The sequence below is a fragment of the Lepidochelys kempii genome, chromosome 1 (assembly GCF_965140265.1).
Source record: "Lepidochelys kempii isolate rLepKem1 chromosome 1, rLepKem1.hap2, whole genome shotgun sequence".
Classification (NCBI taxonomy): domain Eukaryota; kingdom Metazoa; phylum Chordata; order Testudines; family Cheloniidae; genus Lepidochelys; species Lepidochelys kempii.
In genome coordinates, this window is record NC_133256.1 from 185353395 (window position 1) to 185814607 (window position 461213).

Sequence of the window (461213 nt, forward strand, 5' to 3'; positions counted from 1 at the left end):
AGGGACTCTAGGCTTGCCCTTGTAAGCGAAGCCGCACTCCTTCCCTCGGACAACTCCAACCGGCACCGGGTGAATTCACCTTTGAGAACTCCAAGGAACGGGAGTGTGGGCCGTCGCTTAGGCAATAAGGTGGCACATTAGGCATTCTTTTGGTAGCCCTAGAATGGGCTCTGGGCAGAGTGTGAGCAGGGGAACCCCTTTGGCTGAGATTCTCGAGAATTGGAAAAATATTTCTGATGCCCATGGGCTAGGTAAAAGGAGAGCTGTAATTTTGTGTAAAGTCGAGTGGCCAGCACTGACTATTCAGACACCCTTTGGATGGCCACCTGATGGAACTTTTGGACAGGATGAATTAACCTGCCTTAGACAACAGCTGGAGGACAAGCATCCAGCTCAAATGGATTATTGGTATGCATGGGATAATTGGGCATATGCCTGAGATAAGGGGCGCCCCTCGACTTTGGGCTCTGGTACCAGATCTAAGGTTTGCATGCCACTTGCGGGTTCCGCTCTGCCCTATGCTGCTTTCCCTCTGTCTCTCCCCCCTATTCCTTCTCCTTCTGCCCCTCTGTACCCATCCCTAACCCTACCTTCTGTAGCGCTTCAGGCACCCCTGATACCACAGCCCGTTGCGACAGGTGAGGGCAGTGTTTCCTTGGTTATGGTTCATCGCCCTTTTGGCCCCAGAGACCTGGTAACCTGGCAGTCACAGATGCCGAGGTTGCGTGACGACCCAGAAAGAGTCATGCAGACTATTCGCTCAGTCTTTACGGCATTTAACCCTAACTGGGCGGACGTCCAGGCTATTTTACAAACTGTGTTTACCCCGATGAAAAATATTCCATTTTGGACGCTAATCGACATTGGGCAGGGGCCACAGGAGGGGGACCTGTCTGGCCAGACCATGACCCCGGGTGGGAGCCCAACTCGCCGGAGGGCCAGGCCAATCTCTTAGCCAGCCGGGAAGGGCTCCTGGAGAGCATCCGTAGGGCGGGTAGTAAGAAGGCAAATTGGTCAAAAATTAGAGAGTGCCAGCAAGACCTAAACAAGCATCCGTCTGCATTTTTGGCCCGCTTGTTTAAGCAGGTTAGAATGTATGGGGGAGGGGGTGGAACCAGAAGCCGAGGTTAGCCGCACGATGATGGTCTCTTACTTTGCCGATCAAGTGGTGCCGGACATAAAGAAGTATTTAACTAAACTTGTTCCCGACTGGCCAGGGAACCCCCTAAGTGAAGTAGTTCACCTGGCCACTTTTGTGTTTAATGGTAGGGACGAGGAGAAAGCTAAGGAACAACATAAGCAAAAGAAGGAGGAAGTAAGTATGTTGGCAGCCACACTGCAGGTTCCCTTGGGGAATCAGCACTGGCAGGGACACAGGAATACAAGAGGGAGGGCACGCAGATGCGGGACAGGACAGGGAGGAGGCTGGGGTGAGACAAGGAACGGGAACTGTAATTATTGTAAGCAACTGGGGCACTGGAAGAGGGAATGCCCCCTGCTTCCACGAGGGGCTCCTTGGAAGGATCAGCCGGAGACCGGTTCTTCCTTTCCCCCTAACGCTCCCCAGGACTTCGCTAATCCCCAGTGACTAGAGGCGAAAATTTTTGGGAGCCGTGGGAGAGTTGGAATGGGATCTTGGATTGCAGTCGCAAATTTACTTGAAAATTGGGGAATGGTTTGTACCCTTTTTGGTGGATACCGGAGCCACCCTTTCCACTTTAACTTTTGTTCCGGGCTCTCTTTCTAATACCAAGGTCTGGGTGCAGGGTATTGAGGGCAACCCATGCCCGGCTCCCCTATCCTGCCCCGTCCCTGTGGAGCTGGGTTCTTTAAAGTTGTCACATAGATTTGTTGTCATGCCAGAAGGCCCCGCTAACCTTCTTGGGCGGGACATGCTTAGCAAGCTGGGAGCCCACATATATTGTGCCCCCGAGGGGCTTTGCATGTCTGTCCCGGACTTGGCGGTGGCTTCTCTTATGGCCTCGGTTACCCCGATTCCCAATCTCCCCACAGAATTGTCCAGCGTTTCACCCAATTTGTGGAGCGTGAGTTTCACCGACGTGGGCCTCCTTAAGTCAGCCACTCCAGTCAGTCTGCAGGGGAGGGATGGGCCGCCTCCCTCCGTAAAACAATATCCCTTGCCGAAGGAGGCGGAGGAAGGTATTTCCCTTCTTATCTCTAGCTACTTATCTCAGGAGGTCTTGGTTCTGTGCAGTTCCCCTTGTAATACTCCTATCCTTCCTGTGAAAAAGCCAAAACCGGGCCCAGATGGGCGCCCAGTTTATCGGTTCGTTCAAGGTCTGCGTGCGATAAATAGTTATGTTATAACCCTCCACCCAGTGGTCCCTGATCCGAGTACTATCCTGACACTGATTCCCCAGTCGGCTACTTGTTTCATGGTTGTAGACTTGTGTGCTGCATTTTTCAGTATTCCTTTGCACCCCGACTCCCAGTATCTGTTTGCGTTCACTTGGGGGGGTCAGCAGCTAACCTGGACGCGCCTCCCCCAAGGGTTCTCAGGCTCCCCCACTATTTTTTCCCAAATTCTAGCCGATGACTTGAAAGACATTGTTTTGCCTGGCTCCTCTGTTCTAGCCCAATATGTGGATGATTTGTTGATTGCTAGCTCTGATTATAATGCATGTTTAGCTGATTCTATTACTCTGCTTACTGCATTAGCTAATAAGGGCCACCGTGCATCTCCATCCAAGTTGCAGCTGTGCCGAACCCAGGTGATCTATTTAGGTTTTGCGATTCGGCCTGGAGAGCGTTTACTCTCCCCTGATAGGGTGCAGGCAATCCAGGATTACCCGCGCCCAACTACAAAAAAGCAGTTGCGGGCTTTCCTGGGGGCTGCGGGGTTCTGCCGACCCTGGATAGTGGCCTTCGGTGAATTGGTGAAACCGTTAGTCCAGGCCACCACAACTTCTAACCCCAACCCTGTTCTCTGGGCCCTGGAGATGGAAGCTGCTTTTGCGTCCACAAAGAAAGCTCTGATCTCTGCTCCCACCTTGGGACTCTTGGATTATGGTAAACCATTTTTATTCTTCAGTCACAAGCAATGGGGAGTGGCCAGCGGTGTCCTATTGCAGTACCTAGGGGATCGCCCACGCCCCATAGCTTACTATTCCGTACAATTGGACCCTGTCATTTGGGGATCAGTCTCCTGTGTGCGGTCCATTGCCACTGCAGCCCTTATGGTGGAACGGTCACGCCCTATTGTTCTGGGGCACCCTTTGACTGTCTGGGTCCCCCATGAGGTTGAGATTCTCTTAAAACAGCATACAACGCAGGTGCTGTCTCCGCAGCGGGCACGCAAATACGAGCTGATTCTGCTGGCTGCTGACAACATCACCCTTTGCCGCTGCAACGTCCTCAACCCCGCTACACTGACACCCCTTCCGGAGGATGGCACACCTCACCATGTATGTATGGATGTCGTCGCTGAGAGCGGTAAGCCTCGCCCAGATTTACACGACCTCCCTCTGAAAAACCCAGACCTGTCCCTTTTTACCGATGGCTCCTCCTTCTATTTGGAGGGCCAGCGGTTATCCAGCTATTCTGTCACTACTCAGACAACCGTTGTAGAAGCAGCCACCCTTCCACCTTCCTTTAGTGCTCAGGGGGCGGAATTGCATGCTCTTACTAGGGCTTGCTTGTTGTCTGTTGGGAAATCTGTTACCGTTTTTACAGACTCTAGATATGCCTTCGGGGTTTGCCATGCTATGGGCCAGCTCTGGAAACAGCGAGGGTTTCTAACCTCCTCAGGCACTAAGATTGCCAATGGCCCTTTAATCTCTGCACTTTTGGGTGCCGTTCAAGGTCCTCTCGAACTGGCTGTTGTCCACTGTTATGCTCACCTGCAGTCTGAGAATCCTGTCTCTCAAGGTAATGCCTTGGCTGATGCAGCCGCAAAGACTGTTGCCCTTCAGCCCCTCCCGGTGTCAGCAACTCTTCTTCTGGATACGTCCTTCCTGCCGACGGACTTGGCGCACTTGTATACTGACATGCCGCCTGACGAGTTCCAGGACTGGAAATGCTGGGAAGGCTCTGAAGGCATAGATAAGGTTTGGCGAATCGGGAACAAACCTATTCTCCCCCGTCGCTATCTGCTCTCGGCCACCCACTATTTTCATTCTTTGGGACGTGCCGGCATTCAGGCCACTGCAGCTGCTATTCTTAAATGTTGGGCAGCGCCTCATGTCTATCTGGCGGTGAAGTGAGTTCTTGGCTCCTGCTCTACTTGCCTGGCCTTCTCTGCTCAGTCTCAGCTCGATGCCAACACTCGGGGGGGAGACCTTGGGCTAACTTCCCGTTCCAGCGATTACAGACGGACTATGCAGAAATGCCTAAAAGCTCGGGGTTTCGCCACCTCCTTGTAATAGTGGATCAACTTTCCGGATGGCCTGAAGCAGTACCAAGCAGAAAAGCAGATGCCAGATCTGTGGTAAAATTTCTACTGAAAGACATCGTGCCCAGATTTGGAGTCCCTGAAGTCATCGACTCAGACCGAGGATCACACTTCACTGCAAAGATTTTAGAGGAGCTAGCCTGGTGTCTGGGGATTGCGCAACAACTCCACACCCCTTATCACCCCCAGGCGGCAGGGCAGGTGGAGTGCATGAATCGAACCCTGAAGACGATGGTAGCAAAGTTTCGAAAAGAGACTGGACTGAAGTGGCCAGAGGTTTTGCCCATAGTCTTGTGGCACGTAAGGCGGGTCCCACGCATGCCCCTGGGCTTGTCCCCATTCGAGGTATGGTTTGGGAGGCCGGCTTTGGTTCCAGGAACCAAATAGAATGGTACCACGCTCGAGCGTAATAAACCTACAGACTTTGAGATACTCTGCAGTCTGTCTTTATTTGGTTGCCTCAGCCTAGAAACGAACTGTACATGTCCTAACTGGAATAATTCATAACATACAGCAGTTGCAAATGGAACATTGTTAGTTTGTCAGTGCTATAACAGATATATGTAGAAGTGGGCAACTTGTGTGCCTAAAACAGAAATAACACTGTAGATGTGGTAACTGCAGGAAGTTATACAAAGAAAAGTCTCAATTTAAAAGAAGCCTGGAAACACTTCTCCTATGGCTATTCCATCTGTGGTACAGAACACTTGGAAGTCTACAAAAAATCATAGCTTCACATACAATCATAACTGTGTTTTAAAAATAGCCTCTAAGTGGGACAAGAACATTTAGCAATAGCACTTCAAAAAAAAATCTAAGACAGTTTTCCAATTAAGTCCTAAGATTGCACATAACCTCTCTATAATTCCAAAACTTTTAGATCTGTACAAATATTCTAAGTGTTTTCACATTGTTAAAATAAAATAGCGACTTGGTCAGGGTCCTAAAGAACTGCTTATTGTCAAATATCACAATTCCAGGAGAATAAAGTTTGAACTTGGCATTGTGTTTTAACCTTTGAAGTGAAACAGTCTTTCCTCAAGGTTTTTTTAATGGGTCACATCAGGCATAGTAATACTGCAAGACATCTGAAAGCTCATTTGCTAACAAGTCCATTTCTTACAGATGAAACTAGATAAACTTAGGTTTTCCTATTGTATTTTTTTTCTTTGAATCAGATATGGTCAATATAGTTTTGATAAAGCGATTTTCTTAAATAACCTAGTCAAATGAACATTTCCTTGCACCACTTACTACTGCTTTAAATGTCTCGTAAAAATAAATTCAAATGAGTATCCCAAAGTGGGGAGGGGGACAAATCATTTTGTAAATGTTTCAGGTGGTGCCTTAACATACTATTATCACCACAAAAATATGCTATAATAACTTTTTTAAGTTCTTTAACCCCAAAAATCTTTCTGTGGTTAAAAAGGCCAATCTTTTTATAAATTCCTCATACCTACTGATGTAAACATCCATTTTTGTGCTACGTTTGTATCATACTAACTGCAATTACAAATTACAGGTAGGAAACTGTTATAGTCCTTCACAGGTTCTAAACTTTTTTCCAAGGGTGAAGTTTGCCTAGAGCAAGTTTGCCTAGAGCATGGTAGCTACAAAGCATTTAAATAGCTAGGTAGATGCGGGTGTGACAGGTTCCCCCCTGGGTGCCACTTGGAACTGGGGTACCACTAAGCCCCCGACTCACCAGCCTGGACTCCTTCTCACACTGTACTGCTGTGACAAGCTACATAGCCCTAAAGTCTGAACTTTCACCAGCACACATACAAGTAGGGACACACTCAGCTGCAGTTACATACAGGCTCTTGGACCAGCCCCTGCATAGGAAGGCTACAGCTAAGGTAACTCCCAGCTCCTCAAGCACGCACCCCCTCTAGAGTATAAACCTAAAATTATACCATCTTACGCTGCACAGGGAACTGTACAGCGTAAGCTCATAAAATTCGCCCCCCCCATGTGGAGATGAATATGCAACAGCCTTTGCTCCTGAGTTATGATTCTCACACGCTTCACACCAAGTCACGGGTTTAAATAAAGTAAAAACAAGTTTAAATTAACTACAAAAGATAGCTTTTAAGTGATTATAAGTGATAGCAAACAAATCAAAGCAGATTACCTCGCAAATAAACAAAAATGCAAACTAAGCTTAATATACTAGATAGATTGATATGAATAGCAGATTCTCACCCTAAGAGATGATACAAGCAGGCTGCAGATTCTTAAGAGGCAAGCTGCACTTGCTTTACAGCTTGGAATCCCCAGGTGTTTTACTCATGGGCTAAAAATCCCTTTAGCCTGGGTCCAGCACTTCTCCCAGTTCAGTCTTTGTTCCTCAGGTGTTTCTAGGAGTCTTCTTGGGTGGGGAGTGAAGAACACTAGATGATGTCACTCCCTGTCTTATATAGCTTTTGCATATAGTGGGAACCCTTTGTTCCCAAAGCTTGGTTCCCAGACCGGTCTGTGGAAAATACTGACATCCCAAGATGGAGTCTAGAGACGTGTGGTCTCATTACATTTCCTTGTAGAGTCATGGAAGCCATTACTCAGAGGCCGTCTGTAACATTCTCAGGAAGGCTCCCCAGGTGGGAAATAAGCTTTTCCTAAGGCCTATTGTTTTTTCCTAATGGCCCATTGCCCTGAATAGGCCCTTCCTCACTCACTATCTAGACTAAAATCATCTTGTCTAGTGGGCATTACCCGGGTGTAACTATATTTAAAATACATAGTCAACATTCATAACTTCAGATACAAAAATGATACATGCATACAAATAGAATAGAATAATCATATTCAGAAAATCATAACTTTTCCAATGACACCTCACATGACTTATCTTGCATAAAATACATTATAATTATGTCATAATCATATCATAATAATATCACTGTGAAGAATATGGGGTGCAGTGTCACCGTAATGTTACCCCACTATTTGGACTTCAGGTATCCAAATACTGGCCTGCTTATAATTATTCTGTTGAAACGTGGAGAAAAGTGGTGATCCATCCTAAAGGAATTGCCATGGTATTGCCAGGGGTTTTTTCTCCGACCTGCAGAGGACTTCCCATCCTGGTAACCCTTGAAAGGACATGGATACAGCCTTCTGATCAAGAATAGGCACACAAGCAGTAATACTTCAAAAACAAAGTCTTATTTATTGAGCGAAAATAAGGTGATTACAGTATATTCAGTAAAGCAAGAAAGCAAAGGAAAAGGTTACAATGTATATTATTCAGTAAAGTAAAAAAGGAAAGGAAAATAATTACAATGTATCATGGGTAATAAGGCACAATTGGATTATTTTTAAAGATCACACATTCAATTTGACTCAGAAGATTAAACAGACTATGAGACAAATACACACAGAACTTTTCATACATATGCATAAGGCCTCTAATATAATAACACTGGACTTATTACAATGTAACATACAAGTACCTAATGTATATGCATAAAACAATGCTACACAAAGCCCGTTGACCCAGGTTTAGATATCCACGTAAAACAGAAGAATAACTAAAATGAGGACCGTTAATTCTCCATGTTCCACTTCCTCGCCTTTTATTTCTATTTGCAGTACCTTCACACCAATAATGGAAATAAAATTTGACCCAGATTTCCTTTTTCGCATGTCACCTTCTATCATATGTGCATACCATGGTATCTTAATTTCATCTGACTTTTATATACAATTTCAACTCATAATTCCCACCAAATATATATTCTACTGACCCCTCCTTGCGGGTCCAAAATTTGAAATTGGATTTCTGTCAAATTAACAAAATTATGATACCATAATATGAGTATTGTTCTTAAACTCTCCTTACTCCACTCAGGGACATACCAGGCTATGACAGCACATGAAGAATTCTTATTTGGATATATGGTCAAATTATCTGAACATGTCATTACATTAGGTCCCTCTATTATTGCACATTGCCATTGCTATGCTCTTATTATTTTCCTGTATATTTTACCCCTTTTATCCGTAGCATCCCAATCACAGTTTGATGGTTTGGGGGAATTATGATAATCTGGATGGGTCATTAAGTGTCCTCACCCTTGGGAGACATAAGTAATGGAGTACTTATTAGCATCATAATAGGTTGTAATAAACTTCCTGTTTTCCAAACTTTGTTCTATAGCTTTTATAGGGCCCATGATAATGGTTTTTGCTTTAGCTCTATCATTCTTTTGAATTGTGAACCTACATCCTTGAATACTGTTGACAGTGGTTGTGGTATTAGGTTTGATCCATCGTAGTGTTGTGTCTGTGTTTGCCTTCATTGTTCTTTTCATAATCATTTTCTGGGGTTTGATTGTGGTCTCTGTACCTGAATCTACCCTCTTTTCTGCACTTACTAACAGATTCGGCTAGCATGCAATTATCTTTAATCCTTCTAATAGTGCACACTGCCACAGTTCGACCCTAATTACTCTATCATGTATGGTTCCCATTCCTTCATCAGATTTCCATGTACAATTTGAAGGTTGTGGTGATTTCTCATCACACCTCTGCCACATCAATACTCCCTTTCCTTGATCTCTGAATAAAATATTATATTTGTGGACATCTCTGATGAGTACCCTACCCATATGATTTTGTGCCATAAACTCTATAAATCGAACAGGCCTCATTACTACTTTTATTGCTGTATTCTTTAATTTTGGGATTTTGAAAACACATTCCTCAATACTATTAGCCAAATCCTTATAATTGGGATGGGACTTGGCCCATTGGATCATTGGTGTTTTGACCGCACCACCATAGCAGAATCCTGTAGACACAAATACCCAGAAGAGCCAAGATGAATAGAACCGGATCTTCTACCATTTGGCTTCCGCTTCTGAAACATATAAAGAGTGAGAGATGGTATTCTTTTTCAGACAAATTTATCTTTTATTTATAGCTACATTCTTCTCGGTACTAACAATATCTTTCTTTTATTATTTCTTAAGTATAACAATATTTATTTATTATTTTTCATATATATATATATTTCCTTAGTTAAGTTTACTTTAATATTTCCCTATCATTAGCAATTATCATATATTATAAAAAAATGCTTCTGAAACATTTCTATAACAATAACATTAAACAGAGAACATTAAATTCTGCTCCATAACACCTCGTTGTTGACATCAGTAAAACAATTCAGTACTTCTATTATGTCAATCCCTATAATTCCATATGCTGCCGCTTCTCTATGCATAAAACTGAATCTAGTGTTCACTTGTCTTTGGCCTATGTTAATCGATATTGGCACACTTAATGGAATAAAAATTTGTCCTCCCACTACATTTATCACACAAAACTCCTGTGAGACAAATGGCATTAGATCAACTTCCATATTGATGTTTAAAATTGATAGGGTTGAGCTCAAATCAATATGACACAACATTCCTACTTTGATATTGAGATTATTAAAAATAATTGGAACTAATGGCTTTCTAGTTTGGTTTAAAAATAATGGCATAATTATTATTTGGGGTATTGCTTCTTCATTTTCTGATTCTTCTACACCACTATATCCACTATCCTCCTCTTCTTCCTCTATATTCTCTATATCTTTGATTATTTCCTCCAGTTCCTAATCGGGCATGTTCATTAAGTTTATTATTTCCTCCTTGTCTATCCCTGGGATATTTCTGAACCAATTTTCAGCCATATTCTTTCTTACTTCCTTTCTTTTCTTTGTCGGTCTCTCTACCTTTTCCTCTCTTATTTTTAAAACAAAAGTGTTATTATTTTACTAATCACTAACTTATTATCTTATTGTTAGTTCAGCTTATTTCTACACTTACTATTAGTCCTAATTTTTATTATCCTATTGTTAGTATAACTTATTTCTATACTTACAGATATTACTGTTCATCTTACTTATTACACTGAACTTATTTATTATTACTAAACTTATTTTATAGCTAATGCTCTATGCTTATGATTACTCTTATTACTACACTTAACATTCATCCATTACCCAATTGAATCTTCTGTATTGTATACTTCTTTTTCTTGCTTCTTATGGTCTTAGTCAACATTCCACAGTACTTTTGCTTTTATATCTATCATACAATTCAATCTTCTTATAATATCTATGCCAATGAGTCCTCTACTACTGATTCCCATATTTGCTAAACCAAATTGCACATTATCTGTCTGTCAAATACCTATGTTGATGGATAGAGGAACACTTAGGGAATGGGTATCTGTTCTCCCAATAGACCCGTAAGCATATATATGTCTCTTGACATATATTGTGTAATATCCACATCTACTGCTGTATTTATCATTAAAACCAATGATCCAGGATCCACCGGGACTGACCGCGCTAGCCAATTGCGCCAGCCCGTGGGGCCCTGCAAAGCATGCGGACGAGAATGGTCGCCCCGATTCGCCATACCCTAGGGACAGCTCTTCCCACGGCAGAAAGTCAATGGGCCCCCTAGAAAGGCCTGCCTGACATTTGGGAGGTGCTGCGCTGGCTGGCGCCCAGCGAGCTGCAGCTGCGCTGCTGGGCGTGCTCATCTGGCAAGGCCAGGGCTTCCACATGCCCACCTGACTGCCTTGGCCACCGTTGGTACCACCTTGCTCACGCCTAGGAGTCCTGTCACCTCCCCGGGTGATTTAAAAGGGCCCGGGGGCCCCCGGCCACGACCATGGCAGTAGCAGCCGGGGGCCCCCTGGCCCTTTTACATCACCCAGGCCCCTGAGCAGTTGCCCCCTTTGCTCCCCTCCTCCCCCTGCCCGTCAGCAGGCCTGAGGAGGACCCATATCTTCTTCATCAGATTCCACCTCTTCACCACTTAGGGGTTTTATTGCCACTATAGCTCCTTTATTGGCTTTCAACTCTTTCTTTGGTGCATGAATTTTCCTTCTGCATGCTTCATGATTTAATTCTTTCTCTTTTGTGTCTGAAATGATTAATTTCATTGCAGCTTCTCTATCTATTGCCTTTTGTTTCCATTCTTCAAATTCTACTATGAGCTTCTTTTGCTCTTCTTTTATTTCATGTAATTATTTCTCTGACTCAACAATCTGGAGTGTTTGAGTCAGAATAGTGGCTCTCAGTGTATCAGCTTCTGCTGTTAGATTATCTTTTTCTTTTCTTAGTTCTCTTTAATGCTTTATTCATTTCTGTATCTAGAGTTGTGGTTGCAAGCAGGAGTCCTTGCAAGGCAACTCATTTCTTCTCCTTTTTGCTTGGTTCCCTTGAGGTTCCCAAGCCTGGTTAGGTTTAAAAAATTAATGTATATTCTTACTTTGTTACTAACTCTTGAATACAACAATTGAAACCACTGTAGAAAAACCTAGATTTTTTTCTATCACTTTTTTGCAGTTCATCAAGGTTGGAATAAATCATTTAACTTCTGGAAACATCCTATTAAGGCAAGGCCCCATGAGTTTATCTGCACCTGCCTGGGGCTCTAGGGGTGTTACCCCACTACAAATAATAGACTAGAAAATGACTTTAAACAGGAGTGAAACCAATGCTTTCAAGTCACTTCCATAGTATTGCCAACCCCAAATGTTCAAATACCAAGAATCGCGCTCACCAAAAATCATGAGACTGGAAAATAATGAGATTATGTAAAAATAATAGATTTGGTGGGTTTTTTTATTTACATGCCCCTGTCGACCCACGAAATGAACAAAACTGCTGACACGTCCTGTTCAGTTTGGACGCAAACTGGTCCACCCGGGGAGTCCCCCGCCTCTGAAAATCACATTTACCACCTCTGGGTGGAGTGACCGCTTGTGGCGAGACAAGAAGGATGTGCTGAAGAGATGAGCCCGCGACTTCCTGGCTCCGGGAGGTGTGAAGCCATGAGATCAATGGCATGCTGCACACAGAAGTCCCATAACCAGATAGTCTCTTGGGCCTTGGCACAGGGCTAACAAGAGAGCTCCACCTTGCCTGTTGATATAGAACATCGCAGCGGTATTATCTATCAGGATTTGAACAACTCTTCTCATCCGGTAGGGAAGAAATGCCTGGCAAGCTAAGCGTATTGCCCTAAGTCCCCTGACATTTATATGGAAGAAACAATCCTCCTGAGACCAGAGATCTTGTGTATTGAGGTCATCGACGTGGGCTCCCCACCCCAGATCTGAGACATCAGAGACCACTATCACTGATGGAGATGGGGCCATGAAGGGAATCCCCTCCAACACCAACTGGTCTGTCCACCAAGGCAGGGATGAAAGGATGTGCGATGGGACTGTGACCACTGGGTCCAAATCTTGTCTGTCGGAAGCATAGACTGACACCAGCCACATCTGCAGGGGTCTGAGGCATAGATGCGAATGTTGGACCATGTATGTACATGCTGCCATGTGGCCCAGCAGCTTGAGGCATACCCAGGCGGTCATGAGTGGATGGGATCTTATATGTATGATGAGGTCCAACGTGACCTGGAATCGTGCCTCTGGCAGAAAGGCCCTGACCCGGTGTGAGGCACGGCTGGAGGGCTATGTCCTGAAGAGGACATCACGATGCTTGAGGCAACGCAGGTCCGGAGCAGTCTGGAGGAGAAGTGACGGCAGGAGACACACCGCCAGAGGAGGGTGCCCTGCGAAAAGACTGAGCTAATTCTCATAACGACCAGCAGGAGGCGCCACGATGGTGAGGCGGAACCGCTACACATGGTGGAGAATGCAGGCATGTAGTCACCCCTGATACAAGGGGGAAGAGAGAGGAGTGTGGGACAATTGCCTGTTTAAGAGGCTCAAAGTGGAGACCATGGGAATGGACTCTATTGGAGAGCCTGGGTGGACTGGTTCATCAAGCAGCAATGGGGGTTGTTCCAGCTGCTGTGGAAGGGGGCCCATGGCACCCATTGGAGGCCAGGCACCAGGGGCCAGAGGCTGGTATCTGGGCCAAGAAATTGTTTCGCCTGTGGGCGACCGGGACACTTCAGAAGGGAGTGCCCATACCGGGATGGGGCGTGGAGGCTCCACCCAGAGACTAAGGAAGAGAAGCCCAATAGAGGCCCTTCTGTGAAACAAACAGGAGAGCAATGGGTGTGTTGGGCCTGGGGCACTAGGAAGCCAGGGCACCTGAAGAGGGAGTGCCCGCACGGGACTTGCAGGGCCCAGGCTAGCCCTGAGGGAGGGGCTATGCCAGGGGTAGGTGTGGAGAAGGCCATGGCCAATGGAAAACACGAGGAGTGCATCCAATGCCACCAAGAGGGCCATATAAAATGGCATTGCCTCCAGAGGCAGAAGGGGGGAACGTCTGAGACACGGGCTCAGGCTGAGACTGGCCAAAAGAGAGTGGCAGTGAGGACCAGGACCATCAGAGAAAGATCGGCTGGGGCAGAGAGGCCTCAGATAAAAAGGGGAACCCACACCGGAGCGGCACAGGCTTTGGTGAGGACCCAAACAGAAGGGAGAACCCACACGAAAGCCGAGAAGGCTATGGTGGGGACCCAAACCCTGGAAGAGGGAAGCAGGTTGCTCCAGACAGTGGAGAACCTACAGCAGGAAATAGATTCCCTGCTGGCCCAGCTGAGAGGGAAGCTGAGGAGATAGAATCCTCCCCGCCACAGGGAATTGTCTTAAGGGGGAGGGTGTGTGATGGGGCGTCTTCCCCACACTGGTGGAGAAAGGGTTAAAAGCAGCCCTTGGGAGGCTGTGCAGCAGACAGCCAATCAGTGAGAGTCTGCAAGGAGCAGCCAATCAGGGCAGAGCAGGCCCATATATAAAGAGAGGTGCAGGGCAGAGGAGTCAGTTCCCTCTTGGGAGCTCAGGGAGAAAGGACTGGGTCCCTGAAGGGCTGAGGGAACTGGACAGAGCAGTGGTGGGCCTGGTCAGGGGAGCGAGAGGGAGCTCCAGCCTGACTGGCTGAAAGACTGAAGCCTGGATACAGGGCAGAGAAGGTGCTAGGGCTCTGGGGAAGTGGCCCAGGGAAACAGACAGCTGGCGTTGAAGGAGATGCAGCATGTGGCTGCTACCTAGAGGGTCCCTGGGTCGAGACCCGGAATAGTGGGCAGACCTGTGTCTTCCCCACCACCCTTGCCCCTACTTGTCACTGAGGGGAATGGCCAGTGAAGGGCTGCAGTTTGCCACTGATCCAAGTGGCTAGAACCTTGGGCTGCAGTCGGCCACATAGGCAAGTGGCTGGACAGAGGAATTCCGCTCCCCAGAAGTGGGGAAGAATGGAATGGAGCACAGCCATAGGGCTGTGTCCTAAAGAGGACACTGCAAACCTTTAGGTGATGCGGGTATGGAGCAGAAGTGATGGCAGGCGAGGCACCACTGGAGGAGGGTGCCCGGCAAAAAGACTGAGCTAATTCCCAGAACGACCAACAGGAGGCACCGCAGTGGTGAGGAAGAACCATTACACCTGGGTAGAATCAAGTACTGCTCCTATAAACTCTATCTGCTGAACAGGGGTCAGAGTTGATTTCTGCTCGTTTATAAGCAGGCCTAGCTCCTGACAGGTGGCCCAGATCAAGGCTGTGTTGAACCTGGGCTCGTGACCTACCTCTGACAAGCCAGTTGTCAGGGTATGGGTAGATCTGCACCCCTCGCCGCCTCAGGTAAGCAGCCACTACCACCACCACACTTTGTGAAGACCCATGGAGCAGACCAAAGACCAAAGGACAGTGCTGTAAATTGGTAATGGTGCTGGCCCACTACAAATAGGAGAATCTCCTGTGACCTTGGAAAACAGAAATATGAATCCTTTAAGTTGAGGGCAGGATACCAATCTCCTGGATCCAGAGAGGGGATGATGGAGGCCAGAGAGACGATGCAGAACTTCAATTTTTTGAGCTATATGTTGAGGCGACAAAGGTCTAGGATAGGTCTGAGGCCTCCCTTGGGATTACAAAATAGTGGGAATAAAACCCTTTTCCCTTCATATTTTGAGGAACTTCCTCTACGGCCCCTACCTATAGGAGGGGTTTCACCTCCTGGATGAGAAGTCTCTCATGAGAAGGGTGCCTGAAGAGGGACAGCAGAGGGTTGGAGAAGAACTGCAGGGTGTAATCAGACATTATGTTGTTGAGCATGTGTAAAGTCAATAGACCCGGCGCCAGCAGCCAGGATCAAATCTGGGACCTCTGGAGCTTAGTGCATGAGCCTCTACCGCATGAGTTAAAAGCCAACTGGCTGAAAACTAAGTCTGTAGAACAGACTCATTTTCTCTCTCTCTCTCTCTCTTTCCCCTCCACCCCTCAGTGCCACTAGATGGGACAGAACACCACACCCTGGAGGTGCGTTGGTTACACATGCAGAAAGGAACGGGGACAACCAGTCCAAAAACAAAAGGGGGCTGGATCGTGGGGTGAATTCAGTGTGTTACCCTCAGGCACACCCTCAAAATGTCTGCTGCAGGCCACCCAGGTGGCAAGTGGGACCCAACTGTGGGGTTGAGGATGGGGAAGATTGACAGCATTTAAAGCCTCTGTTTTTTCTCCTATAGGAGTTTTGTCGGGGTGGATACAAGTATCTGGGCAGCAGCGAAGGTGCCCGGAAGTATCTTCTTGAGGTCAGAGATGTGTAGAGCCCAAGGGAGCACAGGGTGGCCCTCAAGTCCTTTAGCCTGTGCAGCTTGATGTCCATCTGCTGTGAAAACAGGGTGTTGCCCTCAAAGAGGAAGTCCTGGATGGACAGCTGGACCTTGTTTGCAAGCCCTGAGGACTGCAGCCATGAACTGCATTGCATGGAGATGGTCAACACAGTTGACCGTGCTACCAAATCAGCCATGTCTAACACCACTTGAAGAGAAACCCTGGCCACTGCCTTTCCCTCTTCCAAGATAGCCAAGAACTCCTGCCTTGACTCCTGAGGCAGAGAGTCCTTGAACTTGGTCATCAAGTCCCAAGTGTTGTAATCGTATTGCCCTAGCAATGCATGCTGACTGGTGATACGTAGTTGCAGACTGGCAGTAGAATACACTTTTCTACCAAAAAGGTCAAGTTTCTTGGCATCTTTATTTTTAGGGGTTGCACTACCATTTGTCCTGTTCGTTGGTGGCTGAGACCACCAGTGACCCTGGGAGTGGGTGAGAGTACATGTACTCGAAGCCCAGGGAAGGGACACAGTACTTTTTCTCTGCCCTTTTAGATGTTGGGGATAGAGATGGTGGCATTTCCCACAGTGCTTTGACAAGTTTTAACACACCATTATGCACTGTTAGGGCCACCTTGGATGGAGCTGCCGCAGCCAGAATATGAGAGAGGCTATTGGTCAGCTCCTTGAGCTCCTCAATCTCTAGCTCTAGATTGCTGTTCTCTTGAGGAGTTCTTGATGGGCCGAAAATCGTCAGGCAGTAGTAGGCTGGCTGGTCCAGCCACCGCCTCGTCGGTGGAAGAGGAGGAGGAGGCAGGCAAAGGTGGTGTGGCAGGTTCTCCCTCCACCACTGGGGCCGACTGTGCCAGGACCGCCAGGGTTTCGGTACTGGAGTCCAGTTCCGAGTAGATCTCTGGTGCCAGATGTGTTGGAGCCCGTCCCCCAAACTACTGAGGACACCTCCTGGGAATATATGCCTGGCATGAGAAGGAACCTAGGGGTTCCAATACTGCCATTGGGGTGGCCACTGAGCAGATGGCCATGGACCCGATTGCGGGCCTGCAGTGAAGTCTGGCCCATAGAAACAGTGCCAGCAACTCCTGCAGGGAGAGTAGGGTGGAGCTGTTGCTGCCTCTTGCTGGTGGCTGTGGTGGGCTGAAGATCGGTGCCACGCTGGTGCCTCAGTGGCGAAGATACACTGACCAGTGCCAGGAGGGTGGAGACCGGGAGGCCAGCAAACGATGCCACCGCGATGGGGAGTGTCAAGCTGGTGACCAGTGCTGTGACAACCATCGGTGCCACATCAAAGACCAAGACGGTGGCCTCATCAAGGGTTTACCCTTAGAGGGGACCACTCTCAAGGACTCTCCCGAAATTGGGCACAGGTCTTGAGGTGTGGGCAGCACTGGGAGAGACATCAGGTCCCTCACAGCATGAAAGGCATCCAGTGTCGAGGGGGCCTGGGAGTTGGTGGCGGGTCCCAAATTGGACTCGGTGCCCTAGGCGGCATCCCTGTCCCCCTGTCTGTTGCTTCTCCGGGGATGACAAGTGGCCACACATGGAATTTGTCCCATTTGGAGACTCCGTGTAGCTGTCTGTGGTGCCAAAGAGCGACTTCTATCCAACTACGACTTTTTGTGGCTCTTCTTGGGAATGGGGGATGGGGGGCAGCACCAGGAAGGGTCTGGTGCCAGTGGAGCACTCCACACCAAGGCTGATGTGCTCGGTGCGAGCTGGAGTGGCACATTGCTGACACGGGTCATAGGGCCACCTCCCTCAACAGGGCTTTCAGCTCAATGTCCCTGTCTTTGAGAGTCCGAGATCTGAAACTTTTACAGATCCTGCACTTCTCTCTAACATGTGCCTCCCCGAGACACTTAAGGCAGCTTGTGTGTGGGTCACTAACTGGCATAGGTTTGTGACATGCGGCACACAGCTTAAATTCTGGGGACCAGGGCATTCCCCATCCCTGGGGCTATGTCCCTGATGGGACTCCCACTAATAACTAGCTAATTAAAACGCTATTCGCTACTTTAAACTGTTTACAAGGAAAAAACTCAGAGTCCAAGAACAAATACCACTAGGGAACTTGCAAGAGCAAGGAGCATTTCAACAACCATTATGGGCGGTAAGAAGGAAGTGAGAGGGCCCAGGGCCAGTGGTACCCAATATACCGGTGCACGAGCATGGGGATCCCCGGGGCACCACAATCGGCCCTATGGATACCACTAAGGGGAAAGTTCCCAACAGCCGTGCACATGGGCATGCACACGCCTAGCATGGAATCGACATGAGCAAGCACTTGAAGAAGAAGTCTCATTGTAATGATCTTGGGGTTCTTAACCAGTGAATGAGAAAGGAATAAAAATTTAATAAAACAAATTGCAGAGCTTCTGTAGTAAGATCTTGCAAACAGCCATGTGGTGTTCCCAATCCCTGCCTCCAAGACACATCTCCAAATTCCTACGTTATTAATACTGTCCCTTATGAGGGAGCATCTCTAAATTATAATTTTCTACAAATATATCTCTACATCTTCCCTCTTAAAGAAAAAAAAGTAACTCTTACATACACACACACACACATATATATAAAGCAGCTAACACGTATGTAATAACACATGCTTTAAATCCTCAACCCATGTAGTACATTTCCATAAACCCCAACGTATCAACCATTTAGAGAGGAGAGGTTACCAACACATTTTTTTTACCACTCACTTTCCTCAAACACCCCTTCTCCGTGCAGGTTAGTAAGACTCTATGAGTCTTTCAGGACATTTAATCTCCCGCTCTGATCTTTTCAGTATCGGCTTTTCATTTGAGCCTGAGTTGCTCTCTTTTTCCTTGACAGTTTCTCTTTTGATCCTTTATCATCAATGCACAATCAGATGGGAAGTGCCAAAGTCCACATCTACTGTCCATTCATTGAAACTTTCTGGGATTATTCGTAGATCCTTTTGATTACATCCAAATGTGTCCCGTGGTCTGTCTGGACTACATAAAATGGATGCAGCTGTTCTTTAACTGTACCTCTTTGGCTCCAAGTATTAGAGGTGTGATTCCTCAGGCACATTCTATCACCTGGGTTAAGAGATAGGAGATAAAGGGCCCTTTTGTCAAAATAGTATTTCTTCTTCCATTTCTGATTTTCTTTCATCTTCTGTATGGTTTCATTGTTATGAGATTTCAGCAGGGTATCAGTAATTGGTAAATTAGATCTGATCCTTCTTCCCATTAACAGCTGAACTGGAGAAAAGCCATTCTCTAGGGGTGTATTTTGGTGAACCATTAACACTTTATATAAATCACCCCCGCTGTCAAAAGTCTTTTTCATAAGGTTCTTTATTGTCCGTATGGACCTTTCCAAAAGTCCATTTGATTGGGGATAACTGGACTTGATGTTTTGTGATGAAAATCCCAATCTATGACAATTGCTTAAATCTGCACTGGAAAATTGTGGTCCATTACCACTAAAGACTTCATCTGGAATTCCATGCCTGGAGAAGATTCCCTTCATGCTGGCTATCACTAACTTACTATTAGTGCTGTGCAGTGTGTAAATTTCTGGATACAGAGAATAATAATCTGTGTCTATTAAATAATCCTTTGATTGCCAGGTAAATAATTCAGTGCCTACCGACTCATAAGGCCTTTGTGGAACTGGATGAGGTCTCAGTGGCTCTGCCAGTTGGCATGGCTTGCATTTCAAGCATGAAAAGCAGTTTCCTACCACATTAGTAATGTTATGATTGATCCATGGCCAGTACAGCTTCTCTCGTGCTCATTGTTTGCGCTTCTCAATTCCTAAATGACCCTCATGGATCTTCTGTAGCAGTTCTTTTCAGAGATTCGTTGGAATTACATCCGTACTGCCATTGAAAATCACCCCATCATTAACAGTAAGTTTATGTCTGCAGTTCCAACAGTCTCTTATACTTGGACAGCAACTGCTTATTTCTCCAGGCCACCCTTTAATTATCACCTCTTTAAGGATTCCCAATGATTCTCTGATTTCTCTCTTATTTGTTGCAGTTTACTGTTAGCTATGGGAACTTATTTTACAGTCAGATTTACATGAGATTGCATCTCTGTCTCTAAAAAGTCTTCTCTGGTTTTGAGGGAGCCACTGCTTGTAGGAGTACATGGCCATCCCTCGCCATCAATCTCTGAGAGAGGCCACACCTCCTCGCTGTCACGCACCTGTAAAGGTGATCTCAACAGGGGGAAATCAGCTGCTTCTAGTGTTCAGGCTCTTAGGCCAGACAGAGCAATAAAAAGTCCCGGAGCCCAGGCCCTCAGGCAGTACGGAGCAAAAAACAGTCAGAGGCTCTGGCCTGCAGTCAGGGCAGACCAGCAACGCGTCTGTGAGCCCAGGCCCTCAGTCAGGGCAGGGCAGCAAACAGTCTAGGGGCTCAGGCAGGGGTAAGCACCAGACACAGGCCTCCTGGCCAAATATGGGGAGGCTGCCACCCCAGGGGTGGGGTGGCAGGGGGCCCCAGGCCCACGACTACATCAGGTGCCAGCCCAGGGCCCCAACAGTGGCGCAGAGTTCTGCCACTGGGTCAGCGGGGAATCCAACCACAACACACTGACCTGTACTCAGAAAGCAACACAGCCAGCCTGCAGTCAGCTGCCCCTGGGCTACCACCTACGTCCCCAGGATTTGGTACCTCCATGTTGTGGGTGTCCTCTGTCGCACCAGGGTTGGTGGCCAGCAGCAGCCCCCAGCTCCTTGGTGTCTCAGTGGCTGGTGGCCCTGGGAGCTCTGGCCAGTCCCAATACGGCGGGGCTCCTCTGCAGGCTCCAGCAGCAGGCAGGATGTATCTGTCTCCCATGGCAGCTCCGGCTCAACTGAGCTGCAGGAGCCAGTCTTTTATCCTTCCTTTTCCTGTCCTGCCCTTCTGCTTCTGGCAGGGCAGGCTGGACCCTTACGTGGTTCTGCCCACCAGGGGGTGGGCAGCAGCCCTCCCTCGCCGTCAATCTCCGAGGGAGGTCATGCCTCCTTGCTACACTGCTCTGGAAAGTGCTTCAGCAGTGAACATGAATTAACACAACCAAATCACACTTTTGCAGTTTTATCCTCATTCTTTGAATCCTTAATGCAGTGGTTCTCTAACTTTCCAGACTATTGTATCCCTTTCAGAAGTCTGATTTGTCTTGCATACCCCAAGTTTCATCTCACTTAAAAACTACTTGCAATACTTGCAGATAGTATAATGCTTACAAAAGCTTTTTTCATTTCAAGCTGGCAAGAAAGCTTTCTTTGAAAAAATTCTACTGGCTTACTCGCATGAACACAGATTTTTGTCTTCAAATGTCGTTGCAAATGCGGTGGCTTCATACTGTTATTGAATAGAGTTTTTCCGCAAAGGAAATAAAGCTTTTGGATCATTATTTGTAGATGTGAATCCAAAAGCAATATATTCCTCACAGAACTGACGATGGGGTTTTTTTTCAGTCATTTTCAATTTCTTACAATTTTCACTGTCACCCCTATCGCTTCTCGTTTTAAAAATCTATTCAGTTTTACATCACAACTGCATACAAACCATGACAATTTCAACCTCATTAATGTGCTTGCACGCATCAGTAAATGACATACAACATATATCTAATACAGTGCATATATGCACGTTACATTACTATATAATGTAGTATAGAGAGCAGTATAAATAAATCATTGTCTGTATGAAATTTTAGTTTGTACTGACTTTGCTAGTGCTTTTTATGTAACATGTTTAAAAAGGCAAATTCTAGATAAGCTGATGTATCCCCTGAAAGACCTCTGCATACCCCCAGAAGTACACATACCCCTGGTTGAGAACCACTGCCTTAAGACCCAGTCATATAGTGGTTTGCTAAATAACGCTAACAGGGGCCTATGGTCTATTTCAACTTTCACTGTCCATCCATAAATATACTTATTGAATCTCTCACAGGCTAATAATATTCCTAAAAGCTCCTTTCAATCTGTGTGTATCTGGTTTCTGCCTCAGTCAGTGATTTGGATGCATGTGCCACAGTTTGCCAACAGTCCTCATGCTTCTGTAAAATCACTGCACCTAACCCAGACTGTGAAGCATCTGCTGCAATATTAATAGGCTTTCCTAATGCGTAGAACTTCAACACTGGTTCTTGTATCAGTTGTTGTTTTAAACCTTCCCATAATTCCTCCTGTTCTGCACCCCAATACCTTTCATTTTTATTCTCTAGGAGGTTTGTCAAAGCTGATGCTTTGGTAGATAGATTAGGTTTGACTTTTCCAAGGTAGTTAACCATTCCCAGGAACTGTTGGACATCTTCCTTTGACTGGGCATGTCTCATCATTTCAATGGCTGAAATCTTCCTCTTACCAGGTTTTACACCTTCATTGGAAATAATGTCCCCAACAAAAGTCAGTTCTATGACTCCTAAAATACATTTCTCCCTATTTAGTTTGAGGTTTGCAACTCTAGTTACATTCAGGACTTCCTGAAGTCTATGAACATGCTCCTCTTTCATTGAGCCCCAGATGATAATGTCATCCATTGAGGTGTCCACATCATTAATATGTTCATAGATCATATGTATGGTTTTGTGGTACATTTCTGGTGCTGAAGCTATGCCAAAGAGTAAGCATAAAAATTTGTATCTTCTAAATGGGGTATTAAATGGGCACAGCTCTGAGCTTTCTTCAGTTAATTTTAGCTGTCAAAACCTAGAGGATGCATCCAATTTACTGAAATATTGAGCATTTGCAAATTGAGCCATAATCTCTTCTCTGGTTGTTAGTTTGAAATGTTCTCTTTTTACAGCCTTGTGGAGGTCTCTAAGCATATGCATAGCTGACCGTTACTTTTTTCCATGATGGGAGGAGTTCACCCATTATGTTGGCTTCCCAATTTTTTGTATTACTTGCATTGCTTTCATCCTTGCAAGCTCAGCCTTGAGTTTCTCACGGAGTGCAAACAGCACCTTTCTACATGGATGGATATCTGGAGGGACATGCTTGTTTATCTAGATTGTATGTTCACCCTGCAAGCAACCTAGCCCTTGAAACAGGTCATGATATTCCCGAAAGAGTGCCTCATAGCCAGGGTTGTGGCTCATCTTGTGGCGAGATCATCCGTTTTACTAAATTGAGTTTCTCACATGCAGCCAGGCCTAAAATTGGCATCACCTCTTTTGCAACTACAATGAATGGGAGGCTGTACGTGGTGTTTTTATGATTGATGCTAGCAATGCACCTCCCCTTCACTGGTATATTTGTTCCAGAATAACCAGTTACTTTTATTTTTGTTGGTTACAGTTTTGGTCTTATTTTCAATCTCTCATAATCTTGTTCAGACAGAATATTAACCTGTGTGTCCAGTTTCAGTGGAATAATTATTCCATTCATTGTCCCAGGCAGTATCCAATCCCACTCAGGCTTGGTAAATCCCAGTACATCTATGAAAAACTCCTCAACCAGATTGTCTTTAACTGAATACAGTTGCATTTGAGAACTGCAGCATTTTGAAAAATGATTATTTTCCCCATATTTATGAGAGATTTTCCTAAAGGCAATACATTGTTTGGACCATGCTGTGCGCCACATCTTCCACATAGTCGTCTGTATCCAGTCTTCCCCCTAGCAGTGGTTTTCATAGTGAATGGTTCCACTTTCTGATTTGATCTATTCTGGCTATATTCTTTAGTACTTAATACATGGATAACCCCTTCTGGTGAATTCAGCTCTTTTTGGCTTGTGCTTTCACAGTTTCTGCTACCCTGCATATTTGGAGAGCTTTTTCTAAAGTTAAGTCTCCTTCACGGAGAAGTCTCTCTCTTAACACATTGTCTTTAATGCCACAAATGATTCTCTCTCTGACGAGAGACTCTGTCAGCTCACCAAAGTCACAGGTTTTATTAAGTTTCCCTAATTCTGTGACATACTGCTCTATGGTGTCATCAGGTTTTTTGCATGCACATAAAAAAATTGTGTGTCAAAGATTTAATTCCTTTTTGGCATGCAATGTTCCTGAAATGTAGTTAGTATTTTACTTAACTTCATGCTTTCACCTTCTTCAAACTTAAAGTTGTTATAAACATCCAATGATTCATCTCCAACAACATGCAAAAAGACTGATGATTTCACTTTATCATTTTTCTCCTCTGCCTCTCTGGCTGATAAATACAATTCAAATCTCTGTCTGAATTTTTTCAAGTTCTCTGCAACATTGCCTGACAATTGCAGACTGGATGGAGGTTGCAACACATCCATTTTTGGCTTTTTCCCATTCTTAAGCTAGTCAAGCTACTATTGTGCTCACCAAATACATGCAAAAACCTCTGTATCTGGTACTCCACATGCTTCTCTTGTGCCTCCCTTTGTCTCTGCTTTCAATTGAAAACGCAGGAGTTAACTTCAAAAGATTGCAGTTTCCTTGTCATTCAGCACTTCTGACACCATCTTGGGAGTCACTAAATAACAAACTAGTGAATGAGAAAGTAATAAAGCTTTAATAAAACAGATTGGAGAGCTTCTGTAGTGAGCTGCTGCACACAGCCATGCGTGTTCCCAACCTCCGCCTCCTGGACACATCTCCAAATGTCTATGTTCATAATACTGCCCCTTATGAGGAAGCATCTCTAAATTATAATCTTCTACAAACATATCTCTACACTCATAATCCTCTTTCTTTAATAACCTAAATGCAGAGTCCTTATTTTTTCTAAAAAAACTTTATTTTTCTCTAAAGCACTTTTAAAACTCTCATAATCTGCCTTATTTTCTAAATTATCTAAAAACACCTATAAACCTATGTTTTTCTAATCTTCAAATGCAAAAACACACAAACACAAACCACCTCTAACATTCCCCATTTAAAAAATGGGGGAAAAAAGTTTCAAAATGGCCAATCGCACCAAAAATGTAAGGTCCAGATATGAGACCAGAGGGCAGGACATAAATCATAAAAGGGGTAGGGAAACTGTCAAAATTGTATTGAATGCTATTAAGTGACTAATTACTTTTGTTGTTTGCTGATTGATGGTGGTACATAGGGAGGAGCAGGTGGCCCCTATATCCAAATATATCATTTGGCTGAATACCCCTCCTTCAGTGACCACATATACCATGGATCTTCCCCATTCATCTGGTGTTAGGCACACTACTGCCCCAGGATGCTGTCCTGGAACAGGGGATTTTTCAAAATATAAATCTTTGGGCACAGGTCCTGTACAACATGCTAGTCCCTATTCTTGGGTTTTCCCTTCTTGGAGGCCCTTGTTCAAGCTGGTTACCTCCGGCACCTGCTTAACCTTATTTCTTGGTGAAAACATTCCACGGTTGCCCTTTTCCCCTCCATATTATTCAAAGAAATATAATTAGGGTTACTTAATGCTTTTCATATTTTTACTAATCTCGAGATTTTTTACTCATTTACTAATTACTAATTTACAGTATTTACTAATACTGATTAATGATTTATCAACATATTTTGACTGCGCTGCTTCCTAAAAATTCACTTAGATCATGGGTCTCCCCAGGTATCCTGATCTAAATGTGTCACCAAACAAGCATGATCTTGTGCTGACACTGGAAAGATCAGGGGCACCCGGCTTCCCTATGCTATCTCCTTGAAGGGTCAGGGAGCGGTTGGTTCACGCTCCCTCATGGTCTGCTAACCTCCAGAGCAGCTCTGCAGTGGATAATCCATCAATTTGATCCCTACTCTCATATTGTAACAGCCACTTCCAAATGAAATTCCTCAGTGAATTAGAAGGTTTCTGCTGTTCCCTACTAAACTTTCTACTTTTATTTTCCCCATTCTGTCTACCTTGCTGGCTCCCTTTTCGCTGAGGATCATTATTAGTGAAAGTTACTGCTGATACCTTTTCAGGCTTTTTCTCTGGGGGTGGAAATGCTTCCTTTTGTATTTTATATACAGCCTTTTCTACATTATCCACAGCAGCATCTGAATTACCACCGCTCTTTCTACTGCCAAGCCTAATTCCAAAACCAGTGTCCCTTCAGCTTGTGGTGCATTATGAACTGCCATTTTCTGTATCTCTGCTAGATTTTCGTTTTCTATTTTAAGCTGTTTAATTAATTCTATCATTTTGAGACCTAGCTGCGTACAGTGCTGCAGTGGTAGCTCCTGAAGAGCTTGTTCTTTGCTTGCTTTAGCCTCAAGAATATCAGCACTAAATTTCTTAAACTGCTCCTCTACCATTTCCAATTTCTGTTCTGGACAAAGGTGTTTCGCTTTATACTTTTTGAGGCTGGCTTCCAACTGTGTACAGTATGTTTGCTTGTCTTCCAGCTTAGCCTGTCGCCTGATTCAACTGAGTGTTTGCCTGATTTAACTCCTGCTGCTTATCTTGTCGCACATTCTGGGCTGTGTTTAAATGATTTTTGAAGATTTGCCTTTTGAGTGGCTTCTAATGCTTATGAAAGCAGTTATTTAATCTTTACTTTTGAATTGGTTAATTCCTTCTGTGTGGCTGCGGTTTGAGCTGCCTGTGTTAAAGTAGGTTTCAGAGTAACAGCCGTGTTAGTCTGTATTCGCAAAAAGAAAAGGAGTACTTGTGGCACCTTAGAGACTAACCAATTTATTTGAGCATAAGCTTTCGTGAGCTACAGCTCACTTCATCGGATGGATACTGTGGAAAGTGTAGAGGATCTTTTTATACACACAAAGCATGAAAAAATACCTCCCCCACCCCACTCTCCTGCTGGTAATAGCTTATCTAAAGTGATCATTCTCCTTACAATGTATATGATAATCAAGGTGGGCCATTTCCAGCACAAATCCAGGATTTAACAAGAACATCGGGGGGGGGGTTAGGAAAAAACAAGGGGAAATAGGTTACCTTGCATAATGACTTAGCCACTTCCAGTCTCTATTCAAGCCTAAGTTAATTGTATCCAATTTGCAAATGAACATTCATAAACCAGTCGGAGAACACTTCAATCTCTCTGGTCACGCGATTACAGACATGAAAGTTGCGATATTACAACAAAAAAACTTCAAATCCAGACTCCAGCGAGAGACTGCTGAATTGGAATTCATTTGCAAATTGGATACAATTAATTTAGGCTTGAATAGAGTCTGGGAGTGGCTAAGTCATTATGCAAGGTAACCTATTTCCCCCTAGTGGTTCTCAACTTGTCAGCCTCTGCTCTTAGAATAAAAACAAGGAGGAGTCCTACTGGCACCTTAGAGACTAACAAATTTATTTGGGCATAACAAACTGATACAGACTTAACACGGCTACCCATAGGCGCCGACTTCTTCTGGTGCTGGTGGGTGCTTGACTCCCCTCTGTCCCTGGCCCCGCCCAGACACCACCCCTGTCCCACCCCCTTCTGCCTCCATTCCAACCCCTTCCCCAAAGTCCCCACCCCAACTCCGCCCCCTCCCTGCCCCTATTCCTACTCCTTCCCCAAATCCCCGCCCTGGCCCCACCTCCTCCCCTGAGCACGCCACACTCCTCCCCCCTCCCTCCCAGAGCTTGCTACAGTTGTTTGGCAGTGGCAAGCGCTGGGAGGTAGGCGGACGAGTGGGGATGCAGCGTGCTCATGGGAGGACGCGGAGGAGGTGATGCGGGGGGGCGAGCTTGGCTGTCGGTGGGTGCTCCAGCCCCGGAGCACTCACGGAGTCGGCGCCCATGATGCTATCCCTCTGAACCCTGTTCTTAGAATGTCAGCTTCTGCCTTTGAATTAGCTAATTCATTGTTTCAGAGTAGCAGCCGTGTTAGTCTGTATTCGCAAAAAGAAAAGGAGTACATCCGATGAAGTGAGCTGTAGCTCATGAAAGCTTATGCTCAAATAAATTGGTTAGTCTCTAAGGTGCCACAAGTACTCCTTTTCTTTTTGCTAATTCATCCATCGGTGATCTTCCTGATAACACCATCCTGGCTACTATGGATGTAGAAGCCCTCTACACCAACATTCCACACAAAGATGGACTACAAGCCGTCAAGAACACTATCCCCGATAATGTCACGGCTAACCTGGTGGCTGAACTTTGTGACTTTGTCCTTACCCATAACTATTTCACATTTGGGGACAATGTATACCTTCAGATCAGCGGCACTGCTATGGGTACCCGCATGGCCCCACAGTATGCCAACATTTTTATGGCTGATTTAGAACAACGCTTCCTCAGCTCTCGTCCCCTAAAGCCCCTACTCTACTTGCGCTATATTGATGACATCTTCATCATCTGGACCCATGGAAAAGAAGCCCTTGAGGAATTCCACCATGATTTCAACAATTTCCATCCCACCACCAACCTCAGCCTGGTCCAGTCCACACAAGAGATCCACTTCCTGGACACTACAGTGCTAATAAACAATGGCCACATAAACACCACCCTATACCGTAAACCTACTGACCGCTATTCCTACCTGCATGCCTCCAGCTTTCACCCTGACCACACCACACGATCCATCGTCTACAGCCAAGCTCTGCGATACAACCGCATTTGCTCCAACCCCTCAGACAGAGACAAACACCTACAAGATCTCTGTCAAGCTTTCTTACAACTACAATACCCACCTGCAGAAGTAAAGAAACAGATTGATAGAGCCAGAAGAGTTCCCAGAAGTTACCTACTACAGGACAGGCCTAACAAAGAAAATAACAGAACGCCACTAGCCGTCACCTTCAGCCCCCAACTAAAACCCCTCCAACGCATTATTAAGGATCTACAACCTATCCTAAAGGATGACCCAACACTCTCACAAGTCTTGGGAGACAGGCCAGTCCTTGCCTACAGACAGCCCCGCAACCTGAAGCAAATACTCACCAACAACCACATACCACACAACAGAACCACTAACCCAGGAACTTATCCTTGCAACAAAGCCCGTTGCCAATTGTGCCCACATATCTATTCAGGGGACACCATCACAGGGCCTAATAACATCAGCCACACTATCAGAGGCTCGTTCACCTGCACATCCACCAATGTGATCTATGCCATCATGTGCCAGCAATGCCCCTCTGCCATGTACATTGGTCAAACTGGACAGTCTCTACGTAAAAGAATAAATGGACACAAATCAGATGTCAAGAATTATAACATTCATAAACCAGTCGGAGAACACTTCAATCTCTCTGGTCACGCAATCACAGACATGAAGGTCGCTATCTTAAAACAAAAAAACTTCAAATCCAGACTCCAGCGAGAAACTGCTGAATTGGAATTCATTTGCAAATTGGATACTATTAATTTAGGCTTAAATAGAGACTGGGAGTGGCTAAGTCATTATGCAAGGTAGCCTGTTTCCTCTTGTTTTTTCCTACCCCCCCCCCCCAGATGTTCTGGTTTAACTTGGATTTAAACCTGGAGAATGGTCAGTTTAGATGAGCTATTACCAGCAGGAGAGTGAGTTTGTGTGTGTATGGGGGTGGGGGGGATGTGAGAAAACCTTGATCTATGCAGGAAATAGCCCGACTTGATTATGTAAAGAGTTGTCACTTTGGATGGGCTAGCACCAGCAGGAGAGTGAATTTGTGTGGGGGGGTGGAGGGTGAGAAAACCTGGATTTGTGCTGGAAATGGCCCACCTGTTGATCACTTTAGATAAGCTATTACCAGCAGGACAGTGGGGTGGGAGGAGGTATTGTTTCATGATTTCTGTGTGTATATAAAGTCTGCTGCAGTTTCCACGGTAAACATCTGATGAAGTGAGCTGTAGCTCACGAAAGCTCATGCTCAAATAAATTGGTTAGTCTCTAAGGTGCCACAAGTACTCCTTTTCTTTTTGCGAATACAGACTAACACGGCTGTTCCTCTGAAACATGGCTAGAAAGAGTTAAACATCCTGGAAAATAGATAACCCTCAAAAGACATGTAGGGAGATAATGTTTGTGTTTTTGTGTATTTACATATATATGAGTAGGGTCTGTAATCAACAGTCCCTGCCTATGCTGTATTCTGATATCATTTAAATGAATTGTAAACACAGGATATCTTGGTATTCATCTCTCTCTCTGAAATGTACTGTGACTGGTGAAGGAAAAAGCAAATGGCTTTATGTTAATTCGTATAGCTAAGTACCGGTGATGGACCTCCTTCAAAGTCATCCTAATTACCTTTTGTTCCCTGAGGAAATCCCAACTTGTCAAAAGACATGAAATTGTATAAAAGATCCTTGGGTCCTGATTCTGTCATCTCAGATCTGCTTAAGCTTCTTCAGAGGAAGTTTGAGTCACAAGATTGAGGTGTCGGTTATGCTGGTACACCCTGAATGTGATATTTGGACATTGGACTATAAACTATGAGCTATTTCTGAAAGAACTCTTTGCAGCCACAAAGCTCACCATTTCTGCTATGAATCTGCGCCTAAATGAACTGAACTCATGTCTGTATGCATATTGATCTTTTAACCACTTAATACTCTCTCTCTCTTTTGTTTTTTAATAATTTTTAGTTTAGTTAATAAGAATTGGCTATAGCATGTATTTGAGTAAGATCTGAAACATTCCTGGGAGGTAATGTGTCTGATCCTTTGGGATTGGTAGAACCTTTTCTTTTATATGATGAAATAAGATTTACAGAAATGTTCATCATATTTGATGTGGGTACCTGGATGGAGGCCTAAGGCTGGATCAATTTAAGGGAACTGTGTTGTTTGGACTTCTGAATAACATGTGAGGTAGTAAAGAAGCTGTTTTATGCTGGCTTGGTAAATCTAGCTATTGGAATATCCACCAGCTTTATGGGGATTGTCCGCCCCATTCTTTGCAGTTCACCCTAATTGAGTGACCACAGCTGGCTCCCCACTAGAACCCCGGTCACAATTTTCCTTTACTAACTTGTTTTCCTCTAATTGTTGTATTCTTACCATGAGATTATTTACTAATTCTTTTCCTTCCAATACCTCCTTCTGTGAGGTAACAATCTGGGCAGCCTGTGCTGGTACAGTAGCTCTCAGAGTGTCAACTTCTACTTTTAGATTAGCTAATTCTTCTAACTTTTTATCCCTTTTTTTCTTTTTCCTCTTTTAAACACCTGTACTTCTGCATCTAAAGCCACTGCTACCATTTGTAATTCTTGTAAAGCAGCCTTTTCCTTTGCCTTTTTGTTTGGAGTCCCTGAAAAGGTTAGGAGAAAAAGGGAATCTTTCTCCGGCTTACCCCATTGATTCCATTGCTCACATAGGTCGTGCTATGCACCAGGCCCAATGAAAGCACCAGGCTTCCAAGGACCATTCCTATATTTTAAAACAACATCCTCTAATTCTGTTTTTCCTAACATTAATTCCAAATTACTGTTACCACTTGACTCTCCTTTCTTTGCTGTCATTTTGATTTTATTATACACACTTAGACAGGTACTAAGACCTGAGTCCTAAGTTCCCTGAATAACTCACTGACTATGGTAGAAACGTAGGTTGTGACCCTAGTTCCTACACTCCCATCGCTTGCAGGATTGTGCTTGTGGTCAAGGTCCTTACAAGATGCAACCTTGCGGGATCACTTACAGTCACTGGAACCACTCTTGGGGAATTACAACCATGACCACCCATGGTTTCAGCCCGGTTACAACCACTCTTGAGTCCTTGCCTGGGACCTAGCACAATTGACCAGTCCCTGGTTCTTACTACTTGCTGTGACTCTATGGTCCTGTAATAGGGCCTCCTCGGTCCTGTTTCTGTCTCCGTCTACAAACCACGCAGAGACCCTTGTGCTCGTTCAACACCTTGTGCAGTTTATTTATAATTGAGTCCCACCACCTTCACAGCATACCAAACGCCATTACAAGCAGGAGAGAGCGATCTCTCTCTCCCTCTCACTGCCTGCTTTCCCCCTTTTCACATCCTTCCTGTGCCTATCTGTGGGCTCTGGCTAGTGGCTTAATTAGCCTTTCTGCCCTGCCCCACAAATTAGACACGGGACTGCCTCATCAGCTCCAGTCTGCTATGCCTGACTGGAGCTGCTGTGAACAGAGTGCTGACTCAGGATTTCATACCTAGCACTCTGTCACACACCTCCCCACTTATCTAACCGCAAGGTTCTTCTTTCCCCATGCTCTCCCTCTCTTATCGGAGGGGCCACCCTGTGGGAACCAGTCTCTATCTCCAGGGCAATCATCCAGGTTTCCCTTGTGGGGTTTGCTCATCCCCCACCCACAGAACTCACACAGTGTGGGGACGAGGACACCCCCACAGAACTCTGTAGCAGCCCATTGGTCTTCATACCATGGGCATCCCGGGGGGTTACTCCTCTCATTCTCTCTTTCTGCATGACTTTTTATCAGTATCAACTCAATTAAACATATACACATAGCACCACGTAACAGGAGTCCCATTTCAGATGCCGGGGGGCGGGGAGGGAGGCGTGACTTTAACTGTGATTCCAGGGGCTACACTACAGACACAAGTAGATTTCAGAAATAACCAAACACCACCACTACCCTGTAGGCTAACTACTTTAAACCTTGTGGTATGGCAACAATTTGAAAGATGCACATGAACAATATTTTATTACACCCTAACTCAAAGGTTGTTTCACAGTACCCTACAACTGAAGCACTTTTCATAGCAGCAGTTTTTGTATTCTTACTTTTCCAATGCGCAAATGATTGATCAAAATTCTAAATTAAATAGAATTAAGTAGCAGCCTGGGATAGTGGAAGCCCAAGGCTTTGGCTGGGAGAGGCAGGGCGCAGAGTACCAGGCGCAGAGCAGTGTGTGTGAGTGAGGCAGAGGAGCACCAGGAAAGGGATGTCGACATCAAAGAAGCCGTTAGCTGATTGACAGCTCATGGGAGGGATTGTGTGACTCTTGCACACACATGCACAACACTGCACGCTTGCCTTAAAAGGCCTTAAAGGCCAGCAGGTACGAGCTGGAGCCTAGTTCGAGGGCTCGCTCAAAGGCTGCCAGGGGAGCCCTCAGCCCTTTGGAGACACACTAACACATACACTGGCAAACTTTGTTTGTAAAATTATAATGTGGTACAAAACTCAGGGGGAGGGCAGGTGGCCCCCACCCTCCCTAAATGGCGCCCCTGCCATGTAAGCAGTATTGTAAAACAACAGATAACTGATCAACATGAGCAGTATCAGGAGTTGAATCTACCATCAAAGACCAGTGTTTCGCCTGTTTGACTTCAATTACTATGAATTCCAAAACTTTACATCCCATTAGCTCAATTAACTTATCACAGATTGTTTTAAACAAATAGGATGGGTGGCCTTTCCCTTTGTTTCCATAGTGTTTAATATGCTCACTTAGAAAAGGGTTAAATTCAGTGATGGCTTCAAGAATACCTAGATAATTTGCATTCTGAGGAGAGACGGTAAGTTCCTCCCTTCCTCTAAATGCTAAGCCACGTTCAGCAAGAAACTTACCAACTACCACAATACACCTTAAAACTTCCTTCAAGTAGGCAGTTTGTTAGAAGCAGCCACACCATCGCCCTGTCAATGTGATTCTTGCCTTGCAAATGGGCTAGCTATGCAACCGGGCTAGCCAAGTAACCGTGGCATCATGATGTTCCACACTGTAACAAGTCGTCTCTCCTTTTTTCCAGCTGGAAAAGCCAGGGGCTACAAAGGGGCTAAGATTGTTAGGCGAGGAAAATAGTTTGCACATGAAAGAGAATACTGTTCCTGTGGATTTAGAATACATCAAGCCATGCCTCTGATAATGCGCTCCATTTGGTAATTTTTATTCAAAAAGAAAAGACGAGAGAGATCTTTTCTGATGTTTATACTGCTGCTCAGAAGCTATAAATTTGTCATTGTGATTCTGAAGACAGAACAGACCTTTCTCAATACATTGGGGGTGAAACTCCCCTGCTATCAAAGCAGGCCATTGAACTGGATATTGTTCAACACTAATGACAACATTATTCTCTTTATCAATACTATTCTCTTTGCATTCTGTACCGTGGTAGGAAAAATGGGTCATCATTCTCAGTATCACTTTTGTCCTAGATTTCAAGAACGCTTGCCTTTTCTTCTGCCCTCTCGTGAGTGAATGAGTTCATATGTATTTATCTTCCCTTTGATTATCATGTCTGAGAGAGACGGTCCAGCTTCTTTGGAAAATGATTCTGAAGTAGTACTAGCAACAAGTTTTGGTAATTTGCTTACAGTTTTCTCTCTTTCTAACTTAGCTTTCCTTTTCGCTGCTCCCTCCGCTTGGGAATTAAAACAATACTACTGGACAGTGCAGCCAATAGCAGCCAGCGGTTAGCGCTTCCAATTCACACCCCCATCGCCAGCAACTGAAAGCCTGAAAAAAATTAAACCCTAACTGAAAGCTTAATAACAAAATCAGTGTCAGCAAGGAGCATCTATATTTTTAGTTGTTTTTCTTTTTAGTGTTAGCATACGTATAATAAAATCTCCCTTGTCTATAGTCTATATGTGATGGATTGGAGGTCTCCCAGAAAAGCAGAGGCTTGGGGGGTGTAGTTCCCTCAGCCCCCCCTTAATTCACTATTGTGTGGTTAGGACATAAAAAACGTGTGTTTGTGCAACAAGGTGAGCCAATCCTTGCCTTGAGGCCAAAGGTATGAAACTGAGCAAGTCTGGGGGCAGTGTGGGTGCCAGTCAGCTGGAACCCTCTTGTAGCAACTAGGAGAGGATAATGTTCACAGGTATGAGACCTTTCTCAAGGTTCCAGCAGCCCTTACCTGATCGTTCATTTGGACTCTTAATCCTTAGGTTGAAGTATTTAAATACCTCTTTGGGCTGGGGAGAGGGTTCTAAAAATGTGCTATGGATTTAAAATGAGGCTGGAAGCATGACAGGAGCAGACAGAGTTTATAACTCAGACACAAGTCAGAGAAATTGTTAATTCAAATTCTCTGTCTGGATGATCTGCCAGGAGAGAGACAGGAGCTTCTCCCAACCAACAGGGATGGAAATGTGTATCCTAACTCATGACATCACTATTGCTATGCCTCCTTAGCTGCTTCTAAAAAATCAGGTTCTGAATTGTGCCTGTCCCGAGCGACTCCCAAGCTAAAGGACCTGCATGCAGCAAAGTTTGGAGCAGGAGAATCATCCTAGGAAACACAGGTGAAGTAGCTGTTGATAGTGGAGGTGGGGTGGGGTGGAGGGCAGAGTGAGGGAGACACTGCAGAGCATGATACACTGAGATTCCAGCAAAAAGAGAGACTCCCTTTAGGGACTGCGTAACCAAGAAGCAGTTCAGTGTATGCCATGCTGCAATGTTAGCTATAGACATGGGCGATGGGTAAGGCTGCGAGTCTTTCACTCAGGTCACGGATTCCATGACTTTCCGGGACCTCCAGGACTTCTGCAGCAGCTGGTGCGGCTGACCCCAGGGCCACCTGAGCAGCTGGGGTGGCCCCGGGGCCAGCTGCACTGGCGGCTGCTTGGGTGGCCCCAGGGCAGCTGGTCTCAGACGCTGCCCCAGAGCAGCAGTGGCGCCCCAGGCTGCCCCCTTCCCCCCCAGCAGCACCAATGGAGCCCCAGGACGCTGCTCCCCCGGCCGCTGTGCTGGCGGCAGGGCTCTGGGGTGCTGCCCTCCACCCGGAGCAGCAGCAGCAGCGGGGCCCCAGAGCATCCCCCCAAAGGAGCAGCAGCGTCCCCCAGAGCATCCTCCCCACAGCAGTAGAGTCCGCGGAAGCACACCCCCCGCAGCACCTAAGATTTAGTTAGGGGTATTTTTAGTAAAAGTCATAGACACGTCAGGGGCTGTGACTTTTTGTTTATTGCCTGTGACCAGTCCATGACTTTTACTAAAAATACCCATGAGTAAATCATAGCCTTAGCGATGGGTGAACCACAGGCTCAGGGAGGCTAGCACACAGCCTGGCCCTCCCCTTCTACCCAAGCCCCCGCCCCCCCTTCTCCTGCCAAAGCCCAGAGGCTCCTGCCAAAGGCCACCAGCCCACTTCCCCCAGCCCAAGAGCGCTGGCAGCCGGGGCCTGAGCCCCAGTGCCCCCAGCCCCACCAAGCACAGGGCAGGAAACCTCAGCGCCTCCAGTCCTGGAGCACCAGGTGCCATGGCCCCAGCACCCTCAGCCCTGGAGCCCTGGGTGGCGCAGCCCCAGTGCCCGGGGGCACCCCAGTGCTGGACAACCTCAGCCACCCCAAGTCCTGGACACAGGCCGGCTGCCCCAGCCCCCACACACTTCCCGAAAGAGGAGCAGCCTGCCTGGGCTGGGGCCAAGAGGGAAGTGGTAAGCAGGAGGGGGCCTCGAGGTAGAGTGTGGGCATGGCCACGCGGGGTTGTTTGGGGAGGCATAGCCTTCCCGCACCTACAATATGTGCCTCCTATGGCTATAGCTCTGGGATAATCAGCTTTTGGCTTTCTCCGAGCATTCTAAAGGTGAAAAGGAAACCTCAATCATTTGGGGATTTTTCTTGTCCCCCTCCCCTTGGGTGGCTCGGTTTTTCTGATTGAGTGTTCCTTGCTTACAAGAAGAACAGGGGAGCCTGAGTCTCAGCAACAGCCTAGGACTCTCTCCAACTCATGATTTGGGTAGGGGAAGCAGCTCTCTTCACGGTGCTTTCAAAACTTACTCAGCATCATGGGTAAGATAACTGTAGTTTTTTTAGGTGATTTATGAAAGCAGACTGGGATTGGGCTGGGATGGGGGGGAAGATGGAATGAGAAACAGACAAGATGACCTACCCTTTTACTTTTACCTGGTTCTTCTCTTGCTGAGTATGTGTTTGCAGTTCATTAGCCTGTTTCTGCTGCTAAAATGAATACACCTGGAATATTTTAAACTAGGGGGAATTGCAGGTCTTTGTCTCTTTCCCCTGTTCTCTTCAGCAGTTCCTGTGTGCTTATTTTGCTGGAAGCAGCAGTGCTTTCGTCCTTCAAGCACCTTGTGCTGCATTGCAGCTGAGCACTCCATAGATGACTTAATCTCTGCACTTTACCTCAGTGTGAGGCTCAGTAGCTTCAAATCAGCTTCTCTGCATAGCCTGGCTCATGTTCCCTCCCTGGTGTTTCTCTAAAAGGGTTCCTCCCAAAACTGATGTTCCTCCCTCCGGGCTCTGTCTGTGCAGACAGTATACATAGGAAATGCTGCAATCTAACAGGTCTGATTCCCACAGCTTCCCTCAGTCTTTTCACAGAAGTGCTCTGAAATGGGGAATGGCCATTTTAACAGCCTCTGAGATGTTGTATTATGTATGAAAAGTGTCAGCTGGGGCAAAATTGTGTCTAATTCCTTCGGCTGAGTAATTGAAGTAGAAATAGTTCAAACTGTGTTTCATCCACATTTCTGTTCCCTTCTAAATCTGTCGTTTTTCCTGACTTGCTTCCTCAGGAGCAAGAAGAGGAGGAGATGGAAGCAGAGGAACAGGAAGAGAATTGTCAGCTTGATCAGGAGAAGATGAGGATCACAGAGGGGGGAAATATGGTGAGCAAAAGGCCTACACAGTCTGTTAGGCCTACACATAAGGAACAAAAGGTAGAAGAGTAATGTTGTCTTGTGGTTAATACCTGGGACTGGAAGAAAGGGCATCTGGATTCTATTCCCAGCTCTACCACAGATTCTGTGATATTGGGCAAGTCACTTAATCTCCCTGTGCATTGGAGAGGATACTTGCCAAGCTCACAGAGGAATTGAGGCTTAATTTACTGCCTGAAATTCTTGAGTTTTAAAGTACTTTATACAAGCAAAACGTTGTTGAGCTGTTCAGTTTTAAAATGATGATTGTGCATGAACTCATGTAATTCTGTATACATCTGTCCTGTGGTCTGGGTGACATAGTGAGCTTTTACATGATGCATTTTACATCAGGCCACTTAGTTGCCTAAATATGGTCTAATACTCTAATTTTTGGCACCTTTAAAAAAAATGTGGCTGTATTTTCTAGAGGTTTGCCCTGTCTTGTTTCAAATGATGGGGCTTTTGCCACTTCCTTTAGCAAGCTAATTTGCACTCTAATAAACAATTACTGATAGTCAGCCTAAATTTGCCTTTTATCCCTTTCATCATTTTACACTCATTCATACCGTTGGGTCCAGATTAGATCATTCCTTTCCCTTCTTGTTGGTGCTTATGATTATAAGATCTAACACTCATCCTCCTTTTGCTGTCACTTTCATTTTTTAATGTTCCTCTTTCCTGTCATTCTGGACATTTCATACAGCTCTAGTTTTAAAAGACTCACCTGACTCTGGATTTTGTTACAAATGTGAAACTCAGGCTAGGCCCTGTAGGGGAGGAATGGTGTCTAGTGGGGAATGGGTAATTGGTTTTACCTATCATCTCTATTAAAGATCTTGAAGGAGTAAACAGCATGTTCATGAAACTTGATGTCAAAGAGTACATCTCCTCTGTAGCATCCTCTGCTGGGCAGCGATGGCTCTGCACCACCCTGCCTCAGTTTCCCCTTCACAGATTCCCAGGAATAATCCATAGAGGCATATGTCCAATAACCACACCTCTTCTTGGCGACTGGGTTATTAGCATAAAATAAACTCAAAGTGAAGTCTATCCTCACCCCTTCATTCCCTGTGGAGAGGTGTGATGGGGAGGTTCCAAACTCATCTTGGGACAAGAAACTCTCAGTCCTCTCCAGCCACTTGCCTCATAAGGGTGGAGGGGAGTGAGCTCCAGGAAGGAGCTGGAAACAATCTTTCTTCTTCTGTCCATGAGACTCCTACTGCTATCCCCCTGTGGTTGGGTTGGGTGATTCCCCACACCGTGCACTCTGGGGCAGGTGTGTTGCAAATACTAGAGAAAATAGAAGTATTCAAGGGGAAAAACAAAAGTTAAATAACTCTTGGGAGGGGAGAATAACCAAAACTGCAGTATTCAATGGGAGGGAGAAACCTGGAGAACAGAAAGGCCTAAAGAGCCATAAAGTGAGAAGCAAATAATACATAAATTTGGAATATAATGTGGTAGCAGAATAGGCCAGTGCAATTATAAATGTTTGACACACACACACACACACACAAAAGTGGCACAGATTGAGAAGGCAATAATCCCTCTGTCTCTGATGCAAGTGCATCAGGAATACTGCAGTCAGTTCTGGTTCCCATAGGCCACGCTCATCCTGACCTGGGGCCAGTTCAGCACCCTGAGGTCTTCCCTAACTTGTCACCTGGCTGCAATTGCCCGGGTGGCTTCCAGCATGCAGAATAACTAGGGCACTCCAACCATTCCCTTTTCTGCCTTCACACAGCCTGCCCCAAAACATCCCTTGCACAGAGGGGTGCTGTCAAGGTTTCCACAGAGGGTTTCCCATGCCAGGGATACTCATGGGGCAGGGGGCTTTAAAGCCCACTTTTATTGGCTCAGCTTGTGCAACAGAGCAGAATCCAGTCCGTGATTACCAGAAAGGTATCAAGGAATTAGAGTTCAGAGGAAAGCAACAAAAATGTTCAAAAGATCTGGTGGGCCTTGACCAACGGAAGATAAAAAGTGCCACTTTGGAGGAGAGACAATTTTTTACAAGTATTTGAAGGGTACAAACACGGAGGAGGCAGAGGAATTATTTAGGGAGGCACAGGGGAGTATTTCTAGGAGTGATGAGATGAAAAATGGGAGAACTTTAGTATGAATATCAGAAAAGACACTCTGAGATACCTACTAGGATGTAGAATAATGTCCCAAGGGAAATGGTAGGGGTACCATCACTTGGAACACTTATAACTACACTGAACGGTGCACTATTGTTCTGTAGGGAGCAATCTTGCTCTGGCAGAGGGATAGACTAGACATGACATAACAGATCTGTTTCACTTCCAGCTTTAAATAATTCTATGACAGACTCATGAACCTTTCAAAGGTTCTTGGGCCTACTTATGATTTCACCATTCACACTTGTCACAGGGTTTGATACAAGACCAGGTGAAATTCAATGGTTTCCACTAACTTCATGTTGAGAATTTAGGTTTGTTGGAAACCAAAACTCAGTTGGGAAGAGGGAGTGGTTAATAACTCTAAGGGTGAAAGGGAGGAAATTGTTCATACAAAATAGAACCTCATTCTGTCCCTCTTCCACTTATTTTCTTGCTTGTCTCCTGCATCAGATACATGATGCTAGTGATGTCTTGTGCAGGCACAGTATGAGGATCCTACCCACAGCGTTGGAAGGACTTTTTATTCTGCCTCTGCTCCTTGCCCTGTGACTGAATGGTTGGATTGTTGCAGGCCAACAGGCACTGAGTAGGAATTCTTGTTTCAGATGCTGATGACCTTCGATGAGATGGCTTTGCATTTCTGTGAGGCAGAGTGGGGCCTCTTGGATGAAGAGCAGAGGGAAATCTACAAGGAAGTCATGCAGGAAAATTATGAGACTCTGATCTCCCTGGGTACGACTCTCGTACATATAAGAAGCTGTGCAGTCTCGGAAGTGTCTATGGTCAGCTTCTGCTCAGTGTCCTTCCCTGCCCCCTTAGAATTAGAAGATCAGTCCCTGTGTTGCCCAGAACCAATGCAAGAAGAGACCATTCTCGCCATACCAATTCCCTTTCAAAGGAGGATTCTGAAATACAGCAGTGGAGCTAATTCCCAGAGCTTTCTATTGGGATAGAATAGTTTGTACCTATACCCTCATACTCTCACCATTGTATTACGTACTAAGACTGGCTTTGTCTTTGCAAGAGGGAAAACTCCTGTGGGAAGAGCCCTAGGGCTCATTCTTGAACACAAAACCAGAGTTTCTATGCAGGCTTAGAAATGGGTAAGTAATTTAATTTTTACACTGTGTCAGTTGTCTTATTTTCCTGTGTGTAGAGATCCCTGATTCTCCTTCAGAGATTACAACACATCTCCCAACAGTTACTAACTCTTCCAACAGGACTCATGATAATGTTCTCTTTATTTGGATTATACCCTTGCTTCTAGTAAAACAACGTGGGCTTATAAAAATCATGACCATTCTTTGTGACAAGCACTCAAACATTAGCCAGCTGTTAACACATCTTTTCCAATGACCAGGATTTCCAATTCCCAAACCTGAGATGATAGCCCAGTTGGAAAGAGGGGAAGAGCCATTTCTCCTAGATCTCCAGCACTCTGAGGAAATGGAGATCCTGATGGTCGACTGCACAGGTGAGGCAACGAGTGAAATAAAAAGCTGGGATTCTAATAATAAGGTATCTGCTCTGTTTCATCTTGTTAGCTGATGTGCGATGGCTGAGTCTGTGTCCTGTTGTCCATGTGCAATAGCAAAAAGAAAATGTCATGATTCTTACCCTGAATCATGGAAACAAACCTGATCATCAATTTCATTATATAGTCACAATATCAAGTTCTATGCATACACCATTTCTAATGAAAAAAAACAACAGCTTAACTTCTCTATTAGAAGAGAGAATGCGTTGATTCTCCATGGTGGTCATGGATAGGCAGCAGGATAGGTATCTCAAAGTGGTAAAGCAAAAAAAAGAAAGAAATGAATAAAAAATAAAGGGGGTGGGTGAACAGTTAGCTAGTTTTGGTCTTCTGAGGAAAAAAAGCTGCTGCCCCACTACCACATCCTCTGATCTATAGCAGAATCTTATTTGTTATATCTTTGTGCATGAGTCCTTGAATCTTTAGCCCAGAATTTAACCATTGTTCCCTTCACAGAGTTGATTAGCCTGCATAAGTAAACACTGTTCGCAGAACTATCCATTTCAGATTCTCTTTATGCTCTCTCCATATCCCATTATCTCTTCCCCCTTGGCTGCTTACTCCTTCTCAGGGTCCCTCTGTCTCTTGTTTCTTCCCCCTCACTCCTCTTCTCTCCTCCCAAAGAACCACAGACTTAAGTTACATTTCTCAAACAAGAACCACAGATAGGTGTGAACTGGGTTTGGAGGTGAACGAGGGAGCATTCTTGCCACTTCCTGCAGTGCACCTTAGGAGTCATTTTGTACAGTTCTGCCTTTGTTTTGCTGTCTCTTCATCATTCTTCCTCTTTCTTGTTTCCTCTGCTTTCCCTTGTCTCCTGATCTCCATTGCACTCTGGCGCAATCTGATTTATGCTATTTATCCCCTTCAACCCTAGAACCCAATTCTAGCTCCTACAACCCTTTCTTGAAAAGGCCTGAGTGATACCTAGACCCCCTCCTCTACAACCCTGATCCATTCCGATCCCTCTCCTACCCATTTCCAGAACCCCAAAAATCCCTGTATTGGCCAGGCTTCTTAATCCACTCTCCTCCATCCTGCACACAGAACCTTAACCCTTGCCAGATGCTCTACAACCTTCTCACAGGAAGGCCTGGTAGCTAGGCCTCCTTCACCACAAACCTAATCCATTCCCTGTCCCACCCATCCACAGGTCTCAAAAGTTTCATCTGTCCACCCTGCAAGCCTTTGGAGAGAGAGATTCTTCTTCCGTTTGCAAATCACCCTAACGATTGGGTTGAACTTTGAAGATTTTCTCTAAGGAAACAGCATAGGAGATTCAGGGTGGGATCCACTAAGAGACTTAGGGGTTGTAATGCTGAGTGTCACAGCACCTAACTTTTAGGCGCCTAGAAAAAAATACAGGAACAACACTGTGATCCACATAGCCTGAATTAGGCACCTTGGTTCCCTGTACAATGAAGGAAGAGAGCTAGACGCCTAAGAATGTGATCCACAAAAGCTAGCAAGTTAGGTGTGGACTCGCCGAACCTAGCCAAAGGGAAATGCTGACCAGAGGAGTGTGTACTAAGCTCCATCCTTCTCAGAGACACCTAAGTCCAGGCAGCAGGGAGGCACCTATATGTGCTTAGTGATCCACAAACAGGAACCAGCCACCTAGAGTCAATTCGATTAGGCGCCTAAGCTGCTTCTTGAGGGAATGCATTAGGCTCCTGCCTTGCTCCACACAAAATGGCCAGAGGAGGAGGCGGTGGTGGTGCCCACCTTACAACTTTTAGCTCAGTGATCAGAGCACTCACTGGGGATGTGGGAGACCTAGGTTTAGTTCTCCCTCCTCAGGCAGGCTGGGGGGGAGAAAATTTGAACAGGAGTCTCCTACCTCAGGAGAGTGCTCTAACCACTTGGCTATGGGATATTCTGCTGTAGGGCTCTCTCAGTCTCTCTTGTGGAAGCTGTTCCACTGTGGACAAATAATTAAAGTGACTGGAGCAGGGGCCCTAGACCCAGTGTCTCCACCTACCGGTGGGTGCCCTAATACTGGTCTACAGAGTCATTTCACTCTCTCCGGCCCCAATGACTGGGTCCAAAGTTCAGAAGCCGCTTGTCCAGTTTGCTTCAAACTTGGTAGAAAACTTCTACCTCAATTGCTGATCAAACCTCTTAATTTTGAGGCCAGTTTGACTTTTTTGTGAATTCTTGGGCTGGATGCCAAAATTGAGCTAATGATGGAAACCCAGTTTCTGCTTTCTCTATAGAGATTGCCATCACTCCCTAACAGCACTGAAAACTGATTCCATAACAAATTGCTTCTGGCTGTCACCCCTCCCAAATTCATGCTTTGCAGACTGTGAATTGTGCATGCACACAGGCACAGAGAACAAGTAGTGGGGAGTCAGGCAGCAACAGGACACCTCTCATTTATGTGTGGTGGGAATGGAGTGGAAGAAAGGTGCTGATTTTTTTTTTTAAGCAGCTGAAGACAGAGAGCACTTAACATTCAGACCTGTCCCACACTGCTGCAGTGTGGTGCACATGTGGTCATTTGTCAGTGGGGTTTTTGGGTTTGGGCGGCTTTTTTGCACTCAGGGAAGGAGGGAAGGGGATAAGGAGGGGTACCTCGGATCCAGAAAACAAGGTGATGGTTTTCGTAGACATTCGCTGTATTAGAAAAGGGACGTCACATCACAGGATGGACGGATTATGAATTGTCCGTTGTGAGATAAACTAATTTACAAACAGGCTCCCATAGCGGTACCATGCATAGAATGTATCTGTCAATAAGTAGGCGTCATACGCCATCCTTAACACAGCACACTGCCCCTGGCGTGGAGGATAAGTTCACCAATGGCTACTAGCCAAGATGGTCAGTGATGCAGCTCCATGCTCTGGGTGTCCCTAAGCCTCTGACTGCCAGATGCTAGGACTGGATGATGGGATGGATCCTGTGATAATTACCCTCTTCTTCTTCATTCCTTCTGAAGCACCTGGCATTGGCTACTGTCAGAAGACCGGATACTGGGCTAGATAGGCCATTGGTCTGACCCAGTATGGCTGTTCGTAAGACAATTTCCAGATTCTGCTCCCAACCTGGGTCTGGGCTTTGTCACCTAACTCAAATCTATGACAAGCCTCAGCCTAAACTTCATTGCTGAGCTACACGTCCTTTGGGTTTCCATCCAGGACCATCTGCTTTCTAGTTCCCTTTCTCTAAAGAACTATTTCAATCTACTGTTCACATTAATAACCTAGGCAGAGTCAATGAGTTTACCTGCTACAGTGATTCAGTTGAATTTTAGCACTTGTGTGCAGAGTTCTAATACCCACTAATAGGGTGAGCCAAGAGGAGAGAGCCCTGCTAATAATACTGTGCAGGGGCAGTTTATGGGAATGCATATGAAAGGGAGCACACACCTCCTGTCCAGCTGCCATTCAGTGCTGCATGGTACTCAGAAGTTATCCGTCATGGCCTTCCTCCAATTCTATCTGATTTTTAGCAAAAAAAACCTCCTCTTTTACTTGTGTGATTATTCAGATAGCAGGGGAAGGAGGGGCGGCGAAGAGGGAGATTTTAATGGGAGCAACTGCCACTCCAAGCCTTTCCCCGAAAAGGGAGAAAAATATTCTGGTCTCAGCCTTGGGATGATAGTGCTGGGGAGCCCAAATTACACAAAAATAATGCAAGGCAACTTCCTTTTGTGTCGTCCAAATATCCAGAAACAATCAAAACCAGGAATAGTCTCACTGGGATTGCAGTCTCTGTCAGTGGCATAGACCTCAGTTCAGGGCACGCGATTTATTCCCCAGTTACTACTCTTCCCCAGACTGGCTTAGGGTGTGGGGGAAACTACAAATCTGCTAGTCTTCCTTCCTAGGACTCCTTCTCCCCCGAGAGTTCTCTGCTTCTGTCTTACTGGTTTTGCCTCACTCAGACACAGCTGTCAGTTCCTCCTCTAAGCAGCTGAATGAATTCCAATTCTGGGAGCTCAGGTAACCTCCTTTCTGCCCAGTAAAGGGGCTTAATCTCTCTTCCTGATTCCCTCAGGGACAGGTACATATACTTTGTCACAGGGATATGGAAGCTGATCTGATCCCTTGTCCCTTCTGAGGGCCAGGGTATTCATCTCTGGATATCTTTAATGTATTCATAGTTCTCTGGATTTGTGAAGAAATCTTTTTGCAGTTTCCTCTTTCCAATGTTCCCTTTCTCTCAAGCATGGGGATTTAATCATCTCTGTCTTCTCCTTTTATTGCAGGAAACTATGGGATTGTGCAGGAAGGTCCTGATGAAGACATAGAGCAGCCTAGAACATTATCAGGCAGCAGATCCAAAGGGAATATTTCCCAGAGTCCTGAGGAGAGAGACACCTCTGATGGTCAGCACATCTGTGGAGAAGACAGGCTGACCACCTGCACTGACTGTGGGAAGAGCTTCAGTCGGAGCTCATACCTTGCTGACATAAGAGAATCCACACAGAGGAGAGACCCTTCCAATGCGCTGAGTGTGGGAAAAGATTCACCGACAGATCAACCTGCAACCAGCACCAGAGAACCCACACCAGGGAGCCGCCCTACAGCTGCAAAGTATGCAGGAAAAGCTTCGGCTTCAGATCGGCACCCAGCAAACACTTGAGAACCCAGACAGGGGACAGGCCATGCAAATGCACGGAGTGTGGGAAGAGCTTCAGAGACAGCTCCGCCGTCGTCAAGCACCAGAGGATGCACAGTGGGGAGCAGCCCTACGTGTGCAGAGAGTGCGGGAAACGCTTCCAGCGGAGGTCGCACGTCACTAAACACCAGAGAATCCACACAAGAGAGAGACCCTTCACATGCAGGGTATGCGAGAAACGCTTCAATCAGAGCTCCACTCTCTTCAAACTTCAGAGGACCCACACGGGGGAGAGACCCTTCACATGCACCAAATGTGGGAAGGGCTTCCGTGGGAGCTCAGCCCTTACTCAGCATCTGAGAATCCACACGGGAGAGAGACTCTATGCCTGCAGGCTTTGCAAGAAGAGCTTCAGTTGGAGTTCACATCGCATTTCACATCAGAGGATCCACACGGGGGAAGAGACTTTTCCCATGCGCTGAGCGTGGGAAAAGGTTTGCAGAGAGTTCCACGTTCATGCAGCACCAGAGAACCCACACTGGGGAGCGGCCCTACAGTTGCAAAGAGTGCAGGAAGAGCTTCAGGTTCAGCTCCACACTCACCAAACACCGGAGAACTCACACAGGAGACAGGCTGTGCAAACGCACCCAGGGTGGGAAGAGCTTGAGAGATGCCTCCTTCCCCATGGAACACCAGAGAATCCACAGCAGGGAGTGGCCCTATGGGCGTGGGAAACACTTCCTGCAGACTTTGCACATCACTAAACACCAGAGAATCCACATGGGAGGTAATCCCTATAAACATGAAGAGGGTGGGAAACGGTTCACAACAAGCTCATACCTCACTGACCACCACAGAACCCACACCAGGGAGTTGCTCTTCACATGTGCTGACTGTGGGAAGAGGTTCACCAGCAGATCAATGTTCATGCAGCACCAGAGAACCCACACTGGGGATATGCCCTACAGGTGCAACGAGTGTAGGAAAGAGTTCGCTGACAGATCACACTTTACTAATCACCAGAGAATCCACACAGGAGAGAGACCCTACCTGTGTGCCGACTGCAGCAAGAGCTTCAATCACAGCTTCACTCTCCTGAAACATAGCAGAATTCACACAGGGAAGAGACCCTTCATATGTAGGAAGAGCTTCAGCCAGAGCTCAACGCTTATTCAGCATTGCAGAATGCACACAGGAGAGAGACCCTTCACTTGCAGAGTGTGCAAGAAAAGCTTCAGTCAGAGCTCGAACCTTGCTGCACATCAGAAAATCCACACTGGGGAGAGACCCTTCCAATGAGCTGAGTGTGGGATAGGCTTCAGTGGGAGCTCAACACTTACTCAGCATCTGAGAATGCACACGGGAGAGAGACCCTACCCCTGCAGAGTGTGCAAGAAGAGCTTCAGTCAGCGCTTACATCTCGCTGCACATCAGAGAATCCATACGGGGGAGAGACACCCTTCACATGCACTGAGTGTGGAAAAAGGTTCACCAACAGATCAACATTCAGTCAGCACCAGAGAATCCATACTGGAGAGAGGCCCTACCACTGTGAAGAGTGTGGGAAAAGCTTCAGATTCAGCTCAACACTCACCAAACACCTGAGAACCCACATAAGGGACAGGACGTACAAACACACTGTGGGTGGGACAAGTTTTATCCTTAAACAATAAACGCTCCCCTCCCCACCCAGTTCTGCTTCATTCAGTAGGAAGACCAATGGTGAGAACCTCTGGGGTTATGAAACCTTACAGTGCCTAAACATTTTTTTTTTGGAGTTCTTTGTAGTGAGCCTGTACTAAAAACGAAACTTCTTTGGTTTCAGGTCAGACAATTTTATTTTTAATTTGGAGTAAACCATCCAAACATATGCTAAGGGGTAAGGCACAGGTCTCAGAATATTGAAAATATTCCAACTTTTCTTAAAAATGCATTTTTGTCTGGTGTGTGATCCATGAGGAAAGATGTGTTGGCATCTGGCTTGCAGATAGGCTTCCTCCAAATCCAAAATAACTGAGACTGATCTCAAACCTTGGGCCAGATCATAACCTATGCATGGGAAAATGTGAAAATAAAACACTTCCTGGCAGGAGGGCAGCAAAGGTTCAGGCTACAAATTCCCAAGCACATGCTGCAATTTAGGGTATGTCTACACTACCTGCCAGATCGGTGGGCAGCGATCGATCCAGCGGGGGTCGATTTCTTGTGCCTAGTCTAGACACGATAAATTGACCCCCGAGCACTCTCCCGTCGACTCCTGCGTCGAGAGGCGCAGACGGAGTCGACGGGGGAAGACACCACAGTAAGTAGGTCTAAGTAGGTCTATGTTATTCACATAGCTGAAGTTGTGTAACTTAGATCTATTCTCCCCCCGCTCCTAGTGTAGACCAGGGCTAAGTGACTTTATGAGGTAAAGCTGTGTGTGCTGAAAGGCTGAGATATTTTAAATTAATCTTGTCAGGTTTACTAAAATGGTTGTAGCTGACCTTTTATTCATTCTTTCAGAGAAAGGAAAGGGAGAGGGTCAGAAGAGCTAAAAGCTGAGTAAAGATAGCCAGCACTTGTGGTTCCTCTTTCACAAGCTAAACAAGCTGCTCAGATCGTGAGGAAGAAAGACCATAATCTCAAGCAATGGATGTTTATTAAACTTTTGTCTTTCTGCATAACTACTTGCTGTGACCAGTATCTTCTTAGTTTACAGTAACATGGTTTTCCATAATGACAGGTTTCAGAGTAGCAGCCATGTTAGTCTGTATCCGCAAAAAGAAAAGGATTACTTGTGGCACCTTATAGATTAACAAATTTATGTGAGCATAAGCTTTCGTGAGCTACAGCTCACTTCATCGGATGCACCGATCAAGTGAGCTGTAGCTCACGAAAGCTTATGCTCAAATAAATTTGTTAGTCTCTAAGGTGCCACAAGTACTCCTTTTCTTTTTATGGTTTTCCATATTTCCTATGCGGTTTGCCTTTAAACATTATAAATAGCATTAGTACTCACCATAACTTAGTGTATGACATCTGGGAGAAACACGAAAGGATATGCTTTTGCAATATCTGTGAAGAGAAATAGAGGTTAACTCTGCTAACAACAGTCCAGAAAGGCCAGCACCCTAAGGGTATGTCTACACTACGAAATTAGGTCGAATTTATAGAAGTTGTTTTTTTAGAAATTGTTTTTATATAGTCAATTGTGTGTGTCCCATACAAAATGCTCCAAGTGCATTAACTCGGCGGAGTGCTTCCATAGTACCGAGGCTAGCGTTGACTTCCGGAGTATTGGGGAAGGGTAGCTATCCCACAGTTCCCGCAGTCTCCGCTGCCCATTGGAATTCTGGGTTGAGATCCCAATGCCTGGTGGGGCAAAAAACGTTGTTGCGGGTGGTTCTGGGTACATGTTGTCAGGCCCTCCCTCCCTCTGTGAAAGCAACGGCAGACAATCGTTTCGCGCCTTTTTTCCTGGGTTACCCGTGCAGACGCCATACCACGGCAAGCATTGAGCCCGCTCAGATCACTTTAGCAATTAGGAGCACATTAAACACCACGTGCATTATCCAGCAGTATATGCAACACCAGAACCTAGCAAAGCGAAACCAGGCGAGTAGGGGACATCAGCGTGGTGATGAGAGCGATGAGGACACAGACAGAGACTTCTCTCAAAGCACGGGCCCTGGCAATGCAGGCATCATGGTGCTAATGGGGAAGGTTCATGCAATGGAACGCCGATTCTGGGCCCGGGGAACAAGCACAGACTGGTGGGACCGCATAGTGTTGCAGGTCTGGGACGATTCCCAGTGGCTGCGAAACTTTCGCATGCGTAAGGGCACTTTCATGGAACTTTGTGACTTGCTTTTCCCTGCCCTGAAGCACCAGAATACCAAGATGAGAGCAGCCCTCACAGTTGAGAAGCGAGTGGCAATAGCCCTGTGGAAGCTTGCAACGCCAGACAGCTACCGATCAGTTGGGAATCAATTTGGAGGGGCAAATCTACTGTGGGGGCTGCTGTGATGCAAGTAGCCAACGCAATCAAAGATCTGCTGATATCAAGGGTAGTTACCCTGGGAAATGTGCAGGTCATAATGGATGGCTTTGCTGCAATGGGATTCCCTAACTGTGGTGGGGCCATAGACAGAACCCATATCCCTATCTTGGCACCGGAGCACGAAGCCGGCGAGTACATAAACCGCAAGGGGTACTTTTCAATAGTGCTGCAAGCACTTGTGGATCACAAGGGACGTTTCACCAACATCAATGTGGGATGGCTGGGAAAGGTACATGATGCTTGCATCTTCAAGAACTCTGGGGTCTGTTTCAAAAGCTGCAGGAAGGGATTTTATTCCCAGACCAGAAAATAACCGTTGGGGATGTTGAAATGCCTATAGTTATCCTTGGGGACCCAGCCTACCCCTTAATGCCATGGCTCATGAAGCCATACACAGGCAGCCTGGACAGTAGTCAGGAGCTGTTCAACTACAGGCTAAGCAAGTGCAGAATGGTGGTAGAATGTGCATTTGGACATTTAAAAGCGCGTTGGCGCAGTTTACTGACTCGGTTAGACCTCCGCTAAACCAATATTCCCACGGTTATTGCTGCTTGCTGTGCGCGCCACAATCTCTGTGAGAGTAAGGGGGAGATGTTTATGGCGGGGTGGGAGATTGAGGCAAATCGCCTGGCCGCTGGTTACGCGCAGCCAGACACCAGGACGGATAGAAGAGCACAGGAGGGCGCGGTGTGCATCAGAGAAGCTTTGAAAACCAGTTTCATGACTGGCCAGGCTACAGTGTGAAAGTTCTGTTTGTTTCTCCTTGATGAACCCCCCCTCCCCCAGCCCTTGGTTCACTCTACTTCCCTGTAAGCTAAGGAGGGAAGGACAAGGCCACACAGCACTTTAAAAGTTTGAAACTTTAAAACTTATTGAATGCCAGCCTTCTGTTGCTTGGGCAATCCTCTGGAGTGGAGTGGCTAGAGGCCCCCCCACCACGTTCTTGGGCGTCTGGGTGAGGAGGCTATGCAACTTGGGGAGGAGGGTGGTTGGTTACACAGGGGCTGTAGCAGCGGTCTGTGCTCCAGCTGCCTTTCCTGCAGCTCAACCATATGCTGGAGCATATTAGTTTGATCCTCCAGCAGCCTCAGCATTGAATGCTGCCTCCTCTCATCAAGCTGCTGCCACCTTTCAGCTTCAGCCCTCTCTTCAGCCCGCCACCTCTCCTCACGTTCATTTTATGTTTTCCTGCACTCTGACATTGTCTGCCTCCATGCATTCGTCTGTGCTCTGTCAGTGTGGGAGGACAGCATGAGGTCCGAGAATATTTCATCGCGAGTGCAGTTTTTTTTTTTTTACCTTCTAATCTTCACTAGCCTCTGGGAAGGAGAAGATCCTGTGATCCTTGAAACACATGCAGCTGGTGGAGAAAAAAAAAGACAGTGGCATTTAAAAAGACACATTTTATAGAACAATGGGTACACTCTTTCACGGTAAACCTTGCTGTTAACATTACATACATAGCACATGTGCTTTCGTTCCAAGGTTGCATTTTGCCTCCCCCCACCACATGGCTAGCCGCTTCCCCTCTCCCCGTGGCTAACAGCAGGGAACATTTCTGTTCAGCCACAGGCAAACAGCCCAGCAGGAACGGGCACCTCTGAATGTCCCCTTAAGAAATGCACTCTATTTCAACCAGGTGACCATGAATGATATCACTCTCCTGAGGATAACACAGAGAAATAAAGAATGGATGTTGTTTGAACGCCAGCAAACATACACTGCAATGCTTTGTTCTACAATGATTCCCTAGTACGTGCTACTGGCCTGGAGTGGTAAAGTGTCCTACCATGGTGGACAGAATAAGGCTGCCCTCCCCAGAAACCTTTTGCAAAGGCTTTGGGAGTACATCCAGGAGAGCCACGAATGCCAGGGCAAATTAATCATCAAACATGCTTGCTTTTAAACCATGTATACTATTTTAAAAGGTATACTCACCAGAGGTCCCTTCTCTGCCTGGCGGGTCCGGGAGGCAGCCTTGGGTGGGTTCGGGGGGTACTGGCTCCAGGTCCAGGGTGAGAAACAGTTCTTGGCTGTCGGGAAAACCGGTTTCTCCGCTTGCTTGCTGTGAGCTATCTTCCTCGTCCCCAAAACCTGCTTCCGTGTTGCCTCCATCTCAATTGAAGGAGTCAAACAACACGGCTGGGGTAGTGGTGGCTGAACCCCCTAAAATGGCATGCAGCTCATCATAGAAGCATCATGTTTGGGGCTCTGACCCGGAGCGGCCGTTTGCCTCTCTGGTTTTCTGGTAGGCCTGCCTCAGCTCCTTAAGTTTCACATGGCACTGCTTCGGTCCCTGTTATGGCCTCTGTCCTTCATGCGCTGGGAGATTTTGACAAATGTTTTGGCATTTCGAAAACTGGAACGGAGTTCTGATAGCACGGATTCCGCTCCCCATACAGAGATCGGTCCATGCTGGAGCTCTTTTGAGATTCTGGTACTCCATCATGCTCACCTCTGCTGATGAGCTCTGCATTCACCTGCAGCTTGCCACGCTGGCCAAACAGGAAATTGAAATTCAAAAGTTCGTGGGCCTTTTCCTGTCTACCTGGCCAGTGCATCTGAGTTGAGAGTGCTGTCCAGAGCGGTCAAAATGGAGCACTCTGGGATAGCTCCCGGAGGCCAATACCGTCTCATTGCGTCCACAGTACCCCAAATTCGACCCAGCAAGGCCGATTTCAATGCTAATCCCTAAATTGGGGGTGGAGTAAGAAAATCAATTTTAAGAGCCCTTTAAGTTGAAAAAAAGGGCTTCATCGTGTGGACGGGTGCAGGGTTAAATCGATTTAATGCTGCTAAATTCGACCTCAACTCCTAGTGTAGACCAGGGCTAAGAATTGATGGAGGTAAAGGGAGTATTTATTGAAGGAAACGTAGAGGCAGCAGAACCTAGATTTATTCATGAACATAACACATACATTTTATGCAATTCAATCTCTTTAACCCACCTCCTAGAAAAGTTACTTCATCTGAAGTTTTTTTTTTCCTGTATCAGCTAAATCATAGCATAGGCGCTGAGTTTCTAATCTGCTGGGGAGTGCTCCCCGCCCCGGCTCTGCCCAGGCCCTGCCCCCACTCAACTCCTTCCCCCAGGACCCCACCCCTACCCTGCTTCTTCCCACCCCTGCTCTGCCCCTGTCCCGCCTCTTTCCACCCCCGCCCTGCCCCTTCCCCCAAGTACGCTACATCCTCGCTCCTCCCTCTCCCCTCCCCAGCGCCTCCAGATGCTGCAGAACAGCTGATCCATGGTAGGTGCTGGGAGGGATGGCGAGGCACTGATCGGTGGTGCCTGCCAGGGGGCTGGACACGCTGGAGGGAGGGGAGGTTCTGATTGGGAGACTGTTGGTGGGTGCTCAGCACCCACCATTTTTCCCCATGGGCGCACCAGCCCTGGAGCACCCACGGAGTCAGCGCCTATAAATCACAAGGATATATTGTATAAACACCAATTTTTGATAATTTGAGTTATGTAGTTGATTATATGGTAGTTAAACTATAAAAACAATGTTTTTTTAAAAGTTTATTTCTTCCAAACTTATCCCTTTGAAGTTCGGGGGATGTTGTGAGGCTTAAAATTTGTAAAAGCTCTAGCGGAGCTCAGCTAAAGGTACTACAAGCATCAAAATATTATCTTCTGCAATGTTTTTCCTTCAAATAATAATTTTGGACAATTTAAAGGGACCTTAAAGCAATGAACATAATACTGCCTAATCTCCAGATTCCCAGTCCCCTGTTCCAACTTTCTAGACATGCTGCTTTCTTTCAAATATGCCTTTCACACAACCTATTCCTTAAATACTAAAAATGCCTGGGCCCAAAAGTGATCAAAGTCCCACCCTACCTCCCTGGGGGTGGGTATTGGGGAGAAGTGCACAGAAAGGAAAGGGGCTTAAGTGAGAGAAAGAGAGGGAGACTGGACTTTGTGACAGAGTCGTGCTGGAGAGACCAGGTGGGTGAGGTAATGTCTTGTATTGGACCAATTTATGTTGGTGAAAGAGACAAGCTTTTGTGCTTACACTTACATTTCCCAGAGCTGAAGAAGAGCTCTGTGTAAGCTTGAAAGCTTGTCTCTCTCACCAGCAGAAGTTGGCCCAATAAAAGATATTACCTCACCCACCTTGTCTCTCTAATACCCTGGGACTGACATAGCAACAACACTGCATACATACAAAGTCCTGTTGCACAGGGAGGGCAATGAAGCCGCTTGCTATCCTATGTGGGGTGATTATCAGCACCTAAAAAGAAAAGGAGGACTTGTGGCACCTTAGAGACTAACAAATTTATTTGAGCATAAACTTTCATGGGCTACAGCTCACTATCACTCTGTAAAACATCAAGAGCTGAATGCAGAAATGGGTGTTGCTGACTGGCTGCAGGGGTTTTTGTTTTTTTTTTGAGACAGACCAAAAAGCCTATGTCCCAGACAGCTTACAGTCTAGACCCAAAACGTTTTTTAAAATCACAAAATTGCCTTAAAAAATCATGTTTTTAAAGAAGTTTGGGGGTTATATGTTTCCCTTGGGATTTTTGAGCCTTTACGATGTATTCAGGTTATACACTCAAGCTCTCCTCCACAATCATGAGGGCTAGAAACTTTTTAATCTTAAAATACAAATAAGCTGAGATTTGCAATCATTTGACTCCAGGGGCTGGGGCTTTAAGTAGCATACCAGAGAGCTGGCAACCTTGCAAGGAATGGAGGCCTTGTGGCACCTTAGAGATGAACACATTTCTTTGAGCATCGGCTTTCGTGAGCTACGAAAGCCGATGCTCAAAGAAATGTGTTCGTCTCTAAGGTGCCACAAGGCCTCCCGTTCTTTTTGCAAATACAGACTAACACGGCTGCTGCTCTGAAACCTTGCAAGGAAGGGCTTCTGCCACCATCGTGTTTCCAGGCCGGGCAGGGGCTGGACATTCAGTAGCGTGTCTGGGGGTGTGTCCCCCCCCCCCCCCCCACACACACACACACACACACACACACACACTTTGCTAAGATGGCTGCTGCGGCTGGCCCTCGCTAGGTCCCGGATCATGCTCCCGCTAACATGCATGGAGCAGCGGCGGCCACGGTGTGAGGTGCCTGGCTCCCAGCAGCTCTGACACCTGGCCGTGCCCCGCCGGGTAGGATCCCTGGAGAGGTCCCCGCCTTCAGCAGCGCGGAGTAGCCGCTCGCCCCGCAGGCTCCGCCCAGGAAGCGTCCTTTGCCCTCCCCGGTGCCCGGGCAGGAAGCTGCAATCTGGGGGGTGAGTGGGGAGCTCTGCCCGGCTGAAGCGCCGCCTCTCTCCGGGAGGAGAGCCCGGGGCTGGAGGCTGCAACCCCTGCCCGCGTTTTCTTGCAGGTAGGTCAAACGGGGGCTGTGGAAGCGGAGCTGCAGGTGTGCGGGGGGAAGGCGTGCAGGCGTCTGCTCCCGGGGCGGGGGGCGGCGGGCGGCGGGGTCCGGCAGCCTGGGCGGGCAGCGTTCAACAGCCCGCCGCAAAAACAATCCCTCGGCGCTTCGAAGCCACGTGACTGCTATAGCAAAGACCCTGACTGTGTGTTCAGGATGGGACTTCTGCGAGAGCGGCACAGAGAGCCGCAAACTGGCCCTGCCCCTGGGGCCCCTTCCAGAGTGGGAGTGCATCCAGCACCCAGCTGAAAAAATGAGGGGCGTTTCTCTTTCCCCCCACTCCTACCTGAACCAATGTTTCCTTAGAGACCAGACTCCCTTTTCCCTTTCAGCTCCTGCTCCTTTCCATTTATTACTCTTCCTCCACGGTGCTCCCCAGGGATGCCACCCTATTTCTGCACCCCTTTCCTGTGGCACAGACCAGGAGTGTGACGCTCAATTCTTGCACCCCCTTTTGACGTTTTCCATTAGCTTTTCCTGTCCCCACTTCCTCCTGCAGCCACCCACCTTCACACAGCTTGTCCCCCTTCCCCAGGAATCATCTGTCCTCCTGCCCCTTTGCAGATTTCCGTTTGAACCCCTGCTCCATGTTTTTTATCTCACTAGCACTCCAGCTGGCAGCCCTCCCCGTCCTTGCCCCCCTCTCCAGACACACCCCAGCAGTTCCCCATTCATACACTACCATCCGGCCACAATACAGCAGTCTCCCTCTATTACTGCACCCTTTTCTGGTCAAGCAGCATGGTCTAGCAGCCCCACAATCCTCTTATTCTTGCATTCTATCCCCCTAGCATTTTCCAGCCGGCCACTTGCACCCCATTCTTTCAGCATCGCACCCTAGGATCCTCTAGCACTACACCTGACATAGCAAACTGCTGCTTGTATGTTCCACTGTCCCCACTCAGCTGATGGGGGAATTGCAATTCTGGAATGCCTGGTACCCCCTGCTTCAACCCCTTGCTGGATTATAGCCTCCCACCCTTACAAAACCGTGCGGGTTCGTTCTGCAAGCAGCATGGAGCTAGAGGATCTAGAGATATCAGCTTGCTGTGTAAATGAGGCTGAATCCCCTAGTAGCCAGTAATGGGGGCCAGAATGAAAAGGGGTCTGTCTGCTGGTGCAGAGTCCAGCCCTGTGTAAGCTTGTCTCTCTCACCAACAGAAGGTGGTCCAATAAAAGATATTACCTCGCTCACCTAGTCTCCCAAAGATAAGAGTAATACTTGCCAGGCAGGCTTGTGCTATTGAAGTAGATATATTCTTCCCTGTGGCAAAAATCTCTTACCATTGGGAGCAGAAAGTGAGCATTATTCAGTGCTGGGGAAAAATATACACAGTATAATTGGATTGCTTCCTCAAAATCTAATCTTTGCCCAGTAGTCCCCAGGGTTCACAGTGTGGAGAATGGAAGCATTACGCTGTCCGTTCTCCTGCAGGAACAGATTCCAGGAGCCTAAGGGATAGAAAATGTCTTGCTGAAAACATGGAACTCCGCACCAGAGTAATCCCTATAAACCAAAAATATCTTGGCTGAGCCATAAAAATTACATGTAGCTGAGTGGAATTAAAAGCAAAATGATAAACCTTTATTAAAACTCCAACTATGAGCATGGGTGAAGGGTTACAGACTCTTACCCTCTCCTTGGTCTGCTGGCTCAGGACAGAATGAAAACACCCCTAGAATATTGACAGGTTTCAGAGTAGCAGCTGTATTAGTCTGTATCCGTAAAAAGAAAAGGAGGACTTGTGGCACCTTAGAGACTAACCCATTTATTTGAGCATAAGCTTTCGTGAGCTATAGCTCACTTCATCAGAATATGCTTGCCAGTGGCACACAAGAATTCTAAAGCAAGGGGGAAACGGGGGAGCCATAGGATTCACTTATCTTTGCCTCCTCTGAAGAGAGACTTCATTCTCTTTGCCTGTTCCAGGCTGGCCAATTTAGTTTTACTGTGGATCTCTGCTACTGCTGCAGCACAGTTGAAGGTTGAGTATGAGGGGAAGCCCCTCTCTGCTGCTGCCTGATTGCTTATATTTTCATTCATGGTATTTCCATTGTAAGCTTATATGCTTGTTAATATCCAATAATACGGCCTCCGAATACAAGTATTGCCTGGATGTTGGGATGTTTGCCCATCCCTAACTAATATATTTTAGCAATCCCAGCAGTTACAGCCTTTGGGTCCAGCCAGTAGCGGAGCTGTATCAATGTAACCTGCTAGTGTAGACAAGACCTTGGTCACTTCTGGTTAAAGCAGGGGTAAATTGCACTGGCACAAATTGCAGATTATAGTGGTTCTGCCTGTCTACACTTGGGGTTGCTCTGATGCAGCTATGCTGTTGGGAAAGTCACCGATGGCTGAAATCCCCAGTGTAGACCAGCCCTCGGAACCAAAAGGGCCATTGAAAGTGATCTCCCCTTCCGATCCTTCACATACCCATATTGGACATATGCTAGAATAGTGTTTCATAGTGCTTGGAGTTGCCAAGAGCAGTGTAGAGCACCCTACATCTAATGGGGGCAGTTGCTGCCTGCCTATTGAGTTCCTGTAGAACTTAAAAAGTTTCTTGTGCATCTGGTATTTAAGGGAATGTAACACAATGTGGAGATCTACTTCTAGCCTGAAACAACTGGTCTGCAATTTTGCTAATCCAAGGCATTAAAAAAAAATTGAGTTGGGTCCCCCAAATCATTATTTATTTTTAAATAAATAGTTTTGGGGTTCTTTTTACTTTCCTCGTTTTTGAGCCTTTAGGGTTCAAGTTTTCAAGCTTTTATTTGCAACCATTAGGTGGAGAAATGTTTAACAAAAGCTTGAGATTCTCATGTAATCACAGGACTCAAGAAACTGGTGCTTTAAGAAAAACACCAATCTGAGGATGTTACCTGTCCTGTTCATCTTGATGGCTTATTAGATCTGAAACTTGTATACTACTAACATGTATGCACTTAACATGCCAGTAATGCCACTTTCCCAACCATTGTTGATGAGTGAATGGGCACAAGTGGGGGAAGTAGCCCATCACCTGTAAGCACTTGTTCACGCTGTGGGCTTGTCTTCCCTTGAGTTCTTACCTCCAGTTAGTTGATTGCAAATTGACTTGAAGTCACGAACACCTTTATGAAGACTTGTCTGGAAGCTCTCAATCATCTGTGGTTTCCCTGGGGATCAGCCTAGAGTAAAGAATAAACATATAACCTGGAACAAACATCTGAAAAGTATACACACTGGCCTTTACCAAAGTGTTAATGACCTAGCATTAATTAACAAACTGTTAACTTGAGGTGAAAATTCTAGTGCAGCCAGAGCCTAGGAGATACTTAAGAGTGGTAGCAAACGCTTTTTAAAAATACTACTGTAGACAGGGCAAGTTTTAGTTTTAACACGTTAGTTGGTCGTGGTGAACCGTAGGACTACCCACTCCTCCCTTTGGTTTTCTTCCTTCCCCATCCTCCTTTCTCTCTCTGTGACTTTTGAGGTTTTCCCCCTTCCCTTTTTCTTGCCATTGTGTCTCATCTGTTCTTCTCTGCAGCAACTCCCAGTTCCGGTGCCCCTCCTGCTCCTCTCACTACCTCTTGCTACTTAGCAGTGGGATTGTCCTTGGAGCAGCAAATACTGAATGGAGAATGCTTGTTTTAGGTACTATTGGCATTTTATGCTGTGGTTGTGCTGTCCAAAGACCTAGCAGGGCTTTATGGCAAAGGGCTGATGGAACTCAACAGGGATGACATGCAGGAGAACTACCAGAATCTCATCTCACTAGGTAAGGAGTCACCTTTTTTATGAGCATCTCTGAAGTGATTTCATTTGCTTCAGCACAAGGTTCTTTCCTGGGGGATTTAGACCCTTTAATCCTCAGAACCTGGGTGTGACTCTCCCTGCCCATTTAGAAGGATTTTCAGAAGTGCAGTTGACAGCCCACTCCTGTCCTTGTCTCTCACACCTGAGCATACAAACGTTGCTGGAATTTCCTGGGTTTGCAACACACCTCTACCCGGGACTGTCACCAACTTAAAAAAGGGATTCGGGGGGGGTCTCTTGTTGGCTTTTTATATAATATCATTCTCCCATTAAGAGGGATCCTTGAATCTCCTACACGGATAAAATACATCTACCATCAGAACCGTTATTCCCCGAATTGTATGCTGGAACACTTTCTCAGCCATTCAGGGGATTCATCCCTTCCAGGCTCTGCTCTGCTCCCTCCCCTCCCCATTAGAGCAGCTGGGATTAAAAACATCTTTTGTGACAAGCATTGGTTGAATATTTAACAAGCCATGATGTTTTCTTTCTCATGAGCAGGTTTTCCAATTCCTAAATGTGGCATGGCCTCCCAAATGGAACAAGGCAAAGAACTATCTGACCCAGGTCACCAGGCTCTCAAGGAAACGGAGTTCTTGACATACACCCACACAGGTGAGGATAAGCTGAACCAACTTGGAAACACTCAATGAGTGAAGTAAAAGAAGTTGGAATTCCAATAGCAACTGTCAGCTCATGGTTCTGCCTCATGTCATCTTGTTCCGTTTTGTCATTAGTTTTCTTACATTGTAACCAGTTCTCCTATCTCCTGGGCAAATATCAAGGATGGCTTTCTGCCCTTCCTGACTCACTTCTGCTAGTATTGTCTACCCTCACCTGTACGCTGAGTGTTAAGAAGAGTTGTGGAAGCTGAATTCATCCCCTCCACTCTTATTTGGGAAAGACCTGGCTTCTGACCTTCAGCAGTAGTCACAAGTCCTTTGCAAATCCTCTTCCCAGGGCTTCCTTTCTCCCAAGCACAGAGAATAACCATGTCTGGAATAATCTTATCTTTGCCAGGAGATCACAGTGGACAGGAGGAGATTCCTCAGCAGGAAGATTCTGCAAGCATGGAACTGCAGCGGGTGTTTTCAGTGAGATCCGGAGGAGACATATCCCATGGTCCGGACCTGGGAAAAGCCCATGTGAGTCAGCACAACTCAGCAATGCTACAGAGAGAGGACCCTTCAGAGAGGAAACAAACTGAATCCACTCATGGTGAACAAGACCTCCAGGAGCAAGGAGAGGACATTGTCCCCAGACGAACATCCCGATCAGAGAGACCAACCATATGTTCTGAATGCGGGAAGGGCTTCAGTCGAAGCATACACCTGATCCAGCATCAGAGAATGCACACGGGGGAGAGACCCTTCAAATGCACGGAGTGCGGGAAAGGCTTCAGCCAGAGCTCACACCTTATTCAGCACCGGAGAATCCACACGGGCCAGAAGCCCTACACATGTCACGAGTGTGGGAAGAGCTTCAGCCAGAGCTCCAACCTTATTAAACATCAGAGGATCCACACAGGGCACAAGCCCTATGTATGCACTGAGTGCGGGAAGATCTTCAGTGATAGCTCCACATGTATAAAACACCAGAGAATGCACACGGGAGAGAAGCCATACAAATGTCCCGAGTGTGGCAAAAATTTTAGCCAGCGCTCACACCTCATCCAGCACCAGAGGATCCACAACGGCGTCAAGCCCTATACGTGCATGGAGTGTGGGAAGAGCTTTGGCCAGAGCTCCGATCTGATCAACCACAGCAGGACCCACACCGGGGAGAAACCCTACAAATGCACTGAGTGTGGGAAGTGCTTCAGTGGGAACTCCAATCTGATCAAACACCAGCGGATCCACACGGGAGAGAATCCCTACCACTGTGCTCAGTGCGGGAAGTGCTTCCGCTTCCAGCCACAGCTAGTGCGGCACCAGAAACACCATGCACAGTAGGGACCACCACTGCTGGGAAGAAGGGGAATACGGCCCTGCCTGTAGGGAGTAGCTAGCTGAGCATTGCAGTGTGATGTTGGGGAGGGAGCACATCCTTAGTGTGATGATGGTTCTAGCCATTGTTTGGGAGTGGGTATGAAGCACCACAACAGGAGGAAACTGGGAAGAGTTAAATATTCAGGGGAATCATGGCCTTTTATTTTTAGTAGTGATAAGGGTAAAACGTGGATCAAATCATAACACTTTCTCCATACATTAATCAGGCTTTGGCATTCTTGCCAGACTTCACCCAGGCCTTGTGGCTCCGTTCAGAACCTAAGCTCCTGTTTCCCACTTTCTGGTACTTTTTTTAGATTAGTTCCTATTGATTATATTTATTTAACCCCACTTCCCCTACCCCACATTGTGATGGTACTTGGGCCATATCCTTGGAACTGTATTTGCTGAATAAGTGGTAGTGAAATCAATGCGTCTGTGACAAATATGCTGCTGTTTGACAACTTAGTCCATAAGAGCAAGTCAATTAACATCCTAATAGACATTTTTCTCAGAAAGATGCTTGCTCAAGTGCCCTTGTGGGTGGCACTTTATGAACATTATAAAGGTGTAATCAGTATGTAGGATGAATTTGTTTTAACTGCAGTCTGCTAATTGACAATTTGGTGAACAGAAGGAGGATGACATGCATTTGAAAAAAAAATTAAACTATTTGTTTAACTTTAATTTTAAACGAAATGTGTTCTTAAACTTTAATATGAATTTTAATTTCATAATTCTGTGGGTTTTTTTCCCCTTGAATAAACCACCTTAACTTAAACCACCATGAATCTGGAATTGTCAGTTGTTATGGAGAGGAGATTATGACATATATTTCTAAAGCTATGTCCACACTAGCACTTTTGTCTATAAAACTTGTCAGTCATGGGGGTGAAGAAAACCACCCTCTGGGCAACTTAAGTTACACTGACAGAAGCACCGGTGTGGACAGTGCTATGTCAGTGGGAGACGCTCTTCTGCCAACATAGCTACCACCGCTCGTTGGGGGTTGTTTAATTATTCTGACAGGGAGAGCTCTCTCCTGTTGGCACAGAGTGGTTACACAGGAGACCTTACAGCTGTGCAGCTGCAGCAGTACAGCTGTGCCGCTGGAAGGTCTGTAGTGTAGACATAGCCTAAGAGTAGTCATGTGCTGTGATTTTTTGGTTATAAAGTCACGACATGAAGGAAGTACAGATTTTCTGCACAGGAAGATATGGGGAGGCAGAATTTTTGGAATGGGGAAAGAACTGACCACCAAGCATGTTTTCCTAAAGCATTCTTTGCGAGAAGGAAAACTAATACAATGAATATACAGTAACTCCTCACTTACCGTTGTAGTTATGTTCCTGGAAAATGCTACTTTAAGCGAAACGATGTTAAGCGAATCCAATTTCCCCATAAGAATTAATGTGAAGGGGGGGAAGGGGTTAGGTTCCACAGACATTTTTTTTGCCAGACAAAAGACTATATCTATCTATCTATATATACACATACACACACACACACACACAATATAAGTTTTAAACAATTTAGTACTGTACACCGCAATGATGATTGTTAAGCTTCGTTGAAGTGGTGAAGTCAGAGGGTGGAAGAGGGAGGGATATTTCCCAGGGAATGCCTTACTCCTAAATGATGAACTAGCACTCGGCTGAGCCCTCAAGGGTTAACACTTGTTAATGTAGCTTCTCACTCTACAAGGCAGCATGAATGGAGGGAGGGGAGACAGCATGGCAGAGAGAGACAGACACACACCGTGTGTGTGTGTGTGTGTGTGTGTGTGTGTGTGAGAGAGACGTGCATTGCCCCCTTTAAGTACGCTGACCATACTCTAAGTACACTGCCTTTTTAAGTAGACCAGCAAGTTGAGACAGCAGCTGCTGCCAGCAAGCTCCCTCTGTCCTGAGCCCTGTCGTGTCCCCACCCTGCTCTGTGGAGATGGCCTAATGGAGTAAAGGAGTGGGGGAAGGGGACACCTGACATTAGTACCCCTCTTCCCCATCAGCCCCACACAGCAAGCAGGAGGATCCCAGGAGCAGCTCCAAGGCAGAGGCCAGGAGCAGCACATGGCAGTGGGGGGAGGGACAGCTGAACTGCCGGCAAGTGATAGCCTGCTGGGTGGCTGCTGCACAGGGAACTTAGGGAAGCAGGGAGCCGATAGGGGGACTGCTGGTCCATCCTGGTTCCAAGCCCCCACCACTAGTGCTCCAATGGGCTGCTCTTTCTGCAAGCAGTGGACAAAGCAGGTGGCTGCCAAACAACATTATAAGAGAGCATTGCAGGGCTTTAAATGAGCATGTTCCCTAATTGATCAGCAACATAACAACAAACAATATTAACAGGGATGACTTTAAGTGAAGAGTTATTGTATCCCCCTCTAAAAGGGATGTTGGTTCAGACAAAAGCTTGGTGGTACTGGATAGGGGTGGAATTGGCAATAATATGGAAGGTGCTGATACCTCTAGCTCCAAAAAACTTTGTGGTAAACAAAATACCTATTGAGATGCCTGTTCCATCCTCAAAGCCAAGTGGGGAAGAAATTATTTCATTATTTAGTCTAGAACGAAAATGGTTAAATATGTTGAGTTGTAAATACACACACACACACACACACGCACAAAATCTGAATGTAGGGATAGCGATAATGATGGGCTTTTAAGACCGCGACCAATTCCAATGATAGGAGGCTGGCAAGGGCAAAAAGCAAGAGGTGACATAAGAATGGCGATCCTGAGAAAAAGTGCAAGCCATGAAATGCACACGATGTTACTGAAGCTATGGACTGCTTAGCCAGAGGCAGTAACACCCTAGTGCTGCCAGGCCTAGGAGAGTATCTATTTAAAATATTTGTTCTCATTTCTATGGATTTTCTTTGCCTGTTTAAGAAAGAGTTCTGTTGAAATGTTACAGAAAATTGAGTTTGGTGTTTGTACAGGTGAACAAACATTGACTATCCTATATCCTTACATTAAGGAGACTTATACCAGGCTTCGACCCATTGCTAGTATTTGCCACAATATTGTGGCATCCCTGTACCTCTCCAGAACTGATGCTGTGTTCCCATTCTAATGTCACAAATGTACTGATCCCAAACTGGAGTCATTCTTTGCTTCCACCAGGTAGCTGGATGAGAATCTCTCCTCCCCTATTTGAATGTCTGCAGTAGGTGCATTCAGCCTTGTCCCCGCAGTAGTCCCATTAAGGTGTCAACTTGGGTACCCAAAAGCACTAGTTAATTCTGCAATTGTCAGCATTGTCTTTCATACAAACTGTATCCCAAATGCCTTAGTGTTCCCTAATAGCAGCAAAAGAAAGTGGCTGAAGAGAAGAGAGTTGATTTCAGAGGAGGTCCATAGAGATGGAAAACTGGTACAGTGGAGGGATGCAGGATGGTCGTTCTGCATGGCAGGAGATGGATATTATGCCAACAACAGGGTGACTGACTGAAGTGGCAGAAGAGAACTCATTGCATGAGTGGAAGGAGAACATTATTTTCCAGCTGTCTGCATTGTACAAGTGAAACCTGCGCTCACAATTTCCCATTACCCACATGCAATCTGGGATTGTAGCTGGCTTTCTCCTTCAGGCTCAGCACCACCTGCAGGAACCCTAACCAATGAACTACCTCTCTGCCTGTGTGAGAGCAGAGTAGAATTCTGGGGTTAGTCAGTGCACAGAGAATCCCTGAGTGCAAACAACTCCCTTTCACAAAGGTAGAGCAGGAGTGGAGCTGTTCCCCCAGGCCGTCCTTCCAGGGTGTGATGGGAAGCGAAGAACCCATTGTGGCTCTACCTTTGCCCTTACAGAGAAGGGGAGTGAAGATTCTTCCCCACTTGCAGTATCTTTCCCACTAGCCATCACCTTTGAAGGAAAGCTCACCAACCCCAAAGAGGATCCCAGCAGTACCCTCTAAAGAAGGACCTGTATTGGGGAGGTGCCTGGGATGAGAGGTTTGTCCACACCAAATTCTCCCAATTTGTTTGTTTTCTGTGTGGGGTTTGCTTATTTGTAATTGCAAAAAAGGATAGTTACATGGCTATATGATATTTTTTGTCATCTGCAAATTTTTAGATTTTCTTCCAGTTCATTGATAAAAATGAGGGTGCAAGACCAATCTCTGTGGGACCTCACTAGAAACACACCCTCCTTTAATTCTTTATTAATCAATTCCTGTATCCGCTGCTTCATTATCTTGCTCAGGATCCATGCCAGATTGACAGACCTATAATTTCCTCATCTTCCCATTTACCTTTTTTAATATTGGCACAACGTTAGCTTTCATTCAGTTTTCTAGGATTTCCCCAGTGTTTCAAGACTTACTGAAATTTACATTAGTGGTCCAGTGAGCTACTCAGCCAGCTCTTTTAAAACTCTTGGATGCAAACTAGCCAGACCTGCTGATTTTAAAATGTCTAACTTTAGTAGCTGCTGTTTAACATCCTCTGAGATACTAGTGGAATGGAAAGAGTGTTACATATAACTACGTTGCTTTTTTCCCAAATACAGAATACTTCTGCCTTTTCTTTATTATTACAGATAATTCTACCATTTACATATAGTAATGGACCAATACTCTTGTTAGGATTCTTTTTGTTCCTGATATAAAATAAGTGGTTATGTCAGATTTTCCTTTTCCACAAAAAGAATAACTTAAAAATAAGTGTGATGGATAGCTTAAGAGAGTGGCAATGGAGCCTGAAATGAATGGAGAAGCAGGGAATATGACTGAGGACAGGAATTTGTTATATTTATGTATAGGGAATGAGTCAACTGAATGTAACTATTAGCGGGATAAAGTATGTTAGCCAAATGCTACGACTAAGTGATCCACAGGGAAACAGCTAGTGTTGACATTAGCTAATGGTGGTGGTGTGTTTCAGCAAGAACATACCATTGAGATCATTGGTATTGTGCTATGCTTCTACTAGGGTCTGTCACTGAAGGTTGTCAATAAATCTCGCTGGATCAGGCCCCTCAGAGATATTGTTTCAGTCTGCCTACAGGTTGGGGAAGACAGCACTGCAGAAGGTTTTCCTTAGGACCAGAAAGGCTAGAAGCTACTTTTTTCTTGCCTTGACTTTTTTTTTTTAATAAAAGCTTCTGTTCTGGAGAAATATTAAAAATTCCAAGAATCCCTGGAAAGACCCTAAACCAGTGCTACGTAATTCAAAGATTTTAAGGCCATTAGAGTTTGCAAATCCTTATTTGAAATTAAACATTTTCACAACTGCCTTACATTTGCTCTAGATTAAGAGTAAAAAAAGTATGAATTATAAACATATAAAATGTATTGGGGGATAAGGAGTGTTGGGAGGTTGACAAAGAATACTGGACCTTCAAGGGTAAGGGTCTGCAGCAAGTCAAAGAGCAAGATTCTTTCCTTTAGATGGCAATAAAATTTTCAACAGCCTCCACCCTTCCCCAATTGCCTTTTGTGACCGCTGATTGTGAAACACTGTCTTTGTTAGACGTTCTAGTTTGACCCTCCTGTCTAACACATGCCATAATGCAGAATCTCCACAACCTGTAGATCAAGTGCCCCCTCTTAATAAACCAACAACCAGTTGCTCGAGTGGCCCTGGGGTCAGCCACACAAGCTGCTGCAAAAGTCACAGAGGTCGGAGGAAGTCACGGAATCCATGACTTCCGTGACCTCCTTGACAAACACAGAGCCTTAATCATAACTGATGCAGAATCCATTAAGTTGTAGTATGGCAATTAAATTGCAAGACCCAAACTCATGGTGTAGCTGTGCAGTAAGGCTTCTATGCAGTGGTGTGATCATTTCAGAATGGTTAGATATTACCCACTCTGCAGTTGAGAGGCATCTTCTTTGAATGTCTTCTAAGGATGATACTCATTGCTGGCTGAATCATATGCCCCTTTATCTATCAACCAAAGAACAAACGTCTGCAGCAGTTGGGGCACAAAAGTACCTGACCTCTGTAAACTACAATCACCTGGCTTTGGATAATATTCTGAGGCTTTTATTTTGGCTATTTTAGACCAAAGGATTGAAGTGGTATTATACAAAACACTTGTTAATTTGAAAGCTGCTCAGCAGGCTCACTCACCAGAAGAACATCCACAAAATATTTGGATGACTTAAGTGCCTGCTTCAGATTATTATCAACTTGGATAGCATTGGCTAATGTTACGTTGCATAGACAATGATAGACTTGCCCTGTCCATGCTTTGCATGGAATAAAATTGCAGAACCACAATGTTTTTCAAATCTTGCCTGTAATTTGCTACTAGAATAGCTTGCAGTTTCTACATCTGATGGAAGTAGGGCTTTATATCTTTGTAGCAGGTTGGACAGAAGAACTTTCTTGTACATAAGATCATTGTCTAGCTCTCATCTGATAAAATGCAATGCCAAAAGGAGACTGTATTGTTGCACTGTAACTAGGTGGTTTTGCTTTCCTACTCAAGTAGGAAGAAATGCAGTGCTGAGTGATAGACTGCATCCTTAGCAATCAAGTCTTCCAAGGATATTCTGTGCAACGTCATCATCTCCTCTTTGAAGTGGTGCCTCCCTAAGACTGGTTGCTCTCTCAAAAGTTTCTCTTTTATGAAGTTTCTTGTCTTGTGTGTTTTTCTCAGGCAAACAATGCAACAGGACCAATTCTTTTCCAGCACTGGTGGCTTTGGACAGTTTTGCGTTCTTTTGATTTTATTGACAAATAAGTTTGTGGGGAGTCTTTTTCTCTTTGATGTAAGCTATTAGCGGCTTGTATCCTCCATACTGACCTGTGCATAAGTGTCACTGAATTAAAAAGCTACTTTCTAGAATATTTCCAAGGCTATTACTGCATGCATAGGCAATTACAAATTTAAATCTTCTACTGGGCAGACTCCAGGGTACATTGTACAACAAAAGCTTAAAAATCGGAAAGTATTAACAGCAGGAATTCATGTATATTTCTGTCTACCCACTATCAGGTACAAACTATGAGCTTACTACTGCTACTAATCACAATCTTCAGGGTGAGACTGATCTGGTCAGCAAATTTCAATTAAAAATATAAAAAACTATTCTAATCACTTGTGAGATATTTTGACAAGTAAGTGTATGCAATGTGAGGACATTTCATGTTAGTATAGTACATTGCAAAATGTTGCTATTTGCCATTTTTGCCACGTGATAAACAGCTTAAACTTTTTCTGGAAAATAAACAAACTTGCTTATGCAAAACCAATCAAAATAGTTCAGTACATTGTCATTTGGTAGCTTTGACCAATAATCACCACAGTGAGGTGTTGTCATGTTGCAGTTTTTCTGAAGTTGTGCCAAAACATGACGCTCTCTCATTTTGGATGCCATTGTTACACCTCGCCTGCAGGTTTACCAAACCACCTGGCAGCTCCACATCATACTCCAGCTAAACATACATAAAATAAGCTTTGAAGTGATATGCAATGTGGGTGTGTGCAGGATGCCTACAGTAAACTCCCGAAATATGGCACTTTTTGGAGGATTTCTGCATGCCTCAAGCTGTCACCGCAAAGTATAGCTCAAAATCCCTGATCCGGAAGCTGGGGAAAGGTTCTCATTCGATTCAGTGCACCTCAGCAGTACTGCTCTGACAGGAAGTTGTCACTGGAGCTGCACCTTGAGGTAAGCTGGGCGAGTCACCTGCTCCTCCCAGGAAGTGTGTTGTGCTCTTCCTTGCCGGAAGCTGCAACCCATGAGCGCTAGTAAAGCAGGAATACAAAGGAGGAGAGAGAGGAGGCAGCTCCTAGTTCAGGCTATGATCCCAGTTATGTTTCCCTGCAGTTAGGACAAAAAGGGACTTTCCTAACCCTCCCCACAGGGAGTTTAACGTGAACGGGAAACACATCTAAGGCCAGATCTTGGGGGATTTAGAAAATGCTACAACAGCTGAAAGTGGGTCTAGCAAGGCTCAGTGCAGCATAGGCTCTGTTCTCTATCAGACACTACACCCGGCTCTGGCAGAGGGGCTGGCTGAGGTCTTAATCAATCTCTTCCATCTCTACCTCCTGTGATCCTCTGACATCTGGGAGCAAGCAGAGTGCTGAGTAGGGGACTCACCATGCAGTGAGGTCTCTGCTGGCAATCAGCAGTGCAGGGCATGCTGCACAGGATTCGGAGCACACAAATGCTCTGAACTGCAGATTGGAGAGTGGTTATGGGTTGACTGAAAAGGGGATACAGAGAATGCTCCTTTCCCCACTTGCAAGACCGGAGTGTAGTTTCCACAGCAATATTTGCCAAGAAGATTTGTGCCATCCCAGGGAAGGGAGTATACCCTAAGGGTTAGAGCATTAGATTAGTTTAAGGGAGTGGGACTTCAAGAGACAATTGGCCCCACTGATTATCCTCTACCATGACTCCCTGAAGCCAGCCAGCCCTACACCACCTTCCCTGTCCAGGCAGGCACCAACAGAGGGGATCAGGGCTGTTCAGGAGCATCTGGGCTTCTGCAGGCTCAGGCCTGCTCACTGACACCTGCTGAATTTCTCTGCTTCTGTCGCCATAGTAACTGCAGCCCAAGGCCCTGTTGCTTTGCTTCTCCCCTCGAACAAGATAGCTGCTTCTTTCACCTCAGCCCCCTCGCTAACCTCCCACCTTGTTCCTCAGTTTGTTGTCCCACCTGACACCATGAGCCACGCTCCTGGCCCAGCCTTTGGACTCCCCATGCGGCCACCTTTTCCCTCCTCTCCTCCTCCAGTCTAGCCAGCCTCTCCCAGAGGTCAGCCTGCACCCAGGGAATAGCAGAGAGCAGCAGATGGTGGCATTGCTCCTTACGCCCGCCTTCCAGGTGAGCTGGGGAGTAGTTCACTCTGCTGTTTCTTGAATGAAGACAAGGGGCCAGATCCTCAAGACTGGTGCCCTTGGAGCAGCCGTGTAAGCTGCCTTTACACCTCCCTGAGCCTCAGCCTGTTGGGTGCTGCTCTAGTCCTGCAGTGTAGCTTACAGCATCCTCCCAAGTCATTCCAAGGGCTTGTCTACACTCACAGTGCCGCAGTTGCATAGCTGCACCGGTGCTGCAGCGCTTAGTGAGGATGCTGTCTACGCCGATGAGAGAGCTTCCCCAAGACATGGCAGCTATATCTATGGGGGAAGCCCTCCTGTCACACAGCACTGTCTACACCGGCAGTTAGGTCAGTTTAACTGCATCACTCGGGCATAGGCACCAACTCCTTATGTGCTCCGGAAAAAAAAAAAGGGTGCTCAGCAGCCCCATGGATCAGGTCCTTCCCTACCCCCCATCCCTCCCACCCACCGGTGGCCCTGCCAGTCAGCTCCTCCCTCTCTCTCCCAGCGCCTCTTGCCCACCACCATCAGCTGTTCAGCAGCATGCAGGAGATGCAGGGGCAGGGGGGAGGAGCGAGGGCAGGAAGGGGTGGAGTGGGGGGTCGAGAACTCCCCAGGAACACAGAAAGTCAGTGCCTCTGCTTAGGGATGCAGATTTTCCACACCCCTAAGCAACATAGTTATACCAACATAAGTTCCTCCAAGACTCAGTTGCACTGGCTGGCAACAGCACATGAGGATTAGCTGGATATAGCTACAGTCCCTACTCCCAGTGTGGGGCCTTGGGAGGCAGTGACATACAAGCCACTATGCTGGTCTTATCCCACCTTAGGATTCCCTCTCTTTGGGAGAATACTCATGTACCCAATTAATCCAAAACTGCCACAGGCCGGACTAGGATCTGGGTCCAAAGAATCTCTCTGATGTCAGGGGAGCGGGACAGGTGTACGCTGCAAGGCTCTAAGTATCCCAGCTGCTGCTATGTTGGGATGCTGCACCAGGAAGAGAGCAAACTCCCATTCTGCATTGCCCTGCCTCTCCACTAAGGGCCTGTCCTAGCATAGGTTTGAGGAGAATAAGAAGATCGCTGATACCTAAACTGTATATTTGTTTGTGTTCAAACAGTGAACCTGCAATATAAATACCTCCCTGGATCCAAGGGTGCCATTGTGACCAGATCAGTGAAGGGAAGTTGATGTAGGAGACAAACAGATGAGGGGCTTCTGAAGAGCTGGGAGGAGAAGGAGCCTTTGATTGCTCTGAATGGACCCAGGAACTGGCTCCTTCCACCTCTCTAGTCTCCCCTGGGGGTTTCAAATCATGCAACTATCATTACATTAAACATTTAACTAACTGCTATACTTTCTTATTGCTTTTTGTTAGCAGGATTTCCTATTCCAAAGATAGACTTTGAATCTCAGATGGAACAGGGGGAAGAGCTGGGTGTCCCAAATATCCAACCCTCATGCACAAGTGAGGAATAAGTTAAACATTTACATCTCTCCTAGATTCCTCAACTGTAAGGCTAGCAGGGGCCATTATGATCCTGTAGTCTGATCCTGTATAAAGAGGCAATAGAATTTAACCCAGTTTTTGCATCTAGCCCAGTGACTTGTGATTGAACTACAGCTTCTCTTTTAGAAAGACTTCGAATCTCAATTTAAAGAATCCAAGTAATAGACAATCCACCACATCTCTTGGTAATCTGTTCTACACGTAATAAAAAAAGACAATCTGTGCCCCAGACATCTTACATTCTTTTTGGATACCAGCCCTGCCACTTTGCAAGTCAGCTTTGCAAAATTCTGTTCAGCTAAAATGAGTCATATTTTTTAATATTTTGATGGTCAAGTCAAATACCATTGTTTATTTCATCCTCATGATAAAAGAAGGGCAAGATTTTGTGCATGGCCTAATAAAATTTTCGTGACAGTTTTGCAAGGCTGATTGACACAATATTTTTGATTTCTAGTTAGATGGTTAAATGTTAGATGGTTAAATATAACTTAACATACAGTACATGCAGCGTGCATGAGTTAGAGAGAGCTATGAGAACCTCAGCATTTATATTTCCTGACTTCTGCGTTTAAATTCTAACCTTAATGTTGCACTAACAGTAGTCTTTAATAATGCATTGCATTTAGCATTTGTATTTAGTAACCATTAAAGGATTTTTCAAAAGTGCTCAGCATTGTAGTCACTGGTAAAATATCCACTGGATTCAATGGGAGCAGAGTTAGGAAGCTATAAATGCTTCTGAAAATCCCACCCTAAATTGTTTTTTACCCAATGTCAGCTCCTTTAAAATGTTCAGTAAAAGAAAGCTGAAATTAAAAAGGCTTCAAATCCTTGGATACATGGGCACAATTCCCAGTAAAGTATCTGAGGATAGAACTGATCCAGGTGTCTGAATGTGGGGACAGGGAGCTCAGACAAACTGTCCACTCCTCTTGTGCACAGTGTCTGCTATGCCTGGCACATGGTCCTTTCCCTCCTGTGTGCTCCTCCCTCCTCTTGTACAATCACTAGACCTCAACTTCTCCTCTAGTACATCCCAGAATTTCTCTCCTTTTTATTTTCTCTTTTGTCTCCTCTCACTTTCCCACATTTTCTATTTTTTCTTATCCCCTCCTTTCTTTGGTCCTTTTTCTCGACCCTACCCTATCCTGTCTGTCTCTTTCTGTTCTGTGTGCAATTAGATTTTTTTCTCTCTCACCTCCCCATGTGGTGTCCCCTTTTTTCTTTTGTTCATTTGCTGCTTTCTTACTCCCCCCGTCTCTCTTCTCTTGCTCATAAGTTGCCTCCCTTTCACCTTCTCACATTTTCCTTCTTCACCCCAACCTCTTTAGTCAGCTCCCATTTGATCTACCATCAAACCCTAGTGCTGTGCTGTGCTGTGAAAGGATGAAGTGAAATTAACATATCCAATGAGTTAGTGCTACTGCTCTATGAGTGATCCTGTTAATTTCTTATTGCTGCTCCCTTGCAGATGGGGAGTGAATTAGCAAAGGCAGAGCAGATCTTTGGAAAATGCACCTACCAAGTCCTTGTTTCTGCCTCTGGGAAGAGTTTTGTGGGATTTATATCCTGATTTTCAAGCTTATCAACACTATTTTTACAAACAAAAAAACCCAACAACCGTGAGCCCTTTGCAATTTCCCTTCCCAAAGTTTTCATTCTGTCAAATAAAAGACATGAATCATGTCTGAATTTTCCTTCTTTCCAGCAGATGATGGGATGGTGAGTAGAAATCAGGTGCAAAATCCTCAGCAGAAAGGCTCTGAGAGATCACTTGGGCTGTTATCGGGAAGCTCTAACAGGAATGTTTCCCTGAGTCCTGACCAGGGAAGAAACTGTCTGGTCAGCACAGGTCAGAAAGAGAGCAGAGAAACTCTGGAGAGAAGAGACAAGACACAATACCTCCAAAACACTGTAGGAGACCCAAAGGCTTCGCTGTCCAGGGCAGAACCCAGATGAGAGAGAAATCAAACGTGTGTACTGAATGTGGAAAAAGCTTCACTTGAGGCTCAGCGCTTACCCAGCATCGGAGAACCCACATGGGGGAGAGACCTTACAAATGTGCTGAGTGTGGGAAGAGCTTCCTCCGGAGTCCCGACCTCGTTCTGCATCGGAGAACCTACACAGGAGAGAGACCCTACAGATGCATGGAGTGTGGGAAGAACTTCAGTGTCCGCTCCAACCTTATTAACTACCAGAGAATCCAGGTGGGGGAGAGACCCTATAGCTGTACAGAGTGTGGGAAGAGCTTTGGCCGGAGTGCAGACCTTATTAAACATCAGAGGACCCACGCTGGGGAGAGGCCCTATAAATGCACTCAGTGCAGGAAGAGCTTCAACCAGGGCTCAGACCTGGTGAAACATCAGCAGATCCACACAGAAGAGAAGCCCTATCAGTGTGCTGAGTGTAGGAAATGTTTCCGGCAGAGCTCGGACCTGGTCAAACACCGGAGGACTCACACGGGAGAGAAGCCCTATAAATGTACCCAGTGCGGGAAAGGGTTCGTCATCAGCTTCATCCTCACCACCCACCAGCTGGTGCACACCGGAGAGGGACCCTACCAATGCCCCAGCTACAGGAGAAGCATCAGAGAGCACTCTGGACTGATTGGCCACCGGGCAGAGAAGTCCTACCAGTGTGCTGAGTGCTGGAAAACCTTTGCTCAGACCTCGACCCTGGTTAGACACCAGATCACCCATATGGGACAGAGACCTTACAAATGTCCAGACTGTGGGAAGGGCTTCAGCCGCAGCTTCAACCTCGTCCAGCACCACAGGACCCACGCAGGGGAGAGACTCTACCGCTGCACCAGCTGCGGGAAGAGCTTCGGGATGAGCCTGCACCTCGTCAAGCATTGGAGAACCCATACTGGAGGGAGACCCTACCAGTGTGCTGACTGCGGGCAGTACTTCGTCGAGTGCTCCAACCTCCACAGTCACCAGAGGAGCCACGCCGGGGAGGAGCCCTACAGCTGTGCCGAGGGTGGGAAGGGATTCAGTCGGAACGCCACCCTTCACAGCCACCAGAGCATCCACCGGGGAGAGAAACCTTCCCAGTGCACCCAATGCGGGGAGAGCTTCCGATACCAGCCACAGTTCAGACAGCACCAGAGACTGCAACCGGCTGCTGGGCACAGAGCCTTGCAGGACTGGGGGTGGGGCAGTGCTGGGCAGTGGAGTAAGGGTGTGTGTGAAAAGGAGATGAACTAGTCAGGAATCAATGAGCTGGCAAGAACCAGAACAGGAAGGAATCAGATAATGGGAGGAGTGATCATCTGGAGGCTGTGGGGAGGGATGAGATTAAATGGAGTCACATGGTGCAGCTGAGATCTGTAGACCCAGATTTCCCAAAATTACCTTGGATTTTGAGTGCCAAGCTCAAGACACCCAGAAGATGATTTTCAGAAGTACCAGACCCTAGCAACTGCAAGGCAATGGGAGCTGCAGGAGTTCAGCACCTCTGAAATTCAGACACCGGGTGTCACAGGTTAGGCATCCAGTATTCGAAGAGAACACTTTTGAAAATGTCTGCTTTGATAAATGTGCTTGCAAGTCTCAGTGGTTAACCTGACATAGAAATGTGTTCCCTACACTTGACCCAGGACTTAACACCAAACTTTCAAAGGAGGACTCTGGTTTGATCAGAAGATCCTGCCTGCTTGAGCTTTGTCTACCCTGTAGAAATTTGGCATCCTTGCCACTCTTTGGATCCCCCAGCGCTCCTGTAGCACACCATGCCTTCACAAACAAAATTACTCCCAACAGTTCACAAGCTCAGTTCACACAGACATTTGGATTGCACTTGACCTGAGCAAGGCTAATGCCATGGCATCTGCCGCTGTCCCATTCTCCATCAATACAGTACAAGTGTAGGCAGCAAGTACCGGTGTAATAGCCTCCACAATGCACACTGCCCTCTGCTTCTCTCCCACACTGCACCAGGCATTGGTCAGGCAGCCTGTTCAGCCTAGTCTCTGTACTCTGCTGGCTCAGGTCAAACTCCCCGAAGCCCCTTACCTATCCAAAGAGTCCTGCACACACCCAACATCTCATTGCACACGGTTTCTCATCCCTATCCCTTCTTTGTGATTGCTGTGTTAGCAAGCCAATTTCAGGGCATAGCTCAAGAAGACGCCACTACATGAAAGGACCCTCCAGGGAAACTGTTCAAAGCTTTATATTGAACGCAACCTCCCACTGAAGCCTTTTCCTTAAATGACAAGTTTACACAGCCAGTCCTTGCTTTACAGAAGCTGTACTTAAGTATAGTCTTTCTACACCTCCCTAGAGATACAGCATGGCCCAGTGGTTAAAACACAGACTTGGGAGCCAGGGTCTGCCACTGATTTGCTATGTGGCCTTGGGAAGCTCACTTCAACTCTGGGGCTCAGTTTCCCCATCTGTTAAATGGGGTTAATATTGACCTACCTCTCAATGTGTTGTGCAGATTAATTCATTTTTTGTAAAGCACTTTTGAGCTCCTTAGACGGAAGGTGCTGTGGACAAACAAGGTATTATAATGGACATTCATTTGCATCCTGTGTGGAAGGCACTGCTGATTAGCCCTGCAATCCCCTCAGGGCTGGTAGGCTTTCATTAAAGAAATAAAAGTAAAGAACTTTGCTCTATGCCAGAAGTGAGTCTCCAAGGGCAGAGGGGACAGTATGGGTAAAGGCAGGGCAGGGAAGAGTGCAAGTGCAAATGACAAGGAGTGTGTGCATCTGAGGATACGTCAGACCCTGTTGCTCCATTTTTGGCGAGCTACACAGGACTCTCTTTCTCTTGCTTCTCTAGCTAGGATTGGGACCCCAAGGTGAGGCATTTAGGGAAATTCCTTTACAGGTGACCTGCAAAGGAAAATAATTGGGCTTGTGCCTTCTTTTGCCTCTCTGTGGTGGAGGAAGGAGCCCCCCCCCAAAGAAGCATTTTTACATTAGAGATTCATGTCTTGTCTATCCTGCAAGCCTCTATGGTGGCTGCAGGGCTGGTGCATTAATTATTTATACCCAGTCTAAAGTACCTACTACCCTAGTGATTAGAGCGTTGACCTGGGAGATCTGTGTTCAAGTCCCTGATCCAAATCAGGCAGTCAGGACTTGGATACAGCTCTCCAGAATCCCAGCTGTTCTAGACACACACACCAGCTCCCTCTGTCTCTCACGCCTGGCTGACTTTTGTGTGAGGCCCAATGCAGTAGGCGTGCTCTGAGAAAGCCTCCTGGCTCAGCCCCAGGGGTAAGACAGGTAGGGGAATGCCTCATTTGAGAATCCTGAGCTAGGGCTCCAAGCAACTCAGGAGCTATGGAACAGCATCAGGACTTAGGTGGCTTTGCGCATGTCGCTGGCACAAACATAGGTGCCTAAAGGGTAGGGTGGTAGCTCAGTGGCAGTTCTGAGGGTGCTACTAACCCTTAATGTTGGACTTAGGTGCCTAAAGAAGCAGTTAGGCACCTACGTACTTTGTGAATCTAGCCCTTACTGTGTTAATGACCAGAACTCAGCAGATCAGGAAGCCTCCAGCCAGACTAAATTTACAGAAGAAAAACTGTAGCCATATTTTATTTTATTGTTCATGGGATTTTTTTTTTTTTTATCTTTAGCGAAACCTGCAATTTCAGAGCAGGGGAAGGAGAGTGATGTAGAATACATGATGCACACCAAAAGATTAGCCAACTCTCAGGAATGGTTACAGCTGTAACAGTAAGTACTTGGAGTCAGTGGAAACTAACTCCTGATATGAATAGACCCATTGTAATGCTGGCCCAGGTAAAGTGAGTGGAGCCAGGAAAGAAAGTGCAGTCTCTTACCAACCCTATGGTGTGGTGTGTCACATGTTTATTATGACAATATTCTTCTCTTGAGATTATTAGTAAGCTGATGCCAGTACTCATGATGCAATGCTGCTATCTTGTGTTTCCTTGGATGTGCATGTTGTTCTCAGTGTTCTGGTACAGTGCTCTGTGGGCGGAGTCCTGGAAAAAGCCAGTAATTTGAATTGAATTTAGCTCTTCATAAACAGCAGTGGTTTTCTTTTCATTCTCCTCCACTCTCTCATTAACAGCTGCCCTCTCTCATTAAGGAACATAGAGTGTACCCAATATTTTGACCACGTTTCATTTTGTTACTCCCAATAATTGGGACAGTCTTAATCTTGAATTCATCTTAATTGGGATATTTAACAGGGAACCTAATTAAACTGAGTTGGCAGTGACTGCTGCTTATTTGGCTGCCTGCAGGTGATGAAGTGATTCTTCTAGAATATAAGGATATCATAACCCTCTGATGCTCAGGGGTTGGATTGTGTTTCCCCTCCAAAGACTTCTGCTGTTTGGTTTAACAACACAGACTGCCTTAATAGCCATCCCTGCCCTGGCCTTTTCAAACATTCTGCTAAGTTAGTTCTCTTCAGGCTTCTGATAGAAATGATGTGGCCCTACACTTCTCTAGCTTGCAATTTAACTCCTTTTAAGCCACTTGTCCTTAGCAGCTCAATGTAACTCCTAATTCTTGAGTAAACCAACAGGTTTGACACAAACTGGACAATCACTGCAAATACAAAATGGCACTCTCTCTTGATTAGGAAGCTGTACTAAATTAGGATGATAGGTTGTCTGGAGCTTCTGGATTATAAAGATTCTGCTGCACGAGCATTTATTTTACAACTGTTTACAAAGACCAGGCTAAATCACATAGCATCAAAAATGGTGAAAATAAATATATTTAGATGTAAGTAGGGCTAAATTTTCAGTGGTTTTGAGCACCCACACCTGCCAGTGGTTTCATCTGGAACTGGGTGTTTGGCACTTCAAAACATCAAGCCCAGGACCTCAATCCTGCAAACATATATGCATGTTTTCAATTGACTACTGTGGGTAGTCCTAGGAGTCGAGTCAAGCACATGCATAAATTTCTGGAGAACCTGGGCATAAGAATGTATTCCTAGAACCTAATTACTCTGGCCTAAATCTTCCTACAAGAGCATAGACCATTTTGTTTATTTAGGGAGGTAGAGTTAAACAATAATAAAATAACAGTCATTGACTGTAGGTTTAATGAGCAGTTTTGTACTGTGGTGGTTTGTCCACTTTTAATTAAGTGAAATAAACAAGCTTCTGTTCCAAACCCAGTGTTTATGAATGCAATCCATAACTTATTTATTTGTTATTGGGGGATTAAAGCCCCCACCACCCTGCATTGTTTACACTCATGTACTAAGACTAAGATTATTAGAGGCTAGAAACACAAGACCATGAAGAGCGTCACAGCAATCTGGACAGCAAAGATCTTTCTCTTTCAAGAAACAGCATTCCTTGTCACTGATTCTTGGAGGTCTGGAGAGAGGCGACAACTTCTAACTGTCCCTCCAAACTGCCTCTTATTTCTCTTGGAAAACTTGGGGGGGAGGAGGGTTAAATTCCCTCTCTGCTCTGAGAAGGATATTGTTTTTTTGAAACGTCAGGATACACACAGAGAATAGCTTCTGATTTGTAATTAAGAAGGATACATTTATTTTCAACAATACTTTGTGATCCTTGCATAGAAGTACAAAGCATTGGTGATAAATGGTTGAGACCTTTGGTGTGATACCCCAAATAAAATAAGCACAAAGCCTGGGATTTTCATTAGACACTAAGGGACTTGGGGCTCAGATCTTTAATTGACACTGTAATTCACTGGCACCTGAACACCTAACTCCCTTAGCTTCTTGAAAATCCAAGGCAAAGGGGTTCTCTGAGTCCCATAGCTTAGGGTATGTCTACACTACGAAATTAGGTCGAATTTATAGAAGTCGGTTTTTTTGAAATCGGTTTTATATATTCGAGTGTGTGTGTCCCCACAGAAAATGCTCTAAGTGCATTAAGTGCATTAACTCGGCGGAGCGCTTCCACAGTACCGAGGCAAGCGTCGACTTCTGGAGCGTTGCACTGTGGGTAGCTATCCCACAGTTCCCGCAGTCTCCGCTGCCCATTGGAATTCTGGGTTGATATCCCAATGCCTGATGGGGCTAAAACATTGTCGCGGGTGGTTCTGGGTACATATCGTCAGGACCCCGTTCCCACCCTCCCTCCCCCCGTGAAAGCAAGGGCAGACAATCATTTCGCGCCTTTTTTGTCTGCTGCCAGCCAAAGATGTAAAGGATCGATGGAGTGGGTCAGAACAAGAAATAGACCAGATTTGTTTTGGACTCATTTTCCTCCTCCCCTGTCTAGATCACACTGCAGTCAGTCACAGAGAAGGCGCAGCGAGGTTAATCTAGCCATGTATCAATCAGAGGCCAGGCTAACCTCCTTGTTCCAATAACAACGATAACTTTGGTGCACCATTTCTTATTGGAACCCTCCGTGCAGTCCTGCCTGAAATACTCCTTGATGTACAGGCACACCCTTTGTTGATTTTAGCTCCCTGAAGCCAACCCTGTAAGCCGTGTCGTCAGTCGCCCCTCCCTCCGTCAGAGCAACGGCAGACAATCGTTCCGCGCCTTCTTTCTGTGCGGACGCCATACCAAGGCAAGCATGGAGGCCGCTGAGCTCATTTTGGCAATTAGGAGCACATCAACCACCACACGCATTATCCAGCAGTATATGCAGCACCAGAACATGGCAACGCGATACCGGGCGAGGAGGCGACGTCAGCGCGGTCCCGTGAGTGATCAGGACATGGACACAGATTTCTCTGAAAGCATGGGCCCTGCCAATGCATGCATCATGGTGCTAATGGGGCAGGTTCATGCTGTGGAACGCCAATTCTGGGCTCGGGAAACAAGCACAGACTGGTGGGACCGCATAGTGTTGCAGGTCTGGGACGATTCCCAGTGGCTGCGAAACTTTCGCATGCGTAAGGGCACTTTCATGGAACTTTGTGACTTGCTTTCCCCTGCCCTGAAGCGCATGAATACCAGGATGAGAGCAGCCCTCACAGTTGAGAAGCGAGTGGCGATAGCCCTGTGGAAGCTTGCAACGCCAGACAGCTACCGGTCAGTTGGGAATCAATTTGGAGGGGCAAATCTACTGTGGGGGCTGCTGTGATGCAAGTAGCTCACGCAATCAAAGATCTGCTGATATCAAGGGTAGTGACCCTGGGAAATGTGCAGGTCATAGTGGATGGCTTTGCTGCAATGGGATTCCCTAACTGTGGTGGGGCTATAGACGGAACCCATATCCCTATCTTGGCACCAGAGCACCAAGCCGGCGAGTACATAAACCGCAAGGGGTACTTTTCGATAGTGCTGCAAGCTCTGGTGGATCACAAGGGACGTTTCACCAACATCAACGTGGGATGGCCGGGAAAAGTGCATGACGCTCGCATCTTCAGGAACTCTGGTCTGTTTCAAAAGCTGCAGGAAGGGACTTTCTTCCCAGACCAGAAAATAACTGTTGGGGATGTTGAAATGCCTATATGTATCCTTGGGGACCCAGCCTACCCCTTAATGTCATGGCTCATGAAGCCGTACACAGGCAGCCTGGACAGTGGTCAGAGGCTGTTCAACTACAGGCTGAGCAAGTGCAGAATGGTGGTAGAATGTGCGTTTGGACGTTTAAAGGCGCGCTGGCGCAGTTTACTGACTCGCTTAGACCTCAGCGAAACCAATATTCCCACTGTTATTACTGCTTGCTGTGTGCTCCACAATATCTGTGAGAGTAAGGGGGAGACGTTTATGGTGGGGTGGGAGATTGAGGCAAATCGCCTGGCTGCTGGTTACGCGCAGCCAGACACCAGGGCGGTTAGAAGAGCTCAGGAGGGCGCGGTACGCATCAGAGAAGCTTTGAAAACCAGTTTCATGACTGGCCAGGCTACAGTGTGAAAGTTCTGTTTGTTTCTCCTTGATGAAACCCCCCACCCCTTGGTTCACTCTACTTCCCTGTAAGCTAACCACCCTCCCCTCCTCCCTTTAATCACCGCTTGCAGAGGCAATAAAGTCATTGCTGCTTCACAGTCATGCATTCGTTATTCATTCATCACACAAATAGGGGGATGACTACCAAGGTATCCCAGGAGGGGTGGTGGAGGAGGGAAGGAAAATGCCACACAGCACTTTAAGCACAGCACTTTAAAAGTTTACAACTTTAAAATTTATTGAATGACAGCCTTCTTTTTTTTGGGCAATCCTCTGTTGTGGAGTGGCTGGTTGGCCGGAGGCCCCCCCACCGCGTTCTTGGGCGTCTGGGTGTGGAGGCTATGGAACTTGGGGAGGAGGGCGGTTGGTTACAGAGGGGCAGCAGCGGCAGTCTGTGCTCCAGCTGCCTTTGCTGCAGCTCAACCATACACTGGAGCATTCTGGTTTGGTCCTGCAGCAGCCTCAGCATTGAATCCTGCCTCCTCTCATCACGCTGCCGCCACATTTGAGCTTCAGCCCTGTCTTCAGCCCGCCACTTACTCTCTTCAGCCCGCCACTTACTCTCTTCAGCCCTCCACCTCTCCTCCCGGTCATTTTGTGCTTTCCTGCACTCTGACATTATTTGCCTCCACGCATTCGTCTGTGCTCTGTCAGTGTGGGAGGACAGCATTAGCTCGGAGAACATTTCATCTCAAGTGCGTTTTTTTTTCTTTCTAAGCTTCACTAGCCTCTGGGAAGGAGAAGATCCTGTGATCATTGAAACACATCCAGCTGGTGGAGAAAAAAAAAGGGACAGCGGTATTTAAAAAGACACATTTTATAAAACAGTCGCTACACTCTTTCAGGGTAAACCTTGCTGTTAACATTACATACATAGCACATGTGCTTTCGTTACAAGGTCGCATTTTGCCTCCTCCCACCGCGTGACTACCCCCTCAACCCTCCCCCCTCCCCGTGGCTAACAGCGGGGAACATTTCTGTTCAGCCACAGGCAAACAGCACAGCAGGAATGTGTCCCTGAAGAAAAGCACCCTATTTCAACCAGGTGACCATGAATTATATCTCACTCTCCTGAGGATAACACAGAGAGAGAAAGAACGGATTTTGGCTGAATGCCAGCAAACATACACTGCAATGCTTTGTTCTACAGTGATTCCCGAGTATGTGTTACTGGCCTGGAGTGATAAAAGTGTCCTACCATGAAGGACGAAATAAGGCTGCCCTCCCCAGAAACCTTGTGCAAAGGCTTTAGGACTACATCTAGGAGAACCGCAAATGCCAGGGCAAAGTAATCCTTTCACATGCTTGCTTTTAAACAATGTATAGCATTTTAAAAGGTACACTCACCAGAGGTCCCTTCTCCGCCTGCTGGGTCCAGGAGGCAGCCTTGGGTGGGTTCGGGGGGTACTGGCTCCAGGTCTAGGGTGAGAAACAGTTCCTGGCTGTCGGGAAAACCGGTTTCTCCGCTTGCTTGCTGTGAGCTATCTACAACCTCCTCCTCATCATCATCTTCTTCGTCCCCAAAACCTGCTTCCGTATTGCCTCCATCTCCATTGAAGGAGTCAAACAACACGGCTGGGGTAGTGGTGGCTGAACCCCCTAAAATGGCATGCAGCTCATCATAGAAGCGGCATGTTTGGGGCTCTGACCCATTGCGGCTGTTCGCCTCTCTGGTTTTCTGGTAGGCTTGCCTCAGCTCCTTTAGTTTCACGCGGCACTGCTTTGGGTCCCTGTTATGGCCTCTGTCCTTCATGCCCTGGGAGATTTTCACAAAGGTTTTGGCATTTCGAAAACTGGAACGGAGTTCTGATAGCACGGATTCCTCTCCCCAAACAGCGATCAGATCCCGTACCTCCCGTTCGGTCCATGCTGGAGCTCTTTTGCGATTCTGGGACTCCATCATGGTCACCTGTGCTGATGAGCTCTGCATGGTCACCTGCAGCTTGCCACGCTGGCCAAACAGGAAATGAGATTCAAAAGTTCGCGGTTCTTTTCCTGTCTACCTGGCCAGTGCATCTGAGTTGAGAGTGCTGTCCAGAGCGGTCAGAATGGAGCACTCTGGGATAGCTCCCGGAGGCCAATAACATCGAATTGTGTCCACAGTACCCCAAATTCGAGCTGGGAACGTCGATTTAAGCGCTAATCCACTTGTCAGGGGTGGAGTAAGGAAATCGATTTTAAGAGCCCTTTAAGTCGAAATAAAGGGCTTCACTGTGTGGACGGGTGCAGGTTTAAATCGATTTAACGCTGCTAAATTCGACCTAAAGTCCTAGTGTAGACCAGGGCTTAGAAGTGATTTTCCCTCTTCCTTGTCTCTCTCCCTCCCCCCAAAATGAGACTATATATTGTCCCCTAGCAACAGGCCAAACATGCTCCATTTGAAGTGGAAACAACATTGTTTGAAAATTGGAGGGGAGGTGTGCAAAACTAGGATTCCAACAGGAAACAAGTCTCACCTTCTTTTAGCACACTGGACAGGCTGCTGCATCTCCATACTGATGGCTACCCAGCGCTAGCATCTTTGAATGGTATCCCACCCCTAAGTGAAGAGTCTGCGCAGGGTATGCCGAAAGATCACAGATTTACGGCCCAATCCTACTCTAAGTCCTTGATAAAAATGCTGAGTTCAGTGAAAGCAGGATCAGGCCCTTCTGCTGGATTGGATGCAGATAACATGGCAACCTGGGGTTTTGTCCAGAAACACTGAATTTCAAGGAGTCAAACTGATGAAACGTTTAGCTGGATCTCAGAACTACACATCTGATTAGTGCTACCTTTACCCTGCAGTATGTATTCAGTGAGAAAACCACTGAATAATCTACTGCTTGCAGCTAATATGTTATAGTTAGAAAATGCAAATAACTGACACCTGCTACAGGGCAGGGGTGATGAAAACAAGTCTGGCATGTAACTAAAAAGAAAAAAAACAGAGTTATGCTAATGACCAAGACTTAATGTTCCCTAACAACATTTCTTGGGAGACATTTTTATGTTTCCAATTTAGAGATGAGCTTGAGCCAAAACCCTGTATCTTAATATCCAAGATCTCAGAATCTAAAATGAGATCTGGATCTGAATTTTGCAAATAACCCTTATCTTTACAATGGGCTGAACCAAAACCTTGGATCATCTGAACATGCCTACACTTTGAAGGCTTTGAAATCTAGGTGTAAATCCCATTTCTACTTTAATTCATAATAGTATAAACCTTTACCCTCTGAAATGAATTGCCTGAGCAATAGTGTTACCTTTTACTACTTCTACTCTTCTAAAATCCTTCATGAGACTTTGTGGTGGTGCGTGGTTTTGCTGGAGAAAAAAGGCTACATTAAATACTTTGCAAATATTTTCAAACGGAGCTAATTTAAATCTGGTAATCACAAAAGATATTCAGTTTAATTAAACTTTTCATCAAACAGTCTAATGGGCAATGAGACTTGGTACTACTTTGAAAACATGAGGATTTTTCTTTTCAAGATAATGGAAGTCGAAGAAACAGACAGAAGTCAGAATTTCAAATCACAGTATTTTTAATTACCTATTAGTTGTCTTCAGACTCTGCAGAAACATTCTTTGTTGTCTTCAGAGTCAACATGGCAATTTTCAAGCCATGATACTGAGGGGCTAAAGTGATGCTTGGTTGTAACCTTACCTATGAAGAGGTTAATGCAAAGGTTTATGAGAGCCACCAGATGGCGCTTCATCCCAATGCTAGATTACAGAAACATGGGATGTTCAAGGTCACACAGAGAGAAAAGAAATTTCATGATCTCTCCTCCTATACCACATCTGGAAATGCTGTGATGCCACCTTGTGTGAAGCATATAAAACAGAGCCAGGCAAACCTGTTTGAATCAAGGAGATCCTTTGCCTAAATTATGAAAAACCTCAAACATTTTTTCGCCTTTAAAAAATCCAGGCTTTTTTTTTTTTTTTTGCTGCTGCCTTTGTGGGGCTGCAAGTTCCTGCCGCTCTGAGTGGCATGGTAAGGGGGCAGCGCACGTGCGGCGGTGGAAGGGTTGGGTAAGGGGTCCTGGGGAGCAGTCAGGGGACAGGAAGCAGGGGGCGGTTGGACGAAGGTTCTGGGATGGTCAGGGAACAGGGGGGGTTGGATAGGGCGCGGGAGTCCCGGGGGGCCTGTCAGGGGCCAGGGGTGTGGATAGGTCAGGGCAGTCAGGGTACAGGGAGCGGGGAGGTTGGATAGGGGGTGGGATCCTGGGGGGGGCAGTGGGTCCCAGGAGGGGGCAATGGGGGATGGGAAGTGGGAGGGGGCAAGGGTGGGGGCCAGGCTGTTTCGGGGGCACAGCCTTCCTTACCCGACCCTCCATACAGTTTCGCACCCCGATGTGGCCCTCGGGCCAAAAAGTTTGCCCTCCCCTGGTATAGCTCATAAAAGTGAATTTGTTCTCATGAGATTTCCAGCCTATGTTTATAGATCCAATAGGAGAGTAAACAGATGGTCCCCTACCACAAAATCTGGATCTGGATACAGCTTTTCTAAGGTTTAGAGCTGGGCTTTTGGTTCAGCTCATGATAGAAAATGGGGACAGAAATGAAGTTTGGATCAAGATTTGACTTTCCCCAAAGTTCAAGAAAGATAAATCTGAGGTTTTGGTTTGGGCCCATCAGCACTTTACAAACAATATCTAAGCTTACAATTTTCTTGTGAGACAGATCAGTATATACTATCCCCATTTTGTCATTGGGAAAACAGAAACAGAGAGATGATGTGACTTGCCCAAGGTCCCACAGCAAATGTATGGCAAAAGCAGGAACTGAACACAGTTCTCTTGACTCCAGATTTAATCTGTGGATAATGCTGACTCTCAGTGGATATGCATCCACACATGTAGCTGCTTGTCAAATCAAGTTCCGAACATTCTATGGTTTCTCACCATTAATTTAAAACATGCAGGGGAGGGAGGGGAGGAATTAATACATTTGGTTATGAGAAAGAACAAATGAATCCAGACTATTAGGGAGAAGGGAGGGTGCAAGAGGCTCAAACAAGCAAAATAAAAGCATTTGCATTAGGGCTGTCAAGCAATTAAAAAAATTAATCGCAATGTTAAACAATAATAGAATACCATTTATTTAAATATTTTTGGATGTTTTCTACATTTTCAATATATTGATCTCAGTTACAACACGGAATACAAAGTGTACAGTGCTCCCTTTATATTTATTTTTTATTACAAGTATTTGAACTGTAAAAAAAAAGAAATAGTATTTTTCAATTCACCAAATACAAGTACTGTAGTGTAATCTCTTTGTCATAAAAGTTGAACTTACAAATGTAGAATTATGTATAAAAAACCTGCATTGAAAAATAAAATAATGTAAAATTTTAGAGCCTGCAAGTCCACTCAGTCCTACTTCTTGTTCAGCCAGTCACTCAAACAAACAAGTTTGGTTGCATTTGCAGGAGATAATGCTGCCCACATCTTGTTTACAATGTCACCTGAAAGTGAGAACAGGCGTTCGTGTGGCACAGTTGTAGCGGGCATTGCAAAATATTTATGTGCTAGATGCGCTAAAGATTCGTATGTCCCTTCATGCTTCAACCACCGTTCCAGGGGACATGCATCCAAGCTAATGACAGATTCTGCTCCATAACAATCCAAAGCAGTGCAGACCGATGCATGTTCATTTTCATTATCTGAGTCAGATGCCACCAGCTGAAGGTTGATTTTCTTTTTTGGTGGTTCGGGTTCTGTAGTTTCCACATCAGAGTGTTGCTCTTTAAGACTTCTGAAAACATGCTCCACACCTCATCCCTCTCAGATTTTGGATGGCACTTCAGATTCTTAAAGCTTGGGTCGAGTGCTGTATCTATCCTTAGAAATCTCACATTGGTACCTTCTTTGCATTTTGTGAACTCTGCAGTTAAAGTGTTCTTAAAATGAACATGTGCTGGGTCATCATCCGAAACTGCTATAACATGAAATATATGGCAGAATGCGGGTAAAACAGAGAAGGGGACATACAATTCTCCCCCAAGGAGTTCAGTCACAAATTTAATTAACTCATTATTTTTTTAACGAGCATCATCAGCATGGAAGCATGTTCTCTGGAATGGCAACCAAAGCATGAAGAGGCATACGAATGTTTAGCATATCTGGTACATAAATACCTTTCAATGCCAGCTACAAAAGTGCCTTGCAAATGCCTGTTCTCATTTCCTGGTGACATTGTAAATAAGAAGAGAGCAGCATTATCTCCTGTAAATGTAAACAAACTTATTTGTCTTAGTGATTGGCTGAAGAAGAAGTAGGACTGAGTGGACTTGTAGGCTCTAAGTTTTACATTGTTTTGTTTTTTTTTAGAGTGCAGTTATGTGACAAAAAAAATCTACATTTGTAAGGTACACTTTCACAATAAAGAGATTGCACTACAGTACTTGTATGAGGTGAATTGAAAAATACTATTTCTTTTGTTTTTTACAGTGCAAATATTTGTATTCAAAAATAATATACACTTTGATTTCAATTACAACACAGAATACAATATATATGAAAATGTAGAAAAACATCCAAAATATTTAATAATTTCAATTGGTATTCTATTGTTTAAGAGTGCAATTAAAACTGTGATTAATCGCGATTAATTTTTTTAATAGCGATTAATTTTTTTGAATTAATCGCATGAGTTAACTGCGATTAATCGACAGCCCGAATTTGCAACAATAAAACCAGTGCAAAAGAAGTCTGTAGGCCTACAAAAAATAAGCAAATATGCCTTATGTGTAGACTAAAGCAAACTTGCTTTGGTTCTTGAGAAAAAGGGAACAAATTAGTTACCTACAGGATAATCAGGGCAGATTGACATTAGTTTTTCCTGCTTTAAAATTTTGACAAATGGATAGCGTTGGATAAGAAGGGTGTATGAGAAAAAAATAATAAATGTTCTGTTATTTTTCCCCATAATCTTTGGCATTATTTCTTTTTTTTCTTTTGAAAATAACCTCAGTGTGTAGAGAAGAGCACAGGAGCAGTAACAAAAGCTGAGTGCATTTAAACAGAACAACTTGCTCCTGGCATACTGGGAGAAAAAAGATTGCCATGTACATGAGCAATGCATAACCCATGAATACAATAACAAGTGGATTAAGTACCATGACTGGATTTTCAAAGAGGCTTATGGGAATCAATGGCAGTGGGGCACACAGGCTGCAATCCACAAAAGTACTTAAGCACCTAGTCTATTTTTAGGGATCACTGCAATCCACAGAACAGCAGCCTGGTTGCTGCCTCATCTCACTTGGAGCCTAATTTTTTTCCTCTGGGCGTGTATACCTCAGCATCATTCCAGGCACCTATCTCCTGCCTCAGCATGCGCGCTACTGCCTCATGGTAAGCACCTAGACACCTTTCTCCGGCCTAGGCCCCAGAGCAATTAACAAGCTGGGAAAGATGTTATATAGGTATTCGACTGTCTAAGTCGCAGGGGGAGCAGATCCAGTAGGCAGCCACTGAGTCTGCCCTACTGGATCGACCTCTTCAGGCAAGTTCACACAAAACAGCCAGGGGAGGGGCTTCTAATAACTGTTAGCTAGGGCCCTCACCCAGGGTAAGGGAGAGCCTGGTTCAAGTCCCTCCCACTTCCTGAGCGGGAGAAGGGATTTGAACAGGCCTCAGTCAATCCTCAAGTGAGTGTCCCAATCACTAGGCTATAGACTATTCTGAGGCGGGCTGCCTCAACCTCTCATACTGAAGTTGTTTCCCTTTAATTAAGCAAGGGAATACATAAATATTAACTGAGCCAAAGCAAAAGTTAGAATGACTCTGTGTCCTAGTGGTTAGGGTGCTGAGTTGAGAGGTGGCTGATCCCTATTCAAATCCCTTCTCCCCTTCAGGAGGACAGGGGACTTGAACTGGGTCTGTCCCACATTCTGCATAAGTACGTGAGAGTAAAGGTTATGAGGGAGCTCCTCCTCCTTTCTTTCCACCCCTAGCCATTTTGTTTCAGGCCCTGCATACACCTTAGCTGGCCAAATGTCTATCTTCTCCCCTTTGGTGGGTTTTTAGCAGACGTGAGCACCACGCTGCAGCCTGGACTTAGGCACCTATCTTCAGGACAGGAGTTGGGGCTTAGCACACGCACCTCTCTCATTACCATCTCCCATTGGCTAGCTTAGGGGGCTCCGCTCCTAGCATGCTGGCTTTGTGGATTGCATTGTAAGGCACCTACCTCTCTCATTCACTGCACAGGGAACCTAGGTGCCTCACTCAGGCTTTATAGATCCTAGTGTTGTTACTGTGATTTTCTAGGAACCTAAAAGTTAGGCATCATGACACACAGCATTGCAATGCCTAAGTCCCTTTGTGGATCTCACCCTAAGGTCCCTTTGAAGCCCCAGCCATACTCAGCATTTACTATTGCACTATGGTGGCTTGCTTGAAGTGTGAGTCCCTCCTAAGCACAGTGCAGTTGTACAGGTGTAACTGAGAGCCCAATTTGAAGCCGGTTGGGCTATACAGGTCTGAGGGAGGAGATAATTTGGAGCTGATTGGATTGCACAGCTGTGACTGAGTGTATAAATGAGAGATAATGAGCTAGCTTGACTGTTACTAAGGGCCTGATTTGGCTTGCAGGATCTTTATGATGGAGAAGGAGCATGGTGGTTGACTTTCAGAATGCATGAAGAGTTTACAGATGTGGTAGCTAAGGGAAAACAAATTTTTACTTATAAAGTGGGCAGATTTAACCTAAAATTCTTGAGAGACAATAAACATTAAGTCCCCTACAGAGTTGCTTTTTTAGACCAAAACTTTACTTCTAAAAGGAACCTGTTAATTTAAAGTTCATCCTTTTAAACCCATTGCCTTCTCTCTGTTACTAATAACACCTTAGCTTCTAGGTCCTTTCCATGGCATACCTCATTAGGTTTCTTTTTAATATATCTCTGTGTGGGTGATGAAAATCTATGAAGTGAATTTCCTTTTTTTGTTTTTAGTTATTTCCACTTCAAGGTTCTTAGCGCAACAAGACTGGGGTTGCAAATGCTGCTGCAGAATGCTTATATGTTCCAAAACTATGTTCTGCATGGATTTTTAAAATATTAATGGAAACTTTCCTATTTTGGTCTCTTTTTTTAACTGTTTTGGGGCCAAATCTAAGCTGACAGTGTTCCCTTAAGTGGAAGATTGAAGGTTTAACTAAGGATAGCAAAGAAAAGAGGGGAGTGGGAACAGAGACGACAGGAGCCAAAGAAGAGATTGAACAAAAGGCTAGAACAGTAGAGGAGTGATGTAGGTGAATGCCTCTCAAGGCCCCAACGTGGGCTGCCAAGCATAACAAAGGCCTAGAATGAGAGTCACACAATATTATTTATGCAGGAAACTTGAAAGGATGTGGGATTGATTCCTTTAGGATCAGCAACGCTTTCTATAACCTCAACATGATCCTTTATTTCTGATGCCAGTCATTTTAAATAATAAAAAGGAGAGAACATAAGATGTGTGTGGAATGTAGGGAACTTTGAACTGTCCCCCAGAATGAGGGACATTTGAGAGAGAGTGATGCATGAGATCTATGGGCTCAGGGGCTCAGATCTTCACCCCCGTTCTATTGTTTACTACAAGGTGAAAGAATCAGAACAGTGGTAAGGGGCCCTAAAAACCCCATATCCAGCTGAGAGAAGATTCTCCTGGCCCAGCCACTGCAGAAGTCAGCCATAAGTTTGTCCTTCAAAGCCCCACTCAGATGTCCTGGCCTACCAGAACCTCAGCACTGCAGAGATTCTGGGTCATGCTGTAGCCAGTTGGGATTGTTACCCAGGGTTTTCAGAACCCAAAGCAGTGGTAACTTAACTATTTCACTCCAGGCGGTGTCAGGAATAAATCAGTGGAAACACAGCAATTCCCTCTGATGAAAGATTAACACAAGTAAGTGAGTTAAAACTACAATTTATTAGATTCAAGCACACACAGACATAAGCAATAGGTTTAGAACATCCCAAATAATTACCTAGAATCTGAGATGGCATTGAGTAATTTACAGCAGGTCCATGATGGTTGGTCGCCTCCCGGCCAGGGAGTATAATGTCAGGAAAAGGATTCTCAGGATAGCTTCAGAGAACTGTTCCAAAGTGCACTCTATTACCTAGTCTTTTGTAACTAATTTTTATGAAACACATAGCTCAGTAGTGACCCCTACTGAGTCATCACTTCTCCTAACTTCAATAAACTACTGACCAACAAACATTCCTAACAATCTTAGTCATAATAAGCTTCTATATCAAAGGCACCCAAAACTCAAGGTTTCAATCCACCTATTTTCTTTCAGTCTCAATTTGTTGACACTTTTTCTCCCCTCCTCCTATTCTGATTAGCAGAAACAGCAGGCATGCAGCTAGCATTTTACTTTGCCTCCAAAAGCCCTGCTTGTTCAAATGAACCCTTTACTCTGTGGTGTTCTGTTTTATTACTTCATGGTGGCTGAATACACATAATATGGTTGCAATTAGCTTAATCAAATTCTGGGGTCCACACACCTCTCAAATCTGGAGCAACAGGGTGGCTACTGTAATTTCCACAGTCACTCTCCCCACCCCAGCTCTCTAAATTATGCCAGGGGCCTCTCTGACCCCATGGAGCAATCCAGAATTGGGAGGATTCAAAAGTGTCTTAAAATCATTTTAGCCCCCAGCCTCCTCCTGAGCTATGAGTTCTGTGCTGCACCTCTTAGAGGCACAGAGCAGAATTTCACCCATGAAATCTTGGAGGAGAAAAAGAAATATTCATCCAGGTGGTTGTTTCTCAGGAAGATAATCTTCATGTTATGTGTTTGGTTTTCCCCTTCATGAATTTTCAGCATAACATACGTAGGGAAAATACAGTTTATTGGTAGATTTAAAAATAATATAACAAAATTGATAATATTTGATTTTAATATATCAATGGTCACCACTTAGAATATCAGGGTTGGAAGGGACCCCAGAAGGTCATCTAGTCCAACCTCCTGCTCGAAGCAGGACCAGTTCCCAGTTAAATCATCCCAGCCAGGGCTTTGTCAAGCCTGACCTTAAAAACCTCTAGGAAGGAGATTCTACCACCTCCCTAGGTAACGCATTCCAGTGTTTCACCACCCTCTTAGTGAAAAAGTTTTTCCTAATATCCAATCTAAACCTCCCCCACTGCAACTTGAGACCATTACTCCTCGTTCTGTCATCTGCTACCATTGAGAACAGTCTAGAGCCATCCTCTTTGGAACCCCCTTTCAGGTAGTTGAAAGCAGCTATCAAATCCCCCCTCATTCTTCTCTTCTGCAGGCTAAACAATCCCAGCTCCCTCAGCCTCTCCTCATAACTCATGTGTTCCAGTCCCCTAATCATTTTTGTTGCCCTTCGCTGGACTCTCTCCAATTTATCCACATCCTTCTTGAAGTGTGGGGCCCAAAACTGGACACAGTACTCCAGATGAGGCCTCACCAATGTCGAATAGAGGGGAACGATCACGTCCCTCGATCTGCTCGCTATGCCCCTACTTATACATCCCAAAATGCCATTGGCCTTCTTGGCAACAAGGGCACACTGCTGACTCATATCCAGCTTCTCGTCCACTGTCACCCCTAGGTCCTTTTCCGCAGAACTGCTGCCTAGCCATTCGGTCCCTAGTCTGTAGCTGTGCATTGGGTTCTTCCGTCCTAAGTGCAGGACCCTGCACTTATCCTTATTGAACCTCATCAGATTTCTTTTGGCCCAATCCTCCAATTTGTCTAGGTCCTTCTGTATCCTATCCCTCCCCTCCAGCGTATCTACCACTCCTCCCAGTTTAGTATCATCCGCAAATTTGCTGAGAGTGCAATCCACACCATCCTCCAGATCATTTATGAAGATATTGAACAAAACCGGCCCCAGGACCGACCCTTGAGGCACTCCACTTGATACCGGCTGCCAACTAGACATGGAGCCATTGATCACTACCCGTTGAGCCCGACAATCTAGCCAGCTTTCTACCCACCTTATAGTGCATTCATCCAGCCCATACTTCCTTAACTTGCTGACAAGAATACTGTGGGAGACCGTGTCAAAAGCTTTGCTAAAGTCAAGAAACAATACATCCACTGCTTTCCCTTCATCCACAGAACCAGTAATCTCATCATAAAAGGCGATTAGATTAGTCAGGCATGACCTTCCCTTGGTGAATCCATGCTGGCCTTGGTGAATCCATGCTGGATAGTCAGATGGTTTGATTTTGATAGCCCAGAAGCTATGCCAGAGGTGGGCAAACTACGGCCCCTGGGCCACATCCGGCCCGTGGTACCCTCCTGCCTGGCCCCTGAACTCCTGGCCTGGGAGGCTAGGCCCTTCCGCCGCAGCCTCAGCTCACTGCGCCACCAGCGCAATGCTCTGGGCGGCGGGACTGCGAGTTCTTGCCGGGCAGCACACCTGCAGAGCCACAGCCTGACCCAGTGCTCTGTGCTGTGCGGTGGCGTGGCTGGCTCCAGCCAGGCGGCACATCTGCCTGTCCTGGTGCTCTGGGTGGCACAGCTGTAGCTCCGCCAGCCACCGGTGTGCCAGGTAGCACAGTAAGGGGGTGGAGGGTTTGGATAGCGGGCAGGGGAGTTCGGGGTGGTGGTCACGCCTGGCTGTTTGGGGAGGCACAGCCTCCCTTAACTGGCCCTCCATACAATTTCCGAAACCCTATATGGCCCTCAGGCCAAAAAGTTTGCCCACCCCTGAGCTATGCTGTGTCTCCTCGGAGAAAAAGGTTTTCAGAGTTCAAAGGGGTGCTAGAAAAATAATCGCCACTGAGTTTGACACACAAAAAATTAATTTGTCTGGGACCAACTGGAACTGCAGGAGCAAGCTAGAAAGGGAGAATTCCAGCTGCAGGGAAACTTCACCCACCAAAACTCTTCAGCAGAATATCAAATATAAGCATTACACCATTCGTACAAACTTTCATTGTCTGGTCACATACCCAGTGGGGAAAGCATGTGTGTGTTTGCATGTAACTCCCCAAAACCTTAGTGACCAAAGGGCTTTTGCTCAAAGTTCTTGAAAAATGTCCCCCCACAAGGGATGACCAGTTAAAGTCCAGATCCCCATTGCAGTGACTGTAAACTTTTTGTGCTCCTGCCATCCCTCTATCTTTCTGTCTGTGACTTAGCAACCTGCTGATATCACCAGCTTCCCCCAGAAAGATCTTGAAACCCATTTTACTATTTCTTTTAGTATCAGGCTGGGTTAAATTTTGTTGTGGTGCTGGGTTTGACTTACTACTGATCAAAGGCTTGATCCTGTGAGCTACTGAGAGTACCCCAGACTCGCACTGACAAAAGTAAAATTTTGAGCCTGGAAGGCCAAATGGATGGGACAAAGTGCCAAACACTTTCAGCCTAATACTGAGTGACATCAGCACCAATTGAAATCAGTGGGAATTGAGGGTGCTCAGCTCTAGCATGATTGGGCCCTTATTAGGGAAGATATTTGAAGAGGAGTAGAAAATAATAAAAGGAAGGGTCATGCTACCCTCTCCATTGACTCAAGTAGTCCAGGACAAGCACCAGTGGGCTAGTTCTTAAGTTCTAATACACCTCCATTAACGAAAGAACCCCAGCCCATTGTGATGCCTGGGAAACTCATAAAGCTGATGCAGCTTTTGAAAATGGAACAACTCAGCTCAACCTTGCTATTATCTGTCCTACAAGTTCAAGCAATGGGAAATTCCACTAGTTTAAGCGTAACTGACTGTCAGTCTTGTGATGGTGCCCTTGTCCAGCGTGGGGCAGAAGCTGTATTTCTTCAGTTGCTTTAGGGTTGGGGGTCAAGGTTTTCTCAAATCTATAATATATTGGTTGGAAAAGGAAAGTAAAATGTAAGCAAAATAGGCCTCTACAAAGCACCACCCCAGGGCTATGTGTGAACATTAAACTGAGGCTGTGGACATATCCCATGCCAGCAGGTGTCCCCAGAGGCATTTGGCTGATTCATAGCCAGAACTCCTTGGGTCATTGGGGAAGCTACAGGCCAGATTGGGAGCTCTGATACCTTTTAAAAGGATGCCTCATGCACCATGGTTCCGCTGACTGGTACACAAGGGGGAGTGGAGCCGTGGCACTGGATTATCTGGCCCTTGCACTAAGGGCCATGATTGGCCTCCACAGAGATTTACAAGGTTCAGGAGGTTTATTTTAAAATGTCACTCCCTCTCCCTCAGTTACAGTGCTAGCATAGGGCCTGCCACAATCCGCTCCTCCATCTTTCAGGAGACACTTGCAATTGTTTCCCAAAGTTTGTAGATATTCAAACGCTTGATCTGTTAATTTTCAATTTCAGTTGTCTGGGAGGTTACTCATAAATCATCCCTGGACAGGCTTACAATGTATCGCAGAGAAATGCTGAAGATCACTGAGAAGTCATTTTCATCACTAGCTAAAGTATATTTTCTCATTCCATTGCATCAGTCTCTCTCAGCAGTGCAGACCACATCTCTGTCAGCATGAGTGGATTGACCTCCTACAGTTGATCCAGCCACTGCTCTAAAAGTTGATACAGTTTAAAAGTATTCTTTTATTGTGTCTCTTGTCATAGCTAGTCAACATAGTGATGCTTCTGTAGAGGGGCCTCTCAGTTTAATTGGGAGTGTTCCAGTCAGGAAGACCCTGAGTAGTGCAAGCCAGCCTTGGAGACTACAAGTCAGCCTTGGAAACTACACTTCCATAGGGAAGAGAGAGAGACTGCCGTTTCCAGGGGATACAGGGGGAACATGCCCTGGGCTGTATCTTGCTGAGGAGCTGGGATACTGGTCAGGGGAGCTGAGATTGCTTTGTGGAGCTCTGTCCAAACCAGGAGCTGCTTTGTGAAAACCAGAAGCTGCTGGCTCTTTGATCAAGCAGGGAGGCTCATAGAGGCAACTGCTGGGCTTCACAGCAACAGTCCAGTGCCCAAAACTGACTGAGGTTGGCCTTCAGTGAAGGCAGTATGAGTAACCCTTTGCTGTTTGGGAAAGTGCTTGCAGGGGAAGGGGGATAGCAAAGAGGCTTTAAGGGGTTTCCCTGAGCCTGAGAAGATATGAAGTGCTCGTATTGTCTAACCAGGATCTGGGGTTACTGACCTCTGCCTATAACAACTCCCATCTTCAGAGGTGTCGTGCAGCTTGAAATGATCCCAAGTTAGAATTGCTCTCCCCATGTTGCCGAGGCTGGACTGCTTTACTGGACGAACAGCGTGCTGTCCTCAGCTTCGACAGCAAGTACGCCCACACAAGCGTCTAGAACTCTGAAATTCAGAGGAGTGCACACTCAGGGGGTGGGGAAATGGTGGCAGTGTAAATGTAAATTGGTGAAGTTTCATTTACTGCGGTAAACTGCACTTAACTGATTTATTGAAGTGCCCCCTCTGATTTAAAGTGGTTGTGGCATTTTCAGTCTGTTATATCATGTGTTTCTAAATTGTTGAGTAAAGGTTTGTTAACTCTAATCTAAGTGCATATTGGATGTATATTATTTATAATTGGTACTTTTGAGTTAGATCCTTTGCATAGATTAGCTCAGGGTTACTTCTGGAAGCTCCCAAGGCATACCCTTGAGTGTGTACAGGGCCCAGCCAGGTGGAGGCACTGCCAAGATTAATTTCCTTTACAAGTAAAATTACTGCAGCAAAGGGGTGGATAGAGGATTCCCACCTGTCCAATATCACCACTGCGATACTCAGGATCTCCTTTACTATTGACATCATCAGGCACCTGCGCACACAGGTGAGCATTGCCTGCTCCCAAATAATCTAGAAAGGAAGGGGCGGGGTACATTTCATGTTGTGATTATAAAATATGTGTCTTTTATGTGACTCAGATATTGACATCCTGAAGGGAAAGGATCTTAATTTTATGCTAGCTATAAAACTGATCAATAGAGAATTTAGAATTTTAGATCCTTGTCACTCCCAGATTAAGTGGAATACTTAGCTTGGTTTATTTTATAGTGCTGGTCACTCTACAGATGTTCTGACAGATTAAGTGGATAAATGCTTGTCATTTTTCCTCATCTGAAACAATGACAAGTGAATCTTCCCAGACCATGGGCTAGAATAGCACTGGTGGTGGTGCTGCTTTTCAAAGTTAATGGGACAATGGATTCTTGTAGCTATAGAAACCACAGTTCCTGTTCTTCCCCTCCCCCCCCCATTTTATGAACTGGTCCATTTGGAGCTGATGCAGAGATCCCCCTCCCTATTGGAGAAATAATCCAGTCTACAGCTTGTCCCAGTCACTAGGTGTACAGAACTTCATTTGCATACAGAGAATATTAAGCAGCTGGGCAGGGGGGCGAGGAGGAGTGAATTATTGAGGAACTGGGAGATTCTAGAGTAAGAGTGGAACAGCAGGGACTGTGCAGTGTCCTGATGTGGCTTTGGGAAGCGTGGTCCTTTTCTGAGACTGGAAAGTGACGTGTGGCACCCAGGGGAAAATGTGCTTGGCCTCTAGTCCTGGTGCATTTCCAGGTAAAATTATCCTGATCAGAAACATCAACACTTTTTTTTTTTTCTTGCAACTCTTTCCCAGTCATTAAAGTTTGAGTGTAATGTAAGACATATGGAGGGTCAGACAGAGAAGATATAAGTGTGTTACCAGGATATCCTAAATCTAAGAGAAATAGTCTACAAATCTGCATTTATCCCATTCACAACCATGACTTCATCCTCATTAACTAAATGGCAACCTTATACAGCCAGTATTCAAATGTCCTCAAGCATCAGCCTCGAATGAGTAACAGTGAATCAAATACACAGTGAGAGGTGTGTTATTTTTAATATATAGGTTAGATTCCTGAGGGTTTGATCAAATGAATCAGTGACTGATTGAAGGAGGAGGCACAAATCTGTTACAATTTCCAGCATGCTTTGGGAAATAGATTTCCAAGACAACTTTAAATCCCTCTCTTTCCTCCCTCATGCTATGGTACTGGCTGACAGAGCTCTTTCAGATCTCCACATATAATGGTCTCTGGGGTTGCTGGATGCCAGGTAGAAAGGACACAATGGGATGAGTTCCGTCAACCTCCCTAGCTCTTCTTGGGGAGGCTCCGGTGCTAGGACTTTCCAGGATCACACACTAATGAGGAGCAGAGTATGAATTACTTTATATGTATTCTCTCTGGCTAACAATAACACAGAACAAAGCCAGAAGGACGGTGTGTGCTCACAGGGTGATCTCGCTTGGATTTACAAAGATACACTCACTAGAGTAAAAAGAAAAGGAGTACTTGTGGCACCTTAGAGACTAACCAATTTATTTGAGCATAAGCTTTCGTGAGCTACAGCTCACTTCATCGGATGCATACTGTGGAAACTGCAGAAGACATTATATACACAGAGACCATGAAACAATACCTCCTCCCACCCCACTCTCCTGCTGGTAATAGCTTATCTAAAGTGATCACTCTCCTTACAATGTGTATGATAATCAAGTTGGGCCAACTGTTGCAACAGTTTCCACAGTATGCATCCGATGAAGAGAGCTGTAGCTCACGAAAGCTTATGCTCAAATAAATTGGTTAGTCTCTAAGGTGCCACAAGTACTCCTTTTCTTTTAGATAAGCTATTACCAGCAGGAGAGTAGGGTGGGAGGAGGTATTGTTTCATGGTCTCTGTGTATATAATGTCTTCTACACTTTCCACAGTATGCATCCGATGAAGTGAGCTGTAGCTCATGAAAACTTATGCTCAAATAAATTGGTTAGTCTCTAAGGTGCCACAAGTACTCCTTTTCTTTTTGCGAATACAGACTAACACGGCTGTTACTCTGAAACTCACTTGAGTGGAGAGGGAGAATGGGAATGGATCCTTCCTCTAACACAGGGGTTCTCAACATTTTTCTTTCTGAGCCCCCCCAACATGCCTTAAAGACTCCACAGTCTGCCTGTGCCACAACTCTTTCTGCATATCCAGTAGATTAAAAGCCAGGCCAGCATTAGGGGGTAGCATGCAGGGCAACTGCCCGGGGCTCCACGCCACAGGGGGCCCTGCGAAGCTAAGTTGTTCAGGCTTCAGCTTCAGCCCAGGGCGGTAGAGCTTGGGCTTCAGCCCTGGGCCCCAGGTAGTCTAACGCTGGCCCTGCTCTCTGGTTTATTTTGGTGGCCCCCCTGAAACCTGCTCGCAGCCCCCCAGAGGGCCCTGGACTCCTGCTTGAGAACCACTGCTCTAACACATGGTCCATAATCCCCATCTCCCACTGGGACACAAAGTGACAACATCGGATCCTTGGGGATTGTCCCCCACCATTCTGGGTAAAATCTGAAGCAAAAATAGGATGCCGAGTAATTATATGGCAAGGAAAGTGCCAAGTTCAATACAAATCCAAAGAGAAGTTTGTAACAGCCATGGAGCACTGCAGCTATGTTAATAAATAGGGACAGAGAAATCACACTGCTTCAAGGTCCAATCCTGCACCAGTGCCCAAAATAGCATTGCTCGAGCACTTAGCAAAAGATTTAAGACCAGATATTTTACTAACTTTCGGAATAGAAAGAAAGGCTGTATGTCACAGGGGAATACTGGCCATCCCACTGATATCCCCCCCCCCCCCCCCCCCACACTGTTCCTCAGACGTTCTTGTCAACTGCTGGAAATGGCCAACCTTGATTATCACTACAAAAGGTCCCCCCCTCCCCCCCCCGCTCTCCTGCTAGTAATATCTCACCTTACCTGATCACTCTCCTTACAGTGTGTATGGTAACACCCATTGTTTCATGTTCTCTGTGCATATAAATCTCCCCACTGTATTTTCCACTGAATGCATCCGATGAAGTGAGCTGTAGCCCATGAAAGTTTATGCTCAAATAAATGTGTTAGTCTCTAAGGTGCCACAAGTCCTCCTGTTCTTCTTCCCACTGATATAAGGTTCCCATTAATTTCTAGCCCTGGCAGGTGGAAGTTAAAACCATGTTCTGATCAGCATTTCCCACCTTTTTTCCCCTCCACATGAATTCCAACATGATTTTAGCAGCTAGAAATTAAATTAGAGTGAGAAATGACTGTATTATACTCTTTGAAAGCAGAAATGTCATGCTTCCAGATGGTGTGAAGCACGCATTTCTAAATTCAGCTGTTCCTGAGACATCAGCCACTAAAATCATGTCAAGATGGAAGTGGGCGACCTGGAAGTAACTGGAATGAGGTGATTTTTAAGTGTGTGTTTTGGCCAAGATATTATTTTTTTCCGTTTCTGTTGTTTCTCTTTTGGCTGTCTTGGATTGGTAACCAGAAAGGAATAATGCTGATCCTTGCAGAAGGAAGAGCCATGGCTTCTCTCTCACACCGTGATTTTCTCCTTCTTGTTTCTTTAAAAAAAAAGCCCACTGTCCAGAGCAGTGTGATGACACCACAAGCAGAACAGTGACAAGGTCGAGCTGTGTTTGTCATATGATCGAACAGATTACCCTTCTGAAGCTTTATATTGTCATATCTCAGCCTCAAGGAAATGCACACATATCAAGACAAACAACAGCGAGAAGAACCATGTTATGTTCTCATTACAATAAAATCTACTTAGATCCACTTTTAAAACAGTACATAAAATCTCACTTGCAGTTCCCATCACTGAATGAACAGGACTAAAAATATCAAACCAACCAACCCACGCTTGTTTCTCTCCCTGCTCAGCCCTTAGCATAGTGCCACGCTCAGCGGTATTTTGTTAGAGATTTTCTTTCAGAACTTTCAGGGGACAGGGACCTTGCCATCTTGAGGAAACTTGCAGTTCTTAGAATGAGGCCTCCTCCCAGCATGGAAGAGATGGGACATGGAGACATCTCGGTGTGATGTGTGTGAGAGGCAGTCCCCACCTCCTAAGGCTCTGAGTGCAAGAGGCATGAAGACAACTTCCTTCCAAGTCTAGGACATGGGAAACAGTGAGAGCAAGCAGTATGGAGAAAGGCCTCTCCTAATGTGGGATGAGGCATTCTGGGGTGAGAGGCTAGAAGCCAGCCCCTCTTTGAGTTTGAGACCCTTGGGACATGGAATATGGCGACAGCTGCCTTGAATGTGGAACAGAGTTCCAAAGAGAGCCCTATCATTGATTTTCCTGGAGGACTCTCCCACAGCAAGTGGGATGAGAGCTATTGGTTGGAGTCTGCCTCTACAGATGGCCTCCACTCCCATGGTGAAACAGACAGTTGAAAGAGAATATCCATAGCTGGTGGCTGCAAAGGTTCACTGGGACCTGTTTGCTTAGGGCTCTGTATGTCAGCCTCACGGCCACCTCATGGTACCCCGCCCATCAACACGACTCTTCCGTGACAACATCAAACCACAAGGGACATCCTGGTTGGGAAATCATTCTGAGGAAGAGAGAAGAAGAAATGTAAACATAAAATCACATGTGAAATCAGGAGAAACAGACAGCGTGGGCGGGTAGGCCTGCACAAGAGAATGAATGGCATTAGCTTCACCAGAGTGTGCTGAATGCACCTGCTGCCAAGGGGGCAGCCTGCATCTCCCCATTAAGCTGCAGGGCCCCCCATTCTCTCACACACATTAACTAAGCTCAGAGGGAGGGTATTGATCACACTACCCAAGTTGAGGGATGTATCCCACTAAGTGGACATGAGGGGACATTCAACACCCTGACCTACCAAGGCCTTTGAACAGATTCAGGGACCCCACAAACCAGACTGAAGCAGGAATTTGCTCCTCCCCACTAACCAGTCTGAGGAGGGGCGCATTGGGCACATGCATGCACTCACAGATGCAGAGCAGTTCATCTCCACATAGACACACCTTTCCAAAACCATTCCTCTTAGGGCTGTTACACAAGCATTCACCGCTAAATGCATCCCAGCCCACAAAATGCATACCCCACCCCACATCTAGCATGGTTGCCATGGATATGGCCCGCAATTCCTCTATGCTCTAGATGTCTCATCCCTACCATGTTCCCCCGACCCTGATAACCTCCCCTCCCCATCGCTCCATCCTGATCCTCCTATGCCCCTAACCTTCCCTCCTCATCTACTCCATCTGATCCGCCTAGGCCCAAATATAACCTCCCCTCCACAGTCACTCCACTCTGACTGCTGTATTCCAGATAACCTCCCCTCCCTGCCTCACCCACTCCAGGATGATTGGCTCAATGCAAAGATCACAACCCCTGTCTCTCCCCATCACAAACACCTAAAATTCACCATAGCTGCCTCACCCTCAGGATCTCCTAAATCTACATGTACCACTTCTGGCAAGGCCCCTCACACTCCACCCCTTGCCTGGGGATCCTCCACCAAGACCCTAAACTCCATCTCTTGTCTGGTGATCCCCCAGACCCTAGATAGCATCCCCTGCCTGGTGTTCCCCGCTCATCCCATTTGGATCAGGAGTGCCAGACACGGCCTCACTGTTTTCTTGGGCTCCTTTTTCCTTTTCTTCTCCGAGGCGTTGAGGTAAGCCTGCTCCCTGGTCCTGTACGAAGGGCCGCGGCTCAGCTCCCTCTCGCTGTATGGAGGCAGGGTGTCTTCTCCTTCCTCTGGCTTTGGCGGCTGCTGCTGCTGCTGCCCTGCTTTGTAGGTGGACGGCGGTGACCAGGCATAATACGTTCCCCCTCGCTGGCTGGGCTGCGAGCTCAGCTTCGAGGGCGTCTCACTGCGTTCACCACTCTCCTCATAGCTCCGGGATTTCCTCTCTAGGACGCTGCTGAGGTAGGAGTGGTCATACTTCTGACTCCCTCCAGGCGTCCGGCTCACCAGCCTGGGCAGGTGCTTCTCATCGTGGGCCCGTCTCCTGGGCGGGCTGTATGACCAGCCCCTATCCGAGTCTGTCAGTGGCTCGCGGTTCCCCCTGCGCTTGCCATAGTACTCCTCCGAGGAGCTGTCCTGGTGCTGCACCACCCCGCCACGTCCCCCTCGCGACTCCGACCTCTCGAAATGCCGGGGCTCCTGGCCGCCATCTGTCCGGCGGGTGCGCTGGCTGTAGGACTCTGCGAAGGCCGCCAGCTCGTCCATGGAGACGGCCGGCACACCCACAGAGAAGTTCTTCCTCGACAGCATTTCTGATTTCGATCTCTGCTGGCTGCAGGACAGAGGAGGGCAGAATTGTGAGATACAGTGTGTGCCTCCCATTGAAGCTGGGAGGAGGAAGCAAGGGCTACTCCCAAGCACTGAAAACTGTTGGCACACATATGCCCTGATGGGGAAACCAAGAAGCAGCCTGCCATATTGCTGTCACCAGCAAGCTTTGAGTGAACAATGTGCATTGTACCAACAGACCCTCTGGGGAGGGGAATCCCTGCTATTGCCTTTAAGGGACTGAGCTCCACTTCCTACAGGCTGCTCTACCAGAGACTCTAGGGTGAGAGTCCCAGGGGATGAAGGTGTGTATTAGTGTGCTCTAAGGAGTGGAGTGCCATTCCCTTGGGCCAGCACTGCAGACCGCATTGCACAGAGAGACTGGAGTGTGGTTCCTGCTAGAGTGCACTGTATCTCTTAATGCATCAGAGAGACTGGGGTGCAATTTCCAGGAGTCCCACTGCACACAGGGGAGGGGTTTGGGTTTCTTGGCCTTATAAATGACTATCAAATATTTCACACTATCAGACATGGAATGGGAGAGGGGTCTGGCTTTGCCTGAGTGGATGGGCTAGGGAGAGCTGTGAGAATCAGATCAATTCTATTTTTGTCCAAGGCAGGCCCCGTTTCCATCTTCCCCCATTCTGTATCCCCTCTGCTCTGTCAGCTGGGAACAGATCATCAGGGAAGTGAGGACGGCTGTGACCTTTCTTCCTTCACTATTCCCTGGCCAGGTACAGCTGTGTCCTGAGCACTGCACTCACCTATGCCTAAAGCTGTCCCTTTCCTCCTTGTAATCAGAAATCGCCTGTGTCCTTGATGCACCACCTCCGCTAATCACCCCTGCCCAGTACTCCGCATCGCCATCCAGGTCCCCCACAGGAGGCAGGGGTTTCCTTCGCACCTGCCGGTAAGGCTGACGGAAGTTTGAGTCCTCGTGCAGGGAGCTGAGTTCAGAGATGGTGTTGTTATCTGCCAGGACACGAGAGAGAAACAGACACTGCAGAGGAGATGTGTGTGTGAGAAGGGACAGTGAGACCATGGTGGGACTAGTTCTGATACATTCAGACAGAAGCCAAGCCCCCCTCCATTAAAAATAATCAGAAACAGAATCCAAACCCATTCTCAGAATGCTGGCCTGGGTTCCTCCCACCCCGGGACTCCCTGTGAATTTTAGATCTCAATTCACAACACATTTGGAGAATGCTTCTGGTCCAATTTCAGCCTTATCTGGGTGTTCTGTTTTGTATACATAGGCACATATGCACCTCCCCTGGTGTCAAAGTGGCTGGCCGTGAGTTTGGCCTGACTAGCCAAGCTAAAACAAGATCAACCCCCACAAAAAACGATCTGCACGCTCCCTGCCATCTCTCATCTGTTGAATCGCTGTCAGTCACTACCTTGTCAAGCACAATGACATCTGGATTCCAGACGTTCCAATCTGGAGAGAGTCTTTTTATAGTAGGTCTGGTGGGTGTAAATGGCAATGCGCTCCATGATGACTGTTTTAGAACTACATGTAATTTGTTAGTTTCTCCTAATCAGTACAGAGCTATGATTAATGCCATTCCCTAAACCTTTATCGTCATTGATTGAGGGAGCTCATGCATCTGTGACTGCCAGGATCTAAAGGCATCTCTATACAGACACCTACTCGGTGGACCTATTGGATGCACAGGCTAATGATAACGGGCACAAGTTTTTTTGGAAAATGATCTGTATCCACCACATATGAATGTCAAGACCCCTCACTGGGTTGGATGAGTCAGTCACTAGGCTACCTCAGGCATTTGATCTCTCTTGTCTTCTTTACCAGCAACGTTTTTAGGTCTGTTTGTTTGTTTATTTTTAAGTGTGCTGGCAGAAGGCATCAGCAGCCAAGCCTGTGAACCCTGGCTTGGTGGGTAGAGCCCAGCAAAACAATGAAAGACCCGGCCCTTCAGATGAGGGAGGGGCCAGATAATCCACAGATTATGAGGTACAAGGAATGAAAAAACAGGGATGGGTGTGCAGGTTTTAGGGTCAAAATGAGGAATCCTCATGGGGCCATGGAGAAGAGAAACCTGCATAGCCCTCACCACTTCAAGAAGGAGTCCTAGAAGTCAGTGGAGGCCACTCAGAGGAACTCTGCCTTGATGTTTGCCAGCCCCACAGACTGATATCCTCTGTACATGGAACAGGTACAGTACACAGAGCAGCACTGCAAGCTTCTTCCCCCATTCACACACACTGCTCCACCCATGTGCCTCAACCCCCTGACCTGGACAGATCATCACTAGACACCTGATTCTGCCATCCTTAATCATAGGCTAAGGATCAAGTTTAAAAAGATGAAGTTTTAAAGTTTGGAAATGTAGAGTTAAAGGTCCACAAATAATCTTAATTCATCAGCCTCTGTCCTCTACCTATCCACAACTAGCCTCTTCACCCCCAGTCAGTATACTGCCATGCCATGATACCTCTCCCACACTGCCTGTGTGAACTCTGTCCCGCACCCACTAGACGTAACCACCTCTGTAAATACTACAATGGGCCTCTGACCCATCCCCTATTTCCCAGTGTCACAAACCTTCCTCCACTGTAACTGCTCACACACTGACAGCTAGAATCCCTGACATCTCTTCTCCTGGTAAATGAAAGAAACAACCGTATTGCTTCAGATCTACCATTTCACTGAGGTGGCCAGTACAAACTACCTCTCCGTCCCCCAAAGCATATTGAGGCTGTTATACTAATAACATAACATATACCTTAAGAGACTTATTGCAGACCCACATTTCCTCCTAAAAGTATACACACACCACACTGTCTCATACACCCACAGTTACACCATAGTTATATGACAGAGAAGGCAGGAATGTGGGCCTAGATTTTCAAACATGGGTGTCAAAACTTAGGGTCCTAATTCCTTATTTACATTCCTACATAAACAGAGCTGATTTTTAAAAGTGTTGAACATCCAACAGCTCCTACTGACGTTGAAAATCATGCCACATATTTTGGTGCCTATTTATGTTCTAAGCCTAACTCTAGGCATCATACATTCTTGAAGAGCTAGGCCATAGGGTCTCAGTTCAATTTGTTTGTGGAACCATCACTATGAATTTCCAGACTATTAATCATAGAATCATAGGACTGGAAGGGACCTCAAGAGGTCATCTAGTTCAGGCCTCTCTGGGAAGGGTCAAACAATGTCTGTTTCTCACATCGCTCTCGCATCCTCCTGGCTGGGTCAAACTGTGCCAGTTCTTTCTCGACGTAGTACAACACCTTCATGGAGTCCCTCTCCTTGTCGGCTTGGATCCTGTACCCCTTGCGCACTGCTGGGAGAAGAAAACATTCAGAGGATGGCACTTTCAAACCAAGAAGTGGCTTTTGGTCTACACAACTTCTGTAGCTGGTTGAGCCCACATCCTCAGGCAGGTGGCCTACAACTCCCACAGCCTGTGGATTGGTCATTTTGTCGTTGCTTCAGGTGAAATTCAAGAGCAATATGATATGAGGTTGAACAGCTACGTTGTTTATAAAGTTTGCAGCAATAGCAAAATGGGTTTGAAAGAGACCACTACATACAACAAAAATACACTGATGTAGTGTCATTGTGACAGGGTGAATCTACCCCACCCAGAGACTGGCAAAGAGTAAAGTAACACCCTTGTCAACTTCAGGAGAACACCCCCCATTTCAAACCCTCAGGAAAGGATTTGTCAGGGCAGCAATGAGGTGAGAGGGGGCATGGCAGAGTGGAGTCCTGGTATGCCTGGCCCTCTACTAGCACAGGGGCCAGTGGCATACACTCCTGAGCAGCACTATCTTGCACTGAAGCCAGGTGGCTGAGAATCAGGGAGCTGCAACTGGCCTGCTGCACTCTCCCGCTCCCCTACTCTACCTGAGCTCTGCTCGGAGGTGGTGAAGAGTATATTCCATGGGGTACTGGAAATTCCAGGGAATACAGAGGGAAGCCCATGAAGTGTCTTCAGATTTAAGACCTTTAAGTGCCTTAAAAGTAAACAATAAGATTCTGATGTTTACACTGAATGTACTGGTGAACCAATGGCAGAATCTTAAAAGAGATCCCATCTGTTCTGTTGGGTACCTACAAAACTGCAAGCTGCTGCATTCTGTACATACCGTATTTTATACAAAATGTAGGGCTCAGTCATAACTCACCTGCAAGGGGAGTGCTATGCCCCTTCGTGGCATATGGCATACTTCCCCACCTCTGTGCCTGGACAGCTCCAATCTTTTGCTTCCTCCCTGCTTTTTATATGTGCCTGGAGCCACAGGGACCGTAATTATGAGAGGCTCTTGCATAGGGTACATTGTGTGGAAGGCTCTTTGTGCATTTCCTCTCCCTACCCTATATGCCCACAAAAGGGCCTATGCCAATGTAGCCCATACTTTGCAAACAGAGAATTACAGTACGCAGGTCTTTGAAGAAACTAAAGCATTTACAAGAGATGGTTAAGCAAAGGTCCCAGTCTTGTGCTATTCTAGAACTGGTCTGGCTGCAAAATGTGAATAACAATCTGACACCCAAACTCACCCCACAAGGAGAAAGGGGCTCAGGGAAACAAGAAAAGAAATCCGGCTGGGAACTCTTAAATCATCTAGAACTTGAAACCAACCAATCCATTTTGTTTGGATTTAATATGCTTGCTCATATTCATGCATGCACCAGACATTGCTTGCATACTTATCTGATACTGTGGTTTTCAATAACGTCGGTTGGTGTTTTGTTCTGGAAGAGTCTCAAAGATTTATTCCTGACACGGTAGTGACTAACATGTAGATTCCACATTACGTTGCATGATGTGCACTGCTTGGACTATAATGGCTTGTCTACACAGGACATTACTACGCAGCAAGCCAGGTTGTGAATCTACAGCGCACAAGCTTGCCATGCAGTAGCCTGCCAGATGGATACATGGCTACAGCACGTGAAAGTCCTGCAGTGCAGCTTAGCATACTGCTGCTTGAAAATTTTCACTGCACTGTAGCCGTGTCCACATGGCGAGTTACTATGTGGCAGGCTGGTGCACTGCAGATTTATACCCTGGCTTGCTGCATAGTAACTTGCCATGTAGACAAGTCCTGAGTCACCTTCTGTCCTAAAGTGCTGTGCAGTGCTGCTGTGCTCCACTCCAAAAATGGCTGCATTTCAGCTGTAGCTAAATCAATTCCTGTAATTAGTTTGTGAAGTACTTTGGTGTGAAAGTGCTTTATTGTATGTTACTGTACATTTGTAAGGTCAATAACCCTATTAAACTATGACCTTGTGTATGTGTACTTAGTAAAGACAATTAGATGCGTAAGACATAGTGTGGTGCTATTAGAATAGTGTCTGCAGTTTGTGTACCTTAAAAAAACACCCTTCAGTAGCTCAGCTGATGGAAGTCTAGAATTTTGTTCTGCCATTATGCGTTGTTATTGTTACAAATATGTGCATATAAGCCCTACAAATGTGCAGAACACACAGAGGTACTATTCCTACCCTACAAAGCTTACTACATTATATCTCTATAAGTGAATTTTGTGCCAGTGAAAGGTGCTGGATTGACAAATCTAGAAACTAAATTCTTCCACTGCACTGACAGAGCAAGCACAGCAGTGCGTACTTCCCCGCTCTGCCTTGCCAGTGTGCCTGAACTAGCCTGGACACTACCAACAAAAGTGCCAATTTATGGATATTTTTTCTGACATATCTACTCAGTAGTGCTGGAACTAGGGGTGCTGGGGATGCTGCTGCACCCCTGGCTTGCAGCAGTAATAACAAATACCAAATACATAGTTTCCATCATCAGCAACCCTACTATAAAAATAGTTCCAGCACCCCGGTATCTACTAGGAATTGGATTAACCCCCTGTGATGCTGGCAGGCCAGATGCCACCTCTTGCCCAGGCTACAGGCATTAGCTCAGAACTGACAACCTCGTAGCTGGAGACTGGACCAGGTCACCCGTATGTTAGTTTTGCTCAAAATAGGTATTAGTCTTATAGGAAGATATTTAGTGTTTAGACTCTATGAAATGCTTATATGTTGCTGTGTGCATTAATCTCATTGATAATAGCTGTATCCCATAGGTGATATTTACATGTTTGCTCTGTAACTAAAGAAGTGTTTACTCTGAAACTGCAATCCCCCAGAGTCAGGAGAGAAACATTACCAAGTGTGAAATACTAGTTTGCCAGAGGGGGTGTTATCTCCTGCTCAACAGAAGGCCCGCAGACAACAGATAAATCATTGTGGGACATCAGAGGACAAAAGATTTTGTTGATTACCCTCCACCCCACCCATGAAGAGGAGACATGCACGTGGATCATCTTGAACTCTGCGGGAAAGGAATAAAAATCCCTGACAGGAAGAAACTGCATCTGTTGGCTGTTTGAACTCTGAAGGGCCAGAGATTCTAAACTGCAGCCAGAGATCCCCAGGGGTTGCCCCTTGGGTCTGCCCTGAAAGATACTTCAGGAAGGCCCAGATCACTACAACTCTTGTCACTCTTAGGATTTAGGTGGTAACTCACTAGTGTGTATATGTTTGCTTGCTTTAACCTGTAAAAAACTGTCTTATTCCTTTGTTCTAGTTAATAAACCTTTTGATAGTTTATTAGAGGATTGACTACAGGCATTGTCTTTGGTGTAGGATCTAGAGTACCAATTAATCTGATGTAAGTGACTGGTCTCATGGGACTGGAAGCAACCTGAATGTGGTGTGACTTTTGGTATAAGTGACCACTTATCACTAAGTCCAGTTTGTCTGGGTGGCAAGATAGACTGGAGAGTCTAAGGGGATTGATTGTGACTCCATGGTAAGACTGGTTTCAGAGTAACAGCCGTGTTAGTCTGTATTCGCAAAAAGAAAAGGAGTACTTGTGGCACCTTTGAGACTAACTAATTTATTTGAGCATAAGCTTTCGTTGCATCCGATGAAGTGAGCTGTAGCTCACGAAAGCTTATGCTCAAATAAATTGGTTAGTCTCTAAGGTGCCACAAGTACTCCTTTTCTTCATGGTAAGACTGTTAGAGTGATCCAGTTCACATTTGTTACGAGTTTGGTGCACTTATAGAATTTGCCACCAGTTTGGGTTGTCTGCCCTCATGGAACCACTCACAGTTGTGAGCTGCTCCAGACAGCATGACACCCCCCACCTTGTCTTACACTGAATAACCATCAAGTGGGAATGACTTTGAGTCCATAGCAACCTTTTTGAAATTTGAACTGGTGATTTATAGGCTCCATCTCACATTCCAGTCCCTTGAGCCATTATTCATTTTGAGGTTGTGCCAAATATCTATGTGGGTTACATCTATAGCTCCTGGAACTGATAGAAAATTAGTTAGGCTTAATACTTCATACTTGGCTTGCTACTGCTGCTGTATATCAGAAGGAAAACTAATTTCCTGGCTAATTCTGGAAACATCTAGAAACTAATATTGGCATTATGGCTGTTAAGACGATCGTGGGAAGTGCATGGAAAATATTTTCTATTACAGGTGAAGCCTAGTGTCTGTGGTTTGACTTATCAGATCTTATTACAACAATGCAAAATGCTCCCCTTACTGAACCTTTTTATTATGCCTCTGTATGGTCCCAAAATAATAGTAGTTCACACTCGCACTCTTCATCTGAAGATTGCCATGGCCTTTTTAACAGTGGAGTAAATATTTTTATTCCTGTTTTACAGATAGGGAAACTAAGGCACAGAGAAGTTAAGTAACTTGTCCAAGATCACATGCCAAATCAGTGGAAACAGAGCCCTTCCTAATCGTCAGACTGTACTCCATCCTCATGAACTGCTGATGTGTTCTTAGGTGTTAACTGTGTCCCATGGGGCATTGCTTTTTGAGCCTTCTAGAAGACCATGTCCACAGTGGCAGCAGAACCATGCTGGCTACAAGTTTAGACTGTGTTCATAAAGATCTTGCAGTGTTTCCCTCACCAGAATGGAGAAGGATTGCTTTTTCTGAGCACTGTGCTTGCAAATGAAATGACTGCCCATCTTCCCTCCCCCATCCCAAACACCTCACACACCATGAGGTCTGTAATATACCTCTTGGACAAAAAAATCCTTGACTTCATTGATCAGGAAAACCATGCTAGAGCCTCACTAGTAACAAGTGAGTTTAAAATGGACACATTGCCTTAAAAATTACAAATACCAACAGAACAGCTGAAAGTCTATTTATTGTTTACTTGCCTGTCAAGCCTTGAGTTTAGGGATCTGTTCTCCCTACTCAGAATAACAAACTGGGGATCCTGACTTTGGTTCTATTCCTGGCTCTGTCACTGGCTCACTGTGTGATACTGGGTAAGTCACTTAGTCTCTCTAGGTCTCAGCTTTCTCATCTATAAAACAGGGATAAACATATTAACTCACCTTGCAGGGATCTCATGATTAATGTTTTCTAAACATCTAAGCTGTTTGCGACAGGGACCGTCTTTTTGTCCTCAGTTTGTACAGCACCTAGCACACTGGAGTCCTGGACTACGACTGGGGCTATGGTAATATAAATAATAAAGCTTTTTAAGATCCTCAGCTGTCTTTTTATTATTTTAAAAGTGAAAAGTCTATATAAACTGGAGTCTTGGCAAGTAAAGAGCCTTTCCATTCAGCTTTAAATTGTATCTGAGTCATAAATTTTAATTTACATTTGTATTGTGCTAATGAGCTGGGATCTCAAAAGCATATCCCTATTTCTTTTGAAGCACCTGGAACAAGGCCTGAAACCAGGTGCTCTGGCACAGTGACCGGCAGTGAAATTTCTGAAAGCAGCACGCTATGCTCCCGAACTATTCAACAATCCCCTGATGTGCCCAAGCCCACAGCCTATGTCCAGTGCTTCGTTCTATGTGCGGTGACATTTTACCAAAAAATAATATTAAGCACTGGGCTGGAGTCCAACATGTTCTGAAGATGATTTTTTCATTGGATAGGTTTCTGCTTTGGGTCAATGGCTGATTTATTTCCTATTTCTAAACACTCTGTTCCAGATCTTTCCTTTGATGATGAAAGTTTGTTCCACCAGCTCATTAGTTCACCCATTCTGATTTCAGTGGAAGAGCAAAGAAATATACAGATTGTTGAAGCTGAACGTAAGAATGGGTCTGACCTATGGTCCATATCGTCCATTCCCAGCTTCTGTCAGTCAGAGATTTAGGGACACCCAGAGCATGGGGTTGTGTCCCTGACCATCTTGACTAATAGCCATCGATGGACCTATCCTCCATGAACCTATATCATTCTTTTTTGAACCCAGTTATACCTTTGACCTTCACAACATCCCCTGGCAACAAGTTCCACACAGTGACTGTGCATTGCGTGAAGAAGCACTTCCTTATGTTTGTTTTAAACCTACTGCCTATTAATTTCATTGGGTGACTCCTAGTTCTTGTATTATGTGAAGGGGTCAATAGCACTTTCGTATTCACTTTCTCCACACCAGTCATGATTTTATACACTTCTTTCATATCCCCCCCTTGGTTGTCTCTTTTTTAAGCTGAACAGTCAGTCTTTTAAAACTCTCTTCGTATAGCAGCTGTTCCATACTCCTAAAAATTTGTGTTGCCCTTCTTTGCATCTTTTCCAGTTCTAATATATCTTTTTCAAAATGGGGTCGCCCGACCTGCATGCTGTATTCAGTGTGGCTGTATGATAGATTTATATAGTGGCATTATGATATTTTCTGTCTTATTATCTATCACTTTCCTAATAGTTCCTAACATCCTGTTAGCTTTTTCGCTGCCGCTGCACATTGAGCAGATGTTTTCAGAGAACTGATGACTCTAAGATCTTTCTTGAGTGGTAACAGTTAACTTGCATAGTTGGGATTATATATTCCAATGTGCATTACCTTGCATTTATCAACATTGAATTTCATCTGCCATTTTCTTGCCGAGTCACCCAATTTTGTGAGATTCCCTTTGTAACTCTTTGAGTCAACTTTGGTCTTAACTACCTTGAGTAATTTTGTATCATCTGTAACCTATGCACCCTGTTCACCCCTTTTTCCAGACCATTTATGAATATGTTTAATAGCATTGGTCCCAGTACAGATCATTGCAGGACCTTGCTATCTACCTTTCTCCACTGTGAAAATTGACCATTTATTCCTATCGTTTGCTTCCTATCTTTCAACCAGTTAATGATCCATGAGAGCATTTATCTTATCCCTGACTGATTACTTTGCTTAAGAACTTTTGGTGAGGGACCATGTCACAGGCTTGGCTTCCTTGAGTGCTCCTTTAGCACCTTGATCATCCAGTGGCCCCACGATTGTTTGGTAGGCTTCCTGCTTCTGATGAATTTTTTAGTAGTTCAAAAAAAAATAAAAAAAAATATAAGCGAATATGCTGATAAGGGAGGTGGAAGATTATTTCAAAAGCCTGAGTTCCTGCTTAAGCTGTCTAATTGCCTTCTCATATCAGTGTGGTGCTGTGATAAAATTCAACTTTTGATAATTAATGATTACATTCCTCCTCCCCAAATTCCCCATGCAGTTTCATATGGCAATAGTGCTCTTCCGCACTTCTCACCCTAAATTGTTGTGTAATGTGGCTGTGTCCTGATAAGTAAATGTTGTGTTCCTCCCCAAGGGTGTCTGTTTCTCAGTGGTGGCTGAAGTAGGTGGGGTAGACACACCGCACAGATATTGTAAACTTGCTACCAGTCCAGTCCCAGATCTCATTTCCAAGTTAAGTTCCACATCTTTAAAGCCCACAATGGTCTATGGTTTGGCTATGTCAGAATGCCTGTCACTGTGCTCTCCACCGTGTCAGTCTAGGAAGCTGTGGCTGACAGAGCTCAGGTTGTGATGTGCTGGGGCAAGGGACAGGCTCTGTGTGTGTCTGTGTCCATCCAGGGGGAGGGTCCCTATCCCTAGCCACAGAACTCCCTACCACAGAAGATCATCATTACCCCCATTTTACAGATGGGGAAGCTGAGGTACAAAATGACTTGCTTAAAATAATTAAAATTCATTATTAAAATTCAGGCTCTCAGTCCTGTGCTTAGATCACACCATTCTCTCCATGGAGCTAACCCTCCTTCTCCAGCCCCACTTCCTTTGAGGACTCTGCTGACTCAGAATGCTCTGACAAGCTGACAGGAGAGACAGGGTGCAGATTACCATTTTGGCTTCCTCCACTGGAGTCACTTGGCGCTAGGGGCGGGGGATGCGACTTCTCCATCAGTACAGCAGGAGATGGCCCGCCAGCTCCCGGAACAGTGGGGATGTAGTAAGGACCTGGGATGGAGGTGACAGCAGATGGGTATCCAGCTTTTGCCGCCTTGCCCGCTTCATACACTGAAAAGAGAGCAATAATTAGCAACGAAGTGCCAGCCCTTCCCCTCCAAGGTGCTCCACAACAGTACTCCTGCTGCTGCTCCTTCTTTGGATTTTGGTGACTGCCCAGCAGGAGAGGGTCTGGTGTGTTATGAATGGAACTCAAGAACCAGTGGATTTCTCTGAGCTTAAAAGGAGTTCCAGAAATGGTAAGGGACAGCTTATTCTATGCTGAAGGACCTTAAAGCATGGTTAGTCAAGGGCATTCAGCACATAAATCTAGGCTCCACTTAATTTCTTGTTTGGGTTTGTAGCAATTCATCCTGAAGACCAGAATGGGACTCTCAAGAGGCAAGCTTACTCCAGAGGCTCATGAACCTCAGCAAACCTGGCCTGAGATTTGGATTTGCAATAGAACCTGGCCTTGTTTCAGGTGTTTTGCACGACTCTAGTAGGCAGCTGCTTTGCAGCGTGGGAAGGACCATACCAGAATGTTCTCTGCTCTGCAGCCACAGCACAAACATAGCTGACAGGACTGCAGCTTCAGGATGGGAATGTGACACTAGAGGAGCAGGCCCAGTTGCCAGCACCTCGTTGGCAGGAGACTTCGACCATTAAACTATAGGTTGGGTGCTTCATTCTTAGTAACAGGCAATCTTTAGTCAAGTGGAGCACTCAGGATGGGGAAGGGTATGAGCAGATTTCCCTCACACATAGCAAAAGGGATATGGGAGGAGGCTTCGCACTTTGGTCCCTGATCACTCACATGCCCGTGGGCAGCAGCAGGAATCTGGACAGCAGGGGCAGCGGACGTAGCAGCAGCAGCTATGTGGGCAGCATTGGCACCAGCAGATCCCAACCAGGAGGAAAAACAGGAAAGCCCCCAGGATCACCAGGCCCACAAACACCCACTCTGGAAACCAAATGAGAACAAATGGTCAAAGGACACAACAAACTGTAAAAGGCAAGGGCAAGGACTCCAGCTGGAGGGGTAGGGACAGAACAGGCATGTGGGCTAATAGAAGGAGCAGGATCTCTCCTGGTGAGAAGTAAGGAGACAATAGGTCCCTTCTACTGTCTACACTGCAATCAGAGGTATGATTACAACACGTGTAGATACACTGGAGCTGGCTGTCATCTAGCTAGCTCAAAGACCAGCAGCAGTGAAGGTGTGGCAGCAGGGCTGTACAAGCCCAACCGGGACCATGGGTACATACTCGAGTGTCTAGCCCGTGCTGCCACAGCTTCACTGCTGCTGTTATTCAAGCTAGCTAGATCAAAGCTAGCTTGGGTACATCTACATCTCGGTCACATCTCGGAGACAGAGGGTGAGAGGCATAGAGACAGGCTCCATCTCACTGTGCTGGACAGAGGAGGTGCTGTGGGGTGAACAGTATGGAGGCACTAGCCCTACTCTGTTCTTGTGGGACAGAATCCCCTTTGACGGGTTAGAGGCAGAGCAAGACAAACATCATAAAACATGTTACACAAACATTTGTTTTCTCCAGCTGCGTTTGTGCCCTGTTTGTGCATGCTCTACGCCAGCATTCTAGTTTTAATTACACAAATGGTGGCAGAAAACACACTATAAATAGCCTGGTAAATGAGCCAAACAAGGCTGTGCCTGCCCCTTCACTACTAGGCCCACGCACACTATTATTCTTGTGAATGTACTTGGAGAATATTACATTCAGCGCTGCATCCAGCCAGGAAATCTGACAGCAGCCACATTTTTCTACCACTGATGCCTCAAGAGAGCTCCATGTGGCCCAGAAAGGAAAAGACTAAAAATGTGCTAACATTCCCTAATCTCCCTGATCCATTCCTCTCTAAGAAACTTAAAGGCCCAGTGGGTTTTTTCCAAGTCCTCATCTCTTCTAAAGGAATGACATTCATTCAGTCAAGGAAAAGAAACAATATCACATGACACAGACAACCAATCACAGCTCAGCAATACAACTCAAATTTAAAATCTGTAGCAGCAGTTTCCCTCGGTGTTTCACAATCCATCAATAAAGGGAAAAAAGCCTGTCGGGGAAAAAACTCACCAAATCAATGTGAGAAGACTGGGATTTGTTGGCAGACATTCCAAAAGAGGCTAGAGTCATGAAGTACATTATAGGTTGCAACTCAGCTCTAGCAAGTGGATGTTTGGAGTCAGTGCTCCTGTCACAGGGGCCTTGGAGTTATAGGGAGATCTTTGGTGTGTACCAAGTTAGGGACGTGCTTAAGTAATGAGTACAAGGAAACAGCAAAAGATGCTGCTGGATCCATTACAGACACAAATCAAGGTGTTTATCCAGTTAAAAGTGTGATTCCATACTCCTTTTCCTGATACAGCCATTGTTATTTCCTCACACAGCAGTGCTGAATATGATCGAATTCATACAAACACTAAGGTTACTGTGGTTACCATTTCTGAGTTGCTTATTGTCACTTAAACCTGTGCAAAGCAGGTATAAAAAGCTACCTGATGAATATACTAGCATTTTACATCTACTTTGCACAGGTGTAAATGGTGACAAAAGGTGCAAGAAATTGGAGAATCAAACCTTGTTGAGTATATTTGTTGAAAAGACTCCTCCTACTACACTGAATCCTCTGCTGGTTCTAATGTTATGGCTAACATTAGGGGTCTTTACCCTCTTTTCCATGTGTGTGTCTGGGACAGATTATTCCCCCTTCATGTGCACTTAGAGCTGCTCTTGTGTATGAAAGTGGGTATGAGAAGTCTATTTTGTGGGGAGAGACAGACTTTGGTTTAGTGCCCTCAGGCTTCAGTCATTTCAGACATACCCAGAGCTGAATGCTTTCTCATCTCTTCCCTCTGAAAGACCATCTGATGTAGAATCTTGGACTAGATCCTCTATGGGGTTGGGAAATGCTTAAAAGTGGGATCCCATTAATTTGGATAGTAAGGGATTTGTGCAGTCCAGAAAATCCTCAGGCCCCTCCCCAACTATCTGGCTGTAGCTAGATCCCCTGATAATGTAGCATTACCGCACAGAAGAACAGCTCCCACAGCTTGGTTTGGCCTAGTATCCCTCCTTTAGCAGGGGTGCCACATATGTGCAGCCTTCGGTGGCTGATTTTCATAGCACTATCCCATAACATAAAGTTAGGCCTTTTAAGAGTACTTCTTCTTGAGGGCATCCAGGGGTGCATCCACACTGTACTTTGTAGATGTACAAGGGTGCTAAGATATTACGGTATGGATAAAACGGAGTTGCCACGATCATGGTGGTGTGGCATGATCACAGGCATACAGCTTGATATAAAACCTCTTGTAAATAGACTTTTCCACTCTAGTGCTGGGCCTGTCTCTCAGCTCTTTCTGTCTTTTGCATCCCTGTGTTACAGCCCCGCCCTATCCCCAGCATGAGGTTTGATATTTCTCAGTGCAATATGCACTTCGAACAAGCGACAGTCTATCACAGAATACAGAAGACGCACACAAGTAAGAAGGAAATTAATGTGCAGTGCAGAGGAGGGATGGACAAACAAGGCGAGAGGGAAGGTGGGTCAATAAAGGGTTAAATGACTGAATACCTGGCATAATCTCCACAGCAAAACTTGGCAAGAGATCAGCAAGCAGCCCTGTCCTGCCTAGAAAAGACAGAAGGAGGAGAACAGGGAGAGAGGTTACTGCAGGAAAAACACACTCCCCAGCCCCTGCCTTAGCTTTCAGCCCCCTTCCTCATCGTGGGATTGACCCACATATGCTCTGTGAACTATATGGTTGAGGGATTTCATCACCTCCACAGTAATTGGCCCTGCTCAATGCCTGGTGGCTGTCTATGTATCTGTCTGGCCTTGATTTGACCAACTGGGCTGGGGGGGAGGGAGAGAGTCAGGAATGGAATCACTCCAATCTAGGCAGAGGTTTGCAAGAAGGGGGTCCATGCGGCATGATTACAAGGCGATGCCTGCAGGGTATTGTTCTACACTCACACACACTACACATAGGCATGCACACTCACACACAAACACACTCATCTGGGGGCTTGAGTGATTCAATTTTTAAAGAATAATTTTACTGGCATAAAAAAGAGAGAGCGTGCAAAAGACCATAGCTGGCTGGATTAGAAAAGGGTTGACCCCCCGTGCCTCCTACAAGTAATCCACATGCACACAGCACATGCACATGTGATGTTTTTCCATATGGGACACTGCAGCTGCACAGATAGGTTCACAAGAGATGCCATAATGACTATATGGGGTGGGGGTATGATGGGATGTCTGTATAACCTGGAGATGCTTTGAGATGTAGAGCCAATATCCAAGTGAAGCAAACCAACCAGGAAAGGATTTCTGTGAAACCTCACTGGACCTCTTGCTTTTTCCATTTGAATTTACAGTGAATGTGACAAACAAAATCCAAGCCCTAAGGGCAACTTGGTACCTCTTTGTTTTGGAACTGCATGTATGAAATGTAGCTAATGCACAGCATATGTCCTGAATGTAGGTAAAGTATACTACAGACATATATGTATATGCCAGTACATATACAGAATGCCCCTGCGTGCATCTGTGCTGTGTGTATATTTATATAGCACCAACAGTTTGCTAGGTTATTTACAGATATGCAGGAAGGAGAAGAGCTTGCAGTCTGAACAGACACATATGGGGGATGGAAAGTAAGGCAGGCAACCAAGTGTAAGTCAGTTAAAGGTGGTATAAAGTCATCTTTAACACCCCCGCCCTCAGGTTTTGCACTGAGCAGAGCTCAAACACAGTGATTAACTGGACCCAAAATCCTTGGTTTCTAGTCTCTCCCTGAAGCATGTTAAAATCAACTAGAATCTCACTCTCCACTTTTTCATTGCTTCAGCAGAGTGTCTAGAGAGAGAAAATCCACACAAATGGTTGCTGGAGCCACAGAGAACATTCTAAATTCAGGCAGTGCTTTGCAACCCATCAAAGCTGTTCTGGTACACACTGTAAAACCATCAGTCCCAACGAGCTCTCAGAGTCTTAGCAGAAGATGTAAAGATGATCCTTCAGATAAAGTGTTCCTTATTTATTATTTTAAAATAGGGTTCTATCCATCAGTCTATGGCAACATTTTCATCAAAGTGTCCAAAGAATTTCATGGAATCCAGGTAGTCCATTCCCTGGAAGTACCAAATGTCCAGACTACTCTCAGTCAGCATACACGTATATCTGTGTATTGTACACAAGATATGGGCTACGCATCGTGTGTGTCAGAGGTGTGCCAGATAACTCTTGCATGTCACAAGCATGCTCTACACATGCACACCGGATGCATGGCTCCCATCACAAGTATGCTATACTCATACATGCGCCACATGCTCATCAAATATATGCCTTATTTACACACAAGAATCACATGCATGCAAAATGTATTTGCAGGTACAAACACACATTTACATTGCACGGCTGCAGAAAGCATCTCTGTCTCCTGTTTGTTTACTCTGCATGCAGGCAGACTGTGTCCCTTGCAGTGACATCAGAGGTACAAGGATGGTAAAATATGAAGAGATAAGACGGCGATACACCAGTTGGGAGCAGGCACTGGCCTGGGTAACTCCATCTCACAATGTAGTGCCTCTCATTTGAAGCCCACCCTAAAACCTGAGCTCCCTGTAGTAGTTCTGGGTTTTATGGATAGGTGCTTCACGGTTCCAAGGATGTCCTGGTAAAACCACAGCTATACAATGTGAGAGGAGGCAAATGTCAGGAACCATGCTGCTGTTGGAAATCCTAAATTGTTGTGAGGACAAGCAGGACAACCATTCCATGCAATCTGTGCAACAGTTTACTCAGTTAGACCCCTTCAATAAGCACAATGTGACGTGTCTGGATTTAGGAGGAGAGAGAGTGGATCGCTTCACCATGCCAGAAGGGCAAATAAAGCTGGAATCTTGAGAATACAGCAAAATTCCCACCTTCACATCAGCAGGTTCTGCATTACCTCTGCACTCAAGGCTTTCTCCCCACTCCTCCCTGTCTGTGTGAGGGATTCAGTCTGTGAAGGAATTCACAAAGCCCTCTCAGGAGAGGCCAGTTCAGTGAAACCCAGGGCAGAGGCCACATCTGAACCTAAACCTGTTGATGTGAATAGCCCAGCCAGCTACCAGAAAACAATACACTGCGTGACTTTGCCTCAACTAACTTTCAGCACTTTGATTCTTTCCCGGGGCTGAGTTAATTCACTGGTCGCCTGTCCCTCAGTGCCATGTAACTTCCCCCCTTCACAGACCCTCCCCCTGCTCCTCATTTTTAATAACGGCTGTTAAGTAGGCTAGGCTGCAGAGAAACATTTCAGCTGACCCAGCCGCTCCTGTTCATACCAGTGGTTACCACAGCAACGGCTGGGGGAGGTAGCACACAGGCTTGTCGTGAATGCTCGCTAATTGAAGGCCGACTTTCCTCCCACAGTGATGAGCAACAAGTGAAGCAAAAATATACAGCAAGAGGGAGGGATTAGATGGCTCAAGGCGGCAGGGAGTGAGGTATAAGATTCTTTCACCTCTAGGTTTAGCTTGATTCAGGCCCAGGATGATACTGACAAAAAGTGTCATGCAGGAAATGAATTGGGGGCATCAGCCTAGTTCCTAGGGAACAGGCGCCCCAGCAGGCCACCCCAATTGGGATTAGCTGCCTGCTGCTCCCATGCTCTGAAGTCTCAATAGAAAAGCCAAGGACTGAATGGGCCACAGAGCTGTACTCCCCTCTGCCCCCGAGACGAGGTGGTCAGTCTGGCACAGGTCAGTGAGGAGAAAGCTCACAGTCCCTGACCTGTCCCTGTCCCGTGAATAAACACCAGCGCTCCATATCACGCTGACTCCTTCCATTGGCACCAAACTCATTTTTTTAAAAGTAAGCTTGGAAGAGGGAGAGTGGGGGCTAGAAAGGAGCTGTCAAGGAGAAAACAGTTTATTCAAATACCCTGATAAGAGGTCGTCCATTTTTGTTGCCTATTTATTATTGCGTGGCCTGTGTCGGAAAGCGGACAGTGGGCATTTTGATAAATGAATTGAAATGGCTGTCTAGTTTCTTCTGTAAATGCCTCTATATCCACAAGGACTGTAACTTCTTGTGCTAGCACCCCTCAGTGCATCCCAGCAGACACCTCGTTGTCTAGATGGCCCCATTTTCCAGGATTATCCCGGATGGTTTTATTCAGAATAGGAGTTTGTCCTTGTGTCAATAAAAATCAGGGACGTGTTGGCGCTGTCTCTATTCCCACCACACTGCTGATTATGCTTTCCACACAAGCAACTCCAGCAGCTGCCTCTCAGTTGTTCCCTCAGCATGCACCTGCTGCCTCTCGGGCACAAGCGGAAGTTGTGGCCACTCAACTGCAGCTGAGAGGCACAAAGACTAGAGTGGCAGCACAAGGACAGCAAGGGCCATCACCAAGTGGGAGGAGGATCTTTAGCCCTGTAGACAGACTCGGGTGTAGAAGGACTGGGGAGGGAGAGGAAAATTGGAAATGGGGATAAGCCAAGAGAAAGCAGCGCAGACCTGGAAGGTGGGGAAGTAAAAGGGAAGGAGAGAGGAGTCCTAAAACCAGAGGGAGGAGAGAGAGAGAAAACGAAAAAACTTAAGAACTTAATATGCAGGTTTCAGAGTAACAGCCGTGTTAGTCTGTATCTGCAAAAAGAAAAGGAGGACTTGTGGCACCTTAGAGATGAACGAATTTATTTGAGCATAAGCTTTTGTGAGCTACAGCTCACTTCATCGGAATGCATCCGATGAAGTGAGCTGTAGCTCATGAAAGCTTATGCTCAAATAAATGTGTTCATCTCTAAGGTGCCACAAGTCCTCCTTTTCTTAATATGCAGGGTAGATGATACACCCAGGAGAGGAGCAAGAAGTTAGGTCTGACCTGGAGACAGAGGAGACAAATAGCTGAATGGAATGGGGTCTATAGAGAAGAGGGTAAAAAAAACAGAGTTGGAGAAAATAATGAGGGAACGCAGGGTTAAGTACTTTGAAGAGCAGGAGGAATCAGGGATGGAAGTGAGTGGCAATATGTTCCCTTTGGGGGGATTGATGCTCTGATCCCCCCCGGTAGCAGTGCCTCACTATTTCCTTCCCAGTAGCAGAAGAACATGCTATTGTCGTCAACCTGTGTTACACTCAAGGGGCCCTGGCACTTGAAGACTGACCCAATAGGGGCATCAGAAAGCGGAGTGGAGAAAGCATGGCTCTCATAAATCGGAGGCTCTTCCAAGGCAGCTGCTGGGAGATTTATTGGGAGAGTGTGGCCTTGTAATGAGTTCCTCCTTGCTCCCTCTGCGAGCAGTAAACTTTTCTTTTTTTCCCGTCCCTCTTTTCTCTGTTTGTCAGTCAGAGGGAGAAACAGAGGCAGCCTTCTGGGAGATCAAAGCTTTAGCAGGCAACAAAGACCTCCAAAGAGGCTGTTGCCATGGAAACCTTAGTAGCTGAGGCCTTTTAATCGTGCCATTCTCCTTTGTTAGCAGCGTGTGGCTGGGGCTGACAAATAAGAAGGAACAGGGTGGAGGGGGGGAATCCTTGGCAACAAGTAGTATTTCTAAATGGCATGAAATAAGTAACGGGGGCGGGGGGGGGGGTTGGACAGAGTTTCAGGAGAGAGGCAGCAATGCTGCATGGGTGCGCAGTGGAAGGATCTATGGGAAAGCAACATCACACAGGAGTTTAGCAAGAGAAGACACCCTTGGTGCCCTCTCGAGGCACCACAGCACTCACAGGTGCGAACACAAACTGGTCTCGTTTGTCTTGTCCTTTGTAAAATAATTTACTCCTTGCTCCTGCCCACTTTATGGTTCTCTGGCCCAGGCAGAGCTATGGGTAAGAAAGTCTTGGTTATAAAGCTGTTTGTGGGCCTTCCTGGGCTGAATTCTGGGCCTCTAGCCTCCTGTGCATACCAGTGACACTAACACATCTGCCAACTACTGTGACAAGTAGGCTGGGATGTTATTGGCAGCTCTTCAATGGAATAAAATGAAATGCTACAGCTGTCATCCTGTTAGGGCAATTTCCTGCCATGAACTCTCCCCTCCCTGGATTATAGACGCTGATGTGGGCTCAGTCTCTCTTGGGGCAGAAGAGACTAAAGCTGGCACTGCTTATAACAGGTTAAATAAGTCATCTTATTGACTAAGAACATAGCACAAAGGTCCAACCACACACACACAGTAGCATGCATTGATTTACACAACAAATACATTGGACAGGTAGGTAGCTATTATTACAATGTGGGTAAGTATATAAGTAGGTATATATATCTACAACTATGCCTCTCTGTGTATATTGGGCTAGGAAGAATCTGATTTTTATGCTTTATGAATTTTGACAGGTAACATAAATTACCAAATTTTTAGTTTATCAACTTTAAATGTTTGCTTACTAACATGGGATTAAGAAAACCCCAGATGCTAATTGTTTAATTTAAAAAGTAATGACTGGAGAAGTCTAGGCTTCTAGGAGATTCATTAATAAAATACTATCTGATAATTGTGTAATTCATGTTGTGTTAATTGACCTGCCAAATGGAACAGAGAATAAAAGAAGTCAACAGTTGTCTAGCAAAGCAGTGTGGTCCATTAGCTAGAACACAAGACTGCCAGTTAGGATTCCTGGGCTCTACCCCTGACTCTTCCAGAAACTCACTGTATGTCTGAGAACTAGTCATCTTAACCTAATCTGTGCCTAAATTCCCCAGCTGTAAAATGGGGATCATATTTAATAACCTGGGTAAAGAGCTTTGAGGTCCTCAGATGAAAAGGACTATAAATAATAATTATTTTATCACAAGTGTAGTACATTGTATATGTTTAATAGAGACAGTAGGCTTAAGCTACAGAAATCACTTAGCCTAGCTAAAGGGTCCTGATCCCCAAGGAAAGAACATGAATTAAACTAGCATCACCAAAACCCCAGGATGTCACTGCGATGCACTATATTAGTCCTGACACTACAGCAGGTACAGTGCCTAGCACATTGGGACTCTGATCTCTGATTGGGGATTCTAGATGCTATCATAATACAAATATTTAATAATAATTTGTATTAATACTCTTTGAATACTCATCCTGTCCTTATTCTAGAGTGGGTTCATTTGCTCCCAATCTCATTCCTGCCTCTATAGCAAAACACTTTTTTCCCACTGATCTCCTTAGATAAAGGCCCTGATTCAGCAGTCCATGCCCATAAGTGCTTTGCTGAATTTTAGGCACATGCTTAAATCCCACTGGCTTTGCTGAACAGGGGATGGATTTAAGCACATGCTTAAATGCTTTGCTGAATTGGGACCAAAGTGAGAACAGCCAGTGGAATTCTACAGTGCAACGAGGAGCTACCCTTATCTTTGATATGGAAGTGTGACCCAGGGACACTAAAAATCCCAGCCTGGCTGCTCAGATCAAGATGGAAGATTGCAGATGCAATCTGCAGTCTCCATGAGCTGTATATGTCCATATAAAGACACGCGCAGCTGCAATCTACTCCATTTTATTCAAATTATAGTAGAAGCAGCTCCTGAGGTTGCTAATGAAGCCCTTGGTTGGGCAAAGTTTGTGACCCTCTGCCCTTAACTATGTAAATATCACTGTATTTTTGCCGCCTCCCAAATCTTCCTCATGTTGTTACTGATGTCAAATGATCTTGTCAAGCTGCATCCTCCCTTTAACCTGCATACTTCCTATGCTTCTGAGGTTCAAATCTGAGATATTTTTCCTATTTCCTCTTAAGCACTCATTGGTCTCCTCTCTTATTCTGCCCTCCCCAATTTCCATTTTCGTCAACTGATATGATAAGGAGGTAGAACTCCTGCTCCCCTCACAACCTCCAGCCAATGTTTTAAAAGATGCAGCGACCCCCAAAATAAGCAATGTACAGTGTATTTTAAAAGGAAATGTCAATAGGGAGCAGATACTGTGCATGATGGGAAATCCAAACTCTCTCAGACATCATCCCTTTACTGTTTCAGCTGCTCCCAATAGGGAGTCAGCCTTTCATCTGATCAGCAAACAGCAAACAAAATGCATTGAGCATCCCCTAGGATCACAGAAGTTCTCAAATCTACATTTATATTCAGTCTGTCCTTGCAATTCACTAATATCCAGAAGAGAAGTGGAATGGTATCAGAATATCCCAGAAAGTTCCAGAATATTAAAAAATTATATTTCTTTATTGCTGGCTGCCTATCTCCTGCATTAAAGGGCACTGTCTTGCTTTCAGTCATCACCACATTGAGAGAGAGAGAGAAGGAGAGGCAGGAAAAAGAAGAGTTGGAAGGACAAGGAGACAGGGAGGAAGGGAAGGTAATTGGGATGTCACTGATACACATACATAACGGGTTTGATCATTCTGCCTGATGACCAACACCCAGGAGAGGAAGCGAATGCAAGCTGCTCCAACCAGCCTATGAAGCAGAGCAAAGTACACCCAGAACAAGACTGCTCTCTTGCTCTTGGAGAGCCCATTGAAGTGCACTTTCCTGCCGTGCAGGTGCTGCACACAGACAAACGGACAAAGTGCAATGACAGAAAACAGGCTGCCTGAGCTGCAAGTTCCTCACAGTAAAAGCACAAAGGACTAGAGCAGTGTGACCGGACGTATCAACTCTGCACTGATGAGCTGAGGGTTAAGCAGCTGGTCTGGACGCAGGAAGTCAGCCCCCTGGCCTCTACTGGGCAGGCTCCCAGTGACAGGAGCATTCAAAAGAGAGCAGCTCAGCCCAGTCTGGGCTGACCAAGGAGGAGAGCAGTCGGGTGCAGCAGCATTCTGCCAAGAAGCTGCCAGGACGGGGCCTCCTAGCCAAACCACTGGAAGCACATTGACTGCAGGAACTGAGGATGACGACTTGCTGCCAACAGGGGAAAGGGCCCCAGAGATGAACCTGGGAGAGAGCCAGAAGGGATCCCAAGACAGAGCTGTGACACTGACAGAGGTTCCAGAAACAGTGGTAGGAAATGACCCAGGGAGTGCATAGTGATACCAGACCCCTAGGCCATATATATGGCCTATGGTTTTGAAAGACACTGGGTCAGAACCCAGTGGAGTAGGATGGGACCAGGTTCCCCTACCCCACCTTGGGGACTAGAGCTACTAGGCAGAGCAGCTCTTGACTCTCGCTGTGGGACAATACTGCCAGTCTGGGGCACACAGGCACCCCCCAACAGCCAGTACAACATAAAGCAGGGCAAGGCTCTTTCCCCCATATAATCTTTTATACACAGGTTCCAAGATTTGAAACAACATTAATTTATCTAGGCTTCTCCTGTCTCCACGGTAGCACATTGCTTCACCATGGTATCTGAGAAGCAGTGCAACCAGGTGGATAGACCACTGGACTTGGACTCAGGAGACTGGGTTTTATTATAGACTCTGCCACAGTCCTGCTTTGTGACCTTGGAGAAGTCTCTTCCCCTCTCTGTGCCTCAGTTTCCTCATTTGTAAAATGGGACTAATGATACTGACCTTCTTGGCAAAGTGCTTTGAGATCTACTGATGAAAAGTGCTATATAAGAGCTCGGTATTCCTAATTATATTATTATTATTTATAATGATACTGAGATTTGGTGGCCAGCTAGGTGTCTTTGGGGTGTGAGGATGAGGCACAGTTAAATAGCCTATCCACATAGCAATATCCGTGCTGGCATCACATAACAAGACCCATAGCTAGTATCTGGGAGAGATGGGCCTAAACTGAAAAGTCAGGATCCAGACCTGGATTTAGAGCAAACCGAAGTTCAGAGGTGTTCAGATCTGGGGTTCAGGCTTGTGTCAAGTGCAAGATAGTGCCATGGAACTGGACACGGAGGTGCCAGTGGTTAATGCTGATTTCCCTTGCCCAAGGGCCCACTGTCAACCTCATGTCTGTAGGTGGGCTTTGGCAGTGCATTAAAATACATCAGTGTGCTTATCTTCCATATTGGTTGAGTGTTTTTCCTCCAGCACTACCACTTGCTGCACTGTACTCCTCTGTTTCGATGTCATCTAAGTACTCATCTGAACCAGGAGGCCAACATGCATGTTCCAGTGTGTGCATGTACAGCCTCTACACAAGTTATCTATTCATGTGTTTTAATATGACCTTCACCACAGTAGCAATATATCAATATACAACATTAAGGAAGGTAATATTTCTCCAGAGGGACCATGCCCTCATCACCTGCCACTTCTCTGATTTCAGGTTTTAACTTCTGATTTCTAGGGAATTAATTTACGGCAAACTATGGCTCATGCTTTAAGAGAAAAAGGTTGGTTTTGGCTGATGTTTAAAATATTGTTTTCCTTGATTATACCAGTATAACCCACCATGTGGACATTCTTATTAAGGTACAAGAGTGGCTATGCTGGAGTTTACTAAACCAGGGGAAGGGATAGGACAGTACTGGGCAAGAGAGGCCCCACCCCTCAGCAGCTGTAGGGCATGCTCCTGGTGGACGGATGGTTTAAAAGGACAGGGGTGGGCCAGAGAAAGGAGATAGAGGCTGTATCAGGAAGTGAGGCTGAAGCCTGGAGCTATGAGAAGGGTGGCTCCAGCACTGTTAAGGCCACTCTGGAAGCAGTGATCCAGATCCCCCTTCTCTTTGGGAGTTGAAAACTCACAAGAGACTGTGAAGAACTAGGCAATGTTCCACTGGCAGACTAAGCAGAAGCGACCTATGGGAAGTATATCTGGATGTGGATCAAACAGTGGTCTGGACACTGTAATGCCCCTCTTGAGTCAGGACCTGGTGGAGTGGATGGGCCTGAGTCTCTTTACCTGGCTCCTCTGCACTTCTTAGATGACAAAACCCTAAGGGCAGTGGAAGGGACATTCCGGAGAGAGATTGAGACCTGCCACATGCAACCCAATTGGAGCTAATGTGGCCACTCACACATAGGCGCCAATTCCGTGGGTCCTGCGGGGCTGGAGCACCCAAGGGGAAAAATTAGTGGGTGCTTTGCACCCACCAGCAGCAATGCTCCCCAGCATGCTGCATCCCCGCTCCTCCCCCTCCCTTCCAGCACTTCCCGCTCCCTCCCGCCCAGCCGCCTAATAGCTGTTTGGCGGCGCTTAGGACTTTCCGGGAGGGACGGGGAGGAGTGGGGACGCAGCGCACAGGGGAGGAGGCAGAGAAGAGGCAGGGCAGGGGCAGGGACTTGGGGGAAGGGGGTGGAATTGGGGTGAGAAGAGAGCGCCCTATGCTGCTGTGGGCAGAGTGGCACGCTCTTCAAAATAGAGTCTGCTGTCTGATACCAGACAAAAACATGGCCAATATTGTCCCAGTACTGAACAGGGGACAAACCAGCCAAAAGGAGGACTGTCCAGTATAAAACCGGACGAGTGGCCTTCCTAGCTGGGACCTGTTGTAGAACGATCAGGCCAGAAAGAACTGAGCCACTGCCTGACCACTAGGCTGGCTGGCTATAAGACTGACAAACTACAGGGGCCTTTTCCCAGTTTAGTTTTTGCTTTGGAAGCAGTTTCAGTTAAATCAGAAAAGGCCATTCTTATTCCAGAATAAGTGTTACCACATGAGGAAGTGTACCAAGTGTAACTATAGAAGTTGAACTATACTGATATAATTATATTGGTATAATTGGAAAAATCTCCCATATAGACAAGCTCTTATAACAAAAACTGGTGCCCTCTCATTTCCTCTTCAGGGATGAGCCTCCAGACAATCTGCGAGAACGTTAGGAGCTGCCTGCCCGCATTACAGATCTCAATGCAGCAAAAAACAGTGCATTTGGGATCTATTTAGTGTATATTTTTAAAAGACACAATCTCAGATTTTTTTATTTGCTGGCATTTTATCTGTTTAAATCTTAAATAGGGGGCCAGATTCTCCACTGCCCTGCCCTTTAGACAGCCACTTGCACATGGGTCAAGTGAGAGCTATGTGGATGTGAAACATTCCTGTTCGGGTTTGGCAGGTTTGACACCCACTTTCCCAGATGCAAATGACTGCCCAAGGTGCGGGGCAGTGGAGAATCAGACCCAGGAAATATAATATCTATAGAGAGAAATATATGCTACACTCGCAATATACTGCATAAACATACGCAGAGGAGACAGAGCATGAGAACTTTCCACTGAGGAAGAAGCAAATTGTGAAATGTGGCTCACCCAGAACCAGCAGCTCCACTGACTCCTCATTCTTGCCCTCCAAATCGTCAGGGGTGATGATGAGACAGTAATAGAGCCCACTGTCTCCCCACATCAGCTTCCCAATACGGAGGTCTGCATCTGAAAAACAAAAAATGTAGAGGATGGGGCCATCCCCCAGCCTCCTCTAGAAATGAAGGATTGACAACACTGGCTCCAACTCCAAGTGCAACCCCCTGGGAGCTGTCACTGACAGGAGCAGATGTTTGTTCCCCAGTAGTTTGTGGGGATTACATCCCTAGCTAGTGCTGTGTGACAGGTCAAGCCTCTAGCTGTAGATTAAGAGACCAATCCAACTCCCCATTAATTCCAGAGGGAGGTGGAATTGGATCCTAAGAAAGTAACACAAGCCCATTACTCTGAAAATATATGTAGCTCAGTAAGCTGTGGTGTTGAATGAGGAGTTGGAGTAACACCACAAGCAAGGCCCACAAAGAGAGTGCAAGGCAGAGGATGGAGTCTTTGGACAAACCACTAACTCCCCTTCCTTTTGCCCTCCCTACTGGCAATGGCCCAGTGACTTGACAGTACTCCTGCTGGGCAAATGGGGTTTAGATGCTACTCCCTCTGGAACACATCAACCATCTACCAAAGGCATCACTAGAAAACAAAGTAAAATATTCTCTCCCCTCCAAGAGGTGAGTGTGTTTCCTCCACACCAGAGAGCAAGGGGCTAGTAACCCCTACCAGCTAACTGGCTTGTTGAATTAGAACAGATGACATGTATTGAGGAGTCCTAGTCTCACATGACCTCTTCCCACAAAAGACTGAGGGAAGTCTCAGCCCCCACCAGCTGAGTTCACACAGCTTAAATCTCTTCTTTTTCTCCTTCCTGAAACAGGAGTGGGTTTAGGTCCCTACTGGAGTAGGGTGACGAAGCCCAGCGTTGGATGAACATGAGATGCAGAATTACTCCTTCATGTTGGCAGGGCAGGAGGAGAGGAGGTCTGTTCAAAAGGATAGAAGAGTTTTGTGAGGGGGAAAGCCCAGCCGTGGAGACTGCACTTCCTATTCTCTACCACAGGAGAAGATTGCACCTCCAAGTCAGCGTTTGGGCCCATCAGTGGGAGCAGTGTGGCGAAGCCCAGAACTAAATGAACATGGAAAAAGAACAGCCCTGTTGACCCAGGAGAAAGTAACCCCTCCAGGTCAGGATTGGAGCCCCTTTGTGGAGCAGATTGACAGTCCAGGAGGAATGAGTTTAAACTCCCCGCTCTCGTTCAGATTTAGCTGGTAGAGTCCATTGTATAAGAATGAACTTGTACCACTGGGTCCTGGAACATGACTGGGGTCCCTAGGCACTAGGATTACACAAAAAATAATTATTAATACCCCTGCCCCAGGTGGAGTTAACTAAACAATTTCCAACAGCCTTCACTATTCATAACTGCCAAGGAAGGATTCTTAACAATACTAAAGCAGCTAGGGGGGCATTACCATGGACAATGGTGACATCTCTTTCCTTATAGAAGTCCCCTATTGTGACCGTGGATCCCTGCTTGGAGGCTACGACACGGACCGTCCTTCTGCTGTCCACGCAATCCAGGTAGGGATCCCACTCCAGGTTCCTTTTGCTCACTGCTTGTAACCCCGAGGTGGCCAGACCCAAAGCTTCTCCTGTGCGGTCCTGGCAGTAGGATTTAAACCTCCATTGCACCACAGCTGGCTGGGTGGAGGAAGTAGAAAAGTGGCAGCGAAGCAGGGCAGGCTGAAACAGCATAGCAACCTTCTTATTTTCAGGCACCGTGACCTGCAGTCCCTCAGCCAGTGCTACAAAACAAAAACATTGGTGTCATCCCACAGCGTGGTACGCACAACATGCTCTGATGGGATTAGATCAGTGGTTCCCAAACTTTAACAACCTGTGAACTCCTTTCACTAAATTGTCAAATTTCACGAACCCCCTCCTAAAAATGAATATTTCCAGGAATTTTCTCTTTTACCTGAGTATAAATTATAAAAGCAGTGCCCTTGGAAATATCAAATTTGTTTTGTGATATGCTTATTACACACTATTATTAATTATTATTTATCATTACAGTATTTTTATTACATTATGAAAACGGCAACACTCTTCCAGGATCTCAATTTCATAACTTGTATCACTTTGAAGAAGCCTGTTATAAGACAAGGCTCCTATGTTTTATCAAGGAGCATCAGATGTGAAACAGCATGAAGGGATTTAAGAAGCCAACTCAAAGATTCCTCCTACACAAGCATTCAGGTCTTGAGCAGTCCAGGCAAACAACGCACGTTACAACAAAGCTTAAACTTGTTCTTCATAATAATTTTAAAACAATACTAGCTGCCTATTTAATTTTAAAAACAACAAAAAATATCCACCTCCCTTTCCATTTCTTATAAGGAGTCTTGAAGTTAAAATCTCCTCAGTGTGATAGATATGCTTGCTTTGATCTGCTTAGCTCTTGGAAGTCCAGGGGCTCCTGGCTGCTGGCCCCATGCTGCCCAGGGTCTCTAGAGACAGCGCTGTCCGCCATTAGGGAATTTTTCCCCAAGAACCCCCTGTAACATTTCACAAACCCCCAAGGGTTCACGAACCCCAGTTTGGGAACCACTGGATTAGATGCTTCACGATGGTGTCATTCTCGCATGCACATCTTTGGGGCAGGAACCACATTTTTGTTCTATGTTTGTACAGTGTCTAGTACAGTGGGGTCCTCGCCCAGGACTGGGGTCCCTAGGCACTACAGCTTATACAAATAATAACAACAGCCGCACTGGGACAACTGCCTTTATTGTTGTAGGTGAACTTACAAGCAGTTTCTGTCCACCCATTGAGGATGATCCAAGTATGAGTGAACATTAGGATTGTGAGTTTAGTTTTGATATTAAAAAAGAAAGTGGATGAGAGGGGAGGGCATATTAGGCACTTGTAAAGGACTAGGCACTTTATGGATAAGGATACTTCATGCACTAAAGACATTCAGTAAGTGGGCCAGATTCTGATCTCACTCATATCAGTGCAAATCCAGAGTAACTCCATTGATTTCAATGGAATTACCCAAATTTAACTCCAGCATAACTCACAGTAAAATCTGGCTCCTTGTAATGTGCATTAACACAGTCCCGCACTCATAATGAGACACAATAGGTGTGAATCCAGATCACATAACTCTTGCTGCAACTGGAGTGCAGTCTGGCACTAAGCAAATTCTCCTCATGTGGGAGGAGCAAAGGATAGTGGCCAGAATTCTTCGGCTTTTACATTTCATGGAAATTGGTGTCGTTCAATATCTAACATTTGATTTATCTGCCAACTGACAGGAGAGCTGCGTCGCTGCCTGACATATTGGACCTCACAGCAGACACATGGGAGTGAATCACATGTGTGACTGCTGATGCACCCTTCTTTTTCGGTAGTTTAAGGTGAGTTTGAGTCAATTGAGTCCAGGTGTCAACTGACAGCCCCAGAGAGTGAAATGCTCTGTTTATCCATCGCATGGGGAGCAGCAAACTAACGGCTTGCCTACGCTTGCAGCTGTAGAGCGTTTTGGGTTAAATCAGCCTTTCGAGAGCATACCAGGGAAAGTGCTCCAGTCTGTCCACACTAACAGCTGCACTGGTGTGGCCACATTCCCAGCACTTCCAGCGGCATTGGGAGAGGTGCATTATGGGCAGCTATCCCACAGAGCACCTCTTTCCATTCTGGCGCTGTGGCTTGTGGGAAGGGGGCGTGGGGTGCGGGGCATTCTGGATCCCGTTCCAATGCCCCATGATGCATCACTTCCCATCCCAGCAATCCCTGTGTTTCCATGCACATTTGGTGCCATCTTTCAACTGTTTCTGTGCTGCACACTCTGTGTTCCCTTTCGGTCTGTGGGAATGGAGCCCGAACTGCTGAAGAGGATGCTGACGAATTTCACCAGCACATCACGTTTAGCATTCGAGCTACTCCTTAAGATCCAAAGTGACGGTGAGGAGTCCAGTGATGATATCGACTCGAGCAACGCATACAACACAAAATTGCTTGTCTCATTCATGGACATGCTTTCCACCGTGGAACGCCGCTTTTGGGCTCGGGAAACAAGCACTGAGTGGTGGGATCACATCGTTCTGCAAGTCTGAGATGATAAGCAGTGGCTGCAGAACTTTCGGATGAGAAAAGCCACTTTCATGGGACTGTGTGCTGAACTCGCTCCCACCCTGCAGCTCAAGGACACGAGATTGAGAGCTGCCCTGCCGGTGGAGAAGCAGGTGGCTATTGCAATCTGGAAGCTGGCAACTCCCAACAGCTACAAATCGGTCGCTAACCAGTTTGGAGTGGGAAAGTCAACCGTTGGAATTGTGTTGATGCAAGTTTTCAGGGCCATTAATTGCATCCTTCTCAGAAGAACCGTGACTCCGGGTAACATGCATGACATTATGGCTGGCTTTGAACAAATGGGTTTCCCTAACTGCGGCGGGGCGATAGATGGGATGCATATTCCTATTCTGGCACCAGACCACCTAGCCTCCGAGTATGTTACCGAAAGGGGTATTTCTCCTTGGTTCTCCAGGCGCTTGTGGATCACCGTGGGCATTTCACTGACATTAACGCAGGCTGGCCCGGAAAGGTGCATGGCGCACGCATCTTTCGGAACACTGGCCTGTTCAGGAAGCTGCAAGCTGGGACTTTTTTCCCAGACCAGAGAATGGCCGTAGGGGAAGTCGAAATGCCCATTGTGATCCTTGGAGACCCCGCTTACCCTTTAATGCCATGGCTCATGAAACGCTGGATAGCAGCCAGGAACAGTTCAACTGCAGGCTGAGCTGGTGCCGAATGACTGTGGAATGTGCTTTTGGCCGTTTGAAGGGCCGCTGGCGCTCTCTTTATGGGAAGCTGGACTTGACCGAAGCCAGCATCCCCACAGTTATATCCATGTGCTGTACCCTCCATAATATTTGTGAAGGGAAGAGTGAAACCTTCACTCATGCATGGGCCTTGGAGGTTCAACACCTGGAGGCTGAATCTTCACAACCAGAGAGCAGGGCTATTAGAGGGGCCCAGCATGGTGCTGCAAGGATTAGGGATGCCTTGAGGGAGCAATCTGAGGCTGAAAGCCACCAGTAATGTCTGTTGCTCTGCACGGGAGTTAACTGCAGTGGCTGTGTTTGGTACACTGAATTGTAGTGCTTGTTGCTTTCCTGGGCTAAGGTATATTTTGCTTTAGGCACGAATAAAGTATGTTTTCAAAGTGAAAAACTCCATTTATTGAAAAGAAAATTCATTTATTGAAATAAAAACAAAGTAACACAGCAATACCACAATGGCAAGGGGGTGGGGTGGGGAGTGGTTCACTCACAGACTTGAGTATGTCCTGATTTCATATTCTGCATTCCTGTCTGGAGTGCTGTGCACTGAGTGCTGCACTTCAGGATGACTATAAGGCATGTTGAGGGGGACTGAGTGCAGTGGATAAGGGTCGTAGTTTTCATGGGTGGATGGTGAAGCTAGGGGTGTAGGAGGCAGCTGGGGGCGGTAAGAACCCGGATGTTGGAGAAAGTAGGTTCGAGGGCACATGGGGGCACAAAGGAAAGAGTTTTGGGACAAGGGCTGCAGGGGGTGGGGGCGAGTGCAGTAGTGCTCCGCCTGCATGGCGACGAGCGCCTGGATAGAGTCCGCTTAGTACTCCATTATGCTAATCAGCCGATCCGTACTTTGCTGCCCGAGCACCGTGTTTGCTGCCGGCGATCCTCATTCTTCTGGTGGATCCTCCTTTCACTCTCCCTCCGCTTCTTTGCCTTTCGATTCTCTTCCACAGACTACCGCATCACTTCCTGCAGCATGTTGTCTTTGCTTTTACAGGGCCTATTCCTGAGTGCTCTCAGTCTGTCGGCCAGTGATAACGCTGGCGGCTGAGATCTCAAGGTTGCACCTACACAGGCAAAATGCAACACTTGACAGCGGAAGCATTATACACACCAGACAGAGCAATGATTCCCCCGCACTTAAGGAGGGCAATCACAGTCCATACAAAACCATACTTTGCCTATCCCAAAGCGAGGACGCATAACCCACGGGAGCCCCAGAAATGGTGAGTAAGCACAGAGTCCAGGGGGACTGATTGTTTCATGGATGTACTGTCCTCTGGGTTTCTGTGCCTTGGAGCTGCAGGGGAAACCTACACCGAACACTGTCACAACATTCTCCACAGGAGATCGTCCTGGAAAATATATCGCTGCTGAGGGTGACCGGGGAAGCAAGGGAGGGTCTTTTACTACAATGCGGCTTCCGCCCTGGCCCATACACAGCTTGCCTGTGTGCAGCAATGGTCCCCCCGCCCCTCCCGGCACAGTGGCGTGGACACGTTAGCCTGACTGGCACAAGAACCACACTGGCTCTCCCAATAAACCTGCGCAGGCGCATTGCCCACGTTCTGTCTGAGACTTTTGAAGAGATCACCGATGCCGATTACCGGGATGTGACAGACCACATGAATATGCTATTCCGCATCTAGGCATGCATGCAGCCCTAACTCTCCTCGCCCAAAGAGCCCGCACCAAAGAACTTCCTTCCCGAAAAAAAAAGCCGCTTACCGGGAACCTCCTCTGGTGTTTATCCTTCCCCAAGCACCAGACGCCGTGACTGGCTGCCTTCCTCCTGGCTTGAGAAGAGCTCCGGGCTGCATGCATCTAGGGATTCCAGGGTGTCTCCCCACGCCTCAGCACCCTCACTCGTGTTTTCCTCCTCCTCCTCCTCCCCCCTTGCTGTGCTGGGCTCAGAAGTGTCCATGGTGCGCGTTGGAGTGGAGGTGGGGTCGCCCCCAAGTGTCGTGTCCAGCTCTTTGTAGAATCGGCAGGTCGCAGGAGCGGCACCGGAGCAGCCGTTTGCCTCGCAGGCTTTGCAGTAGGCACTCCGCAGCTCCTTCACTTTAACCCTGCACTGCAGTGCGTCCCAGTCATGGCCCCTTTCCATCATGGTCCTTGATATTTGCCCAAAGGTACTGTAATTCCTACGGCTGGAGCGCAGCTGGTACTGGACAGTTTCCTCCCCCGAAACACTGGTGAAGTCCAGCACCTTGCCATTGCTCTATGCTGGGGCTCGCCTGGCACGTGGAGGCATGGTCACCTGGAAAGATTTGCTGAGAGCCCTCCATGCCTGGCTGAGCAAACAGGAAGGGGATTTAAAGGGCGGGTCTGACGGTTGGTCACCCGAGGACAGGGCAGCAGAGTTCAAAAGGGATGACTAGAGTGGCTAAAACAGGCATTGTGGGACACTTCTGGAGGCCAATCAGAGCGCATTAGGTGTCCACACTGGCACCGTGGCACTCCAGCAAGAGCGCAACAAACATTATTCCTCTCGGGGAGGTGGAGTACCAGGAGCGCTCCAGCCGCGGAGTCCGAACGCTCTACATGCCTTGCCAGTGTGGATGGGTAGTAAGGTAGAGCGCTCTTGGCGGCTTTATTGCGCTATAACGCACAAGTGTAGCCAAGGCCTCAGTGCAAGCTTCCCATGCAGGGGTCTCCTTCTTGCACTGCAAGGACCACTTCTAGCAGTTATTGTTTAAAAAGCATTATCAGAGTCCTATTAATGTACACGGTTCTTTAAAAGCACAGATAAGGGATATCCCCTGCCCCAAACACCTCACACTCTAATTAAGACAAACAGGAGGCAAAGGGCTGGCCTACACTTAAAAAGTTTTACCTGTATAACTATATAAGTTAAGGGCGTACTCTTATTTTTGCTGACATAGGTTATGTCTGCACTGGAGCTGGAAGGTGTAAATTCCAGCTCAAGGAGACATGCCTGCACTAGCTCTGATTGAGCTAGTGCGCTAAAAACAGAAGTGTAGCTGTCACAGAACTAGCAGCGGGAGGGGCTAGCCACCCTGAGTATGATCCTGTCTGAGACCATAGGTATGTACTTTGAGCAGTGAGCCACTGCTGCAGCAGCAGCTACACTTATGTTTTCAGCACACTAGCTCAATCAGAGCTTGCACAGGCATATCCTCCTGAGCTGGAATGGTCACCTGGTGTAGACATACACAGAGTTATTCTGGTAAAAACCCTAGTGTCGAGACAGGTAAGCTGGTATTAAGGTACCTTTTAGTTCCCAAACCATAATAAACTATACCACTTTATGTGCTTTTATTCTGGTGTAAACGTATCCAGACTTATGGGGAAGGAGCTGCCATTTTAACTTTACTGGTATAGTTAAAGTGGCAAAGCTTTCTGATGTAGATAAGTCCAAAGACATATGACAACATTTCAGGAGAGGAAGTGTTAGGATATTGTTGCTGATTAGGAAAAAGAGGGACTGATTGCAGAGATGGGTTGTAAAGAGGGATTTGAAAGAAAGAGTGGGTGCTTGACAGAACAGAGAGGACAGGGAGAGTGTTCCAGGCACAAGGGGCAGTATGGAAGAAGGGCTAATGGCATGACTGGGGGCATGGGTGACAGGTATCATAGGCTGGGGGAGGCTGAGCCTCCCCAAACAGCCTGGCGTAGCCCTGCCCATGCGCTGCCTGCCTGGCGCTCTGGGGTTGGGGTGCTGTGGCCATGCTGCCCATATGGCGCTCCGGGGCTAGGGTGCTGGGGCCACTCACCCAGCACTCTGGTTCTAGGGGTGCTCAGGCAGCCCGGAACTGGGGGGGGGGGGCTGGCAGCCGCAGTGGCGGTGCTCTGGGCTCCAGGAGGGACAGAATGGGATGGAGAGGGGCAAGGCCTCAAGCAGAAGGGGAGGGGCTGGGGGCTAGCTTCCCCCAACGTCCGGTTCACCTGCCGCCTATGACTGGGGGAAAAGGAGGCAAAGGGAGGAGAAACATTGGGATGAACACAGGAAGTGTAAGGGTGAGTAGGAGGAAATGAGATCTAAAGTACAGACGGTTAAATTTAGCTGGAAGGTAGTCTTTAGTGACCCAAATTAAGGTATAATATATTTAGCAGTGTGAAGAGGGTAGAAGCCAGACTGTAAGAAATCAAGGAGAGATATGGAGAAGAATGAAGTCAGCAAGGATACTCAAAGATCTTGGAGATGGGAGCTAGGGTAGTAGTTATAGAATGAAATTAGAATGAAGGAAGGTTTCTTTAAGATGGAGAAACAAGAGTGTGCTTGAAGAGAGAGGACAATGAAAGCAGAGGAAAGACCAGTTAAAAATAAAGAAGAGTCAGCCAGGGACATGGTAGGTGTGAAGGGATGTAGCCGCAGGAGGCAGTTTGAAGGGTTAGAAGCAGAAAATAAGCAGAGATCTCAGAATTTGGAGCAGAAGCAAAGGGACTGGGGAATGGAGAGTCTTGGACAAATGTTCTGCCTTTTCTTTTTGAAGAAGTTAGGAAGGCACAGTGTACAGAACCAATTCAGTCACTGGATTGTGAAGAGATTGCAACAAAGAAGCCTATTAGTGCCAGTTTGGGGGGATAGAGATACTTGTCCACTAAGAACTGGGCTGGAGACTCGCAACTTATTTCACTTGGATACCAAAACCCATGAAAACTGGTAACAAATAGCAACTACTTCTGCCTTGGGCTGGATTTGAACCTGTCACCTACTGAGTAAAGGCACCATTTTCCATTCTCAATACCTTCCCCCATCCCCGTGCTTTGTAACAAAACTGCGTAGGAAATAATATGCATAACTCCACACTATCTGCACCCAACACAGTGTGTGAAATTAGCTGACCAGATGACCCATCATCTTGCTGCAGCTCAGCTGATAAAACAGTGACTCTGCAAACATGGTGGGTATTTAAATCTTTCCCTTGTGAACTAAGTATTTGCTTAGCAAACAGTTACTTTCAGTGAATTCTACTTGGTAAAGTCCCTTCCCTGCACAGCCCACTTTCCTGTTAATGAGATTAACGGCTTGGGCAAGCCAGGGACTGCTTTAATAAATGATTAGCAGAGCTTTAGCAAACTCATCTGATCAGCCACCTGCACTCCCTTCTGAAGATCCACATAGGGGAAAAAGAGTGGGAATGTGTGGGACAATACAGTATAGGGGTTCTGTTTCCATCAGACAGTATATGGGAAGCATATGATGAGCAACTTGGCATCTTCCATGCAACATCTCAACTCTTCTCTTATCCACTTGCTTTTTGATATTCTTTAAGATGCAGTGACATGAGATGAGAAGCTGGAGCAATGGAAATCCTACTTCTAGTTAAGCCCTAATACACACACACACACACACACACACACACACACACACACAGTGTGGAACTGGGAAATTATAAACCTGTTATTTCTTTTGCTAAAAAATCTGAAACTGTTCACTCATTACACTGCTTCTGCTTCAACAGTAGCCATCTAAAAAAAGATATCTGATTGCTAGGTTCCATTAAAACACAGTGAAAACATGATGGTGGCTGCATCAATGGTGCAGCAATAATCCAGATGCAGCTAGCAGTTTAAGTTTCCTCACCTCCAAGAAATGTGGCTGAATTTGAAAGAATCATGAGGACAGAAAGCAGTTCATGTGTATATGAAGGTGAAATACAGAAACCTGGACTGTTTAGAGAGAAGAAGAAAAAGAAACATGATGGAGGTTTTAAAAATGATGAAAGGTTTAGTCATGAGCAACTGATTGTGTCTAGAGAGGGACTGAATTTTTCTATGTTTGGGGCTTGCAATACTGTACAGTATTCCTCTTTTCCTGCTGATTCCTTTCTAAGCTCCCTCTAGGGTTCTAAATTATGTACTGCATGTACTCACTCCTGTACTATGCAATCTGCAATAGACACAAGAGATACCAATCACTTTTGTAGTGACTAAAGAAAATTTACAGGAAGTGATTACATAATGTAAAGGTAAGCTGAGGCACTTACATTTGCAAGCAATGACTGAATCAAATACATCAGTAGAATTTAAGAAGGTCCTGGCTGTGTCCGTTTAGCAGTCATTTATTGTAAGAGAGGCGATTAGTCCAAACTGATGAAAGAATAAAATGAACTTTATTCTTAAGGTCACCAGGTGACCATGCACAGAGGTCTGTCTAGGTACTTATAGGGCCCACACCACCAATTGTCTGATTAGTATGGCTAATGCTATGAAACCACAGAACCAGCATTCCTCGGTTTTACATAACTTTGTGCATATGAGAGAAAGATGATTATGTATGTATGAAATCAGGAGTCCCTGGAAAATGGCTTAGGAAAATCTCTGTAAAAATTTAAATCAGGAGGCCCAGGAACCTGGGTTCTGAGAGAAGGAAAGTGGAGTATATGAAAGTTTACGATGATCAACAACTGACTCAGGCAATGGTGCTATAAGGAAGGCTATGGGATGTCCGACCACTGGGAGACATTCAAGGACAGAGGACTGTTTCTCATGGGATGGACTCTGCGTGAGTAGGGGGGGAAACAGACTTCCAGGAGGTTGGCACCACTGATTAAAAGAGCTTTAAACTAGTAATTTGGGGGAGACGCTCAAGTAATCTCCATTTCAGATTCTAATATTGAGCATGAGGAAAATCAATTAAGAGAGGAAACAACAATGGAGAAAGGAACAACAGAGGATGTGATGGAATGAATACAATGGAATCTGTTTGGTCAAAATCACTTTGGGGAAGACAGGAAACAGAGGCTCCACTAGGATAGTGCTTGGGGTCTGCTACAAATCCTATGGATCTGATTTGGATATAGATAGAGACCTCTTTAATATTTTTAATGAAATAAATACTACTGGGGATTGTGTGATTATGGGAGACTTTAATTTCCCAGTACAGACTGGAGGACAACTGCTACTAATAATGGTAAGGCCCCAGCATTCCTGTATGTTAAAGTCATCAGATTTCTTCATCAAATAGTCACCAAACCAACAAAAAGGTGATGTCATTTTAGATTTGGTGTTAGTAAGTAGCGAGGACCTCGTAGAAAAAAGGTTGTAAAGGGTAGCCTTCGTCTGAATGAGCATGAGTTAATTCAGTTTAAACTAAATAGAAGGATAAACAAAAATAAGTCTACAACTAGGGTCCTTGATTTCAAAGGGCAAACTTTACAAAATTAAGGGAATTAATTAGGGAAGTGGACTGGACTGAAGCACTTAAGGATCTGAATGCAAAGGTGGCAGAGGCTTGGAATTATTTTAAGTCAAAATTGCAGAAACCATCTGGAGCCTGCATTCCCAAGCAAAGGGGGAATTTGTAGGGAAGAAATGCAGACCAAACTGGATAAAACAAGCATCTCAAAGAGGTTATGAGAAAGCCTACAAGGAATGGAAGAAGGGAGGGATCAGCAAGGAAAGCTACCTTTTGGAGGTCAGAAAGTGTAGGGAAAATGTGAGAATTGCCAAAAGCCAAGCGGAGTTGGACCTTGCAAAGAAAATTCAAACCAATAGTAAATGGTTCTTTAGACAGAAATAAAAAGAAAACAAGGAAAGAGGAAGTAGGACGCTAAGCACTGAGGATGGCGTGGACATTAAAGGCAATCTTGGTGTGACCTAACACCTAAACAAATACTTTGCCTCCATTTGTAATAATGGTAAGGAGGAGCTTATGGACAGTGGCAGGGTGGTTAATGGGAAAAAGGATATGGAAGTACAAACTACCACATCTAAGGTGGAAGCCAAACTCAAACTGCTTAATGGGACCAAATCGGGGCCCGGATAATCTGCATCCAACAATATTAAAGGAATTGGCACATTAAATTGCAAGCTCAACAGCAAGGATTTTTAAGGCATCTGTCATACCCTATGACTGGAGCTTTGCAAATATAGTAACTACATTTAAGAAAGAGGAAAAAAGTGAACTAGGAAATTATAGGCCTGCTAGTTTGATCTCAACTGTATGCAAGGTCTTAGAACAAATTTTGAAAGAGAAAGTGGTGAAGGACATAGAGGTAAACATTAATTGGGATCATACACAACATGGTGTTACAAAAGGCAGATAGTGCCAGACAACCTGAGCTCTTTCTTTGAGAAGATAACCTGAATCTTAATAAAGCATTTGATACAGCTCCACATGGGAAATATTAGTTACATTGGAGAAGATGCAGATGAATATGAGACTCAACAGGTGGTTAAGGAACTGGTTGAAGGGGAGACGACAATGGGTCATGCTGAAAGGCGAACTGTCAGGCGGAAGGGAGGTTACTAGTGGAGTTCCTCAAAGATCGGTCTTGGGACCAATTTTATTTAACATTGTCATTACTGACCTTGGCACAAAAAGTGGGAGTGAGCAAATAAAATTTGCAGATAGCGTAAAGTTGGGAGGTATTGCCAACACAGAGGAGGACCAGAATATCATGCAAGAAGATTTGAACAATCTTGAAAATTCGAGTAATAGAAATGGGATGAAATTTAATAGTGCAAAGTGCAAGATCATGCATTTAGGGACCAACAACAAGAATTTTTGCTATAAGTAGGGGACAATTCATTTTGAAGCAACAGACAACAAGAAAGACCTTGGTGGATTGGTTGATCACAGAATGACTATGAGCCATGAAAAAGGCTAATGTAAGCCTAAGGTGCATTAGGATATATTTCCAGTAGAAATAGGGGAGCATTATTACTGTTATACAAGGCACTGGTGAGACCTCATCTGGAATAATGTGTGCAATTTTGGTATCCCGTGTTTAAGGAAGATGAATTCGAACTGGTACAGAGAAGAGCTACTAGGATGTTCAGAGGAATGGAAAACTTACCTTATGAGAGAAGACTTAAGGTGCTTGGCTTATTTAGCCTAACAGAACGAAGGCTGGGGGGAGATATAATAGCTCTCTATAAATACATCAGAGGGATAAACACCAGGGAGGAAGAGGAGTTATTTAAGGTAAGGGCCAATGTTGGCACAAGAACAAATGGCCATCAATAACTTTAGATTTGAAATTAGATAACAGTTTCTAATCATCAGAAGAACGAAGTTCTAGAACAGCCTTGCAAGGGGAGCAATGGGGGTAAAAAACTTAACTTGTTTCAAGACTGAGCTTGATAGGGTTAATGGAGGAGATAGTATAATGAGATTACTTACAATGGCATATGGCCTGCAACTGCTATTAGCAAATATCTTCAATGGCTGTAGATGAGACACTAGATGGGGAGGGCTCTGAGTTACTATAGAGAATTTTTTCCCCGGTATCTGGTAACTGACCGCCATATTTGGGGTTAGGAAGAATTTTTTCCCAGGTCAGCTTGACAAAGACCCTGGGTTTTTTTTCACCTTCCTCTGTAGCCTGGGGCATGGGTCACTTACTGGTTTGAACTAGTGTAAATGGTGAATTCTCTGTAATTGACATCTTTAAATCCTGACTTGAGGCTTTCAGTAACTCAGCCAAAGGCTAGGGATGTATTACAGGTGAGTGAGTGGGTGAGTTTCTATGGCCTGCAATGTGCAGGAGGTCAGACTAGATGAGCTCGATGGTCCCTTCTGGCCTTAAAATTCCATGAGTAAAGAAGATGAGAGCCAGTGAGTACATAACTAAAGGGATTTGGAATGTTATATAGAGACTTTCACCTCTTGTTGCTGGTTTGAATCCAGTGCAATTAAGTACCTTCCAAAAGTCATTACTATCTGATTGAATGCTGGTAAGTGACTTATGGGAAATGAACTGTGGCCTCAGTCCACGCCCAGTGGACTGGTGTTCTTACCATGGGCAATAAGTGTCAACCTTGTTAGTTAGCAAGAGACCAAAGTTTGAATAGGCCATAGAGACTGAACAATACTTTTAGCTCTAGAGGTGATCCTCCAGGCCAGATCTGAGGTACATTGGTGGAGTAGTGTGGGGAAGCATGTACTGCTGCTGTACCTATTCCATGGACAAAGCGAGAGCCACAGACAAATCACCACTAAACTCAGAAGAAAAAGAAAGAAAAGTGGGAAGAAGAAGGCACAAACTGTGTAAACCATGAGTCCCAGGCCATGGAACCCCACTATGAAAACATTTGGCCTAGAATCTAATCTTGATTCTTCAACCTAACAAATGGCAGTAGACACTGGCTTTTTCCTTGATCTTTCCCATTCACTCTGATGTGGCTCCATGGATGCTCCATGCTCCTGACTTCACTGGTGGGCTGCACTGCAGCACGAGTTTGAACAATCCCTGCAATGTTCAGGATTACCCCAGGCCTTTTACAAGAGTCAGGGATCCATCAGAGGTCACCCTCTCATCAATAACCCACCCATCTCATTAAACTCTCCAGATCACGTGACATTCACTCCTAACAACTTCACACTGTTGCCTCTTTGTTATATTCCTCAAACCCATGGGTATACGTTCAAGTAAAACATTAATACAGTTCTACTCACTGGATCAAATACCACCCATCCCATTACTGACTGAAAGTCGCTACTATCTTATAGTAGTTTCATGGCATCTGCTATGTGGTCTCAGCTCACCATCACAGTAGGGTTGCCAACAGTCCCTTATTACAAGGGATGCCCTTTATTTTTTCTTCTCTGTGCAGCAGGATTGGGAGTTGCTGAGTGCTGCAAAAAGGAGCAAGAAATACCTTTGGTGAATGTAGGTGAGTGGTGCTTATCATTAATTATTGTTATTAATAATAATAATACTAATAATATCGGGAAGAAGGAGATGCGAGGGTGCTAAGAAAATAGTCCCTTATTTTTGAAATACACTGTTGGCAACCCTACAGCACAGAAACCACTTTCAGAATTGCCAATAAATGTCAGTCCCAACCAGGAGCCCTAGAACTGAATGGGCCATCCGTGACTGCTACTCTGACTGAGTTCTTGAGTGCATTAGTACTTCCACCACTGCTAGCACTACTCACGCGCAACCTGTTGGGAATAATAGGTAATAAAACGCACACAGGTCAGTACCCAGCTGCACCTAGCTCATGCTTGGCACAGCTGATTGGGGGCAAAGCTGGCTAGAGTGCTGCTCTAACTTACAGCAGCTAGAGCAGTTCCCTTGGGGCCAATCCAGCACTGCCTCCTTTGGCCCCTGCCCACCCTCAAGGAGCCCTAGCACACCCACCCAGCTGGGGTTGGAGAAGCAGGGAGAGTAAAGCCAGCTAATGAGCTCACACGTGTTCAACAAATTGTACTTGTCCTTCCAGAATGTGGGGAGAATATCCTCACTACCACCTTCAGTCAAAGAATAAACAAGAAACAGCCCTTTATTCTTTTAATGCTGTCACTAAAACACCAGCTGTCAGGCACTTGGGGGGCAGGAAAAAGCCAACCAAACCCACTGGAATTGACACAGGATTTTTTGAAATTGCAGTAAGAAATCACAATGCACAGAACCAAACAAAAGATAAATGCAGGGGCCGAAAATGAAAGGCAAACAAAGGACAGAGAGGAATTAGCTGCTGGGAGGAAAGGAACTGTGAGTACTGATTTGAAATTTCTCAGCCCACCTACAGGAAGGAGGCGGGGAGTAGAGGGGGCGAGAATCTGTTTCTCTCTTATGTTTGTCTCTCTGCTTCCTCTCTGTCTCACCCCCTCTTTCTTTTACCCTTCTCTCTCCTTCCCCCACTCCCACTCTCTTTTTCCAGAGAATGAATTTGCTGATTTGGCTGAATTGGAATTCCTTACCTTGATACAGACCTTTAATTCCTCGGCTTGGCCAGTGGGGAGAACTAAAGCCTGCAGTCAGTCTCTCTCCCCCACACACTCTCACACACATCCCTTTGCTTTCTTCCCACTGAGAGGAGACACAGAGGACCTGAACAAGCACTGGGAGACAGTGGATGGACGGCAGGAGAGAAGAAAGCTGATATTGAACTCATTCACAGAGTCCAGCTCAGCAACAAAGGATGCCCTCATATCTATCGGCACACTCAGCAACTGCTAACCTGTTGCCTGTTTTAAGGCCTTTGTCTACTGGCAGTCAGTGCCAATCAGTAACATCCTGAAAATCAAGCACCAGACAAGCTGGGAAGGCTCTTACTGCAGTAGTAACTCTTGTTTCATACCAGTCTTACTTGCTCCAAACTGCAGTCAATACCAGTCTTACTTGTCAATTGCCCAGTGTTAGATCCTTGGGAATGTCCTGATCTGGAGCTCCTTGAGAAGGAAGAAATATCAGCAAACTCTTACGGTAGCAGGTGGAATATCCTGATCTGCAGATCCTTTAGAAAGGGGAAATGTATCTATTCCATGGTGTTAGCCTGCAGATCGTGCCCAGATAGGAAGCTCTTTTAGAAGGGAGGAAATTTAATACCATGTTGTTAACTACCAGGTCGGGGCTCCTTTAGACAGGGCATGGTGCAGGGCCAGATATAAGTAGCCCACTGTAAGCAGACAGGCACTAGTGTAGTGGTAATTTTGGAAGTGCAGGAGCTCTAAACCCACTTATTGAAATGTTAAACTACGGCAGCAGCCAGAGAGGAGGAGGAGGAGGATTGGAAGCTGCCTGAGCCCCAACTGATGCAATGGAGAGGTGGTAGGGAGCTGTAGGAAGCACTGGTACTGAAGTGACTCAGAATGAAAAAGGAGGGGGAAGGGAAGGAAGATAGGTGGGTGCGGGAGAGAGAGGTGCTGTAAGGTGAAGCTGATTTTGCTGTCTGAATCCTGAATCTGGGTAGGAGTGGGAAATCTGAGGGCCCTTTCATGGGAAAACTTTGGAAAACCAGATACCACCTAGAAGCATTTTAAATTAAAAAAATGTGACTCCTCTCTCTCTGACCTCATTTTCTTTTCTTTCTTTTTACTTCAGTTTCCCTGATTAGGTCAGGCAACGGTGGCCTTTCCCTACTGCTCCTGCAGTTGCCTTTGCCTGCACTGGCTCCTTGAGAGGCAGCACCGCCGCCCTGTGACTGACAAGGGGCTGCTATTCCTTCATTGCTTATTATGTGACTATTTGGTTAGTCTCATCCTGCTGTTTCTCCCTTCTCCTTTTCTTCCCTGACTTGCCTTCGCTCCTAGCCCCATTTTCAGTCTGTTCTTTGTTGTCTGTTTCTCCCCTTGCCCATTCCCCTGCCCCTTCTCGAGCCCGCTCCCCCACTGCTGTCAGGTTCTGTTTCCCAGTGGCTCTATGTAGGCTAGACTGTGCCAGCTGAGCACTGCCCTGAGGAGGACAAGCAAGAGCCACCCATCCCATGTGAAGTTGGGAGAGGGCTTGTGCAGTCATAGTCCCTCCCCAGTTCACTGGGGAAGCATGCAGGCTGCCCCATCTTTGGGTGCTCCCTACACCAGGCCTGGCCCCCTCTGTGAACCAGTGCAGAGGGTGGATGCAGCCTTGTCTCCTTCACACCCTTTTGGACTGGTGTGTGCTGCCAAAGTTCTTACAATTGTTCCTGGCCCTCGTGTGGGCATGTCTGCTGGGAACCAGCCAAGGACAATCTGTTCCTCTGGGTTCACACTGTCTCCTCCCCAAGGCCCAGTACCTCCCTTTCACACTCCCACACACCAACCCATTGAGGCGATCCTTCGCCACCAAACCCCCCAATTCCTGCTCACCCCAGTTAACAGTCATCCGCAGTGGCACCATCCTCAGCACCCTAGGACAGAAGTGCCTGAATGTCGCTCTGGTCCCAGCTAGACACATCAGACCCAAAGTTATCAGACAGGGAACCTCAGAGGGAATTTCTCAATCTGACACTGTCTGGTAGGGAGCAATCTCCCTCTGATTCTCTCAGCTCAAAGTGAGGAGGGAGAGGGATGCAGCAGAAGCAATACCAACCTGAGGGGAAGGAGGAAGTGGGGAGCAACTGATGCCCCCTAGCCAGGAAGAAGCAGAAAGAGAGCAATACCTCCCTGGCCCACTCACCTGGAAGGCAGAGAGCTGCCACCCTGACCCATTAGCCATGCACCATTTCAGTGTCAGGACCACTGTCTAACCCTTAAGCCCCAAATCTCTGTGAACACTACCTTTTGGGGGCATGCAATGGGGTTTCAGGATATCAGAAGCCTTCTCCCCATAGATATTGCCAGATCACTCTCACCTCTACCTGTCCTCCTGTAGGCCCCCAAGGGACTTCTCAAACCTTGGATTTTGGCCAAAGAATACAAACCACTGCAAAAATATCAGTGAGGACTCCCCCAGGTTTCTCCTTCCTCCCAGCGGGAGGTGATCACCCCCGTTTTTCTGATTGATTCTCCAACACCCTACACCCAAAGCCCAACTGCATTTGAATTCCATGTTGAAATTGGGAGGGAGAAGGCTAGGGGTAGGACGGAATATGTAAAAGAGGGAATGCTGGCAGGGAGCAGCACTGCTGTGACCTAACAATGCATTCCTGCCTCTAACTTTCATGACCCTGATAAACAACACACCAGACTTTGCTAACTGAGACAAACACACATTCACCCTGCATTTCTCTGCATGTCTCTCACTCACACCATCACAAGATGTAATCCTCCCCCCACCACTGCACCGCGTCGCCAAGGACTTTCACACACAGGCTCCAGGCAAAGACACAAGCGGCACCCCATGGAATCCAAAAAGTTATTCATCTTTGTGGTAGGCAAACCCTTACCTGTTACCCACAGCAGAACGATCCATCCTACCAAGAATCCATCCATCGTCCTTGTCTTTCCATGCAGAAAAGACAGACGGGGGGAGAAAAAACTGAAACCACAAAGAAAAATAAAGAGCCCTCCTGGTACGAATCAACTGGCACCTAAGTATTCCCTTCACCGTTATCTGCGGGGCTCAGCAGCCTCCCAGTGTGTGAATCGGAGAGACTTCTGAATGGAAGCTACCACTGTGTTGGGGACGACAGGAAAGGTACTTTTAGGTCCCAGGTTTCCACTCCCCCAGTGACCTCCAGATCAATCTCAGATGAGATTGGAAACCTCTGCTTAGCAAGCTATAGTTCCACAGACTGAGCCCAAACAGAAGGAAAGCTCTTTTTTTTCCACTCCTCCTCCTTTTACCCCCCCCCCCCGTACTGCAGGCTCCTGTGGTAACTGGAGTTTCTAAATCACATGGCTGTCCATTGAAGCTGTCCAGGAGCAAAAAAGAGTTCACCACTGAGCAATCTAGTGTCTAGTGGTAGGGAGCGAGACAGTGGGTGAGAGACAGAGAAGAGCAAGCTGAGGAGAGAGGCTGTGTGTGTGCGACAGACTAGATCTAAGGGGCAGAGAATGCATGCATGAAAATAGAACTGAGGAGCACAGAATGCATGTGTATATAACAGGAATCAAGGAGCACTGTGCCTGCCTACACACCATGGAGGGGCACAGCATTGTGTATGTGTGAACAGAGCTAGAACAGAGGAGCACGCAAACAGCATGGTGTGTGTATGACTAGAACAGAGGAGTGCACACACACAATGTTGTATGGTGTGTATGTGTGTAATTGAAATGTCCTAACTCCCAAACTTAAGTAGACTCTGAAACAAATAAAATTCAGTAACATGCCAGCTGCACATCCGTAAGAAAGCTCTTATTTCATTCAGCAATCTTCCCATACACAGAGACAGATGTAAGTTGGCTGCCACCAACTGAAGGTAGATTTTAAGGTAGACACTGGTTTGATTTTCAAAAAAGGTCTGCAAACAATCAGGCACATTTAATGTGGGTGTGCAATTGCTGCAATTCAGCAGCATGTGCAACGGACCTACTATGCACCCAACTAGCGGCTTGTATGCTTAATTATTCATGTTACATTCACAGTTGTGATAATTGTGCACACAAAATTAAGTGTGCTTGCATTTGCTACGTGCACAACTTTGAAAATCTGCCCATTAAATTGCACACCTTATGCTATACCAAGCCACACAAAATACCAACCCAACACATATTTCTCCCCTTAATTAACAAAATTTATAAACTAGAAAATGAGTGTAGATTACCGTACTAAAATCCTGTGAATTCTGACCCAAAACATGGCATTGTGACTAGCAACTATCATTTCAGATGATCAGGAGGTCTTCTAGCTCTCACTGCATGATATCTGCGTTGTGGGGTTCTGGGTTTTCATTACAAGATGATATAGTATAGAAAAAGACTTCTGAGTGGACTCATTACTGGTGTGGAAGCAGAAGATGACAGAAGATCATTTGCTAACACTGAAGATGTAAGTGAAGAGTTCTAGCCAAAAAAAAAAAAAAAGTGCCCCATTCACACATTTAGTACCTAAGGCTCTTGAACGTTCTGTGACAGCTGAAGAGGATGATATAGTCAGTGGGACCACTTATATGTTTGAAGTTAAGTGTGGGCTTAAGTGCTCTGCTGGATGGGTGCTCAGCACCTTGCACTGTACCAATTTACTGTTTGCAGCCGAGTCAGCACAGTTTCAATTTGCACTTTGTTGACACTTGGAAGTTTTTATTCATAATCATAAAGGCTAGATTTTTTTTATTAAGACTTTGATTCTGTAGATGTTGATGAACCACATCAGAGAGGGAGTGGTCTTCAATTTTGTCCTAGTCTGGATCTTCAGACATAAAGTATTCTGATTTTCCTATGCCACATCAGGTCCAAAACTTGGGACAGTACTGGACTGTACACTGTAGTATAGGCAGAGTGCATTGCAATACCAATAGTTAGGATTGCATTAGCACTTCCATTCTATAGGGCATTTTCTAATTGCTTATAAACTCCACCTATGTTTGTTTGTCTTTCAGACGGAAACGTTCTACCTTTTTTCTTGGCAAGAGGACTCTTTTAAAAAAAAAAAAAGTTTGAACAAAAATAGTTCAGTCAGTTTTCAGTATGAAAAAAAATACACATTTGCCATGATGAAAAATGTTTTGTAATATTTATCTGAACAGCTCTAGTGCCTCAGTTAAGGTGGTAGGAATGTGAAATTAGGCTGGGAGATAATCTCTAGGCAGCAGGTGTGTCTTTTGATGGTCCATTAGAAATCCTTTAGAGTCAGTTGAATTATAGGGATTTAAAAAATGTACTTTCCACATGTATGCTTGTTTTTATCCTGTGATTAATTAATTACATGGTCTTATGATTATTTAATTAATTATCGTAATAGTGCCTAGAATCCTACATTAAGGATTGTGGCCCGTTGTGCTAAGCACTGTACATATACATAAAACAAAAAGTCTCTGCCCCAGAGTTTAAAATTCTTTGTACTTTGAATAGAATTTCTCCTTAAGTATGCTATTTCTCAGAGCTCTGTTGCCTCTGTGCAGGCACACAGAAGGAAATGGAGTGGAATTTTTCATTCAGGGCCAGACCCCATCTAGTGTAAATTAGTGTAGTTCCATTTAAGTAAATGGAGCTATGTTGACTGACATCAGCTTTTTTCCAGTCACTTTCCATTCACTGTACTCCTGACAATCCACTCAAAATCTGTGTGGCCCCATTGAAATAAATAGCAAAGCTCCCACTGACTTTGTGAGACCAAGATTTCACCCCAGATCCATAGCCCCTTGGAACAAGGCTGTTGTTGATGTTCTCTCTGATGATAAACATTGGGATCAGTACAACCCCTTATGCGTCACTGGTGTTAGTCACTCCTGAATTTTTTTTCCTTCACAAGTATTTTCAAGTAAGCTTGGCATAAGTCAGTTTAAATAAACCTTTGACTCTCGACTAAGGAAGGAAAGAGATTTTCAATACAAGGAAGTGTTATTGTTCTGGATGCAGCACTGGATTTATAGTCACTTTGAAACATCCACATATGTGGATGGTGCCATCCTTTTTCACTAGACAAGAAATGCTAATTCATTATGCATGACAGATGACAATACTCCTGCTTTAGGTAATGTTCCATATCTGCTTAGACCTTTGGTCTGACAGTCTATGGTATTATCTTCCCCTTGCAACTTTTAAGCTAGCTGCCTGGCTTAATAGTTAACTTTTCAGTGATGACTTTGATTTTGTCCCGTTCTTAAAAACAGAATAGGGTTGCCAACTTTCTAATCGCACAAAATCAAACACCCTTGCACTGCCCCCGCCTCACCCCTTCACTGAGGCCCTTCCCCTTCTCCAAGCTCCGCCCCTGCTTACTCCATCCCCCCTCCCTCCATTGCCCGCTCTCCCCCACCCTCACTCACTTTCACCAGGCTGGGACAGGGGGTGCAGGCCCCGGGATGGGGCTGGAAATGAGGGGTTCAGAGTGCGGAAGGGGGCTCAGGGCTGGGGCAGGGGGTTGGGGTGCAGGAGGGGGTGTGGGGGTGCAGACTCTGGGAGGGAGTTAGGGTGTGAGAGGGGGTTCTTAGCTGGGGCAGGGGGTTGGGGTGTTGGAGGGGGTTCGGGATGCGGTCTCTGGCTGGGTGGTGCTAATTTCAGGCGGTTCCCAGAAGCTGCTGGCATGTCCAGCTCCTATGCGCAAGGGCGGCCAGGGGCCTCTGCGCGCTGCCCACACCCGCAGGCACTGCCCCCCGTAGCTCCCATTGGTTGCAGTTCCCGACCAATAGCAGTTGTGGAGTTGGCTCTTGGGTTGGGGGCAGCACACAGAGCCCCTGTGGCTACCCCTGAGCCTAAGAGACAGACATGCCAGCTACTTCCATGAGCTGTGCAGAGCCAGGGCAGGCAGGGAGCCTGCTTTAGCCCCACTGACTGGACTTTTAGTGACCCAGTTAGCAGTGCTGACTGGAGCCGCCAGAATCCCTTTTCAACTGGGCGTTCTGGTCGAAAACCGGATGCCTGGTAACTCTAAATCAGAACTATGTTTCTGCCACATTGCAGTTAGGCTTGTTTCACTTTTCATCATTATATGAGTTTCTGAACAATTAGCAGGACCTTTTCAAGCCCAGCCCAGCACGTATGGTTTCTCACTATTCATTACAAACAGTGGCAATTTAAGCAATGGAATTCTACCTTGCTTGCTCCAGTCCCCCATACTGAACACTAATTAGTTCCCCTGTGCCTGTCCCCAGCACAATTCTGATAAACTTAGGTGGAAGAATGTCATGCTATGATACACCATATCATACAAAAATATACTGCAACTCTATCTGAAATGGCTATCCTTTCAGTAATGGAGTCACCCAAAGTCATGTGAACATTAATTACTATATACAAGCTCATTTATTTTCTGAGTCCCAGGGTGTACTAACCCTCGTTAGCCATTTCCCCGCCCCCCTTCCTCATTTTCCAATACCAGTCTTTCTAGCAGTCATTTCTTCTGGTTACAGACATATTCTACATAGCTCTTTTTAACACATTGCTGGCATCTGACATCTTTACACCAGCACTTCACTTCTGAAAGATCCACTTTGGTAACATTCCTGAAAACTTGACATTTTGCTTGGAAATTCCACAGTTTTCTTATGTCCTTTTGCACATCCATTCAACCCTTCGGTTTCTCCTTGCAGCAATTTCCATAGAAACTGTGATTTCAACAGTCTTCTGGGATGTAAGGTCAGATTCCGCCAATAGACAATGCTATATTGCTTCAGTACACAGACGAGAGACTGGCATGTCACAAAAGGTGTTCTTTAATACACCATCAGATTCACACTGTTCAGACAGCCATAAACTGTGAAACTTTCTCCCTTTTCTTAGTTTCTTCTATTAAATTGGAATCTCTCCTTGACCACTGGTAGCTTCACAGCAAAATGTTAATCAAGTACATGCACCATCTTTGTACACGTTTTTGTTCCTGGGCTGCCTGGCTGCACCTAATGACATAATAGTGTTAAGTTTTATTTCTCTTCAAACTCAGGAGAGAGGATACTGTGGATACACTGAATCTGTTTCCCAAGTATGCCATTTGCAGTAACAAAGCATTCAATATATTCAGTGGAAAACCTCTATATTCTCAGCACAATAGACTGTAGGTTTTATAATATGATTTTATTTTAAATTCACTCTCTTTGGTGGGTAGTTCAAAATCACTAGTTACCTTTCTGTATAAACATCCCCATCCCACCCTTCCTGTAGTTCTCTCTCAGATGCCACAGTCATAGTGATTCTTTGCTGCTGTTCAGCTGGGAATTTAAGATTATCACTTTAAATAACACGCCAGCTGCAGATCAGCAATACAGCTGTGAGTTGTTTTTCTCCACAGACATACGGACATAAGATGGCTGTTCCCAGTGCAGTATTTTTTTAAAACTATTTTTCATTGTACTCAAGCCACACAGAATATCAATACAGGACATAAACACCCTGGTGTATGTGTAATTGCAACAGAGGAGCAGAAAGAATTTTATGAAAGTGTGCGGGTATAGTAAGAACTGCAGGTAGTGCAGGTTCATATCTATGTATAGTTGAAATTAACAGGCAAAGAAGTGAGTTGTTAAACGGTGTGAACTCCTGCAGACAGCTATACAGGACACTGGGGAAAATGTCTGATGATCAGACACCCTGAAGATGATACACTGCCTCCAATTCTTCTCTAGGAACACCCTCATTCTTCAGAGTGTCATTTCTGGAGCCGTGTCTTTTTTAATTATCCATATCATATTATTTTTAATTTGTCCCTAGGAAGAAGGTTTGTCCAGGAGTGGCTAGCACTCCCTGCCATGAGATTTCTGACAGGCGTCGTCCTCTTAGAAACAAGGTTGGCAAGGCAAGGTTGCACATGGAAGAACAGTATACGCTCAGAGAGGAAGTGAAATGAACATGCAAAAATGCACTGGTAGCAACAACGCTACAATAATATAGCAGAATCCTGTGAAAGACATAGCCTTGTTGGATGAAAGTATGTGCTCTGTGCACAGGTCTCTTTCCTTTACTCCCTCTCTAGCTATTTAGTGTTGATGTACCAGGGACTAAACCAGAATACAGGTAGTTTTCCACAACAGTTAAAGGGTTAAAAAAGACACAAAATTAAGCCTGTTTTAATTTAATTTACAGAATGATTTTGAGGTGCTCAAGCACTGCTCATCACAAAAATATCTGGGTCCCTGACATAAAATAAAAACAAACAATACATTAAAAAGGGCCCACAGCAATATAGAATAGCCCCTAATGCCAAGTGCAGAGCCAGGCCTCAAGGATGCTCTAAATTGTGCCATCTAAAATGGCCCCCAAAAGGAAATCATAGAATCATAGAATCATAGAATATCAGGGTTGGAAGGGACCCCAGAAGGTCATCTAGTCCAACCCCCTGCTCGAAGCAGGACCAATTCCCAGTTAAATCATCCCAGCCAGGGCTTTGTCAAGCCTGACCTTAAAAACCTCTAAGGAAGGAGATTCTACCACCTCCCTAGGTAACGCATTCCAGTGTTTCACCACCCTCTTAGTGAAAAAGTTTTTCCTAATATCCAATCTAAACCTCCCCCACTGCAACGTGAGACCATTACTCCTCGTTCTGTCATCTGCTACCATTGAGAACAGTCTAGAGCCATCCTCTTTGGAACCCCCTTTCAGGTAGTTGAAAGCAGCTATCAAATCCCCCCTCATTCTTCTCTTCTGCAGGCTAAACAATCCCAGCTCCCTCAGCCTCTCCTCATAACTCATGTGTTCCAGTCCCCTAATCATTTTTGTTGCCCTTCGCTGGACTCTCTCCAATTTATCCACATCCTTCTTGAAGTGTGGGGCCCAAAACTGGACACAGTACTCCAGATGAGGCCTCACCAATGTCGAATAGAGGGGAACGATCACGTCCCTCGATCTGCTCGCTATGCCCCTACTTATACATCCCAAAATGCCATTGGCCTTCTTGGCAACAAGGGCACACTGCTGACTCATATCCAGCTTCTCGTCCACTGTCACCCCTAGGTCCTTTTCCGCAGAACTGCTGCCTAGCCATTCGGTCCCTAGTCTGTAGCTGTGCATTGGGTTCTTCCGACCTAAGTGCAGGACCCTGCACTTATCCTTATTGAACCTCATCAGATTCCTTTTGGCCCAATCTGCCAATTGGTCTAGGTCCTTCTGTATCCTATCCCTCCCCTCCAGCGTATCTACCACTCCTCCCAGTTTAGTATCATCTGCAAATTTGCTGAGAGTGCAATCCACACCATCCTCCAGATCATTTATGAAGATATTGAATAAAACCAGCCCCAGGACCGACCCTTGGGGCACTCCACTTGATACCGGCTGCCAACTAGACATGGAGCCTTTGATCACTACCCGTTGAGCCCGACAATTTAGCCAGCTTTCTACCCACCTTATAGTGCATTCATCCAGCCCATACTTCCTTAACTTGCTGACAAGAATACTATGGGAGACCGTGTCAAAAGCTTTGCTAAAGTCAAGAAACAATACATCCACTGCTTTCCCTTCATCCACAGAACCAGTAATCTCATCATAAAAGGCGATTAGATTAGTCAGGCATGACCTTCCCTTGGTGAATCCATGCTGGCTGTTCCTGATCACTTTCCTCTCATGCAAGTGCTTCAGGATTGATTCTTTGAGGACCTGCTCCATGATTTTTCCAGGGACTGAGGTGAGGCTGACTGGCCTGTAGTTCCCAGGATCTTCCTTCTTCCCTTTTTTAAAGATTGGCACCACATTAGCCTTTTTCCAGTCATCCGGGACTTCCCCGGTTCGCCACGAGTTTTCAAAGATAATGGCCAGTGGCTCTGCAATCACAGCCGCCAATTCCTTCAGCACTCTCGGATGCAACTCGTCCGGCCCCATGGAATTGTGCACGTCCAGCTTTTCTAAATCAGCCACATATCACTGGGCAAGGACACACTGATCACACACCCCATGCCAGTGGCTGCAGTAGGGCAAAGCATACTTAACCGGGACAAAGATGTGGCCTTACGTGGTAGCCTCCACCTTCAGCCTCAAAATATAGCAAGCTGCAATAATTCAGTCTGCAGGTGATGAATGAATGGATCATTGTGCTTAGATAGATCCTCCACTGAGACAAAGAAGCACAGCGTCCTAGTGAGCTGGAAGTGGAAGAAAGTATTTATCGTTGTTAGAGAGACAAGGTGGTTGAGGTAATGTCTTTTATTGTTGTTACATGCATGTCTAGGATTAGCAATGAGTCCAATAGGACTCTGAGATTTCATTCTAATTTGGCAAATGGAGGGCACAAGCTTTTGACAGAGGAAGAAATTAGTAGCACAATGTGGGAGCAGCTCACTCTGCCTTCCAACGTGAGAGAAAACTGATCAAAACAATATTGATTGCATTGTTTCTGTATTTTAATCTGAGTTAAGATGTGAATGGGGGAGTACAGAGACTTTCAAGGGAAGAGTATAAAGAACAGGAGTACTTGTGGCACCTTAGAGACTAACAAATCTATTTGAGCATAAGCTTTCGTGGGCTAGAGCCCACTTCATCGGATGCATGCAGTGGAAAATACAATAAGATGATTTTATATACACAGAGAACATGAAACAATGGGTGTTACCATGCACACTATAATGAGAGTGATCAGTTAAGGTGAGCTATTACCAGCAGGAGAGAAAAAAAACCTTTTGTAATAATCTAGATAATCTAGATGGGCCATTTCCAGCAGTTGACAAGAACGTATGAGGAACAGTAGCGGGGGAGGGGGGAGAATAAACATGGGGAAATAGTTTTACTTTGTGTAATGACACATCCACTCCCAGTCTTTATTCAAGCCTAATGTAAAGGTGTCCAGTTTGCAAATTAATTCCAATTCAGCAGTCTCTCACTGGAGTCTGTTTCTGAAGTTTTTTTGTTGTAATATTGCGACTTTTAGGTCTGTAATCGAGTGACCAGAGAGATTGAAGTGTTCTCCGACTGGTTTTTGAATGTTATAATTCTTGACGTCTGATTTGTGTCCATTTATAACAAAATTCTGAAAGAGCTGTCATCTTTGCGGGACAGCCCAGAGATTATCTGAGTGCTCCCTAGAGTCAATTGGAATTCCACCTGGGGGGCTCACAGGGTCATGCGTCTCACTCCCACCATGACTATTAATATTATACACTGGGTACAGTGCAATCCCTACGTTCTTGCTTGTGTGAGAGAGAGAAAGAGTGTGGGGCAGAGAGAGACAAACAGAAATTCCATATTTGGCTCTTAATGAGATTCTTTGAATATGCCTATATAATCAATGTGCCCCCTTGCAGCCAACTGCAGGGGCACTGGAACAATTTTTTATAGTGGGGGTGCTGAGAGCCATTGAACCAAATTGTAAACCCCCTGCACCCCTAGTTCCAGCACCTATGGCCAACTATAACTAATACACAGTATTTATATGTATTTGCAGGTTGGCAACTGAGGCATTAAGCACCTTTCAGAATCTCATCTGGAGAGGCTGTGTGACTTGCTTATGGTCTCACTAGAAGTCTGCAGCAGAGCTAAAAGAAAAGGAGTACTTGTGGCACCTTAGAGACTAACAAATTTATTTGAGCATATGCCACAAGTACTCCTTTTCTTTTTGCGGATACAGACTAACACAGCTGCTACCCTGAAACCTGTAGCAGAGCTGTTTCCAGTACCAGCAGCCTAGAACCTCCTGTGTTCTCACGGATGTCCTGCCTCCTGTCGGTGACAGTCAAATGAGCAGCATTCAGTTAAACTAGCAGTAAGTTCAGGAGGCCTGTCAGGTTCTAATGCAGCATGCAGTTGCCCTCACCCTCATAACTGAACTGAGGTCTGCAGGCCAACTAGGAAAGCGCTTGTGCTGGTACTCGGCCTAACGTCCTGTTGCCCCGTATAGGAGTTAACTCCCCACTGAGCAAATGGAGCTGTTGACTCCTCTCAGAGCTACCGCCTCAGGCCGCCACGGCAGCATCATTGACACCCCGCTCGTAGCTGGCTCCCTTTGCAATGACAGGGGGCTAGAGGCGCAGGCTGATCATGGAGGGCAGCTCAGGTTTAGCACAAAAGACACACACCTGCGTGGTTGTGGGTAGCCTGATCCCCCTGGGCCAACTAAGCTCCTTATCCCCCATACTGCATGTCCCTGCGCGCCCGCCCCACATTGTCCTCTCTGGGCACCAGCAGCCCCTGCTGGCACGTCCCCCGCTGAGTGTGGGCGAGCCAACTACTGCTCCCAGCATGCCCTGCGCCCATGGTTCGGAACCGCAAATCGAGACTACAAATCCCAGCGTGCCCCACGGCGAGAAGGCGAGTCCCCTGCTGGTGCAGCACTCGACTCTCTCTCTGGGAAGCCCGCGGGGCGCGCACCGCTGGAGTCCTCTCTCACCGGCCAATCGGAGAGAGGTGCACGTGCCGCCTCGTGGCTCATTCGGATCCATGCGCGCGCGGGCTGCTAAACGATATGATTGGTTCTTTCTTCGCGGAGCGGGGGGGCGGGGCTGAGAGGGAGAGGATTCGGGGAGTCCGCTGACGCGCGGGCGGTGAAGCAGCGGCGTCCGGCCCGAGCTCAGAGGCCTCGTTGGCGGGCTCGCCTCCTCCTCCTCCTCCCCCCCCCCCCCCCCGCCATGCCGAACCGCAAGGGCGCGCGCAACGCCTATTACTTCTTCGTGCGCGAGAAGCTGCCCGAGCTACAGCGGCGCGGCCTGCCGGTGGCCCGCGTGCCCGACGCCATCCCGCTCTGCTCGCGCGACTGGGCGGTGAGCGGGGCCTGGGCAGAGCCGCGCGTGGGCTGCAACCCGGCTAACCCCGCGGGCCGGGCCGGACCGGCGGGACCCCCCGCGGGAGGAGCGGCCAGGGCTGGACTCCCCGCATACTCGCATGTGCATCTCCCCCCCCCCCCACCCCACCCCACCCCACCCCGGGCGTGCGTCTGCCCCCATCACCACCACCCACCGTCCAACCCCAGGTGTGCACGCTCTCCTCTGCCCCCCCAACCCACACCCTCCAATCCCGGGTGTGCATCCCCCCCAGCACCCTGTCCCAGCCCCAGGTATGCATCTCTTCCCTGCCCCCCAAGCACACTCCCTCCAACCTCAGGCATACATCCCCCTATACCCCCCCAATTCTGGGCATGCATCCCTTCATACACCCCCCTCCCCCAACTCTGGGCATACATTCCTCCTCTCCAACCCCAGCTGTGCATCACCCCCATACACACACGTACCCTCAATTCCGGGCATGCATCCCCTCTGTACGCCCTCCTCCAATTTTGGGTGTGCATCCCCCCCTACACACTCCAACCCTGGGTGTGCATCCCCCCATATACACACATACCCCCAACCATGGATGTGCATCACCCCCATACACACACTCACAGACACCCAATGCTGGGCGTGCATCACTACCATACACACGTTCCCCCCAACCCTGGGCGTGTATTCCCCCCATACACACTCATCCAACTCTTGGCGTACATTCCCCCCCCCATACACACACACCCAACCCTGGGTGTTCATACTCCCCCAACACACGCATCCTCCAATCCTGGACGTGTATCCTCCCCACCAACAAACACACACACCCTGCCCCAGATGTGTATTCCCCCATTACCTTCTCCCAACACCTACCCCTGGGCATGCACCCCATCTACAAGTCCTTCCTCTCTCCTCCCCCTTCCCGCCCCAGGCACACACTCCTCTATACCTCCACACAAACACTCCATCACTTTTCCATGCTGCACAGAGATCCTCTCTGGGATGAAATGTCTTCCTCTTTAGCTAGAGAAAGGCAGGAGGAAATGCTTTTTCTCTTTTCTGTTCATGGTGTTTGTTATGTCTAATCCGAGTTGCATGTTTCCTGACTTTACTCAGTTTTAAAGGGACTCTCTTGCGGGGAGTGGGTAACTGGGTTTGAGCTGTCCAATGTGGATGTGACACTATTAAGATGTAAATAGTAGACAGTTCTTTGATATGTTAAGTAGAAACATCTTTAACTATTAAAGGGATTTAAAATCCAATTCTCTTCACTATTTATACTGTTTTAATTTTTTCCATGTTATTGGTGAATCAGTGAGGTTTGTCTTGCTTCTAGGTTTTCAATATTGAAGTTTCTAATTTATAAATAGTACAGGATAATGAAAAATTATTTCACTTAGAATTTTTTTAAAAGGACACTTTAAACAAAAGTTTAAAAATGCTTATTACTAAATCTAAAATTTGGGACAAATATGCCATTCTTTAAAGGGGAACAAAAACAAGTCTGAATATAGAAATGTAATTTTGCTTTTTTAAAAATAGATTAAAATCTTGATCCTTAATTTTAAGCATGTATGTCAGTGTTTGCTGGATTTGATCTATGGGAACAAAACATTTTGCCAATACCTAAAAGCTAGTAAGTGAAACCGACCAGTCTGGTTTCATAGCCCAAGTTGAAGAAAAGGCAAAATGTTAACAAATGGCATTAGTAAAAGAGTGAATTAGATTACTAAAATTCTTTTATTTATGCTCAGGCATAAATACTCAAACTTATTTGATCGGGCCCCCCTTTTTTGTGTCTGTAGTTGTTTAGGCCTCTGCTCCCACCACACTGGTACATATACTGCTGCCCAGCTCTGAAGTCAGAGTGGATGCCACCCTTACTCCTCTGCTGCTGCTGGCGATGGTGCTGCCTTCAGAGCTGAGTGCCTGGCCTTTCCAGCTTCCCAATTCTGAAGGCAGAGCGGCTTCTCAGCCCCCGCCTTCGAATACGTTCTGTTCCTCCTGCCCCCTCCCCCCCCCAATTTGAGAACCTCTGTGCTAGGGTGTGGCTAGTAGCACAAGATCAGTGTGTTAAAATGTTCATTAACCTGATTTTGGCCCTTAGTCTTGCAGCTTTATTAATAGTGCATAATCTCTCCCCCGGTGCCCACTTTAATATTAAAAAAAAAACCCAACAATCTCTTTCTACTAAGAAATTCACTTGCCATCTGGCCCTAATGGTGTATCAGCCAGTACTGGCTCAATCCAGCTCCATAGCTGCTTTATCTCACCTACTCTAAGTCGAAGACTACTTATTCTCCTAGAACTTTCTGGATTCTGGAGCAAGTTTGTCTTCTTAGAAGGAAATGGTCAGAAAATGACTTATATAACAATTTTATTCACAGTTGTTGACTCAGGATGAAAAGGAGAAATATGCAGAGATGGCTCGTAAATGGAGAGCAGAGAACTCCACCCAGGCATCAGTGAAACAGGTAAATGGGAAGGTAGAAGAAGAAACCTGGAATTTGGAGTGGGCTGAATAAGAGGAGTAACACAGTTGCAGGGGTTGGTCAAAAATTGTGGCACACAGGGCCACCCTAAAAACTTACAAGAAGCCTATCTTCTGCCCCTTTTCCTTTGTTAGTGTAGAAATATGCATGGCTATAATATTAGTTTGTAATTGTATCTTCCTTGGTAGTCCAGAAATGTCTTGAATTTACCAACAATGTAAACCTATAGTTTACCATCACCCTACAACTACTCTTAAATGGAGGAGAGAGCCTGCAGTTCAGTATTCTGCCACACTGTGGACTTTTCCTCCAGAGTCTGCCTTACTCTGGATTTGGGGTTGAAGCATAACTTTCAAAGCTTCGTTTCTGACAGCCGGCTGCTTATCTGTCCTGGGACAAAGCAAACCATTACTGTGGAATGCTGCTGCTGCTGCAGAGTCAGGCGCTTGCATGTGTGTGTGAGAGAGAGGGGTGGGGGCTGATGTCGGAGTTTCCCCCTGCCGCTGTCTGAACTTGCAAGACAGCACGCTGACACACTCTCTGCCCCCCAAAACCCATTGTCTCTCCCCCTGCATACACTCAACACAGTCCCTGTTGCACTCCACCCCCTTCCCTCCCATTTGAAAAGCACGCTGCAGCCACTTGCACACTGGGATAGCTGCCACAATGCACTGCTCTCTGTGGTGTTGCAAGAGCTGCTAATGTGGCCATGCCACTGCGCTTGCAGCTGACGGTGTGAACACATGACAGCGCTTTCCTGCTGCTGTCTCTGAGGGCTGGTTTAACTCCCAGCACTCTACATCTGCAAGCATAGCCATAGCCTTACACTAGTGCAACTTCTGTATATAGTTTATTGACTATTGTCCATTTCAGGACATAATGATTTTCTTCTTAGCTCTGCCAAGTAGTATATTTTTATTGTGGTTCTTTATATGTATGCAAGAAGACAAGATCCATACCTCAAAGAGCTTATCTGTTTCCAGTTTAAATTGGTAGCACAAAATTTCTCTTAAATGGGTCAGAACAAAAAACAATCCAAGCAGAACCCTGCTTTATGTTCCATGCAGTTTCACTTTATGGACAATATCTTATTTACTGGTGTAACTCACAACTGGGTTCCAATTATGAGGTGGACTTGTTACCCGGGGTTCTTTCAACCCAAAGCTCTTGGTAATTTTTACTCTCTGCGAGGTGGTGTCAGGAAATAAATCGGGGAGACACGGCCGTCCAACCGATAGATGGCTGGCACAAACAGGACAACACATGAGTGCTTTCACTTAAAACTAAACTTTACTTCGTCTCAAGCACTTATACACACGTCTGCAACAGGTTAGTAAAACACCCCCAACCCTTAGTAATTACCAAAGCTGAGTGTGGCTCTCGAGTGGCACAGTGGCAGCCCATCTGCTAGTGGGGAACACAAGATGCATCCAGAGGGAGAGTCCAGTCCTCAAGAGTCCCACTACCTCAAACTTTTCCCCCTTATTTATACATTAGTAATAGAATGACATGTTCCTTAAAGCAAACGTGTTAAGTAAGCAGTTTCAGTGGTCAAGTGGGAGGTACCTTCTGATTATCGATTAACCAGGTGTGGGTTTTTCCACCGTTTGCACCCTTGAGGCCCCAATAGACATTCCTGGGGCACATCCTGCTCTTCTAAGATGCATATATCAGCAACTTCAACACAGTTCTTATCAGGAAGGACGTGGTGTCAAGCTGACCTCTCTATGGCACCCAAAAAGTCCTTTCCCCTCCTGCCTTGGTTAAGCTAAGCCTGCTGACTTGGCTGCTTTTAGCAATAAGCCATAGTGGTTTCAGGCACTTTACTGGTTTGCCAAAGTCTCCCCGTACAGACTGTACCCTTGAATTCTTACTAGGACATGTGTCTTTCCCTAGGAACAGCAGTTATCTAGAACGCTGATATGCGTTAGTGATTCTGAAAACACTAAGTAGTGCAAGAGACCTGATATCTCTAAAGGGTGGTCATGATTTGAAGAAACTCTTACAACATGTTATCTCAGTAGGTAAAGAGACTTGGATCATGCTTCCTGTGTTGGGAGGTCTTGCAGGTGGGGGAATGGGATCTGTCCTCCAAAACATTTCTAGTTACAGCTTATCTGTCAGGAAGGGGAATGAGGAAGACTGAGTCGTATCTTCGTAGCTCAACACAATTGGTCTGTGGATCATGGTGTAATAGATCAGAACTCTCCCAGTGTCATCTTCTAGAGATGAAGAGTTCTTTAACTTGAACTACCACTCTCAAGTCTCCTGGTCATAGTAGAAAAGACAGTTAATGTTGGACACCTTTGTTCTCTGGGAATGGACGTGTCTGTGTCTATATGCTGGCTACTCTTGGAGTCAGAGGTCCTGGCATCATTCAGGAGATAAAAGTTTTTGAAGATCCTGTTAGCGTCTTACCAACTTACATAGGATTGGTTTTCAGCTTTCTTGCAGGTGGCCTAAACTGATATCAACAGGCTGAGTCTAGCACACTTGGCGCACATCCAGCCATACCTCGGTGCATTCTCTCTGACAACTCGGCTCCTGTCAAGGTGGAAATCTGTAGGCAAGCAAGTCTCAAAGCAGGTGGCTTGAATCACTTTGTCCTCAGTGGCCTTCTCTTTGCCAATGGGTGAGATCTGGTGTGTGTTACCTATGGGCCCATAAACCCCTTTACTTGCTCTGCACAAGAGCTGTCTGAATACTTCCTTAAGTCATCGTTAAACTGCTTTTCATGAACAAGTGACCTTGTCAAAGACACGACAATGTCTCTCCAGCCTTTTTTCATCAAATTCATTTGAGGCTTGACATTTTGAAACCCCTAGGTCACACTGTCTGGAGTGGCTCACGACTGAGTGTGCCTACCTCAGGGGAGATGCCCCAAATTGGTGGTGTGTTCTAGAATTAGATGTCACCAAGCCAGTATTAAATGTGAACTCCTGGATCACTATAATAGTCTTACCATGGAGTCACAGACAGTCTCCCAGACTCTCAAGCCTGTCTTGCCACTCAGACAAACTGCAGTTAGTGATAAATGGTCACTTATACCAAGAATCACTCCACGTTCAGGTTGCTTCCAGTCCCAAGAGACCAGTCATTCACTCTCAGGTGAATTGGTACCCTAGATCTTACACTAGAGACAACCGCTATAGCCAATCCTGTAATGAATTGTTTAAGGTTATGTCTACACTATCACTTTTGAAAAAAACACCCCTCTGAGTGACATAAGTTACACCAACAGAAGCACCGTGTGGACAGCTCGTTGGAGGTGGTTTAATTATGTTGATGGGAGAGCTCTATCCCGTCAGCATAGAGTGGCTAAACGAGTGATCTTACAGCGGTGCTGCCGTAAGCTCACTCGTGTAGACATGGCCTATAGGTTTGTTAGCTAGGAAAAAGCAATCTGAGAGTTATTTGCAGGTTAAAGCAAGCAATAACACACCAGTGAGTTACCATTTAAATCCTAAGAGTGACAGAGTTCTAGTGATCTGTCAATTCAAAGGGTCTTTCAGGGCAGATTCAGGGGTAACCACTGGGAATCTCTGCCTCAGATTATAGCATCTGGCCCTGTCAGAGTTCAAACAGCGAGGAGAGAAATGGAAAATTTTCCTGTGACTGTTTTGTTTCCTTCGTTCAACTTCCATGCCAACAGGAGGAGCTTCCTTGCAGGTAGCATTTCCCAGGTGTGAGAGAGCCATTAACCAGTCCTTTGAATTGTGATGGTCCTTGATGACCCATTTGATTTTGATAGTCCTTCTGAATGGGTGGGGAGTGATTCCCGGGATTGAGGGCATAGCTACACTGGAAACTTCAAAGCGCTGTTGTGGGAGCACTCATGTAGCGTCGCTTTGAAGTGCGAGGTGTGGTCACACAGGAGCGCTGGGAGAGAGGTCTCCCAGTGCTCCTGATAATCCACCTCCACGAGGGGATTAGCTCCAAGTGTTGGTAGCATGGCTCCCTTGGCTACACTAGCGCTTTAAAGCACTCTGACTTGCTGCGCTCTGGGGGATGATTTTTCACACCCTAGAGCCAGCAAGTTAGAGTGCTATAAAATGTACGTGTAGCCAAGTCCCAAGTTTGCAAGTTCAGAGCAAACGTTTTTAAAGTTATACAGACATTACAAATGAGATTAATGCATGCAGCAACTTACAAGTGTTTCAGAGTCTTAAACGCTAAATACATTCTTATAAGGCTAATACCTATTTTGAGCAAAACTTACAGGTGACCTGGTCTGGTTTCCAGCTACAAGATTGTCAGTTCTTATCTAATGCCTGCAGCCTGGATAAGAGCTGGCATCTGGCCTGCCAGTGGCACACCCTGTTAAAAATCTTTGGTGTCACATAACAAATATGATCCCGAGAAAGCTAAAGAAAAGTTCCTTTTGAGCCTTTCAGTACTCGGAGACAGAAGTTTTGTGATAACCATCACCAGGAAGTGTACTATCTCTACTCCTAGGATGCTTTCAGGTTTTAATGACTAATCTACCTTTATATTACGTTTTACAAAGTTATAGTGGTGGTACAGAATCTTCTGACAACATTTCTGCCCAAGAAGCCAACTTCCACTTTCATCCTGCCTACATCCTTCGCACGCATGCAACCCCATCCCGGCGAGGCCCTTCTCTGCATACTTGACTTTCAAGATCCTGGGCAACTTTACTTGGGGGAAAATGAAACCCTTAGGTGAACTTTTTTTGTTTTGCTAATCACTTATCTCTGAGGTTGGGGGGGGATCTCTCTTCAGTCATACTGAACTCTTTCCTAAAGTAAGGAGAATCCAAACAATTCCATTGCTTATAATTTCTTTTTTGGGATGTCTTTACTGAATTTGACCAATTTTTGGAGGAGTTCTTCACTGGTATACATTCTGGTCATGTTCATGGTTAAACTTACTATTTCAGGACATCCCTTGAACTTACCTCCTCTCCAGTGTTGGGAATGTGCATTAAATAATATCTTTAAGGAAGGGAAAATTGCTTACCTTGTAATTCTGCTTCTCCAGCAATGTTGTCATGCTTGTACACCTCAGAGTTTGAGGGGTTCAGTTGATAATGTAATGTGTCCTTTGTTCACACAGTGAGCACTCACTTCTACATTGTTGATTACATGTTCTGAGAAGGTTGACTTCCTCTGTACTAAAGAAAAGGAGCACTTGTGGCACAGACTAATACGGCTGCTACTCTGAAACCTGTCATGTTCCTCTGTACTGTTTTCTTAAAAAAGAAGATTGGTGTAAGGGAGAAGTGTGTAGGTCTCTTACATATAATTGAAGTTTGAGAAGCTCTTCCTTCCACATTTTAAAGGGAGCTAGTTTAAATGTTCTGTGGCCGCTGATGTTCCTGAAATTAGAGCATGCTCTGGGGGCCAGAGCTCTGAGGCCAGCCTAGCGGTGCATCAGAAGGTAAAAAACCCTAAGAGTAATGAGAATCTTTTCATGACTTGTACTGGAGACACAAGACCCGAAATTGAGAATCCTGCATGATACCTTCAGAAAAGCAATAAATTGGCATTACTTCCCTGCTTACCCTGTAATTCTAACTTCTGAAATATTGTGTAATAATGACTAATAAAGTTGATGTGAAAGAAATTATGTCTTTAGCCTGCTCTTTACAGGCTTTTCAATTAGGGGGAAAAAATGGAAAACTGTGTTAGACTTTCATCCCTTCCCCTAGGATGTGTCTATAGGCTTGGGAGATGATAGCTTCCTTCTGTGTGACAAATCTAAACGTGGATGAAATGCCCTTCTGTGGATGTTCTTTTTTTAATTCAGAGGCTTGGTTATAGTTCTTTCTGTGTGTTGGTAAATTGGTGTGGGCACCACTAATATCCTTTGTGTCAGAGGAGAAAACATGCCTGCTCATAATCTGCCTGCGTACTGTAAACTGCCTCCATACTGCAAACTGTGGTCAGGTGGGTTTAGAAGGAGCAGTGCTGCCATCCATTCATAGAGGGCAAAGAAGGAGCTATATTATGGTCCTTCTCTGACTGGAGGAGCAGACTATGTACTTAACTCTATTTTGTTTTCTCCAGCCTCCCCATCAGATTTCTCCGGTTCCTGCACCACTGCCCATGCAGATACAGAGAAGCGCTTCTGTTTCAGATGCCACCAGTCTTTCTTGGAAGAATGATCAGGGTAGAGTAAACCTAAAGAAGCTTAATCCTAAGGATCTCGTAGTGTTGGATGACTTCCATAAGGAGCAGAATTGCTACATCTGGCTTACAGGCCTTACCTGGGGAAAGTGGGAAATTCATGTTTAATTTAGATCTGAATATATTTAATATGTCAGACAAAAATTAACTTAGTTAAAATAACTATTCATAAGTTGTCCTACAGTAACAAAGGATTTCATAATAGAAATGTAGTTCATAATGGTCAGGGGGCAGTTTCTGCCCACAAACGTCTGGCTGTACCTCCTTTTAAACTTAATGGGAGTTGCATGTACATATTTGAAGACAGAATAAGGCTCTTAATGTCTGTAAATGGTTGGAGACAAACCGAAGTGAACTGTTGCAGGAAAGCATTTCTGTTGTAACTTCCGTTTCATTAGGGATATACAAGGCCTAGTCCAGACTTTGGCTACATGTGTGCTTATGTCAAGTATAAAAGGGTAGGAAGTTTTTAGATGTCTGAGTGGAAGCTCAGAACAACAGTATAGACACTGGATAACAGGACAGCCTAGCCTGGGAGAAAGCTATTGTGTCAGCCAATGCTGTACTTGCACATTGGCTGGCTGGTGTCTTATTAAATAGAAGCCTGAAAAGCCAATCTGTTCCCATCTGCATTTCCGTGTAAAACTGATACTGAGATCGGCACTGACTAGCAGCAAAGGAAACGCTCAGAGCACTGCCACAGTGCACTTCACCCTGCCTCTAAGAAGCTCTAGTATAATATACAGTAGCACTTACAAAATGCTATAAACAGTCAAGCCACCAGCCAAGATACATAAAACTTGTGCAAGCACTAAGTAAAACCTTATTGAAGAGAGAATGGGCTAGGCTGGGGGTGAAGGAATACCCTTCATCTGTTTCAGTGACAATTATCTGTATAGTTTTCACTGACTGAAGTCAATATTTTAGTAGTGTGGACCTGTTGCTATGCTAAGTCTATGAACATTCGTTCTTGTTTGTATCATACATACCCTGTCACATATTATTGCTCTGTTATTTTAGAGGTGAGCTTTCTCTAAGGGCTCTTTGATTCTTTTCAGCCCCTCCACAGTTTAAAAGCACTATATCCTTAGTTCAGTATGCCTCCTGCTGGATTTGGTTGAAGCTTAATGTGCTGTTTAGAGTTCCTGGTATCGGTGGCATTTCCCATCCCTACTTAAAGAGACAATGTTGGAGAGCTTTATTGGAGGGAGGCATGAGTGGTGGTGTTGATGGATTCCGGGCCCCTGGCATTCTTGTTAACCTGTGCTGTGATATTTACAAAACAATACCATCTGAATTAACCTGGAGGTGAACTGTGACCGCAGAATCTCCTGATTTATGCAAAAGTGTTCTTTTAACAGTTACCTTGTCCTCCCACATGTTTCGTCCAATTGTTATCCTGTGTCTTTACTCAGTTGTGTGGCCTAACATAGTGGGACCTTGATCTTCGATTGGGGCAGATAAGTGCTGCTGCAGTATAAATAATAATGTTCACTGGATGGAAAAAGACTTGCTTGTTCTCTCCTCTAGTGACCCCTGAAAATTTCTCCTTCCAGCTGTGCTTGGGAACATCTTCTACTTCCTGAACATTTACAGTCATGGAGAGCTGCCCTCTCCCTGTGAGCAGCGCTTCCTCCCTTGTGAGATTGGCTGTGTCAAATATTCACTACAGGATGGCATAACAGCAGACTACCACCGCTTTGTAGATCCTGGTGAGCCTTAAGGGACGGAGGGGAGGAAACTCATCATTTCAGTTGTTTGGAAGGATGAAGACTTTCTAATCTCACTTCTCCCAGCCCAGTTCAAGTTTCTAGCATAAGACACGGTCCTGTTTCCAGGTGTTGAGCATTTTAGGTAGATAGTAGCAGCGTAAATGCCTGTGGTTAAAGCTGACTTCTACTAAAGTCTTCAGAAAGGTGGCCTTTGGCATCCAGACTGAGTGAGAACTTGGAGGGTAAAAGAAATCTTGTGAGAAAGTAGTTGAAATAAAATCCTTTACGAAGCTGTCTGGCCATCAGCTGGAAGAAAAACTACTGTGTAGGTGGGAGGCTGCACGCTTGTGTATGTTGGATTTAATAGTAAAATGCATTTGCCTAGATGGGGCCAAAACACAGAGGTATGCAGCAGGTTGTAAAATGTGTGTATTGTGCAGCGTTTGTGCAAATGAGTATAGCTAAGAAAATGTTTTAAATAAGTGGACATTCATGGCAGTTATGCAAGGACACATGATGATAGATAAAGCTGTTAACTAAGCTGTTAACCTGTTATGGGATAAGAGGGAAGGTCCTCTCATGGATTGGTAACTGGTTAAAAGATAGGAAACAAAGGGTAGGAATAAATTGTCAGTTTTCAGAATGGAGAGAGGTAAATAGTGGTGTCCCCCAGGGGTCTCTACTGGGACCAGTTTTATTCAACATATCCATAAATAAAGGGGGTAAACAGTGAGGTGGCGCAATTTGCAGATGATACAAAACTACTCAAGATAAGTAAGTCCCAAGCAGACTGCAAAGAGTTACAAAAAGATGTCGCAAAACTGGGTGAGTAGGCAACAAAATGGCAGATGAAATTCAGTGTTGATAAATGCAAAGTAGTGCACAGTGGAAAACATAATCCCAACTATACATATAGAATGATGGGGTCAAAAGTAGCTGTTACCACTCAAGAAAGAGATCTTGGAGTCATTGTGGATAGTTCTCTGAAAACATCCACTCAATGTGCAGCGGCAGTCAAAAAAGTGAACAGAATGTTGGGAATCATGAAGAGAGGGATAGATACCGTAATAAGGCAGAAAATATCATATTGCCTCTATATGAATCCATGGTATGCCCACATCTTGAATACTACATGCAGGTGTGGTCGCCCATCTCAAAAAACATATATTGGAATTGGAAAAGGTTCAGAAAAGGGCAACAAAAATTATTAGGGGTATGGAACGTCTTCCATATGAGGAGAGATTAATAAAACGGGGACTTTTCCGCCTGGAAAAGAGACGACTAAGGGGGGATCTGATAGAGGTCCATAAAATCATGACTGGTGTGGAGAAAGTAAATAAGGAAGTGTTATTTACTCCTTCTCATAACATAAGAACTAGGGGTCACTAAATGAAATTAATAGGCAGCAGGTTTAAAACAAACTAAAGGAAGTATTTTTTCATACAACGCACGGAGAACCTGTGGAACTCCTTGCCAGAGGATGTTGTGAAGGCCAGGACTATAACAGGATTCAAAAAAGAACTAGATATATTCATGGAAGATAAGTCCATCAGTGGCTATTAGCCAGGATGGGCAGGGATGTGTCCCTAGCCTCTGTTTACCTGAAGCTGGGAATGGGTGGCAAGGGGTGGATCACTTGATGATTACCTGTTCTGTTCATTCCCTCTGGGGCATTGGTCACTGTCGGAAGACAGGATACTGGGCTAGATGAACCTTTAGTCTGACCCAGTATGGCTGCTCTTATAGCACAACGAGGTATTGTTCATTATTTAGAGTTTGTATATCTGTTTCTTGCTTGATAATGTGTATTCTCTCTGCCCTCTTGCAGGAGTGGTGCCACGTGGCTTTCGGTTTCATTGTCAAGCAGCAAGTGAGTATTGGAGGAGGAAAGGGGTGGGATACAGGGTTTGGAAGTTTCATTGGCTTGTGTACACCAGTCCTTTAAACGTTTGCCTTGCTTGTGAGAAGTGATGCTTCTCTAAGAACTATGCATCTTGCGTCCAAGAGAGAGATGGGCACTAGAGCAAACTGCCTGAGGGATTTCTTAATGCTGTGTCTTCCATAGACCATAAACTCTTCTTTGTGAATAACTAGTCATTAAAGAACCTCTGACACTTCTAATTAATGATGGTGTCTTACCCAAACGTCCATTGTGGGTAATCATGTTCTGTTGGCTATGATCTGCCCTCCCACACGGAATTCCAGTTAGCTTCAGTATTTCTGTCCTAAACGACTGTGTAACTTCAGTGCATGATGTTTCGTAGCTGTCGTTTCCATCTCTGAGGTGGCTGTCTTTCGGTGGTGGGTAAAGCATCTCCCCCGTGTGTGTGCGCATAGTTTGTAAAAAATAAATAAATGGATAAAAAAAATACACTGGAACCTTGTTTTTTCCCCAAACTGGAAGATGCTAATATAAAGTATCATTATTAAAGAGGAACCTCTAGAAATACAAACCTAATACTTCTCCATGCAGCATTGACATTCAGCAAGTAAAGTATTCCTACAACCCTGTCGGTTGGCCCTCTGTACTATTTTAACTTCTACTGCATTGTTTTTACCTTTCCCTTATATTACCATTTGAGCAGTGTTTATAGATTCCAGTTAGTGGACTTCCTGTCCCTACACACACTGCTAATGGACACAGCTCCTGCCTCCCTTTATCAAAATACTTGGGTAACTCTCTCTTTAAAGCAGCGTAGGGCTCTCACCTCAGATCATCCCAGATCTTTGGGGAAAATAAGTAGGTGCATGTTAAAGGTGAGGTTCTGGTGGGTGCATGAATCTTGCAGATTTTACCTGTGGATGGTAGGTAGGACTGGGAATGGAGAAAGCAGTGCGTTTCTTTAAAAAATTTAAAAAAATTTTAAAAAATGGACTGCTCATATCCCATTTTTCTCTCTCCTCATTAACCTCTATTAGGTGATGCCACTCACAAGATCCCCATCTCTGGTTTTGAGCTCTCAAATGCTGGTCACCCTGTTGTGTTACGTGAACTTTACGCGTTTGTTCAGCCAAACTGCAGCAGATGGCCACCTGTGTACTGCAAGGTAGAATCCAGCCCCGTCCAAGTTAGGGCAGCCCTTCAAAACACACAGTCCTATTGTAGTTGCCAAAAGAAGCCTTTATAGCAGGGGTATGCAAGCTTTTTGGCCCGAGGGCCACATCTGGATGGGGAAATTGCATGCAGGGCCATGAATGTAGGACTGGTGCAGGAGGGAGTGTGGGAGGGGGTGTAGTGTGCAGGAAGGGGCTCAGGGAAAGGGGTTGGAGTGCAGGAGGGGTGCAGCGTGCGGGAGGGGGCTCAAGGCAGGCATGCAGAAAGGGGTGCGGAGTGTGGGAGGGGGCTCAGAGCAGGGGGTTGGGAACTCGGGGCAGGGGGTTGGGGTGCAGGAGGGATGCGGGGTGCGGCGGGGGCTCAGGGCAGGGGGTTGGGAGCTCAGGGCAGGAGACTGAGGTACAGGAGGGATGTGGGGTGCAGGAGGAGGGTGGGGTGCAGGAGGAGGCTCAGGGTTGGGGGTGCAGGAAGGATGTGGGGTGTGGCAGGGGGTTCAGGGCAGGGGGTTGGGGTGCAGGCTCCCTGCCTGCCCTAGCCCCGTGCCTCTCCTGGAAGTGGCCGGCACCATTTCCCTGTGGCCCCTGTGGGGGGCAGAGGGCTGCGCGTGCTGCCTTTGCCTGCGGGTACCTCCCCCGAAGCTCCCATTGGCTGCAGTTCCCTGTTCCTGGCCAATGGGAGCTGCAAGGGGCGGTGCCTGCAGGTGAGGGGCTGCAGGGATGTGGTGCCGGCCACTTCCGGGAGCGGTGCAGGGTCCGCGGCGCCACAGGGGTGGCAATCCTGCAGGCCAGATCCAAAGCCCTGATGGGCCGGATCCGGCCTATGGGCCGTAGTTTGCCCACCCCTGCTTTATAGTATGGGTGGGGAATCTTTGGCCCACTGCTTAATTTAATCCAGCCTGCGGCAAGTCTCTGTGCCGCGGGCTGGAAGCCCCAAGCCTCAGTGCCCCCCGTGGGGGTGGAGCCACAAGCACCAGCTCAGCCCGCTGTGGGGGGAAGGCCATTAAAAGTCCGGTCAGCTCCGCGCAGCTCCCGGAAGCGGCTGGCATGTCCCTGCAGCCCTTAGACGCAGGGGCAATCAGGGAAGCTCTGCATGCTGCCCCCCAGCGCTGGTTCCACAGCTCCCATTGGCTGGGAACTGTGGCCAATGGGAGCTGCGGGGGCGGGCCGCATTCACAGTGCAAAGCCTCCTGGCCATGCCTCCACCTAGGGGCTGGACATGCCAGCTGCTTCTGGGAGCAGAGTAAAGCCAGGGCAGGCAGGGAGCCTGCCTTAGACCCACTGCGCCACTGACCAGGAGCCACCTGAGGTAAGCGCTGCCCGGTCGGAGCCCACAGCCTGAACCCCTAGCCCCAGATTGGAACCCCCTCCCGCACCCTAATTGCCTCCCAGAGCCCGCACCCCCTTCTGTACCCTAATCCCCAGCCCTGAGCCCCCTCCCGCACCCAAACTCCCTCCTGGAGCCTGCACCCTGAACCTCCTCCAGCACCCCACCCCTCTGTCCCAGCCCTGAGCCTCCTCCTGCACTCTAAACCCCTTGGCCCCTGCCCGGAGCCCCCTCCTGCACCCCAAACCTCTCATCCTGAGCCCCACCCCAGAGCCTGCACCCCCAGGCGGAGACTTCTTTTGAGACTCAGGGAAAACTTTCAGGAAGAGTGACAGTGGCTTTGTCCAAGAACTAAAGTAGCTGGAGAAGATGGTTTAGGAACGGCGGGGGGCAATAACTAAACTCCACTCCATACCTGTAGTTGTGTTCTGGAGCATGTGACAGTGAAACGTTTTTCTCTCTAGTCTGATGATTGGTACAGAGTCAACTGGTGTCTGAAATGGATGGCTAAGGAAGCAGGTGAGAAGTAAATTTTTTAAGACTGCAAGGAGTCTTAGTATCTCGGCAGCGTCTCCTCTGTCCCACCTATATTTGTCAAAGTTTCTGCCATTCCTTCTCCTCTTCTTGACTCGGCCTTCTCTGAATAACAGGCACTGAGAACCAGCTGGAGCTTCTCAGTGTGGAAAACCTGGTGGTGGAACTGTACCAGCGGAAACTTGGAAAGGAGCCTTCCAAGACCTGGGTGCGCAACCTGCTGGATGTCTTCATGTGGGATTACTGCAGTAACACTAGGTATGGCATTGGCTTATTTCCTTATTTCCTGAACAGGGAGATGTTATAGTGGTAACTATCTGTTAGCCAGATGCTTTAAACTGTCCCTCAGTGCCCTGCACACATACACCTTTCTTACTTCAATGTTAGGTTAGCTGAAAACTCTAGTCTCATCATTAAGGCTGGTCCTCCTTGGATCATAGCTCAGATGTGGCTGAAGGAAATGCGCTCTTGGACAGTATGTCTCTGAATTTTCAAGTATAAGCATAGATTTGAAGGCTGTGAAGCAGAGGCTTGTGGGTTTGACTTGAGAGTGGAAAGGGGTGAGGTGAGAATACTTCCATGTGCTTGTGTTTGAAAGAGAGAATCTCAAAATACGAATATCTTTGCTTCTTTGAAGTTCACAAATCCATTAAAATTGCACTAAGAAAAGGTTTGGAAGAATGTTTGCTTCATTAATAATCCATTGAATTATAGTAGTCAGATGTTTTTATTTGTACCCCATAAATTAAAATACAGGAAAATTATCGGAATTATACTGCTGGACTGTACATCCATTTCTGTCTGTCAGAATAGTTTTTGTTTATTTTAATAGAGGTGCTTAGATTAGAAATCAGAGCCAGGTTCTTTTGTTTCATCCATGAAAATCCATTGACTTCACTGGGTTTTCATGGATATATCTGAGCAAAACACCTTATATTTGAATAAGATTCAGTTGTAGTATATTTCTTGCCTTACGTTCATTTTCTGAATGTGTATCATGGACAGCAAAGATAGGCTCCTTAGTTTCACTTTCAGGTTCTCATGCACTAGCACAGTGCTGCAACATCTGGGCTGCAGATGCTGCAGGGGAAGTTTAAAGTGACACTGTTAATTTACTTCTGACATTTTACGTGCTATTGTTATAGGTAACAACTAAGACTGTAAACTTTATAACTCTAAGATTATAGGAGAGAAATATCTGTCTGGTTTTGAGAGTTTTGATGGCACTCTGTATAGTCAGTGTCACTGTTTCCTTTGTATAGTCATTTCCACCTGTTTGTGTGAGTCATTCACACACCAACAGGAAAAAGAAACTGTCCTTAAAAAATAAAAGGGGCGGGGGCGGGAAAGAGAAACAGGTATAGTACCAAAAAACTACTTTTAAGTCTTTAAAATTAAAAAGACTTCAAGTGGATGGTTTTCCTTAAATTCCACTCTTCTTTTCTTTTTTAAGAAGAAAGAGAAAATGTCTATGAGGTTTTATAAAACTACAACCTGTTAGCTTGGGTCCCTAAGTTTACATTTAGTTATGTGACATGGTCCCTTTTTAAAATTTAACCTATGTTACTTTTGGGCACCAAGACTGTGCCAGGAGTTTTCTAGGTCTGATTTTAATTACACTGACTAGGAGAAAGGGAGGTTAGCATCAGCCAACAGGTTTCTAATCCAACTAGATTAATTATATCCATCTAAATTAAGGGTGTAGTTTTGTTTCTATTATGAACTCAGAAGAATTTCAATCTGCACTTAGGTGCAAGTGGCATGAAGAGAATGATATCCTGTTCTGTGCTTTAGCATCCTGCAAGAAAACTGCGTGAGTACTGTGAAGGGGATATGTCTGATATGTTGCAGACAATCCTTAGCTTCTGGACTCTCTAGCCCTGTGCATCTGGCTTCTCTTCTCCTCTGAGGAAAGTTGTTCCCAAGTTGTCTTTTTCTAATGGCTTCCTTATCTCTGTAGGTATTTCTTCGTTAGTGTCTCTTATTCTTTTCTGTAATCTGAATATTAGCAACATGATCATAATATAATGTTACCCCATGGTATCAGTGCCTGCATAGACGGAGTTTGACTTCTATATTTGTGGGGGGCAAGGGGCTTAATACTGTTAATAGGTATAGGTCTAACTTCTGGATTTATCAATTGTTAGTGGTTCTTAAATTAGTGTATTTGAAATCGCAAATACAGTTTACATTCAGTATTTAATCACCCTTAATGTTTTGTTTTGACTTAATTATTTGCCACATTTACAAGCTGCCACTTTAAAAATTAACATTTACATAAAAACAAATTCTTGACTAAACAGAAATAAGTACTTTCATGTAACTATGAATTATGTCTCCCTGGTTTTAGAGATACGTAAATGTGCAATGCACACATCAAACAAATCCATTGGTAAAGCCTGTCCCCTTTGCCCATCTGCCTAAGCACATTCCACTCATATTTAACTTTTCCTGTTCACTCTATCACTCACCTGGGCTTGACACAGTCAATGCAGTAACTGCGCAGACCCTTGGGAAGCAGCTCAGATCTTGTGTTCATTTGCTACAATGTTAGCGGCGCTGATTAGAAAGTGGCTCCGATGTCTAGATGCCTGTGTTTCTGGTTCAAGTCTCTTATTGTATAGGCTAGTAAAATTGAAAAGGCCCCTAGCTGGAGCTATGCTGTGAGGCATCAAGAACTGCTCTCCTGCCTTCCCCTTGCGCAGCCCAGGTGGGAATACCGACCGGGAAGCACCAAGGCCCTCGCGTCACCGTTCGCCACCCCAGATGTTCCTCCATGCCCCCTAGGAGGCTGGGGGTGGGGGCAAGTAGCAACACCAGGCGCCCTGTGTGTCCAGCTCAGTTTCCCCACCTGGGCTGTGCTGAGAGGCATCAGGAGCTGCTCTCCTGCCCACCCCTTACACAGCTCACATGGGGAAACTGACCTGGATGCACAGAGCACCTGGTGTCACCACTTGCACCCTCTTCCTCCCCATCCCCACCCAAACATTTCTCCGCAGGGAGGAAGCAGGGCCAAATAGAAAGGCGCTGTGCTTTTTGGAAGTAAAAGTAGGGGTAATTTAGGCAAATATTTAAATTTTAAATATTTAAATAATTGCATTATCTCCCCAACAATTGGATATAGTAGCAGTCTTCCTGTTCAAACTGATTTAATAATGCAGTGCACCATTAAACAGTCATGTTTCATCCTGGGTGATGGGGGCAGTGATTCTTGTAGCTTCATGTATAATTTTTAAAGAAGATTGGCCTTTTTCTGGATGAAAGGATGATAGGATGTAGTCCTCATATCTTACCTTCCCTCCCCCCCCACCTCAAAGTATTGGTGATAGCAGCTATTCCTTCTGTATGTCTTTCACTGTAAAGAGGGGTGGGGCTATGCTGCCTTTGTATATAAGAAATACAGTACAGAATTCTTATCAGAACTCTTTTTTTTCCTTTGCTCAATGTAGTTATTGCATCAGTAACACTCTTGCAGGCGTGTATGGAGTCTCGCTCACAACAGCTCACCTACCTCTGCAAGACTATGAGTCCAGCAACAACATAAATCCCAAGATGGTGGTACTGGATGCTGGACGTTTCCAGGTCATCTTCTTTGAATTTGTGCTGAATTATTTAGGCTGCTATGACTGCTCTTTTCCTGAAGGGGGCCTGGTTTCTTCCTGGGGCAGTGGAGTTGACCTTCCAGTGTCAGATTGGCTATATTCACTTTTACAGCCGGTGACATCCTTGTTCATAATGCACAACGGATATTTGGAAAGCCAACCAGGAAAGTTCTCCACTAGCTGACTAGACATCTTTCTGAAGTTTGTCCCAACCCTTTGCTACAAAAGCTCTGATCTGACTATGAGGTCCTCCAAAATATGCCGGCACAAATGATTCTTCTAGAATAAGAGGCAGGGAGAATTAACCTGTTTAAATCCTATGCAAATAGGCAGCCAGATATTCTGTCTTGCCTAAATCTTTACCCAGCACCCTTGGGTATCGTGAGTAGGTGTGGTGGATGCTATGTGAAAGAGAACACTTGTCTGTTCTGAAAAGGGGGTTTGAATTTTTTCTGCTACAGAAGCTGAGGGCTCAGAATCCTGGTTGTAATCGATACTTCAGTTCTCCAGTTCAGAAACAAGGTGCTGCCTCTTCTGCTGGTGAGTTTGAGACTTTCAGATTTGCGAAAGGAAAGAATGAGAATAAGGTCTTTATCAGATGACTGTGGCGCTGTCGTCCTCTGCCCACCTCGTCTCTGGATACAGTAAATGGCCAGATCGTCACAATACCTCCCTTGGGTGGTACAGCTTCAGCTCATTCATGTATACAGTTGTAGATTTGATTGAACTCCTAATGTCTGACCTTAACCAGATAAGCCAGTGCCAGTTTTACTGGAAAGAATTCCCAGAGCCAAAAAGGACTCCTCCAATTCATTGTGTTCAACACTCCTCGTGTGCTGTTACCTCCAGCTTCCTGCAGCTCTTCTTTCTCTCAGCATACACCAGGGTTGAGAGAGGACTTCCTGTGGGTATTTGGGGTAGGGTTGTCTTCCCAACACATCCTGTTGTATAAAAAGTACAGTACATACAAACTCAATGAATACTTGTTGCAATGTGACTTCCATTATAAACTGGACTCCTTGAAAGTCTGCCTTTTGGGGGCTAAAACATTGTTTAGTTGGTCAGAGCCCAAAGATAACATTTATTTTATGGAAAATGCATCTGCTCAGGTACTTCTGAGTTAAGTGAGCAAGGGAAACAGATCTTCTTCCTAAGCCACAAAGTATGACATTTGTACAAGGGTATCTGAAATGTCAGATCATGGCTAGTCTTCAGTGAGGGCTAGTAGCTGTGAGTTTGCAAGAAAAACAATTTAAATAGTCTTTGTTTAAAATCTTTTTTACTTCATATACAGTCTTGCTACATTTCAAGTTGCAGTATTGTGGAGTTGGAGCAAACACTCTTTACTTAGCTCACAAAGAAGGGATTTCTTTAAACTTTTTTGGTTATTTTTATTAAATCAGTAAAAGAAAAGCAAAACAACTGAGAACTTTTCCTTTTTATAAATACTCTTGGCAGTATTAACCCACATGTACAGCATGTACTGTGCCAAATTCTGCTCTAGCTCCGTATAATCCCACTAAAGGCAGTGGTTTGCTTGGAGCAACAGGCAGTGGACCAGTTGCCGCTTTTCAAGTTCAATAGCTGTGTGCAATGTGGGTGGACTGACATTGGTAGGAGAACCTAACTCTTGCCTTTCCAGGCTCTCTGTCCTTAAATGCTCAATTTTAAGATTGCTCTGATGAAGATTTACATTTAACTTGTAACTTTACACAAACGCTCAGACATCTGAATACCTCATAGAAAATGTGAAAGGGCAAAAAGCTTCCATCAAACTAAGTTTCCATACCAACCTAAAGAATCCTATTAGCAGCAAGATAGTTGTCAATAGCATGTTGCAGCTTGGGTCTGCACCCAGGATGAAAGCTGCCGTTCACTCCTCCCTCAGATCTGGTCTGTCAGCTATCTGCAAACTCTAGCAGACATCACTGTCTCAGCACTCTGTTCACACTTTTAAGGATGGTTTCCTTTACATCCATAAAGGCTAGAGAATTAGGCTTTGTGTACCTCATTTGCCCTGTTTCCAGCCTGTGATGTGGCTGCATTGATGCAAACCCCTAGTGTAGATGGGATAAACTAGGACTTGCTGTGTTGCAATTTACCACTGATTGAAACTAGAATAGACCAGTACCCATTAGGGATTTGAGTAAGGGCAGTCAAAACAGTGACTAGACTTGATTCAATCCTTTGTGTAGACCAGGCTGGAGTGGGGAGGGATTTTAAACGAAAATTTAGATTCTGGAGCACAGGATGGCAAACAGGGAAAAATACCAGTTCTTTGAGCTGCCTAATCCAACCCCTGCACTAAAACCATAAACTAAAAGTCCTGAGCTTTTTCCAGAGGGACGTCAATGATGAACTTGGTGTACATTGAGGACAGCATTTCAAAGTCCAAGACTCTGCCTCTTGGTTAGGTCAATCAAACGGTGCAGCCCCACTAGTTTGCAGCTGAAGCAAGGGGACATAGGACAGCAGATCTCTTGAGTTATGAATGTTTTAAATGCTGATTGACTTCAAAATATACTGGTTAATTTCATAGGTGAACATCCCTCTGGAGTGACGTCGCCATATAGAACAGGCACCATGCGAGGAAGAGGAATCACTCGCTTGCTGGAGAGTGTCTCCAGACTTTCCAAGTCCTCCAGCAACTGAAAGCCCACCCGGCCTCCTAACCTTACCAGGAGAACTGCACATCCTGCTCTTCCCTATTCCCATGGTAGTCTGGGACTTCACCAGATTGCCATTGCTTTGTCTGACCCTGTATGCAAAACCCTAAAATACATTCCCCTTCCCTTGACCCAGTGTAACAGTTCCCCTAGAATAATGACAGACCCATTGACTGGAGGGAATTTTTCTTTCAATTAGAAGAAAATCCTGGTTTTATCTATAGAACTACTTATTTTGAAGGGAACTGGCAACTTCTTGCTCTCTTGACTAAATGCAGTCTTTTGGCTTTTCTTTTGTTAGGTAATGGGAGGAGAAGTGCAAGAAAGAGAGGGTGATGGTCAGTAACTGCATGTTAAACATTCTTCTGGTGGTTAATGTAGCATTAAACATGTTGTTTGAATGATTTAGTTCTTTAATCTCCCTCTCTCCGTGGTTTCTTTCCGACCTCCACCCCTCTGTTAGATGTTGGCAGACAGTCGTCTCCACATATAGCCATATAACAGGGCTCAGCAACCTTTGGCCTGCGGCCTGCCAGGGTAAGCCCCCTGGCAGGTCGGGTCAGTTTGTTTACCTGCCACGTCCACAGGTTTCGCCGTTCCCTGCTCCAGGCCAATGGGGGCTGTGGGAAGTGGCGGTCAGCACGTCCCTCGGCCCGCGCTGCTTCCCGCAGCCCCCATTGGCCTGGGACGGCGAACTGCGGCCAGTGGGAGCTGCGATTGGCCGAACCTGTGGATGCGGCAGGTAACCAAACCAGCCCACCAAGGGGTAGCCCTGGCAGGCCGCATGCCAAAGGTTGCTGATCCCTGCCACATAAAATAACATGAGGCTGGGAGGCATTCTAGTGCTGAAAGACTGGGTGGGAGTGTCTCAAAGGGGTACTGCCTTAAATTCTTCATGAGTGGAGGGATGGATTGAATAGTTGAGTTGGATTGAATAGTTGAGTTGGGGAAGTAAATAGACTAAAATACTTGGTGGAAGAAAATCTTCCTTTTGTCTTATAGTTACTGTGAAAATATGGTAGGAGTCCTGTTTTCATGGTCTGTTGGGCATTGACAATATGCCAGGGCGACAGGGGTCTTGGCTTTTCTGTGTAGCTGTGCTGGCAAATACTGGTGTTACAAACTGTATCGTCAGCTCCTCAAATCTTGAGGTTCATAACAATGTAGTATAACCCCTCTCTTCAAAAGAATCCCAAACCCATTAGTCTGTTGTACATGTCTGCAGGCACAATTTCAGACTCCTAGCAAGGCTGGAGTGACTGCCAACTATTAATATTTTGGACTTCCTGTAAGAATGAGAGTAAATGTGGAAACTGGGATGCTTTATCACATTTTGCTGGAGAATTGGATGCCAAACCTCTGGGGGGGAAGGTGTCTTAGCAGTTTCCTGAAAAGTTGTCTGTCTTCTGTAAATTATTTTTTTTAATCTTGCATTTTGAGGCAGTTGCCTGTGGAAATAAACAAGTTATTTTTTTTTCCTTTAAGTTCATCTGAGCTGCTTCACAGTTTACTCCAACTGAAGTTGCCAGTATGTGCTAATTCCATAGCAATTAATGGTGATGTTACAAAATGGATTGCGTCCCTAGTAGGAAGCAAAATGCAGATGAGTTAGCTCATTCCATCAGGCACTTAAGAAATCTTTAATGTGCTTACCCTTATAAGGAGCTTAGATACCACGGTGATAAGTGCGGGATGAGTGCCTGGCTAGGTATTGTTTCATCTGGAAATTAACTTCAATTGTATGGAGGCTATCCCTCCAATGCACAAGATCCCTGAACTGCCTTGATACAGCCTACCTGGCAGACCAGCCTGTTTGCCCGTGAAGCTTCCTCGGATGATTCCAAAGTCCATGACTCCTTCCGTAGAGGCCTCCCTTCCATTTGACTAGTCTCCCTGTTTCCAGTATTAGTGGTGAACTTTCACCAGGTAGGAGACCAGAAAGCCTTTGAAACTGAGTTTTTGGCAGTGAAGTATCTGGAAATATTTGATGTGATCATTGTGAAGAAGAAACAAGACACCAGTCATCAGTAGGTGACGCTAAAGGTTTGTGTCTCTTCAGAAAACTTGAAGTGGTGATTACATTGTAGTTACGCTGGTCCAGATGTTTTTTAATGAAGACAAGCCTTTAGGCTAAGATTATACTTATGAACACCACTGCTCCTCCCCTTTTCCCTCAATTCACTCAAAAATTTTGATAATCGTTTGGCTGTTTTGAGAATTGAAAGTTGCAATAAAGATGTGTTTTGGTTTTGATTGTTGCTCATGCAGAAGACAGTGTATTTCTCTTTATTTAAAAAAAAACAAACTTTCTTGGTTCATAGCATCTGTTATAGCAAGCCCACAAATTAAAGCAATGAGTAACACTAATGTGCTTATTGGCATGACATCTAGATGCTGTGACAGTTGAGATGTGGCTGCACAAAAAAAACAAAAATTCAGAGTTAAGATTCTCACAAGTCTGCTTCTCTGCATCTTTGTGTTACAATAGTATACAAATTATACAGTATACATGTATACACCATAGGTAGTGGACTGTAAACTCAAGACAGTGACTGTTTTATTGTAGTGTCCAGCAAAATGAGCTGCTACTGTAATACAAATATTAAAATGCATGTCTTTAACAGTGTTTTACACTTAAGATGGATATAGTACACTTTCCTTACTACTGTACATGTGTTGTGTAAAGGAGGATCCTGTTAATAGATGTGAGAGGATGTAGTGAATGGTCCCATTACATCTGGAGCTCTGATTTCCTTGCTTCCCTCTAGCTTGAAATTTCAGCTTTTCAAATTTGACTCTTGCATTTATGTGATGGGGGAAGGTAGTTGTGTCAACTAAACCACAATCAGTATGCTTTTTATTTAAAAAAACTATGCTGAAGGTCACCATTATATATAGTCTGCTAATGCACAGACTATTGTAATTGTAAGAAGCAGCAGGTCTTTATGAACTTTCAGTCATCTTGTCATGGAAATGTATTGGGGAAATAAAGAACAAGGCAAAGGGAATATAACATCTAGGAAAAGTTTGAGTGCTAAAACCTGACTGCTTTAAACGTTGTTCTTCACCATGTGTAAAGTACATGCTTAATATTGTGTGGGCGTGTGGATGTTCAGCCTCTACACAAATTAAACTGTCTAAGTGTCTCCCCTCCAAAAACCACCTTTAATTAACTTCTTTAGTCAGACCTGACTCATTGCCCTCCTGCTAATATGGGTTGTCACTTGGCTCAGTCTAGTGACACTGATGGGTAAAAATCACCGTCGTTTAAGCTAAGGCTGTATCAAAGAATTTACAAAAAGAAAAGGAGTACTTGTGGCACCTTAGAGACTAACCAATTTATTAGAGCATAAGCTTTCGTGAGCTACAGCTCACTTCATCAGATGCATATCGTGGAAACTGCAGCAGACTTTATATATACACAGAGAATATGAACCAATACCTCCTCCCACCCCACTGTCCTGCTGGTAATAGCTTATCTAAAGTGATCATCAGGTGGGCCATTTCCAGCACAAATCCAGGTTTTCTCACCCTCCACCCCCCCCACACGAGAGTGAATTTGTGGGGGGGGGGGTGGAGGGTGAGAAAACCTGGATTTGTGCTGGAAATGGCCCACCTGATGATCACTTTAGATAAGCTATTACCAGCAGGACAGTGGGGTGGGAGGAGGTATTGGTTCATATTCTCTGTGTATATATAAAGTCTGCTGCAGTTTCCACGATATGCATCTGATGAAGTGAGCTGTAGCTCACGAAAGCTTATGCTCTAATAAATTGGTTAGTCTCTAAGGTGCCACAAGTACTCCTTTTCTTTTTGCGAATACAGACTAACACGGCTGTTACTCTGAACCCTGTCAAAGAATTTACTCTACCAGAATAAGTTGCTTAGTCAAGTGTTAGAGTAGCAGCCATATTAGTCTGTATCTGCAAAAAGAACAGGAGTACTTGTGGCACCTTAGAGACTAACAAATTTATTTAAGCATAAGCTTTCGTGGGCTACAGCCTACTTCATCGGATGCATGCAGTGGAAAATATAGTAGGAAGATTTTATATACACAAAGAATATGAAACAATGGGTGTTACCATACACACTATAACGAGAGTAATCAATTAAGGTGAGCTATTACCAGCAGGAAAGGAAAAAAAAACTTTTGTAGTGATAATCAAGATGCGCCATTTCCAGCAGTTGACAAGAACGTGTGAGGAACAGTATGGGGGGGAGTAAACATGGGGAAATAGTTTTACTTTGTGTAATGACACATCCACTCCCAGTCTTTATTCAAGCCTAATGTAAAGGTGTCCAGTTTGCAAATTAATTCCAATTCAGCAGTCTCTCATTGGAGTCTGTTTTTGTAATTTTTTTGTTGTAATATTGTGACTTTTAGGTCTGTAATCAAGTGACCAGAGAGATTGAAGTGTTCTCCGACTGGTCCTCAGCCTGGACCAGTCCACACAAGAGATCCACTTCCTGGACACTACAGTGCTTATATGCAATGGTCACATAAACACCACCCTATACCAGAAACCTACTGACCATTATACTTACCTACATCCCTCCAGCTTTCATCCAGACCACACCATATGATCCATTGTCTATAGCCAAGCTCTACTATACAACTGCATTTGCTCCAACCCCTCAGACAGAGACAAATACTTACACAATCTCTCTCAGGTGTTCTTACAACTACAATACCCACCTGCTGAAGTGAAGAAAGAGATTGACAGAGCCAGAAGAGTACCCAGAAGTCACCTACTACAGGACAGGCCCAACAAAGAAAGTAACAACGCCACTAGCCGTCACCTTCAGCCCCCAACTAAAACCTCTCCAGCACATCATCAAGGATCTACAACCTATCCTGAAGGACGACCCATCACTCTCACAGATCTTGGGAGACAGGCCAGTCCTTGCTTACAGACAGCCCCCCAACCTGAAGCAAATACCAGCAGCCACACACCACACAACAAAAACACTAACCCAGGAACCTATCCTTGCAACAAAGCCCAGTGCCAACTGTGCCCACATACCTATTTAGGGAACACCATCATAGGGCCTAATCACATCAGCCACACTATCAGAGGCTCGTTCACCTGCACATCTACCAATGTGATATATTCCAGCAATGCCCCCTCTGCCGTGTATATTGGCCAAACCGGACAGTCTCTATGTAAAAGAATAAATGGACACAAATCAGATGTCAAGAATTATAACATTCAAAAACCAGTCCGAGAACACTTCAATCTCTCTGGTCACTTGATTACAGACCTAAAAGTCACAACATTACAACAAAAAAAGTAAAACTATTTCTCCATGTTTATTTCCCCCCCCCCCCCAACACTGTTCCTTACACGTTCTTGTCAACTGCTGGAAATGGCCCATCTTGATTATCACTACAAAAGGTTTTTTTTCCTCTGCTGGTAATAGCTCACCTTAACTGATCACTCTTGTCACAGTCTGTATGGTAACACCCATTGTTTCATGTTCTCTGTGTATATAAAATCTTCCTACTGTATTTTCCACTGCATGCATCCGATGAAGTGGGCTGTAGACCGCGAAAGCTTATGCTCTAATAAATGTGTTAGTCTCTAAGGTGCCACAAATCCTACTATTCTTTTAGTGAAGTATGACATTGCCCTCTGCTTGCCCATACAGAGGTATTGGCCAGAGAAACTACTATTGTCTGAGAGTTATGAAAATAGAGTGAATGGTGCCTAATTAAAGTATAACTTTACAGTTGTTGATATAATGGGCACTTATATTAGCAATCAAGGCATCTTCGAAAGAACTTGAAAGGAAAAATAAAAGTGGCTGCTGTTTTAAAAGAAAGCATGTTCTTGTAGTAAATGGGAGAAGTTGCCCTTGTACAAGGGAAGTTAATGCTCTATTCTGGTAACGTCTGAATGTTGCTCAGACACATTTTTGACTTGTCCACCCACTCTTACCAATAAGCTTTGAAAGAGAAATCACAGTAGAAGTTCCCCTGGGTCACTTCCTTCCTCCCCTCAGCTTCAGGCCAGGAGGTCTTTGTACTATGCAATAACATGACGGATGTCTCGCATACTCTTGGTGTAGATGTAGCAGGTTTTGATTAGTTGAGTTTGTTGAAATGTTACTTTGTAACACTTTACTAACAGATAATGGGGCACATCATAGAACCACAGTGAAACAACTGGCAAAACATTTCCAAAACAGATGCGACAAACTAGTTTTGCAAAATTTGTATGTAAAGATGATAGTTTGTATACACGTCCATCCACTTGTAGGCCACTGGACTTTATGTAGGATATTTTGTATTCAGTCGATAGGGTGCAGCCATACTACTGCTATAGTTCTGATCTGATATGCATAAGTGTGGAGGAGGCAGTGGTAGTGCAAATTTTCCTTACACAGCCCTTCTAGTATATCTTGATCTATCCTAAATGAACTATCTTTTAGAATGAAAGGAATTTGTCTCCATAGTTTGTCCACTCTCTGGCTTTTTCGAGGAGACTGCTAATCCCACTGTAGGTGCACATGGGCCTCATGTACGTGATTATGAGAATCTTTTGAACAGCAGGGTCCACTGGGGCTGCATAAGCGCCCTATGCCGCCTCATGCTCCCATGCCAGTGCATGAAGGGTGGAACAGCTGCGACCCTCACTCAGTTCCCTCTTACCACCCACAGCAGCAATGTAGAATGTAACAAGTGCCCTCTGTTCTCAGCTACTACTGTCCTGAGGCTTCAAAACCGGTCTCAAAAAATTGTGAAGAACTTTACCTTTTCCACTCCTTTAAATTGGATGTTTCTGAAAAAAAGTACTACTACTCTTAGGTAACCCCTTCCCATCCCCGGCTCATACACTCCTCCACACAGTGGGGTAAGGAACTTTGTGCCAGCCACCAGACGTCATGGTGGACTCTAAGCTGTCAGGTTTCAAACTCTGCCCATCCTGTGATGGGCTCATCTCCCTTATGAACAGGAAAAGTTGATGCCTGTTTTGTTTGGGGGAGAGGGACATCCCAGACAAGTGCTCTGTGTGCCAGACTTTCTCCTTGAGGACTTGCAAATCTGGGGATGCTCAGGTTACATCTGGTAGAGACATGAGACTTCTCATAAACATCCTGGATCTCAGAGACATCAGGTCAGCCAGTATGGTGTTCCTACTGTCCTCCAAAATTCCACAGTACAGATGATGATAGCATAAACAGATAAACATGATAGACAGATGTTTGATAGATAAACAACGAATTGTCAGCTCAGCACTCCTGTCTTTGGAAGCCATCAAGCTCTGGACATGGGGCTGCCAACATGGAGTAATCCCAATGGCTCTTCACCTCCTGGGAGTCAACAGTGACCTGGCAGACTTCCTGAACAATCAATGACCAATCATGAGTGCTCCCTGCTGAGATCCATCATAGACCCAATGCTCCTTCTGAGGAGGATTGCCGTGACAGACCTGTTTGCCACCAAAGACAAGTCCAAGTGTTGTTTAGTTTTGAGCCCAAGATCGTTACTAGATGCCTTCCTTCTGCAGTAGAACAGAAGCCTCCTCTATGGCTTTTTGCTGACTCATCTGATCCCTAGGGTGATATCCAAAGTCAAACGAGACCAAGCCATCCATGATCATTGTCATAGCTTCCTCCTGGCCAAGGCAGTTTTAGACTTGTTACTGAAGTCCATTCACTTATTCAGGTCCCACCCTGCTGAGACCTGATTTCAGAGCACTGTGGTCAGATACTTCATCCAAACCCACAGTCACTACATCCGACAGCCTGGATGTTGGCTAGTTGAATCAGGGACTGTTCTTGACAAGTCCAGGAAGACCTTGCCCAAAAAGATTTACTTGACAAAATGGAGGAGGTTCTCAATATTGGTGGCCCCAACATAGCTTGGATCCTTGGCAGGCTGTGATGCTGAAGATCCTCAATTATTTGCTGTGCCCTGGCTTTTCATTCAGCTCCGTTAAGGTCCCCCTTACATGATCTCCGCTTGCTATCTGCCTGTGCTGTTGTGCTTGGTCTCTCAGCCAACAATATTGAAGTTCCTTAAGGATCTTGATATACTTATCAACCAGTCAGAGAACCTACTCTCACATGGGACCTCAACATTGTCCTCTTGACACGCACCCTTCCAACATCTGTCAGAATGGTCCTATTTCATTTTACTCTGAAGACGAAGATGGTCTTCTTAGTAACTGTTGCTTCAGCTAGGACAGTGGATGATCTCCAAGCATTTATGGCCGACCCCCTCTATACCATATGTTCACAGGGACAAAGTGTTACTGAAACCTCTCCCTAAGTTCATCCCCAACATGATCTCAGAGTTTTTTCTGAATCAGTCAGTTTACCTGCTTGTTTTCTTCTCAGAACCCCACTCAACACCAGGAGAGAAGTTTTACAAGCTGGATGTTTCCAGAGTCTTACTGTGCTGTATTGACAGAACAAAACTGTTCAGGCTGTCTCCCCATTTGTTTCTCCCTCATTCCGAAGTCCAAGCCCTCTTATCACAAAGGACATTGAAGTGGATAATGCAGTGTAGCTCAGAGTGTTACGACTTGGTGTACTCCTTTTACGTTAAGGCTTAAGTAACATCCTCCCCCTGCTTCAGAAACGTGCCAGTTTTTGAAATCTGCCAAGTGGCAACACAAAATAGTAACTCATTGAATTTTGTCAAACATTATGCAATGGACTTAACTACCAGGGCAGATGACAAGTTTAGAAGAGCAGTACTACAATCAAATTATTGCTCAATGGATAAAGCTAAAACACTTCATTCTCCCTATTTAGAGGGGATACAGCTGCTGGTTGTATTTGGTGGGATCCAGACTGGCACATACTTGAAGAAAAAAGAACTGTTACTTTCCCTATAGTAACTATGAAGCATCAAGGTGTTTGTAATCAGTGTGGATCCCACAATCTGTACTCCAGCACTGCTTCTCATAGTCAGCTGTCATGGGCTTCTGTGAGGGAACTGAGGGAGGGTTGTGGCCACTTTGCCCTTTATGTCCTCACACAGGAGCACAAGGAAGCAGAGATGTGTGTGTAGCATGGATCATAGAATCATAGAATATCAGGGTTGGAAGGGACCTCAGGAGGTCATCTAGTCCAACCCCCTGCTCAAAGCTAAATCATCCCCACCAGGGCTTTGTCAAGCCTGACCTTAAAAACTCCTAAGGAAGGAGATTCCACCACCTCCCTAGGTAACGCATTCCAGTGTTTCACCACCCTCCTAGTGAAAAAGTTTTCCTAATATCCAACCTAAACCTCCCCCACTGCAACTTGAGACCATAAGTCCTCGTTCTGTCATCCACTACCACTGAGAACAGTCTAGCGCCATCCTCTTTGGAACCCCCTTTCAGGTAATTGAAAGCAGCTATCAAATCCCCCCTCATTCTTCTCTTCTGCAGACTAAACAATCCCAGTTCCCTCAGCCTCTCCTCATAAGTCATGTGTTCCAGTCCCCTAATCATTTTTGTTGCCCTTTGCTGGACGCTTTCTAATTTTTCCACATCCTTCTTGTAGTGTGGGGCCCAAAACTGGACACAGTACTCCGGATGAGGCCTCACCAATGTCGAATAGAGGGGAACGATCCTGTCTCTCGATCTGCTGGTAATGCCCCTACTTATAAATCCCAAAATGCCATTGGCCTTCTTGGCAACAACGGCACACAATTGACTCATATCCAACTTCTCGTCCGCTGTAACCCCTAGGTTCTTTTCTGCAGAACTGCTGCCTAGCCATTCGGTCCCTAGTCTGTAGCGGTGCATGGGATTCTTCCGTCCTAAGTGCAGAACTCTGCACTTATCCTTGTTGAACCTCATCAGATTTCTTTTGGCCCAATCCTCTAATTTGTCTAGGTCCCTCTGTTTCCTATCCCTACCCTCCAGCGTATCTACCTCTCCTCCCAGTTTAGTGTCATCTGCAAACTTGCTGAGGGTGCAATCCACACCATCCTCCAGATCATTAATGAAGATACTGAAGAAAACCGGCCTGAGGACCGACCCTTGGGGCACTCCACTTGATACCGGCTGCCAACTAGACATGGAGCCATTGATCACTACCCGTTGAGCTCGACAATGCAGCCAGCTTTCTATCCACCTTATCGTCCATTCATCCAGCCCATATATCTTTAACTTACTGGCAAGAATACTGTGGGAGACCATGTCAAAAGCTTTGCTAAAGTCAAGAAACAACACGTCCACTGCTTTCCCCTCATCCACAGAGCCAGTTATCTCATCCTAGAAGGCAATTAGATGAGTCAGGCAAGCCTTTCCCTTGGTGAATCCGTGCTGACTGTTCCTGATCACTTTCCTCTCATGTAAGTGCTTCAGGATTGATTCCTTGAGGACCTGCTCCATGATTTTTCCAGGGACTGAGGTGAGGCTGACTGGCCTGTAGTTCCCAGGATCCTCCTCCTCCCCTTTTTTAAAGATGGGCACTACATTAGCCTTTTTCCAGTCGTCCGGGACCTCCCGCCATGAGTTTTCAAAGATAATGGCCAATGGCTCTGCAATCACATCCGCCAACTCGTTTAGCACTCTCAGATGCAGCGCATCGGGCCCCATGGACTTGTGCACGTCCAGCTTTTCTAAATAGTCCCGAACCACTTCTTTCTTCACAGAGGGCTGGTCACCTCCTCCCCATGCTGTGCTGCCCAGCGCAGCAGTCTGGGAGCTGACCTTGTTCGTGAAGACAGAGGCAAAAAAAGCATTGAGCACATTAGCTTTTTCCACATCCTCTGTCACTAGGTTGCCTCCCTCATTCAGTAAGGGGCCCACACTTTCCTTGACTTTCTTCTCATTGCCAACATACCTGAAGAAACCCTTCTTGTTACTCTTAACATCTCTTGCTAGCTGCAACTCCAGGTGTGATTTGGCCTTCCTGATTTCACTCCTGCATGCCCGAGCAATATTTTTATACTCTTCCCTGGTCATTTGTCCAATCTTCCACTTCTTGTAAGCTTCTTTTTTGTGTTTAAGATCAGCAAGGATTTCACTGTTAAGCCAAGCTGGTCACCTGCCATATTTACTATTCTTTCTACACATCAGGATGGTTTGTCCCTGTAACCTCAACAAGGATTCTTTAAAATACAGCCAGCTCTCCTGGACTCCTTTCATCCTCATGTTATTCTCCCAGGGGATCCTGCCCATCAGATCCCTGAGTTTGTCAAAGTCTGCTTTTCTGAAGTCCAGGGTCTGTATTCTGCTGCTCTCCTTTCTTCCCTGTGTCAGGATCCTGAACTCGACCATCTCATGGTCACTGCCTCCAGGTTCCCATCCACTTTTGCTTCCCCTACTAATTCTTCTCGGTTTGTGAGCAGCAGGTCAAGAAGAGCTCTGCCCATAGTTGGTTCTTCCAGCACTTGCACCAGGAAATTGTCCCCTACACTTTCCAAAAACTTCCTGGATTGTCTGTGCACCGCTGTATTGCTCTCCCAGCAGATATCAGGGTGATTGAAGTCTCCCATGAGAACCAGAGCCTACGATCTAGTAACTTCCATTAGTTGCTGGAAGAAAGCCTCATCCACCTCATCCCCCTGGTCTGGGGGTCTATAGCAGACTCCCACCATGACATCACTCTTGTTGCTCACGCTTCTAAACTTAATTCAGAGACACTCAGGTTTTCTGCAGTTTCATACCAGAGCTCTGAGCAGTCATACTGCTCTCTTACATACAATGCAACTCCCCCACCTTTTCTGTCCTGCTTGTCCTTCCTGAACGGTTTATATCCATCCATGACAGTACTCCAGTCATGTGAGTTATCCCACCAAGTCTCTGTTATTCCAGTCGCATCATAATTCCTTGACTGTGCCAGGACTTCCAGTTCTCCCTGCTTGTTTCCCAGGCTTCTTGCATATGTGTACAGGCACTTGAGATAACTTGCTGTTTGTCCTGCTTTCTTAGTATGAGGCAGGAGCCCTCCCCTTTCGCATTCTCCTGTTCGTGCTTCCTCCTGGTATCCCACGTCCCCACTTACCTCAGGGCTTTGGTCTCCTTCCCCCCGGTGAACCTAGTTTAAAGCTCTCCTCACTAGGTTAGCCAACCTGCTTGCGAAGATGCTCTTCCCTCTCTTCGTTAGGTGGAGCCCGTCTCTGCCTAGCACTCCTCCTTCTTGGAACACCATCCTATGGTCAAAGAATCTGAAGCCTTCTCTCTGACACCACCTGCATAGCCATTTGTTGACTTCCACGATTCAACAGTCTCTACCCAGGCCTTTTCCTTATATGGGATGGACATGGCTATTCAAAAGATTCCAGACTTGTGCACATGAAAACCCTGTGCTCCTAGAGCAGAGGATACGCACTCACAGCAGCCTCTCAAAAAACCACAGTTACTGGAGGGCGACATTTTTACTGCCCCCACTTCCAGAATCAAAGCAAAAGTGAAATGTTTCATCTCCCATGGTGGCTAATCCCCTGCCCTATCCCTAAGTGTGACCTTTCCACAAAAATAAGAAGTTTGGAGCAGTTAGATTACCGTATGTGCATGAAATTGAGCTTTTTTAATTTTTAGTCAAGGTACATAACTGACAGGCATAGAAATGGTTTTGTCAGCTGAATAAAAGTTTTCCATCCTGTATGTGCTAGCTGAAGGTGCAGTGTAATGGGGCTGAGAGAATGAAAGAGGAATGAAGATATTATCTAGACTTGGATCCCTGCATAGTCTCCCCTCCCTCCGCCCAAACCCATCCTGAAGTAGGCTGCTAATTTTTAATAAAGTAGCTTAATATAACTAAAAAAGCAGTGAATGCTATTATTAGTCCAACCCCATATTATCTCTGTTCCCTCACTTTTTCTTAGTTCTATCTTTGAAACTCTGGCAAGCTGCTGTAATTACCACTTTCAAATGATTCTCCAGCCCCCCACAGAACAGGTGAAAAGTAGGCAGGGAGATTACTTCCAAATTCCCTTATGTGGGGACATGCACATGTGGTGTTAGTCCTGATGCACCCTGAATTAGCTTTGGTGGTTTGATCACCATACTCTGAGCTTCCTCAGAAGATAGTACAGCAGTGTCTATTTCCTAGAACAGATGTATGAGTAAATAGAACAGTAGTGCTGTTACTATAGCAACCAGCATTGTGAAGTAATAATGCTAACCCTTCTGCAGCTGGCCAGTTCTGAAGAGACCACCACTCACCCTGGACTTGGTCATTCAGGGCTCCCTCCATTCCACACACCCCCTCCGAAACAGATCTGCGGTGTGGTGCTGGATTTCAGGGAGGGTCTCCAGCAGCAGGACAGGACTTCTGCCAGGAACAAGTCCTGCCTACCACTGGAAAGCCCTTTTTGATTCCTGGCATGTACTCCTAATATGACTCAACTTCCTGTTGATGATCTTCAGTCTGAGTCTTGGGCCCAAGTGGGGAGGGCACATCTGGGAAGAAAATTACAGCACTGAGTAGAGGAAAGGAGAGGGCTGGATAGGAGAGGAGGGTTAATATGCCAAAGGAGGCTACAGTAAGACCTGCAGTAGTTTGTGGGAGACAGTGATTTTTCCAGTGGGTACAGCATAGGATGAAGAGTCAGGACTCCCGTCTCTTAAAAGTATGTCTACACTGCAATTAGACACCTGTGGCTGGCCCATGCTAGCTGGCTTGCAGGGCTTGGGCTGTGGGGCGGTTTCATTGCAGTGTAGACTTCTGTGCGCAGGCTGGGTGAGGTGGGAGGGTCCCAGAGCTCAGGCTCCAGCCTGAGCCAAAATGTCTACACTGCAATGAAACCACCCCACAGCCCAAGCCCTGGGAGCCTAAGTCAGCTGGCACGGGCCAGCTGCAGGTTTTTAATTGCAGTGTAGACATACTCTAAGGGAGCTATCCAAAACTTAAACACTGTAGCAGTTAATTTTACTTGTTTACCCAGGTCTGATTGCTAATGTGTGTTTAGCAGATAGCCATGTGGTGTGCAGCCCGTGCTCTCTTCACAGGCTAATAACGAAGTAAGGATTCTGATGTATTTGCGTGAAGCAACAGGGATGGGAAGGGAGAGAGCAGATCTGTCAAGCTGCACCAGCTTGAATGAGGGACACTTTTTCATTTTAAATGTCACAGGGAAATTTGCAGTAAAATCCCTGTCATGTCTAAGTCCTTTTTAAAACTGCCTTACTTTTAAGTCCCCATGAGAGTTTCTCTGCCCACCACATCATCGCCCCCAAACAAGTGAGACTGCTGGGCAGGACTGTAGGAGGGAGGCCCAAACTCCTCTAACCATGAATATACTTTACTTGGGTGACACAAGAAATGGCCTTGCAGCTGAAAGTTGGGGTACTGTTAGGAGAAGGTTGTTAACGTTACGTTAGTTTTAGTGTGCTTGGTGAAGGAACGCACACATAGTAATGAAGCATTGCTGTCTCTGTTCCACTTCGTCCCATTTGAGCAGCAGATTGTAGCACTGCTGCAGATGGGGAAACAGTTTGGTGGGGGCTTGAGTATTTGTAAGCTGGCTCTTCCTATACCTTGCACAGAAAAATCGTGTGTGTATCTTCCGGTGTGTGTGAGTCAGGCATAGCGGAGGGTCCTGAACAAGTTGTACCATATACCCTTTGGGGGTTAAAGAGGAGTCTAGATTCTGGCCCGTTCATTCATTACCTACCTCATTGAGAGGCTCACCAAGGGAGACAATGGCTATTTGTCTATGCATGGAGCTAGGGCTGTGATTCCCAGCGCGTATAAACATACTTCTGCCAACTCTCACTGAGCTAGCCCGCTAAAAAGAGTAGTGTAGTCCCAGTAGCACGGGCAGGGGCAGCAATGGCAGTGGCTAGCCGTCCTGGACCCTGTTGGTATGTACACGGGGCGGCTAGCCCATGCTGCCACTCGCAGTTGCTCGTGCTACTGCAGATACACTACTACTTTTAGCACTAGTTTGAGAGCTAGTGAGAGTATGTCTGGGCAAACTTGGAATAACATTTCTAGCTCCAAGTGTAGGTGTAGCCAATGAGTACTAAGTAAGATAGTGAGTTTACAGATGTAATATACCACCATTAAGAAGTGAATGGTGTCTTTTTCTCCTCCCCCTCCCAAAATACTATTACTTTTTTAAAAAGTGCTGTATATTGGGGGCATAATGCAGTTCCCAGGGTTCTGTGTTTCGTAGCCAAAAAGCCCCTGAGAGTATGAGTAGTTAGGAGCTTAACTTATGTCAGGAGGAGGATGTTTAGTCACAGAGCAGCTGGGGAGGAAGCTACGGATTTGAATTGAAGGTATTTCTGGCTGGTTGAGCTTTGGCTTGCTTGAAACAAATCAGTTGAGAAAATATATACTGCCTCTCTCTAAAAACAAGTAATTCCACAATCTTAGTTCTATAAATAAACTTATTGTGAGGAATAATAAACCTAGATTATCTGAGCCTGCAGTGTGCTATCCCTTGGTTTATTTCCTAGTGTAAAACTGAGATTACAGTGTCACTGAATGTAAACAGACACAGTCCTAGATTTAGTCCTGTTACAGTTGCTCATGATTCAGGCTATGATTTTGGCACAGGTATTGTATTTTTATTAAAAGTCCTGGAGAGGACGTGGGCAATAAACAATAAATCATGGAAGTCCAGAGTCCCGCCACCCAGGGCTGGAGCCCAAAGCCCTGCTGCCCAGGGCTAGAGCTGAAGCGCTGCACAGTCCCTGACCGAGATCAAGTTGCGGAGGTCTCATAAAATCATGGAATCCGTGACCTCCATGACTGACTCGTAGCCTTACTCGTGATTCATTTTTTGCTTAGTCATCTGGCAACTAATATGGAATTTATTTTCAGCATCTTGAACAAGTATTGCTGCTTCTGTGAAATCTTGCTTAAAAATATGATCTCAGAACTGTGACGTTAGTTTCTTGTGTGGCTGGTTTCTGCTCACTTCAGGCAAAGCATTGTTAGTGCGGAGCAGAAGCTAAGAGCAAGAACATGGGAAAAGAAATATAGTAAAGTTAAACTATTTTAAAGGCTAAAACTACCTTGTGTCCAAGCAGCCACAAATATACTGCTGGCAACTGTCTTGCTCTTCTGTTGAGTTCTCCAGTTCAGAACCTGCATGAGTGAGTCCACACTAGAGCCGAAGGGCCCTCTTCAGCACAGGGAGACAAATGGACCTATGTGATAGGTTGGCTGGCCTTTAAGGGGAGTCAGGTTCAGCCTTGCTTGTGATAATCAGCTACCGTACCAGCTGATCCTCCTCAGCTGGGGATCAGATGGACTTTCATAATCATTGGACCCAACCGAGAGAGCGAGGGGTTTGCACAAAGAGCTGAGAGAGCAGAGCACTCGGTGAAAAAAGTTTTGGAAGGGAGTTTACATCCTGGGATGGTCCCTGATGGTAGAGGACAGCAGGGCTGAAGGAGACTCCTAAAAGTGGGACTGAGACAGTGCCAACTCCCAGGCAGATTGCCTTGGAGTTGAGGATCCAGACTAGGGGTAAGATTCCAGGGAGACACCCTCTGAGTCAGTGTTCTGCAAAAGAACAGAGAAGTGGGGAGGACCCAGAATGGATTAAAAGTTCAAGCTTGGGGGGGTACAGGGGAGAAGTTGTTTTTGTTGTGTTGTGATTTGTTTCACGTTTGAGTTGGTTAATATGTCTACACAGCAACTAGACGCCCGCAGCTGGCCTGTGCTGGCTGACTTGGATTCGGAGAGTCTTGGAGTGGGAGAGTCCCAGAGCTTGGGCTCCAGCCTGAGCCTGGAACTCTACTCAGCAATGAAACAGCCCCACAGCCTGAGCCCAAGTTGGCTGGCACAGGCCAGCTGTGGGTTTTGCTTTGCTGTGTAGACATACCCGAAGAGACTCCAGGAAGAAGCTGTAGGGCAAGTGCTCTGACAAGAGAGCGGAGAGGAAGAGGATCCTTGAAGGGGCAGAAGACGTCATATGGCTGTCTAGTGTCACCTGGGACACTGTCCATTTGGGACATTGATACCCCAGAAGGTGGGGAACATGTAAGTGACTTTGGTAGAGGGCCAAGTTACAAGAAGAAGTGGACCATCAATAGGCATGAACGGCTGTTGGCAGGGGGCACTAGACACGGAGAGTCTGTGATGCCCTGCCCAGCCAGGAAGGGGCGCACCAATGGTGAGGGCGCTTTTCTACAGTCTGTCTGAGGGAAATGGAGTGGTGACGAGGTCTGGAGCAGCAATGGGACAGATCGCTTTTCTTTCTCAGGAGCCAATGCCAAAGTACACAGGTAGCTTGTTATCATAGAACATCAGGGTTGGAAGGGACCTCAGGAGGTCATCTAGTCCAACTACCTGCTCAAAGCAGGGCCAATCCCAATTAAATCATCCCAGCCAGGGCTTTGTCAAGCCTGACCTTAAAAACTTCTAAGGAAGGAGATTCTATCACCTCCCTAAGTAACGCATTCCAGTGTTTCACCACCCTCCTAGTGAAAAAGTTTTTCCTAATATCCAACCTAAACCTCCCCCACTGCAACTTGAGACCATTACTCCTTGTCCTGTCCTCTTCTACCACTGAGGACAGTCTAGAACCATCCTCTCTGGAACCACCTCTCAGGTAGTTGAAAGCAGCTATCAAATCCCCCCTCATTCTTCTCTTCTGCAGACTAAACAATCCCAGTTCCCTCAGCCTCTCCTCATAAGTCATGTGTTCCAGACCCCTAATAATTTTTGTTGCCCTTCTCTGGACTCTCTCCGGTTTATCCACATCCTTCTCGTAGTGTGGGGTCCAAAACTGGACACAGTACTCCAGATGAGGCCTCACCAATGTCGAATAGAGGGGAACGATCATGTCCCTCGATCTGCTCGCTATGCCCCTACTTATACATCCCAAAATGCCATTGGCCTTCTTGGCAACAAGGGCACACTGCTGACTCATATCCAGCTTCTCGTCCACTGTCACCCCTAGGTCCTTTTCCGCAGAACTGCTGCCTAGCCATTCGGTCCCTAGTCTGTAGCTGTGCATTGGGTTCTTCCATCCTAAGTGCAGGACCCTGCACTTATCCTTATTGAACCTCATTTCTTTTGGCCCAATCCTCCAATTTGTCTAGGTCCCTCTGTATCCTATCCCTGCCCTCCAGCGTATCTACCACTCCTCCCAGTTTAGTATCATCCGCAAATTTGCTGAGAGTGCAATCCACACCATCCTCCAGATCATTTATGAAGATATTGAACAAAACCGGCCCCAGGACCGACCCCTGGGGCACTCCACTTGACACCAGCTGCCAACTAGACATGGAGCCATTGATCACTACCCGTTGAGCCCGACAATCTAGCCAACTTTCTACCCACCTTAGAGTGCATTCATCCAGCCCATACATCTTTAACTTGCTGACAAGAATACTGTGGGAGACCGTGTCAAAAGCTTTGCTAAAGTCAAGAAACAATACATCCACTGCTTTCCCTTCATCCACAGAACCAGTAATCTCATCATAGAAGGCAATTAGATTAGTCAGGCATGACCTTCCCTTGGTGAATCCATGCTGACTGTTCCTGATCACTTTCCTCTCATGTAAGTGCTTCAGGATTGATTCCTTGAGGACCTGCTCCATGATTTTTCCAGGGACTGAGGTGAGGCTGACTGGCCTGTAGTTCCCAGGATCCTCCTTCTTCCCTTTTTTAAAGATTGGCACTACATTAGCCTTTTTCCAGTCATCTCGGACTTCCCCCGTTCGCCACGAGTTTTCAAAGATAATGGTCAATGGCTCTGCAATCACAGCCGCCAATTCCTTTAGCACTCTCGGATGCAACTCGTCCGGCCCCATGGACTTGTGCACGTCCAGCTTTTCTAAATAGTCCCTAACCACCTCTTTCTCCACAGAGGGCTGGCCATCTACTCCCCATGTTGTGATGCCCAGCGCAGCAGTCTGGGAGCTGTCCTTGTTAGTGAAGACAGAGGCAAAAAAAGCATTGAGCACATTAGCTTTTTCCACATCCTCTGTCACTAGGTTGCCTCCCTCATTCAGTAAGGGGCCCACACTTTCCTTGGCTTTCTTCTTGTTGCCAACATACCTTAAGAAACCCTTCTTGTTACTCTTGACATCTCTTGCTAGCTGCAGCTCCAGGTGCGATTTGGCCCTCCTGATTTCATTCCTACATGCCCGAGCAGTATTTTTATACTCTTCCCTGGTCATTTGTCCAACCTTCCACTTCTTGTAAGCTTCTTTTTTATGTTTAAGATCCGCTAGGATTTCACCATTAAGCCAAGCTGGTCGCCTGCCATATTTACTATTCTTTCGACTCATCGGGATGGTTTGTCCCTGTAACCTCAACAGGGATTCCTTGAAATACAGCCAGCTCTCCTGGACTCCTTTCCCCTTCATGTTAGTCCCCCAGGGGATCCTGGCCATCCGTTCCCTGAGGGAGTCGAAGTCTGTTTTCCTGAAGTCCAGGGTCCATATCCTGCTGCTTACCTTTCTTCCCTGTGTCAGGATCCTGAACTCAACCAACTCATGGTCACTGCCTCCCAGATTCCCGTCCACTTTTGGGATGGGAATCTGGAACGGGTTATATAATTTGCAGCATTCTTTATTGTTGAAAAGGCAGTTGTAAACAGTTATTGCCCATGAACAGAAACATTACAATGGCAAATTCACTTAAAGGAAAACTGCAGTTTAATATAACAGTTCAAACCCTTACAGCCAGTCCGTCAGCCTCACAGCTTTGCCTTCAACTCCTTTTTCTCTCCTTGCTTGTGCCTTGCTCCATCCATACTCACTAGATCCTGTTGCTACTCCCCTCCCCCCAATATCCCTAAAATGTGGCCTTCAGATTCTGCCCTCTACTGCTAAATCATTGCTGCGAGCTTTGGTCATTGTTTGACTACTGTAACTGTATGAAAAATGCAACTGCTGTAGTTTTCCTTCTTTAGTTCCTTCATTGGCTTCCTGTCTCACTGCATCAAATTCAGATACTTTCTCTTGACCTTGTAGGTTCTTTGTAACTCTGCCTCACCTATAGTTCTGCTCCTCTTTCTTCTTAAGCCCCCTCTTCTTTCTACATGCCTCTGTATCCTAAAACACTTTTGGCATCTCTTCTCAGCTTCATGCCTTTTTATGCACCTTGTGCTTGGAATGGTTTCCCAGTTCCTGTGTGCAACACCCTTTCTGCAATTCTCTCCTTTAAAACCCACTTTTAAGTGAAGCCTTCCTACATTATGCCCATGTCTGATGTCTCTGGCTGTCATGCATCTGAACTGTACATTTCTGAGTTAGACTTTTACTTCTTCAGTGCAAGGAGGTGGTTTTGTACATATTTTGAAAACCGCTGTAGTAGGTACACTTACGATCCAATAATTGCAAAGAGTAAATTGTAAATTTCTGCTGAGTATCAGATATAAAATAAATGTCAAAAGAAAGACCCTATTCTGATTTACATGATTTAGGACCCAGATGCTGTACAATATTCAAATGTTAGAAAAAATTGGGAGACTTTCAGTGTTGTTCTGATGTGCCTTCTCTTATTTTTTAGATGATTGTTCTTTTACTCTTTGGCTACGTTTCCTTGAGCAGCTGTTGTGAGTTCTGCAAAGTCACTGAAGGCAGAGGAACAATACAATATTAAAGGGATAACACTGTATCAGTAACAAAAAATTTGTATCAGATTTTTTTAAAAACAGAATTTAACTAGCTCAATACAAAAATTAATATTGTAAAAGCCTTTTGGAAAATACGAGACTGTCACTTGTGTCATAAGCAGGAGACAGGAGAACAGTGACGGGGAAATGAAGAGCTATCTTTTTGGGACTTGCAAATGCCAGTTTGAGGGTAGTCCCTAACCTGCTGGTGGGAGAGGGAATGTGTGACAGTTTTGAGTATAGTATGGGATACTGATACTCTACGCTGAGTGCATTGATCTGTACTTTACTTCCTTCAAGCAGCACTAGAATAAAAATTAGAATATTTTTCTTCTAGCCTTCTCTGTGAAAAGATCCAACTGCCATGTTAACAATGAGGAGTCCAGTGGCACCTTAAAGACTAACCGATTTATTTGGGCATAAGCTTTCGTGGGTAAAAAACCCATATGCATCTGAAGAAGTGGGTTTTTTACCCACGAAAGCTTATGCCCAAATAAATCGGTTAGCCTTTCAGGTGCCACCGGGCTCCTCATTGGTTTTGTGGATGCAGACTAACATGGCTACCCCTCTGATACTAACTGCCATGTTTTCTCCCTTCCCCTGATGACTACATGTGTGAAGGGAAGACGGTCCACTGTCTGCCCCTTCTGTTGCTGGGGTGGGGGAGTAAGTAGAGGATAGAGGACTCTGGGATGGGACATGAAAATGCACCGTTAGAATCCCTTTGGGAGGGAACAGGTCTCTTTTGTGCAGAGGCAAATGGAGTGAGGTAGTGAAGGATTGGCTGTTAGACCTCCCAGATGCCAATTATGGATTAGAGTCCAGCTGCTGCAGACAATGCCTATACAGTACCAAAAAGCTTTGCAAGTACAAAAAGTAAGATGAAATGGTCAGTTCTGCTGTTTTTAGACATCCCATTAGTACCAATGCAATAGCTGTTCCCAGCAGAGGGTCCTGGCGATCAGCTGCAATCATGTTCTATATTTTTGTTACATATTTTTGATTATATACAAAAGCCCCGTTTAGTGAAAGCTTAAGAAGAAACCTGACATTTTCTAAACTAGCCTGCTTCTCAAAATAAAATTAAAGTTAAAACAATCCGATACTGGGTAATGCCACTGTGCCTGTGCTCGGTGGCCTAATACAGTGCATGCTATTGGCTGAAACTTGTGGCATTTACCAGAGTACCCAAGTTAAACAGTCTGCCCCTTCCCAGTGAGCCCCAATTAATGAAGCTGAAATCTTCCATGGATCTAATGATACAGAGTAATTTGCATTGAGGGGATTTACCCCTTGCTCCCCAAATAAACCTGACACGGCCCTGTCTGCAAAAAGGTGGGTTACGGTGGGTGAAGCAGGGGTTCTAGTGCTGGGAAATGAGTTTTGGTTCTACATAGTGTCTTATTTACTTATTTATTTAGAGTGGTGCCTACTGTGCATTAGGCACTTCCCAGGAGGATTTAGAGAAATGGACTCCAGACCCTGGAAGCTCACAGTCTAAGCTACACCAGAGATCAGAGCAGTCGGGAGTAAACAGTGTTTCTTAAATCAGTCCCCTCTTCCTTGCCTTTCCTATTCTGGGAGTGACTATGCCTCAAATATCTAGCCGGGGTGTGTTGGTGGGTGGCATCTGTGGCCTGCCTCTTGTCCGATATTCCTCCTCCTCCTCCTCCATCTCTTCTTCAGCTGGTCCCCGAATCCTGACGGGCTCCTTCTCACTCTCTTCTGGCTCACTAAAACATTATCCAGAGATAGATAGATATGTTAGCTGGTTTTAATTAACTTACATTCTGAATATTTTACACCGCTGGGACAGAGGTGGCTCCACAGGTCACCTGGGAATGTTCTCTAGACTTCAGTTTGAGAACCACTGGCCCACACTCCTTCTTGCTGGGGCTGGAGTAGCTGTGAACGGCCTTCTCCCATTTCCTACAGCACTTGTTTAGAGAGGCAAAGACTGGAGTATCTGTGAGCTCTCCACAGCACTCCCTACAGGAGCAGTGACCCTTTCCTCATTTTTTGGATTGAAGAGTATGAGCGGCTAGGGTGACTCAGACCCCCAAGAACAGAAATTGCAGAGGCTGGGCAGAAATGAGGTAACGGATCTGAACTTCAGATACCCACAGGTGCTTCCTGATTGGTTCCTTGGGCTTGTTAGCTCAGTCCTGCACCCTGTATGGTGCTTAAGGGACATCATGCATGAACGATCACAAAGGAGCCCATAAGAGCAGACCCAGTATGGTAAAGGAGAACTAAGAGGCAAACTGCAGTGGCAAAGATGGGACTGCACAATGCCTTCTTCTCTCCTGGGTTAAGTCGTTCACCTTTGCAATCAATAAAACCTATGCATCATCAGCTAATTTTCCACCTCATTGTCTCTCTCCACCAGCTGTCGTGCATCGATGCTGCAGAGAGAAGATGAGAGCACATTCTACCTCTCACAGAGTCCCTCACATAGCCCACCTACTCTTCTGGGGAAAGGCACTCACGTCATCTCGTAGTCCGTGTCCTTGCTGCCCCGGCAGCAGCAGCAGTAGGCCAAAATCCCAATTACAATGATTGCAGCAACTACACCACCAATGACTCCAGCATAGAGGGCAATGTTCATGGATGCTATGGAGGGAAAGACCAAACACAGTCACAGTAGGGTTGACAAAACAAACCTGCATGCATTAAGAATGACTTCAAATCAGGTCAGATTCACACCCATCGGAGACCAAACCCCACCACCCTTCTGGGGGTCCCAGACACTTAATGGTGGATCTGGACATCCTTTTACTTGTAGCAACTGTTATTGACTCTGCACTGAACCAATGGGTAGCAGGGACAGGTCCACGGGAGTGATTGATTCAACAGAGATGGAGACAGACCACACCCCCATACTCTGATCAAGTTCAGATCTTAACTTTGTGTCTCAGGCCCATATCTAATTAGATACAGCCTTAGTATTATTCGCTATTACAGACAAGTCTAAATGTGAGCACTTCAAGCAGGGCAGTGGAATTCGTTTTGGAGATATGAAACAGGGCTGTTCTTGGAGAGGTAGGGGTACACTCATCTTCAGTCCCTTGCCTACATTTAGTCTGTGAATACATTTCCCCCCTCCCCATTGCCCCACCCACCCAAGCAGCCAGTAGCATCTTACGAGGTACAATGGAGACTGTCATGTTGCAGAACTCCTGTCCAACGCTGTTAGTGGCAGTGCAAATGTAAAAGCCGGAGGTGTCTGCAGAGATGTTCTTCAGAGTTACCTGTTGTCCTGGTGCAAAACACAAACCCAAAATATAAAAGAATTTGTAGAGGATTAGGTCAAGGAAGGGACTGGGGAAAGGAGCCCTTCACATCTAAATTGCCCCTTCAAATCCCGCCCAAGTTGGGAATGACCAAAAGTTGTTACAGTTTTTGACTGGTTTTATGACTTGTGTGAAATTAGTTTGGCCTCCACATGGTTCTTAGTGGGAAACATAAGGAAGGCTAAATAGAAACGTGCCTTTGGCTACTGGCAATACATTTAATGTTCAGCTGTTTTCAGCCCTGCAATTGTAGGTGGGGCTGTGGGCAAATGAATGTTCAGCAAAGGTTTGTCTTGCTCTTTTATACATGGCCAGCAGCCTTGTATGCTTTGTCACAAAAGTTATCACTGTCAGGAGGAGTATGGCAGCTGAGAGCAGCTGGCTCAGAGAAATGGCCGTTTGAAGAGCTAACACACTAGTCTTGTAACAGTTTTTCAACCCACCAGCTTTCAGGATGTCACAATGCCATAACTATTTGCCAATAAAGGGAGCTAGTGGGGAACGATGGCCTGGTAGAGTAAGGCAAAGGTAGATCAGGCTGTATAAACAATCCGTGGGGAGAAATCATGTATTTGGCAGGGTGTGCTATGAGGCTGCACATCTCCCTTGAGCTAGTGGGGCTCAGTACTATGAATTAGAGCTTATCATTTCCTCTGTATAAACTTAGTTTTATTCAGGTTGTTTCCCTTTTTACACCTAAATGGCAACTCCGTTTTTTTCTCTGATGGTCCCTGTCAACCATCTGTTTTTAAAGTGAGCTTGGTAACTATATTTAAGCACATCATCTGGCACCACAGCTCTCTCACATACATGTTCTTTTCACAGAGCCATAGATTCTAGGGCCAGAAGGGACCATTTACTCTGATCTCCTGTGTAACACAGGCCAGAGAACTTCCCCAACATAATTCCTAGAGCAGATCTTACAGAAAAACATCCAGTCTTAATTTAAAAATTATCCGTGATGAAGAATCCACCATGACCCTTGGTAAATTATTCCAATGGTTAATTATTCTAAGCGTTATGTTCAGACTGGAAATAAGATGTATTTTTATCTAGCTTCAACTTCCAGCTTTTGGATCATGTTATATCTTTCTTTGCTAGACTGAAGAGCCCATTATTAATATTTTTTCCCCATGTAGGTACTTACAGACTGTAACCAAGTCACCCCTTAACCTTCTCTTTGTTAAGCTAAATAGATAGACTCAAAGAGCTCAGGTTTCAGAGTAGCAGCCCTGTTAGTCTGTATTCACAAAAAGAAAAGGAGGACTTGTGGCCCCTTAAAGACTAACCAATTTATTTGAGCATAAGCTTTCGTGAGCTACAGCTCACTTCATCGGATGCATTCAGTGGAATTCAAAGAGCTCAATCACTATAAGGCATGTTTTCTAATCCTTTAATCATTCTTGTGACTTGTCTCTGAACCCTTTCCAGTTTATCAACATCCCTCTTGAATTGAGGGCACCAGAATTGGACACAGTATTCCAGCAGCAGTCACACCAGTGGGAAATAGAGCAAAATAACCTCTCCACTCCTACCTGAGATTTGCTGTTTATGCATTTAAGGATCTCATTAGCCCTTTTGGCCCTAGCAGCATACTGGGAGCTCATGTTTAGCTGATTATCCACCACAAACCCCAAAGTTTTTTGAGTCCCTGCTTCCCAGGATAGAGTCCCTCATCCTGCAAGTCTGACTCACATTCTTTGTTCCTAAATGTATCTGTTTACAGTTAGCCATATTAAAATTCATATTGTTTGCTTGCACCCAGTTTACCAAATGATCCAGATCACTCTGAATTAGTGACCTGTCTTCTTCATTATTTACCTCTCCTGTCCAACTTTTGTGTCATCTCCAAACTTTATCAGTGATGACTTAGTTTTCTCCCGGGCCCTTTTCTCAGTGTCCCTGTCTAGGCTGTCATTTTTTTGGCATCACAATGTTTACAGCTTTCAACGCTATAGTGCAGTGCTGCTTTGTAACCCCCAAAATGAATAGAGTAGAGAATAAATGTCCTATGAGTAAGGCCCTTCATTTCCAGTTTTTACCAATCTTTTTTAACCTAAATATTTGTGGGTTTTACAAAATCCATTATTTGTTTTTTACCAAAAAAATTTCACACAATTTTAAAAGTGCCAGAACTCCCTGGACTCAGCTTTCTGCTCTAAAAGGAGAGATCACTGCTTGCTTACCTGCCATTTCTCCTTCCAGAGAAGAGCCATAACCCAAGCACTAGTGTCAGAGCAGATAAAAATCTATTTTTTTTAACTTTTTTAAAAAATGTATTTTTTTAATTTGGATTTTGTTTAAAAAGTTTTTTTTAAAGGCTACTTTTCTATTTAAAGAAAGAATTGTAGGAAAACATCTTAGCTTTTGAGATCAAGTTTTATAAATGTGGCACAGTAGATCATGTACTTTATTAAGAGCTTGTTTTGTTCAATAAAAATACATTTTATATGCAGTTGTGCATTTAAATAAATTCCAGTTTCAATCCTAATGCAGCTTGACACAAATCATGAACAAAAAGTTAATTAATAAATTACAGTGGAATATATCATTCACCATTTTCTAACATACTAAAATGTACAATTAATAAGAATCTGAGTTTTAGAACATAATTGTTTCTTGAAAGGTTCAGACAAACAAACCAGGAACAGAGAGTCAGGTTTACCCCAATATTTACCCGGAAAACTGAACTTAATTTTACTGCACTGCTTTTACCTGTTTTTAATTTTTTGTAATAAACACTGATAAATTCCTGGGAAAATTTAAACATCTGTAAATAAATAGCCTGCCCTATGAGCCAAGTTGGAAAGATGTAGGGCAGATAAGAAAAACAGGAAGTGTCCCACCATTGTGAGAATGGATGGATTCCAAAGAAATTCCACATACCCTGCAGCATTACCCCAACACACACATTCCAGCAGCTCAGGGCTGCGGCTACCCTGACAGCCCTACTCCTTTTATAGCCTCCCAGCATCAGCCCTAAATCCCAGAGGGAGAAATTCCATCTGCACCCTTAATGGACAGCATTTCCCTGAAAATTAGTACCAAATGCAAGGAGACTAGAACAAACTCCTGCCCCTGGGGAGGAGAATAAGGCAGGCAGAAAAGTTCAGAGTGGTCTGATCTCTTTAAGAAAATACATTGTGGTAGCGAAGACAAAAGCTGCCATCTCTGAGGCAGGGGCACCACCCAGTGGCCAGCCAAGTGAACAAGAGATTTCATAAAAAGAAAAGGAGTACTTGTGGCACCTTAGAGACTAACCAATTTATTTGAGCATAAGCTTTCGTGAGCTACAGCTCACTTCATCGATTTTGCGAATACAGACTAACACGGCTGTTACTCTGAAATCAAGAGATTTCATGTGGAGTTGCTCCTTGGTAGCTCAAGCAATTTTCAGAGAGTAAAATGTGAGTGCCCTACCTAGCTAGGATCATATTCAGCTCATCTGTTTACCCACACCACGGCACTGGATCTGAAACCACGACTGGCAGGTTGAAACACAGAACCACTCTACATTGTGAAGCTGGTCAAGAAACACACGGCAGCTTCTGGCAATAACGCCTAAGGGCCTGTTATACACTGCTATCTCTTGCTGATTGACTGCATGTGAGAGACTACTGCACCCCCATCTCCTTTAGAGACATCCCTCCCTGCTCCCACTTCTCAGGAGCTTAATCACTCCTTTTGTTCTGACACTATTTTAAAATAAAGTGACTATCGTGCTAGTGACAGTTACTGTCCTGACAGCCTCCATCCCACCCGCTCTCAGCCCTGAGCTGGGCGGTTACCTCTCAGAGTGGAAAAGTTCGGCCTCCGTGGATGCATCCACTGAAGTGAGCTGTAGTTCACGAAAGCTTATGCTCAAATAAATTTGTTAGTCTCTAAGATGCCACAAGTACTCCTTTTCTTTTTGTGAATACAGACTAACACGGCTGCTACTCTGAAACATGGCCAGTTTGTTCCTTAGCCTCACTCCTGTAAGCATCAATAAGGGGGCTGATTAGTGTCAATTGTGGCAGGGTATAGACGGGTCCACTAAGAGAAATTGCCGTGGGCGGGGGGGACTGTGTGAAATACTTTGCTGGTTACAAATGGTCATTAGGAAATAATTACTTTGGTTGGCTCTCGGCTGGGCTTGAATCGGTGACCAAGAGGTGAAAGCATCACTGCCTGTCGCTGCTCCAGACAGCCACCCAGATACTCACAGGTACGTCTCACCCTTGGAGGATAACCTTTTAAAGTCCTGTTTTTTTAAAGGACCTGCTCAGAAGGCCTAAAAGCACTGTGAATCCTCAATCCAAAATGTTTCTACTCCCAAACTGCAGCAAGTACCATGGCCTGGCCTCCTTGCATCTCACATACCTGATGCTGACACCAGTGGTCGGGGCTGGTTCAGTACGCTGAAGCTTTGCCAGGTATACTCAGGTTTTGGAGACCCCTGTTGAGAATTGCAGGTCAGGTTGATGGTCCGTCCGTATTCTGGTGTCCCTATGACTTTACACTCCGGCTTGGATGGAGCCACTAGAGGCAAAGAAGGGAGAATGGCCTAAGCAGATGCAGTGTGGCACAGTTATACAGAGAGGTCTGCTGAGATTTCTTTCTATACATCCCTGCAATCCATCTTCTGCAGCTGTGTTTTTTCCTCCCAGGCCGAAACTGGTCTCTCTTATACCATTTTTTTACAATAATTAGAACAAATTCTGGCCTCTCCCACTGCTTTGTTACCCTTTGTCCTTCCCTCCCACATCCACCCAAGTTCAGGAGTTAATCATAAGATGTTTGGACATATATGTTACTTCCCCTCCACCATCATCAAAGGATAACCTATCCTTGGTGTACAGCATAGTATAGTGATGTGCATGATGGGGATGGCGTATGCTTTCTTCTGAAATATCTGGCATTGGCTCTCTCTCTTATTGCTGTGGAGTATTGGATCAGTGCTAACTGAGGGGGTAGAGTACTCCCACCAACATCACTTCCTGCTTGTTGCATAGTGCTGTCTGTCACTGAGCTGCGGCATTGGATCTGTACTATCTCAGGGTGTAGAGTGGCTTACCAAGGACCAAAAGATCTATCTCTGCAGAGGCATGGGGGAGATCTGCGCGCACTTGGACAGTGCATCTGTAAGTTCCATTGTCTGCCATGGTCACCCCCTGGAGGGTGATGCTGACATCTGTGACTTCAGTGCCATGGAATTGCAAACGGCCTTCGTAACCCTGGCCATAGTGCGCAAAGCCATCAAAATACCTTGTGACAGCATCTTCCTGTAATAGAGAAGGAGACACCAAACAGCAAACTTATTTTCTGCTATGTGTGTCCTCAAGCTAACACTATAGACTGGCACATTCTAAGAGGAGCAGGAACTGGAAAGAAGCAGATGGCCTACCTTTCCCTAGTTTCCTAAAGATACCCTCATATCCTGTGCCCCAGAGGCCAAGGAGAATGCCTGGAGACTTTCATCCCCATATCCTGCAGGGGCCTCTTCACCCCCCCCCCCCCCCCCGTCAACATACTGGGACAAAAAAGAGTCCCATAGTTCCCTGAAGGCCACTTAAATCCATCCCTCCCCCCCACCCCGAGGCTACAAAGATCCCTTCCTGCTCCTTCCCCACAATCCTTCAGCAGTCTGGGAGGACCATGGAGGCCCATTTGCTTGCCTGTGGTCACACAATGAGTGTCTGTGGCAGAGTCAGGATGACAACCAAGAACTCAACCCCTGGTCTCTTGACAAAAAGAGCCCAGAAGGCCTCTTCACCCTCCACCACAGATCAAAAAGAGGTCTGAGGCCCTTTGATATCTGCATTTCCATCATCCCCAATATGCTCGCATGCATCTTGTGATTTACCAACGGAGATATTTTGCTCCAGGCAGCAAAGTCTGCGTTGCTGGTGGCAGCAGAGGTCTGGAATTCACATGGGAGGGTGGCGTTAGTTCCTTGTGCTACCTTTACTTCCTTGACACGTGTGTTCACTGTGAGTGCCTGGGCAGTCACCAGAACTAGAGAGAGAGACACAAAAAACAAACAAATATGGTCAATCTCCCTCATCAGAGAAATGCTTCTCTTGGTACTAAGGACGAGACCTGCACTCAACCAGGGTACATTGGGCCCTACCATGACTGGGTATCATATAAGTCTGCACTGTACCGTCTCTGTCTGCTTGAGAATGGGTAGAGTGTGTGTCTTCCTCTCTGTCCGCACAGAACGGAGAACACAGGCAACTGTCAATCAATATAATGAATCGTGCTCCAGAGGCTGGGTCTTATTTCTGCACCTTCTCTTCTGAAGAGTCCTTCTGTGGACAAGGTCTTCTCCCAAGCAGCAGTCCTCAATGACCTGACCCAAGTCCAAGTCTCCAAAGCTAGTACTACTGCAAAAACAAATCCCAGACCCACAAGTGGCTGTGCCATGGGGAAACTATCAGACAAAGGGAAAGTGGCTGGCTGGTGTTCTGGAGGAGCTGGTCCAGAGTTGCTGTTGTTTGGCTGCCTTACCTTTGCATTTCCGGACCTTGTTGTGTTTGCATTCCTTGTAAACTGAACCTTAGCTGTGAATTTGGGGGGGTCTGTGTGTTAGTTTTGGGGACAAAGACCATGTTCTTGTGATATTTCCCCCTCTGAAGTTACTGATAGCAACCTTAACTCCCCTTAAACCCAGTTTTGTGTCTGGGTTAATTCCCAGAGTGGGTTCCACATCATCAGTTTATCAGACCTCAGGCTCTCATTCCCCAGTGGTTGGTTTAGATAATCCCACAGGATTTCCCTGGAAATCCCAGGGGGTGGATCCCTAGGCGTACTATTTCCCCAGGGGTTAGTTCAATTAGCTGAAGTATGGATATCCCATGGTATAAGCAACTGGTTGTGCATTCCTTGGAGTTACCCAGTATGGAGAATCTGTGATAGGTAAGATGAGCAGTTTGAGGCTAGAGAATCTGCTCCAGGATATCAGAGCAGGAGCTTGATTTGCAGTCAGAGCTGTTTCCCCATGTCCTCCCTTCCCCTCAGTCCCCCACCAGACTCGACTTTCCCTGTTAGTGCAATGCTTAAACAAGCAGCAGTAATGTTCAATTGTGCTTATTGTAGGGAGGGGAGAGCAGGTTTGGGTAAATGAGAACCAGTCCAAGCCCTGACATGGAAACCCCTTTTCCAGGTGCAAAAAAAAAAAAAAAAAAGTCCTTATTCACATCCACCCACCACCACCTCCCCAGTCACTATAATCATGAACCTTAGCTCCCTTACAGAAGCACCAGCAGATCCCTACATGGGATATGGTGGTGGGGCTCAGCATCATCTTGACTGGGTCACACAGCTACTCCCTTTTACCCAGGGGCTGCTGTGGAGTGACTTCATGCTATGCTTACAGGGGAAGCCTCAGTGCATATCAGATCATTCCTTCTTCTCCTGAAAAAAACACAGGGAAAGATCTCATGTCCCCTGGGGTTACCAGACTCGTGACATGCACTATGATGCCCCGCACAGGGGAAACCCTTGAATAGTAGTGGGGGTCAGACACGAGCGAGGGAGTGCAGACCCAGCAACAGGCCAGCTGCCTGAGGAGATGGGTGGGGGAACAGTGGCCATCCTCCTGTACTGAAATACTTACTTCAGACTTTAATGGGGGTGGGGGGGAGGGTAGCTGAAGGTTGCAGAAGGGAGGGGCCTTTCCTGTGGTTTGGTGAAGCAGCCACATGATGGGTTTTTTGTAATGCTGTGTCTGCTGAGCTCAAAACCATGCCACTCTGGTCAAAACCGAGCTCTCTCCAGAGCACAATGCAGGGGTCTTGGATATGGAGGCCGCGTTCTGTTTTACACTCAGTTCTCCATGACCTTTGTGTCCCCAGGAAGCTGTGTTTTAAAACACCTGCTTTGTTCTGCATAGTTCTGGGTTGTTGGTTTTTTCATGGCACCGCTGAGTCATTAGAGGAGAGAAGGAATGAGATCGAAACCCGAATCTGACTACCTCACCTTAGCGTGCAGGAGGGGCAGAGGCACTCCCAGCGTAGAGGCAGGCTCCCTTCAGGAACAGGATGAAAAGGGACAGTGCCAGAGGCTAGGGAAGGGCTGTGCTGTCGCAGAGCATATGGGGAGGGGGGAGGATAGTGAAGAGCTGTGCCATCCCAAAGTGCCAGGGTGGTCACGTGGTGAGGGGGGAGGGGAGTTGGTGGTTGAGATGCAGTGCAGGAGAGCCAGCTCTGGGTCCTGTCTCAGACCATGACTACACTATGGGCTCTGCAACGGCACAGCTGCAATGCTACAGCTGTGCCACTGTAGCACCATAGTGTAGATGCTTCCTACAGTGACAGAAGGGGTTTTTGCATCAATGTAGGTAATCCACGTCGCTGAGTGGTGATAAACTAGGTCTTCCATCAGTTTAGCTCCATCCTCCCTGGGGATTAGGTCAGATTAACTACAGCACGTAGGGGTGTGAATTTTTCACACCCCTCAGCAACATAGATAGGTTGATCTGTATTTTAAGTGCAGATTAGGGCTGAGTCACATCCCTGCTACTTATGTCAGACCTTCAGATTAGTACCATGAGTGAATTTAATGCATGGGATAGAGAGACGGCAAGGCAAATTTCTCCTTGTGATGAGCTGTATAGACTCCATCCAGGGGTTGGTGAGTAGAGGATTAACACGTGCTCCCAAAGGTGAAGAAAGGCCACACCTGCCTGCCCTAAGTGCAGGGATGTCACGAGGAAAGTAAGGCCGGGACCAGTTATGATGAGTTAGGTAAAGGCCTGCAGGATACATGGACATGGTGTGGATAGACAGGAATAGCTCATTTCCTCTCTGAGAGGCAGCAGCAATGGCAAAGTCTGGGAAAGCCCTGTCTAATGGACTCCGCCTTTGACTGTACATAGCTCTCCTCTTTGATTCAGCTCACACCCTCCTCTCTGTCACTCACTCCTGACAGACCTTCTTCTGAAGAAACCATCCCTCTAGACTCGGACCTTCCCTATGAAATGGCCTGTGTGACTGGAGTCCCAGTGTGTCCTCTCTCCCTAAGGCTCACTGCAGTGGAGAGTTTGACACTGGGTCACCCCTGCCTTGCAAGCACCTTCTCCTGCTGCCTGGCAGGCACCCCCCTACTCAGCACCTTCCGAACCAGCCTGACATATATTTACAAGAAGTGTAAGGATCCCTCCTCTCTGCTCCTGCTCTTCTCACCCCTTTCATCACCTCCCTAATAAAACCAGAATAAATAGTGAGGAAAGGAGGGCTGATGGCTAGAGTAGAGAACAATCAGGACTCCCAGGCTCTGTCCCCTCTGTCACTGACTTCTTGTGCGAATTTGGGTAAGTCACTGAGCATTTCTATGCCTGTGTCGCCATCTGTAAAATGGGGGTGATGCTCCCTTCCCACACAGCGGGATTCATTTGTTCATAGCTTTGAAGTGCTCTGAGAGCCTCAGAAGGAAGGTGATCTAGTAGGGCAAAGTATTTTTATTATTACTTTATTGCAGCTACCACCCGCACGTTAGCTGCTATAGGGCACCTAAGATAACAGCACTGTGTACATGACGCCAGAGCTGGCTCTGCCCATCCTTTCCACCTTTCACCCCTCACACATACACACACAGAAAGCCATTGGCTTGCTTTGTGTGGGTAGGCAGAGTCCATCCCTCCACTCCAGAAGCATGAGCAGTATCTTGACTCTCCCAGGAAGCACCTGCAGTGCCCCCAATGGTTTCTGGTAGAACAGGTTATTCTTACTCCATTGTCACTCCTCAGAAACTGGTTCCACCCGGCTAGGGCTCACCAATAGATCATTCACCCAACCCACAGAGAGAGAGAGAGAGTGACAGCCCAACCCCATGCACTCACAGCTATTCCTCAGAGTCCAGCCAATGCCAAACCTCTCATTTACTGCAGGTTTTTATTCTTTTCAAAAACACTATCAGTTCAGAGTTGCAAAAGTGCCAAACCAAACCCCACACGTAACAGAAGCAGCCAGTAATAGGAGAGCTGGATGTCACTGTGAAGGATTGTTCTAATTTGCCTGGCACTGCCATGCAAAGGGCTGAGCTCTTTGGTGCCCTCTCACTTATTTCCTACATCTTTAGTCTGATTGTTTGACTGGCTCGTAATCCAGCTTTTCACTGGAGAATAAAAGACTCCCCACTACATATCCTTCTGGTTCTCTGAATCTCTGTTTAGTTACATCCAGTGATACCACTAACGGTGTTTCCTTCCCCCTCGAGTCACCAGCGCTTTCAATGGGGTAGTCTGTTCAGCAGTGGTGCAGGGCTGGGAGATGCTTTTTGTCACCAAACAGCTTAGCTAGTTAAAAACTGGTGGCATGTCCAAAATCAATTTTTTTGGAGGGGGAACTGAACCCCTTTTAAATCCAACTGAAGGGAGAAGGGCCTTAAAATCCAATCAAACTCAGGGGGGAAATAGCATATAATATTGATAAAGAGACATTGTCAACAGGCTTTAAACCCTAGATTTAGATTTTGTTCTGACATAGAAATGCTGTTTATCAATTTTTTAAAGAAATCACTGAAAAGACCTCTCCTCCCCTCCAAGGTACCCCCTTCTTCCCCCCGCCTGGCAGTACTGGGAATGCAGCAGAAATACCAGAAAGTAAAAGTGACTTGTTTACTTCTACTGACAACATTGAATTAATGGTAAATGGCATAGAAACAGAACAAAGGGTGAAAAACTAACTAAATTATAAAAGTTCTTTCTGTTTTAATCACCTCAGGTGTCATGAGTGACAGGGTTAAGAACATTTTTGCAAAGAAAATCTGAGTAGAAGGGTGACAATGTTCCTTTGTTTCCTTACTGAGCACTTGTCTAGCACTCCAGCCACTGTACATTTTTTTTTACTAACAACCCTTGGAAACATTCATGTAGACCCATCTACAAAAGTAACTCCCAGCCCAGCAGAAACAAAATTCCCTCCCTCCCCCCAACCGTCCATACCCCCCTGTGTGATGATCTCTTTCAAACATCTCACATCAAATGGAACTAACAAATAGGACAAAATGTGAAGCTACTCTAGCTGCATAAATCCAACCAAAGTTTACATAATTGCAAAGAAAACACTTCTCATATCACCTTGAAATAGAATGAGCTGGCAGATAAGAAATACACCTGTACCTCAGAACTCTATTCAGTGTAAATACACTATTTTCATACATGACAATTTCCTTGGGCTATCCCTCACCCCTGTCTGTATGCAGGATCCACCCATTATCTTTACTTAGATTGTCTATTATCTTTATTCAGATTGTAAACTCCCTGGGGCAGGAATTGTCTCTTTGTTATTTGTTTGTATAGTGAAGAGAGATGGAGGCACAGTGGAGCCTTGGCCTCTTAAGTGCTACTGCAGTACAAATAAATAATAAAAAATAAAGTGCCAGAGATGAGCCCATCTTGCAAAATTTGAACTGAACGCTCCCAAAGTTTGGACCTAGCGTTTTCTTTAGAGACTGTCTATACTACTGTGCATGGGCCTGAGTCCTCTCTTGGTTCTGCTGCACCTTTCTTGGCTTCAACAACCTCTTCCAAAATCTCTCCCACTCCACTGTTTTAATAATGGTGTTAGAAGGTATGGCCTATACTCAGCCCAAATGGCCCTGTTTATTATTAGAGAGACAGGTGGGTGAAGCAATATCGTTATTGGACCAACTTCTCTTGGTGAAAGAAACTCATACACAGAGCTCTTCTTCGGGTCTGGCCTGAAGAAGACCTGAAGAAGAGTTCCATGTAAGTTCAAAAGCTGTCTCTTTCACCAACAGAAGTTGGCCCAGTAAAAGATATTCCTTATCCACATTGTCTCTCTAATTTCCTGGGACCAACAGGTCTACAACTACACTGCGAACAACCTGTTTATCATTTCACCCCTGGCAAAGGGTGCAAGGTGTGTCACTAAAGAGAGAGACAAAGTTCCTGCTCCAAACAGCTTTAGGTCTTTAGAATCACCCATGACATAAGAGGTGAGGGGGAGAACAAATAGAAAGGGAATAGTCTGGGGTGGGGTAAAACAGGTTATATCAATAAGATCAGCCAGTGATTCAGTCTGTGCCCATTTCTTGAGGAATACAGTTTTTGTAATTCCACTGTACAGTATTAAATACAAATTCCCATCTCTCAGACTTCCCGGAAGAAGTGAGATTTTTCAGAGGGGTTTAAGTAAGGCAGGGGTGGCATCTAGGTGAGTGGTAGAGAGTGTTCTATGCCTAGGCTGGCATGGAAAAAAGGCACAGAGATATTTGTGTGAGGAAACAAAGGCAGGTCAAGACTGGTGTCATTGGCAGGGGGCTATACAGGGGGAAATGAGAAGGCAGAGGATCAGAGAGTTGGGCCAAGGCTCTTGGAGTTAAAAGCAAGGAAAGCAGTTTAATTTATAGATGTTGGCAGATCTGTACCTTGGGTTCGAAACATACAGTGTAGAGAGTAGAAGCTAAGGACTTTCCCCCTTTGAATTCTAGGGACAAAGGATATACAATATCTATGGAAATCATTTTAAATTGGTTTTAAAAATCTTTGCCATCATGATACAAAACTCCATTCTCTTTCTGTCCCTGAAATTGTAGAGAGACTTCTGGAGTTGCCTGTGAGTCTCAACACTGTAGTATGGAGGCATTATCACTGTACCTGCCAGATCATAAACAGGCTAAGATTTGTACTAAACAAAGGACATTGACACACAGAAATGGCTGGGATATTTGCCTGTGTAACATTCACCTCTCTCCAGTCTCCACCCATTCCCTGTAGAACACAACCAAAACAGTACTCACCCACACTCAAAATGAACAGCTGAGATCCCTTCATAGCTCTCATGGTCTCTTCTTATCCTCCGTACAGAATATTTCCCTTTAGGATTGCTCGGTAGCTGAATTATTTTAATTAATGGGGTAAGGCAAACAGGGAAGCCTCACGGTTGTAGTTTGGACTCACTTCCCCAATCCTTTTTCACTTGCTCTTTCTCACTCTGCCCTTCTTCCCCACCCCCTTCAGCTAGATTGACAAAATAATTCACTACTAGAGATAGAAATCTCTTGCTGTTCTCTGCCTGAGGGAAGCTGCTGTATGTTATGAACTTGTCCCACCCTCTCAGGTAAATAAACCACCTTTCCTGGTTTCTGCTGATTGATAGGTACACAAAGGAAATGACGAGTTAATCCAAAGGGCCAGGTAAAAGTGCACACAAGAGAGCAGTAAGAGCTATCTGTACAGTGACAAATAACCATGGCAGATAAAAATGGATTAATTTTTAAAAAACCCTTTTTATTGTATTAATTTTTAATTTACATTAGACTTTTATTTAAATCAAATACTTTTCATTTAAATTAAATACATATTTATTTTCAAAAATAAATTATTTACATTTAAAATTATGGCAGATATGTTCAGGCCTAAATTTACTATACTCTATTAATTTCAATTATGTAAAAATAATATTCAAGTAGTACATACTTGCTGCTGAAATTTTAAAGAAAGTCAAACCATTGAACTGGTGGAAATCACTGGCTAAGCACCTGGAACAAGACTTTGTTGAAGTGCTAAGCCAGCTTTTGACAGCAGTAGCCTCTTCTGCAGTTGCAGAGAGAATTTTTTTTTCTTTGTTTCAGTTTACTCAGCTAGTTCAGTTCAGTTATTAGTCTATTCAAAGTTAAGCTACCAGTTGGAAGCTGAACAAGCTGGGAAGTTTTTTTACTCTTCTAATTGATTCATAAAATTAAGGTATGAGAGGATGAGGTCTACTGCCTCCAAAATCTGGAAGGACATCATGACCAGAAACAATCAGTTCAATTGACTAACTACAAATAATACTTCCCTTGTTTAATAAATCAGTTAGTTTTAAATGCAAAACTGGTTTTGATTCACTTACTTTTTTCTTATATATCCTAGTTTTATTTAACTAATAAAAAGTTTGAAATGCTGTTTCTGTGCATTTTTAATTGAATTCCAATTTCCAGCCAAACGCGGCTTGACACAAAGCATAAGCAAAAAATGAATCATCATTCAGTAAATAAGAAACATATTCATCATTTTCTAATATCATAAAAAGGTAAAAATTAAGAATCTGAATAAACATATGTTGAGCTCTATAATTGCTTAAATACATGTGTATAAATAGAGTGTCATCCTGGTTAGCCAGAAAAAAGTACCAAATTTAGAGTAAAGGCTGTATTTAGTTGCAAATCAACCTACTACCTGGGGATGTAGAGGTTCCATTGGGGCCAGAGCTGGTTTATGTGCTTTTAGGCAGTGTTTCTCAAATGTGGCCACATGCGGCCACCAGGGGCTTTTCTTGCGGCCACAGCCTCCTGGGCTGTGATTGAGGGGGGATGTGGGCAGCAAAGCAGCAGCTCATCCCCTGGGGCTGCCTGTCGGGGTTGGTCCCTACCCCATTCTGGAGCGAACACTGTAGGAGCAGGCAACCAGTGTGAGTTCCCCACCTTCCCAGGTGCGGTGGGGCTCAGGCTTCAGGCTTCTGCCCTGGGGTGGTGGGCGGCAGGCTCTGGCCATGTGGCCATGGGCTCTGTCCTCTAGCTGCAGGGTTTTGGGCTCCATCCCCGGGCTCACCCCGCACCATCACCTCAACCCCCACTGCCTGCACCAGCCCCCCATTACCCCTGGCCCCCCTGCCTCCTTACCCACCTCCTCATCCAGGGCTTAATTTGTCCCCCAGCATGCCAGGGCTGAGTAAGTCTGCTGTGAAAAATGATATTAACAAATATACAAATAACATTTTTCACAGGAGCAGACCTAATAACTAACAATCCAAAAAAAAAAAATCAAAACACGCAAAGCACCTTATTTTTGTTTCTATTCTGCTTAGGTCCAGTAAGGAATAGAGACAGCTGTACATTATTTTTATTATTGAGTCTGCAAAAACACGCTACATACATAAATTACAATGATCCGGACTTATATATGTGCATATTTATTTGTTTTTCCTAAAGTTAATTAAGTATTTTAGGAAAAATTCTCAGAGGCTACACTCTGAGGCCACCAAAAATATGTTGTGAGAACTCATGAAGGGATTGGATATGGAGGTTTTCTTGTTAAGCAAAAGGAGAAGGGAAGCTGCCATTTACCCCCATCTGAGCCCTAATGGAGAGGGGGCCATGCTGATACCACAGAGTTCCCAGTCAGCATGAACAGCTGATCATACACTGCACTGCAGCAAGGCATTAGGGAGTGCACCAGCATTTCAGACTGCCCCTGGTGGAGCCCCAGTTGTCTGGGGGCTCCATGCCGGTGGAGTTTTGGCTGTTCTCTGGGCCTCTTCTGTGAGAGGAAAATCCAAGCAAGAAAATATCAGGAGTTTCAGGCCCCAGCATGGGGAGAGTTAAAAGTTTGACGAACTGCTGTCTATGAGGCACTGAATTCCTTTCCCATGTGACCCAGCAGCCAGTGTGGGGCAGACCCTATATTTAGAAAGCTGCTAAAGGTTTGGTGCTGACAGTTGTCCTGCCCCTTAGAGAAGAAGTCGCAGAGAGAGAGGCAGGGTGGCTGATCTCTTGCTCTAGCTGTGTCCCCTGCCAACTTTCCTGCCCCATCCACTGGGCTCCCTTGCTAAGCCTAAGACAGGGAGACCATTCTGCTGTTAGGAGAGCTCCAGACACGGACGGTAAGTGCCATTTCCTCACGTCTTTGCTTCCCATCTCACCGACTCCATGAGCGGCAGCAACGTCAGCCCTTGTTTATGGGACATGGCTGCACTGATATCTGAGACCAGCTGCCAAGGGATATCTGAGCCCTTGAGGCTGGGATAGGACAGACACTCCCTGAGCGAGAGCCAGAAGTCACTCTGTGAGGCTTGAGGAACTGGCTGCTGCTTCTCCAGGTTCCCAACCAAATAATATCACCCCCCCCCCCCCGACACACACACTCCACTGCACGCTGGCAGAGGTTGGTGTCGTGGGTTCACGGCAAAGGCCTCCTGAGGATGAGTCCTGGGGTTTAAAGTTGGTCAGAATCAAGGGTTTGGCCTTGATCCTTTGCAGTGTTTGGTTATGAGGAGGGTAGGCCTCATATTCCCCACCCTAATTTTCTTCAGTCTCCATGTCCAGCCCCCCATAGTTAGCTGGATGAGGCTCCTTCTAGTGCAGTAGCCTTCAAACTTTTTACCTCACCCCCCACCCCCCTCAGAGCCAGGGCCATGGCTCGGGGGGGGGGGTTTTAGGGGGGAAGGAAGATGTGGTGAGGGATAAGGAGGCTGAGCCTGGGGCCACAGCTGGGGGTGGGAGCAGAGCCTCAGCGGGGGGCCAAGGCCAGCAGCCAGAGCACTGGGCATGGGGCCAAGGCCAGGGCCGGGGCCAGGAGAGGAGCTGGATGGTGCTCCCTCCCTGCCCCTCTGTGGGGCATGGAACAGGCCCCAGCCGTGCCCCACCCCGGAACATTCCTCTGCACCCCCCTGGGGGGGCACACCCCACAGTTCAGGTACCTCTGTTCTAGTGTCTATTAACAGGGCTGAGCTGTGTGGAAGGAGATAGAGTTTCTGCACAGCCACCCAAGGCCCTTCCTCCTTCCTGGCTCCCATACCTCTTTGCTCCTTCTCTGCGCAGTTCCCAGCCCCTGCCAGCCAGGAAGGTGTTCATGTCACTTCTGTAATAATGGTCTGCAATTCAAAATCATTGTGTTACCACCACAGTGCAGGGCATGGGGAATGCCCTGCCTCCGGCCTGCCCAGCCTAGGGTTGCCACCTCTGAGGTACAAAAAAGCAGGACATCCAGGATGATCCTGAGCCCAAAAAACTGCACAGCTGGAAGTGGGTGCAGAGCACTCTTACAGATTTCCTGGGAGAGCTACCTCACAAAAGGATGAACCTGGGAAAATTTGTACAGGTAGGAGCCAGTGCCTCGCCTAAAGGGGTTTTCCCAAATGCAGCGCTTATGCTTGTTGTATTCTTATTTCCCTCTCCCTGCCATCTCCCCAGCAGATCCTCAGAGCTGGCCATGGCAAGCAGCAAGGACTCGGACAGCGAGCAGGTGGTACCAGACGAAGAGGATAGGCCAGACGTGAAGGCAGTGCAGGCCCGCTACCTTCGCAGCCCCTCCCCCAGCCAGTGAGTGTATTTGCCACAGGGGCTGCCACGGCTTCCTGACTGCATGTAACAAATTGCTTCCCCTTCCTCCCCTACCCCACACATACCCATCCTACTCAGATCAAGAACATAGCCTCAGGCTTCCCTTTCCTCTAAGAGGGAAGGATTTAGAATACCAGCATAGCCCGTGGCGGGGGGAGATGCTGTGGGGATGGAGCTCATGAGTTATTTATCTCATTCATTCATCTTAGATCACACACACACACACACACACACACACACACACGCGCGCGCATATTAGGAGGAAGCAGTATTGTTTTCCCGCTCCTTATACTCTCCCTCCTCCTGTTAATTTGCAAAATTCAGATTGGCTTTCAAAATCCAGGTATGTTGGGACCCAGGCTTTTGATTCATCCCATTTTTTGGATTGGCAAACCCCACGTGTGGATTTTAACCCCCCAGAGATTGAGGCTATTTGGATTTTGGGTTTTGGTTCAGGCCTGTCTCTCACAGAAAGGCTGGGAACAAGGCAGGAGGATGCCACTTACAGGGCAGCAAAAGTTGGGCTTCTGCCAGTTTTGTGGTGTCTTTTAGTCAAAATAAGTGTGATGAGATTTTTTTTTTTTTTTTAAAGTGCCTGCTTCCTAATGCAAAATGCCTGACAGGATTTCCCAGAAACTTTCAAATTGCACTTGGGGCAGGAAGTAGGGAGCAATAGAAAGATTCTGTCAAAAAGGAGATATTTTGGGGATTGTGGTTGTATGCAAATGGGGACTACGCAGGTTCCATTAACAGCCTTAACCATGAGGTATGCTACCAACAACAGCTAGAATGTTTACTTCATTTACTGTATTCATTAAAAAAAATGGCCCATGTAATTTTCTGGGCTCATGTGCAATATAATCATGTAGGAATATTGCCTAATCACCACGTCTTTCTACTCCTCCTCCTCACCTGATCAGCCATTCGGACTGAACAGAACCACCTCCCTCACCTATTACCTTTTCTGCCATCAGTACCAAATACCACAGTTAAAGTTGCAGAGACACTTCCATTCAAAAGGCGACAAGCTGCCCTCCCAGGATCAGGGCTTGTAAACCGCTGGTGCACCTGTAACCCTCACACCTCCTGGTTGTGGTGTTCTGTCCCATCTAATGGCACCGAGACCACATGGTGGTGGTGGGGGGGCAAGAGAGAGAGACTGGCCAGTCAGGGGAAGGGCAGTAGTTGGAGGAACGGGACGGGGGTTCTTAGGAGGAGGATGTCCAAGGAGCTGTTCAAGTGGTGGCAGCAGCACAGAAACTCCTGCGGCCTACTGGCAGTAGCTCAGGACCATCACAACTCCCCCTTGAAGCCAGCACTAGAAGCAGTACTCACACAAAAGGTGTGCTCATCCCAGCACTTGAGGTACCAGCACACCCCTGTGAGGGACTCCAGTGCAGTCACTTTATGGTTTGGTTTTGTTGAGATGTGTGACGGGGTGGACTAGGCCCAGCAGCTCCCTGTTGGAGGCCTCAGGGCCCTGCCATACCCCATCCCAGAGAGGAGAAGTGGCCTAGAGTTGGCTGTAGGGAAAGAAGACAATCAAAGGGGCTGCAGGAGTGGCCAATCAGGTGCCAGGAGGGCTATATAAAAAGGAGCAGCAGAGATAGAGTTTGTCAGTCAGTTGCTGCCTGGAGCTGGCAGAGAGAGGACAGAGTTCATGGCTGGATGAAAGAGCAGCAGGACCACAGACAACTCAGAGCAGGCAGGGACCAGCAGAGCTGAGAAGGAGTTCCTGGCTGGCTGCTGGGACTGAGAAAGGTCTGAGCCCAGGGAGGGCTGCAAGAAGACAGTGTCTCCAGGGAGGAAGCCCTGAGGGTATGTCCACATACCAGGCCCGGGAGAAGGTAAAGACAGTATACCCCAGAAGGGGTTTGTTCTCTTCCACCTACAGACAGCGTGTGTGACTTGTCCAGAGGGCTGAGTCATTGAAGACCTGCCTAAGAAACCATTATCCAAGGAGAGGGTGCTTGTGCTACCGTGTTCCACAAACTGAGTGATTGCAGGCATGCACTTGATCAAGGGGGCAGTCGCGAGAGGCAGGTAACACTCTGTTACAGCCCCATAAACTGAGCGACTGCAAGCACATGCACCCTACCAGGGGGGCGCTCACAAGAGGCGGGTGCCAACCCCATTACAAGATGTTTCAGCAGTGGGTGGTGTTTTGGCAGTGAGTACCACCAGTACCACCACTTTTTTATCACAGTACCACCACTTTTTTTTGTCCAGGCTAACCCCAGCCCAGGACAAACCAGGGGATTCAACTTGTGCCCCAGGCACCATGCAGGTTAACTTGGAACGTTAAAGACTCAACTTGTCCAGCAGCAGCAGGAGGAGTTTGGGTCAGCACAGAGGGAGAAGGGGATATGGTTAGTAATACCAAATGATCCCTCCCCTACAAACTCGCCAGCCCTAATTGTAAGGAACCATTCCAAGAGGTGACGGGAATTTAATCTTCTTGGCTATCCACTGGGAAATCTGTTCAGAGTCTGGTCTATAATGTAGAGCCATCCCCTCAGCATGGGTTTCTGGGTGCCCCTCTCCCTAGCAGCACAGCTCCCTTTGGAGATGATACTATTGTCTATGGCTCCAACAGCCATGCCCCATTCCTCCCTTTCAAACAGACTGCAGGCCTGGACATTCCACCACGCACATGGATTTATTTCCTCAGCAAAAGCTGAGTAAAGCAGTGGGGAGCATGCTACATGCAGTGGCTACTACCCTGCTCTTCTCCCTCCCTACTCCCAGAATCACACTTAGATTTGTGGAGCCTCCTGCAAATCCCTCTTCTGCAGATGTTGTGGGGTTTCCCACCCACTTTTGTTCCCCACTGCTCTACGTAGCAAACAGGAGCTAAATTCCCTGTCCGTAGTTGCTCATCAAGATTCTGTCCACAAATACTGGTTTGGGCTGAGACGCCACATGCTCAGTGTCAACCTGGAGGAGAATTTGGGGACCAAGCATGTGCAAAATCTGTTCAGACAGTCTTGGCAGAGGGGAGAGGAAGGGTAATACACTTTCCCACTGTAAAAATTTGGTGCAGTTGTGGTCCCTGCCCTCCACCACCTCCCACCTCCATCTAATTGTATCAGCTGCGGTCTGAACTCTCCAACTCTTTCTGCACCAACCCATCACACTGCACAGTCCTTCCTGCCTGCCCCAGTCTCCCCAGCTGCTCCTGGGTTTGGAATGATGCTGTCCACCTACCCTCCCATAGCCAGTTGTTATGGGAACCAATTTAATCCATGCAGCTGGCAGCCAGGCTGGTGTGTGCAAAAGCCTGAGACGTCCAGGCCTTCTCATGGAGGAAAAGGAAACAGCCACAAATTCAAGTTAGAGAGAGAGAGAGAGTGTGTGTCTCCACAGTCAGCTGTCTAACCCGAATGCCATGCTGGGCCCTGAGGACCAAAGTGGGGCACATGGGACAAGCTTCTCTGGGGTTTTATCCTTTACTTGCTCACAGTGAACTCAGCATGTCTTTCTTTAATATATTCTTTGTATATAAATCTATTCCTGGTGAAAGGTGTAGGATTGACAGCTCTGGAGATTGATGCCCTCTATTTATCCATTGAACAACTACAGCACCGGCAGCAGTAGAATAAGCTTCCTCTATACTAGCCCCTGTGGAAGTAACCCAGAGGGACCTCCTCCAAGGATGAGAGGGAAGCTCAGTATATATGACCTGTTCTGTCCTTGACACCTCTGTTGAGACTATCAACAAGAAGCCCAGTTAACAGCAGTTTCAATGGAGGCTTTTTTATGTGGCTACCTCTCCCCTGGGAAGGGAATCGAGACCCCAAACTTATTTCACATAGTTCACAGCACCACTACGATTATATTAACGAACCCTTTAATTCATTTTCCATTGGCAATCAAAGGAGCACATTTTTGTTTGCAAAAATGTTCAGAGGCAGAGAATGGGTCACATATACACATATAAATGTATATTCAATTGAGGGCAGATTTTTAAAGGTATTTAGGTGCCTCGTGAGATTCCCAAAAGCAACTAGTTGCCTAAAACACATTGATTTCAATGGGTGTTAGATACCTAGGTGCTTCTGAAAATCCCACTAGGTGTCTAATTAGCTTTGAAAATCTGGTTCTGAATGTACAAGCAGCCATCATGAAAGCTGTTGGTGGGGTTGGTAATTCTCCAGCCAGAGAACAGAAACAATACCATGTGACTTGATTGACCAAACACACAGTGAATGTCAAATTATGATGCAATCACTATGGTGAGTAGTTTGCAAGAGATCCACAGGCTGCCACATGATCACTTAAATCAAATAATCTGGAAGAACAAACACATCTGTAAAAGTCAAATAGTGTTTGCAGACAATTTGTTAACAGAAAAAGGGCCAAAACTGCAGCATAATTTGTTCTGAATTGTTCACCAAACTCTAGTCAGAAGCCACCCTTCATATAAAAGCAGAGCAGCAGACTTGGAGTAGACAGGTCTGGAATGGCCCGCAGATATTAGTGATGAGGGAGGTACAAGAACTTATATGGAATAAAATGGATGTTTATAACTCTCTTTCTACCCCCAGATAGCTCCATCGATCTAGCAGTGGATGTCCTAGCCACTCAGGATACATTACTCCTGGGAGAATTCTGTACAAAAAAATTTAAAAATCTGCTCACAATATTTTAAAATTCTGTAAAATTCTGCATATTTTATTTGTCAAAATAACACAATATAATCACACCAATTTTAATTATTTTGGTAATTTATTTCAAAATACCTGTCAGCAAATATATCTAACAATATAGACAACAAAAAAGATTCAGAAAATGTTTTTTGACAAATAGATTCCTTACTAGGCATATCAATAGAGAACTCTTGAGTAACAATTCATTTAAACTACAATACAGAACCATATTTTCCGAAACCCTCAAAAGCAGTGCAGAGAGCTAGGGGTAATGGAGGAGCTAAGGGAGAGGGAAATTATTGCTGGGAAGGAGCATGGGTGTGAACTTGGAAGATTGTTGGGTATGGATGGAAAAAGTATGGAACAGGTTTTTTGGGCGTCAGAGAAGGATTGTTAGGGAACTTCCCCCATGCAGACCCTGACTGACCCCTAGCTTCTCCCATTCAGTCAGGCACATCTGCCCCTGTCCCCCTGTGTCCTTTCACCCCCTGTACACGTGTCCCTCCACCCCCACTCAGACACCCATTCTCCCTGTCCCCCCTCAGCCAGCCCCCTCCCCATGTGTCCCTGCACCCCTTCCCTCCTGTCCCCATGTGTCTCTGTGCCCCCATTCAACCACCCTCCTTCCCGCATGTGGCCCTGCATCCTACTCCCCCTGTGGCCCTGTGCTTTCACTCCCATTCAGCCCCTGCCCCTGTTTGTGACCCCCCAGCAACCCCATGTGCCCCATGCTGTCTGTCTCCTGACCTGGCCCAACAGGCACTGTGAAGAAGACACTGCAGGCTCTTTCTCTTCCCTATCATAGCTGGGGCTGGCCAGGAGCGGCTGCTCTGTTTTAGCACCACAGTGTTCTCTGGTGGGCAAAAGGCAGAACTCCAGCAACTTTCTGGCAGAAGCTATTCGCTGCTGAAAAAAATAAAAATATGCGTGGCACATGAATTATGCATATACACAATGGTGAAAAATCCCCCAGAAGTAATACATCTATAGAGCAAGAGCCTGCAGCAGTGAGTCTCGGAGCCCAAGTCTATAGACTCTGGCTCATGGGCCTTGTGCCACTACGCTAAAATAGCTGTGTAAACATTCAGGTTGGAGCCTGCGCTCAGAAGCTATGATAGTGGGGTCGTCTTTAGTCTATACAGCCAATCCCTAGCGCCTCCTTCTACTATAACTAATGATAAACAAGAAGTGATTTTCAAGCAAGAAAACTAGCTGTGTGGATGTACCCTTGAATTCTCCTTCACATGAATAACCCATATAACAATCCCACTCCACCCACTACCGGCAGTCCTCCTTTGCAGGAACTCCCTCTCCAGGTCTGTTCTTCTGGAGTCTCCTTCCACTGACTACAGATCCTCATTGCAGGCCTCACTCTCACCCACTTGCTGCCACATAGCCCGTCATTCCGACCTCCAAATCTTCTCCCACAGGACCCTCCACCACCTCTTGCAGACATCCTTTGGATGCCAGAGATCTCTTCCAAAGGCAGTGTGCAGAGGACACTTGTCACACTCTCCAGGGGGGAGTATCTTTCCCTCCATCCCTCATAAGGTCCTCTGTCTGCCCTCCCTGCTGCTCCCCTCTGAAATGGTTGAGAAGGGAAGCAATACCAGAGGTGCAGAGCAGATGAGGAAGTGTTTGTCTAATACCAATGTAATTGACTGGCAGGTATTCAGTGATATCAGACACAGACACAGAAAGCATCTTCATGGAGCCTATCCACCTGTCGTCTGCAGTAGCTGCTAAACAGATAATCAATGAAGGTAAGCGGATCAAAGGGGCAGGGTAAGTAAGAAAGACTTTGGTTGCACTTGGTTAGCCTCTTTCATCTGGGGATTTTAAAGTGCCAAACAAACTTTCATGAAGCCTCATAACCCCCTCCCCACCCCCGGCATGAGGTAGGGGGGTTATCTTCATTTTACATACCATTACACAGACATGTTTGGAGACTTGCCATAAAGTCACACAGTGAGTCAATGGCAGAGTCATAGAACACAGTGAAGGAGTCCTGATTCATAGCTGCCTGCTCTAACCAGGAGCACTGGAACAATGGTGGAGGGGTAGGGGGCCATGGTCCCCGCACTTTTAAAAGTGGGAGGACTATGCCCTCCCACTTTTTACTGGCCGTAAGGGCAAGCAATGGTGGAGAAGAGGCAGAGAGGAGTGAGCAGGGGGCAGGGTCTCGGGGAAAAGGGGCAGTGCAGGAGCGGGGCCTGGAGGAGAAGCAGGGGTGAGGCCCTGGTTTGGGCACTGGTCTCCACCCCCACTGTTAGGGAGCTTCTGCTGCTCCTGGCTCTAACCACTGGGCAAGCTCCCTTCCCCATATGCTTGGGATTAGAATGAGACTGCCCCAGACTCCTTTTCACTTGTAACCTTAGCCTATCTAGATCAACAAGGGATGAGAGGAAAGGTTACTGTGCTCAGTCCCCTATTAACTGTCTTGAGGCTACTGCCTGAGCACACACATGCACACATTTCAGACTGGGTGGGTGGAAACTGTTGAACAAAGTTAAGAAGCCCCCAGGATTGTTCCAGGGAGAAAGAATAGTGAATTCTTCACATGCGTTGAGTGACAGTCAGCTCATTCCAGAGCTGAAGACAAAGGAGGTCAAAGTGGATTCAGTTTGTCCAGGGATGTTGGAGTCCGCAGAGCAGCTGCTGGTGGAGGACCTGTACAACCGAGTTAAAGAAAAGATTGATGACACCAGCTTGTTCAACACACCGTGTGTGATGGACTTGCAGAGGGCACTCATGAAGGACAGGCTGGAGTCCCCCTGGGATCCTGTGGATGAAGTCTGGCCCAACGTCTTTATAGCAGAAAAGTGAGTAGGAACTTTTGTCCTTGAGATCGCACAAAATTTCTAGTGAAGGGTTTGATGGAGTCATTAAAGTCACCTCAGCATAATATATATTACATGTAATGCCTTTCGTCCCCAGAGATCCAAAGACATTTTACAGTCTTTGTGTACAAAGATTACACTGCACTGAAAAGCAACCGCTTCTGTGAAAAACCACAGCTTTTTCACCATGCATACTGACACTTCAGAACAGTTTAGGAAAGGAAGGGAAGAATACCATATCCAATTAAAAGCACCTAGGAAACTGTAAGCAAAATGAAATTACTGCAGTTGGAATTTGGGCCAGACACAGGAACGCCTATTCCTTTAAAAAAGAGGGGGGGAATGCCAGGCAATGTATTGAAGATAAGTGGCCAGGGTGTCTGTTTTATGGCTCTTCCAAAAGATAGCACTTTCAGCAGCCTAGTGCTCCTTAGCACTGTGCTGGGGCATTGGTTCAGCACTGAGAGGGAAGAGTGCTATCTAATGAATCACCAGTAATGTGTCCTGCAGCACGTTGCTTCTCTTTGAGCATCTCTCAAGTAAGTACTGAATATAAACTGCTAGAAGACCATTGAGAGAGTGCTACTTCTCTGGCTAATCTTAGAGTAGAGGGAGGGAGGTTACTGTGTCTACAGACACCTCAGTCTCTTAGGCTGGACATGTCTGCATTTCAGCTTGTCTTCTGTTCACCTAAATGGGATAGAAACCCTACTCTAAGATGCTGAGTTGGCCCTATCTCCTGCTCCCATCTCACTTTCACCATTCACAGACCTTGACAGCCTGTGTTGCTACTCACAGTTCTGAAGTCTGCATCAGCCATTTGAGAGACAGAGCAGTCAGATTGTTGAGTGGAAAGGGTAAACTTGGGTGTCCGTATCGGTGTCTATGAAGCAGAGACAGCCTAACAGATAGAATATTCCTTTAAGCAGAGATCAGGTTGGGTAGGTTTGCACCAAGTTGGTGACTAAGTACTTCTCCCTGGCAGCCACTGATTTGTGCTCCAGAATCTCAGGTTTTATTTAAGAGTCTCTGGCTCTTATGATTGCAAAGGAAGCTTCAAAATGTGAAAAGAGTCTAAGTAATCCCCTGCTGTGTGCCTGAGTCTGCAGAGAGCCTGAAACAATAGATCTAAGAGATGTGAACTCTCTCATGTATCTCAATGGGAGTCAGCTTTGAAGACTAACTATGGCAACTTACATGTGAATATCGTTAATTATTATATTACTAATCAAAGCTTCCAAGAAAGGAGAGGCACTATCATAAGATGAGCATTTGCACAGTCTACTGAGAGTGTAATCTCATTTTGGAGTCATGATTGGGTGGTGGAGTCCTGAGTGCGTGGACATTAAGCTGTGGCAGGAGATTGGGAGAGTATCCTCACATAATGTTTTTTCCAGTCTGTCCCTGAGTTTAAGGATGAAGGGAAAGTCCTGGCATGGGAATCTATCTAAGCTGCTGCTTCTAGGTCAATCTGAGTGCACAAATCATACATGTTAAAGATCTTGTCTTTCAATATCATGCACTTTTTCTTGCCCTTAGATTGTTCAGGGCTCTGGTACACATTCCTGAGCCAAAAACCTGTTCCTTGTCTAACCCCTCAGATTGCACAGGACCTTTATAAATATCCTTCCACAGCATTCACTGGGCTGGCAAAGAGTTATATTCAGCTTGGCTTGCCACTCTCCATTCCCCATTGTGTTAATTCTGTTCTGTTGTTTTTCCATTTTAATCAAGCTATGGTTACCCTCTTACTGGCATTTCCCCTTCTAACACCACCTCTGCTGGCCTCCTGGACAATGGACTGGCTCTCTCCAGCCTCAGTACAGGAGCCAACTTCTAATATTGCTTTCTCTTCTTTGGAGGAGTGTTGCAGTGAACAAAGGCCGTCTGAAGAGGCTTGGGATCTCTCATATCCTGAATGCAGCTCATGGAACCGGCGTGTACACAGGGCCAGATTTCTACAATGGTTTGAATATCCAGTACTTGGGCATTGAGGTGGATGATTTCCCAGAGATGGACATTTCCAAACACTTTCACCAGGCTGCTGAGTTCCTTGATGAAGCACTGCTGACATACAGAGGTAAGATAAGGAGATTGGGCAAGTTCCTGGACACTTGAAATCCAGTGATGCAGGAGGCATCAAAGAGAACATTTTGGACCAGATTTCTATTTTCCCTTTGGCTCCATTGTGTACGGCAGATTAAAGAGTTCCTGGTGAATACCGCAGGCCTAGTTCTGCACTGCCCCCACAGAAGGCCTATACACAGTGGGCATTCCAAGGTGGGGGTATGTCAAGAATGGACTGGAGATGGAAGGGGTGGATCAGGGATAGGAAGAGACATAGCTGATGTAGTTCTGCACCCCAGAGATCCCCTGCTGCAAGCCCTGCAACTGAATCTGCTGGTCTCCTGCCTGAGCCCTGACGCTCATGAATATGCTTTTTCGAGCCTATCAAGTGCTACTGTTGCAGTAATATCCAGCTATTGGTCAGGACTATCTGCTGCTATGTCCTGTACACTGATTCCTCACCTTTGCTAGATTATCTGCTACAGAACAGTAGGGGTCACTGTGCTACTGAAAGACAAAACGGGTAATGAGAAAAGGAGTACTTGTGGCACCTTAGAGACTAACCAATTTATTTGAGCATGAGCTTTCGTGAGCTACAGCTCACTTCATCAGATGTTTACCGTGGAAACTGCAGCAGACTTTATATACACACAGAAATCATGAAACAATACCTCCTCCCACCCCACTGTCCTGCTGGTAATAGCTTATCTAAAGTGATCAACAGGTGGGCCAGGTGGTGTGACAAAGCTCTGTCCTTGCCTCCTTGGGTCCCGTGTTTCCTGGCAGATTTTGCTAGCCTCAGAGGCTCACTTGTGACCCTCCACGTAACCCTTCTCTCTCTAGAGACAAGGGTCACAGTCTACTGAGCCATTTTCATCATAAGCCAGTGAGGGAGGTGAGGAGAAGTTATCCTTCCTTGCACAGTCTCTGTTGTCTCCCAGTCTCAGTGATTAATCAGGGGGCAAAGATGGCGGGGGGGGGGGGAAGCCCGGGCCCATCCTCTACTCCGGGCCCCAGCCCAGGGACCCTATTAATATCAGCTATGGTAGCTGACCTTTTAGAAACATGACATGTACAATTCCCTGGGCTACTTCCCCCACACAGCAGCCCTCACTTCCTCAAGCTCCACTTCACCCTTACCTCAGGGCCTCCTTCCTTGTGCCTGATATGGTGTGTACTATTCAGCCTCTCCAACAGCGCAACTTCCTCCCACACCCACCTGACTAACTGGGAGGCTTTTAACTAGTTTCAGCCAGCCCCTGATTGGCTTCAGGTGTCCCAATCAACCTAGCATTCTCCCTGCCTTCTGGAAAGTTCTTAATTGGCTTCAGGTGTCTTAATTGACCTGGAGCAGCTTCCATTTCACTTATCCTGGTACCAGGGATTTGTTTAGTCTGGAGCTAATATATCTATCTCCCACTACTTTTCTATAGCCATCTGGCCTTGCCCCGTCACATATCTCCCCCCCTCTGCTCAACACCATAGAGTTGGGCAACTTGGGATGCCAGGCAGTATGCTCGTGACAGACCATCAGTGTTGCCATGGTGGCATCCAGCCCTGTGCTGTATGCGGAACTGGAATGGTTGGAGGGATAAGAACTACGTGGTGACCCTTGCATTCTTTTCCTTATTCCGCTGCATCCACTGGAGGAGTGCATGGTCCATCACAAGAGTAAATCGCCAGCCTAAGAGGTAATAACGCAGTGTCTCCATAGCCCATTTGACAGCAAGGCATTCTCTCTCGACTACTGCGTATTTCTGTTCTCTTGGGAGAAGCTTTCTGCTTAGTTAGAGGATCGGGTATTCCTCCTCTCCCACCATTTGCGACAGAACTGCCCCCAACCCCACCTCGGAAGCGTCTGTTTGTAAAATAAATTCCCTGTTAAAGTCCGGGGCTATGAGTATGGGATCATTACAGAGGGCTGTCTGAAGGTCTGTAAGTGCCCCCTCTGCTGCGTCGGTCCACTTTACCATGTCTGGACCTCGGGCCTTCACCAGGTCCGTTAGCGGACTTGCCCTAGTGGCGAAGTGGGGAATAAAATGTTGGTAGTAGCCTACCATGCCTAGGAATGCACGGACCTGCTTCTTTCTGGTCGGCTGGGGCCAGTTTTGAATTGCCTCTAGCTTATTCATTTGGGGCTTCACTATGCCCCTTCCCACAATATATCCCAGGTACCTAGCCTCTGCTAGCCCTATGGCGCATTTAGCGGGATTAGCAGTGAGGCCAGCCTCCCTTAAGGTGCGCAGTACTGCCTCAACTTTCTCCAAGTGGGTTCCCCAGTCTGGTGTATGGATGATGACATCATCTAGGTATGCAGCTGCATAACTAGTATGGGGACGCAGCAGCTTATCCATGAGGCGCTGGAATGTGGCTGGGGTCCCATGTAGCCCAAAAGGGAGGACGGTGTACTGGAATAGCCCATCCGGGGTGGAGAATGCTGTCTTTTCTTTAGCTTCTTTGGTCAGAGGAATCTGCCAGTACCCTTTCGTCAGATCCAGTGTAGTCAAGAATCGGGCACTACCAGTCGGTCAACCAGTTCGTCGATGCATGGTATGGGGTATGCATCAAAGTGAGATATTTCATTCAGTTGGTGAAAGTCATTACAGAATCTTATGGTACCATCAGGTTTAGGCACTAAAACAATTGGACTGGACCACTGACTGTAAGATTCTTCAATAACCCCTAATTCTAACATTTTCTTTACTTCAGCCTTGATTTCTTCTCTTTTGGCTGCTGGGATTCGGTAGGGTCTCAATGTTACCTTGGCTCCGGGGATCGTGCGGATATGGTGATAGGTCTCAGTCGTCCGCCCTGGTTTTGTAGAGAACACATTTCGGTTGCGATTAATCATGTTGGCTGCCTCGATCTTTTGGATCGGCGTCAAGTCGGATGATATCCTCACTTGCTCGTGTAAGTTATCCTCCTGGGGAAGGGTCTCCTGCATGACTAAGCATGCCTCTCGATCGTGCCAAGGTTTTAGAAGATTGCTGTGGTAAATTTGCTCCGATTTCCGGCGGCCTATCCCAAGGCTTTGATTACTTCGTAGGGTCCCTCCCACTGGGCCAACCGTTTACTTTCTGCTGTGGGCACCAGTATCATCACCCGATCCCCTGGTTAGAACCGTCGAAGCTTCACTTGGTGGTTATAATGGGCTTGTTGGGTCTCCTGTGCTCTCTCCAAGTGTTCCCGTACAATGGGCGTAACTCGGGCTATCCGATCTCTCATCTGCAGTACATGCTCAACTATGTTCCTTCCGGGATTTGGCTCCTCTTCCCAGGCTTCTCTGGCTATATCCAATATGCCCCGAGGGTGGCGCCCATATAGTAGTTCGGATGGAGAGAAACCCGTGGAGGCTTGCAGAACCTCCTGGATGGCAAACATGAGGTAAGGCAATAGGGTATCCCAACCTTTCCTATCCCGGCTCACCACTTTCCTGATCATGGCCTTGAGGGTCCTATTGAATCTTTCCACAAGGCCATCTGTTTGCGGGTGGTATACAGAGATCCGTAGGGCTTGTACATGGAGCAATGAACAGAGATCTTTCATCAACTTGGACACGAAAGGTGTCCCTTGACCAGTCAGTATCTCCTTGGGTAGCCCAACCCGGGCAAAGATCTGTACTAGCTCCTTAGCTATTGTCTTGGAAGCTGTGTTGCGTAGGGGAACATCTTCTGGGTACCGGCTTGCATAGTCCAGTACAACAAGCACATGTTGGTGGCCCCGAGATGTCTTCTCTAGGGGCCCTACCAGATCCATGGCTATCCGTTCGAAAGGAACCTCTATTATTGGAAGAGGTATCAAAGGAGCCCACAAGTATGGGCGAGGGCTATGTAACTGACACTCCGGACAAGAGGTGCAGTATCACCGGACATCTTCATGTACTCCTGGCCAGAAGAAGCTCCTCAGGATCCGTGCCTGGGTTTTCTCTAACCCTAGGTGTCCTCCAAACAGGTGACTGTGGGCAAGACTCAATATGGCTTTTTGATGTTTTTGTGGCACCAGAAGTTGTTGTATCTCTTGCTCCTGCATTTGCACCACGCGGTACAGGAGATCTTTCTTCACTATAAAGTAAGGTCCGGCACCCCGGACCTTCCCATCCACGGGTATCCCATCGATCTCGGCCACCTCTTTCCTGGCATTATCATATCTGGGGTCCTCCGCCTGGTCCCGCCCAAAAGTGTCTCTCCGAGGACTCACCTGCCCAAGCTCCGAGGGGCTGGTTTCTGCTTCTTCCAATGGCTCGCCGCTGTCATGGCTGGGGGCAGCCTCTGGCTCACCTTCTGTGATGGAAGTTTCTCTGTTGGCTGCTCGCATCCATCTGCCTAATAGGGAGGTCTTCTGGCCCTGGGTCAGGATCCGGGTTCCCAAGGCCTTCGCAGCCTTCCTCTCTTTTTTTGTCTTCCGGGGGGCTGAGAACCGTTCCTGAGAAATCTCAGCGAACATCGGGGGTTGACATTCCCCCGGTGACAAGTCTCTGTCCTCAGGGTCCCCACCTCCCTCCAGCCTCTCCGGGGGGAGTAAATTATCAAACCCTGGATAGTCCCTCCCAATGACTACAGGATATGGGAGTTTAGGAACTACGCCCACGGTCACCTCAATGGGGTTTCCCTGAACCTCTGTCTCCACTGGGATGGTGGGGTAATGGCTCACGGCCCAATGCACGCACATCACTGCTACGCGTTTAGATTGTAACAGCTGACTACTTTTTACCAGCTTACCCGATATGAGGGTGATAGCACTCCCAGAGTCCACAAGCTCTGTGATCTCTGCTCCATTTATCCTCACTGGCCTGGTGTAATTACGCTGGGCTAATGCAACCCCCGCGAGGTGGATAAGGGAGCATGGGACCTCCCAATCCGCCAAGTTACATTGCATAGGCTCCTCGGTGCTGGGACACTGTGCTGCTATGTGTCCCCACTCCCCAAATACATAACATCTATAATTGCTTTTAATCACTCCCCTATCCCTGGGGCTAAGGGTTTAGTCCCGGGGTTCCCCCCCCTCAGGCCAATCCCTTCCTTCTGGGGTCCCCGCTGGTTTTTGGCCCCCCCTTTCTTCCACCTAGGACTCCCCGGGGGTTTGGCTGCCCAACCCTCCAGGGTTGGGGTCGGGTGCTTGCTTCGAAAGGGGCCTTCCTTGGGTAGTCGGGTCAGTTCCCTGGCTGTCATCCATCTTTCTACCAGTGTGATCATCTCGTCATACGTGGACGGATTGTTCTAGCCTACCCATTTGCGGAGATCTGGCAGCAGTCCCCACATGTAATGGTCTATGATCAGGATCTCCAAAATCTCCTCCAGCCTGCACACCTCGGGCTGTAACCACTTCTACGCGAGGTGTATGAGGTCAAATAGCTGGGACCTCGGGGGTTTGTTCTCCTGGTATTTCCACTCATAGAACCTCTGGGCCCTTACTGCTGCCGTTACCCCTGATCGTGCTAGGATCTCTGCCTTCAGATGGGTATAGTCAGTGGCATCCGTGGCAGGCAAGTCAAAGTAGGCCTTCTGGGCCTCTCCACACAAAAAAGGGGCGAGAATGCTGGCCCACTGCTCTTGGGGCCATGCCTCATGCTGAGCAGTCCTTTCGAATGAGAGGAGATATGCCTCTACATCATCTCCTGACGTCATCTTTGGCAGACAACCAGTGGCCCTCAGGGTTCACGTCCTGTCGGACCCCCGGGCCTGGGTGATGAGGATCTTCAGCTGATCCACCACCTCTCTCAAGAGGGCACGATCTTGGGTCGCCTAGCTCATCAATAATTGATTGGTTTCCTGCTGTAGCCGCATAGACTCCTGTTGTGCCATTGCCTGAACCCAGGTGGCCTCCTGCTGGGCTGCCGTGGCTTGTACCAGAGCTCTTACCACCTCCTCCATTGTGGTACAAAGCAAACAAACAAACCAAACCAAAAAAAAATCCAAAACCCCAGTGCACTTTTTTTTTTAAAACCTCTTTCTTCCGCCACGCTGTGAACGAAATCCCACTTCTCACACCAATTGTGACAAAGCTCTGTCCTTGCCTCCATGGGTCCCGCATTTCCTGGCGGATTTCTCTAGCCTCAGAGGCTCACTGTGACCCTCCACGTAACCCTTTTCTCTCTAGAGACAAGGGTCACAGTCTACTGAGCCGTTTTCATCATAAGCCAGTGAGGAGAAGTTATCTTCCTTGCACAGTCTCTGTTGTCTCCCAGTCTCAGTGATTAATCAGGAGGCAAAGGTTCGGGGGTGGAGCCCAGGTCCACCCTCTACTCTGGGCTCCAGCCCATGGACCCTATTAGTATCAGCTGTGGTAGCTGACCTTTTAGAAACATGACATGTACAATTCCCTGGGCTACTTCCCCCACACAGCAGCCCTCACTTCCTCAAGCTCCACTTCACCCTTACCTCAGGGCCTCCTTCCTTGTGCCTTATATGGTGTGTACTACTCAGCCTCTCCAACAACGCAACTTCTTCCTACATCTCCTGACATCCACACCCACCTGACTAACTGGGAGGCTTTTAACTAGTTTCAGCCAGCCCCTAATTGGCTTCAGGTGTCCCAATCAACCTAGCATTCTCCCTGTCTTCTGGAAAGTTCTTAATTGGCCCCAGGTGTCTTAATTGACCTGGAGCAGCTTCCATTTCACTTATCCTGGTACCAGAGATTTGTTTAGCCTGGAGCTAATATATCTATCTCCCACTACTTTTCTATAGCCATCTGGCCTTGTCCCGTCACAGTGGTTATAGCCAAAGTCCTGCATGCTCTGTTGGACCTAAATTTTATGGCAATATATCCCATGGCCTGGTTATTTCTATGGAACTCTGGTATAGCATTCTGGAAATTCTGTAGCCATATCAGCTAAAATTAAAAATAGAGATCTTAACTGAATTAAATATGAAAATGAATACTACAGTCAGTCTTCAGTATCCCTTGTGTTATTTATTTTCATACTAAATTCACTTAATTTTATTCTGCCCTTACATTTTGAATGTGGTGCTAATTTTTATGTTGACAACGTAACTACATTGCACAAGGTCTCAGTAGGAAAAGCTGGTGAGCTAATAGGAGGCAGCTGGGGCTTCTGGCACATAGGAATTTGTGAGAGGCAGTGTGAGGTAGTTGGGGAAGTTGAATGTTTCTGGTAAAATATCAATAGTGAAATAGCTAACACTTTAGATTTGCTTTGCTGGGTTTCAGAGTGAATAGCACATTGATATACATGGGATAAATGGGAGAAGTTCAAACATCTGAGACGTATCGTTCCAGGTTATCTGTGGATTCAGGCAGATGCCAGTGCATCAGTTATGCTCATGTCCTGTTTGCAAGGGTTTTTGATTTGGTTCTCTCTTTTTATTTTTTTAATTTTTTTGGTAACTGTAAAGAGTTAGAAAAGTCATTTAAAAAGAAAGAAATCTTCCATTCTGAAGCACAATTTTTCAGCAACAGGTAGGTTCTGTGCAGGGCTGGCTCCAGCTTTTTTGCTGCCCCAAATGGCGAAGGAGAAAAAAAAAACAAGCCTGGCTGAGCTGCCGCCGAAGTGTTGCGAAAGAGGAAGAGAGGGACTGCAGGGCCCGCCGCCGAAGACCTGGACATGCTGCCCCTTTCTATTGGCTGCCCCAGGCACTGGCTTCCTTCGCTGGTGCCTGGAGCCGGCCCTGGTTCTGTGGCAAATGCTATGGAACATGGAATATACAGTGCCTTGATTATAACATGTCTTTGGTGGTATTATAAGGCAGTGGAGCAGCTGTGTCAGTTTATCAGATTGCAGGCTCAGCTATATCAGTCTGCCACCTGGCTATTCCAGTTCTAAGACCCAATATAACTCTGCATGCTCATCATTCTGACCTATAGCAATCTAGATTTAAGTGCACCCCAATGTGGCAGATCTGAGCCCTGGCAAAAATACAATTAATAATTTAATATTTATCTAAGGCTCTCAAAGTGCTTTACAGACATTAACTAATGAATTAATTTGTCCTTCCAATGGCTTTCTTGAGCTTAGTATTAATATTCCCATTTTATACCTGGGGAGACTGAGGCATGGAGCAGATAAGTGACTTAGACAAGGTCACACAGCAAGTCAAGAGTATTGTAAGGCTTGACTCACTAATGTTTGTAAAGTGCTTTGAGATTCTTTGATTAAATGCACTATATAAGTGCAAACTATTAATACAATTTCTGTAGTTAGCTTATTTTAAAATGTGCCCATCCATAGCTCGTAGCACATGTACACATGTTACTTGGTATTATTTTGATTGTCTCAAATTTTAATTAGGTAAATCAAAAAATAAAACAAAGAAAAAAATACTTAACATTGGTCTGATCTAAACCCTAGTGAAATCAAGAAATCCATTGACATCAATGGATTTTGGAGCAGGTCCTATGGGATGCATTGCAGTTTAAACCTTGTAGGTTATTGAAAGCATCTGATACTTTTATATTTCATACCTGTAGGTAAAATCCTGGTAAGCAGTGAAATGGGAATCAGTCGCTCGGCTGTGCTGGTGGCTGCTTACCTGATGATCTTCCACCACATGACCATCTTAGAGGCCCTGCTGACTATAAGGAAGAAGCGTGCCATTTATCCCAATGACGGCTTCCTGAAACAGCTCAGGGAGCTCAATGAGAAGCTGCTGGAGGAACGAGAGCAGGAAGACGCTGGGGATGACGATGACACAACCAGTCAGAATTCTGTCATCGAAGCAGGGACCCATTCCCTGCTGTCTGGAGTGGAGGTCTCTGGGAGTGTCATGGGAGCCAAAGTGCACTCCATCACAGTAGAGGAAGAGGATACCAACAGCATCCTGGGAAGTGTCATGAGTTCTTCATCCATGGGAAAAGTTAGCTTGGTTTCCAAAAAGCCCACTCTGATCAGTGAGGAGGAGGAGGAACAGCTGTATGAGGAATGGAGGCAGAAGCAAGGCCTGCCAACAAGGGAACCACCAAATCAGGATGTGGAAAGCACGCCTCCAAAACTTCCAGATCAGGGAGAAGAAGAATCTGAAGAGAATGTGGAACAGATGATTCAAGAGTGGCAGAGTCGAAATGCAAAATATGAAAAGGAAGGTTATTGGCTATCCAGGGAGGAGGATGGAGTCTCCAACATGGGAGAAAGGCCGTATCCTTCAAGTGAACTGGGTGACTTGGAGAGTGTGAGTAGCCTTGACATCCGAATCCTGAAGCAACAACTGGAAGCCAGCAGCATCAACAGGCTGAGGAGGGGCCGCACAGACTCTGTGTCTACGGAAAGCACCTGGGATATGTGGAACCAGAGGCTGCTGGAGATTGAGAAGGAAGCTGCTCAGAGATACCGTTCCAGGAATAAAAGTGGTGATGATAGTCCAGAACCAGAACCAGAACCAGGAAGAAAGGGAAGAGATGTGGATGTGGAGAGCGTTATCTCAGACACCGGCTCCTTTCATAACTTCTGCAAAAAGAACAAAGACAAGCTGACCCCTCTTGAAAGGTGGAAGATCAAGAGAATCCAGTTTGGCTTTCACAAGAAGGATTTAGAATCCTCTGTGTCCCCCAAGATGGAAGATGGCAGCCAGCCAGTAGAGGAGGCAGCAGAAGAAGAGAAGGATCTATCCGATGTCAACCTGACAGCTTACCAGGCCTGGAAAATAAAACACCAGAAGAGGGTGGGCAATGAGAACAAGGATGATATTGTGGAGCTTGCCAAGTGCGAAGATTCTGCTTCAGCCAAAAGGAAGCAGAGGAGAATGGAGTTACTTGAACATTCAAAAAAGACCCTGGAAGAAAGCCAGTCCCTGTGCAGCTGGGAGACAGAGAGCGCAATGAGTGGGAGCATCCCGCTGTCATCTCTTTGGTCCTCAGCACCTTCCATAAGCGGTGCTGAGGATTCAGCTTCTTCACTGAGCATACAGAGCAACCGGTCATCTTTACCTCAGAACAGAAGCAGTGCTGGGGCTATGCAACCCCAAATGCCAGCTATACCTCTGCCCAACATCCCAATTGGCCAGGGTGATGCAATATCCATGGCCAGCATTCAGAACTGGATTGCCAGTGTGGTTAGTGAAACCATTGCTCAGAAACAAAATGAGATAAGGATGTTGTCCCACCCGCCCTCCACATTGGCCTCCAGCATTAAGTCAGGTGACTTTGGCAGATGCCTCGACGATGACAAGGCCTCCCTTCTCAGTGCACAGAGTGGCTTGTCTGTAGCTAGCTCTCTGCTCCGCCAGAGGGACATGAACGGTGCTGACACCCAGTCCATTCTGTCTTCCAATGCCTCAATGAGCATGAGGACAGGAGAGTCTAGCTCAAGCATGAGGGGGACTCAAACAAGCAAGCCACTGTACAGCCTCTTTGCAGATGACATTGACCTGAAAAAACTCAGCCGGAAGGAGAAGGAGATGCAAATGGAGATGAGAGAAAAAATGTCAGATTATCAAATTGAGAAGCTTGTCAGAGACAACAAGCGCAGCACTTTATTTAAGAAGAAGAAGGCCCAGGGAGAAGATGAAGAAGAGAAAGTTGAAGACAATACAGAGAACACAATAGGTGGCATTCGGTACCCCTTCCAAACAGATCTTGACAGAACTGATACAGCTTCTGCTTTCTCCGGTCAGTTTGCAAATACTGGTGCCAGGAATTCAGAGGTGGACACCAATGTTAATAAGTGGCTGAGTGGCCTGAAAGCAGAAGGAAAGACATCATATCATGACCATGCTGAAAAGGCTAGAGAGAAATACAGTAGATCATCCACTCTCAGAGAGGTGGACTCTGAAGCATGCAAGTATAGCTTCTCCAGATCCCAAAGTGAAGAGGTGGATAGTTCTTCTTCCTATCAGTGTAAAGGTGATTCACTGAGAACCACATCAAGATTTTCCTCTACCTCTGCAAAAGAGGACAGGGAAATGTACAAGTTCACACGAACAAAGGTCAGAGAGACAAGTTCTAGGGAAGAAAGCCCAGAGCCATCCTATGATTCTGAATCCCCAGGACCATCAACGCAGAGTCGAGTCAGATCCCGTCACTTGGAAAAATCTGAAGAGGAGTCTAGTTCCAACATGTCAGAATTTGGAGCAAAGAGAAAGTTCATTCAGAGTTTTTCAAAGTCTGAAGAGGACGGAGACAGAGAAGAGAAGGTGGAAGAAAGAGAAGAGAGGTTTGCATCAAGGCAATTCTCACAGTACAGACGAAGCACCCACAAGGAAGAAGAAATGGATGATGATGCCATTATTGCTGCCTGGAGAAGCCGGCAAGAAGAAACTAAGGCAAAGCTCCGGCGAAGAAGAGAGGAATGACTGAGGACAAGGTTGTTAAGGCACCATCAGGACTGAAGTGGGGTCCCAGCCTTAGCAGGCGTCCCAGACACAGATGTCTCACCTGAATCACTCATCATTATATTTCAGATCATCTTTCATGATTTCCAGGGCACTGCTGATGTCCTGCAGAAGCTTTCTTCACCTTAATCAACAGACTTGGAGGAAGAAGGTTAATCACTTGAAGTGTTTGTGGTTTGTCAAAAAGAAGAAGCTTGTGCTAAATGATTAGCATAGGTGTAAATAAATCTTTAGGAGACACTTGTAGCTGGAGAATATTTTAGTAACAATAGCAGGTAAAGCTATTCTGTCCCCTGACCCACAAGTCAAGAGTTTGGGGGGGAGGGATAGCTTAGTGGTTTGAGCATGGGCCTGCTAAACCCAAGGTTGTGAGTTCAATCCTTGAGGGGGCCATTTAGGGATCTGGGGCAAAAATTGGGGACTGGTCCTGCTTTGAGCAGGGGGTTGGACTAGATGACCTCCTGAGGTCCCTTCCAACTCTGATATTCTATGGTCAGGTCTTGTTTTGATTATTTCACTTTTCTGGAGTCATTAAAGAGTCACTAGCATTATTTCTAGCTTTGTTTTGATTATAAATGGGGGGATAGGGAACTAACAACCTTCTCTAGATGCTTGACAGTGTGGTTTCATTTCTTATCAGCATTGCTTTTTTGATGTGGAAAATATTGAGGGGGTTTTTTTAGTACAGTATACCTTTTCTTATTAAGCACAAGCCAATTTGGCTTTTTTATGATATTCATCAGTGTCATGAATATCAGCATGATTTTGGGGAATACATTTAACGTTTGCTCCACTGAGTAGCTGCAGCAGGACAAAATATCCATTAAATGTAGCTATTGTGGGGATTTATATTTTAGGGTTTCTTAATTTATTTGCTGTCAATTGGTTGAGACTACAGGGAAGAAAGCGACTTTGAAACTCAAGAATAGTCCCATACTGTATATAGCATAAGGCCAAACTCTGAAATTACTACTTGACAGTGTCTGACCCTTTTAAAAATGATTATATTTAGGGTGGTGGATCTTGACATGTATATAGTAGAGCTAACATAACCTATATAGTAACAAGAAAAGAACTAGATAAGTTCATGGAGGATATGTCCATCAGTGGCTATTAGCCAGAATGGACAAGGATGGTGTCCCTAGCCTCTGTTTGCCAGAAGCTGGGAATGGGCGATGGGGATGGATCACTTGATGATTACCTGTTCTGGTCATTCCCTCTGGGGCATCTGGCATTGGCCACTATCGGAAGACAGGATACTGGGCTAGTTGGACCTTTGGTCTGACCCAGTATGGCTGCTCTTATATTCTTATGTTCTAAGAATGCATCCTCCTTGTTAGAAGTTTAATACACTAATGGATCTGTCTGTGTAATACCACTGCCCACAACTGGATGGAATTAGACCCAGCCCAATGTGATTATGTCTCCTACTAGTTGCTTGAGGTCTACAAGAGGGAAAAATACTTAATACTATTGACTGCTTAGTAGTCTTAATAATGGATATTCTGATCTCGTTCAAAAAGTAGAAGTGTGTTTTGAAGGATAGGTCTTGAGTTCAATTTGACTCATGCATGTATGCAGTTCAGCTGGTGCCTGTCTGTTATGTCTGTAGTCCGATTGTGTCTTTTATTATTTTTCAGCATTATTGCCTGAAATAAAAGGGTGGTACTCATGACAATCTCTGGTAATAAACAAATGGGTGACTAATATATGCTGAAATACAACATGCAAAGACTACAGCCCTAAGAGAAAATCTTATTTCTGTTGAATGATAACTCTGTGGTAATTTCACAATTATTTTCAAGAGATGGCAGTTGTAATTGGCCTCTGGGTTAAAGTCAGCATGCTCCATGTTCATTTACTTCAGAGACCCTGGTTCTAATCCTTGCCATGGTGTGCTGAATCCTATGAAGTTCCATGTGACAAGACAACGCATCTAGACACCACTGTAGGAGTTATTTGTGTGGACTGTACATCACTTTAAACCTCTTACACATGAAGACACTTACTATTTGGCTGAATAATATAATATGTTACCAGCCAAATTTCCCATTTTTCCCTCAAATCTTATCTCAAAATACCTTTAGACAACTTCCATCACTGATCTCCACTCTGGAATTATCTGCTCCCTCTCCTGTTTAGATTATATTTTGAAACACCAGACACCTCCGCAACAGCATTCCTAAAACTAAATACAAGTAGAAACCCAGGTAGAGACCTGTCATTGGTGTAATAGTCTTCCCTCAAAAATAGTTTTGTCTTTCTGTGTCTTTTCATCTCATCTCCGTTTCTCCATGATTTTGAGAGATAGATATTGTTATGATTTTATCACTTCTCAGTGTGGTAACTCCCTAATATGAATTGTAAGCAACACAAGGCATGGACTTTATCTTCCTACTTGTCTGTGTGGTGCCATGCACATCAGCAGTGTTATCTACATAATAATTAATGTTAAAATGTGTCTGTCTTTTTAAAAATTCAGTAGAAGCTTAGAACCATTTCACTCAACTATCCCTCATTGACTGGACTTCTGGATCTGTTAGATGTAAGGATCCAAGATGAGGTTAACCATTAGAGGGTCAGTGATCTATGAGTGAAGGGGCTTCTCAAAATCACATGATTAAACAATAACAGAAGGAGAGAAATAAGAGAAGGAACAGATTTTACTTATTTTGTTTCTTTGCAGTAAATTCAGATTACATTTTTCATTTAAACTGGATCCCAGGGCCGTTGCAGAATTAAATTATTCAAGACAGAGGACAGTACATGATCATATAACAAGCCTGAAATGCTCCACCCTGTTAGCAAGTTTTGACCCTTCTGGGAAAGGATTAAGTGGGTTTTGCTGACTCACTGAGGTAGGTGGCTTATTACTGCACTTGCATAAAAGGGGAATGGAAATGGCTGTCTGGGGAGACAATCTAGGATGTGGGCTGAGCAGTCATCAGAGAAACCTGAGAAACAGCTGAACTTTCTTTTCTTATTGCTGGTATCTTTGTTAATAAAGCCAAACCCCCAAAGCAGGAAGGGGGTGATTTTGGACTCTACACATTTTGTGGACTGTGTCTGAAAGCATATTGGGAAAGGCTCCAGCTCACTGGTATAAATTACATGAAACAGTGACATAAAAGCCTTGCATGGTGAAAATATTAAAGCATTCAGTCATAAGGCCAATAACCAAGAGGGAGAGAAATGAAGAGGTCTGGAGGCAGGGTAGAAAAGTCAGGTTTTAAGATGAGAATTTAAACAGAGATAAAGAGGAGAGATACACAAAGACTGTTTCAGGCAACCAGAGTTGCTGAGGGATTGGCTTTTATACTAACTGCAGTCATCTGGTGCTAGATTAGTGGACTAGATAGGTATCCAAAATGTATCCAGGCAGACTACCTTTCTGTGACCCTCCGATAATGCCTCAGCTTCCTCCTCCCCACAATCCTTCAGTGAAAGTGAGCAAGAAGGCACTTGGACTGGGATTGATGTTTTTGTACAGCTTCACATGCCTGCTGCATGCAGGAGGGTTTGACTTTTGTCATTTTGGAATGCGGGGAAGGGCAGGGAGGTTCACATGACCAGTTTTACCCTAAAGTACCCTCAGTACTCTAGAACTGAAGGCACCCAAAGCTGCATTAGTCCCAAAGTATTTCAAAATCACAAACTCAGGAGGCTTTTATTATTACACTGTATCTGGGGTGCTCCAAAATCTCAGTGCCTAGGGGCATCTTACTGCTGCACCATGGCTAGTAGTAGTTACCCAGGACAGAGCTGCACATGAGGCCTAGTGCTTCACAATGCTGCAGCCCATACCTGGAGCAATTTGGTGTCTCACGTTTTACAATCATAATTTGGGAAGAGAAAGCTTGTGAAACTAAAGTAAAATCCAAATATCTTTTTCATTTGAGAAACACCTGCTTTGGAGATTTTTATGATCCTGTGTTCTGCATATGTAATGCCGACAGACCCCAGTCATCGACAGGCGGGATCAAACCGGGAACCTCTGGAGCTTAGTGCATGAGCCTCTACAGCATGAGTTAAAAGCCAACTGGCTGTTAGCTAATGCTGTACAGCAGACTCATATAACTCTCTAAGTGGTATTGGTGCCACTAGATGGTACAGAACACCACACCCAGAAGGTATGTGGGTTACACATGCCCTTAGGAACATGAAGAAACTGAGGAGTGTCTGGGAGACAAAGAGGTTAGGGGGAAAGTGTATAGGAGATCAAGATGTTTGATGGTGGTTTGTGCAAGGTAGATCAATTGGGGGATTGTAATCCAGGAGCATCCATGGAAGATAAAAGGATTCAAGGGAAGTCTGTGGGAAGTGAACAAATTAATGAGAGGACCTATGATAGACAAAGAATGTGAGAGTAGTCTGTAAGAGATGGAATGATCAAGAGGGGTATGGAAGATGAAGAGGGTAATTGTGATGGAGTATACAAGCCCACACTGGACAACAAGGGGTTAAGGAACTACTCTGGGCTCTGCCAGCCCTGCCCTGGCCACACCCGCCAGGCATGCACTGGTTGGTGGAGGAATCAAAAGGGAAGCAGAACAGCTCACTTGTGGGCAGACATGAGAAGAAAACAGATCTTCAACCCTCAGCTCCTGAGAAAAGGGCCAAGGGAAGGCAGGATCTTCCCTGACAACAACTGCCTGAGGACTCCTCCCTGAGAGAAGGAAGAGCTTCATCCAGATATATCCTGAAAGGGAGGTATTCCCCTCCGTCTCTTGTTAACACAGTTTGTTTGTGTTAATTCCCCTTTTTGTTTATGGACCAAAGGGAGAGACTTGGAAGTGACCTGGTTGGAGGGCCAAGTCACAGGAAGAGGCAGCTACCGCAGACCCAGAGCAGCGAGTGGCAGCAGACCCCCATGGAGAGAGAACTGCCATGCCTGACCATGAGGCAGTGCCAGCAGGGAGCTGATCCCTTCACAACTGATGGAGGATGGGGGCATCCTTCCCAGCCCTGGAGAGGAGGGAGGACTGAGTGACCTGACCCAGACAGTCAAACATCCTCAACCTAGATATGTGGGTTGGTAGATCAGACAACATGGACCTAGAGTGTCTTCTCAAATGGATGATCAAGAACTAGAAGCAGCAACAGTAGCAACACCTCCTGCAGCAAATGAGTGCCCAGCAGCAAAAGCTGGTCCAGGAGTTAGAGGCAAAATAGCAAGAACAGCAGTAAAGACTGATCCAACAGAGAGTGGTCTTGATGCAGCCTCAAGGTATCCCTGGGGCGTCCTCTCTGGGAGCTGTAGGCCTGGGTCTAGTGGCCCTACCTGTGCCAGCAAAACTCAAAGATGGGTCTTAAGGACAACCTGGAGGCCTTTCTGATAACATTTAAGCAAGTGGTGACAGCAGCCCAATAGCCACCTGACCAATGGGCCACTCTGTTGATACCTTTCCTGATGGGACCAATGCAGGCTGCATATTGGGGGCTGGATACAGTATCTGCCCAAGACGATGCACAGGTGAAACTGGCCTACTTGACTACTTTGACATCACAGAGGAGACCTTCCAACAGAGGTTCTGTGGAGAAAAATACCCCTGGGGACCCCGGCCTTGTGTGGTTGCCCAGAAATTAAGAGGCCTATGTTGGAGGTTGATAAAACTGGAGACTCAGACTGGAGTTGAGGTGGCTAAGCTTATTGTGGTGAAGCAGTTTGCTCACATACTTCCAGCTGGTTGTAGGGCAGGGGTGGGCAAACATTTTGGCCTGAGGGCCACATCTGGGTATGGAAATTGTATGGTGGGCCATGAAAGCTCACGAAATTGGGGCTTGGGGTGCAGGAGGGGTTGAGGGCTCTGGCTGGGGGATTGGGCTCTGGGGTGGGGACAGAAATGAGGAGTTCAGGGTGTGAGAGGGGGCTCTGGGCTGGGGCAGGGTGTTGGGGCACAGGGGTGGGTGGGTGAGGGCTCTGGGTGTGTTGACTTTGGGGTGGGGCTGGGGATGAGGGGTTTGGCATGCAGGAGGGTGCTCTGAACTGGGATGGAGGGGTTCAGAGGGTGGGAGGAAGATCAGGGCTGGGGCAGGAGGTTGGGGCATGGGGGAGGAGTAGGGAGCTCAGGGGTGCAGGCTCTGGGCGGCGCTTACCTCAAGCAGGTCCCGGAAGTGGTGGCCTGTCCCAGTGGTGGCATGTCTCTGGCTGCTACGTGGAGGCATGCTCAGGCAGCTCTGAGCACTGCCCTGTCCACAGGTGCCACCCCTGCAGCTCCCATTGGCCATGGTTCCTGGGCAATGGGAGCTGCGGGGGCAGCACTTGGGGTGGGGACAGCATGTGGAGCCCCCTGGATGCCCCTACACGTAGGAGCTGGAGTAGGGGACATGCCACTCCTTCCAGGAGCCACACGGAGCCATGGAACACGTGGAGCGGGGCAAGCCCCCAACCCCGCTCCCCAGCTGAAGCACCAGAGCATGACAATCCCTGGACCCTGCTCCCCGGCGGGAGCTCAAGGGCCAGATTAAAGCATCTGAAGGGCCGGATGCGGCCTCCAGGCCAGAGTTTGCCCACCCCTGTTGTAGGGACTGGGTGCTCAAAAACTGGCCAGAGTCCCTTGCCGACACAGACTAGCTGATCGAGAATTATTTAGCAGAGGAGATAGCTCTGACTGTCTCACATGAGAACTACCTGAGGCCAAAGGGGCCCCTCAACTGAACGGAAAGCCCACCAGGGAGCAAGCAATCAGACAGGGTGGTCTCAGAAGTACCCGCCTCTAAGGGGACCAACAAGCTGCTGAGCCCTGGACCGGGCTGTTGTGGGAAATCCCAGTATCTCAGGCCCCAACCTGGACAAAGGCCCTGGGAACTCCTGTGAGCTCCTCCACTGGGAAGCCAGGAAGGGAGAGCAGACAAGTCAGATAGGGAAGGCTCATGGCCAGCAGCCACTCAGCTGGCAGCAGGAGCTTGTTTTTCATGTGGGCACTAGGGTGACCAGATGTCCTGATTTTATAGGTACAGTCCCGATATTTGGGGTTTTTTCTTATATAGGTGCCTATTACCCCCGCACCCCCTGTCCTGATTTTTCACTATTGCTATCTGGTCATCCTAGTGTGCACCCAGCTCACAGGTAACATGAGTGCCTCTATTTGGAGTGTGTGGACAGGGGTGGATAGCAGAAAGCCATGCCTGTAAGTGAACTCCAGCTAAAATAATGGTCCCTGTGCAAATAAATGAAACTGAGGTAATGGGGCTGGGGAATTCTGGGCGTGGGAAGACCCTAGTCCAGGACATCTTCACCCCAAACCCTGAGATCCCCTGGAGAGACTCTTCACAGAATCACAGAATATCAGGTTTGGAAGGAACCTCATGACGTCATCTAGTCCAACCCCCTGCTCAAAGCAGGACCAATCCCCAATTTTTGCCCCAGATCCCTAAATGGCCCCCTCAAGGATTGAACTCACAACCCTGGGTTTAGCAGGCCAATGCTCAAACCACAGAGATGTTAAAAGCTATCCCAGTGCACATGTGCAGTTGACTCTAGGGAAAACACAAAGTCCCTTGCAGAGGGGCTGGCTCTGAAACTAACCTACCCCATTATCTTGGGTCAGGATTGAGAGTATTTCTCTGAGGTACTGATAGGGTTTAAACCCTAACTCCAGACACCCCAGAGGGAGTAGCTGAGGGGATCATTGGTAATGGGAGCCCAAAACCTGAAATGCTAGTAGGTGTAGATGTGGAGCTGAACCCTGGAAAGGGGGACCTGGACCAAGGGAAGCTCCTTCAGAAGGACCTCCTAACAGCAGAGCAATATTGTCCCCCTATAGGAGAGGGACATCCTAATCAGAGAGACAGACTTCATAAAGGACCAGAGGGAGGACGAAATCTTGAGCCAGACTTAATGATAAACTGTCTGTGATTAACAGGGAAGTGATAGACCCACAGCGAGCAGAGCGGTACCCCCAGTTTGAGCTCCAGGCAGAGTGACTGTACCAGTTGGAGAAAGACCAACTGACAGTGGAAGTTCAGTTGCAGCTGCTCATTCCATAGCGTCGTAGGCACGAAGTCACGCAACTGGCTCATGCTGTCCCCTCTGTGGGCCACGTCAGTCCTGAAAAGACCCTGGCCAGGATTTTGGATCGCTTCTTTGGCCAATAATTCACCAAGAAGCTAGATTTTTACAGCTCCTGTCCCAAGTGACAACTCTTAGGACCTGAAGCGGGGACAAAAGTCACTCTGGTCCCACTCCCCATAGTCACTGTTTCATTCGAAAGGATCAGAATGGACCTCATTGGATCCTTGGGAAAAAGTGCAGCTGGGCACAAATACACATTAGTGAAAGTTGATTATGCTACCCTCTATCCTGAGGCAACCCTTTTGTGCAACACCAATGCAAAAACTATTGCCACTATGCAAAAAGTATGCAAAAAGTCTTTGACAGAGTAGCAGTATCTAAGGAGATCCTCACTGATCAAAGCACCAACTTCACATCTTGGCTACTGAAAAGATATGCAATCTTAAAAAAAAAAAAAAAAAGACGTTACATAGATCTGTCTATCATCCACAAAGGGATGGTCTGGTTAAACAGTTCAACAAGACCCTGAAAAGAATGTTTAAAAGATTTGTTGCTGAGTACCTCTGTCATTTCAGTCAGCTGATCCCTCCCCTGTTGTTTGCTATTTGAGAAGTCCCCCAATCATCAATTGCAGGGGTCAGCAACCTGTGGCACGCGTGCCAAAGGTGGCATGCAAGCTGATTTTAAGTGGCACTCTGCTGCCAGTCAGGGTCCCGGTCGCTGGCCCCGCTCATCCCACTGCTGGCCTGGATGGACGGAACCCCAGGCCAGCAGCGGGCTGAGCGGGGTTGGCGGCCGGGACCCCAGTCCGGCAGTGCGGGCGGAAGACGGAACCCCAGATCGGCAGCGTGCTGAGCCGCTCAGCCTGCTGCCGGTCTGGGATTCTGTCTGCCAGCCCCTGCCAGCCGGGGTCCTGGCCACCGGCCCTGCACAGCCCGCTGCCGGCCCAGGGTTCCGTCCATCCAGGCCAGCAGCAGGATGAGCGGGGCTGGCAGCCAGGACCCCAGACTGGCAGCAAGCTGAGCCGCTACCGGTCTGGGGTTCTGTCTGCTGCCCGCGCTGCCAATCTGGGGTTCCGGCCACCAGCCCCTGCCAGCCGGAGTCCCGGCTGCCGGCACTGCTTAGCCCGCTGCCAGTCTGGGTTTCCATCAGGGGCCCCCTGTAAATGTAAAATTTATTACTGGCACCTGAAACCTTAAATTAATGAAGACTTTACACGCCACTTCTCAAAGGTTGCCGACCCCTGATCTATTGGATTCTCCTTGTTTGAACTCTTATATGGGAGACAACCCCAGGGAATTCTTGATCTGATCCAAGAGATGTGGGAAGGATGGAGAATGTTATACAATGTGCACTGAAACTCTGGGAGAGGCTTGAAACCCTAGGAGCTTTTGCCAAAGAAAACCTCCTGAGTGCTCAATGGGCCCAGGAGAAAGCCTACAACAAAGGGTGCATATGCACATATTTAAGTTGGGTGATCAGGTACTATTTCAACTCCCAAGTACAGAGTCCAGGTTATTTGCTAAATGGCAAGGACTATATGAAGTAGTATGGAAAGTTGGGCCAGTTAACTACGATATCAGGCAGCCCGACAAGAGGAAACTTATCCAGGTCTACCATGTTAACCTTCTGAAGTCATGGAATGAGCAATAGAGCTTATTTATCATGTCTTATCTCCCTGAGCCAGAACTGGGGCTCCAAGTGCCCAACTCACTGGACCTTGACCCTGTGCAGAAGGGGGAACACTTCCACCCGGACCCAGTGACAAGCCTCATAAAGACCTTCTCAACGGTGTTTGTCTCCCGGCGGAGCAGATTCATCTCATGCACCACCATATCCAAACAAAACTTGGGCAATTTGTCCAACAGGAGAATCCATGGTCACTCCTAAAAAAATGCAGGATGCCATGAAGCAAGAGGTCTTGGCAATGTTGGAACTTGGGTCATTGAAGAATCCCGCAAGCCTGGTTGTATTGGTCCCAAAGCAGGACAGTAGTATTTGGGTTTGCATAGACTTCAGAAAGGTCGACACTGTTTCCAAATTTGATGCTTACTCCATGCCCCAAGTAGAAGAGCTATTAGACCAGCTAGGTGAGGCCTGATATATCACCACGTTAGATTTAATGAAGGCATCTTGGCAGATCCCACTCACGCTGGAGCACAGGAGAAAACGGCCTTTGCCACACCATTTGGCCTCTATCAAATTAGGACTAAGCCCTTTGGTCTCAGTGGTGCCCCAGCAATATTACGGTGTCTCATGGATCAGATTCTTCAACCACATGGCTCGTATGCAGTAGGCTATTTAGGTGATATGGTCATCTACAAGGAGGAATAACAAACACAAGTCGACACCGTACCAGGTCCTATAGGGGGCTGGGATAACAGCAAATTTATCAAAGTGCAAGTTTGGGAAAAAAGAGACCATCTGCCTGGGATATCCTTTCGAGAAGGGCCAAGTCCAGCCCCTCATAGGCAAATCCAGGCCCTCAAAACATGCCCACACCCAGTCATGAAGAAGTAAGTCCAAAGTTTTTTGAGCCTCGTAGGCTAGTACTGCTGATTTGTGCCAGGGTTTTTGATGACAGCAGCCTCCTCTCAGACCTCATCAAGGACAGTAGCCCCAAGAAGGTGCACTGGTCTGAGGCCTGAGAAAAGGCCTTTAAGAAATTGAAAGAGCACTTGTGTAAAGAGCTTGTCCTGTTCAGTCCTGACTTCTCAAAAGAGTTCATTTTACAAATTGATGCCTCAGAAGTGGGACTAGGTGCAGTACTGTCCCAGGAGACAAATGGAAAGGAACACCCTGCACTCTATTTGAGCTGCAAACTGTTCCGTTGGGAGCAGCTCTATTTCGTGATAGAAAAGAATGGTATTACACCCTGGGAAATCCATTCAAGCTCATCACCAGTCATGCTTCCTTAATGTAGTTAAATGCCATGAAGGACACAACTCCCCAGGTTATGTGGTGGTAACTGTCTCCCCAGGTAACATCTTGAGGGGGTGTGCGTGTGATGGGCTTTACAAACCCCACATTAGACAACAAGGGGGTTAAGGAGTCACTCTGGGCTCAGTCTGCCCCACCACATCACACCTGCAAGGCAGGCACAGGCTGGAGGAGGAGTTAAAAGAGAAGCAGAACAATTCACTTGAGGGCAGACATAGGAAGAGAACAGACCTTCAACCCTCAGTTACTGAGGAAAGGGCCAACGGAAAGCAGGATCTTCCTTGATAGCAAATGCCTGAGGTAAGGGAGGGTCTGATCCTGATACACCCTGAAAGGGAGGCATTCCCCTCCCTCTCTTGTTAAGAGTTGGTTTGTGTTAATTCCCCTTGCTTTTTGTTTATGGACCAATCTGGAAGGGGAGAGACTTGGAAGTGACCTGGCCAGAGGGCCAAGTCACAGGAAGAGATAGGACACCACAGACCCGGAACAGCCTGCAGCAGCAGACCCCAGTGAAGGGCGAGCTACCATGTCTGGCCATGAGGAGTCGCCAGTGTTGAGCTGACCTCCTCACATAATAGAAATTCTCCAGTTTCTGTGGGAGTTGGGGGGATGTGCTGAGGTCTGTAGAACATGGAAAGGTGATGAAACAGCTTGTGTGAGAGGAAGAGGTGGTGAGGTTAATGGAGATTAGAATTTGCTTGGAAAATATGGGAGATTGGAGTGGGGCCTGTGGGAGAGGGTGAAATTGATGAAGGGGACATGGAAAGGTTGTGAAGTGACATCTGTGGGAGACTAAGAGGTTAGCAGTTGAGGGTGGGGGGACTGGAGTTTTTGGAATGTGTAGAAATGTTGTGAGAAATTGCTCCTTCTTGTGTGTCTGCTCCACTCTGCATGGCAGTATGGACTATGGCTCCACCTTTTCCCCTCTCCATCCCTTTTTGGGCAATTTATTGTTCAGAGGAGCTGCCATTGTGTGTGGCCCTTGTTTAGGCTGCACAATGGGAGAAAGAGGCTCCTACAATCCCTCCTTCTTGCACACTTGAAGAGATGCTCACAATCTAGCCCTAGTAGAGAGAGGCTGATTTATGAGGCAGCATAATCTTCTCGGTCATTTTAGAGGTTCAGATAGTCTGCCTTATCATCCCTTTAAAGTTTTTTAGCTAGACCACATTGGATGTATATACTAGAAAATGAGACTATAACAAGTATACGTAGTCATGACCCAGGGAGAACCTTTCTAAATGTAAAGAATGTTCTGCAGAGCTTCTGGAAAACATAGGGTTAATAAGTACAGGGCTTGGAAATAAACTATATGTGCCCATATGCCCTACCAGAACTTCTCTGAGAGCTGCTGTCTTGTTATCCAGAAGCTCAGTTCTCATTTTAAAGAAAAGTTTCTAGTTGCAAAGAAAACCTCACAAATGTGAACTGAGTGTAAAGGATGCAGAGGTGTCTATGTGAGTCTTCAGGGAGTCTGAGAGGTGTGGACTGTCCTAGTCATCTCAGGGAGGTGTTAACTCACATGCACAGCAATGATAATTTAAATGTCAACGTTGTTTGTATTTCATTCATTGTGCAAGAAGGAGGGGGAGGGTCACAGATCTGCACAATTGTTTTATTTTGGTTCCACAAGTAGGTGGCATTTAGGTGATACCACCATGTCTTTTGGAATATCTGTACAGTCTACTGTGAGCAATATCTCATTTTGGCAGCTCACATAGAATATCAGGATTGAAAGGGACCTCAGGAGGTCATCTAGTCCAACCCCCTGCTCAAAGCAGGACCAATCCCCAATTTTTGCCCCAAATCCCTAAATGGCCCCCTCAAGGATTGAGCTCACAGCCCTGGGTTTAGCAGGCCAATGCGCAAACCACTGAGCTATCCCTCCCCCCTCACATGAGTGGAGCTTATTTTGTAGACAGAGCTTAGAAGAGTCCCACTTTTTTTGGGCTCTGTCTGATTCCAGATACTCTAGGCGTCTCTGCACTCAGGAGCAGTACTGATTCTGTCACTTCCCATTCATTCTTCTGTTACAATCACCCTGGCCTCTGTGAGCTCCTGCCTGCACCAACGTCTTCACCTCTCTCTCTCTCCCCCACTTCTCCCAACAGGTGTTTTTCCATGACTTCCATTCCCCCATCAAGCTGTTCACAGTGAGCCCCATGATGTAAAAGGAAAACCCTTTGAACACCTAAAATTTCAGCCAACCATACTGCCTCCAAATTAGTCAAAGGCAACCAACAGGTTAAAACACATTTCAGAGTTTCTAGGCCAAGCTGCCCTGGAATGATGATCACTGTTAGGAAAGTATTCATGTAAAATACTAGAAAGGATATCACCTCCATTTTTGAATGCTTATATCTTTCAATTGCCTTGTCTGGTTTATTGATTTGCCTCAGTCTTCCAGAAAAATTCTATCCTGGCATAAGATCACAACACAAATACCTAGAAAGATAAATCATACCTGTGAAATTTCAGGTGGAGTGGTTTACCTTTGGTGAAGTTATGTGCTGGGAGACAAACTGGGTTTATAATGGAAAGCTAGCCTCGTCATTAACTATGGAGAGACCGATAACTCTCCATAATCAATCAGTCACTTAGACTTCTTTATAGCATCCTTCATGCCAACACGCCTGCGTGGTTTATAGTCATTAAATTAGAGAATGCACCACACAATGGACAAGGCTAGATCCATAAATCTTAAGACCTGATTCAGACTTACTCAAGGACTCTGAACAAGTAACCATGAGAGGGAAAATGATTCCATTCACAAGAGGGGACTGGAGGCATAAAACTGAACCAAGGGAAGGGGGGTGATGCTGGCAGGAAGAGAGAAGCATTTAAAAGAACTTACCCTCTATAACATCCCCCAACCAGCTATGGCATCTGCTCTCAGATGGATGTTGGTTTGCAGCCTTGTAGTCCTTTTGGATTTCTCAGTACTATTAGATGCCCAAATAGTCAAGTAGCAAAAAATGCCCACTTCTATCTATGACTGGTCAGGAGATTGCACTTCATACTGTCAGGAACACACCTGACCACAGTGGTCCACACATTCATGACCTCTAGGCTTGATTATTGCAGTGTGTCATATCTAAGAGTGAAACCATATGTTCTAACTGGTCCAAAATGCAGTAGTCCATCTGTTTAGTATCACTGTGCTCATGTCTCCCCGGTGCTCTGCACTCTGCATTGACTCCCCATTGAATCCAGAGTTCAAGTCAAAGTCTCTGTCCTGATGTTCAAAGCCTTCCATTGAATTGGCTAAAGATCTCTCTCCCTTCCTGACCACAGCCTCTCACAAAAGCTGCCATGAAACTGCCAACTAAGGAGGGAGGGACATGGGTTTGGGGGACAAAAATTTCACAGGAGCTGACCTAGACTATGGAACTCATGAACAGATGATAAAATGACCACAGGCCTCACTACATTCAGAAATAAGTGCAAAAGATAATTCTTCAATTTAACTTTCCCTCTCTAATTACTTCATACTCTCTCTCTCTCTGACGGACACACACACACACACTTTATGAATTATTCAAGCTTATGTTTAAGTACTTAGGATGTGTTCAGATTCTATGGTGATGGGGGTGAGATGGATAGAGATTGTTGTGCCAGGCATGGGCACCGTACTCTCTGAATTGGATCCAAAAATATTGCCCAGGAGTGCAAATGGTTAGGGGAGATTTCAGATATGAAAAGCAGGAGGCTCCCTAGAGGGTGAAACCTCAGTGGCAGAACAGACTCCACAAGCATGATGGATAAAAGCCCACATAAGACTTTGGTATGTGAGCAAGCACAAGCTGACAGTTGCCCTTCAGGAATCCAGTGGAGGGCCTTCACTTTTGCAGCAGTCGTGAGCTGAGTCTGGTTACTGGGAGCAGTTGGACCTGAACTGTTGTAACAGTTGCCGTGTTGTATCCTGAAGTGGATGTACTTGGTTGTAATAGGTGTATAAAGTTTGTAAGTCACTTTGGGATGAAAGAGGCTATATTAACTAGGGCCCTACCAAATTCATGGTCCAGTTTGGTCAATTTCATGGTCAGAGGATTTTAAAAATCATAAATTTCTTGATTTCAGCTATTTAAATCTAAAATTTCATGGTGTTGTAATTGTAGGGGTCCTGAACCAAAAAGGAGTTATGGGGGTTGGGGGGTTTCAAGGTTATTGTAGGGGGGGGTGCTGCTACCCTTACTTTTGTGCTGCTGCTGCTGGCGGCACTGCCTTCAGAGCAGGGCAGCTGGAGAGCAGCGGCTGCTAGCTGGGAGCCCAGCTCTGAAGGCAGAGCCACCGCCAGCAGCAGCACAGAAGTAAAGATGGCCTGGTATAGTTTTGCCACCCTTACTTCTGTGCTGCCTGCAGAGCTGGGCCCTCAGTCAGCAGCCGCCATTTTCCGGCCGCCCAGTTCTGAAGGCAGCAGCACAGAAGTAAGGATGGCGCGGTATGGTATTGGTGCCCTTACTTCTGCGCTGCCTGCTGGTGGGGTGCCCAGCCAACAGCAGTCGCTCTCCAGCCCCCTAGCTCTGAAGGCAGCACAGAAGGGTGGCAATACTGCAACCCCCCTAAAATAATCTTGTGACCTCCTGCAACTGCCTATTGGGTCAAGACCCCCAATTTGAGAAAAGCTGGTCTCCCCCCCTGAAATCTGGTCCTTTGTGTGTTTTTACCCTATACTATACAGATTTCACAGAGGGAGACCACATTTCACGATCCATGACAAGTTTTTCCTGGCTGTGAATCTGTAGGGCCCTAATAATAAAGGTTAGCCGTTATCCTCATGACTGGTAGAAGGGGCATCTTTTAAAACAAAAAAAGATTTTTTTTAAGTGGACAGAGATGCTTCAGACTCACCTGCCCTTCACATGCACTCTCTCTCTCCCCCCCCCCTTTTGAAGCAGGTTTAAGTCCATCTACTTTTATATTTTCAAAAAAAAAACTCATAAAAGAACCATAAATATAGTAACTTGCTAAAATGAAAGCTGTTCTTTTCTACTCCCATGAGACTTCTGCCTGAGAGACAGACAGAGAGAGTTCATTTCTTTGAAGAATCCCTCCTCTGTTAAAGTAAAGCTGCTATCTAAAAGCAGTCTTCAGGGCTTTGTTCTTGTCATCATCTTGACCTGGGTTTGTACTTGCTCCTTTCTGTATTGCTTGTGGAAATGCACAGGGTGTGGTATTGGAAGGGGCTGGGGAAGAGGATTTGGCTATCACTGGCAGGGCAGAAGTCCATGTTTGGAACAGGGATGTACTTTGGGATCATAAAAGGTTACCCATCCAAACCACCAGCAAAAATACTAGGGACATAGGAACTTGCCATACTGGATGAGACCCAAGGTTCATCTAATTCAGTATTCTGTGTGTGACAGTGGCCGGTACCAGACGCTTCAGAGGAAGGAGCAGGAAATGCTGAAGTATGAAGTTATTCCTTTCCTATCCTGAAGGAACTTTCTTCCTAGTCTCCATTGGTTAGAGTTTGGTTCATGCCCTTAAGCATGAGTGTTAATATCTCTTCCAAATTTTGTTATCCTGTCCTGTCTTATTCACCATTGTGCAAGGTGACATGGAGAGGCAGAGACAAAAGGCATGTCAATACTGCAGTGAGCCAGGGGACCCAGTGTAGAGGTTCATAGCATTGTCCATGTAAATGTCCAACCCAACACTGTGATGGTATGGATAGATGCTGCCCATCAACAGTCAGTGATGGATCCCAGCCCTCATTGAAGAGATTGGCAAGGATGTGAACTGAGGAAGTGGAGAACAATGCTGAACTCAACAGGAAGAATTTTTCTATGAGGAAACTGTAAGAAGAGCAAGTTGGTGAGTTACTTGCTATTGTCTGGTCTGCATGTAGCTGCTAGCCTGGGATGAGGAGGTAGCTTGCAAAAGACCTCTTTTGTCTTTCAGATATTTAAACCTTGAATGTATTAGGAAATGGACCCTTGACTGAAAGTGGTTTTCAAGTACCTTTTTCTTTGAACCATTTCAGAAAATGGTGTAAGTGCTAGTGTAGACCTGATAAAAGTGTTTCCAATTCAGCTTCAAGAAGCGGTTCTGAGATTTTCTTCCATTGAGGCTCAGTCATGCTTTCTGGAATAGTACTGAAGTCACTGGGAGCTGCTGGGTGTACAACACTATTGAAAATCAGGCCACTGCCTAAATATGGATTTAGGAGCCCAACTTTAGACACCCAGTTTTGAAAATCATGCCTCCCACCCTCCATTCTGTGATGTGAGCTCACACACACTGGCTGGTGTTGAGCTATTCTCTCTCTCAATGGCTAGAAGAGGAAAAGGGGTTAATAATAATAAACCAAAGAAACAAGTAACTTTCCCTGATTCAACTCAAGATCAGAAGTAAGCAGAACTGCAAGGCAGTATCAGACTGTACTATAAACAGGTGCACCTCTGAAGGTCATTTTCATCTTGCTCTTAGAATGTTTCTCTGCTTAGTAGAAAGTTCTAATTCATCTCTTTTTGCTCCTGCTGATCATCTTAAGAAGCTACCTTTTTATTTTATAACAAACCTCCTTAAAACTGGAGAACTTATATACAATCATAGAAATGTAGGGCTGGAAGGGACCTCAAGAAGTCATCAGGTCCAGTCCCCTACGGTGAGGCAGGATGAAGTAAACCTAGACAATCACTGGCTGGTGTTTGTCCAACCTGTTCTTAAAAACCTCCAGTGATGAGGATTCCACAATCTCCCTTGGAAGCCTATTCCAGAGCTTAACTACTTTTCTAGTTAGAAAGTTTCTCCTAATATCTAACCCAAATCTCCCTTGCTGCAGGTTAAGCCCATTACTTTTTGTTCTGTCTTTAGTGGACATGGAGAACTATTGATCATTATCCTTTTATAACAGCCCTTAATATAATTGAAGGTGGTTATCAGGTCCCCCCTCAGTCTTCTTTTCTCAAGACTAAACATGCCCAGTTTTTTTTCCTCCACCTACCTTCATAGGTCAGGTTTTCTAAACTTTTTTATCATTTTTGTTGCTCTCCTTTGGACTCTCTAATTTGTCAACATTTTTCCTAAAGTTTGGTGCCCAGAATTGGACACAATACTCCAGCTGAAGCCTCACCAGCTGAGTAGAGCAGGACAGTTACCTCCCATGTTTTACAGTCAACATTCCTGTTAATGCAAACCAGAATATTAGCTTTATTTGCAACTGCATTTCTTTGTTGACTCATATTCAATTTGTGATCCACTTTTTCTTTTGTATGGAAGTAGCAACATTTACAAGGTAGTAGAAAGGTCTGAAATCCATTTGAGGGCTTCAGGAGATGCAGAATGCACCTTTGCTTTAGCTCCTGGAAACGAAAAGATGGGTCACTTGTTCACAATGTGTTCAATGGTTTGGAAGTTTCTGTATTTGCACTGTGGCAAATCCTTGATTCACCATTGTGCATCAGGCGTGCTCATCTTCCATGTAACGTCCTAAAACGGTTGATGGTCATCTACTGCCTTCAGTGGAGCAAGAAACCAGGTGATTTGATAGTGAGATCATCTATGAAGTGCTTGTTGTTTATGTCAGAGCCTGCCCATTGCATCCGCCAGGTGTCTTCTGGATTGAAGTTGGATGACAGAAGAGCTTCTCTAGCCACCTAGAATGGTCAGCAGAACTTAAGGTGAGTGAACAAGATTTTCATGGAGGGGGAGCTTTTGGTAAGCAAGAGCTTTCTTGTGCTCGTGCAATGTACCAACCTCCCAATGGAAGGTTGGAGGAAGAATGTTTGCAAGGACTGGAAGCCAAGGCAGCGATGTGGACTTCAGGGTGCCAGTTATAAGTCTCCTAGCCACATTTTGGCTGGATATTGATGAGGTCCATATGTGAGCTTCTTTCATGCACACTTGCACAGTACTCAGCAGTGGAATAAACTAAAGCAAGCATTGTCGTGCATAGCATTTGGGCATCACAATCCCAGCTAGAACCTGCTAGTTTTTGGATGATATTGAGGTGACGCTTTGTTTTATGGCTTCACATGTTGCTGATCAAGGGTGACTCCTAGGTAGCGGGGGTTAGAATTGTGGGTGATTACCTTGTCACAGAAGTTTACATACATCATCCTCTGACTTGTAGCTTCAGAATTGCTGCTATGGAAAACTGATTACACCATTTTTGATGGACTGGGTTTGAGCCACCAATACTAAAAGTTGTTTTCCATCCTCTTCAGATCATCACAAAGGGTGTCTTCCACTTTTTTGAGTGTTGTGGCCTGTATCGCCAGTCCCAGGTCTTTGGCATAAATGAACTTGCAGCCTATCATTTTGGGCACATCACTTATATATAAGTTAAAAAGGGACGGTGCTGGTACTGGTCCCTGTGGGAGGCCATTGTGCAGTCTCTGCTTTTTGCTAACCTGACTTCTGAGATGGATATGGAACATTCTGTCCAAAAGTATTGATCTAATGACAGGAAATGTCTGGTTGCACTGAAGGTTAGATAGCTTCAGCAGTAGCCCTCTGCATGGTGATGAAGTCCTAGGCTGATGACAAGTTGATAAAAGCTGTGGCCTTTTAATTTTCCGCTGTAAGCTGGACTCAATATGTGTAGTCAGTGCAAGCACCTGGTCACAGCAGCTTCACCCTGCAATGAAACCTACCTGTTCTGGAGTGACTCTGGTCTCGCCAGGATCACCCGCTCCAGTAATTTGTGTGTTGTACAGAGGAGAGAGAGGGAGAGCAGTAACTTTGAGGTCATCGGGCAGCTTTCCAGGTTTTAAAAAGGTCATGACCTATGATCGTTTCCAAGCTGTTGGGAATTTGCTGCTGGTGATGACTTCTGTGAAATGTGCTGCCATCCAGTTGCACCCTCTCGGCGCAAGATATTTAAGGAAGTCCAGAAGGATGCCATCAATGGCATCTGCTTTTTCTGCTTTGGTAGCAGAGAGGGCAGTGTCAGTCTTGGCTCTTGTGAAGGATTGACAGAGACTTGATGAAGGGGCACTTCATGCACAGGATTCCTTCAGAGCTGTTTTCACTCCTCTTTTCATTTGTCAGCTTACAGTCATGTTTGAATTTCTTAGTAGGAGGCTGGCAATGCTGTTAGCAGTGACTTGAAGTGTCTGTATTTGTGATGGCGCTGCTCTACCTAAGCGCCACAGACGAGCCCATGCTTTACAGCTTGAGTTAGTGAAGTCTTTGGCCTCTACCCTCTCTGTCCAGTGTTGTCGTCTTATAGAGTCCAGTGATTCCAGTAGAGCAGAGACGAAGCTTGGGTCACCAGTAGCTTCATACCCCCTTAGGAGCGTTTTGCTTTCTGGGCTCCAGCATGGCATAAAGAAGCTCCTGAAATACTGGGGGATATTCTTCTTTGTGGCTTTAATAATAAGCTCTGAGAAGCAGTTGAAGTTTCCGGGCTTTAGTAGTCTGCTACTGATGGATCTTTCAACAGCAGTAGAGAAACCCAGCCAATTCACCAGTCTCAGGTTCCAGCATGGAACTGGTACACTGGTAATGAAAGGGAGTTCAAAGTTATCAGGGTTCCTTCCCCACTCTGAACTCTAGGGTACAGATGTGGGGACCCGCATGAAAGACCCCCTAAGCTTATTCTTACCAGCGTAGGTTAAAAACTTCCCCAAGGTACAAACTTTGCCTTGTCCTTCAACAGTATGCTGCCACCACCAAGCGTTTTAAACAAAGAACAGGGAAAGAGACCACTTGGAGATGTCTTCCCCCAAAATATCCCTCCAAGCCCTACACCCCCTTTCTTGGAGAAGGCTTGATAATAATCCTCACCAATTTATACAGGTGAACACAGACTCAAACCCTTGGATCTTAAGAACAATGAAAAATCAATCAGGTTCTTAAAAGAAGAATTTTAATTAAAGAAAAGGTAAAAGAATCACCTCTGTAAAATCAGGATGGAAAATACTTTACAGGGTATTCAGATTCAAAACACAGAGGACCCCTCTGGGCAAAACCTTAAAGTTACAGAAAACAGGAATAAACCTTCCTCTTAACACAGGGAAAATTCACATAAAACAAAAGATAAACTAATCCGCCTTGCCTGGCTTACCTATACTGGTTGCAGTATTGGAGACTTGGATTAGGATGGGTTGGAGAAGATGAATTTCTGTCTGGCCTCTCCCAGTCCCAAGAGAGAACAAACACGTAAACAAAGAGCACAAACAAAAGCCTTTGCCCCCTCCCCCCAAGATTTGAAAATATCTTGTCCCCTTATTGGTCCTTTGGGTCAGGTGCCAGCCAGGTTAGCTGAGCTTCTTAACCCTTTACAGGTAACAGGATGTTGCCTCTGGCCAGAAGGGATTTTATAGCACTGTATACAGAAAGGTGGTTACCCTTCCCTTTATATTTATGACAAAAGTCAATGTGTACCACCATGAGCCTGTACAGACTGTGCACGAAGGGGTCCAGGACAGTTCCAGATGAAAGAAGTGGTGATCCAGTGGAGTCCTTGGACACATTAATGTGTATTCTCTCTTCCACTGTGCTGACTGGAAGATGCCCTTTCGTTTTACACTGAACAGCAAGTACTGCTCCTGTACCAATGCCCACTCAGTGAGCTGTTTGCCTGCAGCATCATTCATTGAATAGCCCATGCTGTATGGTATCTGTTAAAATTGCCAAGATACCCAATGGGTGTTGTGATTTTGGTAGGACTGGTAAGGGTCACTCTGCCTGTTGGGCAGCTTATACACATTATATATTGTCAGTTCATCACCTCAGATACTTATTGTGAAACTGTTGTCCATTGTTGGCAATGCTTTAGCTATATCTTTTCATTTTAGCCTAATGTAGGTGGCCATTCCATGTTTTGGATGGTTTTGGTTGGAGAGAAGGACTTATCCTGGTACCTTGAGGCACACTGAGTCTTCTTCAGAAATATGTGTTTCTTGAAGAGCCAGGATGTCAGTGTTATTGTCCATCAGCAGCCTCGCAATGACATCAGCCTTCAAACTGTATAGGCCCTCAACATTAAATTGGCATAGACAAATCAATGGGCCTATTAGTTGATAAGCATGGCTCTGAAAAGAGCCTTTTTTGGAAAAGTTGCCATTTTGACAGGGAGGTCAATGAATGATCTCCACTCTCCAAAGTGGTGGCATTAGTTCATACACTTAGATTAAAGTGTACTTAACTGGGTTGTGGACATCACAAGCTGGAAGGAGCAAGCCACCAACTGACTCCAATGGCACCACATACTCCATCAGGCAGGAGCCCACTTTGAGGAGAAGCGCCTTGCCCTCAAAGCTGAAAAGAGAGAGAGAAGGAAGGAAAAAGAAAAAACTTTCTCCCAGCAGGCAGCTGGCCTGCCAGGAAATATCTGTACCTAGTGTGGGCAGATCTGTGGTTCCAGATCTCAGAGTCATCTCAGAACCCATATGTAAATCCGTGGTAGAGATCATCCTCAAATCGAGGGATTGCTGCTGCTGATGACTTAACTGGGAGGGCCACGTGAAGGTTGCCACCATCGCTCTCCATCCACACCCCAGATTCCTTTTCAGCAGTATGACCATCTAGTCAGTTATTTTCCATTTTGTAGTAGTGAATTTGATTCTTTCCTTCTGAAGTGAAGTACTTTGCACTTGTCTTTATTTAATTTCATCTTGTTGAATTCAGACCAATTCAGACTGATTAACTTGTTGAATTACACTGTTTGTGCTGTAGGTTTTCTAGTTGATAGGAAGCTGGGGCTTATCCTTTGAGCAGTAGATTCTTGGCAAAGCTTTGCCTTTCATCTTCCACCTTCTGAGATCATTGACTGCAGTTACTCAGTGCTGAATAACAGGTTTCCCCCTTCTGGTAGGAAGGCAAACTAGAAATGTGGGTCTGTAGAGCTGGCTACCAGAATCTCTCTGGCTACTTGATAGGGTTTCTGTTTGATCAGGCTGCTAATCAAACTGTAAGATGACAGAGCTGTTAGCATTTTTAACTGGCATTTACAAGTCTAAACAAGTCTAAGTTTCTTCTAGCCCCACTTTCCCAAGCAGAGACTGGTGAGCAGCCATTCTCTGTACAGGCTTTTATTCATCAATACATACACCCTCAAAATTAACTTGCACTCTTGTAGCTGCAAGGTGACATGGAGAGGCAGAGACAAAAGGCTTGTCAATACTGCAGTGAGCCAGGGGATCCGATTACAACAAGGTGTCATTCTGCAGCATGAATGGGGCCTTAAGAGTGATCTTTCACTGGGCAGAAGCCAAGCACATGATGTTTCAGTGATATGGTTAAAATACTGTACAATATTCCCTCCGCTCATTCACAAGGTCCCTACTCTGTACACATTTAAGACCCTCTTAAAAACCTATATCTGCCATGTTGCCTACAATTAATCCAATTGACTTGTATAGAAAATGTATATTATGTACCTATTATTTTTCCCAGTCTCCTTTCCCCTTGCCTCTGTCTGTTTGTCTGTCCTTAGAGTATGAGCCCCTTGGAGAAGGGACCATCTTTTCTCCATGTTCGGAAATCCCCTCACACAGACTGGGTGCTACAGTAAATAAATATTAATGATGTTAGATTCTGTTTACACTACAAAATGGAACTATGTTGTAATTTGATTTGGTGGTGATTATAGAGGCCCTAACCATCAGAGAAAAATAACCTGGAATTCACACCATTTGGAAGATTGTACATTGGCAATTGGAGGGAGGGATAGCTCAGTGGTTTGAGCACTGGCTTGCTAAACCTAGGCTTGTGAGTTCAATCCTTTATGGGGCCATTTAGGGATTGGCCCTGCTTTGAGCAGGGGGTTGGATTAGATGATCTCCTGAGGTCCCTTCCAACCCTGATATTCTATAATCACCTTTCTTTCCCACTGTTCAAAATACTTCTAGCCATTCAGAAAAGTGCACTAACAGCAGAATGTAGCCCAATTCAAGGTCTTGAATGCTGCTGCTGAGAGCAAAAAGATTTTTTCATAGTTCAAAAGCATCCATTTTGTCTGAGCAAAATTTCATTACAGTGTTAGAACATGACAGGGATTCTTAACAACATTTCTGACAAAACAGACAGATGTCCAATATTTTTAAAGCTACTGTCAGCAATTAAAAAAATCTAACATGTAATTTCACATATTGGAATAATAGTAGCTGCTTTATGACGCTTTCCAACATTGATGACTGAAGCTGGCAGCCCCCCTGTATGGTAGGGAAGCATGATCCCCATTTTATAGATGGAGAAACCAAGGTACAGAATTTTTTTTCTTTGTCTTTTGAAAGTATGTTTCCTCTTTATCAGCAGAATTGCCACATTATACAGAGAACACACACACTATTTTCATCCTTTTGAAACCACAGGTCTTGTTCACTCTAGAATTTGGATTGTGCTTGCCAGAATTATGAGTAGTGATAGCTGTTAAACATGGCTGTGTAATTAACTGTGCTTGACAATCGTTTTCTAACCCAGTTGTGGTAATATAGCTGTAGCAGTTTTCCAGTGCAGAGAGGGCTTTTTTCCTATGGATTATTCAGTGCTGCCAAATTTTTCCCTGTCATGACTCCATTACATCTCTCAGACCCACTTTGAGCTCTTATATGTATTTTATAACAAATAATAATAATATAGTTTTTATTACATTAGCATCTAGATGCTCCAACTAAGAATCAGGACCTCATTGTGCTAGGCACTATCAAAGTCATTATATAAACAATTCCACAGCCATGACAATCCACTGTGCTGTCTCAGGTCTTGAAGCCAGGCCTTTGAGTTTTCCTGCAGCCATCACATCCTGACCACCACCCCACAGTCTGTTGAAACCTGGTGGGCTAAGGAGACAGCGGGACTACAGCCTCAGCCAAGGCACCACCCTTGGGAGCCCTACCTGAAGGACTGCCCAACTTCACTGACTAGTCCAGTCATGCTATTGAAGCCAGAAGGAGGCACAGGAAGTTGTCTTAGCAACTAGATGGTAGCCTATTGCTGCTGCATCAGACACTGCTTGTGCCTATTTCCTGCATTCTGCTCCCAACCCTGTTCCTGACTCCTACTCCACTCCTGAACTGCTCCTGGTTCCTGTCTGACCCCTGCCTTCACTCTTAGTTCCCACCATGCTCTTGATGTGTGTCTGTTCCTTGCCTCTCCTCCGGTTCCTACCCTTACACCATGTTTCCAACCATCTGTTACCAGTCCTGGCTTTGACTTCTTACTCATGCTCTGACCACTAGGCAAAACCTCCTATGTCCTGGTCCCTAACACCCATTTCGGTAGACCAGTGACAGTTTGTACAGTAGGCCTGTAGGCCAGATCATGTCATATGCACCAGTAAGATCCAGGAACACTGTGCCTGTCTTCTGCCTGGTCTGGCATTCTCAGTGTAAGTGGTAAGTGCCAGCACTTGATTGCAGGGATTGCCGTTTAGGCTGAAACCTGCTTGAGCTACACCCAGGATATCATCAATGGTAGGGGCAATTCTTTGAAGGATAAGCCTTTCAAGTAATTTGCACACCCAGTTTAGCAAAGAGATGGAGTTATAACTTGCTGCAAGTCAGTGGTCTTTCCAGGGTGAGTGCTCTAACCACCAGGCTATAGAGTCAGTCTCATGCTTGTCTCTCTCTCTGGACTGATGACTCATTATCTGTCCAAAGTGGAGCAGCTTCAACAGGAGAGATGTGGGAGCCCACATCAGAATATCCCATAGTTCAGTAGATAGGGCATTCATCTGAGAGGTTGTGAATCACTGTTCAAATCCATTCTTCTCATAAGGTTCAGGGGGACCTGAACCAGGGGTCTCTCACATCCCAGGTGAGTACCCTAACCATTGAGCTAAAAGTTATGAAGGAGCTGCTGTGGCCTCCACAGTGGTGATAGTGGTGGCAGTGTTTGAGCTCACCTGCAGGGCCCAATCAGCACCTACTGGATCAAGCCCTACAGACAAGTGAGGGCGAGAAATGCTTATCTTATCCGAATTCGTGCATTGCTCTCTGGCTTAGGGGCAGATAGGCATCTGGACACCTAAAGTGAGGCAGCAGTGTGTGTGTCCAGAGGAAGAAACATAAGCACCTAGGGAACTTTTACAGTGGAAATTTAGGTGCCTAGTGAGTTTAGGTACCTACAGGGTTAGGCACAGGTTTTGTGTATTGCAATGGTGCAAAAACAGGCACCGACATCTGGGATTTAAGTGCCTAACTCCTTTTGTGCATTTAGCCCTTAAACTCACCAAAGCTTCAGTTCCAGTGTTAGCCACCTCATCCCCATTCTCTCAAGATTCTAAGATTCCTGGATCTCACATTCATCAGTCTTGCTTGGAGATGTTTTATTTTTTACTCAACTGTGAACATGGCCTCGCAGATATAGGATGGCTCTTCCAGGAGTCTGTCATGTACAGCCATGCTTTCATTTTAATTTGGACATGTTTAATGTGAATTTCATTGTGTGTAAAAGGTACTGGACTGACAGCACAGGAAACTGAAGTGCTCTCTGAATCCTTTGAACCACAAGCTGTATAGACAATGACTGAGCAAACTTTTCCTCACCCCACCACATCACTGTATTTCAGCCCTGATCTGAATGGACCACTTGTAGGGATGAAGGGAATAGGTCAGTCTCCATGGCATTTTCAATCCTGGCCTCTTTGCTGGAATTGCCAGTAATGAAGCTAGTTGGTGCCAATTGTAGTGAAAGTTTTGTAATGTGGACACCTTCTAACTGGCAACTGGACTGAGGTCACCAATTCATTTCACAAAGGCAACCAAACAGCCATTAGCTGGTAATGGTTTTCATTCCATACTGTCCTACCCAGCATTTGAACCAGTGGCTAACAAAGGATTCATCTAGTATTACCAAGACACTGAGCTATCCAGTCTTGTTAGGCAAGTTTTGTTTTGGTTTTTTGTTTCTTGGAAACATTTTGGGATGTTCTGCTAATAACCTAGTAAAAGATACCATTGCGTAGATTTAGTGTTTGAATTAATATCAGTTTAAATTATGGGCATACACTACAGTTGAAGGGCAGTACTGGTGGGATACTGCAAGATGAGATCTTCCCCCCAAGTAAAATGGCAGTGGCCTCCTCTCATCATCCCTTTAGAGCGACCAGGCAGGGTAACACATTGTCATCATATCACAATGTGATATCAAAGCATGGTATTGCAGTGGCATCACATCCCAATACCAGATTGCAATGTGATGTCATAGTGTTGGCTGGAACAGGAGGCCCATGGCAACTGCAGGTGAGGTTGGCCAAGTGGCAGATGAGAGCATTGCCAGGATTGATACAGCCAGGAATGCAGAATCATCAGTACCATTGTGTGGCATGTTACAATGGGCATATGGAAAGTTTTCCTGCTTCCCTTCTCCATATCACACAGGCTGATTTACACATTGATAAAAACATATTCCTTGCCAAGAGGGAGCAGATTAAGGCTCTGTTTAGTTTAAATCCAACCTTGCTTGTGAATTTTCTTTGGGGAAAAGAATAAAAATAAAATCTGTTCCTTTTCTTATTTCTTTGCTTTTGTTACTTTTACCTTTTGAGCAGCTGATTTTGGTGATCCCCTTGTCAGGAGGATATTCATTAATTTGGCCCTGGTGGGTGTGTATAATAAGCTCTTTTAACATTTCAGGGTCTGATTGTGACTTCTAGGTACTGTCCCATGTTGGGGGGCAGTCTGGCGCTGTAATACCACAGGGAGAGTGACCAGAGGTATTGTACCTCTGGAGGCCCAAGGGCTGTGGGGAAGTATCCTTATATCCTACCTGTCTTCTTTTGCACACACATGCAGGGGCCAGCCGCAAATGAGCCAGAGGAATTATAGCCATGACTTCCCACTAATTAAGACTTTGAGGCAGATCATCAGCTGATGTAAATTGGTATAGCTCCATTAATGTTGTTAGGCTGTTTCAGTTTATACCAGATGGGGATCTGGCCCTTCCTTTCCACAAAACTTGTCTGCCATTTGTTGAGCTTGACTGCTTCCATTATGTGAATGTAGGCTGACTACTATCCTAATAAAATCTTCCCTGCCCCATATGTTGCCCTAGCCTCTCCTTGATTAGTGATCCCAGTGTCTTCCCTACTGCTGATGTCAGGTGCACAGCTCTGTAATTTCCTAGCAACCCTTCTCAAATACTGGCTTTTAATTAGCTTCTTTCTGTTTTACTAGCACTTCGTCCGGTTCCCAGAGAGCCTTTGAAGCAATTTGACTGTTGGTGCTCCCACCCCACTATCCCTTTTAGTTGTTTCCTTGCAGAATTCTAGGATAGAATTTCTTATTTTTTCAGAAGGTCTAATTTCTTGCTCTGTCGTGATCCTAATTTCCTTCAGGATTTCTTCTTCCTCTCCTGGGAAATTTGTCTCCATTTCTGGCATCTGTCCCTCCTAGCCCTCCCCTCTTTTTTTCCCAAAGACAGGAGGAAAAGAATCCATTTAATATTTTTCTGTAGTAACGTCTATCTCATCTGTCAATAAATTACCCTTTGTCTTCTCTGGGAGACCCTCTTGTCTCCTTTCACTGACCTTATTCTGTACCTTGCCTGATTTTTTTTTTTTAAAAGGAGGATGCAATATTCCTGGGCTGTCATTCTGTGAAGAACAGCTGTCATTCCTCCCATTGTGTGTGTGTGTGTGCACGCGTGCGCGTGTGTTTGGGGGGTGGAGAGAATATGGGGAAGACAGGGAACTGCCATTGAGGAAGATGATGATTCTACTTACAGATGTGAATATTTTTTCATTCATTATATTCAGCTGGCAGTTCCTTCTCTGTCTCTCATTGGTTTCAGTCTGTCATCTGCTGATTAAAGGGAATCTAAAATGAGTCAGTTAGTTAAAATAACATGGGCAGCTTCAGAAATATTTATTAAATATAAATACATTATTTCTAAAAACTTTTTTCTATATTTGTCATTCCCTCACTATCTCCGTAACTAGGAATGTCAGAGTCCTCATATGATGTTACAGGGACATATCTGAATGGTGAGGAAAACAGATGACTTTCAAGGTCTTTCTATTGTAAGACACGCAGATGCTCACTGATAGAGTTAAGGAGTGCTGCAGACTCTTCTGTGCAGCAACCCAGACAGATTCATGACGCTACCTACTACAATCTTTTCCTGCCCCTCCCTGTTCTTTTGGGGGGAATATGCAGTCCCAGGGACGTCACTAGGGAACATTCCCTGTGCTCCTGTTACTGCAGAGGCTGCAATTCTGCCTGGCCCTTATTCTGGACACTCAAACAGAGGGGCAGGCTCCTTATTCCTTCCCCCCCTCCACTGCACACTCATAAGAAGGCAAGGCAGAATCTAGCTAATATTAAAGAATAATAATATGATACCATCGCGAATACAGACTAACACGGCTGCTACTCTGAAACCTGTCATTTTATAAAGGAAATTCTACTTTTTGATTAAATTAACCAATATTTTAAAAAGATAATAGAATCTCTCTAAGGTAGCCCTAGTATCATAAGATCTAAGCACCTCACAGTCTTTCATATATTTAACCTCACAATGTCCAGGTGAGGTAACGAAGTACTATTATCCTCGTTTTACAAATGGGGAGATGAGGCACAGGGAGACTAAGACTTATACAAGGTCATACAGGAAGTCGGGGGGTGGAGGGATCCGGGAATTAAAGCCAGCTCTTCCAAATCCTAGGCTAGCGCCCTGACCACTGTACCACTTCCTCTCAAAAGACTAAAGAACTTACTTTACCACAACTGTGAAAGTTTGTTGTCTATAGTACTAATATTTTGAGCCTCATTCTTGTTGACAATGTGGGGCTTTGGTGAAAACAAGAATCAGGCCCTTTGTACCTGAATACCCCCTTTCAATGGAGGATCTCGGCATGCTTTAATTAAGCAAGCCTCACATACCTCATTTTACACCTGAGGTAATTGAAGTACAGAAAGGTGAAGCGACTTACCCAAGATTACACAGCAAGTCAGTAGCAGAGCTGAGTGACTCCCTGTCCTCTGCTCTAGCACTTTCCCTCTTATCTTACATCTGTAAAAGCGTTAAGGTTCTAGAAAAAGTGCCGTGCCTACAGGGTTTGGTCAGTCAAAGGCTCTGTCCACACTTGCAAAGTTTTCTAAACATTTCATACCATTACTAACACCAATTCCGCATTAGCAATGTTACCAACCCTACTAGAGGTTGGCTGCTACCATTTTTAAGACGATGTCACACAACTCTTCAGGTCTAATCAACATGATATTAAAAGCACTTGTGGCAGCTGGCAAAATACCCATGATAGGGTTCAGAACCCTGCTAACACCACTGGAGCTAAACTAGGGATAGCAATGGTGAGAAATTTTCAGAGTGTAGACAGTCAACGACTTTGCCTTGATGTAATCATTTGTAACTTGATACCCTAGTGGAGAGCTGTTGTGTGCACGAAACATCTGTAGAAAAAGACAGAACAGGGATTTTCTCTTTTCTGTTCCTGGAGTTGAATTCTTCTTTCTTAAATAAATAAATAAACTAAACTAAACTCCTAAATTGCTATTACTCTTATTCTTTTTTACTCAGTTTTATGTCAGACACATACATTTGGCAATGAAAGTAGGACTGAAGTGGGATCTGTATTCCCTAGTTCTGAGTCTTCATCTCAGAGTGTCGAACTGGCAGTTTTCTGACTGATGGTTAATTATTCATTCAGATTAGATCATATGTTTCTGAGTACTTTGCTTTTCTTTGTGATCAGAATATTTATATTACATTGACATTTTTCTTGAAATTCTCATGATTTGAACCCCTTTCCAATGCCTGCCTGCAGAGGGAGACTCATGGCAAAAACTGGCTTGCTTGGGCAGCTTTTCCTTCTGTATTTTTCACAATGTTTTCCCTGATGAGGCCCCAGGATTATTGCAAACCAGTCACAGGAAGAGCTGCTGCTCAATTAGGCGAGAAGAAACTTGAAGGAAAAAAAGAATAAAGCCAGTAAATTGCTTGAGATAACAATCTCCCCCCACCAGTGTGTCTCTGTAACTAAGAGGATTAGCTGAACTTTATGTGTCACACCAAAACTGACAATAAGCAACAGTGACTTCCCCCTGCTGGCGCTTGTACCTTCACATGTTTCATTTTCCTGCTGGTACTACATACAGCCTTGCCCCTTGCCCGCTGACGAACTTGGAGATGAATATCATGGCTCCTTTCCTTTCCTCCTTCCTTAAAGATTTATGACTAAAAAACAAAGCCCAGCTGTTGCACTGACACTATGTATTTCGCCCCCTCTTCAGGAACATGCCTCTTTTCGGAGAGTGCAAGCTGGCAAGAAGAGGTATGGGGCTGCTGTATTATTTTTGGCTTCAGCTAAGCTTACTGCTTCATGCCAGAGAGACAAAGACAGTGGCCCCAAATCTGCTCCTATGGAAGTCAACGGCAAAGCTTCCACTGGAACAGGATCAATCCAGAAAGAGAGAGAAAAAGCAGAAGCCCAGTTGACACAGGACTCAACCAAGTTAAGACCCCATTTAGACATGGTTCCATACAAAGTAATTTAACCACAATTTGGCCCCATCCATCCTGAACAGCCAAATATTTTTAGCTGGAACTGTGTTTAAACAGAATTTTAAATCAGGTGAGCAGACTCCTTGAAACCCACTGTGGAGTTTGCCAGAGAAAGATTGGTCTGAGAGAAAGAATTGGAATGAGAGAGGGAGTATTTTCTCTCTTCCCTTTTAATCATAGATACTGTTCCTATGAAAACAGGTTAAAGCTAAGCTTCTTACAGGGTCCAGAGGAAAGGCAGCAAAAATGTGAAAGCAAAACATTACCAGTATCTGCAGGGCAGCATAGAGGCACATGAAGAAAGTAAGCAGCTGTACCCTCTGTAGTAGGAAGAGAGGCTGAGACATAAGCCCTTGTATCAGAGGCGTGGTATGAGGCAGGACCTGCTCACAGAATTTGGCAAGGACAGGGCTGATATCTAACCACATCCTCTTAAGGAGATCAAGGAAGAAATGGATATAGCATGCAAGAGGGGCTGGGAGAGGGAGAACTGAGAGCTGGGTTCAGAGATACCAGAGATATTTTTAGATTGATGTGAAACAAATACCAACACTAAACAGTTTTTTTTAAATCACTGCTCTAAACAATTTGGGATGTGGGATTCAGTGATCATGGGCAGGGTTTGAGGTGAAATGTTTGAGGATTGCAAAATTTGCAAGATATATTGGTGATGTGTAATAAAATACAGGGAATTTTCCTGTTTTTGGAAGGTGTTTTATTGAAACCAGGTTCTTGTGCTGGTCACACTCACATTGCTACACAACTCCTTGAATCTAAGGGCTTATCTATACTTGAAGTGCTACAGTGGTGCAGCTGCCCTGCTGTAGCGCTGCATTGTAGACACTGCCTATGCCAACAGGAGGGGTTCTCCCATCAGCCTAGCTAATTCACCTCCGCAAGAGGTGGTAGTTAGGTCAATGGAAGAAGTATTCTGTGTGCCAAGTGCTGTCTACACCGGGGGTTAAGTTGGCTTAACTATGCCGCTAGGGATATGGATTTTTCACACTCCTGAGAGACATAGTTAAGTCAACTTAATTTTCTAGTGTAGTCAAGGCCTAATTAGTCAAATCATTGTGATGTTACTGACACTGTAAAATGGCACAAGCAGGTACACTCTGGCAACATAAATTCAGAATAGTAGCTGGGGGTTCCTTGCATAGCTTCACAGAGAGCAAAGTGTATGTGTTGTGGGGGAGAAATGCTTAGACCCAGACTTGGACTTTTAATCCCAAAATATGTAGAGACTAGGACGTTGTAAAAATGTCTGCTGTGCAGCCAAGGGTTAAGATGGCCTTGTTACTCCACAGCAACTTCTGTCTACGATGTGTGCAGCATTAGTTTTTGTTTAAAGGGGCCCTGATCTCATCCCTTTTTCCAATAGATATGAAATGGAACATGTCTGCCTTTGAACTGCGCCCAGCAGCGCTGCAAGATTCAGTGAATGAAGGACACCGTATCCAATTGAAATTACAGAGGAATTTGAGGTAGGCAGAATATATTTACCCAGTTGGAATTTAAACTGTGAAATTAAAAGGGAATATTCAAGGATGATGGGGCAGAGAGATTTCCTAATCTCTATCCAGCCCCAGCTGTGTGTCAGAAAAGTCTGAAGAGGGAATAAGCAAAGAACCTGTTCTGGAATAAAGGGTAAGGAGAGAATAAAGATAATGTTTTCAACAGCGCCCAGCTCCAGCTGCGTATTTGTTTCATAGGCTCTGTCCATACTAAGAAAATGACTTGTGGTTGATAAAAGGTGTCAAATGTGTGTCCCTCCTGGCCCCCGGGTTCAAAAACAATTGGGTCATTAGTGTAAACAGGGCCAAAGTGTTTCCAATGCCTCTAACAGAAAGTGTGTTAGATTTCTTGTGGAATTAGGGGTTCAGAACTCTTTTTGTAACAGGTGTGAAACACATTTTGGCCCTCTTTACAGTATCTATTTGGCCTCTGAGAAGTAGTATCTGAGAACCTCACAAACATTAATGAATTAATCCTCACAACAGTGTTTTGGGTGATGTCCCTTTGGTAGCTGGAGGAACAGAATGTTGGAAGCAGAAGGCAGTTGGAAATGACAGTTGTGGATGGCAATTTGAACTGGGCAGCTGGAGAAAATTGAATAACGTATGGTGACAGCTGCAGGATCCCCCTCACCAGACAGACAAGGAACACTCAGGAAGAAAAAGTTAACAGAACACAGTGAACAGTGTGTGTGGATTCTGGTGAAAGCAATGACAGGGAGCTGAAGAAATCAACAGGAGGAAGGACAATCTTTGTGGTTAATGCACAGAAAAGGGAGTCAGGGGTAACAGACTCACAATGTGACTTTGGGCAAGTCCCTGAAATCTCTTGATGCCTCAGTTTCCCGCACTGAAACACTGTGATAATGATATTTCCCTACCCAGTGTGGATGGGGAGTTGTGAAGCATTCAGAGGCTACAGTGGTGATGACCATGGAAATGCTTATATATCAACAGAGCCAGAGAGGAAGTGAGAGCAGAGAATGAGAAGCAGATTGAAAAACCCACATGAAAAGATGAGTGTGCTCCTGATGATTACCTCTCCCTTTTCTGAGGCTGTGTGAAGGGTCTGAATTACTGCCTGAACTGCCTCATTAAATATAAAAATAAAACCTCATGTTTCTTTTCCTACATGTTCTATTCCTTGTCTCCAAAATAGGAGTTAGCTGGTTATAGTGAGGGGTAAAGGGTGCAGGGGTGATCTGCTGCACTGCAGTAGTTTCATCAGTCTGAGACCCAGAGTGTCAGTCACAACTATCAGAATAAGAGAGTTTAGGTCATCCTTCCTCAAATGAGGAACAAGAGAGGGATGCAGGCAGAGAGCAAAGAAAGCGATCTGGTAAAAGGGAGCTGGAGAACTTGAAGTGTATATTGAAAGCCAGAGAGGTGAGTAGGGAACTACAATGGAGTACATGTGAAATGGATATTCTTTGCCTCTCTGCTGCTATGCACACAGCAGTCCAGATGTTGGGAGTGATGTCCTTTTAACTGGAAAGGGGGAGAATGTTGGAGTCAAAAGTGTGCACGAGGATGTCAGCTTTTTGGAATAGAGGACTCTGCCTCATCCCACTGCAGCTATAGTAAAAATTAAAGAGGCATGTGGGGACTGGTGAGAGAGAGGAATGATGGCCTTGTGGTTAAATCACTGACTTTGGGACTCAGGAGATGTGGGTTTAATTCCTAATTCTGCCACAGGCTTCCTCTGTGACCTTGACAAATTGCTTATGGGTAGGCTTGGCAGAATTCAATTTTTATATTTTTATAATCTCAGTGATGTTTATTTTTTAAACATTTATTTCTATTTTGATCAATTTAAATGCCCACAGTTGCAGGAAATTATGAGGCATCAAACAACAGGGAGTATTCAGACAATAATAATTTAATGACAGTAAACACTGAGGTATAAAAAGTTAAAGCTTTATAACCATTAAAACACAAATTGTCAACATCACATGTCAAAATATACAAAGCAAATATCCTTAAATCAAACTTGAATAAGTTCTCAAGCAGCATTTTGATTACTTTGCCTATTTATAAATTTTGATAGTTATCGATGGAAATATTTTTGGTTGGTTTGTGTGTGTATGGTGAAACTGACATTTGCTGATATTTGCCAACAACAATCTGATCCTTCCTAGCCTACTTATGGGCTTGCTTTGCAAGCTCTCTGCTCTTCACTTCCCCATCTGTAAAAGGGGGATAATAATTCCTGCTTCCTCTCATGCTTTGTCTGTCTTCTCTTTAGATTGCAGACTCTTTGGGGCAGTGACTGTCTTTTATTATGTGTATATACAGCATCTAGTATAAGTGGTGCCACAATCTCAGCTCAGATCTCTGTAAGAAGTGTGGATACTGCCTGTGCGAACTGGTGGGAAGCCAAAGAGAGAGGTATTCAAAATGAGCCTGCATCCGATGAAGTGAGGAGCTGTAGCTCACGAAAGCTTATGCTCAAATAAATTGGTTAGTCTCTAAGGTGCCACAAGTACTCCTTTTCTTTTTGTGAATCATGAGAGAGTCAGACAGGTGAATGGTCTAGAAGTGAGAGGGGGATGTAAGAGGAAGGGGGCTACACAGAAGTGATATTTCTTTCCTCTGCTGCTGTGCTAATGGCAAGCAGAATGTTCAAAGGCTGATGCCTCATTAAGAGGAGAAAGGACAGAATGTTGGGACCATACGTTTCCATGGCAGTTGGGCAGGGGGGACAGTTTTAAACAGTGCATGAGAAGACCTAAGAAAGCATGGTGACAGGAGCAGCACCTCCTTGAGGAGGATAGGAACTGGCTGGGAAGAAAAATTAATTGGGAGGAAGGAAAGTATGTGAAAAGAACAGCATCAGGGACATGAGCAAAAGCTGCAGAAGGGAAATTTAATGGAGCAAAAGAAGAAGCCATGGAGAAAGTTAGAGCATAGAAACTTCCGCGGGGGGGGGGGGGGGACGGGGAAGGGGAATCAGCTAAGGAAGCCCCTTCCAAAAATAGGTGCATACAGCATGCTTCTTATTTCTCCCTGAACTAGGGCTGTGTGAAGGGTTGGATTTGCTGCCCAATCTGCCTTTTGATTATATATAATTATCTGTATTTCTTTTGCCCCCCAGTGCAAAAAATTATTGTCAATAAAACAGTAATAAGTTAGAGACGGTGATGGGTAGAGGCAACACTACTAGCATTGAAGATCTGGGGTCACAGACACAACTAGCAGTACAGGGCATCTAACTTCAGTGACTGGAACAACCAGAGAGATGGGGGGAATTCTGAAAAGAGGCCAAGAGTAGGGACTGGGAATTAGAGATGGGTCTATACTGTAAAAAAAAAGAAAAGAAAAAAAGAAAAGAAAAAGAATATTCAACTGAATTTTTAAAAGAATTTCCATTGACTGAATGTATGCCCTTTTTGTATGTATTCATTTTGAATACTGCATTAAGTGAATTTACTGGCAGGAACATTCACCCAAATAGAGATTTTTTTAGAAAATGTTTAACTTACTTGTGTAAGTATTCATACCAGAAACCTGATTCTATGAGTTGCACTTATCCAGTCAGGGAACAGAAACAAACTAGGGGCTCCATCCTGCAAGGGGTTAAGCACTCTGGGCCCAGATCAGTGAAGGACTTAAGCACATGCTTACCATCAAGCATATGAACAGTCTCATTGACTTCAATAGGACAGTTTATGGCTAAAAATTATGCAAATGTTTAACTGTTTTGAGGAATTGGAGCCAGAGAGCTCAGTACCTTGCAGAATTGAACTATGTGTCGCCTATGTGTCAAATCATCTTGAATTTCAAATAATTACAACAAATTGCTTGTGAATAAGACACAGGCCAAGAAGTATTTGGCAAATAATTTCAAGTAAGAAATAAACTTGAGAAAATCATGATCTGTTTGAAGACAATTCACAACAGAAATAGAGGCAAGATTTGTCCAATAAATTATTCATTACCAATGATTTGCCAAGCTTTACTGGATATATAGCCACAGAGACCTGTGTTACGCCTTGGGGAAAGAGCCAGAAAGAGATGTGTCAAAGTAAACCTGAGAGGAGAATGCAGATAGAGATCCAGAGAAGTCTCTGGAGAGGGAGCCAGAGAGGTTATGTGGGCAGATATGATGGAGTACAGAGGGAGTGCTGTTCTTTGCTGTTTATAGCTAGTCAAACGGGAACCATATTTTGGATGATATTCTTGAAGATTGTGGAAGGTTGCATTTTGGAATCACAGTTGGGGATGATAACTTGAATCAGGTAGATGCAAGAGCAAGAAAGAAGATTAAATGTGATTAAGTAGGTTGTCCTTGATGAGAGAGAAGCATCGTTTAGAGAGGAAGGTAATAGGAAGCTGCATACAGGTATGATAGTGCAGGGATGAGATGAGAAGCAACGGGAGAGGAGATTAAATGCATGCAAGAGTAGAGCTGTGTAGAGTCTTAAAGGTGCAGACAAAGGCCCAGTTTCTTTGGTGTGATCACTTTGGCTGTACTGCTGATGTAATCTGGCCATAAAATTGGATTGGCTGGCTCATGGAGGACCAGCTAGAGGCAAAATTGAAGAGTAGCAATCCAGTATGCTTCTGTTTTCATTTTTATTCTGGAGAGTCATCCATCCTTAGTTACAAATAGGTCCTCTGAATGACAAAGTATCTAATAAGTAGCATGGAATATCATCAAATTGAATGTAGATATGGAATCAATGTGATTAGAAGGCCTTTCTTTACCATTCCATAGCACAGTCAATTTCCACCAATATATTCTGGGATATTAGAAGACTTTATGAAGGAACAAAAATCACATACTCTGAGGAACACTCCTAGGACTGTTTTAAAAAAAAAAAATTTCTGATGCAGCCCTTATGGGGCAGCTCTGCTCTAACCTTTCCTATGCCTCTCTTTTTTATATCCTCCAGTATCTGCCTCTGCTGCTATTCATAACTTTTTCCAGTAGCAGCATGCAAGATACGATTCTTCCCAGTGTCACTGTTACCCAGAGTTTTGAATATTGGCAGTGAAACTGATTGGAGTTTTATGTTGTTGTTTTGGGATCTGATCCAAAAAGGTCTATTGAAGTCAATGGAAAGACTCGTACTGGGTTTCAGATCAGGCCCTTAGTGAAAAATATTGCATAGACTCTCCTCAGTTTCTTCTTTTTCTTTATATGGGGTATGATATTCCTGGCCTTTGTGTGTAGATGTGTGCAACAAAATATTATAAGGAATACGATTAAAGTTATTAATCATTTTAACTTAATTCTGCTGAATTTTTAAACTCAGCAACATGACTGACCAGCAATGTTTTGTCACCTCACCTGTTTAAGATTATTGTCCACCCTTCTTTGTAAGGCTATGGAAGTTTTTAACATAAAGCCAATTTTAGCTGTAGACCCCAATATACACTGTCTACTTTTGATGAGTGAGGCACAAAGTCTGACTCTCTTTTCCTTTTAGGCCAGTCAAATTTGATGCAGAGTATGGAAGAGGTTAAAGTATTTGTTTGAGAGAGATCTCCCTGGAGTTTTGTGTTGTCCAAGACTGGAGATGTGTTATGATGGGTTTCTTTAAAGAGAAAATTACTTTCCTGTAATTGTTCTTCTCTGAAGATATGAAAGACCACCACTCACACACCCTGCTCTGCACAGAATTGAAGGTTCTGCTATTTAATTTTCTTATTATTCAATTCCCTTTTATACATAGGGGATTAATTCCACTTTGAGCTTGGGGAGTACCTGTCTTGCACATAACAGTTGTGATGGGTATTTTCACAGAATACCACTTGCAGATTTTGCTTTTTTTGATGCTTCATCGGTCTAACCATTATATTTGAAAATGTTTTCATTTAGGATTATCTATTTTATTTACTGTGATTCCTATTTATGCTACTCCCCAGCAGCTTGCTGGCAGTAAAATAGTTAATAAAAACTAAATCAGAATATGCCGCAAGCATTTCTTCTTTTAATGTGTCTGGTGTTCTTGTCCTTTTTAACCCGCTTTGGCCCTTACCTTGCTGCAAGCTTTGCATGAGTACAAGGGGTCTCCTTTGATTGTCAGTTTTATTATATATATATATATCAAAACATGGTGCAACAGCCACATGCAGGTGCTTACTCCATGGGCTCAGCCTTAGGTGATAGGGACCAGTGTGTCCCCCGCCCCCGGAGCTTGCCTCCTTGTCTATCTGGCCATGCACATTGGACAATTTCTGTCCTTCAGACCCACTCCCAGTTAGAAATGAAATTGGCATGGATGGTTTTAATACCCTTGGACCCCCTCCCTCATGACCAGATATCTTGATTTTATAAGGACAGTCCCGATATCTGGGGCTTTTTCTTATATGGGCTCCTATTACCCCCACCCCCATCCCGTTTTTTCACACTTGCTGTCTGGTGACCCTACCCCCTCCCACAGAAGCGATCAATCCCATCACACAGCAATACACCAATATGCCAACGTGTCGGTAGCACAATGCACCTCTGCTGGGGCGGGGTCTGCCCTGCTGCTGCTCTCGAGCTGGAATGAGCCCCCAGAAAGCAGACAAGGAGCACCTGACAGCGCAGTCCCAGCCAATCACTCGCCCTGCCCAAGGGCGCACTCTCTAGTGGGGTGGTGGGCAACGGGGTGGCGCGCGTGTCGAGGCCGATTATATGCCAACGAAGGCTGGAGCAGAGGTGAATGGCAGAGGAAGTGGCGCATGCGCAGAGATGCTGGCAGGGTAAACACGGGGGGGGTCGGGAGTAATGGACTAGCGAGAAGGAAGGGCGGATGGCGCAAGCGCGAAGCGGTCGCCCGCGAGGGAGGGGCAAGGGCAGAACGCGCATGCGCAAAGGCCGTGTGCCAGAGTCAGGGCGGGGGAGAAGGCGAGGGGAGACGGCGGCTGCGCGATTGGAGCGGGCGGGGGGGCAGGGAGCGAGGGAGGGTTTATCGGGCGGCCGATTTTGGTTAAAATATTCAAAATGGCGGACGGAGGAGCAGCGAGTCAAGATGAGAGTTCGGCGGCGGCGGTGGCGGCGGCAGGTAATCATTACTGCGTTTTACATATTCATATTCATACTCGCGCGCGCGGCCCCCCCGCCGCCCGCCCGCCCCGCTTAGCATAATTTATTAGTACTCCGGATTATTATAATTAACGGCACAGGGGGGAGCGGGGGCGGCGGCAGCCTCCCCGTGCGGGGAACACACACAGGGGCGCGGGGGGCACGGGGGCGCCTGCCCGCCCCCAAACCCGGGCAGAGGCCGCCGGGCCGGGCCGGGCCGGCAGCGGCCGCACGCCCACAATAAAGCCGCTTTACATATTCATGGCGGAGCGGGCCCGGCTCGGGCAGGGAGCTGGGGGGCTGAGCCCGGAGCTGGGGGGCGAGCACCCCGCATCCTCCCTCCCAACAGCGAGGTCCCCTCCGCGCTGTTGCTCCGGGCGGGGAGCGGGTTGGGGCGTGGGGATTTTTTGGGCGGCGGCGGCGGCGGCGGCGGCGGGGGGCGGTTGGCTTCTCAGCCCACCGTCCTCGGGCAGCGTTATTTCCCCAGAGCCCCAGGCCTGCCTGCAGCGGGGGGCTGGGTGCGGAAGGCCCGGGGAGGGAGGGGAGCTTGGCGGGGGCCTCCCTCCGCCCCCCACAGCGAAGGTGTTTCAGTCCCGCTCCACTCTCTGTGGGGGGGGGTCTCCCTGGTGGTGAAGGGCTGGGGGGGGGAAATCTGTTACCCAGGGGGCTAGGTTGCCCTGGCATCTCCCCGTTTCCTTAGGCGTGAGGGAGCCCGAGCAGCGCAGTGCAGGGTGCTCCGGCATTGGCCCCCGGGGGTGTCCAACAGCGATGCTCTGAGGGCCCCCCTCCCCCAGCGAGGGGTGCGTGGGGTGGCAGCGTTGGTGGGTGGGGTGGCAGGCTGGCTGCCAGGGGTGCGGGGCCGGGCTCGCTCTCCCTCTCTGTGTGTGTCTCTCATTTGAATAATGTCTAATTCGGGGAGGTTTATATTATTGAAATGGCCGCCTGAGTTTCCCCGCCTCTCATGTTTAGTAATTCAGACCTTTAATAACAGCCACTCAGAGCCCAAAGCCGTGTTTATATTTTACATTCGCCCCATGTGCTTGTGTGGTTCAATATGATTCTTCTTTCTTGCTCTCTCGCTTTTTTAAAAAATTTTCTTGGCAACCCACAGGGCCCAGAGATCAAACCCAGGCTGTGTGGGGAGGGGAGGGGGGAGGAAGAGGTAGGCCCTGACTCCTCTGGCAGACGCGTAGGCCTCACTCTCTGCTGCTTGATTTATTTACTAATAACCGAAATGACCCCCCCATCCCACCCCCGCGAGCAAAAACAAAACCCTCCTGGGGCCTGAGCAGCATCAGAACTGCTCACAGCTTCTCACACACGCATGTCTTTTAAATAAAGGGCTTATTTTTAATTTATAGCAACACAAGACTGTAAAGCTGCCCCTTCCATAACTGCTTTTCAGTGAGTATTGAGCATTTTTCATCCCTTTGTCCCCGATTTACTTTTTTTTTTTTAAAGGAGTTGACTTTAATTTGTACTTCATGGGGCTGTGAGAACACTTTCAAAATCTAAAAAGCCTCCCTCCTACCGTCAGATACTCAGAACCTAATCTTGAATTTTTAATTTTGTAACACACTGGATCATACAACAGTAAATAAAATAAACCTCTTTTTCATCAATGTTTAAAATGTGGATGCTGTATAGCAGTCCTGTGTGTTTGAAGCTTTTGTCAGTCCCTGGCACTTCTGAGTTATTTTTAATTGAATTTGGGAATAAAAGAAAACAAAAACAAGTTTTCTATGTTTGCTTGCCATAGTTGGCTGAGTGAAAATTGAAAAATATCCCCCCCCCTTTAAATTGTCAAGGCTAACTATATATTTTAGCCAGACACCAGGCAATTTGACAACAAGCAAAATGGACTCCTTTTTCAAGGGAGGTAATGGAGTCATTTTATTTTAATGTAGCATTAGGGTTGATAAAACTGTGTGGTTTCTCAGTAGAGATCATTGTTTTCAACTGTGGAGGAAAAGGGCCTGACCGAAGGGTATCTTACACTAGCCATATCAGATTAGCATGTAAACATCTTTGAAGCATGGCTTAGAAGAGTTCATGTAATAGTGCAGTCAGCTTATTTTGTAGAGTTTCCTTTGAAGGTTAATTTGTAAAAAAATACTAGACTTCAGTTAATGAAAAGCATTTTAATTTTAAAATAATCAGTCTCGCTACTACCTATTTTCCCCCTGCTCATCCTTGGTAAAGACAGGCCTTGAACACTGCAAGAAAAGATCTGTAGAAGCTATAATGAGACTGTTCAGGTGACTGACTGCTTCACAGACCAGCAGCATGAGGTTGGCTGGACAAAAAGCAGTAATATGATTTCATGCCTTAAATAGCATATGTTTTTGCACTCGCTTCGCAAGATGTGGTCAAACTGATGATGTAACCGGCCAGAGGACAAGGTGCAGTTAATTTGATTTATTGACCTGGGGTGAGGTGTAGCAGTGAAACCTTCTCATAGAGAAACCATTTATCTGAGGACAATTTCCTTTATAGCAGCAATTTAACCACTGCTGAGGCTGTAGATATTTTATCCAAGATGATAAAAATGTACATAACATCCTGCAAACAAAAATTTGATTCTAACTGACAATTTAGTAATTCTTAAAGGATGGATTGCTGGACTCTGGCCTTGTATTGTTATAGGCCTGACCTGGGGTTTACGAACCTAGCATTTTGCCATTTACGTGCTAAAACAAATCTGTCTACCTCAATCTGATGTATACTTAAGGTTATGGCTTAAAATTTTACTGAACCCTCCCACATGATTAGAATGGAAGGTGGCTTCACCAGTCCAAACCAGCAGCAACATCTGGACAAGAAGCCCATTTCCCGCCCCAGCTGCAATTGCTATCAAGGTGCTTTCAGTGGATCTTGAGTGAGGTTCCATTTTCGATATCAGTCTCTGGCAAGTAGATGTCTGATAAACTTGAAACTTTATCCTGCTTTTTCCATGTGATGGAAGAGACACAGAATTTTTCTCTTATCCCTCCAGAGTTTTCTGGTTTTCAGTGGCAGCAGAGTGAAGCTGACATGATTCTTGACAGTTTCACCTACCAAGAGGGCTCTGACTTTCACAGGTGAAAATGACCAAAGGCTTGTAAGTTTTACTTCAGTGGTTAGGAGAGCTGTGAAATGCTGGCAGTAACTGCTGCTCCTCCTCTCTGCAGACTCGGGAAGACAGCAGTGTATTAGTTCACATTTGGAAGGTTATATTTGCTAACTTTTTAAATGAAAGGAAATAATCTTTTGGGCCTCCAGCCTTTCCAGAGAAAGCTTTTCTCTTGCCACTAGTGACTAGATATAAAAAAAAAAAAAAACCAACAACTTTCTATAGTCCTAATTCAAGCAAATATGAAGTCTTTAGGAAGCAAATGGTTAGATTCTGACACTTAAGTTGTTGAGTAGTGATGTTTAGCACTGCTTAACTTGGTGTGTATATATGGGGAAATTGATGCAATTTTCAAATCTGATCTCTAGCTATTAAGCCCGGTATAGCATCAATTATTCTGTGCTATGTATTGGAATGTACCAGAATATTACATAAACATAGTGGTATAGTTCCTGCTTGTAGTCAAGGTTCTGATGATTGAATAAACAAAATAAACAAATAATTGAATAAACAAAATACTTTGTTTAGAAAATGAGATTTTGGAAGCATTTTCATTACTTAAAGCACAATGGTCCAATCAGAATAGCCATTGTTGTGTTTAAAAAGAGAACCCATTCTAGTTGTAGTTCTTATCTGACACAAGTTTAAACGTGCAGAAAAGCTTGATTGAATGGGGTGTCTAAATTTATATTTTTGTTATGATCTATTGTCGTACCTTTTTTCCTGTAAAAGTGGAATATTGTTCATCCTTTCCATAGGCCTTTCATTCTTCTTTGAGTCTCCCCCCCCCCCCCCATCTGCTTGCCCAATTTTTTTGAAAAATTTGCAGTAATTAGTTGCCCTCTTCAGTGGGTTGACCTTGATGTGCATAGCCATAACAAAAGTTGGCATGCCCAGTGGAGTATGGCTGAGTTGTAGAGTTTGTGGGAAGTGGTAATTTTTCACTCACTTTCACCAAGTCCTGATTCCTTTGTGAACTTCAAGGACTTTAAAAAGAATTTACACTACTTAACGTGCAAGTTTAAGTGAGGAGTTACTCTATACTCAATTACTTGAACATAACTAAAACTGCATACCATCTTAAGAGAAGCAGTCACACTTCTGGTCCTTGTAGATGACAAAGGTTTGTATGAGATGCATATTTCTAATCTGTGTAATACAAGTAAGTGCCATTTACATGATTAATAAAAGCAGGATTGAACCTTTAAGCAAAATTAAGTTTAAAACGATTGCTCCAAACTTGATATTACTTGCTCTGTGTACAGAGCTGGTATCCTGTGAATGCAGGACTCTTATGTCATTGTGTAGACTTACAGTACTGACTGGCTGCTTGATACTGCAGAGATTCCCTTCTGCATTAACAATTTTTATCACCATGTTCCTCTTGTGATGTGTTGCAATACATTGCAGCCCAAGTGTGGGCTTGCATCGCATTGAGTACAGCAGTAGAAATGGGGAGGGAATCACATACATTTAATTTTATCCTGTAAGCTTTCCCTTTATGTTCCTACATTAGCTATACTTCACTTGGAACCTGTCTAAATTCCACAGCTGCTAATTAAAGGAAGTTCTGTAAATGTGATTATTTTTCCTTTTCACAGTTGGGTGCATTAACTTTATTAAGCCTTGAGGATAAGAGCCTCACAGACTCTGTAACACTTCATCATTTCTATTCCTAGAGAGAAAATACTTAAAATTTCTGTGTTAATTCCTTTCCCTACCTTTGGTAGACTGCACAACTGTCTAGCAGAACTGGAGTCAGCTAATGTCCAAATTTGTCAGGTTATTTTTCAGTAGGTCTTCATTAGCATCCTACAAATTTCTTGTGGGAAAGAGGATGTTAATGAATTGCTAATGGCTACTTGTATTAATGATTTTGACTGAGGCTACTGGGCATTATTGTTTAGTGATTAAGCAGTAGGTTGGGATCCAGGAGTTCCTGAGTTCCATTCCTGGCTCTGTCACTGAGTTGACTTGCTATGTGACCTTAGGCTACATCTGTAAAATGGGGATAATAAATACCAGTCTCTCAGATGTGTTGTGGAGTCAGAGAGGAGATAATTAGTTAATGTTTTGTACAGTGTTTTGAAGATTGAAGTGCTATGTAAGTGACAAGTTTTATTAATAGATGTTTGTAGCAGAGTTTCTGCCTTTCTACTTGAAGGGAGACCATCAAATTATAAATTACATTTTTGTGTGGAAGTTTTTTGGCCTTTTAACATTTCAGTCTTCCCCTAAGATATATGATCTGTGAAGTTCAAGAAAAATCTTACTCTGTTTTTTCAGTTTGTTTATTTTGTGTATCTGACTACATTTTCTGTATAATCAGCTTCACTGTATTCCCTATATATTCAGTTAAACTGTATAGGAACTAAACTTTTTTCTTAAAGTCTCACCATTAATACCCCCATGTGCATCTCCACCAATGGTAGCAATAATGAGAGTGCTAGTATGAATAAGGTGCTGGTTGGTGGCTGTCAGAATTTTTAACTACAGTGTAATATGTAGACCTGCTTTAAGTAGGGTTAGACAAAACAGATATTCAAAGACAAATCTTTAGTGGTACCTTGGTTGCACTACAGCTACTAGTGTTAGGAATCTTTATGAAAAAAGGTCTGATGTAGACAAGAATCTAATTGGCTTCCTGTGTGTGAACATCTTTCACACAGCAAATTGGAGAGAGAAACCTTTTTTAATAAAAAAGAAAATGAGATTGCAAAAACCACAGGTGGGAAGTGGGGCTTAGACAGGTGTAGTTAGTATCTGTTTCTTTAAAATTATTAGACAAAGTTGCCAGCTAGCTTGCTGTATTTAAACCTATTTCAGAGAGTGATCTTGTTAATCTATAAATCATGCATCACCATTAAAGCTTTCACTCATTATGTACTTTTGTTGGAATTTGAATTTACCTAATTGTACTGCATGTGAAGTAGCTCAGATTTTTTTAAACATTTTATTTTGAAATCACAAAATTTACACTGTAGGACTTAGAACAGTGTTTTGGAGAAGAAAGATGTGTACAGATAATACCTTGAAATGGTAAGCATTGTAATATTCAGACTTCTTTTAAATGGACAAAATGCTGTTCATTGAGGTTGGAGACTTACCCTAATTTTGCTTGTCTTTCTCAGGTTAAAAGACTAGTATGAGGCACTGTCCTCCTTGCATCAAACTGCCTCACCATTTGTTCCTCCTCTGATTGTTTTATTTCAGATAACATGTGATTTACTAATTTGTGCCTGACCATGCTCATGAAAAATAGCAGGTTTGTACAACTTGGATTTTATCAAGGGGAGGAGCATGTGATAATGGTAGAAATGACTAAGACATCTCATGAATTAGTCATTTCTTTATTATTAATCATCTCTTGAATAAAAATGTGACTTAAACTTATTCCAGGAATCCTACTGCAGATGTGCCTTGCAAAGTGTATTTTAGTCACAATTCTGTTTCTTACCCTGCTGATCTCTAGCACCAATAAGGGTATCATTTTCATTTTAATTTGTCTATTTCTTATGGAAGCTGAAACTATAAAACAAAAAAACTTGAATTCTATCTTTTAAGGCGATTTGGGGTATCTGAGGAGCAGCACGCAGCTTGGTGGTGCCAGCAAACAACTTCACTGTAAATACTGCTTGCACTGTCCCCCACCACGTTTTTTTTTCCTTTCTTTCCTCCTCCTACTTGTGTATTTCTTATGCTTAGTCTTCCTGGTTTGGAAAGAAGGCTAGACCATTTAAAAATGTGGGACTAGTCTGTGGTGCACCTTATTTCAAGACCAATGTAAAATTCACTAAGATGGAGCTGAAGTGCACAACTTAAACATTTATAACTGTTTGAATAGCTCAAGGGAATATAAATGAACAAATAGAGTTTACCAGTAGGTTTCAGTCATCCTTATATTGAAGTTTGGGCCTCTGATATCATTGACTTGTTATCACACTACTTCAGAGTGTTTTAGACCACTTGTGATGAGAAACCTTGGAATTCTGCAGCTTTAGGGCCATCTTTCAAGATTCTTCAGAATCTAAGCTTCTGTGTTCTTAACACTGGGTTGGGAGCCAGGAGCTTCCAGTTTTCACTGCCATTTCCACACACCATCTCTCTTTATGGCTCTGGGCAAGTTGAGTATACACAAGCCCTTAAAAACCCCCAAAACAAACAAGTCTCCCACTATTGCAGTACTGTTTGGTGCAGCTCCACCTATATTAGAGTGGGAGTACTACAGCAGGGGTTCAACCTTTTTCTTTCTGAGGTCCCCCTCAACATGCTATCAAAACTCCAGCACCCAGCGGGGACGGGGTGGGAGAGGATGACTCAGGGCTGGGCTCTCAGGCATAGGCGTAGTTTGGTTTGTATTTTGGGGGGGAGGCCGGCGCGGCTTGGGTCAGCTCCGTACAGCAGGGTCCAGGAAGACAGCACCATCTCCACCCTCAGACTCACATCAGTATGCCATCCAGTCTGTCTGGGGTGTGTGTGTGTGTGGTTCATCTCAAAAAGTTTGAAAACTGCTAGGGGCTGTGTGCGGGCAAGCGAGTAGCTCAAGGTGCAGGGTAGGGGATACTAGGGGCTGTGTGCCAGGAAGGCTCCCCTGTGGTTACTGCTCCCCAAGGGCTCTGCTGGCCACAGTATGGGGTCCCCCGCCTAGGCCACTCTAACCGGCTGTGTGAGCTGAGGAGCAGCCGCAACCCTGGGCACCAGCAGCAGACAGGGGAACGCCATGGCTGCCTGCTCCATGACACCAGCCAGAACAGCAGCTGTCCGCACTGCCTGACTCCAAACTTTCTGCCTCCGATGTGCCACCCCCTGGTCTGGCACTGGGGCTCTGGCTTTTGGCCTTGCAGCGGCAGGCGCTGGGGCTTGGGCTCTGGGTTTCACCCGTGGGGTCCCTTGGCCACCCGTGGGGTCCCTTGGCCACCCAGGGAGTCCTGGATCCCCAGTTGAAAACCGCTGTGCTAGAGTAAACAAGATTCCAATAGCTGCTATATTAAACCACCACATGTCATCTAGACCTTCTCTGGGCGGGATCTTATGTCTGTGGCCTGAGCTGCGGAGGTGTTAGTTCAGAGCTTCCCCTCTCCAAAACAAGCTAGAGGGGAGACAGCATAAGGAACACAGTCAACTGAAGTCTCTGCAGTTTTCACCAAACTGAATAAGAGCAGTCTTGAAAAATATGCTTCCAAGTCCCCACACCAAATTAATTTTTTTTGACCACGTCTTCCTGGCTTCTCAACCCACACAAATAGGAGCAGCATACAGGGTTGGTAGGAGGCATTGTAGGTTGTGCACATTTTCCCCCACCCCCTGACACTGGATAACAGAAATTCTTTTCTGTTTAGGTTCTTATACTACGCTTATCCCCTTAATATCTGAGAATGTTCCAGTAGTGCATTAAGCAGTGTGATACACATTTGTCACATGTTTGTGTTCCTCTCTCCCTAGGAATGCAGTAGAATGTCTTGTCTTCTCTAACAAACCATATATATTTTCAAAACCCTACCAAAACAAGGTCAAGGAAATGTGCCTTGCGCTTGAAGCAGAAGGTGGCATTTCTCCCACTTACGCCTCCACTTCCAGCCAATTCCCAGTGCTCTCTAGGCCCTTTGTATAGGTCCTGAGATGTCAGTCTTCATCGTCTACTGCCTAGTGCTCATCAGTTCTTATGTTGGGGTCCAAGGACGAAGACATCCATCCTCCACCCTGCCCATCTCCAACTCCACTGAGGAATTGCAAGGTTTCCCTTCCCCCACCAACTGCTTCTTACCTACTTTGAAAAGGCGGTTAAAGGGGTGGAAACTCCACTTCCTGCTCTGGAAAGGTCTCCAGCCCTATGAAGAGGTAGGGGTGTGTGGGGGTGGGGGGGTTTCAACCACCATTGCTGCTTCTGTCCCTATAGAAGAAACTTGTGGTGGAAACTCCAGACCCTGCTGCATCTAGCTCCATGAAAGGACTCTGTGGGTTTTAAGTATGTTCTGGAATTGTGATACAATACAGGATGTCTGTAGGGCTTAGCACAATTCTAGAACACAAATATGTAAAGCTGTTTCCTCTTCTAATTGTGAGGATAACCTTGATACTGTAAAATGATGCACTTTGAGTCTGCAGATAGACTAAAATGACTCTGTCACTGAGAGGTAAGAGCTTCCTCAGTTTATCTCACTGTGATGTTGAATTTAGGTCTTAGTCTATGTTGTGGAACCCGATTACCACATAGTAGTGCCTGTGTAGTTGGGGCTGATCTGTGTTCTGAAATTGTACTAAATTCCTGCTAAAGTCCAATCTTATAACTCTATTTGTGAATCTGATTAAAACATATGTCCTGTCCATGTTGGAGAACTACAGCACTGTAACATTGTCCTCAACACGGTAGTTATAACTGCAGGCTGGACCTAGCTATGGGTCTTGCAACCTGATTTAATATAAATACATTTACACTAAAGCTTATTAAGCGTAGGTCTAAGTAAATGTGTTTTTCTGCCTGTGAACTAAGTTTTGAATAGTTATGGGCAGTAAACTTTGTAGCAACAAAAGGAATTAGCTTATGAAGCACAGAATGACCCATCTTGTCTTACAACTTGTAGAAGGGTAGTCCTTCAGTAGTTAAGTTTTTGATTAGTGTTGTAAGCATGACTGTGAACCAATAAGCCCTTTCTAACTTGGTCAAATCTAAACCAATCTGCTTGAAACTTCTTGTGTGTGATCCTCAGTCAGCGGAAAAAATTGAGGGAAATGTTGAGGGCATCTTACCTGTGTAGAAAAATCAGTTATTTTTGGAGTGATATCTCAAAAATTACTTGACTCAGATGTTTACTAATCTGAGGATTGATGTTTTAAAGTATTATTTTAGGGAGATTCAGTGGCTAGATTTTGTTATTTGTAGGGCCCTAACAAATTCACGGCCATGAAGAACACGTGTCAGGCTGTGAAATCTGGTATTTTGTGTGCTTTTACCGTATACTATACACATTTCACGGGGGAGACCAGCCTTTCTCAAATTGCCGGTCCTGACCCGAAAGGGAGTTGCAGGGGAATCACAAGGTTATTTTAGGGGGGTTGCAGTGTTGTCACCCTTATGTCTGTGCTGCCTTCAGAGCTGGGCAGCTGGAGAGCAGTGGCTGTTGGCCAGGTGCCCAGCTCTGAAGGCAGCACCCCGCCAGCAGCAGCGCTGAAGTAAGTGTGGTAATATCATACTATGCCACCCTTACTTCTGTGCTGCTGCCTTCAGAGCTGGGTGGCCAGAGAGTGGCAGCTGCTGACTGAGGGCCCAGTTATGCAGGCAGCAGTGCAGAAGTAAGGGTGGCAATACCATACCATGCCATCCTTCTGTTCTGCTGCTGGTTGTGGTTCTGCCTTCAGAACTGGGCTCCTGGCCAGCAGCCGCCGCTCTCCAGCTGCCCAGGTCTGAAGGTAGCAGCAGCGCAGAAAAGGGTAGCAGTACTGCAACCCCCCATACAATAACGTGGCCTCTCCCATCTCCTTTTTGGGTGAGGACCCAAACAATTACAACACTGCAAAATTTCAGATTTAAATAGCTGAAATCATGAAATTTACAATTTTAAAAATCCTATGACAGTGAAATTGACCAAAATGGACCATACATTTGGTAGGGCCCTGGTTTTTTGGTATAGTAAGCTCTACAGGGCAGGGACTGTTTCTCACTGTGTGTTTGTTCAGGTCTTAGCATGTAATGAATAATAATGATTGGTTTTGGTCAACCTCTGAAAACGTGCATGTACAAGATAGACTTCTGTCATCCTCCCTACTCCCATCATTTGTATTTATGTGAAGGTGGGCACAAGTTAAATTATTTTACAATAAGACTAAATACTTAATTCATATGCAACAGGGAAGATTTACGCTTCCTTCTTGTGAGATTAGTGAGATGATCCCATGAATAAGAGGGAGAAAAGTAAAGATAGTGTTTTATTGTAACTGGTTTCCAGGCTGTTTGTGTAGGTTTGAACTCCTGAGTTCACATCCTGAGTGCTTGACCTTCAAATGTTTGTTTTTTATTAACTGAAATGTTCAAACAGTGGTTTAAATTGGTCTGTTTACTACCTTAACTGTATCCTATTGGGGAGTTTTTGTTTTTGTTTTGCATGGGTGGGAAGCAAAGGATTCAAATACAGGTAGGGACAAGTACAAGAGAAAACAAAAATCTTTGTATAGCTTCTAGTTTTTTGAATGGCTTGTGGGTGAGGGTACAGTGAAGGAATCTCTGCAGATCTTGCCAAAATTCATGGCAAATATTTGTAGTTCTTGCTGATACCTCTCTTCACCTCTATGAAGCAGTAATTTACTCATTCTGAAGTTGAGAACTTAAAGAAAATTGTTATACCCAGAGTCTTGTGAAGAGCTTCTCACTCAGCAACTACATTTTAACTTTTTTCTTTTACAAAGGACTGTTTTTTTTAAATACTTGGTGTATGGAGGATGACTGATATATTTTCCCATGCATTGTGAGAAAAATCTCTTAGTGCTTGTTGATGAGTTACTTGCCCAGTTAGTCTGTCCAACTCATTCAGATGTGAAAATGAAATATAGGCCAGGTCAAACCTTTTCACTGTCCATTGAGATGTTGATCTGAGGTTATCTGCCTGGTTCCTGGGCACAGAAATGGTGTATTGTTTTGTATACAGACACTTTAATTCTGAGAACTCCCAGGTAATGCTGTGCATATGAAATTTTTTTTGGGTGGAGGGGAGTGGAATTGGCTGTATCTCTGATACATAACATTACAAACTACATATCTGTGTAATACATAATTTACCTAAATATGTATGATAGTGTCTTCTCTTATTGAGAGACTATGCCACTTCAACTTCCTTTTCTTCTTTCTTGGATTATGACAGCTGCATTTTCTGCCACTTCGTCAATATGTACAAATATACTTCAAAATGTGAGTTCTCACCACCCTACAGGTCTTCCATTCCAGAGGCAGTAACTGCAGGAAAATACTTGAAAAGATATGTTTACTATTTTACCTTCAGTGGGGGGAACCCAATTCAGCCATTCCTTAGAATCTGTGGTCAGGTGGTTCTTAAGCACTTTTCATGTTGTGGACTACTTCTTAAACTAGAGATTTTCATGAGGACATCTTCCTTGCAGTGGCTGTAGTGCTTGGTTATATGAAATATTTGGTTATGTGAACTACTTGCAGAGAGTTGAAGTAAAAATGAAAGCAAGCTTTAAAGTAGTGGGGAACCGCTGCTGGCTACCATTTCTGTTCTCCAAACACCCCACTTTCAGTTCTGTCCCAAAAATGTGTAGTATTACACCAATGAGAGGCTATAAACAGGATTTCCATTCATAAGGATAGTGTAGGCTAAGAGATCTGGTTGCTTTAGAGTTTGGTTCTGCCCTCCAGTTTTGGTGCAGTCAGTAAAGTTGATCACAGTTAAAGTGGCTGAAAACGGTATAATGTAGGGTGCAGAGAGGTGGGTTTTTTTATTTTTAAGTTTAATTGGTAAATAGCCTCTGGAAACCTGGATTGACCTGGACTGGTCACAACAGCTCAATATCTATGACCACCTGGCAATGTTCCTTGGCCCAGCAGTAATCCTTGGATCACTGTGAACCCCTGCTGTAGTAACAGTCTTGTATTCTACCAGTAGATCTCAAAGCACGTTACAAAAGAGATAGCGAATAAAAATATCCTGTTGTACAATGTTAAACGTAGTTTTAAAAATATTTCAATTCTGTGATGCTGCCATTTAAAATGCAGGAGTTATATAGGTGTAGGTGAAAGCCACACAGAGCTTCCGCTTCCTCACACTTGCTGAAAAATGTAGGATCTCATTTATTCAACTTAACTTTGATACACACCCTGAATTGAGCAAATGAACATTGGAATTCCTACATTTTCGTTGCTCTTCCCTTCTTGAGCCGTGTAATGAGTGACTAGAATCAATAGACATCTGTGATTGCAGTATCAAATGTAATTTCAGTTTTGTGTGTGTAAAACTAATATGTATCCTCTCATCAGAAACTTAACTGTGACTAGCTCTTATTACTAAATATTATTCAGTCTAAGCCAAAGCCCTAAGTATGATTCAAAAAGACTAATTCTCACTTTTACATGAACACACTTCAGGTCTTTGTAAATGTGAGAAATTGCTGGTAGCAGGTATTTTACATGTGGCAAAGAAGGTGGCTGTACTCAGAAAACAGATTTTAGATGCAGATGAGAACTATGCTTGAGCAATTCTCATACTCTTGCATATGCAATGTATTGTGCTAGGCAAGTGCTTTTTGAAAACATGTCTGATATGTAAGGGCCCTGCCATGGTCCAACTAAATAAAGGACTGTGAGCTCTGAACCTGGAATGTGCTATATGGCAATCATAACTTTACATTTCATCTGTTGGATGTGTTGAAATACCCAAAAACTTGGAAGAGGTTTTTCTTTAAGTTCTGCATCTAAGATTCAAGTCTTATAGGGCACTTTTGAAAATGTGACTACGTTGACTTCCTTAGGAGCAAAGTGTAAGTAGAACTGTTCTTTTGTACTTTAATGAAAGTTGAACAGGTGCACTCTTCAAAACACCTTCGCTTTTGGAAAAACGTCAATTTTGTATTAGACCATTTTTCATTGTAGAACTGTGTATATACACTTCAACAGGCCTTTTATGTATGATTGAGCATTTAAAAGGAGTCTCACACTGGGCAAACGAAATAGGAGCTATACAAAAGGCAGCTTACCTTCAGTAACATCTTATGTTCCCTGTTTTGTTGAAGATTTGTGTTTTGAATAGGAACATTTCTTCCATTGCAGCCCAGCTGCTTCTTGATTCTGCGGTGGAGATGTTATATTGTGTTTGAGAATTATTAGTTGTTATGGAGACAGTTGTGATGTCACAAATTCAGTATTCTGACTTCACTGCAGGGTCAAGTATTTATTTTTATTTATAGGCTTTTCTGCTGGCTTATCACCAGAATCATAGGCATTTGAACATATTTTTGTGGCTTAAATATTTTAAAGGATTAAAACGGAAAACCTACCCTCAATCATCAGCCTTATGAAAAGGGAGTAAGATTATAAAATTAAAAAACAAACAGAGTCATCCCATACCTTTAAACCCTCCCTGTAAGTATGAGAAAGTAGGAGTCTTGCATTGTGCCCTGAATGTTAACAAGTTGGGGCTATTTTAGACCAAAGGGACATCCGAGTAGGCTACAAACGAGGAGAGAGAATACTTGGGACTCCCTTCATAATTCAAGTAGACAAGGATTGCCTGAGGTGACAGCAGTCCAGGTATTGTTGAGGTTGTGAAAGAGTGCAGAGCACAGACCTGTTATCTTGCTCCTCCCAAGAGTTTCTTCAGTGATGTCTTGACACTCCTAATTCTGCTTTCTTCCTATCCAGTTCAAGAATCCTTCTAGTGCCACCACAAGAGTTTGTATACACAGGGAGTTATATTAGTATAATTATGCCAATAAACTTCCTACCTAGATAAGCCTTTAGCATTGTGCTGTTTTGTCTGTCCTCATACTTCAATTTTTTACTGGATTCTACTCTTCCTTTTGCCATTTACAGGCAGCAGAGCCAACTATGTAAAATGTGTCCTCTTTATCTTGCCATCTCCTCTGCTGCATGACGATTGTCACAGGAGAAGCATTTGCTGGACTTGTTCCCAATTTTTTTTCTTTCAAGCTCTGGTCTAAATACAGAAGTTGTGCCTTTAAAAAAAAAAAAAAAAAATTAGTTTAGCTAGTACAATCCTCTGTGCTGAATGTCTCTATCTGTTAATAGATGGGTTATTGGTTTAACTTGACCAGTGGAATTTCAGTGCGTAGACACAAGCTAATATATTGAAAGCCAAGAAGGGAGGAAATGCTTATTTCTTCTACAGCTAATCACTGCACAGTCTGTCTGCATGACCTGCATTGAGCAAGCATCTCCCATTTGATGAGATTAGAACTAAACGACCTCATTCTACACACACTACCTGCTCTTATGAGGGAGGAGGACTTCCAGAAGCAACCAATACTGAATCTAAGAAGGCTATGGGCAACCGGTGAATGAGGTGAAATAGACTTAAAAGAAAAATTATAAAGAGTAAGGAGCTGCTTCTGTTGTGACTTCATTTGTGGAAGCAGAGAGAGAAAATGAGAGCAACTCCTTGCTCATGTTTATCTCTACTTGTCAGATATAATGAATATCCAGGAGAGAGTCAAATTCTGGCATGCTGGATCTGGAGTTAGAATATTGCGATTGAGGTTGCTCATCTGTGGAATGAGACAATATTGGTTTGCTTACGAGGCGCACTTCAAAACTCATCTATTTGGAAATGCCTTCCTGCCATATCTAAGGGCAAATCTGCATTAGAATGTTTTGACGACATAGCTATGCCAAATAAAAAAGCCCTTGGTGTAATTATATCACTTTAAAAGTACTTATTCCAGTATATTTTATGCTGGTTGGGGAACTAGTATATGCTATACTGATATAAGCACTCTTATACTGACACAACTGTGTGTATAGACTAAAATGGCTTTGCTGATACAGCTGTATTGGTATAGCTAAAGTGGGAGAACCTCCTAATGGAGACATAGTTTATATTGGCAAAAGGACTCTTGCTGGTATAGCTGCGTCTACTTGGAAGTGGGTGGGAGGGGTTACCATCATAGTGACATAGCTACACTGATAACATTTTGTAGTGTAGACCTGGTCTTACTCTGTTAAGAAGATTTTGATGGTTTAATTATACTGGTATAGTTAAACTGGCAAAACTTTGTAGTGTGGACTAGACCTTAGTGTTAAACAAACAAGCATTGCTTCCTGGCAACTAGGAAGGATGAAGAGCAGAATCCTCTATGAAGGTCATTATAGTCTGTGTATTCAGATCTAATTTACCTTCTTAGTGTTTAGATATGGGCATTAGAAAAAAAAATCCAGGTGATTAAAGGTCACTAACTGTATATGCATCTCAGCATTATCAAAATTAACAAGTAAGAATTCTATTCACTATTCAATCCCACAAGACTAAGGTCTTTTAGTCCCCAGCAATATTTGAATCTGGTGCTGCTGCACCTCATAAGTGACACTATGGCAGACTGTTTGGGACCTGAAAGTTCTGGGCTGCATATGACTGAGCAATAGACCGTGCAGGTTGTTCCTAAGAATTCAAAAGGAGCACACAGAGGACCTGGGGTATTGGAAGTATTGAGGTGGCACTGAAAGAAATTTGTAGGAAGATGGCCAGAGACATTGTGCAATGTTTGTGTGTAATAAGATGTTAGCAAAACACAAAATGAGAGGACCAAACTGGAAGAAGAGTGGAAAAAGCAGAGATTTAGATTGTGTGAACATGGGCTCCCACTCCATTAAAAATAATTCCTTTTGGGAGGATTCTGTTTTTTAACTGCGTGTAGTTCAGAAATAGACATTACATTAGTCAGTGTTATGGGTGGGAAGGAAGCATGTACAGGATCAGTACAGACACAATCCCCTTCAGCTGTTAGGGGCATTTGGAAAGGAGAGCATTGAAGGATCAGGCATCTGACACTTCAGCAAAGATTGCTTCCTTTCTTGATCACCAGCGCCAGCAGTAGGGAAGCTAATTGATATGGTCTCGGTTTCAGACTGCTACTTGTGAAGCACAGTGTGAAGAAGTAATAGTACATCTAGAGCCTGTGGTCAGAGGGGAGACACACTGTTTGTGCAAGGAAAAACTAGAACCTGTATTACAGTTGCCAGTAGTGCAAGTGCACCAGTTAATAGCAGTTGCTGTAAGTGCATGTCTCAGGGCTCAGGCATTTTAACTGTTTTGTCAGGTGAATCTAGTGGCAAATAAAATTTTCTTTACATGATGGTTAAAAATGTCTGAGCCCTATTGCTGATTAGTGCTAATATAGCTGCATTGGTTCTACCAGCTGTTGCTATGAAGATTTGCCTCCAGCCCCTGGAGCAGATCCACCGAAAGAGAGTGTAAGTGGAAAGAGCGGAGAGATGTGTAGGTGGAGATGTGACTGACTTGCAATGGCAGTACTTTACAGTCCAGGATCAAGTTTGGTTGTTCTTCCCTATGTGAGCTAAAGTTGGAAACACTCCCTGTGGGTCTCTCTCAGCCCGTAGAGGAAGGACATGTCTTGGCAGTTCTTCCACCAGCTGACTATGGCAAACTGAAGGAACATAATCCTGAGGGAGGCAGCTCTAGCTCTCTTCAGCCACTGCAATGTATGATGTTTACCAGAGAGTGTTAAAAGGAGAAAGGCAAAGCTTGAAAAGTTACTGTATCCTACTAGCTAAAGGCCATTGTAAAGAAAGATGGGATGGGAGTCATCAGTAAGGTCCAGAGGCAGTGCCTGGTGAGGATCCCCAGCCTCCAACTGAACCCTGCTCAGTGGTCTCATCTTTCCTATCAATCTCTTGTCAGTTTCACTGCTGTCTACTAGTTTGAACATCAGCAACCAAATTGACCAGAGCCTTGTTAACTCTGCTTTGCTGCTTTTTGGGAAAGCTGTGAGCAGTAATGGAGGTATTGGAGCTATACCTGTAGGCTAGGGAGGACAATTTTGTTTGCTTTGTAACATTTAAATTTATTTTATATTTGGAAGGTTTTCACAAGCATTAAGGGTTAGAAACTGATATATTAACGTTAAAGCTTAAATTCTGCAGAAATTGATGCCATGTCTCCTTAGTCATCAGTGAAAGCTTCCTGTTTACCAGTTGCATAGGTAAAACTCTAATTCAATAGTTGATTAAATTGGTAGTTGAAAAAATAGGGCACTGTATACCAAATTTCGAGCAATGGTGTGAAAATAAAGATTTATTCTTTTCTCTGGCTTGACGGACAGAATAACTGACACTTATTTGATTCATAATGTTTTGTTGCCAGAATACATTTCTGACACATTTCTTGAGCTTAGCTGCCTAATGCAATGTCATAATTGTACTGCAGCATATTACTTTTATTCTCTAATTATCTTTCACTGACCATGTCACCTAAGAGTGTTGCATGGGTACCTTGCTTATTGTCACTGTTTCAATTTTGGTATTGCATGAATTAGTAGTAGGGTGACCAAATATGTTTCGGTGATAACCATGAGACTAAAATTGCTACAGTCTGTTTGAATTTTGTATAAATTGGAGTCCCTATTTTAACACTAAAGTAGTACTTCGCTGCATTTCCAGTTTTCCATGGAATGGAAAAGTTCATCTTGTGAGAAAAGTCAATGATAGTTGAACACATTGATGTAGAGCGATGGTCTTTTTCCTACTGGCATTAAATGGTCCTTACTAAAACATAGCTTTATCGTTTTCAATTGAAATTTAAGATGAAAAATTGTCTATTGCAATGCATATAAAACTGCTCCAAAGCACAGCAGTAGTAGAGCACTTTCCCCTTGATGGTGTAATCTTCAAGGAAAAATGGTGAGCCCTATACTAGGATGCCATCTATTCAAATGAAAAGAGGGAGTTTCTGTTAAAATAAAACATAATGCACATGGAGGATGGGAGATATAACCCATGTTTGGATGAAGACTGTTTTTATGTAAGTGGGCTTTGGATAAATGAGGTTCTGTTGAGACCACAATTCCCTGAGGGACTCTGAACAAGTTTAAAAACAAAAATAAACTTTGCCTAAAGATAATAGAAAATATTTTTCCACATACATACTCAAATAGGATAATTTCTCAATTTTAAAGAAAAATCTTCCATAGTTTTCAGGAAAAAAATGTGATAAAGCACCTACCTTATCTGAATAAATTTGAAAAATATCCCTAATACTGATTTTCAGGACTTAGTTTCTGTGGGTTAAGTGCCACAAGGTATGTTGTACGAGAGGGTTGTCTTGTTTGGTTATCTATTTTTAAAATTTCTTTTGTTCATTTGAGTATCTTAGTGTTTAGCTCCTGTTTTTTCTCTACTTTCTCCTGTTTTTACTGAAACAGTCTGCTGTGGAGAAGATATGGGGAATGGAATTGTCAGGGGAGGGAAACAAGGAGATGAAATTGAGGAGAGAAATGAAGGGGGGGAGCTTGCGGGTGCGGAAGTCATCAAGAAGGGCTAGAAACAACAAAAACTGTAAGAGGGTTAGGAAAGAGAACTGGGAAGGAAGAGTACACAACATAGGTTACTTGTAGCCTGTAAATAATGCAGTATGTGAGTAGACTTTATTGTAGGCTGCTTTGGGGAAGAGAGGGGTCAGTGAATGATTGTCTGGTCATGGTTCCTACAGATTGTTTATCTGAGGTAGATTCTTCTTGAAAGAAGAAAAGTTAATAACTACAGGAAGACTATCTAAGAATGAAATGAGATACGGGAGGAGAGCCTGTATGATCCCTTTGTCATAAGCATTAATAGTTGATAGAACAACAAGTAGAATAAGTGGAGTACTGGACGGGGGCTGATTTCAAGATTTTTAGGGATAACTCAGACAGTCTTACCCAGATCCCAGCTGAGTGTCTGTTACTGGCTGATGTCTCTAGAAGGCAGAAAAAACAGGCAGAAAAGGCTGACATGCATACTTCATCCCTTTTAACAATGACAATTTCCTGTTAACTATGGGATGGGGTGATAGGAATATATCCAGCTAAATTTAATAGCTATTACCATGCAAGGATGTTCTCTTTAAAAAGAAAATTGCTCACAGCTCCTATGGAGGGGCACAGACCTTAAATAGGAGTTGTCTTTCAGAAGAGGATCCAGAATCTGAGGTAGAATTAAATTTTCTATTTAATGTGGATGTACAAAGCTTTGGACTCCTGACTGGAGGATTGAGGTAATTTTCAAGAAGGAACTTTTTTACCCACTCCTTTACTGGATGCCAGTACACAGTTTATATATTTTTTTATTACTTCTTGGCCTCGAGTGGAGTTTAACACTGTAGATTTTTATCAGGAACTAAATTAACGGGCAGTTTTGTATTTCCAAGCAAGTGAACAGTATATGTTGAAAGGCGAAAAGTGTTCAGTGGACTTCAGGGGGACTAGATGTGTCTGACCTTCTGTTCCAGAACCTTTGCAAGAGTATCTTTTTCAGAACAGAACCTGATCACTTCCAAAACAAGTATCACAGACTATGTGCAGAGCCCTGTGTACTCTATGGCACAATAGGACCAAACTCTGTAGCAGCAAACTCTAAATCTCTCAGCAGCTAAGAGGGCTAAGAACATAATTATTTTATAAATGAAAGCTGAGATTCTGGCACACCATTCTACTGCAAACTCTGTTATATGTGGGGCCCTGTCTTTAGAGCTGTTACTATATCAAAAACTTTAGTGTGACTTGGGCAGAAAAGTGGCCTTCTGTCATGAAAAATTACTTTCTAGCACATGCATTTCCCCAATCTACATGTGAATGGATTATCCCATGCACTCTTCACTGGTGGACAAGAAGTGAAGAATCTGTGGAGGACTGTCAGGTTGTCAGAAGTTAAGGCTATCACTGCAGATGAAAGTCCCCTGAAGGCTTTGAGCTGTATGGCTCCTTCCCCACCCCTCCTCCCCCGATGGGCACTCCAGCTTGTGAGACTTTGGTTTTATGATATGGGGATTGACTAGAGACCTCTGAACATCTTTTCAGCAAGAGAGCACGGCATGATTTCTTCATATCTGGATTTGGGATGAGGGAATATTTCCTAATTGGGTAAAAAATGTTCTAGTCCCAGACATATCTGCTGGCCCACCCTTAGTGTGGTGGTAGTGGTAGTGATCAGGTTTGGCTGTATGTTACAGTTCATGTCATGCTATATTAGAATGTCTTTAGAAACTACTCTTTACTTGAAGGAATTAGATCACACTTGTTACTCTGAGTGAGATCATCACCATAGTCATCAGATCATCCAATGTCTGTGTTGCCAGCCTGGATCTTTCTTTCAATGCAGTTAATCACATTGAAGCCATGTTAACAACTTGATCCTGAAATTGCCATGCATGCTACAATAGTATTCAATTTACCCCTCAGTGAAATATTCTTGAAAATTTGTATTAATGATTCATGGCACAGTTCTCTTGCCATATTCTGTTTTCCTTGCATCCACCAAAAAAAAGAAGAATCCATGAACTGCTTAGCCAAAGCATATACCGCAGAGTTTCCAACTTTCTTAGTTTAAAAAATAATCTGGGTGCTTGAATTCCGTTTTATGCTGCTGATGTGGCTGCAGATACCTTTTCTTTTCCAAGTACTTCCACTCAGTTGGATCTGTATCTTTCTTCTGCAAATGAACTCCTCTTCAGTAAAATTGTTGATGATTTCTCCTCCTTGGTGTTGGCATGCAGTTCATCCAAGTGTCGGTGCTTTCCATAGTTGCATTTAATGTGTGATCAGAATTTTCTTATGATGGAAAACTTCTGAAATTGATTTGAAAACATTCACAAGTCAAGCAGAAAATGATTATAAATTTCAGGCTTCCTTTGCCTTTTGATCATCCTGAGTGTTATACATTAAAAGGTGACCAAAGGAGAAAAGGGGGGATATGCTCTTTCTTTCTTTATATATAAAGGAAGCCTGACACTTCCTCCCCTCCCCTTCAAATTTTTTTCTTTATCACAGGAATTCCCCTGAACTTTTTTTATCTCTTGAGGACTTCCCTCTGAATCACTTAATGTACTCTACCCATTTTCTTTATTATTTCTTAGATTCTTTCCCATTTAAGTACAATCATTTTTCTTTCAAAACCCAACCTCCATTCTAGCTGCTGTTGCTTTTGTTTGACTTTTCTTTTCAAAGAAAAGAAAAATAAAGATTTACATGCAATTTCTGTGAAGCTTTGGTGTAATTAACTGCCAAAAGTAAAACCATGCAATAAACATAAGACATGTAGCACAAGGTAGAGCCTATCGCAAGCCCACATGTGTGTTTTTTTCTGCTACTAAACTAATCAAGTAATGATGTGAAATGTGCACTAGATTTTTCCTTTCTTTGTTTCGCTTCCTTTTTCTTCATACACTTCCAGCGATGTTATCTTTAATTTTAGCCTTTTACAAGGTGCAAGGACTAAAACTGTTTCTACACGTGGGATAAAGAAAATAAAAATGAAAACCATAAGGCTAATTAAACCAAATCTATAACGTTTACCTTGCTTGCCCAGCAAGAAAAAAATACTCTCTAGATGCACAGGTGTTCAAAATGTCCTCCAGCACTGTCCACTAGAGGTTGCACATATGACCTGTGTGCCTTCAGGCTCTCCCTCCTGAGGGCATAAAGGGCAGACTGACCTCCAATTGTCATTTGGTTCTTTCTGACCGTATCTTGACAGAGCGATGGAATAATAGTGTCCCATCTTGTGTCTATTAGTTTATTAATGTAGTTATTATAAACATTTTGTTTTTAATGTTTTGGTTACCCATTGGTGCAAAAGAAGAAATAATTTTCTTAGTCTGTTAGTACCAGGGTTCAGCTGTCATACCTGAGTCTCATTCACCAAGGTTCAAGTCTTGTGCATGCGTAGAACTATTCCCCTAGAACAGTGGTTCTCAACCTTTCTTAGTTTGATTTGTCTTGTGTACCCCGGTTCACTTCAACTACTTGCTTACAAAATCAGACATAAAAATACAAGTGTCACAGCACACTATTACTGAAAAATTGCTTACTTTCTCATTTTACCATATATTTATAAAATAAATTGATTGGAATATAAATGTTGTACTTACATTTCAGTGATATACTTCAGCCTGTTTTTTTTTCTACTTGTGAGCTTTGTCTGAATCCAGAGCTCCTGCCGTCCGGGGATGAAGCATGTTAACTTAGTTTCATGGGGCCACGAGCAACTGCCCTGCTTGCCTGCCCTATGACACCCCGCCCTACCTCCCTGAGTCACCATCCCTGTTGAGAAACACTGATCTAGATGAGTTGAGTACCCCTCGTAAAACCTCTGTGTACCCTGTGGGGTATTGGTTGAGAACCACTGCCCTAAAGGATGGACATGACAAGTGCTTATATTGTTTATGGGAGAGCCATGTACCTTCTAAGTGTGTAGAAAATGCATACAGAAATTTTGAGATTCCATCAACAAAATGACTCAACCATATTGTATATATAACTAAATTCCAAAGGATGTGGATATTTTAGATTGGGCCAAGAGATGGGAAATGACTCTAAATGTGGACAAATATGTTAATTGGGGAGCAAATAACTAAGTAGTATGATCTAAATGAAACAGATCATTAAATTAATTGGGAAACAAATTAGTGACGTGACATTGGACATCAGTGTAAGAAAATAGGTGTTAGAAGGACAGAATGCAAAACCAGTTAATGCTTTTATAAGATGCTCGTTGATTCCCCCCACTAGAATACCATATTTACACAGCATGATCTTGTGGTTGAAATCAGGGGTCTAGGAGTTAGCACTTTTGGGTTTTCTTCCAAGTTTTACCACTGCCTCCCTTTGTCATCTCAGACAAGTCTCCTAACCTCTGTATTCTTCAGTTTATCCACCTGGGTATTTTTAAAAAAAGTAAAATCCCTTACCTCACAAGGCTATTATAATGTTTGTAAAGTGCCTTAAGATCATTAGGTGAAAGGTGCTATGTCAATATGTAGTGATAGTAGGATAACAAAGATTATTACTAATTCTTTAAGTAATCTAATTTAAAAATGCTTGATTTCATCCCTGGTGCCACTCGAGTGACAGATTTTTTTTTTTTAATCCACTTAATTGTTTTCCTGTCCTGGAAATCAGAAATTCAACCTCTTAGACATCACCATCTTGAGATTCTACACCTTTTTTCTAAACACTTCTGTGTATAATACCGTACTCAATTTATATATTTCATAGAACACTATTCAGGCCGCAAGAACCTTTAGCAGCAGTTCACTTTTTTGGTGTGTCAGCTCTTCAAACTTAATTTTTTCCTGCCTTTAGACGTTCCATAATATTCTAATATTTGGTTAGTATTGGATATTTCTTTATTGGATATCTTGGAGCCTATTTTTAAATGTGAAGATCATGAATATTATAATCAAGCACTGGTGGTAGAGATCTAAATCTGAGTTATTTGTAATGGAGTGTAAGATGTGGGCACTAATGAAGAAATCTTTGTGAAAGGTGATTCAGTTCCTGTATGTTTCATTTCTGGTTCAGAATAAAGCCATGCAAAAACACCAACTCGTTCTTGACCTAAAAAATAGATACTATGGAAATAAATTGACAGCGCAGATTAAGCCAACAAAGATCACCCAGTGGTGGGGGGGAGGGATAGCTCAGTGGTTTGAGCATTGGCCTGCTAAACTCAGGGTTGTGAGTTCAATCCTTGAGGGGGCCATTTAGGGATTGGGGCAAAAATTGGGGATTGGTTCTGCTTTGAGCAGGGGGTTGGACTAGATGACCTCTGAGGTCCCTTCTAACCCTGATATTATATGGTTCTATGAGAAGTGCATGGAATAGGACTGGCTGACTGAGTCACAGCAGTGTACTGCCAAATATAGTTGGGTCTGAGAAAGGTTTGGGGAAAGTTCATATGAGGCAGCACCTGTTACTTTTTTCAGGTAGGGGATTTACAGTTACTTCTCCCATTAAGCCATAATCCTATATTTTGACAGCACAATGCATTGCATAAAAATAAGTATGTCAGAAATTCAACATTAGTCTCACTGAAAGATAAAATAAGGCAGGGTAAGCTAGGAAGGAGTAAATAAGCCTTTATTTATATAAATGTTAATTAGCAAGTGGTGCAGGAAAAATCATCATAGCAGTACAAAATAGGACAACTTTTCCCTCTAGTCCAGTAGCCTTTCTAACTCTCTATACTTTCCTTCTCTTGGAGAAGCAGCTTTTTTAAAAATGAAATTGCTCCACTAGAAGTTATATAACTAGTCAAGACAATATGCGTACCTATTTTGTGGTGTAATTGCAAGTAAAATGAAAGGGAAGGGAAGTGGAGCCATATTATCTGATATAAAGGATGTGTGCTATCTGTGAGCACATAGTTGGTAACATTACTGTATATTTACTGTTATGAGTAGTACTGTTTAACTGGGCTTTGTTTTAGATTACATTAATTCCTTTAAATTGTTTATAGGAAGGCTTTGCAGAGTTGCTGTTCTGAGACGCTTGTGTGACATGGTTTGTGACTGAGATGATCTTGTCAAAGGACACAACAATCCAGTATCCCCTTTTTTTTGTTCTTTGGCTTATTGTCCAACTTCATATATTGAAGTATTTTTACTTACATTTATAATAACTTTAATACTAGTGGGAAAATATACAATGCAAAATATTAGTCTCTCAGCCTTGCTACAGAGTCTTTGGTTATTCAAAGATATAAATCCAAAAGGGCCAGACCTTTAAGCATGTGATAGTGAGACCAGAGTGAGTAAAAAACAGATACACTTCACAGTCCTTATAAATGAGCTAATCAAGAAAGCATCTAAACTCTTTTGCAATACTCCCAAAAAAAAAAAAAAAACCAACCCAAAAAAACCTAGGTAGATCTTCAAAATCTTCCTCCTCCACAAGAATTATATAAAACTGCAGCAGTAAGGGGAAAACAGTTGGGGAGAAAGGACTCATGATTTGGTTCCCCACCAGAATCCCATATACAGAGGCATGAACTAAGGTGGTTTCAGTGTTCTGATATCACAAAATCTAGATCACATTTCTTTAGTTTACAGATAGTCCATCTCTTATTCCGTCTTCGGTGTTAAATCACATCTGTGCTGCCTAGCACAGAGATAGAAATAGTTGGCTGAGGTACAACTCAAGTAAGACCAGAGGTGCTGTATGTGTAGTGTGACAAATAACTAAGGAACTTTCCCTGTGTGGAGGATGTTTGCCCAGTTAAGTTCAGGGTTTGCAGTTTGAGTGAATTTTGATAGAAGCCTTGTCTTTTGGGCGTGATCAGAAATGGCTTTTTCTATGGCATGGTTGCTACCAGTACAGACTCTGGTTTTGTATCCTTAGCTATAACTGAGACAGGGGGCAACTAGATAAATTTCAGTGGGATTTGGGAGCCAGTGTCTCTTAAACTCCTTTGAAAGTCTCTTCTCTAATCTGGATGAGGAAGTCTTGTGCCCAGCTTTCTTCCTCCTGTTCTTTCCCTCATCTGGCTCCATAGTTTTGCTCCTGCCGCACACAGAAGCAGCATCAGGCATATCAGGCTCGTACTCCATTTTTTTCTGACCAATGCCTAGTTGGGAGAAAACAGTATGGAACAAAAAGATGAAAAGAAAGGGAAGCAGTAAGATGTAAGGCAAGAACATGGATGCAAGTCTTTCAGTCTTACATCTGGTACCATTTTGAGAAGAGGGAACAAATGTAATTCTCACCTCTTCTTTTTCCTCTGAGGCCAGAATGTTTTATCCTCTCTTCTGCCCTATTCTCCTCCCTTCCACATCATGCTGGGTGTTTAGTGTGTTCCCAGAGTCTACACTAGAGGCAGCCATGGAAAAGCAACTTTTTCTCACTTGTTAATTGTTTTCTGTAGTATGTAAGGACTTATACAGCCCCCTCCCAGGACTTCCTAACGGGAATGCACACTTAAGCAAAGTTAATAGTTTAATGTAGGTTTCAGAGTAGCAGCCATGTTAGTCTGTATTGTAAATTGGTTAGTCTCTAAGGTGCCACTAGTACTCCTTTTCTTTTAGTTTAATGTAGTGAGTGTAGGCTACCACTTTCAGAGTAGGAATTTCTCTGATGGGAGGAGCAGAGAAGATGACTGGGATACAAAGTTGTTAATGAAGTTTAGGTGCTCCCTGTCACAATGAAAGTTGAATGAAAGCAAATTCAGAGGCTGTATTAACACAATAAATAGGTAAAATTATTTTTCACCTTCAAAATGTTTTCAAGTTGTAACTATTCCTTACTGACAAATCTTGCCACAGTGAATCTTTTGTGACCTGTGGGCTGCAGTAATGCAGCACACTTTATTTGGGCTGCCTTTATAAAGCATTCATAGATGGCTATTAGTGCAGAATGTTGTACATGACTGCACCAAGGGTCTTTGCCCTCAAGAATCAGTGATGCCTGCACTCTGAATTGTTGCCTTTTGTTCAGCAGCACTGCTTCCTTGGCTGTCTTGCATACATCGTATATACATTTGAAAATAATTTAGCATCAATCTACCTGAAGGCTCATTTTATGACCCTATCACAGAACTCACAATCCTCATATTTGAAACTATTTGTTCTAGTTTTATATGTTCTCTCATTGTGGTGTACCAAAGTACATAAAAGACATTCTTCTAGGTAAAAATAAGACTCGGATTAATTTTTAGTTTGTGATGTGCGGGATGTATTTATTATTGAGATTGTTAGCCTCTGAAGTAGAAAGGGCAGATATTTATATCAGTTGAGTTTCTGGTCATGTTACATAACAGAAATTTCATTTTATTTTTGTTTAGTTTTGGTTTTTGAAATGTTCAAAGCTATTTGGGTTGGAGTACCATACAAATAACTTCATCAATATGCTGCTCTACCAGTCTATTTTTACAAAATAGGATATCTTGTGAGAGTTGTCAGAAACAGCTGGGTGTCATCATATTCATAAACATTTGTTCATTTACTACTCCACTAACTATTTCCCCAAGATCAAATCAGCTGTATCTATTCATAAAGGAAGAAACTGTCTCCAATGACTAGTTTTCTTCAGCCGCATGTTGAATGGGCAGTTTGTATGTGGGGAAGTAGAACCCTTTTCTCTTACAAAGATATAATCCCTGCTTCCACATCTGACAACCTTTTTTCATACCAAACAGAGAAGGGTATTAGAGAGTGCTGATTTTAACAAGTAGGCCCCCAAAGGCTTTTAGGGATATGTGTAAATTAAAAATGGACCCTGGCAAACAATTTTTCCAGGGTATATCCATTTTTGAGGGAAGACGGAACAGTTTCAGTAAAGATGGTAGAAAATTTGCATCTTAACTTGTCTGCTTTTTCCCAAAGATCCGTAGATTAAAATTCATAGTAACGTTCTTGAGTGCATCAAATTTCTGGTGCAATGGTGCACTACTCATAATTAGTATCTTATAAGGACTTTAAACTGTCTACTTAATAATAGCACTTACATAGCACTTTCAATCTTCAAAGAGCTTTACAAACATTAATTAATCCTCAAGCACTCCTGATATTCAAAATACAAATAGAAAAAAAACTTTTTTATCCTCAAACATTTCCTCAAACTACTCTATAATAATCTAGGCTTTTCCTTCAAATTAATATGTCTAAATATATGCGTGCACGCATACTGCTTGCAAAATTGTGGCTCATAGGTACAGTTTTCCCTTGTGCAGAATCCAACAAGAATTTTTTAGAAGTGGGGAGCCTTAGGAAAACATGGGTTTCCCATGATTATGAACCAAGTTTATGATGAAGTCAAGACATCTGTTTTATCGCCAATTTTTCCAGGGCATTAGATAGACCTCTGTCAAATTCAGGCCACATAATATATTTTTGCTTGTTTCAGGATATGGCTCCCCAATTCAGCAAAGCACTTAAGCGGATGCTTAAACCCATTGATTTTGATGGGATTTAAGAGCACTGCAAGTACTTTGCAGAATTGGGATGGGGGGGATATTCTGGTTGACAGGAAGGGGAGAAATCTGGTGTCGAACACAGGTTCAGACAAAATATTTCATGTGTTGCCTACATTTCTACTTTGTTTAGACATGTGGTTACTTAAAATTTGATGATGGGTGAGGGATGAACTCTGTTTTAGTGCTCCAGGTCTATGAAGACATGTCTCATAAAAGTGACATTGAATGGAAGAATCTGAATAAATGCTTTCAGGTTCCAAAAGCCCTTAGTAGTTTGTATAGAGTCTAGGCAGATAACATGGACATCTGGTTTTTGGGTTCTTGAGTGGATGTGGTGGCAATAGAGCAAGCAAATATCTTTCCCGATAGAACAGGGGCATCCAAATTCTGCAACATCAAGGACTGTATTAAATCAATTTGCTGGAGGCTGAGTGTCTTGCTAATTTGCACATGAATTTGCATATTGGTTTGCTTAATTTGCATAGCCTAATTTTGCTTTGGGTTTTTTACTAAAATGAACTTTAGTATGAATTTATTTCATTTCAGTGGCAGGTTAATCATAATACATAATTTTTAAAAGGAGATGCACTTTGTAGTGTATATTTTAAAAAAGTATGTATGTTCCCAAAATGCATGATGAACATGAAAAGTGTTACAAAGTTTGAGTGCCGAATTTTTAAAAGGGTTTTGTGGGGATGAGGAGAACACCCTTTGTCAAGTAAAGAGCAGTAGCAAAAAAAAACAAACCCCAAACACTGACACAGCTGAATAAAAAAAGTCACTTGACATCAAGTAGGAAAACTGTTATATGTTTACATTTTCTGTACTCTGCCTGTTTTTCTGCTCTGGATATAGCGAGGTCCTGCAGTTGAACATTCATTAGTCTAGTATAGATTATGTTAATTAACAAGTAGATGGGATAATTATCTGAGGGACAACAAAAATAACCCAAGCACCCTAAGTATTAAAAAACACAGAAATGATTCATTATAGTAATTTGAATAAAATATTCCAAGACCCATACAATTGTATGTTTTGATACTGGTAATATGCGTATTTAAAACCTCACTTTATGCATTTCACATACAACATTAATTCTGACACACACAACATATTGATGCACAATTAGTATGAAGTATATACTTAATACAGACAGAGATCTACATGTGTTGATGCATGGCACTGAGGTGATCTGTGGAATGTGTAAAATGAATGTGAAATGTACAGATTGAATTCTTAGATGTCCATATCATTAACCAGATTAACAAATGCTATGGGTTATGGAATTTCTAAGAAGAGTGAGAGGGTAAATAGAGTGTGAGTGAGAGAGAATGTTGAAAGTTGTGTTTCGTCTAGTTGTATGGAGCACACACAGGTATGATGCATTTTGTAGTCTTTACCAACTTGTGAGGACAAAGGTTGGGACCCTATTTCATATTCCCCGCAAATTATTAAAACTGTACTATTAAGTTAGCCCATTTGAACATACGCTCAAGAGTCACAAACAGAAATTTATTACTTCAACTTGGTTAGAGGTTCCTAAAATTCAGAACTTAATGTTTTTCTTTTGTTAGCACTGACAGCTTCTCTGTCACTTGTCATACCGAAGAGTCATTGGATGTTTAATTCAATACTTGGTGCAAGCAAAATTTAGCAGCTTTCATATTTCTGAAATTCACATTAAATACCAATTGAAAAGTTAGACTAGTGAGTTCATTTTAGTGAGTTTCAGTTTAGTGAGTTTTAGAGAAAACTCCTTTAGAGTTCATCCTCCAGATGGCGCTGGTTATTTTGATGATTTCCTGCGGCTGTTTAAACATAATTTTCTGTATGGGGAATCCTTTGATTGATTGGACCATTCATAAAATGCATGTTTTCCAGGACGGTGCTGGAAACCAGATGTTTCGCTGGTGGTGTCTTAATAAATAAGTCATACAAAATAAGAATAAAGATGAAAATAAATGAAAAACACCCAGAGGTGAATAATGCTTTTACCTGTTTTACTCCTTATTTCCCTGTTTTATTACTGCCTTGTAGCTTCCTGAAGAGCTGGGGCAATTCATATTATTTAGTCATGGAGATACTGTTTTCTGCCCCTTTCTGGTTCTGGAGCCTTCAGCAGCACAACTGAATTTTCAAAGGAAAACTCTTTTGAAGTCCTCTCTTTTTTTTTCTTTGTCTTCCTCTCTCTCCATCCCCCCCTTTCACCGTCTGTCAAGTTCAAGAGCAGCTCAGATGCCATGAATTAAGTGAAGCACAAAAGGGGAAAAGGAGACCCTTTTGAAGAACAAAGGCCTCCCATTAGGCTGCCGTGTTCTTTCTCTGACCAAAATCGCTCCCTACATGGTTTCTATTGCTGTCCACATGCCCTGCACATAAGGTAAATACAGTAGGACCCTCATTACCTCACGCTCTCTTCCTCTTCCCCCTTCAGTAAATGTCTTGTGTCTTTGATGTTCATAGTAATTCTTAGAGATTGGTCCCACTCATAAAAGCTCCAGGGGTAGCCATGGTAGTGGATAGTGTTAGATACTGTGTAAATGCCTTCAGAAAAGGAGACAGCTGTGAGAAAAACTGCAGCCAAAGAACCTACTCCAGGTGGAAGAGACAAGGAGGGCAGTGCAGTTACTTTCCTATTTCTCATAAATTGTCTCTAAGTCCCATCTCAATTTATATTCACCAGAGAGGAATTAATGTTTCCTTCCTGTTTATTCCAACAAAGAACCAGGCGAGTAGGAGTAAACTGGGGCTTTGAGGACACATTTTATAAGCTACCACGAGACGTTAAATCCATATAAATCGGCTCTTGTTCCTCTGAGTGATTTTTTTGCCTGAGGTTTGTATGGCTAGTTTAATGTGGTGGCATTGTTTCTTTTTTTTTAAAAAAAAGAAAGATTGACATATGATACAATGTAAATTGTCTTTTTCAGAGTTTGTATAAAATAATGGCTAAAATTTTCAAACATAATTGTCTAAAGTTAAGTGCCTACCATAGGTTTAGAAGCCTAAGTTAAAAATGGACTGATCTTTGAGAAAGTGCTGAGCACCTGCAAATCTCATTGAAGCTTACACATTCAGATTTGAAGATGTGGGCCAATGTAAAATACTATAAAGCAATTTTTAAAAGTTAGAGAAACTTTTCAAAGCTTTAGGTTGTGAACAGTATCTTTCTGGGTTTAAAATAAAATCTAGCAAAATATTGAAATAGCTTCTTCGAAAGATTGATGATTTGACAAATGTTTGGACGTATGGAAGGAATTTTTGGAAAACAAAAATAATTTACATGAAGAAATATAATAGTGTCCACACTTCTTATAAGGATTGCAGATTCCAGACAGCCACTTCTTTTCCTCTTCTTAACTTTATTCTGACTTTTCTTTTTTGCAATCTCTTCAATTTCAAGGACTTTTTGATGTTTGTATATATCTTCCCTCTCCATTGATTTTGTTGTTTGATTTAGTCAATGTATATTTTTATTAATGTATATAATAGTCAATCACCACAAAAATATAACCACCCATTAATCAGTGTTATGATTCCTGCTTAAAGCCAGCAATTTGTCTCGTGGAGTATGTATTTCTGTGAGCTATGCATCCTGTCAATCACAGAGAATGAACATTGTTTTCCAAAGCCTGCTTAGGGCAGTAAGTGATTGCAAACAGCCTATGATTTTGTAAGCTAAAGTAGGAAATATCCACTTTGAAACCTTGATACCTTGACTGTGCTCTTTGACTCATATTTTGCCCACTGACCGCCCAGATCATAACTCTTTTTTTATTGGTCATAAGTTCTCTTTATAAAAGTTCTTGTCATTTTATGTAGAGAAATACCCATGTTATACCTCTCTCCCCTTTGAAATTGTCCTATTTCACCTTACTTGCACTGTATTTTTACACTGTCATTTATGACAGGTTTCAGAGTAACAGCCGTGTGCATCTGATGAAGTGAGCTGTAGCTCACGAAAGCTTATGCTCTAATAAATTGGTTAGTCTCTAAGGTGCCACAAGTACTCCTTTTCTTACTGTCATTTATGTACTTGCATTATTTAACTGGCTTGAGATTGGTCATTGATTAGTTTAGAGAGGTACAAGCTTGGAGTGAGGGCAAATCTTAATATTTTATGTTATTGTACCTCAAGTGTGTTTATAACACAGCCTGGTCTTCTCTGCATAGATTGGGCCAATTTCTTTCACAGCCCTGTAAAGACTAGGGCCAAAACATACTTATATCACTTACTGGTCCTGTCTAAAGGTATGAAACCATGTTGTGGTGTTGGGGAAACATATTACAAAATTTGCTAGATAGAACATTTCTAAATAACCTTTCCAGCACACAGAGTGAGGGACTATTGCAGATGATGTGGGAAAGAGAATTAACATTCTACTCTTTATCCTCCCTCCCCCCCGCAAGGCATACACCATGATGCAAATGTTGAAAATGTCCATATTTTACCTCTTTTTCTTCTAACCCACATACAGTTTATAGTGTATAAAAATTGCTATTGAACTTGAAGCAAAATTTCCTCTTTCAGTAGACTGACCGTATAAATCCCTGCTCTTAAGAGCCCATTTGATCTCTGTGCGTGTTGGAACCTTTTGGGAAACCACACCCATTGAAGGCCAACTGCATGATCCCTTCCAGACCTCATTCATAGGGCCCAAATTCACAGTCCATTTTGGTCAATTTCACAGTCATAGGATTTTTAAAATTGTAAATTTCATGATTTCAGATATTTAAATCTGAAATTTCACGGTGTTATAACTGTAGAGGTCCTGACACAAAAGCGAGTTGTGGGGTCACAAAGTTAGTGTAGGAGGGGTCGTGCTGTTACCACTCTGACTTCTGTGCTGCTACTGGTGGTGGAGCCGCTTTCAGAGCTGGGTGGCCGGAGAGTGGCAGCTGCTGGCTGGGAGCCCAGCTCTGAGGGCAGCTTCGCCACCAGCAGAGGTAAGGATGGCATGGTATGATATTGCCATCCTTCTGCACTGCTGCCTTCAGAGCTGGGCCCTCAGCCAGCAGCTGCCATTCTCGTTTTTCATGGCCACGAATTTGGTAGGGTCCTACTCCTTCAGTCTCAAGGTTAAATAATGATCTAGAGCTCCAAATTAGTTTGTTTCCTATGATTTTATCTTTTTCCTTTTCTGTTAGTAGGTAGTTATTTATTTTAAATGTCTGTCTGGTTCCTGTTCTGGTCGTCATTTTCAGGGAACCAGTCTGGTATGGATCATAAAGTTTAGTGTGGGCACTTTGCCTTCAGTTACAGATTGAGCATCTTTTGTTTCTTGTGGAGGCATATGCATCACAGGTCTGCTCCATCTGCCTTTACCTCAAGAGTTCTTGGAGACTGAATACCAACATAAGGCCTCTTTGATGGAGGAAACTTTATCATAGATGTAATATTTTATGTTCAGAAGGGACCATTATAATCACTTTCTGACCTTTTATGTAACATAAGTCATAGAATTTCATCCAGTAATTACTATATAAAACCCAATAACTTTTTACTGAACTAGAATTCTTTGAAAGACACCCAGTCTTGATTTACTGTCAGGTGATAGAGAATTGTTCTAGTGGTCAATTTACCTTCACTTAAAAACGTGCACCTTATTTCCAGTACAAATTTGTTTAGCTCCAACTTCCAGGCATTGGATCTGAAGTCTTTGCTAAATTAAAGAGCCCTCTACTAGAAAATTCCTCAGACAACTCTTTTTAATCAATTGTCTATAGGTTATAAATTGATGATGTCTTCAGAACCATGTCAGGTTTCTACCTTGGCATCTGTTGCCTTTTAAGTATCTCTAAAGAGGCAGGGAATCAACGGAGACCAGGATCCAAGTCCTGGTTCCTTACAGGGTTGTAAGGACTGTGTCCCTGAGTAGGATGGATGAAGAAGCACCCTAGTGCTTACTGCTCCTCTGGCCTTCTCTTTGAAGCAAGGAGGTACAGTAGTCATGGAACTGCTGAGGCTTCAGAGTTGAGAGAAAATTCAGAGCTGACATATTGGTGTAGAGCAGTGGTTCTTAACCTTTACTGCAGCCTGCACCCCTTTGGTTCTCAAAATATGTTCTCGCACCCCTTATCAAAAATCATTGAAATAGGTCAGTTCTTTAAACCTAGATATATATTTGTTTGTATATTACAGTAATTGTTAAAGTATAATGTTAATACATAGGTTTTATGAAACCAAGTAGTTGTACTTATGTGCCTGTGCTTAATTTGTGTTTTCGATGATTTACCTTCTAAAAAAATCTGGCGTGTCTCGCACCCCCAGAAAGGGCATCTCGCACCCCCAGTTAAGAACCAGTGGTGTAGAGGATATCTTGTGACAAGATCTCTGTGCCATTCTAGACTTCTCTTTCAGCACTGTCTGTTCCTTTACATGATGCCTTTTGACTCTGAGCCATAGTAGCTCCCTAGGAAGAATCTTTCAGATTTGTTGGTGTTTCGCGTGACTTTATTGATAAAGAGAATGATTTCTTTGCCCCAAGATAGATGAAAATTGATGACTTAAAAACACTTTTCTTTTTTCAAAATAAACATTTAAATTTAAAACTGACAACTATGTTAAAACTTAAATGATTTTATTATAATAAGTTTAAGTTAAATTATATTCAAGCAGTACATGTTTGTTGCTGAAGTTTTAAAGAAAGCTGAACCACTGAACTGGTGGAAGTCACTGACTAAGCACCTAGAACAAGAGTTTGTTGTAGGGGTAAACCAGCTTTTGCTGCCAGTAGCCTCTTATGCAGATGAAGAGAAAATATTTTTGTGACTTTGTGACTTTTATTGAGGGGCGACAACTTTATACTCCTAGATATCAATAACTGTGTACAATTAGGAACTCATTATAGGAGAGCAGACAGCAAAATTAAACAAAGCAGACTTAAAGAAATATCAATCTTCATTATTTTGCCCATTTTTAAAAATCTTGTGTACACAGAAGCATAAATGCAGCTTGAAATCTCTTAATAGCAATAAAGTTACAATCACCCATCTATATAGACTAACATTTTAACTCCAAATATTTGATCTGCAATGTGTACTTAAGCAGTTTCTCATCGCACAATTATTAAAATGTAGTTTTTTTCCTGTTAAGAACCAGCAACTCTGCATTTTGTACTTTTGTGCATTGTTTTGAAGCACAGAACCATTGTCTCCTGAAACACACTGTCTCATGTTTTACCATTTATCAAAAACTACTGAGGGAGCAGTGGGTTTTTTTATTTAAGTAAAGATAAAACTTATCTACAAGGTTTGTTGCTGGTGCAGGGTTTTCTTCTACTATGCAATTAAAGTGGGAATCAAATGCAAACCCCCTTTATCAAAGGATTCAGCATTAACTCAGAAATATTTTATCTTTTTGTGATTCGTGAGATTCATTGCTCTTTTTGTTCATTTCAGTTTATTCAACTAGTTCAGTGATCACTTAATTCACAGTTAAACCAGCTGGGAGGAGAGAAATCAGAAAAAGTTGTTTTCCCTCTTTCAATCTGTGAATAAAAGCTAGGTGTGAGAGAATGTTTTAAAATCTTGAACAATAACAGCACTTCTATAGCCCCTTTCATCTGAGGCTCTCAAAGCGCTTTACAAACACTTATTAACTTGCACGATCCCTGCCTGAGGTAGGAAAGTAGTAGTATCTTCATTTAACAGTGCTTTAAAGACATGGAGATCAGAACAATCAGGTCAGTTCACGAACTATAGATGATAATACTTTTGTTTTGAATAATTTTAAAATCCAAAACATGTTTTGACAAACTTACTCTTTTTCCATTATGTATTCCACATATTTAAGGTAAAAATATTTAACTGATAAAAATAAATTAAAATGCTGTTTTATGCATATAATTGAATTCATTGTGATGGAGTACACGCGTGCCTCTTGTCAGTCGGGTGCAAACCTGCACTCACACTCTCTCTGCTCCTGACTCACCTGGTCAGCTGTTAACCTTGTCAAGCAGGTCTTCAGTGACTCAGCCCTCTGGCTCAGTCGCATGTAGTTTAATGCATAAACGAACAAACCCCTCCTGTGATAAAAGGTCCAACAGGGCCTGTCCCTTGTGCCCTTGTTACTGTTAGCCCTGTCTCTGGGCTCAGTTCCTTCTGTGCTTTGTCTACCCTGGTTTAGGCTTTCTCCCTGGAGACTTTAAGTCCTGCCCTTCACTTGAGCCTTCAAACAAGTCCTATCCTCTTCTAGGGGCTTAGGCCACTTCCCCATTGGCCAGTGAGGGGACCCAGGCCTCACTACTGTGTCCCAACCCAGGGACCCTACAAATAGAAGCCACGTGCTGCTTCCTTTAATAATTGCTACTGCTATTCCCTGGGCCACCTCCCACATAGCCATTTCCTCTTCACCCTTACCTCAGGGCTGAAGTTCTTCCTCACAGAATACCAGTATCACCAGAACCCATCTTCTGGTTCTCCCTTGAGTTCCAGCAAAGAGCACCTTCTTTGCTCCTCTGGTCCCTACCAGGAACAGACCTGCTCAGCCCCTGCAGCTCCTTTTATTTGAGCCTGCATCACTCTGATTGGCCACCTGTCTGCAGCCATTCTAGGCAGGCCTGGAGGACCCACCTTCACTGCCCCTTTTGCAGGGTGGGGTGTTAGTAGGACTGTGAGGCCTCCAAACAGGGGGCCTCAAAGGGCACCCACTCGCATACAGTTTCCAAGCAAATAGAGCTTTTCCTCTCATCACAAGTGTAAAAAAAAAAATTCTTTAGTAAATGTGAAAATCACTATTCACTATTTTCTAATATGAAAAATGTAAAAAATTGAGAAACTGAATAAAAGTTGAAGCTCTATAACTACTTAAATAAGTTTGTATAGATACATTAGATCTTCCTAGTTTGCAAAAAGTACCAAATGTATTGTAAAGGCTATAAGTAATTGCAAATGAACATTTTAATAGTTAGCAACCAATGAGACTCAGCCACTCTAAGAAAATAACTAGAAACTACAAATGCAAAACCAGATTAAAATCAGTTATTTAAATTGAGGTTTCCTGCTTGCTAATTTAAATCATGATTAAAATTGGTGATTTAATCACTTTGATTTTAAATATTCCACCTGCTTTGACCATTACTTTTCCATGCTCTCAAGTTCCTAATACGTCCTTGGTACCAGCCCAGCTGCAGTCTTTGATGGAGCTTGAGGTCTCCTCTGGGCATTATCAGCTCCAAAACCTTCCCCTCTACCTCCTCCCCTCTCCTCCCCCCCATCTGAGTATTCAGTTTCTAGATTTTAGAAGCAAGTCTGTCTCCTACATCTGCAGGTAAAACTTTAGAAGGTCAGGGCTATCTCAGGGCAACTCTCTCTCACTGGAATCCACATAGGCCAGGGAGTACAAGAGGCAATGTTCTGTGAGGTGACTCCTCCAGAACAGAGATGACCTGAGACTCTTGGTGAGGGGGCACAATTTAAAGGTTTGGGGGGATGTGACAGCTCGCCTCCCTCTGTACCTCCCACACCCGCTCAGAGTTGGCACCCCCCATCTCCCACAGCTCCTTCCTCACTTCTCACATCACCTCCCTGCTGCTGGCACAATGCAGGTCAGAGTGTGCTCTGGACACCTACTGCTGAGCAGGTAACTGCGGCTGTGTGTGAGGAAGGGGTGGGACTCAAGGTTTTCCCATGCTCCCTCTGGCAGGGCTGTGCTGCTAGCCCCGACCGTCTTCCCTGTTCCGGGCACCTCCTAGCAGGGCTCAGTGAGAGTGCTAGGTGCTGGTACCTTTCCCAAGCACATCCCCCTCAGCCAGACTCAGCTTGACTCCCACCCTGGCAGAAATCAGAGATGGGGCATGTTGACCCTGCATGTTTCCCCCCACCCCCCATGTATTGCCTCCTGTGAAGACCTCAAAGAAACCTACTTCCCCAATCTCATTTTCCAGAGATTGCAGCAAGACCCTTTGGCTGTATCGGTGATCACATCTCCACCTTCAGTGCTGATGTATTCTGACTTTCCAATGGAAGTGAGGATGACCCAGTGGAGTAGGAATGTAACCATACCGAGTCTTATTTATAGTCCCTACTCCTCTCCCACAATGCTAAATTGGAATCACCTTTCTTAAATGAATAATTTCAGGAGTTCCCAAGACTTGCTTAGAAGAATGATGGAAGCTCTTCATATTGAACTTTTGATCATTCAGAAAGGATGCAGTTAGAGTTCTGAAACATCAAACAGGAGGGTACTATGATGATCCCAATAAATGAGTTCTCTGGGAGCCAGCTCAGGGTAAATGGCTTATTACTTCACCTGCTGTTTCCAAGAGGGCTGATGCCTTTTATCAGATCCCCATTACTGGCTTTGAGGCTCATAGTTACTTTGATATGCGCTATAGAAAACCCTAAAATAGATTAATTCTCCTTTGACTTGAGGTGAATGTAGATTTCTTGCTTTTTATTCTCTGATATGCTGAATGGAATAAGGTAGGCTCCGTGTACTTTGTAGCAAGCGGGGGCTAAGCTGTGTGGCAAAATTCCTGGATTCTGGGGCACTGTTTTGATAGACTGGAAATTGTGCAGCAGCTTTATTTAAATTACAGTATAAAGGGTTTTAATGCATTAAATATGGAGGAATAATACAATAATTACCTCTATAGTTTATGCTGTTACCACAGTAAATAGCTTTTTCAAGTAACAGCAACATGAAACTGATATGATTCTTGGATGTTTCACAGCTGCTCAGAGAATTCTAAACTGTAGCTGTGAAATTACCAGTCTTATTAATTTTACTCTGCAGCTGTGGGCAGAGTTATGATCTGTCTCTTTGAAAACTCAGGATGACTGTACTGCCTGTATTCATGCTCACTTCACCTTTAGGAGCCTTTCTTTGCTAAAGGCAAAATGAAAAATTAAGTGCTGTAGAAATAAATGATTTAGTGCCATCCACCCAGCCCCACACAAATTCAACAAAAAGAGCTTGCTACTGGTAGATGGAGTTTTCAAGCCTTGTGGGTTTGGCAGAGAACCGTATGTCACCTTCAGCATAGGCACCAATTCCGTGGGTGTTCTGCACCCACCGGCAGCCAAGCTCCTCCTCCCCCCCGCCCCTGAGTGCCCCGCATCCCTGCTTCTCTGCCTACATCCCAGCATTTCCCGCCCAGCTGTTGCCAAACGGTTGTTTGGCATCGTTAGCACACTGCGGGGGAAGGTCACATACTGCGGGGGGTGGGAGCGGGAACATGCTCAGCGAAGGAGGCAGGGCCAAGGTAGGGATTTGGAGAAGGAATTGGAATATTGGCAGGGAGGGGGCGGAGTAGGGGCGGGGACTTTGGGGAAGGGGTTGGAATGGGGGTGAGGAAGGGGAAGGGGTGGGAAGAGGCAGGGCCTCATGGAAGGGGTGGAGTGGGGGCGGGGGCAGAGGGGGTGTTGAGCACCCACAGGAAAGAGGGGAAGTTGGCGCCTTTGACCTTCAGCATAACAGAGGGTCCCTACTGACCAGGCACTTGAAAATTAGAGACTCTTAAACTTTCTGGGCAATTTGCAAGGGGGTAACTCAGTTCTTCTCAGTCTTTAGCCACACTTATACCTAGTGTGCTGGTATGGACTGTGGTGTTCATATATATATCTAGAGGTCTGAAGTTAACTTGGAATTCATCTAGTTTTCAAAATTTAAAATTGCACATATTAGAGCAGAGTTATGAAAGGCTTAACATGTAGCACCACCACTGTGATACGTTAGCCTTGGAGGGGACACTTTTATGCTTGACCACCATGTCAAGAGACTTTTTGGCTCTGACAGTGGGGTATTTTGAATCATATTCCTTATTAAATGGCAAAAAAATTAGTTAACACAGAGTTAAGGTTGCCTGGTGGTAGTATGTGTCCTTCCAGAACATTGAGTTCAGCAGCACTTAAACTTCTGAAAACCAGAAAATGAATTATGGTAAATGCCCACACAGCCTGAACTCTGCTCCCTGGAGCTGGCAGTAGCCAATGGGAATTACCTGCTTGGTCTCCCTGCATTAGCTGTTACATATAGCTGTACTGAATACTGGAGGCAGTAGGTGTGGGAGGTTGCTGGAGTTGTGTTTGTGATAGGAGGAGATCTTGGGAGTAGTTCAAGTATCCTGGAGTTGCGATTGTGATATGAGATCTGTGTCTGAGTCCCCCAAACATGTGTGATCAAAGGAAAGAGGTTTGTGTAACTTGAGGTTCCTGTTAGCATTATTTCAATTCAGAATTGTGTCGCTTTTGTCAGTAACCAGGTACTGGGGTCTTGCCATGGATATTGTCAGTAGTGAGGTGGGATTGGAGAGTAGTCTGGATTTAATGATGGGTAGAGGAAGGCTTAGGGTGTGTCTACACATAAACCACTTCAGCAGCACAGCTGCACTGCTGTAGTTGCACTGCTATAGCGCTTCAGTGGAGACACTACCTATGCCAATTGGAGAGGTTCTTCCATCTGCACAGGTATTCCACCTCCCCGAGAGGCAATAGCAAGGTCAACGGGAGAAATAGCCAGTCAATCTAGTGCTATCTACTCTGGGATTAGATCTGTTTAACTGCATTGCTCAGGGGTGTGGATATTTCACATCAGCTGGGAGCGGGGTCCAGCTGCCCAGCTTTTGGGATCCAGCCGTGAAATGGACAAGAGAGCTAACAGCCTGTGTAAGTAACACAGTGTCTACACAGACACTGCATCTCCCTAACTACACCGAATAAGCCCTATGCCTCTCGTGGAGGTGGAGTTATGTCGGTATAGTAGGGCACTTACATCAGCGGGACAAGGCTGTAGTGTATACATTGACATAATTAGGTCGATGTAAGCTGCCTTACATCGACTTAACTGTGTAGCACAGACCAGGTTTCAGTGTTTTGGGGCATTGTTCAAAGGGGTCAGAGTTAAGGTTGTTTGGGCATTTACCTTAATATTTCCAGAACTTTCAGAACTTTGAGTTTTGCTGAACTCAATGTTCTGGAACGTCATGAGCTATTACTGGGCAACCTTAACTCTACATTAAGTTCTAAGCTATTTAACTTCCTGTCTTTTTTAAACAGACCAATACTTGTTGGTAGGAGTTAGTGGTCATGTAGGCAGTTTTAGTTCTAACCTAGATTTGCAGTTGATACGCTATTGTGGCTAGGTAATAATCTAAAACCTAGCCTTTATAGAGTTCTTTTCTTTGATACCTCTCAAAGAACATTACATCCTTATGCCCATTTTACAGATAGCAAACTGAGACATAGAGAGGTGAAGTGACTTGAACAAAGGTCACCCAGCAGGCCAGTGGCAGAGTTAGGAATAGTCCCAGACCAGTCGTATTTCCACTAGGCCACATGTTTGCTGTGTGATTCCTCAATGCTCCTTCCCCTCCCCTCTCATACATTTTGTTGTTGTGGAATGGAAATAAGGGTTGTACTTTGAAATGCTTGCAATGTGTAGTTGTTAACAAGGCCGGTGAGAGAAATCTCATGCATGGTCTGTCCCAGAATCTTGATAGTTTTTAAATACGTGGCACTTCCAGTAACTTTAAGCATGTGAGAGAAGACTGGTGTTTCTGTCTCCTCCTCCATCCACATCACACCATTCCCAGCAATATGTAGCTCCCCTTCCAACATTTCCAGCTCCCCTTCCTGTCCCATTAATCCATTAGTTGACATTATAGAAGCTATGAACATGGAAGAAATTTCTCCTTGCTGTCTCCTGCCCTGTGCTGCTGCGTACACATATTACAACCAGTAGGTTACTAGAGGGCCGCTCACTACCTAGGTTATGTAATTTCAGCCATACACTGAGCTGGCTCCCTCACTCCTGGTACCCACCCCAAGCTGGGACTCCTGCCTGTGCTTCTGCCAGGCTTCCCTAGTCAGGTCCTAGATCCACCCAGTGTGCCTGTTCTCTGAACCAGACCTCTCTTCCAAACACTCTTCCCCCCCATAAGTGTTGTGTGTCATAATTATTCATGTTCTGGATTTCGGACATTTAAATTTGTTACTTTCAGCACTCCCCCGCCTCCCCCCCTCAGATATCAGCTTGCATGGAGGGACAGGAGATGGACTCAGACACAGCAGGATGAGCAGAATCCCCTAGATCCCAGAACACAGCAGGCAGGGAGAGCAATTCAGACTCCTCAGCTACCCCTCATATTCTGCAACTCCTCCTGTCCTCTCCCCTGCCTCCTGTTCCAATTTATCCACATTCCTTCCCCCCCCCCCCCCCCCCACACACACAAACCAAAACCCCTTTCCCTCTACTCTTGTACAACACCTCCCTGCCCAGGGAGCACTTCCATGTGTAACTTATTTTCTTTTCAAAAATAGTTACACCTTGACAGAGGCACACTTTTTTGCATTGTTTATAGTTCATTCTCAGATTTCTGCCTAGGGTTAGTTTCAAATTTCAAAGTTGCTAGAATCTGAATTTACTGAAATACTGTGTTTTTTTTAAATCTCCTCACCCTACTCTGCCATGACTTATAGCAAATTTCAAGACAATATGTGTAAGCATGTAAACAGCAAGGAGTCCGGTGGCACCTTAAATACTAACAGATTTATTTGAGCATAGCTTTCGTGCGTGAAAACTCCACTTCTTCAGATGCATGAAGTGAAAGTTACAGATGCAGACATAAATATACTGACACAGGAAGAGAAGGGAGTTACCGCACAAGTGGAGAACCAGTGTTGACAGGGCCAATTCAATCAGAATGGATGTAGTCCACTCCCAACAATAGATGAGGAGGTGTCAATTCCAGGAGAGGCAAAACTGCTTCTGTAATGAGCCAGCCACTCCCAGTCCTATTCAAGGCCAAATTAATGGTTTTAAATTTGCAAATGAGTGTTAGTTTTGCTGTTTCTCTTTGAAGTCTGTTTCTGAAGTTTTTTGTTCAACTATAGCTACTTTTAAATCTGTTATAGAATGTCCAGGAAAATGGAAGTGTACGCCTATTGGCTTTTGCATGTTACCGTTCCTGATGTCCGATTTGTGTCCATTTATTCTTTTATGTAGGGACTGTCCTGTTTGACCAATGTACATGGCAGAGGGGCATTGCTGGCACATGATGGCATATATACCATTAGTAGACGTGCAGGTGAATAATTGGACATTCCTGGACATTCTATAACAGATTTGAAAGTAGCTATACTTGAACAAAAAAACTTCAGAAACAGACTTCAAAAAGAAACAGCAGAACTAACATTCATTTGCAAATTTAGCACCATTAATTTGGGCTTGAATAGGACTGGGAGTGGCTGGCTCATTACAGAAACAGCTTTGCTTGTCCTGGAATTGACACTTGCTCATCTATTGTTGGGAGTGGACTACATCCACCCTGATCAAATTGGCCCTGTCAACACTGGTTCTCCACTTGTGAGGTAACTCCCTTCTCTTCATGTGTCAGTATATTTGTCTGCATCTATAACTTTCACTCCATGCATCTGAAAAAGTGAGGTTTTTACCCAAGAAAGCTTATGCTCAAATCTGTTTAGTCTTTAAGGTGCCACCGGACTCCTTGTTGTTTTTGTGGATACAGACTAACACGGCTACGCCCGATACTTGTGTAAGCATGTGGATTTTTGAGCATTTAGAAGTCCTCTGTTAAACAGGGAATGTATTCTCAATCTTAGCTAGAGCATAACTGGCAGTCCACTGTAATATTGTATGAAATAAGAGGGAGAATGGAGGGGAGGGGCTATACATATCCATCAACTCAGAGAGGTGTTAAGTGGCCCATTCATCTGAATGAGATGTTTTCAGTTGAAAGCAAATACCCAATGGGGATGAATACAGTCAGAAACCGATCTGAGATGTGTGAACTTCTGTATTCATGATATCTGTGGATGTTTCCTCCTCTCCCACCCCAGTGCTGGAGTGTTTATGATAAAAAGAAAAGGAGTATTTGTGGAGTACAGCTCACTTCATTGGATGCTGTAGCTCACGAAAGCTTATGCTCAAATAAATTGGTTAGTCTCTAAGGTGCCACAAGTACTCCTTTTCTTTTTGCGAATACAGACTAACATGGCTGTTACTCTGAAACCAGTGTTTATGATGTGTGTCAAGAATGCAGGTCCTTGCCTCCTCACCCCACTGTTAGCAGTGTTCTCAGTGTATGTTCTGAGCATGCCTGCTCTTATACCCACCCAGAGGGGCAGCAGAACTTTCCCAGCTCCCATAAAAGATGTGGGGGTGGGGCTGGGGCTGGGGCTGGGCACCCCAGATTGTGGTGCACACATAGGAGGGGAAAGAGGGACTGGAGTTTGCTGCTTCCCAGTGTCTCACCTCTTTCCCCGTAATCCCACCTGCTCTTGTTCCCCTAATCACCCTTCCCAGTGAGCATTTGCTGTAATTTATTTTCTTTTTTTTAAAAAATAGCTTCAGTGTCTTCTGAATATTCTGCTATACTCAGATTACATTTTCCCAAAGTAAAAACAAAAACAAACAAACCTTTGACAGAGGCAGTTTGGAGCAAGATACTCCCTTTTTTATTTCGGATTTCTGCTCTGGGTTGGATTCATACTCTCAGTACCTAGCGTAGTGCTTGGATTTGATGAGCCTAACATACCCTCAGAGCCACACAGGTCCTGTGATGTAGAAGTATTTTTCCAGATGGTTAGACACTCTGTCTGTACCTGCAAAGTGTAATTCATCTGGCCTGTGAGCCCTTAGAACTGCTTGGGGTGCTTCTCTCTGGATGTTTTCAAATAATATTTTAATTTGATTTTCCTCGAAGGGTTGGTGGGTGCCATCCACAGTTGAGGTGACCCTCAAGTACTAGACCATGGCATCATGATCTAAACCTTGGTTTGGTCTGTATCTGCGTGCAAAAAAGCATTGTCAGAATAGGTCAACTTTAAAGAAAAGCTGGAGTGCGTGTGTCTGTGGGGGGGGAGGGAGGGGGGTGTTAGGAGGAGGGTTGTATTTCAGGACTCGCTGGGCCAGAGAGTCCCACATTTGGATCACTGGTCCTTCCTGAAACCCATCAGACATGCAATTTGAAGGCAATACAAGTAACTATATGGTTTTTAGAGCATTTAGTATAGTTACGTTTTAAACAGAAAGCTGGTCTTAATCTTAAGTATATATAGTAGAGCTACCACTGTGCTATAATAATGCCGGGCAAGAACAACATTTTAGCAGATTACTTGAGCCAGAGATAAAGTACTCAGCACTCATGATGTCTGAAGGACTCCTTTGAAGGGGGAAGAACCCCCAAATTAGATTTGTTTTCAACAAAGAGGAATGCAGTATCTTTCCTCCCACCCCCAAGGTGGTGGAGATATTAACTCCATGAGATGCCATTCTCCTGAACCAGAATAGAGGATTTTATTATGTCTTGTCTCATCACTTCTGCCTCTGTTGCCAGGATTCCTCAGGAAGATTAAACAAGACAAGCACTAGACTGGGAGCCAGAAGACTCCTAGGTTTCTATTTCCCTCTCTCACTGACCTGCTGTGTGACCACAGACAAGTCACTTCAGCACTGTATTCCTCTTTTCTCCTTCTACCTTGTTTCTGTTGTGTGTATTGGGATTGTATACTTTTGGGGGCAGAGACTGCTTCTTTCTGTGGTATAGTGCCTAGCACAGTGGCTCCCCAATCTTATTTAGAGCCTGTAGACACTACTGTAACACAAATAAGAGCTTTGGCCTGAGGCTTGTTAGGTCTGGTTCTCAGACCTCCTATACCTTACATAAGAACCTTCACTTGCCTTTCAGATCTCTGGGTCATCATCTTTTTTTCATGTCTGAAGACCCTGAGTCTTTCAGGCTGATGGTATGTGGCTCTACCTCTAATTCAGATTTACATGAAGTTCATTGTGTCCTGAAAAATCATACATTTTCCACTAGAGAAACTTGTGTTTTAAAAAATAAGAGGTATTCACTGAGGGTCTCTTGCAAAGGATTTAATCCTTCAGCATCCACAGTTGGACTTTCTTGTTACTGAAGTGGTCTGGACAATCTGTAATTATTAAGATCCATGAAGGCCTATTACACATTTACAGCTATTTGTGAGCTGACTTCTTCCTGGCATTTGAGCCAGTCACGGTCTGTCTTAGGCTATGTCTACACTACCGCGTTAAATCAACCTACCCTACGCAACTCCAGCTATGTGAATAACATAGCTGGAGTCGAGTTACCGAGGGGTCTACACCGCAGAGGGTCGACAGGAGAAAATCTCCTGTCGACTTACCTTACTCTCTTCAGAGTACAGGGATCGACCGGAGAGCAATCTCTAGTCGATTTGGCGGGTCTTTACTAGACCCGCTAAATGGACTGCTGGTGGATCAATTTCAGAGCATCAATCCCTGCTGTACTGTAGACGTGCCCTTAGTTATTTATAAGGCCCCTCTCATTACAGTATCTGAGTGCCTTACAGTTGTTATAGTTATCATCAAAACATCCCTGTGAGGTAGGGGAAGTATTATTATAATCCTCACTTTACTGATAGGGAAATGAGGCATAGAGAGACTAAGTGACTTGCCTAGGGTCATGCACAAACTTATGGTGGAGCGGGTAATTGAATCCAGGTTTTCCAAGTCCAAAGCTAGAACCTTAATCATTGGACCAGCCTTCCTTCCTTCCTTCCTTGATGTACTGTTTTCAGCCTTTAAGAACATTCTTGTACTATATCCCTAACAAGATTTCACTTCTAGAACTGAGAGCATCAGCGCACAGGATGGTGAGATCCAGGTCCTTATTTGACACTGTCCTCTCTCTTCGCTACCACACAGTATTCTGTAAGGATAAGATGGAACTCCTCCTAACTAACCTGGATTCTGACTTACATTTTAATGAATCCATTAAGCTCCTGTTTCCATCTCAAACCTCACTTGTTACCAGGCAAGCTTGATTACATAGCTTGAATGTTAAGAGCTCTAAGGCCAGGTTTTCAAAAGGGCTCTGTATTCATCTTCTCCCATTATTCACAATGGAAGATGTTGGGTGCTGAGCACTCTTTAAGATCTGGTCCTATGCTATTAAGATTAAGATTTTTTCACGGTTATTTTTAGTAAACGTCAGGCAATAAACAAAAATTCACAGAAGCTTGTGACTTGTCTGCCTTTTACTAAAAATAATGGGGCAGAGCAGAGGCTGATGGGGACAACTGAAGTCCGAGCCCTGGGGGGGGCGGGGGGGAGGGAGATGAGAGCCTGAGCCCCACTGGGGGAGGGAGGGGAGTCCAGGACCTGATGCTGCTGCAGCTGACAGCTCTGTGGCCCTGCTGTAGCCCTGATGGCTTAAGAGTTCCGGGAGCCCCCTGCTGCCTGGAAGGTGGCTGACTGTTCGGGGGGCCCACCACCACCCACAGGGCGGCTGATTGCTCCAAGGGTCAGCAGCTTGGGGCTCCGGGGGCCCCCTACAGCAGCTGAAGTGGAAATGTCATGCATGTCTCTGAAAGTAATGGAATCTGTGACCTCCATTACATAATCTTATTCTTATTATCTAGAGAGGAAAAATCACTTCAATGTAAACTATCTAGGTTTTCTATAGCCTGGGAAGAGACCGTTGGGTTCAGGCAAACACTGTTTTTGCCCTGAAGTCCCTCTAACTGATCATCAAACTCTTGTATATAAATGTATTTTGAACTTGCAGGTGTGTTGATGTATGAACATCTTAAAATGTACTCTGCCAGGTCCAAGGCATTGTTTTTAGCATATATTAGACATTCTTGAATTGTTGACTTATATAGAGTTAAATGCATGCATTGATTCAACAGTACTCACCTGATTTGGCTTTCAGGACTAGTGTCCAATCTGGGGGAGCAGTTCCTTAGATGCACCTGATTTGGAGGCGATTAATGCTAATCACCCAAGAGAAGGGTACTGTGATGGTCAATACCTGAAGAGTGATTACTTAGTAAAACTATAGTTCTTTGAGTAATTAGATCCACATTCCTCCATCTTTGAGTATTAGAACATATTCTGAATAAGCAGAAAGGAATTGGAGTTGTTTCACGTCTTTGGCTCCTTATCACGTTGTTAGGTCTGAATGCTCAGCTCTTTGAGGAAAGATGATCCCTAATAGCTACTGTTTCCCAGAGGATTCCAATCTCTGTGCAAGAATACATGGGCTCCCAAGATTGGGAATTTATGTTGTCAGTCTACTCAAATAATTATTTAATAAGTAAAGAACCCTTCTGTTGGGAAGGCAGTTATACTGAATTTAGGATCTTGTACAGACCCAAGAGTAGTGAACTGTGTTGTCCAAATTTGTTTCTGCTTTCAGGAAATACGTTTGTTTTCTTAGTAGGTACAACATTTTGGTGGGGCTCTGTGGTTATAAGATAGCAACAGAATAAGAAGCAGAGAGTTTCTTGCTTTGTATTGTGTTTTGGAAATTACCATTTCTGTTGTCTGCAGGTTTGTTCTAAGGATGCAGACTTGAAATCGCTGGGGAGAGAGAAAGAGACTTGCAGTTCTAATCTTTCCTTGTGTTGCCTCTGGTCAGGCACTGGGTTGTTTTTCTGTTTTTGTTCCTCTGGGTGGCATCTGTCTTCAGGAAAAATCTCCTTACAGCAAAGCACAGACTGCTTAACTGTGGCTGTTTCACTGTTGCTCCTTCTGGCTATTAGGCTGAATTAATTACCTGAGCAGTTGTAATATAGGTGCCTGAAAGGTTTGAGACTTGTTGGGGGAAGGAAGGAGGTGTTAAAAGAATTACTCTTTCTCTTCTTCCTCGTCTCTGCTTTTTCACTGGTTCCTGAATAACCTCTGTCTAAGATTCCATAGTTCACACATGCAGAATAGTTTTTGTGCTACTTGGCATGTGCTTTGTTTGTACTAGCATCCTCCTTTGTGGCCTTATTAGATTCATAGATTCCAAGACCAGAAGGGACTATTGTGGTCATCTAGACTGACCTCCTGTATAACACAGGACATAGAACTTCCCAGAAAATAATTCCTAGAGCATACCTTCAGGGGAGAAAACCATCTTGATTTAAAAAGTGCCAGTGATGGAGAATCCACCATGATTCCTTGGTGCATTTTTCCATTGGTTAATTACCCTCACTGTTTTGGTGTAAATTTTTATTTCCAATCTGAATTTGTCTAGCTTCAACTTCTAGGCATTGGATCATGTTATACCTTTCTGTGCTAGATTGAAGAGCTCTTTATTAAATATTTGTTACCCATGTAGGTACTTATAGACTGTAATCAAGTCATCCCTTTACCTTCTCTTTATGCTAAATAGATTGAGCTTTGTGTTTCTCACTATAAGGCATGCTTTGTAATCCTTTAACCATTAACCTTTATCCACAAGAAGTCCGCTTCCTAGACACTATAGAGCTAATAAGCGATGGTCACATAAATACCACCCTATACCTTAAACCTACTGACCGCTATACTTACCTACATGCCTCCAGCTTTTCATCCAGACCACATCACATGATCCATTGTCTACAGCCAAGGTCTGAGATCCATTTGCTCTGATCCCTCAGACAGAGAAAAACACCTACAGAATCTCTATCACGCGTTCTTAAAACTGCAATACTGACCTGGTGAAGTGAAGAAACAGATTGATAGAGCCAGAAGGGTACTGAGAAGTCACCTACTACAAGACAGGCCCAACAAAGAAAGTAACAGAACGCCACTAGCCATCACCTACAGCCCCCAACTAAAACCTCTCCAACGCATCATCAAGGATCTACAACCTATCCTGAAGGACGATTCCTCACTCTCACAGACCTTGAGAGACAGGCCAGTCCTTGCTTACAGACAGCCCCCCAACCTGAAGCAAATACTCACCAGCAACTACACACCACACAACAAAAGCACCAATCCAGGAACCAAACCCTGCTACAAACCCCAGTGCCAGCTTTGTCCACATATCTATTTAAGGGATACCATCATAGGACCTAACCACATCAGCCACACTATCAAGGGCTCATTCACCTGCACATCTACCAATGTGATATGTCATCATGTGCCAGCAATGCTCCTCTGCCATGTACATTGGCCAAACCGGACAGTCTCTACGCAAAAGAATAAATGGACACACATCTGACATCAGGAAACATAACATTCAAAAACCAGTAGGAGAACACTCCAATCTCTCTGGGCATTCAATAACAGACCTAAAAATGGCAATTCTTCAACAACAAAAAAACTTCAGAAACAGACTCCAGTGTGAAGCTGCAGAAGTGGAATTAATTTGCAAACGGGATACCATCAGATTAGGCCTGAATAGAGACTGGGAGTGGTTGGGTCATTGCAAAACCCAAACTTAATTTCCCCAATACTAATTTCTCCCTACTGTTACTCACATTTTCTTGTCAACTGTCTGTAATAGGCCACTCTCTTACCACTTCAAAAATTATTTTTTCTATTTTGGTATTCTGCTGTTAATTGATTTATCTTATTAGACTGACCTCACACTTGGTAAAGCAGTCCCCATCCTTTCATGTATTTATATCTGCTCCTGTATTTTCACTCCATGCATCTGATGAAGTGGGTTCTAACCCACAAAAGCTTATGCCCAAATAAATTTGTTAGTCTCTAAAGTGCCACAAGGACTCCTCGTTATTTTAACCATTATCATGCCTCTTCTCTGAACACTTTACAATTTATTGACATCCTTCTTGAATTATGGACCTCAGAACTGTACACAGTATTCCAGCAGAGGTCACACCATTACGAAATCTAGAAGTAAAATAACCTCTTTGCTCCTACTCAAGATTTCCCTGTTTATGTAGCCAAGAATCGCATTAGCCCTTTTTGGCCACAGCATCGTAATGGGAGCCCATGTTCAACTGACTGTCTACCATGACCGCCAAGTCATATTGTCTTTAGCATAAAAGTATTTCAAATATCTGTATACACTGAAACAAGGTTTTTCTTCAAGTCCCCAGTGGATAGCTACCCAAGTATAATTTCACTTTCTTGTTCTATTTATCAAATGTACTTTGTTTCTTTAACTGTACAAAATGCTTTAAATAATATTGACCCATATCACTTGGAGGACTCAACCTAAATTCCACTTTTAAAGGCCTCAATAAAATAATCATGCTAAACCTTGTCTAGATTAGGATAAAAGGAGTTTATTAAAAAAACAAAAAGAGAGTGGGAGGTAGAGAACAGGTTTTAAAACTTTAGTGTAGACAGAGCAAGTTGTATTTAAACAAGTGCTCAGTCAATAGAAATGACAGGTTTCAGAGTAGCAGGCGTGTTAGTCTGTATCCGTAAAAAGAAAAGGAGGACTTGTGGCACCTTAGAGACTAACACATTTGTTAGAGCATAAGCTTTCGTGAGCTACAGCTCACTTCATCCGATGCATACAGTGGAAAATATAGCGGGGAGATTTTATTTCCACAGAGAACATGAAACAGTGGGTGTTACCATACAGACTGTAACAAGAGTGATCAGGAAAGGTGAGCTATTACCAGCGGGCGGAGGAGGAAGGGCGGGGGGGGACACTTTTTGTAGTGATAATCAAGGTGGGCCATTTCCTGCTGGTAATAGTTCACCTTTCCTGATTGCTCTTGTTACAGTCTGTATGGTAACACCCATTGTTTCATGTTCTCTGTGTATATAAAATCTCCCCACTGTATTTTCCACTGTATGCATCCGATGAAGTGAGCTGTAGCTCACGAAAGCTTATACTCTAACAAATGTGTTCGTCTCTAAGGTGCCACAAGTACTCCTTTTCTTTTTTCAATAGAAATGAACTCTCTCTCTCAAAACAGTGGAGGGGAGTGATTTCCATGAGAAGTCCTTCACCTAGAATTCACTGCCAGCCACTCCCAACATTCGGACTATAAAGGGTTTTTTTGGTCAAACTCAATGCCTCAAACTGTATTTGGAAACAGATTACAATCCAATATGGACTCTAGAACACAGACATCTTGTGTGAGACAATATTAAAATATGTTGCTGCATTCTATACTAGCTAAATTTTCTTTTGCTCTTCAGGTATAGTTCCATTGCAGTAATCCAGTCTGGAAAGAGCAGTGATGGAGGAGAGGGCTTTAAATGTTCACTTGCTTTTGGTGAATGAAAAGTTTTCCTGTCATGTATAGACACCTATGCCATACTGTTCTGCAGAACGTAAGCTTTCGTTTAAAAAAAAAAAATCTATCCCAGATGGTTGCAAACATAACCTTTTGAGCTATAAAATGAATGTGCACTGAAGCAGATTTGTCATGCTTTGTCTACAGATACGCTACTCCAGTGCCTCTACCACTGCTCACAACTTTGTCAGATAGTGGCAGAGTAAAGTTAATAAGACTCGTTAGTTTCATATTCAGAACCTTGTGGGGAGCAGAAAAACCATAAAGAATGTCAATTTCATTCTGCAGGCATTCTGGGCCTAGCACCTTTTCAAATGATAACTCATAATTAGCGCTGCTGAGAGCATAACAAAAGGTTGACTATGCACAGCAGAACCAAATGTTATTTTTAAAACTATAGGAAATACCTTTCAGTTTTCCTTAAGCCATAGCCATATGTTTGTTTATATACTGGATAATGTAATCTGTTTTCAGATACTAGCTACTGGAGTATTTCTCAAGGTAGGGCAAAATTAATTTGACTTACAATTGCAATGGAACAATGTCAGTGGTGGAGCTTTTCTCCTTCTGGAGAATAGTGCCATTTATTAGTTTATGTAATCTGTACTGAAACCCAGACCTCATGGAAATGTGTGTTCTGAAGCTTAATACACTAATGTTTGTAATATGCTTTGAGCTCACCTGATGGAGAGTGCTTTAGAAGAGCCAACTACTATTGCTGTTTCAGATGAAAATTAAATGTCTGTATTTGAGCATGGGCCATTTAACAGGATGCATATTGCTCCAATTAAGTTTGGGGCGAGTTTCCCTGCTGGTCTATTTTGAGACTTTTTTTTGCCCAAGGAAAAACTTTAAAAATAAATTTATGTTGAGTGGAGAAATTTTCGCCTCTTCTCTGCAATGAAAAATACTTTCCCATGGAAGTTGAGAAAAGTCTGGTTTCAAGACCTGCCTCTAAGCTAATAAAATTACTCTTCGGGTCATCAAGGCTACAGAGTATGCCATGGTGTCAAACGGACTCCATACCATAATTTTTAAAATTTTTTTCCTGCTCTATAGAAAACTGATTCTTTGAAATTTGCCCTCCTAGTGCAGTGGTTTTCAAACTGCAGGTTGTGACCCAGTAGTGGGTTGCGACCCAGTACTGGGTCGCAATGGCTGTGGTCAGCACCACCGAAGGGGCTGTTAAAAGTCCCATCAACAGTGCTGCCTGGCTAAGGCAGGCTAGTCCCTACCTGTTCTGACACCGCACTGGGCCCCGGAAGTGGCCAGCAGAAGGTCCGGCTCCTAGGTGGTGGGGCCACAGGGCACTGTGCGCTGCACCAGCCCTGAGCACCAGCTCCGCACTCCCATTGGCCAGTTCCCGTCCATGGGGAGCTGGTGGGGCGGGATGGTGCCTGCGGGCGAGAGCCTTGCGGAGCCGCTGGCACGCCTGTGCCTAGGAGCCAGACCTGCTGCTGTCTGCTTCTGGGGCGCAGTGCAGTCTGCAGGACAGACAGGAAGCCTACCTTAGCACCCCTGCTGCACTGCTGACCGAGAGCCACCCAAGGTAAGCCCATGCCCCAACCCTGTGACCCAATCTCCTACCCCAGCCCTGAGGGCCCCCCCCAAATCCGGAGCCCCTTCCTGCACCCAAAATCCCTCATCCCCAGCCCCACCCCAGAGCCCTGACCCCTTCCCACATCCTGAACCGCTCATTCCCAGCCCTAGCCCTGAGCCCCTCCCACTCTCCAAACCCCTCATCCCCAGCTCTGTTGTGTCGTGGGCATCAACAATTTTCTTCAACTGGGTCGCAAAAGAAAGTTTGAAAACCACTGTCCCAGTGCATACTGTTTTAGCCCTTGTATCAAGCATTTCTGTCCGTCCTTTGTACCTCCTCTGAACCCTAGAACTTTTTTTTCTTTGCATTGACCTTGGTTGACTGCACATTTATGGTGCTAACAAGCTAGATTTCAGAGACACTGGGCTGTTCTTCAAGTTGAAGGTGAGATGCTGTGAAATAAGTGCCCAGTTTATTATGGGATGGCAGAGACAAGGAAAAGAGATTTGAGAGGAGGGAAATTGCTGTCTTTCCATATAGCCCTAACCAGCAAAGAAAGAAAAAAGAAAAAGTATGAAAAAGGCTTTATGCTTGTTCTCCTTGGGAATACATTTTAGTTGTTAATATTTCTATAGCTATTTACAAACATTAATTTAGATAACTAGTTTTATTGCGGTACTGTGGTATACTAAACTCACTTTTTTATTAAATGCACAGTAGCATGTCCGTATTTTTTTTTTTCTTCTGTGAAAGACAGAGTACAGGGTTTCAGATTACTGCTCCTCAAAAACAGGCAAACAGCATTTAAATCACTATTCTGTGATTTTTAAAACCATCCTATCAAGGAAATTTAAGGGATGTAGTAACCACTATGTAAATCGACTGAGAGATTGAGGAAAAACAGCGTGACATTAACATTTCTTACCTGTTTTTGGCTATGAACCTTCCCCAAGTTGGTCCTGCATCAGATCTTGATCAACCTGATCGTAGGATGAGGTGAGGTGGTTCTGGGAGGTGCTGAATGAGGAAGGACATTTTCAGGTATATGTGTGGGAGGAAGCTTGTACAAAAATAAAGGTCTGTGGAGGAGGACTGTGAATGCTGATGGAAATATCCCAGAGATAATGGAAGGTTTTGAGTATGAATGGGGCATCTCCATCTATAGTGGGGTTATTGATAGAACTCAGTTGCCTGTTCTGTGGCTATCATAGAACAGGAAGGGACCTCGAGAGGTCATCTAGTCCAGTCCTTTGCAATCAAGGCAGGACTAAGTATTATCTAGACCATCCCTGACAGGTGTTTGTCCAACCTGCTCTTAAAAATCCCCAATGATGGAGATTCCACAAAGTCCCTAGGCAATTTAGTCCAGTATTTAACCACTCTAACAGTTAGGAAGTTTTTCCTAATGTCCAACCTAAACCACCCTTGCTGCAATTTAAGCCCATTGCTGCTTGTCCTATCCTCGGAGATTAAGAAGAACAATTTTTCTACCTCCTCCTTGTAACAACCTTTTATGTACTTGAAAACTGTTGTCATGTCCTCTCTGTCTTCTCTTCTCGAGACTAAACAAACCCAGTTTTTTAAATCTTCCCTCATAGGTCATGTTTTCTAGATCTTTAATCATTTTTGTTGCTCTTCTCTGGACTTTCTCCAGTTTTGTCCAAATCTTTCCTGAAATGTGGCGCCCAGAACTGGACACAATACTCCAGTTGAGGCCTAATCAGCACGGAGTAGAGCGGAAGAATTACTTCTCATGTCTTGCTTACAATACTCCTGCTATAATACATCCCAGAATGATTTTTGCTTTTTTTGCAACAGCATTACTCTGTTGACTCATATTTAGCTTCTGGTCCACTATGACCCCCACACCCCTTCTGCAGTACTCCTTCCTAGGCAGTCATTTCCCATTTTGTATGTGTGCAACAGGTTGTTAAGTACAACAGTATATCAGCTAATGACTACTGATTTTTTTATGCTGCAATTCTCTGATGGCCAATAGCTGCATATTTCCATGGTCTAGCTGAACAGCTTTTTAAGAGCTCATGTCTATGAGAAGGAACACAGACTGTAACTGGGTGTTCTAGCTCTTGAAGGCTTCTTAAGGGATCTCTTGGTATAGCACTACCCTATTCCAGAGTTTGCCTCTTTAAAAAATACCTTTATAACTGTGGCAGAGGAGATGGTCACACTACAGGAGAAGGTCTTGGGGAGGTAACGTGCAGTTTGGAGAGAAACCTAGACTGCAGACTCTGGTTTTAAGGCTTGAGAACAAAGTCCCACAAGCTGTACTGATCATGGTTGAGGAACACGGCTGACTCAGGTTAGTTCCCAGCTGTTCTCTCTGTAATCCAATGGAGCAAGATTGCTGGAAAATGTAGTTCCCTGACAGTCAGGTTGTAATCCTGGATTAGGGCAAGACATTTGGGGTAAATATGCTGGATTTGAACGCTCCCTTTGCTTTCAGGTGGAGAGACCTGGAAGGAGGTAGATTGTGCAGAAACCTGAAACCTAGGGGCAAATGAATCCACTTTGTTTTTGCTTTTGAATGGTTTTGAGGCAGACGTCTTTTGAGGAAAATCTGATCTACTTCGTAAAAAAAAGACGTAATAGCTAGAGTTCCCGTGTTTGGCAAACTTGAAACAAAGCCCTGTCTGAGGAAGTTATTTTGTATTTTTTAAATTCCATCAGCATGGCTTCGGTCTTTATCACAGGGATGCTCTTCTCACAACACACTCTGGACACTGACATAAGTGTGCTCAAAAAGTGACTTCCTTAACTGATCCATTGTCTAGTGTCAGTCAGATTCAAGACTCACAAAATTTGTCAGACCACTCTGTTTATTAGCAAAGCGCTTTGCCAATGCACCCAGATATGTAAGCCTCCTGCAAAAGCTCAAGCTAACTTATTTAAACAGATAAGGGAAAGCCAATTTAACATAAGAGACAAAAGGAAGCAGAAACGGACAAATATACATACATATCTTATTTGCATACTAACGTTTACCAATCTCCTAGCTCAGTAGGAGCTCTAAGTTAATTAGTTTGAGGACCCATTGTCTCACACTCCTTAACGTTTCTCTTCCTGACAACTATATTTCAACAAACCCTTCAAGCAGCATTTCTTTAATGAATTATAATTTCAATATAATTCATTCTACTTTCACACTAGTAAAACGTAACCAGGTTATTCCAACAGACAGGCATCCTTAAGCTACCTCTTCAGGACAAATAACGGCTGAATGTGTCTTGGGGTGAGGTGGAAATGTCTACCACAACTGCCCCTGCATCTTGTTTTGATATCTTGCTTTTTGACAATATTTATGATAACTTGGGGAAATTTTCTCTAGTGGAATGGGTTGAGGAGGTAGAAAGGGATACTACATTTCACAGTTTGAGATTTCTGGGATGAAGGAGTCACACTACTGTCATTACCAGGAAGGGTAGTCAGGTAATGTACAATCATTGCCAGTAAAGTAGTAGCAAAGGAAAACTATTAACTGGCATCCATTGCCAACAGCAGCTGCTGTGGCCAACAAATATAGTGTACTAAATTACTCTAGTCACCAACTTCCCTACTTATGCATAGCATTTAACTATTACGTCATATTTTGTATGTTGGGGAACTTTGACAGTGTAATTATCAACTACTTTGCAGTACTTCCTTTTTGAAACTCTTTAATGCATTCCAGATGTTATGCAGTTTCTTTAAGATGAGTAAAAATGGCAGGCATTTCTAATGGACACACAGTGAAGTTCAGGAAAGAAATACTGTATAAGTTAGTTGGGGTTGCTTGGTCAGGGTAGCCTATTTTGATGTGTGTGACAGCTGTGATTATGATATAAGGAGATCTATATTTTGCACCCTCCAATGCATGTGAGCAAAGGGAAGAGCTGCATGTGTATCTTCAGCATCAAGTATTTATAATTTCAGTGTAGAATCTCGTATGTTATATAATTATCAGGGTAGAAGTGTTTTATTACACAGGGTATTGTCAGGAGCAAGCTGGGTTATGAGAGCAGTCTATGCATTTGTTATCTGCATGCACTGTAGGTGCACTGTAGGTAAAGTGAATGTGGTCAGTGTCCGGTGTAACTGTACTGAACGGTGGAGGCGGTAGAGGTGTGTCTGAGAGATTTGTGGATTAGTTTGAGGTGTGTGACATGTGACTGATGAGATCTATATTTTCCACCCTTTTGTGTGAGAAAAGTCAAGAGGTGTATACGTACCTTCAGTGTGCTGTATGCATCATTTCTGTGTGGAGTTGTGCAGGTTTTGTTGTTAGCAGGACTTAAATCCTTTAATATAAAATATCCTGTCTGCAATAAGGTGGAATATGAGAGGATTCTAACACTTCTTAATTAATGATGGTTAAATGAAAGTGAGATGGTATCCTGTCAGTAAGTGTATTAATAGAGTTGTAAAAGGCTGTGAAGTGGTTCTTACATTGTATGCATGTGGTATTCTTTCTGGGGAATGGGCAACCTGTGAGAGTGTACGCCAGGATCTGGAACCTCCTGAATCTTATAGCGCCAAGCGCCAGTGTATGTGTTTGAGGCATTGCTTGAAGAGAGTAGGGGGTGTCATGGGAACTCCCCCCCCCTTTTATCAGGGTTCCCCAAGGTTCTATGCTTGACCCAGTGCTTTAATAACTCTATCAGTGATCTGGAAGAAAATATAAAATCATTGCTAGTAAAGTTTGTAGATAACACAAAGATTGGTGCAGTCCAGATTGCCTTGTTAGCTTGCCTTAATCTAATTTGCATTTCATTTCAGTCAAATTCAAACTCGTGTCTAGGAACAAAGAGCACAGATCCTACTTACAAGATGGGGGATTCTATTCTGGAAAGTAACAACTCCAAAAGGATTTTGGAGTTGTGTTGTATTCAGCAGGTAATTCAGTCTTCCCAGTTAGAGGGTTAGCGTGATTCTTGGATTATAAAGAGGGAAGTATCAATTGGGATTAGATAGATGATGATGGTACAATACTACAACTGGTAAAACCATTACTGGAATACTGTGTCCAGCTCTAGTATCTTTCAGTCCCCAAAACTGAGGCAAAGTTCCCTGTCTCTGTGACAGACATCTCAGTCTGCACACTGGAGGTCTCCGGCTGACAGACCTAGATCACTGGCACTGCGTTCAGTCTCAGTCGATTAGACACACGTCACCCAGAGGGAGACATCGATCACCGTATGCCTGGTGCCAGTTGTCCTGGGTGCTGACTCCATGACAGAGATCCCAGTCTCCCAGACTCCGAGAACAATCTCCGGGCAGTACTGTTCTCCTCACTCCCAGCACTAATCCCCAGGAAAACAGTCCTACATGAAGCACCGCTCACCTACAGCAACAGTTAGCTGTCAAACTCAGTCATTGATGGTCCAGCCATGGCATCCAGAAGGAGATTCTTCTAGGTTAGATCGGAAGGCAGCAGTGGCCATGTGGGCACCGGAGACTGGATCAACCTCCGCGATGCCAACCTGGCAGCAGGGTCAATGGCCTGCCCAGTGGCCTTATTGGAATGTGTGGGGCATGCTGTTTATGCTGATACCCTTCTTGCACCACACTCCAGTGACACTTTGGAAAAACAGCCTCCGGCACTGATGGCACCAGGCTCAGTGCATGGAGTGGAATTGGACCCCGGGGTAGAGGAGTGAAAACCCACCCCTAAAGCCCCTTCCCCACAAAGGAGGATGTGCCAGGCCCTCCCCTAGTGTTTCAGTCATCCTCTTTGTCACCCGACTAGGCAATGGCTGGACCATCGCATGCAAGATCACTGGATGATTTCCAAGAGCATCAAGCCCTGCTCTGAAGGGTGGCCATGAACTTGAGCTTAGAGGTGGAGGAGATGACGGAGCAGTCGGATACCTTGTTTAATGTGCTCTTGGCAGCAGTCCCCCTCGAGTCATGTTGCCAGTACACGAAGGTGCCCTATGAATAGCTAAAGCCATCTGGCAAATTCTATCCTCCATCCCTCCCACCTCCAAAAAGGCTGAGAAGCAGGATTTTGTCCTGGTGAAGGGGTTCTAGTACTTCCATACTCATCCTCCCCCAGATTCACGGGTGTCTCTGTGACCACTGAGAAGGACAGGCAGGGGCAGATCAGTTCTGTCCCTGAGAATAAAGTGGCAGAGAGGCTGGACCTTTTTGGAAGGAAGATTTATTCAACGGCCAGCCTTCAATTCAGGGTGGCAAACCACCAGGAGCTAGTCGGAAGATATAACTTTAATCTGTGCGACTCCCTCAGAAAATTTAAGGACTCTCTACCCCAGGATTGTCCCAGGAGTTCATAGCTGAGGAGGGCAGGACAGCAGCTACATGTTCCCTCCAGATGGTCTGGGACACAGCCGACACGCTGGCCAGGGTGGTCGCATTGGCCATGGTTATGAGGCACAGTTCATGGGTTCAAACCACAGGCCTGTAACAGGAGATGCAGTCCTCCATTCAGGACCTCCCATTTGATGGGAACGGTCTCTTTGCAGAGCAGATGGATGTGAGGCTGCATGGGCTCAGACCACGCCGCAGATGTTGAGGAACCAATTCAGGCTGCCCTTGCCTCCTAGGCTTTGGCTGGCTCGCCAGGGCTCTGCAAGGAGAAGGGACAGACACGCAAAGTTCAGTCATCACCATCCCTCCACCTCCTGCTCACCAGCTTAACCTAGCCCAGCAAAACACCTCGGGGGCCAGAAGCGCTCCTTTGATGGTACACTGGATGGTGCACCAGTCGCTTTGGATCCACCTTACCCCTTTCTTGACCATTTACATCCCTTCCAACTGGCCTGGTCGCAAGTCACATTGGACCGCTGAGTGATAGGAATCCTATCTCTGGGCTACACCTTGCAATTCTTGGCTATACCCCCTTCCCACCGTCCTTCCCCATCCCTCTTCAGGGACCCTTCTTATGAGCTACTCTTTGTTCAGGAGGTCGAGAACCTCTTGCAGCCAGGGGTGGTGGAGGAGGTTCCTTGGGAAATGAGGGGAAAAGGGTTCTACTCCCACTGCTTTCTAATCCCAAAAGCAAAAGGGGGCCTAAAACCCATTCTGGACCTGCGGCAACTCAACAAATATCTCAAGAAGTTGAAGTTCTTCTTTGAGTGCCTGTTCACATCCATTCCACATTAGGTGTGCGCGCCGCGTGCACGAGCGTTGGAAACTTTTTCTCTTAGCGGCTCCCGGCAGGTGGTGCCACTTCGCCGTGCATATATACCTCCTCCAGTTCCTTCTTGCCGTCTGTGGTGGCGTTGGAACAACCTCTCTCTCTCTCTCTCTCTCTCGTAGAAGAGCAGTGCCTTAGCCTTTTCCTAGTAGCTGTTATCAGTTAGTTAACATACCTTTATTGTGGACACTTAAGTGATTAGGTGCTTGGAGGCTTCCAGCCCCCGGCTTGGGCTGCAGTGCATGCCACAGGCCCACAGCTTCAAGGCTTGCGCAACGTGCCACAAACCTATGCCAGTTAGTGACCCCCACGACTCGTGACTACATCGCCTGGGGGACGGACATCAAACTGAGCGGTGTAGGATTTGCAAGACGTTTAGGCCAAGAACAAGGAAAGAAAGAGACTTTCATTTAAAGCAGCTGTGGATGGAGGCCACATTGCAGACACCAGGCCTGGAGCGCCCGACGTTGGCTCAGGCTTCCTCGGTGCATAGTGCCCTGGAGCAGTTGAGAGACTCGGCACCGGCTAAGCACTGTAAACTGTCGGCCCCAGAGCACCAGACTAGGCCCCGGCACCGCTCGTCCTCCCTGGTGCAGCCCCCGGCACAGCTGAAAGGAAGGTGCGGTTGTTTCCTACACAGGAGGCCAGCACCTCCCAAGGCCCCGAGCGCCGATAAGAGCAGGAAGGCTGCGGTACCGGCGCCAACACCGGTAGTACTGGCAGCACAAGCCCCACTGAGCCCAGACCGAAGTGAGCTCAGGGCGGATGATGGGCTCGAGGGCATAACGGATCAGCCCTCCATGCCTGGCACCTTTGAGGCTGCAAAGGACCTCATCGAGCTGTCGACAGCGAGCCCCCTCCCATATAGGGAGAACCCTTCGGCACCCATGGCATGGGTGCTGTCAAGGGGTAAGCCAGCAATGGTGTGCCGCTCGAGGACACCGTCCCCGGCACCACTCCCGGAGTAGGTCCCGGTCGAGCTCCGACTCCGCTGACTCAGTTACCAGCGGCCCAGAAGGAGGTTGCGGCTTCAGGAGTGGGTCGGCGTGAGGAAGCTCCGGAAAGGGCACACATCTCTCCGGCACCAACCAGAGACTGGCACCGGGAGGAGTTGAGACAGCCCTCTCCAGAGGGCTCTCACAGATGGTCCCGGTCCAGGAAATGCCAGTCCCAGTCCCGGTCTAGATCCTGGTCCCGGGGATACTGCTCCAGCCACTATAACTACCCGCACCGGGCCGCGGACAGCAGGGACCCTCAGGTGGGCTGGCAACCTCAATGGGGGCTGCCAGGCCATTGGCCCTTCTGGACCCCCTGGGCCTATCAGGAGCACCTAGGGGCCCCGTCCAGGGCAAGTTACTTGGTGCAGCGGTCCCAGTCCCCGCATCGACGCCAGAAGGTGCCGGAGACTACAGTATCCAGGCCTCCAGCATCCCCCCAGGATAAACTGGAGAGACAAGCACCGAGCGCGGTGCTGTCCAATGGACTCCAGTCCCGGCCCTAGCCGGAGGCCCCTCCCATGGGAGAAGGGGAGGAGGAGGACCGGCCAGAGGGGGTCGAGCAGCAGCTAACCTCCTCGTCATCCCCTGATGAAGCGGTGGCGGGTACAGCAGTGTCCGGCCCTCCACCAATAGACCATAGAGCCCACCAGGAGTTGCTGCGCAGGATCACCCAGAACTTGGGGTGGCAGACCTAGGAGGCGGTTGAGCAGGAGGACTCCATGGTGGACATTTTGAGCCCCGAAGGTCCATCCAGAATAGCGCTCCCACTCATTAAGACCATTCAGTCCAACTATAAGACCATATGGCAGACCCTAGCCTCCAGCGTTCCAACGGACAAAGGACTGGAGCGTAAATACTTTGCCTCATCTAAGAGCTATGAGTTTCTGTTCTGCCATCCGAGTCCATGCTCCCTAGTGGTCTCAGTGGTAAACGAAAGGGAGCACCATGGACAGCAGGCCCCGGCCCCTAAGGCCAAGGAGGCGAAACGCCTGGACCTTTTTGGTAGAAAGGTGTACTCATCTGGGGGCCTTCAGTTGAGGATTGTGAACCAGCAGGCCATCCTCAACAGGCATAATTTCAAGTCCTGGGTGGTGGGTGGGGAAGTTTAAGGACCTCCCGCAAGGTTCCTAACAGGAGTTCACAGCCCTGGTGGATGAGGGCAAGGCAGTAGCCAAGACATCTCTCCAGTTCGGCAGTTGCGGCGGCTAGAACAATCATGTTGGGGTGGTCATGAGGCACTTGGCGTGGCTCCAGGAGTCAGGCCAGCCACCTGAGGTCCAGAATACACTCCAGGACCTCCCCTTCGAAGGGTCTGGACTCTTCTCTGACCAGACAGGCACGAAGCTGCACAGCCTTAAGGACTCACGAGCTATGCTTAAGTCGCTGGGTATGCACACCCCGGCAACCCAGAGGAAGCCCTTTAAGCCACAGCCTCCCCCTCAACGCCAGTACCAACCTCGCCTTAGGCATGAGACTTACCGTAGGCGAGGCAGGGATAACAGGCGATGGCGCAACAACAGTGACAATAATGCTCCGGGCCAGAACCAAGGCCAGCACAAACCCAAGCCGGGCACTAAGCCAGGCTTTTGAAGGTGCACTCGAGGACAGCATACCAAAACAGTCACCAGGTCCGTCCCTTTGTTTCCTGAACCGCCTGTCCTGTTTCTCCCGTGCTTGGTCCAACATTACATCAGACCGTTGAGTCTTACGCAAGGTGCGGAACAGGTACTCGCTGCAGTTTGCCTACCTCCCACCCCCCTTCCTCGTCCCTTTTCAGGGACCTCTCTCACGAGCATCTCCTAGAGAAGGAAGTCTGCTCACTGCTAGAGGCAGGGGCGGTAGAGGTGGGGCCGCACAGCCTAAGGGGAAAGGGGTTCTACTCCCAGTACTTCCTCATCCCCAAGGCCAAAGGGGGCCTTCTCCCCATCCTAGACCTGCGCAGGCTCAACAAGTTCCTGGTCAAGGTCCGGTTCTACATGGTCTCTTTGGGCACCATCATCCCTTCCCTGGATATGGGGGACTGGTACACTGCCCTCGACACAAAGAATGTGTACTTTCATATCGCCATCCATCCAGCACATTGGCGGTTCCTACGCTTCATCGTGGGCCAAGAATGTTACCAGTTTGTGGTTCTCCCATTCGGTCTAGCTGCGGCCCCACGGGTGTTCACAAAGTGCATGGCAGTGGTGGTGGCCTTCTTATGGAGGCAGAGAATCTGGGTGTACCCGTACCTAGACGACTGGCTCCTGGTGGGCCGATCCGAGGCAGAAGTGCGGGGCCACGTGGAGGTGGCCCTTAGATTGTTCCGCGAGCTGGAGCTCCTGATCAACGTCCCCAAGTCCATGCTTGTACCCACGCAGAGAGTGGAATTCATAGGGGCGGTCCTGGATGCGGTGCAGGCCAGAGGAAGCCTTCCAGTATCCTGATTCCAGGCTATCCAGCATGCGGTCACCTCCCTGCGCCAGTCTCCAACAACAACGGCCAGGTGCTTGGTCACATGGCGGCATGCACGCATGTCGTCAGGCATGCCAGACTGAGACTCAGGACTCTGCAGGCGTGGTTCGCTCTGGTGTACCACCCAGGCAGGGACCCCCTGGACATGGTAGTGACAGCCCCAAGGGACGTGCTGGATTCCCTACGGTGGTGGCAGTACCAGCCCGTGGTTTGCAAAGGCATCCCCTTGGCCGCCCCATAGTCGGACCTGATTTTGGTGACAGATGCGTCAGACCAGGGATGGGGGGCTCACCTGGGGGACCCCATGAGGGGTTGTGGTCTGGAGCAGAGCAGTCACTCCATATCAATGTGAAGGAGCTCAAGGCGGTTCGTCTTGCCTGCCAGACCTTTCACGCCACCGAGTGGTCACAGCATGACACTTCTGACAGACAACGCTATTGCCATGTTTTATATAAACAAACAGGGCGGGGCCCGTTCCTCAAGGCTCCTCCTCTAGGACCTTTGCATAGCCCATGCAATTCACCTCAAGGCGTCCTAATTTGTGGGGGTACGGAACGAGCTGGTGGACTCCCTCAGCACGTTGTATCGCATGCATGAGTGGATGCTCAGGGTGGACGTCATGCTTTCACTCTTCCGCAGGTGGGGGTTTCTCCGGGTAGACCTGTTTGCCACCAGGGCCAATGCCCAGTGCCTGTGGTTCTGCTCGTTCCAGGGCTGCAGCCCGGGCTCGCTCACGGACACGTTTGTGATCCCGTGGAGAGGGGACTTGATGTATGCCTTCCCCCTGTTTCCCTTGGTACACAAGGTCCTACTCAAGGTGCACAGGGACAGGGCGGCAGTGATCCTCATCACCCCAGCCTGGGCCCGCCAGCACTGGTACGCATAGCTTCTAGAGCTGTCAGTGAAGGCCCTAGTAGTTCTGCGCCTACACTGGGACCTCATTACGCAGGATGGCAGGCGGCTTCTCCACCCCGACCTACAGTCACCGCACCTGACGGCGTGGAGGCTCTGTGCCTAAACGCCCTGGAGAGCCAGTGCTCCCTTCCTGTGCAGCAGATTCTGCTTGGCAGTAGAAAGCCCTCTACCAGGGCAACCTATATGGCCAAGTAGAAAAGGTTCTCGTGTTGGTGTGAACCCTGACACGTGTGGCTGTGCCAGGCCCCAGTGCAGGCCATCCTGGAGTACCTTCTGCACCTCAAAGCAAGGTCTAGCCCCATCCTCACTCAGGGTACACCTGGCAGCCATCTCCGCCTTCCATCCAGGGTTCTCGGGGGCTCAGTGTTTCCCCACCTAATGGTGGGAGGGTTCCTTAAAGGGTTGGAGAGGGTGTTTCCGTACTCCCGCCCCCCAGTCCCTCCATGAAACCTTAACCTGGTCCTCTCCAAACTCATGGGACGCCCTTTCGAGCCCCTTGCTTCCTGTTCTCTCCTCCATCTTTCCTGGAAGGTGGCATTTCTTGTTGCCATTACCTCGGCCAGAACAGTGGGGAACTGAGGGCCCTCACCTCTGAGCCACCATTTACAGTATTTCACAAGGACAAGGTGCAGCTCTGGCCGCACCCCAAGTTCCTCCCTAAGGTGGTCTCCCAATTCCATTTGGGCCAGGACATTTGTCTGCCGGTGTTCTTCCTGAAACCCCATATGGACCCGAGTCACCGCAGCTTGCACACCCTGAATGTGCGTCGAGTGCTGGCATTCTATTTGGAGCTCGCCAAGCCCTTTCGCAAATCCGCGCAGCTGTTTGTGGCTGTAGCTGAGAGGATGAAAGGCCTCCCAATGTCGGTGCAGCGGATTTCGTCTTGGATTACAAGCTGCATGCGGGAGTGCTATGAGCTCGCAGGTGTTCTGGCCCCGGCTGTCATGGCCCACTCAACCATGGCACAAGTGACTTCCACTTTCCTGGCAGAGGTCCCGATCCAGGAGATGTGTAGAGCAGCCACCTGGTCCTCGGTGCACACCTTCACGACCCACTACGCGGTCAACCAGCAGGCCAGAGAGGACGTGGCGGTTGGCAGAGCGGTCCTCCGAACAGTTGTTCCGTGACTCCTACCCTCCTCCGGAGGTAAGCTTGTAATTCACCTAATGTAGAATGGACGTGAACAAGCACTCGAAGAAAAAGTGGTTACTTACTTTCTCATAACTGTTGTTCTTCGAGATGTGTTGTTCACGTCCATACCACCACCCACCCTCCTACCCCTCTGTCAGAGTTGCCAGCAAGAAGGAACTGGAGGGGGTTGGGCCGGCAGGGGTATATATGCACGGCACAGTGGCGCCACTCAGGGGGCCCCAACGGGAGCCTCTAAGGGAAAAAGTTTCCAACACTCGTGCACACGGCGTGCATACCTAATGTGGAATGGACGTGAACAACACATCTCGAAGAGCAACAGTTAGGAGAAAGTAAGTAACCATTTTTTCTGCATGGTCTCCTTGGCCTCCATCATTTCTCCCCCTGAAGACTGGTATGCTGCTGTCTACTTCAAGGACGCTTATATTCATATTTCCATTTTCCACAGACATATTTCAGTCTTCCTTCATTTTTATGGTGGGCCAGGGCCACTTCCAGTTTACGTCTCTACCCTTTAGTCTCTCGTCGGCCCCACGGGTATTCACAAAATGCATGGCCCTGGTAGCCGCTTACCGAAGACATCGAGGGGTCCAGGTCTGTCCTTATCTTGACGATTGGCTCATCAAGGGCAGATCGTGGGATCAAGTGCAGAGGAATCTCTATCTGGTGCACTTCACCTGTCTTTCTGGGCCTGTTAGTAAACGAAAAGAAATCGACCCTCATACCAGTGCAACAAATAGAATTCATAGTGGTGGTCCTGGCCATAGCCTTCCTTCCGTAGACCCATTTTCAAGCATGTCAGACTTGATCTTTCATATACAAGGGCACCTGTTCACCACCGTGTGGACCTGCCTGAGGTTATTAGGCCACACGGCAGCTTACATTTATGTGGTCTGTCATGCCCGGCTCAATATCCAGCCTCTGCAATTGTGGCTGGCATCAGTCTACATCCTCAACAGGCATGATCTGGACCCGGTAGTCAGAGTACTGGTCCACATCCGGTCGTTACTGGAATGGTTGTTGGACCCCGCGTTGGTGTTGGAGGGAGTTCCCCTTCTGGCCCTGGCATCATCGCTGACCCTGGATTCCGACCTAGCCTTTTGACCCCATCTGGGTGAGCTCAGCACACAAGGCTGGTGGTCATGGGATGATCACTCCCTCCACATGAATGTCAGAGAGCTCAGAGTGGTTCGCTTGGCCTCCTGGCTTTCTGGTCCCACCTGGAAGGTGGTACAAGTCCTGACAGACAGCGCCGCCGTGATGTTTTATATCAACAAGCAAGGTGGGGCCAGGTCATTGGCCCTTTTCCAGGAAGCTTTCTGGCTCTGGGATTTCTGTGTGCAGCATGCCATTCATCTCATGACTGTGCACTTTTCGGGGACCAGGAATGTAGAAGTAGATCACCTCAGCAGAACCGTCTCATCTCACCATGAATGGTCACTCCATCCCAAGGTGGTCAGTGTGATCTTCCAAAGGTGGGGAACTCCCCGAGTGGACTTGTTTGCGACTCGTCAGAACAGAAAATGCCAAGTGTTCTGCTCTATTTTGGGGGCTTGACAGAGGCTCCCTGTCAGTCGCCTTCTTACTCCCATGGTTTGGGGCTCAATGGATGTCTGGCTTCCCACCAGTTCCATTAATCCACAGGGTCATCATGAAGATCAAGCAGGACAGGACGAAGGTAATCCTGATCGCCCCAGCTTGGCCTCGCCAATGCTGGTTTGGCATGCTGCTGCCTCTCTGACTGGTTCTTCTGTCCCAGAACCACGGCAGTTTCCTGCACCTGAACTTGGCAGCGCTGCACTTGACGACTTGGCTGCTGCATGGTTGAATGCGGAGGAGCAGGAGTGCTCAGCCTGTACCACTAGGTCCTTTTGGGCAGCAGGAAGCCCTCCACCAGAGCGACCTACCTGGGCAAATAGAAACTTTTCACGTGCTGGGCCTCAGACCAGGGTATTGGGCCTGAACAGACCTCTCTGCTGTCGATCCTGGACTTCCTTCTATATCTCAAGCTCCAGGATTTGTGCCTTTCATCGATTAAAGTCCGCTTGGTCATGATATCGGCCTTTCACCCTCCATTCCATGGCAGGTTGATCTTCAATCATGGCATGACAGTCTGCTTTCTAAAAGGTCTGGAGTGACTCTACCCCCATGTCCAGGACCCTGTCCCTTCTTGGGGCCTGAATCTAGTGCTGGCGTGGCTCACGGGGGGGCCCCCTTCAAGCCATTGGCTTCCTGTTCCCTGCTTCTGTTCTCCTGGAAGATGTCTTTCTTGGTAGCGATATTGTCTGCCCGTAGGGTCTCTGAGATCAGAGCACTTACCTTGGAGCCACCCTATACGGTGTTTTCCAAGGACAAGGTCCAGCTGCAACTTCACCCAGGCTTCCTGCCTAGGGTTGTTTCACAATTTCACATGAGCCAGGACATATTCTTGCCTGTCTTCTTTTCAAAGCCTCATAAGTCTGAGGAGGAGTGTAGTGTTGATTGCACTTTCTGGATGTCAGGAGAGCACTAGCCTTTTACATTGAAACGACTAAGCTGTTCCATAAGTCAATGCAGCTGTTAGTTGCGGTGGCAGACATAATGAAAGGTCATCCTGTATCCACCCACAGGATTTCATCATGGATCACCGCCAGCATCCAGTTTTGCTATGAGCTGGCAAAAGTACCTCCACCAGCAGTTGTAACTGCCCACTTGACTAGGCCGCAAGCCTCCTTGGCGGTCTTCCTGGCCCAGGTGCCATTTCAAGATATCTGCAGGGCCACTACCTGGTCGTCCATTCACACATCTCACAACGCACTTACCTGTCAAGCCCGAGAGTATGTTGGCTTCGCTAGCACAGTGCTGCAAGCCCACCTCCATGGATACTGCTTGAGTCACCTAGAATGGAATTGACATGAGCAAGCACTCAAAGAAGCAAAAATGGTTACCTACCTTTCATAACTAATGTTCTTCGAGATGTGTTGCTCATGTCCATTCTATTACCCTCCCTCCTTACCCCTTTGTTGGAGTTGCCAACAAGAAGGAACTGAGAGGGTCTAGGGCCGGCAGTGCCTGATATACCGACACATGAGCGCAACACTCCAGAGGGTCCCATAACCAATCCTATGGATACCGGGAAGGCAAAAATCTCTGACAGCTGTGCACGTGGGCATGCACACACCTAGAATGAAATGGACATGAACAACACATCTCAAAGAACAACAATTATGAAAGGTGGGTAATCATTTTTTAGTGGGGAAACCAAAATCTGAGTGAAATCCCAAAGAAAAATACTACACTCCTGAGCCTGTTTGTTGGTGATTCACAGACTCCAAGTGGAATTGTTCTGTTTCTTCCAACGTCCAAAAGGAGAAGAAAAAGGTGGTAAAACACAGAAGACGATATACATGTTTTCTGCCTCAAATGCAAAGGTCCACCTATTTGAATAAGATCCATTGCAATTCCTAGTGTATATAAACGTATGGCCTATTGTATAGGGCACTACAGATAAGAGCCTTAATTTTTAATTTCCTGGCTGTTGTCAGTTTAAGATGGACCTTTAATGTTGTTGTAATGTGGTTCTGAGTGTTTGAATTATATCAGCCCTGTACCAAGGGGAATTAGTTATCTACTTTTATCTAAGGAATTGCAGAACTCTTTCTATTCAGTGGCCTTGCAGTCATCAGTTTTAACAGCATATGGCAGGTTTCACTTACCCAGTGGTTGTGCCCCATTAAATCTCTGTGTTTCTGGTCACTTTGTCACCAGCTCAGCTTTGAAGCGCTGCTGATTAACCTGCAGGGAATGGACAGGGTGAGTATAGTAGAAAATTAACACTAAAACTCCTTTAGCAAATGTGCACCTTTCAAGGTAGTGATGGATTATGCCACAGGTGGGTAACAGATAAAGTGTACTGGTTTTTAGTATTTAATTTGTACATGTGGCAATGTACAAATAAAATTCATGGCTCATCCTAACACATTAAATTCCTCTCATGCAAATAATTTATGCTTTTATAAATGAATAAATGCCTGTCAGTCTTTTGCTGTGTGAGTGAGGAGTTGGTGGCAGTCTTGTTTGTACAGTAACAGGCTGAGTTTTGCGTTCTGCATTTGCCCTACTGTTTTTGACAAGCGATCTGGCATCGGGTTAAGCCAATGATGTTCTGTGTATTCATTTTGGAAAAGAAGCTCAAGCACCACTTCCTGGTCACCAGTCCATTTTTGTTTTGTTTTAGCAGAGCGAAGTACAGCAGCTTGCTGGCTTTCAGATTTGATCCATCTTTGGTTTATTCTATAAATGTTAAAGTTAGTGTAGAAACCAAATAATAGTAGCAGTAAGAGGTAGAGGGTGTCTAGTGAAAGAGTCCTTAGAACTTGACAGGAAATGCTAATATTAAAATATATGGTATACTTTGGTTCCTAACTCTCCTTCAGTCTCCTACGTAATTATGATTACATTTTACCGCTCCACAAGTATCTTCTAAACACAGTAGATTCTTAAACTTCAGTATTTTTACTGCACAAGTGCAAGCTACTTCTCTAGCAGCTAGTTTTCTCCTGTTCTGCTGGTAAAAAATAATCATTCTTTGTTAGACTGAGCAGTATACTCTTAGTTTTATTTTGCTATATTAGTCAAGGAAGGATGGATGGGTTTTTCATTAAATGTTTCTTTTACAAGATACTATAATTGGCATTTCACTCAGTGTTTAAACTTTCTAGCCAATCTGAGGCAGATGCAACCTCTTTCTTATTGCCAGCTGTGCATGTTGCTATGGGAACTCAGTGGGGACTATCTGCGATTGCTGTTCTAGGGACCACACCTGGCTTATTTGCATTCAATTTAAGTTGTGGGAAATTCAAAAGAGAAAAAAGGGGAGCATAGACTAGCCACTGGGCAGCCAGAAAAGGCGTGTCATTTTGAGACTGTTGCATTGGACAGGAAAGCTGTTCTTATTCAGCTGAGTTCCTGTAAATCCACGCGGGGGTTTGAATTTGGTAGACATTTTGGGAAGGTGTATGTGGATTTTGACCATGTTTTGAGAGTGCTTTTGAGATTAAATTGGCTGTAGTTTCACACATTTCTGTACCATTCTCTCTCATTTCTTAAATCCTAGTAAACTTCATGATATGCTCTGCATTTTTAATAGGAGATTTCAGAATGGCAGGGAAGGACTGCAAAGTGAGCGTGGATTACAGGTCTCTTCTTTTTTGTCTTTATGAAATTGCATTTCAGTCAATAACTTAATGCAACATTAGAATGTTAGTGTGATATCAAGTACTGCTGGGGAATTAAGGGGGATCTTCTTTTACATTTCTCTTCCCCTTTTACTGCTGAAATCCCTCCTTCCTCAATGGTGACCATTACTTTTTACTGAGAGGGCAGTGGAATGGTTCCAAGAGGTGCCAGTACCACTGCAGCCTATTTGAATGGTCAGCAGCTATGTTCAGACATTGATATTGCCTGACTCCAGACACCATACTATTTCTGTATGCAGAGTGGTGGTAGGCTGGCATCTCTGATTTGCTACTTTGATTCTTTTCCGGTCTTTCACAATCCTTTGCACGTTTGGCCTTCCAGTGCCAATTCTGGACTACATGATTTCCTTACTGACTGGTGGAGATTGGATACAACTGAGCATACTAACACTGTACATTGACTTGTTCTTTGTTTTTCCTATGCTGATTTTTGTCTCTAGCAGGTGAAACTGCTGTTGCAGTCGTGCTGTAGGGTTGACAAGCTGGCTTAGTCCTTCACTGGAGGGTTGTCATGTTGGAGACTTTAAAATACCAGATTCACAGGGCTGTAGGGCCTGGTGAAAGGTCAGATACCCTCTCCACCTTTGCCAAATGTAAACTCCTGCTAGGCTTTGGAGGAAATTATTAGTTTGCCTATACTGTTCTCTACCCTGCATCCTGAACTTTTTTTCGTATTGTTCTGATCAAATTTTGTTCCTGATTCCTCGTAGGATTCAGACTTCAACTCTTACTATCCCTATTGTAGAATTAAGTTGTTTTATTGGGATACATGTTCTCTGAAGACTTTTCAAGGTGATCTTCCTGTCTAATTTGCTGTAGTTTGGTCCATTGTGCAACTGTAGAGTTTTTAGTACCTGTTTTGAAATAATTCTATGTCATTCTTTGAATTCTCTGGAATCAGTCTCCTTTCTTAAGCCAAGTGTATGCTAGGAAAGGTTTGCTGATAATAGCTATACCAGCAAACTCTCCTAATGTAGACACAGTTTATACACAAAAAAGTGCCTTTTTTGATATATTGGTTTCCCAAGCAAAAAAGGAAGATGTCAGCTAAAGCACATGTATGTTGGTATAACTGTATCAACAGTAGGGCTTTTGCTAGTTTAGAAATGTTGTTGCAGAAACATCATAATGCTAGCCAACCTTACCATATTTCTTCTGTAGCCCTGGCGTGGAACACTGTCCCTGAAAGAGAGGAAAACTGGGAGCTCAATGTAAAAATGACAAAAGTAGACAGGAGGAAAAGGGAAAGAAGGTAAAACAAGTGATACCTAGGTATCTTTTTTAGAAAGTTTTCTTTCATAACGTTATAAATAAAACGGTGTGCGCATGGTGATGGGGGATGTGGTTACAACATGTTAGGTCCTTGCTGTGCTGCAAAATAAAACTCTGCTTTACTTCAGTCATGGGACAACTATGATCCCCTGCATCAATGTGTCAAACTCTGTTCTTTGGAGAGGTCTGAATTCCATTGTTAATTATGGTCCATAACTGGGGCATAAATTTAGGACTACATGTTACCCTCAGGCCACAGTCAGTCGATATGCTTATGTTAATGGGAGGTCTGCACAAAAATCAAGATAATATAGTTTCATGTAGTAACTAAATACTTTATTAGCTTTTTGGAATATCAATGCCTACTGTCATTAAATAATAAGTATCTGATACCCCCTTTTATTTTCCCACAACGGTGAAAAATTAAATTGATAAAAATAGGAGGAAAAAAATTAAAACCATAATGTTGCCCGTCTGTGAAAATTTAAATCAATAAAAATATATAAATAAATATTTATTTAAATATTCTTTGAGTGATTGCACATGTCCACTCCACTTCAGGCGTGTGTGAACCCAGTGCACTAGAGCCAGAGATGCTTTTCCCTTTGCTGTACCTGTGAGGGTGGTGCATGCACTTTTAACAGGCTCATGCTATTGACCTATGATATAAAGGGCAGAGCAGCCCCTGACCCATCTCAATTCCTTACCACCCATAATTGGTAGACTGAGATTGTGGACTTGTTTGTTCAAGTTTTTCCGCATTTATCACTGGTTTTTCTATACCTTTGTTTAGTGGTGCTCATTCTTATAGTGAGTCTAGTTTTTCTTTCATTCTTGGTTGTTTGGCATTGAGTCCCTTTTAACGGTGAGGTGTTAACTCTTATACTGGGGCATACCTTGGTCTCCAGGCTTTAAGCCTGTGCTGGTTCCAAGCAGTCTAGGCAGGTGTGACCCTCACTCCAGTTGTCTGACATGTCTGGATGAGAGCCATGTTCGAGACTGCTGCCAGTTCTTTAGAGAATTCCTGCCATGTACAAAAAAGGATAGGGAGATATGTCTGTGTTTGCTGGGCCACATGGCAGCATTGTACGTATGTCATCTGCCATGCAAGGCTCGGAATGTGACCCTTGCAGCAGTGACTGGCGACAGTCTATTCCCAGTCCAGAGATCACCTGGACAAAGTCATTACCACTGGTGATACTTACTTCCCTGCAATGCTGGACCGACCCCAAGGCTGTCCTGGAAGGAGTTCTGTTTGACAGCCCGTGCCACTTGGCCGAACTGATATCGGGCGCTTCAGACATCGGCTGGGGAGCGCAGCTAGGCGATGTACAGACCCAAGGGACGTGGTACCCAGAGGAGATGATGTTGCACATAAATGTCAAGGAGCTCAGAATGGTACGTTTAGCCTGCGGGGTCTTCCTACTGCATCTGTCAGGCAAAGTGGTGAGAGTGTTGACGGACAATATGGCCTCAATGTTCTAAATCAACATGCAAGGCTTTCTCTCAAGAGGCTCTCTGATTGTGGGATTTCCGCATCAAGCATGCGATCCACCTGGAGGTCTGTAACCTCCCCGCCATCAAGAACATGATAGTGGATCACCTCAGCAGGTCCTTTTTCTCTCACCATGAGTGGTTGCTCCATCCAGAGGTAGCCCAATGGCTTTTCCAGAGGTGGGGAACTCCCCAAGTGGACCTGTTCTCCATCAGACAGAACAGGAAATATTATCAGTTCTGTTCCCTGCAGGGCCTAGGCAAGGGCTCCCTCTCAGACGCCTTTCTCCTTCTGGGGTCAGGGGGCCTGATGTACGTGTTTCCGCCGATCCCGCTCTTCAGCGGAGTCCTGTCAAAGATCGAGAGACAAGGCCCAAGTCATTATGATTGCCGTGATCTGGCCGTGCCAACATTGGTTTGGCCTGTTGATGGACCTGGCAGTGACCGCTCCCTGACCCCTTCCCGACTGACTAGATCTGATTTCGCAAGATCACGGGTGCCTCCCACACCCCAGCCTCGCCTCCCTCTATCTCACAGCGTGGATGCTGCGTGGTTAAACCCGGAGGAACGGGCCTGCTAGAATGAGGTCCAGCAAGTCCTTCTGGAAAGCAGGAAGCCTTCCACCAGGGCAACTTACATGGCCAAGTGGACAAGGTTCTTCCACTGGGCATCTGAGCATAGCATCTCTCCTTTTGCACTCCTCCTTACAATCTATTGTAGATTATCTGCTTCATCTTAGGAACTAGGGGCTGGCCCTGTCTTCCATCAGGATGCACCTTGCAGCCATCTCTGCTTTTTACCCACTGATCCAGCATCAGACAGTGGTCTCACACATGTTGCTCAGATTCCTGAGATGCTTCGAGAGACTGTGGCTGCCAGTCCGGGCTCCTGCCCCACAGTGGGACCTTAATTTGGTTCTTTCTAGGCTCGCAGGCCCCCCCTTTGGACCTATGGCCACCTGCTCCCTTTACCACCTTTCATCGGAGGTCACATTCCTTGTGGCAGCAACATCGACGAGATAAGTGTCGGCGATTAAAGCCTTGACATTGGAACTGCCGTATACAGTGTTCTACGAGGACAAAGTTCAGCTGTGACCCCGTCCGGCCTTTCTTCCAAAAATGCTGTCTTCCCTACACATCAACCAGGACATCTTCCTCCTGGTGTTTCGTTCCAAGCGGCAACCACTACTGAGGAAAGAAGGCTACATGCCATGGACGTCAGACCTGCCCAGACGTTTTACCTGGAGCATACCAAGCCCTTCCACAGGTCAGCCCTGCTCTTCATTGTGACAGCGAACAGGATGAAGGGCCTTCTGGTATCTTCGCAGAGGATTTCCAAATGGATCACCTCCTGCATCCGGACCTGTTACAAGTTAGCACAGGTCCCACTGCTGCCAATTGAGGGCTCATTTTACCAGACCTCAGGCGTCCTTGGCGGCCTTTCTGGCTCACATTCCCATCCAGGACATTTGCAGAACCGTGACGTGATCTTCAGTTCACATATTCACTGCACATTTTACCATCACTTAGCAGGCCAGAGACGACACTGCGTACGATAAAGCTGTGTTGCAATCTACATGTCCATGAGCTCCTACCTGCCTACGTTGGTACTGCGTGGGAATCACTTAATATGGAATGGACATGAGCAAGCACTCGAAGAAGAAAAGGCAGTTACCTGTTCCGTAACTGGTGTTCTTCAAGATGTGTTGCTCATGTCCATTCCATGACCTGCTCTCCTTCCCCACTGTCGGAGTTTCTGGCAAGAAGGAATTGAGAGTGGGGGGAGCTGTTGACACCCCTTATACCGCAGTATGAGTGCGCCACTCCAGAGGGCTCCAGAGCCGGTCCTATACAGATACCACTGAGGGAAAAACTTCCGGCACCAGTGCCTGTGGCGAGCACACACACCTAATATGGAATGGACATGAGCAACACATCTCAAAGAGCACCAGCTACGGAACAGGTAACTGTCTTCTCTTAATCTTCTGGAAATATGGTATGTGCAAGAATTTTGAGGGAGATTTAACTACACGGAAAATTTGAAGTGAGTTTTGTTTGAGCTAATCGCGGGGGACAGAAAATTTAGACGCAGATAAAAAATTTCAAATCATAGCAAGTTTGACGTGTAACTCTTAACAGATCAGTTTTATTTGACTTCTGCAGAAAATTGTTCTTTAGCCTTCAGAGTAAATTTAGGATTATGTCTATACTACAGATGCTATGGCACTGCAGCTAAACCACTAACACTAGTGTAGACCAGTGATCACCAACCCGTATATCACGATCAACTGGTCGATCCTGGAGCCTCTGCCAGTCAATCGTGATCTCCAGCCACTAAAAGCGCGGCTAAGGCAGGCTCCCTGTCTGCCCCAGCCCCACTCCGCTCCTGGAAGCGGCCAGCGCAGCCCCTGGAGGAGGAGGGGAGGGAGTTCCGCGCTTGTTGGCGCTTCCAGTAGCAGTGTGCGGTTGGCACAGACAGGGATCCTACCTTAGCCCCGCTGCTCCGCCACCCAGTGGGAGCCTGCACCCCAGCCCTAAGCTCCCTCCCAGAGCCAGCAACCCAACTCTCTGCCCCAGCCTGGAGACCCCTCCTGCACCCAAACTCTCCCAGAGCTTGCACCCCTCACCTTCTCTTGTACCCCTGCCCCAGGCTCAGCCCGGAGCCCCCTCCCACACTCCAAACTCCTTGGCCCCAAGCCAGAGTCCACACCCCCTCCCGAACCCCAGCTCAGTGAAAGTGAGTGAGGGTGGAGAGAGCGCATGACAGAGGGAAGGGGGGATGGAGCTTCGGGGAAGGGGTGGGGCCTGGGGAAGAAGTGAGGTAGATCCTGTGTTGCACTTAAATTCAAAAAGTGACCTTGTGCATAAAACAGTTGGAGACCACTGGTGTAGACATTTGCTGTAGCAGTAGAAGGGGTTTTTCTTTCAGTGCAGGTAATTGATCCCCTAAGAGGCGGTAGCTAGGTTGACGGAAGAATTCCTAGTGGTGTCCTAGGCCTCGGTCTGCTTAACTTGAGTGTATCAGGCTGAGTTTTTCATGCTCCCGAGCGACGTAGCTAGGTTGACTAAGTTTTAGGTGTAGACCAGGACTTAGCAATTTTTAGATCAAACTAGTTTTGCGAACCAAAACATGGGTTGGAGCTAAAATTAGAATGTATAATGGAACCTAGTTGTAATCTTAATTATTAAGAAGTTATTGTCAGTCGTTAATTACTCTGAGGATTGAGCTAACATAAATAATGGTTGGTTTTGCTCATCAGTGTGTTCTGTTCACAATACATTGGGGTCTGTTTGAAAAGTAATAGGAAATCTCGTCTCTTAATTTGAGGAATGGGATTTTGAGGATTCAAAATGTGGCTCTTTTTGGGGGGGAGGGGGTATTCTGATGTGGTTTAGGGACTTGGGCAGGCTCCAACATATTACTCTTGGCTGATATGACCTATGGAAAGCAGTCTTCCTCTGAGGATTTTCAGTGTTAGTTGATGCAGTGAATACTTATCAGGGCTATTTTCAAATCTTGTGCTATCCAGTGTTTTGCATGGTTATTGAGAGATAAAACTGGGCCAGAGTTTGAGATACTAAGAAGGGAGGTATGTTATGGTTGATGCCATACTCCCTTTCACAGTAGGGTTCACAGTACCCTGCTCAGGAGTGGGACTAATGTACTGTTAGCCTCAGAGGCTAATCTTTCAGTATTGGGGCAGAAAGTGTGCCTGGGAAGTTTGTAAAGGTCACACTTGTCAAATGGAGATACCTAATGGTAGAAACTTCCTAGCGATCATTGAGGGCATGTAATAAGTGACATTTTACTAACAGATTAAAATTTGTGTGAATAAAAATGAAGATTCTTTTCTCCCCGTAAAAGCATGTGGGATGGGAGGCCTTTGATAATAACTTTGCCTTTAATTCTGCCAATAGCGTTTTGGATTTTTTCACTATAAGAACTAAGATGCCTTTTTTCTGCTTTATAACCATCTTTTTAAAAAAAATTATTTATGCAGTGCCATTGAAGAGCGTATTGTTTTACAGTCTAAATTTGGCATAACAGATGGAAAGACAGGGCAAGGGAAGGATTAACCAGGAAGAAATCATGTGATTTGTTTTGTGCTATGAAGTGAGATTGGAGAAGTTTACAGTTCTCAAGTTGAGAGAGAACCAGTCTTTGCAGCGATTACATATTGGAAATGATTTAAGGTATGTCTACGCTAGGAAAAGTGGTGTACCTTTTCTCTTGATGTAGACAAACCCTTAGAGGAAAGAGTGACAGGATTTTGCAAGGGTTATTTTATTTAGATCTAAATACCAAAAAAAAAAAAAAGAAAAGAAAAGAAAAAAAAAAAGGTCTATTCACAGCTCAGGACACCAGGAGAGTTTTTAGAATGGCAATCCATGCAGGAATAACCACAGTATGGCGCAACCCAAATACAAAATTAAATGATCTTAACTGGCCCATAATTTTGAAGCAGTAAATTCTACGGTACCCCACTCCAAATCTCATCGCACTCAGGCTTTCAGTCCTCTCCCAAAATCTTAGTAAACAGAAGATATTAGTAATGTGCCATAAAGGTAACTGGTTCTGGCTATTTTGAATTAAGATTCCGTTCTTGTGTGAAAGGGAAGGTTACTTTCACAGTAACAAAATTATCACTGGAGAATGGAGAGGTTTAGTGGAGACAGTTTAGAAGGAAAGATGAGTTCTGTTTTTGACATTTAGTTTGAGGAGGAGATAACTGAGGGCATGTTTTAACAAGTAAGTTAACACAAGGTTACAGCTCAAGTATTGTTATCTTGACCCCTTGAACCTACACACAAACCCTTTGTGTGTGGTGGTAGTAATGCAGGTTGGCTAGCACAACTGGGAATATAGGGCAGACCTTGAGTGACCCTCCCTTGTCAACTGCCAACGTGTCATATCTGTAGCATGGACACAGCTAGCCTGTGACACAACAACTGAGGGGCACTAATCTTCCAGTGCCGTCCCACAGTATGACAGGTACCCAACCCCTTGGTCTTTTCTTGTCATCTACTTATTCCCTGTTTACTGACCTGGAGTCTTAGCATTCATTCCCCTTTTCACATGCAGCTTCCAGTATCAGCACTTGAACTCATCTGTCTCTGATACGGAGCTCCATTCTTTGAGAATGGTCCCAAAGAGGGCATCTCACTGTGCTGTCAGCTGGCCAGAGGCTAGTAGGCACCAGGAATGGCTTGCTTTAATGAGTTGCTGGTGTCATGCCATTTCTGCCCAGGATCCCCAGATGGAGAGTTCTCCCACAATATATGGCAAAAACATTCATAGAATAGTGCCATTTACTGAAACTCTCTGAACCATGGGATTTTCCCCCCAGAAGTCTTAGTGCTATATAGGAACAAGTAGAGCACCACTGTTATAGCAACCCATCTAGCACTCAACTGTTACTTTGTAGTGTGGATGCTGTCTGTTATGATTCTGAGTTGTGGGCTTACCATGAGAGGTAGGCAGAGATGTGAGACTGAACAGAAGGAGAGGTCCAGAGTGAAAATAAATTTGAGTCAATAGTACGGGAATTGGAAATCTTTTTTTCCTTTGGTGTGAAGGGGTGGGATTTGAATTCCACTTCATAAAGGAGAGAGAAGAGCAACTAGTTAAAGAAGTACCTTTCCCTCTGCAAATTCATATACAGTTGTACCTTAAGGTGGCCACGACTGCATTCATCCAGTATTGGCCATAGCTTCATTTATTCCTGAATAGAAAATGGGCTGCTGAGTTTTCACATCCAGGCTATGCATTTATCCCTTGAACCATGGAAACATATCTTGTTCTTGCTGTCTTGGAAATGGGATTTTGTATGTTATATCAGAGATTTTATTTAATAGAGCTGGTGTAAAATTGTGGTTCTCTGGTATGTTCATTCTGTGAACCACTTTGTAAGAAATATCCTTTCATGGACCACAACCACTCCCAATCTCCACTGCCTCTTTGCTGGGTCTCAAAATGTTTAATTCCACAGACTGCTGGGCAAGATTCTGCCAACCATTGGTGGTCCAAAGACCACAACCCTTATCTCAAGTATCCCCCTCCTGGAATCCGAGCTCCAGAGTAAGCTTTATTTAGCTCTCAGGTTACACTTGTAGAAGGGATTAGTAGTTTTTACTTGGAAATGATTTGAAAGTTTAAAAATTATTTGCAACATCACATGGGATAGATTAATGGGTGTCAAATGTTACACAATACTGGACATATACACTGTTAATCTAGCGTTGCAAAGCAATTAGCAGATAATGAATCACCAGGCTTTTTTGACCATTTAAAAAGAAGTGTGCTGATTCTCTGCCCCAATTTTGCCTTCTGTTTTTGAGTGGGACCGTCTCGTGACAGTTTGTATTAACATTTGGAAAACACCAGGTTTACATCTCTGTGTTCAGCTCCTACCTTGCTAATTGTTTTCTTGGACTATTTGGATGGTATAGAAAGCTTTTTCCAAATCCCCTTTATTACTGAAGTTATTGTTGCCAGTAGGAATAAGATTAAAGGTGCTAAAGTCTGTAGAGTTGTTTCTAATTTGTATGTGTCATTTCAGTGGCATTTTAACAGAACTCTCTCCCTCCCTCCCTCCCTCCCTCCCTGCTCCATGAGTACTGTGCTTGAGTTAGGTCCGAGAAGCCAAGCTATTGGAAGAAATTTCATTTTGTTCCCTAATTATTATGCTGGCACTTGGGAGATAATTTTTCCCTTCATGCACTGCCAATTAATATGCAAATGAGCTGATAAATATTTATACCATGATTTAAATTATGCAGGGAACGCTTTCAGTGTACTCTGCAAATGAATTGTTCATGGACTTCAAAGTGCTGGCTGCTGTGCTAACGAGGGGAGATTTGCATAAGGCCCTAATCAGGCGCATACTGATTAAGCTTCATTATGGAAACTGCCAGCTGCAATCTTTGTTTCTGTTTTATTACAAAAAGGGGAACTTTTCACGCTTCAGTCGCCTTGACAATGTCAGACACAGCTAGTAGGAGAGACTAAAACTCCACAGAGCAACTGAAGTTTCCCTGTTCAGTTGAAGATTGCTATGGTGTAACTGAAGTTGTATTTCTCCCCCTCACCCCCATTCCCTTTCTTGTTCTGTTGAGAGCAGTAGCATAAATTTGTTAGAAATAGTCTTCCCCCTCTTTATTTCTTTCCTTGGACTATCTGAGCCTGTAGAGGATTTCACAGCAATGCTGGACTGCAGTGACTACGTTCTAGGTGGGTACCAGCTCTGCTCTTTCTTATAAGCGTTTAATATGGAAATAGAGGGTGAGAGATTGACTATGCATGGCGGCTTAATCTCATATGCAGGGTCTGCAGAAGGCATTTTAAAGGTGAAGCTCGCCAGTGAATCAACAGCAAGTGCCACCCTGCTATTCCAGTTTTTTCCTGGTTCAGGAGAATTCTGCTCTTCGGTTTGGGTGATATTTAATACAGTTAAAGTTTTAATACAGTTAAAGTTACAGTTTTTGGTTTGGGGATTTTATTCTGAGAAGCATTTGACTTCTGACAGACATTAAGACTTAAGACTTGAATTACAGATCCATATACTCTTTTTTTTTTAGTATTTTTAAAAACAAAACAATTCCAATTTCAAACCACTTACTCATATCAACTCTTCACATAACGTATATGTTGTGTGTGTATATATGTTTTTCTGACATAATAGCAAGGTTTCTTCTTGTGTAATGGAAAATAGGGTGGAGGTCACAGTTGCCATTGATGCTGATGCAGGCTATGCTTAAGGTACTGGGATAACGTATTTCCATTAGCAGCCTGTCAGTCCTGTGCTCATATTTCTTCCCTCTTCTATATTTTAAAAGTTATTTGTAATAATTGTTTATTGGTTTTGCAGTAGGTAATGTGGTGCTTTCAGAGCTCTGAATTCCACACATGGAGCCTAAGAGTATTTCCTTTTTGTTTCTATAATAAAAGATATAACTGGACCATCGTTAGTCTGATGTTTGTTTTTTAAGCAGACATCTGAACATGCATATTTCCAGATATGCAGCAATTACATGTGAATCTTTGACTTAAACTTGCAAGTGACCCATTTGGTGTTTTGCTGGCATTGAGGAATCCCTGTGAGCTGTGTTTCCCAGGGAATTATTTATGCTGGTTCTGATGGAGTATTGGGCCGGTTTCCCTTGAATGGGTGAGGGGAAACAGTGTGTAAAATTCTATATTAAGATGATTTTACATGTACACATAGCTTAATTTGCAATTTAGCTATCACTCCAGTCTTGTCCATTCTCTGCTTTTTAGTTTTTTCTGAATACCTTTTGAAATATCAGAGGGGCAGTGAAAGCCTGGCACAGTAGTGCTGTGTTTCACACTCAAATTCTGCTATCAGAGTAACAAGAATGAATGTAAAAGCTCCTCTGAGTTTGATTTCAGTCATGCACCTGCTGCTTTCGATCCTTCCTTCTGTGCTTGAGGTTTGTTTTTAGGTGGTATTGACAGAAATTTGCAGCCCAGCCTTTATTTAAAACTCGAGAAAAGTCTAAAGGGGAAAAAGGTGTTGGAGGGAAAGAAGGCGTTAACACCCTTATTTTTTTAATAGCAAAAGAAAATTATTTTGAGTATCTACAAAACAAATCAATTACATTATTGTAGGTCTTTGTGCCCTACAGAGAAGTGCCCTACAGATTTTGTTCATAACAGTATTGTGCTACAGATGTATGCAATGGAAACACGATAGAGTGCTTGACCCTTTCTGTGCAAAATAAACATAGAACATCACCTTCCACACACACATCAAGCTGGTGAAGTAGTAATGAAGGTTTATCCTTCCTTGGGTTCAAAGCAGTTCTGACAGGAAGTTTCTACAGTGGGTTTATCTCTTTACTTGTGATGGTGTTTGGGATTTGATGGAAGACAGAACATTGCAAATATGTTGCTACCAGAGGTGAATCTTAATAGTAAAATATTCTTACTGCAAGCACATTTTACTACCTGCCTAAATTCCCCATATACATCTAACACTAAACAACAACTAAAAATCTCTTTCTGAAGCCTTGATTTCCCAGTGCAGTCTGGCAAAAACTATTCTTGTTGCCCTGTGGAATGGTATTTGCAGCTTTATTAAAGACAAACTACTGATCATCCAGTAGGTGTGGAGCAAAATATTTTCAAAGGTTTGCTGCATGAGCCTTTTGTCAAAAGAGAGGGAGAACGTCCACTATATTTTGCAGTGCTCTGTACCCAATTTATTTTCTTCAATAGCTTCAATAATAACAATTTATTCATAATAACGTGCCGTTAGAGGCCCCAATCGGGATCAGGGCCCCAGTGCTTTAGTCTCTGTAATGAAGCCCTGTGGGAAGCACAGTGCTATTTTCTTCATGCAGAGGCTCAATCCTTTTTCAAAGTCTGGACCACAGTTTAACAGAGAAATGATCTTATGGCCTCTGCCCCTTCCACTTGTGATCATGCTGACCAACTTCTTTCCCATTCATGAACTCATAACATCCCCTGTATTCAGGGCTTGAAAAACTTACCCAAAACCTACTAGCCCAAGGCTGCCACTAGGCTGAAATACACTGGTATCCCAAGTCTTCTTGCTTCGTCATCTACAGGTCATGCATTCATCATTACGTGGATCAAGTCTCCAGTCTCTTGCTGGCTAAAATCAGAGCCTGCAATTAATGCCAGTTGCCACTTCCAATGCTTTCCCTCAACAAATTTAGTGCTGGGTGGTGCCCCATCCAAGTAAATCCATGTATGCTGGTCCTACACGCAGACCCTTCTGCGAGAGGTGGGCAGGACGGGGAGCATACAAACAGCTCTTTGCTATGGTGTCAGTGAACAGAAACTGACACTAGTTCTCCCTGGGGAGTTACAGCCTTGAGGAGCCAGGCCCCAGCCAATTTAAAGACCAGTGGCAGTAGACCCTCTGCTGGCCACCTAGCTGAGGGCTGTTTTATTGGGATGGAGATCTTGTTGACAGTACTTCAACAAGTTGATGGCTGTATGGATGGGAAGGGGCTTAAAGGAACCCTCCAATCACATCCCATAGATCAGTGGTGAGCGAACTTTTTGGCCTTAGGGCTACATCTGGGAATAGAAATTGTATGGTGGGTCATGAATGCTCACAAAATTTGGGTTGGGGTGTGGGATGGGTTGAGGGCTCTCGTTTGGGCTGTGGGCCAGAAATGAGGAGTTCAGGGTGCAGGAGGGGCTCCGGGCTGGGGAGTAGACTGTTGGGGGGGGGTGAGGAGTTTGGGGTATAGGAGGGTGCTCTGGCTGGGACTGAGGGGTTCGGCAGGCAGGAGGGGAATCAGGGATGGGGCAGGGGGTTGGGGTGCAGGAAGGGGTCCAGGCTCTGGCTGGGTGTGCAGGCTCTGGGGTGGGGCTGGGGATGAGGGGCTTGGGGTGCAGGAGCGTGCTCCAGGCTGGGATCGAGGGGTTCGGAGGGAGGGAGGGGTATCAGAACTGGGGTGTGGGGAGAGGCTCAGGGGTGCAGGCTCTGGGCGGCGCTTACCTCAAGCGGCTCCCGGAAGCACTGGCATGTCCCTTCTCCATTGGAGCACTGGAGGGGGCCATTGGAGTGGGGCCACTGGAGCATGTAGGAGCCAGAGAGGGGCCATGCTGCTACTTCTGGGAGCCATGTGGAGCGGCCCCTGACCCTGCTCCCTGACTGGAGTGCTGGAGGGGGGCCATGCTGTCGCTTCCGAGATCTGCGTGGAGCGGCCCCCGACCCTGCTCCCTGTCTGGAGTGCCAGAGAAGGGCAAGTCCCAGACCCCGCTCCCCAGCAGGAGCTTAAGGGCCGGCTTAAAACAGCTGGTGGGTTAGATCCAGCCTGCGGGCTGTAGTTTGTCCACCCCTGCCATAGACCCTTCTACTGGGATAGTTGACTAAATAGCCCTCTGCTGGAGTGTTTTCTCTCCTCATGCCCATTACGGCAAAAGTGGGACTGACCTATTCCTGTTTCAAGAGATGGGGGATGGTGCAAGACACAATCTCACCTACTCAAGGTCCCTACTCCTTGACAGTGGCAGGCAGGCCTCTCCTGGATTCTCTAAGAGGCAGTGACACCTCCCACACACTTCAGTGACATTGGCCGTGGATGTGTCGGCCAGCTCAGGCAGACATCAGCGTATCCATTACAGTTGGCTCACATTTGAAAGGTTTAATCTTAGCCACACAGGCTAAAATATTCTCTTCCCTTCTGCCCCCAACAAACAAACAAACGAATCAACATTGAGATTCTTAAAAACTGGTGCCCCTCACTTGGGAAAGGTTCCTACTTGTTATAGGTGACTGGATTTTTCAAGCCATACCTAAGTGAACTACATCTGTTATTTACATGGAAAAGTTACATCAGGAAAGTTATTGATGTATTTTTAACTGAATTCATGACTTTTGACTTAAACAAACAAACTACTCACTCACTCTTTTTTGGTCTTCACCTGACTTCCTCCTTCCTATCTCTTCCCCTCCATCCCTGCATATGCTTCTCTGCTGCCTGGTCTGCTTGTTTTCCTTTCTCCCCACACAAGCTTTCCTGTGGCTGGTTCCCTTCTTTCCCACTTAGCTGGACATGCTGTCCGGCTCTGATCATTCTTTCTCTTGCGCCTCTTGGCATGCCTTTCCTTTCTTTTGCTGGTTGTCATTTTCAGTACCAGTGATGGTTGTGGTATCTGAGGGTGGCTCCAGTTTCCTCTGCTATTTAGTAGCTGATATGAGGAGAGACAGGCTGGCTTCTTTTCATTGTTTCCAGCTGCTTTTTCAGTCCACTAGGCAACAAAGATCCTGGATGCCTATAGAAGCAACTGGAACAAGCTAGAGCAGGTAATGACAGTGGTCAGCCCTGTGCAGACCATTGATCATTGGATCAGAGTTTTGAAACTGCTGCTTTAATGAAAACCAATTACAGGAGCAACCCTCTTAACACCCATCAAAAGAACACCCTGCATCAAAAGTTTTATGCTGAGCTAATTGAGAGCTGAGCTATGTTTTATACTGAGCTAATGGAAGATGTTTGAGGATTTGTCTGTTTTTTCTCTGTACAAATTATTCTGTTTAACCCCTTGACATAGTCTGTCTTGTCTTGTGTCTATGGTAATGTGAGATGCTGCGGTTACCAGCAAGACATGAGAAGGCCTGAGTTAGAGTTGATATTGTGCTGACAACAGCTGTTAGATACTCGAAACTGTATTCTCTCCCTGCCACCTGGGAAGGCTCTCTGCATTCACTATATTTAAGCTTGGCAGGATCAGATTTTTATTGATAAATATCAGTAAATGTAAATTTCACCGTACACACAAACTGATGAAAAAATATTTCCATTGATAGTAGTTGAAATTTACAGATAGGCAAGGTAAGAAAAATGCTGCTTGAGAACTTACTTGAGCTTGATTTTAAGGATATTTACTTTTTATGTTTTGATGTGATGTTCACAAATTGTGCTTAAATAATTATAAAGCTTTAACTTTTTCAGTCTCAATATCTAGTGTCATTAAATAATTGTCTGACCCCTTCTGAAAGCTCCCCCCATAATATCTGAAACTGAAAATTTAAATTAATAAAAATAAAAAAGCTTTATAATAAACCTATGTTATTTGTCAAAGTTATAAAACAAAATTAAAAATCAAATTCTGCCAAGCCTAGCCATATTAAACTGATAAACTTGCAAATTAGGAGAACACACTTGGAGATTGAGCCACAGGGAGGCTGGAAAGAGACCATAAAAAATAATTTAACACTGATGACATTCCTATCAAGTAAAAATGCAGGACTAGATAAATGATATTTCTCCTTGTGATGTCTGAATTTCCTTATTTATGAAAAACAAAATACATTTAGACATAGCATAAGCCAGTATTTTTGAATCTATAAATTGCTGCTTTTTTCACCAGACCTTTGCTTTTATAATTTTCACAGTATTGGGCACCTTTGACCTGTTGAATCCTTTCTGTTATTCTCTCAGCATTGTCTTGTTTTGTGTGTGTGGCTGCTGAGGTTTAAAACAATGGCCCAGTCCATGATGGGAAGACTCACCATTGCATCCTTTGGGTTCTGCCCCAGCTCAGGGACATAGACTAGATAAGTACTTGAAATTCCTTCCAGCCCTACATTTCTGTGCTCCCATCCCTGATCATCATCATTGTATGCGAGATGTATGCCATTCAGGCTTGTAATATTTTATACATAGTTTGTTAGAAAAGACAACATCAGTATTTTCCACTTTTATTACTTTATATCTCTTTACCTCTCTTTTAATGCAGACTCAAGAATGAACAATCCGTCAGAAACCAGTAAAGCACCAATGGAGAGTGGGGATGGGAACACAGGTAAGAAATGAACATTTAGCCTTCTGGGAGAATTGAATGGCTTTAAAAGGGAGAATCTCCTTTATTTGTGTATAAATACGTGGGCTGTTTTGTGTACATTTCTTACGGTTTTTTTAGTCTTCAGGTGTGTCTACACTGCAGTTAGACACCTGTGGCTGGCCTGTGCCAGCTGACTCAGGCTCGCGGAGCTCAGGCTGAAGGGCTGTTTAACTGTGGTGTAGATGTGTGGGTTTGAGCTGCGGACTGAGCTCTGGGACCCTGTGAGGTGGGAGAGTTCCAGATTTCGGGCGGCAGCCCAAGCCCACACATCTACACCACAGTTGAACAGCCCTTTAGCCCAAGTCTGCGGCATGGACTAGCCACGGGTGTCTCATTGCAGTGTAGTCATATCCTTAGGGACTACTGCTTGCCATTTAATATATTAACTACAGTATATTTAACTGTTCATTTATGCAAATCTTTGTCTCCTCACACACAATAAATTTTTTTTTCCCATTCTTGCAACATGTCACCTCTATAGAGAGCTAGGGTTGCTGAAGAGAGCTGATGTAGACTTTGACACCTATTAGGTTCTTCTCTGTTTCCCTAATACCACAATCCTACGACACTTTTATATAAGAGTTCCCTAAAGACCTGTAGGTGATGGAGAGTAAAGATTTCATTATGTATTTTTAAAATTGTATTAAAAACATAATTCATGTTTATACCTTTAGTTAAATTTTAAAAAATACTATTTTGTGCTACTAGTTCCTTTCTAGATGCCATTTAATATACTAATTCTTTTTGGAAACAAGGAGTAGAAATGAGAACTCTAATGAAAAAGTAAATAGGATGAAATAGGAGTTAGCCTCTCTCTGCAGACAAGTCCAGGTTATGAGTTAGAGGAAATTTTAATTGTAAGAAGTCATTTCTCTAAAAGCAATGAGAAGTCTGGGTTCACTGTGTGGGATGAACAATAATTCTTTCACTTCACTTTCCTCAGTAACAATAATAAGAGTATTCTTCCTTTATTTTAACTCTAGGAACTGTAATGAACCTGGCAATTTGCAGCATTTTATGTTGTTGATTCACTCCATGTTCTTTGTGCAGGGCTTTAATAACAATACATCTAAGGACAATTGAGTGTTCCTTGTACTAATCCAAGGTTGATGGATGTTTTCCTGTCAATAGGTGGAGCCAGTCAAATTTTTTCAGCTCATTCACATCTGTTCCCTGCTACTGCCTTTTCAGTTTTTGTAATGTCTACAGTAGTGGCAATGCCAAGAGTGAGGGCTTGTCCACACTGGCAATTTATAGCGCTGCAACTTTCTCGCTCAGGGGTGTGAAAAAACACTCCCCTGAGCGCAGCAAGTTTCAGCACTGTAAAGCAGCACTGTAAACAGTACACCAGCGCTGGGAGTCGTGCCCCTCGTGGAGGTGGAGTTTTTTTGTTTTGTTTTGGTTTTTTTTGGAGCGCTGGGAGAATCTCTCCCAGTGCTCTGCCATGACTGCACAAGCCATGTTAAAGCGCTGCCACGACTGCACTTTAACATTGCCAGTGTAGACTAGCCCTGAGTCTTAAGGGTTTTGTTTTTCTGTATATAAAAATAATCCATTATGAATTTAAAAGACTCTCCTGTGTGGTTTAAAAGTTCAGACCCTTTCAGATCCTCTCAAGTGGCCCTACTTTGGAACTGTGTCGGCTTTCTCAGGAGGACAGTGATTCTAACTCTTCCTTTCTCCTCCAGAATCACTGAAGCTGGAGGTGTGTGAAAGCCCTGAGGAAAATTTGGTTTCTACTGTAGGCACAGCAGCTTCCTGCCTATAGCACAGCCTCAGTAGGAACAGAATACAGAAGTGTGGTGGATAAGATACACTGAAGGGAATGCACTGCCATCTGGCAGTGTATTCAATGTGACTTTATGCTATAAACAATTATCATGCTACTTTTTGACTAAAGTATGTAGCCAAAGAGGATTACATGGGCTGGTCTTCCTCTCATATATAGCTGTTTCAGCAATACCCTAGCTCAGTTGTAGAACAGGCAGAGGTAAATAGGTGATCAGTTCTGGAGCGCTTAGATCCTAAAGTAACCTGCTGATTTATGCAACAACATAGGGCTATAATTTCTGTGACTTCCTCATTTATGTTCCCTAATGGTGGGAATCACTGTATTGTATGAGGCTGAACTTTTAGATTTTGCAGTGGCATGTGTTTGGATTTTTATAAGTATAATCTCTAGTAAATTAAAATATTCCCTGGGCTGTTCATTTTAGGCTCATAATTTATAAACTCAGTAGGCAAGATGACAGAACTCAGAATTTTGGAGGGCTCTCTGTATTTATTGTATTAGGTCTCATTGTTTTTATGCTCACAAACCAGTGAAGCTAATAATAAGTAACATTTATGAACCATTCCTTCCAGGTTCAAACACCTTACAGGCAGCTGGCAGATGTTAATCTCCGAGAATTTTATTTGTGTCACTTTCAGGGCTAAAAGAAGCTACAAACTCTGCTGGTTTCCCAGTGACGCTTGTAACTCAGATGAGTCTCTCATGTATACACCGCCAGCAGATCTCTTAACCACAATGAATCATTGCTTTTTTTCTCTCTTTGAATCATCTGTGTATCAAAATTCTATGAACTGATGGAGCTTGTAAATTTTATGACAGAAATAGCTAAGGTGTATGGAATTTACATTTGGCAGAGATTGTAACTTCAGAAAAAATGCAATCATGGTTGGTAAAGTTAACATACCTTGCAAGTTCTATGAGACTAGTAGCTAAGGTTCATTGAAGTTAGAGAAATATTGTAGTTAGAAATTAGACAAATTACAGTTCATGATACTTTAAACCTTTGGAACTTAAGTCAGATCCCCTGCAGAGACTATAGTCTCAACAGAATGTATAAAATAGATTACACCTTTTGGGGATCTCATGCAGGTTAGTGTCAGCAATGTGCCCAAATGGGACGGTAACTTTTAGTAGGGATCTCATACAGGTTTCTCAGGCACAAAAGGAGCTAGTTGCTGCTGAAGTCATGGAACTTGTGATGGTCACTTGCTCTCTGACTAGGACTCATCCCTACTCTAAACAAAACTCTGCAAACTTCTTCTCAACGCCCGCTTCTTAACCCCAGTCTTGTCCAGGAAGGCCAACTGGATGTCCCCTGGAGGCACTGAAGGATAGAAAGAATAGCAAGCCTCTGGACATCTCTCCAAACCTCTATCCAGGCACCTAATGGTAAATTGGGACTCTTTTTGTCCTATAAAGAGTGAGAGTATGGCATAAAATTTACCTGCGTCTTCAGTACAATTTACTGCTTTAACTAATGCCCTTAATTTCCCAACGTCTGCTCTTTTGAAATACAAAATCAGAGTTGATAACTTGGTTTTGATTATCCTTCCATTTAATTTAAATTGAATCAACTCCTGATCACTCATTCCAAAGCTATTTCCTATGACCAGTCCTGGTGGTTTTGTTTTTTGATTTGGGTTTTTTTGCAGTGTAGACATGTGCAGTCAAGCACATTAGACCTAGGGCACCCTGGATTTATGTGGCATTTTCCCCAGCCCCATGTCCACTGCCACTTTTCACACACACTGACCAAGATGGCATGGAGTCATTGAGAGTTTGACCCCCACGCACCATAGGACGTGTGGTTGGAGAGATAGGATAGTAACTGCTATTGTTCAGAAGAATTGGGCCCCATGTCTACTGTCTTTAAGCAGCATGAGTTTTCCATGTTTAGCTCCTAAGCACAGTAGGAGTTGGGACTCTCTGATCCCTTCATGCCCCTTCTAGTCTCTTGAGCTTCAAAATCCATGCCAGCTGCAGTCTCATTTCACCAGCTCTCTCATGAACTTCTTGAGGTTCACAGGAGCAGAGCCCCACTTCTAGCACCTTAGGAGCAAGGTCCTGTGTACTCTACAAACTGGATTTAAAATCTAAGGCGAGCCCCCCTCGACCCTCTACGCCACCCCACCCTCTCTTTCTGTGGCAAATTGGAAATTCAGTAGTAGAGTCAAGTAAGGTCCTAGTGTTCTTCCCAAAAACAAAACTGTGTCCTAAGGGTAGGAGAAACAAAAGTCGATACCCTAGTTTTAAAGAGTTCTTCCAGTTTTTATTTGAATAGGACTAAGGCATTTAGAAAGTTAGTAAGACTTTCTGTAGCCTTTTGAGGATCGCTATCAAGAAAATGCCATTTCTGCTCTGCACCTATCTAAATGGAGTAAGCCATGCTTTGAGACATTAGATATTAGCTAGGGAGTCAGTACCTAAGAGTCTTGGCACTCACTCTACCAGAGCTTCAGGCAACATTAATGGGATGCCTCCATAATGATTTCATCTTAGAAATCTGTAAGGTTGCTATCTGGAGTCCTGTATACACATTTACACAGCAGTTCTCTCCTAACATGGAATCTTGATTTGATGCTTTCTTTGGGAGGGGACAGTTAATTAGAATGCCTCATCCCACCTTCCTGGGAATATATTGCTAGGTAGAACCTCACAAGAGGGAATATGCAAGATGATACCTTGAAGGAAGAAAAAATGCTTTGTTTAATTACAATAGTGGTTTGTCAGGAGTGTTTCCTGTATATATTCACACTTACCTAACCACCTTTTCCTCTTCCTTGGAGCTCTACTCTCATAGGATTGTGTGGTTTAGTGGAAAGAACTGAAACATTTGGGGATGCCTTACATCCTTTACTGGGGAGCCGCTATCTACCATCTGCAAAGATGGCTGCAGTCCCCCATTGTTTCCAGTGGGACTGAACCAGGTTGCCCTCAAAGTGACTGCTCACTGCTGTCATAAGGTAGAGAGGGTGACTATGGACTTTTTGTTGAGCACATGTAGACCGGTCTGTTCCCAAAGAAAAATAGAACTTGCATACGATTTGAATAATCTGTAATTCATCTTTAACCAGGTTTATACATTCTAAACAAAGATATTTTATATATACACACATTGACAAATCTATTAATCTTGCTACATTATCAAGTAAGCTTAATCATTTATGCAACACCTCACATAAAGCATAACCAGGCAGCAAAGTGGGATAACTCTGCTGGATTTCCAAATATAAGACTGAGGTCTGGTCATTTTATAACACCCTTTTAATAAGTTATATTTATGAAGCTTTGGAACAAAGGAGTCAGTGAGATTGGTGTTTTTTTCTAAAAAATATGTACTATAGAATTTATTTTCGGGAAGTTCTGTGGCCTGTGTTATAACAGGAGGTCCGACTAGATGATCACACCTGGTCCCTTCTGGCCTTGGAATCTGTGTCCATCGTCCAGGCTGGAGGTGAAGGCACTTTGCTGTAATTGCTACAAAGAAATTATGCTCAGGAAATTGTGTTGTCTGATATGCATAGAGCATTCAGAAATTGTGGAGGGATTTGTATTTTAAGAAACTAAAGCCAAACACTCATGCCTTATAGACTTGTAAGAATTCTGAAAACAGATCTGAAATTTCAAAGGTCAGCTGAGTGCAGTTTTTAGATGGTCATATAAGGATATGGGGAATTTTCTCTACCACCCTTCCCTCCCAGAGGGAAAACTGAACAAACATGAAGGTTAAAAGGCAGGGTAGACCTCAGGCTTATTCCAGTCTAGACTGTTTGACAAACAGGAAAGTTCTGGTTTAGAGGTCTATCAGAGGTCCTTGAAGAAAGGTTTGAAGAAAAGAGCAGGTGAGCATTAAAAATAAGTTCATTTTGTTGCTGTTGTACTAGTTGTTTTGACGGCCATGCTTAATGTTAGTAACATAAATTAAGGCTTAATCCAAAGTCCTTCGAGTCTATAGAAAGACTGTCATCAGACCCCTAGTCTTTAAACTTCATAGCTCATTGAAGTAAATTATTTCAGAGGGGTAAAATTTTAATATTTTAAATTGTCTCAGAGGCCTTTGAACATAACACACTTTTTTAATTGCTACCACTGTTTGGCCAGAAATTGTTTTCTGATTCATGCTTTCCATGGTAACTCTGCAGTGGGGAGTACTGTAAAAGCTTTGTTACGTTTGAATAAATGTTTTAAATTTGTAGAAAAGAGAAAAATTGCAAAATCCATAATCTTCTTGCAACTACAATTTTCCAGTGTTCCTGGATGCTAGTCTACTATATCTGTGTATTATAAGAGAGATGCAAGTAGAGGGGAGACAGCATATTCGGTGTCTAGAGCATGAGAAGAGAATCAGAAGTCCTGATTCTATAAATGAACTGCTGCGTAATCTTAGGCTACTTTCTGTATCTAAGTTTTTCCTATCTCTAAAAGAGTGATTGTATTTGTACACCTTTTGTAAAACTTTTCCTTCTATTGAAAGGCACTAAACAGATGCATAGTATAATTATCAGTATTCCTGGTATAAGTCTCTTCAATATCCACCAATGATCTTTCACTGCTAACTCTGGGAATATCTGAGTGACTGCCATTCATGTCTCGTATGGTGGTTTGATTAATGCAGCAATGTATGTGATGGAGGGAATAGATCAATCTGTTGTTCAGCTTTGAAGATGGTGCCAAAGTGGCCGAAGACCACAATGACGACCTCGGCTTTATAGAGGTAGATTCCCTGCCTGGTGAGCCCTGGGCACAGTCCTTGGAGGACTTCTTAGAGGAGTTTTGTGGTCTTCCTTTTAGAGGTCCTGGAGGTTTGGGGCTCTGATATAGTGGAGACTGGTGTACAGTCCCTTGGCCTGGATCAGAAGTCAGGCTTGGCGAGCTCTCTCCATCATGAGAAGATGAAGTTCTATCTCTGTTTTTTCTGGCTCTGGACTTCAGTGCCAGACAGAAGGTATGCTTCTTGGCAACGTGCATTACCTGAGGCAATGGATGCAGTGGGAGTGCCTATCACTTACCGGATCGCCTCCCTGTACAACAGACTTTTGAAGCCGGGAGAACTGGGCAGAACCTCCCAGTGAACAAGAACTACTATCTAGTATCTATATATGAGAATTTTTTAAATTTTTTTAAAACTAGAAAGCTAAAATTACTGGTACTTACTGACTATTTGTAGTAGCATTACTCTAACTACTAGAATAAGAAATGAGGACAACATTGAGGAAGTCTCAACGGGTACAACTGTCAGAGCTCTGTCTCAGGCCGAGGTGGCTGAGAAGGAACCGAGGACAGTTCGCCCATGCAGTGCTGTTCCTTGGGCTCACGAGGTAGGGAAATCTACCTCTTAAAAAGTCAAGGTTGTCAGTGTCTTCAGCCACTTTGGCACAATCTGTTCTTCAGTCAAGTACCCGTGAGGCTGCTGGTTCCTCAGGTACCCAGGATACTGCTAGACTGAGAGACTGCAAAGCTTCAGGCCCGGAGAGATAATTGGTACAGTTGGCAGACTGAGGCAGCAAGGAAAGCTCTTCCTCTGCTTCCTTGGTACCAAAGAAGCTGGCTTGGGCTCCGACCACACTCCCCTCAGAGTGCTGGAGACCCACGGAACCATCAGTGCCTTCGACCATCATCACCTCGATGCAGACCACGGACTTGAACCAATAACACACTCAGTACCCCAGGAGTTCTGTTTTCCCCGGGACCTGGCTGTATCTGAGACATCTAGTTCTCTGCTGTTTGGCTCTGATGTGCTGTCAGTACTAAGAACGTCGATCTCCTGAAGTTCATCCGGTACCAATGGTTTCACTTCAGATCTCTGCAGGTGCCCCACCATTCCAGAGTGATTTATAAGAAGAGGATTCCAATGAAGACCTTGCCTCTGTGTCTCAAATATTAATTCAGGGTTCTCCTCATCACACCTATGGAGGCCCCTTTCCGGAAGTGTCTGAAACTATAACTACTTGTGGCACAAAATGCTATCACCATCTCCTTTGAGGAGCAGAAAGCTAGAGCCAATGAGGAAGTCTCTCCTGTGGCCAGCATCTCATTTTCAACTCTGGATGAAGCTGTCATGCCTCCTCCGCCATCCTGGGCAGATGATTTTAAGCAGTTCCAGGATCTGGTCAAGAAAATTGCTGACTCCTTACAGATCTCTCTTGAGGAGCTTAAAGAACCTCATCATAAGCTGCTTAATATCCTCCATTCACCCTCATTTACCTGCATAGCTTTTCCCATAAACAAAGCCCTTCTGGACCCAGCAAAGATCATCTGGCACACTCCAGCTACTATTCTGCCTATGTGCAAGAGAGCAGATAAGAAATATTATGTCCCAGCAAAGGACTCCAAATTTTTATTTTCTCATCCCTCACCTAACTCTTTGGTACTCAACGCAGTTAATGAATGTGGAAGGTAGCACAAGTGTCTGGACCTACTGGGTAGGAAATCTTATTCCTCAGCTTCCTTACAATTTAGAATCGGCAATTACCACATACTAGTGGCAAAATTTTATCATGTAAACTACACCAAACTGAACTCTTTTGTTGACCGCTTACTGGCAGAACACAGGGAGCAATTCCAGGCTCTTATTACAGAGGGACAATTACTTGCCTGGGCATCTCTATAAGCCTGTGTCGATGCCTCCCATTCGATCACTACAGCAGTAGTTATGAAAAGGGCTTCCTCATTCCAGCTCTCTGGATTTCCAAAAAAGGTCCAGAATACAGTGGGGGACCTTCCTTTTGATGGGTCTGAGTTGGTTTTGGACAACATGGATGAATCTCTGCAAATGTTAAAGGACTCTAGGGCTGCCTTGCATTTTATTGGTATCTATATACACACACCTACAAAAGGAAGCTCAGCAAGTCCCAGATGGCTCTGAGAGCCTACTCTGCTCAATTTCATATCTCCCAGGAGCCATGTGAACTGCATCAAAAGAGACCCAGATTCCAGAGAAGGAAATCGTCCACTTCTCAGCCTTGCATCCTTCCACCTCCAAGCAGCAATTTTGATGGGCTAGTCGAGGGCCCAAATTACCGTCATCCTCATCTGCACCAATCCACCTGCCTTCTTCCCTTTGGCAATAGCCGTTACCACTTCTGGCAGGCTTGGGAGACAATCACTGTAGATAAGTGGGTTTTGGAGATCATCTCCACAGGATACACCATCTACTTTACTACGTTTCCACCTACAAATCCCCCTTCCCTGTCCCTCTTTAGGGACCCCTCTCACAAGACCTTGCTTCATCAAGAAATAGATTCTTATGCATGAAAGCTATAGAACCAGTCCCCCCCGCAGCACAGAGGGCAGGGGGGTTATTCAGGGTATTTCCTGATACCAAAAAAGAGTGGAGTTAGGAGACCCATCCTAGATTTGAGGCTACTCAACACCTATGTGAAGACACAAAAATTCAAAATGGTGACTCTTGCAGCGATAATAGAGCAAGGGGGTTGGTTCTTAGCCCTCAATCTTCAAGATGCATATTTCCATATTGTGATCCTTCTTATCCCACAAACAATATCTATGTTTCACTGTTGATCAGGGCCACTTTCAATACCAAGTGCTCCCCTTTGGCCTGTCATCTGCTCTGAGGATCTTTAGAAAGTCATGTCAGTAGTAGCAGCACAGCACAGCTCAACAGGAAAGATAGTATTCCCTTACCTGGACAATTGGCTGCTGAAAGGCCGCTCCTTGAAACTGATGCCTCGGGCAACTTCTGAGGCCACAGATTTCTTCCTCGAATTGGCCTTCAATTAAACTTTCAAAAATCCACTCTGACCCCTGTGCAAAACTTAGGGTAAATAAGGGCACATCTTGATTCAGTAACAGCAAGAGCCTACCTTCCTCTGCACAGATTTGTGGCTCTTTCTAGCATAGCCAACACAATTCAGCTCAGTCCCCAAACTCTGATAAAGAACTGTCTTCAGCTGCTGGGGCACAGGGCAGCCAGCACCTTCATCATAGAACATGCAAGACTCCGAATGTGCTGCCTTCCAGTGTGGCTCAGAACTGTTTATTCACCAGACACAGTTTAAATATGCTTCTTTGCATACCCACCTGCATAAAACAATCCCTCAGCTGATGGCAAGACTATCACAACGTGTGTGCAAAAGTCCCATTCGTGTATCCTCCCCCAACAGTCATCATAGAACTGGAAGGGACCTCAAGAGCAGTGGCGTAGCCAGGTGGAGAAAACGGGGAGTGGAGATGAAAAAAAGGCGCCATCAGCTAGTACTCACCCGGCGGTGCTCCAGGTCTTCAGTAGCACTTCACTCGCTCCGCTCTTCGGCAGCATTGCAGTGGCGGGGTGTGTGTCCTTCAGTGCTGCCGAAGACCGGAGCAAGTGAAGGTCCCGATGCCAAAGTGCTGCTGAAGACCTGGAGCGCCGCCTGACCCGCCACTGGAGTCGTCAAAGAATTAAAAAGGCACCTCTTCTGTTTGGTGGGGGAGGGGCCACTGCCCTGCTCCCTCCCAGCTACGCTACTGTTCAAGAGGTCATCTAGTCCAGTCCCCTGCACTCCTGGCAGGGCTAATTATCTAGACCAATCCTGACAGATGTTTGTCTAACCTGCTCTTAAAAAATCTCCAATGATGGAGATTCCACAACCTCCCTAGGCAATTTATTCTAGTGCTTAATCACCCGGACAGTTAGGAAGTTTTTCCTAATGTCCAACCTAAACCTCTCTTGCTGCAATTTAGGCCCATTGCTTCTTATCCTATCCTCAGAGATTAAGAAAAATTATTTTTCTCCCTGCTCCTTGTAACAGCCTTTTACATACTTGAAAACTGTGATCATGTCCCCTCTGTCTTCTCCAGACTAACCCAATTTTTTCAATCTTCCTTTCTAGGTCATGTTTTCTAGACATGTTTTCATTTTTGTTACTCTTCTCTGGACTCTCTCCAATTTATCCACATCCTTGCTGAAATGTGGCACCCAGAGCTGGACACACTACTCCAGTTGAGGCCTAATCAGTGCAGAGTGGAAGAATTACTTCTTGTGTCTTGCTTACAGATATTTACCAGTAAAATCTAATCCTCCCAAGCCTAACTATTTGCCTCCTTGATTTTCCTGAAAATAAGCCACACTTGCTTTCATTGATTTTTAAAATGATGCCTAAGTCCGCTGATATAACAACTGCATCTCTTTCACTTAGTCGATAACTTAGGTTTGCTAGCCATAATTTTTAATCTGAATAAAGTGGGGGGTCAGGAGAGGGTGTTTAGTGGTGGTGTATTTGTGTTGGTTCCAGGATATTAGAGAGATATGGTGGGCGAGGTAATATTTTTTATTGGACCAACTTCTGTTGGTGAGAGAGACAAGCTTTCGCGCTACACAGAACCCTTCAGCTAAATAGAAGGTCGAACAGATTAGCATAAGTAGTTAGCACATATTCTAAGGGACTATTCAAGGTGAAGTGGCCTGTTAATATCACTGTAGTCATACAACAGTAAGGGGGGGCTAGTGGGTTAGGGATTGTTATAATAAGCCATGGGCATTCATGAATTAGTTGAGCACCTGTCCATCCCCGGAGACAAAATCTGATAGCTTTTAGGATGAAGCAGTACAGTGATCCTACTGAAATTTCCTCCAAATCTAAGCACATTGTTTTTTTTCTCATTTTAGTCACCCCATTTCTTAGAAGATTAGGATAATTATAGACCTGTCATTCTGACATCGATCCCAAGCAAGATAATGGAGCAGCTGATACGGGACTCGATTAATAAAGAATTAAAGGAGGATAATATAATTAATGTCAATCAACATGGGTTTATGGAAAATAGATCCTTTGAGACTAAGTTCATATCTTTTTTTATGACATAAGTTTGGTTGATAAAGGTAATAGTATTGATGTAATATACTTAGACTTCTGTAAGACATTTGACTTGGTACCGCACCACATTTTGATGAAAAAAAAACCCTAAAAAGGTATAAAATCTACATGGTGTACTTTAAATACATTAAAACTGGCTAGCTGATAGGTCTTAAAATGTAATTGTAAATAGGAATCACATCAAGTGGGTGTTTCTCAGAGTCCCACAAGGATCGACTCTTGGCCTTACGCTATTCAATATTTTTATCAATTACCTGGAAGAAAACATAAAAGCATGACTGATAAAGTTTGCAGATGACACACAGATTGGAGTAGTAAATAAGGAAGAGGACAGGTCACTGATACAGAGTGATCTGGATCACTCAGTAAGCTGGGCTCAAGAAAACAATACGTATTTGAATAATCTAAATGTAAATGTATACATTTAGGAACAAAGAATGTAGGCCATATTTACAAGATGGGGGACTCCGTCTTGGGAAGCAGGGATTCTGAGAAATATTTGGTGGTCATGGTGGATAATAAGGTAAACATGAGCTCCTAGTGTGATGCTGTTGCCAAAAAGGGCTAATGTAATCCTTGGATGTATAAACAGGAATCTTGAGTAAGAGTAGAGAGGTTATTTGAAGCTAGTTAAAGTCAGACTGGAAATAAGGTGTACATTTTAAACAGTGAGAGTACTTAACCATTAGAACAATGTAGCAAGAGTCCTAGTGGATTCTCCATCACTGGCAATTTTTAAATCAAGACTGGATTTTTAGTAAAAGACATGCACTAGGAATTTGTGAAAAATCTATGACCCATGTTATACAGGAGGGTAGATTAGATGATCACAGTGGTTCTTTCTGGCCTTGGAATCTATGTATTGTGTCATCTGCTACAGAACATGGGTGCAGTTTTATAAACTGGAAATATCCCTTGCCATAGTCACCAGTAGTCGAGGAGGATGTTGTAGTGGATGGTAATGATACCAACAATGTACCAAAACAGTTGTCTACAATACTTATTCTAGTGCCTTCACTTAACATGGAGGAATGATTCCTGAAACCACGGTATAGCTGTTCTTTAGCAGAAGAGAAAATCTTTGACAATATCTTGGAAAAAAGTTTCCAATACTTTTCATTTCTCTCAACCAGATGTGCCAGCATTAGCTTTTGGGCTTTCCCTTCTTCCAGGCCTTCTGGGAGGAAGGGGGTGGGGGGAGAGTGCAAAGAGGCAATCAGTTCTAAATTATTTTAAAGTGGATAAAAGATCATAGAACAAGAGCAATCTAGCGTAACAAGACCTCTGCACAAACATTCATCAGGACACTGGTATATAGTTATCAGAAGGACTATGTCCCCATGTTCTAATGCAGATGTGGCACTAGCATTTCCCTGTTGCCTTCTCCGTTCACCCTTCACTTTCTTGAAAAGAATGCTTTTTTACCTTAAATGCATTTAAACATGAAGCGCTTTGAGATCTATTGATGAAAAAGTAGTAGGTATTATGTGTTACTACCACTGTGACCCTTGTTTTTCGCAGAAGTCTGAACTTCAAAATTGCCATGAGCAGCAAGCTATTAGGTAGAGGGTACTTGCAAAACTGAACTGTGAGCTTAACCCTAGGCACATACAGTTACAGAGCATCCTCTTATGAAACCATTGTCAGCACTGATAGAGCAGGGGGATCAAGATGATAGGCATTAAGGGGGCTATGAAATTGCTCGTTTAGCTGGCTCATAGTATATATTAATTGCTGGGAGTGACCGTGCTGCTTTCATTTCTGGGGAGACTCAAACCTTTGTTGTTATTGGAGAACGTTTCATGGAATTAAGAGTTAGAAGTCCAGAGTAGCAGGAGACTTCAGCAAGAATTAATTTAAAATTTCTTAATATTTCTCTTTGAGTCCTGTTCAACAGTTTTGTAATTTCTTCTGCCTCTTCAGGCACACAGACAAATGGCCTGGACTTTCAGAAGCAGCCTGTGCCCGTTGGAGGGGCAATCTCTACAGCCCAGGCTCAGGCCTTCCTTGGACACCTTCATCAGGTAAAACCAAGACACATTCTAAACTGGAGGTGGTTTGGGAAAGAAATGGATGGGGAAAGATTCTTTTTTTTCTGTACAGTTGGCAGCTGAACCTGAGTAGTGCAGGGGAGCACTGTCATCCTGAGTAGGATGTGAGATTTTTTTTTTTTTCTGCCTGCTAAATGTTGGAGGCTAGTCATGAATTATGTGTACTGATCTGTAGCCCACATATCAAATACTCTGAGAATTATTATTGGAAAATAGCTCTTTGGGGAACTTTTAGATAACAGATGCCACCACAGAGCCATATTACAGATGAGAGTACCTATAATTAAAACACCATATGCCTTTCATAGTTCTTTCAAAAATCTGATGAAGGGCGTAGGAAATGAATACTCTGGAACTGAACAGGCCACTTGGATTTAATGTTTACTCCCTTTGGGAACGTGTCCATTAGAATCACAGGTGTCCAAAGACAAGGCCAGACTTGGTTTCTTCTCTTAAGAATATTTGCCCAGTAACTGTCCCAACTTGGACCTGGAACTTGTCAATGTCTAGTCAAAGAAAGGAGAAGTGGTAGTGAGGGCTACCAGTACAGAGTTCAAATCCTCCTGTAGCTTTCCATGCTCAAGGAAAGCTTAAAATGATGGAACTAGACAAGCATATGTTTCTACAAATTTCTGAGTGATTTTTAGGAAGATTTATTTCATGGAGTTGTTTTCCTTAAGATATTCAGGCTTCTATTTCCCTTCATTGCTTCTCTACAGCCCCTATTCTTATGGAGTCAAAGCTATACTTCAGAGGTAGGGTGTCTGATCACACTTAGGGTTTGAGAACAAATGTCTTTCTCTTCCCTGGCACCAAGTTTAAACTTAAAATTACTGGAGCTAATTGGCTGACCCCGTGTGTTCAGGGTCTGGGGTTACACAATTGTTATAGTATAATTGAGGTACTCAGGCTTTTATGTTCACTTTTAAGAGCGCAGAGCTGCCATTTTATTGTATTGAGCATTCAGTACTTTTTTTGTCACAAAATAATAATTTTCCAGAGGATAGAGGTTTACTTAAGACCTGTGGAATAACAGTGTGAATGTTTCAGAGTAACAGCCGTGTTAGTCTGTATTCGCAAAAAGAAAAGGAGTACTTGTGGCACCTTAGAGACTAACCAATTTATTAGAGCATAAGCTTTCGTGAGCTACAGCTCACTTCATCAGATGCATATCGTGGAAACTGCAGCAGACTTTATATATACACAGAGAATATGAACCAATACCTCCTCCCACCCCACTGTCCTGCTGGTAATAGCTTATCTAAAGTGATCATCAGGTGGGCCATTTCCAGCACAAATCCAGGTTTTCTCACCCTCCACCCCCCCCACACAAATTCACTCTCCTGCTGGTGATAGCCCATCCAAAGTGACAACTCTTTACACAATGGACCAGCAGGAGAGTGAATTTGTGTTGGGGGGGGGGGTGGAGGGTGAGAAAACCTGGATTTGTGCTGGAAATGGCCCACCTGATGATCACTTTAGATAAGCTATTACCAGCAGGACAGTGGGGTGGGAGGAGGTATTGGTTCATATTCTCTGTGTATATATAAAGTCTGCTGCAGTTTCCACGATATGCATCTGATGAAGTGAGCTGTAGCTCACGAAAGCTTATGCTCTAATAAATTGGTTAGTCTCTAAGGTGCCACAAGTACTCCTTTTCTTTTAGTGTGAATGTTTGAGTACATTGAACCAATAGGCTGTTTGAGAATGCCTTTCTTGCACACTTCGCTCTCAGCACCCTGAATGTGCATGTCAGTAATGTGTACAAATTCAGGAGCTCTGAAGGTCTTTTGTGTTTCCAGTACAGCTTGTTTTAATGTTCATTTGTCAGGTGAACTTGTCTGAAATCAATAACTTTTATCAGTACAGTATTTTGTCACCTTGCCCTGAAAATTATTTTTAAAAAGTTGCTAGGACCATAACTTTCTTTGTGATGATGATGTATGCTGCATTTCTTGAATCTCTAGTTTCAAGAAATCTCCAAGCCTTCTTTTGATGCATCTGGCAATGGCCAGTGGCAGACTGGCTGCCACCTTAGATACGAACTATTAGTATCTTCCAGTTTAGGAATTCTTAGTGGTGACAGCTGTGATTATTCTCAAGATGGAGTTCTTTACACCTGACCAATGCCAAATACAATACAAGGTGCCATTCAGAAACAGTCTTATAAAATACTCTAACAGGAAAGTGTGTACATAGGAGGGTGGGGGTGGGGCGGAGAGAGAGAACAACAGGATCTATGTTCAGGTGTGTGCTGGCTGCACTTAAGAGACCTAAGTTTGTAAGGTCAACGTTTAGTGCAGAGAAAGGTAAAAATAATTCTATCCAGGCTATTTCACTAGGACAGCAGTTTATAATTATGCTGTTTGGGCTATTTTATGTTGTTGAAATCTCAGAACACAACAGGCAAGGCAAATTAAACTTAACTGCAACAATTTGAGGGTGAGGGGCTTTTCTAGAGAGAAATTTTGTTTGGCGACAGAGGAAATGTAGAAAATCTTGTAGAATGCCACCCAGGAAGGCAGGAAACATTTCAAGAGATGGCTCTGCAAGGTCAGAGCTGCCTCAGCATGGAATTTTTGTACCTGGATCTGAACTAAAGCTCCCCAACCCACATAGAGCCAACAGGAAAGCAAGTAAAGTTAAATATGTTATTGTTCTCATGCAACACATCTGAGTGTAGGGATGTCTTCCTTTTCTTAAAGGACAGCGCACCACATTTGATTATTTGTTATTCTTGTACTCATTGTGTTTCCTGGTTCCCACTAGAGCAGTGGATTTCAAGCATGGTCAGTGACGAAATATTCTACAGGCTATAATCCTGCCCTTTGGAAGAATTGGCAATTACGTAACATTCTTCCTTCGTAGTAGGAATGATGCTGATGATGGTAACATGAAGAGGGTTGTTGAAGCTGACTACAGTGTATGAACATATAACTTATGTGGTAACAGGAGAGAGAATCTTTTTCCTGTTCATAATATTTTTGTCTCTATCTTGCTCTTAAAAATCCCAAGTTCTGGAATGTTGCTTTCATTTCAATTTCCTGCCCCCTGCCTCTCCCCAATGCTTTCTTGGGAGTATTGGACCAGGTAATCAATCTCAAAAATTGAATTTGAATTTGAGTACACTTCAGTCAATGCTGCCCTTGTTAAGGGTATCCCGTCCTCTGTATGTAATTTCTTTTTGCAGTGTTTAGGGACAGTGAGAGTGCTTGGGTGGTGGATTGATGTGTGAGAACAGTTTTTATGGGTATATGAGGATCCAGCTGCATGTGTAAATTCCCATTGTGTGATGTAAGGAACGTGGTGAATGCAGCATGCATATTTGGGGTAATGTCTGTTCTGAAGTTAGGAAAATGATTAATAGGGTTTTTGTTTTAAAAACTTAGGCAATTTCTGCATAAAAATTGTATTTCCCAAAGAAGACTCATCCACCCCAAAACGGTCCGTTCATAGTCAGAATCACATCAACACCCAGAGATCCTAAACTGACAGAATCTTTTTTCAGTAACAGGTGGACAGATAACACTGTGCAAGGTCCATATGGACTTGTCTAATATTTCTTAGCACTACCCCTACTTTCAGCTATTGCAGAATGCTTTAGGGGGTCTGTGTTTTATCTTTCAAAGCTTTATATGACTGTTACTTCACTTCATCTCAGTTCTTTGCACTGTGTTGTAGGTCCAGCTCGCTGGAACAAGTTTACAGGCTGCTGCTCAGTCCTTAAATGTACAGGTAAGGACTGCCCCTTCTTCTCCCATTCTCCGTCAAGTATCTGTTTTTTTAAAGATAGTTTTCAGGCTGCAAGCTGTCCCATTCTAATTATGTTTGTTTGGGTTTGTAAAATAAGAGAGGTTGAGTAGTAATAGTTTCACAGCTGCAGACCAGACTGGGTGATGGTCCGCAATAGGAGCTGGTTAATGCATTGGTACTAATAATTTTGTGTCAGAGGTTAGTGAGCTGTTGTAAATATTTCTCATGCTGCATTACGAACTCCAATAATCTCACATGTTCCTTGATTTCAGCCTTATTTTAATCATAGATTACTTTGCAAACTGTTTTTGGAAGCTGAACATAGGGGGCCAATGTAGCATTGATTTTTAATGTTGCTGGTGTGGATCGCTTGGGTTTCCTACAGCATCAAGTAAATTATACCTAGTAATTTAAAAATAAGCTGGGCTACTTGCTCCTCATTGATCTGCATGGTATAGCAAAGCATTCAAACTTTGTGTGATGCAGAATGTTCCATAGCATTTCAATCAACCTACTGCTTCCTTTCAATACAATATTCAAGCAACATGCCGAAAGGGGAAAGGGATGTAGTTTTATTGAAAACTGGTTTCAATATTGCAATATACTAAAGAACTGGGATAGTGCATTCCATGAAGCCAAATAGAACATGGACCCAGTTACATGTGGTGATGCTTTAGAAAGAAGGGGAGATACAGTGATGTTCCTTTTTAAGAGAAAGGAGGCAGAAAATTGCCTTGGTTGCCATGGTAAACTTCCATCCCTGAGAGAGATGTTGGCAAACAGGCTGTATCACTAGTGCAGAATGTTTACAGTCCTATGCTGTGATTATCTCTCAGTGACTGGCAGAATTAATCAGAGGCTTTATGTTAATTAGCCTGCTCTGCAGTCCCCAAAACAGGTGGTGGAAAATATGCAAATCTATGCAGAATTTTAATGCTCTGCATAACCAGTTTTAATTACCATAAAACCCTCTCTTTCCTCTTCAGACACTTTCTTGCATTTCCTTCCTCATGGCTGCCGTATTCTCTTCTCCATTTAAAAAAAAAAGATTTTAAGTAAAACACACTGCACAGCTATATAAATGCTAAATTTTTTATTTTAAGACAATTTGTGTTTGGCTTCTTACTAGATTTAGTGAAGCATCTGAGGGCATTTCAAACCAGTCCCCTGTTTAGCTAGCATTCTGTTGACTTAATGTTCTTAATGCAGATGTTTGAAAAACATATACTCCCTTCACTCCATTGTTCTGGATTTTAGTCCGTGAATAATTTTAAGTGCTTTGTGGTGGGCAAATATTTTTTCTTTGTGGTAAAAAGTAACATCAACTTCAATGATGCTGCGGCAAACAAAGTGATACCTGAAAATATTTCAGGTACAAAAGAACTGGGTGTTTTGTTTTCTTTTAACCCTAAACTGTGTTAGCTACACATGTTGGAGCAGTCATAGTTGAGATGGTGGGCAGAAAGAGAGCCATTTCTTAAACCCACTCTTAAAATGAACCCAAGGGTTTTTTGTATGCGGATGAAAGATTTTGATGTACAGTGTAGAGATAGTAGTGTATACATTAACATCTGTTTTACACTATAAAGAGTTATATTTTTTTCCTAGTCTAAATCTAATGAAGAATCTGGGGACACCCAGCAGCCAAGCCAGCCTTCCCAGCAGCCTTCAGTGCAGGCGGCCATACCCCAGACCCAGCTCATGCTGGCCGGAGGACAGATCACCGGGGTAAGGTTTACTCAAGAGAATTGTAGTAAGCCTCCTGACTGGCAGTACTGCCATAATTTGCCATCCGATTAGGATCACCCACCAAACAGATAGTAGAGTGGCTGTCCAAGGTTACTGTCATTTCATTAAAGAGGAACTTTCATACAGGTGGCGAGGGGAGCAAGAACATTTTTATATAAAAAGCAGTCTGCTTGTCAGTAGTTCTTAGTGCCTGATGTTTTTTGGAGAAATTTGTATTACAATATTGGAATTTCTTGGTTCCTGTTATTTTCTCCTACTTGACCCTGCAATGAAATCAAAACTCTAGGTTTGACATTAGCCTGTTGTAGAAGTCATGGATATCAGAAAATCCATGTTTTTACTTCAGTGCAGGACCATACAGAAGCATAAGAGGGAAACACCATGTCAAAATTTTGGTACATGTGTAGCAAAAGTGATGGGAACTTTATTGCAGTTTATATCCCCTAACTTTTTTTAATATTTTGCAATGGGCATAAAGTTTGTGTTCTCTGAGCAACTCGATCTTTAGATATCATCAACCTTTTTGCTTATGCTTCACAGAATTCAGCCCCTCCATTTTACCTGTCAGTCTTGAATTTTCTAGAGTTTTTTGTTTGTTTTAAATAATAAAGTTTTGGGGGTGTGGCAGTTTGGTGTTTGTTTTTTTAAAAGGGTAGTTGTGCTTGTGAAATTGTTGCAACTCCCAGAAGTGTTTAAAATTAATTAGAAAAACAAACTTGAGAGTGGATTGGTTTTTGGTTGGAGAGGTTATTTCCATTTCATCAGCTCTTCAGATTGAGGTTTTTGCCCAAGAATGGGGAATTAGGAGGTTATTCCATCAATGCATTGGGTCTATGATTTAAATTGTTGGGTGATGTCACCTGCAAACTTGAACGGTGCCATGTCTAATTCAGTCCCGTTTGCTGTGGAATCCTCAAAATAGAATAGCTGTGTAAATTATCCAGGCCCACATTTAATTGGTTTTGTTTAATTTAATTTGTATTTTACTATTTTAAAGTACATTTGCTTTCAACAACAACAAAAATTATGTGGTGGAAGAAAGTTATTAAAACCTATTCTAAATAAGTCATTTTTGTTTTGTCTGATGAATGTCTGTAGTACTGCGGCATTCCAGACTCCAGGTTTATGTGGATGGGGATTGTATTAAATGTGGACATCAGAATTCATTTCCGTGTAAAGGAGAGGCTAGCCACCTGTTTCATAGAGATAATGTATGTTTCGAAGATGAAGGGATGTAAACTTGCCAACTCTATTCTGTTAATAATAATAATAATAATAAAACAAAAAGGCAGATGGGAGGAGAGACTTGGAGTGAAACAAATGGAGCTCATGTTCTTCACTTATATCTTAGGGCATAATGGAAATGATGGAATATGGCAGGGATTCATGCTAATGTGAAGCAGCTGGGGTGTTATCAGTTCATTCAATAGCCACAGCCAGTACTCCTGCTTTTCTTTCATCTGGCTAATCACTTGCTGTTCTGTTCGGTGTACATTTCCTTTCAAATCCTGTCAGGGCTGATTCTTTTTGCATGCTAGTTAATTACCTTTTTGCATGAACCTTGTAGTAGAACTGTGGAGAAACTTACATGATTCTTCAGGTTCTGGTTGCAGCATAACACTTCAAGTTTCAATGCTTCTACCAAAATTGTGTTGTAGGTTGATTGCTATGTTATGTTGAGTAGCCAGCTGCCCTTACATAAGGTGTTCAGGTTAGCCAATGTCTGTTACCTGATTAAGAGCTGGTAGTTTGTAATTGGGAACAATTCTTTCTGCTGTTAATGACTCTTTGTTCTAATTGTTTCTAGCTCACGTTGACGCCAGCCCAGCAGCAGTTATTATTACAACAGGCACAGGCGCAGTTGCTGGCGGCTGCAGTGCAGCATTCAGCCAGTCAGCAGCACAGCGCTGCAGGTGCCACCATCTCGGCCTCCGCTGCGACGCCGATGACGCAGATTCCTCTTTCTCAGCCAATACAGATTGCACAGGTGAGCACTGGGGCTTGTGTGGGTTGAGGGAAGGAGATTTAACCTGAAAAAACACATCCACTTGTTCTTCAAGTGGCTTCTGTATATTTTCACTTGGGGGATCAAAGGCACCTGTGCCGTAGGCTTCCAGTACCTTCTGTTGAGCAGTGTCCGCTGGGATCACTCATTCCTCCCTTTACCTCACCCCTTCATGGAGGACTTCAGGGGATCTAAAAAGCTGTGTCCCCAACTACCCCTCAGTTCTATTTCACTGCTTATGGTGCCACAAACTTTTGTCACATACCTTGTCCTCAACACTTCCCTCATTTTTCACTTTCTTCCTTTTGGGGCCTATTTTTGTTTGTAGTTAGTTATCTTTTCTTAAGAAAGGTGTTATACCAATAAAATAAAAGCCAGCAGGATCTTATTAAAGGGGAAAAGGCAAAATACCACATTTATTGTGAATACAGAAAGAATCATAGAAACTGTTAGTTATAGCTATAACATTCCATTCATTCTCATATTTATTCTCACATTCATTCCTACAAACACACACACAGGTTCTGTAAGGTTGTTATCATGGTTACCAGCGTTAGAGTTGTTCATGCCAAGCACTGTCCAGGTGGCCTGGACATGAGGAGGGAGCAGGGTCTTGTCAGATGCTCATCTGATGCTCCTGGAAGTTGGTTTGCAGAATCAGACCCCGAAGTTCTCACTTTCTCGAGTCCATTTTTATAGGAGTTTTTTCCTATGCCAGTCTATGGGAATTGCTTCTTCATGCTGTTGCTGAATCAATCAGCAGATAGCACATTCCTGACGGCTCCGTGCTGCTAGATGTTATCTTGTTCTTTGGTTCTCCCATTCTTGAGGCTGTTGGGTGGATTCCAGTCTGCCCTCCGGGGGTCCTCTGGTTATTTCCACTTGACGCCTTCTTCAGCCAATGGTCACTGGATTCTTAGGCTGGCACCTCCCTGATCATTCAGTTATTATCCACACCAAGCATCCATCCACATACGTCTTCTATCTCTATTTTAATCACAATTGTTAATACAACAAAAGGGCGGGGAGTCTCTGGGTGCTGTTTCTGTTACAGAGTATTGCTTTGAGTCTCTCTCTGTGTGAATTGCTTTGAGAACAGACTCTGTCTTAGAATGTACTAACGCAATTAGCAGCTTGCAAGTTTCACACGTAGAGGGAGAGAAACGGTACCAAAAACCAAGAGACCTCTTAATTAGTAATACCCTGGAATTTAAACTATGGGGAATCAAACTCATTTGTGATTTTAATACAGAACTTCTTTAATATGATCCAACAAAGGGCGGGGGGGGGGTAATGGAATGGGAATTGTAGGACCAAGAGGAGCAGGAGGGTGGCCTTGTACCCCCACTGACCTGGAAGGCTCTTCATGCGAAGTCAGCTATGTGCTGGACTTAACTTACCACACCGGCTCTGTGCTTCATGCCAGTGTCTCTAAGGTTCCTGGATCCGTCCTGGTGCATCAGGTCCAGCATCAGAGATCCAGCACCCTTTGTCACTGGAGAACTGCTTGCCAAAATGATTCTGGTGCCTGGATCCACCCAGGTTGAAGTCTTGTACTAAGGGTCTGGCACCCTTACTTCTGAAGAACTCCTAGCCAAAGTGAGTATGTGCCTGGCAGGAGTGGCAGTGCAGTCCTTGGATCTGTCCAGGTAGACATAGTCTACTGTGGAGAACCAGGCACCATTGATTCTGTGCTTAACATGTACAGCATGGAGGTCTCTAGATCCCTCCAGACACGAGTAACCAAATGTGGATCACAAAGTTCTCTAATGAAACCTGTTGCTGGCCTCATCTTCAACACGGAGGTCCAGTCTCCTGGAAATAAAAGTTCCTAGCATGCAATATTCTATCTTAACCTGTCTGCGTCCTATAGTTTCCACACGCTGTACTGGCTGGTAGCACCACTTATTGTGCAGCTGTTTCTGAGACCAGGTTTAAAATTTTTTGGTGACCTTTTCTTTGAGAATCCGTAGCTCCCTCATGCTTCGGAGCAGGGCTTGAAATTTGGAAGTGGGGTCACAGTTGTGTTTTGTTTTTGTTTGTTTTTGCTGCCTCTGTGAAAATCTGTCAACATTTGGGCAAGTTATCAGTGTTTTGAAAAATTGCAGTTCTGACATACTCAGTAGACTCTTAGATTTTAGCAGTTCAGTTCCCCAGAGATTCCATCCACACTTGACAAATGCCAACCTGGGGCTGGGCAGGACTTTCCCTACAATTGCAGCTCTGGGCTGCACTAGGCTATCTTGGATCTATAGTCTGGGTCACTGGAACTGAGAGCCCAGAGACTTCTCTCCTATGCTTTCAATCACTCCCTGCTGAAGATGGAGGAGGAAGCTGCCTGATTTGAATGCAGAGAGGGTAAGAGCCAGACCTGCGGGAGGAGTGGAGGGAGTAATTTGGACAAAGCCTGATTGAGGTGGAAGGGGAACATTGGGATTGGAGGCTGGCCAAAGGGTTTCGGGAAGAGAGACTGGGCCTAGGAGTCTGGTGTGGAGACCGGGCCTGTCTGCTGCAGGGACTGGGAGTGGTTGGGCATGGAGACTTAAACTGTGAATGAGCAGAGTGGGGGAAAGGAGATCTGCAAAGAGCTGGGGTAAATTGGAACTTTGTGGGCAGAGACTGAGACAAGAAGTTTAGGTTGGCAGATGAACAGGACACTAGATAGGATGAGGAGTGTAGTGAGAAAATTGGGGATAGGGAATGTGGGGGAGGTGAGATTGGAGGACAGGTGGTGAAGACAAACAGATCAGGTGAGCCAGGAAGAGCGGGTAGGGGATTGAGACTGACTGAGTAAGGAAACAGGAAAAAGAGCTGGGTGTTGGGTGGGAACTGGGAATGGCTGAGCGAGGAGACTGGGACTAGGAGTCCAGATAGGTCAGACTAAGACTTGATGGGCAAGGAGAATGTGACTGGGATGAAAAACTTGAGTGGATATTGGGACTGGCTAGGTGAGAATAGGTCTGGGATGAAGAGACAGAACAGAGACAGGTTGGAGGGGACTAGGTAGAAGAGGTCACACTTGGGAGTAATGGGCAGAAGGGTTTGTGCCAACTGGAGCATGCTCCTCTCCCCACCACAGAATGGGATCCAAGATTCCTGACACTCTCCATTCCTCTGCTGTCAGCAGATATCTGTGAAACCCACAAAGTGTCCCATCCTCTTCTAGTACTGGTTCACATAAAGCATGAGAACCTACTACTGCTATCAGTTAAACCATAATCTGAAGTGGCAAAGGTCTGTGCAATGGACCTAAATGTTGCAACCCTGCTGATGACCCATGTGGGTGTCAATATGATGCCACAGGATGAAATTTGTTTTTTAGTGTAAATTCAGAAACTTACATATAAAACTATGTTAAAAGAACATTATTAAGACTGCAAAAATAAGCACTGAGAAATTAGGGAATGCCAGTATTAAGCTTGCCTCCGTGTCATAATCATTATGATCTAGTCTTTAATTACATGATTGCATACCACTTATTCTGCAGGACCCCTGTCTCATTCAATGCCCAGGATAGAACTGCTCTGGGGTTGACTCAAGGTTGCGTAATAAAGGTGTCTGCTGTCTGAAGGACCCCTGCTTCATTTGTTGCAGAAGCTGGAAGGTGGTGGATAGTGAATGAGGGAGGAGGTTGCAGGAAGAGAAAGGACAACAATGTTATGGTTAGGGAAGCTGAATGCTCCCCCTGCAGAACTGAATTCTAAAGTCTATCCTTGCCTCTGCCACAGAGTTCCTATGTGATTCTGGGCAAGTCACTTAAACCAAATTTTTCGCAGATGATCACTAACTGTGTTTCTCATTTTGTGGGTGCTGAACTTGCGATCATGGGGGCTGATTTGTAGAAGTGCTGAGTACTTCCATTAACATCAGCTGCAACTCTGAACTGTGCTTTGAACATGTGAACTGCTATATAATGCTAGGTACTCTGAAAAATTAGGTTCTAGGCATCTAAAATTGGGTACCAAAAATTGATGGGTACCTTTTTACCTTAATCTCTTCGTTCCTCAGTTTCCCATCTATAAATGTGAATAAAACCACCACCTCATTTTACAGGGGTGCTATAAAAATTTAAGTTTGTGAAGTACTTAAATGCTGTAGTGATGAGCACAATACAGTAGCTTCTGTAGAAATTAATTCTGTGTTTAGAGGAGGATTTGAATAGTGTGCAGTAAATAAGACCTTCAGCCACACACTAAGGAGGAAACAAAATATTGAATAGCTGCTCATCAATCAAGCATGGTCCATCTTGTGCACTGAACAAGGCCGCAATCCTATAGAAGAAGTAGTATGTGATTGTGCAAGTAAAGACTGTATCATAACACACATACACAAAGGGACTGAATTTGGGTTGCACAGACAGTCTTAATTCTGGCATTTCCTGTTTGTTGACTTTACAGTTAGTGTTCTTTTAACATATATTTTTGGTATGTAATTATAAATTTATTGCATTCTATCCTCTTTATGAAATGTAGGTGTGACCCTTGGCTTCCTGGTAAGATGAAAGTGCAACCCTGTGTTGGGCATAGTTGAGAGAGACTGGAAAACTTGTATCCTCTACAGTTGCAGATGGATGAGACCAAGCTCTCCAATCCATCTTGACACTGATCTGTAAACAGCACACAGGTTTGCTTATTTGCATTGCTGTTGTAAACACAGAGCTGATTACCCAAATAGCTGACTGTTTGTTTTAATTGATTCTTGAATAATTGATTAACTGGCAGGTTTCTGCAGCAGGGGGATTACCATATTTATTTTAATTAACTAATTGCACAAGCATGGCTTCTTTAATGTGCTCTTTAGTCAACACAAGCAATCTACTGTGGAGATGTGGGTAAGATTGTTGGTGCTGCTGCTGAACTGATGCAGAAGTACCACTAATAATTGTACCAGGTTTTGAGGTCTCTAGATACTGGACCTTTTTGTTCATCTTCTGTTGAGATCTGTGGTAAACATTTGAATGAAATAAATGTCAAAGAGGGAGAGAAATATTTAGGTTAGTACATGGGTTATAAGTAGGAGTAATGGTATGGAGCTAAAAGAGAACTTTAGATGGAATAGCTTCATCATTCCGTGTAGTCATGGAATAGTCTCCTAAAAGAAGTGCCGGAAGTCTCTTCCGATTTGACAAAATACCATAAATTGTATACTCTGCAAACAATTGTGTTGTCTGGCTGGATAGACCAGATGACCTACTAAGTGTTTTTCCTATCTAATTTTTGTTGTTCTCGTGCTGATGTAATACAAGTTTCTCATAGAGAAAAATGAGATCTGAATAGGAAAACATGATCAATGGTTGTTTACTTAGTCATTAAAGTGAGAATTATTATAGTACTATAATTACCTGAAAAATAAAACATACTTGCCGTAGGAATAGACATAAATGACAGAATCTGAATGAGTCGGAGAGGCACATCTCTTCAGCAAGCTCTTCCAACCAGCATTACCAGCAACATAGCTAGGGTGAGGTTCCCAGTTCAAAGAAGGCTCAGCCAAGATGTTAGTTACCAAGACGAAGATGGGGAGAATGGTGCTGATTGTATCAAGTTTCTGACTTCTCAGCTAAGATGACTCAAAGCAAGACCATTTCTCACCTATGCTCTCCTAACCCTCTGGTGGTTTGCAAGGGTACTGCCTGTCCTGGATTTATGATAGCTGATTCTTTATGCCGTTCCCATGATGTAGAGCTGCAGCATAGTGGCTCCAATGGTATATGACAAAAGAAACTTGTCAAGTATTATAATAAATAAATCATCACTACTTTGCCATTTGTAGTATTGTTCTATTCTTCTCTCTCTGCTCAAACACAAAGAGTCCTGTGGCACCTTATAGACTAACAGACGTATCGGAGCATAAGCTTTTGTGGGTGAATCCCACTTCGTCGGACTCATGTAGTGGAAATTTCCGGAGGCAGGTATAAATCCCTAGCCTGATTCTTGCTTGCATATTTATACCTGCCTTTGGAAATTTCCACTACGTGCATCTGACAAAGTGGGTATTCACCCACGAAAGCTTGTGCTCCAATATGTCTGTTAGTCTATAAGGTGCCACAGGACTCTTTGCTACTTTTACAGATCCAGATTAACACGGCTACCTCTCTGATACTTAATAATACAAATGACATACTTCAGTGCAACTTCTGACATTGCGACATTGGCCACTGACATGATTTGTTTGGTGCAGTTTCCAGATTTTGTGCCAATTCAAATGTTACTATGTAAACTGATTTCCAAACCGTTAAATCCAAAAAAACCTGTTTTAGTGCAACTTTAAGTTTGCACAATTAAGCATTCAAAAATGATGAAATGTGGAAATTACTGTTGAAAGGGCAACCTTAACTGTTCCTTCTGGCATTATAATGCAGCCTTAATTACCTGAGTTCATACTATAAAATAGTTCATACATTTTCTATCCAATCCTTAAATTCATGTATTTCTGAGATAAATTTATAAATACTGTAAAGAGTTTAAATGCCAAGGATGGAGAGGAATTATTTAGAGTGAGACCTGGAACTAGCATGATAGATGAGGCTAGAGTGGGAATGAGATTTAAATGTCAACAGGAAAATTTATGCCAGATATCAAAAACTTTCTGGCATAAAGTTTATTAGGCTTTGGAAGCCCCGTTGTTTGGAACTTTTAAAGCTATATTGAAAAAATGGAGTATATGCTGTAGGGAACAATCCTGCACTTGCAGAGGAAGAGATTGCATGACCTAATAGGTCTTATCCAAGATCGTAGCCAGCCAAAAAAAGGTAGGTGACTACTATGGACGCTGTGAGGAGGTGCAAAGAAGAGTCAGTCACAGGCTCCCAAACATCCTAATATATTTTCTCATGAGATGAACATAGAAAATATAATTGGGTCCCATATGCAGTTGCAAAACTAAACTCTGTTAAATCTACATTCCCAGGGTACAGTAGTCTAGTTGAAGGGTGTAGGGCAGCTTGAGAACAAGATGAGCTTGCGTCCTGTCTGATTTATACTTGTGTATGAAAAGTAACTCCACTGACATCTGTAGAGTTACACTGGGGTAAAACTGGTGCAAGTTCAGAATCAGATCTGTAGTTTAAACACCGCTTACTCCCTTCTTCATTGAGACTCAACAGTGTTTTAAGTTAACCATGTCCAACAGGAGCTTCCATATTTTAACTGTCTCGCACTTGCTAGATTTCATAGCATAGGCAAGAAATAAATCCATATGTTTTCCTACCTCTCTGCCTCTTGGATTCAGTGCTGTCTGCCTTGTTCTCTTCCTTCCCACTCTTTCCTTAAATGTAGTGCTCTCCCCACTTCTGAGATCTGTTCTTGGTTCTTCCCCAACTCTCCTGAGGTGGACTACCTGTTCTTTTCTGGTGTTTCCCCTCCTTTGTCCACACCCTCTTCTCTAGATTGTCTCTCCAGCACCCCTTTTTGAGGGTGCCATTTCTCTCTCAGTTCCCAGGATCTCGCATCCTTTGGTCTCTTGATTTCTGTTTCCCCTGGAGTGTCTTTTCCCAAGAATGTTTTGGTTTCCTGCATTGCCCTGTAACTCCTCACCTCCTTCTTCCCCTGCATCTGGTCCTCACACCCAAGTGGTCGTGAGGCGCTCTCCATGGTGGTGGTCTGTTCAGAAGTTGTCTATTCCTTTCTGTAACAGTAACCAATGGAGTACTGGATACTTACCCCGCCATGTGACAAAGGTTTAACCTTATGTTATCCTGACCCATATCATATGTCTGGGTCCAAGAAATAAAGTTGTTTTTTACCAGCACTCCTGGATGTCATAGCCTTATTAAATGAGGACAGAAATAAACTGAATCTCTGGCAAAATTGGAACAAGCAAACTTGACGGAGAACTGGAGGAGATGGTTGCAGTGATTCCAGAATTTCTTGAAAGCAAGTGGTGAAAATGGGATCACAATTTAAATACTGAAGTAAAAATCTACAGTTGTATAACAGGCATCATTCAGTCAGTGTCAACTAGTGTTTGTCTACCTCACTGGTAAATTGCATACTTGCTGACTTACCAAGAACACGTTGGCCAAATGATGGCTACAGTGTATTTGTAATGTAGACCAAGAACTCGTTTCCATGTGTGCACATGTATATAGCCTTATAAGTACGCAGTTGACAAAATATCTGTAAGAACTCTTGTTCCTTCGTCCCCCAAATTGTGGTTGTAATTTGGTATGATTTTGTTGAATTTTTAATTTTAATAATTTTCAATTAATCTTCTACACTGGTGTGGGCAAAGGGACAATAAGAAGGCTGGCCAGGAAGTGGGAAGTTGCAGTTTTGGAACATGCGCACTTCCTGAGTTTTGAACACCCACACATAGCATATGTTTTTAAAGTGCATACTTCTCAGTTTAATGATAAAATTTATTTTGCATGCTCAATACTCAATTTTTAAATGTTCTTAAGTTTGTCCAATCAAAACCAAATTGTTTTCAAGCTCAGCAAAAGCACTAATCCTTAAAAGCCAGTCTAGTAATGATGAGATTAATAACAGAAATCATTTAGAAGATCAGCAGTATGCCTCTTGGCTATCTGCATGCCAGGCTTCAACTTTCTAACTTCAGTTGCTTTTAGTGTATCACTGCTGAAATAAAAGAGAAAATGAGGCTAGAATTTTTTAAAAACAGCTATATTGTGTGTTTTCACACTCCAGCTTGAACAGGTTAAGAGATATTCCTCAAATTCCTGTTCAGGCAGAGACTAAGCAGCAAAATCTTCACCCTGCAAAATGAATGAGTAAATGAAAACAGGAATCATAATAGCTGAAAGTGTTTTTCTGGAGCCTTAACTACAGGTATGTCTATCATACCTGCTATAGTAACCTAAGCAATTTTATTTTAAACTACTCAAATAGATTAGTCCACTTTATGGATTAACTCTGTCCAATATTTAACGATCAAAGTGCAAACTAACAAATTCTATTTTTGTTTTCTTTTTGCCTTCCTTTAGCTCAAAAATAGCCATTCCAGATTTCTTAAAATTTGTGTTTTAAAAACTGAACAACCCCCCACGCCCCAAAATACCCCACTAGTTCCCAGGCTAAACCTTTATTTCATCTGTCAGTGATGGTAGATTCTGCAAACCTCAGAAAAGCAGAAGTTTGACAATGGAAATGCTGACAGACCCATAACCTTATATAAATGCTGCTAATTTTTTACTGTGTTGGAAGTCCTTTACTGGGGCATTTAGTAAACTGTGTTGTGTGCAGTTCCACGTATGTCAATGAAGCACTTGTAATGGTTACTCTGAGAAATGAAAGAATAATCTAAGTTATTCAATAGCAAACATGCTGGTGCTAGATCCCCTTTTATCTCCCAGTGCTAGGAGGAAAAATCCTAGATATTTCAAATGTTTCAGGAGTTGTGACTGATTTGAATGATTAATGCACACCTCTTTATTTCATTAAGGATTTGCAGCACCTGCAGCAGCTCCAACAGCAGAATCTCAACCTGCAACAGTTTGTGTTGGTGCATCCAACAACCAACTTGCAGCCAGCACAGTTTATCATCTCACAAACGCCGCAGGGGCAGCAGGGTGAGTGTGACCTTTCTGGGAGAAATTCAGAGCTGGGTTCAGTAAGAATAGTCACGGGGTCCTTTTTGTGTCTTCCCCCAATGTTGACATTCCTTAATGGAAATAGCAGTGTTGGGTTTAGGGAGACTGTCATGGCATGAGCCTGGCCCTTTTAAAGAATTCGAAGTTCAGCCTCACCTGTGTTACATGTATCCTGCTTTCCCAGGTGAAAGGAACGAGTCAAGGGGTCACACGATGGGAGTCATGTTACTAAAAGCTGGGCCTGTTGAGGAATATGAAAGCAGCCTGTGTTCAGTCAGAAAGGGTTCAAGGAGAGAGAGTGCCTGATGAGAAGAGGACAGGTGATGACTCCCCAAAGCTCATAGGCAGAAGGCCTAGGAGAGACTGGCAAGGATTGGGGCCTGTTGAGGGATAAGCTGCAGCTGAAACACCCTCAAGGAGCAGGACCCTGCTGGGTGAGAAGCCAAGCTATATGGGTTGCAAAGGACAGCAAACTGGAGGTGAGGCTATAAGGAAGGGGAAGCTTTACTAAAGGACTAGAAAGTATTTTGAGCCTAAAAGGAGGGCTATGTGGATACTGAAGCCCACTGTAGATTGAAAGAACTGATTGATCCTGAGGAAGAGGGCTGGAAGTTTGAGTGTTTTATGCTTATAAACCAAATCAAAAGCAGAGGTGTTTTGTGAAAACATCAGATGCAGTTTTTGTTTGCAAGACAGAAGGTAAACTGAGATAGTGGTAGAGCCTGAAGCCAGACTAGGTAAGCCCTGCTACATGGACACTGTTCAGAGAACATATGGCACAAAATTTGAGTTACCTTAGAACTTCCAAAATTTGGTTCAAGGGAGCCTCAGAATCCAAATAATCTTTCTTTTAAGAGGAAAATATCCACAAAACCACTGCTTTTAGAGATTTTTTTTTTTAAAATGTCACTGTTTATATAGGCCTACACTTTTCATGTGGCTTTTGATGCCTTCATAATAGCAATGAATAAATCTCTTTAAATGGTTCACAAACAAGGAATCTAATCAAATGTTATGTTGACTTCTAGAATTATGGGAAGAGTTTGAAATGCATTGTTTGCCACATGTTTCTGGAACTTCCATCAGAAAGTAATTTGTATTGTCTTTTCAAGAAAATCAAAATAAGTTTCTTCGCAAGCCACCCCTCTTCAGTTAAGGTTCTGTTTGTTATCTGTGACCCTGTAAATAAACACACACACATTTAAGTATTGACCTGCAGCCTAGACCGCAGAACTGCTTCAGAAACACAGGATTTACATTCTCTCTTTAGCTCTTCAGCCATTAGAGTTTGACATAGTTAATAACTGAAATACTTGAACATGTTTACCACTGACTGCTCATGGAAATAAATTAAAGTAACATGCATGCCATAAATATACCCTTTATCTCATATTTTTGGGGTGACTTTTGCAGGGTTTCAGGGTTAAAGCTGCAGTTCGAACATCTCAAACACTGGTTCATTGATTGTGAGGGAAGGCAGACTCAGAAACTGCCTTTTGCCAAGCTGGGTTTTCTGTGTTCTAATCTTATTGCTCTATCAGGAAATTTCTTAACACAATTAAAGTTACTTCTGAGGTCATTAACACAGAGGTGATTCAGAGTTTTCGTTAAAGCAGGCTGAAAGCAACTTCAGTGGATAATCCTTCACTATCTGGAGTTGTACTTAGACAACACAGTGACAGGCATCTTAGACACAATTTAGTGCAGTATGCAGAGATTCTCTTTCTGTCTCATAAAAAGCCAGTGGAATATTTCTGCTCTGAATGCCGAGGACTAATTACAGAAGCTGTCTTTAGTTCCTTCAGAGAAACCCCTATTGCATTTTGTGTATATATATATCCACCCCTTTAGTAACCACAGAATAACTTTAGATTTATGTAAAGCACTTTCTGTCCGTGAGAAAATTGTGCTTTATAAGCTATGTGTATCTGTGTGTGCGTGTGTGTGTGTAAATAAAGTATATCATGTAGCCACTATGAAGAGAAACGTGGCAGCTATTCTGTGTTGTTGACACTACTTGCAATAGGCGAGAAAGTGAAAAATAACTTGTTAAAGCAAAACTTACTGGGGTATCTGTACACCAGAGGTAACATGTTTACTCTTGGAAAAAAGTGCAGTAGCAACATCAGTGACCCTAACTGGGCTATTCAGTCTATCCGTTCAAACTGAACCTCATGACTCAGTTGTGGAGAAACTCAGATTTCTATTTTTTAAGTTTTTTTTACAAGATCTAGAGCCTTGTAAAAAATATTCAGTCTAATTTGTTTAGGCTTTGTATTTTTGAACTTCCCCAACATGCAACAGATGAGAAATTTTCTATATAAAATCATCGCCATGTATCTAATATAATCAACAGATTAATTTCTGTCTGATTACTGTTAATTGAGTGGTTTATATGAAACAAGTTTTTTTTTGTGGAGTTTTTTTTCTCCTAATAGACAGGTGAATACATCATAGATGTATCCATTCTCAGAAGATGAGCCAAAGATTGAATGGAAATGGAAATTTGGAATACTCTTATCCATGGAGGTTACTTTTCCAGATCTTTATTGAGGCACACTGGTAGGGCAATGTGATGGTATTTTGCAGAGTCTTTGCACATTCTGTGACTCTTCTGTTAGTAACAGACGATTTCCATCTTTGGAATTGTCAGTATGCTAGCTTTTACTATCACTAAAATTCTCTTTAAAAATAATAAAAATTTATATCTCCCATTGTGATGAGCTTTCATCCATTTTTATACCAAAAAGATTTGATTGCATGAAAGTCTCTCTCTAGGTTTACAGTAATAGTCTGAGGAGAAGGGGGATATTGTGCTGTCTTTCATCTAATGGAGTTCAGTGTAATCCAGCAAGCAAAGGTTGACAAGGCATGGGGAAATTAACACCACAGAGAAGACTAATTGCCTTTGGACAAAACTTGCATGCTATTTTGATAAAGCATGGTTTCTATATCTATATAGACAGGTGATGGGGGCGTACAATTGTAAGCCTTAAATACACTATAACCAGGCTGATCTCCAGAAACCATCACTTATTGCCAAAGATATCATTCATTATCTCCCAGCTGTTAATCTCTCTTTATAAAGTAATTGAGATGGTGATGGCAGGTCAACTCCAGTAACATCCTTTTTCAATATTTTAGACTCTTTCCCATTCTTTTACAGACCTGGAAGCAATACAAAGGCTTCATTTATAGCTCTGAAAAAATTTCTTTAGGACAACGGATAGAGATCAAACATCCATCCATCCATCCTCATACTGGTGTATAAATCGGGGACCTTCAGTATCATCAAACATACTCATAGACTTTAAAGTCAGAAGGGACCATCTTGTCTGACCTGCAATTTCAGGTCACAGAACCTCATCCACCCACTCCTGTAATAGACCCCAGTCTCTGGTTGAGTTACTGAAGACTCAAAACGTGGTTTAAAGACTTCAAGTTACAAAGAATCCACCATTTACACTAGTTTAAACCTGCAAGTGACCCAAGCCCCATGCTGCAGAGGAAGGGGGAAAAAACCCAGAGTCTCTGCCAATCTAACCTGAGGGAAAATTCCTTCTCGACCCCAAATAGACCTTTCAGTTAGAACCTGAGCATATGGTCAAAAATCACGAGCCAGAAACCTGGGAAAGAATTCTCTGTAGTAACTCGGAGCCCTCCTCATCTAGTGTCCCATCACCGGCCGTTGGAGATAGTTGCTACTAGCTGTTGCAGATTGGCTGCATGCCATTGTTACATGAAGTGCTATAGAACATGGCAGGAATGAAAAAAAGCATTTTAAGCTGTCTGTCCATTTTGCTCAGCTGTGTCAGAGTTGTGATGGACAGCTACCCTTCTGAGAGCCTGCACCTGCAGAGTCCCATGGGGCTCAGTCTTCTCATTTTACTATTAATATATATGTGAGCCTGCTGAAAGTAAATAAAAACTATAGAGTTCAGTGCCCTCAATATGCAGAGGAAGCTATCCAGATCTTTCACCTCACCGAACTTCTAGTGCTTTTTATTTGCTAACACAGCAAATGAGTGGGAACCTGGATGAAAAGTAGTGGCTCAAGCTCATTTTCAAGTAAAATGAAGGAGGAGTTAAATGGAAAGAGGAAGCACTTGGAAGAAATTGCTTAAATTGTGAGCTCTCCTATTGCTGAAGGTGCCTATCTTCAAGCAGGGTGGATTGATTTAAATTAGAGCAATTTAAAATCATCAATTTCAGTCATGATTTAAATCAGCAAGTGAGAAATCTTAATTTAAAGCATCACTTTTAATCTTGTTTTTCATTTGTACTCTTTAGTTACTTTCCTAGAGAGGTTGACTTCTGATTGGATCTGCAACCATTAAAACATATTAATTTTGCACTAGATTTGGTGCTTCTTTTTGCTAACCAGGAGGATATGCTATAGCTATACACACTTAAGCAATTATATAGCTTAATTTACATTTATTCAGATTCTTAATTTTAACATTGTTTATTATGTTAGAAGATCATTTATTTACTAGATTATTTTTTTACTTGTGATTTGTCAAGCTCTTATTAGAAGAAAATTCAAATTCAATTAAAAATGCACAAAACTGGCTTTTTAAAATTTGACTTTTATTAGCTAAATAAAACTCCCTTAAAAGTACTGGATGCATAGGAAAAAAAGTATGAGTTCATCAAAACCCAATTTGCATTTAAAACTAATTGGTTTATTAAACAAAGGACTTATTTTTTTGTAGTTAGGAAGTTGAACTGATTATTTCTGGTCATCATGTTAAGATTTTAGAACTAGTAGATCTCATTCTCTCACACCTAGTTTTTGATTCATAGGTTGGAAGAGGAAAACAAGCTTTTCTGCTTTTTCAACTGCCAGTTTAATTTTGTACGAATTAATCGTTGAACTGAACTGGTTGAATAAAATGAAATGAAGAAAATAGTCTCTCTGTTCCTGCAGAAGAGGGTTCTGCTAGCAAAAGCTGGCTTAGTGGCTTAACTAGTTCTAGGTGCTTAGCCAGTGACTAAGGTGCCGAGTCAGTGCATTCCATCTCAAAAACTGGGAGGCCAAACGTGAACTCAGCATCAGAGGGCTTGATATGAAACTTACTTATTCCATAAATCCTGAATACCTTGATGTTATTCTTGACCCACATACTCTTTAGAGCTCACACCGAGAAAACTGAAGCGAAGGTTAGCATACCAAACATTCTCATCAAGTTGTTTACATAAAAGTGAGGTGCGAACATGTCCAACCTGATCGAACAGCACTGCCACTTTGCTGCTTCTCTGCTGAATATGCCTTTGCAATTTGGGCAAGATCCCCTCACGCAAAGAAGCTAGACCCTCTACTTCACATTGTCTGCTGCTATATTACAGGATGTTTTAAGCCTACTCACATCAACAGCCTCTATATCCTCATAAGTGTTGCTCCTCCTGATATACACTGGGAAGTTGTTACTAGTGTGGATCTCAGAAGGTATTGCATAGATCCAAGACATACAGCATATGATATGACACTGACTGAGTCAACTGAAGTCTTGGCAAAGTTTTCTTGCCACCATTAAACACCTAATATTATCACCCACAAAGGATCAGTTATGGCAAACGAGTAGAGAATGACCCTGTAGCTGGTGCACTCTGGCTCTTACATGTTGAGCACATACCACCCGGTGCAGATCAACCCTGGACTACATGGTGTTGCCTAAATCGGCTCTGCAGTGGAGTTGGTTGATGACATGATGAACAAGTGGAGCTACACCACTGGCCCCAATACCTGTGATTGCAGCAGAGACCCTCAAAATGTGAAGTTTTTCATTCAATGCCAAGTGCTTGAGCATGAGTGCTCTTCCCGTGACATGCTGGAGTTCAAGATTGGGCAATCACGTGCACAGATGTGGCAGGAAGCAATCTGAGAACACAAGAAGAAGCCAGTGATCTCTACCAGTTCAGTAGTTTGACTTTCTTTAAAACTTGTTAGCAAAGATGCACAGCTTAATATTTTACTATAATGTATTAAATCATTTAACTAAGTTTAGGTCTTAACATAGGTTGTCATAATTTCAAATTCAATTTTAAATAGGTTTATTTTTAAAAAAATCTGTATTTAATTTAAATAAAAATATCGGATACATTTAAATTTTAAAAAAAAATATTTAAGGTGCTTTTTTATCACCCTGCCTCAAGTCTTCAAACAGGTGCTCACTGTTGGAGTCCTGTTGGAATCCTCACTGCTTCGAGGCATCCACATTGCATCAGTGGCTAGAAATGCTGCATTTCATCTTAGATTGGCAATAAACTTCTCCCTTTGCATTGTATTTGGGTCTCCATCAGAACACAGTTTTTCACCTTTGGGCTGGACTGCTGCAACACATTCTGCCAGAATCTGATCCTAAAGGACACTTGTAAACAGGAAATGGTGCAGCATGTAATAGTTTGTCAACTCAGTGGAGCAGATTGATTGGGAACACATCAGATCAGTACTCTGCTCCTCTGTCTGGCTCTCAGTACAGTCCCAGTTATGGTTGTTTAAGGACCTGGTCCTAATCTTGAGATACCTTAATGGAAGAGGGAACCTAGATAGAGCAAAGGCCACTACTTTCTTCAACCCTCTTCCCCCTGAAACGCAACTACACTCAGCAGAGATGCTTCAGATAAGTGTTTAATGTATAAAGAGTACTACAGAACCCCTTTTCCTACCAGATATTTCCCAATTTTGTTGTGAATCTCACAATGCTGTCTTGAAAGCTAACCTCTGGGATATGACCACTAGAAAATCTAGTGGCTTTACAGAGTAAGGGGGAGGGGATTTTTTCCTTTTTTAGATGGAAAATATCCCTCTGTTATAAGATCAGTTAGATATGTGAATTATATATTACACATCTTGGCTACCTTTTAAAAAATTACTCTATGCAAGTCTATACAAGAATGAGTTTAATTTTCCTGTGTTAATTTTAGACAGTAAGAACTGAGTTTCAGATTGTTCCTTGGGGATTGCTGGCTGGCAGGGAGAGTTTTTGCCTTGGGCTGTTAATTCCCATTGGTCATTAACTGTTCCAGGAAATTTTGTGAGCTGAGGTAGGTAAATTTGTTTTAATTCTTTTAAAATGAAAAGTAAGGATCTCTCAAACACCCGTACCTTTCCAAACACATTCATTCTATTAGAGCACCATATGTATTATGATTGGCATTGCTACTGTAATGGCAATCACACCATCATGCTCTTAACATCTGTGGCGAGAGCTAATCAAAAATGGTTTGTGTTTCTAATCTTATGTTAAAGTATTCATTTTTAAGTGAAAAGCCTAATGATGTGTCTTTGAAAATCTTAATTTGCTCTTCTCCTGGGAAGATTTTTTCCTACTTTTAAACTATCTAAAGCATACAGAAGGGTTTGAAATGCACAAAATCACAGTAGTTACATAAAAGGTGCATTTTATATATACACTATCTCCTAAAAGATTAAATAAATCATACAGTCAAATAAGCTGTCTGAAAACTTATGTGGATCCAAAAGACAAACCACCAACAATGTGGACACAAGAACAAATGGATATAAACTGGTCATTGGGAAGTTTAGACTTGAAATTAGACGAAGGTTTCTAACCGTCAGAGGAGTGAAGTAGTGGGGGCAAAAGACCTATCTGGCTTTAAGATTAAACTTGATAAGTTTATGGAGGAGATGGTATGATGGGATAACATGATTTTGGTAATTAATTGATCTTTAAATATTCACAGTAAATAGGCCCAATGGCCTGTGACGGGATGTTAGATGGGGTGGGATCTGAGTTATTACAGGAAATTCTTTCTTTGGTATCTGGCTGGTGAATCTTGCCCACATGCTCAGGGTTCAGCTGATCGCCATATTTGGGGTCGGGAAGGAATTTTCCTCCAGGGCAGATTGGAAGAGGCCCTGGAGGTTTTTTGCCTTCCTCTGTAGCATGGGGCACGGGTCACTTGCTGGAGGATTCTCTGCTCCTTGAAGTCTTTAAACCACGATTTGAGGACTTCAATAGCTCAGACATAGGTGAGAGGTTTTTCGCAGGAGTGGATGGGTGAGATTCTGTGGCCTGCGTTGTGCAGGAGGTCGGACTAGATGATCATAATGGTCCCTTATGGCCTTAGTATCTATGAAACAAATAAATTGAAAATAACCTGATTCCCTGAAATTTCCAGTGTGTACTACTACTAATAACATTTTGTACATAGTTAAATGCCATTCATTAGAGAATCTGAATGCTTGAAAAACATCTTGTTTATTTTGTTTTCAACAAATGACGTAAGGCTCTAGACCCTTACAAATGCTTTAAAATGCAAACTGCAACAAAAACAAAAATAGTAGCAGATGAGCTGCTAGTCATAAAAAGCAAAACATCTACAAAACTGCTCTCAGAAAGCTCGGTGCTTCACACATAGAATATCAGGGTTGGAAGGGACCTCAGGAGATCTTCTAGTCCAACCCCCTGCTCAAAGCAGGACCAATCCCCAACTAAATCATCTCAGCCAGGTCTTGGAGAAGCCTGACCTTAAAAACAGTCTAAGGAAGGATATTCCACCACCTCCCTAGGTAACCCATTGCAGTGCTTCACCACCCTCCTAGTGAGAGAGTTTTTCCTAATATCCAACCTAAACCTCCCCCACTGCAACTTGAGACCATTACTCCTCGTTCTGTCATCTGCTACCACTGAGAACAGTCTAGAGCCATCCTCATTGGAACCCCCTTTCAGGTAGTTGAAAGCAGCTATCAAATCCCCTTTCATTCTTCTCTTCTGAAGACTAAATAATCCCAGTCCCCTCAGCCTCTCCTCATAAGTCATGTGTTCCAGCCCCCTAATCATTTTTATTGCCCTCCGCTGGACTCTTTCCAATTTTTCCACACCCTTCTTGTAGTGTGGGGCCCAAAACTGGACACAGTACTGCAGATGAGGCCTCACCAATGCTGAATAGAGGGGAATGATCACGTCCCTCGACCTGCTGGCAATGCCCCAACTTATACAGCCCAAAATGCCGTTAGCCTTCTTGGCAACAAGGGCACACTGTTGACTCATATCCAGCTTCTTGTCCACTGTAACCCTTAGGTTGTTTTCTGCAGAACTGCTGCCTAGCCACTTGGTCCCTAGTCTGTAGCAGTACACGGGATTCTTCCATCCTAAATGCAGGACTCTGCACTTGTCCTTGTTGAACCTAATCAGATTTCTTTTGGCCCAATCCTCTAATTTGTCTAGGTCCCTCTGTATCCTGTCCACACCTTAAGCCCTCTCAGAATGCCCTCTCAAATAGATGGATACAGAGAACATGGAAAAATGGGGGTTGCCATACCAACTCTTAATGAGACCAATCGATTAAGGTGGGCTGCTATCAGCAGGATTGCAAGTAAGGCAATATTGTGTAAAGAGATGCCAGTCTCACAAGCAGACATGTCCTAGTCTATTTTGTCTTTATAATAGGTCAAGACAGAACTTTAAATGCTAGAAATCAACAGGTATTTAGTGCTGATCCTGCAGTACTGGTACAGTTACTGTTCATGGCAAGATGCTCCAGTTAACAAGTACAGTGTCACCTTCTGCTCAGCTTCAGGTTCTGAATGGCTTTTAGGTGTAGCTCTGTGCAGAATGTGTTGCAATAGTCTAATGTCAAGGGAATAAAGGACTGGATTGATGGTAGTGAGGTCGATATCTGAAAGACAAGTTAGTTTCCTGGCCAGAGACTCTAACAAGACCCCCAAATTGCGAATTCATGACAACTGGTTGAAAGATCCTAAGTCAAAGGGACAGGTTTAATCTTTCCGTATTCTTTGGTTTCTTCCCCCATACTACCATTATTTCTTTAGTCTTATCCAGACTGAGCTTCAACCAGCTTGCTCTCTCTCATTTTCAGTCTCTACCAGAAACAAATAAATGCTTGATCACATCTTTTGGGTTGGATAAAATGAATATAGAAATCTTGGGTGTACTCAGTATGCTCAAAACATTCAGTTCATGCCTCCTCACTAACTCTTCTAACATATGCACATAAGAACAAGATGAGGGAGAGAGTGCCATTGTGTTGAACCCTGCAGTAGAAAGTCCTTGAAGCAGAAGAGATATTGCCCAAAACCAGCCTTGTCTACACTACAGAGATTTGTCAATGCAAGTTGTGTTGCCTGATTTTAGGAGGTTAATATTATTTTGGATAATATGGATTATAGGCTCACCAATTTATCTGACCAGAAGATAAGGTTCTTGTCCCAGAATTAGGCTACACAGAGTTGGCAAGGACATATATGACAAATATAGCCTTACAGACTTTTATTAAGATAAATGGAATAGTAATCAAATGGTAAAATAATCAGAGTTGCAAAGATGGTGGTAATGTTCCAGAAGTACATGTGATATTATGTACAATAAAGCTTTTCATTAATATGCTCATACCCTTGATAACTTGGTGGTAAGAGACAAAGAACCAGCTTTGCCTCTGGCATGCCAGAAGGGTTCAGATCCATGTTCCTTAATTCTTGAGTGGGAGGTGCAGAGCTTAGGTGACGCTGAAGAGCTAAGAGCTAAGGAAGCTAACTTGGAGTTTTACTTAACTAATTAACTTAAACTTACAATTAAGAAGTAATAGACTAGTAAACAAAGAACTAAGACCAAAGAAGCTGTGAAGCTCAGAAGCTTAGAAAACTGAAGCCTCCTCAGTTGGCATAGAGCGTAAGAACTTGAGCCCTCCTTCTGTGTCCAGACTTACTTACCTCACCCACACAATGTTAGAGTACACTTACTCCATAGGCTGGTATGTTTGTACATATTGATGACATATACATACATATGTGTTATTTCTGTCCTAATAGGTTATTTTGTTTTTCCTTGTGTACTTGTTAGTTTAAAGAGGGTATGAATTTAGGAAGCCCCGTATGCTACCCTGCCTCAATGCATCCTATATATATCTGTGTTAAAGTTCGCAGTTATATATGGACCTTGTGGTTTAGCTCATCACCACCTATTTAAATGAAAGGTCCCAAATATATGCACACTAACTTTGCCTTAGCTCAACAGAAAGGATGTGGCCTGTAGGTCCCTTGCGTTACAGCCAAAACATACTCTAATATAAACCCTTAATATAAAATAAATAAACCCATAAGAAAATAAGAAACTGATAAGAAAAGATATATAAGCAAGCAGGCTAGCCCTGTAAGGCTATATATGCCAACGATCAAATACCGCTATAATTACATCGCTGGTGCATGTTCACACAACACTCTTCTGTCAGCAGAGTGAATCCATGCTTGGTGCTCTAGCATCAGCAGAGGGAGCAGTGCACGGTGGATAGCTATCCCACTGTGCTACTCGCCACCTTCTGTAGCTAGGAGTTGTGGGAAGGCAGAATAGATTGCAGTGCATCATGGGTGCTGACTCAACATCTCACGATGCAGTTTTTTCCGTCCCATCATTCCACAGGCTTCTGACTGCATTTTGCAGCATTTTTGAATGATCCCTGTTTACTGTGCACCCGCCATCTCTGTCTGGAAGGATGAATCCTGCACTGCTGTCTGCTGTTGTGGTCACTGTTATGAACACATCGTGGCTAGTCATACAGTATATTATGTGCACCCAATATGAACAGGAAGTGGAGGTGCTTGACTGTCTATGTGCCATGGAAAAAACAACACCAGATTACTTTTGGCATTCACGGAGCAGCTGAACACAGTGGATCATTGCTTTTGGGCTCACAAAACAAGCAGTGAGTTGGGGGATCACATTATTGTGCAGTTCTGGGATGATGAGCAATGGCTGCAGAACTTTCAGATGTGGAAAGCCACTTTCCTGGAACTGTGTGTGGAGCTCGCTCCTGCACTGTGGTGCAAGGACACCACAATGAGAGCTGCCCTCTTGGTGGAGAAGCGCATGGCAATCGCTGCATGGAAGCTGGCCACTCCAGACTGCTACCAGTTAGTCATGAATCAGTTTGGAGTCAGGAAGACCACTGTTGGGGCTGCGTTAACGCAAGTGTGCAGAGCCATTAATCAGATTCTGCTATGAAGAACTGAGACTCTCGGCAATGTGTGTGAAATAGTGGATGACTTTGAGGCAATGGGATTCCCTAACTGCGGCGGGGCGATAGATGGCACGCATATCCCAATTTTGGTCCCGCACCATCTTGCAACGGAGAACATCAATAGAAAGGGGTACTTCTCTGTGGTATTGCACATGCTTGTGGATCACCATAGTCATTTCAGGGACATCAGAGCGGGATGGTCCGAAAAGGTTCATGATGCACGCATCTTCAGGAATACTGGCTTGTACAGAAAGCTGGAAGTAGGGACTTTTCAGAACAGAAGATTCCAACTGGGGATGTTGAAATGTACATCCTGGGAGACGCAGTGTACCTCTTACTTCCATGATTCATGAAGTCTTACACGGGAAACCTGGACAGCAGCAAGGAGCGCTTCAACCATAGACTAAGCAGGTGCAGAATGATCGTAGAATGTGCCTCTGGCAGATTAAAAGCACACTGGCACTGCCTTTATCACAGGTTAGACCTAAATGAGGAAATTACCGCCATGGTCATAGCAGCCTGTTGCGTGCTCCATAATATTTGTGAGGCTAAGAGTGAAGAGTTTCCCTCGGGGTGGAGTGTGGATCGTCTGGCGGCTGATTTTTAGCAGCCAGAACAAGGGCTATTAGAAGGGCACAACAGAGGGCTATTTGAATCAGGAAGGCTTTGAGACACCATTTTGACTGTGAGCTCCAGTAATATGTCTTTCTATACAGCACTCTGTCATGGTTTAATTGCCGCCTTGTATGAACATTTTGATGATTCCTGACCGTGATTTGTACTCAGCAAATAATCAAACTGCCACTGTGTATTCATTCCATTAGCATCCACTGTGTGTAGGAGATAAATAAAGATAGGTTCTCTTTCAGAGAGTATATTTTTATTAAATACCAATTAACAACACACACAAGGCTTGGTGGGAAGGGAGATAACAGTGAAGGGCAGTGTCTGCTCTTATAACTGTGTGTAAGTCCAGTTATTTTGGAAGCTGTACAAAGGGGTGAAGTGAATGGGATACCGAGACGGGCCGGGAAGTTGCAAGGAATGTGTAGGAGCAGTTTGGGGAGGGCATGGAAAGCAGTTCTGTATCGGCTGCAGGAGGCACTGAGCACACATGAATTCAGCCTGCAGCATTATTAGGGACTTCAACATTTCCATTTGCTCCTCCATCACTTTTATCATCCTCTCCTGGCCCATTAAAATTCACTCCTGGCTTTTTTCTTTTTCTCCTGCCTGTCTATTTTATAATTTTATTTTAAAATCTCTCTCTCTCCACACCCTGTGTTCTTGGTTTTCAGCCTTTGAGGATTGGAGCACCTCTTGAAACATGTCCTCCTTGTTCGCTTCCTTATCTGGCAGAAGGCACTCTCCCATTGTGTAGGGGGTTCCCCTGAAGGCCATATCTGCAGAAGCACAAGAAACAATAAACAGAAGCATGATTGTTAGTGCATGCACACCATCAAATTATAGTAAAATGCATAATTAAAAACACAAATCAGTTTCTCACTGTCCCTTGGCAAGCACAGAGCTCGACAAATGCCCTAAACACGGTGAGTTAGGCCTGGGAAGCGCTCAAAATGGGGCAAAAGATCCCAGATTTTTTTAAGGGGATCACTGCAGGCAACTAGGGACAATATTGTAAATTCTGCCACCCTTTTCCACTGGTGGGGGTCCCTGAAGCTGATATGTCACTCCTGAGGGTAAGCAAGGATGCAAATGTGTATCTCCTGCATATGTGTGGCCTCCTGTGTGCCGCTTTGATCCCTGCACAAGTGATTGCCAATTGGCATGGGAAAGTTTCCTGCAACGGGGGAAGGAACAAAGTAGCTCTGCCAAGGAACCTTCGGCGGAGGATTGGAGTGTACCTCCAGAAAGTTTCCTAGAGATCTTTCTGGAGGATTCTTGTGAAATCTTGGTGTGCATTAACACGCTGTTCCGCTGCACTGCTTAGCTGCACGGGGAATGTGAAGTACATGCAATCACAGCTAGTCTTGTACATTTCTATCCCATCATCCACTTCTATAATATACAAAGCAAAGGACAGCTCTACCTCATCACCGAGCAGCATCAACTCAAAAAGATCACTTACCAGAACTCTCCTCTCCTGCATCATACACACCAGAGACTGACTGCTGGGCTGACTAGACCCTTCCGGAGTGGAGAAGAGGTCCTGACTCGCCACACCAGCAGGCGACCCTGAAGTGTGTCCACATCATCCTCAAACTCAACCTCCTTGTCCACGACTTCGTCCTTGGGGTTGAGTCCGCTGTCTTGAGACCCACCGAAGTATCCATGGGGCTCTTGGCAATGTAGGTGAACTTGCCGCTGAGAATGATGTCCAGCTCCTTATAGAAGGCAGGTCTTCAGCGCAGCACCAGAGTGATGGGTTTGACTACCTTGCCTTCTGGTATGCCTGCCTCAGCTCCTTTATCTTTGCATGGCACTGATGTGTGTCCCATTCATAGCTCTTATCCAACATGCCATGAGAAATCTGACAATAGGTTTTGAAGATCCTATGCCTGGAGCTGAGCTGGGACTTAACAGCCTCCTCTCTCCACAGTGCTAGCAGATCCAAGAACTCAGGCGTGCTCGAAGCAGACGAGTGTTTGCTGCGTGGAACTGCCATGGTCACCTGGGAAGATGTGATGTGAGCTGTCCACGCCAAGCAAACAGGAAGTAACATTTCAAAAATTCCTGGGCCTTAAAAGGGGGAGGTGTAGAAGCCTATGTGATGGGTGCAGGGCAGTGGAGTTCGAACTGATGATCAAAGTGATCAGGATGGGCATTTTGGGACAACTCCTGGAGACCATTTACAGCGACATAGCCAAGCGCAGTGTCTACACTTTGTATACACTTTGTCTATATAACTTTTGCCCCAAAAAGCTCTGCGTCTCATGTCGAGGTTATTTTATTTTGTCGGCAAAGCAGGAAAGTTTTGTCAGCGAAATATTGTAATGTGTACACCCCCACTGTGTTGTCAATGAAAGCTGATGTTTGTCGACAAAACTCTGTAGTGTAGACAAGGCCTAATCCCAAGGATTTCTTGAGAGAAAATAACATAACCACCAAAAGACAAGTACAATCTACTTCTGCAGTCACCAGATGAGTAAAAGCCTCATGATTAGGATGGAGTGAATAATTGCTTTGTTTTGTTGTTGTTTGGGGGCTGAACCAAAAATCTGAGGGGGTGGGAGGGAAACCAGCTACCTTAGTTTGTTTCTAAACCAAAACTGATTTTTTTTTAGTTGCTAAAATTGAAAAAAATCAAAAACGTTTTGGGGTGAACAAAATTTAATTTAACCCCAAATTAATTTTTTCAGTGGGTCATTTCAGGTTGTTTTTGGGTGTGTTTTACCCTAGCTTTGTTTTTAAATTAGCTACATTTTGAAACAAAACATTCACAATTTTTGTCACCGAAACTTTTGCCAGATTGAACCTTAATTTGTGAATAGCTTTGGTACTCTGAAAAATGCATTTTTCAGCAAATTATATATTCACAAATTTTTTTTGCCAACATTACTCATGATCAGTGGTGGTAAAGGCAGTTGAGAGATCTGATGACATCAGCATGGACACCTAATTTTTATCCGTCATCAGTATATCTCCAGGTGACATCACCAGACCAGTCTGAGCCTTTCATCTTTAGGTCACCAGTTGGAATTCATTGCAGGTCAGTAAAAATGAAAAGTCCATTACTGTGAGTTGGCTGAGTGATTTATTAATTGTAACTGAAGTTTCAGTCAAATTTTTAGACAGATGTCCACATCATTGGAACCACCACCACAATTAGAGCTGATTGGAGAGTCTCAACAAAGGCAGGATGGATTAATTGTGCCCTCTCGCTCTCAGTGATCCTTGCGGGGCAGGGTTGAAGCACATTGACTAAGTGTGGGGAAGTTTGGATCGCTACTGCCTATGCTGAACCTCTTCTATGAATAAACAGAAGGTTTTGTTCTCCATGAATATCAACCCTGAACATTTCATCGCCACTATATTTTATTTCTAAAATGTTTTAATTAACAAATTTAAACATTCTCCAATTAACTTTTTTAAACTGAAAATGTTTCTTTCCCATGTGGGGATTTCCTCCCAACCCCCAAAAAGTCTGGGATTATTTCCAGGGTTCAAAATCTGTTTCCTGCCCTCGCTCCTTTACAGTGAGGGACAAACATCAGTGGTACCTCTGCTGTCTGGGTGAGGTTCATATTTCTGCGAAGTGCAGCATCCGCCGCTCTTCTTCCCAGAGCTCATAAAGGTCAGGAACTTAGACTCAGAAAACACCTCATGGAGAAGGCGATGAAGCCCCAGTCAGATCAGGGCCGGGGACCCCGCCTGGTGCATTATTCTCACCAGGCTGGCAGTGCCCCTCTGAGCACGAGCTCAGGAACAGAGTCTAAGACTGTTACACCTAAGAAGGCTTCACATCACAGCAAAGGTCACTTACATAGATATAAGGACAAGGCATCTTCGTCTAAAACTGCTTCAAAAGAGAGGATTCCTCCTTGACCCCCTCAGAATCAGGGGAGCATATGGGCACGAAGACCTTAGTCATGAGTAAATCTTCTCAAGAGGAGCAGTAGGCACTCAAAGATATGAATCCAGTGATTCTGACGTCCTCTCTAATGGTGAAGGCTTGGGATAAACAGCTCCTGGTGTTCCCATCTTTCTAGTGCCAATGTGGTACTAGTAGCAACCCTGCCCTGGAGGGAGCCAACTGCCACAGTGACCAGGGAAGCTTCACATCTGACAGCTCCACCAATGGACTCTTCTCATACCTCAGGATGATCAGAGAGCTGCATCCCCCCCAGAAGACATCTTGGTCTTTTCTGTCTACATTCACCCCTCCTATTTAGACAGTCTTTATTCCAGGACTTTAATACACCAAAAGAAAGGAATTTTCCAACAAAGCAGAGTCATTCTCCTATCCCAACTCCCCAGTCTTGAGGCGCAACCAACAGTACTATTGGTTCTGCCAGAGATAAGGGATCTGGCTTTCACTTCAGATGAGTCTGAGGCCCCTGCAGGAGTGTCTTCAGCATCGGGCAGAGGTGGTATGAGAAGATCAGGGTTCCAACCTCCAACCAAATACAGTTGGCCAAGAGAGAGGTGGTACCCTATGCCAAGGGGTCCATCTCCCCTAGCTAACCCATTCTAGTGACACTCAGGATTCATGCAGGAGTTCTGTTTGCCATCGCCTGGACATCCACAGCCAACCCCACTGGAATATTTGGAAGGGGAAGGTGAGTCAGGTCCAACAGTTCTGGGAGCAGTCTCCTCATCTTCACCAAATGAAGTGGTTACTCTGTCTTCTCCGCCCTGTACAGGTGACTTTAAACAGTATCAAGAGCTCCTGCCTAGGGTGGCTGCAGAACTACAGATTCAGCTTGAGGAAGTCCAGGAGCCTCACCACAGTTTTATACATTCTGCAGCCTTCCAGTCCCAGTTGAGTGGTCCTCCCCATCAGCAAGGCCATCATGGACCTGGTAAAGAGGGCTTGACGCACACCTGCTTCTTGTGCTCCCACTCCTAAGAGAGTTGAGAAGTGCTACATTGTTCCATCTAGGGGGAGAGAGTTTTTGTTCTCACTCATTGCCTAATTCTTTGGTGTAAGCGGCTACAGAGTGGTCCATGCAACAGCACCCAAAGACTGCTCCTGCTGATAGGGAGAAAGGTCTTCTCTTACACCTCTCTCGAATTCAGGATCTCAAACTATTAGACATTCTTGGCCAAATATGATTTTACTAATTATAATTTTTTGGAATTCAAGAACAAGCTCCATTAGGAGGATAGAGCGCTTCCAGGCCTTAGTGGATGAGGGAAGATCAGTAGCCAAAATTTCCCTCCAAGACGTGGTGGATGTGGCAGATACTGTATCTAGGGGGATTTCTACAGACATGCTTCTGAAGAGTGACCTGTGGTTACAGTCCCCTAGTTTCCCAAGAGAAGTGTAGAGTACCATCCAAGATCTGCCCTTCTATACACCAACCTAATCCATGACAAAATGGATGACTCTATACACTCCCTCAAAGACTCGAGGGCAGCACTTCGTTTGTTGGGCATTTATACCCCTGCCGCTAAGAAAAAACACCATAGATTGGGCATAGGCCAAGACCACCACCTCAGCCATTTTACCACCAGCATCCTCAGACCACACTGCAAGAGACAAGTGTTTATCGACCCAGGAACCCAGCCTCTGCAACATCCACCACCACATTGTATGCTAAACCCTGAGCAAAGAGTTTCTTTCAGTGGAACTGTTGAGACCACATTCCTTTATGGATTCCGCTTCATTCCCCTCCTCTGATATTTGCAAGTTGTTTTACCCAATTTGCTGAAAACTGGAGGGCCCTAACTAAAGACAAATGGGTATTAGATTATTCATGGTAGGTATCTGTTCAAGTTTCTGGTACCTCTTACCACAAACCCCCATTGTAGTTTCTTTTCAGGGATCACTCTCACAATGAGATTCTATAACAGCAGGTAAACTCCCTTCTCCTAAGAGGTGCCCTAGAGGTGCCACCTCAACATCAGAGGAAGGGATTCTGTTCCCATTACTTCATCCCTAATAAGAATGGGGGATGGAGGCCAGTTCTCAATATGAGACAGCTGAACAGGTTCATTCAGAAACTAAAATTCCACATATCTGTGGCATCAGTAATTTCCTTGTTGGAGAGCACACTGTTGCTCTTGACATGAAAGATGCATATTTTCTCACAGACATCAAGCCAGCCCACTGGAGATTCCTCTTCGATCAAGAGCTTTACCAATTCAGAATCCTCTTTATTGGTCTAGCAAGGATCTTTACAACAGTTTTTTCAGTAGTGTCCGCTTTGATGAGAAAAGAGGGATTTATAGTCTTCCCTTACCTCAACAACTGGCTTCTGATGGGCAGTTCTTACAAGACAGTCCAGGGAGCAACCAGTGTTCTGCTCAGTCTTCTGCCTCCCTGGGGTATCTGTCAATCATGAAAAATCCATATTGACCACCAGGAGGTTCGTGCATTTTATAGGGTGAAGTTGAATTTGACTACAGAAAGAGCCCATCTACCTCTTGAGAGGTTTCATGCCATTAGAACTCTCATGCATCAGGTCATTGTCAGACCTAGGACGTCAATCAGAACTTGCCTTTCACTCCTTGGCCACTTGGCCTCATGCACACATGATGCCATTCGCCAGGCTTTATCTTAGCTGCCTACAAGCCTAGCTTCTCTCTGTGTACTCACCAGAGAAGTTCAAAATAAACAGCAAAGTGACCATTCTGCCCAAAGTTTTAGACTCTCATCCAGTGAACAAAACTGGAGAAGATTAGTCTGGAATTGGTGTAACAGCCATCACGTAACCCTGTCAGCAGCATATTTATCAGAGGTGCAAAACTCCTTAGCAGACTGCCAAAGCAGACATTTTTCTTTAAATCAGTAATGAGAGATACATAATTTGGTTCTCGATGATGCCTTCACTCAATGGGGTACACCAGCCTGGGACCTTTTTGCCTTGTGGGAGAACAGAAAACTTCCTTGGCATTGCTCCAGAGCTGCCCGGGCAAAGGCATAATGGGAGATGCCCTGCTGGTGTCATGGAACGGTTGCCCGGGGTATGCCTTCCCTCCCATCCCATTCATACCACAAGTTCTATGGAATATCCACTGAGGCTGAGCTTGAGTCATCCTGATTGTATCAACTGGCCAAGGCAGTTCTGGTTTACGGATCTGTTGAAGCTCTCAGTTCATGCTGCTGGACCATCTAACACAGCACAAGGGCAGGTTCAAGCACGTCAGTCCAGGACCACTACAACTCAAGGCCTGGTTTTTGGATGGGTATCAGAAATAGAGCACTCGTGTTCTAAAAGGGTGCAATACATCCTTAACCAAAGCAGAGAAGTCTGTACAAGGAGCTGTTACTCAGCAAAATGGAAATGTTTCTCCTCTTGGGCTCACCAATGCAGCTGTCTCCAGAATCCACCAGGATCCCTATCATCTTAAAGTATTTACTTACCCGTACATCTTTGGTTCGCACACTCAGTTCTCTGCGAGTATATTTAGCAGAGATCAGCACTTTCCATCCTCCTGTGGATAATGGTACAATATTCACTCATGCTGTCACATTTAGATTTCTGATGTAGATTCTCAGATCCTTTACACCATTTGTGAAGTTCACATCTCAGTGGGACCTCAATTTATATTATCATTGCTCACTAAACTCCCCTTTGAGCCTCCAGCCATATGATCTATGGCCCATCTGTCCATGAAGGTGGCCTTTCTAATAGCCACAATGTCAGCCAGAGGAATCAGTGAGCTAGGCACGCTCATGGTGGTCCCACCATATACTACATTCTCTAAAGAAAAGGTGTCATTACAACTCTGCCTTAGATTCATTCCTAAAGTAGTTTCCAAGTTTCATATGAGTCAGTTAATTCACTTATAAGTATTTTTCCCAAACCACATGCCTCAGATGAAGAGAAACGGACAGATTCTAGATGTGTGAAGGGCTTTTATCTGCAAAGAAAAAAGATGTTAGAAGACAGCTTAAACCGTTTGTTTCCGTAGCAGAGTGATCAAGAGGTCGAGCTGTATTGGCACAGAGACTTTCAAAATGGATATGAGCTAGTTTGTTACCAACTAGCTCATATCTCCCCCCCACACACACACACACCTGAGGGACTCATTCCATTAGAGGGCAAGCTACTTAGACTGCATAGCTGAGAGACTTACCTCTCCTAGAGATGTATAGGGCAGCTACTTGGAACTCTTTACATACCTTCACAAGATATTACACTCTGGTCCAGTCATCAGCTGTGTATATAGCTGTGGGGACAGCAGTGCTACAATCAGCTATCACTTCTGTGTCCTCTTACACACCCCCTGTTGATTGTTGCTTGTTGATCTCCCACATGTGGAATGCACATAGGGACCTTAACTCAAAGAAGAAATGGAGGTTATGTATCTGTAACAGTGGACATTCTTTGAGATATGTGGTCCCTATCTGTATTCCAGTACACACCCTCCATCTCCTCTGCTGCGGATTGTTTGAACAGTGGTACGTTTGGCAAACTGGAGAGGCATCAGCTCATGCCATCTTTTATGCCCTTGGTTCAGTGCATGAGGAGAGCTATGGTGCATGTATGGGCCAATGGACACTATTTGCAAAATATTCTCAACTCAGGCTAATGGTGCACGTGAGTATCCCACCTGTGAAATACAGATAGGGCCCACACATCTCGAAGAACCTCCAGTTACAGGTAAGTACAGTAACTCCTCACTTAAAGTCATCCCAGTTAACGTTGTTTCATTGTTACGTTGCTGATCAATTAGGGAACATGCTTGTTTAAAGTTGCGCAGTGCTCCCTTGTAACGTCGTTTGGCAGCCACCTGCTTTGTCCACTGCTTGCAGAAAGAGCAGCCCATTGGAGCTAGCTGGTGGGGGCTTGGAACCAGGGTGGACCGCCAGCCCCCCTATCAGCTTCCCGCTCCCCTAAGTTCCCTGTGTAGCAGCAGCCCAGCAGGCTATCAGTTGCTGGCAGTTCAGCTGTCCCTCCCCCCACTGCCCCGTGCTGCTCCTGCCCTCTGCCTTGGAGCTGCTCTCCAGAGCCTCCGGCTTGCTGGGTGGGCTAATGTCAGGGTGTCCCCTCCCCCCTACTCCTGCACCCCGCTTACCCCATCTCCATAGAGCAGGGGACACACACGACAGGGCTCAGGACGGAGGGACCTTCCTGGCAGCAGCTGCTTGCGGATTAACTTAACAAGGTGGTGCACTTGAGTGGTATCAGCATACTTAAAGGGGAAATGTGCATCTCTGTCTCTCTGACAGAGAGACACAGGGTGTGTCTCTCTGTCTGCCATCCTGTCTCCCCTCCCTCCATTCGTGCTGCCTTGTAGAGTGTGAGGCTACATTAACAACAATGAGTTAACCCTTGAGGGCTCAGCCAATTGCTAGTTCATCATTTAGTAGTAAGACATTCCCTGGGAAATATCCCACCCTCTGACTTCACCACCTCAACCAAGCTTCACAATCATCATCGCTGTGTACAGTATTAAATTGTTTGTGTAAAACTTTACTGTATGTGTGTATGTATAGTCTTTTGTCTGGCAAAAAAAAAATTTCCCTGGAACCTAATCCTCCTCCCCCCGCCCCCTATTTACATTAATTCTTATGGGGAAATTGGATTCACTTAACATCATTTTGCTTAAAGATGCATTTTTCAGAAATATAACTACAACGTTAAGTGAGGAATTACTGTAACCTCAATTTTTGTGGTGCAACCTAAAGAATGTTCAGTACCTTATCTAACATGTGAGATATAATTACTCCTTTCTAAAGATTCAGTCTCTGTTTTATATTTGCAAGTGATTGGATATATTTCTTCTGTTTGTTATACTACTTTAGTCTGCTAAAGCCATTTCATTTTTCATTCATTCTAAAGGGATGTTCCAGCAGCTGAAATGTATTGTGCAGAGTGTAACATTTAATCACCTTCATCAGTGGCTTCATTTTATTTTTTTTTGGCTCTTCAATGCTCACTGTCTACTAACTGTTTGAGTACCAAACCAGAAAGGGAAAACCAATTGACACCTCCAAGGCATTAAGCCAATAATACTATCATTAGATGAAACACTTCCTACATATAATATAAGCGCAGCCCCAGTCAGCTCTTATTGTGTCTGCATCACAGGCAAAGTAATGCTGCAAAAATAGCCTATTCAAGCCCAAATTAATGGTGTTAAATTTGCAACACCATTTGCAAACTAAGGACACCATCAGAGGACACAACCACATCAACCATACCATCAGAGGCTCATTCACCTGCTCGTCTACCAATGTTATACACGCCATCATGTGCCAGCAATGCCCCTCTGCCATGTACATTGGCAAAACAGGACAGTCCCTACATAAAAGAATAGACACAAATCGGACATCAGGAATGGTAACATACAAAAGTCAGTAGGCGAACACTGCAGTCTTCCTGGACATTCTATAACAGATTTTAAAGTAGCTATAATTGAACAAAAAAACCTTCAGAAACAGACTTCAAAGAGAAACAGCAGAACTAACATTCATTTGCAAATTTAAAACCATTAATTTGGGCTTGAATAGGGACTGGGAGTGGCTGGCTCATCACAAAAGCAGCTTTGCCTCTCCTGGAATTGACACCTCCTCATCTATTGTTGGGAGTGGACTACATCCACCCTGATCGAATTGGCCCTGTCAACACTGGTTCTCCACTTGTGAGGTAACTCCCTTCTCTTCATGTGTCATTATGTAATGCCTGCATATGTGATTGTCACTCCATGCATCTGAAGAAGTGTTTTTTTACCCACAAAAGCTTATGCCCAAATAAATCTGTTAGTCTTTAAGGTGCTACTGGACTCCTTGTTTTTGTGGATACAGACTAATACGCTACCCCCTGATACTTGACCCTATGCTTTAGAGGAATGCAGGGGAATTGTGGACTGAGAATTAAAGACATTGGAGATGTCAGCCTTTCATCTATCTTCTTTTTGTTTTAAGTGCTTCATTTCAGTCAGCTTCTAAAGTTTCTGAAACTGTTTGCCAAACCACCTCTTTTCAGGTCTCCTGCAAGCGCAGAATCTCTTAACGCAACTACCTCAGCAAAGCCAAGCCAACCTCCTGCAGTCTCAGCCAAGCATCACCCTCACCTCACAGGTCAGTTTTCCTCCTGCAGCTTTTCAGCAGTTCTTTGGGGCACTCAAACTAATGTGCAAGAGGGGCACATATATGTTTGTTGCAAGAATGGAAGTTGAGCTACTTAGTCGTCTCACTTTTCTAGATGGCTACAATACAACAGAAGTGCCAGCTCCAGTTATAGTTATCTGTATATTAAAGCTGCATAATAGTTTCCCTTCAAATTTTCCTGTTTTCATTCACTCATAATTTACCAAAACGTTTCCTCTTTGGACTGAAATTATCCATGCTTGGCCTTTTCCTGAAGGTGGAAGTTTTCAGTAGTTTGAACAAAAATGGTTTAGTCAATTTTGAGTACAAGTAGAGTGGTGGAACAATACCCTTTTTCCATTATATTAAACATTTTTGCAACCTTGTTTTTAATAGATTTAAAACCTAGAGGGCTATATGTAGATATTTGGCATGGAAATAGCCCTCATTGAGTAAAAGTGCCTTTAATTGTTCTAGTGAAAAATATTTTTGATTTGACAAAATTATAAGACTGAAGACTTCATGTTATATAGAGTAATTTTTTAATATACTTTACACAGCTAAAAGAGGCTATACTATTCAGGAGTGTGCAGTTAATTTAGCTGCTTAATTGGCAGATGTGTGGGGCTTAAGGCAACATGTCCATAGGAACATTTGCCTCAATTCCTCCATTTCTTTATAAGGTTCTCAGAGTTCCTAAAACTTACAGGAAAAGGGCTGAGGGCTTCCTAAAGTGTGCAGGAAAGGGTTTCCCTCCTGGAAGTTTTCCAAAGATCCTGGGCAAAGTGGTCTATTTTCTAGCCAAAGATATTGTTGCCAGTCTTTTGCAAGTCAGCAGAAGAGTAAAACTAATTTTTAGCTGTTTTTCCATGATTTATATCTTTAGGAAAAAAAAAAAAGAAACCTTTAAAAACATTGTTTTAAGCTATTAAAGCTCTACGGTTAAGCTTTCAAAACTCTGGAAAAGTAATGTTGAAGTGCCTGCAGCTTGAACTCTGCTTGCTTGTGTTTGTGTGTTACTGTAGCCTCTAATTATATGATCACATACTATTTCTGAAAAACAGACTATCACATAATGTTTTTCTTTTAATGCAGGTAGCATTTTGTAGCACATACTATTGCGTCTGTTACAGTCTGTGAAAGTGCCATATATGAAAAGTACATAGTACCTGTACTTGTATTGCTTACTACATTTTCTATATGCAATGTAGAATAGTGGAAATTAGCTATTCTAGTTCACAGCTTGGGGAGCTTCACATGTCCCTAACAAAGATTTTCTCTAATGTGTAACATAGGGGGAAAAAAAGAACTTTAATAAAAATTTAAGTCAAATACGTTTCTGTAGTCCAATATAGTTTAAGTAAGTTTAAAATATTGGGGATGGAAAAAGTGTGCGACATGTATCTACAGTTCTTGAAAATATTGTATATTATCTGAGCAATAATATGTGATCATGTAATTAAAGACAGTGGGCTAAATCCTGCCCCCCCGAACCACCTGCTCTGCATTGCAGAATATCACTAGCGCCAACCAAGTAGAAAGCCAACTTAGTGAGCCAGTTGGAGGTTTAGCTTTGTAGGCGATATGGCTGTCGCACTGAAGTGCTAGGGAACGGCCGTTTGGAGGCTATTACCAACCAGCGCAATTTAGAGCGGTCTTGAGGCTTCTCTCTGTTGCATTGGGGGCATAAACAGCGTCAGAATTGGGCCAAGGACATAGAAATGGCGCAAAACCATCTTTGCCCAAGCCCCTCAGCTGCAGTGAACAGAATTTGGCCAAAGGAGGATTCAGCTCTGCATTTTAACAATGCATACACCCAAGGAGGTGGAGTAAAGCACTCAAAGCTCAAGAAATTCCAACGTTCAGATTGTGTGCAAAACCTTAACTGTGAAACCCAGATGTTCTCTTAATATATTTTGATTGTGTGAAACCTAGCCTAACTGTGGTTTCCATAGCGCGCGCACACACACATCTCAGGCTCTTACTGAGGCCCTGTATTCCTACTTTTATATTGGGAAATGATCTTTATAGGCTAATTGTCAGGAATAGCAAACTTTTCAGTAGTTTCCTAGGAAACTGTGTGGTTATGCTGGGAAAATCAGAACCTAAAAGAAATTCCTTTTCTGTGAGTTTTTATTTTTTTAAGAGGAATTATTGCCATATAATGTCTCCATTATAAATACTCTTCTTGTTAGCAGTCTCAGCAGAGGTGCCAAAGAGAGCAAACTGCTCTCTCCCCGCCCCAGAAGTGGTGCCTCTGGGACAAGGTTGTGTCACATTCACAAGGGGAAATGTTAGGGATATTTGTGCTGCTGCCTCTGCTAAGCTTGTTCTGAGGAAAAATAGAGGATTTGAGTCTGTAGAGCTGTCAACTTGATGCTGCACCCACAGTAAATTGAATTTTAAAATAATTAAAGGGGATGAATGCCAAACTCTCCAAAAGTATTGAAAAATATTAAGAGTAATGTTGAACTGTTCTTGGAGTAGGCAGAAGGCATTAGTAAACTGGTACAGTATATAATTTGTTTTTCCTTGGCTGTTTTTGACAGAGTCCTTCTTGAAAGACTGTATACTAATACAGTACAGTGGATGGTGATGATCTTTATTTGAGCAATGTTAATAAATTTGAGAGCACTTTGGGATTTATTAGAAATGGTAGATATATTAGTATCCAACCTGTCTCCTGTGGGAATCTGGACTCCTGAGTGAGATTTATTTCCACTATTTTGTGTTTTTAAAAAAAAACTTTTTTTTTCTCTTCCTGTCTCCTACCCTCAACAGCCAGCAACCCCAACACGCACAATAGCAGCAACCCCCATTCAGCCACTTCCACAGAGCCAATCAACACCAAAGCGAATTGAGACTCCCAGCTTGGAGGAGCCCAGTGACCTTGAGGAGCTTGAGCAGTTTGCCAAGACTTTCAAACAAAGACGGATCAAACTTGGATTCACTCAGGTAAAATTGAGTAACCCTATACCTCCCAGTATAGGGTTAAATCAGTTTTCAGGTTTGGAGGTTGGGGACAATAGCACCCCTTCTTAGCAGTGCCTTCTTAAATACAATTAAGCTCTCGTCTTTCCCTTCTGTATCAGAAAAGAACGGAAAAGGCCATACACATCTTACTCACTCCCTTGTTGGTTTTAAAAGGTAGCCATTTTCCCAGCAGGTGCATGAATTTACCAGCTCAGGCTGTCATTGAATGTGGTCTGTTCAGCCTAGAAGATTTAAAAAGAATAGGTCAAAACTCGGAAATGCAACCTCTCAAGTTTTCTGCCCTCGGAAATGCAACCTCTCAAGTCATATAGCACACTTAACCGTTCTAAGTATTTAAAGATGGTGTCAAAACTGTGATGAAGCTGCTTTATATGTTGAAGGGTTTTATCATTTGAACACATTTTCCTATTAAATATTAGTGATTCTGTATTTGAGGTTTAAGGCTTGCAAGGGTCCGCAAATAAGAACTCAAATGACAGAGGAGAAATCTTAAAAAAATGATCCGGAAACAAGTTGTGAAAAGACAAGTTGAATAAGAAAATAGTAAACTTGAAGAAAGCGTATGAGGTTTGATCACCACTTTGGAATAGTGTCCACATTGAATACGCTGAAGACAAGTTTATCAATCTTTCTTTCACCAGGTTCATATGTAAATAATTGATGATAAGAAAGGAACTGTTTTAGAGTTAGAGCAAGGAAGTAGGTGCCTGGACTCCTGAGTTCTAAAAAACCCAAACAAAAAAAACCAAAAACAAAACCCACTTTTGCCATTAAGTATTTAGCAATGTTTAAGAGAATATAGAGGAGCAACATTAAGGAAAAGCAACTCCCACCCTACAGGGCTCACCAGAGCAAAGGTTCACTAGTCTGCTTACCTAAAGCCTGATGGTGAAATCCGTTTAGGTGTGTGGAGTCAGAGCACAAGAACCCATCAGGATGAGGCTGAAGAAAGTAATTTTGAATACTGTATATTGAATATTGTTGGATGAAAGGTGCTATTAGTAGTGCAAAGTATGATTATATGTTCTGTCATCCTGTTGCTGAGTGAAGCTGTGCTTGGATCCAGGAGTTCCCTCTTGAAAAAAATCAAAATTAAGTGTTTTTTTTCCCCCTTAAAAATTAAAATCCTCTGTCCCTATCAAGAAGTCTGGTAGCATGCTGTTAAACATTAGCATGTTTTGCTAGAAGGAGTGAACAAAAATCAGAAGTCTGAACTCAAAGCAGCCAATCCAATTTTTTGTGAATTCAGAATAAGTGAACGTGCCGTAGCTGAATGCATGTGTCCATGGTCAGATTTATTTTTCCGATAGCGTTCTAAATGCCTGAAAAATCAGGGTTCACAAGTTCACAAGTTCCTGCCAGAATCTTAATTACCGCACAAGAACAGGTTGTTCTTAGTAAGATGAGTGTTTTGTTGGCACAAGCATGCTTCAGTCTCTCTGTCATGAGACTCAAATATTATGGTGATAAGCATGGTATAAGAACCTGTATTGAATAGAATAGTGTTGCTTAACTGAGGATTTCTAGTTTGTGCTCATCACAGTTGTGACAATTAGCCTGCTGTGTCATTGTGAAATGATTATGCAGCAGAAATCAGGATTTTTAAGTTAAGGGTTAACTCTCTTTACTGACGCTGTCCTGAATTTGTACCGTGGAGGAAAAAGCAGACACAATAACTCAAGGATTCTATTACCAGCCCTTGCTTTTGAGCTTAGTATCACAATCCCAGTATAATACAAAGGCAGCTTTTTGTATTAAATTTCCCTTTATTTAAAAAGAACAACCAAAAAACTGTTCTAAATGGCATAGTATTTACTTGATTGATCCATTCTTATTCTTTGAGTAAATATGTACATAATTTAGGCAGTTTTTAATAACTATTACCTAATTACATAATTGTGTAGTAATTAAGGATCTTATTACTAAGGTTTCCTATAGTCACATAATTAGATTGCATGCCAAAGGATAACAGAAAAATTCATTGCCAATGACGTAGGTTATTTTCAAATTCATCGGATTTACTTTTGTTCTTTTCAAATATAATTACAAGGGTCTAGTTTGCATTGTACACTAATTGCCTATTACATTCCATTTTGGGGGTAATATAATAAGCTGGTTTTTACTTGCGATAGTTCTTTATCATTTTAAAGTAAGTGTCCAAAACAGATTAATTGGGGGTTTTGTATAATTTTAATTTCTTTTAAAATAGCTGCATGTTTGACCCATTTAAATCCAAGCAAAGTATTCCGTCTGAGATAGCTGATAATCCTGGAAATACTGTACAGACATTACCTACATCCACACTGACTAGTTTGAGATGTGTTCCTACTATGGGAACTTGTGATTTGACATGTTACAATATCTTGTGATGTAATACAAACAAATGGGAATATTATCTCTTGTCACCTTTCTTCTGGCACGAATGACACTATTGTAATGAAGTATAACTGCTCATATTGTGCTCCATATTTGTTTTCATTGGTCTGTAATTGGATTGTCTTTCCATGAAGTGTATCGAACTAGTTTATTGCAAAGTGTCTTTATCCTCTACTTCAGTGGTGTGTGACTGACTCTTCGCTAATTCCCATACAGTCATGCCTTCACCTACCACTGAAATGATACCATCTTTGGGGGGGAAATGTTCACAAAGAAATGAATAACTACTACTTCAAGGAGTATCTCTGTGGGTGCTCCACTTCAGGATGTATGTGCTTACACGTGCACTCATGACTGGAGATTGTCTGTGCCCTAGATATCCCTCTGCTCCAGTGTGAGGATATTCGGGGGAGCAGAGTCGCTACCACTGCTGGTGCTTCTCAACTGCCTGCAGCTTGCAAGAGTGTTATAGAGTCTGTTAGCTTGCCAAGCTGCTTGCTATTTCTCTTGCTTATTTTTTCTTACTCTGTTAGTAATTTATTTTATTTATTTTTCTGTTATTTAGCACAGATTGTATTTGGGGGGGAGCCAGCCTTCCATTCTCATTTGTTTTTCTCAGGCCTCAGTTCATGGTCTTGAGTAACAGGTTATGCCCACGATCCTGGGCTTCAAGCCCTGCCACACTGTTAATGTGGAGACCAAGCCAAAGACTCCCGAGATATTCTGGAAAGAGTTCAGATTAAAGAGTGAGAGACTTGGAAAGACTAAATCTTTTTTATCATCATCTGGATTAGCATGAACCTATTAGCACTGAGCAAATTTCTGTGTACCTGAAGCCTTATGTAGAAGTGGTGTCACCAAAAGGGCCCACTGATGTGTTTGTTTCAGTTAGTGCTTTGTGTCCTCTGTGTGATAGAAGAGACTTCTATAGCTAAGAGTCATATGTTAATGAATCTCTCTCTCTCTCTGTGTAGGGTGATGTTGGGCTCGCTATGGGCAAACTCTATGGAAATGACTTCAGCCAAACTACCATCTCTCGCTTTGAAGCCTTGAACCTCAGCTTTAAAAACATGTGCAAGTTAAAGCCACTTCTGGAAAAGTGGCTCAATGATGCAGGTGAATGAGTCTGTGAACTTCTTCACAATCCCACCACAAATCCAGTGGGATTCTGAAAAATTGCTTTACTCTTCTGCTTGGTTTGGGCCTTAAGTCACTTGTTACAAAATCCATCAAGCTTCCCTATCTCTTCTTGGGACAGGTAATTCACGAGGATAAAAGTAATAATAGCATTGGTCCAAGGGTCGACAGGCCTTTGAAGCAATTCCCATGTAGCTTTTGGATATGTGCTACACAGTCAGTGGAATCATTGGCTGGCGTGAGGGAAAAGTGTACACCACACGCTGTGTGTGTGTGCGCATGCACATATAACTTCTAACTGTCCTCTAGATTCCTTTCCCAGTTGGGTAGTTACAAGAGGGTTTCACGCTTCGTAGCTAGTGCAGGCCAAGCTCACTGCATACACCAGCAGCTCTCAAGATTCATCCAGTCCCTCCACAAGCTCCCTGTGTGCCACCCTCCTTTCCATGCCATGGACTCTGTACCCCCTCCATTTCTCCCTCTCTCCATGGTAGTGGGTCTGTGTGCGCCCCCTCTTCCTCCCCTCCACACCCCCCCCCCCAATAGGTTCCTATCCACAACATAACATTATTTATCCTTTTCTTTCTCTGTGGGAGATAAGTCATTCGGGATGTTGACGTTTTAAACTCAGACAACGAGCAAAGCTGAGATGGGGCCATTGTTATGCTTGAGGTTGTTAATGGCTGCCATCGACTAGTTCTTTAATCTGTAGACCATAACAGACCTGGTTGAAGCTGAGAGGTCTTCAAACCATTTGTCCCCCATTTCCTCCTAGTTTTCCAATTTTCACCAAAATCAATGGAGTTCTACTCCCTCGTGCCTAGAACATTACTTGAAATTTTGGAATTGATTGAATGCAGTGTTCAAAATCTATTGCATTACAGACAAGCAAAAATGCCATCCAGTTTAATGTAAGGCCTCACTTCATTTGGCCAACAAAGAAATGTCAGCAAAAAGTTTCTGGCTGGTTCTGTAGCATCCAACACCAAGGTTTCTCAGAGGGTATTTCAAGCCCCTAGGACAGTGGTTCCCAAACGGTGGGTTGTGACCCCCAAATGGGGTCACACCATTAGCAGATGGGGTTGCAGCAATCCTGAGTGTGCAGATGATGCCATTTCGTTCCACAGAGCGTGGCCTTGCACATACAGCGCATGCAAGGTCAGGGTGCACAGAGGACACTATTTCGCTCTACAAAACAGCATCCTCTGTATAATGTGACCTCACATGCACCATACATATAAGGTCACGCTGTGTGGAGGACGCCAATTTGCTCTACTAAATGGCGTCCTCCATGCAGCGTGACCTTGCACACACCAGAGGTGTGAGGTCACGCTATGCAGAGGATGCCATTTTGTAGAGCAAAATGGTGTCCTCCATGTTGTCTGGGGTCCCAGCAGGAAATACTTCATTAAAATGGGGTCATGCCGGCAAAAAGTTTGGGAACCCCTGCATTAGAATTTTGTCCAGTTACAATTAGTCAGTTGAAAGACTCCCGTTGACTTCAGTAGTTTAATTGGAACCTAAGTAGAAGTACATAGAAGGGTGTAGCATCTCAGCCAGGGCCCTGTATCTTCCATGATTGTGGAACTTGCTACAAAATTGTACTCCAGGATTTCAGCTTTCATTTTTAAAAAAAGTAAGTTTCTGGCCCTCCTGGTTGCAAAGATAATCTTGGAAACATGAGCTGAATGTAATTGATGCCCATCTGAGTCTGCAAGGAACCTAGAACAGTAGTTCTGAGTGGTGTGAACTGCCCTTTTAATCTCACTCAAGGCTTGTGGACTCCATGATTTTGCAGCTGAATTCGTTATTTATTATTCCAGCATTTTGCTTCCTATCTGACCTGACCTGCTTTTAGCTGTCTCTTGTCCTGCACCCTTTCCAAAAAGGGGAAATTAACTGGTTTACAGTGCATGCTTCCTTCACTGTTCTATAGAATCAGATGGAGGATAAGGAGGTCAGGGAGCCAGAGCTCAAGTCCAGCTTTCAGTGAGGAAAGGACAGAGCCAGAAGTGTGTGATGGCCATCTGGGCTGTCTAGAGCAGCGGTTCTCAACCAGGGGTCCTTGGCCCCCTGGGCGTCCACGAGCCCTTTCAGGAGGGCCACAGAAGCCTGTGGCTAAAACCCTCCAAGCCCCAGCACTTAACTTGAGCGGAGTTGGTTCGAGCCCTGCCAGCCGTTGCCCCCTTCCCAATAGAAGTAAAACTATGCCTATGCCCAAGGGTCCCTCCCTTCGGCCTGGAGCCCCACGCTGTCCCCGCCCTCCAGGCTCTGGCATTTTTCATAGTATGTTGAGGGGAACCTCAGCAAGAAAAAGTTTTGAGAACCCCTGGTCTAGACAATATAGCATCAGACAACACCTTGTAGCTGAGATGAGCCACTGAAGCTGATTACTAGTTCCCTCCTTCCCAGACACACGTGGAGCAGGGGAAGGAGATTCTGTGCTAGGCTGCTCAGACAACTGCTGAAGCTCATAGAGCTGGGCTGTCTGGGGAATAGTGAAAAAAATCCATAATTAACAAGGATTATTGCTGAAAATAATCATTGATGAATTGTATATCAATGAATATTTTAGCTGTGCCATAGTAACATGTTTGAAGCATGAGGGATGGGAATGAAGGGTATTTCATGGAGATGCAATGAATTAACATTGCTGTGGAATGTAGGGTTTTTCTTTAAGTAATGTACCTACAGGTGTTCCGCTCTAGGTACGATAGTACCCCCTGTGCTGTCAATCGGAGATTTTTCATAGCAATGTCTATTCGGCCCACGTGTGCATTAGTCTCGTGCCCCGTCCTGTTGTTATATAGCATTGCACAGGCAAACCACCCTCAGTTCCTTCTCAATCACCTTGGCCTGAGACTGACCTCTAGTACTTGTCCCTTCAGATCTCCTCAACCTTACTGTTAGTTAGTGGTTGTGTTAATATTAATGTTACTTCGTCAAAGTCAATAATTTCCTTTATTCTAGCTTCTTTCCTTTCTTAAAAAAAAATCTCTTTTCTATACTCTATTTAGATAAGTTTTAGATGATTAGACATTTTCTGTCTGCATGGCGATGCCTGGTTCTCCGGGCTTTAAATGCTGTTCATCATGCCAGGAGGCGATCCTAGTTGGCGTCAGACATTCATGATGTATCCGGTGCCTTGGTGAGTTGCACGTCACTCAAAAGTGTAACTTTTGCCCGGCGTTGAAATCAAGAGCTAGGAAAAACAGAGAATTTAAGCTTCTCCTCCATATGCTGGAGAGCTCTCTACGTCCAGCCTCTGATCTAGGTCAAGGAACCCCCAGTGTACACCAGTCCCCAGGTAAGTCTGCTATCTTGGAGCACCACACTTCCAGGATGTCCAAGAGGAAGATACAGGACTTCTCTCACAAGCTCTCGAAGGAACGTGCCCCAGGTTCACCAGGTGGAGATTCTACCTCTAAAAAGCCAAGGTTGTTGTTACCTTGGCACCACCAGCTTTCCAGTTAGGTACTGACGAGGCTCCTGGTTCCACTGGTACCCAGAGCACAGCTAGCCAGCGTGGCAGCAGGGCTTCAACTTCAGAAACACCCTCGGTACCAGCATCAGACAAAGGCAGAAAGAAGAGCTCTTCCTATGCTCCCTCAGTACTGAAGAAGCCCACGTGGTCTCCAACTGCACCTCCTTCAGAGTGCATGAAACACTTGGCACCATCAAAGTCTACAGCGCCAGCAACACCGCCAGCCACAACTACTGTACTACACTTGTCAGCCTTGGAATTGATGCCCCTCGCAGTACCTCAGGAGTTCCATGTTCCTTGGGACCTGCTTATATCGGAGACTGCTCAGGTCTGACGTGCTCTCGATATCGAGGACATCCAGATCACCTGAGGTGTTCCTGGTACCAATTATTTCACCTCAGATTTCTCTAGGTGCTCCATCATTCCTGAGTGAACCAGAGGAAAAGGCTTCTGTTGACGACCTCACCTCAGTATGACAAGTGTCGGTCCAGGGCTCTCTTCCTCACTCCTTCAGAGGTCCCTTTCCAGAGGCTTTGACTGAAGCTGCGACTGTCCACGGCCCATGATTACCACCAGTGCCTTACTGATACGAGCACCCTTGGGTGCCTCCACCAATGTGTTATGCTTCTCCTCCTTGGCCAATTTGGGACTTTGGGCTGTTTATAGTCAACAGTTCTCTAGGACATCCAGTATTACCCACCATGGGCAAGAACAGTTGGCATTACCTGCTCCCCCTAGAAGACCTGACCCTCAGGGGGAATCTTTTGAGGAACAGGAGGCTAGAGCTGATGAAGAGGTTTCGCCTACAGGCAATATCTCTTGATCTGCGGATGAAGCAGTTATGTCTCCCCTCTCATTCCTGGTGGATGATTTTAAACACTTCCAGGATCTGATCAAGAGACTTACAGATTCTTTAGATTCCACTCGGGGAGGTTATGGAGCCTCATCATAAGCTGCTCGATATCCTCCATTCACCATCAGTGGCCTGTATAGCATTAACTGTTAATGAGGCTTTTACATCCAGCAAAGGTTGTTTGGCACATACCAGTATAGTGTCCATTCCGCCTACATGTAAAAGAACAGACAAGAAATGTTATGTCCCAGCAAAGCGCTTGGAGTTTTCATTTTCCCACCCCTGACCTAACTCCCTGGTAGATGTGGTGAATGAAAGCTTTAGGCAGCACTACACTAAATCAACACCTCACAATAAAGACCGCAAGCATCGGGGCCTATTTGGGAGAAAGTCTTACTCCTCAGCCTCACTTCAATTCAGAATTGCCAATTTTGAGGCCTTAATGGCAAAATATCATATCAACTACACATACAACAAACTACATAACCATATCAACTACACCAAACTCATGACCTTTGTCGACCACCTATCTGCAAAACACGGGGAGCAGTTTCAAGCAATTATGGCGGAAGGCCAGCTATTGGCCAGAACAATGTTGCAAGCCTCCCTCGATGCTGCTGACACCACCGCTTGTTCGATGGCCAAAGCATTGGTAATGAGAAGAGTCTCCTGGCTCCAGCTCTCTCATTTCCCTAAGGAGGTTCAGATCCCAGTCAAGGACCTTCATTTCAATGGTTCTAAATTGTTCGCAGATCGATGGATGAGTCTCTGCGAACATTGAAGGATTCCAGAGTGACTTTGCATTCTCTTGACTTTTACGCCCCTTCATATAAGACCAAACTCAGCAAGTCCCAGACATCCCAGAGATCCCCCACACACACACCAAATTCTTCCTCCCTCAGAAGGCGTATGAACCACACCAAAGAAGGCAAAGGTTCCAGAGAAGGAAACTATCTGCTTCTCAGCCTTCTGCCTTGGACTCGTCCATCTCCAAGCAGCAATTTTGACATGTTGGTCAGGGGTCTAAATTACCATCCTCATCCTCCCCCATTGCAGCTGACCCCTCCCTTCGGTGACCGCCTTCACCACTTCATGCAGTCTTGAGAGTTGATCACTACGGACTGGTGGGTCTTGGAGATTTGTCTCCACAGATTACGCAATCCACTTCACTTCCACCAACTACCCCCTCTTCCCCCCATTACTCATCCCTCTTCAGGGACCCTGCTCATGAGAGCATACTGTGCCAAGAAATAGGCACTCTCTTACGTTGGGGAGCTCTAGAACCAGTCCCCATGCAGCACAGATGTTTTGTTCAAGGTACTTCCTGGTACCAAAAACCTGGAGGCTGGAGACCCATCCTAGACCTGAGACTACTCCACACCTATGTAAAGGTGTAGAAATTCAAAATGGTGATGCCAAAGGTAGAGGATAGTTCCCTCACCAGAGGAAGGAGATTGAGTTTCAGTCCTCGACACTCAAGATGCGTATTTCCATATCGCTATCCACCCATCTCACAAATGATTCCTCCATTTTATTGTTGGCCAGAATCACTTCCAATATTGAGTGCTCCCCTTAGGTCTGTCATCTGCCCCATGGTCTTTTCGAAGGTCGTGTTGGTGGTAGCAGCCCAACTCCACAAGAAAGATATTTTACTATTCCCTTACCTGGATAATTGGTTACTAAAAGGCTGCTCCATGGAGATGACATCTTGGGTAACTTCCAAGGCCATACACCTCTTCCTCCAATTGGGTCTACAACTGAATATACATAAATCCACATTGACCCCAGTGCAGAGCCTAGAGTTCACAGGGTCACATCTCGATTCAGTGACAGCAAGAGCCTACCTTCCTCAGCACAGGTTCATGGCCCTCTCCAACATAGTGAACATGATTCAACTCAGTCCACAAACCATAGTCAGGAACTGCATTCTATTACTGGGCCACATTGTGGTCATGACCTTCGTGACAGAGCACGCCTGACTGAGAATATGCTGCCTTCATGGATGGCTCAGAACCATTTATTCGCCCACCAAACACAGTCTACATATGCTCCTTTGTGTACCTGCCTTCGTGAAACAATACCTTGATTGGTGGAAGAACCATCACAACGTTCTGTCCTGTTCACATATCCTTCCCCGACGGTCGTTATAATGACAGACACCTCTCTGCTAGGGTGGGGAGTGCATCTAGACAGTTACGTGATCCAAGGCAAGTGGACGCCGCAGGAGACAATGCTACCTATCAATCTCCTGGAACTCAAGGCAATCAGATATGCTTATCTCCGATTCCTACTACTAATAAAAGGAAAGCACATAAAAATCATGATGGACAATATATCATACATGTTTTACATCAGCTGCCCAGGAGGCGCCAGATCTCCCTCCTTTTATACTGAGGCACTCAAACTTTGGAACTGGTGCATACAAACCCAGATTACTGTCACAGCAGCCTGTCTCCCAGGTATCCAGATTGTGACTGCTGATGCACTCAGCAGACAGTTCTTCCAAGACCATGAGTGGGAAATAGATCCCACATATTCCACCAATGGGGCACCTTTTTGCCACAGAGGCAAACAAAAAATGCACCCACTTCTGCTCAAAGGCAGACTGGGTCACCAATCCTTAGGGGATGTTTTTCAACTTCAGTGACCGTCAAACCTACCATGTGCATTTCCTCCAACTCCCCTAATAGCCAAGACGATGCTCAAGATAGAGCGAGACAGGGCCAGAGTCATTCTAATAGCCCCTCCCATGGCCAGACAAACGTTGTTTTCTTACTTCCTACAGCTACCTTCCTTGCCCTCCAATTATTCTTCACAACACTCCCCACTTCCTCTCCCACGAGCACGGGAGGATTCTTCACTCCAATCTCAAGACATTTCATCTCAAAGCGTGGTTAATTTGATGGCTCACAGGGATAGAGACAACCTGTTCAGACAATGTAAAAAGAGTGCTGCTACACAGCGGGAAACAACCTGCTTGCTACACATATTGTCAGAAATGATCTCTTTTTGCCTGTTGGTGTGGCTGTAGACAGCTTTCACCAATGACTGCATCACTTTCAGATATACTAGACTACACCTAAGCCCGAACCATTTTCGGTTTATCATTGAGCTCAATAGGAGTCCACCTGGCTGCCATCATGACCCTTCACCCCTCTATAGAGGGTATTCCATCCTTATCCACCTGACCATAACAAGGTTCCTCAAAGGGCTGGGAAACCTCTCCCCACCAGTCCAATGTCCATCTCCAATATGAGACCTCAACCTGGTGCTTAAATGCCTCACAAGAGCACTCTTTGAACCTCCTGGCTTCTTGCTTGCTACTCCATTTGTCTATGAAGACAGCATTCCTGATAGCCATCATGTCAGTGCAATGGGTTGGTGAACTAGGGACCCTGATGGCATATGGCCCCTTCATAGTATTTTTTAAGGATAAGGTCACCTCTCTCCAAATGCTTACCTAAGATCTCTTCTGCATTTTACATCAGTCAGACCATTCACTTCCCTGACTTCTACCCCAACAGCATATGAATCGGCAGGACGCAATACTATATACCCTTTTTTCAGAAGAGCTCTGACCTCCTATCAAGACAGAACAAAACTCTTCAGAAAGACCAACAAGATATTCGTCTTGATTGCACACACATCAAAGGGCTCTGCAATCTCCAGCCAGAGACTTTCCAAATGGATTTCAGACTGCATTAACTCTTATTACCAATCTCATAACATTGAGCCACTCTCACTCATACACACCCATTTGGCAAGGTCTACTGCCACTTCCATGGCCTTCCTCAAAAATGTACCGATCATTGAAATAAGTAAAGCTGCCACTTGGGCTTCTGTGCATACGTTCTCCGAACACTATGCAATCACGCACAACTCTGCCTCGGATATGATATTTGGCTTGACTGTACTCTCTGCTGTACTGGATTAGACTCCGAAGCCCCTTCCACCTTAGATGGTACTGCTCGGTAATCACCTATAGTGGTGCACCCTTAGGCACACTACTCGAAGAAGAAGAAGAAGAAGAAGAAGAAATGGGTTACTCACCCTGTGCAACAACTGTAGTTCTTTGAGATGTGTCCCCCTATAGGTTCTCCACCACCTGCCCTCCTTCCCCTCTGCTTCAGAGTTCTCTGCTATAGGGCTTCATGGTAGAGAAGGAACTGAGGGTGGTTCACCCGCACAGTGCTATATAACAACGGGATGGGGCACAAGACTGACTGTCACGCAAGCATGGGCCGAACAGACACTGCTATGAGAACTCTCTAATCAAAGGTGTGGGAGGCTCTGTCACACCTAGAGTGGAGCGCCCATAGGGAGACACATCTCGAAGAACCACAGTTACTGCACAAGGTGAGCAGCCATTTTTTGTTTGTCACAAAGGATACTGGGCCCTATTTATAGCTTGTAAATTGCAGGTATAAATGGTAATACCAGGTTAATACCTCTGCTGTGAAGGAGCCCACCCAGGTCTGGAATGAATATGGGGTACATTCTGCCATCTCTTACACTGGTAGAATGTGTGGGATCCTTTAATTGGATTGCAGTGCACTGACACAAAGTCTCTTACTGATACATGCTGTCTTCTGTTCTGTTTCAGAAAATCTCTCATCTGATTCAGCTCTCTCCAGCCCAAGTGCCCTGAATTCCCCGGGGCTGGGGATTGAGGGCTTGAACCGTAGGAGGAAGAAACGCACCAGCATAGAGACCAACATACGTGTGGCCTTAGAGAAGAGTTTTCTGGAGGTCAGTGAATCAGTTGCTCTGCTCAGCCAATTTGTAATAAAATAGAATAGTGGCTTTGTTCAAGAACATGTCCATTAAGGTGAAAAGAATTCTGCAGCTAGGAGCTGCACTAAGCAGACATTGAAAGATATGCAATGATTGTTGAGGATACAATATAAGAAATAATATATTTAAGATGCATATTAAACATAATAGACATTAAATATTTAAAGTAGTATATCTTCAGTGTGTGTCTGTCATCTAGTTGTTGGAACAGGGGACTGGGAGTCAGAACTCCACAGTTCTCATCCCTTGTGTTCTGTCACAGATTTGCTGAGATATCTTAGGCAAATCATATAATCGCTGTGCGTCTGTTTCCTCAGATATAAAACAAGGTTTGTAGAATCCTCAACTGAAAAGCACAATATAAGTTAGTTGTTGTATGTATGTGCTGATATCTTTAGCTGTGTTGGTCTGTGTGTTCATACATTTGCAGGTGTATCAATCTGTATGTTGTGGGCAGATTGTTGTTGTCAAAGGGTGGGGAAATCTGTAGTGACTTGTGAAAGTGTATTGCAAAACAGTTACAACATATCTGTCACAGGGTGTACTTGCCCTATAGCACTTCAACTGGCCAAGTGTGGTGCTGTAGTTGCTCCCTCAGTTTCCCCTAATGTCATCAACAAGTTCAGTGAAGCTTTACGTATGGAACAATACCCCTAATGAGAGGTCTGTTTATTAACCAAAGGCTCAATGAAAATACAAGCAAAACTTCACCCCAGCGTCTTAGCTGGGAGACCGTTTGAGTTTGTTCTCATCTGGATCCACCATTCCTGTACAGCAAGGTTCTGTCGGCTCAGCTCCTTTCCCTGAAGTTAGACTTCTTGCCACTGTCTGGGAATAATCCTTCCCCAGAGCCAGAGGTCTGTGGCTATCTATCAGCTGCACCTCTTTTCTGGGGCAACATGGAGTTGGTTTTCCTGCCACTGTTTCGGAATTCCCTGTCCCTCAGACCGTGCCTTCCAGGCCCCTGGTTCTGTTGAGCTCTCACAAGAGCTACTTTCCTCACAAATTTTCTGTCTCTAGGAGCCAGCCCTTTATCATGCTCATTAATTAGCTGCCAACCAACCACCAAGGGATTTCATTACTTAAAAGTAACTAAATTGGCTCATTCTCCCTTACAGGAGCCTGTCACGAGTAGTCTGGTCCTTGACTTCCCTTAAAGGCCCAGCCCCCAGAAGAGTATAATTTCATGAGAGGCTCAGAGAGGGCCATACTTAGGCAATCTTTCAATCCACTTAGTAAAGTGTATGTACCAAGGAAGGGGGAATAGTAAATATTGTACCAAGCAGAATGATCTGTATTTACCTAATTTTAATAAATTAAAAAATGTAAGTGCTGTCCCACTGGTTCTTGACAGCTGTTTTCCCTTAGTTTCTTAGTCAAAGGATATCAAGCAGTAGATTAAGGCGTGATATTGTGCACACCAGGAAGGAGAAAAGAAAAGGAAATAAGCGTCTGTGCACTTGGGGAAGGTGGAAAGAGAACCAAACATCATTTATGTTTAGACTCTTAGTTGACTGTGTGTAACTTTGGTAATTTAAGTACTGTAGTCACAAGTGCAGGATAAATTAGAGTCCAAGTCCCACCTCTGCAGGGGGCCTCCTGAACATCATTTTGTTGTGCTCTCTGTACTGACAACTTGCAGAGCATCTGATCATCACTGGTGCTAGCCCTTTTTACCTCCGCCTTTCCCATGAAGTGATGAAAGAATCTCCCCTTCCTGCAAGGTCTCAGGCTTCATCCCTGGCTTTCTGCCCTCCAGAAATTATGATTATTCCCTTCTCTCTGAAAGAAACACATGAGCTTTAACTCCCTTACCCAGCTACACTGAACACAGCTTCCGCTAGTGTTTCTTGTGACCAGAAAGATGGAGGTGGGGGGCCAGATTGTGGACACACATGACCTGTCGAGAATTGTCCTGATGGAAGGGAACTTTCAAGTGGCACAGAGCCAGCACAGCCAGTTCTAACACCAGCCACACCCCAGTTTAGGGGACATGTTGGGCATAGCAGAGCTTTGCTTTGCTGGACTTCCTCTGGCCCAGGGTCCCTTAGAGACCCTAGGCAAGTGGTGTAGGTTAGTGCAGGCCCAAGGCATCTCACACTAACGATGGGGCTGGCACAGACCAGCCCCTATGTCAGGGAGCAGTAAGTGGCACCCTGTCTGCTTGAACACAAAAGAGAATCTAGCTCAGGAAGTGCTATAGGAAAAATCCATGTTCAGTAGCAGTCATGTTGGGAAAGTGTAGTTAAGGAGGCATTTCAGGGAGAGGGCTTACCTCGGACAAAGCAGAAGAGGTTTTGGGGGCAACTTAGAAGAAGGAGCATTTGGGGAGCTGGGACAGAACTGTAAAATGACAAACTTGGGAGTTGGCAGGTAGGAAGAAAAAAGGGTCTGTTTAGTTGGGGAGGGGCTGGATGAGAAGAAGGGAGTTCTGAGTGTTCGGGATTCTGAACAGGAAGAAGTGTCCATCTGAGGTTAGGGGATTGGGAGGATGGTCCATCAGGTCCCACTTTTGCTTAATCCATTCCTGACAACATCTGCTTTGATAAAACAGGAAGGTCTATTCCAGCTATATGTTGTTCCTTCCTCCAGCTCTTTAGTTTAGAATCCTGCTATGCTGGACCCATAATGCAGCACTCATCAAAGTAATTTCCATGATTTTCAGATATTTCTCATTTTTCAGAACCAAAAGCCTACCTCGGAGGAGATCACCCTGATAGCTGACCAGCTGAACATGGAGAAGGAGGTGATCCGCGTTTGGTTCTGTAACCGGCGCCAGAAGGAGAAAAGGATCAACCCACCCAGTAGTGGTGGAACCAGCAGCTCTCCCATCAAAGCAATTTTCCCTTGCCCAACCTCACTGGTAAGAATCAAGAAATGAAGATGGCTCAGCACATTGGAAAAGATCAGTCACTCCTCTCCTCCTGGCAATAATGGGAATTACACACATTTTTCACCTGCTCTGTGCAGCAAACTTATGCTCACAAATGTAACTGACATACTTAATTGGCATTTTCAATACTATATTTACTGGTTCCCACTGTGTACTATAAACAAAAGGTAAATCTTACAAATCAGCCAGTGTGAATGCATTATTTAAATACGCAAACTGAACTTCTAACTTGATCTGGCAGTAATTTACAGCTGACTAAATACCACTCACAAAGATGCAGTTTATATTACTGCTTTGGACATATGCTAAGAAATCATAATTCACATAGTTCCAGATCGGTGTACTTATCCAAAACCCTTTCTTTAAAAGGAAAAAAATGTTACCCAGTTCCATCCTTTCCATCTTGTTCCAGTCACGTTAATGCATTGGATCAGCAGTAGATCCTATCAGTTTTTAGGCGGTAGTTGGCAGACTGTCACCCAAACCCGATTCTACTATTTTTGTCCCTTTGTGGCAGGGTTAATGTATATCAAAGTGAAAAAACACTTCAGCTAATCTTTGTAACTCATTTTCTAAACCTTATATTTGGCTAAGGTAAACACAAACGTACTGAAAACATACGTAAACAAAGTGCGCTCCTTGAACTCCATGCCACCATTATTCAGGGATGGCTGTTGTTATCTAGACAAGGTAACTGAGCTTCTGATTATATGAAGTCTGTGGATTTCATGTAGCGTATAGCTAGTCTATTCTATATAGGATTTTATACTGCCCTCATCATTGTTGTATCTGAGCACCATACAGTAGTGTATTAAATGTCATGACTAACATCTGTCATGTGTGGTTTGTTCTTTCTGTCATCCTCTTCTCAGGGATGAAATTGTGTGTGTGCAGTGTAGTGTTTGTTTTAGAAGGGGTTTTCTTCTGTTTTTTATACATGTTGCTGTGTATTTGTTAGAGAAGGCAAGGTTGAAGAATTGCATGTTGCACTTGGAGCAGAAGGTGGTGAGGTTTGTGTTTTTTTGTGTTGTTTTTTTTTTTGTGAGGTTTTAGTTCCTGTGGGAGTTCTCAGACAAGCCCTTGAGAAGATTCTGTCACTTGCAACCACAAGTTTTACATTGTGGTGTAAAGTTACTTTACGCTTAAGGAGCAGAAGTGCCAACCCTGGTTTTTCATCTGGGAGTTTTAGGCACTATTGCAGCTATGTTGGGCCCAGGCGATTGAGAGCCTTGAAGATAAGGACCAAGACCTTGAACTTGACTCTGTGTTCTGTAGGAATCCAGCGTAGAGCATGGTGGACAGGTTTAATGTGCTCGCAGTAGCCTGTGTTGATGAGGAGATGTGCTGCAGCTCTAGCTCTTTCTCTTTTTATTTTTGTTCATAGAGTGTTAGAGCAAAATGCTAACAGGTTCATCCTTCTCCAGCCTAGTTTTAAACACGTCAAACGACAGTCGTCACTTCCTTTAAGAGTATATTCAGCAATCTTATAGATTTCCCTATTAGAAAGATTTCCTAATCATTTGTGTACATTTTCTTTGGTTTAGTGCTATCCCTTAGTCTTATTTTGGGTTGTCCAAGAGGGTATAACTGATGATCACTTTCTTTCATTGATGTGTATATGCTTCATATATTTATAGACAATTAGCATGTCTTGGATGTACATACATACACTTCTAGTCCTTGATATGGATATTTAATTTTTAATCTTTCCTAATAAATCAATCCCTTCAGCCCATTAATCACGTTGGTTGATTTTCTCTGAATTCCCTTCAGTTTATTTATAGCTTTCTTCCATTAAGTTGTCCAGAAGTAAAGGCAGTTGATTTCATTTGAATGCTCTGAAAGAGGTCCTTCAAACCAAGAAAACACACAGAAGTGAAGTTCAGATAATTTGGTTGATAAAGGTGAAACAAGACACTACTTTTAACAATGGTAAAACACCTATCTGACAAATAAGACTAGGATGCGTTGGTGCTTGGAGTGCCTTCAACTAGAGGAAGTGAATTGGAGCTTGAGAAGTATCAGAAAAAGCATGTACAAAAATTTTTTTATTGGGTCCCCTAAGTTTCCTCTCTCTGAGAAAGTCTCCTTGAACACTTGCCTCTTGTTAAATGAGGATAATTGGAAATCCTGAGATGCTGGATGTTGATGGTTAGTTTCTGATGAGCCACCACTAAGCTATTGGGACAGTATGTGTGTGGTGGATTTGCTGCTGCTCGTTGTCAGGTCCATGAGTGGAGCAAATGTCACTAATGTGGTCCCAGACTCTGCCTGTTCAAGTACTAAAGCAATCGAATGAATTTAAAAAAATGTGTAGGATTTCCCATCCTTATCTTTGGTTGAGGATGAGAAGATAAGAACGCAAGTCAGGTAACTCTTTTCCTTCTTACGAGTTGTACAGTTATGTTCTCTTCTAACCTGTAGGTGGCAACCACGCCAAGCCTTGTGACAAGCAGTGCAGCTACTACCCTGACTGTCAACCCTGTGCTCCCTCTGACTAGTGCTGCTGTAACTAGTCTGTCAGTCACAGGTAAGATACAACCTAAGCTGTATCAGCACAGAAGGTGTTTCAGAAAACCATTGCAGTCAGGGATAACGAATTCAAATGATAGAATGGAAGTTCAGTGGATTATTGGTGGTGTCTACATATCAAACAGATAAAGATTTTAAGGTGAACAATATTTTGAGATTTTTGGTGCTCCTGCGTTGCAGTCTAAAATCTCTGTAGATAACTGGCTCTTGGATTTGTTGTATCCTTGTAAGACATGTTGTGTAGGAGTCTCAGATGCCCATAACCTGTCTAGCTGAAGGTGAAAAATAGAGAACCAAAGGAGTGCTTTGTGGGGAGCAAAGAATTCTCTGGGAGCTCACAAATATAGCTTAGGTATACAGGTGCGAAGAAACAATATGGAGGATTTCCCTTCTCTCTGCCCAGATACTCAATTTGACTTCAGTCTGATTTCCTTCCTCTCATCTCACTCCCACTTGCCTGTTTAAAATTTTTTAATTACAAAGCAATTCAGTGTTGATGGAAGACTCTGGACTGACTGTCCTAGAAAGTGAAGTCCTCTGTTTTGCCACAGAAAGCTTCCCTTACACTGCCCTGCCGATGTGCCTCAGTCCTATGTTGGAGTAATTCATTTTTCATGGCTGTTCAGTCTCGCCTTTCTGCTGAGACCGTCACCCCTGGTGACCTAGAAGCAAAAGGCACTCCCGTTACCAACCTGAGCCACCCAGCTTCCTCCTGAAGAGTCAGTTTGATTTGAAATCCACACTCACCAGTCCCCCATTCTTGAATTCACTGTGCCCTTCAGTCCAACAGAGACATGTCTGTCTCACTTCCTCTTTCCTGTGCTGTCGAGTCCAGGTGGTAGGGGTTTCTATTCAAGCATGCCTGTGCTTTGGACTGTTCTAACTGGAATCCTCCTTCCAGGCACAACAGAAACCACCTCCAACAACACAGCAACCGTGATCTCTACAGCACCTCCAGCTTCCTCAGCAGTGACTTCACCCTCTCTGAGTCCTTCCCCTTCTGCCTCAGCCTCCACTTCCGAGGCATCCAGTGCCAGTGAGACCAGCACAACACAGACAACCTCTACTCCCTTGTCCACCCCTCTTGGGACCAGCCAGGTGATGGTGACGGCATCAGGGTTGCAAACAGCGGCAGCAGCCGCACTACAAGGCGCTGCACAGTTGCCTGCAAATGCAAGTCTCGCTGCCATGGCTGCTGCAGCGGGGCTAAACCCAGGCTTGATGGCACCCTCACAGTTTGCAGCTGGGTAAGGATTGTCTTTGCATTCTAGATGATAAATGAAGAAAATAGTACAGGGGCTCTGTTCATCATGATTTTTTAATACTATGTTTTTCACCTACACCTCTCAAAGGGTTTACAAATACTAATGAATTAAGCCTTGCAACACTCCTATAGCGGTGTTATCCCCATTTTATAGATGAGGAAGCTGAAAGGTTTAGTGACTTGATCAGTCATACATTAAGTCAGTGGCCGAGCTGGGTGTAGAGCCAAGGAGCTCTGACTACTATTTCCTTGCTGTAGCCATTAAACTACACTACCCCTGTTGCTAACTTTAAATTGAATTGGCATCTTAGATTCCCTTCGTTCCCCTGTGTTCAGTTCTGTTCCTTTCGACCCAGAGCAAGATGGAGAGCACCTGAATATTTATTGGAAATCATTCTGTTGCTGCTGTGTGACTAAAAAAATATTGCTGTAAATGCCTTGTAGTTCTTTCAGTTTCTCTTTTTTCTCATTTCCTTCTGCTAGCTCTCTAAAGAGTTGCAGTGGCCCAAGAAGTCACTGTGAGTGTAATTCACGGCAGTAATAACTGCAGCTTGTGCTTTTTGGGTGCCTGTTCTTCAGACTTGTTAAGCACAGTGTTGAAGGGCAGCTGTGAAGACCACATTGTGGTATGGGAGAAATTAAAATACTACAGGAAATGTTGTTTTTTTAAAAATCAGACCCTTGAATTCTACCTTCTTTATCTATATGATGGTCTCTGAATAGTAACACAGCCTCCCTTGATCTCTCTCCTGGTCTGTTTTCTTGATATCACAGAGGTGCCTTACTCAGTCTCAATCCAGGGACGCTAGGTGGTGCTCTCAGCCCAGCTCTGATGAGCAACAGTACACTGGCAACCATTCAAGGTTAGTAAACTTCCTTTTAATATATAACTGATTTTGTTACTTGTGTGGTTTACTCACCAAAAAAAGAGGTGACATTCCTCATCTCCAAAATTCAGTAGTCGGGGACAGAAGCTTTACAAAGATGGCACACAGATGATTTTTTTTTTTTTTTTTTTAGAATTGTGAATGGTAAGATACAAACTTGGGAGGCAGGTTAGGACAGCATACAATCTCAGGGATTTGGTGGTGGTGATAAGGAAGAATGTGGTGCTGGGGTGTGGGGGGGAGGGACTGCATTCATTTTGGACATGGAGGAACAATTTTAACAGGCTGTTTAGAGATCTTCTTTTTACAGCTCGTTTAGCAGATGCTTTAGTATAGTTGTCTTGATCAAGGCTGATAGCAGAACAGTTCCGAGAACAAGAAACCTGAACACAAAGATCCAAGATCAAGACTTTCAAAATGTGTATCTAAAGTCCTTATTTAGGAGCTATAAATCCATAAAATAAGGAGTTAATTCTTTATTTAAATGTCTAAATGAGTGGCCTGATTTTTTCTTGTGTGGCGCATCCAGCAATTTCCATTGACTTTACTGAGAACCATTTGGGTTCTCATCACCTCTGAAAATCAGGCCAGTTATTTATAAACTAAATTTAACTATTCAGTTTAAAAAAAAAAAAAATCTTGTACCAAGTGCTCAAAGAGCAAAGAAGAATGTTATTCTGAGGGCAGATCTCATGGCAAATTGAACCCTGGGTAGATTTTTGAGGTAGTATGTAACTATTAAAGTGCATCAAAATTTAAAAAGGCTTTACTCAAACAAGTCAAGTGACCTTCATATTGTAGTGGCTCCCATTCTGTGTCAATATGTTTTCGCTTCTAGATTCCTTGAATAGGCCTTTTTCTGGCCGGTAGGATGGAGCAATATGTCCCCACTAAGGTCCTGATCCAAAGCACATTGAAGTCAGTGGAAAGACTCCCTTCAGTTTCAATTGGTTTTGGATCAGTCCCTTAGAGCCATTTCAGTTTCTGCAAAATCTTATCCAGTGCTCTCAGGGAGCTTTCTCTCAGTAAGTACTGGCTCCTGTTATAGGGTGACAGAACAGTGGAGGGCAGTTTCCCTGGTGCCAGACATTTCACCCTGTGCTGATGCTTTGAGAACATTCAGATGGGAAATTCTGAGAACAATCAGATGACTTGGGATCGGGTTTATATTTTTAAGATTTGAAAATATCCAGCGAGATGCCTTTAATTTGTATTCTAGATAGGAACTTTATTTTTATATTTTTACAAAACTTAAAAACAGCTTGTGCTTAGCTTCAGCTGCTCAGCCTTTCCCAGTCAAAACGCAAACAGGTGGCAACTGCAGCTGATCTGGGTAGTGTGAAGTGATGCTCCAAAGACATCAGGTACCACATGGTTGAATTATGCCACGTGCTTGCACAGTTACTTAGCTGCATGAGGCTGACAACATACAGTTACTGTAGAACAGATCCTGGTTTTCCAGAAGCAGATAAAAGCAGTTTTTTGCAGATAGTTTGAAAATGAGTTAGGATTATACACTATATAATGCATTAAAATATTTCATAACCTCTATTCTTTTCTTTTATGTAACATATCTTGTTAAAACAAACTCTGGATTCCTTTTAGATAGACACGTGTTAGGGAGATATAGGTAAAAATGAATAGCAAAAAACTTCTTTTCGACCCTTCTCTATTCTTTAGGATAGTGAGAGGATCCTCCCTCTTACATGCTTAGTTCTGCCTGCCTCGATAATGCCAAATCCCATTTTCAACTGATTTGTGAATCTTTCTATGTTGCGTTTAAGTAAGAGGAAGAAATCTTTAGTCATGGGAAGAAGGCTATGCTCAGAAGAGGGAAAACTGAAGTTCTGTTGCACTTTGCTGCATACCTCTGTGCTGTTAATGCTAGTGTTCTCTTCCCTGCACTTTTCTCCCTTTTTAGCTCTTGCATCTGGTGGCTCTCTTCCAATAACATCACTGGATGCAACTGGGAACTTGGTGTTTGCCAATGCTGGAGGTACTCCTAACATCGTTACTGCCCCATTGTTCCTGAACCCTCAGAACCTTTCTCTGCTCACCAGCAACCCAGTTAGCTTGGTCTCTGCAGCTGCCGCTTCCGCAGGGGCCTCTGGACCAGTCGCCAGCCTTCATGCCACCTCCACCTCAGCTGAGTCCATCCAGAACTCTCTCTTCACAGTGGCCTCTGCCAGTGGGGCCACTTCCACCACCACTACTGCCTCCAAGGCACAGTGAGCCGGGCTGAGCTGTGCTACCACCAGCCTGTTTCACTCTGCAGTGGGATTGGCTGCCAGCTGGGTTTATAAACTGAAAAGTGTGATCGGCTTCCTCTCGCCATGTTGCTGGGGACAAGGGAGAGACGGAAAAATATAAAAACAAAACAGGAAGGATTTAAAGCTGGGACAGACATTTGCCTAATTTTATAATAAACACTGTCTTTTCAGGATCGCTTCATGGATCGGAGAGCTTTCTAACCAAAAATGTAAAAAAACAAAAAACAAAAAAACAAAAAAAAAAGTGAAAGGACTACTTATCATTTCCAGCAGTCACAATGACAAGTTAAGGTGGGTTATCAACTCAAACATAGGAAGGGGATTTCTTAGTTCTTTTGGTCTAAATATCTTTTTTTTTTTTTTTAATTATCATTTTATAGGTCTGTTGTACAGGCCGTTATGTCATACAAGGTGTTTATAATCGTATCAATCGTGTTGGGGGTTCCTTTCTTAACTGGTACAATTTAGGCAGGCCTGTATTACTGGTGTATCTCTATTATTATTATGGTTATTATTATTATTATTATTTTTATATATATGGTTTGGACGCATTTGTCTTTGCTCCTGGATCGTTTTCAGTGAGCTCCCACGCCATGAGGAGAGGGGAGAGAAAGAGGGAAACATGAGGAGGCTTCCTGTCCTAATCTCCTGGGAGTATTCCTCACAGTTTCCTCATCCTTGAACTTGTTTTACAGTGACTTATACAGAGGTATTGAGAGAGAGAGAGATTATTTTCACCACTTTTGCAGGAAGCTCGATGTAGAGGCAGCAAGTTGTGTGCAAATCTCCAGGCTAGTCTGTGCTTTTATGGTGAGGGAGGTAGAAATAACTTCTATACTACAGCTCTCCTTCATCCAACTACTTAGGCTAAAGGGCCAATTTTGCTCTGAGTTGCATGAGCAGGATTTGGCACTTAGAGCCCAGACTATTTCAGACATCTGTTTTGGTGGTTTTGCTGTATTGTTAGGATTTTGCCCCTTTTAAAAAAAAAAAAAATCCTAGAAATGCAAAGTTACCTGAGGATGCCAATATCACTAATATCTAAAGGCATCCACAGTCCAAGCTTCCTAGCAACTGACTTGGCACAGGATTTTGAAAGGTGAAACTGGCTTCTCTAATCAAAGGAATATTCCCTTGCATGTTTTTTGCTGTGTACAGGAAGCTGCATTGGAACAGTTTTCCACTGGCAAGTGCTTCTATCTACAGGGATAGATGTCAGGTCTGTTGGAACAGAAGTTGCTGCCAATTTCATGCCAACACAATCGTAAGAAAGCACTCTCGGCTTCCTTGCGCCCTTGTTCTGTTTTAAATAGCTTGTAGGTTTTTTTTCTCTACCACCCTGCTTGGTGCTTTGGAAATAAGAGACAGTGACCAATCAGCTGGAATTGTCCAGCCTGATGTGGGAAATAACACCAGACTATCTAGTCAACACTGGGACTTTGCACACATCTTGGTGTTCTCACATGGTCTCTGAGAAGTGATGTTGCTACCTTGATCAAAATGGCAATAAGCATCTCTGACTAGAGGCTCAGTGTTGGCTTGCTGACGTAGCTGTGTCTCTAGGGTTGTTTCCAATCCACATAACAAGGAGCATCTCAGAACAGAGAGCTTATGAGAATGGATGAGAAAGAATAGTAGGTTTCCAGAGGTTAGTGATGTATATTTTTTAATATACCAATCGAGTTTCTGAACCAAAAAGATTTCTAAAGAGAAGACTGGATCTCTGCAATGCAGTTCACTTTGAACTTTCCATTCCTGTTGGATTTAAAAGTTTCTGCCATGTGTTTAAAACACATTTACACTCAGGGAGGGTGTCACAAGCACCCCCTCTGTGTTTGGTTTTGGTTGGGGGGTGGTGTCACCAGGGAGTTTCAAGATAGCAAGTTTATATAGTTAGGTTGGCTTTTGCTGATCATCAAGGGGGATCTTGGAGTCTCTTACCACCTGAGATCAATAAGACAGCAACTTAAACCCAACATACACTTTGGTCTGTGACCCAAGTGTGTGGGATTTACATTTATATTCAAATGGCAGAAACTCTTATCTCTTCTTCCCCTCACTCATGTTTTTCTCTGTTCACGTCTTACTCTCTCTCTCCACCTTCCTGTTTCACAGATTATTTAAAATAATTATCCATAAAATTTCAAAACTAGTGAACTGCAAGCAGGGAAACTAACAAATGTCCGTCCACCATTTGTAATGTGTTCTTGATTTTTTTTTTGTTTGTTTTTTAAAACTAAGCTTGAACCAAAGTCAATTTCTAGCAAGCTGCTGTACTAATGGACTAGTTTGTATAAGTGCAGTTCAGACGCAGAGAGGCGATAGATGCTACTGACAATTTCTTTTTCATTTGTCTTGTTTTTTATTTTATATAAAAGTTGCTGCTTGTTTTAATCTTTTTTGGGGGGGATTGATAATTTGTATATCCTTGGGGCAGACTCTTAACTTGGTTTTTTTAACTAGGGTTTTTTTTGTTTGTTTGTTTTGGTGTGTACATAGAATGGCAATGTCAGGTGATTACTAATCCAAGTGGTCCCCTACTCCTCCACCCTACCGGTTAAATAAATTTAAATATTCTGGTGTGATTGAAGTCTCTGTGACTTCAGTCTGTGCAGAAGATTTTAGGGCTATGAATAATATAGAATATAAATTGCCCATAGTGTAACAGCTTTGGAGAAGTAAAAGGTATAGATGGGTATGATTCAGGGAGGGAGAAGTGGAAGAGGAGATGCTGATTACCCACTATGTTGGTCTAGAGGCCATAGCATTGACTATAGTTTCTACCAAAGGAAATATCAGTCCCATGGGACTTGTAGTCAGCCAAGTAAGAGGGCAGGAAACGCTGCAGCTACAATGCTTGCACTTGGGTCTGAAAATTCCCAGTCACCTCCAGGCACTCTTAAAAGTAAAATTTACCAAGAGCCTGTTTGTTAAAGGGCATTCGGATGATATCCTCTCCACTGTATCCTCTGTTTTCTGATGGATCTGGGGCTGGGAGGTGAGTCCTATGCGTTTATCTAGGAAATACAAAGAATGTGGGCCTTAAATCAGCATAAAAACCTCTCTCCGCAGTTCAAAGGGACTGTGCCATCAGTTGTCTAGATGATTTTTAACTTCCCATTCTTGTTGGTTTGTGGCTGAGAGGGGGGTGTGATGCATACATATCTGGAACACTAATGCAGCTTGGATGGTTATTTATTATAAAAAAATTGATTTTTCCTGATTCCTTTTGCATTGGTCACATGGCTTTGGTGTGAGCACCTTAAACTTTCCCTCCCTCATCCTTTGCTAACCAATCACCCTGTAAGGGGCCCAGACTCCAGGGAGCTTCTTAGTGGTCTCTTCTGAAAGAAATTGGAAACTTTAAGTAGTCACATGTCCAGGGAGGTTTGGCTGAAATGCACTTCTTTTTGCCCTGGGGAACTGGCAGTAGATTGTCCTATCCTACCACACCTTCCACTCCCCCCTTGGCTCAAGCCCAGTGTGTTTTTATTTCCTATCAAAGAACATGTCAATGTCTGATTGTAGACCTATTGTTCAGTAGGTCTGCCTGGACCCTGCTCATCATTGGTAGTATTGTTTCCTATTGTGGACGTTGGTCACCTCTACTATTTTAGTTAAAGGACAGAGGAGAAGAACCCAGAGATGAGGTTGCAGTGGCATTATATTTGCGTAGTAAGACTATACATGCACACTCTTTCATAACTTGAGATGGATGAATGATCGGGTATTGGAATGTGGTGGAAATTGCTGTTTTAAACCTTAATCATGACTGCAACAGAAACTGAAGTGTCTACAAGGATATTCAATAGTGATTGGTGAATTAGAGACTGAGGATTTAAGGATTGGAGTGGAAAAGTATTGTCCCACAGATTCAAAAATTAGCCAACAGCGGCTGAGGGCATTATTTTGCAGTTGAGGTTACTTTTCCACCACAAAGGATGATAGTTTACTCTTTATAATCCAAAAATACAAGTCAATATAGATGTCTTAGCACAAATGGTTTTCTGTTGCCCATAAATGTCATCATCTGTCTTAAATCCATCACTGAGTGAATAGACTGTTCCTTTGTTGTTTTATGGGATTATCTCTGAGAATTTTGAATTCAATAGACTTTCGCGTGCGCACACACAGAAATAAATAAATAAAATCAGGTTTCATTGGCCAGGACCAGAAGAAATTCCTTAAAGCCCTTGTACATGGAAGGGAAAATTGAAAGTTATCTAGTCATCTTTCTGTACCACAACTCCATAAAATTCCATATATGTAGATGTCTGGGCTTGTTTTCTCATTTCCAAGCATATCTTATAGCAGGTAAAAGCTAGTGGGACAGACCGATTCACTTTATAATCTCCAAGGACAATTAGGATATGTATAGTAGGCCCAGGAAGGGACATATGTATGAAGAAACACAAGAAATAAACACCTCCCCAAAAAAGATATGAAGAAGGGGAGATACACAAATGTTTCTTCAGGAAAAAGTCTTAAAAGGGTGATGGTCATGTGAATTTTGGTAGAGAACTCATTCAGGTTTGGTTCAGACAAATCTGAACCACTCAGTTGACCTCTGCCCCAGTAGTTAAGGGATGAAAGATTCATGTACTGTTCACACACCTGCACATACTCACCTTTAGATGGAGTCTCCTGACAAATGTGAATTTTGTGAGGAATCCTAAGCCAGTTAAAAAAGAATATTAGTTTATTTACTGACTTGTTACGTAGTGTATATGCAGGGAATGCTATATATAACATGCATGTGTGTGTATGTATACACACGCACTGTTCCAGTTAGTACTGAGATATACTCCCTACATAAGAAAAATCCTGGTTTATAATAGTTTTTGTATTGTGCTCAGAGCCTAAGTACAATATACTTTACATTTTAAAAAATTGTTTTAATTGGGAGACTCATGACAACACATCATTGCCCCAGACCTACTCAAATATATCCTCTGCCTTCAATAAGTAAAGTAACACAAATTAATTAAAAGCCATATCAGACCCAAAAAACCACTTTGCCATGAAGTCCATAACACTTGGGCTCTGATGGACTATCAGTGGGAACACAATGGAAAGTAGAGGGTCCTCATATGAAAATGCTCTGCTGGTAATACTGGACAGCTGTGTTCAAGTCACTAATAAGACCATCCATCAGATTTTAACTGTTGTGATACAGCCCAGAAATGGAGACATTCTCTTCAGGAATTTGAATCACATGCCCTTGTAGGCTTCAAAAATTCCATCTTTGAATTTCACCTGGAAGTGAATTGGCTGTTATGGCCATAATGGAGAGATTTCTAAAGAAAACATTCAGGATGTATGTAATAATACATATGTTAACTTACTTGGAAATGCATTTCGTCATTTGTTGCCCCTTTTGGGATAACAAATCTTGATATTAATCTCAACAGAAGTAGGAACAATATATGAACTCACATGTTACATGGCCTTCCCTTTGTGCTGATTCAGCTTTCCGCTGCCCCTCCACCCTCATCCCTTTCTTGATCTTCTTCCCCATACAGCATGGGAGGAGGTTATTTTAGTCTATCGATTACATGAAAACAAAATGTAACTTGGATCTATCGGTGATGTCTTTCCAATGGACTTCTTAAAAATCAAAATAATTTAGGCAACTTTTTAAGGAAAAAAAAAGAGGGAGGAGGAGTAAGAGACTCTCCTTGTGCTCAGGGGGCAGCAGAGGAGTGCCTGTTACCAAAACAACTTGAGGGAATTCTCTCTGCACGTCGGTAACAATGATTAGGTCAGTGATAGTGATTTACTGTTTTCTCTGAGGTCACACAGCATAAAGCATAGTTCATCCATACCTTTAAGTTGTGGCCTCTGAAAATAAGTAGCTACTATTATAAAGAACATCACTGAAGAGTAAGAATTTTTGTTGTTCCTCTATTGGTTTAAGTAGAAAATACCCAGCAGTCCACTGGAGCAGATTCCATTTTTCCTCCTGGTTGAGGTGTTGAAAGTGCAGAAGTGCTAAGTCCTCTATAAAGCATATTCTTGGAGTAGAGTAACATTCAATAAAACAAAAAGACCATTTTTTTCATAAAAGAACAGAACATCTTAACTCCATTGCAGTTGGAGCCATATAATGGAGGCACAAATGACTTCCAATTTACCTTAATTGTCAACACGTAATATTTTGCTAAATAAAATTGTTTTCTTCCCAATTTGAAACCATACTTTACAAAATTGTCAGAAAGGAGCTCTTTTTGTAATGGAAATAGAGGCTTTGGGACAGACTAAATACTGCATCAGATCCTAGCTATTGATGACATTTGGTTCAAAAAATAATAGCATTTCCAATTATCTTCTTGTTATCTTTGGGCAAAATCCCTAATGTGAACTCTTAACATGTCCATTTAACTGTGGTATGGCCAGTTAAACTGAACTCTGTTGTCTTGAGGAAGAATAGGATTATCTTCAGTTTGTATGTACATGTGTACACAGACACATATATTGAGAATAAATTCAGTTTGGTCTTTTACATACTCTCTCGCTTATAGATTAGACATTATTAAAGGAGGAATCGGACTGGTCGATGAATGCATCCATTATATAGTTATCCATCTGTAACCAGCCTGCTCTGGATTTGTTAGCCAGTTTTTACAAAAATATGACCCAGAAAGTTGTTAAAACAATTCACACTTCAAGAAGTGCAATTGCACTCTTTCTACTTCTTAGAAGAGTCAAAATCAACTCCTGTTGATGTCAGTAGGAGTCTCCCTTGCCTTCAGTGGGAGTTGGATCAGATCATAGAGTATCTTAGACACTTTACAATGGATCTCCTATCTTACAGAGCATTTAACATGCAAATGTCTTTGGTACAACCACTCTTCTTTTTGTGTACTGTTAAGATACAGGCATTGCATGTGGACACAGTGTGATCTGCTCTTTTTTCTAATCTAACGCAAATCTGCTGGCTGTTTGACTCATGATTTGCAAATTATTATGTTCAGTATCTTATGTATTGCCACCCATTCAGAATAGGATCAGATTCCATAAACCTAAAAGCAGTTTACGTCAAAGAGCAGTGAAAGGAAGGAAATGTGTATGCACATGCATGCACCCATATAGCTCTACACATGGACAGCACAATATAAAAACACGATTGTTCTCTTCTGACTTTCATCATCAATGAGGAGGAGAAGTGGAATAATTACCACTTGCCACGTGACTCTATCCTGCCTATAATTAAGGTGGTAATAGAGTTGAGCCTTCATGTATTCTTCCTAACAGTTTGGTATGTACACACATTCCTGCTTTCGTCCCTAGCCAGTAAATCCAGATGGCAATCTGATTGCATACTTGTACCAATCCAACTCTGTCCTCCTTTTTCTTTCTCTCATATGCCTGCCCGTACCCTGAATGAACAGACTACTCTGAGCTTTCATTCCCTTGGGGCTCCATCTGGAGCGTTTTAGAGACTGCTGTGGAACTACAAATAATGTTATCCTTGGGGAAAAGAGAGTATGTGGTACAGAATAGATTGGTGTGGTCAGGTGTGTCAAATGCACCAGATATGGCTTTTCTGACTAAATTCCTTTTCATGGAGCATCTCTTGGGCTTTATGCCAGTACTCCCTGCAAAGTATGCTTTGCTTGGGTGAATCTCCTTGGAAGACATTTCAGTTCCTGTCCCTGAGTAAGTGGAGGGTCCCCAACTGGAATAATCTGAGTCCCACTCCTTCCCTTCCCTTCCCTCCCCCTCCTTCAGTAAGAGGTAGCACCACAGAGCTGTGAGAACAATGCTTGTGGGTAGCAGCTGGCTTCTGGCACCTTCATAAAATACCTCAGCATAGCTTAGCATTGTCACAGAACTGAAAAATCAGAAGAGAAAAACAAACTTTATAAATAGTGGAGATAATTCTAGCTGTAGAGTTTAGTTGAACTGATGTTTATTATGATTGATAAACATGATTATGCTGTATGTATTCGAGATCCTGTTGATAGGTTACAACTTTATAGGGTTGGGTGGGGGCGGGTGGGTGTTGGGGAGGGTGGGGGAGCGAAGGGAGTTGACTCTGTTAGAAGGAAAATGTTGCTCATGAATTTTTTTCCTTGTATCTGTCTTGCCAAAGGAAACATTTTGTTGCTCCTGGGTTTGGGATTGTTGTTTGGTTGGTTTATCTGTGGTCTAATCTGCAGCACAGCACATGATGGCATGCAGGTTACTGATTGGGTGGCTGTTCAGGGTCCTTTAGGTGCACACATGCTTTCCCCTCCCTCCCTGCCATTTCCTTATGAATAATAAGGGTCTTTGTAGGGATCTAAAGATCAGGCAAGGTGTATATATATATATTGGGAGCTTGGGGGAGAGGAGATGAATATATTGGGTCAGATTCAGCCCAGGTATACATCCATTTTAGCCAGTGGAGTTGCACCAGGGCTGAATTGGGGCCATGGCATTTAAGTTTGGGAAAGAGAGAACAGTTGTTGCATCTTAATCTAACTGAGAGAGCAAAAATGAAACAGGTTCCTTTTATCCCCCTTGTCTTGTTACTGAATGTAGGGCTTGTAGTGCTTGATAATAGGTTGAAAACTTTTTAAACACTTCCTTTTCTAAAAGCAATGCTAATCCTGTCTAGACCAAAAACTACAAAAGAAAAAACCAAACTGAGAAGTGAAAGCTAACCTGCTCTTAGCACCTGGCTGGTGTACCTGAAAGGATCGAAATACTGTGAGTCAGTCTGGGGGGAGGGGTGTTTGGGGAGGAGGGAAGTGCATTCTTCTCATGGTGTTTGTCTTGACTTTGGGGTGGGAGTACTGGGGGAAGTGGAGATGACTTGGGAGGGATTCCTAGCCTCTTCCATCCTGACTTCAAGGCATCCCTTCCATTCTTCCGACTTCCCTAAAGAGGGGTGGGGGTGGGGAGGTGAGTGAGCGAGTGAGTTTTTGAGTGGTTGTGTGGATCTAAAGAGGTGAATTTCTAAGGAGCTCAGAGCTCCTTTGGGATGGGAGAATTTCCAATGGCTTGGTAGGGAACCAAAGGCACTGATAAGTCGTCAAATCTGCTGTTGTCAGAGCAGATAAGAGGAAAAGCTGGGCCTTTTTCGCGCTTTGGGTGGATGTCCCTTTCTGCAAGGATCTCGTCTCCTGTAGGTGTTGCCGCCTTTTTGTGCACAGGGATGTTTTGGCTCTGTGAGGACAAACTGCAAATGGGGATTGCTCAATGCGGCAGCCTAGGTCTCAGCTGCTGCTGGAAATAGGAAAAACTGTTCCCTTCAAATATGGAAGCAGGGTTACCAAGGTCAGAGTCCCTTCCAACATCCTGCATGTGCTGTCTTTCTCTTCTAAAGATGGGGGACCCAGGAGACTCTTTATTTACTCCCCAAAATAGCCATGTACATTGTCATGCATTGTGCTACTGGGTTGAGTTGTTTTATCAGTGAACCTGGCGAACGCTTGTGAAGAAAGGGAAAGGGTGGAAAATAGATTAATTGTCCAGCTACTCTTCCTCCGGAAACCAATCGGGTTGCAGAACTTCACTGAAAGCTTTACTAATAGAATTGTTGTTCTGACATTATGTAAAAGTGGTATTAATATTGTGTGACTTTTCAAAGAGCTAGATAGATTTATAGGTAGGTAATAGGGATATTGAAGAAATGACTTCTCAATTATAAGAGCACTTGGAACAAAAGATGTGGAAAACAAGGTGTGCTTTAAGGTAAACAAATCTGAGGAAGGAAATGAAACAACCTGGGCGAGGGAAGGGAGGATGATATCCTTTGGGATTCCTCAGTGCTACTGAGTTGTTCTGCCCCAGGACTGGAGCACCCCCTCTGCCTTATTTCATCTCTCTCCCAAACAAGACATTGTCAAATAGCTCAGGCCAAAAATGTAATTTACCTTAAAATTGTTCTAGTCTGCTGGGGAATTTTTCCCTCCAGAGTTTTATCTAGACCATAAAATAATGTTTAATCCTCCACACTGTCCCCAAGAACTAACCCCTTCCTCCCCCTCAAAAAAATTCTCAATCTAATATTGTGGGCCCCACTAAAAATATTGCCCCCTGCTGATTTTTGGAGCAGCATCTAGTTAACAAACATTATTCGCTGAGCTGTGCTAATGTTATGGATGGTGCTGGCATGCTATGGTGCTATAGAAATCCTAAGTTATTAAACAAAGAGGATCCTGTTTTGGCTCCATCCAGGACACTGGAAACTATTTATGCCAAGTCATAAACCCTGGAAATCACACAGCCCCTTCAAAAATGAAAGCTCTTATAAAAATCAAACAAAGCATCCTTGATAGTGTCCTTCAGAACAAGGCAGATTAGATTTAAAAAAAAAAAAAAAATCAGTTCTTTCCCATGGTCTCCCTCACTGTGTTGGTCCTGGTGCCTTCTTTGCACAAGTGAGCTGAAGGATGAAATCTCAGCAAGCTGAGACACCCATACAGACTCAGAGCCCAGCTCTGCTACCGTTTGAGAACTGGGAGCAGGGCTGGACCCTCATTTTGCAACAGGGAGAGGAAAGGGGCACTGCAGAACTGCCTGCCATTGGTTTGGAGTAATGTGAATAGGGCAGTTCTGGTGGGGGGCAAGTGCTGATCACCTTGGAGAGCATCACGAGCCCACTCTGTCGGAAGGATCAGTGCAGTAGCCAACCCCATGCCTGCCAGTGCTGCTGTTGTTCCATTTCCTTCCTCGGCAGTGGTGTCTAAGGCTAGGTGTGAGTAGGTGTGGGGTGTTTATCCGCCACAGGTACAGGAGCTGTCGTATACCTCATTTCTAACTCGTAACTGAGTAACT

The 461213-nt window shown here is 44.6% G+C and overlaps 6 protein-coding genes across 31 annotated transcripts; 4 read left to right on the forward strand and 2 right to left on the reverse strand.

Moving 5' to 3' along the window:
* The first annotated feature begins 1138 nt into the window (after positions 1 to 1138).
* Positions 1139 to 47242, forward strand: LOC140906242 (uncharacterized). Its single transcript, XM_073329866.1, is given in 11 exon segments — positions 1139 to 1315; positions 3282 to 3453; positions 3889 to 4067; positions 4322 to 4645; positions 37196 to 37288; positions 40071 to 40197; positions 40826 to 40939; positions 45217 to 45414; positions 45417 to 46036; positions 46038 to 47010; positions 47013 to 47242. Coding segments are annotated over 11 exon segments (3207 nt in total).
* A 7381-nt stretch (positions 47243 to 54623) lies between these two features.
* LOC140895263 (uncharacterized) lies at positions 54624 to 74479 on the forward strand. Its single transcript, XM_073304713.1, is given in 5 exon segments — positions 54624 to 54949; positions 58638 to 58761; positions 59301 to 59414; positions 59820 to 60742; positions 73046 to 74479. Coding segments are annotated over 4 exon segments (2346 nt in total). The 5' UTR covers positions 54624 to 54949; positions 58638 to 58706; the 3' UTR covers positions 74300 to 74479.
* Positions 74480 to 100369: 25890 nt separating this feature from the next.
* ILDR2 (immunoglobulin like domain containing receptor 2) lies at positions 100370 to 148989 on the reverse strand. Of its 9 annotated transcripts, none has more exons than XM_073304667.1 (10): positions 148641 to 148989; positions 130761 to 131093; positions 129285 to 129404; positions 117758 to 117814; positions 114975 to 115121; positions 114053 to 114229; positions 106129 to 106242; positions 103687 to 103894; positions 102257 to 102926; positions 100370 to 101206 (listed from the first exon to the last, which is right to left on the reverse strand). In XM_073304667.1, the coding sequence occupies exons 1-10, from the start codon at positions 148684 to 148686 to the stop codon at positions 101171 to 101173; spliced, it is 1908 nt and encodes a 635-aa protein (XP_073160768.1). In that variant the 5' UTR covers positions 148687 to 148989; the 3' UTR covers positions 100370 to 101170. The 9 variants fall into 9 exon arrangements, with proteins under 9 accessions (XP_073160768.1, XP_073160766.1, XP_073160765.1 ...); XM_073304665.1 differs by having other exon boundaries at positions 106129 to 106245; XM_073304664.1 differs by having other exon boundaries at positions 102204 to 102926; positions 106129 to 106245.
* A 10032-nt stretch (positions 148990 to 159021) lies between these two features.
* Positions 159022 to 281036, forward strand: STYXL2 (serine/threonine/tyrosine interacting like 2). 7 transcript variants are annotated; one of them, XR_012154161.1, is made up of 15 exons: positions 159148 to 159467; positions 161852 to 161938; positions 167986 to 168088; positions 169662 to 169817; positions 171646 to 171687; positions 172737 to 172864; positions 174660 to 174714; positions 174846 to 174987; positions 221669 to 221797; positions 228136 to 228230; positions 229058 to 229289; positions 231170 to 231387; positions 239802 to 242807; positions 275407 to 275509; positions 280972 to 281036. XR_012154161.1 is itself a non-coding variant. In XM_073304744.1 (13 exons), the coding sequence occupies exons 2-13, from the start codon at positions 161888 to 161890 to the stop codon at positions 242615 to 242617; spliced, it is 4167 nt and encodes a 1388-aa protein (XP_073160845.1). In that variant the 5' UTR covers positions 159022 to 159114; positions 161852 to 161887; the 3' UTR covers positions 242618 to 244376. The 7 variants fall into 7 exon arrangements, 4 of the variants coding, with proteins under 4 accessions (XP_073160845.1, XP_073160823.1, XP_073160838.1 ...); XR_012154159.1 differs by lacking the exon at positions 280972 to 281036 and adding an exon at positions 276052 to 276714; XR_012154157.1 differs by lacking the exon at positions 280972 to 281036 and adding an exon at positions 276497 to 276714.
* On the reverse strand, positions 201971 to 217806 carry GPA33 (glycoprotein A33). The gene is made up of 7 exons (XM_073304760.1): positions 217517 to 217806; positions 210615 to 210766; positions 209826 to 210033; positions 209132 to 209290; positions 204622 to 204735; positions 203966 to 204089; positions 201971 to 203209 (listed from the first exon to the last, which is right to left on the reverse strand). Exons 1-7 carry the CDS (start codon positions 217557 to 217559, stop codon positions 203071 to 203073), a joined length of 939 nt encoding a protein of 312 aa, XP_073160861.1. The 5' UTR covers positions 217560 to 217806; the 3' UTR covers positions 201971 to 203070.
* Positions 281037 to 282428: 1392 nt separating the features above from the next.
* Positions 282429 to 457475, forward strand: POU2F1 (POU class 2 homeobox 1). 12 transcript variants are annotated; one of them, XM_073304781.1, is made up of 17 exons: positions 282488 to 282534; positions 307634 to 313463; positions 370478 to 370543; positions 384113 to 384213; positions 387922 to 387975; positions 389602 to 389721; positions 391550 to 391729; positions 401150 to 401276; positions 424859 to 424953; positions 427744 to 427917; positions 431307 to 431448; positions 440410 to 440555; positions 443284 to 443463; positions 445918 to 446023; positions 446927 to 447272; positions 448064 to 448152; positions 450098 to 457475. In XM_073304781.1, exons 3-17 carry the CDS (start codon positions 370486 to 370488, stop codon positions 450406 to 450408), a joined length of 2229 nt encoding a protein of 742 aa, XP_073160882.1. In that variant the 5' UTR covers positions 282488 to 282534; positions 307634 to 313463; positions 370478 to 370485; the 3' UTR covers positions 450409 to 457475. The 12 variants fall into 12 exon arrangements, with proteins under 12 accessions (XP_073160869.1, XP_073160896.1, XP_073160906.1 ...); XM_073304768.1 differs by lacking the exon at positions 307634 to 313463 and having other exon boundaries at positions 282429 to 282534; XM_073304787.1 differs by lacking the exons at positions 282488 to 282534; positions 307634 to 313463 and adding an exon at positions 283974 to 288931.
* The last annotated feature ends 3738 nt before the right edge of the window (positions 457476 to 461213 follow it).

What these genes read in the sequence shown, in the direction of transcription:
- ILDR2 (XM_073304664.1), bottom strand. Translation starts at nt 148,686, where the DNA reads ATGGATGGATTCTTGGTAGGATGGATCGTTCTGCTGTGGGTAACAG. An exon ending in TGCTGTGGAGATTATGCCAG is followed by an intron (nt 115,122 to 117,757) that starts GTATTCAGTCAT and finishes TTTGGTTTCCAG; the next exon opens with AGTGGGTGTTTGTGGGCCTG. An exon ending in CAGTGGAGGAAGCCAAAATG is followed by an intron (nt 106,246 to 114,052) that starts GTAATCTGCACC and finishes TTCTTCTCCCAG; the next exon opens with CAGTGCGCAAGGGGTACAGG.
- STYXL2 (XM_073304722.1), top strand. Translation starts at nt 159,336, where the DNA reads ATGCCGAACCGCAAGGGCGCGCGCAACGCCTATTACTTCTTCGTGCGC. An exon ending in TTCTTGGAAGAATGATCAGG is followed by an intron (nt 168,089 to 169,661) that starts GTAGAGTAAACC and finishes TTCTCCTTCCAG; the next exon opens with CTGTGCTTGGGAACATCTTC. An exon ending in AGCACTGCTGACATACAGAG is followed by an intron (nt 231,388 to 239,801) that starts GTAAGATAAGGA and finishes TCATACCTGTAG; the next exon opens with GTAAAATCCTGGTAAGCAGT.
- GPA33 (XM_073304760.1), bottom strand. Translation starts at nt 217,559, where the DNA reads ATGAGAGCTATGAAGGGATCTCAGCTGTTCATTTTGAGTGTGG. An exon ending in ACCACTGGTGTCAGCATCAG is followed by an intron (nt 204,736 to 209,131) that starts GTATGTGAGATG and finishes GTTTTGCACCAG; the next exon opens with GACAACAGGTAACTCTGAAG. An exon ending in GACAGTCTCCATTGTACCTC is followed by an intron (nt 204,090 to 204,621) that starts GTAAGATGCTAC and finishes TTCCCTCCATAG; the next exon opens with CATCCATGAACATTGCCCTC.
- POU2F1 (XM_073304768.1), top strand. Translation starts at nt 282,474, where the DNA reads ATGGCGGACGGAGGAGCAGCGAGTCAAGATGAGAGTTCGGCGGCGGCG. An exon ending in CCGGAGGACAGATCACCGGG is followed by an intron (nt 389,722 to 391,549) that starts GTAAGGTTTACT and finishes AATTGTTTCTAG; the next exon opens with CTCACGTTGACGCCAGCCCA. An exon ending in GCATCACCCTCACCTCACAG is followed by an intron (nt 424,954 to 427,743) that starts GTCAGTTTTCCT and finishes TACCCTCAACAG; the next exon opens with CCAGCAACCCCAACACGCAC.